The sequence below is a fragment of the Cyanistes caeruleus genome, chromosome 11 (genome assembly GCF_971803275.1).
Source record: "Cyanistes caeruleus chromosome 11, bCyaCae1.hap1.1, whole genome shotgun sequence".
NCBI lineage: Eukaryota > Metazoa > Chordata > Aves > Passeriformes > Paridae > Cyanistes > Cyanistes caeruleus.
The window spans coordinates 16,385,003-16,852,003 of record NC_141711.1 but is presented as its reverse complement, the minus strand read 5'-3'; the positions used below and the strand labels follow the sequence as shown (position 1 = coordinate 16,852,003).

Genomic DNA, 467,001 nt, shown 5'->3' with positions numbered 1-467,001 from the left:
CGGCAGCCGCTAAAAACAGCTCGGAGCTGCTGGCTGCCTCCTGCCACCTCTCCCCGGGACGGCTGGCACCGGAGACCACCGCCTCACCCAAACACTGATTTAGCACAATTTTGCCCGTCCTCAGTCCAACCCCCAGCCCGTGGCACCCGCTGCCTGCACCCACTTTGCCACCAGGAGCCCAAACCCGCTGTCGAGGTGCCATTGCAGCATCCCCGGCAAACGCCGGGGCAGCAGATCCCCGGGCGATGCCGGTGGTGGGACCGTGCCCGGCTCTGTCTGTGCACCCGCAGCCCCGCGTGCGGCCACTCATGTTTTATAGATGGCTCCGATTTTAATAATTAATCCCTGCTAACGACAGCACTTTCCCCAAATAAAACATTTAAAGTGCTGTGTGTGCACGGCGCGTTGCCGGGATGGGACGCTGGCCGCTGTGCCGCAGCCGCGGTGGATGGGCATGGCACCAGGTGGCTTGGCACAACTTGGCACAGCGTGGCACGGCCCGGTGCGGCCTCAGCTGCCCACAGCTCAGCCCGGTGCTCCGTGCCCAGCCACCCTGTGCCACCACCCACTGCCCAGGTGTGGGTGCCCAGGTAGCACCTCCAAGACACCTCCCAGCTGGGGCAGGGGTGCCAGGTGCCATGTGAGGTGCCACCCTGCGAGGTCGCCTGCCTGTCCCTGGTGCAATGGCAGTGGGCACAGTGCCAGTACCAGTCCCACTGGCAGTGTCAGGCAGCATCGGACAGGGGTGGGCACATGCCAGCCCTTGGCATGGAAGTCTGGGCGCTTGCTCCTCACCTCCTGCAGCGTAATTAGGGCAGGATAAATGTGGATTAGCATGAAATCTGTCATCTCTGCAAGCACATTCCTGGGGGGAGGGGGCAGCCTGAAACAGGGGCTGCCCTCACGCACGTCACCGTAACCACACCAGACTTGTCAGCTAACGAGCAGTTCACTGTGCCGCCCCATTGTCAGCACGGACAGCCCCAGTCCCACTGGGGGCCCTGCTCACACTGGCTGCTCCCACAGCTGTCCCCTGTGTCACTGGACAGCAGGCTGGCACACATCTGCCACCCAAACATAGCCCTGGGCACCCACTCTGCTTCATGCCAAGGAGGGCAATAGCCAGGGTGCCAGTCCATCCATCCATCTTTGCATTCATCCAGCCATGCATCAACCCATCCCTCCATGCATCCACACATCCATCCATGCACTCATCCATCCATCCACGCATGCATCTATCCATCCCTTCATCACTGCATCCCATGAGCTGCTGGTGCCCCAGTCAGCCACCCCGGCTGCCTCCCAGGCATGCAGCATCCCCCAGCACCAGTGCCCAGCGCCTCCCATTGCTGATCCAGCCCTAATAACCACACAGTGCCAGGCTCTTCCCGTTGCCACAGCAACTCGGCAGCGAGCCGAAAAGGTGCTGCTTGGCCTTACATGTGCAAGGTCAGCACCTACACTGGAGGTCATGGTCACCCCAAAACCCAGGCCAGGGGAGCACAGCAGTCGCACTGTGGGGAAACTGAGGCAGGGTGCTGGCAGCTACCCTGACCATGGGATGCTGGGACCCAGCTGTGCTAAAAATACCCTTGGGCGCGTGGCGGCGGAGCCGTGCAGGTGCGAGGCACCGGTGGAGATGGACAGCTTGGCTGATGGGAGCTGATGTGGCCCCGGGCTCCAGCGCTGCTTAATGAGCAGCCGAGGAGGTTTTATTTAAAGCCAGTGTTGGCGGCAGGGCCCGTGTGGATGGACATGGAGTAGGAGCAGTGCTGCCCACAGCCACAGACCGTGTGTGTTTCAACATCCCTTGCCCATCCTGGACTTGTCCTGAACATCCCCTGCCTGCCCATCCATCCATCCATCCATCCATCCATCCATCCATCCCAGACCCTGCCCTTGATCCCTGCCCTGAACTCTGAACCTGCACCCAGGCAAGGGATGCCCATCACTGCTCCTCTCCTCTTTTCCAGTGTCTTGTTCTAGGTGATTTTTGCCCCAAAACTGGGGCAGAAGGGACATCTTCATCAGGATGAGTTCCTTGCAAATGTGGCATCTGCCACCACTTCCATCAAAAGGAGCACAAAACCAGCTCACAGGGCAGCAAGCATCACAGACCCATGCCCATCTCTTGGCGTGCCCTGAGGCATGAGCTGCACCTTCCCCTGCACAGGCAGTGCTGAAGCAATAAAGGTGTCATTAAGTGAAGCTGGTAATGACTCTTGGTCACCAGACATCAGCCCCAAGCCCGAAGCAGTGTGCCCCACTGGACCCTGTGCAGGCAGGCAGGGTGAGGAGCAGTTGATGGGCTGGATGCCATCGTGCCCTCACTGTGATCGCATGTCCTGGGCACTGTGGTCCCACAGGCACTTCAGTTCCAGGGACACTGAAACCCCATGCCCTGGGCTCCATGATCCCATGACTGAGCACCCATGACCTCAAGAGCATCCTGGTCTGATGCCGGGGCACCTTTCATCCCAGGAGCATCATGAGCCCATGGGCACTGCAATTCCATGCATCCATCGTGCCATGAATACCAGGGCCAGCATGAGCCATCTGCCAGGACTGCAGGGCCATCATCACCCCATGCCAAGAGCATGGTGCACCTAACATGCCTCATGCCCTACAGCCACCTTGGCCATGGGCTGGATATGGCTGGGAGCAGGACTTTTAGGAAAACCCTCCCAGACATCCCAAGGTCAGAGGGCCATGGTGGGACATGGTGCAAAGTGGGGCCCTGGCCTGGTAGGAACTGGGGGATGGTTCCAGGGTGGCCACAGCAGCACCGTTGTGCATCACCTTTGCCACCTTTCACTGGCACAGCAACAGTGGGTGCCCCCTCCTCAGTGCATGGCCCCCTCAAAGACACAAAGCCTCAGCCAGGAAAAAATACAATTACGTTTTAATGAGCAGCCAAGAGGCTGGAAACTCCATGGGAGCCCTGGGAAGGCCAGGCCACCCAACATCACCTGCTGGGTATGGGGCCCACAGCACCCATCCACTATGGGACTGAGCCCCAGAGCACACACTCATCACTGTGGGGCTGAGCCTCACACCACCCAGCCAGCGCAGGACTGAGCCCCCAGTATCCTGTGGTGCAGGACCAGTCCTGGGGAACAGCCAGCAAGGTCTGGGTGTGAGCCACTGGAGAGCACTCCACAGCACCCAGCTGCCTCCTAGCACCCATCCCATAGGGAGGGTGCCCCATAGCATCCGGCTGCACATTGCATCCCTCCTCAGGGGAGTGTGCCTGTGGTATATGGGGGTCTGGGAGATCCCACGGTGCAGGAATCCCCATCAGCACACAGATGTGTCATCATCCTCCTCTTCCTTCTCTTCCTCCTCCTCTTCCTTCTCTTCTTCCACCTCCTCATTTGGTTCATCCTCATCCTCGCTATCAGTCAGCTGCCCCCGGGGAGCAGGGGGAAAGGGAGGACCCCAGTCCAGGTTGATGTAGGTGACAGCCAGGTTGACATAGTGCTCACCATCCAGCGCAGCCAGGACACGCTCCAGCTCACCCACCAGCCCGGTGAAGGACGGTCTCTCCTCGGGCGCCGGCTCCCAGCAGCTCAGCATCACCCTGTAGCTGTACCGACATCCCAGTCAGCGCTGGCAGCACCCCAGGACACCCCCTGCCACCCTGCCCACCCCCAGCTCCGCTCACAGGGTGTCGGGGCAGTGAGAGGGCTGTGGCAGGCGTCTCCCCTGCAGCAGGTAGCGGGCCATGTCGTAGGGGTCCACCCCGGCATACGGCGACGCCCCACGTGTCAGCAGCTCCCACATGAGCACCCCAAAGGACCACTGCCGAGAAGAGAACTGCCATGGGCACACAGGTAGGATGAAGATGGGGGATGGGGAGGGGGGTCATGCCTACCACATCAGACTTTGTGGTGAATTTTTGGGTCTGGAGGCTCTCCAGAGCCATCCACTTGACGGGCAGCTTGGCGTGGCGGTGCTGCCGGATGCTGTAGTACTCCTTGCCAAACACGTCGCGTGCCAGCCCAAAGTCAGCCACCTTTACTGTCAGCGTCTCGTCCAGCCTGTAGGACACCAGGTCAAGGTGGGGACTCCTGGGCATCCCCAGACCCAAGCAGTTACCCTCTGGTGGAGGTCTGGAGGACGCAGCCACACTTACATGCAGTTCCTGGCTGCCAGGTCCCGATGCACAAACTTCTTCTGGGCCAGGTACTCCATGCCCAGGGCCACCTGCAGCCCGAAGCCAATGAGCTCCTTCACTGTAGGGCTCTGTGAGATGGGAGTAGTGAGCATGGAGACCTTGGCACCCACCACGGCCCACCCCCCTCGGGGTACCCCCTACCCGCTCCTGGGTGCGGATGAACTGGCGCAGGTCCCCGTGGCGCATGTAGGGCAGGACGACAAGGGGCAGCCCATGGCGGGGCAGGCACACCCCCAGCAGCGAGAGCACCTGCGGGTGGTGGAAGCTCTTCATGAGGATGCCCTCGCGCAGGAACTCCTCCACTTCCTCCAGGTCCGTGATGCCTGCGGAGAGCTGAGCTGTGGCCATTCCGCTGCTGTGCCACGGGAGCACGCGTGGGAGGGGGAGCTACTCACGGTGCAGGGACTTGACAGCGCAGTGGAGGTCGCCCAGCAGCGGGTCCGTGTAGGTGCCGTGGTAGACGCTGCCAAAGTGTCCTGCAGGGACAGGTGGCACAAAGCTGGCACCCACACACATTGGGCAGGTAACGCCACAGCCAAATTGGGGTGTAGAGTCACCTTTGCCGATGACCTGGTGGCGGTGGGTGACAAGCCGCTCCTCAGGGATGAGGATGTCCTTTACTTCCTCCAGCAGCTCCGGCCGCAGATCCTCCAGGCAGCAGGATGAGGCCCTGAGCAGTGGCATGGGGGATCCGCCGCCCGCTGCACCAGCCCCGGCACTGCCATTGGCACCGGCACTGGTGACTCGTGTGCGGGGCCCCACGGGGCCGGGAGTGCCCGCTGTGTTCAGCACTGCTGGGACAGGCAGAGGCGGGGTGAGGGCTGGCAGCACCCAGCACCCCGCCACCCACGGGTGACACCCACTTACCCAGCACCTCTCTGTAGTCGACGCCGGGGCGCTGGGTGGTGATGGGGGGGTCGCTGCGGCCGGGCTGTGCCAGCAGCTCCAGGTTCTCCGTACCTGCAGGCAGCAGTGAGTGGGTAGGGGGTGGCGTGGCAGGAGTCTGGGGGGCACCAGAGTGCCCGGCCAGCACGGCACTCACCCCGCCTCTTACTCCAGCGCCAGCGGAACAGCACGGCAGCCAGGATGCAGCAGACCAAGAAGGTGATGCCGGTGCCCAGAGCCAGGCTGGCGGCCAGGTCCAGCGAGGTGGGGGAGGACAGCACCCAGCCCAGCGCCTCACAGGCTCCGTTCACACAGATCTGGAGGATCAGGGGCTCAGCAGGGATGGGGTGGGGGGAACTGGGGCGTGTGGCTGCCCACCCAGAGGGTTCCTACCTCCACGGGGGCCCCAGCGGAGGTCAGGTGCAGCTCGCGGGGCAGGCGGCACGTCACCTCGTTCTTCAGGACGTTGGGGTGGCAGTCCCGGCCCCCCACCGTCATGGTGATGTTCATGCAGCTGGCCACGGCATCCAGCCCCAATTGCTGCCCAGAGAGAGCACCGTGATCTCGGGGGTCCTGGCAGTGGGACCCCCTACCCTCACCCCACTGCCCCACGTACGTGCACCTCGATCTCATCATCGCCGGGCTTGAGGCGGAGCCGCCTGCCCTCCTGCTCCAAGGGGTAAACCTTGGGCCGGGAGTAGTAGCGGAGGCGGAACAGCCAGCGGCCATCGGCGCCGTCCAGCAGCACGCTCAGGTTCCCCAGCACCACCTCCTTGGGCACCTTGCTCTCGAAGGGGAAAGCTGGACTGTGGCACAGCAGCCGCTCCGGTGCCGGCGGCTCCTCACACTCCTGTGGGGAGGGAGATGCTGAGCACCGGCTCGGAATGTGCCCGGGGGACTGCGGTGGGGTGGGCAGGGCCGGGGGGCGATGGTCCCACACCCCGGTGCTTACTGTGGCTTGGGTAATCACACCACCGGCTTCAAAGCGGATCTTGGCGCGATACACAGAGTCCAGGTGGGTGCCGATAATGGTGAGCAGCGAGCCCCTGCGGTGGGCGGGGATCAGATTCCCCGGGGTGCACACGGTCCCCAGGGTGCCCGCAATTCCCAGCACCTCATCCAGCCCAGCCAGGGCAGTTGGCAGGACAGGGCTGTCCCCTCAGCCAGGAGAAGGGAGCCCACGCACTCACTCATAGCTGCAGCTGGGGACGACGGCGGATACCGTGGGGTCGGGGCGGTACTGGAAGGGCCCGGGAGCCGGGAACTCCTCCCCGTCGATCCACAAGGCTACCCGGGCTGGGCCCGGGCCAGCGGCGGCGGGAGCCGTGCACCCGATTGTCCCGTTGTCCTGGCTGGAGACACGACAGCCGTGGCTGGGGGGACTGCGGGGGCTCCCCGTGCCGGGACCCGGCTGTGCCAGGCGGGGACAGAACAGGGGTGTACCTGGGCTGCCCGGTCAGGGCACACTCGGAGCCATTGACCGTCACCCGCCAGCTGCTCCCTGCCGAGAGGTGTCTGCCGTGCAGTGACAGGAGGGTGCCACCCCCCCGGGGGCCAAACGGGGGGTGCAGGGCACTGACGTTGGGCTCCTGAGCAGAGATGGGGTCAGTGGGATGGGTGAGTGAGCCAAACCCCGCCGAGTGAGCCAAACCACCCCCCCGACCCTGCCAGGGGCGCTGCCGGTGGGGAACCATACCACGAAGACGAAGCCGCCGAGCCTGGCGGAGCCGTAGACGCGGAAGCCAAAGGGTCTGGTGGGTTCCTCCACAGTGAGAACCACATCGGCCGGGCCCCCCACTGCTGCCGGCCCCCCCGGCTCCAGCTCACACACCAGCACATCCACAAACTCCTTGCGGCGAGAGGTGGGCGGGGGTCTGCGGGACAGCGACGGGGGATCAGCCCCAGGCCGGGGGGCAGCCCCAGACCCCTTTCTGCTGCTGTCCTGTCCCAGCACTGCTGCACACCTGTAGCTGTGGCTCTCCTCCGGCAGCACGGTGCAGCCTCGCCGTCCCACTGCCACCCGGCTGGCACCGCGGGGGCTGCGGCTGGGGTCGGGGCCCGAGTGGGAGCGGAAGGTCATTCCACAGAGCGTCACCCGTGTCCGACCCCGCAGCGGGGCACTCCGGGGATGGAACTGTGGGAGAGGCACCTGCGTCACCCCAAGCTCCCAAAGCCCAGTGACTGTTGTGGGTGCAGAAATGCTCTTCCCTGAGGAACACAACACCCATCCCAGGGAGGGGGTTCCACCACAGGCCACCCCATTTGCCATGTCCCTCCCCATCCGAGTGGCCGGGAGGTGTGAGGAGCAGGGGGACGGCAGCGCAGACCTACGTCGGTGAGGACGGGTGGGCAGCTGTCCTGCACCCAGTGGCCGCTGCACTCGTGGCGGCGCCTGCAGCCATCCCCGCACCAGCCGCAGCCCATGAAGCGCTCGGCCCGCAGGCAGTGCTGGCACGTGGAGAAGTGGCGACAGCCAGGGCCGGTGACGTTCAGGAGCCACACCTGGGGATGGAGAGTGGAGGTCAGGGACACGTGGAGCTCCATGCCCACCCTATGCCCCTCGTCTGAGACCCCCCACTCACCTTGGTGCCGGCAGTGAAGAACAGCGAGTGGCTTTGCAGCCCCATGGCACCTCGCACTGGCCCTGGCTCTCCCAGGGAGAAGTTGGACAAGGTCACAAGGTAGGAGCTGGAGCGCTGGAGCACCATCTGCAGCAGGGCAGAGCAGGGGGCTAAGCATAGCCCACAGCCTGCCAGGACCTGCCACCCCTCCTGATCCCCCATCCCACCTGGAAGATGCGTCCTTCTGCTGTGCCCAGGTGAGCCACAGTGACGTCTCCCATGGCGGTGACAAAGAGGGAGGTGAGGAGGACACCTGTCAGCTGCCCGTTGAACAGGTCCACTTTGTGGGAGGCAGCAGGGACGAGGGTGGGCTGATCCCAGCAGCTGGTGTTGATCACTGGTGCTGACAGGTTCACCTGTGGCCAAACATGGGGTGGTGACTCGACCTGCCACCCTGACTCCCACACCCTCACAGATAGGCACCAACTTGAGCTGTGAGATATTTTGGGGCAGCACCAGATTGCTTAAGTTTCCCTCCAGGCTGGGAAATTTTGGGGGAAAAAAACACATCAGTAGGCCCTCCCTCAGTCCCCCACGTGGCGTCAGATCCTGCCCTCCCCTCCCACCCCATCTGGATATAGTTATTTGCGCTGGCACCACAGGATGCACACTCCAGGATGACTCTTGGAGCTCAGCGAGGGACTGGGGTTGAAAAGGAACACCAGGAGCCATTGTGTCCCCACTGGACACCCCCAATGCAGAAGGGCTGGGGTCCCCTCTGAGTTTCCCCTGCCACAGAGTGAGTCAGCAGCAGTGAGCTGTCTGCTCTGTGCAGGAAGAGGAGGGGATTTGGCTGCACCTTGCCCTGGGCCTGGCTGAGGACACCAAAACTTGTGTCATGTGCTGGGATGAGGGGGCCCTGCTGGGGTGCCCACCCATCTGCATCCTGGCCGTGCCGGGGCTTGTACCTGGGACACGGTGTTCCTGCCCCGCGGCTGCGGCAGGCGAGGAACCCCGGTGACTAATTGCACTTCCGCCTGCGGTTTATTTGCCCAGAGAAGGCGGTGGCTGGGCCTGGGGGACAAGGCAGGAGCAGCCTGTACCTCACACATCCAGCCTGCGAAGCACCGAGGCCCTGTGGCTTTCCTGCCCACCCCCTGACAAAAACAAGCTGGAGAGGATGGCTGGGGTCCAGGGACAGTCACCACGGACACCGGAGTCGAGGCTCCTGGGGAAGCCATACCAGGAGAGGGGCTGGCCCAATGCATGACATGTGGCAGTGTGCCCATGTGCTGACACGTGTACCAGTGAGGTGGGAGCTCAACAGGATCCCCGCCCGCACCGGGCCTCCCTGGTGCAGCGGGGCTGCCGGAACACAGCAGCCCCTGCAGTAGGTGGTGGGTGGCTGCTGAGCTGACTCACACCTGGTTGATGCTGCTCTCCCCCCGCCCTACCCAGCCCCACCATCCATCCTGCTCTACCAGTGTTTCCCAGCTCCTGAACCCACTTTCCCACATCCCAGCCAACCCCCAGGGTCCCCGGGCCAGATGCGGCGCAGGGTGGAGCACTCACATTGTGTGGGCAGTACTCCACTGGCTGGAAGAAACTGAGACCCCGCAGCAGTGGCTGGTGCCCGGTTCCACAGCACTTCTCCATGCCCTCCTCCATGGCCTGATTGAGGAGGCGGAGGGGGAAGGCGCAGACAGCCGCGTTCTCCTGCGGCACTCGGCTCTCCGGCCAGCTCTCGGCAAAGGCACCGAAGAGCACGGTGTCGGTGTCGTTGATGCCGAGGTCGCGGGCCAGGCGTGCACCAGGGCGGGCAGCGTGGGCTGCCTGCAGCACGTTGTAGGCGATGTCCCTCTCAGCATCCTCCTCGCTGCTGCGCCGGCGCCGGCGCTTGGACTCAAAGCGGCAGTCGAGGACGAGCTCGCGGTAGCGGCGGAGGTCACGCTCGTGGGTGCTGAGCCGTGCCAGGCGCGTGTGGAACACTGTAGATCCCGGCTGTTCCGGCTGCACCATCAGGAAGTAGACGTGGTCCCCGTCGGCAAAGGAGTGCACATAGTGGATGGTGTAGTTGTTGCGGTATTGCGGCAGCACCGTCAGCCACTGGAAGTCGTTTGAAAAGCCATCCAAGGTGCCCTTCAGGCGTCGCACGGACACCGACTGCGGGCTGTACCGTGCTGCCACACTGCTGTTGACGGTGGAGCCGAGGTAGAAGAAGGAGGCGTAAGAGGTGGCCACCACAGTGGCACTGGTCCCCAGTGGGCTGACCACACAGTCAGGGCAGAACGCAGGGCCGTTGCCCATGGCCGAGTACAGGCAGTGCGTGGCTGTGATGGCCACCTTACCGTCCTGCACCTCCAGCTGGTGCTGATAGCACAGCCCATGCTGTGCCGTGCCACAACTGTACAGCCATGGCTCCAGCGGGTCCAGCAGCAACAGGACATTGTCTGTGTCCTCAGGGCCATCTGTGGTGGCTGGGCACAGGCGACAGATCTCACACTTGGCACTGCCCACCGGGCCGGTGATAAGGACGGAGAGCAGGCGCAGGTCGGGGCTGACCAACAGGATGCGGTTCCTGACAGCCACAAAGACAGCGACTGGGCCATCGGAGTCGGTGAAGACAGCAACATTCTGGATGGGGCTGCCAGCATCGAGGCTGGGCAGTGTGTAGGGGATGGAGAAGTTCCTGATGGAGCTGTAAGGGATGCGGGGACACTGCCAGGCACCAGCACGCAGCCGGGTCAGGGCGAGCAGCAGCCAGAGGCACACACAGCGCAACAGGCCCATGCTGTGCAGTGCCACTGGTGTGGGGTTATTGACGGTGCTCAGCACCCAGCAGGCTCAGAACTCATATGGAGGGTGGGCCACCATTGCATCTGCCAAAATAAAAAAGGAAGGGTTTTACCCGCTTATTTTAGGTGAAGACCTGGGCACAGCCACAGTCGGGAGTCAGTTGGGGGTGCCAGGGTTCCCAAGGGCCAGATGATTTTGGGTAGTGCCGAGGGAGGATCAGTCACACAAAACCTCTTCCGAAATACCATGAGTAGGAGGTGATGCCAAGCTGCCTGTGGCAGAGGGACAGATCCTGCCTTCTGCCACCTACAGACTCTGCCTGTCACCCTGGGGCATCTCTGCCCTGCAATGACCCTTTCCGGGGACTGGGATAGGGACCCTGCCAGCCCCCGGGACAGCAAAGGGAACTGGGGATCCCTGCGGGACTAGGACAAGGCCCCGCCGGCCTCCCGGGACTGGGACCCCGAACTACCCCCGGCCTCCACCCGCGGCCCCGCCGCAGCTCACCGGGTCCGAGGTCTCCACTGGGTTCGGCTGCTCTCGCCCCATCCGTCCTGTCGGGTCCGATCCGGGCGCTGCCGGGCGGCAGGGCGCTCACCTGGGCGCTGCCGTGCCGTGCCGTGCCGGGACAGGGCGGAGCGGGGCCGGGACGGAGCGGGCGAGGCGGGACGGGCCAGGGCGGAACGGGGTGGGCGGGTCCTGTCCCCGCACCGCCCGGGGCTCCCCGAGGGCCGGCACCGGCACACGCAGCCCGGGGCGACGGGGGTGTTCGGAGGCCGGGGTAGCCGGAGGGTCGCTGGGCACTGCCGGGGGGACAGGCACGGCTGGGCACGGTGCCCAAGAGGCGCACGGGTGTGAGTCGGGGCCGCTGATCGGAGCACGGGTGCAGGGCTGGCACAGTGCCTCGGCTGCCCGCGGCAGGTCCGGGTGGCCATCGGGGGAGCCCCGTGGCTGGGAGGTGGCTGCCAGCAGCAGCCCTGGGTGCGAGTGGGGTCCTGCATGTCGGTAGCCCTTGGCCCCTCAGCCGCAGCCCCCAGCCCCGCTGCCGTAGGGACGGCTGACATCCCGACAGATGGAATCGAAATTGCCGCTTCCCCAAAGTTCCTGCGGTGGCACCGCGTTCGCTGCTCGCTCCCAGGCCAACAGGGCAGCCTTGGCGAGTGCAGCAGGCTCAGCACCGGAGTTCCCAGCTGGGAAAAAGGAGCAGGGCTGGGAGAGCCACAGCTTTGCCAGGGCAGCTGTGAGGGTTATTTCTGTTGTGCCTATTCTGTGTCTCATGTCCCTTTCCTCCCTGGCTGCAGGCAGTGGCAGGAGGTGCCAGCACCTCTGGGAGTGACTGCTGTTCGTAGGGATGTGGGAAGATCCTATACATCCTGATCCATACATGGATTGGCACTCCACGTGCCCTGCTGCCCTTGGACGCTGGGGCCATGAATCCCAGCTTTGCACATGGACCTTTCCTCCAGGTGAGCAAGGTGCTGGGGACTTTGGTCCCAGGAGAAGCTGAGCCTGCCGAAAATCCCCTGTGCCTACCGTCCGGCCAGCCCCGGCCCTCCCAGGCTCCCGGCCCGAGTTGTGCAAGGCCCGGAGTTCCGCTGGCTCCGGGCCTTACCCAACAGCTCCTTCCTCCGGCTGCGCCTCTGCTCGGTTTCGACATGAGCTGGCCGTGGCCAGCTCAGCCCGCGGATTTTGCCGCTCCCAGTCTCCAGCCAGCGCCGCCTCCTGCCAGCACAACCCCGGCAGCCTCGAAACGCTCCCAGGCAGCTTTCCTGGCTCCCAGCAGATCCCCGGGGCTGGACTGCACCGTACCAAAACTTGGAACAAACTTTCCCCCCACCCCAGCTTGGTCATCCCCCCACTCCCGTGAACATACAGGAACGTGACAAGACTTAACTTAGGGTCCAGATAATGTTTATGAGCAAAGACAAGCGATTACACTCTGGCAGGAGCATAAATACAGGAGCAGACCCCTGTGCTAGCCCTGCCGGATCCTTCCCAGCTCCCTCTGTGCCGGGCTATCACCCTGATGGCTCTGCCCCTCCTCCAACACCTATTCCAGCAGTATTGAGACAGCCCCGAGACGTTCACAGGTCAGCCCTGCACCAGTGCCTGGGGTGGTCAGGGAGGTGCAGGAAGCTCAGCGTAGCTGGCTCGAGGGGCTGGGTTTGGGGGACAGGTGCTCCCATGCCAAAGGGGAAACTCTCCATGGGCTGGAGAGCACCATGGCCCTGCACCAGGGGTGTCTCCAAGGAGATGTGCTTAAACTGCCCCTTTAGGGTCCACTACCCACTGCCAGAACCATGAGCCCACAAGCTCCCTGACGAACACCTTTGCACCTTGGCTCTCTGGAGCTGCTCTGTGTCCCTGTGGTGAGGTGGGCAGGACCCTGCTGTCCCAGCTGGGGCAGGCTGACCCACCCCGCCTGCCAGCATCCCCAGGGACAAACATCCTTTTCACAGCCACAGTGGGAAGGGTCCAGGCTCATACAGATGCCAAGGGGGCAAACCTGCTCTGGGACTGCAGAGGCTCCCTGGCACTTGGGGGCTCCAGATCCCCACTAGGCAGGGAGAGGAGCAGTGTATGCCCCAGGCCAGCCCTGTCCCTCACCTGGACGGTGTCACCTGCCATCTGCGGGAACAGCAACACAGGGTCCCCTGAGTGCTGCCGTATCTCTCCCCTGGGGAACCTCACCCTTGGCACAGCCACAGGATGTAAGAGAAGGGGGATGCCAGGCACAGGGAGCAGGACCCAGGTGCTCTGCTCCCCTCCAGTAACCTGGGGTATCAGCAGCCCCACTCCAGGACCCCCACAACAAGGGATGGAGCTGGGGACTGCAGAGGAAGAGCAGCCCCCCAGCTCGGGCACTGCCTGCAGCTGAGAGAGAGCCCTGTTCACCCCCTTCCCTTTCCCTGTGCACCCCATCTCTAATAACCAGGTTGGACAGACCCACAGGTGGAGTTTCCCTGTGCTCTGGGGTCCCACCATGCCCTCTCCCCTGGACACACAGCCCGGGAATCCCTGGGAATGGGCTCCCCAGCATGGCGGGGGCTCTCCCAGCTGGCTCCATGCCCTGGGTGATGCCCATCAGTACGTCTGGGGTGTGAGGATGAAGAGTCGGTCTTCCTCCTTGCGGATCCACTTCATGAGCTTGTTGACAGCATTGATGGCGCCGGCCTTGGTCCCCAGGGGACTGTAGCATACGTAGAGCTCAAAGGCATTGGTTACCTGAGAGAAGGAACAGGACACATGCTGGGAACAGGACTGCGCCCCACTTGGGGCTGGCACTCCGTGTTCCCCCCATGGGCTACCAGCAATGGGGAGAGGGGCTCCAGTGCAGGGACACAAAGTGGCAGTGGGGTACCCTAAATGGGTGGCATTTGGTTTGCTCACAAGTGGGAGAATCAAACCCTGGGGTTTGTCCTCAGAGCGGGTTTTCTCCACAGCACTGAGTGCATGACAGCCCTTGGTGCTGGAATTCACCAGCTCCCACTGCTACCCCAGCCTGTCCCTCCCTCACACAGGGGGCAGGCTCACCCTCAAAAGGACCATGCACAGGCTGGGGTCCTCCCTGGGGACCATGGAGCTGGTGCTGTGTAGTGTTACCACCCCCCTTTCCCACCATGCAGGACCAGAAAAGACAGGCTTCACCCAAACCCCACCAACGGCCTTACCCACGCCAGGAGGTTCTCACGGGGGCCTGTGAAATAAATGTTCTTCAGGGGCCGTGAAGAGTTGTGGGCCCGACTGTGCAGGTACTGGTAAAGCCCCAAGAGCCTCTCCTTCTCCTCCTCCTGCACGTAGGGAGCCTCAATCTCAGGGCTGCAGGAACACAGCACCCCGTTAACCCCCTGGAGAAGGGGCTTGGCCCATGCCACATGCCATGGCCTTGGCCCAGTGGTTCCCCGGGGCCTCACCTGGTGAAGAGCCCGGAGCTCTTGGACTTGTAGATGAAGTGCCGGAGGTCAGGGATGCCCACCTGGGCGACGCTGTAGAAGGGGGTGCGCAGGGCCTCCTGCAGAGCGTGGTGCACCCCCCGCCGCCGCAGGCGCTCCTGGAAGCGCCGCTTGCAGTCGGACACAGTGAAGAAGTCCTCACGGTCAGTGGAGACCAGCAGCAGGCACAGGTCCATCTCCTGCTCCAGGTAGGAGATGTGGGCATGGAAGAAACCGCTAGAGTTGAATTTGGGGAGGCAAATGGGAGTCCAGGCTTCACCCTCCCGGAAAGAGGAAGAAGAGCTGATGAGGTTGAAGAGCAGATGGAGGTCAATGGGGTGAAGGAACTGATCCTTCTTCCTCACGAGAGACACCAGCTGGTTCCCAGACAGCAGAATGGAGAAGACCAGGCTCTTGGCTTTGGCCTGCTGCAGGCTGCTGCTGACAGCGTCCCGGACACTGGCGGCCAGGGGCAGGCAGCGCACAGCGCCCATCAGGAAGCTGGGGTCGTGGGCCATGAGGTCCAGCAGGTTGTCGGTGATGCGCTCGGAGCCAGCCAGGAGCCGGCGCAGGTCATAGTTCTGCTTCTGCTGGAAGATGTGGTTGAGCTGGGTCCAGGTGAGCAGGCTCAGAATCTGGTAGTAGATGTAGAGCAGTTCATGGGCAATCTCCTGCTCCGACTGCCGGGTGCGTGCCACTGCCACCAGCACCAGTGGGCTCCTCCGCACGAAGACCACCTTGTAGCCATCTGCTTGGGAGGGAGTCCCCAGGAGTCCGGGGACAGACCTGTGAGCCTGGCTCCCCAGGGCTACAGCCAGGCTGCAGCCTCTCCCCACAGTAACCCATCTGCCCCTGGGGACAGTTGACATGGCCCATGGTGGCAGGCGCACGGATAGGCAGGCTGTGACCCCCCCCCCACTCCACCCCATTCCCCCTCAGGGCGGTACCTGCGTGGATGGACCGGATGGCGTTTTTCTCAGCCTCCAGGAAGGACACCAGGGCCATCATGACACCCATGGTGCTGGACAGGGCCTCCTCAGAGCCATAGCGGGAGTACACGGGCTTGCCCGCCTCACTCAGCACAAAGACGTGCTTCCGGTGCAAGCGCCAGGCATCCATGGTCACGTCCTCCTCCTCTTTCCCCGACAGCACTGAGTCACGGCGGGTGGTCTGCGGGGATGGCTCCAGCTTCCCCTCATTGCTTGGCCTCATCTCCTCCTCCAGGTCGAGGGCCATGCCTGTGAGCTGTGTGCTCAGCTCGCTGAAGTCCTTGCTGATCTGCTCCATGCTGCTCTGCTCAGCCGGCTCCCCACGCCTCTCCTCTGGGCTCCGTGCCGCGGCCACCCCGTCCTCGGGACTGGTCAGGTCCTCGTAGGAGCGGGTGTGCACGAACATGGCTCCCTCCTGGCCCGCCCCTGGGAACAACGGGCCATGCAGCATCCGTCCATGTGTCCCCCATGCTGGGGAAAGGATGCAAAGGGGACCTGCCTCCTCTCCCCATCCCACAGCACCCGGTGAGTGCGGGTCCTGCTGGTGGGGAGTCATGACTGGGCTCATCTCCCCCTGCCCACAGAGCTGTGGAGGTCCCAGCCTGCATGAGGAGCTGCTCTTTCCCCCCCTGCTTCCCTCACTTTGGTGAGCTGTGCTCCATACCTGGCTCTGTGCCCTGTGCCAGCCCCGGTGTAGGGCTCTCGGACCGCTCCGTGTGCTGCCCATCTCCTGGCGCCAGGGACCCATTGGGCACTTCCCAGCTTTTCTTCTTGTGGACATCTGCAGCCATTCCTCGGAGCAGGACCTGCATGTGACCCACAGTGTCACCCCTGTGTCCCCTCACTTTCAAAGCAGGTCCAGAAATGCTCTGTTCTCCAGCAGAGCCAGGCCAGCACCCGCAGCCCCAATCCCGCTGGCTCAGCAGGCAGCCCCGAGCTCTGGTGAGATGTCAGGAAAGCTGCTCTAATCCAGCAGGATTTCCTCTCTCACGCAGACCCAGCTCTTTCCCTGGCCACGGCACCTTTCATCCAGGCTTGGCCCCGATTTCCCCCATGAAAGCTGCTCAGCCTCCCTGTGCAGCGAGGGGGAAGGGACACGGCCCTAGATGGGGCTTGTCCCATACACCTGAAATCCCAGAGGCCTCATGTTTGCAAAGGGAGGGGTTTATGATCTTCCTTGGACCGGGTTAGGTGGCTGTGTTGGGATGAGGCTGGTGACAGTCCTCCTGAGCTGGCACATATGGCGTCACCCCGGGAGCTGGGTGCCCTCTCCAGCAAAGGCCATGCCTCCAGCGCGCTCCTTCCTCCCTTCCCTGGGGGAAAACCCGCCCCCAGGTTGAAAAAGTGAACACAAACAAAAGCAACAGGAGGCAGGCAGGCTGGCTAGGGGCCTGTGCTTCTGAACTTGGCTGCTAGGGAAGCTCATGGAGCCCAGGCTCTGCTCTGTGCCCTAGCACACCTTCTGCTCCCAAACCCAATCCCAACTAACGCTGCACCTGGGGGAGCCAGACCAGCCCCCATGAATTCCTGTGATAGTCCTGAAGGGAACCATGCAGTGGATCAGGGCCCTGTCCTTACCTGGGGGAGTTCATGCAGCCCCCACCCCCAAACCTGTGACAGCTCTAGAAGGTGTTGGGGAACTGGGCAAAGTTCCATCCTCCGCCGGGGGAGGTAAATCCTCATCCCACAAAACCCTGTGACAGCTTTGGAGAGTACCGGGGAACAGATAAGGGCTCTGTCCTCATCTAGGGGAGCCTGTGACCTGGAGCCCTGGAGAGTGCCAGGGAGCTTACTGGGATCCCGTCCGCACCTGGGGGAAGCCAGACACCCCACTAAAATCCTGTCACAGCCCTGGAGGGTGCCGGGGAGTGGATTAGGGCCCCGTTCTCACATTTCCTCCTCACCCTGATGATCTTACCGTGGGCGAGACTCACCCCAGGACTCACTCCCGGCCCAGCACGGACCGACCCCGCCCCTTCCCCCTCCAGCGCTGAGGTGTCACCGCTCCTGCAGCCCCAACACGACCCAGGCCCAGGACTCCCCTTAAGGGCAACGCGCAGGGACCCACCTCCGCGGCTCCTCCCGGGGCCGCCCTGCAGCCCCCTGGGCACGGCCTAGGCGGGTCGGAGAAGGGCTCGGAGCCGGCGGCGGGCGGTCACCTCCCGCCCTACCCCCGGTCCCGGCCCCGACCGCGGCGACACCCCCGCCATCGCGGCGACCCGCCGCGGGTCATCATGGGGGTTGTAGGCGGTGCGCTCCTAGGGGGGATCATTGGAGTTGTAGTCCGTGAGCTACAAGGACACGCCTGAGAAGGGGCGGCAGGGAGGCGATAAAGACACTACAATTCCCAGCACCCCCTGGGCACCCGCGGGGAGGAGGGAGCCGGAAATTCCGGATTCTCGCCGTGGCGGCCGTGGGGCCTGTGCGAGGCGGGAGCGGCGGAGCAGGAGGAGGAAGAGGAGGAGGAGGAGGAAGAGGTGATAAGGGTCTCCCAGGAGATAAAGGGGATCGCCTGGGATAAAGGGCGTCTCGTTCAGTGGGGTGGGAGGGGCGAGGAGTGTCCCGAGGGGCTCTCAGGGTGGGCTTGTCCGTGGTAGAGGAGGGGAGGCAGCGGAGCCCACGGGGATGAGGGGGATGTGTGTTTTGGGGTCACCCGTGGTGCAGGAACAGGGTGAGGCTGGGGGCGGCCCGCTGCGGGGCGTGAGGCAGCAGGTCCTGGCGCTGTGGGCCTGCAGGTGCGTGCTGTGGGCTCGTGTCTTCATCAGGACCTCAGGCCCCAGTGGGATGTGGGTTGTGGGGTTGGGATGGACGGCCCTTGGATCAGGATACGGTATCCCACATGGTAGTGCTGGGGCCTGCCACGTGTGTATCATTGTCAGCAGTTGTGGTGTTTCTCGGTATCTCGGTGTTGTTCTGAGGCCCTGATAAAGATTAGAGCCTTTTTTTGCACCAGGTCGTGTGTGTTTCCATCTCGGAATGCTTGTGGTTGTAAAAGGGATGGACCAAAGTGGGCTGGATTCATGCTGGGCTGCAGAGGGATCTGATGGGAGCTGTGTGTTAGCAGATTGGGCTAAATGGAATTTTGGGCTGCCAGTAAAGCTGAGGTGGAGGCAGGATGTGGCCTGGCTCTGGTGGAGGCCAGGTAAGGCAGTGATCAGGAACGACCGGGAGTGATGCCAGTGACCTCCTGTGCTCTGTTTTGAAAAACAATTGGCATCTCAAGAGGCTGGTGCTGCTGCTGCTGTGTGGTGTTACTTTTGGCAATGCTGCTGAAGGTGGGCTTCACTTTCCTATCCCAGCAGGATGTTGGTGGTGTGAGAGTCTTTTCACAAGGAATACACTTGTGAAGTCCTTTGAGAAAAGCAAGGTCAGGATAGTGGGATGGAAAAATTCACGTGATTGTCTCTAATACATATTTTTAGAAGCATCATATAGATTGAAAGTATGCACATCTCCTTTTTTTACAATTAAAATCTTCCAGCTTGACACCTATGAGAGCCAAAATGGTTCCCTCTCCCTTCACTTTTGCATGTCAGTGACACGCTTTTGATATTTCTTCCCAATTAGGGATCTCTGACTTTAACATCTGATGTAACTGGCTTTCTTGGCTGCTCACAGTTTCTGTAGCTTTGGGGAATAGTTTTCTCTTGTACCTTCTGCAGTACTTGGATTTCACAGAGGCCTTTTCCTTTCTTCAGCCTTACAAAAACTTTAGCGGGTACAGAAAGTTGTTCCACAGCAAACTGCTTCCTCTGTTCTCGTGTGTAGTTCTGTGTTTGATTTCCTCATACTCTATAAATACCAAGTCTTGGCAAAATCTGTTGGGAGAGAAGCTCTGAATATCAGAGTATTTTTCTGAAAATATCACCCAGTCTGTCACCAATTACCTTTCTCTCCCCCATATATGGAAAAAAGTGTAAAGTTGGGTGTAAATTGGTGAGGAGACACTTGAGGGCTGTGCTGGCGTTTCCCACTCGGCCCCTTGACAGATGTCTTTATTTAATCCTCAAGAAGACCAGTTGCTCAGTCTGGTTCAGCTGCACAATTCCCATGATCAAAGCCATTATTTTAGCATAAGAGGATATAAATTGGAGTAAAAGATCCAAGAGTTTGCTGTCAGTCTTGGCATGTGCAGTTGGCAAAGTGGAGACAGGAACCTCCCCAGAGTTGTCTGAGGAAGCACTGGGGAGGGCAGGGGCAAGGTCCTGAGGAAGTCATTGGGTGTAATTGCCAGGGAGCATCCGGAGCTCCACCAGTCTCTCATGGGAGGGCTGTGTGACCACCAGTCGTTGGAGGAACTCAAACCACAAAAGAGCTTCTCCTTGTTTAGTTGTGCCTTCTGTATTTTCGGTGGAGCTGAGGCTTTGCCACCAGGAAGTAGAGTCAGCTGGGATAGGATTAGGGAAAGATGATGCATGTCTGCCTCCCAAATGTTTAGGGTAATTGTAACAGCTCATTATTGTCCTAGAGAGCTGTTGGTCTGGGCTCTGTGAGTGACTGGACTGTTTCCATCTCCTCAAACACTTGGTTGTGACCAGAGTATGACGAAACTAATGGATGCACAGTTCCAAGCGCGCAGGTGGCTTTTTGCCATGATTTGCTGTTGGCCTGGGGTGTTTTTGGCAAACAGCCTCACTCACTGAGTGACCTGTCTCCCAGCATTTACCTGTGAGCTGGGAGGTGGGAGCTGAGCTGGCAGATATCTGCCCGTGGCAGAAGGGTGAATCCTCACGATGTCTCATCACGGTGTGCTTTTTTTGGAGCAGTTGTAGCAGAGTGTACCTTCAGGAGATCTTGGCGTCACTGGAAGCCAGGCTAAGACCCTTCTGTCCCTGTCCTACAGTTTGCTGTCACCTTGCTTTGTGGGATTGTGTGGTAAAGCGTATCCCTGAAGTGACCTGGGTTAAATATAACTCTCTTCTGAGGGTCATCTGTGGTGCAGACCCAGAAAAGCACAAGCTGGCACAACTTACACCCGTCGCTTTGCCAAAGGCGGAGGCGGGGAGCAGATCAGGCTGAGTGGGGGCTGTCAGAGCCAGTGTTGCTCCCTGTGTTATTGAGCCATGACCTCGCACTCCTGGAGGTTGCTGCATGGCTCAGCAGGTCTGTGCCAGGCCTGATAGCTGTCCAGTGGTATTTTTTCCCTTGTCTGATAATTTGAATATTATGTCTAAACAGTTCCCAGCTGGCAAGGAATTTTATTTTCTTCTTTTTTTAAGTGTCAGTAAGGTTGTTGACTTAAGGAGAACTGGTGTGGGGGAGGGCAATCCAGAAAGGAAGAGCAAGAAATGTGAGGTCTGTAGGCTGCAAAAGATCTCAGAGGAAAGGATTGGCTGACAACCTCTCCCTTTGCCTGCCCTTGCCATGAAGGGGGCGTGGTGTTGGTTCTCTTAGAGAACTTTTCCTCATAGAAAGATGGAGGAAATCCTTGAGACCAGGGTGGTTATTTATCAAGAGCCATGTAAAATGTGAGCAAACTGGTACTCCTGGGCTTGAGTGGCCAATGGAATGAATCTGTTTTTTTGGAAGTGACATTGAGGTGGATGGATCAGCGGTGGTTGCACAGGTTGCCTTCCTCCACCTCTGCATGCTTGGTTTCTGCCAGAACCTGCTGTCCCTGGCTCCCACCCGAGCCTTCCCTGGCGGGTAATGGACCCTGGGAAGAGCATGGACTCTCTCTTGGCACCTCAGCTCCTTGGCACAGACAGCTGCCAGCAGCAGCAGCATCCGGAATCGCTCCCTGGTGGAAGGTCTGTCATAACCTGCTCTGCTGACCTGCCTCCACTATGGCAGCGCTGACCTTTGGAAGGGAGAACAAACAGGACTTTGTGTGCCTTTCTTTGACAAGAGCTGCTCCAGCCAGGCCTGGCAGTGACTGTCTGTACTGTCTTCTGTCCCCTCAACCACTGGAGTTAAATAATCCCGCTTTGGAACACTGTGTAAGCACCAGGTCTCCCAGCTGTGGTCTGGTGACATGGCACCCCCTGCACCACTGCAGCTGGATTGGCCAGGGCAGGTTTGAGGCCATCAGGGTGCCATCTCCCTCAGTTTTCTCCATGAGCTGCTGAAGCTTTTTTTTTTTTTTTTTTTTTTTTTCTCTTTTGGAAAGACGGAAGTACTTCCTTTTTCAAGTTCTGGCTTTGGTTATCGCCAGGAAATCCTCACCTTCTCCACTGGTGGGAGGAAGTGGATGAAATTTTAGATTTCTGTTGAGGCAAGTGTTACTTGCGTCACTCTGCTTGATGAGGGCAGCGTTGGAGAACAGTGCCTGTCATGATTTATTGGCAAAACCTCCTCCGTTATCTACATACTTCTGAGGGCAGAGTATCTGTGGTAGACCAAGAGTGGTGATCATTTCCTTGAGCAGCCAAGAGCTTTTGGCAAAAGTAGTTTGGATTAAACATTAATTGCAAACTGTTGTTCGTCAGCGGTCCTTGTTGTTTATAGATGGCGGCGTTCTCACATTTCTAGCTGCACCCTGAATGGTGTCAGACAGCACAGTATGTTGGAAAGCTCTATGTTAATCAAAGCAGATATCAAATTGTTTGCCCACCATATTGACAGTTTGATTTCAGGAGTCATTTGACGCTTACAAATTTGAACATGGAGAAATGCAACGCTTGAATTCATTCATGCCTGAGTGTGGTCTTGTGTATCTGTGGCTCCTGATCACGTGTTACACATACCCCTTCTTGCCAGCAGTGTTTTTCTTATGTCATGTTCTTTGCCTTGTGGCTTATCATCATGTTGTTTATTCAACAGGTAGTGGTATCTGGGTGTTGTTAGAGTGAATTAACCATTGCTGGAGGCCTACCAGACAAGACCAAAATGTGGGGAGACCATCGACAAGGCAACAGAATGGGATCTTTTCGGTAAGCGCTTGAATGTATAGTTTGTTTCAGGAACATTCTTAAATACAGTAAGCCTTGGGAACTCTCTGTTTACTGTTTTGGTAGAAGTTGTGAGGTCTCTATGGAGCTAGTTGTGATTGCCAAACAACAGATAAGTTAATTGATGGTTTTTGCATTTCTGTGAAGTTTTTAATTTAGTTTTCAAGCAACAGCTGCTTTTAACATTTCTAGTCCTTCTCCACACCACTTTTTTCAGTGATACTTAGTTTAGCTGTTGTGAGCTAAGGTGGTGTGCTGTATGGCTTTTGGTATTATGTGCTGTTAACACCTGTAAGAGAGGAAAATGAGTTCAGAAGTACTGGCACATTCATTGCACACAGGATTTTATGAAAACTTTGAGAGTTCAATTCTTTCAATGAAGTTAATAAGTCCATGCATCATAGCATCACAGAATGGTTTGATTGGAAGGTACCATCTTGTTCCATACCCCTACAATGGGCAGGGACACTTTCCACTATCCCAAGCCCCATCCAGCCAGGCCTTGAACCCTTCCAGAGATGAGGTATCCACAACTTCTCTGGGAAGCCTGTGCTAGGGCCTCACCATCCTGGCAGGGAAGAATTTACTCCTGGTGTCTAATCTAAACCCACTGTCTTTCAGTTTAAACCAATTCCCCATTGTCCTAACACTAAATGCACTTGCATGAAGTCTGTATTCCCATCTACTCTTTCCTAAGACATTTTTGAATGTCATTGCAACTGTTCTAAAGATTCATGTGCAGCTGACCTGCCTGCACATCACAGTATTTTTATTAGTTTATGTTCCTCTGGTTGTTACTGAGACCTGTGTTTGCAGGAGAGCGCTGGGTATAAAAAATGAAGCCACCAAAATCTAGAATTTTCCTTTGTTGTGCATAATTCTTTCATCCTTTGCTCATGTGTGCACCTCAGTACCTTTAAAATATGATAAAGGTAATGCTCATGGCATGCCTTAGGTTTCTGCCATAAGAATACTTCAAATAATTGTCTACTGTAATGTGTTAAGAAGGCTGATGAAAATCAGTATCCTCCAGAACATGTAGTAACAGTGTTGATGAGGGAGTGATTGTGTCTTGTGATGACATCAATAGTGCTGCTCTGATGATTTTAAATGGATTTTATTGGCATCATTCTTTAATGTATTGAGTGGGGACTGCTGATCTGGATCCAAGTTTTAATTGCTATTCTACATGGTGGTGAAATGGACCGTGTACCTTAGGAAATCTGCGTATGCTTTGATTAGTCTTGGTGAGTGATTCTGTAGTGAAACTCAGAGTATAACAGGACTTGCTGTAGTTGCTAAGGAAATGTCCACTGCTTTGGCTAGCATTTGGTGTTATTTTAAAATGTGCTGATTCTGTATTATTCTGTTTTTTAAAAAATGTATTGGAGTCATGCTTAGATGAAAAATCAGATAGTCCCATCTCAAACCACACCCCCCCCCCAAAAAAAAAAAATCTATCCCCATTGGATTTTGAAAAGCTGCCTTAAGAGGTGACTTGTTCCTGAGTGTTTTTATGAGGATATTGGGAGAGCTCATAGCCATAGTCTTGTGAACTCAGCGTAAGACAGTCTGGAGGCACGAGCACTTGGATGTTGATTGTTGGCATAGTCCTGTGAGGCACCCACAGTGTCTGAACTGATGGCTTTCAGAATTTGCCAGTTTGGACTCCAGCACAAGGAGGCATAAATGAGTGTTGTAGCATGTCAGTAAAGCCTGTTTGGTAACCTCTGCTTTCATGTGCCTCAGGAGGATGTGTTAAGTTGCTGTTTCCAGCTAACCTGGAGAGCTTAAACTCCTGGGTTCCTCACAGGTGTGTGCTGGTGATGCTAGTGAACCAACACACCAGCTGCTGGCACCTCAGACGGCTGCAGAGCTGTGTGCAGTGCAGGACTATGTGGATTGCTGCCATCATTAACCCATTAATATTGCAGGTATTCCCTGTTGAGTGCTTCTGGAAATTGTGCTGAAATGGGAGCACCCAAGTTTACTTTCTCACATCTGTCGTATGCTGCCTCATCTTAAACTGCCAAACATCAATATCTTCTGCGGATCTTAGACTGTTACACAGCTCTATAAAAGTTTAGAGAAGAATGTGCTGCTGTGTAGATTTCAGACTCTTAAGCACGTTATGAATAATACTGTCTTTATTTCTACAGTGGGAGCCAAGAAGAAAGGTTTGCTCCCGGGTGGAACAGGGAATATCCTCCTTCCCTTGATAGTCTTGGTCAAGAAAGACACTCTGGCAACTTCTCTGGCAGAAAATCACTTCCTTTTGATATCCAGGCACTCTCAGGCCTCCTCAATCCTCAGTTTGCCAACAGAGAGGAACCTTCTTTCAGCTATGGAGCTAGAGATGGACCACGTAGTGACTTCAGAGGTGGGGACGGGCACCATGATTTCAGGGGCAGGGATTTCCCACCATCTGACTTCCAGGGCAGAGACGAATCTCAGATGGATTTCAGAGGCAGGGAGCCACCCCCTTCTGAGTACAGGGGCAGGGATATGTACTCTGGAGACTTCCAGGAGAGAGAAGGACCCCCTATGGACTTCAGGGGTGGGGATGTTCCTTCAGGGGACTACAGGAACAGGGACACGTTCCGTATGAACTACAGGGATAGGGAAGCACATAATATGGATTACAGGGGCAGGGAGGAACCTCCATCAGACTTCAGGGGAAGGGGGTCTTACGATTTCGACTTCAGAGGTCGAGACGGGCCTCATTCAGACTTCAGGGCAAGAGACATGTCTGAGTTAGACTACAGGGGCAGAGAACATTCCTATTCAGACTTCAGAAACAGGGATGTACCTGATGTGGACTTCAGGGGTGTGGGCACTTCTGATCTGGACTTCAGAAACAGGAACGCACCATCGTCAGACTTCAGAAATAGGCACAGATCCCGATCTGATCAGGATTTTAGGAGCAGAGATGTGGCTCCTCCCATGGACTTTTCAGATAGGGAAATGCCTCCCATGGATCAAAGCCTTGTAGATTTTAGGCACAACCAATCTACTGTACCTTTAGCAGAAAGAGAGGGCTCTGGTTTAAGCACCAGCAAAAGAGATGAGTCTGCACTTAGTCTGGATAGAAGTCCCTTTGGTAGCCAAAAAGGAGAATTTCAACACTCGGAAGCACCAGCCAGAGAAGAGGAGTCCCTGGGACTGGGTCTTGAAGATGACGCTTCGCACAATTTCCAAAATAGCCGCGGACCTCTTCCTACTCTTCAAGACCAAGAGGAGCAACCTCAGACCTTTGCTAACAAGCAGCAACAGCAGCAGCTTTCTGGGGGGGAGCAGCAAAGATCCGATTCTGATCTTGGGTTAAAGGGTGAAGGTGACCTGGATTTCCTTGGGAGGCAAGATACAGACTACCGGAACATGGAATATCGTGATGTGGATCACCGGCTGCCAGGGCATCAGATGTTTGATTATGAACATGGAAAGTCCTTTGCAGAAGGAAAACCCAGCAAAGATTCTAGGCCCTATAAGAACCTTCAGGTAGGTGTCTTTGTCAATTGATGTCTCTGTTAAATGTGTGTTGGCCAAAGAACGGAGGGAGTTGAGAAGGAGGCTTCATCCATATCCCATCACTTCAGTTCTGTTCAGTTCATCATCCTTCTCTGAGATCCTTCTCTGCTTTGGTTTTTTTAATGGGCACCCTTTCTATATCAAAAGCACTTCCCAAGAGAAGTGAAGTTTAGCAAGTGAGAGCTGCTAAATATGTAGAACCAGAAAAGGTTCTCCACGGGACTTCAGAAAGTCCCTGAGTTGAAAATGGCCAGACAGAAGGTGTTGGGGGAAGTGGTTACAGATAAACTTCCTTTGTTTTTTCCCCCTGGATGTTGTTTATGTGCAGTATCAGAGAGAAGCTACTGGCTTGTGTGGGCCTCTGTACAACTGTTTTGTTTTCCTTCAGAGTTATCTTGGAAACCTGGAGGTTTCCACTACTAAGTGCTATTGAATTTGAATAACTACTGTTGAGTTTGAATCTCCCATTGCTGGAAAACAGAGAGATATGATCTGCCCATTTTATTTTCCTGGAGCTAGATCTTACTATACAGCTAGTGAGCTCAGTGAGCATGAGCTCCAGAGCTCCCTGAATCTCCAGCAGGGGTTAAAGCTTTGAGTCAGGCTGCTTATGGGCCTTTGCATTTGAATTTTCCCCTGCTTTATTTTGCTGCTGCTTGTGTATGTTGTGAGCCAGCATCTCTCATTTGTAAAACCATCTTGATTGTATGAACTCAAGGACCAAGACTACCGGACCTGCCCCAAATATGTGAAACCAAGCAAGCTCATTCGACTAGGAGGAGTGCCTGAAACTGCCACAAAGGATGATGTAAGTGGGATGTTTCTCATCCAGAAACTTCTATTGAGGGTTTCTAAAGTACCACTTTGAAGTCTGGTTAATGCATATCAGATGGTCTGTCATTTCCCCAGGGGAAAAATCCAGATTTAGAAGTCGCTGCAATGTTACCTGTTATCTGATTATTTTGGGTTTTTGGGGGTTCTAGAAGTGATGAGTTTTCCTGTGGTTGCATGTGGGGTGTTGATAGCTAGGAGCCTTGACTCCAGACTCTGCAACATGCCTTACTTCATCACTGCTTTATATATACCAAATATTGTTACTACTATTTTGGGCTCAGAAGACATGTAGTGTCTAAGTGAACTTGTTTGTTCTTAGTTACTTGAAATTGCTTAAATGAGATCTTACAAAGATGGAAAAGATGTCTGCTGTTCCTGCTGCTTTTAGTGAAAAAAAATAAAATTATCTTGGCCACAAGGTGAAAGTAGCTCCATTTCCTAAAGCTTCTACTATGAATTAGGACTCCGGTTTTGGGGTTTTTTGTTTATTTGGTGAAAGTTCCAGGTATGAGAACCCCTATATGGAGCAGTTTTTGCTAGGGTTAGCTGTAGTGATCATCTTCTGAGGCCTGATAAAGGAGAAGTCACAGCAGGAACTTTGTCCTTCAGAGGGTGATAAGACTCAGAACAGTTGCCCTTGTACTTTGATTTTCTTAAAGGCAGTGGGACATCTTTGACCTTAAATAAGATTGGAATTGAACCATCTGGCTGAAACCAGTGTAGTAAACCTTTGAACAGTTGAATTGTGGTGTAAATGGTGCTTCTTCAAACAAAGCCCAAAAATACTTTGAAAACTCGGTAACATTTCTCAGGTACTGCTGAAAAGTGTGTCAGTTTGTAACGGACTTAGCCTAGAAAGAATAGAACTCTTGGAGAGACAGAAATGTGCACTGACAAGTACCTTGGGTTTGGAGGCTTGATTTTGGAGATGAAGTAGATCTCATTTTTCCTGTAGATCCTCAATGCTTTCCGAGGGCCTGATGGGACACCTGTGAAGGACCTGCGACTGAAAGATTACAGCTCAGGTGAGAATGCTTTTCCAGTGCTTCTAGTTTCAAGGTGACCACAGGGTAATTTTTACACCAATACCCTCTCAGGAAATATGGTTAAAATCTTACATGCCCTAATTGCAAGTATTTTTTAATGAAAATGCCCTCTGAGTTTTGTAGTTTGTCCTCTTGTCCTCAAAATTGATGGCTATACTCACTGCTGCCTCAGAGGTAGAGCATGTGTCCAGCTGCCTCTGGAGAGGTGCAGGAGCAGCAGGAAGAGCACTAAGGCTGTTCTAATTGCTGTCAAGAGTAAAGCCATGGGACAGCAGGTTAACTTCTCCATAGTTTGTTTTTTGTTTTTTTTTTAAACTAGTACTAAATCCTTTTGGGTTGTTCTAAATCTTTTTTCTGAGGTGGTCTTACTGTTGAACAAATGCTGCACAAATAGCGTCCTCAGGAAATCTGTTCCATCCTAACATTTCTCCTTCAGTATCCTGAAACTGGTGCTCTGCTTAGGTACGACGACAGGTTAAAAAAAAAAAAAGACAAAGTAAGTTTTATAAGCAGATATCCAAATACTGGGTCTGGATGTTCTTCCTCATTCAAAGAATAAAGTTCTGCTGTACTTCTGATCAGTGTGTATAGGATTCTGAAGAAAGAAATATTTTACAAGGCTGCTTTGTGAAAAAGTTGTACTGGAACAAAGATGTGCGATGGTAGGAAGGGTGAGTCCTGGGGATTGGTGTGGATAATACTAGTAGGGAACACCTGGAAACTGGTATTTTATTTTAATTTGTTTTTTTTTAAACCTAGGAGAGCAGAGGCTTCTACATTCATTAGTGCTTTTTCTTATTTTCAGTATGGGTTGTATGTGGAGCAGCTGGAATTCTTGGTGTTAATACATTATATAAAAGCTTCCAATGTGTTTAGTAACTGGGGAGAGAAACTGGGGCAGTGGGGTATTTCTCAAGTGTATTTTAGTTTCTGGAAGCTGTCAAAGGAGATTTCACAACCTTCTCAGGAACCTTTGAACTAAAGAACATCCCTGTGTCACGTAATCTGGCCCAACAAGCAGGGCTTAAGGGGCACAGTTAGTCTTTCTTGCTTCCTTTCCTCTTTTCTAAGCATAGTTCAGCATGGCTGTCGTCACCCACACAGCACTGACTGCAACACAATAATTGCAACACGCTCCTTTTTGGCCTTTGCTGATGAGATTTGTCAGTTTTGGGGTTTTTTTTCCTTCTGAAATATGTCACTTCAGTAATAAATCAACTTGAACTGGAAATTTCTTCGCAAGTCTCTTCCCATATACGTTATTAGGTCTTACTGCCCTCATTAGAGAACTTCTGTTTCTTCCTTCTCCTTCCCTGTTTCAAAGGCTGCTCAGGATGAGACACAGCGTCTGAAGTTTTGTGTAGAAGCTCCGGTATCTGCGGGTGGTCACATGTGATGCGAGGGTTGCAGTTTTCTGCTGTCTTTCCAAGAGCTGCATTCTGTTTCAGGCTGTCTCTTCAGCTGCAAAGTTGGCTTTTTAAAAAGTTTTTCTGGAAATTGTGGGGAGGCAAAGAATGAAGTTAAAATTAGCTCATGTTTTATGAGCTGTGTGAAGCTGTTGTTTAACCCTGTCCAGTCAACATCAGTCATTTAAGCGGTGTAGCTTTTGTTCAAGGTTACATGGAGGCTCCAGTGTCTTTGTTTTGCATTGTGTCCTGAGGCTGCATTTAAACAGCTCTCTGATCCTTCTTGCACAAGATGGATATGTCTAGGGCAATAAAAGCTTCCTGCATAGTGAATACTTCTTTTAGAAATTGGGTAACTAGAAGCTGTAGTAAAATTAATCCTTTTAAAATTAAGCTTTTCACATTTGCTCTTCCTTGAGAAATGTATAGAATTGAATTAATATTAACTTCTGAAAAGCTAAACCTCTCTGAAACTAGAGGCCAGTCACGGGCTAAGCAGAGCTTTTGTGATGGGGTGTGTATGTAAATATCCATAGGAGTTAAAACCAAATGTTTTGGATTACCGATGTCTCTGGGATACACCTGTGCTGCTGTATCGGCTCAGTGGGACGATGGCAGCCTGGCTCAGAGGAGCACGTGCTAAGACAGTCTGAGTGGGTTGTATATTTTTGAGTGCTGTCCAGAAATGTTAAAAATAACATTAATCATGAGTATGCATGTTGAGTGTGTTTGAGAAAAGAATGCCTGCAGCTGTGGGGGGAACAATAACAGCCGTAACAAATAACACGCAATTAACTCGAAATAAGTGAGGTTTGGATCAGTTTCTCAAAAAGATAACGCTTATCATAAAGCTTATCTCAGCAGCTTCAGTGTAATGATTCCACTGTATGATCTTCTACAAGACTCTTTCTGGTTTGGGGAAAAATATATGGTTGATTTTTCTTGGAAAAAGCAGCTCAATTTCTTTATAAAAAGCCCCTTGTTTTTTTTACATACTCAGTATGTGCGAAGGAAAGTCTATTTTCACTGAAGGCTGTGCTGAGAATGGAACTCTGTTCTTAATATACCTGGTGTGATTTTTGTATGCATTCAAGCTGTTGATTCTTTAGATTATTTTGTCTCTGAAGCCCACAAACTGAAATGATGGCTAGATTTTAAACAAGGCAGTGGAAGAAGAGACCTTAAGAAGTGGCATAGTAATTCTATTTAAATCAAAGAGGCAGATATTTACAATGATAAAATGTCAAAGTCAGACGTTATAGTATTACCCTAAAATACATTAATGTGCAATTTCCATCAGTTAGATTTTTGAGTTGATGCCTGTACATTCAAACGGAAAGTGCCAAATCCTTTTCTTGGGGGAAGAGGGCTTCTTCCAGTGTGATGTGTAAGCAAGCCTTGGCAGAAATAACTATATTAAATCTTTCAGCTTGCGTTCTCAAGTGCATTTGGTCACGTCTGTCCAATTAATCTTTGCAAAGAGCAAACCTTGAGGTGACCGTGGAGCCTTCTCAAGGACTATCAGCTGCTTTGGTGTGCAGTATGTCCTGGAGCCTTGTGTGGAGGCAGAGCATGGATGTCCCATTGCTCCTGTAGATGCTTGTGGTGATGACTTGTCAGCAGCTCTCTGTGAAGGGGTTGTGAGCTCCCCTATCCCATCTGAAGGTGTTTGTCTCTGCTTGCTGGGCTCAGGGATTTCATGTGGCTTTACACCATGGTGTCCCCTCTGTGAAGGTGTTAGTGCAGTGTGTGACAGCGCTGGCTGCTCATGGTGTGGGGTCTCTACTCCTCCTGTTACTGTCCATGCTCCTGCCTCGGTGCTGACTGCCAGGAACTTGAAGCTGATACCTTTTGACCTTTGGGGAATCTAACATGAACACACCTTGCCCTGGTTTTGATTTTGATCATATTTTAAGCTTACCTCCTGCCTGATTTTCATCAGGCTTTATTTCTGCTTCCCTGGCTAATGTCAGACATAAGCCTGAGATCCCGTTTTGAGGTTGTGATATGCACAGAGCTCTGGCTGAGTCACACACTTGTGCCCTGCAGAAGGAAGCACATGAAGCCAGCCTTATCTTAAAGGACTGCTTATCTTAAAAGACACTGCAGTAGTGTCCAAAGTAATAAGTGAAAGCACAAGGCACACTCTGAGCCTTCTGTTCAAATTGTTCTCCTGGATGCAGCATGCAGTGGGACAAGCTTGGAACATGTGTTTTCCAACCAGGATTCGTGTTAGTGTTGGTACCAGCAGCTGGGAAAGCTGTTCAGGGAAATAAGCCTGAGAAATGGCTGGCAGCCCATGAGACTTTTCTAGTTCACTCCATAAGCCCATCTGGAGAACTGAGAAGAATTTTTGCTGGGCTGGGAGAGCCTTGGTGGAGAATGGACTCTCTCACTAGGGTGGAGAGCAGCATGACAGAGAGGGATTCTCAAGTGTGGACCTGGAGGGACTAGGTGACTGGATTCTAGTCAGCAGGAGCAGTGAAATCTGCCCTAGCCCCTTTATTCTCTAAATTAGTGCAGCTCTTCAGAAATTGGGAAGTTTGGGTTTTTAAACCCTATTCTAACCCTTGCAAATACTCACTTTTGAACCCTGGGTGGGTATGTGGGAACACAATACAGCACCCCTGAGGAGCAAAGCAGCCATGGAACAGGAATGCCTGGAGCAGGTAAAAGCTCCCTGAGCAGCAGTAATGCTTAGGGCCAGAGCAATGTCTGCACAGATACAGGTGACTGATGCTAAAGGACAGGCTTCTTCCTGTGATGGAGGAACACCCAAGAAATGTAGTGTCACCTGAAAACATGAGCTGCTTTATGGCAGCTGCCTGCTCCATTTTGAAAAGCTTTTTTCTTTTTTTTTAGCAAGTATTATTGCCACTAAAAGTACTGCTTGCTCAGCCACCTTCTTGCCCTAGCATTCATGTTCTGTTTCATTTCTCCAGATTAGCCCCTTATGTGGTGCTTGGAACTGCTTCCCTTATCCTTCCCTGTGTTAAACTTAAAATTGCCTCGGCCAAGTCCTACAAAAAACTAGATTATCTTGCTTGTTCTCTCTAAGCTCTGCCGCATTGGTGCCCTGTTAAATATTAATAAGCCCCTTAGATAAATCTTTAAAAGGTGCTGCTTTTTTTTTCCCCTCCAAGTGCAGTCTATCTTGTATATCACAACAGTGAATCATTGGTTTCAAGAATATATCAGGAAGCCTCTGGAATTCAGAATTGTATTTTTCAGTGTTGTGTTTTGCTAAAGCTCATAATCTCAGGGTCCAGAAGTTTCCAGCTCATAATGAAAAAATTGGTGCAGATTTTTTTTTTATTTTTTTAAATTGGTGCACCTCTTCTCAGTAGGGATAAGTTCTCCATTTTCTATGGCTGGAGTGCATTCCAAGGCAGTGAGATCGCTTTTCCCTTGAGGTAGACATGGCTGTGCATTTGTCAGGCCCACATAGAACAGGATTTTAGCTTCCTTGCTGTGGGTGGTGTTTGGGAAGGGCTGCTCCTGGAGGCCAGGAGTGCTGGCAAGATGCTGCTCCTGCCACAGGTGCCGTCGTGCTGCAGCTCCCAGCTTTAGGTAGGACTGGAGAGGTGAGCTGCTCCTCCAGGGAGAGGGAGTGTTTCTGGAACTGTGCCAAATGGAAGCCTTTTTGTTTCCTTTCTGGAGTGATCCTTGAGGAAACCTCTCTGAAGGGTGGACTTGTGGTGAGCTGGTGGCTTCCCCACAGGACTAGGTCTTCCAAGGACTTAGATTCTTGGGTTTGGTACAAAGCACACGCTGTGGGTTGCTGTAGGATGTCTCTAGCACATGCTGTGGTGCAGAGGGGCATCTGGCCTGTTGTGCAAATTATACAGAGGACAGCTTGGCTCACCACCAAGGCTGGTGCTGATGCACCATAGGATAAATAATCTGTTGCTGTGCTTAGTGCTTTGCACAGTAAAGGTTGTGTGGCTCACTTGGCTGTATCAGCCATGACTCAGGCATGCAGACCTCAGGCACTTTCTGGGAACTGAGGTGACCATCCCTGAGCCCACCAGGTGCTGTAGCACAGGAGGAGTTTCCCCTTGAGGCATGGTCAGATCCCCCAATCATCAGCAGAGGACTGCAGGGCTCACCTGCCAGGACTTGTGGAAATATCTTCAGCACTGATCTGCCTGAACCAATTGATTCTAGCTTGTAGCCAGAATAGCCTGCCAAGAGCCAAAAAATACACTTAGCTGGAAGTAGTCCATGGTCATCAATAGCAGTCCTTGCCAGTTTTCCCAGCTGTGTGGGCAGTAGGCTTTTGGCTTGCCTTGCTTGGTTTCAGGGCACTAGTGCATTGTCTCTTGAAGCAAAAGGTGTTCTTGCTCTGTCCTCATCTGTGATGTGGTACCTTAGGAAATAGGAAGTACAAATGTGATCTCTGTCAGTGTTTGTGATAATGATCAACCTTGGTTGAGGGTTATAAGGCCTATTCTGAAAAGGCAACAAACACATCCATCTGTAAAACATGCTTACAGCCTTTTTGACATGCAGAATACATTTTTACAAAGGTGCTCATTCCTTTTGCATCTCTGGAGCAAAACTTCAAGGCTTTGCACAGTGTACTGACATTACCTTGATTACCTTGTGCTAAGATGACAAGTCATATATCCTGGAGGACCAAGTTGACATTAGCAGCACTTTAAAACCAAGTTCCTGGATGGAACACCTTCCCAGGTATGCAGCTCACAGTCCTCTCTCATGGAATTTAGTGAAAGCCCCAACCTTCCTCAGATTCCAGATTTCTGTACAAACATAATGCGATACTTTGTCTTTAATAAAACTACAGTGTGTACAATCTTAGCATTGGATTTTTTCCCTTCTCTCATTTTTGCTGGTGTATAAACTATCCTCCTTGGACCAAGAAGGGTTGACAGCCATTTGGGGCTCTGACTGTAATAGTTGCTGTAGTTTATGGAGCTGCTGATGTCTGCCTTTGAGGGTGTCTCTCAGTCAGGTCCTTTCTGTGTCTTGTTCTCCAGGATGGAGGGAGGAGGATGGACTGTAGTGCTCTATCTTTCAGAATACAGCTCTGTTTCATTTCCTGAGGTTTCAGTGTTATTCTCTGTCATGAATGAGTGTGTAAGAGTGTACTTCTTTACACAGAGGGACAGCAGGACCAGCAGCAGGTGTGGCTTGTAAATGCTCAGCCTTTGAAAGGGATTTTGGATATGGCTTGTTGCAGATTGTCCTGTTCATTCTAGTACAGCTCTTCAGCCTTAGTAACTCTGAAGACCAATTTATCTGTGCAGTAAAGAGATCTGACAAATTTATGGATGCTCAGAATCCACCAGCTGGTATTCAGAGAGCTCATGATTTTGGCTTCTATGGTAGCCTAGATAGATTGCCGCCGTCCCTGCCGTGCTGCGGGGGTGCCCTCCAGCTTTTCAGACTGGTGGGCAGATTTATTTCCTCTGCCCACCACAGAAGGCACTACTCTGCTGCCCATCCTCACTGCCTGCTGAGTAAGCACAGGTACAGCCATTCCTGAGCACGTCCAGGAGCTCCTGTTTTCTTGGAAGCATTGAGTGTATGATGCCTCCTAATAGTAGCCCAGTGTAATAGCACAGAGATCCAGAGAAGTGTTCTCCAGTATTGTTCACTCTGGTATGGATCACCTACATCCTCATCTTTCCTTGGAGATGAGGCCAATCTTGTGCCTGGGGTCATGGGCACCTTGCCAAAATCTCCCACTCCTGACTTAGATCTTCCTTTTAACCACAGAATGGCAGATTCTCTGAGAACAGGGTGCACAATCCCTATCTCCATTACCTGAGCTCACCAAAGGTCAGTGCATGAGACCGTGGATTCCTTCAGGGATGTAGAAGTCCTTCATAGTCACTCCATACTTCAGGCCCTTGGAGCAATAGAACTTTCTTCTCTAGCATGGGTGAAACTCTGTGGATCATTTCCTCAGCTGCACCCTGCTCTGCCAAGCTGTCTCTGGGGGGAGTGAGCAGCAAGAATCTCCTGCTTCAGCTGCTGGCCAAGGCTCTGCTTTAATGCGCCATCTCTGAGTTCTAGAAGTCCTAGAGTCCTAGAAGTCCCCAGAAGTGCATGTGCTTTTCTTCTGTGATAGTTCTGTCTTATTCTAGGGGAAAAAACACAAGTGAAATGTTGTTGGGATGGTGGGGAAGCTCTCTGACTATGGAGACTGCATTGCATCCATCTGCCCACCTGGCAGATGCAGGGCCCTCCGCCACGCTGGCAGGTTAATGTAGTGTCCTTCAGTGAGCTGTTACAGGGATTTACCTTAATGGGAGACCATCTTCTTCCTGTCCTGGAGAAGGAGCATCTTTGTTCCCCCCAGAGCAGCCAGGGGTTTGTCACAGTTGATTTTGCAAAGGCAGGTGATGGCTCTCTGTGGATGTGAGATGACCTAATGCCTTAAGCTTGCTGGGGTTGTGCAGAAGCACGACTGACTGCACACCCATTCCTAGAATCAAGAAGCTGGATCGCCTCTCAGATTGGATGCCTTTGTCATGTTGCCATCCTGCCTTCTTTCCAAAACTATCTTTGCTTTGGCACAGATAGGGCTGCTGTCACTATAGGATCTTTTCGTTTGGTCTTCTAAAACTCCAGAGATATTTTTTTTTTGTCTTCACACTGCTTACAGCCCCTATGAGAACAACATTATGGTTTTCCTTTATTTAGATCTTTGATATAACAAACTATGCTGAAGTAACACATTACTATGTGTCAGTTGTTCTGTAGAAACTGTGTCTGTGTAGAGACAAGACTTATTTTAAATCTCAAGTCTTTGATCTCTATATCTGAAGCCAAAGAACAGTAATTTTAAGGCAGGCTTTCAGGATTTTTAGCCAAACCATTGCATGCTAGCAGGGACCCTCCATTTGCTGTCAAAATTCACTTTGCTAAAACACGTCTGTTTCAGAGGCAGAATGTTCCTCATTCCAATGCTCACAGAGCAGCTTCCTGGAGCTCTAAATGTGTCCTTACTCCTAAGTATTAAGCGTTTGTGCCATTTTCAGTGCAGAAGACAGCCGAGCATGCTTTGGGAGCATCCGTAAAGGATTGTGTATACATAGAAGCACTTAAGGGAAAGCAGAAGTCTTCTGCAATCTATGTGCACGCTCTCCTTGCATTCTGATTTCATCCATCGTACACAGCCTGTGGTACTGTAGACTTGCACAGCTGAAAGGAAGTAGCTAAATAAGGTACAAGAGTCCTTTTACACAGTTGACCTAAAACATGGGGGGAGATGAGGACGTGCATGTTTTATGGCTGTGCTAGGGCAAAAATCTGGGCAAGTTCAAGCGTTCCTGTTGGAAAGATCATTTGGACAGTGTAGCTGTGCTCAGAGGTTGTGTGGGGGAGATACAACAAATGAATTTCTTTCCTTTTTGACAGAGTTTATTTTGATCATATATTTTTTTGCAAATCATTACTTCATTCTAATTTCTTGTGGATTCTGGAACTGTAGTATTGTACTAATCAGTAGATGAAGATACCAGGATTTATATCTTCATGTGAAACCTTGCACATGAAGTTAGGCCTCTGAGTCAAAAACCCCACACTGTTCTTCAGCAGTGGTTTTGCTTTGCTGGTTTGATTGCTTTGGTTTTACTGCTATGACCTGAAGAATACCAGAGGGTGTCCAAGAGCTCTCACTCACAGGGGAGCACTGATTACCTTGGCATGCCTATGGAACCAGTTCCTCCATTAGGTGCCTGGTCCTATTCCTCCATTGAAATCCCATGCCCTGCTTCTGGTAACAGCACCTAAATTGTTGGCATTCTGACAGGCAAACTGTGTGAAGGCTTTGGAAACAAAAATATCCAAGCTCGGCAGCTGCTGCACAGAGCTGGACCAGTCCTATGGAGGAGGCAGGGAAGAAGCACAATAACAGCTGGTGGCAGGAGCCTCTGTAGTTGCTCCACCTTAAGAACCAGCCTCAAGTCACTTGGTTATGTTTCAAGTGTTGTTCTCTGGGTAATGTGATTGTTGGAGATGGTGGAAAAATCAGCAGCCATTGGGGTTTCAAGGTGTGGTGCCATTGTTCCACGGGCTTCCATATCATCGCCTCCCTGCTATGGTCTAAAATGGAAGGATGCTCTGGAGGAGTTGGGGGCAGGGGGGCAGAGCAGGAGTGGTGTGCCGCCCCAGGCTGATGTTACTCCGTAGTTCTCACATCCTGAGTGTGCTTGTCAGATCCATGCAAAGCTCTGGATCTGGGGGAGAGGAAAAGTGTCAAGCCCCCACACGTCTTCAGCAGTGGTTTTCAGCAAGTGGCTCCAGGCTGCTCTCTTCTTGCATCACTACTTCAGTGCTGTCTGTGCAAGGACAGCTTGTAGTGAATTCCAGAACGCTGCGTCCCTCTGCGAGCCGACCACAAGAGCTGAACGTCTGGCCTGGAGCTGCATTTTGGCAGGATATGGGGGCCACAGTTATTGTTTTTGTATATGTTACTGCTGCTATGTTTATGAGTTCGGTGGGGGAGAGCAGAGGTGGGGAAAGTGCAGAAGGAAGAATGTGCTGGGCTTCCCCTTAACTGTCTCCATGTAATGCTTGGAATGATCCTCTGGCATACATTCCTCCAAACGTCTGAGCCTTTGTATCTCCGTATAACATCCAGCCTTGCGCTCTCGGTTGTGTCATGCTGGATTAAATCCATGTCTAAACTACTCATTCCCTTCATGAGGACTGGGATATAAACGTCCTCTTATTGCAGAGCAAATAGAATGAAAACTTCTGCAAGCTTGCTTTGTGTCTCTCATGAGGTCTCCTACATGTGGAAGTAAGCATAGTGCTCTGATCTTGCCTTGCTGATCACAGCAGCTTTCAAAAACCCTCTCTGAAGGGGAATCAGGAGCCTTATGGGCTGAAGAATACCATTCATGCAGCCCTTTTTTAAACAGAAAAGAAAGAAGTGACTCGAGAGTTCTGGATTTGAGTAAGGCTTTAAAATAATGTACCACGTGAGGCTGCACACTGTGCATGGAGTAGCAGAGGTGTCTGCCCGGAATGCAGAGCAGTCTCCCAGCAAGGGGCAGCACTGCTTCTGGAGAGCAGCTGCCTTCTGCAGAGAGGAGAACTCCTTCATTTTCAAAATGTGATCTGGTCTGGCTGTACTGCAGAGCAGAATGGATGCTGTGGGAACAGCTGGATCAATTTGGTTCTGTCAGTCCTGCCAGCTGAAGCCACACCTCTAGTTCCAGGTGCCCACTTGATGTAAGAGTGTCAGGTGGCTTTAGCTGCCTTCTACCACAGATGTGCTGCTGGACTGCATATTCCACTGAGCTGAACAGCACACAGATTGATAAATTTCCGTTTAGCATAATTATATTGACTAAAATAATATAGGAAGGGGGAATAAATTCCTCTGCAAGGTGGAAGATTCAAATTGGAGTCTTGTTATTAAAGGCAAAGGTGCAAAGTCAGGATTGTGTTGTTGGAACAACATGCAAAGAGCTCCCAGAATAAAAAAAAATAAATTAAAAAATCAGTAGGGTTTGATGATGAAATAGTTTTGTGTGGTCCTGTCTTTGATGTGGTAAAGTACAAAGATAAAGTGAGAGGGAAGGGAAAAATAGAGAGTGCAGCAAATGTTCTTAGGCGTAGGCTTGAGGGAGATGGGGGTTGCTTTTCAGGAGGCTAGAATGTCTTGCCTGAGAGAAGCATGCATGGAGTTACCTTTTCATAGAAGGTGAAGGGCTGAAACAGTAGGAGCCAGATGCATACCTGGGTTGAAAATACCACAGTTGAGATGTGCATCTTTAGTAGGAGGGAAGACAGACTCCTCACCAGGACAGCTAGGTGCCTAAAATGGCACAAATCACATGTAGACCAGCCTTCCTCTTGCTCCAAACCAGCCAAAAGAGCAGCAGGAGGAGGGAGACAAGCCCTCTCGCTGCTTATGCCCATGTAGGACCATCTCTGCTCATGGTCATCTGGAAAGTACTGTTTTGGAATGTGCCTTGACATGTGAAGGGTGAGGTTGTGAGTTTGGGCTGTTCCTCAGCACTCCAGTTCTTGGAGATAGTTTCAACATCAGGATGGATCTTGAGTTGGTCTTAGGTTCTGTAGTGTTCACCCTGCACTTTACTTTGGGACATATTTCAGAGCAGATAACTGGAGTACACAGTTAAATCAGTGGGTCCCTTCTGCAGTGATGGAGAAGACAGCTTTCCAAGGAATGAGAGGAGTAAAGGCTCTATAGTTTCTTGAATCCAAACTTAAAGCTCCCACACCCTCTTGTTATGTGTGCAGTGACATCTATACCAAAATGAGAAAGTTGGAGTTCTCATTCCTGCTCAGCTGCACTTTTTCATAATGCAAAGGGATTGGACTTCAAAAAGTAAGCAGGTGTTGAAAGAAAAATAGCAAAGGCAAAGGAATAGTGTTAGTTCTTTCTGAAATATTGTCCAATTAAAATGCTAGCTATTCGTGTAAAATACATCTGCAGCAAGGTACTTGGAAATGATTTATCAACACTTACTTTGGAGAATGCTGCCTCCAAGGTAGCACAAAATGCGAAACTGGCAATGGAAAGTCACTATGACTTAGAAAAAACAAACAGCAAAGCAATTATTTCTTGCCCTAAGGAAGGGTGTGTCTGTCACTGGGTTGTGTGAGGCAAAGTGGGAACACTACTATTAACATTCATGGTAAACTGCACGGTTAATCATCATCCAGCTAGTCCCTGGTTTCTTTCTTTTTCATTCTGAGGTAGAGGGGTGGTGGTTAGAGGGCTTGTCATTGGAGGGAAAGGGAAATTGATTATTTAATGTGGCTTTCTTTATGACAAGGCACTAACATGACTCCCGTCTGTATTTAAATGCTGTCCCCAGGTTACGACTATGGCTATGTCTGCGTGGAGTTTTCACTCTTGGAAGAGGCCATCGGATGCATGGAAGCCAACCAGGTTGCTTTACAATTCGGTCAATGCTGCTAGAAGATTTTTAATATATTTTTTTTTGGTGGGGTGGTGGAAAGCCAATGAGGTTTTTGTGAAGGAAGATCTGTTCTTGTATAATACACAACACCGCGGTTTAAATGTTGTTACCAGAATCTTGTATCAGGCTTAGAAATGCCAGCAGGAAAGAGCTGCTGGACACCATGTGGTCTGCCCTCTTCCCTGGTGTGTGTCAGCACACTGGCTGCAGTCAGAGGCTGGTGGCTGACAGACTCCTACTGCAGGTTTTGACCCTGCTGTTTTTGTACTCTCTGAAATGCAGTCGGGAGAGCTGTGCTGGCAGTAAATGCTTCCCCCGGCTGTTCGTGCACACACACATGCACATGTGACTGTAGGTGCATACCCTCGTGTGCAGCTCTGAGTCAGCTGTGACTTGAGTGCTCCACTTTGCCATATGCTTTATGTGTGGGAGAGATGCTTAATTGTGCATCTCCCCCATATCTATCCTGTCCTTTGGCAACCTGGAGCTGCAGACACAAGGACTACCCTTACGTGCAGTTGAGCCTGGTAAACCTGAACATTTCCAGCCCTTAAAGGACAAAATGACTGAAATCCCCAGTAGCTATTCTAGAGGGGCCTTTACTCTGACCTGGTATTTGAAGCTAGAGCTGTTGTTCCCCATACAAGAGCAAGATGCATAAAATTTGTTTGATAAAACATAGATTTCCATATCATACTGCCCTCCTTGTGCCTTGGAACTGCAAATGATGGATTCCTCAACAGAGACAACTTCTGATCCCCCTTCCTCCACCATGTCCCTTAAGCCTTCTCTTTGCTGCTTTCTTCCTCCCAATTTGCCTGAGTAAGAATCTGTATCAATTATCTTAAGCCTTTTTACCTGAATCCCAGGTCTTGCTGTCACGGGAGGAGAGTTATGAGTCAGATTCAGAGCTGTGCATCTGCAAAAATGTAGTTACAGCTAATGAGTCTTCACAGCTGGGGTTTCAAAGGTCCCACTAAGCACTCGCATTTGCCTCTATTTTCAGTTACAGAGGTATTGCAACTTAGAAAAATGTTTTACAGAAATAATTCTGTTGCTGGGAAAGAGCCTGGCACATTCCCACCGAGGTGGTGGTGAGGAGCAGAGAGAGAGAAGGCTCCAGAATTAATTATTACTTTTACCATCAGTGACAACTTTTATTTCCCCTTCAGTGTTTCTACGATTCCCAAATTATTTTGTTGTCACTGGGGAATCTATAATTATAGATGACACTGCTTTTAACCAAATGCCTCTCTGTATTCTCTCCACCATTCTACTCTCATGAAATAACGTCTTCCTATGCAAGAGCAACTCCCAAGTGTCTGGGAATTTGGGAATCCCTCTTTTTCTGATTGTTGATGCCTTCTCTGCCCTTTCTCCCATTTGGAGTATATAGAATTGGGCAGGTATTTTAACTTGATCAAGTTTGGTCCATTGCTACAGCCGAGAGCCAGTAGGCACCAGTCCTTAAACTGAATTGAGTGCCTGCAGGTGCCCAGTAAATCACTGCACACATGTGCATGGGAAGAAGCTCTGGCTGGTGTTCCACTGCTGCTTACTGACCTCCCCAGCATCAGTAACAGCAGCCATTCAGGCTGGGGAATGCTTTCCTGTGCTTCCCTTCCCTGCTAGTGACAGGAGTTGAGGTCACAGCCATGCACATCTGGGATGTGCTAAAAACAGGGTATGGAAAGTCTTCCAGTTTTCTTCCTGCTATACCCGACTCTGTGTGTGTGCAGAGGAAAGGTGGAAGATGGAGTGCTTGGAAGGGATTATCTCCCAAGCCTCCATGTGCCAATCTTCATCATGTTTTAGTAGATCTACAGTAATTAGATAAGTGAGACATGTGGGGTTTGGGATGACCCAAGCTGCATGCATTTGGTCAGGAGAGCTGTAACTTCTGGACTGCCCCACTTAGGTTAACTTGTCTAATCTGCTTTTGACTAAATATGAAAAGGAGCCCTTCTAATTACCTAACTAAAAGAAAAAAACAAACTAGCAATATTTGTACCAAATAAAATTTGACATACTGCAAAGGAAATAAGTGACTTTAAAATTCTCAGAGACAAACAGAGATCTTCAAAAAGGGAGTTAGGAATTCTCCCTAGAGAATAGATATTCCACTTCAATGACTTCCAGGGTAGAGTTACAAGATCATCTCCTTAGACCGAGAGTCTGCATTTTTGCAAGCTGCAAAACAAAAAACCTGTGTTAGCTAAGACACAGATTCTTGGATAGTTCAGTTATTTTCAGAAGGTTATCAACTGTCCCTGTCAAATTCAGTCACTTGTGAGAGCATAAATAGCAAGTGACATTCTGGTCCCTCACTAGTCAACCTGACTCTTTCTCAGGCATCTGCAGGCTGGGAATAAATAGCTTGTGCAAAACCAGCATTTCTGATGCTGTTTAATGCCTGTTGAACTGCCCCTGCCTGAGGAACAATTTGCTACATCCCTATATTGTATCATTCTGATACTGTGAAATCTTTTTGTTTTACTTGACATACACCAGCACCCACTTAAGATCATTGCCAGACTTGCAAACTACAGATTTACCAGGTTCAACTCCCTCCATTCAGTAAATCTTAGCATGTATATGCGACTGCTGAGATTTGAGGGGGCTTTTCTGTTACATATATAGTGATAAGGAAACACCCATATTCTGTGTTGCCCTAATTTTGCAGGAGAGTTGCATTCCATGTGTATTAACTGCCACAGCTGAAGTAATGACAGCAGGTCCCTTATTAATTGCTTTGACTTGTTGACTGTTGCATTGGCAACTTATTCCAGCACCAAGGTCCCACCTAATATGCATGAAAGGTGCTGGGTTGCAGATATTCCCCGTGTGGAGGTGCTGGCTACAGGGCTGGAGGAGTGAGGTGCCAGGTGCAGGCTCTCCCACTGCCTTTGTGGGGGCTCTGCCCTGGCAGGGCAGATGAGCTGTTGACTTGTTGTGCAGAGCCTAGATCCAGCCCTTGTAGCAGCTTCATGGTTGGTGATGCTCCTGGTGGCCTTTTGTTTCACGCTGGCTGTCACTTGAGTTGGGTGAGACCTCTTTTCTGTCTGTGATGAGCTGCTTTTCTGTTGGGGAGAAAGTTATTTTGAATGGAAAATGGGGTTTCTGTCTGCTAAGCCACATGATTTATCCTAAATAACTTTCCCTTATTCTCATTTTTGAAAGGATGTGGTGTGGCATTTGGCATTTCTTTGGCGTAGCCCCTGGTGTAGTAGTGTTCCTGTCTGAGGGTACCAGCTTGGCTTCTTGGAAGCAACTTAGGGAATACAGCCCATGGCTGCTCTTGTCCATAGGCATGTGATCTTCTTGTGCTCCTCCTTCATGTGTAGAAAAGAGCAGACATAATGAGCATGTCTCTTGGTGTGAGAAAATCAGGTGGGAAATGAAGTACCCTTTGTGTACTGTTGTGTGTCGTAAAGGCAGGAGGAGGAGAAATGGAAAGAGCCTATGTCTGCTGCTTGCATCTTTTACTGTTTCCACTGAGATGGAACTGGTTGTTATACATATGGAAGCAGGATGGGATTTTTGAGCTCAGGAGCAAATGGTTTGTCTCAACTGACTCTAGTATTGTCTCCAAATCCGCTCAGGCCTCAAACTTAGCAACACTGACTGCATGAATATTTCCTAGCTTTTTTTGCTAGTACCTAACAACTTTGTAATCATTTCCTTCTATTTTTTAAGAAAGAGGGCAAGAGGAGAGCTATAGCATGAACTTTTAGAAATGTCTACACTGTACATTATTGTGCAGGTCTCCAGGCATGTGCTGGAGTGGTTGTTTGAGACTTGCTCTTGTGCCTTCCTGCACTGAGGCTGGCACTTGTCAGAGCAGTTTCCCTGCAGTGTTGTCCTGGTTTAGCTTGCTGAGCACACCAATGTCTCCACTCCCTGCTTGTTTTTTACTGGAGAGGGTTAGAGGGATTCTTACTGGATTTTGTGGGTGCTCACTTGAGCATGTCCCACTCCTGTCAACTAGAAACATCAACTGTGTGTTTCTCCTGCTCTGAGCCTATTCCCCTGTATCCATTCACTTCAAGGCCTTTCTGTATTCTGTGTGAACAGAGCTTCTGGTGCAGATCAGATTTCACAGGCTTTTAACTGTAGCTGTTGGTGTTAAAATCCACAAGATGCTGTGACAAGCAGGCAAAGCTTAGGACTTTCTGTCCTGAAAACATTTGCAGTAACAAGCCACAACTCTCTGGCTTTCCAATTAAATAAAGAGGGAGCATGTGCTTATCCTGAGAATGGAACTTCTCCTGTGACCTGTAGCCTTGGAGTATTTATTGAAGCCTGTGGTACAGGCAATTTGTGTTGCAATTTGCAAGAAAAAATGTGTGTCCAACCATCAAAATTAATTGCTTTCCTTTTGGTAGAATGTGCCTAATTGTGGAGTCTGAAATTTTTTTTTCTATAATCTGCCAGATTCCCTCTATAATGGAAGATGACACCTGCCTCAAATGAATTTTCACAGGCTGTCTGGTATCCATCATTTATTCACTTGACAGTATTAGTCTGTCTCTTTAGCTTTAACCTGCAGTTGAGTGTGGTGGTGGCATGTCCACAAATACACTGAAATCCGTTTGTGTGTTAGGCTAAGGGTGCTGGAGATGGCCTTGCTTTTGATCTGTCCTCTTTGGATCCACAGCTGGCATCATCTTCTGCTTTTCTTGTTGCATTATTAGGTGTGTGGATTTTGCTCAGGTTGTATCATTAGCACATCTCTTCTTCCCCTGCTCTCCCTCACCCCCACAAAGCCTGTCCTGCTTTTCACTGTGTGGATTTCTAGAATCTGCTTTTGGAGTATTCCCTTTGAGTGAGGGAAAGGTTTGTATACCTAGGCAGTTTCTTCTGTAAACATCCTAATGGTTTGGGAAACATGCACATTTTGGAGGAATTTTTATGAGCCACCTGACCTATGGAAAGTTCTCTCCACAGGCTAGGGGATGAGTGGATTTCCAGGCAGCAGAGCTGATTTGGGTTTTTTTTGTATCTGATTCAGTGTGTGACTTTGTCACGAGTTCACCCTGGCCTTACATCATGGAGGCTGGACATGTTGAGTCAATCACTTTTTCATTCCCTCTTGTGTCTCACTAATCACCACATCGTAGGGGCATTTATCTGGAGCTGTAAGCTTTTGAGATCAGTATGGAAGCCTACAGTGGGAAGCTCCTGGAGCTGGGCAGACACTTGCCTGTGAATAAGCAGTTGGATCTGCCTGCAGTGACCTGTGACAGGGCTGGGTGCGTGGGTGTACATGTGTGTATCCTGCAATGAAGCTGTGATGAATTCACTGCTTGTTTGGAAGGACTGGTAAACCTCTGCGTGCTGCAGAGACCCTCCATGTGCAGAGAAGGGTGGCTTTTGTTGTAAAATGTAACTGCCAAAAAGTACCAAAAATATTTCTCTGGACCTTTTTCTCTTCTGTCTTCTCAACATCTTCTGTCATCTCAGCTCTCCAAGCCGTGTGAATCCTCCTAGTCCTTCTTCCTTTGGCACAGAAGGTTGTAAGAGATCTCTGCCAGAGACTTCACACACTCTTCCTTTCAGCCAATAGTAGCTTCCCATCAATGTGTTTTCTCCAGCCCTACCCAGATAAAAAAACTACAACCTCCTTCTTGGCAGCTCTGTCCTGCCTTGCCTCAAGAGGCAAACCATGCTACCCAATATGTTTTAAAGTAAGTTCACTTTTCACTAGAAGAGTTGTGAAGCTGCATCTTCTTGCTCTACTTGTGTGATTCCCAGCTTGCCATGTCCCTCCACCTCCCTGCTAGCATTCCAAAATCCTGTCCTCCTTTTTCCTTCAGCCTCATCTTACCCATGTGGAAGGGACTGTATGTGTTTGCTGCTGCTGAACTGCTGCTCTGCGATGGGATTGTCCCAGAGGACAGCTTCTGGGTGAGCTGGCTGGATCATGCAGCACATGCTTAAGTGGGACTTCCTCAGTATCTCTGATTCCTGCTGGGGATGTGTGTCCCAGCAGGGTTATCTCAGGACTCAAATATTGCTGTATATTACAGTATTATCTATTCTGTGTGCTGAGGTTGGCTTGGGCTGCTATATAAATAGGTTGTTTAACATAAAGCATCACTCTACCCTTCTCTAAAATGACACTGCTCTCCCTCCTGGCCCCTGCATTTCTGTTCTGGTGATGGGTTTGCTAGAATTTTTTGCCCATTGACATTAACAAATCTGTGTAATGATGTAACTCGGAAATAACCATTCTTTCCCTATAGATTATAAATGCCTTGATAATCAAGTTGTTCTCTGTTGGATTAGCTATTCTGTTTACAATGCCAGGAGCTGGAGGGAATAACTGTGGTTTCCTGAAATTTGATCTGTGAGTGATTGACAAGATAGGTGTTTAGTCCTCTGTGGTTGATTGGCTGTGTGATCTATCAGTTTTGTGCTGCATCATTCACAGCTTCTGGGCAGGAAAAGGTTGGCTATTCCCCACACTGGTGGCTCAAAGTGAGGAGCCACCATGGGACAGCTGGACCTTTGATGCCCAACACTGATGTTGTAAAAATGGGGGTACTTGAGAACTTCTGCCTGTGCATGCAAAGTGCAGTGTGTTCCATGGGTAAGTCTGCTTCTGCCCCTTCCACAGGGCTAAAGTTGTGTTGTAGAGGACTCAATGGCAGAGCATTCCTTAAGAAATAGCTTTGGTTTGGTCATTTTCAGTACACAAAGCATTTTGCTGAGCGATGAAGCATCTGGAACACTCATCCTTTGAATTTGTTTCTAGGTGAGATCTTGCCTTGAGCTAGGAAAGATTTGAAGTAATCTTTGGATGCATGGGCAGGATACAGATGGCACCCTGTCTCTGGAGCTGTCAGGTCCTCTCCTCCTAATGTGTTAATGGAATAATTGTGTGCCAGTGGGGAAATGTTAGTCATAGATTATGCTGTATGTGCTACGCATAGGTGCAGTTTCACCTTAAAACAAAGAGCGATGGTTTACTGCTGGCTGCTCTTTGTTACAGACTCTGTTTTTTATTGTGTTTGCATTCATCATTGGTTGATTTTCTGTGAAGATCTGTAGAAACTCAGTATATTCTTGTGTAACCATTTGGAAGGTATGTACCTTGTAGCCTGAGAGCGCTTCAAAGGAACGTGGTAAATCAGGTGTAGGACAGATTGTGTCGTGCAGTTGATAGATTGTGTATATGGTCAGAAGGAGATTTTGGATTAGGATGTAAAATCCCTTGATCAAGCTCCTATATGAAAGTAGTAGGACTCATGGCACTAATTTGCTTTGATGCTTTTGAAGTCATCCTTTAAGTAAGCTGGTGACTAACCAAACTGCGGCTGCACTCAGAAATTCCCTCTGTACTCTTAGAAGTGGACGGTGCTGATGATACGACTGAAGTGTCTTAAGGGAGATGAGCAGGCAGTGAGAGGGAAATGTCTGGACGGGTTCAGTTGTGAATCAGGACATCTCAGTGAATGCACAACTTTCATTTCCAGAGTGAGACCGTATTCTATCACGGTTTTGCCGTAATGGTTTGCACAGGACCCGTCACTTGAGAATGAGGTGACATAAACTGTTGGGCTGAGTCCAATGAGTCCTCAGCCCAATTCCAGCAATGTCGAGGGGAACACCAGATATGTTTTACAAGCATATGAGCCAGATTATAACGCTAGGACTCCATCTGGACTGTTTTGATAAGTGGGAGCACACCAAAATGTTGCAATTTTCCCTTGATGAGTCGTTGTGAGCTTCAGCCTCAGAACTGTTCGTTCATGCGTTTGTGCTATCTTAGCAGCAATTGCTTTTCCATTGCTTGATGCACTGTTGGTGTTGGATTGCTGGAAAACAAGAAGGTAAAATGTTGACTCCAGAGGTGGAAAAAAGAATGTCTGACTGCACACTCCCTGGGGTTAAGGAAGAAGTCAGAAGCACTGTTTCCTTCTCTTCAAAGAAATGGTCTGCCTACCCTTCTGTAGAAATTATGTATATTTTTTGTGTGTCTACAGTTTTGATAGTGAGAGAGAGCTGGAATTCCTTTCAGATGTGGATTTTAGTCTGTTTTCTTCCCAGCTGAGTTTGTGTTGGACTTTTTCAATTTAAATAACGGAAGTTTGGCTACCTGGAACTGGGGTTCATTCAAAGGGAGTATGTTGAATTTTGCTGTTTTCTGCTCGGGTTGTGAGACTCACATGAGTAAAATATTAAATTCAGATTCAAGTCTGAAAATGCAAGATCAAAGCTCTGGCAGTCAGCAACTTTTATTTGTGAATTTCTGTTTCCATTTGACTGTAACTGGGTTGTTAATGTTCTTGTCTAGAAATGAAATTATTACCGTGGAAAATGGGGGTGGCACGCCTAAGTGGGCCATTGTGTCATTATCCATCAATCACAGGCAACAAGGAAACAGGTATTTAACACAGGAGGACACAGAGTTATTATCCGCCCCATTCCCCTGCAAGCCACAGGGCACCTCCTAGACTCTTATTAAAGCTTTAATACCTATGGAGAACACAGAAACACAGTGTGCTACAACACCAGAGATCAGGAGTTTTGCTGTCATTCTGCATCTGTGCAGGACCAGGAAACACATGAAGTGGAAGAGCATTGAGAGTGCTGGAAGGCAAAATCTCTCTGCACTGCTGAGGAAAGGCAACTTCCTCAATCCTCTCACATAAGGGGGAGAATTTCTTCTTCCATCATATCAGGGAACCTGTGAATGGAGCAGCCACTGACAGGTCCTGAGTAGCACTGTGTGACCAACTTACTGAGTCCTGGCTACAATTGCTTCCAGAAGAGGGTTGTGTGGGAAAATCTTGGAGCTGTTTTGTACAAGGAGACAGGACGGAGGTGGAAAGTTCTTCCTGGCTTCTGCAGAACAAAAGCTATCAGATGTAGAGGAGCATTCTGCCTGATGGTTTATTTTGTCATGCTGTTGCAATGTGTGTGTGTGTTGACAGCTACCAGATGTTGCATGCAAATGTCTTCCTGCATCTCCATCACTTCAGGCCACCTATAAGTTCAGTTAGCTATGCCTTCCACAGGATGAACAAACAGCTTCTGAAGGACAGGGGTCTAAAATCAAGTCTGTCATATAAGGAATTACATTTTTAATGAAGGTCAAAGCTATAAAGCTGTAAATACAAGATTTAAGTATTCAAAACTCTGAAACTGTCTTTAGAACAAGAAAATGAACGTGATTTTCTCTGTTTTCATAGACAACAGGGGAAATCTTAGTTTTTTTTGTGATGTACAGTCCATGTCTAAACAGGAAATTAGCAATATTCAGATGGGCTTCATGAACCAGATTTGAGTCAGGATGGCATTTAAAGCCCAAGCAAACATTTGATGTACTTTTCCATCAGGAATCTCAGGAGCAGAGTTAACAGAGAAAGTAATTTTAAGTCTTAAGAATCCCAAGATGTATTTTCATACACTTAATACCAGGTTGAGAAGTCTCACTAAGAAGCTTTCTCACGGTGCAAAGCTGTACATTAATGATATGATGACTCAGGTATTTTACTGTTTATAGCCCTAAGGTTTTGAAAGCCTGATTGATTCTTCCCAACCTGTGATACCACTGGAGAAGAGTGCTGAGGTGGTTTGCATTTTTTTCCACTGTTAAGCTGTTGTTTTGTGCCTGGTTCATGTGGAACTGGTATGTCCACTGCCACTGCTGCCTTCTCTGTCCATTCCATTAACTCAGCTCATCTCTTTTTTATTCCTTCCAGTGTGTACTGGGCACATCATTAAATATAAGAAGTGAATTCCAGGAAGTTTCACAGACACCTCCTAATGACAGGCAAATGATTGATCCATCTGGTTCTAAGAGGAGCAGCTGAAAGCATCACCTCTCTGGTGCTCCAGTGCTTGCTGCAGAGAGGTGAGAGAGCCCCTGTGCTTGGCTGCCCTCGGTCTGCACGGGCCAGTCTCTGTCCTGAGCCACCAGATACTAAATCCCCAGGTATTCAAGTCCCACAGGGGGTTCAAGTGACAATATCTGAGCCACCCACCACTGTGCAGCTTATCTGACAGTTTAGGGAGATGTCTGTGCATGCTGTTTCCCCTTCTCAATCCCTTAGGAATTCAGCCATGCCGAGGCACTTCTGACACAACAGGGAACTGTGTTATTTTCTTTCTTTGGTGTCAGGGTTATCAGAGGAACTGCTGTCCTGCAGACTCATCTCTCTGGCTCTACTCTCCCAAAGAGGTGAAGTCAGCCACCAGAGCCTTGGAGCCTGGAGAGTCACTACTTCTGCACCCTCACAAGGCATTCACTGAATTCCTTTCTTCAGCAGTTCTGGGAGCTGACCTGGAAGGAACGATCTGAATTTACCTCTGGACTGTGTGCAGTGCAGTTGCCTGAATGAACCTCTTAAATCTTGGTGTCCTGAAAAAGGAAGAGGTACTGGGTCCCACAGGGAGTTGTGACACCTACTAGCATTATGTTGCACTCAAGCCAGGCTGGCAGGGAAAAAATAATTTCCCTCCAGTGGGCTTGGATAACTGTTCTCATGCCATATCAGGTTTCTTGGCAGATACTGACCCAAGAGGTTAAAGCAGCTGTTTTCTAAATCAACTCCTAAGAGGAGTTTAGGAGGCAGCATCTGCTCAGACACAGAAATTTGTACAGGTGTCAGCCTGAAGGGGCCAGCTGCCTTGAGGTTCTGTCCAGGTGTGACCATTAAAGATCTGGATATAGCTTTTGGACAGGCCACCTCAAGGTCACGGTGATGTGCTGGGAATCATCATTGGGAGGACACAGGTAAGTGGTGTACCACTGGTGGCAAATGGCAGGGCTCTTATCCTCTGGGAGGCAGTATCAGACACCCACTTCTGTCATTAACTGGGAATTTAGGAATATTGAGAAATGATGTCTCTAAGGATAAAACCGTCTTTTCTTAGAGGCAATTCTGCTTCCCAGGGTTTTTGGGTCTTTTCCTTTCAGCAGAGAGATTGTCCTGCAGGGAGTTTGCCTGAGCACTGGCTGCAGAGAAGGCAGTGCCTGGGAGGGCTCAGAGTGCCTAAGAAGGGAGTTTGGAGGTGTGTCTGGAGGAGCTTCTGGAGCATGCCCTTCCCCATTACAGTTGGTGTGTTCTTAGCAAACATTTGCTGCTGCACAGAACATCCTGAGTTCTGTTCACTGTACAGGTGCTGGAATTGGTGTGTAATCCCATAGGTACATGCTCCAGTGGAAGAACATGTGTTGTTTGTGTGTGTGGGTCTTCGAATGCTTAATTAAATGCCTTGAATTGTCTAGCAATAAATTTACCCCTCTAAGGCAGAGCTTTCCAGCCTGACTTTTTTTCCACGATGATTTTGCATAGGGATTGCTCTTAAAGGTTTTGATATTTGTGCTTCCAACCTATGATTAAGGTGCTGGGTGTTTCCTCATTGTTTCCCAGCTTCCTTATGGCCGTTGCTAATTGTAAAGTATCCCTGAGGGAGGTGCACAGGAAGGTCCTGGACTGGATTAGTGCATTGTGTTAATGTGCTTGTGCTTTATATTGTTTAACAGTGTGATGGGATGAGATGACCCTTGAGAAAAAAGGTGGCCATGTAAAAAAAAAAGAACAGTGAGAAATATGTCCAGGCAGTAGAGCCACATTTTAGAGCAGCATGAGAGAAGGGAAGTCCCTGTGTTGGGAGAGAAGGGGTTCTGTGAAGCAGCTGTTGTTCAAACATTGTCCATGCAATAGCCTGTGCTAAGTCAAGGAATATTGATGAGGCAGAACCATGTGGATCCTTCCCTAGAGCCATCTATGAATAATAATACTCAATATGCTAAATATTTAAATACTCTTCAGTTTTGATAGTTTAAGTATGTTTTTCAAATAGAGGATTCAACCTGATTGATACTTTTCTAAGCATGAGTGTTTGATTTAGAGATTCTATTTATGTTGGAAAAGACCTTTAAGATCAAGTCTAGTTGTTAAAGAAACTCACATGCATGGCCTCCTCCACTTACCTATTTATATGGCCTTAATCATCCGTACTTCTCTTTAGCTGTGGAGTGGAAGCACAGCCAGTAACACCAGAGCACAGATCTCATCGCTCTTTGAGCTGTTGTCCCCAGATCCTCACTGTCTGGCCTCTAGAATCTTCTGACTCCTTTATGCTGTAAAGGAAAGGCTTTAATTTTAAAATTTTTACTTTTTTCCCAGTGATCCTCTAGCTGATCTGCAAAGGTGCCCTCTTCAGAGGAGGGAGGGAAGCTGGAGGTCGGCATTAGCCAGGCAGAGATGCATTAGGGCCTTGAGTGGCAGGTGAAAGTCCACTTGGCTTCACTGGATCAAAGAAAACTTTCAGATGTGTTGAAATCTGCTTAAAGGGTGAAATGCAGAAGCTATTCCTATCACCTGCTGCCCAAAGCTGGCCCTTGAGCATGTGAGGTCCTGTGCACATTGTGTGTTTTCCCCAGCTGCAGCACATCACTGTTATCCTTCCTGGAGCTGTAATTGGGAGCTTGCCTGTGCCCACCGTTTTGGTGCTCTCGGAGCAGGGCTGAGAGTGCTGACAAGCGAAGCAAATGCTGTGTTTAGAAGATAAGCACTTTGAGAGTCCTAACTTGGAAGTGAATTGGAGTTCAAAATTCAGGCATTAAAATGTAGAGAGCTGGCATAGTCTGAAAAGCAATTTCTGTGTGTATTTGCGAAAAGGATATCAGTGGGGGGAGGTGAGCTGTAGAAAGATACTGGGACTTGCTTAAAAAGAGTATGGCTGGTATCCAGGGAATTTAGAAACCGTAGGAAGAAAGCTGGAGGTGTCTCAGCAGGCTAGCTGGGGTGTCTGTGGAAATAAGGTACTTAAAGGATGCAGACTGGCACCTTCTGCTAAAGGACAAATGGCCTGGATAACCAGGCAGGAAGGAGCAAGTAGATATGGAAGCTTGTGTGGCACAGTGGATGGTCCAGTGCTATGGGTTTTGAATAAAAGGACTTTGAAAAAGAAGCACCAGGAGCTATCTGGGATAAAATAATCCTTATATAGCATCTTAATCTGTTACATTTAGCTACTGAATCTTTAGCACTCTGTTATTTTCCTAATGCTCAGTTCTGTGTTAGTGCCAATTTTGTTTAATATGCCCATCAGTGGTGTGCCTGAAGCAGTGTTCTGTCAGCTCAGGATGGATGGTGACCTTTGGGCCTTCACTCTCAGGCCTCCCCTGACCTTGAAGACCAGGAGCATGCCATGCTGGTTAGCCTTGGATCACTGTAGAAATAAATGCTTTACTGCTAAATGTTTCAAGGTGATGCCACGTGCTCTTGAGCTTCTTAATGTCTCTGATGCCCAAGGGCCAATATGCTGCACTTTGGGTGACCACTAGCACAGTGTTTATGTTTTCAGGTGTCATCTCAGTGTTAGTCTTGATGGAAATCTGTAATATTAGTACACAGCAAAGTTGTTTGGATCCTCAGGGATCCACCACTTTTCAAACCATCCTTTTGCCTGGTATGTCTTGAACCTTATCTTCAACCATTCAGCAATAGAGTGATGGATGCTGTGCTAGATCAGGCCAATAAAAAGAAATTCCTGAGCTGCTACTGGTTTGAGAGCTTGAGAAAGAGGCTGAGAGCCTTGGGGAAAATCCCACCTCATGAGGAATTTGCTTGTAGTTATTCTTGCTGCAGGAAATGCCAGATTGCTGCAGTACCCTGCAGCAGCCTCGACTGCTCTTGTTTCTTTAGCTCCCCCTCATGCTCCGTTTTCTAACTGTTTAATTACAGATGGATTGTGATTTGTGGGTTCACAGCTTTTCTCATCTGCTTTTTGTCAGAGGTAAGCAGATGTACTGCCTGTTGCTCTGTACAGTTGAGTCCCTTATACGGCAGCTGCTGATGAGTTCAGAGATAAAAACTTCAGCATATGGAAAACAGGGGATGAGAAGCCACAGTTTCTGTGGCTGTAATGATCTTGTTCTGAAATACATCCAGCTGGTTTGTTATTCTCTCCTTTGTCCCAGGAAGGTGCTGCCTCCTCAGTTCCACGGGCAGGAGACCTTTGGTGTTTGATCTCACCTGCCTGCCTAATTTGAAGGTGAATCCTGTCAGGGAGAGAACCCTGTGCTCTCCCTGCCAGCTCCCACTCAGCCTCTGCATGGTGCATGCCAGTGGAATAGGATGCCATTACATAACCTGCATTGTGTGGCGGTTGGGGGTTGTTAAATCTGCATTTCTAATCCATACTCAAATAGGAGCAGAACCTGAAAGCATTCTGATTTGCAGTTCCAATTAGATAACCTGGCTTGTGCTGTCAGCCCCTCTTCTCCTGTGCTGTGCCATCCACTGCATTTGGAGGCCAGGGCTGGAACATACCCTGAGGATGGTAAGAGCTTTTTATTCTGGGAAGTGCTGCTGGGACCAGGGGCATCCACTGCATTCCCAGACTGCCTCCTGGGGTAGTGTCTGAGCATTCCCAAGGCAATAAACACTTGTCATTAATCATTTTAAATAATTTTTAAATGACGGATGTATACTGATTTTTGAATAACTATCCTAATTATAGTAAATATGCATAAGAGGGCTGAATTAACATCGTATAAACAAGGTTGGTTCTGGTATTTTAATGTGACTGCTTTACTGTGCTGCCCATAAGCATTCTTTTGTCATAATCTTCGTATGCAGTTTTTTTATCTGTTTACAAATGGTATTTTTAGTTACTTTTTAGCATGTTGAACCACATCAGTCTTCCAGCATGGTTATTACTCAGTAAGAAGGATACATGAACCTTTCAGTTCATGGTACAGATATTTTCCATTTAATCAGATCACAAGCAATATGAGGAATTAATTAGTTAATGTGGCCTTTGGTTTGTGAATGAGCCAGCTGCTGAAGAGTGTCTGAAGATGGTTCACTTGCAGTGGAGGCACCTCCTGCACCACCTTGGGGTTGTAGGCAAGAAGAAAAGTTTGGCTTATTAATCCTTGTGGATTTGTGTGCTTGGTAGCTGAGCCTTGGTTCCGTTCCAAAACTGATGTGTGCCGCCCCAGGTGTGTCACCTGTAAAGGTGACACTGACAATTGCTGTTCCACTAAGTCAGGCACTCACAGTCTTCCTTGTGACTCGGGATGGTGGCATCCTGGATGGATGGCTGTTGCCATCCCCCTGGAAGAGCTGGAGCACATGCCTCCACAGCAGTCCATGGTGGTGTTGGTCGACAGTGAAATTTTACTGGAGGTCTTAGTGTTTGGATAGATTCAGTTAAAGCAGAAGCCTAGTTTGATTTGAGGGAGTGGCTGTGTTCTGAGAGCTCTCCTTCCACATTTCCAGTTTTCTAGGTCACTCTTGGATGCTCTAATTTTTTTTCTGAGAAACAGTTAGCAAAAGCTTTGACACTGATGATTTTTATTCTGTCATCTCAGTCTTGAGAGCAAAGAGATACTTTTTTGGCAAGTTCTCCCCCTCCTCAACCCCCAGTCATCATCATTAAAAGGCTGTCAACAAGCATGAAAAATCCCAGCATGCTAACTGTAAATGCTAATTGACAGACAAGCAGCTGAAGCGGTGGCTTGTGCAGTGCCTGACCTGCAGCAATCTGTCTCCTGGCCCTGGCAGTAGCTCCATAGGTTCCCTAGGAAGCAGGATCAGAGTGCTCAGTGCTCATGTACTTGCAGAGCCAGGCTGGGCTCTGTGCAAAGCAGTGCTGTTACAAACAGGGTAAACTATAGGTGAGCTAAACCTAACCTCAAAAGTGGGCATGATGTGGTCTGGCTTTTTTCTCACTGGTAGGCCTACCTTCCTGGTATTCTTTAATGCTTCTTTTGGGAACAAAAAGCTTGAAAACTGCTTTAGTAAAACTAGCTTTGCTGCTGAAGCCCCGTGCCCTGCTGACACAATCTTCAAAGTGCTTTCGAAAGGATTGCATCACCTGTGGATATCATGGCTAAGGGATTTTCTCCTTTTTCTTTCCCTCTAAAAGCAACCTGTTCCTGTGGGGTATGTCCCTGCTCAGTAAAGAGCTTTGAGACTTGGCTGCACTGTGTGTGCTCTCTACAAACAGGCTTTATGGTTTCCTGGCACAGCTCTTTAGGACCAGCTCATGGTAGGGTTGCTCCATGGATCAGTGTGCTGACAGGGGTATTTACATACTTGGCCATAGGGCAGATTTTTTAGTGGCTGAACTGCCTGGGACTGAGTTCTATCACTTAGATTAGAATTCAGTGTTGCATCTCCAATGACCTCTAAGCAAAAAATCCTTGTATAACTGTGTTTGAAAGGTATCAAACAGAAGCACAAATCATTGCTCCCAGCAGTAAAGGCCTGATGCTCTGTTTTGATGAATTTGGTGATTCAGAAAACAGTAGAATCTGTTCATGCCCTTGGAAATCTGGGCATTTCCATGGCTGAGAGCTTGCTGTCCTAGTACTGCAAGGCTGTGCTGCCTTTTAAACCCTTTACTGGTGAGTCAACTCTGTGTTTACTGCTAGTTATGAGGGGGAGGTTCCTGACTGGGAAGACCAGAGAGACATTTCTCTTTCACTCTGACTTAGAAAAAGCCAATCTGCTCCAAAATACAGGGTATTAAAAATACAGAGGAATTAACAGACATAGTACAGGTTGATGAAAAAGTCCAGGATAAAATGCCTGAATGTGGAAGAGATATGGTGCCAGACACAATATGTGGCATACTTTAGGCTTACCATTTTTTTCCCCTCCTAGCACTGTTCCCTGAAATTTTCAGAAAATCTTTGTCCTTTCACCAAGATTTGCTCAACTGAAATCTGCTCAATTAGACAGAAATTTAGATTATTACCCCAAAATTTATGCACAGTAAAGGAAGATCTAGATGAAGAAGAGTAAGTGGAGACAGGCACTAGAGGAAATAAAGGTTCTGAAAATATTTGTGATGGGATCTAGTAACAAAATGGGAGAATGTGGAATTCAAAGCTGCTGAATCCTGACAATGTGTGTCCTAAGTGAAAGACTCATTTTGGAGAGTTAAATGATGATTGCAACCTTGAAAATTACTTTATCAAGAAGAAATCAGTAAGAGAGAGCTTGCTGAAAAAGTGAGCAGGCAATCAGCAGGGTGTTAGGGAAATCAGGGAGTAATTATGCAAGTGACACTTTCTGCAGCCTCCAAAAATGGAATTTGCGGAAGGGACCAGCACCACCAGCACAACATGCACTTAAATACCATTTTCCATAAAACCAAAAATAATCTTAAGACTTTCTGGCAAGGTTTGTCCTCGATGGCTGGTAGAAGGATGAAGCTCTGTGACGGATTGCCCTGCCAGAGGAGATGTTCTCTAATCGAGTTTTTGTTTCCTGAGCTCGTAGGCAGGGCTGCAGCTGCCTGCTGAGGGGCTGCTGTTCCCATGGACTTCCCTGGGCTCATGAGGATGTGCACCCTGCCTTCTCCTCCTGCTCAGTGTGTCCTGAGGCACCCATGGGTATTTCTAGCCTGCTCCTGGCACTGCCCATTTCTTGAGTATGTGGTGGATGCCCTGCTTGGGAGAGGGAGCATGTCTGTCTCGGGGACCAGCATTTCCAGTGGGTCAGCCTTGATTTCCACTTGCCCTTCTCACTTGTGTTTCCTCACATGCCTTGAAGAGGGTGTAAAGCCTCTTGTAGAGAGGTAAAGTGAGAAATGCTCCCTGCTCTGAATAGACCCTGAGCAGATTCTCCAGAGATGCAGCAATGTGGTCTGGGTGCACACACCAGCCTTCAGCAAGGTCCGGGAATGGCTCGGCTTTCTGTAAGGCAAAAGCAAATCCATGTTGGAAAGCAGTGCTTAAGCAGCTGGGTGGCAGAAAGGAACCCCTGAAAGTGTTCAGCACGGGCCTGGTAGGAAAGGATGGCTTTGGTTCATAAAAGGCAGGATGTAAAGAGGGGAGGTGGTGGAACCCTGCTGTGTTCTCTCGTGGGAGTTAAAGGATTGTTGTACTGCCACTCAGTGATTCCCTTCTGTGAACTCTTCACTCCCACTTTGCATATTCCCTAGCATTTCCCTCACGTTCTGCAGAGCAGTATATGCATGGGTGTATCATGACTTCTGAATAATAACTCTGGGAACTTGTTTTCTCATGTTCATGGTTTGCACTGGGGGCTTTTCCATGGTGAGGCTACTGGGTCAGAGTACCTGGGAAACTTCTGACTCAGCAGAGGTCCCCAAAATAGGCTGGGACCATTTACAGCTCTCTGACGTGTGTGTGTGCCATCAGGCAGCTGCTCTCCTGACAGACTTGGGTCTGGGTCTCTTTATTGATACTGAGTCTCAAACTATGGTATTGGGGAATCCAGGCTGCATGGTCTGGCAGTGCCTCCAGTGACAGGAGATGTGCACCTGTGACTTGGCCTGCCTGCATCCTGTGTGCCCAGGCGTGGCCTGTTGTCCATGGCAGATGGGAGCCACCAGGAATCATTGCTGCTCCAGGCAGGAGCCAGGCGACTTATACCTACCTTGACCCATTTTATCTGCGTTTCAGCAGAGCTTGTGGGTGTGTTAGTACATCTCCAAAGCATCACTTGTGGATCTGGAAGCAGTGTATCTGTGGGCAGTGGAGCCCCTCAGGTGCTGCTGCTCAGGCATTTGAGGCCAGCCTCAGCAAGGAAGGGCTGGCTGCAGAGCCAGTGGCAGATTTCTGGTGTATTTCTCTGAAGAAAAGCTGTGGTTTCATGACTGGCATGAAGACTAACCCAAGTATGAATATTCTCTCACCTGAGAGGATTTTTCCATGCATTCCTCCTCAAGTAGCTGCCTTGAGGCCAGCCTGGTGTGGTGGCTGGCATGAGGGAGTCTGTCCAGCTGCCCCTTGCCAGCACCTGGACTAAAGCAGGTTAAAGCAGTTTCCCACTTTAGTTACTTGTCTCTGCTCTTCCTGGGAGGTGGCAAGGCCTCTCCTGCCTGGTTCCTCTGGAGCTAGCTAACACAGCCTTGAAGCCGCGTGCTAGAGCAGGCTGTTTCCCTCCCACATTCATGGCAGAGCTCCAGTTAACTGAACTGGGAGACTTTCTCCCCCTTTCACCCTGTTTCACTTGCAAAACCTTTAGGAGCCAGATCTTTCACCCCTTTCTTTGCCTCTGAGTGACCTGCGTGTGCTGGGCACTTCCGTCATTTACCCCCTTGTCTCAACAGGGAACTCTTACCATCGGTGGCAAAGAAGTGACCCTTGAATACACTCCGTGCCCAGAGTTTTGGCGCTGCAAACGTGTAAGTATGTGCTCAGAGCTGTGTTGTGCTTCCCCTGCTGGCACTCATGGCAGTGGCAGCTCGGAGGAGTCCTGGATATTTGCTTGGTGACCAAAGTAAGCTCAGAGTAATTAATACCTACCCTGAATTTCATGCCCCTTCTAAACTGTGCTTTTGCCTAGCTTGTTTGTGGTCCCACCTCTGCATCCGTGTTGCTCTGGTACAGGTAGCCAGATTCTTCATGCATAGAGCAGCCTTATCCCTATGCTGTGGTTCCTTTTGAAAATGTTGGAAAAAATAGCATGTGGATCCTTTCTCCTTAAAAACCACAATGAGGTAGTGATTCCGCCAACCGGAATGGAACAGGCTTTGCTCTGGTTCATGTGTGTAACCACCCCTCTGCCTCACACAGGAACCTGTGGTCTAGCTGTGACTGTAGTAAGTGCTGCAGGGAAGGAAGCATGGAAATGGATCCAAGTCTAGGCAGCATGAGCCAAGTCTAGCACACGCTGGAACTGGTCCATTTCTGGGAAGGCACAGCTGCCCAAGGGTCAGTTTGTTCCTGTGCCCTCCCCAGGGTTCTTCCAGTACAGGAACTTGTGGTTGCAGGCTGGAGGTGATTGCTGGAAAAAGGACAGGATTGTTGCCTACATTCCCACTGACTGCAGGCTGAGAGATTGCAGCAGGACATGAAGGGATTGGTTCTAATTACAGTCCTACCTTCATCACCCTGGGCTACAGAGACCCTCATCCAGCTGACTGGATGCACTCAGCTGCAAGCAGAGCTGTTGCTCCATGCCTCATCTCTGCTTGGAGCGCTCCAGAGATGGAGACACAAGTTTCAAGCAGCAGTTTCATACAGCTCTCAGTGCACTGAGATGGCTGCACTGTGTGTCCCCACTGTTGCTGTATGTAGCTGTGGCCTGAGGGAGATTTCTTGTGCCCCAGAGCATCGACAAGGCTTCATTCATAGGAAGAAATTGCTATAAAACAAAAGCAATACATTTGCAAAGAGCTTAAGGAGGAAGTCAGGAGTGCTGTGTTTGGAGAGAGCTGTGAAAATGGGGCAATTGGCTCTCCCCACAGTGGCTGTAGGTGGGATAACCATCCAAGCCTGCTCAGTTCTGCCTCTTGGTTAGCAGCCACTTCATCATTAACTCTCTAAATTACATCAGTACCTATAGTTCAGCTCAGATAAGGACTTTGTCACTGCTTGAGGGGTGAGTTCAGGTTAGAGAATGCCAAGGTAACTTTGAACCCTTTGAATCAAAATTGTGCCTAGCAGGGAGCTTTTGCTCCAGCATCACTTGAGAGGCAGAAGAGTCCCATCTCAAGGACTAGTGAATAAATGTGTACTCAGAAGTTGTGCGAAAGCCCTGTTCCCAAGGCAAACCCAGCTGTGAGTCATATGAGCATTTACCTGCAATTCCAGCAAAGGCTCCCGCTGCCATTGCCCATCACTGTAACTTTTTCATGGCTGCTACTTTCTGAAAGCACTCTGCAGAGTCTGGAATTCTGGAGCAGGCTGTACCCACTGCCTTCAAAACACGACTTCCTCATGCTGTCCATCTTCCATTGCAGTGTAAGGTGTGTACTGTGGGCTACAGATCTTCCTGTTCCTATTGCAAGCTCCCAAGAGATGGTGAGTATATCTGGTCCCCTGAGCGTGGTTGGTTAAAAGTTTCATCTATCCTGGACAAGTAAGTGTCTCTTCTGGTTTCCCATGGTATCCCTGTTGGTGGACTAGCTGAGCAGTGTGTGGGAGGATTGTTAGTTTTGCTTCACTTAGACCCTTTTTGCTTGTCCACACTAAAAATGTTACATGCAATGGATCACAGTTAGGTTCTTTGCTCCTTGAGGCTTGGTGGAAAGGTATCTTACTGCCCACAGCCTTTCCCTCCTATTGTCTGGTATTGTCCTTTTATCCAGGGAGTTATAATTGTGTGTCCTCTGGGACTGTGAGCTGCTGCTGCTCGCTGTAGGTGAGATGGCTTTTCCTTGACCCACCTTGGGAGGTGCAGCTGCATGGTTTTAGTCACTCAGAGACTTAGATTTGCCTCACTTTTGAGACTCTCAGATGAGGATCACAGAATCATGGAATCATTAAGGTTGGAAATGACCTCTGAAATCAAGTCCAACCATTAACCCATCATTGCCAAGCCCACCACTATCCCATGTCTCTAAGCACCACACCTACACATTTTTTGAATACTTCCAGAGGTGGTAATTCTGTCACTTCCTGGGGCAGCCTGTTCTAATGCTTGGCCATCATTTTGATGAAGATTTTTTCCCTAATATCTAATCTAAACCTACCCCAGGGCAACTTGAGTCTATTTCCATTTATCCTATCACTTGTTCTCGGGAGAGGAATTAGAGGTGAATCCAGGATTCAAATTGCTGAACTCACTTTGCTGGCTGTAAAAAATACATGAGGAGTTCTCCAGGAGCTTCTCCTCACCCCACCAGCACCTCTGATTTCTGGGGTGAGAGAGCACAAGAGCCAAAACACGTTTCCTTGAGGAACTGATTTCTTTGGGATGATGGCTGTGCCCACCTTCACCATCCCTTGGTGCAGCACCAGGGTCTGCAGTGCCACGAGTGAGTTCTCCACCCTCCTCTGGCACTGCCTATGCATTCCAGCCACTGTGTAAGCCTTGACTCTGTATCTTTGAGCAGACTTCCATGTATTGCCATCCTACCCCAGTCAGAAGGGCAATACATCAACTGCTGATGCACAGATCTCTATTTACTGAAGCACTGTCTCTGTGGTTGTGCTTTCCGTGCTCTGTGGCTTCTCCATCAGTGCTGGGAAGACAAAATTAACACAGCTGGCCCAACACAGCTGTGGGTTGTAATGAAGCTGCCCAGGAGCAAATTAAACAGAACTTTTAATCTGCTGTGGAGACAGAGTGTGGTGAATGCTTCTTACTGACCTGCTTTTCTTGGGAGAGGGTGCAATAAGGTAACCTCTCTATGACTGGGTGACACAAAGCAACTTTCCTAGGCATTTACAGTGGTTACTGCAGCTTTGTATGAGTTCTGGCATGCTTTGTGACTGATGGACTTAAGTGTGCCTCTCTTACAGGGAGCAGAGCAGGACCAGAGTCCAGAGGTGGTGCTGAGGGAGAGGACACGTCGGCTGAGCAAGAATTCAGTAAGAGAGTTGCCCAGTTGCCCTCCCCATCTCTAGAGTTGTGCTCATGTCTGTGTGATTTGCACAGGCAATTTTCACATCTGCAGGTGCAAACTGGTTTCATATGCAAATTTTACATGAGGTTCTGTAGCCAAAACTCTGCACTCTACAAACTGCAGACAAACGAGTGCAAGCCTGTCCAAGGTGAGCTGTGCTGGCAGCCAAGCAAGGCGCTGTGCAGCTTTCCCAACAGTTGTGTGCAAAATTGTCGTGTGTTCTGCCATGCCGCCCACTGCCCAAACAGAATGAGATCAGGGACTTGCTCTCAGGGACATTAAAGAGGGAAGCTTCACTGTGCCGTGTCTTGCACCCTCATTTTTTTCTCTTTGTGGGAAGAGGCTTCAGCAGCAGGTGCTGGGCTGATGGTATCTGCCTTTGCAGCTTCACAGATTTGGCTTCCCTTTTCAGCAGTGTTAGAAGCTCAGGTAGGGATCTCTTTTGCAGCGAAGGCAGGCCATTCAGAGGCCTTCAAGCACAGGAACTTGTTGGGATTTATGTTCTCTGAATAGCATAGCTAGACTAGGGGGACAGGGTGTTCCCACATTGTTTCTGCCTCAGCTGTGGTCAGTAGGCATCTGATAAAATCTGGGACTGTACTATGGATGTGTTTCTCTCAGGGTGGTCTGAACCCAGTTTTCCTCTAGCATATAAACAGGGTGACAGTTACTAGTTGATATTGCTTGGCTGTGGATGATCAGGAGGATATCATGGATAGTAAGGATATCACTGCCATACATGTTATCCTGGATATGGAAGGAATGTGTCTGAATCCATCCCCGATTATTGTTTGTTCAGGCAGGAGCCACTCCTAAAAGGAGGCCAAAAAGCCTCTTGTCTCTGACTAGAATAGTTATGTAAAGCAGCCCAAGACAAAACAAAGCAATGGAAGGATGACAGTACCTGAACACACTTTGTGTCTGCCAAGTGTTAGACAGTGGATATGCAACAGGCAGTACAGGTTGTCCTTTATAAGGGGCACTGCTGCAAGGACCAGAAAATAGGAGAAAAAAATACCCACTGAAATATTCTTATGTGAAACCGGTTCATTTCTCCTCTCTAATAGCAGAGACAAAGCTTGAAACACCTGAGCAAGAATTGTCAGGGCAACCAGGATCTCCAAAGCAGCCTCTCCAGCCCTCAGTTCCTGCTCCACAGCAGGAATGTCAGCCTCAGGAACAGGAGCCAAGGAAGAGAGATGAAGGGAGAGAGCGTCGACCCTCACAGGAGAAGAGAAGGGACATGGACCGGCACCAGGAGCCACCCTCTCAGAGGGAAGCAGAGGAAGCCACACCACCAGATGGTGGAGGAAGCAGAAGTGAGTGACACAAAGACCAGTTTTGGGTTCCTCTTGCTTGCACTCCATGAGGCCATCTGCAGAAAGGGCAGCATTTCACTAAAACCTCTGGAGGCTATTTCTATGTTGTGCAAATCCATGGTGTAGAGTAATGGAGGGCTGTCCATCTCCAAAGGTGCTGACTAACTGCCTTTAGGAAAATTAATTCAGGTTGAGCTGGCTTTAGGGTGGTGCAATTAACTTAGCACAGCTTCAAAAGTCTTTTGGGCCAGCAGTTACCCTGGGATGAGCCCTGAGAAGTGACTACTTACTATTCTGTTTTCTGGGAAGGAAAGGTTAGCAATTGGAGGTGATAACTGGAACGTCTTGCAAAGTGGAGAGAAAAAAAGCAATGGCATTGCAACTCAACTGCAAGAAGCCGTGCTCTTGCTTTGAGTGGGTTTAGTCACAGTAAACTTGGTTCTGAATTATCTTTTTTTCACTACTTTTTCTTCTCGGGCCACCTCCCTGCTTGTGTCTCTCAGCAATCATGCTGAAGCGAATCACGCGGTTCACCCCCCCAGAGGTGATTGTGGGGCTCCTGGCCCCATACGTGCGTCTGTCCACGTCCAGCGTGCGCATCATGAAGAACAAGGCTGGGCGGATGGGGCAGACCTACGGCTTTATCGAGCTGGAATCTCATGCTGTAAGTACTTTCCTGCTTTGACCTGCTCCATCTGTTGGCATCTGATAGCTGTAGAAGTGAAGAAACCACAGAAGTACAAGAAATCCCTGTACTTGAGGCTGCTGTGCTGAAGCAAGTCCTCTCTTCTGCTTGTCTGACGAGGTACAGGACTTTGCTGTTACAGCTGTTGTTCTCTGGCTTTAGGAGTCAAAGATTGTTGTCACAAGCTGTGACACTGATAGAGTTTCTCACCTCAGTACATTTCTTTTTAGACACTCTAAACTTGAACACTTCTTGCATAGCTATTTTGTTTGCAGAGAACTTGAATCCAATCGTTTTTGTTTGTAGAAGGCAAGAATCTTAAAATTAACAGACCGTCCCATGTTGGAGGGCTCACATTTTCTGTGTCTGGGTGGCTCCCAGATTCCATAGCTGTTCTTTGATGTTAGTCCAGAGGGTGTTTACTAAAACACTTTGGGGCAGCAGTTGCCACAGTGCTGCACTGTCTGGCAGCCCAAGGAGAATGCTGTCCCCAGCTGGCTGCTGTAAGTGGTCATATGACAAGCAGAGAACCTCACATTGCATTTATCCCTTTTGTTGCATGCTAAATACTGACACTTCGATATTTAGTGTTGTGTTTCTTGTCCTACTGAGCACAAAACATTCCTTTCAGGCAGACTGGATTTGGAAAATGTGCTGTTTCCTTCTCATGGAAAGTAATATTCCTTTCCCTTTTACAGGAGGCGCTGAGGTTGCTAAAGATACTGCAGAACCTGGATCCCCCGATCTGCATTGATGGGCGTACGTTGGAAGTGAATCTTGCCACAGGGAGGAGAAGGTACAGACAGATGAGGCAGTGGGGTTGTCCTTTACATGCTGTACAGTGAGGCTAGAATGCTGTTGTCAGAGCAGGTGCTTAAAGTTTGGCATGGGAATTAGCACAGATGTTCCTACAACCAAAAAAAAAAAGTTTTGGAGAAGTGAAGGCATTGAAGCTTGAAGAAGCTTCAGTGGTTGAGCAGAATGGAATTACTGATCATAATGCATCTTGTTGTCCAGCCATCAAATCTTGTGCTGCAGGAAATAGTGGATTCAGCTTTTTAAAAAACATGTGGAGAGATTCATCTTTGTAGACACAGTAGAGTGGAGTCATATTTCTTGTGGAGACAGTGGTTTGCCAAGTCTGTCCCCTGGGATAGATGCAGTCCAACATGTGGCCAGTAAAGATGGTCTTTCTGCCTTTATTGGTCCTGCTGATCATTTTGGATATACTGAGGTTAATGTAAAACCAAATTGCCATTAACTTGCAACCTTTATCTCAACAGGAATGACTATGGGGAGCATGGTGACAATTCCTACTATGGCCCGGTAGGTCTGCACAGCTTCCCTGCAGGTTGCTTAAAGGGAGGGAGCACTGCAGGGTGATGGGCCTGACTGTGTCAGGCTTCTTCTCTTTGGGCTGTTGAAAAACTGCAGAATGTGTTTCACCACGTTTGAAGATTGGGTACTAATGCTCAAATGTGCCCACTGCTGCTGTGTCCCTCATACTGTTTATCATGTGCATAGAAGTGCAAGTGAGTGCTGCTGGGGGAAGTTACTTGATGCCACACTTTATAGAGTGATTTCACTGCTGGCTGATCTCAGTTCCCAGAGTGAATGTCTCCTTAGTGTTTGTTATTAGACTACAGGACTCTTCCCATATACTGGATGGGGTGGAGGCTTCCATACGGATTGCTGTGAGCGCCCTCATGGAAGCTGCAGAGATCTCATGCTTTGTGACACTGTCCATTGCTCTGTAGATGAAAAGCTGTGTCTGCTCGTGCTCTGTTTAGGATGGCTAAATGAGCTCTTCTCCTGAACTTTGGGCTGTCAGAGGGAGGAGAAGCAGTATGATGTTTGTTAAAGTATCTCTGACCGTTTGTGTTGTTCACTTACTCCAGGGCAGAAGGGGCATGAGAGACAGGAGAGGTGGCGAATCACAGAGACGCACCAGAGCACAGTGTAAGTTAAACTCTGCTTCACTCCTACTGTGGAGACTTTTCTTCCTTAAAAGGGCACTGACATGTAGAAATCAGCCCAAAAATATTTTTAAAGGCTAAGAGTAGGTTTGTTTGCTACACCCACTTGTGAGTTCCTTTGCCAACTTTGTTTAGTCACATTTTCCTATCTGATGATGTGTTTCTCTCTATTCTCACTGTGTGAAACTACATGCAGATAAAGGAAACTTGCTGCCTATTTTTCCTTGTTGTGGAAAACTGATGGGATAAAATCAGCCTGGCAGTTACTAGAGAAGACAGAAGAAAATACACTTGATGCAGCAGTGCCAGTAGCTGGAAGAGCACTCCTGATTGTTTTAGTGATTTATATATAGCATTTCTGAGGTCTGTCAAAGGACTCTCTGGAAATGAGAAGCATTCCTGACATTATGGGCCTACTACCCTTAAGGCCTTTGGCTTTTCCTGTAGAAATAGTCCACTCTCTTTTCTTTTCAGGAGCTTTCATGCACCAATGGGGTGGAAGAGATGTGGGGAGTGTCATCACTTTAAACAGGATTGAGAGAAAACAGCTTTTCCTTGTTCACAGGAGTGGGTGGATGTAGATACTCATTACCCCATTCTTAGGGAAATTACTGAATTTCATGACCAAGTGTTGTGGTCTTGTGATCTCAGCACAGCTCTTGTTTTGATGTGGAAGTTTTGCCAGAGTCCTAATCAGAATTGTGAAAATTTATCACCCCTCTTACTCTTTAAAGAAAAGATTATGTAGGTCAAGTGATATGAAGATACTCATACCTCTCTTGCCAGGAGAAAAAAAATAAAAATTCCCATTCTTGATCCTTCCAGCAGTTCAGTGTTTGTTCGTGCTTTTGTCTTTGTAAAAGGCAAGTTCTGCTTTTGGAAGCCTGTAGTGCTAACTCTTGTCTCTCTCTCTCCAGCACCATCGGATGTGTCCACATACATTTATGATCCTGACACTGGGAATTACTATGATCCCATAGCTGGGACATACTATGACCCCAGAACTCAGGTGAGTGCATGGGAAGGAAGCTTTACATGCAATATGTTCTTACAAACTGCTCTTCACTGGAGGGATTTTGCAGCCAGATCCTCAAGACAAACCAGCATGCAGTACAGAGGCAGCTTTGTGTCTTGTAGTCTGTCTTCTGACCTGTGTGAAAGAGATCGAGTTGCAAAATATCAATGAGAGGCTAAGAACCCATAAGCTGTGTGTTGATCCAGCTGTAGCTGCCTCTGGCCTCTGAAGCCCTGTCTTTGGAGGGCTTTTGGTCTGCTTTTCCTCGAGTAGACTTACAGGCAGAGCATCACAGTTAAATTTTGTTGTAGACATGTGATACATGACTGTCTGCAAGAGAGGATGGAGAACAGAGCTCTGTTTTCATCTATGGTCTCTTTGCTTCACAACCCTAGCCAGCAGTAGCTGTAAGGATGCCAAAAAAGAGCCATCAGCAGAGATTTTCTGAGCTATAATCTTGTTCTCATGATCCTGGGTATGTCCATGTTGTGGGAGAGCAGGGCAGTGCTCTGGTGACCTGGCTGTAGTCAGCTGTCTTCTGCCCCATCAAAGTTCTGAAGCCTTTGCCCTCTGCAGTCCCTTCTTACTGTGCTGGTCTCCCCAGCTCAGCAAGCAGTGAGAAGACTGCAGGGGTTGGGCTAAGCCTGCTCCAAATGCCTCTTTCAGAGGGAAGTCACAATAGACCGGGAACCCTCCTCACCACCCCCGACAGAGAGCAGAAGGCGGCGGCATGGGAGCCAAGAACGGACAAGTGACAGGAAGGAGTCACACAGCAGGGACAACAGGGACAAAAAGGACAAAGGGAAAAGTACTTCTGCTAAGGTAACTACCTCCAGGCATCAGAATGACCTGAAGCCAAGAGGCTGATGGAAGAGAGGTTAAAAAATAGAGAGTAATTGGAGGATTCAGAAAGGCAGGGACAGTGAGAGAAGACAATGGGGTCAGCAGCCAGAAAGGAGCATGGTGGTTGTCCAGCCAGGGAGTAAGTTCCCAAAATTTTTCTCTCCTTACATTGAATCCAGGGCTTCTCATCCCTTCCTTATATTGAAGGATTCAGACACATCCAGGTAACTGAGACATGTTTTGCTCACTCTGCTGGAAGCACCCAACTATTGTAATAGAGACAACAAAAAACTGGCAGAGACATTTAAACACACCAATTCAGACGATGATGGAGACTCAGCTCTCCCCTAACTTCAGTTTCTGCCCCCCCAGTCTCAAGATAGTGCCCTTCATTGCTCTTCCCAGTGAGCAAATCCCAGTGTGGGAGCTGCTGGTTGGGAGTAGCTGCCCAAAGCAATGCTTGAGATCTGTGATACTGACAGGGCCTGAGGAATGCCAGGAGAGTTGGTAGAAGTGATTTAGCCACCAATGTGGAAACTTTGTGTTCTTGCCTCTTGGTCTGAATATGCTCAGTGGAACCAGTCCTGGGCACCTGGGACTGTAACTGTCCCTGAGGCTGGTAACAAGCCAGCCAAGGAGTCATCAGGAACAGAGGCTTTCAGGGACACTGACCTAGGAGAAGCATGGTCCTGTTTGAATGGAGGGTAAAAGCATCTCCAGTAAATTATTCTGTCGTTTTCCCCACTTGCCTGTTTTCCATGGATGCCCAGAAGTGGCTTCCTGGCTGTACTGTGTGCTCTCCAATACCTGTGTTGTTGCTGGCCTAACACCAAGTCTCGGATTTTTCAGAATGAGCCTGGAGAGGAGAGATTCTTTGCAGAAGATGTCTTCAAAAAGCCATTGCCTCCCTCTGTGAAGAAGGATGAGAGCATAGGCCTGGTGAGGTGTTACACTTGTCTTCCCTGGTCAAGTGCAAGTAACTCATGAGCCACTAAATTGGAGCCTGTCCAGGGCTCCAGCCCAGTTCTCTGTAAAATGTGTGAAAGTGAAACTTCATCCCAGCCTACTGTCTGTGCTGCTGAGCACACAGCTGAGTATCACAGGCTCATCCTGTTGCAGTGCTGACTGCAGTCTGTGGTGCCCTCTGTCCAGGATAAAGAAGATCCTGGAAGCCCCCCCATGCTGGTTCGGCCTGGCCATATGTTGTTCCACAGTCACAGCAGAGAAAATTGGTGTTGTCTGGCAATGGGGGTTGCTTTGAACCTGGTCTTCATGTCCTTTGTGCACACACAGAGGTGCTCAAATGTGACCTGACCCTGCCTCAGCTCCCTCTCTGATATGAGGCATGACTGTCAGCATCACAGTGTAGCAGAGACTGAGAGTGGGGTGGGCTGGGACAGCGTGGTGAGCTGCTGCAGCTGTCTCTGAAATCACGGGTATGGCTCCAGGAGAGCTCTCCATTCCCCAGAAGGGGAATGTCTCCTACCAAAACCGTCACCTCATTTCTGCCAACCACCTGGTTTCCTTGGAGGCCTGTTTGAATGAGTGCTTAGCTGATGTGTGCTCTGAGTTCATGCTATGGCAGTCTTAACACCTGATCTTGACTGTTTCAGACTGAGACTGGAGAGGAGAAGTTCTCTGCAGAAGATGTCTTTAAAAAGCCTTTACCTCCTTCAGTGAAAAAGGAAGAGAGTGCAGCCCCAGTAAGTGTCTCCATGGGATTGTATTTTGATCTGTTTGAGCCTTGATACAGTTCTCGGGAGGCTCAGCACAGCCTGGCTGCAACTGTGAGTGCCAGAGCTGCCAGAGATGTTTCTCATGCCAGAGGAAGGAGTGCTGGGGATGGAAGGTAGTTTGTTTTTTAAGTCTGACCTTGTTTGTGGGCTTCTAGCATGGGGAAGTTTGGTACCTGCATTTGAGCAGGATCTCACTCAAGTAGTCCTAAGGCAGAAAACTCTTCCAGCCACCTCCAGGCTAAGGAAGGCCAAATCTCACAGATATCCATTTCTAGAGGAAGTGAGTGACAGCAGCTCGCTGCCAAACAGCCGCTGCCTCGGTTGGCTTCTTGTGCTCTCAGGTGTGTGGCAAGTTGGAAAAGCCTGGCACCAAAGCACAGCCTGTCTAGAGAGCAGAAGGGCTTCCAACCTGTGGTGTGAAGGGAAAGAAGCCAGCCAGCTCCTTTCTGTTCCCTGCCTGCGCTGCTGGGAAGCAGCTCTCTGCCTCTTGGACTGGAACAGAGACAGTAGTCACGGGGAGATGGGTCAGGGAAGCAAAGCCCCGCTGTCCTGGCAGGCTTGATGCTACAAATTGCCACACTTTTCTCTGCTTCTCTCAGCCCAAGGTGGTGAACCCTCTGATAGGACTTCTGGGAGAGTATGGAGGAGACAGCGACAATGAAGAGGAGGAGGAAGAGGAGGAGCAGTCCCAGGCTCAGTGGCTGCCGCCTCCCCCGCACCCACCGGCACCGCGCGAGGAGCAGCCGCGGAAGGCCAAGGCCAGCGACGACAAACTGACTGACTGGAACAAGCTGGCCTGCCTGCTGTGCAGGAGGCAGTTTCCCAACAAGGAAGTGCTCATCAAGCACCAGCAGCTTTCCAACCTGCACAAGGTGTGGGGAAGCTGGAGGCTGCCGTTGGCTCGGTGGCTTTGTGAGCTGCACGGGAAATGCAGTGGTTGGGTGGGAAGAGCTGTGCTGAAATTGACACAGTAGCAGGCAAAAGCTGTGTTCAAAGCATTGTGTGAACTGCTTGTTCCTGCCTTGGGAGTGCTATAACATCAAGGTGTGACTTTGTAAGCTGTAGTGAGACAGCTGAGGCTTGGGGAGAGTGGGGTGCTGGCACACTCAAGTGTGAGAGCGGTAGGAACTTGGCACGTCCATCCTCATGTTCTGTGCTGCCTTTGAGCTCTTGCGTTTAGGAGAGCCAAGCTGCCTATGGGTTAAATTGGACTGGTTGCCTTCCTTACTGCAGGGAGGAAGGGCTCCAGGCCTCTGTGGGGGAGCAGGTAGTCTGGGCTGCAGGAGAGGCTGCTGTGCCTGGTATAGTGCAGGTACAAGAGCATGCTGCTTTAGCTGTGCTCCTTATGGGTGGAGCAGATGACCCTGACAGCTTGTGTTCCCTGCTTGACACTGCTTTCTGTTTTCCTCCTTCCAGCAAAACCTAGAGATTCATATGAAGATTAAACGATCTGAGCAGGAACTGGCGTATTTGGAGAAGAGAGAGCGTGAGGTGTGTCTCTGGTGGTGGGCAGGCAGCTGCTTGTGCTTCTGCACTGGGGGGGTGGTGGTGTTCTCAGGAAGACCCTCCACTTATGCACCAGGTATCAGCAGGCATCCACTTAGGCACCAGGCATCAGATGCTTCCCAAAAGTGAGCTGTGGGCTCACTCTGCATGGGGACCTGTAGGTAGTTCTGTGACTTCTAAGAGCGGATCTCGCTCCTCACAGAAGGGTCTGAGTGTGGTTTTGTTGTCCTGCAAGCCAACCTTTGGGTTCTGGGCTAAGATGGACACAAATTTCTGTCTAAAACTAATGGGGTGTATGGGCTGCTGCTGCCTGGCCGGGGACAGGAGAGCTGTACCTGTCCATTGTTTGGAAGGTCACAGAGCTGCTCCTGGTGCAGTAGTTGCAAGGCTGCAACAACAGGTCAGGGTCAGCCCAACAGATGGCATCTAAACAGAGCAAGTGTATTGTGGGATGTGAGCATTCAGTGTTTGTGAGCCCCCAGGACAGCATTCGAGCCAGCTGAGCATGAGATGAGACCTGGATGCAGAGCAGTCTCCTGCAGTGTTGACTCCTTCATAGCTCCTGTACTTACTTTGCTCTTCCTGTTGTGAAGGGGAGGCATAAAGACAAAGGAAATGACCGGAGAGAGAAATTCCAACAGATGGATTCACCAGAGAGGAAACGACTCAGATATGACCGGGACTCAGAGAGGTAATGGCTGTTCTGGGTTAGATCTCTTTGGGGATGCTGGTGTTGGGGTGGGATGTGTGCTGCTGGCAGACCAAGGCTGGGAATTGTCCAGTCGGGTAGATCTGCAAAGTAACAGCCAGACAGACTGAGACAGAATTACTCAAAGTGTGATCCTGTGGTACTGCAGGACATCTTGCAGAGATCAGGAAAGGGCTGGGGTAGAAACAAGGGTTTAGGGCAGAGCAGTGCAAAGCTGCCTGGTGCTGGAGGGGTGAGATGGGGGTCTGAGTGTGTCTGACTGGACACGGAAAACGAAATGCAGCCTGTTCCCATCCACATCGTCCTTAAGGCACTTGCTGCCCTCCTGTCCTGGCATCTAGCCATTGAAAGAAAGAGCAAAGCTGTGTTTCATCTGTTCCCTGACTCAGAAGAACGCTGGGAGCTGTTTCCATCTCGTTCAGAGTAGGTGGAGGAAGAAAGTGCGTGCTGTGTGGAGTTCTCGACAGGCCTGCCTGCTGTGAGCTCGCGTGTTCAGTGGGCTGAGGAACGGCCAGGCATGTGTTGAAGATAGAACTGGTTATGTGCCTGTTTTCTTCTGGCACAGCACCTCAGAAGGAGACCTTTCCTCTGTGTCTTGCAGTTTAAACATCCACATCTTCTCTTCCCTCTGTTTTCCTGGAATAGCTGTAGATAAACTAAACCAGTTTGTGTGCAGTGTCACCAGCAGCCAGAAAGTAGAAATTGTCTGAAGGAAGAGTCTTTTATGCTGAGAGGTTTTCAAAACTGACTTTTGGTTAATGGTCTTGGATGAGTAATGAGGTGGGAGAAAGAGTGTCCGAATCAACACTGCATCTGTTGAGCACTGGGAGAAAGGAAAGATCTAACAGCAGCAGGGATTAGACTTTGCTTTCCTGCCATTGCTAAGACTTTAACTAGGAACTACAAGCACAGAAGGCTCCTGGCTTGCTTACACAGTAAATATTTTGGAGTCTGAGCTCATTTCCTGTGCCCTGGTGAGGGCAACTCCCCTGAGGTGGGACAAGGAAGTTTGCAGTCAGAGGTGTGTGAGCCCTGCACACAGAATCCGCCGTGGTGGTTTCCTCAGGCACTGTGCTTCTGGCAAGAAACTTGGATATCCCACATGAGAAGCTGAAATGTCCATGAAGGTGCTATTAGCAGAACTGAAAATCCCTGGCATGTGTTTGAAGCACTGCATGACAGGACAATTGATTCTGGTTCTTTTGCAGTGACTATGACCCAAGGCTTGACAGTAACAACAAAGGGAACCGAATGATGCAGTCTCCAGGGTGGAAGAAGGGCTTTGGCCACAACCAGCAGGGCACAGCATCACCACTGGAGGTGAGTCTTTCCTGCCTTTCAAAGCACACCACTGTCCTGCAGCCCATACTGTTTCCCAGGACATCTGGAGGGAGTTCAAGTCAGGCTACAAATCTCAGCACCCCCTTGATGGAATAACATGCGTGCACTGATGAACTTTGCAGGCTGGGAGGGGCTGTGTGCTGGCCATGGAACAAGGTTAGAATATGTATGGGTCTGGAGGTGTTGAAAATAGAATGAGCAGGAAGGGTGTGAGCATCTCACTAGTACCTGTTCAAAGTCAGGCTGGGGTTTGAACAGGTCACCAGCTCAGCTCTCTGCAGCAATGTGAGCTGGGGAAAAAGCTGAACTTCCCCTGGGGAGGTGTGAGCACAGCCAAAGCCATGGGGCCCAAGATGCTCTTTGTCTGCTCTCCTTAGCACTTGTGGGGCTCTTGCTGCCATTGCAGACTCTGGATATCAGAAGATAATACCAATATATGGCACCTGACAAGGAGTAGAGACCCACTGGGAAAGAGTGTCAGGGGTAGGCAGGGTCATGTAGATCCTTCCTCCTGAGACAGGCTGGGCTCTCAGAGAACCTTAAATTACTGCAGAACGTTTATCAGAGAAGCAGCCTGGGGCAGGGTCTGCTCTGCCTTGCCCAGGGCCACATGAGCAGCGCTGTGCTCTGGTGGCAGGCTTGTGGCTGGCTGGGTGCTGTGGTGTCCATGCTCTCTGCTGAGGGACAGGCAGCTTGGAGCAGGGCTCACAGGGTGACATTCAGCCTGCAGTCAAGTAGATCATTAAAGCAAATATTTGAGGCTTTGTGACGCATGTTTGCTTGAGCCCATATACATGAGGCAAGAGTCCCTCTTCAGTGCAGACAGCAGGAACCAGTCCCAGCTGCTGCTCAGTCCTCGTAGCGAGGTCCCTGTGCTCATAAAACATCAGCTTTGCCGAGAGCCAGCCCCAGCTCCGCACTCTGGGAGGTCTGAGCTCCCATCAGGGCTCCCCATCTGCATGGGAAGCTGATGGCAAAGCACAGCCCTCGTACAGTTCATAGAAAGGCCAGAAGAGATGTGCTTGCCTTTCACTTGCAAGTCAAGCTGGACAAAGCCATGTGACCATGCCAACCCCACACAACTCTGATCCCTTGGGCCATCTGGTGAGATCTCTGGTATTCAGGTAGGTTGGACTGAAAAGCCAGAAAAACTTCCAGTCTCGGGCCTGCTCTTCTGGGCTAACTCCAGGCAGGTATTGCTGAATAATGCTGAATAATACTGGCTGCAAGAGCCAGTCCTTGAAAACTGGTTGAAATTCCAAGCAAGGTACCAGTGCCCATGGGAGCTCTGTTAGAGAGAACAGCTGAGCTTGTGCCAATGCAGGCGAGCTGCAAACAGCTCCCCAGGAGCCCAGTTCTCGCCAGTGCCTTCCTCTGCTCGCTTTCCATCCTGGCTCGCCCGTGGCTGCCGACACTGCCTCTTGGCTGCCCACCCTTGGCTGCCCACTCCTCTGTGTGCTGTTCACAGCTGATCCCTGGGGTTTGATTCCCCCTGGGCATTTGCTGGCTGCTTTTGTTGCCCACAAAGGGCCTATAGTTTTTCCCAAGCAGCTTTTGGAAGAGCACGGAGCGCTTGCTCTTCTCTGCTCGGGGATCCACACGGGAGCAGTCAGCAGTGCTGAAGCTGCCCAGGGAAGCTTTTTATTTATGGGAGGAGAAATCACTAACACAAGCTGTGTCTATTTGCAGGCAGAAAACAGGAGGAGGGGCCCTGGGCTGGGGGCCCCAGGGAAGCCCCCCAAGAGGCAGTCCAACGAGACCTACCGCGACGCCGTCCGGAGGGTCATGTTTGCCCGCTATAAGGAACTTGAGTGAACGGTGGAGGAACCCCAGATCTGTCTCTCTCCATCTCCGTCTCTTTCTCTCTGTGTCATGTTCTTTGAAGGTTTGGTCTTTATTTTTTTGTTTGTTTTTTGAATTGTTACAGGTTTTGCTGCTAGAATTTTTTTAATAAAACTGAAAATTTGTCAGTGCTTGTTTTGTGGCTAAAATGGTGTGTTTTAAAAGCATGGTGCTTTGAAAGATTCCCATTGTGTTTTGCTCTCTGTTGATGAGATCACTGGGAGTTGCAGCTGTGTCAGTGGGACTGGAATGGGTTTGGTAGCTTGGAGACCCTACCAGCGGTGCCACTGTCCTGCAGTGTGTTCTCTATCACCTCAGGGACAGATACCCCTGGTGCCATGTACTCGTGGGTCAGGATGGGAGCTGGGAGCAGGAGATCCCAGCTGCTGTGAGGAATTCAGGACTCAAGGCCTGTGAGAAATTCAGGAGCAGGAGTGATCTCTGTGGGATTCATCTTGGCAACTGATGAGGTCACTGGGGTTCAATTAATAGCAAGAGCTTAATGGCTGAAGGTGACCTCATTAGTGCTGGGTGTTGTCTGGGCTTCCCAATCAGGGCAGAACATTCCACATGGGGTGAGCTGGATCTGGTGTTGTGTGGGGAACCTCATGGGGGTATAACCATGCTTTCCCAGTAGGTGCTGCTGGCCTGTCCCCCAGGAGGTGTGGAGGCAGCTCCTGGACAGGAATTTATAGTAGGGACAGTTTGACCAAAGCACAGGAAAGTGTGTGTGTGTGAGCACAGCAGGGAGACAAGGGTGAGTGTGACCTGCAGGGATAAGGATGATGCCAGTGGCTGTGGCTGGTGGGAGCAGATCTCATGCCCGAAGAGCTGGTACCCACCACCACCTTCCTGTTCACCTGGCAGAGAGCAGGGCCTTGTCACTGCTTTCAAATACCCCAAAGAAGGGAAAGCAGGAGATGTGGAAGCTGAAGACAGCAGGATTTGGAGGTGAAGAGCCACCTGCAAGAGCTGACAACTTCCAAAAGCAGCAGATGACCTGTCCAAGCCGTGTTTCCTTGTCTCTGGCACAGGCAATGCCAGAGGAGTGTGGAGGACTTATTTGCAGTATTGTGGCCCCTGGTGCTGCACCCAGGGATGGTGAAGGTGTGCATGGTGCTGGTGAGTACATGGGGGTGAGGCCCTCCAGTCTCCTTGGGAGCCCCAGGCCTGTAAAGGATGGGTGAGGAAGGTGATGGGTTCCTGGGGATGAACTCCCACATAGGGAGAAGTGGTGGTGGCATAACAAGCTGGAGCTGTCAAGTCTGGAAATTACCCATGCACAAAGGGGGAAAAGAAGCATGACTGTGATGGGGAATCTGGGTGCAGATTTGTAGCTGCTGCACAGGCTGTCCTGCACCTGGGTGTGTCGGGTACCTGGGTGTGCTAAAAATGAGCACCCACAGAGCATCATTCCCAAGACAACCAGAGGGAGCCTTTACAGCTGCCAAATGTGGGTACCCATTAGCTGATTTTATTAATCTGCTAAGTGGGTACATGCATCTTAGTGAAAGCTTGTTAACGAATGATAATACGTGATTAATTAGAAGATAATAAAGTAGAAAAATGTAAGAGCAGCTTCCCTTGGACAGATGGACCACACTAAATAATGTATGTTCCTTGGCTTAGTCGTGTGCTTGCTTGCTTCTAGTCTGTGATGTGCCTGTGTGAAAGGAGAGGCAGCACAACACTTTCCTTGCAGGCCCATTGCCAGGGCTTAAGTCAGGAACACAAGAGGAACAGGAACAGACTGCTGTGAAAACGAGAAAAAAATTAATTAAAAATATCTACTTGCAGGATGTATCCGTCTCCAATCGAGAGAAATCCTTTTTCTGTCTGTGGTGGTAGATCTACCTCCCATTAGTTGTATTAATCATTGAAATCCTTGGTGTGTTTGCTTCTACTATTTTGGTGATCATAGTAAGTGTTTATGAGAAATCAGGAATATTTCTGTTGCAAGAGGTCAGACAGCACAGTGTTGCTCCCACAAGTGTGGGATTTCTGGGGAAATCTGTGTGGCTTGAGGACCTGAACTGTAGGAAGTATCCTGGTGCCAGCCCATGGAAAATCAAGGTATCCCCTGGATAGATACTGACTTGAATCCTCAAAATTCCACTTCTCCAAGGTAACCCAGAGCGAGCTCCTGTGTATTCCCTTGAAGATGTGTGTACACACATCTCTCCATAGGCATGGCATCTACCCTTGCTGTGCATCTGCAGGGGGATATCCAGGATTAGGGGACATGGAGTCCTCCGCTGGGGCTGGGCTGAGGTGACTGGAACGAGGTTATTCACAGCCTGGAACAGACAAATAGAGTGAGAAGCTAAAAGCATTACAAAGAAGCAGCAAACCAGAAAACAGCATAGTTTTCTATGGGAAAACAGCAGCATAGTTGGTGATACAGAAACCCCAGCTATTTATCCTTGGTGCAGTGGTTTTGATGTCTTTAATAATTTTAAAAGGATGGTGACCCAAAGCCATAGCTGAATTGCTGCTACCTTTACATCTTATAACTATTCTGCTTTTATTTCAGAGATTACTCACCACTATGCTTCTGCTGTAGTTGTGTTCAGCACATTGCCTTGTGTGCCATCCTGTGGTGATGGGTATGCCTCCAGTTACAATTCATTTTTATTTTTGGAAGGTCCTAATAAGAGAATTGGAACAATTCACAGGGTAAGCCCTGTGAGCAGTTGCTTGGTGTGCAGATGTTACACACAGGAGGAGGAGGACTGGGGTGACCCAAAACCAGCACTAAGGTTGGGATGAATGGAATTGTGTGTACAAAAAGCCCAGGGAGAAAAGGCAGAACAAGGGGGTTGAAGGGATTATTTAATTTAAAAGGAACAGGCAACAGGAGCGTTGGACTGAGAATGGGACCAATGGGGAGGTTAAATCCACCATTTAGAGGTTTGGAGGCACTGCTGCCTGGAGCCCTGCCCAAGGAAATGTCGATCTCTGAGCTCTGTCAGTCACACAGGTTGATATGCAGGAGGCTGCTTCAGACACCTGAGAGGTTCTGGAGCAAGGGCTTCCTTTTTTCCACCCTTTTCTCAATGTAGAGCAAGTAGATAGTCTTAGATTTCCAATATTTATTAATATTGATACAGCAGTGACTCAGGCCCTTTACAGTGAAACATATTTATGTAAAGAGCTGGAGCTATGCTTTGTAAATAGAAAAAAACAGTAAGTTGTGCTGAGGGAAGTGTTTGTAAAAGGGAAGAAGAGAGAGAAGCCAGGGAACGCACTTCCCTCTGCAGCAGTGACCTGCCTCAGGGACAGAAGGGCTGCTGGAAGGAGGATGAGGCTGGGAGCCACCCCTCAGGTACCAGATGAACATGACAATCTTTCTCATTTCATGTTTTAAGACTCAAGAAACAGGAGTTCAGTGTTCAGAGGAGGTTGCTGCTCAAATCATGCCCCTATTTTTAATGTATGTTCTCCATTTCCTTATTTATCCGTATCCATACAAAGCCCATTCTGTTCTTTGTTCCTGTACTGGGGATGTTAACACTTTCAAATGTCACCAAGTATAATCTTTGTGAAGCTGCACTTTAGTGGACTTCCTTTTGGTAGCACAAAGGTTCAAAGGAAGATGAATGACACTATAGTCAGCCACACAGTGCCCGGAATAGCTGGAATAAGCATTGACACAAGCCCTTGTCCAAGCTTCATGTGGATTTTTCTTGCCAGCACATTTTGAAGGGGTTGTGGTCTGGTCAAGCTACTGCTGGTGGTTGTATGGGTCTGTGTATGTGCTGCTCTGCCCTTTTTGCAGTCTGGGGGAGGCCAGTCCTGTCCAGCTGTTAAAGTGCACCTCTTTCCCTGTGGAGTGCTGCAAGGAAGCTGGGAATGCGAGCACTGCCCCCCAGGGACAGAGTCCCCGTCCCACACAATGGAAGGATGGGCTGGTCCTGAAAAGGCAGAGGGCTGGGTAACAGCTTGGAGCTCACCCCTGGAGCTGCCCCAGCCCTCACCTCATGGGCACTGCTGCTGCTGCAGACACCCGGTGAGCACCTCCCACCCCAGGACATCCCCCTGCCCACCTACAGCAGGATTTCACACTGCCCCATGCTGGGCTCCATCACCAGGGAAGGAGAGGATCAGCCTGAGGAGCTGGAGCACCTGTGCTGGGCTGGTTTGGACTCCTGTTAAGGAGGGGCAGCAGGAGCAGGGTCACCCCAGCTTGTGACAACGAGCTGTCAGAAAAGCCTCACAAGATGGGGCTGCCCACCTGGGGCTGCAGTCTGGCCAGGAGAGAAGGCTGGGCCTGCAGCACAGCTTGAGAGAGCGCTCACAGCACTGACCTAGCCTTAAATGGAGTCCCCAGTCCAGTGGGCAGCAGATGGGTGAATGAGAGCTCACCTGAGGCCACTTAGTGTCCTCAGGGCCTCAGCAGGGCCTTAGGGAACTCCCTTGGGTCCTACGATTTCTGGGGCATAGGAGAGGGGCCAAGCAGCTCTCTTGGCAAAGACAGGAAAGGCTCTGGGGTGCACTCCTGAAATCCATCTCACAACTTCTCTCACTTTTGGATTGTGTCCTGGAGCAGCTCAGGAGAGGTCTGGCTTGGACCAGTATCCACCAGATTCCTTTCAGATGAAACCAAACCCAATATGCTCCAGGAATGCACCTCATGCTCCCCAGCCACTGATGGGCGTTCAGGCTGCAGGATCAGCCCAGAGCCTGTCTGGAGCTAAAAATCACCTTGTAAATCACACAATCATTTAGATTGGAAAAGACCTTGAAGATCACTGAGCCCAGCTGTTAACACTGCCAAGCCCACCACTAAACCATGTCCCCAAGTACCACTTCTACATGATTTTTAAATCCCTCCAGGGATGGTGACTCCACCACTTCCCTGAAGAGCCTGTTTCAATGCCTGACACTCCTTTCAGTGAAAATTTTTTCCTAATATCCCATCTAAACCTTCTCTGGCAAAACTTGAAGCCGTTTCCTCTTGTCCTGATTAAAACACAACACATTTGTTGCCTGGGGAGAGCCTAACCCCCCCCGCCACCTCCTCCCAGGCTCCAGCCTGCTCCCAGGGAGTTGTAAAGAGCAATAAGGACTCCTTGTACCCTGTTTTCTCCAGGCTGGTCCCCCCCAGTTCCCCCTTCTCATCAGACTGTGCTCCCAGCTCCATTGCCCTTCTCTGGACATTCTCCAGCACCTCAACGTCCTTCTTGTAGTGAGGGCCCCAAAACTGAACACAGGATTCAAGGGGAGATGGCTAATACATCCTTGGATCTCTGTGTCTGCTCCTGCTGCACTGTGCTTGAGCATTGGAGCCCAAATCTCCCCACATTTGCCTTTCCATCACATTTCACTCTGGAGCTGCTCGTGGAGCAGAGCTTTCCTCTCCATCCCTGCTGCCTGTGTCCACGAACTTCTCCCATCCACCGCGCTGCTCTTCCCAATCCACAGCAGGAGCGCTGCTGTCCTCTCCCCCTCCATGAGGTGGGCCTGCAGGCATGGAACTTCCCGGGAAAAGACGAATATTTCCCTGGGACTCCATGGAAGCCCGGCAGCTCCGGCCACACCAATGCCACACCGCTAGATGGCAATTGCGGCGTGTGCATGGAGGGACGGAGCGGACGGAGATCCCGCAGCCGGGGCTGGGTATGAATGAGGGGCTGCCCCCGGCTGTCCTCCCCACCTCCGGCTCCTCCTGCCGCCTCCAGGTGCTCTGGCTTCACTGGGAGAAGAGGCTGGAGCCGGCGGCAGGGAGAGCATCGAGGCTGGGATCCCGCTGGCCGGTGAGTAATGAGCAATGGCTTTAATCGTTCTTAAGCTTGGGCTGCCTCGGTTCGCTCTCCGGGAGAGCTGGCTGGGGTTCCCAACGGGAATGTTAATTCCCAGCGGAGGGTTCATCAGTCCTGAGTTCGTCTGCTTTCACTGTCAGCTCGGTTTTGTTTCACAGCTTCGTGCAGAGTAACTAATGAGTGACCGGTCTTATCCCAGAGGTCTCTCTGCTTACCCTAGCTTGCCATGAAAAGTTCTACTAATCTTTACAGAATCATGGAATGGTTTGAGTTTGGACCCTAAAGATTACCTTATTCCAATCCCCTGCCACCATCTTCTATGTTTGTGTTATATCTTTTAATGCTGTAACTTGAGTCCCAGGAGGTTTTGTGCTTTTTTACTATGCTGAAACTTTTCCTAGAGCTGATTTTTCTAGGGTTTCTCAGCTTCAGTGCTCTGCTTTGCTGCTGAGGTTTAACAGCCCAAAAACCCACACTGGGCTAATTGTCACTAGCCCATGCTGGGGACTTTGCCACTGCTCAGAGATAACTTTGTCAGATTTCTCCTTCCTCACCAGATAAAAATCAATCATTGCCTCTAAAACAGTTGTGGTGTTCTTGATCTAAGGAGAAAAAAAACCAAAACAACTAGCCTCCCTGATCAGTGAGAGAATTGTCTTCTGCTTGGGCTTTATAAAATCCGTTGGGACGGAGAAATTGCGTTTCTTCAACCCCCTGTGCAACGCCTCAGCTCTCAGAAACTCGGGTCAAATGATACAGCAGGCAGAAAAGAAACAGAGCCTGAGAAATGCTGAGTGCTCTCCAAAAGAGTCCCTTAACTAATGATCCTTCTTCTTGGAAGCATCACAGATCTTGGGAATGGATAGCTGGGAGTTGGGAGCCTTGCATGCCTGAGTGTCCTGAGAGTGATGGGAGGCTGTTTCGGTGTCAGGGGCTGATACTCAGGGTGAGGGAGGAAAGAGAAGGCTGAATGGTTGTTTATGTCCAGAAACAAATAACAAAACACTTAAGATAAAGGGGGTTCTTTCTTTCTTTCTGTCCTTGAAATAAGACCACCCTTGGTATGAATCACAGCTTCTGAGTGTGTGGCAGCCCTAGAAGGCAGCCAGGCCATGGGATGCACTGCCCACTGGAAATCAGCTCCAGTGAGCCTGCCCTTAGTTAAGAAGTTTATTGCATTTCAAGAACCACTGCATTGATCCAGCTGCTGAGCGCTGTCAGGAAAATACTGCTAAACTGGAAAGCAGCATTTTTTTTCCTGCAGCCATGTGCCCAAGGGAAGGGGGGAAGTGCTGCAGGAGGTCCCAGAACTGCGGCCATCCCTCACACATGCCGGCCACGCGCCCCATGCACGAGCCATGGGGAGCTTTCTCTTGGCCAAGTGGAGCGTGTCCCAGCTTTCTGCCAGCCACTCCTCGCTCAGCCTTCAAAGGGAGGGGGTCAGGCAGCCCTGACGGGTCACTGGCTTGACACGATGGGCTGCTGGAACAGATAGATTACTCCTGCTGAGCTAACGGGATTGAAAACGACAGAGACACAAACAGCCCACTGATTAATGAGCCGGGGATGGGGAAGTCAATCTGAAAGCCAGGGCAGAGATATCAGCCCTATAAGAAATATGGGAAGAATTCACCCCTAATCTAATCTCTCTGAATTCCACAAGCGTGTAAGACAGGGATCATTTGCTGCAGTTCCTTAGGTTGAGAATTAAACAGGAAACCCCCAAGGATGTGAGATGTTCTCCCAAATACCATCATGCCTGTGCACAGAGGCTGGAGAGAGGCTGGCATGGTCTGAGCCATCTCATCTGGCTGGACAAGAAGTGATGCTCAGGCTGTGGTGCTGCCAGCAGCAGCATCCAGGTCCAGGACAGGGAGCTGGAGCCAGTTCTGAGGTCTTTGGCAGCTCTTTCTCTTTGCCAAATCCAACCCGAGCCAGCAGGGCTGGCAGAGGTTCCAGATGGGGGTTCTGCTGCCTTCATCTCTTCTGTGTCCTGTGACACCCTCTCAGGGGCTGTTTACAGCAAGCACCAAGATTTATTGTAAATTTTGGCTCCCAGACTCTTGGAGCTGCCTCTTCCTCCAAGTTTGGTCTCTCCTCACTCTGTCTGGGATTACAGGGAGAGGTGGTTCAGAGAGCACAGGGCAATTAGATCCTTACAGACACTCGCTCATGTGGCTACAAACCTGCAGAAACACAGAGGTCAGTCAGCTGAGCCACCTCCTGGCCCAGAGGGCAGCCAGGAACAGCTTTTGGATGGGGAATAAGGGGACACACCCAGCCTCACCTGCCCTTTTTGAGGAGCCCCCATTTGGAGGAGGTCAGATGAGGAGATCTTGCTCTCCACTGCTTGGAGCGGGGAGCAGAGGGGAGTGGGAACAGGGAGAGAGGATGAAAACAGTGTTACTCTGCCCTGGACTGGGTCTCCATCTTCGGTCCTCTCTGGTCCTTGCAAGCCACCCGACGCCTCCCTGCTCCTGCCCTGCCCACTGGAGCTGCCTGTGCCTTTTCCAGCACATTTTTACCTGGGGAAACTGAAGCACAGATGGTGAAATAACCTGTGTAAGTGACAGGGCTGGACTCACAGTACAGAGGACCTAGTCATTCTCCTTCCCTAAAAGCCAGATGATCTCAAATCACAGCCATAAAGCCCCAGCATCTCCTTGCAGGTAGATGCCATGAATGACAGAGGTTCAGTGGTACCCAGAAGGGAGCACTCTATACCCTGGCAGAGATAAGCCTTGATTATTCCCCAGTGTAGTTGCTGTAGGATATTTGGGCTCTGCCACCTCCATGCTCAGTGATTCCAGGTACCCCCTGACCTCCCCCAGCTCCACTGTACCTGCAGGCATGGCATGGAGCACTACTCTTGCCAGCATCAGCCCCCATTGACTTGGGAGCCTGCCCAGGATCTGGTTTCCCTGGAATGACACCGTTCACAAGCACTCAGCCGTGTGGGGTTATTGTTCTGCTCTCGTGTGCTGGCGAGCTGCCATTTATTGTGCGCAGGAACTCCCCTGCTTCTCCCACCCTCGGGTCCAGGTTTAGTTCCCCTTTTTCTGGGAGGAGACCACTGATGTCAGCTAACTTTTGTAGTGTGAAAAGCAAAACAAGGGCTTTCGGTTTCAATCTGTCCCTTCCTTGTCCTCCGAGGGGAGAGCTGGCCTTCCCACGGTGTGCGCTCCCACGGGGACAGCTCTGCCACCATGTGCTGAAGCCACATGAATGGAGTCAGTGCTGAGCTGCTCTTTGGGGGAAGCTGAGACACTTGGGGTCAATCCCCACCCTGCAGTGCTTCCCAACTGGCCATAAGCAGGTCACTTGGTCCACCTGTTCCTCAGCTCCACACTGGAGTAATGACAGCCACGGTGGCCTTCCGTGGTGGAACCCTGTGCAGATGAAGCATGGAGGGCAGAGAGGCCTCACGTGAGGCAGGGGGTGGGCAGGAGGACATGGTTTGTGGTGCTGCGTCTGCTTCTGACCCTCTGGAGACACTGGCACAAAGAGCCCTGCCGGGAGGGGGTTCCCCCACTTGTGTGCATGCTCTGGGCTGGCCTCTCCCCGTGTTTGCTGGGCAGGGAAATGACAGAAACCAGGGGAGCTGTGTGCTTTGGAGCACGGTGCTGTGATAGCTGGCCCTGTCCCAGCCCCTCCAGCCGCTCTGCCGCACTCCTGGGAAGAATGGCCGGGCTGATGGGCCCCGTGTCCAGCCCAGCGTCTCTGCTGCTCGCTGATCCCGGGAAATAGCGGGCACAGCCCCCCCACAGCCCCCCACAACCCCCCCCCCCAGCCCCTCACAGCCCCGCCACAGCCCGGCACAGCTCTCCACAGCCCGGCACAGCCCCTCACAGCCCGGCACAGCTCCCCACAGCCCGGCACAGCCCCCCATAGCCCGGCACAGCCCCTCACAGCCCCTCACAGCCCCGCCACAGCCCGGCACAGCCCCTCACAGCCCCGCCACAGCCCGGCACAGCCCCTCACAGCCCCGCCACAGCCCGGCACAGCCCCTCACAGCTCCCCACAGCCCGGCACAGCCCCCCACAGCCCGGCACAGCTCCCCACAGCCCGGCACAGCCCCCCATAGCCCGGCACAGGCCCCCATAGCCCCGGTGCAGGCGGTCGCCAGGCCACTGCCGGGCTGGGATGGGGGCCGGGAGCCGCCTGTCCCTGGCTGCCGGAGCACGCTGCTCTGAGAGCCTGGGACCCGACCCAATCCAGGCTGTAATTCCCGAGGAGCCCAGCCAAGAGCCTCTGAGGAGGAGCAGATAACAGGTCAGGCACCCTCCATCCTCATTAAAATACTTTCTCCGGCGAAGCCCCCCACGCCTGCCCAGCCTGTTCCAATTAGCGCAGCGGTCAGGAGCGCCGGGAGTTGGGCTCCCGCTGATGAAAAGAAAACACTGCAGAGCCTTCAAGTGTCGGGGGAGGCGGGAGGCTCCAGCTGCGACAGCCAGTGGCCCCGGGTGTGCCACCAGCAGCCGTGTCGCTGGCTGGTAGCGGTGAAGTGGCTCATGAGCCGGGTCACTGAGCAGCAGAACAGGTGTTTTCACGGCCAGCTCCTGCCTGGAATGGGGAGATGTGGTAAAGCTAAAAGCTCTCTGAGAGGTGCTGAGCATCCCTGTCCAATAGGTTTGGAGGTGAGAAGCAACAATCCCAGTTGAATGAAGAAAACCAATGTTGCGGACCCCGTGGGTTTGCTGCGGAAAGCTTTGGCATCTTCAGGAAGCAATCAGCGCTGACTTGGGGTGCTGGGAAAGGCTGCAGCCTGCCCAGGAAACAGGAATTATTTCCCAGGGCTAGCTCTCCCTGGAGACACCCCTGGGGATAGAGCTGTCTCTCCCAGCCCTTGGGTCTCTGCTGGAGCTCTTTGCAGGAGTCCCACCAGGAGCCCAGCCAAGCCCATCACCTCTTTTCCAGAGGCCACCGAAGGAGCAGCAGCCCATGACTCTGGGATCCAGCTGGTGACCCAGGGCTGGAGAGCTCTGGATTGGAAACCCCGGGTGTCACTCAGTCCTCCTCCCAGCAGAGACTTTACAGCGAGTCCATGGCAGGAGCACAGGCAAACCTGCCCCTCGCTGGAGACCCTGATGATTCCTGGCCTCGGAGCCCCTGCCGGGTTTTAGTGCATGTGGGATTTACCCAGGCTGAGCCTGGAGAATCTGAAGCCCAGAGAGCAGCTCCTGTGTGGGAGCCTCCCCAGGGCTCCTGAGCCTCCCCAGGGCTGTGCTGAGTGTCAGGCCATGTGGCAGACAGGTGACAAGGGTGGGTTTCAGCACTGGGGTATAAATGGCTCTGAGGAATTCAGTGCTGCCTCTGGGGACCCCCGAGGCTTTGGGGACCTGGCCTGGAAGCTCAGCAGGCAGTACACAGCCTCTTCTCTGCCTAATTTGGATACTTTAACACAGCCTTAAAGTATGGCAAGCCCCTCCAATCATGAATTGTCTCCTCTGAGGAGAGACTGCAGGAGCTGGGCCTGTTTAGTCTAGGGAAGAGAAGACTGAGAGGGAATCTCATTAATGCATATAAATATCTCAAAGGTGGGTGCCAAGAGGATGGTGCCAGACACTCTTCAGTGGTACTCAGCAACAGGATGAGGAGTAATGGCCATGAAACAAAACAGAGGAAATTTCACCTCAACATGAGGAAGAATATTACTTTGAGGGTAGCAGAGTACTGGAACAGCTCTCCAGTAGTGTCATGGAGTTTCCCTCTCTGGAGACGTTCCAAACCCACCTGGACTCATTCCTGTGTAACCTGGTCCAGGTGACCCTGCCTTGATGGGGGAGGGGGGGTGGGGGTGTGGACTGGATGGTATCCAGAGATCCCTTCCAACCCCAACAATTCTGTTATTCCGTGAAAGAAATTTAAGCTTCTCAATTGTCCTGGAAGGAAAATTGGGAATTTAGTATGCCAAGTCAGCCCAGAGTTTAATACACCGAGTTAACCCACACTTGTCCCACCTCCGCTTTGTCCATGGAGGAACCCAATCCTCTATGAATTTGCCACTCCCCACTGGTGTCCCAGTGTGGTTTGGCCACTCCAGGAGCCCTGGGGTGGGCAACAAGACTGTGGCACTGCTCTGTGCTGGGAGCTGCCTGTGCTCTGGCAGCATTTTAGGTGAGAGCAGACCTGCAAGGTGCAATAAACGCTGTGTCTCCGCTCAGCTGTCTCTGCACACTGGACTTGCTGCCTCCCTGGGGCTGGATGCCCTTGGGGTAAATTAGGAGGAGGAACAGTGGAGGTCCCGTTCAAGCAGCACATTCAAGAGCACCTACAAGTCCTGCAGGGGCTGAAAGCAGGGGCTGATCCCGCCCTTCATTGTGCCTATCACTGTGCCCTGAGACAAGCCCACTACTAGGCCACCTTCCCAGCCAGATGCCCAAGAGCCAGGCCAGGTCAGGCTTCACCTCTCAGTAGCAAGGGAAAGGTAGGGACTGAGCCAGCAGCCTCTCAAGAAAGGGATTAGCAGGATGTTAGGGGAAGCCAGCTTCTTATCCCTTCATAAACAGTTATTAATACCCTGGCCAGCCTCAGGCTTGGCAGTTCCCCATTTGCTTTCAGAGGATGTGTTCCCGACTGGAGCGTGCCTGGAGCTGCTGTAACTTCAGGGAGACAAACGCTGTTAGAGGAGATGTTGTGCACAGGCAGCGAGGTCCCTGTGATACACCCAGCCCCCGGGGCTGTCCCTGCCCCACTGTCACTGTCACCCGGTACCCAAGAGCCGGCAGGGCTGGCATCCCGAGGCTCTGCAGTGTGCCAGCAGCAGAGTGGTGCTCGCACACCCCAGCAGCGTTGTCCGGCAGGGCAGCGTGGTCTGGGGCTGACTGCAGCCAGGGGATTTCACTCTCGGGAGGCGGCAGAGGGGGAGATGTCCCGGCTGGACGGGATCCTGCTGGCCCTGGCTGGGTGGTGGCAGAGACGCGGCTGAACCTGGAGCAGCCTCAGCCTTCTGTTGCTGCCCAGAGATCCCTTCATCCAAGCCCTCCAAAAATCGGCTCCCCTCGGTCTCTGCGAATCTGTGTGGACACGTGTGACTTGTTTCTGAAGGTTTTGCTGGGACCCCAATGCCACCCAAGCTCTGGCACTCGGTTTTGCGGTCCCAGCTTTGATGTCATGGAGCAGGACCATCACGTCCTCCGCCCACAAATCACTCAGCACCACAGGCTCCCTCAGGGGCTGGCTCTGTCCCAGCCTGGCAGCTCAGGGGGAGGGCAGGGAGGGCTCATCCTTGTGCCTTTGTCCTTCCACCGGAGAAAGTCGACAGCTGCCTCTCCCTGCAGCTGCCGGGGTATCCATCATCCCGCACGGGATGGAGAGGGACAGCCAGAGCCCTGGGCTGAGCAGGGAGGGGACAGGCGGTGATTTAGGGACAGCTGCGGGCAGGGATGCTCGGCGGGGCACAGGGCCAGCAGCTCACACGTGGCTCCACATTCCCCGAGCATGTGGCAGGGACCCAGCTGACCGCAGATGTGTGCTCAGGATGGGCACCCGGGCTGAGCCCACTGCACCTCCTGCCCTGGCTTTGCCCCTCAGTTTCCTTGCCAGGCTGTGACTCCTTTGTCCCAGCTCCCCAAAGCGGCACAGAGGGAAGCATCCACACCAGGGCTTATGCTAGGAGAGGCAGGGCAGTCTCAGGAGCGTGGAGCCAGGGCTTGGGTGCTCGGGAACCTAGGGAAGCACCAGCCCCATGCGGGGGTCTTGGCCCCCTGAGGCTCCCCCCTCTCGCTCGGGTTCCAGCCCAGCGCTTCTGTCCCCTCTGCCCCTTCTGTCCCCTCTGATGCTGACAAGGGGTGCAGCTCCTCTCCTCCCCCCGCTCCTCTCCCTTGAGGCCCCCCAGCTGTTGGGGACCAGCATTTCGCCCCTGGCCCTGCCAGCCCTGCCGTGTAACTGGAGAAGGCAACAGGCTGTCAAGGGAGCGTGGGGATTATCTGGGATACAATCGAGGCTGTGAAATGAGCGGAGCGCATGGATGGCAACACGGCCGCTCCTCTTGGTGCCGCAGAGCTGAGTTCAGCGTGCTCTTCCCTCTCAGAGATAATCTACAGCTTGATAAACCCGCTGCCAGCGCCCTTCCCCCTCTCAAATTTGGGCTGGTTTAAACTATTCACGGCATTGCAACACAAAGGAGTTGTCAGGAGGAAATTGGTGCTTTCATGGATAAATGATTCCCTCCTGTACCCACGTCTTAAACAGAAGGGATTTGTCTTTTCTCTGGGCTGCTCGCTCTCTGGCAAGGCTTTCCAGGGGATTCTGTGTGACAGCCCAGAACCTCAGACCTGCTGGACTTCTGTGGAGAACCCAATGCAGCCTCACAGTAATTAAAGGGACCTAATAGAAATTAGGGAGAGTGACTTAGCCAGGTAGTGATAGGACAAGGGGGAAATGTTTTTCAACTAAAAGAGGAGAGATTTAGATTAGATATTAAGAAAAACTGTTTACTGGGAAGGTGGCAAGGCCCTGGCACAGGCTGCCCAGAGAAGGGGTGGATGCCCCATCCCTGGAAGTGTTCACAGCCAGGGTGGACGGGCTCTGAGCAATCTGATGATCTGTGATTGTCTGGAACAAGAGGATCTTTAAGGTCCCTTCCCAACCCAAACCATTCTGTGATTCTGCCACTTCTGCAGATCTCCAGTAGAAGGGGAGGGAGGAAGGGGAGGAAGGAGAAGGGGAGGGAGGGCACAGCGAGGCCTCTGGGACCAGGGCAGCTGGTGGATTGCTGGCAGACTCAGCCCAGCACCGTGGTGTCACCACCTGTGCCATCTATGCCTGGCACTCCTGGTGACTGCCAGCTCCCCAAAACAAGGCTGCCATCCCCCAAATCCTCCCCTGCAGGTCCTGCCGTGCCTGGAGTATGAAATGTTAACCCCCTGCCTCCCCTTCTCTCGGCAGCCCACCCTCATCAGCACTTCCCTCTCCAAATGGAGATGGAAAGAGTTGCAGCTCTGGACAGTTGATTATTTAAAGCTGTCGGGAGTGTTTAATTTAACCCTGGATTCAGCATTCCCAGCTTGTTTCCATCCACCAGGCACCCGAGCTCCCCCTCTCTGTGTAAACTCTGCTGAGCTCTCACCTCCAGCAGATTTGTTTCCCTGTGTCCCCATGCTGACTGGCACAGTGAGGGATGTCCTTGTGCCAGGGGCTGTGGGCACAGGATTTTAGCTGGGTGTCAGGAGGTGGATGTGCCTGGGCATGATGGAAGGGAGCCCCTAAATTCTCATGAAAGGATGACACCAATGGGAAGTGTTTCTTACTGGAGGTTATCCTCTGGCAGATTTTTCTTTCCTTATCTGCTGCAAAGCCCTGACTTTCCTATGCCTGTACACAGCTCTTCCAGGGCTCTGGGATCCTCCTGGGCATGTCTGTGGCTCCTGCTGCCATCGATGCTTTTGGCATTCCCAGGGCAGGAGACGGAGCATTGCTATAACTGAGCTGTACACGAGAGCGCGTGCCTGTCCCTAAAGCTCCTGTGTGTGAACGTGTCCTGAGGCAGGAGCAGTGCCCTGCCTGCCATCTGCAGAATCCCAGCCTGCCCTGGCATCCCCTGGGTCATGAAAGATTCCTCCAAGTCTGCCCTAGCCCAAAGTTAAGCCTAGCACAGACCCGGTTCCATTTATAGAAGCCTTCAATTAGAGGACAGCATTTTCCCAAGTCCTGCAGCAACACAACACACTTGGGCAAAGGAAAAAAAAACAACTCCCTGTCAGATCCCAGCCCCGTCCTTGTGATGACCCTTGGGACAGCAGTGTTCACTCAGAGCATGGCTGTGGGTCCAGAGGACAGCTCTGGGACAGCACTGCAGGTGCTGAACAAAGGAAGAGCTGAGGTGCAGCTTGGCATTGCTGCCTGTTGGGGAGGCGTCTGTGGGAGCAAGCACTACCTGTGGATCCCCATGTGGCTGATGGGTTCCCAACAGAGAACCTCCCCACAATCCAGGAGCAGTTTGCACCTGGCTAAGCCCATCATGCTTATGGGGTGGTTTTTTTCCCCCTCCCTAGGCAATGCCTGACATGTGGAAAAGTGCCCAGGAAGGGCTGGCTGGGCAGAGAGAGCAGCCCCAAGCTAAGGAGAGACAGAGCACAGCACAGCCACCACCCTGAGGTCACATCCATGTTCCAGCGTGGTCTCCTGGTACAAGGGAAGGACCTGGAGCAGCAGCAGGTTGTGCTGACCAGAGTGAGATCCAGGCAGTAGTGAAGGCAGGGAAGGGGCAAGAAAGGAGCTGCACCCCAGCCCAACCACAGTTTGCTGCTGGGAGGGAGAGAAACCCCAACTCCACCAGACCAAAACCTCCTCCCCAGGCAGAGCTGAGCACTCCTTCTTGTGCAAGGCAGTTGGAAAGGCTTGGCTCCACCATCCCTCCCACAACCCATCGCTGGGATGGCAGGAATCCCCTGCTCCTTGTGCCAAGAGCCTCTGGCCAGGGATGAGCCAAAAAGCTCATTTTAAATCTTTCAGTCATGGGACTGGAAGAAGTTAATATGCAGCAGGAGGGAGAGTTAGTCAGAGCTGCCATGTAGGGACCAGGTTTTTTATTAAGTGGAAAAAAAGCATCTAAGTAGCCTGGATTGACTGGTTAGAGCTGGCAGGCCAGCCCTGCTGCTGGCAGGGGCTGTGGGAGCTGCTGTGCAAGGCTGTGAAACCCTCCAAAGGGGTGTTAAAGAGCCCTTCCAATCCACCCTGGAGCCAGCAGATGCTGGTGGCCTCAGAGAGCTCTGTGGTGACCAGAAATTTGCAGAGATCCTAGCCAGAGATGGATCATGCACACACAGAGCCACAGATGATATTGGGGGGCTCACAGAAATGGCATTTATGGATGGCGCTCCAAAACATGAATTCCCCTTTAAGAGAAAGGGATGAGATTTAAGGCCAAGCTGAGAACAGACGAATATCAGGGATCCTTCACCAGGCTCTGCTAAGCACTGGGGTCTGAGCAGGTACTGAGCAGAGGATGGCCAAGCTCTGAGATCCCTCCGGAGGGTGCACTACTGCCCTCATGTCAGTCACCTCCAGGATGCCCAAATCCCAAATCCCAGTGCTCCCAGGTGGACAGGCTGGCATCACCCCTCACACCTCCCCTGGGCAGGCTGGAGCAGCTGGCCTGTGAACTCCCTGGACATGGAGCATGCTGGAGCTCCCAGGGGGTGGGAGGTAAAAGGGTGTCCCAGCCACAGCTGCCTTTCCAGTGCCCACACTGGTGCAGTGAGCACAGCTGCAGCCTTCCCTCTTCTCTGCTTGCAGCTGGCATTGGAGGTGGCATCTCGGCGCTGGACCATGGTGCTGTGAGGGCGAGCAGACCCTGCCCTGTGCCAGCATGGGGGCTCTCCCTGGCCACTGGCTGCCCCTGGCCACACTCCTGCTCTGCCTCCTCCTGCAGCAGCCGGGCAGCAGCAGGGCATGGAAACAGCACGCCCCACGCCTTCGCCTCACCTACAGAGGTAAGGGCTTCCTCGGGATCTGCACCTTGCCTGGGAGGGCTGGAAGAGCACCCTGCAGGAAGAAAAAGGGGGGCTTGGGGAGACAGGCAGCCCTCTGGTTGTGGCTGTAACCCCTTCACATTCTGGGCCCCCAGGATGTTTCAAGGGTGCAGCTCCAGGCACAGTCCTGGAAAAGGAGGTTGAACAGAGAATGTCCTGCTCTGATCCAGCAGAACACTGGGACCGGAGGAGATGTGTCCTTCTGCTCAGACTAACTGTGGACCTCTCTTGGTGTGTCCTGGGCTGGGGCTGAGCTGGGTATCCCTGGAGAATGTCCTCTGCCTTCAGCTGACAGGGACACTGAGCCCCAGGACAGTCACACCATCCTCTTCCTCTGCCTCCCACCAGCACAGTCCTACCCCAGCTCAGCCCTTCAGCTTTTGTCCCTCCTCTTCTGCTAGGAGAGACTGATTCCCTGTGCAGATCATCTCCCTGCTGCACCTCTGACTTCCTCCCTGCAGCTCTCTCTATTTAGATGATGAGTTCTTCAGGGGAGGCACAGTTTGCCCCTCTCAAGCCTGATGCAGAGGGGGGACTGCTTTGGTGACCTGAAGATGCAGCAAGGGCAGACTGACAGGCAGCATAAAACAGAGAAGTGTGCAAAGGGAGAAAGTCTACAGGGGAATGGCCTGAGCAGCTAGAACAGAAGCCTGCCAGCCTGGCAGCTTCTCACCCTGCCATGAACCTGCAACATGGATGTGGCCGATTGAGCTGCTTTCAGCTCCTCCTATATGAAAACAAGCAAGTTTCTTTGGAGAATGGCAGCTCAGCACATCCCCAGTGCTGTGCTGGATGTGACCATGGGGAGGGCTAGACCAGCCCTCTCCACACGTGAGAGAGGGTGGAGCAGCTTTCACATGGGCACGGCACTCGAGGCTCCAGGGCCACGCTCTTGGCCAGCTCCATCACCCTGAGAAGTCCTGCTCTCCAGGCAGGGACAACAGCACAGTGAAAGATGTTCCACATTTGTGGCTGGAGAGCACTGGATCTCCCAGGGATGCAGGATATCTGTGTGAGGAGATAGCCCTGCTGATAGCCCAGCTTAGAAATGGCTCAGCTCGGCCTTTCCTTGGAGCCAGAGGAGGCAGATGAGGCAGCTGGAGAGAAAGGGGACTGCTGACTTCAAAGCCCCACAGTGTCCTGGGGCCAGGCATGCCAAAAGCCCTCAAGCCTTGGGCAGAGGCAGAAGAGGAAGCTCCCAGCATCAGGAGGGCTCAAGGACGGAGTGAACAATGGTGAAGGGATGTGACTCATGGACAGCACCGGGCACGTTCAAGGACACAATGCCTTGAGAAGTTTAGGTTTAAAAACCCCTAGGAAAATAAATAATAAATAAAAGGAGACCTTTGAGAGTCCATCCATGGGATCAGCCTTGCCCTCAGATCCCAGCATGGGGGTGGCAGGCAGAGCCCTCGGTGGGGCGGGGGGAGAGGACGTAAGCAGGGTCGAGAGAAGGAAATGACAGCAGCGAGGTCCGGGAGAGCACAGGAAGGATGGGGCACAGGGCACGGGGCCAGGAACAACAGCAGCGGCTCCCACCCTGCCGAGGAGGTGAGGAGGAGGTTTATAATAGCACACAGGGGCAGCCTGGGTCAGCCCCAGCGCTGCCTGAGCTCAGCCTCTCTCTGCCCAGGCTGAGCAGCAGTGAAGTCCCAGCAGGGCTGCCAGCTCCTCCTACGGGAATATCCCTGGAGCTGGCAAATGGGTCCTGTGCCAGCCTCTGATCTGCAGCCAGGCAGGACTCAGGGGCCACACCACACAGCAGGTGCTCCGGAGCACGGGGAGGTCCTGGGGCTCTGCTGTTCACACCAAGGGCTGCCCTGGCACATCCCTTATCAGCCGTGAGGGGCCAGAGCCCGATTTAGCACCAAGCTTCCCCTGGGCTTCGGGGATCTCCTCTGTGGGCTGCTGTGCCTGGCGAGGGGGAAGAGGAGGGGGCAGCCCCCCGGCACAGCCGGGCTGTGACCCCAGGAAGCTCAGGGTCACCCTGCACAGAGGATGGTGTGGCTGAGGGGCAGGCAGAGATGATGGATGAGACACGGTGCTTACAGTGGTCTCAGCAATGAAGACAAACAGCATGGCCTTGGGAGATAGTGAACACAAAGGAGAGGATGTTTCTCTGGGCTCACCCATAGGTTTGGCCATGGCATGGCTGCTGCAGAGCACCCCTGGTTCCCTGTCTCCAGGGTCAGGTTTGGGTCTAACGAGCTGAGGGTGAGAAGAGGCTGGTTTTGGTGCAGCAGCTTCCTGGGTCTGGATCCCAGCACTTGCTGTCCCCTTGGTGAGGTAGCAGAGCAATGGGCCAGGCTCAGACCCTCCTGGTCATTAACCTGCCAGAGGGTGCAAGTGTGGGGCAGTGAGTCCTTCCAGGGCTCTCCCACGTCCTACCAGAGGCAGCAGAGAGGGCTCTTCCATCAGCCTGCCTGACCTCGTCCTCAGACAGGGCTGCTGCAGCTCAGACCAGCAAGTGAGACCAGTCTTGTACCCATTCCTCCTAATTACACTCATGTACTGCATGAGCCTTTGCCCTTCCACCCCAACCCTTCCCCAGAGCCCTGCTTGACATTTCTCCTGGACCAGGCAGGTCCTGGGAGCGTTGGCAGACACATGAGGGTGAACGATGCACCCCACCCTGTTGGAGATCCAGCAGGGACAATGGAAAGGCCAACAGGAATTCAGCTCTTAATCCCATTCAGCTGGTGGGAAATGGCCTGGAAGCCTTCTGCCCTGTATCCTGGGTACCCAGAGGAGGGCCCTTGGGCACCCAGGCAAGGCAGGGAGTGCAGTGGGGCTGTGCAATTTTTGTGGCAGCAGGAGAAGGAGAGCCAGGAGCTCCCTGATGTGGCTCGGAGCTGCTGGAGTGCCAGGAGCTCCCTGGAGCAGGGAGATGGAAGCTCTAGCTGGGAGCCAGCCTGGCTGCTCCATCCTGTCCCAGCAGGGACCAGGGGACGGCAGCGGTGTCTCCAGCCCGCAGGCTCTGGCCTCGCTTCCCCTCTGCCCTGGAAGGAAGTGAGACAAGCTCCCGGGTCAGCCGGTTCCCTTTGGATGGAGCCGTGCCTGTGCCCACGTCCACCCCACCTGCAGCCGCATGTCCACACTGCACCCACCAGGCTTCCCCTGAGTACCTCCTTCCCTCTGTCCTGACACACTGCTTCACTCCCTGATATTTTGGGCAGACTTTCAGCTTTCTTACAAGTTTCCCTGAGTTTCCAGCCACATTCCATCTCCATTCAGTCCCCATCCACTGCAGCCCATCTCCATCTCTCCCTCCCATGGCCCCACTTTTGCTCGTTACTCAGGAGCAGCCTTGCCAGAGTAACCAACCCTCTATCCCAGCCACGTCCTGTCACTTTTGGAGAGGGAGGAGATGTGTTTTGACTTCTGGAAGCTCCAAGGACTGCCTCCATGCTGGTTTTTGACCCCCCTTGATCCTTGGGACCAGGGGCTGGTGGGTGGCAGTTGCTGCGGTGCTGTACTGGGGCAGCCACCGCTCCATCTGCACTGGGGGATGCTCGCCCCACAGACAGCCCCCAAACCTGGCACTGCACATCACAGACCAATACTGGCCCCAGGGATGTTGCTTCCGGAGTTTTAACCGAGACACAACAGCTTATTGTCCTCCTCACACACCCACGAGGCCACGACTGTGCCAGAAGGGCCAGGCGAGCTCCGGCTGCTGCACGGGCGGAGCCGTGGCCGGAGCAGCAGAGCCTTTCCCACTGTCCTGTCTCTGCTCCCAAAGGAGTGCACTGGCTCTATGGCACCCTTGGATCTTTCCCTGAGCCAGCCTAATGCTGGGTTTAGGCTGTGCCTCAGGACACAGAGTGGGAAATGTGGGGTGCTTGGTTGGGGTGGCACTGGAGCCACAGGTGGGGATCTCCCCTATGAGGGTCAGTCCCAGCACATCCACCCACCTGCCTGACTCTGTGAAGGCTTCTGGGCTCTACCCCACGCACAGACTCAGGGGTGGGTGTGGGGGGTGTTCAGACCAGGTTGTGTTGGCTCTGTTTCCATACAGCTTTTCCTTGGAGGGATGCTTTGCCCCAGCAAACAGCAAAAACCTTTTTAAATGTAAACTCTCTTGATCCGGAGCCCAGGGAAGACATGCCAGGAGTCACAGCAAGCGAGTCACCTCTCTGCTCCATCCTCTGCCCACCTGGTTTCAGGGTGCAAAGGCTTTGGGGCTCCGGGAGTTCCTCTGGAAGACAGGCTGGAAGCTGTCTCTGAGCTACTGGGGCTGAATCCCTGTCCTGCCCTGTGCCTGCAAACCAGCCCAGCCAGGGCAAGGTCAGCACAGCTCTGCTCTCTGTAGGAGTGACTCTTTCCCTCAGCTTGGCTCGTGGAAGAGGCTCCATGATGAGCTCAGGGGCAGTGAGGGTGGTGGGTTTTGCCCTGGCAGTGGCAGGAATATCGTGTACCCTTGGAGCAAGGATAGGTAACCAAAGCTGTTCCAGAGAGGGAGGCATGGGGCCTCTTGCTGCTGTTGTGTCATTCATGGATGGGTTTCTCTTTCTCCCACCTTGTTTGTGCTCCTCAGACCTGCTGAAATCCAACAGCTCTCACCTGCTGCTGGCTTCAGGGGATAAGATGGATTTCCAAGCCCTCTTGGTGGATGAAGACAGGGCCTGGCTGATGGTGGGAGCAAAGAACCATATCTTCCTTCTCCACCTGGACCATCCCAGCAGAGAGCCTGAGAAGGTCAGTGCTGGGAGGATGGTGGCACTGGCCAGGCTGGCCTCTTCCTCCCTGGGAACCACTCCTTGTCCCAGCACCAGGGCGTGGAGGTGGATGTGCTCTGAAGTGGGCTGTTCTAACCTCACCAGGGACACATTTACACCAGGATGTCTCAATCAGTGGGGTCAGCCCATCCCTGGTGGAGCTGAGCCCTGCTGGGAAGGGCTGGCGCCAGAGGGTGGCTTGGCCAAGAGCTGTGACCTGGGTGGACTGCAGTGCCCAGAGCCCTGCTGTCACACCTAATCCCTGCTGCTGCTGCTGCCTCAAGAGCTCCAGCAGCAAGTCCACTAATGTCATCCCAAGACATCCTGCTGGCCGGGTGCGCGGCCGGAGCCCAACAAAAGAAAATCCCATTAAGGCGCTACAGCCTGGTGTTCCCACAGGCTGGGATCCAGGAGTGCCTGCCCACAGCCTGGGTGGGCCACGGCACGCCCAGGCTCTGTCCCCACGCCAGGTTCACTCCGAGTTGATCTGGCAGGCTGCCCACAGGGCTCTGGGAGCTCAGGGGGGTGTCAGACCTGTGCCAGAGCAACCCCACGTCCTGCACCTGAGCCTGGCAGCGCCTGTGGGCTGAGCCTGTTCCCACTGGTGCCACAGGGGGCTGAGGGGAGCAGGGGCAGCATCCGTGGGGTCTTTGTGTTTCAGATTTTTTGGCCAGCCCCCAGGGAGCAGGTGGAGCACTGCCAGCTGGCAGGGAAGAACGTGGAGGTAAGTAGGGCTGGCAGCCCCCACCTTGAGCCTTGGCAGCTCAGCACGGATATTAAACAACCCCATCGCCCCAAAAGGGAGCCTGGGGGTCTGCCTTGAATGGTCTGTGCAGCCAGCTGGAGCTGAGCCAGCTGAACAGCTGCCAGGACAGGGACTGGCCAGGCTCCTCACCCCCAGCAGTCACCACAGCTAAGGCCTGACAAACATCTCCCATGTGCAGACCGAGTGTGCCAACTTCATCCGCCTTCTTCAGCCCTTCAACCAGAGCCACGTGTTCGCCTGTGGCACCGGCTCCTACCAGCCTGTCTGTGCCTTCATCCAGCTGGGAGCCAGGGGGAAGGTGAGGGACACCCTGGAGACACATATCCCTATGGCAGAAGGTGCCAAGAGACCCCCTCTCTCTGGGAACAGGGGGAAGAGGGAGCCTCAGAGCCTCAGGGGGCAGGGGGGCAGCCGCCTGGTGCAGTTCCTGGCATTCACATGGAGAGAGCAGCTCTGGCTTGGGAGTGTCAGGGCGTCCCAGTGGCGATGGGACCAGGCATTCCCCTCAGGAGCCCACTCATCACAGACACACCAACCTCCTTCCCACTCTTCCCCCCAAGTTCCAGCTTGTTCCCAGGCTCCCCCTGGGCTGACATCTCCCCCTTGGCTCTGGCAGGATGCCAGGGCTCCCCGCATGCAGCTGGTGAGCCACTCCCTGGAATCGGGGCGAGGACGATGCCCGTACAGCCCCCATGAACCCTTCACAGGCCTCCTCATGGGTAAGAGTGAGTGAGGAGAACAGGGGATGGTGGGAGGGGGAGCGCTGGGAATAATCTGTGCTGGGAGGTGCTGCTTCCCACCCACACCCCCCTGACCCTGCAGGTGGGGAGCTGTATTCAGGCACCTCCAGTGACTTCATGGGCAGCAGCGCTGCCTTCTTCCGGACCTGGGTCCATGGGGCCGAGCAGAGCTACATCCGCACGGAGCAGAACCAGGACCACTGGCTCCACGGTAGGAGCAGGGGGACCTGTGGGGAATGGGAGCCTCTCCTGTCAGCTGGGGAGAGGCTGGTGCCAGCACTGGGGCCAGAGTACTGCTCTGGGCCCTCTGTCCTTGCTGGGGAGAAGCATTGATGAAGCCCCTGGTGAGACCCATGCTCCAGCACATGTTCCACAACCTCAGCGCTGGGAATGGTGTTCTGCCTCCTGGGCTCTGTGTCCCCTCAGCACCTCACACTGTTCTCAAGGGCTTTCAGGGCTGTACCACAGGGTGGGATCAGGGCACAGGGCCACATTGTGGCCACATTGCTCCTTCCCTCCGCAGAGCCCACATTTGTTGGCGCCTATGCCATCCCCGATACCCACAACCCCCACGATGATAAAGTCTACATCTTCTTCCGTGAGACGGCTGTGGAAGCTGGGCAGTGGGAGCGGCGGCACATCCACGCCAGGGTGGCCAGGGTCTGCAAGGTCAGTTTCCAAGGCCAGCACCCTGTGGCCTGTTGTCCCACCAAAAGTGGGCTTTTACCTGCTTTGGACCAAGGAGCAGCCCAAGCAGAGGAGTGTGAGGGTGCCACTGCACACCTACCACAGGGCAGAAGGCTCAGGGCTGGGTGTGTGGGAATGAGGGGGGCACAGCACTGGAGGAAACTCAGAGAGGCTGGGCTGATCCTGGCTCTTGGTGCCTGGCAGAACGATGTTGGAGGGAAGCGCAGCCTCATCAACCGCTGGAGCACGTTCCTGAAGGCCCGCCTGGTGTGCTCCATCCCCGGGCCCCAGGGCACTGAGACCCACTTTGACCAACTGGGTGAGTGCCCAGCCCTGTCTGCAGCCGGGAGCAAGGCAACTCCACCGCGGCTGTTCCCTCCAGCACGCCCCCGGGATGCCCACCTGCATCCCCTGGATGGACGGGTGCTCCAGCTCTGGGGTGCCTCACCTCCACCCCTCTCTTTGCAGAGGATGTTTTCCTCCTGCGCACCCGGGACCCGCAGAACCCCCTTATCTTTGGGCTCTTCACGGTCTCCAGGTAAGCAGGACCCTCATCAGGGCTGGCTGTGTCAAAGGGATTCCTGTCACCGTTTCACTCCAGGGCCCACAGAGGACAGCGTGGGCTCAGCGGGGTGTGTGTGCATACACCTGGTCCCCGTGGAGCTGACACTGAGAGCCCTGTGCTTCCCGACAGCGGCGTCTTCAGCGGCTCTGCCGTCTGCATCTACTCCATGGCTGCGGTGAGAGCCGCCTTCAGCGGCCCCTTCGCGCACAAGGAGGGATTCGACTACCGCTGGGTGGAATACAAGGGACGTGTTCCCTACCCCCGGCCCGGCACGGTAAGGGAATGGGGAGCAGCTGCAGGGGGAGCGGGACAGGCTGGCCTGGCCCTAATGCAGCCCCTGTGTCACACAGTGCCCCAGTGAGACGTACGACCCCCTCCTGCAGTCCACCAAGGACTTTCCCGACGAGCTGATCAGCTTCATGCGCGGCCACCAGCTGATGTGGGAGCCCGTGTACCCGCAGGGCCGGCAGCCCGTGCTGCTCCGGGTCAATGTTCCCTACCGGCTGCGGCGGCTGCTGGTGCACCGGCTGGACACCGAGAGCCGCCACTACGACCTGCTCTTCCTCGGCACAGGTGGGAGCTCACGGAACGCTGCCACCGCGGGGCAGCTTGTGTCGCACTCGGGTTCCTCCAGCGCGGGGGGCTCCCGACCCTGACAGCTCCTCCTCCCGCTGCCTTCCCAGATGACGGCAAAGTCCTGAAGGTGGCCCTGGCCGGCGGGGTGAGCCGTGGTCCCGAGGTGATCAGCCTGGAGGAGATCAGCGTCACTAAGGTACGGGCAGCCGGGGTGGCACCGAGGGGGGCTGAAATGAGATGGTTGGATCGCACAGCCTCCCCCTCCCGTGGCCGTGGCACCCTCCCTGCAGGCTCTGCCCTCTCAGGGAGGTTCTCACCTCACTGCTGGGGGCTCCCACCTGCCCTGGGCAGCTGAAAATGTTACAAGCACCGAGAGGTGCCAGTGGGGCTGGAGCCATGTCATCTTCCAGCTCCCCATCCAGTCCCTGAGGGAGCTTGAGGGTTGCACTTTGGAGCCCACGCTGAAATGGGAGGGCTGAGCCCAGCTTTGAAAGCAGAGCTGCTGGGGAGAGCTGTCCTGGGCTGCCCACACCAGGCAGAGCCAGCCCAGGGCTCCTTGCATGGAGCAGGTGGAGCTGTGACCTGGCCCAGGGGCCTGGCATCCTGTAACCCCTGGGGACACACAATCCTACTTGGTACACCAATCCTCCTTGGGGCACCCAGGAGGGACTGATGTGGCTGCAGCACCCTCTTGTTTCCCCTCCAGGTACCTTCTCCCATCCTGGACATGAAGTTATCACCAAAGCGGGTGAGTGTCCCTTCTTCTCCCTAAAGCAGTCCGGGAACAGGCACAGAGGCCAGCTGGTCCCAGCCACTCTGCCGGGTCCCTTGGCCCCAGGGGGTGCACATTTAGGGAATGGGATCCTGCCAGGGCATTAAGGGGGAGGCAGGCTCTGTCTCCCACCCCTACTGTCCCCCAGCGTGCCCACCCCAGCACGGGGCAGGGGCTCTGTTCCCTGCCAGTCCCGGCCTCCAGCCGTGGGCGCTGACTGCCGCTGTCCCGCTTGCCCGAGCAGCAGGAGCTGTTTGTGAGCAGCACCCACGGGCTGCTCCAGCTCTCCCTGTACCGCTGCGAGCTCTACGGCAAAACCTGCACCGACTGCTGCCTGGCCAGGGATCCCTACTGCACCTGGGACGGCAAGACCTGCGCCCCGCACCTGCTCACCGAGAAGAGGTGAGCGTGTGCCCGCACCAGCCCTGCATCCTCCTGCAAGGTGATGCTGTTGGCAGCAGGGAAGGGCAAGGGCAGCCCTGGAGCCTGGAGTCCCATCAGCCAGACCCCTACTGCCACTCTGCCTGCCTGCCACCCACCCTTTCCTGGCCCCCTTCTTGCGGCATTGCCACGGAGGGGTGCCACAGCCTGGGGTGGGACAGCCACAGCCCTCTCTGCTCTCCCGCAGGCGTGCCCGCTGCCAGGACGTGCTGAAAGCCGACCCGCTCAGCCAGTGCCAGGACACGGCCGAGGGTGAGCGCCAGCTCCGGCGGGGGCAGCCGGCTGTGCCCGGGGAGCGCCGTGCCCAGGAGGGCGGGGGGCACCGCGCTGGGAAACCAGTGCCAACACCGCGGGCTGGCTGCTCCCTCCCTTCCCTCCGGTCACACAGCCCCCACTGAGGGTGCTCACCCCCTCCCCTGCACAGGGACTGCTGCGCTGGAGAAGGTGGTTTTTGGGGTGGAGAAGAACTCCACTTTCCTCGAGTGCCTGGCGCGCTCCCCGCAGATCACGACCCGCTGGCTGGTGCGGCGCGGCGAGGAGACAGCACCGAGCGAGGTACGGGACAGGGAGCAGGGACGGGGAGCAGGGAGGGCTTTATTCCCCAGAACTGACCCACGAGCTCTGTCTTCGCCCTAGGTCAGAAACAACGGGCATTTCTTGGTGCTGGAGCAAGGGCTGCTGATCCGCCAGCTGGCGAGGGAGGACATGGGCACCTACGAGTGCCAGGCGGTGGAACGCTCCTTCTCCCGGCTCCTCACCCGCTACAGCCTCCGCATCATCAGACACGAGGCCGCGGAGCTGCCACCGTACAAACGGAGCAAGGGGGATGAGCCGGGAGGGACCCACCAGAGCCCCCGGCCCCGGATTGACCTGCACCCGGGCTCCAAGGGCTTCCCTCGGGCCCTGGGGGCACCGGGCACCAGCCTGGACGCCTACTGCAATGCCCTGAGGCTGCAGGAGCGGCAGCGGCAGCGAGCCTGGCACAAGTGGCAGCACCAGTCCCCGGACAGCAAGAACGGCCGGGTGCGGAGGCAGCCGCAGCGCCTGTGAGCGGCAGAGGGATCCGGGGCTACCCACAGCTCCCTCCCCGGTCTCTCCAGGGCCCTTCTCGCACGTCGGCACCAGCTCCGGGACACCTCTCGCCTTCCCGTGCAGAACCGCCTCGCTGTTACTACCTCAACCCCCGCCAGCCCCGCGGCCTCTCCGCGCCCCACGGGGCACCGGGGACAGGGCACGCAGCCTGCGCCGGCTCCCCGAGACTCAAAGCTATTCACCTGCAGAATATTTATTGTCCCTGTTTTGCCCTGGCCCCGACTGATGATCAGCAGCAGCAGCAACAGAGGACAGGGAGGGGCGAGGGCCAGCTGTCCCAATGGTTCCCTGACTCCCGCAGCAGCCAGCCCAGGCAGGGCCGGCCGTGTGATGCCTCCCTTCCCTCTGGAGGCGGCACGATGCTCACCCGGATGCTGCCGAGGTGTGGATGGAGCCCAGATGCTGCTGGAAGCAGCAGGACACAGCTGCTGGCTGAGCCTGGGCTCCAGGTGTGCAGAGATGCTCATACCCAGCCTAGCTCCAACCCGCACCAGCTTCAAACCACACCACTTTTTTTCATTTTGACATTTATTTTACTGGGGGGGGAACCAAAAAAGAGAGAAGCAACAGGCAGTTATACCAACTTACAGTTTATTATTTTTTTAAAAAATGACATGAAACACAAGTAAAAATAAATACATCATATAAACAACAAATTGTTCAAAGTCTCTGTTCTGGGAGATCAGGCGAGCACATCCCGTTCGACAGAGAGAAGAGGGAAGCACATGATCATGCGTGGGGCCAACTGACCGACCCACCCTGCTAGCAACACTCCTCTTTCCAACCACAACAAGACAGGCCACAAACTAAGGCGGTAGTAAAAAAAAAAAAAAAAAAAAAAAGAAAGAAAAAGAAACCCAAACCAACAGAAAACCCCAAATGAGACTCAGTGATGGATTCCTTCAGGCTCCCATGGATCTGCCAGACTCCAGCTCCAGGTACCACGAAGCTGCCAAGGCAGTGGTGGTGGTTGGGGAGGTGGCAGAGGTTGCTCTCCCTCACTTGCCCCATCACCCCTTCGCAGGGAGTGCTTGCTCCAAGATGCAAGGAGCCATCCCTCACTGTAATCTAGCTGGACTATGGTCCCTGTTTAACCTCTGCCCCCTGCCCCAGCCCTCCCCCACCCCCGGTTCTTCCAAGACTGGATCAACAGAATTTATTCCAGAGTGGCGAGAAATACCAGCTGTGAAGGTATTTGCTGTACTTGTCCCTGTTGGCCTGGTAGCCACCCCCAAACCAGCAGCAATTCTTGCACATTCAGCCTCTTGAATTTGTTTCCCAGAGAAGCTGTGGCTGCCCCATCTCTGGAAATGCCCAAGGCCAGGCTGGACAGGGCTTGGAACAACCTGGTCTAGTGGAAGGTGTCCCTGCCATGGCAGGGGGGCTGGAACAAGACAGCCCAAACCATTCTATGATTCACTGACATCATTAAGTTAAAATATACATAATTTCTAGTGGAGATCCTGTGGAAATCCCACCCTTTGCTTGCCAGAATATTTGCTTTCTCCAAGTAGCTGCACCCAACCTCCCCACCCGCCCAGACACTCCAGGACAACATGCAGCAGATCCTGCCCAACATGGGCCAGGCTGGGCTGTGTTGCCCCCACCCTACAGCCCCCCAGGAAGCCCCAAGAGCCACATCAGCAGTGGGGACAACAAGGCCACCAAGCCCCGTGTCATGGGGACTGTCCCACAGTGGTACCCAGCCTTCACCCGACTGTCCCCAGGAGAGCAAACCTCACACCAAAGGCAAGGGCTGAGGGCTGGGTGCCAGTGCACAGGGCAGCTGACCATTCCTGAGGCCCCCACAGATCTGCCCTGGCCTTGGGCTGTGCTCAGAAATCTTCCTTATTGTCCAAAACTCTCTGCAGAGAGTCCTGCACTGCTGCCCTCAGTGTCATCCACAGCCCCTCTGAGAACCAGCAGCTGCTTCCCATCGGGTCATTTGGAGACAGAAATTCAGCAGCATAAGAAAAATTTAACCCGTACAGGGAAAGCCCCTGTTCCAGGCTCAGGAAAACCAAGAGAGGACCCTCTGCAGCAGAATCACATGCTGGGGAGGAGAAACCTCTGGGGAGAGCAGATGAGGGAGAAGAGCAGGCCCCACAGGAGGGGAGTTTAAGAATTTAGAGAGCTCCCGCACTGGGGATAACCCACACCCTCCTGTGGCTTCTGTGGGGCAGAGGAAATCCTTCCCATGGCACCGTGGCAGAGCAGGTGCCTCTGGCTGCCTTGGAGCAGCCCCAGCCACACATGGGAACTCCCATGGGAGCCCTGTGGGCAGCACGGCCATCCCTGTGACACCTCAGCCGAGGCTCCGCCAGGGCCCACCCCCTCACTAAAGGGGGGCCCAGGGCTGGTGGATGGGGCAGAGCTGGGGTTGCACTTGAGCCCTTGTTGTGCAGGGTCCCTGTGCTGCAGCTGCTGGGGCTGCAGATGTTTGCCAGCAGCAGATCATGTGCAGGACAGCCCCACCACAGGAGGGTGCCAAGGGGTGTACAAGCCATGGACACACAGGAGGTGGGACAGCCCTCACACCTCACCCTGGTGCTGGGTTAACAGCCAGCCCGGAGCACAGTCTGCACCCTGTGGCAGCAGAATGCCAGTCACCCTCAGCTCCTACAGCCACAGGGCTCAGGCTGTGCTGGGGGACCACTGGAGAACATCAGGTGGCAGCACAGGGACGTGCCAGGGCGTGCTCTGGAAGCCCTGGGCGCTCTCCTGGAGAGGCAAGGAGCAGAGAGGTGTGCAGTCACCAGTACCACATCCAGACCACAGTGCTGACTGCACCCAGCCACATCTTCACACCTTGTCCCAGCACAGGCCCCATTCAGAGATGATGTGGGAGGGTCCCTTGGATGAGCCCCACTACCCTGACCCCACAGGAAGGGCTGGGGTGGCCGCAGGGCTCTGGAGGGTCTGCTCACATTCCCACCTCCCACACGCGCCCGCAGGTCTCAACACTTGCTACTCTTGACAAGGAAAGCCCTTGCTAGGTGCATTCCCCAGATCCACAGGAAAACTGACAGCCTCACAGGGACGCAACGGACATCTGGGCAAGCTGGTCATACAATCAGTGTCACAGGGTAGTGCATGAGGTGGACACACAGAGCACAGGAGGGCATGACTCACAGATGCAGCACTGTCAAGTCTTTGGAGAAACTTGCATGAACACCATCAGTTAATTTGCTTTGTTACTTTTGTGGGGGGGTTTGATTTTTATTTCCATGGTGCATCCAAAGACAAGTTGTCCAGCAGTTTGCTCAGAACCCCTCGGTTTTCAACTCCTAGGATATGTTAAAGAAGAAAGCACTATTTTAATGTTTGTTTTTTTAAAAAAATAATTAAAATAATTTGCATAGCTAAACTGTTGATCTAAGGCTTCTATGAATGGTGTGGTTATGTTTGACAGACAATGTCCATTAAACAGAGAAAGACACTAGGAAAGCCCCATAACATTTTTTATTGTGTTTCCGTAACACACGCGTGCACACACAACCCTCTCTCTCAGGAAGGGAGGTCCCCATCTTCCAGCACCCCTTTGGTGGAGGATGTCAGGACATCCTGCCCTTTCCTACACCTAGTTGGTCCCAGCAAACACCAGTGACTGCAGCTTCCATGGCCTAGGGATCCCTTACAGGCTACCACCAGCTCCAGGGACATCCAAGGCAGGTGAGCACAGCTCCTGCATGGTGACACCCAGATGTGACACGGAGGTTCCTGGATTTCAGGTGTCCATCCTAGTGTGTTCTCACACACAGTCGCACGCTCCAAGTCCAGCTGCACCTGGGTATCCCAGCCTTGCCCAGGAGCCCTGGCCCTGAGGAGCAGCTGGGTGCTCGCTGGCAGCACCAGAACCAGGCCCTGCACTCCTGGGGCCAATCCCTGCGTGGGGAAAGGCGCTTTCCCAGCAAGAGCTCTGTTTTCCCAGCTCCATGCACCTCACAGCTCTCCTTCTCACTGGGAATGAGCACAGGAGGCTCCCACATGTGCTCCTCCACTATGACAAGAGGATTCCATCCTCCCTCCGGCTGCTCAACACCCAGAGCAGCTCCTGCCCTGGCAGAATGTCCTGATGGAACACATCCAACCGCTGCCAGCCGGTCAGCCACAGGCCACCTCCACAGTAGGCCCTGCTCCTAGGCTAGGCTTTGGTCAACCATCTGCTTCTCCCCACACAGACAACCCAACAAGCGACCACTGCGTGATAGAGGCCAGCTTTTTATTTTTTTAATATGGAAATTAATTTAAAAGTAGAAAGAAAGACTCCCCCAGACAATAAATATTATGCCTTCATGAAATAAATTAACGTAGAGATTCTGTGCAGGGGAAAGTCTCTCCAGTCACAGATTCAACAGCAACTGGCACTGGTCCAGTGTCCCCTCCCAGCCTTCTCCACTGCCTAGTGCTGTTCAGAAGCAGCAGTGAGCCCACCCACCCCTGGATCTAGTGGGCCACAGCAGGGTGAGATGCGGCCGTCATACAGCCTGGCAGGGTACGGGGAAGTCAGCAGGATTCCCCTCTGATGGCCACCAAGACCAAGACGTGGGATTGCTCCACTCATCTGGCCTGGCACACAGAGGTGGCATCAGACCCACAGGGCCAACCTACCTTGGATGGGACTCTCCAGAAGGGCCTCAGGGAGACCCTCACCAGAGCCCCGGCACAGGAACTTCCCTGGAGCCCTCACTCTAGTCTCATGTGAATTTGAAGAGGGTGACAAATTGTGGGGGTATATTTTTTTTATCTTTTTTTTGTCTTTTTTTTCTTATTTTATTTGACATCAATCCCCTCCCTCCCTGCCCCAACATACACAATGTAGATGCCGCCCCACTCCCTCCCCATTAAAAACACTTTGTCCCCAACCTCTGGTGGAGTCACCCCTGGCCCACCCCTCTTGCAGTGAGAGAAGTTCACAGATAAGGCAGTTCATGTGAGAGGGAGCTCGGCCCTGCCAGTGGTCAAGCCTGCTCCTCCAGGCCTGAGAAGGGCAGTGACTCACAACACCAAGCCTCCACGGCCAGACAAGACAGAGAACAGAGACAGACAGACAGACAGAGCGTGGGGGGAGGCACTCCTACAGTTTGCATTGCTGCTTCCCTCCTCCCCGGCTCTTGCTCCCCCGGCTCTCAAAGGTCCACTCTATCCCTCTCCCATCTCCCAGCCCCTAATACAATTCTTATCCTTGACAGCTATAAAACAACAAAACAAAACAAAAAGAACAAAACCACCCCCACGCCACACCCTTCGCATCCTTCTCCACCCACTGCCGTGGCCCAGAGGGAAAATCCTGACTCCCAAAAAGGTCCTGCAACTTTTGCCTCCTGGCGGAGCTGAGACCAAGCAGGAGCTGGGCCTTTTTATTTCCCTGTGATCTCTATGACATCGTCGTCTTTGTCCTCGTCATTAGAGCTGCATCCCACCTCTGGGACCTCCTGGGGTTCAAACTGAGGCACCTGGGACCGAAGGAGACCCCCAGCTGGGTAGCCCGAGTGAGGGGACATGTAGCCAGGGTAGGCAGATGCCACGCTCCTGGGAAGGCTGCTAGGCAAGACGGGGGCTGGGAAAGGAGCGAACATCCTGGGCTCGGACAGGAGTGACTGCGTGAAGGGAAGCGAGTAATTGGGCAGCACCCCTGCCAGAGAAGGGTTTAGCATGAATGAGGGGACGCTGGCGGTGGCTGAGGTAGCAGCAGAAGAGCTGGCGGTGCCGGCTGTCAGCAGAGGGTCAGTAGTCACAGGGAACACCAGATGAGGGTCTGGGAGTAAATTGGGCAGCTGGTAATAAGAGGAGCCAGTGCCCATGTACAAGGAGTTTCCTGGCTGGGAGGCAAATGGATGGGTTAGGTTGTGGTTTAAAGAGACAGGAGGCATGGTGAACCCACCAGAGACGGGGAACCCGTGTTCGTACGGCTGCACGGACGATGGCAACTGGCGCTTCTTCTGCTGCCTCCGGGACTGCTCCTCCGGAGCCGACGGCGACGTTGACTTGCGCTTGTTGCCCCGTAAGTCCAACACCGGGTGGGCATCGCCGTGCTGGCTGGTGGCTGGCAGGGCCAAGGACACGGAGGGAGCCATGCAGTGAACCCCCACGCGCTGCTCGGCTCCTCGGGCGGCGGCGCCGGGCGCGTTGTCCGTGCGGGCGGCGAGGCCCTGCGCCGCGGTGGTGCTGGGAGAGCTGTGGCGGGACTCGCGCGCGGCCGCCGCCTCCGCGTACTGCTGCAGCTCGCTGATGATCTCGGGGCTGTCGGGGGAGATGGGCCGAGTGAGCTCCTCGGCGCTGGGGAGCTGCGGGGATGAGGCACTGTGTCTGCCATTGCTCGTGGACTCCAGGGGAGAGCTCTGGGAGCCTGCAAACAAGGAGTTAAGGGCAGGTGAGAAATACGACCTCAGAGAAACATCCGCAGGCCAAGAGGTGGAAAGGAAGGTGGGAGCATCTTGGGGATATGGCAGGGACATCTCTAAACACAGACATGATGGAATACACCAGAGAACACTGCCCCAGACACTCCAGTAGGAAAGCACATGTGCAAGGCCCACACAGCACCCACAGGCCCCTACCTGAGGCAGCTGTCCGACGGTCTTCATTGCCCTTTGGCTTCCCAGTGGTCCGTATGGCAAAAATCCGACCGTCGCTGGTCCGGATGTAGGTCCCTGGAACAGAGGCAGGACAACTTCAACAACTTCATTACAACTCCAGTCTCGGCTCAGGACCTAGATCTACGAGCCTGCAAGGTTCCTTGGGCAAGAATAGGACAGCAGTGCTGCACAGGCCCAGTGGAAGGGCTCTCCCCTTCCTCACCCTTCACTTTTACCCCTTCAGCTTTCCTGGACTGGAGATCACGCCCCCTCAGTGTGCCAGTGGGAAATGTGGAACTTCACACTTGAAACACTTTACTCTGGGGGAACCAGGGAGTGTTTGGTGGCCTCAGGACTTGCAGTGAGTATTTTAAGAAGAAAGAACTGAGCCACGAAGTTCAACAGCTCCTCTCAGGGACAGGAGCAGCCACAGCTGCAACAGTCATGCAGCATCAGCACACCCAGATCACGGGCTGCAAAAGTCACTGCAAACTCTAGACCTCCTTCCCTTCTTGTTTCTTTTTTTCTCAAGGGATTGATTCAAGCCTTTACATAATTTTCTTTTCTAATTAGCACTGTCCAGGACCCCATCCACAAGTCTTAGCAGAACAGAATTACCTTTTGTCCCTCGAATGATGTGGATGCTCTCGCCAGCACTGATTCTTGCTTGTACATCAGTGGATGTGTTTGTACCCGGAATCACAATATCTGTCAGTGGGGAAAGAAACAGAATAGTGTCCATTAAACTACATGCCAGACACACTTAGGAAAGGACAGGTGCACCACCAACTCCTTTTTTTGCAGTGTAATTGTCTTTCCTATATACTTTATATGCCATGCTATAAGCAAGCCCTGGGTTTATTTCTACACAACCCAGTAAGGCAGCAGAGGCTCCAAGGGAGCAAAAGCCATTCTGTCCTGGCACAGCATCTCCAGAACCACCTGCAACAATATTGCAGGTCCCAGCAGGGAAAGTTCACTCCCAACAATCCACCAGGTCCGTGGCTCTTGTATACCTGCAGGGAAAGTCCTCCAGGCACAGAGGAACCATTCAAATACAGAGAGACCTTATCTTTGCTTCTGATGCCCATCTGCCCACAGCCCACATGGACATCAACAACTCACCCTGATCCTCAGTTCATGATGGGCATCCTCAATTTACCATGGGCATCATGACCCAACCCACTTTGAGCAGTAGCAACTCACCCGTGGTGGTAACAATCTTCTGCACAAAGACACCAGCTCGCTGTAGATAGTTGATGGGAAAGTTGACAGCAGGGTTGGAACTTGAGGTTGATCCTGCACTGCCCATGGGGACATGCCGGGGCATCATTGGAATGGGGGTGGACTGAACTGGGCGGACGCTTGCCACTGGTTTGTCCTCACCCTTGAGGGCTGGTCGCCTAGTGAGAGAGGTGGGAGGAGAATGCAGCACCCACCCCAGAGTGATAAGCATCCTCTGCCCCCTCATTTAATGTCTACAACATGAGGAGAAGGGAAGGGGCAGGTGCTCACCAGTTCCTCTGGCTAAAGGCAGGGATGCTTGTCAGACTCTGGTCACTGGCTGGGTAATACTGTGCGTAGGACGGCCGGGTGTAGGGGACGGATGCTCGCTTTTCCTCCTCATAGCTCTTCTTGGCTGCTTTCTTCTCTGCCTTGGTCAGTTTGTGCTCCTTCCGGTCGATCAGCAGTGACTCATGCTGAAAAGGCTCCTGCAACCCCACAGCACCGCCGTTCTGGCACCCACACACCGCAAGAGGGAACCAGCACACCCCAAAAGGCAGCCGCCTGCTCCCTGCAGCAGCCTGTCTCCTTCCCAGGCTGGCAGAGCTGCCTGTAGCAAAGCACGTGTGGGAGGCACTGTTGTGGATGTGACCAAGGCTCATCTTGAAGGGTGACAGTCGGCTAATGCCACCACCTGCCCAGCCAAGGCCATCACTTAACACAAGCAAAACCCAGGAGCTTTGGCCAGACCATGAGCGCAAGCATGGAGCCCACCACAATGTCACACAGCCCCCAGAGCCCCACAGCACCTGGCACAGGTGCACTCTGCAGCAGCACCCCACCAGTGACACTCCTGACAGCACAGGCCAGTGCTGTCTGTCCCAGCTTTGGCTTAAAGTCACCCCAGGAAAAGAGCTGGCAGCAAGCTGGGATATTCCACTGCCACCTTCATGCCCAGCACCAAGTTGAAGAAAGGAGTGCCTGACAACTACCTCCAAACCTGTACAGGACAGGGGTGCTTCTAGATAAGTGGAAGATATCACAGGGAAGGGCAGGGATCTTTGGGTCCTCTCTAGAGAGTTGTCTGCCTATTCCCACCAGTACCTAGGTGCATTCTGCTTGCCATCATGTCCCCATCACACTGCCAGACTCCTCCAGGCCCACTCCTGCCTGAGCAGTGCCAGCAAAGAAACAGGCTGGTCTTACCTTGGTGATGAGGTGAGGATACTTGAGACAGGCTAATTGTAGAACAGACTCCTTCATCTTGCTTGGATTGAGGGAGAGCTGAGCAGGGTCAGATTCTTCTTCCACAAAATGCAGCAGGTTCTCCACCTCCCGTCGAGTGAAATTCAGCACTGGGTTCAGATCATCCACCACCCGATCTGGAAAAGAGAGAGAATGGAGTGAGCAGACTAGGGAAGAGATCAGCACTGCTTGCCTGTTGCCCTTCCTATTCTTCTGTCCTAGTACAGCTCCCTCCTTGCAATCTACAGAGTCCTCAGAAGTATCCTGTGAATGTCAGGGCAAGGAGAAAAATCATCATGTTCAGAGCTCAGCCTGTTTGACCAAATCAGGCTGACAAGTGCCTGTGCTCCTGACTGCACAGCAAAGCTGTGCAGGTCACCAAGCTCCTGGCAAACGGGAACACAAAACTAATTATGGGTAGTGTCCCACCTCACGTAACAAGGCTGTAAACATACACATCCTGGGACAGCCACATCAGTATGTGCTCTCCCACAAGTCCCACTAAAAAGGCTCAAATTAATAACTACGTACTAAAGTGGAAAGGTCAGAAAAGCAGCCACATTCCCTCACTCACAAGAGCTTGAATGTTTTCCTAGAACAGTCCCTCCTGCACACAGGTCAAATGGGAGCACAAGGAGAAAACACCTATCCAGGACTCTCCTGGGAGCCAGGCCAGCTGCCAGGAGACTCCACCTCAAGTGCACAACAGCAAACTGAGCTGATCATGCTGGGCTGCTGCCTCTGGAGTTTTGAGCAAAGAAGGAGACAGTGCTCTCTTTGGGTCACCACAACCCTCAGCTGCAGATTCTATGAGAGCAGCTTGACAACAGGCACAAGCCAGCACAAAAGATATTTTTGTTACAAAGGCAGGTCAGAACCACAATGAATTATTCTTGGCAAGCACTATCAGTCAAAAGTATTAATATATGTTTTAATTTAGCTATTTTCCCTCTCTTACAGCAGGAAAAATGAAGATAGTTATTTTAGTAGTAATATCCAGCTTAAGATGAGCAATATCCAGGCAGAGGGGAAAACAGGATGAGCACTCCCCAAGTCTCCAGTCTGTTGCAGAAGCCAGAAGAGGAGCAGAGAAAGTAAATGGCACAGCAGTGAACTGGGACCACAACCTTGCTGCAGGATGCTGGCTCTACCAGCATGAATTTCTTATGGGATTCCATGTCACTGCCAACTCAAACATCAAACACAGCCCTGGACAGTGCTACCACCCCTTTGTCTGCTCTTCAACCTCTAGAAAAGAAGTTACAAAACCCACAGAAACAGGACTTCCAGGAGCTAAGAGGAGTGAAAGCTGAGTGGAACATTGTGCTCATCCACACTTACCTGACATGCCCTGCTTGGAGATCTGACGGTCATAGATCTTCTTCTCCAGGGTGTAATCAGAAACCAGTCTGTAGATGTGGCACGGCTTCTTCTGCCCGTAGCGGTACACCCGGCACACGGCCTGGGCGTCGTGGCACGGGTTCCAGGAAGCATCAAACACCACCACTCTGTTTGCTCCAATGAGGTTGACACCCAAACACCCAGCACTGGAAAATTAAGGCAAATTTTGAACTGCTGCCCTGGTCAATTTTTAAAACTTCTAGGCAGGGATAACCAACACAGTCAAGAGTCCACAGAGAGTCTATGGAATGTTTCCTCCAGTCAAACTTTAAACCCAAGCTCGGTTTCCAAGACTGTTAAGCTGTTGCAGAGGCCTAAGGCTGAAATCCTACATCTCTAGGGAATTCAGAAGCAGATAGCACTATCATACCATGGAGAGCACATTACAAGGGAAGTTAAGAACTGAAAACCCACATGCATCCAGAACGTCAGGATGAGTCCTCCCCTGAGCCCTCCTGCTCCAGCCAACTCACCGTGTGGACAAAAGGAAGAGCCAAACAGAGGCATTGCTGGGATCATTGAACTGGTTAATCAGCCGTTCCCTTTCCGAGGCAGAGGTGCTGCCATCCAGTCCTGAGAAGGGAATTAAAGATACATGTAAAAGCTCTGTATGTTTGGGGGATTTCTATTGGAACAAACCCACTTCCCAAACACTGAGCTTTGAAACTGGTTCCAAACCAATTCATGTACTCCAGGATCTCAACTGGACCACTCTGTACCTGTAATATGCCCAAAAAGGCAGGTGCAATGCAGCCAGCCAGGATGGGACTTGCTCAACTGAAAGATCAAATCTTTCAGTTACATTAAGTAAATAGTACTCAAGCTTGTCAAGGCCAGGCCTGGGAGCACTACAACACATCTTGCCCTTTAAGGCTCTGCTTTGGCCAAGGTGGATAGCAAACAGGAACAAAGGCCTCATGTATGCAGGAAGTTCCAGGAATCAAGAGAAAGCAAAATTGTACTGCCTTTGGCAAACCCCCAGAAACTAGACCTGAGCACAGAGAATGCTGGTGTAAAGGAGTGCAGGGGGTGTCACGTCTCTGCTCCTGGGCAGCAGCTTGCTTCTGGCAGCTCTGCAAAAATCAGGAACACTACATCCACCACTCTTCTCAGTCTTGGCCTCCAAAGTAGCCACACAAAGCAACAACCCATACTAGAGAAAGATTTAAAGCTGGGGAAGAGGGGAGAGGATTTCACAGCCTTGAGCAAGTGAAAGCATTCCACAGTGATTCTGGTTTTGGAAGCAAGATGTAGCAAATAGCCAACAGGAAGCAAAAAGTATCTTTTGCAACTTTAAAAAAGCAGTAGTGTGTTAGTGAGATGTCAAAGATGTCTAACATCTTCTAAGTAAGATGTCAAAAGAGGATTTGAAATTACTGCTTAGCTGCTATCCAACTGACATTATCTTCCAAAACAACTAAAGTAAGAACAGTCTGAAAGATGTTCATCAGAAGAATGCTTCAGAAGAGCATTTTCACACCCAAAGACAACTAAAAGAAGATGGTGGGCAATTTTCAGGAATTAGTCCTTCAAACAATCAGTGTCACAACAAAAGAGAGGAGGATTGGATGCACTCACTGTAGTAGTTGATGTTTCGGACCCAGTTATGAACTCCTCCATCTGAGTCTGGAGGACTCGGCATTGGTCTCTTTGCCAAAAACTCTTCAATGACAGATAGGGTGGACAAGCTCTGGCTGCAAAACCAAGATCTCTGTTCAGAAAAACGCCCCCCGCAGCAGAAGTGGAGTATCAGAAGCCTTCCCCAACTGTGACAGTGCTGATGGTTGTTAAACCCTGTTTGTGCAGCACACCCCTCACTAGTAAATGTGACAGCGGCACAAGTATATAATCTACAGATGAAAATCCACATTAATACAACAAAGGAGAAAAGGGGAACTGCCACACCATTGTAAAAACCTCCTAGTACCAGGAGGGATCCAACTGCTCCAGTATTTATTGACTGTAGGATCAGTTGGTGATACTCTGCTTACCTGAAGACCAAGATCTTGTCTCCAAGCTTCACACTTTCCTCAATTAGGTGGAAAAGTAACACCATCTTGGGTGAGTTCTCCAGGACTCCCGTCTGGTAATCACACAAGATGTCTTTGGCCTACCGAGAAACAGGAGACTATTACAGGTGGAGTTGCTCATTCCCTTTTTTAGTTCAATAACCCTGTCTCAAGGTGAGAGAAATAAATCATGGCAACGAGGTTATTTACATCCAGTTGTTTGAAGTGATAATGTTACTCCCAACTACTGCTGCTACTTCCCATTCCAGAAGCTCCAAATGACAAACACAAAGAGTGTTCTCTTAACCTCTCATGACTCTTTTATCTCAAAGAGCTTTCCTCCATCCTTACAGATTTACCACCATCTTATTTAGATCAAACTTTATCCTAACCCCTTTATTTAGGATAATGAAGTCCACGGTGTTTTTGGTCAGGTAAGAACAAAGACATAAGAGTGCTGCCTACAATTCTACCTCATGACAGTCACAAACCTCTCCTAGCACCATGCAGATCTGCTTATCAAGATGCTCTGTGGTAAAGAGAACATAAGAGAAACCCATAACTCAGAGGAGTCTACTCTGCTTCAGAAAACTGTCCAGTCTTTCAGACTCTCCAAATAAAGAGTTTTCCAGCAGTGACACTCACCCACTCGTAAGTTACGACCTGATTCGCTCTCTCCTGAAAAGGGTTGAAGCCAACACTCTGCAGGAACTTGCTATTAGTAGCTTCTCCAACTGGTGATGCCAAAGCATTACTCTCTGTTTTGACTTTAATTCCCTGAGGCTGGCAGCGGGAATTAGTGCTTGCTGTGCCAAGGTCATCCACATCCAAATCCTGATCATTTGCCAGATTCTCCTTTTGCAGAGCTTCATACAACACATCTGGATGGTTCCAGATCTGAAGGGATAAAGAAAGAAAGATTAGACCTGCACTGGTCTGCTGCTTGCCAATGACTGTGACCTGAAAGCCCCCACAGCTATTCAAAGGGAAGAACTAATACTTCTTCTGGCTCTCTTATTTTTATAAGTGCCCAATTCTTTCCTTGAGAACAAACCAGGAGGTCACTGTGAACTTCATACAGCATTAAGGCAGAGGAAGCTGCCTGTTTGCACTAAGCAGGTATGGCTATGCAGTTTCAGGTATCAGCCCAGACTGTTTCAGCTGATGGTAGCAGGTTTCTTGCACTATGTGAAAGAGACATTTAACATCCCTGTACCTCAGTTCTGGAAGCGAAGATAACAACACTGTTGAACCACTGCAGAGCACTCTGGGGAGAGACGGTGGCCAACCACACTTTCACCTCCTCTTTTGATTCATATTCCCTTGTCCCAAATATATTAGAATCTTTTTTTGCATCTTCTGCCAAAACCTACCTTACAGCAGACACAGAAAGCTTTGAGTGGGTTCAGCCCCAGCCAGCCACTGTTGCCTGCATCTCGGAACCGGTTCATGAACTCCGTGTAAAGGGCCCGCTGGATCTTGGACAGACGTACCAGAATGACGTGTTCTTCCTTAGATGGGAGCTGAACCTTCAGCACGTTGTGGCCTCGCCTGTGGAGGAAATAAAAAGAGTGAGATAAATACAGGGAAGGGAATTTCTCAATATGATCTCCCTGTGGCTGCCTGTAGGATAAGATTTTGACTTCTTGCCCACCCAGCTGCAGGGAGAAGGACCTCAAAATTGCATGTTTCTCTAATGCATGTCACTTCTGAGATACTCTCCCTGCAGCCAAATACCAATTGTAAACACAATTATAAAGCTCTCAAACATTACAATCCTGTAGCACAGGTCACAGAGTTAACAGGGTGATGAAAGTCCTGTTTTCCATGGTAGCTGCAAAATAGAAATAAGACGTAAAGTCTATTTTCAGCTCTGCCAAAGATTAAGACGCTCCAGACCAGCATCTTAGAAACCTCATCTGAGAAAAAAAAAGTGATTTGTTTCATGTAACACTTTCAGATCACTGGATAAGAATATCACAAAGTGCACATCCAAATTGGCTATTAAGCCATGAAAATAAACCTGAGGTCACTCTGGGGCAGTTAGAGGTGTAGTTCTCCATTATCAGAGTCTGTGGTACCAAAGCAAACCAACTTCAGTGTGGCCAGCAGGGCCAGGGGAGTGAACCTCCCCCTGAACTCAGCACAGGTGAGGCCCTGCCTTGAATCCTGGGTTCAGTTTCAGGCCCCTCACTACAAGATAGTGAGGTGCTGGAGCATATCCAGATTCAGGCAACAGAGATGGGGAAGGGTCTGGAGCACGAGCCTGAAGAACAGCTGAGGGGGCTCAGCCTGGAGAAAAGGAGGCTTTGGGGGGACCTCTCTCTCTCTCTCCAAAACTTTCTAAAAGTAGGTTATATCCAGGTAGGGAACAGTCTCTTGTCCCAGGTAACAGTAACAGGACAAGAGAAAACAGCCTCATATTGTGCCAGGGCGGTTTAGATTGGATATTAGAAAAAATTCCTTAATGGAAAGGGTGGTCAGACATTGGAACAGACAATTCAGGAAAGCGGTGGAGTCACCAGGCCTGGAGGGATTTAAAAGACTCATAGATGTGGCACAAGCTTTAGGGGTGGCTGTGCTGGGTTAACAGTTGGACTTGATGATCCTACAGTTCTTTTCCAACCTTAACGATTCCATGATTCTGTAAGGCAGCAAGATTCAGTTGTACTGCATCAACTCAGCAAACAAGCCAGGTAACTTGTGATGAAGGAGCTGTTTGCATGGACTACACCCCTGAGAAGTCCCCGTGGACTCACCGCTGCACGAAGCCCTCCAGCAGGCTGTGCAGGACGTGGCTGCGGTAGCGCATCAGCCGCACGTCCTGGGGGGTGCTGTCAATGCACTGCCCGTTCAGGATGGGCCGCTCAAACATGTTGCTGAACTCCTGCCGCGAGCCCAGGAAGTCAGGCCGGACAAAGTCCACCATGCACCAGTACTCGATGAGGTTGTTCTGGAGCGGGTACCCTGTCAGCACCACCCGCCGGCGTGAGCGGATGTTCTTCAGCGCCTGGGATGTGCTGGCATGGCAGTTCTTTATGCGGTGTCCTTCGTCACAAATCACCACATCTGGGCCCGGGCGAGACAAAGCCTTCTCAATCCCTGAGGATGAGGGACATTAAGTGTTAGTTAGAGATTAACAAAACAAAGTTCTGGTTTTATAAGGTCACCAGCTTCACAAAAGAGGGGTATTTCTGAAAGAAAAAAAAGTGGCATCCATGGGTGCAGAGAGCAAGGCTGATGCAGGAGATAACATATGACTAGACACTAGTTCTGATTTAGCAAGATGTGGTAATGAGCAAACATGACTGTCCCTTGATTTCTGTTCAATGACCTGCATTGCATCAAGTTGGGTGTCCTGCATCAAATCAGAACTCAACAACCTTCTGCCTCCAAAGACACAATCCTGCCCAGCAAAGTTCTATCATGTTAGTGACACTAAAAGCAAGTTACAGGTTGTTTCCCTTGTGCTGACAGCCAACTGGACAGCAGGGTCACATTCTCCCTCTTGAGGGCTGACTTCCCACCTTTCAGAAGCTCCTGCTGCCGGTCTTCCTCATCCAAGTCAATAATGACAGGGCCAGTTTGTTTCTTTGTTCTTTTCTTCCTGCCAGTGGCAAAGGACTTCTTCAATGAGAGGAGACGGTACATCTCATATCCCATCAGCAGCACACCACCTTCTGTCACCCAGTCATTCACCACCTTTGCACGTGCAGCTGTCGTCCTGCAAAACAACCAAATAAACTTTAAGCTTTACTCCAACTGCAGGTTGAATCACTGGATTGGAGACTGCTGAGAAAAAATACCCATTCAATTAACTAAAGCGCTTTTCTCACATCAAACCAGATGGAGGTTTACAATGAAATTTCTTTAGGAAACAAACAGATACAGAGTGGGGGGAAAAAAGCCTTTTATGTGCCATGGATAGCAGGACTGAGAATGACAAATCCCTGCAGGAACTGAGGGGTACAAGTTTATCATGCACAAAAGCATGCCAAACTCAAGAGTTCCCTTTTTATAGAGTTGTTGAGTTTGCCTCTGCAAAAACCGTTTTCAGAACAAGCTGCCAATGCACATGGTTGTAATCTTTGTTTTTCCCCTGTTGTCTCCTTCAATGCTCCTGTCCCCCAGACTTTCTTCCCTTCCAGCCTGCTCAGAATTGGATCAGATCAAGAAACTATCTCCTCTCAGTCCACCCCAGTACATCAGATCCTGGCCAACAGCAAATATATGGCTGCAGCAGCATCAGCAGATTCAAATATATCCCACCCAGAAGGTGAAGACACCAACAGGTAGGTGTATAGACACAGACAATGAACTGAGAATTTCCCAGGATCACTGCACTGCCCTGATCCATGCAAGGAAAATGACCCAGAAAGAAGCAGAGGTCCCTGAGCCAAGAGCTCAGAAAAGCTTTTACTGTCACCTACTTGTGTTCATCATTCAGGATGTGGACTTTGAAGGTGCGGGGCTGGACTTCTTTGGAGTTATAATCAGCAGGAAGGTTTTCAGGTGCTGGGAGCCACATATTGAACTCTGCTAGCCAGTTTTGGAGAGTATTCACCTGAAAAAGTTAGCCACAGAAGGATTAAAAACCCAACTGAGTCACTTGGGATTTTTAAGAGCAAAAACGAGGGAATGACACCCAATGTGCCCAGATGGAAGCAGCAGCTCACAGCATGCAAATTCAGGAACACAGGGAATGACAGAGGGGGAAAAGCAGCAAGGATGTGATAGAGCTTGATGAGTGATGGGACACTAATCAACCTTCTTGATGCAAAGAAAGAAGTAGTGTAAGGAAGCCCCTCAGCCAGCCCTTCGTGTGGCTACTTACAGGTACAATGGCAAGAACAGTCTTTGCCTCCGTGTGCCGAAAAAGTACATCCAAGAAAGAGATGACCTGTATGGTCTTGCCCAGGCCCATGCTATGTGCTAAAATACACCCAAACCCACTGCTGGTTTTAAATCTCTCCAAGGACTCGACCAAGTTGTCATATAGGAATCGGATCCCACCAATCTAGGCAGAAAAGTAGAAGAAGTTTTAAAATGATGGCACACAAAAAAAGCCCAAGATGGGTATGTATTTACAGAGTGGCAAGTACATGAGGACCATGAAAACGTAAAGGGGATGTTTCAAGTTCACTAGAGTACTCTAATCTAGGGAAGGCTCAGGAACTCAGTGTTTTTAGATGCTCATAGAATTTCTTGAGAATATGTCAAAAAAATAAAAATTAATTTGTAGCCAGAGGATCTTAATTAGGGTTGATTAGTTTGTTTATAAATATAATTTCTTTTTTTAAAAGTTCATCTAAATGTATAAAGGTCTGATAATAACAACAGTTGAAGTTATACAGAGCCTTGGCCTTCCTCTAATTCAGTTTTATATTTTGACTGTCCACAACAGTTACCACCACAACCAGACTGGTCACAGAGCTCACTAAAGAAGTTCTGCTGAGATTTCCAGGCAGGCTTGCCCTAATTCATTGCATTTTCAAGGCTAACAAAGCCTACCTGATGAGGTTTTACTGCATGTGCAAGCTGGGGAGCCAGGAAAATGTCCTCTTCATTTGGTGGATGATTGATGTTGACAATGACTTGCCCCAGAGCATCTGACTGATTTAAGGCATCATTCACATGAGAGCCACTGCTCTCTTCATTGCCATCCTCCTCCCCCTCATTGCCAGAGTCACTGCTGTCCACAATTTGGAGGGCATCATCCTCTCCTGAGCTCAGCTCAATCACTTCTGTAAAGTAACCAAAACCAGAGAGAACAAGGACAAAGTTAACTTGACATCAGGTTTTATCATGAATGGAAAAAAACTATCAGGAAATAAGGCTACCCCCAGCTTTTGCAATTCCACCCTGGCCCAGTGGTGTATCCTGAACAAGCAGACATGATACAGGCACACACCAGGCCTGTCAGACCAGCATATGAAAGCATCAGCTTCCCTGTCTTCCAAATGTTTCAGGGAACATTAACTTTGGCTGATCCAAAGAGAACATGAGATGGTTTCTAGGAGTGTTTTACATTCTCTTCTATATGTTTTCTTAATTCCTAAGCCCAGACATGAATTTTATGTACTGATGTAATGCCTAAGGATCGCAAGGAGTCCCGTTGAACCCATTTGGGACAAGGGACACAAAAACCACTTCCAGCTGCAGATCTGAATACTTAAATGCTCCTTCTACAAGCAGCAAATGGTGCCACATCTCCTGTAAGCATTCTTCAGCAATGCACTGAGCAAAGTTAGGTGCATTTATAAAGCAGGAATAAACACAAGTTCAAAAGAGGGCCTGACAGGCCATAAATTTATAAATGTTGTTTTAGGACTCACAGGCCAGAACTGCTCATATAATTGGAAACCAATAGGTCTACAAAAGTCTGAAGTGATTCACCACTGGAGCATCTGACCAGATGAGAACAGACTTGTGGCTGAATAAACAGCATATTGTGAGAAGAGCAGGCTGAGGCAATTGGTCACTTACCATCTTTAATGCTATTTTTTCCTTCAGTATCATCTTCACTGCCACTGCTGGTACTGTCGAGGCAGATCACTTCCTGAGCCAGGACCTGAGGGGGGAGCTGGGTCGCTTCTGCTGTTCTGAAAACGATGTCCTCTACAAACATGTATTACAAACAATAAGTAATTCATAATAATGGGGAAGGAGACAAAACTGTTCAGAAACCAGACAGTATTTCCTTCCACTTAGCTCCAATAACTTAGTCCTGGAATTTTCCATAACAGACTCTCACTGTCTACAATCCTGCTATGACTCAGCTTCCTGGGTCACACTCTCCTCCATTCTCAATATGCTGAAACAATAGCCCATTGCTGATGGCAACCTCTGTTTCATGCCCTGACTGGGGCACACTGACCATGCAGCATGCTAAAGCCCTTTGTTTCTCTTTTTTTTGGTCTCAGTAAAAGCTGTGTTTCATCCAGAAGAGAAAGTACCAATTGCTGAAGGGATGATAACTGTCCTTTGTTACTAGGGACACTGTAATAATTACATCCCACACATGGGGGAAAAACAACTTTTGCTGATCAAGAGCATTTGTTTGTATGTTTTTAGTGCTGTCATTTGAGGGAGAGGCGAATGGGGTCAAACAGCACCACTGCAGTGTCACAGCAAGCAACAACATTCTTCTGGGGCTGAACCTACCCTGCATAAGTGTTTTAAACAGCTCTTACTCCTTCTCCCACATGTAGAAGTGTTTTTAACACTTGCACATAAGGGAGAATATAAATCTCCTCAAGAGGCAAGGCCAACTCAAGAATTCCTTATCCTTGCCCAATATCCAGCTGCACTTCTCTGCCCTTTACACCTTTTGAAGCAGTGCTACAAGCTAAATCACCAAGATGTTCCAGACTGGGAAACAATGCAAGGTGACATATTCACACAAAGACATGAGTGATGCTTAACCATTTATACTGTCTGCAACTCACTGCCTGCTGAAACATGCACGGAAGGCCAAGGTTACATCACCAACATATGTGCACCCAGTCTATTGTTCCACTATCCCCACTACCAGAAACATCTGTTACCAGACCATTCCCAGGACAAACAGGATCTGGCATTTCTGCCAAGCCTTTTGATTTAAGCTCCCATACCAAATGGAAAGACAAGAGAGCTCTGCTTCAACATCCCCCTACACACACTTAATATGTGTCAAAATATCTTCAACGATCATTACCTGACATCGTTCATCAAGCGGCCACTGTATCTTGATACAAAACAAGCACAAAAGTGCAACAGCCTACACTGAACCTACAAGTGGTTTGGAACTGCTGTTTACACTTGAAAGTCCAAGCACAGCATAGAATCACATGTTTGGGGTTAGAAAGACCCTCCAAAGGTCATCTAGTCCAACACCTCTACACTGAGCAGGGACATCTTCAGCTACATCTGGTTGCCTAAAGCCCAATCCAACCCTGAATGTTTCCAGGAATGGGGCATTTACCACATCTCTGCACAACCAGATGTGGTAAATTCCAGAGTTTCACCATCCTCATTGTAAACCATTTCTTCCTTGTATCTAACCTGTATCTACCTTCATTTAGGTCAAAACTATTGCCCCTTGTCCTATCACGGACAAGCATGGCACTACCTTCCTCATTCAGCTTCTATCCTGAAAGCTCTTGCTTCGGCTGGCACCTCCCAGTGCTTACCAGGAAGAAACTCCAGGGGTACAGTTGGTATAGAGGCTGGATAATCCTTCCGCTGCTGCTCAAGCCGTTTCCTTCTCTCCAACTCTTCCTGCTGGGCTGCCTTTGTCACGGCTTCCAGTTGGTCCTCACGCAACAGCTTTCTGAACACAGGAGCAAATATGATTTGGTTACACTTAATTTCTTCCATAGCAAAGTAATGAAAGGAGGAAAAATATCAGTGGGTAAGCACATACTTAAACTAGGTTACCAGAGACTAGTTCTTCTGCCTGAAAGGATGTTTTTTATTGATATGCAGTTTATAGACACAAAATGCACCAAGACGTGCAAAGAAGATATATAGGAAGAAAATGCATCAATTCCCCCACAAAAAGTCATCACCCTGATTCTCTTTTGACAGCATTTTCAGGAGCTAGGATCACTGAGGTTTTAACAATCATTTTGAGGCATTCTCCAAAAGCACCCTCCCTTTACAGGTAATCTTATTTACTTCCAGAAGTTGCTTTTCCTCTGCTTCAGTGTCATATGTCCGGTTCTGGAAATGAAGGTGCTTCTGCCAGAGGAGAGGTGCAGTAGTGGTAAAATCCAGCTCATTCAAACTAGTCTTTAAAACCACCCAATCCCACACTTCAGGGACATCTCCTTCATCCTAATGAAGTCTCATTTTCCAGAGTCTATTCAATGCTTATTCCTTCAGCTTTAAGAACATCAATCTGCACAAGCTTAAATAGGAACCAAAGACCACCAGCACAGGGCATGAGAGCCACTTGCTGCCACAGGAGTTCCTGCTCCATTAGTTCTCCTCTGAACTTGTAAAATTCCCTTGAGCAAAATTTCTTAGTGATTTACCAGCTCACAACTTGTCCCAGAATATGTGGTGAATTACACAATCAAACAATTACTGCTTTATAAAATCCAGGTGAAACTGACTTTCAACATTTCAGTTGCTAGCTGAAGCATCAGCATTACTGTCAACAAGTACCCAGGACAGTATAGGAAAGGACTGTATTTTAGGCTGTTTGCAATAGAATTCACCTCAGCAAATATCTGAAACTGGTATTTACTTTATGGTACTGTTTTTCAATTACATCTCTCAAAAGACAGAGCAATTACACAATTTTTGCAATATATTCCATAACCAAATAGTCACTCTTCTGAAATACCAAACAAGTCTGCACCCACATGCAGCACTCCAGTCTGAGATCACTCTACTCCCACTGGTGAAATCCTAAGGTTTTGGAAAAGAAAAACCATCTGGTTTGCCAGCAGTGGCACAATGTAGCTCAGAAGAAAAGTGCAGAGATTCTGTTTTCACCACCATATGTGACCCAAGCTCGCTCTGTCCTGCTGCTGCTGCTTACCTTATGTTCCTCCGCATGTGAGACGGTTTCTGAGCCCTCTTCTTTTTGGTGTCCTCAGAGGCCAGGCTCTTGTGCTGGTTCTGCAAGAGTTGCTCTGCCCGCTCGCTCTGAGATGAGGTAGTTGAAGTCGAGCGCTGCCATTCTCCATCCTCCGCGTGCTCCGCATGGTCACCGCTGAACACGGCTTCCTGGGGTTGGTCTGCAAGGGGAAGAACGTGCCATGGGAACAGCTGTGCCAGGCTGGCAGCTGGCTTTTCCATGAGCATTCAGCAGGATTTGAGCTCTCACTCATTTGCAAGCATTTCACTCTGAGGGTCAAAACTGGGGTCCTTTCTGACAAGTCAAAGAGAGTTAGAAAATTTTACAGTGAAGGGTCTGTCCCTAGTGAAAGCCAAGACTAACACCCCTCAAGACAGCCCAAAAGTGTCCTGAAAAGAAAAAAAGGCAGAATTATTTAGGTCCATGTAGAGCACTTCCTGTCCCAAGAGTCTGTTTTTCTATGAGGGCCTGATAAGATCTGATCAAAACAAGGAACTTAAATCTCCTTTTCTTTGTTTCACATCATTCAAGGCAGAAATTTCCATCTATATGACACCTGTGTAACCATCTCCCAGGTCAACAGGACACAGTATGTGAAAGGTTATCTGGATCAGGTAATGGGTAATGGCTCAGCAGAAAGTTCAGTGGTTTTAGCACCAGACTTGACTCTCATGGTTTAAATGGTAATTTCCAACAAGCTTTTTGTCAAACAAAACCTAAGTGGCAATACTCTTTCTACATTATAAATCACGTGCATTCCTTTTCCTCTTCATTCTCCTATTTGCAGACTTCCATTTGTGCCTGATTCCACTCTTAAAATGTGAAATGACACCTTGTTCTAAGTGACACTTGGCTCTTCAACAGGCTGCCGGTGACCAAGCTAATGCTTCCAGAGCAAAGAAAGGAAATGTTTCTGTTCAAAAGTTTCCCTTGAAGCAAACTGTTTCTGACAAGCGTTGTAATAGCTTCTTTGAAGCATCTTGTCCCCTTGTGTCAGGCAAAGAGATACCCTGAACTTCATCTTGTAATCAGCTTTCTTGCTTACATTGTGTATCTGAGCTAATGACTGAACTGAAATGACACTTAGACAGTACTTTGGAGGAAAGAAGACATCAGTGCAGAGGAATGTGGCAGATGAAGTAATACAGATCCAACAAGCATCACATTGTGACTCTGAGGGATCTGGAGACAGCATTCCTTCTCAAAATGCTGGGAGCTTAAATGAAGGATGCTTCAGCACAGCACATTGCACCTACAGCTGTCATGTTGATATGCCCATTAAATTAACCTTTTTTCCAGTATCATCTCATCTTAAAGTCACATCTTAAAGACATCTTAAGAGGTGTCATATCATCTTAAAATTAAGATGACAAGAAGTAGATTCACACCTTGTTCAAAAGCACCAACTTTGCAAACTTCTTCTCCAGACATCCAGACCCACCCCAGCATTTGCTGCAAGTTTTTGTCAGAACACATTTAGGACTTCAGAGCTCAGCCCACCATGGACCAGTACCAGCAGAGGAGCTCAAACATTTCTGTGAGTATCTGTCTGCAAGCCTTACAAACCAGGTGTCCACAGCTTACAGGATGGAACAGATCTCATGATGAATGCAAGGAGAGTTATGCATATGAAGATAAAGGCAAAGGGGTTCACTGCTACAAGCACAGCAGTTCTCCTACCACAGCCAAGGTCTTGGAGCCCTGTCCTCCCACCATGCCTCTTTAGATTTACAAGCTCAGATATCAAGCATCAGCTCACTTGCAGACAGAGAACTGTGCTGGGAATAAACCCAGTTTCTCAGGCTTCCCAGACAACAACTCTGCTATTTGAGCTACAGACACATTTTAGTCACATTACCTGCAATTCTTCAGCACTGTTTCCTTCCCCCCACCCCTCTTGACTCCTGGTTATATAACTAGATCAAAAGATTGGATGAAATAGGGCAAAGGGAAGGAGGGAGGCTGCACACGTGATCACATGCTCCGGGATGAGTCATTAAACCGGAGACAAACACTGCCATGGTTACACTGCTGCCATCTCACCCTGTGCCTGGAGGACCTTGACAAGGCACCAGAGAGCACAAAGCCATGCCTGTTTGGAAGAGGAAGCACTTCCCTCCCCATACTCCAGCAATTGCCCACATCACCTCCTCCAGCAGCCACCCTGCCACCTGCATTGTGCCAGGCAAGGGTGTCTTCAGTACAAGGGTGATAATAGCAAAACCCAAAGGCTCAGGAGCCCAAATTATTATGTCTCCTCTATGTGTCCAGATGTGTTGTATAATCCCTATGCAGACTCATTCCATTTCTGCATTTTACCTTTTCTTTCCTCTTAATGATATGTAATATGAGCCCTGGTGAAACCTACAAACAGCTGCATAGGGTTTTTAGAATATAATTCTCATCTGACCAGGAACCTGAAGCCCGAAATTTGATGAATTTGGTGCTGCAATGAGTACAAGCCCTCATCCGCCACAGCCGTGTCTGCTCAGGCTGGTGTTTGTCCTGCCAATACAAGTTCTGAGGTGAGGAACACAATCTGTGCCTCAGCCCACATTCCTGACACATATGCATCAAGAGAGCTCTTCCACGCTAGCGACAGCTCCAAACATCTCACTGATTCAACTGCAGTGGGATTCAGGGGACAGCCAGCTTCCCAAAGGCTGCTCCTATCCTTGCCACCACCACGAATAAAGCACTTCACAAAGTTTAACTAACACAATGAAAAAATCACAAGTCTAACCTTGCAACAGCTCCCACCACACCTGTGCCATGAGCTGGCAGTTACCAGCAGGAATTGTTTTGCTGCTGCTTTGTATTAAACTCCTGATTATGTGCACAGCCTAAACCCAACCCAGATGAAAAGTGAGGCTCCCCGCTGCAGACGTGTGGCTGCTCTCCAATACAGTGAGCTCCAAGCTGTGTAAATGGGACCCACACTGGGACAGAAACACATTAAGAAACAATAACTACACACAAACACCTATTTTGTATAAGAACAGCTCTGATCTTTGGGTTGGAGGGAGTGTGGGAACAGCCTCGTTGAACAGGTCCCATCAGGTAATCAATGGAATAATCCTGCCCCAATTTTGCCAAACCTACATCTACAACAGAAATGCAATTATGGTTTTGTAACAGGAGCTCAACACACTACTCTGACATGGTTATACAAGTAGTGTTTTACACAACACAAAAATTCATCAGCCACGTTTGCATGTTGACAACTGTCTGATCATGCTGGAGCTGCTGTGCACTCTAGGAAGACCTGGGCATTTATCCACATTGCCTGCTTGGCACCCCATTGCCACCAGCCTGGGGGGTGACAAGCCAGCACAGCCCTGCACAGCAAGATGAGCCACATCAGAAAAAGCAGGCCCAAGTCTGCCCAGCAGAAGACAGCCATGGATCAGGTATGGTTGTTGGCAAGGGTGTAAATCCATTCCATGGTTCCACACAGTGGGCATCAAGAATCAGGCGGTTCACACCAGCTTTGTTCCATCTTTTACGCTGTCCTCACAGATATACAAAGAGGATTTCCCAAGGGAAGTGGTGGTAGCATCAGTGAAACTGCTCCTTCAGGTGGGCAACAGCTCTGAGAAATCCCTAAACAGTTCCCAGTGGTTATGGACACCTGCACACACCTAGGCACTCTGTCCTGCAAGGTACCCTGAACACCAAGAGGGGCACAACTATCCTTTCTCATGCACTTTAGAGGTGTGAAATGTGCCTGCACTCTCAAAACCCAACAGACCTGGTTACAGCAGAGTTCTGGTTTGTGCTGCAGGCCAGAGGTTGCAGGTTTTCTTTGCTCAATAAGCTGCAGCACCACCCCCAGATGCACATACAAATAGGGGGGAGGCGTTTGGTTTCTCGACCCAAACTTGCGTGTCACGGTATTACAGTTTAGAAGACTCTGTAGGAAAGAGAGTCGTGACTGCTGTGTAACGCTGCTTCAGATGCTCCCTGTGTGGTGTGATTGCCAGAGCTGTCCCTAAACATTGCACACAGCTGTGACTCATGATGTGTAACACAGCAAAAGATCTGTCCCGCAGTCAGGCACCTCCTATTGCAGCCAAACTCACCTCATCACCTCCTTCTCAAACTTCTGTTACAACAGCACAGGATTCAGGTTGGAGAATATTCTCTAGATCATTGATTCAGTAATGAATTGCTCTCAACACAGCTTGCTCTGCAAAATGGATCAGGTTGCTGCAAAGTGTCATGAAGCAGCAGGTTGTTTTGAGGTGTAACATTTGTGTAACTAACAGTCTTCTGACACTAAGGTAAGTGAAAAACAGTGTTACAGCCAGTCTCCATACTCCAAGGTACACCTCAGTAAGTCCAAGCGTCTGTGCATCCCCAGTTTGGCTCTAGCAACAGTCAGCACTCTTAGGTGTACAGAAAATTCCCATTCAAAAGATCTGAGGGTCTCCTACCTGAGGTTGCTGCATAAGAAGATCCAAGAGAACAGTGGACAAACTACTGTGTAGGTTGTTGATTTCCTTGCCTGCTCAGTTACTAGCCAGCTAACAGGGCTAGCTAGAGCTATGTACACCTCTTCCTGGGAGACCAGTTTCATTGCAGTGTAACTCTAGTGCCTCCAGGAAAGACACAGCACTGAAAACCAGACACTTGTTTATTTCTAAAATAATTTCACTATGGAAACTCAGGATACCAAACAGGACAATTTTGCTGAGTCTTTGGGCATTATTTCCTATCCTAAGGACAGGGATGTGCATGCATGGTGAGGAAGATAGTTGTGTGCAGAGCAGAGAGCAGTTAATTCTTACTTTGGGAGCTTTCTTTTGTCCTGCACATAGAACAAAGAGCAGTTAAATATTATTGCAGGCCTTCTGGGAACTTCTATGCAGTTTGTGGGCAAAAGCCTCTCAGATACTAGCTAATACTAGCTAGTGCTACTACAGCCGGTACTGAGCTGTCAAAGCAGGAATGGGAGGAGCACTGAGGGATGGCACAAGGAAGTCTAATTGCACAGCTCCAGCTACAACTCAGTCCCTGACACACTGAACTACAACTGGAGTGCCAAAGGCTGGAGGAGCAACTCTGCAGAGCAAGCCCAACTACAAAGGCTCTGCCAGCCTGGCAGATGCTCTGTGGGGTTATGTGATGTTTCTCCAGCGTGCTGGGAGCTGGAGTGGTGGATAGGTGATGCCAGAGTGCAACTGTACCTGGCTCACAAAGAACAGTGGTTCTCTAACTCCAGTAGTACAGCAATCAACTCGGACGCTGGCAACAGCCAGAGTCTTCTGGCTCATCCTGCATTCAGCTGTGCAATATAAATGAAATATTTTCAAAATATTCTTTGTATGCAACTGGCGCAGCTGTTAGTGGATGTCATGCAAGAAGGGAGAAGTGGTGTCTGCACAGAAGCACCTCTCACAGAGGTGGCATTGTGTGGAAACACTTCAGCACCACAGCGCTGGGCTGGAGGCAGGAAATTCCTTGTGAAACCCCTCAAGTACACTGTAGGTTAAAGAAAGGGAAAAGTTCAGATTCCCTTCCTCCAGGCTTTACCTGTTGCAACACCCAGGAGAGGCACAAAGACGGCACACACCAACACCTGGTTGCTTCCACCCAAAGCCCTGGGAAAGCCACCTCAGAGGGGGTGGGAGCGGGACAGAGCAGGCCGCGGCCCCTCCGGGAACTCGGGGCTCTCCGCGGCAGCCGCTGGCAGGGCAGCTAATTAGCAACAAGACTTTGTTCTCCTCGGAAAATAATCGGGCTCAGTCTTCGACGGCAGGACGCCCCTCCCAGCCACCAGCGCTTAACAAAGCCCTAATTATGTAAGTATTATATAACCCGGCACACCTGCCCCCCCGCGCCCGCCGCGGCACCCGCGCCCGGCCGCCCCTCGGCCCTCTCCGGTCACCAGCAGCTGCCACTGCTGCCGGTACGACAGCCGGGACCAGCCTTTTGTCCGCTTGTCCACACAGGACCCCGGCTGTGGGAGCTCCCAGGCCAGGCACTGCGCCCTGGGCAAGCGGACAGCCAGGCCGTGAGGCGCTGGCCCGACAGCCCCGGGCCCCGGGCCGGGCTGTCCCCGGGCGGCTCCAGCGGAACGCAGCCCGCTGAGCCCGGCAGTGACCGACCCCCGCTCCGCTCTCGCCCCAGCTCTGCTGCCGGCTGCGATGCCCGCTGTCCTGCTGAGTCACAGCCACCGTACTGCCAGGCACAAGGGCGTCTTTCGGGCCGAGCCTCATCCCAGGGGAAGCTTCCTGAACTGTCAAAAAACACGTACATCTTCATTCCCGTTGCTGATTTATCAAGGAGTTAACCACCCCAGGTCTGTCGTTCATACCTGTCACTGTAACCAGACACAGAGTCTGTCATGTTGGTATAACAAAGAGCGCTGCTTGAAGTCTGAGTAACGTGTTTTTCATTTCTCTAAGTATCAGTAAAGCGATCACTCGCTGTGGGTTCGAGACACCTACGTGAAATCTGCAGATTGATGGTGCGGGATGGCTGGCTGCCTTTGTCCCCAGTGCAGGACCAGAGGATGGAGGGAGGAGATGAGCTCTAAAGAAAAAGCCACCAGCTCTGACTCTGTGGGCCAGAGCATGAGGAGGGAGCCAGACCATGAGCATACACAAGTCAAACCCATCTCCAGTCTCCTTTGGCAAGAAGTAAGCCCAAATCCATGGAAAACTTTGAAAGATAAATTACAAAGCAGCACTTCCCTTCTTTTTTCCTTCAGACATCTTTCAGCATACCATTCGGTGATGAGGTTATGGTGCAGAATAAAACTCCTTTCCTGGCCTGAAGGAATCCTTCAGGAACAAAAGACAGCAGAATTGAAGGGCAGGAGCAAGGAATATACCACCCAGAAACCAAAGGGCAAGGAAGCGGCCAAGAAGTGCTGAGAGGCAAACTGGAATATCAAACAGCCAACTTTGGTGACAGGCAATATATCTTCTAACCGTGGGATTATGCAAGCAGAACCAGGCCCCAAATACCCAAGAGATCTTGTTCTGGCTGGGCCTCAATGCTGCGGACGCTGAGACCCGGGTTACATAAACACCAAAGAGCACTTATATAACTGTTGTATGGCACAGGCTCACAGCCACTGGCGCCCCATTGCCATGGGAGTGTGGCAGGTACCTGCTCTGGCACCCAGCCCCTCCAGGATCTCCTCCCATCCCTGCACAAATCCACAAATGCAGCCCAGGTGAGGTGCCCATCAGGTTGTCCCTTTCGCAGGCACCACAAGCTCACGGTTGCTTTGGAGCAGTGGGCAATCCTTTATCCATTTCCAGCTCCAATATACTCAAAAGAGGACTGTGAAATTTCAAATCAAACATTTTCACAGCACTTTGAGACAGCAACACCTGGAGAGAATACAGAACACTGCTACCTGCCATCCCTCTTCTAGGTGTGTAATCAAAACTACTTTTCCCGATGGAAAATCCTCAAACCTAAACTGTTCCCTCTTGCACAGACACTGTGGGCTTTAGTGAGGACAGAAACAGAGACAAGAAAGGTACCCACTAAGTTAGCAAGGGAAGTGGGGATCAGTCACATTGGTCCTTTAGCCAGGGGTGTGCGAGAGCAGTGAGTTACATAAAGCTACTGCTCTGCTCTGGAGTCAGGAAGTGTTTCAGGCTGAGTGCTGGGAAGTTTTCAACAAGCTGTGCGCAGGAGGGAACCGAAACCTCCCCTTTCTGGTTATCCCAGTTAACTAGTAACCCAGAATAGAGTTTTGTCAGCCAGATTACGAAAATTACCATGGGGATCTAAACCACAAGTAACCGGATTTAACCTTATTTATTTTCACAACAGTTCAAAGCTTTTTTAAAAAAAGAGAAACATGATCTAGTTTATTGAGGTGGCTAAATATTGATTTAGGTAACAAAGATAAATTTCCCCTTTCCAACTTCAGAAAATAGATGCATATGGGGGCTTGACACATTCCGAGCACAGTGAATCCAGCTGGCTTCTACCATGACTCTTCTAGGGATAAATTTCAGGGACTAAGAAAAGAGGACGAGTAGGGGAACAAGCATTCTGCATTATGCAATGATTACATAAGCATTAATTTACACTAGGTAGCTGGGAGTTGTAGCTTTATACCAGCATACCCTCAGAGCAATGAGAAATAATAAAGAAGGGATTATTGCTGCCACACACTTCCAAGGCCACTAAAATGGCAAACAAACAAGAACCCGCTGAACTTTAAACTCTGCCTCAAGCTCTCACCATAGCTTTGCTCAGAACCTGCTAACAAGGACAGGGAGCAGACAGGTGACACGCATTCCTAATTTAAAAGAGCAGCATGGGAAATAATCCCAGCACAAGGCATCCTCCAGCACGAGTCCTGATGGCAGTGGTATAAGAGAGGAGTGATTTCAAAATTATAATAGTGTCATTTGTACCCTAATCAGTGTCAAAGGAGTTCATGGGCATGATGAGCTCCTCACAGTAACCCTCCTGTCCATTGTGCAGAGGAGGAAACTAAATCAAAGCAATCAGGTAGGCATCAGTGCTGAGTAACTCAAGTTATTGGCTCCCTGAGCTCTAATCAACAATTCTCCTTCTCCTTAAATATAATTTCCTACTTGAAAAAAACAAAACACATTTTTGGATTTTTTTTAGAACTGTAACAAAGCACAGAACTTCAGCTACATTCCCTTTTTCTGCCTCAGTGTCTAAAGTAATTTCAGAGGAATTTTTAAGGACTCTGTTTAATGAGGGAGGCATCACTTGGGAGAAAAATTCAAATGGTTGAGTTTGAGCCTGTGTGCCACCGCATTCCACTGGCACTTCTCCCATCAACTGCAGCCAGAAAAGTGACCGAGAGCACTGGAGAAAGTTAATAAGACCAGGATGAAACACCATCGCTGAAAGAACGATCTGTTTCTAGTTTTCCTTTCCAAAATACTGGTGGCTGCTAAAGGAGTTTGACAAAAGGCTGCAAAGTTGTTTGTGGCAATCAGACTCACGCAAATTGAACTCACAATGTCACAAGGACCACCCCCTACCTCCCCCCCCCCCCCCCCCCCCCAAATACACAACACCCTAAAATCTAAGCACATTACAGCCTGGAAAAGAAACAGGCACCTGGTTCCTTCCTAAGGTTGCTAAAATGACAATTACCTCTATGGTCAAAAAATAAATATATGTGTATATCAGGAGAAAACAGGGATCTTTACATAAAAGACATTTTTCTCACAGGACAACAGGGGGATAGGTAGTGTGCTGCAACAAACCTTGATTTACTAGCTGGTGGGTGCAACCATAAAATAATTAAAATCTGCTCTAATTTTTCAGAAATATTTTTAAAATAACAAAAAGGTATCACAGCACTGCATGTACAGGAACTTGCTACTTTGAAGACTCCACCTTTGAAGGCACCTGGACTGAGGAAAACCCATATAAACCAGAGAGGAAAAAAAACATTGCTCAGTGGTTGAAGCACAAAACCAGGGAAGCGCACAATGTGTAAGTTCTGCACAGACTCACTCAGTGACCTTGTGCAGTTTATCATCTCTCTTGGGACAGAAAGGTTGTGCAGAAGTGTGATGGAGACACTCCTGGATCTACCAGCCAGAACAGAACCTCATTAGATCAGTTAAAAAAGCTTCCTGAAAGAGAGCTAATTTTTTCCTGCTAGAGACTTTGGTAGAGACTGTGACAAACCTTATCCCAGACTTTACAAGTTGACAAGTACAAAGAGGAGTTAATTTGCACTTTTGCTCTCTTACTTTTGTACAAATACCTTTCCACCCCAAATTTTTGAAAGGCCTCTAACCTTGTATTCTCACTCTGTCTATGACCTACAGTCTCATTTCCAAAAGCATCTTTCTCTCCCTGTCTTCTCTTTTTATACCTATTATCTAGACTAAGTTACATAAGCCACTTGTATCATCACCCAGATTCCTCATTTATCCAAACTCATTTTCTATTGTAATTCCTTTTTTTACTCAGTTCACACTCTCCCAGAATTAGCTTCTTTGTCCTGCCACCACAACCAGAAAAATAAGATGGATTTCTTTTTCTAGAACTCCCCTTCCCACTAATGGATTACAAATATTGCATGTCTTATTTCTGTAAAAACTCATGACAACCACACTGCACTTCTGTAATAAACCAGAATTCCACAGTTGGAACTCCTGGGGACCATATTTGATCAGTCTGTTAGGTTTATAGCATGTCTTGGGAGGTACTTGCCACATGAACAAGGTGCAGGAAGCTTGACATCACAAAGTACCTCACCTCAAAGTAAGAAGTTAAATTACAAATTTAGAAAGTTCTTCAGATCTGCACAAACCAACATACATCTTCCCACCAGCAAACAAATTAAGTGCCAGCTATCCCCAAACTGTAAACTCCTGTTAGGATTTCACCAGCATCTTCCATTTGATAGGGGGGGAAGCTTTTAGTCTCTTAGGCACTAATTAGGGGATCTGGAGCAAGCACCAACAGCTCTGCCTGGTGCTCAGATTGTCGCCAGGACATCAAGTCACCAAGTATTTCACTGACAAAAGAAGCTCTTGCAACTCTTATCAAGTAGGATGTTACAGGGAAAGTATACACCCAAAGTCAAAGGGGGTGGGGGAGAGGACAGTGAATATAAAACAATGCTGCTAGTAACAACTGCCTCCTCTCTTGGAAAAAATAACTTTTGCAGCATTATAACACAACAGCAGCAGAAACAATAACAGCCAGACCCAGAATGTCACATCACCAAAGACTTCAGAATTACAGTCACAAAGGAAGAATGAGCTTCCTTTTCATGTCCCCTCCATCACGCCAACAGGCACTGCAAGGCTCTAAATCTCAACCTTTTCCATTCCTGCCTGGTAGGGAGCACAATAAAATCTGGGACCTACAGAAGAGCCTTGGTTCCTGATGCCTTTTACTAGCTAGTGAGCGGGGTGCTCCAGCCCAGGGGTGGGAAAATGAATGGCCTGTAAGAGGAAAGCAAGAGGGAAAAGAAAACAAAGGAGAAAAAGAAAGAAAAATCAACCCTCAAAATTCCCCACCTGTGTCCTACCTGGAAACTGCTGAGACTCATCCAAGAGTAGCATGCTGCTCAGTGCACCGAGGCGAGCCCTCTCCCTGCACACTTGCTCAACGTGGCTGCACACTCTCAGCTCTTCTGCTATTCTTGTCTCAGGGTCTTCAGGACAAAAGTTTCCAGTCACTCCTGACAACTCTTTATCTCTTCCCACAGCCCAGCGAGCACTAAATCCACTCTCACTGGCTGTTCAGTTCGCAGGCGGGAAAAGACTCCTGATAAAACAGTCCAGGGTACAGGCAGGGAAACCTGCTCTTAAAGTTTCTGAAAATAACTTTGGTAAATAGCTCCTAGTGCTTGAATCCACCCAGCTGGTGTGACGAGAAGCAGTACGTATATATCCTCCCTGCACCCAGCCGAGACGGACCAGGGTCACTGTTATATAACTAGTTAAATATGCCTCGTGTTCAGCCTAAATAAAAATTGTCACTATCTCCTCCCCTGCTTGGAGAGTCAAACAACACAGCCCTGCCCGAGGTAGCTGCTGCTCCACTGGGGACCGATGCCTGGAGCTGTGCTGCCGGGATGGTTTGGCTTCCCAGGAGCAACCTCAGTTATGCTGAGGAAAAGAGTTTTAGAAGAGAGAAGAGGAGCAGGGAGGCTGAGTGGGTGTGTACGGGGGAGGTCTCTCTCCTCTGGAGCAGCAGAGCTGCATGCTGTACGGATCAGATCCCATTCACTCAGCCTGTGATCCAGTTCAACTAGTGGCAGAGACCAAGACTGAGAATAAAATAAAAATCCTTACATAACCGTTCAGGCTCCGGTGGGGCCCCGTGCAAGGGGAATCCCAACAGACAACAGGACGTTCAGAGCAGGGGACACGCAGGACCCTAACTCTGCTTCCCAGCTTCAGAGCACGTAAGGAAAAGTGGGTGGGAAGGAGATACAGAAAGGAGTACAGCCTTTCTGGCTTTGAACACAATTGTGATTTTATGAGCTATTTGCATGGTGCCTGCTAATTTGCAAGAAACTTGGACAACTCAGACTGAAACTTGAGCAATTTGATGGAGCTGGTAACCTGTTTGCACAATAACAGGTGAAAGAGCATCCTGTTTGCTTGGTTAAATCAGCAGCTTGTAGACCACTACAAGTTTCTCAGTTTTCAGGAAAGAACTTGTCAGAATTTGTGGACTGGAAGATTACTTTAAGTAAGCCTTTGTCCCAGTCATTCACCTGCATCAGGACAGGCACAAGAGAGAATAAGTAAGTACAGAATAAGTCCTTTAAAGCTGTGGTTGAACCCCTAAAGGCTATCCAGCCTGCCTAACCTTCTTCAGTGTTACAGAGACTTTATCCATGCCCAATTCCCCTCACAGGCATAGCTAATGCCAGTAATAAACAGCAAACCTGGGCTGAGAGACATGTAATGAAATTAGCTCACTGGTAGTGAGCATTTGTCCATGTAACTAAGTCAGCTGTTTATTGAAACAGCTGGTGAGGGAGCGCTGGGAAAGGCAGGACATGCACAAGAAATGCAAAGCAGGTGGTGTCCGAACAGCCCTCGCACAAACCTGCAGGAGTCCAGGACAATGAGCTGCACTCACAACAGCAAAAGCTGATCTAAAGGTCTGCAAGCACAGCCAGGGCAGAGCCCAGTTCCTCTTTCTTTGTGTGACTCCAGCCATTTTAGCCATTTTTATTTGACCTTTTATTTGGGAGGGTAGCAAGGAACTGTGAATACTTGCCGCCATCAAAACACCCTCAGTGCTTCAGGGTACATCACAACTTTGAAACAAACCCAAGATGCCTTTTCATAATTAGAGCTATATAAATTTTACAAATAAAAAATTAAAAAATGAACTCTACTACAATTAAGACACTGAGTAACAAGACAGCCTTTCACCTATGTCACAGATTCAAACAGCCTGGCTGGCACACAATGTTTATCATGGGGGGAAAAGAGGGACAAATATATTAAAAAAGTGCAGAGCCAAGGATCTTGTAACAAGCCTTATAAGGACTTTGTAGGGTTGGAATAAATAAGCAAACATGACCTCAGCATCTGACCTAACAGATTTTTGAAACTGGAAAGCAAGATTTAAAAACAAATACTGGGTAAATACAACTGGGTATTTGCAAAGCATGCAGTGCTGGCTTTGGCTGGGAGAGAGTTAATTTTTTTTCATAGCAGCTAGTATGGGGCTGTGTTTTGGATTTGTGTTGGAAATAGTGTTGATAATAGAGATGTTTTTGCTGTTGGTGAGCAGGGTTAACACAGAGTTCAAGGCCTTTTCTGCTTCTGACACTGCCCCACCAGTGAGGAAGCTGGGGTGCACAAGGAGTTAGGAGGGGACACAGCTGGGACAGCTGACCCCAAGTGGCCCCAGGGATACCCCAGACCATATGGTGTCATGCTCAGCATATAGAGCTGGAGAAAGGAGGAGGAGGAGGAGAGGGGGCATGTCCGGAGTGATGGTGTTTGTCTTCCCAAGTCAATGTTACTGTGATGGAGCCCTGCTTTCTTGGGGATGGCTGAACACTTGCCTGCCCATGGGAAGGAGTTAATGAATTCCTTCTTCTGCTTTGCTGTAAAACTATCTTTATCCCAACCCACAAGCTTCGTCACTTTCACCCTTCCAATTCTCTCCTCCATCCCACTAGGGGATAGTGAGTGGCTGTGTGGGGCTGAGCTGCCAGCTGGGGTTAAACCACAACACATCCATATTACAGCAGTCAAGCATGAGAAAAATGGAAATTCAATACACTGGGGAAACAGGAAACCTATACCTGTCTTCTGCACACAGCAATAAAAAAGGAATTCCCTTCTTCACCTCAGTGTGCAAAATGGAAAAGGAATTTTTCTAGCTTTCCTACTCACAACAGCCTGCTGGTGAGGCTACCACTGTTAGCCAGAATAAATACATATTCACACAACCAAGAATTAGATCTGCCTGAAACAGTCAGTTTATAAAATTATCTCCTCATGGAAGGTAATCTTGTTATAGGTAAGTCCATTTACTGAATAGCTTTTCCATGAGGCCAGTCTTACCAGTAAGGAACAATGTTCTCCCTGCCTAGGGTCTGAAATCTTACCCACCTGTCACACCTCACCTTCCTCATCTCAAACCACAAGCTCTTTGCAAGCGTACAAACTGTGCTATACATCACAAAAGGCTTCTCAAAAAACTTTTGTAACCTGAGAGATTCCCTTGCTAAAAACTTAGACGATTACCTGTTAAAAAAACCCCAAACAACACTATGAAGTTTGTATTTTCATAGAATATTAAGACAGGAGTCCTTCAGAATATGTTTTTTATTTGGCTGACAAGTGCTTCCAGCAGCAATGTCAGCATCCCTGAACACTGCAATTTCACGAGCATTAGAACTCATACCTAACCTACAGACATATACAGACAAGAAACTTGACCGTAAAGTATATCAGGACTAGTTCCTCCATATAGCAAAGAACATTATCAAACTGAAGTCAGTTAAACTAAGAAATATTTCAACAAAACGTCCCAAAACATGCATTTCCTTCAAGGTGGAGTAGCTCCTTCCCTAGCCCCATAACTGCTGTCCACCTTGAACCTCCCAACCCCTGCTCCTCAGGCTGAGCAGCTCCATGCCTTCTCAAGAGTGATCTGAGGATGCTCATGCTCAGTGAGGATAGCATGAGAGAGAAGCACTGGATCAAGATGTACCACCCTGCTCTTGGTCCCTGCAAGCTGGGGTTGTTCCCTTCTGTCCAGGCTGTTCATCCTCATCACCACCCCATAAAGCAGAAGAGACCTTCCTTGCCCACCTTCAGCTGCTCCACACTGGCTGCACAGTCCCTTCCCCAGCCCACAGCTTTCCCCCAGCCATGCTCCACATCCACCAGCTCCTTCTGCACACCCCACTGACCTCCACTGTAGAGGGAAGCTGCCTACTAACCCAAATTTTAAGTTACTGAAAGTGAACTAGGCTTGACAGCCACATTTCACTCTTGATTAGCACCTGCTAGTAGCACATACACGTATCATTAAGGCCACTTTCCCTGCCCTAGTTTCCATGTTGTTTTAGCAACACAGAAAACACAAGAATACCAGGTTTGAGTTGGACATGGTATAAGGTGTTGTTTATCCACCCAGAACAGTTCAGACAGAATCACACTTGGACTCCACAACACCCTGTGTTGGCAACTTAGTATTGCTGGGCTTTGAGAATCATTTGCTTTTTAAACAAACACTGCACTGCAAATAATTTATTTTTTTTTTAATAAGATCTAAACCAACCCTGGAAAACCAGAGGAGTTTTTCCACTGACTTCAGTGAGCTTTAGACTGAACCATAAGGCATGAATTTTGATAAATCTGTTTTTTTCTCATTTTATTTTATTAATATAAATCTTCGTTTATTTTCTTTCCCAAATTCATCTAAATCATAAGTGGGGGGAGGTTGGGAAGTTGTACATAATGTAACAAAATCTAATTGCACAAAATACAGGAAGTGACACAATGAAGTGCCTCTTGCAAATGCTTTTCACACTGGCACTGTGGCAAAACACACTGCTTGAGATTCCAAAGCTTTCAAAGGTTGTTTAAATGTACCAAAGAAAACAAGCTGTTACTAGCCAATATAATGATTTACAGTCAAAGAATATATACCATAGATATTTATAATCATTTAATAAAAATTAAATCCATTGAGTTACAATCCCAGTTACATTCAATAAACTGATTCCTCCCTTCCTGTAACTTGCTCAATTTCTCTGCTGCTGTAGATGACACAATGTATTTGTGCATCACTGAAGAGCTTTTTGGTACAGCTTTCATTCCATTCATTTTCAGCTATGCGCAAATTTGACACAAATCACAAGCTGAGTACACAAAAGTACCACTTTAAAATTGCTTCTAACAGTTCAAGTATTTAAAAACTTTACATAGACAAAGATTACCTGCAGATGTTTTAATTGCAAAATTTGTTTTGACAGAGATTTAAGCTAGAAGTTTCTGTTCACCTAGCCCAAAAAGATTTTATCTTGTAGCTTTCTCCTGTCTCATTCCTATTTGCATATTTGCAAGTGAAAATAAAGTCCTCTGACTCCTACTTAGAGTTTTTTTGAGGCTGAGTCAGTGAACTACATATTGAAGAAAATGTGAACAACACATTTTAAACATCTGCAGTACAAAATATTGTTAACAGAAAATACTTTGATCCAAACAATGAACCAGACACTTCTAAAAGTTCAGTTTTGCAGTTTCTTTAAAGCCTAAGCAAGAAGTTAAAAAAATAAATAAAGGAAATAACTGTGATGTGATATTGTGTTTTAAAATCTGAAGAATACTTTTAATTTAATTAAAACAGTTCCTCACCTCCTTCCACACTTTCATTATTTAGTATTACACTTCTATAACATATAGCTCCGTGCACATTTTATTTAACCAGTCATTAAAACCAGCACAATGCCACATAAATTAGGGGGTAATGAAATTAAGGACCCTTTGCATGGTTTTAACCTCAGATGAAAATCAAAGAAGTGTTTCACCTAGTACATTTGAACATAAAAGGGGGTGCTGCCTTAAAATGTAAACCAGAGGATTTTCACTTCGGCTTCTTCACACTCATCAGGTGAACTTGGCAAAGTGACTTTGCCACTCCTTACCTGATCAAGAGGGAAAATACCACATTACAAATTTGCTAATTAGTTTCCATATGATTTCATCACCATTACAGAGATTACAGATGAGGGAATACAGTATCTATTAGCAATGGCAAGGTGTGGTACAAAGCTGACAATCCAAAACGTACATGGAGGGAAAAGGTACCAAACAGGACAGAGGAGCGAGTGGGATTGTCCTTTGTTAGAGATTCTCTGGCTTTATGAAAAGAAAAAAAACCAAGTTTTTGGCCAAGAAAACACAATCTCTATATCCTGCAAAGCTTATCAGGAAAGCAGAAAGACAACTTGGAGCAATTGTTTTTTCAGTTAACATCAGCTCACTCACTGACCCTGCTCCCCACACCTTCATGCTACTCTCACACTTGTGACAGCTTCAAGAGAAGAGATAAAAGAGAAGCAAAAAACCATTTGAGAAACTCCATATACATATATATATAGAAAATGCAGAGCCACGGACGTGGGCTGCTCCTGAACTGCATAGAAAGATTTCTATTTTGTATTCCATCATACGCAATAGATCGAAGGGAAGGAGGGAGAAAAGAGGGGGGGAAAAGCGTAGCTGGTTATAACACCACATCATTTCACGAGATCTGCCAGTCCCTGTGCCCAATTGGCGGCTCTGGAGGAAGCAGAGCTCTGGCGTCATCACCTCCTTTTAAAGAAGTAAAGCAAGTCATTACTCCAGGTTATATAACACTCAGACTATGCCAGACTTTGTGCCACCCTCTCAAAAAGGAAGCCGCTGTCACAGAGCCTGGGAGGCGGGCAGGGGAGTCACCGACGTTTTCTTTCGGAGCTTCCCCCTGCTCGGGATAAGCCGAGGAGACCGGGAAGGAGTCCTGGCGTTCGGGCAGAGAGGAAGGCTCAGCGACTGACCTGCAACATCGGCAGTCCGTAATCCCCTGCACAGGGGGCTGGGGGACAGCACTCCTCAGGATCTCATCCTTCCTTCCCACAGCAGCCCTCAGGCCACACCTCACCCTGCTGAGAATAACCTAGTTCACAGGGTTAGTTAGAATGCTGGAATCAGCCAGTAAAGCCCCCAGACCTCAGGCACCACTCCTCCCCATTCCTCCCTGATTTATTGGCAAACAGCAAGGCAGGGGACCTCTACCGTCCTCCCACCACCGAAACTGCCCCAACACAACAGAATGCCCAGCCAGGCAATCTGCAGCTTCGGAATCGGCAGGAGGGGAGATAAAGCATCCAGCATTGGCTGCTCCCAGCAAAGCACCCAAGAGGATTTTTCTTTAACAGCACCATTTAGTGAGTCCAGTAAATCCAGTTCAAGGGTCTGCACAACGGGCTGGGGACAGGGACCCTCGCTGGCTGGGCAGGGCCAAGCCCCTCAGACTGTACACACAAACATCATTTTGCTCTGACACACACTGTGCTCCCAGGAAACCACCAGGATAAAAGCAATGGGTAAAATCTGCAGCCTTCTGTAATGAAGCAAAGTTCCCAGAGAAACCAGTGGGTCTTCTGCCTTAATGAGAGGCAAACCTCCGCTGTAATTTCAGTGTAACCCTTCAGTAACCAGGTCTGCTATAACAGCAAATGCTACCATCCCAACTCTTTCTACCTTTGATACTAACTACATCTTCTCTATTTTATTCAGCTGGATTGTGGAAACACAGAAGCCAGCCAGCTCCTATTTTTTTGGGTCCTACGAAACCAACACAAGTCTTGAACAGAAGGTTTGTGGACACAGAGAGCGTATGCTGAACAGACACAAACCTCTTAGCACTCTGAGGAACTGAGAGAACAACAGAACCCCCTCAGCTTCTTAGTTACAGTACATCACCTGAGAAACACATCCATTATCTGCAATTGGATGCAGATTTACTGAGTTACCCACAACCATCTGAGGCTGAGCCCCACACTCTGCACCTATGACAAAGTACATTTAAACACATTGATCCATAAGGATCATTTTCTAATGTAATGTAATGCGGTTTCCTACAACAATCTGATTAAGTTTAAACACATGTCAATAGGCAGGATATTAGGTGACAAGTAAATTATTTTACAGATGGCTGCCACCTGCAAAAGTGACTGCTTTTGTACCTCTTATGATACCACACAAGCCATCCTCTTTGCAGGCAAATTATTGGCTTGGAAGGCAGGCTACAGAAAGTTACTACAATCATGAAAACCTACCTGGCTTGTAAGGAACATCAAAGTGCACAGTGGTACATAAAAGTTCAGATCTGGCTCTTTACTAAGACCAGAGCCATTGCATAGGCAACAAACCTAGACATGAGAAAAGGTTTGTTTCCCCCCAGGATATGCCCTTCCAGCTTACTTGGAAATAGTACCAGTGGGCTCTAGAGGGAGCTGCATCCAGCCACAAGAAACCAAAATAAAAGAATCTACATAGGGAAGTCCATCAAGAGGAAAAAAGTGAGATGGTGTCAATCATCACTCTTCTCTTTCCCCAAGAAATCCACTTTTTGCACTGCAAATATCCACTTGTAGACTAAACTGCAGGATTATGACTTATGGGGACTTACCACTGGCATAGGTACATACAGAACACAGAAGAGATTACACTTAAAGCCTCCCTCATGATGATATTCAGGGCTTTTCTAGATTTAGGCAAGCCCTGGCTTCTGTTTCTTTCCATACCTTTTGCTCCAACTCTTCCACTTTCAAGCAACAAGAAGAGCCACTCCAAGCTTACTCAGATGGGCTTGTGCCTTTCCTTAGCCCCAGCACCTCCCTCCAGCTAAAGAAGGACAGGAGATCAAAGCACATGTCACCAGTCTGAGGCAGGAAGCATGCAGCAACCAAGGCCACCGTGTCACACACTGCAGCAGATGGAAGCAGGGCTCCTCAAAGAGCAGTTCTGTTCTCTGAGGCTGCCTCGACCTTGGGATGCCCATCTGCCCTTGGTGCCACCTGGAGACACAGCTGTGAAAGGCTGCTTTCTAAAAGGAGTGGAGGGATTAAAGCAGTAAGTGCCTAATTACTCCTCCTCTTCTTAAGGAATAAATTTAATTTTCTAGCAGATATGAAGGACAACTTTAAGCCAGTGTTTCCTAAAAGAAAATGCTGTACAGTCTGGTCAAAAGTAGAAGGCAAAAGGTTTCAGGTTGTTGGAACAAATCTCCATTTACCAACACAAGCAGGATCATTCGTTTCAGGTAAATGTGCAGGGAAATTACTTTCTAACAGCAGTTTCTATTTTCTTCTCCTTTTTATCTCTAGCAGGATGGGCCTTTCTAAATCTGGATATAAAATGATACAGAATACGATACCATTTAGCAAGACAGGAGACTGTCTCCATACTCTGCCTCTCTCTCAGTTTCATACAGGTAAGTATAACATGACCTAATTTATAACAATAACTACAGTCAAAAAGCAAAAACTCACATATTTGAGGAGGAGGAGGAGCCCACAAAATTAACAGATTTATACCAAAGACTTTACTCTCTTTTGTAAGGACAGAAAGTTACTCTGTTCCCAACCACACACATCCAGCTGGGGACTCCCACACACCCCACTTTTGTTTTGTTCCAGCACTTCGTTGGGGAGAAGAAAAGATAGAATGCTTTGGGGTGGGAAGCACTTGAATAACACCATCTCCAAAATGAGCAGCAGATCTCTGTACCTCAAGAATGCATTCATGTATCATTCAGAGAAGTATTAACCCACACTTCCACACGACTTTAAAAACAGATTTTCAAAATAATTTCAGCTTTAATAACTCCAGGTGCTAATGAACTTTCTAGTAATTATTAACTACTATAAAATTAACTACTAATTATTCTCATCAGATTAGACAAAGAAATTGCCCAGGCAGCTACAAATTGATTTCTTTTTCAATGTAATTGCACCCCACAATGAAGATCCACAAAGAGCACCATATTAAATAAAATCCATACTTGCTATAATTTCATGCCAATATTTTTCCTCCAAAAAACAAGTGAAAATTGTAGGAAAAGCTGGTCAAGCAGGACCCCTTTAAATGAACAGGCTTTCCTCTAGTGAGGGTTCAAGGGAAGCAAAGATCTTTTCAAGCTTTGATCAGCTGTGGCTGCCATCTGAAATCAAGAATTCTTGCCTTGGTATCAAGGGGAGAAGCCCAAAACTGTGAGTACCAAGTGGCAGCTCAAGTTCAAGCAGACAGCAGCTACTGCAATACATTGTGGATTGTGCTGCAGAAAGGAAAGGTAGCTCTGTTTGAGCTATCAAATGTCATAAGCAGGATGAGCACAGTTTTAAGAAGCTAGGGTGAGAAAAAGAGTCTCACCCCCTCCCTCACCTCATGTGCCAATCTCTCAGATGTTCCGAGATTTCTTCATGACCTCACCGTACCAAGGAGCTGCAGTGCAAGACATAACTACACCCACGTGTCCTCCACTCCTGGACTTGCCATTCTGCACCACCAACCAACCATGCTTCTCATTCACTCCTCTTTAAGAGCCTGCATGTCCACAAAACCCCATACAAACCAGTGTTGGTTTGCTCCAGCACTTTGTCAGGCAGTAGGAGGAACAGTATGAGTCTGAGCTGGGAAGAGGGAGCTCCTCCAGTTCTCCAGTAGTCAAACAGAGATGCCACAGAGCTTGCACATTCCCAGCCCTGAGAAAGAAAGAGGGGGCAGGAAAGAAGAAAAAGTGCACAACACAGGGCAGGAGACAAGGCCAATTCCATGGAGTTTGTCTTATCACAACAGTATCATCTAATATGTTATTATTTGGGATTGCCTGGTATCTTTGTACAGTAAAAATTGCAGCACTACTGTAGTACTGGAAAATTGTTTACCCTAAAAGCACCAATTCCAACCATGCTGTACCATGCACCTTGTAATGCAAACACAACTAAGAGCCTTTGAGGACAGTGTCTGAATGCTTGCACTCATTAAGACATCTTTGAGAGAACTGAGCAACCACTTTTATCCCAAACTGCACTTAAATAAAGTGTTTAACCCATATACTCAGAGGTAAAAAAACAAGAAACTTGCCACCACTATTAATAGCAGAATTATAGCAATATGCATAAATATGAGATAATGAATTCCAGAGACATCAGTCAGAATAATCCAGAGACATTCCCAAAGTGGAAAAACAGAACAGTTCAGTGGGATTCATTCAAACACTCAACAACTTTCCTTGGGAAAGCTCTGAGGTATAAACGGTCCATGCATTTGAAATTATCTGTAAAATCCATATTGGAGGTTTGTTTCCTCTTTGCTCAAATTAGATTTTATTCCTATGGAGTCCCACACAGCCCTGAGCAACAACCAGGATCAGAGAAAAAGTGCAGGACTTGAAACAGCCCTTTATCTCTACAGTCATCAGTACATCACATTTCTAGTGAAAACGATTGAATGAGTTAACGAAAAAAGCTCCTAGCAGTCACGCATTGCTATCACAAAATCAAACATGATAAAACAGGTGCTGCAACCCACAAGTGATGAGAAAACAGATGAAGTGGGCAGGGATGACAAGGCTGGAAAAGCAGTGGCAGCCTCTGGCTAGGATTGAAGCATGCTGCTGGGATGGGTGTGCAGTCTGGCAGCTGGGGAAGGGGCTGTGAGTGTCAGAATAGGTATGTTCTGGAAGGAGCACTTTAGGAAAAAAAAGACTAAAGCTGTAAGAGCTCCTACACATGATGCTCAGGTTCATTAACTGGCCACCACTGAAAATATGGATAAAGGATGTAAGCCATGTGGTTATTAGCTTTCACTTACTCAGAAATATTTAGAAAACTAGCTTTTCTTGCTTTTTTGTTTCCTTGAAGGCAGGGGCAAAGGTTGAAGAGCTGTGTTCTTGGATACTGAAAGCCTGTACCATACAAGTACAAACTAAACTCTAGACCACCTGCAGGACAGCCTATACTAAATGCAAACAAAACTGAGCAGAAATGAGAAAAATGTACCAAAACTCAAGATAGCACTCAAGTACCAGAATGTAAAAAGAACTCCTAGAAGACTGTGAAACTGAAACTACACGCGAGGATCAGCTCCACACACAACATGTATCAGAAAGACAAATGCAGGTTAAATGTGCAAAACACAAGTCACTGCTAAGTCTGAGATACTATCAACCACCACCAAGTGTGAGTAACATTACATTAACACTGAAGAGTTCTTAAGTTATTTGAGCTGCTATCAATACATGGACATACTAAACAAAGACACTAGTTTGCAAGCAAACTAAAAATATTAGTTTTGTAATTTATATAATCACTATTATTTAAAACAAGTAATCAGTTTCAGTTTGGAGAAAATGTTTATGCAGCCTGTCACCCTTCCAAGGAAATAGCTGTGAAGGATTAATAATCATCTAAAGCTTGTAGTGCTACAAATATGCATGAGCCCATCCCCAAGGGAAAGATCCCCAAGGATCCCCAGTGGGATCACAACAACCACCATACCAGGAGGGGAGGAGAACAGCGCAGCTGGGAATAGGAAGAACAAAGTTTTAACAGAAATTATTAAAATTAAGCTTTTTAAAAGCTTCATAATATAAACATCAGAGCACTGCATCCCTTCTTATGAATAAAACTGTCTGTTCCAAAAATGATATTTATGAATGAGGTTAGTCTACAAAGCAACAGGACTACAAACATCAGGTTGGCAAAATAAAATGAACCACTTAATTCTGAAGTTGGTTATACTTCATAGACTAAAGAGCAGAGAACTGGTTTATATTAGATCTAAGGTGATCCAGATGCCAAATGACATTCTGGAGGCAGTGTGTAGCTGTTAGGAGATATCAGGAAAAGCAGACTGGACACCTCCACAGAAGATAATTATACATCTAAGCACCCAGAAAGCATTCTGATATTGTGGCAGACAGAATTAAAGGTGAACAATCTGAAACCTCAGAGGCAATCTAGCTTTGCTCAGCTCATGGGAGTTTTCCCTTGTACCTAATGAACAACCACAAAAAATATTTTATATTAGTTTTATGTAAGTTCTTTTTACTGTTCCTCATTATTTTCTGCATTTGTTAAAATTCATTTTTAATTAGTCACTACAAAAATATAAAACATGAACATGTTTCTAGTGTGTTTTAACATGAAAATATATAGCTGTCATTAGCATTTCACAATGTTCTGTATACCTACATTGATCTTGTTTGCTTTGGAAAGAATAATCCTGACAAATAACTGTGAGTATTCACTCACAATAATATAGATGTTGATGATAAAGTACATAAATCTATGATAAAATATCCATGGGGAATGACCCAATTGAATGTGATGTACAGACACTCCCTTCTGTTAATGAAAGTTTGGCAACCACGTCACACTTCCTCCTACTCCACTGGCTGCAGGGTCCTGTGAACAAAGTGACATCATCATCACCAGCCTGAGACAGTAATCTGTGACCTTGTAACTCTTATCTGTGCTGCTATTGGGAATTCCCTTGTTTCTTATCTGAACTAACACTTCCATTTCTGCTACTTTCTCATCAGAAAAAGCCATCGTGTGATCACAAAAAAGAGGAATACATTTTTTTTGTGTAAACATTTTTATAAAAGCATTTAAAATCAAAACAGCATCTTCAAGTAGCACAAGGCTGAAAGAATATAACAACAAAACAAACAACACTTGAGGACAACAATTTATTTTGAAGCCAAAAATTCTTTAGTAACCAGAAGAAGAGAGAAGTCTCTGTTTTTAACACATTTTATGCTAAGAAAAGGAAGACTACTCTCAGTTGGTTTAGGTAGGTGTATTCAAATACCTGTATACCCTTTGAAGTTATTAAAAATTGAAATTTTAAAGGAAGCAAATAGAGCATCCCCTTAGGCTCTGGCTACAGTTTTGTGATATAAAGAGTTTGATGGCAAATTCAGCATGGGGAATTCCCACCCGAGCTCTGCATCCCTGTCTACGTGCCCTAGAACATCAGCCCTTCTGGACCAACAAACATTTCCAGGATCATGCTGTGACCCAGAACTTATCTAGTAACACTCAAATGTAACCTGCACACCACAGGCCAACAAATACCTGTATTAGCCCTGACCTAAATTGTTTCTCTCCTGAAGAAGAGAGTAGGGCAGCTGGAACTAGGTGAGGACAGAAGGTGACAACTTACTTAGCACTTTCATCTTTCATACTGTGAAACAAACAAAGGAGAACCCAACCTGTATGCTGGTAGAAAACAATATTTTCCAGCTGTTAAAGATTATTACTGTGAATAAGCGATAATTGCCCATAGCATCCATCAAATTGTTTATGTATGGGGCAAGCCAGTGATAAGAAATAAATATATTATATAAAAGAATTTTTATTTATTATATATAATTATATTTTACATATATTATATAAAAGAAATACATATATTTCTTTTCACCACATCTTTTAAATAATACAAGTAATTGTATTGTATACAACTTCTTTATATAGTTGCTTCCCCAAAATTTCAAGCTATTTTAAAAATTCTATCTTACTTACAATTTATACTTGTGGCTTGTTTTCATGATGGAAATATTTTTTGGCCAGGAGACCATATTTAACATACATTAAATATCTATTTAAACTAAACAGCCACATAAAGAGCTGGACAAACCCTAACCCTTACACCACCTCCCAAGGGGTGACAGCCAGTTTTCTGTAACAATGTATATTCCCAACCCCATTCACTCACCACTTTCATCAAGTAAGTCTTCCTCATCATCCCCATCATTGTCCTCCTCCATCGCCTCCTCCTCATCTTCCTCCTCCTCCTCTTCCATATCCTCCTGCTCCAAGTCCGGGTCCAGGTCCGGATCACTCCCTGAGATTGACTCGTCTGACATGATTCCCAGTGGTGCTCCTTGTGCATTACCTGCTCATGTTCTACCGTGAGGCAGCCCTGGAAGGACACAAAAGAGGTAGGTGAGCCCAGCAAATCCCAACCTTTGAGCCTCAAGGCTCAACATCAGAGCAGCATTATTGCTCCAAAGGAAAAAACCAAATCAGCCTTTTAAATAAGAGACTTAGATACCAGACAAAGCACAAAATCCTGTGTAGAAAACATGCCATAAGAAATGGATCATAATGGTAGAGGCCCAGCACTGAAGAATCTCCATTCTCTTTGCTATCCCTGACATGCACACAGCAGGAAGATTCCTGGTATCAATGCCTGATTATTCAGAGATGCAAAAAATTATAAATTATATGAACAATCTCAGAACACTACCATCCAAACAGGAAGCATACAAAAAAGGACCAGTGTCAGCATTGCCTCTGGATACCTGTTACCCTGATCCCTGCAAACACCATCACATTGTGCAGATGTGGGTCAGGGACAGAAACACCCTCCTGCCTCAGCTGTACCCACGACAAAGGTCACCCAGCTCCTCACCACAGCCTAGCTGAACTGTCTGATTCAGCCACACAACAAAAACAATGTTATATTCATAATTTGGGCAGGAGACAACAAAGATCCAGTTCGAAAGGTTGAACTTCCTTTGTAAAACAGGGCAGGAAGAATAGTAAACACAAAAGAAGGATGGATCAGACAAAATTTGTTTCCTTTCTCTCAAGGACAAGAACAGGGGCTGGCTATGCATAACTTCTGTTACACCACTCCACTGCATCACAGCAGAAATTGTGGTAGAACACAAAAATAAAGCCTGAAGAGAGGACCGAGGCAATCACAAAGTTACCAGTTTATCTGCTCAGATCGTGCACTCTCAGTTCTGGACAGTGATGGGTACTCCTGAGCACTCCTCTTCCATACACACAGAATGATCCTAAAGGAGCTGTGTAAGATGGATGAAAAGAAACACAACCAAGAAAGGAAAATAAAGAAGACATCTTGATCTTAAGGAACATAAGCAAAGGATGAATTCAAAGATCAAGCTGCAGAGGAATTACTACCCACACATTCTCCAGAAAGCTTTAAAGAAAGACGAAGGAAACATTTCCTCATCACTCACTTCCCACTGCCCCCTACTTATACCACATTTCCACTGTAAACTATAAAATGTTTGAGAACTAATCAGCCACTTAAAAACAAAAAAAATACTAAACCCCAAACTTCTAAACAGATAAGACAGCTCAAATATCTATAAACACTTAAAATTTCACTTCATTTAACACTTACATTTAATTTTCAGCTGTGTTTCAGCAGTTACCAGACTAACTCAGAAACCTGAAGGTTAGAGACAATACCCCTGTAGCAGAGCTGAAAATTGAACTGTTGAGTATGCTGAATTATTCCAGCTGAAGTCATCAGCTCCTGCTCTTCCCCTCCTGGCTCCTCAATAACACTGAAGATTGTCAGAAAGAAAGTAAACACAGGGAAGAGAAGGCTGTACAGAGATTGGCTTTGGAACAGGAATCCTTTCACCACTCAGTCCCAGGAGCATTTTACCACCAGGCAGAGACAACTGAAGTCCCTCCACTATTACACGTGTCACACAAAGTAAGTTGGCTTAGTCAAACAGATGGCAGAAAAGGCCAAAACCTGAATTAGCTCAAGTGGAACTGTGCCAGTTTCCACAAGCCAAAGATGTTAATTCAGCTTCTGTGGTCTGTTGGTAGGCAGGTACAAGCCCAGTTGCTGCCAGGCTGCTGCAACACGGTAACCTCCAGCATCCCTCGTTTTCTGATGTCTGATGACTTCAGTCAAAGGCTGCAGACACAAAGCTATTTATTATCAGAAGTTTTTCCTAGCAAATGTTGTGCTAAAGTCTAGTGTATTTCAAAACAGTGGCTTATTTTTCCTTTTACATAGAAGCAACCAACCAAAGAAACACAAACACTGCTAATATGGCAGCAATGAACTCTCCTCCACAAACAGAAAAAGCAGAAGTGCTGTAATGTCACTAAATGCTCCAGGTCAAAGAATGACACATGATACAGTTTCTCCCATCACTATCCTCCTGTGTATCATCCTCTCAACTTCCATCATGTGTCCCAGAACTTTAAAATAAAAAAAAAAAACAAATCAAAACACAAAACATTCTCTAAAAATTGTTTAAAGGCAAGGATATGGGCCCTTGTATTTCTACAGATAAAATCAAACCCAGTGGAGAGCAGCTCTCCCTCAGACAGGAGCACAAAAGGGCTCGAATCTAAGCTTTATTTTTGTTTAGCAGTAAGTACACGTTCTGTATAAGCCAGCTCCTGACACCCGCCCCGGCCATATGCAGGAGAGTTAAACAGAAGCATTTGAAAAGACTTAATTAAATCTTGCAGAGCTGAGTGAAACAAAGATGTTTAACTCCTCTGTGCCTATTGTCGCGCTGTGTATCTCTGTCCCTTCCCTCCCTGTGCTGGGCTCGCTGCCGCTGCCCCAGCCGGGTCCCGGGAGGGTTCGCACCCTGCCTGGTGCCCAGCCCAGAGCCTGCCCTCGTTTCTCACACCGATCTGACCCACTTCAGAGCCTCCCACCAAGGGGAATTACACAACAGGGCCAGATTGTGGCTGCCGCTCCTGTTTTATGGCTGAGTTATTCCAACCTGCCCCATCTCCTGCCTTTGCACACGCAGGCACACTGCTCAATGTTTAATCGCCGGAGGAAGGGCACTCTGAGAGAGATAAACTGATTATCTGCCACTGGGCTCTTCCCAGTCCCACACTGGATCGGCCAGAAGCTGGCCCCGAGCAGGATGTGTGTCTGAAGAGGGTTACAGCTCTCAGAAATGCAAATCAAACCCTCTGTACCACCCTTCCAGCAGAGAGCCAGCCAGCCTTCCAGCACAGTGCCCTCAACAGTGGGGAGGCTGCTGAGAATCCAGGCTGCGATATTAGGGGGAAACACTTGGAAAAATTCCTCTTGCTTACTCAGGGAGGAAGAAAGAGCTGTCATGTTTATCCTACCCAGAAGTTAAACCCTGCAATCAACTGCACATCAAATTAACATCCGAGACAGCCTCACTCATGTATTATGTCCTGTCTTTCAACAAAGATAAAAATAGTTCTGAAGTTTTCTGGGCTTTGCTTTTTTAAGGTAGAACACTTCAGATAGTAAGTAAATGCCACGTGCTGATGACTGCCTCCTCCTCAAGCCTGCAGAAAAAGAAGGCCCACTTCTAGATGAGGAAACCTTGAGAATTTGGACACATTTCTGTTCTCCTCATGTTTTTCCTTCACTCTGCAAAGCTTTAAAATCACTTCTCACATGTAAAGTTGAGAGAAATGTGAAAGCAACTCTTCCCATTCTACACAATAGTTGTTCCCAGCAGGGCTGTGTATTCTGTGTGCCAAACTCTTAGGGGAAACAGCAGTCATCAGGGGATGTGGGGACTTAGGCCATTTCTGTACATCACTGTCATCAGAGCATCCACTAGCACTGTAAATACTAAACCATTATTTAATTAGTTATTATAAATACTATTGAGTAAAAAAGCAAGTATGCAGGACAAGGCAGAATGGAGTCCTTCCTCACTCAAGGAGAAGGAGCAGGGTTCCCCTGTATCTATAGAAAGCCACAAAAGCCAAAGTGACTTTACAGGAAGCTCTTTTCCCACTACAACACAAGTGATTTAGGCACAGGACATGCTCCTGAGTACACAACTATCCCATATAAATCCCTTCAAAAAGGGCAGGTTTAACACTAATGCCCCAGTGCTGAACAGTAAAGAGGATTCCATCACCTCTCCAACCTCCAGCCAAGCCCAATATCTGGGACTCATCAAGATTTGTCCCTTAAAGCCGGTTTTGTAACCAAGACTTCACACTGGCCACTGTGGTGCCTGGCCATAGAAACAGGATCAAGCTCCCTGGCAAATCACAAAGATGATTTGCACAGATAGTTTAATAAAAACAGATATTTCTAAGTCTGTACTGCATAACGCTCTTCAGTGTCTGTTACACACTCATGTTTTATGGCAATAATAATTTCCTTTTATGTTTTTCTTTTTTGTTTGGCAGCAAAAGACTAAAATGGTTGGTTAGGGCCATAAGATTCCTCTTAATACCCTCAGCTCACACACAAATGCTCCTGACTGGTAGTGTATGAAGGTAACTGCTGCTTCCTCAGGGGAAATTTCATCTGTGTGTCAGACACTACTAGCACCATTTTGGTACCTCATAGGCAGCCTTCAGTATCTAGCAGAACATTACTATAAAGGATACAACTGCATGAGTAAAGGCACTATGAGCTTAAGCTTCTCTATGACAAAACATAAGTTTGCAGGAGATAACTTGCAATGTTATTGCAAAATAACAATTAGTATTTCTCTGTTCCACTTAAAAATCTAGTAATAAATAAACCTGAGATTAGTGGTTTTGAACAGTTTGATTCTAATAAACACTAGGATTTCTCTAATTTACATTATGCAACATATTAACACCTAAAAGGATATGTATTTTTTTCAAAAAGGAGGCAACAGTTTCACTATACTAGTCCAGCAGGCCCCTATATGCTTTAAAAAAAGCAAAGAAGTGTTTACTGAAAAATTATATAAATAAAAGGAACTTGTTCCCCTCAAATTGCAATTAAAGCCATCCTTAATTGATTACTTCATGATTTAAATCCCTTCTTCATTTGCAGCCTGAGACTGTTGAGACTCCAGCTACGCAGTTTCTCTGCTGTGACTCACAGCTAACTGGTGGCCACACGCTGCTGGCTGGGAACGAAGAAAACAATTCTCCTCCTTCATTTCATCTTGTTTAAATCACAAACAAACTAAGTGGCATTGATCCCCTTTAACTGATGTGTTCTCCACAGGAATATTAAACTGAAGGAAAATGAAGCAGCCTGTGAAATCATAAATTGGGGAGCATCTGCTTGTCCTGGACCACCCTTCCGAGGAAGGCAAGTGTGCTTCTCCCCACTCCACAGAAATATTGGACAATGGATCTAGTCTTCACCCACTCTGATGTGAGTATTGAGGAGCCCACTGTGATTTGTGGGGAACAAGAACTGAGAGAAAAAAATAACAGACTGCTTTTAGAAACACATCCATAGATCAGTTTTGAGACAGTTGCAGGACCTGCTCTTTTATTCTCTCCAGGCTAACAATCTCCCTCCTAAAAGGCACCACAAAACTAAAAACAGACTGAAACTGGCTGTTCCCTCACAACATAAACAACAAAAGCTGCTGCAAAAGAGGGTGGGAGAAATGAAATAAAAAATAACAAGACCAACCAAAAAATCTTTTAAAACCCCATAAAATCAACCCATAAAGCAAGAAAAGGGAGAGCTAATCCTTCCCCTCTGCTGACATGACAGTGCTGGCACTGAGAATGTGACAATGAACATTACATAAGGCCTGGCTCCCACTGCGATGGGAACAAAAAGAGCCAGTGTGAGTCAATGGCAGCATCTGCAGCTCCTTACACAACCTGAGCATCCATCACCTGCTGTGGGAGCCGCCCCCCAGCCACTGGGTCCTTCTCTCCTGCAGTTCGGGAGGGATGTGGGAACACCCTACTGCCGGCAGTGACAACCTTTTGTAACCCTTAAACAAAACCTGAACTCTCCATAAGATGCCAACACTCCTTTCCCCACAGACTTTGTGAGGTTCTTCACCTCTGGACACAGCCAGCAGAAATGGGTGAATGTTTTTGTGGTTTTATGTATGTATATATAGATGTGTGTAATTATTTGCCTAATCATTGAGGCATTGCTTCTAGAAGCAATTTTGTTTAATTGTATTAAAGAAGAAACTGACTACCTATAAGCCAACTCTCTCAAGTACTCAAAATGTCCTCACCAGTCAAGGCCACCATAGAAGAGCAGTTTGTTTTTTACTGCATAAAAGTTCAGGCTACCTGAGGCAAGAAGCATGTGATCAGTTTTGTTTCCAGTAATTACTGACATCTGGACTAACACCATCACAAAATACCAAAAAAATTCTCTTACTTGACAGAATCTCCATCTATGCTTTTAGCTTTGTCAAATTCTATATAAATGGCACTTTATGACGTGCTAAAGGAAACTCTCCTTCCCTGACCACTGTTTCTTTCAAAGCAAACAGCATTTCAATACAAAAGCCACTTTTGAGTGTGTTTTTGTATGTTCTGCCCATGCTGCTACAGCTATAGAAAAAACAACCAAAACCTGTGTAAGGAGTAAAACCCTGAGAAAATATTTCAAATGGTGGGCAAAACTCAATGGCAGGGCACAGTGTGTCAGGATTCCAAATTACATTCAATACATTTTATACAGCAGATTAATTTGGGAAAGACTTGCCTACCTTGCATTAATGATAATCATTCTCAAATTCCAAAAGATAAGTTTGAAAAGTCAGCTCATGGGAGAGGTGTGCCAAACCTTCTCTTTGTGAAAACCCAAACTATGTCAAGATGTGAGCCAGTTCCCAAGCAGGAAAGATAAAGATAACTGGAAGATCCCTCTGGAATTTAAGCTCTTGTCATATACAGGTGCCAGAGAAGAAGTTATGTAATAAATCAAGATTAAATTCCATAAACAGAAGCAATGGAAAAGAGAGGAGCAAAAAGCCACAGAGCTTCTCCCCTCTCAAGGAAAGATCAGTCACTGCCACTTTTTGAAGACAAACTGTGGCTTTGGTCACTGAGATATGCTAACATTATGGCTTACCTCCTTGAAGGGTATCCCCCACAAACAGACTGAGATAATTCATAAAAAATGTTTTCATCTTTCAGGATGAGGAGAACTGCAAGTTTTCCCAATGTTAAAAGGTCTAATTTTATCCTATTTTCTCAGTATCACCCCATCCACACATCTCTCTGTGCCATCCAGAGAAGCCCATCTCCTTACAGGAGGATGATTCACTGCCCTCAGCTGTGTCCCTGCTCAGGAATTGAGCTTTCCCATCAGCAGCAGCCCAGGGCAGCCCCCCATCCATGTGAGACAGACACCAGTCACACTGCACACTGGGATCACCAGACCACAAAGCAAACACAACTTAATTGTGCCTTGGGTCACAGGTCTGCATTTCAGTACAAAGAATCACAGAGGTCTGGGAGCTTGGTTTTGATGCCCCATCCTTCTCTGTCTTCAAAACTGAACTTAAAATCTGAGATTCTGGTTTATGTAGTTTGTAGAAAAAGGAAGAATTCCACAAGAGTTTGTTCTTCTTTATTCCCTACCCCACCTCCAGCAATGATAATTACACCAGGGATGAGGAAGTATTTCCTATGCCACCTACAGTTTACCAAAGAAATTTGAACATGAGCGAAAACAAGAAGGAGGAAAACCAAAAATTCCTGAAGTAGGAGGAAATGGAAACAAACAGTTTTGAACTCATGTGATATAACAATTAGCATATGTTAGACCCAATCTGCTGCCAAGCAATCAGACATTAAACTAATTTTTATTGGATTCCAGCATACATTAAAAATCCATTAATGTCACAAACTTCTTTCAGAGTAATTTCCTCCCTGCCACATTGCACAGTGCTGGAAAAACTTAATGTTTAAGCGCCACTTTTCTGCTAGTTTTGAGAACAAAGTAACCAAAACCTGTTGATTTTTGCCTTTCCTACTAAACAAGTCAAAATGAAACACACTGATCCTTAGCTATGCTGCACAAATACATCTGCTTTGGTAACACTGACACACAGGCAGCTCACATGGAAAGCAATTGGATGAAAGAGCCTCCTGTGCCTCTGTCCTTAGTAATGGAAGCACTTTGGTTGTGCTATGCTGGCTGAAAACTTCCCAATGGTTAGGAAAGGCCTGAAAGGGAAAAGAATGCAGCTTACTGCCTCTCCCCACAGAGCACAAATAACCCAACACACTGCTGAGGGGATCACTTGGATACACACAAGTCACCCCAATGGAGATAATAAATATTATTTCACAAAAGAAATAGAGCTATGAGTCTCATGATATGTATATTATATGTTTAGCTTATAAAATTGTGAGTGTACTGCTCTACATACTGGAGTTTACTTCCAAAAGAGCTTTAAAAGCAGCACAATGCAAGTTGGGCTAAGAAGATACACAAATATTTGCAGGAAGATAATATATCCTGAGGGATACCATACCCTTTTGGTAAACATATCCAACTGTCCTGTCCCAATATATGTTAAACAGGATATTAACTACCAACCAGCACAACCATATCCAGCGTTAAGCCAGGAAGGAGCAACTGAAAAGGGACATATTAACAAATTACTGTGAAACACCGTATGACAAATGAGCACCACAACAATCATCCAGAGAAGTAGCTGCTGGCTACCAAACACAGCTCTTTTAGAGTAAAAATGTCACTACCTCCCAAGTGCATAAATTCACTTAACGTTTGTAAATGCTAGCAATGTCTTTTGCAGTACTTGTTCTTACCAAACACACAATACTGTATATTCATACCCACACAGAATCCAAAATGTTACATTTCCAAGATTCAGAAGCAGAATGACAAAGAGCATTCGGCTGTGATCTTCCAAAAACCCACAACCTTCTGGGTATTCTTTCTCTCAAAGTTAAGAGCAAGTCTCAATCAAGTGCTTTCCCCAAATGACCACTTTTTCTATCAAAGCTCATTTAGCATTTGCAAATACTGCCTGACTGGCAGCCGTGCTCAATGAGCAAGAACAGAGGGAACAGCAGGAAAACCAGTTCTTCTTGTGTCCTCTTGACTTGTTACCATCCCAAGTGAAGGCAACCATATGTCATAAGAAGTCAACATCCCTACAATCAGATGCTGTTATCTCCCCAAATAGACCAGGAATGGAATGTCTTGCCTCGACATCTCCCTGCCTTTTCAATTATTAGTTAGATTATTGAATTATTAGTCTTGAGTCACAGAACTGTTGAGTTGGAAAAGAGCTCTAAGATCATAGCATTCAACTACTAACCCAGCATCATAAAGTTCACCACTAATCCATGTCTCCAGGTGACACATTGATGCATCTTTTAAATCCCTCCAAGGATGATGACTTCACCACTTCCCTCAACAGCCTGTTCTGATGCTTGAAAACCCCTTCAGTGAAGAAATCTTGCCTCATGTCCAATCTCCCTGGCACAACCTGAGACCATTTTCTCTTATCCTGTTGCTTGTTCCTTAAGAGACCAACCCTCACCTGGCAACAACCTCCTTTCAGGGAATTGCAGAGGGCAATAAGGACCCTCCTGAGCCGCCTCCAGGGTGAGGCCCCTCTGCTCCCTAAGCTGCTCCTCATCTGACTTGTGCTCCAGACCCTTCCCCAGCTCTGTTCCCACTCTGAAGAAGCTCCAGCATCTCAATGTGTTTCTTGTCGTGAGGAGCCCAAAGGTGCCTCACCAGCACCCAGCACAGGGGACAGTCCCTGCCCTGCTCCTGCTGCTCACACCAGTGCTGGTACAAGCCAGGTGCCATTGACCTCCTTGGCCATCTGGGCTCATGTTCAGCCACTGTTGACCAGAGCTTTCCTGCTGGGCAGCTTTCCAGATGCTCTGCCCCAGCCTGTAGTGCTGCAGGGGGGTGTTGTGGCCTTCCTGCCCTCCAGGAGATCAATGCTTCTGCCCAAACTGGTACCACATGCTAACTTACTGAGGGTGCCCTCGATCCTCTCATCCAAGTAACTTCTGAAGAACTTTTACTCAAAATATTCAATAGGTGTGGCCCCAATACCAAACTCTGGGAAACCCCACTAGCGCCCAGCTGGATGTGGCACCATTCTCCACCACTCTGGGCTTGGCCAGTTTTTTTGCCCAGTCATTTAACTGAATTTGCTCATTTATCTAATTGTAGGAATTCTTGAGTATTGATTTGGGCTGAAGTAAGAAATACGTGTAGTAATTACAACTCTTATTTTGATGGGTGATTTTGGGTACAGTTAATAGCATTCTTTAACAGAGAAAACTAATTACATTGCACTTCCAAAGCAGATTTACTGGCAATTCTGTAAAATCTCAATCAACTTCATTCATAGTTGTCCCCTTGCTAGGAATGAAGAAGGCAAATGATAAAAGTTAAAGACTTCCTCATCACAATAAAGGGATATTCACAAAGAGGTCCCACACTAGCACAGAGGCAGAGTATCTCATTCTGTTCAAATGAGCATTTCAGTGACCAGAAGTATTGATTAAATGAAACATAAGATCTCCTCTCTTGCTTTTTGTGAGTGCTATGGTAAGTACAGGAGAAAGGAAAAGGCACCTCTAAACAATTTTTTGTAAGAGAGGAAAAAAAAGAGAGCATTTTCCTACAGAGTCTGTATGACTAAGCAGATCACCCACTTCTCCAGTGTTCTCTACTCATTATCTGGGTCTTACTTCTCTCAAGCAGTTAACTATTGTCATTATAAAATAAACAAATTCAGATCACAGACCTGAACTACTCCCATTCATTGGAGAACAGGATGTGAAGTTACAGTTGACAGGCTAGGGTCAATTTTACTATGCATTGTCCAGAATTAAGAGCTCCCCCCGAACCAAAAAAAAACCAAAAAAAACAGCTTCCCCGGGAAATTCTTCTTCAGAGATAACAGGACCACATACCAAGACTGCGGGAAAAATCAAGAGAAAAAAAATTAATCTCTTCTGGGATAACAGCTTTTCCCCAAATATCTGATCTCAAATGCACTCCTTCAATTTCAAATCTTCTCTATTCCATGCAACAATCACCTTGACACCCAGTTTTCAAGGCAACTGTTTCTCCCTGCTTGGATCCTGTGTTACACTTCATGCGCTAAGCACAAAATGCCACTGGTCTTGTAAGGCTTATTTCTTGCTCCTGTTCCCTAAATTCCTTGACACCTACGGACAAGGAACTTAAAATCCAACTGATGTCACCACTCCTACAACTTCTCAACTTAAGAAAATATTCTTTGTTCCTGCTATCTCCTCCACCCAACATCCCCTACAAAAGCAAGCTGGTTTTTCTTACTTCCTATGCCCGGAAGCTTGTGTTTGGTTGCTGAGGTGCATTCCAGAACCCAGGCACTTTTTTTAAGGAAGGAATTTACAGCTCTTGCACTACTTTGGGAAAGGAGAAGCCACAGCCAGCTGCCTTTTCACACAAGAGTTAAGTAGCAATGCTGCAAGAGTAATCAAACCTCTGGGCAGTTATGTTACACCGGGAATGCTGCTCCTTTCACTTCCATCAGTAAGTGATTCAAATAATGAATGCAAAGACTGAATAAAACAGCACATTAAACAGAAGATGCCAACCAAACCCTGATGCTAAACCCACCAATTAGAGAGAAAGAAACCTGCCTTGACACTGACAGAGAGTTTTCAGACTTCACAGGCACCAGAAGGGCAATAAACATTTGGCCTTGATTAAATTACCCATTTTTCCCGTTGCTGACTGCAGCCTCCCAGGCCTCGGACACATTTTCTGCAGCAGCTGCTCTTTTCCCAACTCACACACTGCTCCCAGACCATGCTAGCACAACCCTCTGCGTGGCTGGACAGCAAACTGATTCAGCTGAAAACCTACCTGGAAGCAAAATTCAGCTCCCAAATGTGATTTATCACAAAGTTGCATGAGAAACTGTGCAGGCACAAAGGGGAAGAAAAAACAGTGAGAGGGTGAGAATGTGCAGCCCTGGGTATGGGCTGATCAAGCTAGAGTCACTGTCACCAAGGCCATGCTCTAAGCAGCCAGATACTGCTCCAGTGCAGGGGACAGACAGCATTTCTGTTTGACAAAGTGAGATGGTCCCAGTGACAAAGCCTTGCCTTCAAAACTCCAATGGATGGTGCATGTAGCCAAGGGGAGATAATCTTCTCAATTGTTTCTTTCTTTGAATAGTCATGGCATCAATATGTCGTTTGTGTAAAGTGGCTCTGAACTTCATTTTGCTGGACTTTTTCAATTGAAAACCCAATGCAATTGCCACTCAAAGCACAGAAGTATCATGTCATGCAGTCGGACACCCTTGCTGTGCACATCTCTCTCCCCACAGCAACTACTCTTAAACTGCCCAGAGCTTAAGGCAAAACACACCTCCTCATGTAAGTCCTTAGCATGTAGCACCTTTAGTGAGAGCCTCTGTAAACAGATTCCAATTACACAAGGGCACCAGAAAAAGCAGGATGACACTCTGTTTTAGGGAATAGGAAGATAAGCTGTCCTAACCTTTAGACACTGATAATCCACACTGACAGAAATTTCTCTGAGTCAAGGCATGTCCCCTCCTAAAGGCACATGGGGGACTTGTTAAAGGAACACCTCTATGGGGTGACAAAAGGAAGTAATGCAATCTGTACCATGAGAACAAATGGGTAATTTCTTTAACCTCATGAGAAGAATTTACTTTGGCTGTGATGACCACCCCCACCCATTATCAAGGGATGATTTTAGTACTTGAATAAGAGAATCACTTTCTTTAGCCCTCTGCCTTTGTTTTCTTCTTGTATCTTATGTCTGGATAAACAGATATTCCTGGGCTGTCCCAGAACATAGACCTTTCCCCAAAATGCAGCCAAGAGTCACTGTGGGGATCTGGCTATAAATACATACTGGTATATGTAGCTTCTCATGCACATCCCCTGTGTTTGCCTTGTGTTTGTTTCACTCAACACTTGAACTTCACCCAAACTGTTCAAAGAGGCATAAACACCTTTGGCATGAGGTCCTAAAAGTCTTCTCTCATCCTTTCTTCTCACAAGAATGATGTTGCCACTCCAAAGGCCATTCCTCTTAGTCTCAGTTTTCTGACTCAGGCCACAGGTAAACTTTTTCACATTCTATAGCTTATACTAAATAATGTCACAGCCAAGCAGAGATACAAGTGAGAAGTGACAGGTCCCCTCAATAACCACAAGAAAGATACCTGTCTGATATAGGATACAGGAAGAGTTCCAGCACATTAAGACCAAATGAAATAAAAAATCTGAAATCCTTATCTCCTGAGTTCTACAATCTCCTCCAAACCCCAAAATTTTATACAGACTCCCAGACAATTAACTCTGTTCACCTTCAATTTTCCCTGACATAAAGCAACTGCAAAGAGAAGCCAGCAGATCACTGTGGGGAGGGGGGAGGTAAAGAAATTGTTCACTTATAACCACTTCTGTCTCTCTTCACTGCCTGCCTTCTCTTTGTCAGCAAAATGGGTCAGACAAGATAACAGAAAGGAGAGCAAGGGATGCAGAGGAGACACACCCCCTCCAAGCTGCAAGGAGATGAAAGATAAACAATTTCCTTCAACAGAGGGATTTATCTCCAAGCCTTCCTGCACAAGCCAGCCCAGGAGTGCAAAAAAAAAGAAATACAAGACAACCTGCCATGAGCAGAGCATCCAGCATTTCCCATGACCCCTCCTCTGACACATGACTGGGCATGTACCCGTCCTGTGATGGGGAAAAGATCAGGGTGTCTGGAAAGGTGCCTAACAGGCACAAGCTGCTGTCACAGCCAGACTAGTTTCCATTGTACTTCCAGAAGGGTTTAGGAAAACATCCCAAAACAGTTGCCCATGGATGACCAGTAATCTCCCTAAAGGCCGAGGCAGGAGAGGACCCAGTTTTTTCCTCTCTACATCCTTCACTGCTTTGGCAGGCAGAACACAACAGAAACCATTCTTCTGGTGGACAAGGGACACACTGATTTCACACTAGCAGAGACACACAAGGCACAACTTAAGCATCCACACTCAGCTACCTCTGCCAGCAAGAACATATGCAATTTCTTCCCCCAATGAAAATGCAATTTCTACAGAATGTAAAGACTACTCACTACTGGAGTAAACATCTTCAGAGTACATTATCAGATGTTTTTGAGGAAAAACACTGGGGAAGATATTCCAACCTCTTCAAGAAATGAAACAGCTACCCCTGTCCTTCCCCATACAGCCCCTTCCTCCCCCCATCACCAAAATGACAGCGCTTCCCAAACGAAAGAGACCACAAATATTTGATTTCATTTAAGTACATGATGCCTACAAGCACATTTATTCCCTCAAGAGAAAACGTACACTTAATAGATTTAAAGGAGTGCTATAAGAGAACAACTACCACCACCAGATCCCTTGACTGACTCCAGTACGTGCAGGAGGAGCCTGAAGACGACTGGGTGAGATCTGTTTAGCAAGTGCCAATGCCCCTGAACTTGTATGGTGCCAGGTACACTCATACAATTACAGTGCATTTCCTCACCCATATCTTCCAAATGATAATCCATCCTGACTTGATGACTTTGAGAGATGGAGACATCCTAATTTTCCTTAATACTTACAAGCATCTTCCTAATGTCTTCAGTGGTTGATCTCATTCACATTCAACCACAAATTTTTCCTAATTTGAAATAATCTTTTTAATTTCCAGGCACTGGCTTCTATTGTATCTTTTTTCACTAAATTAAAGAGCCCTCTGGTACACAGCCTTTTCTGCCCTAAAAAAAATTGAGAAACTTTTAAGTACCTTGTGATAAGCTAAACCGATTGAGCTGTTCAAGAAAAAGTTTTATAATGAGCAGTTTAATCCCTCAAATAATATTGAACCCTACATCTTTCTTGCCTTTGAACATCTCTTTAAAAACAGCAACATTAAACCTTGTCAAAATACTCTGCAACTGATTTCACCTCTCTGTCCTTATTCAGTATTTCCTGTTATTATGAATGTACATTAGTATTAAAAAATTAATTAGCTTATTTTAAGCTCTGAGGACTCACTGCCATATATTTGCTCTGCTCCTGCCATCCTTTCCAAGGTCACTGGTTTCTGAAAGCACAATTCTGTATTCTAAACCTACAGCCTCCAGTCTTTCCCATAACATGCATAACATGCTTCAGCTCTATAAAAACATTTGGCCATATTAAAACCAGTTACCCAAACAATTCAGAGGACACTGTAAGCTGCTGTTCCCTTCTTCATGCTTCACCACTCAGGCACAACCTTTACATAATCCACAAATTTGAACAGCTCTAATTTCATGTTTTCTTCCAGGCCACTGACAAGAATACTACAAAGCTCTGGACCTACTATAAATCCCTGAAAAAATCCTCCATTCATATTCTATTTTCCACATCTACTGTTTTTAATCCAGTTGTTGACTCACAGATCATACATGAAACTGTATCTGTTAAACAAGATTCACTTTTCAACAACACCCTCACTGACTGAAGCAGTCATGGGAATACAATTACCACACAAATCCCATTTGTAAGTATGTGTTTGATACAAGAGATTTAATTAGAATTTTTTGATCTTCCAGAGCACCACTACTCCCCAGCTACATAAAAGAGTCTCTTTTGCTTCACTACTTTTGAGTAAATCCCACCAGCAGCCCTCCTCAATCAATTCCTTTTTAAGCAAGATTTCATTCTCCATGTTGACTCAGCAGGCAGTCAGAGCACCTGTGCTCCACTATCCACTCCCAGGCTTTGACAGGGCCATGGATTTTGTTTGGTTTGGGGTTTGGTTGGTTGTTGTTGTATCAGCAACAAACAGCTAGAGTAATTCACATAAGACCAATACATTTTAACAACCTATTTATTCTGAATTCAAGAACTCCAAATATAATAACACACACTTCATTGACGTGAATGTTCTAGGTAAGACGTGATAAACTGAAGAAAAACCTTTGGTGAATTACCATGTCTCTAAAACATCATTTCCACAGTTCTATTGGGCTAGAAAAGTTCTCTTCACAAGAATTTTAGATAAAAAATTTCACTGTGAAGAGAAGAAAGTACAATTCAAAATTGTATTATTTTGTTAATTATGTTACTTCCACCATGTTTCAATTACTTCCCGTTCTGTGTTTGCCCTACAAACTCTTTGTACCTAACCAGCCAGGTTCTGCACTTTTCTGTTGGTCAATTCTGCCCTTGTATAGCTCCACTTTTTTGTTAATTAGATCAAGCTAGTTTGACACAGAGAACACCAGAGTAAAGTTTTCTGCCAAATCACCACAAAACCCCTTTAATTGCTTTTATAAGTATATGCTTTTATAATGCCTCTCTTATATAAAGCATGTTGTTCTGCACTTGACCCAAGCCCTCCTGGTTCAGCATTAAGTTTCAATGTATTTGTAACCCAAGAAAGCACGCTGAGCTTTTACACCTTTGGTTTTCTACCTATCTTCCATCAAAGGTCTACCAGCATAGGAACAGTTAGTGGCAGAAGAGAAATTTTGTAATATGCTTAATTCTTGGCTAGCTTTTACCAGTACCATTGTGTGTACAGGTGTAGAGGAGAAGGAGGAGAGAGTAACTCAAGTCATACCAGCAAGAAGCTGGTCCATCTCATCAACTCTCCTTTGTTTCAAATAGGTGTCCAGGAAGCAAACGGTAGCTGCAATTTGCAGCTCAGAAATTCCTCTTAGGATTTAGGGCAGTAGTAGAGGGCAGTGTTTGTATGGTTAGAATGCTGCACTCTGTGTTTGTACCACAAGCTGCACTGATTGCATCTAACACATTTCTTCAGCCGGTTTCAAAGCAACTGGCCAACGGTTTTCCCCCAAAGATTTCTCCATGTTTGAATGAGATCTTCAGTCATGAAGTTAATCAGCACTTTTCCCCAGCACAGGATCAATACTTCCTCCAGACAAGTGCCTACCAGCCTCTACATCTTCTCCAATGCTTGAATAACTGAGTGTCACTAACACCAAACTCGGATCATTCTTCCTTTCTTTCTTTCTTTGTGCATTTCAACTTGCAGATACAGTCCCAGAACAGCAGCTTTGGGACAAGCTGACAGGCCACCCCAGAGGGCTTCAAATCACTGCTCCTACTTGCAGGTTTTAGAGCATGCTGAAAATGCTGCTATGAGGTTCAAGTGATGGGTGTAACACTTCAAGTGAGTCACAGATACTTTTGAAACACCACAAAATTTTTAGAAGTGTCAGACTGACCCCAACTCCAGCATTACCACTGAGTAAGAGCAAGATTTCAATTACTACAGCTGCTCTGAGATTACAATAGCACTGAATCAGCCTTGCTCGCAGGACTGCACAGAAATTCTGCTATTCCACATCAGGCATAAATTGAGTCAATGGTACACCTGACCTTTAAGAATTTCTGAAAGGTTATTTTCTATTCCTTGAGATATTTTTCAAAGTAACAAATATTATTGATATTCTTATGCAGTTTTATATCTGCATGAATGAAAGTGATATCTATTTTTTTGCTTCTTCCCCTCAAAACTTGTTCCAACTTCAGATATACCAATTTTGTCAGCAAATGTGCAGCTGGCATTTGCTGGTTATCACATACAAAATACTGATCAATAACTCACTGTTATTTAGAATGTCATGCCACCAGCAAGCTGGTTTTAAAAAATTATGACTTAAAAAAAAGACAAACAACAAAACAATACCACCATATTCCCAGAAACTCAAGCAGCTTCTAAAGGTTCAACAAATTTTACCTTCTCATGGCTACCTTCTTTCTTCTCCCAGTATATGACACTTGATTTCATCAGCTAATTCTGTACCTTTGTCAAACAACAAATGATTGTTTATTATTTCATCATTCCCATTCATCTTTAAGATTGTTTTTTAATAAGCATAAAGCCCTAAAAATTAAATGTGAGGTTTCTAAAAGTTAACAAAAACCAAAATTTTCATTCAATGCTTCAAATTACCTATATATCAGATTCTACACAAGTCTTCTGTGCTGGCAAAAGTACTCACTAAGCACTGATCTGGGGGGCAGGGGAAACCCCAGCTCTCTATAAATTATCTTTATATAGCTAAAATGTTGCTTAAACACAATAAATTCCTGTCTTGAGACGAGCATTCTCTGAAACAAGTTCAGCTGTAATTAACTCAACAATCAAGTAAATATAATGCAGAAATTATTTTGGGTAAGTAGAAAACATGTCTCAAAACTGTATCTGTACCAAGGTTCTAGGAATAGCAAACAGTACTTTAACCTCTGCAGGTACTGAGTTCTGGAGAATTAGGTTTAAAATAAGAGACTTTGTTAGCAGAGAATATTTATCCCACAGGGTATTGTCTCCCAAAAACCTCTAAGCACCTGATGGAAACAAGTTCAGAGAAATTACAGAAACTCACTGCAGGGTGACTAACAGAATTCTTAGAAACCTTGTACCCAACTGTTTCATTCAATTCACACCCAAAACCCAACATATTTGAAAGCACACTTTCTGCATTGCTACATTCTGGATTTGATCAAATGGGATTCAACTCCATCCCCATGGGAAAAGCTTGCCACTCCCTTCCTAGCACAGTAACTTGATGCAGCTCAAGGAAGTGTTTGAAACAAAAAAATTTTGAGAAACAAAGTGAAGGCAACAGGCAGACCTGTCAGCTGGGAAGTCAGGATATGTGTGACAGCAGAACACTTAGGAAAGGGAGCCAGGGAGCCAAGAGTCACACTAGTGACAAGTGGAATATGTGGAAAAGGATGAAACAACTACTGCTCAGTGCTGCAGGTGGTGTGATTTGACACGTGTGTGTACCCACACACGTCCGTGTGCACATGAATGAGGCTCTCTGCAGAGCTGTGTAGCAGGAGGGTGAGAGACATGGGTGGTGAGCATGTGTGTACAAATACATCCCTTCTCACAGGAGATGCAACACATGGTGACAGCACTGGGCTGTGCCAACAGCAGCACAGCCACTTTGATCCAGGGAAACCATGGCTCCCTGGCACTTTTCAGAGCCATTGGAAGCACCACAGGCAGTTTTGGGCACCCCCAGTACATGACAGGCACTGATAAACCAGAGTGGGTTTGGTGGAGGGCTACCAAGATGCTCACAGGGACAGAGCTGTGTGAAGAGAGGCTGTGGGAAATGGGGAGGTCAAGATTGGAGAAGAAAAGGCTTTGGGGAGCTGACAGCAGATCTACTGGACCTACACATGGCTCTGTGCACAGGGGCATGTGGCAGGACATCAGACACAAACTGCAATGGTGCAGGTGTGACCTGACCTAGAGAAAAGGTCTTTCCTGGTGTGAGGACAGTCAAGCACCAGAACAAGAACACAGAAACTGACAAACTTTGTCTTTGGAGGGTTTAAAACCTGAATGAATAAAGTCCTGGTCTGACCTTGGTGTACATCCCACTTTGAGCAGCAGGTTGGACTAGACACCTCTTGAGGCCCTTTGCAGTCTGAATTATTCCAACTATAATGCAGCTTGGATCCCAGAAAACTCTACAATGTCCTGTTACAAATTTACTATGCCAGGTTATACTTTTCAAATCTTCACTAAAATACAACCATTATCGAGAGGAGACAAAACCTGTGCTATTCGGTTCATCTCCTCACAAGAACACAGGTTCCCACCCAGGATCTGGAATAGCCTTGAGTATCAAATCTGGAATTCCAAGAGATTTTAGAGGCACAGAAGTTACCAGTTACCTGAGTGCAGTAGAAGTGGAACCCAGTGCCTGAACATTCAGAGATTTTTTGGGAGATGGTGGTATTTACTCAGAGACAAAAAACATCACACATCCACAACAGCTCTTCCTTAAAGTAGCGACTGTATATCTCTTGAAAATATCATGTTCAGGACCTACCCTCAAGGAACAACCCCTACATTCTGATGCTGTAAAGGTGATGTTGTAGTATATGCAGGGTATACAGCTCCACACCTGGGAAAAAAAGCTCACTTTGTGAACCAAAACCATGCCAGCTCCCACCAAGAGTACCTGCAGTGGTCTAAGCAGACTGTTTTGTCTTCATTCTTCTGCTGGGTGCTGCTGCCCCTAGAGCAGAGCTACTTAAACAAAGGCTGTTTATTCTAAATTAACTGACTGCACTGAAGCACATAGAGACCACTCACAAGGTCCATTACTCTAAGTCAGAAGGGAGCTATCACCTTCAACCAGGCAGCAGAACATCTTGAACCAATACAGAAGTTTCTGCAGTGATTTCCTATAGACTAAGTGATTATTCACCCAGCATGATGCTTGCATAACCATACAAAGGATATCCAATGTTAACAAAGTTCTAAAGACAAGCAAATGTAACCATCTTATTAGCATAAAAAACCCAAACAAACTCCAAACAAACAGAAAAACCCGGTTATTTCCTTTTACTGTTCGGGTTTCTACTGTTTGGTGTTTTGGGTTCAGGCTGGGTTTTTTTTTGTTTTTGTTATGTTTTTAATCAAAATTCCCCTACCTGCATATAGACTGGAGGGATGTAATGAGAACTTTTTCAAGTACCATTTTTGTACCAATCGACTAAGAGACAGCAGAGGATTTCAATGGAGTTTATGAGAATCTCTCAAATGTGAGCACAGAAACATACATCCAAAACCTATTCCTCGGAAGGAGCAAGTTAAAAAGCTGTGAGACGGGATCCGGAGAGGAGAGGTAACAAGATCAGCAGCACCAGCTCAGCACACCGAGCCTTCCCCTTCCACAGCTCACAAACAAGTCTCACACAGACAATAAATTATGACTTTGCATGTCTGTTTACCAGTCCCATAGACCATGTTTACCAGTAGCACAGATCACTGCCGCTCGGCCACAGCAGAGCGTGACACCCGCCGTACCCGGGCTCCGCCAGGCCCTTCCGTCTCCGCACAGCCAGCACGGACGGACCCCCGGGAGCCACGGCACCCCACAGGGGGCATGCGCACCCCCCGGCTCCCCCACAACCAGAACCTCGCTCAGGCCCCGAAGCTCGGCCAGGCGAGTCCCGGGCCGGCCGCCTCTCTCCCGGTGGCGAGTGCAGCCTCAGCCCCGGGCCCAGCCCCGCAGCCCCCGGCTCCTCGCCCCGCACCGGGACCCGCCCCCCGGGCGGCCCGGCAGCACCGCCCCTCCGCCCTCCCACCCCCGCAACGCTCCCGGCCCCTCGGACCGCGGCAGCCGCTCCCCCGCCGCCCCCACTCGGCGCCCACCGCGGGCCGGCCGGGCGCCCCGCGCCGCTCCGCGCACACCCCCGGCGGGGCGGGCGGGCCTCCGCCGGCGTGCCCCTGCCCGGCCCGCTCCCATTGTGGCGGCAGCTCCGCAGCGCTGCGCTCTCACCTGGACGGCGGGCGGGGGCTGCGGCCCGGCGGCCCCGGGAGCTGCGGCCGCCCCGGGAGCTCCGGGAGCTGCGGCCGCCCCGCCGCCTCCTCCCGCCTCCGCCGCTCCTCGGGCTCCGCCGCCGCTCGGGGCCGCCCCCCGTCGCAGCGCCCGCCTCGTCCCCCGGGCAGCAACAGGCGCCTCCGCCGCGAAGGTTCCGCAGGGCGCAGAAAGGTTCCCCCCGGCCCCAGGGGTCCCGGGGCTGGAGCGGGATGAGGCGGGATGCGGGGCCCGGGCTGCCTCTGCCGGTTCCATCGGCTGTGAGGAGAGCGACTGCAAGGGGCAACCCCCCACCGCCCGCGGAAAGCTGCTAATTAGCCACAGGGACCCGTGGTCATTCAGGCTGAGTAGCCTCGGGGGTCTCTCTTCCAGCCGCCCTCAAGGCAGTGACAGTAAGAAGCTTGGCTCTGGGCCTTGGCCCATCGAGGATAAATCCCTCCACATGCATAAAAACCCATCAGGCTCCCAGCCCCTGCCCTGGGCGCTGGACTCATCACAGGAAAGAACTTTTTTCTCATACCCAGTGATACAGGACCCATTTATGTTCACCACTGCTGTTCCCTGTTCTCCTGCCACGAACCTGGCTCTGCTGCCTCATACCCTGCACACAGGGATGGGGTAACCAGCACTGAGCCCACCCAAACCCTTCTCCAGCTCGACATTCCCACTTCCCTCAGCCTGTTAAACCCCAACCTTTCTGCGGCCTTCCCAGAGCTCTTAAAAATTCAAGGTCTCACATACCAGGGGTATCCAAAAGCACAGGCAGCATTTCTGATGCAAGTGCTGAGAAAATGGTGAGCTCATTGCTCATCTCCATGGGCTGGCTGTGGTCCCACAGACAGAGAGCCCAGCAGGTCCAGAGCTTCGGGCGCTGCCAGGACACTGCTGACACCACACCAAGATGCTCAGCTGCACAGCAGCCTGAGTTCTGTGTTTTCATCAGTTTCAGGGAAGAAAGAGGACAAGCAGAGAAAGTGCCTGTCTGGTTCCCTCATGCTCAAATACCCAGAGCAAGAAAAATAAAAGTGGGAGACTGGTGTCTGGGTTAGATATGTTCTGGCAACTTGAGGATCATCAATGTAACTCAACTGTGAGTACTTCAGGGGCCTGCTGGGTTTCGGGGAAGCCAGAGTTGATCCAAAACAAAAAGGGCACAGCACCACAGAACTATCACCAACAGTGTGCCCCAGGGTACTTGGCAAACGCATGAAGAGATCACAGTAAGCCTTTACCCTTCCTCCCATCTAGACACATCCAAATCCTCTATGGGACCTTCTGGTATGAAAGTACAGATTTTCCTTCCCTGCCTCAGCCTGTCACACAGGGGAGACCTTCAGAGAGAGGGATGGTACCTCAGAAGCAACAGAACAAGTGCAAGTTAAAGCAGGCAGAATGCCTCCAGCAGAACAGCGAGGAGTCCTTATGGGCTTTTATTCTGTATGACAACATTATCATGTCTTATGCTTCAGGCATTTTCCCCACAGCAACATGGACAAGCACAGCCAGCTAAGGGTGGCTGCTTCACAGGCCATTCCTGAGCACTCCAGCAGCTAAGCACCTCCTCCTTATTTTTATCAAGTCAGCTAAAGCAGAAAGCCTAGAAGGCTATTCTTGCCTTCTATAGATGTATGACCACCATCTTTGACAGCCAAGGAACCTTTGCAGTGGGATATCCATGTTGTCTGGTGGACACACTGAGCTGGGTCTGCAGTCCCACTGCAGAGCTCATCCCTTCACACAGCTCCATAACTCCCATGCTTCCCCAGCAGGCAGCTCATGGGGCAGCCTCAGGACACCCACTGAAGCCACAACCAAAGACATGCAGTCCAAGCAGCAAGTGTGGATTATGACTGCTGGTTTGCAACATTGAGGCTGTAGTTGCACCATCCAGAGAGAACTGAGGTAGCAAACTCAGGTATTATTTCTCAAGGAAGTAACCTCAAGTCCCACCACACACAACAGCTCTGGATCCTTAAACAGCTAGCAGCTGTCCTTCACCATCTCTGGTGGAGGATAAGTTTGTAGCAGAATAAGCAAATAAAGAAATTCTATGAAATCTTCCAGGTGGGATCAGTGGTTGCCCCATAAATTCAGTGGAGCAGCCACCTACACAACCCCTCAAGTGCTTTTGCAGCCTTTCACACGTCAGCCATCAACAGAAGTGCTCTACAAACAACCAGCACTGTTCCTCAGGCCAGTGGCTGGCTGCTGACCACAACATGTGACCTCTGCCCTTCCCTTATATTCTGTGCCTCAGCTGGAATACAACAAGGCCCCTGCTGCAGGTTTTGCTCTGGGCTGGGCAGGCGCCCAAGCATTGGGAAATTCCTGCAGCTGGGTGTTGGGAAGCACCAAAGCAAAGGGACCTGGAGCACTCCTCCTGCTTTGCCAGGCTCCTGCTCTAGCCTACAGCAGTTAATTCAGTCTCAGAGTTGACACTTAGTTTTTTCAAACCCAACCAGTGCATGGACCCAAGGGGAGACCCATAAGATCTAAAGAGTAGTTGATTTTGACCGGCAGATCAGTATGTGGGGGTACAATATGTGAACAGCAACAGAACATTCCCCACCTGTGGGGAAGCCTGGCTCCCAGGCTTACTCCAAGACCCCACTGCACTGGATCTTCTTTGAAGATCCCTGCACATGTCAAAGGAACAGCAGAGCCACACCTCAAGGGATAAATAGATGACTGATTGATGCCCTACAACTGGATCCCAAGCAAGGCAGACATTGTCTTAATACAGGAAAGGCCATCAGATTTCAAAGCAAGAGCTTCAACTTCTGACTCTTTAAATGCTCATATCATTTACAGTCTGAATGGTGTTCTTGGGCAGTATCAGTTACATGGATTAGGAGCTGTAGAGGACATAAGTACAAGTCCTCTTCCTGAGGTTTTTACAGCTTAATGGACAGGAAGCATTGTTGATGAGTCTCCAGCTTCTTACACTGTGACCAGAATCTCCCCATCTTCCCTTTGTGCTTTTTTCTGTCCTAGAATTACTCTCAATTAACAGTACAAAAATAAAACCGATGTCATCCATCTCTCCTAAGCTGCACATGCATTATTCATCAACATGCCCTAATTGATTCTCTTATAACCATGAGCACTTCTGGACTTGGCTGTGCTCTTCTTGTCCAGCAGAGCACAATTTATGAAGTTTTATTCCACTTGGAAAAGGCACTTTCAAAGTGTACCTTCCATGACTTTTCTGATCAGAACATCAAGTTTAATCTCAATTCATAGAGGCTTCAGTCCTGAGTTTTGTGCCCAAATAAAAGTGTCAGTCAAGTACCTCTGGTGCACTGATGCTCAGTGTTCTGACTGTGAGGTCAGTACTCTTCTGGATACTCTGGGCCTTCTTCCCCATAACAGGATCTATAAAAGAGGTAAAAAGGAAGATCTGAAAAGGACCCCACACCCCTGATTAAATGCTCTGAAACGTGTAATCTACAAAACATGTAGGGACCCAAAATGCCCTCGCAACAGATTTCCATGGAAGTTATACAAGCATGTTCTGAACTACTTAGTCAGAGGACAAGACTCTCTGAAGGTTCCCTCTAGAGCGAGAGAAAAATACATATCCCATTTACATGAGAATAACTCAGCTTTGCCTTCAGCATTCTGACACTAGAATACCTCTGGATTCTTTCATCTTAAGATTTGACCAAGATTTCTGGGAACTCAAAGCATGTGACAGAATCCTTAGAAACAGCACATACCATCAATGTGCAGTCCAGACACTCAGTGAGGTGACCAGGTATGAATTTTACTCTACAACCCAAGCAGATACAACTTAGCATATGACACCTTATACAAAGCAATTAAAAACATCAACCCTCACCATTGGCACAAATGTGTTTGGTTGGATGGGACCATACATCACAGCAATTTCTTCTCAAGTACTTGAGTGACAGCACAGTTCCTCCTACTGGTGGATGTGCCCTTTCTTAGACCCTTCTCTTTCAACTGTGCGGTTTAACCTGTTATGTCAGCTGCCACTGAAGAGACACAGACATCAGTGTGCCATGGTGACACCACCTGTGCTCCCTGGAGACCATCCGTGGCCAGGGGTGTCACACAGTGCTCTGCATCACACCACCATTCACCATTACCATATCTGAGTTGTCTCCTTTTCCACATGCCTTTACTAATCTCTGACATTCCTCATTTCTTTGGTGCTTGCTCCAGATGCTATTCACTGGTCCCTTTGCTTGCTGCTCTTCTATCCAATGGTGAAAGAAAGGGGGAGACTCCTGTCCCTCACAGGGAGCCCAGCCCAACTACAGGATGGGAAACCTGATGGTGCTGCCAAGCTGTTTTCATCCTGAGAGAAGGGCTCAATCAGTCGTGCAGGGAGAAGTGGAAAATCAAAAGCAGAAGTTCACTCGATTTCTAATATCACAAGGTATCACTGAGCTTTGTGCTGAAGGACTTGCTCAAGGAGCCACAACTCAGAGTAGCCTGTAAGGTTTGTGGTGCTCCAGTTTAATCAGCGTCGTGATATCCAGGCTGGATTTCACCCGCACTTCAAGACTCAGCCTGCAGCCTGCTCCTTCCCCCGCTAGAAGGGGCTAAGAACCAGCCACTGCAGAGCACCAGCAAGGGAGTTTCGTTAGGGGCAAGTTCAAGGCAAATCTCACCCCACGAAACGACTTGAACATTTCCTCTGCTTGTTGGGCTCTGCACTAGTCCAGTCCAGAAGGGATTCAGTGTCCCTACAAAGCAAGATCTCTCTGCTTGAAAAGGTGAGTCTTTGGTGTCTCAATCCTCTGGTGAGCTGCTCTGGGGAGGATTGCAGTACTGAAACACTGTAACGTCATTGCATAATTCAGCACAGCACTGCTCACCTGAAACACTCCTCAGCCTTCAACACTCCGTTTTCAAACACTGGGTGCAGAAAGGTAAAAAAAGTCACCACTTCTCACAGAAGAGGCTGGAAGGGTTTATGGTTTCAGGAAAGTAAAGAAAATAGTAAAGGTATGACATACAACAGGAGGGAGAAAGATTGAGACAGGGTGTTTTGCTCACAGAAGAGGTAGTTTTGTATTTAAAGCATTAAAAGTAACAAGTTTACAAACTAATACAAGGTAACACCATATTAGAAAAGGTCATACAGCTGCTCCTGGCAGTCCCCAGAGCAGTGTGCTGGCTAAAACCAGGCTGGAGCTGCTTAATCTCCCACTCCAACTGTGATGTGAATGAGGGCAACAGTGAACCCCCAGACACCCATAATGCTCACACCTCCCAGAGGGGGGGGCAAAGTTAAACCCACAGCTCCAGCACATGTAAATGCATAATTGAACTACCTTGCAAAGGCCCATTAGCAAATTCACAGCAGTGCCAAAAACACTTGATGTAGCTTTCTTCTTGCTCTGCTTTACCCGAACTACAGAGCATGATACAATTTAGAAGCAAATAAACAAAATGCAATCTTACAACACGGCATCACCCTATTTGCTTTTAAGCCCAGCCTAAGAAACCAGACATCTCCACAACTCCAGCTTCAGCTTCCTGCTTTTAAGCCCTCCTTCCCAGCCAGGTGGTTACAGCAGGTACGACAAGGTGAGTGCAACAACATCCACCCTCACACCACCCCTGAAGTGTGCTGACCCCTTCCTAGCCAACACAGGCTTTCTGCACTCCAGGATGTTTCATTCACTTTGGGCAAGAGGAGAGTACAGAGTTAAACTCCCTCACATTCCTTAGTGGTAAATAAACCCACCTGCTGGTCAGGAATGCCCTGCTCCCAGCTGTGCTTTGGAAGCTACAAGAAGAAGGCTCTAAGTGCTTTTGTCTTTCTAGCAGGCAGCTCTTGGCTGGTCCTTAATGGGGGCACAACCAACTTTACTGCACTCTGAGGAGACAAGGCAACCTCCTGCCAAGAGAAGAGCTGGGTCACAGACCCAGCTGCTGTTCACTTGGCTTTTGCCTCTAGCCAGCTCTATTTTTCTGCCATTAGCTGTGGGGCAGGGGAGATGGCACAATGTACAACCAATGTGAGTAGGTTTTTACTGTCAGTGCTCTGCCAGTGCCTCCTCTGCAATGCTACAGTGAGCTTTTTCCTGAGGAATTAACTTTGATAACAGTTCATACAAGGTTTTCCCCTGTGTGACAACAGTGTCAGGGCCATAGAGTCCCTAATGCCCTGACCAGTCTTGCCTGGGACACCCAGCCCTGCTCATTAGCACAGGAGCTCAGTTTAAACCCAACTCTGGCACTTAGTCTTGGGCTATGCCTGCTTTGTTTTGCTGGGTCTGGCCTACAAACTTTCTTTCCCCCCTTTTAACTTTCATTTTACCTTATTGCCATGAGCTTGTCTGATGACCTGGATTGTTGGTGATGCTGCTTCTGTTTCTCAGCCTGCTTAGCTTTTCTTTTTCACTCTGGTGTTGTGGTGCAAGCACTGACTGGGGAGACCCCCTACTCTGCTGGTCCTGGGATCTCCTTGGCTCCTGGTTTCTTGTCCCTTAAGAGAACAGCAGGTATTTGCTATTGATGGAGAAGTGAGGGACTATTTAGCCTCTGCTCTTCTCCCTATGGTTAAACCTGTTAACCTTCACCCTCAGAGTGTGTGTTGATGAAGACCCTGGGGCTTTAGCAGGGACAGGGAGGAAGGCTTCAGACAATGAGATATTTTTGTGTTGCTCATTTCACAACTGTGGTTTAGTTGATTAGCCTGAAATTTATCCTTACACAAGGGTGTCACAAAAACAAGGGATTTTTAGGAGGTGAGAAGGATGTGTGCAATTAATTAATTAACTAATAATAAAAGAGTTTTTGGTTTTGGGTAGATATGCAACATACATAAGGACTATCAGTGGATTATCAAGGTTTCAGAAGAGAATTTAATGCACTTTTCATATTAATGCTGGTAAAACCTACATTTGTTTCTTCAATCTTTACACTCATCCAGGATTTATTATTAATCTGCCTCCATGAAACAAGGTAGAGAACTTTTCTGTTTTTCAATACATTTTCTACTCTTTTGTTCTTCATATAGGAGCTAATCTTTTGTTTATTAGAACAGTTGTAATCACTGCAAATTCTTTAAGCAGCCCATATGTAGGGGGTTGGTGTTGATTTCACTTTTCATTTATTAGCAGTAATGCTTCTTTTTAGTATCAGAATCCTGAAATGACGTGCCACATGAGACTCCCTGGTCACGCACATGATTGTTCAGGCAATGAGTGGCACCAGGAGCTGTTCCTTTCCCTACACTCCCCTGGTAGCCAAGGTTGGCTCCCACCTGGATCCCTGCAGGCACTGCCCACCATCTACCACACAGAGGGGTGTAATCATACTAATGGCAAAAACTGGTGTGTTTGAAAGCCACATTCTTTATGCTGTTCATCCCAGCACCTCTTGTGTTTGGGAGAGGTTCCTCATAGCAGTTATTTCTGCTTCTTCACTCAGTGGGAATACACTGGTGCAATTCAGTGCTTTCTGCAGCCTGCTCTCCTGCAGTGGGTGGTATCTGAGTTTTGAAATCGGCAAACACCATTGTAGTTTGTTTTTTCTCCACAGCAGGTAAACTAACTCGTTTGAAAAGCAGTCCCTGAACAACAACTGTTTAAAGTACATTAAACAACATTTTCTCTTTCATTGTCTCTTTCATTGTGTCTTCTGGCTTTACAGTTGTTTGAGGTTTAGGAGCTCAAGGAAGTTTCTGTTTCAAAAGCGCATTTTCATTCCTGCAAGGCCCAATCTCTGGGGCATGACTTTAACTAGATAATTTTGATGGTGGATGTATTTAAGTAGGGAAATTACGGAACTATATGTATGAAGGAGGTAATTTGGAGCTGCCTGTATGAATAAAACATCCCAATACATAAAATGGGAAGCACCATTAGCACGTGATTTCTTCACCTGCATGGCTGGAGCCGTGGTGAATGACTTTCCTTGATCAAATGCAACAAGATCTGCCAGTTAGGCCAATGCAGCAGGGAGGAGAGGATGATGAAAGTACAGTTTGGAAACTATACTGGGCTCCCTTTTGGGCACTACCAAAGGGTTATGAAACACCAAATGGCTCTTTTTATAGTGCAGGGACAGGTGTTCATCATGTGGGGAAAAAAGACTTGGATCCTTCCCTTTCTTCAGCTCTAGGATTCCCCTCATCACCCTGTGTGGTGACCCAGCATAGGACCCATGGGCATGTCCAAATATACTCTTTCTGACTTGCAGTTGTACTGTGCTGCTTCCTTGCCCCTTGCCACCCACCTTATGGCCCTGGTGAGAACAAAAGTAAGGAGTAAATTAAGCCATACAATTTGTATTCCTGTCTGCGCTCTGGTCTAGACCACAAAAATGATGATTTTGAAAAGGATTAATTTGCTGAAGTTAATTTGCATTAGGAGAGGGAAGGTATCAGTAACAGCTTTATTTTATTTCCAAGCATCTAAAATAACTATACCAAAAAAAAAGCAAATTAATCAGCAAAGTGTCCTCACTGCAGCCAAGCTGCACATAGCCATGGAGAGGGGTTGTTACAGGCAGCTGAGCCTGCAAACCCTGCATAGCAACAAGAATTATGTGAAGTATTAGGGCAAAATTAAAGAAAAAACACAAAAGAAGAGACAGAAGGCGGCAGACAATGGCGGGACTGCAGATGCGGAGGGTCAGAAGTCAGCCAAGAGGTAGGAGTGAATTTTACCCAGATATATTTATCTGCACCTGCCACCAACTTCCACAGCCCTGGTGTGCTTTGCCACAGAGTCACAAATAGGCAGGACATGGGCAGAGGGCTGCAGCAGGAGCTGACAGCCCTGCTTGTTTCTTTGCACATCTCTGTGCTCTAAAGAAGTGAAAAGCAGTGGGCAGAGCAGGTTTTTCCACTGATAGAGCGTCCTGGAAGCCCAGCAGCCAGAAGAGGTGTTTTGGCACATCTGCTGTCAGATGAGCTGCAGGCAGGGACTCTGGCTCTTGGGACGCCTTGATGTTATCAAATCCGTGCCCCTCTCAGGGCTTTGCAGGAAAATTGTAGAGCTCTTCAGCTGTTTTAGGCTGGAAATAATTCCAAAGCACACAGGCTTGGTTTTCTTAGTCATCTTTCATTTTCTTAGTCATTTTCAGCTAGTCCACACCCTGGATTTAAAACTGCTTGTGTACAGTCTGGGTGCAGAGCTGAGCAGGAATGGATTGCTCCCAGCTGGTGTCTGCGTGGGAAGGAGACTGCAGAATTCCCAAGAGATGTCTGGGACACGAGTACTCCCAGCAATTCCCCAGCATCAAGTGATTTGAGGTGGGATGAGAGGCATGGACCAGAACTGGCAGACCTGCATGCTGTGACTGTAGCTGATACACAGGGTGAAGTCAAAGAGTCCTTCCAGAAAAAAACAGCTCAGGGATGTGGATGCTGCACCTGACACTCACGTGGGCAAGAGGGGAGCTACAGCCCTCTTTCCATCAAATCCTCCTCAGCCAGTGCTGAATTCCTCCTGGGGATTATTCCTAACTGAGCAAAGCCCCCTGCCTCAGACACTGTTTGCTTAGGAAAGAAGATACAGGCTCTGGAATTTGATAGTGTCTGCAGGGTGACATATTCTCCTATGTACACAGGATAAGGGGTACAAGTCCACCAACTACAAAATCTTTGTGTTACTAAAGTCTTGGCAAAGGTTCAGCAAGAGAGGACCAAGAGAGGAAAGCTGCATCAGGAATAGGAGCAAAAACTTTTCTTTGTACATGTGGGATGTCTGCAACCAGTCCAGCAAGACAAAAGGTTTTGTGAACCTGCCTGGAAGAAAGCTGCTTTTTTCCTCCTTTCCGTTTTTCCAAGGCTCTTGGGAGAGTGATGCTGATCAAGTCCAGGGAAAGAGGGCACTAGTTCAGAAGAGCTGGAACTGTGAGACCTCAACACTCCCATTTTCCTTTGTGAAAGGGAGAGATGGGGAGTTGCATGGTTGCATCTGGAACTGTTGCTCTAAAGCAAACACTGAATATTCACCATTTGGATAGTGGGTAACCACAGCTCGTTTGTAAAACTTTCCACAGTAGGCAATGTTGTTCCCTAGAGCTGTGCCTTGGGGAACCATCTTCCAGGGGATTCTCTCCTTGCTCATGGCAGTTTTCTGTACCCCAGGAGAGCATAACTGTGGTTAACAGTAAGTAGCGGGAGGAGCTCAAGGAGCTCATCTGGCCTGATGCACCTGTCTGCTACAAAACAGGCTGGGAACAATCCCAGCCAGCCTGCTGGGAGAGGCTGGGATGAGGAGAATTCAAAATGTCTATGGTGAAATCTCACCTTTATTATCCTAGTCACTAACATCCCACATATTTCAAGGAGACCAGCATTTTACTCCCACTATCCAAAGACAAAGCAAAATAAATCTCGGTACTCTCAGCCACACTGCAAAACTCTGATTTATAGAAAATAGCATCCTAGCCCTGAAGAGTGGCTAAACACACCTCCTTCTTCCTTCCTGGCTTAAAGATTTGCATCCCTATTGCTAAAATCTCCTGTGAGTTCTGCTGTCCAAACAGCCTGTAAAAGCCATCAACATCTCTCATTATGCCCTTGCATATTCTTAACTTCTCTTTGGCCTAAAGCATTGTTTTCCTTGCAGACTACACTGAAGACTGCTGCCCAGTCTACATTAAATGTCATGAAATTATGATAAGCACACAAGTGTTATATTAAACACAAATATAGGCTGTGAAATAAGGTAATACAGGGAGAATTCCTGTTGATCCTATCCAGTTGTACTGGTGATTTGGTATGTCCAATAGCTGAAAATTATCTTTTTTCTCGGTAGAAGACTTGATGAAAAGAGAGGCAAGATAAAAAAGTCTTGCAAAAAAAAATTTCTTCATTGGGGTATGCCAAAATGGTTCCTCCAAAATGTCCCTATTTCATAATTAGTCACCACTTTTTATTGTAATTTAAGAATCATACTGCAGCAGGTAGTTCAAATATTGTCCAAATGCAATATTGTGAATGAAGTGCACTTCCAGGCTGTGAATAGTATCCACTTTTCTATAACTGCTCCTCACTGATGACATTGGGTTTTGATAGTTTATTGTTCCCTTGCATTCAGAAGTGGTAAAAATGTGTCTTTCTCAGAAGCCTCTTCCATTACAGCGTGAGAGGTGTGTGTGTTACACACATGCCTGGTGTTCAAACTGAATGGAAATGCAGAGCTTTGCATCACACATTTATTGTCATTTGTAGCTCTCACTGCACATCTGAGCTGCCCTTAAACCCCAGCTCCAGAAGCAGAGAGGACATTCAGATATTTTTCTGGTTATCATTTACCAATGCTGGTTTTAGAAAAAGGATAAGGATACAACACTTATCTACATCCCAAAGGGAATAGACTACTATATCAAATACCCTGCACTCCTATAAATGCAGCTAAATGTTCACAAACAAGGTTCCCTGGAGACCAAAGCCCATGAGTATGTCGCTGCAGTTGCTAACAGAGCATGCTGTACCCTGGGAGGCAGTGGTATTTTTCTACTTTGTGGCTTGGCATCCAATTTGATTCCTAAAAATTCAGTGCTTTTCTCTTTCCCTTCCTCCATGTTGTCAGGTGCTTCTGATTTATTTGGGCAAAGAAAACTTATGAAGCTTCATTCTTGCTCTATTAGTTTTCCACTGATTGGGGATATGAAGCTCCTAGAAGGAAGAAAAGACACTGTCATCTATGTGAGGGAACAAGTGGAAGAGGGAAGAGCCTGGAACTGGTGCTGCTGTCTTGATGTGACACTTTGAGTTCAGCAGCAGAACCAGAACTTAATTAAGTCACCACTATGTCAGGGATCTGGGTCTGCACCAGTAACATCGTGCCCCAAGGCCCAGCTGCATTCCTAGGTACCTGGGCTTGGAGGTGCGCAGTGTTTCAGGAAGCCCTCAAATGTCCCTGTGCCAGAATGTTTCTGGGGCTGCAGAGTCTGTTCAGGATCAGGGCAGCTCAGACAGAGGTGTTGCCAGAGGAAGTTATTCCTTCTGGGTGAAAAGACATGGCCTATTTCATGGCAGAGAAAAACTTAGGGCAAGAGTCCTGTGTGAATCCCAGCACAGACTCACTCAGCTTTACATTACCTCATTTCAGCTGGGGATTTTCCCCATGTCAAACCCTGTTGGAGGCTTCATGCTGCTAAAGGATCTTGAGAGCTTCATCCTAAGTATGGCTGAATGTGAGAGCCAAGAGTTCAGACTTCATAGTGCTGCAGGTCCCAGTGTTTGGGCAGTGCCTGCAGTGGGGGCATGCACATTTGGCTGCTGAGAGCTGATATCTGTGGAGCTCCCAGGGCCATAAGCACCACAATGGACAAGCCAAAAATCAGAATTGCCAGGAGATGCTTCATATGATGAGCCTTCATACCAAGGATAAAGACCCTTGGTGGAATCCCTCCATGATAAAACAACTCACGAATACAAAATTAACATTTGCACATGTGCCTGCCACCATTATGGCCCACTTTCACCAATTTGCTTATTGTTTCCATGTGCATCAAAAACTGAGACATAAATGCACTTGACCTAGCTAACTCCTATAGGAAAAAGTCATGAAGAAAGCAGATAAAAAAATCTGAACTTAAGGCCTGATGAAAAGAAAAGAGCAGAAAAAACCAAAACAAACCCCACCCTCCCCTTAAAAAGGCTAGTAGTCTTAAAATTGTACTTTTGTACTTTTCCCTGGTTCTGTTTAGTCTTTGTTTTTTAAAGCTGCTGTAGTTACAAGTAATCCCTAAGATCCTTGTTGCTGGAAAACATAAGGAAGAACTTGTTTGTATTCCCAATGTGTGTCTTGAAGGCATTTCACAGCATGCTGTGCATGGTCTTTTGTTACTTTCTTCTGTATGAAGAGTTTTCTTTGCTGGTTGTATCTTATAGTAACAAAACAGATAAAAAAAGGAAAACCCTTGTTAAACTACAAAAACAAGCAGGGGATTTTGTGTAGTGCCTCAAATGAACTTTTAACATTCCCAGTTAGAGAAATGAGTTTAGTCAAGAAATGATGTCTTGTTGCTATGATGCCACTTTCTGTGTACTAACAGTCCCCCACTTTTCTCATGCTCTCCCTTGCATATTCTCTGTGCATGGTTTATCTGCGCATTTCCAGTCTCCCAAAGGCTCTTTCCTTTCATAGCTTCATACCCCTGGATAGCTCATATATCACAGGACACACCAATAACCCCACTTTTCAGTAATCTGGGAGAAAGGAGAGGTATGAAAATCTGCCTGAAGTTGCTGTGTGTGTGTGAGAAGCTGAGCCCAAAGCGCTGAGCAAGACTGCAGTAGCAGCATGGTCAGAATTTGGGGGCCATGCAGCTGAAAGCAAGAGGTGTATATACTTCATGTCAGTGTATACTTCATGCAACACTGATCACTTTGTACTATTTAACTTTTTTGTTGACTTTCAGCCTGCAAGCGCAGATGTGCTGTCACTCAGATGCTCAGCTAGGCAGTTATGTGCTCTTGGCATCACACTGAGTGTCTGAATGGAGCGTTTTGGCACCAGCCTGTTTGGAAGAGAGCTTTTTGCCTGCTCATGTTCTCATTAGTATCTGAGCTGATGAACGACATTCTTCTGCATTTCCATATTCCTAGATATAGATCTGGCTTCTCTCAGTCTGGGCTAAATGCTCAGGGGGAGGTGGCTGGGGAGCCTGTGTCTGCACTGCTGGGTCCATGCAAACACCAGGAGAGCCTGGGGAGCAGCCTGTCTGATGGCAAGTCCTGCAGATCCTGTGGGTGTCCAGAAGAGTTAGTGTAGTTTGCCATGGTAAGGTCCTTGAGACTTTGAAGAGTGAACTGCTTCTACTGATCTATAGTAGTAAAACAAGACACAATGGTAATTCAGCCACTGCCAAAATGTAGGTCTCTCCCTGGCCCCACCTCATAAATAGCTTAGCTGGTTTTAGTTTGTGTTGCTATTTTAGCTCCAGGCCAGAGAAAACCTGCCCCAGAAGTGTTGCTATCAGTCCCCTATCACTCTTTTCCTACAAACAACCATCCTCGAAGTCCTTTTGCAGTAGGTGCCATCAGCCTGCTGTCACTGTCCCCTGTGTCTTTGTATCCCCGTGAGAAACTTCTTGAGCTTTGCTTGGCCTTTTCTGCTGGAAGGGAACCCCAAATGCTCTCTCCACATATAAGGGCAGGCATACCTCTTAGAAAAGGGGGCAACTGCATTCCCTGGACCTCTGCTGCCCTCCGTGCATTTCCTCTTTGCATTCCATTGATGAGCGAGCCTCCCCTGCCTTTCCCACCGTCACTCAGAAATAGCAAAGGAGCACAGGCAGAATTCGATTGAATGAACACATTTTGCCTGCCCTTTTACATTTGATATCTCTCTCCAGTTGTTGGGTGGTTTTGCTCTGTGTGTGTGAGCACACAGATGGCTCCTCTAAGCACCTCGGCCCCTGATGATTGCTTGTTAATTTTTGCTTTGGGCTATTTTGAGCTTTTTCCTCCCAAGAGGACGCTGTTGTGGTGTGATGATGCCGGTGTGCCACCTAGTGATTGAACTATTCCCTTGTCGCACATCATTTATCGGAACACTCAGCGCTCATATTTTGGCCCCGTTTGCCCATGGTCACCTGGATCGCAGGTAACCTGTGGCAATGCCTGCAGCCCCTTTGCTCTGCTGAGTCTGTCGAGGCAGAGGGGATCCCACTGAACTGCTCTTCCCTGCTTATTTCCCTTTGTACCTTTTTTTCTCCCTTTGTACCTCTTTCCGCCGTATTATCTGCAGTCTCCCTGATGTGGGTAAGAAACAGGAGATTGTTTGAGGGGTGCTGGCTGCCAGCTTGCAGGTCACTCATGGCCATAATCTAATCCATCAGGCAATATTTTTGTACAACGTGAAAATTCAGCACATGTCAATCAGATGTGCTGGGGGAGTCTAGACAGTGTTTAAAGCCCTTTAGGCATGAGGGGTATTATTGCAGATATTTATCTGCCTCACACCTCATAAAACCACTTCTGAACTATTTGTGCAGATCCAGGCTGGGTGAGCAATAGACGGTCCTAGGGTTGGAACTGAGGCCTTTTTGTCAGGGTTTTGTGCCCACTGCCCAGATCCCCAGAGGCACACAAGAGACTGGCAGGGTGGAAAGGGGGAAGGCACTCGGCAGAAAGCGCATCACAGCCGGCTGACCTCCCCTGCTGGCCTGGCAGACTGCTCCGTTCCCAGGTGCAGCTCCGCAGCCGTCTGCCCTCCCGCCCGGTTCCTGCCCTCCCCTCCCGCCCGGTTCCTGCCCTCCCGCCCGGCTCCTGCCCTCCCCTCCCGCCCGGCTCCTGCCCTCCCGCCCGGCTCCTGCCCTCCCGCCCGGTTCCTGCCCTCCCCTCCCGCCCGGCTCCTGCCCTCCCGCCCGGCTCCTGCCCTCCCGCCCGGTTCCTGCCCTCCCCTCCCGCCCGGTTCCTGCCCTCCCGCCCGGTTCCTGCCCTCCCCGGGGCACGGGCGCGCCGAAGGAACACCCGACGCTTTACGAGCAGCTGAGCAGGGCAGGGTCAGACCCTCCCAAAGCTTCACGTCCCGGCATTGTACCCTTCCCTGGATGCTGCTGGGAATTCCAGCTGGGTGCTGCAGAGTGATACAGTGATGGGAGGGCACTGAACACTATCCCAGGGCTCACTACTCATCTATGCTATGAGTCATGCAGTAAAGTTATGCTGCAGAGGCTGATACTGCTCGTTCAGTAACCACTGTCACAGCTGCTCTTCAACAGGAGCTCAGTTACAGGGAGATACACGGTGACAAGCAAATTGAGTCCCACAAGAGGATGGGGCAATTAATGGAAGGTTAAGTGTAGCAAATCAACTTTATCACAACAGATCTGTGTTGGAGGTCAAGGTGGCCAATTAACACCCCTAAAAGCCTAAAGAATCTATCCTCTGTCCTCATAGGGCAGCTGTGGTGAGGCATCTCTGAATGTTGTGAAATATTGTGAGCTTTTTGATAATGATCTTTTTCTCATTTTCAGAGCAAAGGTCTGCTCAGGCAGAGGCTGAAACTGCTGCCTGTAGCCTGGGTATGGGGCTCTCTGCCTTTGTCAGCAGCTGTGAGAGATTAAGTATCCCAGACACTTTTCCACCCCTAGCTATACTCAAGGCATCCTTTGGAAACACAATATGTGTCTTCCTGGCTTCACCTACAGTGCTTTTCCTCCTCTGATCCCACAGCTAATTGTCCTTAAGTCTAGAAGTTTTTAGGGCCCCATGAAATGGGTTTATCCTCTCCTGGTAAACCACAGTATTGTGAGATGATCTGGCATGTGACAGAAGAGGAGGAGTGGTTACTCTGTTCAAGGAACCTCAAATTGTCATTCAGCTATAAGTCAAGGTTACTATCAGTTCGCCATCCTGTGGAATATGTTCTGGTGGGGGAGCCCATGGGCGTGAACCTTCCCTTCCTTGCACACCACAGGCCTCTCTCTCTCAGCTACAAGATCCCACAGGGCAAGAGGTGCCAGCTCACTGCTGGCCTCTCATTTTTATTGCTCTGCAACCCATGGCCATATTTTGCATTTGTTTTGTGGGTTTTTTCCTTCAATTGCATCATTAAGGTGAAGTGTTGTGAGGGTGGGGGCTTACTCACTACATCCAGTGCTGCAGGATTCCCACTGTTGTACTCATTATCCTGGAATCAATCAAGACTGACAGTCAAATGCTGTAAGTGTGGTAGCAGAATCTCTACCTGTGCAAACACTGCCCAGGGAAGGGATTTATGCAGCTGCAATGCAAGAAAGTGGATTAATGCAGACTCTGTGGGGCATCTTAGATAGGAATGGTGCTTATGAAGCTTTTTTCTTGAGGGAAGACCCTCTTTCTCCTTATTTACTAATTTTTTATTAATATTTATTCTTCTATGAGAAAAGCTCCTGCCAGTACCTCAGCAATTACTAGAGCACAGCAGCATAAACTGGGATTTCATTGCTTTCATGTCTTGTTCCTGACAGGTGAGCCAGTAGGACTCCCACCTGCCCTGTGGGAAACAAGAATGTTGGAATGAATCCTTCCCAAATATCTTTGAGGTGTGGAAATGCAGGAGTTGGAGGCCTAACCATTTTGGCCAGTTTGTAGAGGAGGCTGTGGCAGAGCTGTGCCAGAGCCAGAGGTGGCTGCAAGCTGTGCCCTGTGCCAGCAATGTGCCAGGATCTGAATCTCCTCACCTGCCTTGAGGCTCCCAGGTGCCTTGTAGGGGAGGAGGAAGGTGCAGCTGTAGAAGTGATGAACTTGCCTGGGTATTAACACTGCAGGCAGGTCTGATACTTTTTGTGCTCTCCTACCAGCCATGAGGACCTGGGTGAGGAGTTTACTTTTCCAGATCTTCCCTCCCCTCAGAAATGGTAACTTCGCTGACAGTACGTGGATCTTCTCCATGGGTAACTCGATACAGCAGGGCAAGGGACCGTGCAAAATAACAGTTCATTAGCACTGTAAAAGCACACAAGAGCAGGGATATTCCCACTGTGAAACCAACAGACAAAGAAAAACAATCCCAGAGGAACAGAAGACTTTGCATGTGGAAGGCACACAGGGATAGGGCTATACAGTGCTGAAGGATTTCTTTGCACACAGGCTCTCTCATCACAGGCAGGTGCATAACTTTTCCTGCAGTGATAGAGGGAAGGACTGGGGAGTGGATGAGCTCTCCGGAGCTCATAAGGAGCAGCTGTAGGAAGGGTGGGAACGTGGGAAGAGAAGTTTTTCTGGGACTCAGGAGAGCCCGAGTTTCCTCTTCCTCCTTTGTTATGGTCCAGAGCAGAGGTGGAGGTGAGCGTTCAGTGGTCAGTTCTGCTGTGGGGTTTAGCTACAGCTGCCAAAACCAGCCCCCGTTGTCAAGAAGCAGGACGATGTTCCTTCCTGTGCCGGACATAGGAGGAATCACTCTGGAGCAGGAGCCGGCGTGCTCGGCATCCCAGCTCTCCTGCAAGCTGCCCTCCCTCTGAAGCACCTCGCTGTGCAGCCGGAGGTGATCTAACAGGTGAACAACACAGTGAATAATATTCGACCCTAAGAAAGGAAGCGCAGCCGCAGCTGGTGATGGTCCCGCCGTGGGGCTGGAGGGCGGATGGCGGCGTGCCCAGCAACACGCCGCTATCGGGGCGGGCACGCGTGTATCGGGGCCGACAGCTGCTTCCCGGCGGCTCCTCCGCGCCACACCGTGCCGCGGAGCCAACGGCCTCGCCCCTTTCTCCGGAGAACGCCTGGTAAAGCGCCGACCCCTCCGCCCGAAGCCACGGCGCTGGCAATGGCGGCACACGCCAGGAACTACAGCTCCCAACACCCTCTGCGGCGACAGCTCCTGGGGGACGCATGCGCCCCGCGCGAACTGCCTTTCCCGGCAGGCCGGCCGAGAGTGTGCCCCCGCTCCCTCACGGCCGTGACGCGCGCGCCGTGACGCAGCCCGGTGACGCAAAAAAGTGTGCGCCCTCCACAGCGATCGCGGCCGCCGCGGGGTGCGCGGGGCCGGCAGCAGGGGCCGGGGGCGGCGGCGGCGGCACCGCGGGGCAGCGCGCAGGTACCGGGGTCGGGGCGGGAGGGACGCGCCGCCGCCGCTTTCCTGGAGCCTCGCCGGGCCGGGCTGGGCCGGGCCGGGCTGGTTGGCGGCCGCGGCCTCCGCGCCGGGCAGGGGCAGCGGCACGGGGTGGGGGGGGCGCCTCAGGGGAGCGGGGTCGGCTGCGGGTCCGCCCCCGCGCTAGGGGGCGCCCTCGGGGCGAGGGGCCCAGCGGCCCCGGCCCGGCCCGGCCTGGCCTGTCCCCCCCGGCGGGACCGGGCCTGCGCCGCCCCGCCCGCCCCGGGCCCCCGCGCCCGGCCCGCCCCCTGTGCCGGCTCTTCCTCCTGTGCTGGGCCCGCTCGGGCGGGAGGCTTTCTGCTTCCTCGCTCCCCCCACTCTGGTCTCTGCCGACCTTTAAACGTTGGGGCCGCCCGTGCGTCCCGCCGAGCCCGGCAGTGCGGGACCCCGCGGGAGCTGTCAGCGGCCGCCCCCGCGAGGTGCGGCCCGCGTGTTTCCCCTTGCAGCCGCGCGAAGAGGAATTGATGATGAAACGGAGCGGGGCTTTTTTTTTGACTCTTATTTTGTAGACAACAGAAGTTTGTTCCTGTTTTTTGGGCTTGTCCTGCTAGATCAGAGCGTAGTTCTAAGTTTGTTTTGTAAAAGGAGAAATTCCAGGAAACTGAATAACCTTGTGGTTTTCCCTGTCCTTAAAATGCCTTAATTAAAAAAAAACCAACAAAAAAACAGCCAGATTTTTAAACAAATACTTAAAAGCAACATTAGGGATATGTTCAGTATAACAGCCAGTTTGGATCCCTGTTAAACAGTGAAGTTGAACGAACGAAGACTTCCCTCAGTGTAGGACACCAAACCACGTTTTTGTCCTCCAGAGATTGTGAGGCTTTTCTTATTTGGTGGTATATTATTTCCACAAGTGAACTTCAGTGTTGACAGTTTGTGATCCTTTAAATTCCATGTGGTTACTTCAGGCGCAACAGGTTTAGACAAATAGCTGTCAGATGGCTCATCTCTTTAAAGGATATTTGTGATGAGAGGGAGAATATTATTTTTTCTTAAAGTAAGGAATTCTTTGTGTTAAAATATAAGTATGAAGGAACCTACAGATGTACTGCTTAGCTTTGCTGGTCAATTAACTAAATTCCAAGTCATTAGTGGTGTTACATTATGATGCTGGTCTTCTCTACACTGTGTCCTCAGCCATACTTAGAATCATGTTTGGGAACAATGTAAAACTGGACTATTAAGCTGGCTCAAAGTGCAGTTATTAGAATTTGAGTTGCCCCTATGCATGTGGAATTAAAAATCTTCATGTAATTTTTGTCCATTAATTAACTTAAATGTGCAATTTTCCTGCAATGTTTATTAAAATTGTGGTTTTCAGGAGATTTTTGGTTTTTGGTTTTTTGGGGTTTTTTTTGTTCTATTGTGTAGCTCATTAATTTTCCATTTAAATTGCTAAGTTAGGCCTTTTGCATTCATTTTCCAAATAACCAAACTTGGTTTTCAGATTTTACAGGTATATTTATATTCACTATGAGGTTTCATGCTTTCAAATGTTTATCTGTGGGAAGTGAGTGTGTTCAGAACCTCCTAAGCTTTTCCCTGAACACAGCATCAGTGAGGGAATGAGCTGTGGTAGTGTTGTGGTTACTGCGAGGCCCTTATGGACAGAAAGGTAGAGCTGAATTGTTCCAGGCACTGAATCAAGGTTTGTGGTTAGAGGTCACTGGAATTTTATTTCCTTGCTGTTCAGAGGTGTCTCACTAAGGTGACTCAAGCACTAAAGTGTCTGAGGTTTCAAAAACATGTGAGTACCTTGAGGAATCTGTGTCTCAATATTCTTTGGATTTCCCTTTTATGTCACATTCTTACATCTAAGCTCAGAAGAGTGAACTGCCCATAAAGCCTTTGCTGTGACACAGGAATACAAGTAGTGATTAATATTAAAGCAATACCATGTGCACCAGCCATGGTATGTTGAAACAGGCACATGTGGCTTTTCAGTGGCAGTGGCCACCATGGTAGTTAAGACTACAAATATTTGTCTTTCAAAGTAAAAGTAAGTGCTTTGTTTTGTTAATATTGATTCTAAAGATATTTTGGCAGTAGTGCTGTTTGGGAGAAAATCCCATTCCTTAGCTTATTAGATGTTCTGTGTATATTATGTATATTACGTATATGTTATGTATATTAGATGTTTTGTATATGTATAAATCTGTAGTGGGCTGGGATTTTCAAAACTTACTAAAAGAAAAAAATTACATCCCCCTGTTTCCCCCTCCTGTCCCCCCCAATTTAAATCAGATCAGTTCTGCTGGTTCTTGGAGAGCAATTTAAGATGGAATTTTTTCAGTAGCTTGTTCAAGGGAAGTAATGAAAGTCAGAGCTGTTCTTTGAGAATTTCCTCTCCATCAGACCAGGTGTGTTGCTGACAGTTACAGGTTAGTTCATATCATTTATGTTCTTGCCCTCTCTGCAGAGCTCTTGACTTTGATTTAAGATGGATTCTTGAAAAAAGTGAGCGCAGTAGGAGTTTCTGTGATGCCATCTAAAATGTATGTTCTGGAATAGATTGGGAAGGAAGCCTGTGGAAGAGAGGAGACGTCTTAGCAAGACAGTCACTGTCACTACTGTGTCCCAGTAGAAAAGGTGGCCTTTTTATGTTATAACTTCATTTTAGGAGAACAACTCTCTGTCAGCACCAGTTATTTAGACCAATAATGTGCTTTATTGAGGCAATACTCCAGGTCTTAGGGATAGCTGGGAGTTTTCACTTGATTTTGGTATAGAATGATGTATCCCAGAGGGCAGTGTTAGCAGGTCCTGTGGTCTTCCTGACTTGGACTTGGACTTGGTTGACCTGTTGCAGGTATTGCTGGACCTTTTCTGTTTTCCAGCAGGAGCAGTTAAGGGCTTTTAGAGGAAGTAAATTTTTCTCCAGATTGCAGGAGAGCCTGCACAAGCCCTGTACAAGCTCTGAGGTCACAGGACCCTTTTTTCTATATCTCTTGAGTACAGAATGAAGGTGGGGGTGTCTGAAGTGGTTGAATGTAGATTCCGGTACAGCATTTGTGCTCTTAGGATCAGAGTGCATTTGTCTGAATGTTCTTCTGTGATATTTAAAAGCTCTGAAGTGCTGCTGGCAAGTAATGTTCAATTAATGAAAAAGGAAATTGGGCTTTATTAGCTTGGAGTAGTTTTTATTTTCAAAGGTGTTTTGGAGGGTGCGTGTGTGTGTACAAGCTCATTATGTTTTTGCCTGCATCTAAGGTAGTGTTTCTTCCTCAGCAATTTATGCATTTGCATTGAATTTCCTGATATAGTTCTGAAAAAAAGGAATTAATAATGAATGCCCTAGATAAAATCATAATTACTTGCGATTTAGGAAACATCATCCTTCTTCATGCTTTGGTAGTTTTTTTGTTAGCATATGCTCACTTTATATAGTACTTATCAAAATGGTGTTCTTGCAGTCACAGGGTTATTTTTTCGTGGTCTTTGGGTAATGACTTTTGTGCAGTTTCTGCCAGTTTAATCTTCAGCCAGTGTTCTTCCCCTAGTTAAATGTTTCCCATTTAACTATCCAGTCACAGTACATTAAATTCAGAGGCACCTATGAAACAAGAGGTAGAACTGTAGTATTGTTCATCCATTCCTCGAGTGAGGAAAAGTTTTAAACCAATTGGAGGTGTCCAGCACACGGTTAAATGAATGTGATGTTTTTCAGAGACAACTTGGGCTATAAATGCATATGTAATCTGTGCTGTGGCTGACTTTGGAGTGTCATTTGACTGACTCCTGAACATGTATTTCAGGACTTGATGTGTATGCCACTGTCTTAAATGCTTCTGTATTTATCACTAGTTTGAAAACTTCTTTCTGTGGGTCAGTTATGACAAATGGATAATTAATCTCATGACAGATGGATATTGGCTATGTTATGGCTAATGGAATGCTGAAAACCTTTGTGTGTTTTTTGATGTGAAGAAATCTGTTTTGCTTTGTGTACTGTCCCACATCAGCAATACAAAGTCAGTTTATAAATCAGGTTTGGGTATTCCTTCCTCCAGAAGTTACAACTCTTCACAACAATCACAGTCTGTCAGGTTGGAAACTAGGGGCATGGCAGTATCTTGAGACAGATTTTGTTCTAGTTTAGCTGTTAATATTTCTCGTAGGTTTTTATCAGATTGACAAAAGCTGACACCTGGAAATTTGAAGGCTTAAACAGAACCTACAGTGATAGTTCCTTTCATTAAATGGTACTTCAACAAGTCACTCAGTGCTGTAGGAGTTTCTTGCTTTTGAGGATGGGAAGATAAATCTTCTGTCAACTGCTGTCATGCAAGTAAAGGCTGATAAATCTGAAGTAATTGCTCCACTGCTCCCTCCTGTGATCATCCTTCCTTCCTCCTGGAGCCACTGGCTGTTCGTGGAAACCCTGAGCTAGTGGTGGAAACCCTGAGCTGGTGGTGTCTGGCTCTTTCCCATCACAGCTGTCCTGGGGCTGCTCCCACTGCCCACAGCACTCAGGGGCTGCCTCTGCTCCTCAGCACTGTGGACCTGAGGAGTTGGTTGGCACTTCCACCGCTGGCTGCAGGGCATTAAACTGGGATAATAACACTGATCACAATCTTGCTGCCCTGGCTGGGTTGGTTCTTGAGTAAATCACCACAAAGGGTAGCTCAGGTGTGCTATTGGAGTTGAGGTAGAGCTTTTACAAGGCTCAGCACTGAACACAGTTGTGGTGAGCTGTGCATTCCAACCAGCCTGGTCAGGACTGGGGAGCACCAGTCAGGACTTGTGTTCAGAGGTGCATGTGTTCTTTAGTCTGCAGGCAAAGGACCAGAAAGAAGCTTTCACCTTTGAAAGCACTGTTCTGTCACTTTATTTTCTCACTCCTTTTCTCTGAGTATTATTAGCCTCTTTCAAATGACTTGTAATATTTGATTTAGATTGTTTCAATGAATACAGGAAAAGAGTGGGATTTCTTGCTCATTTTTATGCCCTCCTTTTTTTTTTTTTTTTTCTGGTTGTTACCTCTCCCTTAGGCTAAGCCATGACTTCAGGATCCGGGCATGTGGACTCCAAGGCTGAGCTCACTACTTTGCTTGAGCAATGGGAGAAAGAACATGGCAGCGGGCAAGACATGGTCCCTATTCTCACCAGGTAAGATCTATTAAGCAAATCCCTAAAGCTGAATATCTGAAGTTACATGACAGCAGCTTTGACCATATTTTTTCTTGAGGTGTTCACATACCCGATAACCTGTAATTAATTTTCTTCGTCTGGAAAATGAACTGTTAGTGTGGTATTTAAATAAAAACTTCTAGTAAGAAGTTAATATTGCAAAGACATCTTACACAAACTGTCTCTGAAACATGAATTTAATTTTCTGAAATAGTAGAAGTCAGGAACATCATTAAACGCTTGGAATAACTTTGGTATCTTCTCTTGAAGCTTGTAAAACATTCATTGAGATGGAAAGCAAGGTGTGAGGCATTTGAGATTGCAGTGACATTGATCAGATTAAATGAAACTGTGAGAGTAGGATGAGTAGGAGGAGCTATATTGAGAAGATATTAGTGAAGCTCATAGGGAATATTTAAAGTGAAATTTTAAAACTGGATTGTTTTTTTAAGCCGTGTGATGATCGACTGGCATTGTATTGTGAGAAAAATATTCCCTGGAACAAAAAATTATTTGGGGCAGTCTAGGTAACACCATTAATTATAAGACAGTATCTAGTACAAAAGAAGTATTTGAATGATCAGTTGCATTTGTGGTTTCCCAAGCCAGGCTTCATTTGAGTAGACTGACATTAATCCTCCTTTAAGGGGAGATTTGCAGAAATTCCCTCAATTCCTCATAGCTCTGCTTGCAGGTCCATGGCCTGCCTCGTGTGTGCAGGACTCGACTGCTCTGCAGTCCAGGTGTCTTTTCTGCCTTGTTGGGTCAGACAAGTCAGTGCACAGAGCTGGAGCTGGCACTGGGTGGAAGTAACAGGAATCTGGTGGCGTTTCTTTGCTCAGGTCTGTGCTGAGCCTCACCCACTGGCCACAACTTTTTTGCTGTTCTTACTGCATTTTAAAAATAGCAGCACAGGAGAGGGAGATGAGCAACAGAAATACAACCCTAAACACTTGAAAATTAGTGGGTCTCTTGAAAATCATGAGACAGGTTTTGGTTTATTTTTGTGTATTGTCTGAAGGAAATGTGTGCTATTTCAAGGCTTTTTCTTGTAGGCATAACCAGAAATTTACTGTATTCTAAGAAATTTAAAGACATTTGAACGAAACATGTATTTTTTTTGTGCTTATAGCAGTCTGGCACTTCTTGCTCCCACTCAGCTCCTGGAGCTCCCTGCATCATTTAGGCTCAGACAAGTCTAATAACTCTGTTGTTTCTCAAGGTTTCTGTGCAGCAGGAAGAGTGGTTATGAATGGTGAAGGCTTGGGTATTTTTACTTTAGTGGAGATAGTACAGATTTATTTAAGCTAGGTAGCAAGGGGATCTACTGGCTTTGGCCAGAAGTTAAAATCATAAATTAGATTTACAGTGCCTCAGTTATCAATGAGAGCCATATTAGTATTTGTATGAGAGAGTTTTAGCTATTTAGATAGAGTTTGCTGGTAACTGGAGCTTGCACTGGCCAGTGTCCTGAGGCAGAGCAATACCCTTGCATACTGGTTTGGTTGCAGGGCAGAGGGAGCTGTGGTCATGCTTGTTGGTGAGTGATATTTCTCTACTTCTTTCCTCCTTGTGAGCTAAATAGAAGAAAACTTTCCTGTGTGGATAGGGGTCTGTAGAATGTGGTGCTGAGGTAGCACAGGTGAGAGTGCAGTAACAGGACAAGGACAGCAACAGTAATAGCACCAGTTACAAGACCACAGCTGAATTGTCACTTCCAAAAAGCTGGTTTTCTGGATTTAGAAACACTTGAGAGTTAGAAGGTATGAACTGAGGAAATTGCTTGGAAAGCCTGTCAGCAAACAACATATTTAATATACATGGTTTTAAAAAATATTGTAAATTGAAATGATCCTGCAATACTGTTACTTCATAGACTGCATGCAAATCATGTTCAACCAATCAGGCAAATCCTGGGACTCAGATAATTTATTGCATCCCAGGAGCCTTTTTCATCAAGGGAATAATCAGCAGTTTAACGTTGTAACTTCATCTCCACAAACCAGCCATATTGTGATATGGGATCCTAGAGCATCTTACACTGTTGCAATCTGCTGCAAAGACTCAAGTTGGTCATTAATGCTGAGTGATGACAGAGTAGGATTAGGATGGCTTTCTTGTGCTACCTAGATCACTGGGGCCTTGCAAATTTGACATACTTTTCTGTATACCCCTGTCCCTTCCTTTCCCACTCCCAAGGTGAACTCAGTTTGTGGCAAGTGAAAATGAGGATCTGACTAACTTTCCAAAGGCAGTTGTAAAGAGAAAAAAAATTAGCTAGAAGTAAATAGCTCCCTGTAAATCCTGCATCTTGTCTGCAGACTTGGAAGTGGCTGCAGAACCAGTATAATGCCAAGTGAATGAAGGAAATCTTGAAAACTGAATAAAAGTTCTGTGGTTTTGTGAATTGTGTTTTGTTACAGCCCTGTGTACCAGGTGCCTATGTTAAAAGGTGGGAATGAGCCTTGGTAGTTATTTGATACTCAGTTGTGTTGAGAATTGACAAAGCTGTTGATCTAGATAGATTTATCTAAGTCATAAAACACCTTTATATGTGTTAGTTAAAAGAAGAGTATTGTAAGCAAGCTTGATTTTTCTTGATTTTTTTTTAATTTTTTTTTCTTTTGAAAATCAATTTCCAAGAGGCAATGCATTTTGTATTTTTTTTTTTTTTGGTCAAACAATTGTGAATAATTATCTCAAAAACCTCCATTATTAGTGATTCACATTTGCCTTTCACTGAGCCTGTGATAATGTTGTCCCTGAAAGCACTGGGCACTAGCTTGCTGTTTGGCTGCCTACCCAGACAGGATGCACTGGCCAGAGTGTTGTGCTCACTTTCCATGCTGCTTGTCTGTCCTTTCTGGCACATCACCAAAACACTGATTATCACCTCAAAAGACCTGACAAGGCTAAAGTGCTGCTTCCCAGCTCCCCATTTGTCTGAGTTTTCTGTCAGCAGACATCCCTGAAGCTATTAGTTCTCATGGAAAAAAAAATGAGGAGCTGGCAGTGGAGTATTTAAATAACTTGCCTTTGCCAGAATTTTTTGAGAGCTCAAGCTGTGCTGCCTATTATTAACAAGGGACACAATTTGCATCCCTTCACAATCAGGCTTATAAAAGTAAATATTGGAACCCCACAGGATCAACAGTTTGTTGAAAGATAATTGTCAGATCAAAGGAAAGCAAGAAAGTTCTCTGCTCATTCCCAGTGAGCTAATTTGCTGTTCCTAGAATCTGGCAGGAGTCATCCTCTGTCACACTGGCAAGTCAGTGTAGCTCACAGAGGCAGGACTGTACATTTTTGCCTCTAGTCATGCCTGGGAACACCGGATATTTTCTGGAAAGTAACAGGAATGGAGTAGAAGTCAGCAGTGTTCTGCAAGGGAAATCCTCTGTAAAAGACAAATATTTTTCCAGGGATTACTGCAGCCTTCCAGCAGTTTTCCCTCCCCTGTGATAAACTCTGCCTAAATAACTACTCTGAGGTATTAAGACCTTGTTTTAAAATGCTGTGCTGCTGCACATAGATGCTGCCTCCCACTCTGGACCTCTGTAGAGGGGAAGGAATCATGTTGTATATCAAGGAAATGAGATTTAATTTCCTAATGCTTTTTCAATTGAATTAAGTGCTCTTTATTTCACCTCAAATTGCATATATTTCTGCTGTAACACTACATGGAGAAGGACAGTGTATGACTATGGAATTATTTATTGCATGACCATGAGATAATTTTCCTCTTCTTGATTTTGTGTAAACAAAAATAATAATTAATTATCTTACTGTTCATTCTGAACAAATTAGAGCATAGGATTTCTTATGTCTTCTGAGGCTGCTTCTCAATTTAGGGCAAGACATAGCTCTAAAACAACTCAATTTTGTTTTTCTGATACAGAGGAGCATTTAATGTATTTTGGAGGTCTGTAAACAGGGAGCTGGCTGAGTTTCTCATCTTATCCGTGGTGGTAGTTGACGCATGGTGAAAAGTTGATAACTGAATAGAGGTTACACACCACTTAGTAAATGTATTTAATATTTATTAAATATTTATATTCTACAACACAAGTGAAATTTAATGTGAAAAATAACAAAAAATGCAGAGAGTTTGATCAGCTGCCCCTGCACAGACTGAAGGGGCAGAGGACTAAGTCACCTGTTCAGGACTTGCTCTGCTGCCAAAGAAAGACACTGTAGTGGTGAGAAGCACTGCTCAAGCCCTTTATTTACTCTAGGTCTCTACACTATGTGATGTAGAACACCACAGGGAGTCTAACATGAATAAATACAAGGTGTCGGCCCTTCAGAGTGTCCTGTTTGTGTTTCTCTGGGGTGTTGCTACAGGTTCAGTGTGTTTCAGAGCTAAAAATGAGATGAGATAGTAGTGGCTAGTGTTTTCCCCCTATTGTGGACTGACAAAAATCCTCTGGTAGCACTGAATGCTGGGTGAAAGCTGATGGGGTGGTTTGGAGTGCTCTGACAGATCTGTGCATGTAAGGAGCTGTGCTCCAGGAGTGTGAATTCTGCTCACTTTGTGTTGTTTCTGCTGCAGAATGTCCGAGCTGATTGAGAAGGAGACTGAAGAGTACCGCAAAGGGGACCCGGACCCGTTTGATGACCGACACCCAGGTAAGGTGTCCTAAGTGCTTTTGGCAGCACCAGCTGTGTCCCAGTGCTCACCTGGTAGCTCATATTCAAAAGTAAACAGTTTTTAACCTGGATGTGTCAGCTGCTGATCTAGGTCTGACACTGCTTTTACACGGGGAAGTTGTGCTCTGTAGTGCTGACACTGGAGCATCCTACAGTCAGTTTGAAGGTAGCAGTTCAATATTAATGTTGGCATCTTGAGGTAGGAAGATGAGTGTTCTCCTGTTTTTCCTACAGGTCGGGCAGACCCAGAGTGCATGCTTGGTCACTTGCTGAGGATACTCTTCAAGAATGATGATTTCATGAATGCGGTAGGTTTGCTTTGAGAGCTTCCTCTATCAATCCCTCATACCACCTTATTGCTTTTATTTCCTCTGTGCTGGTTGACCTTGGTACTTGTTTAATATTTATTTTAGTGGTGTCAGAATTATCTTTTTCATTACACTGGTTTTTAAGATGGGTTTAAGATCAACACACTTGCCACTGTTAAAGTGACTCAAGTAAAGGGGAGTTCATGAGCTATTGGAATGTGTGTAGCAACAAATGAATTAGCTGTTTTCAAGATTTAGCAGTCTCTTTAAAGAAAATAGAGCTTCTCTAATACAAGTCTAAAAACGTAATTTCTTTCTATAATGGAAATAATACCACTAATTCCAGTGCTTTGTTTCTGAGTGCTTGGAACTGCTGGGCTGCTTGCAGGAGCAGAAGAGCATGTCAGCTTGAGAAGATTCAGGCAGAGAATCAGGAGGCAAAGAGTCTGTCTTTCCACTTGTATTGCTAACCTCTGATATGACTTAATAGGTAGAATTCTGTTACCTTTGCATTCCTGCAAGCACCTATATCAGTACACATCGCTGGAAGGATTGTGACAGATTTCTTTGCATGTCTTTCTGTCCTAAACTGCAGGTGATAAGCAAATACAGGTGCAGTTAAAAATGTGGTATTTCTTATGTTAATTTTTATAGTTATCTTTTCATATTCACACTGTTGCAGTTTTTCAAGGCACTTGTCTCTACAAATCAGTTCAAGATAGATACTTAGTCAGTGAACAGCAGATCAGAGGCTGTCTGCTTCTCTGAGAAGTAATCCCAACTTCTAAGGCATTGAGAGAGCAGGCTAAAGGCTGGTCATATTGAGATCCAGGGCTTAGACTGGCATTCCTTACTTTATTGTTTTGCTGCTGTGGGAGCTGTAAGGCTTTCATGGCTCTGGGTTTGGTCAGAGTTGAATTTCAAACCAGTGCTGTTCCTGATCTTCTGCAGCTAGTGAATGCTTATGTGATGACAAGCAGAGAACCTCCACTAAACACTGCTGCCTGCAGACTTCTGCTGGACATCATGCCGGGACTGGAAACAGCTGTTGTCTTTCAGGAAAAGGTATCACCTGTACTAAAGCTTGGGTTTTAAGCTTCCTTTATTCTGTACTTCAACAAGACTTCCCGAAGGAGAAATCAGTAGAAAGCCCCATTGAAATCCTGTGTGAGAGCCAATCTGTCCAACCTTACTAATGGTTTCAGGCTTTTTGCTCTTGGCTTGTTCAATTAATCAAATTTTGGGTATTTCATAGCTTTTTAAAGTGTGATGTGGCTGATTCAAATAGAGGAGCTGGAACTTAATGTAATGTTTTGGGAATTGTTATAATTTGAATTGTTACTGTATAAGCCTATGAATGGAGCAGGCTGTATAGAACATGGAGGACTTGCCCAGTAATCCCCAGCTCTGGCAGAGCGATAGCTTTCCTAGAGCTAAGTGATAAGCAAGTCATACTTTAACTAAGCAGTCTAAAATCCACAAGCTTTGTGGGGATTATCTGGAACTGTGATGGACAGCTGAATCAGACTTCTGCATATTGACAATGCGTTGTTCTGAAGGAATGCACACAGAGTGGAAAGTGAGGAGAAGGTGAATTTCACTCATGTCAGTTTCCTCTTGTGTAAGAACTAATGTTTTTCTGAAGTTTGGAAATGCGGTAGTGCTTTATATAAAAGTTCTGAATTAATTTCTCTACTGTTGGAAATGCGCATATGAATTCTAAAGCATGATAAAAGAAAAGATTAATGTGTTCCCTTTGTCAAAGATTTAATTTAATTTGAGCTCTTTGTGATCTGTCCAAAAGCTGAGGCTGGGAAGCCTTGGCCAGAAAACAATTTAAAACCAAAACAATAGTTCCCCATTTGAGAAGAATATAGCTATTTCCAGGGACCAAAGCTCTCTGTAAACTGAAATGAAATGAAGTTTTGCACTTAAGGACTTTTTCCCTTTTTCCTTGAGAATATTTAGAGCTCTGTTCCGGGCACTTAGAGCTCCTGTACATAGGAGGCTTTGGGAAGAAAGTGCTGTTCTCCTCACAAAGAGGCCCTCTAGTGTCCAAGGGATTTCACAGCTCATCAGCAAGATTTTTTTTTTTTTGATTGCATAAGAGCATTTAAATAATAATGCAATTGTCTTTAAATATATAACAGGCAACTCTAAAAATCTGTAAGCTGAGAGTTCTTGTTAAAATGTCTCTTCATTATTACTTTTCACTTATCTTTTGTTGTATTGTACCTATAATTCAAATTATGTGCAAGATTTATGTCATGATAATGATCCATTGTTGCTGATGTTTCCAAATCCAGTGACAATTTAGAGGAAACAAATTAATCTTTCATTCTAAACCATTGTCTTTTTAATTGTCTGGTTTGAATTTAGCCAAATTTCATTTTATTTGATGTAAATTCAATACAGCTTCTTTGAAATTTGCTGAATTGCTGGAGATTTCTTTTAGTGAAACTGACTGGAACGTGGGGCTTGTTTGTTTGGATTATTTCATACCTGTAGTGTTTTGCTATTTCCTAGGAAGTACCTGGACTGGCCACTTTTTGCAGGTGTGCAAATCCAAATATCTGATGTCTGGGCATAGTTTCATGCAGCTTAAAGTTTTAGATTTTTTAAAATTTTCTTCTTTTTTCTTTTATTTCTTTTTTCTTTTTTTTTTTTTTTCCTTTTTGGTCCCAGTTATTTTTATTCATTACATGTTTGATAGGAAATCTAGCCTGGTCATTACTAGAGATAAGAGAGAATTCTTCCCTACAGGTGCTTTCACTGGGACTGAGAAGTTAAAGATGAAATGTAGCTGTTAGAACTTGTTTCTTTTTTTCTCCCTTCTAGGAAGGCATAGTGGAAAATCTCTTTAAGTGGGCACGAGAGGCTGATCAGCCACTAAGGACATATGCAACAGGACTGCTGGGAGGAGCTATGGAAAACCAGGACATTGCTGCAAATTACAGGGATGAGAACTCACAATTGGTAATGATCACTCAATCACTTTCCCTTTGTGGAGTATAGTTACCTCTTCGTAATTTTTATTTCTGGGAGTTCACATTCATGGGTTAATATGAGTCTTACAGTGGTTGTAGTACTATCTGTAAGAGTCATGGTTTCCATCCTTTCCTGACTGAGTTGGAGCATGCAGCCTGATTATTCTGTTAACAGCACTTGTATTCAGAATGCCAGTGGAAACCTAAGAAGTCAGGTACTTTACTTTTTAATGAGACTAGTATTCATACTTTCCTTAAAGAAGCGCTTTCAGAAGTTCTACATCTGTAATTATTGCACATTGTGATTTGCCCACCAGACAGAGGTTTTAAAATGAAAGGTAAGTCAGCATGGAGACAGCTATGCTGAAATTGTGATGACATATCTACTAAATATTAAAAGTAATGTTTAGAAAACATTAAACCAAAACCTCTAAGCAGGTTTGGAAAACCTTTGGTTTTGTGGGACTGAAATTTACCAAAGCTTCTGTTTCCAAAGGGAATGTTGCCTTTATTTCAGGCTGGGCTGAGATGGTGGAAAGATGCTGCAAGCTGGTATGTGGTTCTGTTAGCACCAGTATAGCTCATTTGCTCCTGATGGCTTTCCAGCCACTCCTTCTCACACAGGAGACATGGTGCTGATATTTTAGAATGAAAGTAGCTGTAACAAAATGGGTTTGAGTTCTCTCACTTTAAAGTTGTTATTTCTCTGGGCAAATGTACACCACAGTGTACTCAGCACTTTGTACTGTAGAGGAGTTACATGATGATAACAAAAAATATGGCTGAGGTGAGTTGCATGATCAGAGCAAGGATTGTGTGCTCACGAGTGCTGCTTTTGTGAAACAGGTGGCTCTGGTGCTTCGTCGGCTACGAGAGCTGCAGGTCACTGAAATGACCACAAAACAGGAGAACAAGCGCCCCAGTCCTCGGAAAGTGCCATCAGATCCTCTGCTGCCCCTCGATGAAGAGGCTGTGGATATGGATTATGGGGAGATGACAGTAGATGGAGAGCAAGAAGAAGTTTCTGGTGATATGGAGATCTCCTTTCATCTCGATTCAAGTCATAAGACCAGCAGCAGAGTAAACTCTGCAACAAAGCTAGATGATGGGGGACTGAGAAAAAGCAAATCAGGGAAACAGCACGAAAGAGACGGCTTCCGGAAGGCCAAGCAAAAGCTGGGCTTCTCCACCTCGGAACCAGAGCGGATATTTGTTGAACTGTCCAACAGCAGCTGGTCAGAAATGTCCCCGTGGGTGATTGGCACTAACTACACACTTTACCCCTTGACTCCTGCCATAGAGCAGAGGCTGATTCTTCAGTACCTGACTCCCTTGGGGGAGTACCAAGAGGTGAGCATATGACAGTGGGAGGAAGCACTCTGTGCTCTGTATAAAACTGAGTGTAATTGTGGGGGAAAAGTGGCAGAACTGTTATATCATTCTCTAATATTTCCTGTCATGATTAAGATTGGTAACTTTTCCTGAGTTGTTGATGACTTCTAAATTGATGAAGTCATTTGTTTGAATATTACTTCAAGTAATATTCAATATTCAGTGGATAATACTGAAACCTGAACCTTGGAAATGTGCGGTTTGGCAGTTGGAGCATGGCCCTGGGGATTTTTTTTCCCATGTTCCTGCTAAATTTGGTGCTTGCTTCCATGAAGCTTTGTTTGAAATGCAGACATTTTTCCTGTTTCCTATGGGGGATATGATAGATTACTGCAGGTAAAAGTCTGAGGAAATAATCAACTTGAAGTTCTTAATGAAGTGGTTTGTGTAACCTCTGTAGTAGTTCTGAGGAGAAGTGGCAGGGCCCACGTTATGCAGATGTTTTTGAAAACTGATATTACTTGAATGGACAAAATAATGTGGCTGTGTCAGATTTATGAAAGTGTGTTTCCATTTTTTTTTTTTTTTTTTTTTTTTTTTTTTTTTTTGTGGCTTTCCTTTATTTGTACCAGAACAAAGCAACACAGTTTTGCTTTGTGGTAGATGTTATGTGTGTGCACATGTGTGCCTTGTTTCTGTGAGAGCCAGAGAAACCATTGCCCCCTGACACCCTGCATGCAGACTGGATTGCTTCATATGCCAGCAATAATAGGCTATAAAAATAGGAATTACTAGCATAAAGGTGTTGCCAAGAATGATGCAAAGGGTTTTGGTTTGTTGCCCTGCTCTCCTGTTTTTTCTGTTCAGTTGTTGGGTAGTTGTCTTTGCACAGATGGAAGGTGGAGCCTCTCTCCAGGGTGGTATCTGTGTGGACTTCCATAGCCGCACTTGGAGGAGAGTCTTAAGATTTCCGTGTGGCAGCTGCCATGCACCTTGCTGCAGTCAGCAGATGTATTACAAGAGGTCTGTTAACCTTTATTGCTTCCTATGGATGGAGCTGGTTACCTCTGACCTCTCATAACAGGTATCTGCTAATAGGGGAAATTTGGGGGTTTGAGAGAGTATAAACCAAAAGAGACCTTGTAATTCTCATGAAACGTTCAGCTAGTGTTCCGTTTTTATATTTCTCAGCTGCTACCCATCTTTATGCAACTGGGATCAAGGGAGCTGATGATGTACTACATTGATTTGAAGCGAACCAACGATGTGCTGCTCACTTTTGAGGCCCTTAAGGTAAATTACTTTCATAATACATAAAATGTACCATAAACATTGTAAAAACATGGAATATATGTTTGCTATGTGTTAAAGGCAAGTGCTCATCTTCTTTAGGCCGGTGTCTTGCAGCATTCCCTGGGGTCAGAAATGGCTTTTGCTCAACTTGAATGCATTGCAGTTTTGGTTTTTTAAGTGTATAGCACTTCAAATGAAAAACAGGAAAGGAAGGAGGGAATAAGAAGATCTTAATTGTGCAGGAAGGGCCATTAAGTTCACCTTTCATCCATCTATTTGAAGATGATAAAAATTCCTTTTTCTATCAAATGATTGTGTTCCTGCTGCCCTTAGATGGCATTCCTGAGTTATTCCACTGCCTGCCATCTCAAAGGAGACTTGTGAGGGGTAAGGAGCAAAAACAACTCCCAGAAGCCCCAGCATGACATCTCAGAGCTCAGTGGTTGAAATACTAGTTTTGTGAGAGTAGTCTTTAAGGTTACCTCCCCAAGGTAAAAACCACACAGAATAACCTTGTTCAAGCCAAACCTGCAGTGCATCAGCACAAGTTAAACTTTTCTGTGGATTCTTTCCTTCTTTTACAATAACTTCTCTGCCTCTGATTCTCCAGAGTCTTCCTCTCTGTATCTTTGTCATTTGTCTGAGAATTTATTTTGAAGGAGTAGTATTCCTACAGTAGCTGTGGGTTGCTTCAGTTGGGAATAGAGTGGGGTTTACAGTGGCTCTTGCTGTTTCTTCTTAAGGTGTAGGTAATACAGAAAAGCAGTGTGCAGTGCACTTCACTGCACCTGCAAGCTTCCCTTTAATTGCCTTTACACCTCATTTTGTAAAATTCCTTGTGTCAGCAATGTGTCATCGAAATATGAATGGAAATTTAAATAGTAGTGATAATAGAAGGTGAGTGAATTTGAAGACAATAGAAAGACCTTAAGGTGGCCTGTTGAATAACTTCTGAGTTGCTCTGCTTTTCTTGTATTTCTTTTGCAAGATGTGTAAAAAAAAAAGTGGTAGCTCCTCTTTTGGTTTTGTTGTTGGGATAAATACTACATTGTGGATTAGATACAATGGGAGGAGGAAGTAAGGTGCACAAAGCACAGAACAGTTACTTTTTCTGCCGTCTGTCTTTCTATGGGATGGGGATAGAATTGATGACAGTTTGAAGAATCCTAGTCTAATCTGCTTTTATGAATCCTTAGCATTTGGCATCATTGCTGCTGCACAACAAGTTTGCTACGGAGTTTGTTGCTCATGGAGGAGTGCAAAAGTTGCTGGAGATTCCTCGTCCTTCCATGGCAGCAACAGGAGTGTCCATGTGTTTGTATTACTTGTCGTACAATCAAGATGCTATGGAGAGGGTAAGAGTTGTTCTTGTACTGTAACTGCAGTGATTCTATAGTTTCTTGGTATTTCTACCTGTGTTCAAGCAGTGAATAAATATCTCCTAAGCTTAAAAGCAAATTTATATGGATGATTGATATATGCAGAGGCATAGGAGGTATATAAATAATAGTGTATATGAATAACAGTGTTTTGTTTCAAGGGTGTGGGTTTCAATTCCTAGGGAATTAACTGAAGACCATGTTGGTCTTGCCTCAATACTTTAATCACCCTTTTCATTCTATTCTTCCCTCTTTCCCTCAAAAAATCCCAACAAAAACCTCCTTCATTCTCATTTACCTTTCTTTCCTGTCTGTTCCGATGGACTACTACACCTGAGATTGTTTTTCTCTATGCATGGATGTAGATGTTCTGCCAGATGTTATCCCCAGTATGTTCAGATACCAAGTAGAGCAGGTGTCTGTGGTACATTTTGGATTTCAGAGGAAGACAGCTTCAGTCCCTTGTCAAATAGTCCATGCCAGACCTCTGGTCTGAAGCTGTATTCTTTGAGTACATCCAACACCAGCAGAGAAGAGATGGAAAACTCGGCTAACTTGGCACACAGCAGGTGGTGCCAGCACTTCAGTTCCTCTTGTCTCTGACCCTGACAGAGGGTTCCCAGTTCCTCCTCAGTAGAAGTAAACAGGCAAATGCAAAAGTGCAGTTCTGAGCACATGGTCTGCAAATCTCGGAGGCACAGTCAGAACAGGAAAAGACCAGCTCAGTTGTCTGCTTCCAGAGAAAAGTCAGGCTTTAGGCTTGCATTTGACAATCCTTTCAATTCCCCTAGGCTTCAGTGCTGCTAGAGTTTGCTAGTAACTCTGCATAGCATATGATACTTGGTTACACTGAGCAGAATTTCTGTTTCTTCAGTGAAAACTTGTCTGCCTCTAGTGAAGTGTTCTTTGGATGTGTGGGAGTGGTACAGAGAAGGATTCTCTGGAATTATACTACACTAAGGGTGCTGTATTCATTGTGCTTTGCTCTAAGAATGGACCAATTTCTAGTCCTACATTGCCAAATCATGTTCTTTATTAGTCTAACAGCAGGTTTTTTTACTGGTCTGAAAATGGGACTTTTTATTTCATATCTCAGATGTTCCAAGTCAAGCTGGGAATAACTGATACTTGTCCTCTGCTTCTCAAAGAGTCTTCATTCTCCTTGGACCAAATCTCTTAAGCAATCTATTTGAAATCCTCCTCAAGAATGTTCTTTTGCTTTCTAGGTATGCATGCACCCCCATAATGTGCTTTCAGATGTAGTGAACTACACCTTGTGGCTGATGGAGTGCTCCCATGCCTCGGGCTGCTGCCATGCCACCATGTTCTTCTCCATTTGCTTCTCCTTCCGTGCTGTCCTGGAGCTGTTTGACAGGCATGATGGGCTGCGACGTCTGGTTAACCTGGTAAGGGCTGTGGCTTTAAGTAGGGAACAGGGGTTTAGTGGCAGGTCTTTCACCCTGTAAGTGCAACTGTGGAGAGTTTTGTTGTTTTGTTTGGGGTTTTTCTTCCTCAGTTCCCAAGAGATGAAAAGGTGGGTTGAGTTTTCTAAGCAACACGCACATGCATCCTTTTATCTTTATTATTTTTATTATTATGATTATTGTCTAGACACTTTCTACCCTTTGGGAGCTTTTTTGGTGCAACTCCTGGTTTGAGCAGTACTCATTCAAACAGTGGTGGCTTAGTGTTAGTCCAGATGTTTCTTACCACTCCACATAGATGTGCACCTTGTTGGATGTGGATAAATGCAGCCTTGTTCCAGGAGAGGAATGGCTGTGTGTGCTGCAGGAACCACAGTACCTTCTGGGCACAAGTTAAGGACACTGTTCATGTAGAAAAGCTGCAATGTCTGCAGGGTGTTGCTGTGCACTCCTGCAGCTTGGGCCCTGTCTAACTCAGGGACATCAGTGCTGCAGGGTGCAAGCACATTGTGTGGTGCCATATTATGCCTAATAGTACTCAGCACAACACTGCCCCCAGACCTACACTGTTGTGACTTCTTTAGCTGGAAAAAAAGGAGGTTCAGGGGTCATCTTATTGTTCTCTACAACTACCCAAAGGGTGGTTGTAGTCAGGTGGGGGTTGGTCTCATCTCCCAGGCAATGACTGACAGAACAAGAGGACACAGCTTTAAGCTGTGCCAGGGCATGTTTAGGTTGGATGTCAGAAAAAAATTCATCAAAAGAGTGATTGGGCACTGGAGTCATCTGCCCATGGAGGTGGTGGAGTCACTGTCCCTGGACACGTTTAAAAAAAGACTGGATGTGGCACTCAGTGCCATGGTTTAGTTGATGAGCAGGTGTCGGGTTAGGTCATAGATTGGACTTGATCTCAAAGGTCTTTTCCAGCCTAGTTCGTTCTGTGTTTCTGTGATTTCTGCCTTCACAGATGGTGAAGGAGAGGGCATGGTTCAATTTAGGCTGTTTACCCACGCAGAGACCCTTTTCTGTTCAGACAGCCTTTGTCAGCTCTCAGTGTGCTTCTGTGTCCCGTACAGCAAAGGCAGCACGTTTGGGTTTGGTACGAGAGCAGCTGAGAGTTGTAGATGCTTTTTTTCCTGAAGACTGAGCTGATGAAACTTTTTTCCTCACACCAAATTTCTTTCTGAAGATAAGCACTCTGGAAATCTTAAACCTGGAAGACCAAGGAGCCCTCCTGAGTGATGATGAGATCTTTGCCAGTCGGCAGACGGGGAAGCACACCTGCATGGCCCTGCGCCGGTACTTCGAGGCTCACCTTGCCATCAAACTGGAGCAGGTGAAGCAGTCGCTGCAGCGCACTGAGGGCGGCATCCTGGTCCATCCACAGCCCCCCTACAAGGTGAGAAGCACATTGCAAGCTTTTCACGTGGTTGTTGCATTTCTCAGTTGAATCCAAGCTGCAGACATACGTAGCTTCAAAGCCAGTGCAATAACTAGGCAGGCTGCAATTGTTTTATTTGTGCTTTTTTCCTGTCGTGTGGAATGGTGCTGTAATAGGAAAATACAGAGAAGCCCTTGAGGTTTGTCTGAATTACGTTTGATTGAGGCTTCTGCTCATGTGCTGTGGTTCCCTTTCCATTTCTGAAAAACTGAAAGACAGGTTGTTTCTGATACTTGTGGGGCTTTCTGTGCTGTGAATCTCTGAAAGGACAAAATCTGTATGTACATAGAGGTACATAATGCTGAAGAACTCAATAAATTTAATTGGGTAGCTGAAATGCCTTTTGGACACCACTGCTTTTAGAAATTACCTGTGAGATCCAATAATCCATAGTGTTGGCCATGCTGTTTTCCCCCCGGCCCTGATTTCTCCTTGCAAAGCTGGCTTTGTTAGTTATTTTGGGTTTGTTTGTTTGTTGGGTTTTTTTTTTAACTGGATTTTATGGCTGCTGGTTTTTGAGAAACCACATTCACCTGTGGTTTCTGATTTAATTTATGATGATTTTCTGGAGGAACTGAAATAAAAAAATATAAAGGAGTTTTTGCTTCTGCAGAAATTGCTTATTTTCAGTAACTAAAGAAATGTATATAAACTGTTTCTTTCTCATGTAATTAAGAATATTGAAAGGCAAACTTGCTAGGAATTTTTTTTATTCAGTATGTTTTGTAGTCAAAACTTAGAAACTGTAATTGAGTACTTAGCAACCTTTTTAATATTTTAGCATAAATGTATACTGAAGATTGGTGCAGTTACTACTAGATTAGTAGCTTAAAAGCAGAGTATGATTTTAATGTACCTTTTATTCTTAAATTTGCCTTAACTTTTTAAGACTGTAAAGAAACTTAAAGGATATTATCCTTAAGCTTATTATTGTATATTATAGTGACAGTTGCTATATTCCTTTATAACCGGGGAATAAACCAGAAAGTAAATTCTTAATCTGCAAGAGACAGTGGTAGTCTAATCTTATAGATACAGTGTTCAGTTAAATCCCAGCAGTGGGGGATTTGATGTGCAAGTTTGTAACCCTTGTGATCTAATGGCATCCCTTCCCTGCAGGCCTGCTCCTATACTCATGAGCAGATTGTGGAGATGATGGAGTTCCTGATTGAGTATGGTCCAGCACAGCTCTACTGGGAGCCAGCAGAGGTTTTTCTCAAGCTGTCTTGTGTCCAGCTCATGCTTCAGCTCATTTCCATTGCCTGCAACTGGAAGACGTACTATGCAAGGTGAGCTGTTTGCTGTAGTGCTCTGAGTGCAGCACTTGTGACTCTTGGGCAAGACATAGCATTTCCAGATTTTCTACCCTGCTGGTGTTTAAAACAGGCATGTGCTGGTTAATGCTGTTAGGGCCTGTGCTGTGGCCACACAGTGCTTATCAAAGCTAACTCTGGGGAAAGCGGGACTAAAATTTTCAGGCAGGGAGAGGAAGGTTGAGAAATTTCTGAAGAGCCAAAATGCTTCAGGCCTTTGATTACTGTGACACTGATTTCTCAGAAAAGCTTCATTACAGTTCCGTGCCTCTTTCTATCAGTCTCAAAATTTGTTTAACCTTTTGTTGAGAGAAAGGCTAGAAAATGGTCCAAGGAGAGGGTGAAATCAAGACCTATCTTTAATCCTGGAATGAGGTGGACCAGGGCTTCCTCCTCCTTATTTCTGCTGCCTGCAGGAGCTCCTTGCCTAACTTAAATTGAAATTCATTGAAATCTGTTTTGCTTCTGCAGTTCTCTGACTCCCTCCCACTCTCAGGTTGCACTCTCCTGGGTAGTTCTCCTGTTTCTTTCCTTCTGCAGCTGTTTCCTAATTGCTACCTGGGTTAACTCCTACCTTTCCACACAGGTTGTAGATCTCCTCTTTTTTGCATTTTTCTGCTCTCTCACCTCTTGCTGAACAGCCCTTTTCACCTTCCACACACTGCATCTTTCCTAAACTGGAGCCGAAGTTGGTGTCTTTTTTACTATCAGAGTTGTCTGGTTTGCTGCTAAACAGTTTCCCTTGACTTCAGAAAAACTTCTTCCTAGTTAACTGGTGACAGAGTATTTTGGACAGCAATGTTTTCCAGCTAAGATGTAGAGTTAGATTAAATTCAGAAGCCTAAATTAGCATGCTTTTGTTAGTAAGTCCTAACATTCTTATTTTTATAAATACAAAATTACTGTGCTTTTAGGAGCCTGTGAGCCAAGTGGGATATATGTTGGCAGGCTGCAGGCAGTGGTGTGCATGTGAGCACTGCCTTCTGTGGAGACCAGCCCTTTTCATTGTAAAATCAAAAGGCACCATCAAATGCAGCAGATGTGACTGATTTCCTTCCATTTCTTGGAGTAAATTGAATACTATTTTATGTTATTGAAATAACTCTGTACATGTAATTCTAAGAAGTTCTTCTGTTGCTGTCTTCCAGGAATGACACAGTACGATATGCTTTGGATGTACTGGCCATCCTGACTGTAGTTCCTAAAATCCAGTTGCAACTGGCAGAACCTGTGGATGTGTTAGATGAAGCTGGATCTACTGTTTCCACTGTGGGTAAGCTGAATTTGGTCCTAATGACTTACACATTTATCAGTTGTCTTCTGCTATGTGGGTTTTGGCTGGCTGTTCCTTACCTACAGTGAGACAAAGGTTAAAATAATTCATGTGTTCAGAGTTACTGTCAAGGATGCAAATAAATGGGAGAGTGCACTGTGGTTAAAATTGTGTCATGATTAGCACTGTGGTTGGGTTACAAATTTAGAGGCAGGTCTTTCTCATGCACTTGTTTTCAAGAGCTCATTAAGTACAGGTGGAGGCAAATATACTTTTGTAATGGGACTATAAGGTTTCCTCAGTTTCTCAGAAATGTAGGTCTCTTGAGAACATGGCATTTGAGAGTAAGGGAAAGGAACAATTATTGCTGTGTGAGTTACGCTCTAGCTGATTACCTCCAGGTTCAGCATGTAAATGAGTGAGATGTGCCTGGATCAGATCCAAGGCTTCTACTTTAACTAGAGCCTCGCTTTTCTTTTTAAGAAAATAAAAGGCAGCCAGAATACTAGATATAGGCAAAAGACAATTTGTTTTGCACAAAAAGTCGCTAGGCAAACACTAATTCTGTGAGGGTTTTGATATTCTGAAGCAGACATGAAACTAAGAGGAATTCTGTGGGGAGAAAAAGTCACCCAAGTCACCCTAAAGTTTCTTTCTTTGCCTTATTCCTTTTGGCAATTGTGATATGATTATTTTGTCCTCAGTGACTTGGTCCCCTTCCTTCCTCTTAGTGTTTACTTGGTTAGTGTTTATACAAGAGAGTTGCTGTATGCGGAAAGAATCAGAGCATGTCTATGCGTCTTGCTTGGTCCAGATACCTTAGATTTTTTTACTCCTGGGCTGTGCTTGATCACCACATCTAAGAGATTGTGTGACACTACCTCCTGATGATGAGGTGGAGGACCAGAAGTGCAGGAAAATATTTTCCAGGGAGGTAGAAGAATATGTCTTAGACTAGTTAGCAGAACTTCAGGAATTTCTGGAAGTACCTATTATCTTCAGATTTGTTGGAAGACTCCCGTACTTGCCTGATCAGTTTGTGTAAGCTACACTTTATAGAGTACTAAAGAAACGACTTCTTTCCCTCACTAGGTATTAGTATCATCCTTGGAGTTGCTGAGGGTGAGTTTTTCATCCATGATGCTGAGATACAGAAATCAGCCCTTCAGATCATCATCAATTGCGTGTGTGGCCCAGATAACCGGATCTCCAGCATTGGGAAATTCATCTCTGGGACTCCGCGTCGAAAGCTTCCTCAGGCCCCCAAGAGCAGCGAGCACACGTTAGCCAAGATGTGGAATGTGGTGCAGTCCAACAACGGCATCAAGGTGCTGCTGTCGTTGCTGTCTGTGAAGATGCCGATCACTGACGCGGATCAGATCCGGGCACTGGCCTGCAAAGCCCTGGTGGGGCTGTCGCGCAGCAGCACCGTCCGGCAGATCATCAGCAAGCTGCCCCTGTTCAGCAGCTGTCAGATCCAGCAGCTGATGAAGGAGCCGGTGCTGCAGGACAAGCGCAGCGAGCATGTGAAGTTCTGCAAATACGCTGCCGAGCTCATCGAGCGCGTCTCGGGGAAGCCCCTGCTCATCGGCACGGACGTCTCGCTGGCACGGCTGCAGAAGGCGGATGTGGTGGCCCAGTCGAGGATCACCTTTCCTGAGAAGGAGCTGCTGCTGCTGATTAGGAACCATCTCATCTCTAAGGGCCTTGGGGAAACGGCGTCTATCCTTACGAAAGAGGCTGACCTGCCCATGACTGCAGCGTCTCACTCTTCTGCCTTCACCCCTGTTGCGGCCGCTGCCTCTCCGGTGACGCTGCCTCGCACTCCTCGCATAGCTAACGGCATCTCGGCCCGTTTGAGTAGCCACACTGCTGTAGGTTCCACTGCCACCTCTGTCCATGCTCAGGCAAGGCCGTCTGCATCCCAAGGTCCACCTGCCCTTCCAGGCCCTTCTTACGCCAGCAACTCTCCTCTGATTGGCAGGATTAGCTTTGTCAGGGAGAGGCCGTCTCCCTGCAACGGCAGGAAAATCAGAGTGTTGCGACAAAAATCGGACCATGGCGCCTACAGCCAGAGCCCAGCTATCAAAAAGCAGCTGGACAGACACCTTCCTTCCCCACCCACGCTGGACAGTATAATCACAGAGTACCTTAGGGAGCAGCATGCCCGCTGCAAGAACCCTGTTGCCACCTGTCCCCCTTTCTCTCTCTTTACTCCCCACCAGTGTCCTGAGCCAAAACAGAGGCGCCAGGCGCCCACTAACTTTACCTCACGGCTGACCCGCAGGGCGGCCTTTCCGAAGTACGGAGGGGTGGATGGTGGCTGCTTTGATAGACACCTTATATTTAGCAGGTAAGGAAGAAAACTATGTTGTGATCCCTCTCAGGATGTACCCTGTGCTAAAAAGCCTTACCTGGATTCAGGCTGTGCAGTCCCACAGTGGAGTATCCTTGGAGACAAAAGAGTTTTCATTCACGGTGACAGAGAGAGAGCCTTGAAAGGCATTTTTTAGTAGTTGTTCTGTTTGTCTTGTCCTTAGTGCTGACCCTTAGTACACAAAGCACACTTTATTTTCAGTAGCAACATTGACTAATGAAGCTGGTAGCTCTTGGTTCTCCTTTGGAAGGTGAGTATGTAGCACCAGTTTTGTGAGAGTGCAACGTAGCCTTGAGGATGGTTGGCTGACAGATGCAGAACAGTGAAATTTGTATTTTGTTCTTGCAACGGAATCCTCAGCACCACCAGTTGTCTTTTTATGTGGCCTTTCCTGAGGTTAAACTGGAAGGTGATGTAAAGTTTATGAAAATGAAGGTGCCATGTTCATGAAAGCATCTTCACAGTGAAAGCAGTGTCACTGTGGGAAGTTATGATGCCAGGACATTGTTTGGCTCATGTGACATCTTCTTGTGCTAAGTGTTTCAGAACTGTTAGGATTTTTTTTGCTAGTTCTCTGTTCTTACCCAGGTGTTGACATTACAGATTTTCCATCAGTCCAGGTTTGAAGATGGAGTCCAAGTGCTTCAGCTGAGTGATGTGCTTTAACAGAAATACCACAGAGTGGAAAACAAACCCTGAAAGATTGCAAACACTGTTGTAATAGTCAAGGACTAGTCTTCAAAATGACACTTGGCTTACTCTAGAAGAAAGCTGTAACTTGTGCCTGTGTAATCTTTACGGGCTGGATTTAATATCATCACACAGCATTTCAGTTTTGCTTCTTTCTCTTTGGGTTACCCATGTATTTTTGCCTTCTCTAGGTTCCGTCCAATTTCTGTGTTCAGGGAAGCAAATGAGGATGAGAGTGGCTTTACCTGTTGTGCATTTTCAGCAAGAGAACGATTCCTAATGCTGGGTACTTGCACGGGGCAGTTGAAACTCTATAATGTGTTCAGTGGACAGGAAGAGGCCAGTTACAATTGCCATAACTCTGCTATCACGCACCTTGAGCCATCCAGGGTAAGGAATCACAGACCTGTTCTGATTTTTAGCAGTTCTCAATGCCTAAGCCGTGGTATGGTTTGGGCCCATCTAGATAAGTACATCTGAAATGTACCTACTGTCTGGCCTGCAGTGCCTGTCATTGAAGTACTTCGAATAGCTGCATATTCTTGCTCTTGTGAGTTCTACATATAGGATTTTTTTCTTCCCAAGATAATAAAGCAGGTACACAGTGGCTGTGTGACTTCTTAAGAAATTAATATATATGTCTGGAAGTGGAAAAATGCTTAAACTGACAAATTCACATTTATTTATGTGTGAGATAAGGTACCAGGGTTTATATATCTTTGCTGGAGAAAGAAACCTTTCAGGGGATGATTCTAGGAAGAAAGAAAGATTGATAAGCAGAATGGACTCCCCTTGCAGGGCATCAGAATTCAGCCATGGATTATCCTGATTTTATCTGCTGTTAACATCATAGATTGTTCCTATTGTTACCTGCAAGGTTTGTCTGCCAAGGGCTCTTTGTTATACATAGTATTATATACTTGGATTTTATCCCTACAGGAGTAGTATTAAGCACAAAAGTCTGTTCTGCTGTTTCTAAATAGATCTTGTAAGTTAAAAGTGTACAGGTAAAATGATAACCTCTGTTTTCCCTGGTGTTCTTTTGCTTTCCTCGACTCCAATCTGGAAATCCAGGATGGATCTTTATTGCTGACATCTGCTACGTGGAGCCAACCTTTGTCTGCATTGTGGGGAATGAAGTCTGTCTTTGATATGAAGTAGGTACCCTCTGATTCAGCTTTGGGGTGTGCTGCAGTTGGAAGAACCATTTGATACAGGAATAAATTCTAAAACAGGATAGCACATACCTCAGAATGTCTTGTGAAAAATAAAATGGTAGCCCTTACTTATGTTGGTAACTTCCCTATGTTTTTTGGTACAGAGCAAATTCTAAGTAAGTTCTACCTGAAGTCCTGTTTCATGCAAGATATATCACTAAAATCACTGTTATTCCTGAAGGCAAAGAGACATGTTTGTTTTTATTCTCATATTTCTGAATTATCTTGGCAATCTTTCTGTAGCCAGTTCAGAATTCGACTAGCGTAGTGGTTTGCATGGTGAAATTGTCAGACTTGGACTGCAAACTCCTTAAAATCTATTGCAGTATTTACAATTGTTCCTTCTCATAAAAAAGTGGGTGGAAAACTCTTCATTTTTAAAAGGTTTGATTGTTTTCTGCTTTAGTTGTAAACAACTGTTTTGGTGTGACCTGTGTGGGGACACCTAGAGGCCTTTCCTCAGAGGAAAGGTTTAATTCCCTCAGGCTGCACATCTTTCAGTATTCATGATGCCATCCACTGCTGACTTCTCCAGTGTTATATTTATGGCAGGCTCTGTTGCATGATGTGGTCAGTGGTAAAGGAGAGGAAACCTGTGCTAGAACTGTTGCTGTTGTTTGGGTCATGTAGAATCTGCAATTCCTTGACTTCTTTACTGACTGTATCTGCAGGCATTCCTTCCCTGATGACCACTATGTGGAGTTCAGCAAGCACTCTCAGGACAGGGTCATTGGCACAAAGGGAGACATTGCACATGTAAGTACCAGGAAAGTTCATGGCTGTGAATCTCTGCCAGAAATATAATTTTCCATAGGATGTCTGTTAATTGATGTGAGTGCTTTGATGCTCTGTGCAACCGATGAGCTTCAGAGGAGTTTTGAAAGTGTCAAATAACTTTTCCTTGTTCCCAAGGGTATTAACTTGTTCATCACAAGCAGTGTGGATATGTTGCCCTCTGGGCAAGTATCCTGGGCAGTTTTAGATTCTGCTTTGTTTTATTCATTTGAGAGAGATCATGCAGGATTTTTTTTCCCCTCTAAAGTTGCTTTCTTAGCTTTGCTTTTCAGTAATAGTAATAATAATAAAGTTCCACTGTCAACAGTAGTTCAGTCAACAGCTGTGAGAAATGACCTACTAGAAATGTCCTCTCTTCCCCCCCCAAAAAAATTTGCAGCTTACTTTTGGTGATATTGAACTTCACCACTGTCTCTTCGGAGAGTATTGTTGTAGTGCTTTGCATGAATTCCTGCAGATTGGACAGATAAGGCTTCAGAGGGCTTCTGCTGCTTTGCAGTGCTGATTTGCATTTGTAACAGGTTCCGTCTCTCTTAAAAGAGAATTTGCATAAAAATTTTCCCTGAAATATAGCTTATTCAAATTACTCATTATTTCACATGTTATTCTGATTTGTTTCAAGTAAACTCTCCATTCCTGCCCAGTTTTTAACTTGGATTTAGCTGGAAGTTTGTGTATTATGTTTATGTGGTAAACAGATTTGTTTTCCAGTTCTAGAGAATATTTTCCTCTGTAAATTTGAACAAGAGCTAAGCTCTGAAGGATGTTACAAATCAGATTTATCTGAGGAGATAATTATAAACCCTTTGTACTAGTATAAAGCTCTTTCTATATTCCAAAAGTTTCTTGTGCCAAAGCTCAAATTTGCCTTTCTGTGTAAATGCCAGGAATTTTAACTCATTTTCTATAGTTTCTGGCTTTTTTCCCCTCACTGTGTGCTTTGGAGTTTTAATGTTTGTAAATACCATCTGCTCTGAAAGCAGTTCCATTTCTGAAATACTTTCTGGCTAAGTGGTACCTTGTGATTGCAGCTTCCCAGTCCACTCCTCATAGTGGGGTTATTTTATTTGGAACTCATACTGATTGTAGTGAAATGTGTCAGTGAACCTGCAGTAAGCCAAGCATTGGCCAAAACTTGTTGTGAGGCTTGGTTCCAGCTGTGAAAAACTATTAAAGGGCTGGTAGAGGAAGGGTTATTTATGGAATGCTGTCACATGAAATGGAAAAGTGAAATGGGGAATGGGTTGATTCTGTAAGCAATCTAGGAAGCAGAATTTTTGTGGGGATTTTAGGCACAGGTATATTACAAATTGTGACTAATATTTCTTTTTCTTTTTAATCTAAAAGATCTATGATATTCAGACTGGCAACAAGCTGTTGACTCTGTTTAACCCAGATCTTGCCAACAACTACAAGAAGAATTGTGCCACCTTTAACCCCACTGATGACCTTGTCCTAAATGATGGTGTCCTCTGGGATGTCAGATCTGCACAAGCCATCCACAAATTTGACAAATTCAACATGACTATCAGTGGTGTTTTCCATCCCAATGGGCTGGAGGTCATAGTCAACACTGAAATTGTATCCTTTGGGCCACTGTGGTAACTAGTACTGGGACCTTAAGAACTGATATGGATGAGCAAGTAGCTGTTTGCAGAATTGCATTAATGGTCTTCTGTGTTACATATTATGTGTGGCAACAGGAGTTCCTATCTGTGAGTCAAGGATGAACAGGGACTGTTAGGTAGCTTACTTAAATCTAGATTCTGCCTCTGATGCAGTCTAGAGAAAATACTTAAAACAGAGAGAGAGCAAGAGAGAATTTCTTCTCTGATGTACTGCATAGCTCCTCAGCTCTCTTCCCATGTCTTAACAAGATCAGCCTTGAAGGTACTGCAGTCACCTTTCATGACTGGGAATGGCATTTTGAGTAGGACCTTTCTCATTTTGAACACGTGTAATTGTAGTGCCAGTGTCCAATTCTGCTTCCATCATATTTGCAAGACAGAGGCAATGAGGTTTCTTGAACTCAATTATCCAGTTCTTTGTCACTTCACTGAAAAAGAAATAGAAATTTTCAGTTGTTTGTTGTTCCTTAGCCTGTGTTTTTTCAGTGGGACCTCCGAACTTTCCATTTGTTGCACACAGTACCTGCACTGGATCAGTGTCGTGTGGTCTTCAACTATACTGGCACAGTGATGTATGGAGGTAGGACTTCTCCCCTTACATCACTCTCCTGGGTCACCTCTTGTGAGATCACTAGATGCTTGTTCAGTGAAATGCGAAGCTTCAGAGATTGTGTAACTCCAGGCCTTACTGGAATGTGTGAACTGGATTTTTTTCCAGGATGGTCATGCTACATATATTGCTGACAAAGACAGTTTTCTGTAACATCAGCAATATCACAACTAATTTGTGAGATTAAAAAGCAGCCTATTGTATAATGGCAGATCCAGTGATGCTTGAGAAAATAATTTTGGCCTCTGTATTAAGTTTTGATGATCTGTTGTATCAATAAAGGCATCTATGGAAGAGTAGATATTAAATGGGTCTTGCCAAGCTATTAAATATAAAGAAAATTAATGCCAGAGTCTCACTTGATATGAAGTTGATTAATGGTAGTGACTAATGGAAGGCAGATTTGTGGAATAATCTTCCCTTGTTTCAGCTATGCTGCAGGCAGATGATGAGGACGACCTTCTGGAGGAGAGAATGAGAAGCCCCTTTGGCTCTTCTTTCAGGACATTTAATGCAACTGATTATAAACCTATAGGTAAGAGAGGAGCCAATAGCTTTGTCTGGAGGTTTGATGGTTTTCTGAAAGTTTGCATAGTAACATTCACTTCTCTCTTTGCATGTGTGAGAAAACAAGCTGCTGTATCCTGTTCTGGGAGAAGCACGGGAGTTGAGTTTAGCACTGACATAATTTCAAGTATCATATCCCATTCAGTGTGTGACTGCTTTACTTGCTCCTGTTCAGCAAGTAAATGTTCAGCAAATACAGTTCTGGCTGTATTTCTTCTCTTCTTTCCAAGTAAGGCATAATCTGAGGTAGTAGGTCACTTGGCCAGGATGGCATTACTCTCATTTCACACAGGGCTCTTTTTTTAGCTGGTAGAGCTAAGCTAATTGCTGACATAAACAAATGTGGCTTTTGCTGTTGAAGGGAGGCATAGGTCACAACTCAGTCCCTTTGTTGCACCTATTCTGAAGGATGATCTGTTGTTTACTGTGCTTGGGGAAACCAATAAATGTATTATCAAGGAAGGAGGCACCGTGCAGAGCAGGTTGAGAGCTTACATGCCTGTTTTTTACAATGGTCTCCAATGTTTCTATTCTTTATTACAGGTTGAATTATCTACAAATATTCATTTCACTCGTTTCAGCTGTTTTCTCTTGTCCCAAGACTGTATTATTTGCTTTTAGACACTTCTTTTTCAGTGAGCATTAAGTTAACCACTGAGTTTGTTCTGTGGTGTTTTCCAGCTACCATAGATGTAAAGAGGAATATCTTTGACTTGTGCACAGACAGCAAGGACTGCTATCTGGCTGTCATTGAGGTAAAGAAGCTAAAAAGCCCCCTGGTCTCTGTAGCTGTGGTTTGAATGCACTGCTTGTTGTTTCTTTTTTGAAGTTCCTGCTGTTAAATTCATGTCCTAAGCAGTGGTGGTGTTTTGATGGTGCTAAAGATGCTGTTTGCTTTTCATTCTGCACCCCTACAGTCTTGTTCTGCTGCCTCTTATTCCTTAAATTTTCAAACACAACTCCTTCTCTTCTTCAAACTGTTCCCACTTTAAAATGTACAGATATTTTCCTTCTCATGAGCATAAAGAAAAATGTGGGGTTTTTTCTTATTTATAGCAATAATTTCCTATTATTGTAAATTAAAATGTGCACTGTACCAAGTAACTGGGAAATGCAATCTTTCAGGGGCTTCCCACAGAGCCTTTCTGTGAATCATCCTTACTGTTCCTTTTACACTTGTCTTCCTAGCAAAATCCCAGAAGCTAAGGATTTGAAGCAAAAATTACTGAGCTAAACTTCTGGTTTGTTAAGGGAGCAGTTCTTCGCTCCATAATATGTTGTCAGAATACAATTTCTTGAAGCCTGATTATGCACATATAGTGAGTAATGTGAAATCCTGTCAGCTTTATTCTCCATGAGCCACTGATCCCTACAGACCACAAAAGCAAATCAAGAGTTTGTAGCAGAGCAAGTTCATGTTTAAATACTGAAGTTGGAGATGACAAGGTTTCTAAGAAACCAAAAGAAAATTTTCTTTGATAGGAGTCATTGGAAATGTTACTTCAGGGAACATGACAAGTCATGAAACCAAAGAGGCTCATTTTAGTGTTAATTGTCATGCTGCTGGTAAATGGGAGGGAAGGATTTTGGAAGTGTTGTGATTGAGATCAGATGTAGCATTGAATATGACAGCTGAGCTCCGTTCCTGGGGTTAACTTCCTGTGGGCATCTCCCCTGCAGAACCAGGGCAGCATGGATGCCATGAACATGGACACGGTGTGCAGGCTCTATGAAGTGGGCCGGCAGCGGCTGGCAGAAGATGAGGAGGATGAAGAAGAAGATCAGGTGAGAAGCATGGCATTGATCTGTGTGTTCAAGAGTAGCTGTAAGCCCTCTACATGTGTTCATTTATTACCCAGAATGTACAGAGGCCTCATTTGGCCTCACCTAATGTGAAATAGATTACTTTACTGTCAATGTAAACAAAGACCATCTGTGCAGAACCTGTATGAACAGTAACTTTGTGCACTGTAAATTAACACAAACATTTATAGTTTATTTATTAATTTCCTTAAGTATTCAGCCTTAATCAGAAGCTTTGCTTTTTGTTCTGCTTTTTTTTTTAAAGTATTTCAACCCCCAATATAGACAGTAGTGCTTGAGGCTTTCCTTTTTTCAATTCCAATTCTCATATTTGGACATAATTTATCACCAATTTGTGAAAGAGACAGCTTGTAACTAATGCAGTGAAACTGCACAGTACTTCTACACAGCAAAAGGTTTAAAGAATTTTGAAGAGGGCTGTAGGTTTGCACTGGAATGTGTTGGTTTTCCTTCTCTGATCAGCTGTTTGATCTCTGGCAACTTGACAGAAGAGCTCAGAACTGCAGTAAGTGCCCCTCAGGGTGCAGCTGGTAGAATACACAGTAGCACAGAATGCTTACTACAGTCAAGTGAGAATTAAAGTTCCACAGAATCAATTTGTAACTTTGTGGGTGTCAGGTGTTTTGGTTTTTTTGTTTTTTTTTTTGGACAGACAAAAACCTTATGCTTCAATTCCCAAAAGATTTAAAATGCATTATTCTTTGCTCTTTGGTGTCTGCATTCTAGTAAATCATACATTTCTATCTCATGTGAGAAAAGCTGACTTCACCTTTTTCCAAAGAATGCCAGAAGGTAATACTTAGGTGGGTTTTTCCCAGACTGTGTGGAAAGCTGGATTTGTGCTACCTTTTCTATCTCTGAATCTTCCTGTTGCTAGGTTAAAACTCATGCTCTCTACTTCAGAAGACTGGAGAGCAGTTCTCAGGAAAGAGTAACTTTCTTTGCAGTGAATTGTTATTATGATTTCCCTGTAATTCTGAAGATAAAGCAGTAGTTCAGGTTTGGGTGTTAAGTGTGCTTTCCTGGCCACTGAGTGTGCTACAAGGTTGCAGTTGAAGTCTTGGCATTCTTCTGAAATCACTGGTCGCTGTTTCTATCCCTAGATTGGATAGATTAGAAGAATAGAATTTCTTGGGAAGCAATGAAGAGGAAGGAGAGATTGTTGCTCTCTCCTTCCTTTCTACATCCCAGCCATCCACTACTTGCCATGGGCAATATTTACTATTTCTATCTCCACTTCCACTGTTTTTGTTCACTTTCACTATATTTTAGTATTCATATTTTCTTTATAAAATCTCCAAAAATAGTTTGTAGCAGAAATGAGTTTGGTATTGTACAATGATTAACTAGTAGCTGTCAGGGCACTGCTTTGCAAAATCCTGCTAAGTGTTGACTTAAGGGAGATCTGTGTTTGTGCAAGGCAGTCAATGGTTCCAGGCTGTAACACCAGGTACCCAGCAGAGATAAGGGATCTGCCATCCATCAGGTGTGACTGGGGACCTTTCTGTCTTACAAAGAGAGGTGGCCCCAGGCGAATCTAAGTGTGCTAAAAGCTTTTCTGTAAAGCTGATGAAATGTTCAAACAAAGCTGCTCCTGGATGGATTTGCAAGTTAAGAGTGATTAGTTGGTATTGCATAACTGCTGCTTTTTATGGTCTCAGTTTCTGGGGTCTGTACTTGTGTCCTAGACAGCAACTTTTAGGGATAGTTACAACCAAGGTTCTTTAGTAAGAGAGATTTGGTCTTAATAAAAGCAACACTTATGAACCCAAATTCAATTCAATGTACATATATCGAGGCAAACACAACTAAGCCCCTTGCTCTTTGTCCCACAGCTGTTCTGTGCTTTTTCTTCAGGTTTGTTTTTGTCTTAGGTTTCCAAAATACAGCTTCTGTCTCTGTAAAGACATCCAACGTTCAGCTAGAATGAAGAGAGGTTTTCCTGAATAAAGACAGAATCTTTGGTACACTTGTCTGTTGAGAGGTTCCCTGATGGAAGGATTTTTGTTTGTGTGCATATCCTCACACATATGTAGCTGTTCATTTGCCTAGTTAGTTTCTGTGATTCAGCTTTTGAAAAATTTGGTATAACATTTCAAACTTGTTGGAACTTCTCACAGATACTCTTAAACCCCTTCTAGCTGAAACAGGATGCTTTCTGTTCTTTCATGGAAGTAGTGGTGGGGGGGAAATCCATAAGAATCAAGATGAATCTAGTATCTTTTTGGTCAAAGTTTGTGAGACAGAAACAAATCTGTTTGACCCCTACCTCTTGACACCTTGACTTGATGTATATTTGGATTTTTGTATCTGACCTACGTGGGTCCATGGGTACATTTTTCTGCCTGTACACAAAATAACAAGTACTCAGATAGAAAGGTGGCTGATAGGCAAGCCTTGCTCAGAAGTCATGTGATGCACAATGACATTGCTTTAAAATTTGTGCTAAGAGATAAGAACTATAGAGAAAAATAGCTGCCTTACTTTTTTTTTTACCTTAAATTTTGATGCCTCACGATGTCAGTTCTGGCAAATGTCAGCTGATGGCTCCATGACAGCTTTGTCAAAAGGCAAAAACTCAAGAGTCTGTAAAATGAATCTAGCAGGGATGTTTGGCCTACAGATATCTTTCAGTTCCTTCTGTAATTTAAGAAAAAAAATAACTATGTTATTCCTCCTATCTCAGACCAACCTTGTAAGATCAACTCATCTGCTACATAAATTGCCTTCAAATTAAATGATGGAGCTGACTCAGTGGCTGTAGCATGAGACTGCTGCAGTGAATGTTTGTGGTCTTGTTTAAAATGCTTGAGGACAGCACCAGTATGGCCTGGTTCTTCCCTGCTTCTGTACCAGCCTTTCCAGTGAGATCCCTGGGAGGCTGCCTTTCCCTAGGTATGGCAAACAATCCAAGGTTGTCAAGCCTTGTGAAACAGAAAAAATGTTAATGGATGTTGATGCTTTGTGGTCTGTACTTATTATGCACTGAGGGAAAGTAAAGATGTAACATGCTTAATAAGAGTCTGTTTGCAAGCTCTTTGGTTGAGTGTTTTGCTCCAAAAAGACCAGTGTTCCTGCCTTGAACTTCCATGAGTTTTGTGAATTATTTTACTGCTGGCTGAGTATCCAAATGTGTCCATCCATAACCAGCAGTCTTACTCACAAGTATTTGCAAGACTGTGTTCAGCATACAGGGAAGTAGTTAAGGGTTTCCTATTTTTCAGTCTGGCTGCAAGATCTTCCTCTTTTTCCTCCTGTATTTGCCTCTGTTCTGATGTACTCCTTCAGTTAGATTTGGTGAAAATAAGTTTGGTGTCTGGATTACTGGTGCAGATCTTGGACTGCCTTTTGGTTGTTAGCTTGCTTTATTCTTACATATTTCTCTTTCTTGGCTGATTAGTATCCCCTGTTTCACTTGTTTATCCACTGTCTTCTGTAGAGGCAGACAAGGAATTTCAGAGGAAATGGCACATGGCAGCTGCCATGGGCTAGAAAAGGAGACTTCAGAAATATTATGTGTTCAGAAAAGCTGAAACCAAGGGAACACAGAGTAGACTCAAAACTGTGAAATTGAAGTCTGGATGAGGTGATCATCTGAGTGGGTTTTAGGATTTTCAGTCTGTGCATTTTTACCTCCTGCTTTAGTTTTTCTTTCCATATTAGTTGTTTAAGGCCTGTTTTTCTCTCTTTGGTATGTGTGGGTGATGTTGCATCTGTAAGGCTCAAGTAGTGTCCTCAGTTTTTGTCATGTTCAGAGAGATTTATGGCTTCAGCAGCACATTGCTTCACCTAGCTGTCCCTGTCCTATAAAGTGTGTTCTACTTCTTTTGCCAGACCTGAAGAACTGTTAATTATCCTGCAGTGCTTCTGGGCTATCGAAATGGTTGATGGTAGGTGTGTAATTTGTCTTTTTGCATTGGTTTAGTAAATTCTAGGTGATGGGAAATAAGCTTTGTTGATAAGGCAATAAAGACTTGAAAGACAATCACTATTCTAACATATGGTTTAGCCAGGGTGGAAAATGTTTTCCTCAGGTTTCTATGTGGTCTTTGTGATCCCAGTTTTATTTTAGGATTCTCCCCGTTTGCCTGCAACAGTAATTCCAACAGGAATTCCACTGTACTTTATTGCTGTTGTTTGATATTGGTTTGTTGATTTGTTTTTTTCATGTGAATACTTACTTGCTGGGGAAAGACCCCACAAACCTTAATCCATATTGGCATAAATATTTGGGAATCATGAGACCATGGTGGTGCTCTGCCACTATAAGCTGACTAGAATGATTTATGATTTTTGTCACCAGGGACCCTAAAGTAAGACTTTGTTTTAGGAGCTGTTCCTGTAACAGTTGAAGGTACAGTCAAATCTTACTCAGGGATAAAATGATATACAGAATAATAGCTGTGAATGGGTATCTTCAGCCAAATGTCTCAAATGATAATGTGTGTCTATTGCACACCTTCATAGAAATCTTTGAGCTTAGTTGCTGCTGGGAAGGCTGACTGAAGAGTGGTTTCTATCAAAGATCTTATATAACAAAACACATGTTTTGAACAGACATACTCCAAAACAGATATTTAAAAGAACAGTGCCTATACTTTTTACTGCATTTTGAGATAGTAGTAAATAACTGTGACTGCTTTAGCCTATTCTACTGTTTCAAAATCTATTTTCAGTAGCTCTCAAGCAGTGCAAACAGAGGAAATTCTTGGAAAGAGATTAGTATTTGGAGTTTCCATAAGAGCAGACCTAGTATTATGGAGTAAAACAGCTTCAGCAGAGATAAAAACATATTCTGCCTGTTCAGTGACATAAATCAAAGATGTCCTTCCTCTTGCCTAACACATCTTTCTAGAATTCCCACAGTAGTTGGGATCCAAGTAAATAAAAGCTGCCTCAGCTTTGATGAGAAATGCCAGTCAGAGGCTTGAGAAAATAAAGGAACAAATTCTTCTCCTGAGAGAGGAAGTTAATTTACCTGCCAAATTATTAAATTCCTTTATACATTATTGTTCTTTTCATGGAATTAAAGGAATTAATTTATTTTTGCGAGAGTCTGAGATCAGTGGGAGACAGGAAAAGAAGCATATTGAGAGACTGTGTCTAGTTCTGTACTCCTTACATTACCTCTGAGCCCTGCAGCACAGACAATATAGTAACATCAGCTTAGAACCCCTTCATCCCAAGCATTAGGGAGGGTACCAGCTGTGAAATGGTGGCTTGCACATGCCTCAGAGGACAGTGACTGGAGCCAGGTTGATTATCATCAGCTGCAGACAGATTGAAATGCAAACATTTCATAGGCAAAACCTGAGTTTGGTCAAAAAAACTGAACCTCCAGATCCACATGAGGCCCATTCCCTTAAGGTTTTTGTTTGTATCATGGATGGTTTGTCATTCATCACAGGTAAGTAGTCATTGTTAGACAAGCTAAACCTACTTACACAGACTAAGAGATTAACTGCTTTTTATTTCTTCACTCCATGTTTTGCCTCTGTGACATTCTGTATGCTGTGTGCTGTTTCCTGTTTTAAATCTGCACATACCTACACCTGCATAGAAGCCTATGGTAAGATTCCTTGCTTGTTACATATGGTAACTTCTGCACCTTCCCAGGCTTCTACATATTTATCTCTGTGACTAATGGCTATGAAGAAGTAGAAATTCTAACCTTGAAATAGCCAAGAAGGTAAAAGTAGGTGTAGCCCTGCTGTCTGAAGGAGATGAATACTTGGAGTTAATTTACTGGTACATAACAGGAATTAAGGGTTTGCTAGCTGAGAGGAAGGATGGGCAGTAGGTAATCTAGGGTATGAAAATCCATACATGTTTGACCAGGGAGTCTGTTGGCTATACTTAAGCTTTTTCCACTACCCATTGTCCAGAAGTATTAAGAAGTGCAGGGGGTGAAAACCAGACATTGTCACTCTTGAGAATTACATAGCAAAAACCCAGAAAGTACCAATATGGTACTCAGCAAAGAGTACAATTGTCAGAAGGTATGACAAGGGGGTTGTCTGGAGAAAGATAGATGGATAGATAAATTACTAGAGCAAAGAGAGACTTACTCCTCTGGGTAAAACAGACTTCAGGGCACTTGTATTTGAACAATGATCATATATCCTTTTTTATGGAAGCAAAGCCCTTTCCCAAGCTTGGCAATAGGGAGTAGTTAAAATAATGCTGATAATCTGGAAGGGATCAAATTACTGAAGTTACAAATTTGGTCTACGAGAAACCTGGGGAAGGAGGGTGAAGTGAATCAGTAGGCTGTTTCTTGCAAAAGCATATAAATTAACCAAAATTATGATACTATGGGAAACATTAATTTCTTTAAAGAGAAAACAAACCTAGATGTAATAAACTACTGCTGGAATCAGATGTTACCAGTAGATAATTTGACTTGGCTAAATGTAGCCAGAAGTGAATTAAATGTCAGCTGGAACATTTGAAGTAGGGGGAAAAGCTTTACTAACATTGATTAGTTGTCCTGGAGATAGTGAAAAGATAGATGAAAATATGAATAGTTAGAGTAATACCATGTAGCATGATTCAGACTGAGAGGTGCAATAGAGATTGTGTTTTCAGAGGGAGGAAGTGTTGCTGGAAAGCAGCTGGAGGTGCTGATGGGAGATGGGCAGGGGCTGGAAAGGGAGTTCTTGGAGCAGGAAGCTGGGCAGAACTGTTGATGTGCTGCTTGGTTTTGCACTGTGAATCAGCTCCTAGAAGAGGAAGAAAAGGTCAGTGAGGTGCGAGATAAACAGATGAAACTTTTTGTAACAGCTGAAACCATGTCAAGGAAGCAAAAAATCAGTGACCTGTAGATCTCAAAACAGAATCAAGATTTCCAACCCAAGTAACAATTGGAAAAGACCTGTGGGGTCTTCCTTTGGCAACTAAAGGCCAACCTACTGTAAATTTGAGAGATTGTGTAATCTGCAGTGGAAGTCTCAAATTTTGGTCACGTGGTCTTTTATAAAAAACTTTTGGATTCAAGAAATGTAAGAAAGCTCTATAAATATGCCTTGAGGGTACTTAAAGACAGGCCTGGTGTATTTTTGTATACTGCAGATCTGCAGTGCTGTAAGTTGTACTTCTTGGAAGCACTTTGTACATACACTAATTTAATGTTAAGATACGTTACAGAAATATGTTGAAAAGTTTAAGTTCTGCTTAGCTAACATGTATTTTGCATCAGTTTGAGTAAGTGAAATACTGGAATTTTCCTGAGCCTCTGGATGATTTTTGGGAGACAAACACCAGTGAGTATGTCAAGTATCAATAAGCTTTGCTACCCAAAAAAGACAGATTTATTAATTTTGTATGTGCAAGATGACTGGTAAAGGGGAATGGTAAGAGAGTTAATGCTGATGATGAAAGATTAGGAAGTTCATTCCAACAAGCATCAAAGAACAATGTGGCAGAAAACACATAATGCTTGAACAAGTGCAAAGGGTAAGGGTATATTTATTAAGCTCTGAAAGGGCTGTAAAAACTGGCAGTATGAAGAATTAGGTCAAGTAGGTTTTCTTGTTCAGTGCAGATATCCCAATATCTGGCATTCTGTTGGGAGTGTTGTTTAGTTTTTTCCTTTGGGGGTTATGAATGGTAAATTAATTGAGCCAAGTCTACTCTGCTTTTTGGAAGCAAACTGATAGTAAAGTCACCAGTAATTTGCTTTGAGATGATCTCAAGATAGTCCTTTGCTGTGTAATCAGCTTTTCTGATTCTGTAAGTTTATGTCCAGGTTTTCTTGTACTATTACATCTCTAAATTTTCCCTGCACAAACCTGGATATGGTTTGGAATAGCTGATTTGTCTTTCCTTGTGACACAGCACAAGGTTTTTTTTCTCTGCTCTTACTCAGAGTGCTTGTTTGAGTCCCTGGGGAAGGTGTCCCATTTTCTCTCTGTGTAGGGATCCCTTACATGAGACAGTTGTGATGTCTCATGAAGATTCATCCTGGGTCCTCATGAACAGCCTAGATATCACTTACATGTGGTGGTGTTAGACTGCAGCTGGCACTCCCTCAGCTCTTTCTCAGCTGTGTGTCCCAGGGGTTGGGTTTGGGAGCAGAAGCTCTGGGGTGCTTTGTTTGGAGAGCTGTTGCCATCTGCTCCAGCCAGGAATGCTGCACTGGGCCTGCAAAGCTTGGGCTTGCCTTGGCTCAGAAGCTGAGGCAGAATTTATTTGCCTGTAGCTTAGCAGAAGCTTTACAGTGTCTAAGTGGTGTTTGGGTTCTGTAAAAAATGACAAGGTACAGGTTTCCTCCTCACTGATGAAGATGCTCCCTTGAGCCCTGTGATGTGTCACCCTCCAGCTCTGTAAGGGTGTCACTGTGTGTGTCACACTCACATGCACGTGTGACTTCTTGTTGCATGAGTTTCACACTATTTTCTTTTACCAAGGACAGGTACAATTTTCATCTCATCTTACTATTCTTAGGTGGTTTTTAAGTGAATGTGGCCTGACCCTAATCACCAACTTCAGATTAAGTAATTTAAACTGTAAAAGTGGAAACATTTAATTTTCTGTTTGTATTTTCACAAATTATTTTTTCTTCACTGGTCAATATAACCCTTCCAAGTTAATTTGCAGCTCTGTATACAACCTTTCTGTGTAACTTGGCTCTTACTCTTGTCAGCCAGAAAGGATTGTTAGCTCTATACAGTGTATTTCATTTCATCCTATATTTGAAGGGTGATATTGGTATAAATGCCTTGCCTTAAACTTGAATTAGAATGCTGATGAAACAGTAATTCAGTATCCAAGAAATACATTATATATGAAACAATGAAATTTAGTAGTTTTGACATTTTGAATCCTTGTGGACTAGATATTTAGGAAAAAAATACTTTCAGAAATTACACAGGTGTAGAACACAGAGGGGACCTAACTCATTTCAGAATCGTTCAGGTTTTACTTACATGGACTTTAAACAGATCTTGTAGACAACATACTTTTTTCCTAATATCTACAGGTGTGTTTCTATCTCCAGATACTGAGAAACTTGGTTTAATAGTTCCAAGATTTTAGAATAAATTGATAACTCTTTCCTGCTTCAAAATTGTTTAGACACTGAAAAAGAAAAATAAACTCTCCTGCCTTTTCAGTTTTTAATCAGCTTTTCAATTCTGACTAGAGCAATAAAATTTAAGACATTGGTCTCTCTGCACATACTGCATAGAACCAAAAGAAATACAAATTATTAAGGCACAGCTTTTATACTCGATTCAGTATGTTTTATGGAAAATTATACCCAGTATAGCATTGCAGTTTAAAACTGAACTGCAAGGAAGATGTTTCCTCTCCCAGTGTGTATACAATTATGTCTGTTTATTTGAGGACTCATTGACTCCAAGTAAAGTAGTAATTTCTTAAAATAAGCACAGGCTTTAAAACAGTTTGGTTTTAATTTTATATTTAAACTCTTTCATAAAGGAAACTGTATGTAGCAAACCATTGCTTTTATACTGTAATCTGCATTTAAGAACATGGCACTTCTGGTCAGCAGTGAAGACTTGTTTGCCTTTTGTAAGTGAAGAAACAATACAATTTACTCTTTTGGCTTTTTGGCTTTCCTTGTTTCTTTTGCCTGTGACAGATGTTGGATTTGTGTGGGTGTGTTTTTTTTATAGCACTGACTGAAGAAAAAGTAGGTTGGTGAGATGACAGTAAAGGACTTTCCTCTGTCCCTTTAGATCTGAAAATGCAGCAGTCTAAACAGTGGGAGTGTGGTGAGCTTGAAGACCAAAGGAACCCTTGAAGTGGGTTGTTAGATATCTATCTTAATTGCTTCCTAATTCTGCAAAATGTGTCTCCTCCCAAAACAAAGGGGCAGTTGGGACTGAATGAGTTGAAAGTATGCTGTTAAAGAAACAAGCTGGGACTGAGGAGATGTGCAGGTGGATTGAAGCTTTTCTTTCAGTCCTGGAATGCTCTGGAGCCTGGCTTGTGATGGCAGTTTGTATGGAAGAAGGGTAGAACTGTTACAGCTGCTTCCCACTCAGTCTCATCCATTACACATAGATTTCTGGATTTCATCTGTACAATGAAGAATTCAGTTGCTTTACTGAATGCAAATTCTTATGGTTTGATAAAGATCTTGACCCACAGGTAAATACCAAAGATGAGGTTTCTGAGCTGCCGTAAACAGTTCTGTTATCTGAAGCTGAGTGATTCAGGGATTGGCTTAGACTAAAAGTGTCTTTCCCTGCATTTTATTCCTCATCTAAACGGCAATGACAAAGGCTGACAGTGCATGTGGTTTGATGTCAAGTGGAGGTGTTGGTCCTGCTGAAACTAAAGCAGTGTGCACAAGACTAGCAGCAAAGGCACAGATTAACAGGTTTTACTGCATGTCCTTCTCAGGGGTGCATTGTGGTGACACGTGTTGGTGGCCAGTCCTGGAGAGGAGATTGAGCCAGTGGTACCTGTTTACACCAGCATTTTGCAGTTAAGATTTTGCAGGCCTGCAGGTGATCTGGCATGTGTGATATTCTGAAGCTTTGGAGAGAACGCTTAGATGGGTGATGGCAGAGTGTTTATAATGTCTGATGGCTGGATATGGGGAGAAGTGAAAACTATAGGGTTTTTTTAGTTACTGTTATTCCATTTTACATTTATCCTAATGTCTGCAATGGACTGTTTTTGCTGTCTTTATAGGAGGAAGAGGAGCAAGAGGAAGAAGATGATGATGAAGATGATGATGACACAGATGATCTTGATGAACTAGATACAGACCAGCTGCTGGAGGCTGAGCTGGAGGAGGATGAGAACAACGAGAATGCTGGTGAGGATGGAGAAAATGACTTTTCTCCCTCCGATGATGAGGAGATTGCCAACCTCCTGGAAGAGGGAGATGAGGGTGAAGATGAAGATTCTGATGCTGATGAGGAAGTTGAGCTGATTCTTGGAGATAGTAAGTGTGTGCCCACCTTGGTGACCTTGTCCACTACTTAAGGTCCCGACAAAGAGGCAACATCTAAATTTCCCCTGAAATGATTTAACTGTCTTGTCCGTGGTTGGTATGAGTGACAGGTTATCATCATGTTTGTTCACCTGGGGCTTCTTTTAGTAATCCACACTAAAAACAGCTCATAAGTGAGAGGACAACTGTGCATTCTGGACAAGGAGGTATCTCCGTTCTTCAAGTGCTCCCAGGTGTGTGTGAGAGAGAGAGAGAGAACTCCATGTGAAGAAGCTTTTTGTGATTGCTTGCCTACCCTGCCCTTGAAGGGGACGCAGGTTTAACTCTTACCTCACCTGTCTGCTCTGCCTCATGTGAGCCCATAAGGACAGAGAAGCACTTTTCATCCTTGGTGCTGTTCTTTATCTTTTGTAATTGCTTAAAGTGCAAAGCCAACATGGCATTTCTGACTTCACTTCCTTTATTAGATTATTCTGAAGCTAACATAACTTTTGGGATGCAATTTAAATAGTTCTCTTTTTCTGGCATTCCAGAAATACAGTGATTTGAAAATACATAGTGTGTGTGTGTATGTGTGTATAGAAAGGTCTGAACTTCTTATGTAGCAATAACATTTGGAAAGGTACTTCACAGGAAAGAAGATAGCATCAGGCTTGGGATTTGTGACACCAGACTCTGTTCCTTTTTTGCAGAACAATTTTTGAGTATGTGTAGCCAAACCACTTAGTTATTTTTAATTTTCAAGCTCTATAAATGGACATAATATATTTACCTTAAGTTAAAAGGTTGGTAAAGATGAGTAATTAGAGTGTGCAAGGTGTTTGAAGTCCTGCAGTGATAGATTGATACCCATCTCAGCTCTCACATCAGTCTTCCCTGCCAGTGTGCTGGAGGATGAAGCTGGCAGGCTGATCCTTCTGTGGCAATGTAGCTCAGTCATTTTTGAGGACTTGGCCACATGAGGTTGCCAGAGTTATTCTGTGGCATACTATTCAGTTACTCTGCTGTTCTCTAGAAGGAAACAGGTTTATACTGTAGGGCCATATAGGATATTTTCACAGCTCAGTCATTAATAGTATCTTGCGGTGCAACATTTTGGGGTTGCAGGGAAACTCTGTGTCCTAGTAGAGGGCAGGATCTTTGTGACACAACTCGACTGTTTTTCCTCAGGGAATGCAGGGCCAGAAGCTCTTCAGAGAACACCTGAGGTGCTGTACCTTGAATTATCCAAGGTGCAGAATGGCCAGGATGTTCAGGCCATTTCAGTAACTCTTCCTGGAACAAACCAGGGGCTACTTGACAGGAATTTCAGGCATGCTCTGCAGAGCACTGTGTTTTCTGTACATCATTTATGGATAGAGCTACTTGAGCAGAACTTTGATCTGTATGGCTGCAGAGCTGCAGCCAGCCCATCCTGTGGCTGTTAGGTTGCTTAGCAGCAATTTTGGGAACTCAGAGCAGGGAGTGAAGCTCTGCCAGGCTGCTGCATGCATGGTCCTTGATGGGTTTGATGAGTGGGGTTCTGTGGCAGCTTCTCTGCAATTTCATTTGACTTCATTCTGTTTCCCACTCAGCAAAGAGCAATTAAAATTTTCCTCTGCTTATGCTTGTTCCAGTATTGGCACTGCCAGTGTAGCAAGTACTGGCATGGGGTGTATTTAGAGTGTTCCCTACTGCAGATTCTTCCTGTATTGTGGGTGAACCTCCATAACAATAGTGTTTCCAAAGCAAAATAATTCAGGAGAGTGAGTGGCATTGGTCTCTTGTGCTTTAGAAGAGGTTCTAATTCCTTTTTTAAAATAATCCATGGAGAACCTTTTAAGTATGAATTTGTCTTCCTCCCCCTTTGTTACCACTTTGGGGACATTAGATCTGTTTGTCAAAGCAGTTCATGCATTGTGCAGGTCTTTCAAGAGATTGTTGCTGGGCCAGGTGGGTGTAATTTTTGAAATGCACATGTGACATAGGATTGAAGAAATACATAGAATTCTCACCAGCAGCATGGCTGACTCTTGATTCTGATTCCTGTTTTCTTCCCTAATCTAAAATGGCAACTTCCATGCAGGTCTGTGCAAACTATGCCAAGCAGTTAACTGCAGTCAGATTTACTTGCAGACATAGAGCTCAGAACTGGAAGGTTATGTTGTGAACTGGGGAATAGTGAGGAGACCCTTTCTCAAAGCTTTCCTCTGCATTTAAAAAAAACAAACCAAAACAACAAAACCTCTCCCCACCCCAAACTCCAACTTTTCCAGCTTCTCTTCTTCAGAGTTTCTGGATTTTTATCTCGCTTGTGCTTCTTTCCCTCTTACCGTGTAAGTGTAGCTGCTGCAGCCCTGGCTGGTGTTTTCTAACTCCCCAGCATGGCTGTGGCTGTTCTGGGAGCACTGATGACCCCTCAGCTTGGGCTCAGTCTGATGGATGGTGAGATGGAGCATCCCTTGCTGATCACAGTGGAAAGGCAGCTGGCTGATCTTCAGGGAGGAGGGTTGGGGGAAAGGGTTTGTACCCTCTCTGCTTGCCTGTGATTTTTTTTTCCCTAAGGATAGCATCTGAGAAGGGATGAACCTTCCAGAAGGTCTTTCTTACCCTAACAGGCATTTTAGAGATCCACTATTACTGAGATGGCTAAGTGGAAGTCTTGGAGTCTTTTTTTTTTTTTCTTTTTAACTATTTTTAACACCCAGTTATCTGCTGCATCCAATGAATTCGCATAAGAAAAAGAGCCAACATCACCTCTAAGGTAAGGCAGGAGCCCTCTTGCTGCCAGAGCTACTACCACTTCCCTCTTGCACAATTGAGGGAGGAGAGGTCTTATGCTTTAAGATTAAAAGCAAGTGTGTGTATGTGTGTGTGTGACTGCTTCTGGTAAATCCCTTCATGTATTCATTCTGTACCACAATGAAGAAAACCAGGAAAAGCACAATTTTCAGGTCACCTTTAGGAAGTGACCTGTAGTTAAATTTGTTACAGAAACCTCTGAGTTACTAGAGCGAGGTTCTAGTTGGGAGTGTGTGGATTGCTTCCACCTCAGTGAGGTCCAGCTCATTGCATGAGGAATTACCTTGTGCAGATCACACAGAGGCCAGGCTGGTGGAGCTGCCACATCTGTCCAGCCCCTGGTGTGAAGAGCTGTTGCCCTTTGTTGTGCACAGGAAATTGTGCAGGCAGATCTTTGCTGGTGTCCTCCCCACCTTGCCAGGGGAAAAACCTGCCAGCTCATAGGAACTGCACTTGTTAAAGCTGCTTTCCTTGAGCCTCTGTTGTAAGCAGGGAAGGAAGGCCCTGGTGCAGATTTCCTGGCTGCTTTTGAGTGTTTTGGAGCACTGATGGTGCTGGCTCTGTCTGTGCTGGGGAGCTGCAGCCTCGGGCAGGGGTGACCATCTCCTGTGCCTGGGCGAGTGCCTGTGTCACAAACCAGACATAACCCACGTGTCTCCTTTGCAGCCGACAGCTCGGATAACTCTGACCTGGAGGACGACATCATCCTGTCCCTGAACGAGTGAGGAGCGGCTGATGGGCGGGGTGTGGGCAGGAGGAGACGCTCCCTTCCCGACCAGAGACCAAATTGGAAACCGACTGAACACCCCAGCCCTGCTTTTCATGGGAAAACCTGAGGATCTCCTGCCAATCCGCTGTGTTGGTTTGAGTCAGTTTGAGGCTCGGGGCTAAGTCTCAATAAAGAGACCTGGGGTTAGGCCTCATTTCTCTCTGCCTTTTTTTCTTTTTTTCTTTTTTTTTTTTCTTTTTTTTTTTTTTTTTTTAGTTTTTCATTTTAGGCTGAGATGACTCTTCAAGGAAACTTCTGAAGATATTTCACAATATATTTTCTTTGTATAAAGTTCTTTCCTAAAGAACAGAAATAGTTTTATAAAAAAAAAAGAAAAAAAAAAGAAAAAAAAAAGGCAAGTGTTCTAGTAAAGAGGGGAGACCTTTGTATTTCTGTAGTACCTTGTTACCATGGGGTAGGTTTGGGGAGAAAAATTGTTTAAAATTAAAAGATTAAAATTTATGCAACTACTAAGTGAAATAAGAGGATCATGGTTTCTAATATTGTTGAGGAGTGAGAATATTTTTATTTTAAATATGATTTTATTTTTAAAAGAGAAGAACTACAGGTGTTAACACCTGCTAATGCACCAGTGTGTTCCAGATGCTTTTGTCCTCCAGGGAAGAGCCCCTGGGGTGTTTGTCAGTTTGTGCTGTGGTACCAGCTATAGTGGGAGGCTGAAATCCTGGCTGGGCCTAGTCAGAGCCTGGTATTCCTGAAGACATGGGAATCTGGGATTGAAGTTAGAGCCCTTTTTCTCCCCTCTACCTTTTGTGGTTCAAGTTTTTTAATATTTCTTTTTTTTTTTTTTTTTTTTCCCCTCTTGCCCTCTGTGTGGAAACTGCAAATTGAAGGCCTTTTTCTTTAATGTAAAGTGTATTTATTAAAAAATTAAATACAAATCCCATCTGTGTGTATGGCTGTGAATCGTAGCTATGCAAAAGCAGTGCTCCATGTGTCTGCAGGGCTTGGCTGAGAGCAGCCAGGTAGAGCTGGAACCTACCTAAGGAAGGGCAAAGGAAACACAAAAAGGGGTTTGGGAGTGCAGCATGGCCATGGCACAGCAGCTGTGGGTTCCAGTCTGATCCCTTGGGTTGCCTGGAATTCTCAGAGGCATCTTCACCACACTGAGTGTGAGAGCTGGATGATTCCACTGGTGCTGGGCTGTGGTTGTGTGGGGAGGTGCTCCGGAGTGTCCACTGCGGTTCAGGCAGGGAATTCTGCATCTCCCGCGATGTGCCAGGAGCTGGGAGCAGCAGCAGCTTCCTCCTGTGGTTTGGCATTACCCAGGCTGCCCTGTAGCTGTCAGGGCACAGGGAAAATCAGGTGCTCCTGTTGGGGCATGACAAATGCCCTGCCCTTAGAAGAGGAGGAAGAAACAGCAGTGGAGTGTTTGACTTTGCAGTGCAGCAGCCAACTCGGGCCTGTGCTCAGAGCTGGCAGGTGAATGTGCTCACTGCTTGCCTGGACAAGGCCACGGCTGTGCTGTTTATTCCGAGGTGTTCAGATACCATCCACTCACCTTTTAACCCTTTCTCTCTTTTGGCCACTTTCAGAATAGGGTTTGAGGCACAACAGGGAACTGGAGACTTCTCACTCCTTGACACTACCGTTTTCCACCAAGAGCTGCTCATTTCAACTAAGGCTAAAGGTCTTACTGCTTGAAGAGGAAGAATTTCCTTTTTAACTGAAAGAAGGGGTAGCTTTTTTTCCCTCCAGCATTTGCATCTACTTAATGCACTTACCCAGGGCTGCTTGTTAATAATTAAAAAGAAATGTTCTGCTGCAACTTATAATGGATAATTGTACCCTACACAGTCAAGAAGGATGAACAAATCACTACTACAGTATTCAAGACCAGCAATTGGAGCAGCATTCTCATTAATGAGGGGATTGAAAGTCGGATATGCCACCCAGCAGCTGTGGAAGTAGCCTCTGCCTTGTCAGAAACCATCCCACCCAACTTCACCATAGAAAAATGTGCAGCTCAGGAGGAGAAAAAAAATAAAGCTTGTACTCAGCTACTACCCCCAGGGAGCTGCAGTGCCAGATGTCCATATCTTGTTCTGGCATTAAACCCCAGCTGTAATTGGCTGCATCTGCTGTTGGTTTGGGCCTGGCTATTTTGGAGAAATTTATCAGCTAGTTTTGCAAGACAGAACCAAAACACCTGGGATGGAGCTCCTGTGTATGCTGAGGTGCTGTAAGTATATGAGCCTCCCTCCCCTCCCACACCTGCCCTAACTCCACTGAACAGAGCCAAAGGGAGTGGGTTTGGGCCTTACCCTGTGGGGAAGGAGGCAGGGCCTGCAGGTCAGCCCCCAAAACTGCTGAAGCAGTCCCTGTCTCCTGTCCTGGGCAGACCTCGCCTCTATGAAGTTAAATACACACCTGGGGAAGCTGCCTGTACCCCATGCTGCTGCCTTAGTTCTGGGGGTCTCATTGAAGAATTCTTGGGGAACAGGTGACGACACCAACCTGGGTGCAAAGCGGAGTTCAGAACTGGACACTAGCAAGGGATTATTTTGTTTTTGTCAGGCCATAATTCTGCAACTGCTTGGGACAGGGAGAACTCTCAGCATTCAGAAAATCACCTGCTCCCTGGCATCATGATTTAATCTTATTTAAAAGCATGCTGCTTGGAAAGGATCCTATAATCTTCTGGAATACTCACAGCACGTGGCTGATGTGGTGCCATACAGTATTTCTTCTATGCAGCAGTTACAGACCCTGGCTTAGGGGGGGTGGAAGATTTAAATGTCCTGCCAGCTGGCTAAGACATACTTCTGCAGCAGAGGGGAGCAGGGATGATGCTGTTTCCTCCCACAATGTGAGCAGAGGAGCCCAGCACAGCGTGTGCTCTCCTGTCAGCATGGTCACTGCACTGGGACCCAGTACCTGCTTGGTCCATTTGGTGCCTGACACACCCTTCCATGGAGCACAGCCTGTGGAGTGCCCTGCCAGCACCCTGGGAGGGAGCAGCACATCCCTGCTGTGCTGGGCTTAAAAAATCTCCCACAGGCCAAGGCTGGGAGAGCAGGGTACAAACCTCACCAAGTGTAGCTATGGGTAATGACTGAGGCTCCTCAGCACTGGTCAAAGCACATCCAGGGCTAGCCCTCATACCTGTTTCAGTAGGAAAGACAGCCAGCAACTGATGTTAAAGAGGCCTTGTGAGACAGAATGTTTGCTGAATGTGTGCTTAGAATAAAAGATGGGGTACCTCAGGCTAAACCTGAAAACTCAGACCAGCCCATCCACCATGTCACACCCTGCTTGAGTTTCAGATCACCCCCGAGGAGCCAGACACCATTACCCTGCCATGATCACCTTACTGCCCCATTGTACTGGGCTGAAAGGCACCATCCTCCCCAAAACAACCCCAGCACTGCCTTAGCCAGCACCTTCCAGCATCACCCAGGGGCTCAGGCCTCCACCCCCTGTATCTTCTCCCCCAGAATTGTTGCCCATCCCAGTTTAAGGCCCAAGTCTTTGATGCTGTAAGATCCAGATGCTGTAACTGCCAACCCTTTTCCAGGTCTGTTTCTCTTGGAATCAGCCTGGATGCATCTGTGAAGGGAGGGGATGGTGGACAAGGGTCCAGGGTGGGGCCTTTGGCCTTGGCACAGTGTTAAAGCCATGGTGTGGCTCCCTTGCCTGCTGGGGAGCAGGGAAGGCTCAGGTCATCGTGCCAGACGGATGCTGCTGCTTCTCTCCCAGGTGTTTTTTCTGTAACTCTCCAACGTCTCCTTTACACCTGTTAATTTTGGTAGGAGGGAGATTTGTTGGTCTCATATGCTTACAACCATCAGCCACCTCTCTGGGAACACAAATGCCATCATTCAAATCTCATCCAACCTTTGTCTTCTAAACAACCCTACTTTATTATTTACTTATTTCACAAGGAAAGTGGGAGATGGGGGATTTTGGGCTGGTCCTTGGCTTTGCCAGCAAGCAGTTGCAGCTTTTTTAATTTACTGATTTTTTTTTTTTTCCTTCCCTTTCCTAACATTCACACATCATAACACACAAAAGGCCATGGCACAGCAGGAGCTGCAGCTCCAACTGCAGGGACACCTCCAAGGCAGGATACTCCCACAAAAGGCTCTAATCGCCCTAGGGCCAGCCACGAGGGGTATTTAATAGCACTTGGTTTCAGATAACACTGAACCAACTGTTGACATTTGGCACCGTCTGCGTTACAACAGCATCGGGGACTCGGTCACGAGGGTGGAGTCGGTGTCCCTATAACCGTGTGACACCGGGGCAGCCCAGTGCCACCAGTGCAGGCAGTGGAGCTGCTCCTCTGCTCCCACAGCGCATTCCCGGATCCCTGCTGCTCCCAGTGGAGCATTTGGCTCCCCTCCTTCACAGAAAATGCATCAAGTGAAATGCAACCCCCACCCCCCAGCCCAAAAAACCAACCCACGCTTGTTGATATTAATAACCCATCACCAGCTGATGATGTCCCTACATCTGCAGGGTTAAAAAGTGAAAAATAAAAGCATCATTAGATTGAGTTATGCTCACTGCTAAGTGGGTCGTGACACCAATCATACCTGAGAGGAGTTTTAGAAGGGCTTTTGGCAACCCTCAGCAAATGAGCTGCTGGGTCACAGAGATTAGTGCGAGGTAAATCTGGTTCTCCCACGAATTTGTTCACTTGCTTACCATGAGAAAAACAATAAAAAAATCACCTGCAAATCTAAAGAAACTTTAAAATGTAGCATTTTTAATCCCACACAATTTTCTGTAAGTCTCCTAAAATCTACAGGCATCGCTTTGAAAAATAAAAATATCCCCAAACAGAACAGTATGGATTTTAACTCCAGCTTGGACTTGTTACCACATCCTTATGTTGCTGAGCACTCAAAGGGTCTGGCCCCCCAAGCAACCACCTCATACCACAGACAGCAGAGGTGATGCATCCACCCGTTTCAGAGCTCAGATTTTGACCTCCAGTGGTTTCTGTTACAGATCACCTGTGCTAACAGAACACATTCTCAGCCAGACAGACACGTTTCTGTCTTTTTTTGTAAGCCTGCAAACAAATTTAAATAGGAAAAAAAAAATTAAAAAATAGCCATTTACCTTGCAATAAAGGATTCCAGGTGGTACAACATGATTGACTGCACATGAGCACCTCCAGCTCACTAAACACCTTCATGCCCCTGGCTTGTCCACATTGAATAAGGGTCCAAGAGGGTCCCCCCTTAAATAACTTTTTTTTCCCTCTTCTGCTTGTTTTTCCTTTTATAAAAATTGGGAACGTCAGACCTTTTTTGTTTCTATGCAAGCATTTCTATGACTGAGACATGCACCATGTGGTCTCAAACCTCACCAACTTGAATACAGGATCCACTCCTTACCAGCAAACCTTTTGCCAAGTATCAACTAATTTTTTGGTGTGTATGAAAAACACTTTTATTCTTCATCAGGCTTTGCTTCCTTGGTAGCTGGCTTCCTGGGAAGCTTCTATTCTCAAAGAGAGACTCAACAACAAAGCATCCAGACTCAAATTTACGAAATAAAAAGCAAACAGGACAAAAAATAAAAAATAGAGAACCAACCTTTCAGTCTCTGCTACAGCACAAATAACCCCTCTTCCTCTCCCACCTTGAAGGACACATATAAAGATGAAGGAGGTGCTCAAGGTAGGGATCTGAGAGCTGAACTGGGCTGGGGCCTCACCTGGCCTGGCTGCAGCACAGGGAACTTGCCCTTCCTGGGCCAGAAGAACTCGGATACCGCACAAGTTTAGAAATCCATCAGTGAACAAGGCTTTACTGACAACTTTTCATACAGTTAAAAAATAAAAATACAGAACAACAGCGGACAGTGTCACATATTAAAAACGAATAAAATGGGCTCTATTTAAAATTTTAATAGATATTATAGGTATTAAAATTAATTAGAAACTAAAAATCTTACCACTCTGGTCAAGGTGTTTTGAGCCTCAACCAAAATGATCAGCCTTAAAAACAACTGGGCTGTGTGACACACAAAGAAAACATGGAATTTGAAAAGACAGTGTGGGCTAGGCAGTGTCTTTGACTATAACTATCACCATATGTTCTTCTTCTAACTTCCCCAATGTCCTTAGTGCTGACTGGAGGTACTGCTGAGAGAACTCGCAAGGAGGGAACGCGTAAAGCATGCCTGTGCTGTCCCTGCCCTTCGCCCCTCCCACGGGCAGGCTGATAACCCCAGCAGCCTGCTTCTGTTTCAAGTAGGAGACCAGATTCCTGAGAAGCCGTCGCTGCAAGCCAGGCTCTACCACAGGGAAGGTCCCCTCGGCCCCTGCCCCTGCCGGGGCTGACTGGGTGGCCAGGAGCACGGCGTAGCCGTTGGGGCTGCCTTGTTTGATGCGCCGGGTGACTTCATCCAGCTTGGGCTGGTCCAGCCGAAGTCTCTGAGCAATTTTGAGCTGCGTCAACTTCCCGCCAGACGAATGGTCTTTGAGGAGTCCGTTGATGACACCCAGGTCTCCCTCCAGGATGTGCATAGAGGTGGGGAAGCAGCTGTTTTTTAGCACAAGAAGCCCATTCCAAGCAAGTTGCAGTGTCTGAGCATATTCTGATAAATTCTTTAGCTTTTTGGTCTCAGATTTTGGCTCCTCGTGAGTTTTTGATTCCGATTCACCAGTTCGATGATTGCGTTCGCTGTCCCTTTTTTTGGGCTGGGGAGCATCGGCTGGCTCGCGATGGGGTTTCTCCTCAGCCGCATGACGATTGTTCTGGAGGGAGTTGCTCTGCTCTTTCTCGGCTCCGGGTTCTGTAGTGTGATTCTCCTTGCGAGCCCTGTCAGGGCTGCGGTCTAGAGCTGGCCCACTGGCCTTTGTCCTGCTTCTGTCCTCGTAAGGCGAGTGAGTAGTCCTCCCACGGTCACTGGAAAGACTCCGGCGTCTCCGCCTCTCTTCCCACGGTTTGGGCACGCTGCGGTCGCCGTCGCTGCCCCAGCGCTCCCCGCTCCGGCTGCGCACGGACCGGCTGTAGCTCTCCAGGTTGTTCCTGCGTTCAGCGTTTTTGGCAGGGCTGGCCCAGTCTGCCTCCACAAAGCTCCTGTCTCTGTCCGAGTACAGGAGGTGCGGAGGAGTCCTATCCCGCACCCTCAAGTCTTGCTCCAGGCTCCGGTGCCGGCTGTACCCATCAGCCAGTAGCTCGTAGTGCACGGGGAGAGGCGCAGGCTGGTACTGCTGCGGGTATCTCGTCTCTTCTGCTTTGGCAAAATCCACTCGGAGTCTCCTCTCTGGTCCACCCAAGGGGAAGCCCCTCATCTGCGCGCAGGCGGCCTGGGCAGCGTCCAGGCTCTCATACTGGATGTAAGCGAAGCTGTCGCCCTTCACGTAGTCAATAGTCCTGATGCTGCCAAAGCGGTCAAACTCCCTGGCCAGGGCGGCCAGGGAAGTGCTGGGGCCAAGGCCCCCCACCCACAGCCGGGTGGTGGGGTTGGCTTTCCCGTAGCCGATTTTGATGGGGTTCCTGCCCACAACGCGGCCTGACATGGCCACCTTGGCCCTGTGAGCCATGTCCAAGTTCTGGAACTTGAGGAAGGCATAGGCACCGCCCTGGCCACGTGCGGGGCGCTTGATCACCACCTCCTCGATGATGCCGTACTTCTCGAAGGCGCGCCTCAGCTCCACCTCCGACACGTTGTGGTCCAAGTTGCCGATGAAGAGGTTGCGGGTGGCTCTCTGGTCATCCTCTGGCATCAGGTCTTCCTCGGCCACGATGGGGTAACTGTACGGGCGGCCGCGCTCGTCGTACAGCCCGTAGTAATCCAGGGCCCGCTCCCGCTCCCGGGAGAGCCCGATGGCGGCCGCTTCCAGCGCGAAGGCGGCTGCGGCGGCGTGGCGGGGCCGCGGCTCCCGCAGCAAGGGGCTGGTGACCGGCGACAGCGAGCGCTGCTTGTACTGGTAGGCGCTGTGCAGGGGCGGCAGGTACCCCAGCGGCTCTGGGGAGGGCGCGGGGGGCGGCGTGCGGCTGCGCCGGCCCCCGCGCAGGTACACGGGCTCCACCTTGAGCGGCCGGTCGTAGAGGAGCAGCTGCCGGGCCCGGGCGTGCCGCCGGGCGTCGCGGGCGTCCCCGGGGTGTCGGAAGTTCACGTAGGCGACGCGGCCGAGCTCGGGCGTGTGGGAGAGCTTGACACTGATGTCCCCGGCGCCCCCGCCCGCGAAGCGCTGGAAGAGGCGGAACAGCCCGTCCTCCAGCAGCTGGTCGGGCAGGGCCGCGCTCAGCCCGCTCACCAGCAGCGTCTTGTACTCGCAGGAGCCGGGCGGCTCCCCGGCCAGCCCGGCCGAGCCCCCGAGCGGCGCCAGCAGCAGCGAGGGCGCGGCGCCCGGCGGCGGCCCGGCCAGCAGCAGCGACGGGGCTACCACGGCGCCCGGCAGCGCCTTGGCCTTGGGCACGCCGAGCGCCCGGGACGAGGAGGAGGACGAGGACGAGGGGGCGGCCTGGCTGCCGCCGCGGGCGCCCGAGGCCGAGCCGCTCCCCGCCGGGCGGTGGTTCGAGTCGCCGCCGCCGCCGGCGCGCTCATCGCCGCGGTGGCTGCGGGAGCTGGAGCCGCCTCCGCCGCCGCTGCTGCTGGTGGTGGTGCCGCCGCCGCCGCCTCCGCCGCCGCCGCCGGGCGTGGACTTGTCCCGGCTGCTGCGGGAGGCGCCCGAGCTGCGGTGCGGGCCGCGCCGGCTGCTGCTCTCGCGGTCGCGGTCGCGGGGCCGCTTGGCGGCGGCGGCCGCGCGTCCGCCCGCGGCCCCCGGCGGGCTCGAGTCGCGGTCGCTGCCGCGCTTCATCGCGCCGGGCCCGCGGCTCAGGAGGCGCCTCCGGCGGCCGCCGCCATCTTGGACAAAAGGGAGCGAAGGCGGCTCCGGCCGCCGCGCCGCGCGGGCTCTACGTCATCGCTCCGCGCGCGCCGCGCCGCAAGCCGGCGTCACGGGGCCGTGACGTCACACGGCGCTTCCCGCCGCCCGCGCGCGACGGCCGGGCGGCCAATCAGGGCGGGCAGCGAAGCCCCGCCCCTCGGCGGGCTGAGGGGGCGCGCGCGGTGCCGGTCCGCGGATGGAGCGAGGGCGGGAGAGACGGGGGATGCCGGGAGCCGGCGGGTGCGGGGCGCGGAGGGGGATGTGTCCCGCAATCACGTCACACGGCACGGCTCCGCCCGGTACACACCGGCGAACTTTAATGAAAGTCTCGTACAAAGCGCGGGGCCGGCGTCGCCCCTCATAGCCTCGAGGTCGCCCCTCACAGTCCCCTCGCAGCCCCGGTCTCGCCCTCAGAGCCCAGTTCTCGCCCCTCAGAGCCCCGGTCTCGCCCCAGTGTCGCCCCGGTCTCGGCCCTCAGAGGTCTGTCCGGGCGCCGGCCGCCCTCGGCGCGTACTTGGGCATCAGTTCGTGGATCCTGCGGATGAAGTCGGACTTCTCTGCACAGCCCTTGCACACCTCGCCCCAGTCATCCAGGATCCGCCGCAGCTCCTTGACTCGCAGCTTGCGCAGGTCGGCGGTGCTTAGGTCGATTTGCTTGTCTGCGGGGAGAGCAGAGCTGCACTCAGACACGCCAGGTGGGCAAGGAAGCCAAAACACAAGAGGGAGAGAGGTGCCGGGGGTGGAAGGAATGTCTAAGTTAGGATTTGGACAGTGGATATGGCTCTTAATGCTAAAAATTTTTAGAAGACAGAAAGCTTGGTTGTGGTTTATATGCAGGAGTTCCACAATAGCCCTGAAGGCCCCTTTGTTTTATGAGCAGCACCAACACTCTTCCACTGGATAAAAGAAATGTAGCAGAGTCATTTCAAGGGAAAGATAAGAAAGTGACAACAAGAAGCATCTCCTTAGTAGGAGAAATGATAAGTATAAAGACCCGCAGTCGAAGGGGTATCTCCAGGAGGTGTAAGGACAGTCATATGGGAAAGCAAGCAGAAAGAGGCCTGTGCCTGTTTTTGTATTAGTCTTTTTTCAGGAAGAGGATTCACCTAGGAATGTGAGTTCAAGAAAGTGATGAGAAGCAGAGTGGAATGCTCTGAGGAGACACCAGAGGAGATGAGAAAGCAGTATTTATCACCCTGCTGCTGGGAACAGGGCCTGAGTCCCACCACAGTGACACCCCCACACGCTGCCAGCACAGGCTGTACCACACACTCTCCCAAACACGACATTCCAAACAGCAATGTGAGCACAGCAGTGCTGCTACTCCTGGGAGTTAGTTATTCCAGGGCTGATCAGTGTCCCTGCAGAAACCAAGAAGGGTTAGCAGCCAACAGACTTACCTAAGCATATCCATAGAACTCCCTAGGATGTTCATGGAGAGCAACCCAGGTTGTGCAATGTAACTAGGCTACAGAAGTGAGGACTGAGTAGTTCTAGGATGCTGCTTTACCCCCAACAAATCATGGGCATTTCCTCTTGTGCAGGCAACTCACCGTATTTTAGTTCACAGATCTGACTGTCTTTCTTCTTTAGCTTCTCACAGATCTTTTCCACAGGGATGTGGTGACTCATGGGCTTTGATACTTCATTAATGATTTTGGTGGCTGCATCACTTGTGGCCCCAATGTAATAGCACTAGAGGGAAGAAAAGAGTGAAGTGGGGATGCACTGAAAAAAAGACTTCTAAAAGCAGAGTTTTCTGACCCTGTTCTCATCTGGTTTTACAGCTGGATTCTTACTGTTACAGAATCTCCCCAAGGGACTGCTAGAGCTGGGGCAAAAGGAACCTAGCTGAGCCCAGAACACTGAGCAAGTGTTTTCCATTGCACTGATTTTACAGCTACTGAGGCTGGTGGTCTTGTTTTTTTAACTTTATTAAAATAAAACAGGATTAGGAACAAAGTCTTCTTCATTCAAAGAGCCTCTCTGAAAATGTGTTCCCCCTCTGCATGTCTCTGTAGTTCTCTGAGGAGAGTTCAGGTTCTTTGGGCCTCTTGATTCACAAACTGCCTCTGATTTTAGTTAAGGCAATTTGGTTTCCTTTATTTAGTTTTCAGATAAACAGACAAAAAGTGTAAGTATTTTAACAGATTATACTATTTAAGGGACAGGGAAGCCCTACAGCAAACAAAAGCTTTATCTCCAGTGGTTCAATAACAGTGAGATGCCAGCCAGTCCAATCACTGTTGACAGGGTGGTGGTTTTTTTATCTTTTTTTAAAAGTAAAGAGATTTAACTCCTTGAGTTCTCTCATAAAAATACACAACTGTGGCCACAGAGCCAGCAGAAACAGCCCCTGGGAAGCCATATCATACAGACTCAGTTTCCCCTCATTTGCAGGAGGCAAATATTACTGACTCCCCATACTTACCAGGCGGTTCTCTTTGCCCTTTGCTTCTTTGCAGGATTTCAAGAGCTCCTTTTCAATACTGGAAGGTGTGAATTCAATGTCGTTGTCTTTTAGACTCTGGTAGAACCTTCCCAGGAATGTGACACACACTGGAAGGGAAGATGGATGGAGTTATCAGCCAGAGCAGTAATCTCATGGCAGCTCTTAGAGGACACTCGTAGTGAAACAGAATCAGGGGTTTAGATAACAGAACTTTTCTGAACTTCACCCATGGCTCAGAAAGTCATTCAGAGCACATGTGAATCAACAACATGCTCTGGTACTTTTGGTGGGAAATAAGATCCATGGAAGTGTCAAGAGGCTTCTGTGCATTGTCTTGAATGAGCATAGGATCATATGATGGATACAAAACCACACCCATGCAAAAATGTAAATTTAAAGTTTTCTTGCTGCTTTGGGAAACAACTGGTAAAAACATGGGTGTCAAACCCAGTGCTGATGGAAAACCAATTCTGTACATAATCCTCTGAGACTCCCTGTGTGCTTACTTCAGTAACAGGGTATCACTGATTACCAGGCTGCTTCAGCTGAAATTACTTCCAAGAGAAAAAGAAATGTGATCCCATGCTATGTCCATGCGGCACCTTTCTCCTTTCATTTCCACAAGCTTCTGATGCAGTTTCAGATGGAAAGATGGAAGATTCTTAGACATAATGCAACTCCCACAAGTGCAGCTGCAGCTGAGAGGACAGATCCAGGTTCCTGCCCGTGGGAAGGGCTGCACAACTCAGTCATTGCTCCTTCCCTTGGCAGCAGTCGCTCCACACATGCTCCAAAGTGCAGCAGCCCCATGTGTGGCTGGGAAGGAGGGCAGACAGCCCGTGGGATGACTGAGGGACACCCTGAGTGTCAGATTTTGGTCTCACAACACATCTGTGGATTTCAGCTTCACCCGGACCGAGCACTCTGCAGCCCCTCAATTCCTGCTCAGCACCTGGGGATCCTCACACCTTCCCATGTGAGATGAGTGCCAGGAACCATTCTGCCTCTAAGGAACAGGTATGAGTTATGTCTTTCATGGGATTTGTTTACCCCAGCAGGGAGGGACTGGCAAATATTGTTGTCATTAGCAACTTGTGTTCAACTCAGAACACGACACATGGCACAGTAATTGGGCAGGACAGGAAATGGAGTATGGCCGTCATAGAACCGAGTAGAAATGAACCCTCATTATATTAAAACTAGAACTTATTATAATATGGGCCACTTTGGAAAACATTTTTTGTATGCATACAGTACCCTTATTTACCTCCCAGCAGTCTATCCCCAGTCAGACACACTGAGGTCCACTGTAAGCTCTTGGGAAGTGAAAACCTTGGGAAGAAAAAACTTGCTGCAGACAATGACACTGATGAATAGAAACACATTTCCAGTCTAGTGCTGTGACAGCAGCTGGAAGTTTTGATTTATGGGGTTTCTTCCCCTCAGTCTCTCTTAGTGAGGGATATTAGTTATTAACTCCCAACCAGCTACTAGAGCCCCACCTCAAGTTCTGCTTGCTTCACTTGGGGAATCTGTTCAGTTCACTGTACAGGAGCAGCTTAATTTGCTGTGCAGCTCAACAGGTTCTAGCCCCAAGGCGTTTGTATTTCCGTGGTACACAAAGGGCCCGACTTTGATCTGTATCAGCTGCTCACGGCTCCTGGCTGTGCGCACTGAGAGGACTCGGAGCACCCCGTGAACGTAATACTGTGATGACTAGGGGGGGGAGAGTCCCGGCGAGGTCCGGGTGAGTAACCTCACTCGTGTTCTCCTGCTCCCTGCCCTGGTCACCGTCACCCGGCCGGGACAGCCGGCGGGAAGCGCTGCCCCGCCAGTGCCGAGCTGCGACAGTGCTGATCTCCCAGCCTGGAGACGGTCTGGTCTCCCGGAGTCATCGTTCTTTCCCGTGGGGACTCTACGCTACCGCTGACCCTGTGGAGAGGGACGGGCAACTTCCCGACAGAGTGCAGTACCCTCGGAAGGGAGATCCCGTCCCCGGAGCGGGGCGCGGCTGGAAACCCCGCCCCTCCTGCCCGGCGGGCCGCCCGGCGCATCGCCCCGGCACCGGACACCCCCGAGCACCGCCCCGGCACCGGTCGCCTGCGAGCGGCGCCCGGCCCGGCCCGCCCGCACTTGGCCAGACTTCGGAGACTTTTCCTGCCGCTGGAGGCAGCGCTCCGGCCGGCCCGGCCCAGCAGCGGCGGGTGGGCTGTCACAGCCCCAAGGCTGCTCCGCGTCCCGGCCCCACAGCCCGGCGGACGGGCCAGACTGCGGGAGGCGGCGGCGAGGAGCGGCCTCCCCCCGCCGTGTCCGCGGCCCGGGCCCGTCCGCACTCACCCTCGCAGTCCCCGTCGCGCAGCGCTCGGCCACCGGCCGGCAGCAGGAGCAAGGCCAGCGCCGCGCAAAGCCCGTGGGCCGCCCGCATCCCGCCTCGCCCGGCAGCGCCCGCCGCACCGGCACCACCGGCACCACCACCCCACGCCGGCTGCCCCCGCCGCCGCCGCCCCATTGGCCAGCTCCCCGCCCGGCCGCCACGCTCTCCGCTCCCATTGGCCGCGCCGCCGCCTCCACGGGAGAGTTGGCGGCCGCTGATTGGGGGGAGGCGGCAGAGGGCCGGCACGCGGAGTGGAGCCCCGCCCCCTTCGCTGCCATCTTTGTTAAGGGAAGGGCGCTCGCTCGTGGGCGCCATCTTGGGAAGGGGCAGATCCTCACACCTGTGGGCGGGCGGGGCCGTCGAGCTCCGGGCTCCGCCTTACACACGGCTGTGGTGGGGCGGTGTGCGGCAGCGCAAGGTGAGGCTTGAGGGGTCGCTCGAGGCCCCCGGATAGCGTGAAGTCGGTGGGGCAGAGGAGCCGCGTGCTTGTGGGAGGGTGTCCCGTGAGGGGTGGGAGCGGCAGGGACGGGCTCGGTGCCAGCACGGGCGCAGCCCGTCACGGGTGGCTCTGGGTACGAGGACTGCGTGCTTTGAGGTGGGACAGCTCAGGGGTCAAAATAGCAAGCTGCGTGCACTTATTTCTGGCTTCTTGGGTGGATGTTTTTGAAAGAAATTTTGTTTAATTCCAACTTAATATCCTAGTTTTTGGGCCTATCACCTTTTGTTCAGGGACATAGGGGGATTCCTGGGGTTGTCCTGTACCAGGGCTAGGAGTTGGACTTTGGTGATCCTTGTGGGTCTTTTCTAACTCAGACTATTTTGATTCTGTTCCAAAAGCCCTCACAGTTTGTGCTGCTAACTACCTTCAACAATCCCAAACACCGTGAGTTTATAACTGAAATCTCCTTGAGGTTGGGAGAGGAGCACACACTTGTTGATAGCTCCTTGTGCGGCTTTAGGTGTAACTCTGCGTATCGTGGGCTGTTATTCCAGTGAAGGGAGAGTCAAAGTCACACAGCCCTGTGCTACAGCAAGGGAGCTCCGTGGGCTCCTGAGGCAGCCTGGTGGGGCAATGCCTAATCAGAATTTCCTTGCAGGTCATCAGGTGTAAGTGATAAGCCTGATGAGGTGAGGAGGAGCACCTGATACAGGAAAGGTCACAGCAGGTGAGCAGTAATTAGGACACTAAATGCCAGTGAGAGTACATCATGTGATTATTAGGATAGGTGGTTTTGCACATTTCTAGATCTTGTTATCTCTCTAAATATGGTTATTAAGATCTGTATTAATATTATGTCATTCTGTAATGATTTCCAGAATTACTCAATATCAGTATACTTTAGGAAGATTATTGGCTTTTTAAAACTTACATTCATTACCGACTAAAGTCACTTAGCTGTGCAGAGAAGTGGTGGCTTAAAGTGCCCTTTTTTTTATCAGGATAGAGGCCAAAACTGTGAGATGAAGTGGCTTCTTAATTAGGTGTAAATAGTGCTTAAATTTGGAATTACGAGATTTTAGGAGGGGCATGATAAGGACAGAGTTTACCTACCAAAACAGTGCAATTATGAAGCATCTTCAAGCTAGGAACTTTATACATTTTTATGGAACAGGCAAGGAGTAATTTTATTTGGTTTTAGTCTGGGATTTGAGCCTCTGTGTATTTCAGTGAGATCCTCAAATGGGTCTGAGGAAGAACAAGAACTCCTTTTGGTTTTGGGTTTTTCCTTATTTTTATTTATAGTTTGTTTCAGCAGCTAGAATGGATTCCTTGCATTTTACCCTGTGCTTCATTTTGATCCATGGAGAGGTTTTTGGTGCTCTGTTTATTTCACCACCCTCCAGGTTCTGTCTCTCTGGACCATTAGGCCTTTGTCCTGGCTGAGACCTGGGTAATGGAGAACTTGTGCTGTTCCTCACTGTTGTTTCTTCCTAGTATCCAATCCAACCCTGGTCTTTGTCATTGTGAAGGCATCCCCTTGTGTCCTTATCACTCCAGGGCCTTGTCCAAAGTCCCTCCTCCACTCTCTTGGAACCCCTTTAGGCATTATTGGAAGGTGTTCTAAGTTCTGCCTGGAACCTTCTCTGCTCTGGGTTAGTCAGCCAGTTGAGTGGGCAGGAGAGTTAATTTGGCTCGGTGTATCTGTGGGGATTCCAGTCCTTGGGAAGTGCAGGTAACTAGAGGACGTTCCTGGCAGCTGTGGGGGCTGGGGCAGTGCTGGCTCTGCCACCTGAGAACACAGATCTCCTACAGCCATGGAGGGGGGAGGAAGGGGCTCAGCCTCTGCTGTTGGGCTGTGAGGACAAAGAAGAGAGTTCTGTCATGGGGGAGGGGAAACAATTTGGGAAAAGGTAATGCAGTACTGCTGTGAATGAATGCTGAATAGAAGATGAAGTGTAATAGATCTACTATTCCAAATTTGGGGTTAATTTATGTGGGATTAACAGTAAAGCCCATCAAAAGGGAGAAGTGATGTGTGGACCTATTAAGACACCTGAGGTCTGCCTTGTGAACAGTGTTTGTTTCCAAGGCTTGCTAAGAATCATCTACAAGTGGAGGCACTTTTATGCATAGGGTATAGAAGACTGAATCTTTCATCTGCCAGGTTAGAGTCATTTCTAGAGGTTTAATTTCTCCTCTTATCAGCTTTGTAATGAAATTCATACTGAGTTGGACAAGTCATATATTGAAACTGTGCTGAAGTTTTCTTATTTAGATAAGAAGAGGTATTTGGACATGGGATTTAGATTTCAATCTGACTAGTGGCAGCTTAAATAAAGTATTGGACTTGCACTGAAAAAAATTGATCTGTTGGTTTTAACAGAAACTGGAGTATTTTTTAACTCTTGTTTAAAGCTTAGGGCTTCACACATCTTTTGTTGTGCCAAAATACAGTTTTTATTTCCTGTGCTTGGTTAATAAATAGTTTTTGTCTGAATAAAAAATACTTTCTTAATTAAGATTTAATAAGCTGGCTTAGTCTCAAAGGGTCTGACTGAAGACAGGGAGAAGGGTCTGGAACATAAGTTCTAGGAGGAGTGGCTGAGGGTACCAGTGTTCAGCTGGAGGTCTTTTCTCTCTCTACAGCTGCCTGAAAGGTTGTAGTCAGGTGTGGGTTGGCCTTTTCTCACAGGGAACAAGTGACAGAAGAAGAGGAAATGGCCTCAAATTGTGCCAGGTTGAATATTAGGAAAAATTTCTTCACTGGAAGGATGGTTAAGCCCTGGAACAGCAGGTTGCCCAGGGAAATGCTGAAAATCCCTGGAAGTGTCCAAAAACCCAAGTGGATGTGGCACTTCACAATATGGTTTAGAGGGCAAAGTGGTATTTGGCTGAAGGTTGGACTTGGTGATCTTGGAGGTATTTTCTAACCTGAATGGTTCTATGATTCTATTCTTTGATACAGACTTCTTCAGGCATCAGGTGAACATTTTAGCTAAGCCACACTTTGATACTGTAGATACACTCAAGTACCTTGCTACAGTTTCTCTTCTCAGTATTTGTATGTGGGTGAGCAAAGGGTACCTTGGCAGTCCATGTACATCCTGGGGCCAACTGAAGAGTCAGACTTGCTGCTAAATAGCTTTTGAGACATGTTCTGGAAGTTTTTTTGTTGATTTGCCAGGACTCATTAAATGAGTTATTTTGCCTTCTGTACAATGGCCTGGTTTAGTAGTGGTAATGGAGGTAAATTGGAGATTAGGAGCCTGCAGAAGATACCATAGCCCTGAATTCCAAAATACTGTGTTCCTGCATGTCTTAACTACTATTCTTAGACATCTATTCTGTTAAAATGATCAGTATTTAAGTACTATTGCAATAAAAGAGTAGCAGTCTTTTAAGCAGTGAGATAGTGGTGGTTTAAGCCCAGCTGATAAGGAAGTGGCACCCAGCCACTCCACAGCTGTCCTAGGGGGAAGCTTTGTCTCTGAAAGCATTGCCCCACAACTGTGCCTGGGGCTGTTGCCAGTGCCATGTCCATCTACCTGACTGGACCAGGAGGGGGCTGTACCTGCTGCTTGCTTCAAGAGTTGATATTAAATAACACAGCTGAAAGTATAACATGGAAACCTTTCCTTCACCACACATAAAGTCCTTTTGGTTGCTTCCCCTTTTTGTCATTCACAAAAAGGTGGGAAGTGAGGGCTGTTCCTTGTCTCTTCTGAAGGTTTGGAGCAGTCTGAGGGTAGCACTGCCTGGATGACAGCAATGACCATACAGCTGTACTGTTTTAATATCAGGTATTAATCTTTAATTCCACATCACAGCAGTCGAGTGAATGGGTAAGGGAAAGGAACCCAAAACAAACGGCAGATATTTACATCTAAAATTCACACCACTTATTTGTTGGTTCTGGAAACATGCTATCACAATATATACAATGAAGTACCTTTAGGACACTTGTACAAATTAATTTTTTCCTTTTGAATTTGATTTCCATTATAGATAAGATAGCTGTTTTCATTTTATTTTAAACATGAATACACAAAAGAGAAGTGGTTAGAGGTTTTTGCCTTTTTTTTTTTTTTTTTTTAAATAAGCACAGAATGCCAGAGGTTAAAAACACATTTACAGGGCAGAATACCAGTCAGACATCACAATCTATACATTTTTTGCTCAATTTCCTGTACAAATACACAGCATTCAAATGGGGGTATTTACAAAGAAGCATGACCAGAGGAAATTTTAAATAGCACATAATTTGTTTCCCAAAGGCTCTTGCTCTCTCCAGCCTCCCCAGTTTTGGCTGATACTCCCACAGAAGGGATATGCAATATCCCTTACCTAAAAAAGGGTAAGTAAGCTAAAAACCAAACAGAGGAAAACACAAAAAAGGATCTGAACCTTGCATACAGCAATAAAACCAACCCATATACTGGGGAAAAAAAAAAAAAAAAAAAAGTAGGATTCAGAGAAATTGTTTTAAATGCTTTTCTTCTACCACTGTAGCTCCTTCTCAGTTTTGTTTCAGATGGGGCCAGCAGGTACACTGACGATGGAGAGATTTATAGCAGAATTCCACCAATTTTTCTCTGGAATGCACATGCTATTTTGTTATGCAAAGAAAACCCAATGAAGGCAAGTACACTGAGGTTTGAATTAGAGTTAGGTATAGAATGTCAAGGTCCTGTTCAACACATCCCGTTGCTGTGGTTTATACAAGGAATCTTCAAATCCTGTTGGGCAAGTGCAACAACTGCTGTTGCTTCCACCTACTCCAGGACTGAGCTTGACGTTGGAGTTGTACTATGCTAAAAGACACCTCACCCTACAGAGAAATAGTAGTTCCAGGCAATATGAGTTCCAAGATTCACAAAATCTTAATAATAGTCTTTCTATCTTCTGCTCCCTTTAAGGCAAACACTGAAAAGGGAGGCAGAATACTTGGTAGATATCAGAACAATAACAGAAATTTAACTCCAGAGAGGCTCAAATTTGGTAAATTCAGCAATTTATTCCACCCTTCTTTATGTGGACCTGCAATATATTAGGTATTTGTATACATCACCTGATTGATCTTCGAACCCTTGCAAATACGTAGGAATGCCAGACTCCCCAAATGGACTCACTGCTGTTGTACCAGGTCTCTAACCAGAGCAGGATGATGCATTTTCAGATTAGAGCTCTGGTGGGCAGGTTTTCCAGCTGACTGGGACTCAGTCCCATGGTAATTGCATTCTTGGTTCTGCAAAGTTTTATTTGCAAGACCTGCTGGTTTTTCACATTAAGGAAGCTCGGTAAGTCACTACATTTCCTACTTTCAGTCTTGCTGCCAGGAAAAAAAAAGAAACTGGGGCAAGGGAGATGGAATTATAACTTAGTTCTTTTAAGAACTTCACTGGAGGAGTCTCAGTGGGATTGGAGGATAGCATATGTGAAAACATTTCACCCTTTTCTAAGGAATTACCTTGACTTACCTTTACTGAAAACATCAGTTGTTTTCCTACATTTGTTACATACCAGAGATGCAGCTTGATTTGTTAACACTGAAGACTGTCCTAGCATTGGAAAACTCTCCTTCCTGCTAAAGATGAAACATCCACCATAGGCCAGATTTTATTATCATTGTTTAAATTGTGAAGGATATAATGATTACAAGCAGCCTGTGTTAGTAACAAAATAGAGGAAGCAAGAGAGACTTTGTTCCAGCCAAATAGGCCATTTAAGAAACAAATCCATAACTTAATAGTTTTGCATGGGCTAGAGCTTGAGAAAGAAAACAAACAAATCCTCTTAAAGTCCCCTTCATACAACTGCTGAGTCCAGACTTTATACAGCCAGACCATCTTTAGCTAGTTGAGAAACCATGTACTCTGCCCAGTCACTGTATTTAGAGGTAGTGCTAAAGGTGACCTGTAAAAAATTTATAATCCTTTTTTGCTTCTTTATGCTGTTTTTAGCAGGAGAAACAGAGCAGTTAGGCAAGAATTCAAGAAGTAAGTTGAGTGCTGTTCCTGTTTCTGGCACTAATTTATATGGTAGAGGTTTTATTTGAATGTGCTTCAGATTTGTCAGTGGTAGGAAAGAGGGAGGGTTGTTTCCATCCTATGGAGTGTGCTTTGCAGTCTGCAGGTGAAAGGATTATAAGGAAGGCTAAAATGGGTGTGGCAAGGGAAAGGAAGGTGGCTCATTCATCTAAGTTCATCTAAAAACATTAAATATTTGATACTATTTTTAAATTGAAATTTTCTTGTAAAGTATAAAAACAGCAATAATAGGTTTCGTAGAACCAAGATCTTTTCTTTGTAAAGAACAATATTACCCACAGATTTTTTTTTCTCCTGAACTGTGCAAGTACTGATTAAAAGGCATGTTTTGTGTTCATAGACCTGTACTGTCTTCAGCTCTGCACAGTTCTGGTTTGTGTGGTGCAGCTTGGTGTCCCCCCTCAGTGTTCTTCGGCCCTTTCTAGAGCTTATCAATAAAAGTCATGGGATGGGGAAAGGCTGTATTGCTGCCCGAGGAGAAAAGGAAAAAGAAATCAACCTTCAACAGAGAAGCAGCAGCTCTTACTACACATTCTAAAGAAGCAAAAGAGGAAAAAAACACTTGTTCTTTACAGGTTGCCTTTAAGATCCCTGACTCTGGGGTGTACACTTGATACCGGGCATTGCTCGAGTCTTGGTGTTTCCTGTCTGCTCTGAGAGATGGGAGATTCTTTCTGCACACCAGCTGCAGTGAGTTGTTGGGAGGGACTGAGGATACTGACTTAACAGGAATGAATCTCAGCTCCTGGGTGATGGAAGTTGGTGAGAATTATGATGTTCAGCCCTGAGGCAAGGATTGTTTGATATGATGCATTTAAGCCACCTTTTCTTTACTGGCTGGGTCATCAACCAGCTTGTGGCATGAGAAACTCAATTTGGTTGGTTTTGTTTTAATCTGGAATAGAAATGCTGGTGTCAACAGCCTGCCCAAAGCTGGGCATGGGAAAGGCCTACAATGAGGTTGTAGCTCCAGTAGCCACCAACCTCCTCTCATTCTGTAGCACAGATGAATAACACAATTCCCATGAGAAAGCAGGTTGGCTTAGCCAGTGAAAGCAAAATTTAAGAAATGAAACAGTACATAAAAAACAAAGGAGGCAGAGTTTGTTGGAAATGATATCTTGGAGATCAGTGCATCAGCACTGCTTAGATTGCCTCAGCACCTATGAACCAATGCAGGGAGATCACTGCACAGATATGTACAATCCTGCTCTCAAAAGAGCCAATTTCTTCTTAGAATTGCCATCTTTCCACTGCCTGCAGCTCATGCACCTTCCAGCCTGACAGTTCATAGAATCCCTGATTTCAGCAATGAGCTTTCAATTCTGTACAGCAAAGAAATATGTTCCTAGTGCAACTGCTTCTACTCATGTGCGTCTCAGAACTGGGAGGAAAGCAGGTTCAAAATCAACTTGCCACATTCCCCCCATTTTCCCCTCCACTTAAAATTGTATTTTTCAGCTTCTGCAAGTCTCTATGGCTCATATGCCGTATGATGTGGTTAAGAAACTGCAGAAGGAATAAACTGTCCACTGCACAGAAAGTTAAAAAACATAACGGAAAGGTGTAAAAAGAAATTAAAAAGGAAAGCAGCAACCTGCCATGCTGGCCCAATTGCTTTTTTGGGCTTCAGACATAACCTTGCGGCAGTAGAAAATCAGTTTGCTGTTCTCCGAGTCCTGCTCTCTCTCTGTCTATCCAGGCCTGGAATGCCAATGCCAGCTTCGTACCAGGAGCTGTCCCTACTGCTCGCTGATGCCGTGCTCCCATGCCACCCTGGCCTGCTCTTCCTTTCCACCACTCACTGGTTGGGACACCTTACGATGCAACGGGCGGTGTTTGTCATCATCTTCAATTATCATCCCCTCCTCGTTCTCCATGTTTGGCAGCCGGGAGTGGTAAGGTTTGGGGGGTAAAGCAGGAGGGTCCATGGTGTCCTGAGGAATGACTCCAGATGGAGCAGAGTGGCTTCGGCATGGCTGGGATTTGAGCGACTCCAGGACATCAGGCTCAGAGAGACTGTACCTGACCGGGAGGTAGGGTGTCTCTAGATCTTCATCAGTGTTCCAGGCCTGGCTGGGCACAGAATCCATGGTGTCTGTGCGAGGAGGTGGTTCAGAAGAATGTCCAAAATTGCTCTCGCTCAAGGAAGAGACACCGCTGCTGGCACTGCCGGATAAAGTGGAGTTACTGCCATCTAGACCAGACTGCGGACTGGTGGGCGATGCAGGGATAGGATGAAGAGGGGACTGTTTGGAGAGAAACAAAACCAGGTTAAAATTGACAAAGGAGGCAGTGCTGCATCTTGTGTGTTGATCCCCATTTCAGCTTCTGACAGCGTTGTTAACAACGGCACAGTTCCATTTGTGCTCAGAATGTCAAGGATTATTGGTTTACATGTATGGAAGTACCACTTGTGGGCAGATAAGTGCACTCAACAAGACCAGAGCTGTTAGAGAAACAGCAGCTGAGGTGATGATCGGGGTGCTGAAATCACAGCATATGGTGCAAAAAAGGAAAAGGGAAGGACCTACAACCCGTGAGTTATAGAAATAGCATTTAGCTGTGGAACAGGTTAAGAGCTTTTAGTGGGTTTTCTCATGTGTGAGTTACTAACATGTTAAAAATAGTGTTTCTGCATTCAGAAGCTGCTTGGTGGGAGCAGAGAAGGGGGGATCCCCTTCAGGAGCCCACTGTTGTCCTACATCCCTCTCTCCTCTCCTGCCATTACCTTGCGCAACGTTCGTGCGGGCAGTGCCGGGGGAGCATCACTGAGCTGGTGGTGGAAGGCATCAAAGTGCAGTGAGTAGTGTCCTGGAATGAGACAAGGGTCAGAAATGCAAACCTGTGCTGTTTCATTGCAGCCACAGAGCTGGGTTTAGCTCTGTAATGCCAGGTAACAGCTCCGAACACTGCTAACTCCAGCCTAGGGCTGCCTGTCTGATGGATACTGCGGAGTGCATCTGTCACACACAGGCTGCTAAGGAGAAATTAAGTGCAGAGAGAGATTTTTTTCACTGCTCCATTATCAAGGATCTCATGGCAAGGCAACAGGCTCTTAAACAATGAACATTTGAAGTTTCATTTAATAGCTTTGGAAGCTTAAATTACTGCTAAAGTTGATCATTGGTAAGAAGCCACACCAAGCTTCAGCACTCTCACGCTTAATTCTAATCCAAAAGTACACACGAGTTCACATTGCTTAAGGACGGCAAGAATTTGAAGATTTTGGAAAAAAAAATTTTGAAAACCTAGCAGACCAGGAAAGACTATGGGGTTTCTGTTTCTGATTGTTTTTACAGGGTTGTGGGGGGAAAGTCAGCTTTTAGGTGGTCTGGATTTGTGTGTGTGTGTGTGTGAGACTGCAGGCATTTGCAGCAGGCCTGCTGGGCACGTCCTTACCATGGGGAAGGCTTCGGGGAGGCACTGGTGGGGCCAGGATGCTCCCAGCATGGGCAGACAGGAATGGCAGCGCCTCTCGGCTTCCACTGTCCAGGCTCCAGCTACTGGGTGCTGCTGGCACAGCTGAAGGATTGAAACAGATGTAACTGGGGTAATAGGACAGGGAGTTTGTGGGGCCAGAACTGGCTTTCCAGTGTGCTCTTTAGCAGCAGAGACAGATTCCAGGGACTCAGTGAATGACAGGATTGAAAGCACAGGAAGGCTACAGAGTGTTAAGTTGAGAGATGCTTTGTTAAGGAAATGAGAGTTAGGTGATCGCAAGGTTAGTCTGCCCAGCTCCCCTCTATCCCATGGCTCATTTCTAGCAAATCTGAAGAGCAGTAGGACTCTGGCACATTTTTTTGTAGATCAATGTGGAGGTAAAAATGAAATCCCATCAATGGAATGGTGGCTGGATCTCAGGTGCAAGCTGTCCTGCTTGGTGGGGAGTGGTGACAAGGCAACACGGCAAAACTTTCTGGAAACACAGGACAGCCTGTGGTTATACTTCAGGCTCAGTGAGGACTGAACAAAGGACATGAAGGAAATTATACCTCAGTCCGTTACAATCTGTTGCAAAAGAAATTACTTCAAAGCTCCAATTTACTAAGCTACAGAATTGATCAAGAACTTTGGTGACAAAATATTTAAAGACAGCAGTTTGGCCTTGTTGTATTACAATGAATCCTCTCCTGAAGAGACCAAGTCTTTGTGAATCAGGAAGTATAGAGACAGCAATGCTTGCTGCATTTAACAGAGAGTGAACATTATCTTCATGGACGTGGCTTTTCATAGAAATAAAAGCTGCTTCTTGACATGAACATGAACCTTTTTCAAGATCTTGAGAATTCTGTCAACCTTGAACATTATTAAAATGCACCTTCCTTCCAAATAAGACTTGATTTATTCTGAGAAGAGACATGCAATAGTTGTGTTTATTTAAAAACAAATAAGCAACTGCAATTTCTTCAGATTAACAAAGAAAGAAAAAAGTAATTAATTGAACCTGTCAAAGCAAATGGAGATAAAAATAGCTTTTTCCATCTTCAGTTTGAAAAATGGAAGCCTGGAGAAATAAACATGGAGTTTGACATCTGAAGAGGATTTCTCCTTAATTAAAATGCCTGCAGCCATTTTTGGTGTACTTCTTTCTAAAATGACTTTGAAAGGTTTCTCTTTTTTTTTTTTTTTTTTGTTGTCTCCCTAGTTCATGAGTTAGCATGAGCATGGGCTCCCCAAGGCCTAAAATTCCCTAAAGTAAAAAAGATCACAAAGTGACAGCTTCATAAGACAGGACAAATCCCATAAAAATATAAAAGTAATTTTTTTTTCCTTAAAGAGAGAGTCAGTGTGAGAACCTGAGAAAGTCAGATGAAGACACTAAGAATCTTGACAGAGAATAGGTTCAAACCAGGGCCTATCTCTCTGTATAAGTAACGTGGCTTCAGATGGATTTTCCATGTACACATGCCAGAGTGCTCTAATTTGCATTACTGCAATTGGTGTCAAAGGGCTAAAATAGAGGGACAAGATGCACAGCAGTGCCAGCCTTGCTCATCTCCTGCCATATTCCAGCATCAAGTGAAAAGGACAGAAAACCTGACTTGCTTGGCCTGTAAAACTGTTGCTGCGCTTGTTGTTTTGGAGTTCTTTTTAAATTCTGAGATGCAGAATGAGAACGTGAATAACAACACATGGTACCCCAGTGAAAAATCAATTTATGCTTTCTCAGTGTTCTCTCATTCATAGTCTTCTGAGTATTTAGGAGTGCTGGGAGAAGGTGAGATGATTTTGAAGCGTGGCTGCTGCCCGTTGAAACCAGTGTTTTAGCCAAAATGCTTCAGGGAAGAACGGAAGCAGGGAACTCCCAGTGCTGTGCCTTAGCCAGTATCTCTGTGCCTGTTCAGTGGCTCCATGGCCAACTTTAATTAGCGGGGAAGCTGCATTTGAACCATTCTGCCCCGGGCGACTGATGTCACCACTGTCATTGGGAATTACCCAGCAGAACTTCTGACATGGCCAGGAGGGGGTGGGGGAAGTCAGGGCCTGGCTGCTCACAAAATCCAGGGCAGATGGCATCCCAACTGCATGGAAAGATGAGGGTTCAGGCCTGCCAAGAGCACCTGTAACTGCATTTTACCACCAGCCAGGCACAAGAGCTGGGATTCCTGCCTCACCACCCTCACTGAACATCACCTGTATCTTTTGTGGCTTCTTAGGGATTCTGTCTTTGATCTCCTGGCACTGAATACCACACTCCTGCATAGTATCACCCACAGATACAAATTCAAGTATTTTTTTCCTAGAAAGACAATAAATATTTATTTACCTAACCTTTTCAAGATCTTTCTCCTATCCATTACAAAGATCTCACCCTCTCTGCCATATGTTTGGTTCAAACTAACATGGCTAAACTGGAGCTCTTAATCCTTCACCCCCCCAGTCTTAAAACTCTTGTCATCAAGTCATCATTCTGCCATTTATTCAGAACTGGTTTCAATCTGGACCACTCATGTTGAAGTAGGGGATTCTGATTTATTAGAAATTCTAAATTTTTTTTTTTTTTAAAGGTACAGTTTAGTTCTGACACAGTTACTGAAACAAAAAGACAGATAGAAAATCTGAGTGTATGATGGAGGTCAGACTAGAGAGTTGCAGTGGTCTTTCCTGGCCTTAAAAATCTTTTAAGATACCATTTTTCCCAGCCATACATGACTTTTGCTTGCTTAGGCAGCCTCTTTGTCTCAGATTTTGATTCAGAAAATTTGCCCCCTTCTGCTTTTTCAGAATGCTGCCTTTCAGATAATTTTTGAGCCCATTGTTTTGTCCATGGCACCTCCTTCACAAGCTGCTCCTTTTCTCTTACACCAAACAAATTATTTCTCCTCTTTCAGTTTTTTTTCAAAGGAATGAGTTAAAAAAACATATACTCCTAATGATAAATAATGATAAAACTACCTCAGAGAGGGATTGCAAGGAATGCTTGTATTTTGAGCAATAAATGTCTATTAAAAATCAGTATAACTCATGAATAAAAAATATAGTCCAAATCTTGGGCTGTTCTTAGATAACTTCTCATTTTCTGCTTTGCAAATTTGCTTGACAAAGGCTGCAGGAATTGTTTCAATAACAAAATGCTAAACTCGGAAAGCTTTCCGAAATAGGGAGGTTTGTGCCACCGCACCCTTCTGTGAAGGCTCTGAAATGATGGTAGGTTGGCAGAAGGCCAGGTTAATTAAACTGTTAATTAGAAAAGTGTGAGAGAAATGCACTCTGCCAGGAAATGTAGAAGCCCATTTGTTACTTGCTGTAGCATGACCAGAGGAATAATATTTTAGCAAGCATGCATGCTGAACAGGAAAAGGAGTACCTTTCTCAGCCACTGACAGGTTGGGATCACTGCAAGGTTTGCATGGTCCAATCATTTGCTGGATCAAGGCGCGCTGGAAATTTGGAGGCTAAGAGAGAAGAAAGTTAGCAAAGAGGAGTTAAAAAAAAAAGTTACCAGCTGGGACAGCGCAGGGACTTTCTGTTCCTTTTTTTTAAGCAAATAAGTTTTTTAACTAAAGATTCCCTGAGAACCTTAGGCTGTGTCTACACTGGCAGGTATTGCAGTGCAATGTGAGTGGATCTCTAGGGTGTAACAGTCCTGAGGGCTCACAATTCCTGCTCTCTGGAGGAGTTATTTCAGACTAGCTCTAGCCTGGCCTTGTGCCCATTAGCAGCTGGAAAACATAATTTGCCCTCTGAAGCTTATCTTTGGTTTTGTTTGGTGACTTTGTTGACTGTGAATGTTTTGAGACAGCTCTTCAATGCAAAGTGAAGTGTGGTAAGTGGGCAGGATCAGGAGATTCCCTTCAGAAGAGCCGGCCAGGGCAAGATTTAAATGCTTACATGTAGGCACACTTTTCAGTTTGTCCAGAGAAATTAGGGCACAGATTTCTTGAAGACCCTGTATCAGTATATTATTTCAGCCTCTCATAGTTTTTGATACCTCTGGAAATCACCATAAAGTTATTTAGAATCAGCTTGTAGGCTAGACTACTAGAAGGATGGATGGCCATGGTTCTAAACAAATAAAGGAAATGGTGTGACTACTTGCAATGGACCAGGGCTCCCAGGATAAAGTTGGGAAGTGAGTCCATTTTCACCGGACATATCTGCTCTTTTAACGGTCACTACAGTTTCTGCACTCAGCTGCCACAGTGGGTGGCATCAAGTGCCTCCAATGGTGGGTTAATAGGAAAAGCTCTGCTTCACCTCTGAAAAGGATCCTAAGTTGCTGAGCTTTCCAAAGATAAAAAAGAAAACCTTAAGGTGGTCAAAGCCAGCAAAAATACAGCCACAGTTTCAGGTGGCTGAACTGACACAGAAGAAATTAGAGCTGCTACCTGTCCGTTTTCCATGATAGCTGCGGGATACATGGCGCTGCTCGGTCGGTCCCGGTGCGCTGGCAGCAACATCATCATCTCCCGAGAGTGGCGGTACTTATCTGGTAGAGAGGGAGAGCCTGTAAACAAGTGAGAAAAATCACGTACACCGGACAAACAACAGCCATGTCTCTGCATGCCCAGGGATCTCAGTCCTCCTGTGCTCTTGGCTCGGACGCATGAGCTCACAGGACTCAGGGAAACATGGTGCCGAGCCCACTAAGCAGCTGACTGTTGGTGGGTGCATAGCACGAGGATGGAGTAAGAACTGGCTTGTTGTATACAATTAAGGACATACCACGTAGGGTGTGTTAAGATGTGCGTGTCCCTAGTTGTATGTTGCAAAGTGCTTCCTTTCAAACATAAAATAATGTGGGCATCTGTGTGGAATCAGCTGTGGCTGTGCCTAATGCTCCCTTGCCCCATAAAATATTGTAGAGTTAAAGAAATGCCATAAAATTGTGCATTTTAGGACTGAATGTGGGAGAAAGGGATAAAAGCTTGAGACATACAATTCAGTTAAAGCAGAAGTCTATGAGAAAATACTTCATTCCTTGGTTCTGGGTAGAGACAAATGTTGCGATTTCATTGGTACTATCTTGGTCAGCTTCCTCTTGTTAAAGCAAACCAACCCCAATAACAAATAGCATATTCTATAAATTTGAGAGGCACTTTGCTTACAATGCTTCTGTAATGATGATTACTACTGTCTTGCTCTACTGAGCCCTGTGATGACACCATACATTTACCAATGCTTAGAGTTTTATAGTAGGAATAATAAGCTTGATTTATCTATTAGTTATCTGTATAGCTGTCATTTAAAATATCGGGGTATTTCATGTAACAGCTTCCTGGCAGGTGGAATTACTTGGGACTCATGTCCTTCAAGATGAGTGCCATGTAACAATACGCCTTCTGATGTGCAACAGCTGACAGTGGATGTGCCAGAAGAATGACTCTCCTTAGTGACTTCCTAAAGTCTGACACTACTGATACACGCAACCCTTGAGATGCACAATATTTGGCAGGAATTGATGTTGTGAAGCTGCTGAAGTGAGCTGTAATTTGCACTGATTGTTTGATTGCGTCACAAACACGCACTGAACAGATGGCAGCACACAGCGCATTACAGAGCCATGCCGGCTTTTGGGGAATACATGCCCCCTCTGGCAAACTTCCACAACCACACACATTACCTGGACAGCACTCCAACATATGAGCAAAGGCATTGGTGCTGGTTGATGCAGCTTTTACTCCAGCAAAAGCAAACATGCAGTTTTGGGGACTAAAATTCAGCACACAGTGGAAGGAACAATGTGTCCAGCAGAATGCAGGATAAAGTCCTACAATTGCAACAATTCCATTGGGGGGGCAGATGCCAGATTAATCTACACCCCCACTCTGACATGAACAGTGGCAGAGTATCTGCATTCTAGTCCCGAACTCATTTTCTCCCCAGACATAGAACAGAAACATAATTAGACGACATTCTTTGCTTTTATGTACAACACCAGCTTGGAGAACACAGTGTTAACGCTTTGTGCTGAGTCTTTTCCTCACAGGTCACAGATAGTTCTGTTCTGCAGGACAAAAGTTAAGATGCTGAACTTTTAGGTGTGCCCAGAACTACAGCACAGCACAACCTACACTGCAAACTTTTCCCTTTTTACTTATCTTGTCATCCTTGTCCTTTTATATCAAAGATGCAAACCACCTCTCTATGTGCTGTCAATTTATATGGGATTACAGCTTCAACAGACTGCAGAACCTGAAAAATCTCACATGTGCTGGGAGAGTGTAGTTTAAAAAACTGGTACCCTAAATTTATCATTAACTATAGCTGTAAAATGGTAACATATTATGCCAAGTATCCAGTCTGCAAACAAAATTTAAGTCTTGCTGCTTTGGACAGATAGAGAGCACAATAACTCCAGGACTTTTCTGTGACTGGCAAAACTTAAAAAGCAAAGTCAAAAAAAATGCTTTTAAAAGCTTTAGCATGTAGCTTGGTGCACTTGATATGTGCAGCACTGTAGATACTCACTAATGAAAAAGGAAAACCTGTGCTAAAGCCAGAGATAGTTTTGCTTTTCTAATTATAAATATGTTAATTCACTTGTGACAAGTATTAATTGTAAGGAATAAACTGAACATTAATGTAAACTCCAAACTCATTGAATCTCTTCTCCTGGTTCATCATTTTTGTTATGGTTATGAAAAGTTTGCTCCTGCACCAAATTGTAATTTTTTGATTTAAAAAGGTAGTTTTAATGTAAGTATATGTATTCTTGCAAAGTGCTGGTTAAGACACCAGGCCTCATTTTCTATACCTTAGTGAGGGGCAGTGTTGAGGAAGCAGTAGGGATGCCTTTAGAGGCCATTCAAGTGTCATGTGGGAATTGCTTTTTGAGTGCATTGAGGAGTCCTAACTATTTTAAATTACTGACAAACCCTAACTCACTCCTAGATCTTTCCGGGCCTTTTTGAGTTACAGTTTCTCACTTTCTGAACCTGGCTTGTGTAATCTTTTAACTGCAGTAAAGTTCAGTAGTGCCTCATGAGCCACCTCAAATGAAGCCAAACTGAGCTGAATTTCTTACTGACCTTTTACACAACAGTGGTGCTTCCCTGGCAGGGAAGAAGCTACTCAAGGGTCAAGCCAGGTGAAAATTGAGAGATGCATACTTGTAATAATGAGTCTAATGTCTATTAGCACAGAATTAGCAAATTCTTGCAGTATTCTGATTTCAGTTCTATTTAAGACATCTGCTGTAACTTGTGTATAACTAGTGTAAATTTTGATGCCTTAATCTGCAGTTAAGTGATAGAATCAAAGAATTGATCAACTTTCCTGACAACTATCCTTTAAAAATTCTTTTTAGATTAATCGCTTAGTTATTTTCTTTGGACAAGCCAAATAATCATGTGTGTTGCTATTTTAAAGATCCATAAAAGGGTAATTTTTTGGAGAACAATTTAAATTCCTGCTGGATTCTTAATACAAAAGGCCATGGCTTCCTTTGGTCACTGATGGAACTAACTTGTTATAAAGATACTCATCTCCTCAGGAAACGGACTCTGCAGTAAAATAGAGAAGGTACTCTAAGTACCTACATTATCATTTGGATAAATGAGAGAAGCATTTAAAAATCAGGCTAAACCCTAGAAATCCTACCCAACCATGCTCAGGTTAAAGCCACAGGTGACAAAGATGTTAAGTTGATAAATTTATGTGGCCTTTATGAAATGAATTGTTGGCCTTTGTCCACTTCCCATCTGACAAGTGTTCAGCTGCAGCATCGTGACTCTTGTAGCTTTGTTGGCAGTCTCAGCAGAAAGGCCAGGGGTTGGATGGGTCATGGAGACTGAACTATCCTCTCACCTCTAGAGGTGGTCCCTCCAGGACAGAGATGAGGCACATGGGTGGGGGCAGCGTGGGGGAACTTGCACAGCTGCCGCCCATGCTGTATCTGCTCTGTGGGTAAATAGAGGGCTTCAGCCTCCAGTGGTGTCAATCCAGCACCTTTCACCAGCGCTAAATTAAAAAGAATATAAATAAATACAAAAAAAAAAAAAAAAAAAAAAAAAGAAAGAAAAAAAAAAAAAGAAAGGAAAAAAAGGGATAGAGGTGCATTGGCAGAGCTGCACATGTCATGTCTGTGAAGTACTTTGCTCCAGCCAGTGATACTGGTCTCATTTTCACAAGCATCAAATTCACCCACTTAAAAAACAAAAGAAAAGGAAAAATTACCAAGGAGAAGAACACAGCTGCATTACCACCGTGGAATTTAAGTGTAAGGGCTTTTTCTCATTAGGAACAGCTCCATTTCCAACAGCAGTGTTGTAATAACCAGAACAGTGACTGGCACACTGGGAAACACAGATTGCATCTGGGACTTTACTAGAAGTGAAATCCCATGAGTGGGTAATGTCTGAATGCTATGCTCACCTAATTTAAAAGTGAACAGAACAGCAGAGAAGAAACGTTGTATCACACGCTATATAAACATTTTTCAATCTCATTACTTCTCTTACTGTTTCCCATTTGAAATCTGTCTGGGTCCCATCCCTGGGAGGTGCTGTTGGCTCACCCAGCAGCTCAGACCCTTTGGAGCATTCATCACGTTGGTTTCTAAGCAACAGTGAATAATACCGTAAAGAGGGAAGCTGGTGATGCTGTGCAGTCATCAGGCTCAGAAAGACTGTCACAGCTTGTCACAGCCTGTCACTGTTAGCCTGTCACTGGACTTCTAAAGTGGAAAACAGTGTGAAACAGTACAGCATCAAATCCTTCAGGTCCCCCCAAAGATTCACATGCCAGCTGAGGCACATCCTCTTAGGGACGTCTTCCTGACATGATGGCCCTCTCCTTAGTTGCATCTTCCTTTTCCTGTTATTCCAGTTTCACCTGGTTACTGTTTGTCGTGATTTTCCTTCCAGTCCTTGATAATTAGTGCAGCTATTTGCCTTTATTTGAAGATGTTCACTTCTCACCTTCCTATTCCATCTGATCCCTCAATTAAATCACCTTGCTGCATCTGTGTCATAACAACAGACAGTCAATTAGGATTTTACTGGCAGGGGGAGCAAAAAAGCCCCAAAACTGCTTGAGAGAAAGGGCTCTTCCCCGTATTCCCTCTCCATCAGGATACACAGAATTCCTCTCTATGGAAAAAGGGGTAAGATTTAAATATCAGCCTCTATCTCTGACTATATCCTGGACACTTTCTTCAGATGCCTGTGAAAAGAGGTGTAGAACCTGCAACTGAGAATCCAAAATGAGAGGAAAAACCCAAAACCTTGAAAAGAAGTTATGAAAGTCAGGAGATCGCATGGAGTGGTTTTGCATCAGCTGGGGAAGAAAATAATTAGCAATATCAAGACCAGCTACTGTAACACAAAGGCAATATAAGCACCCCCAGAGTTTGCTTTTATATTTTCTCCTTTCTTCAAGAATTTCCCAGCAGGGAAGCCCTTCTTTATCTCCATTATTTAAAATTCATATCTTTCAACATTCATCCTATACATCTACTTTTGTATACATATGTTTCTGCTAAGCTGCCTCAAGTCCTTTTTGTCATAATTTCTTTAAGCTTGTAAAATTATTTCTTTGCCTTTGTCTTCATGATCTCTCTTTTAAGTACTATAAAACGAGGACTATTCTTGTTTTCCTCTAGACTGCCTGCCACAATTTTGTGGTGGAACAATGGAAATCATTACGAAATTCAACTGCCTGAAACCAGCATGTATTAGAGATACATTTGAAATACGGATGAAAAAATGCTTAAATGGAGAATGAAACCATTTGCAAAGAAAAAGTATTGAAGAGGTATTTATGTGTCCAAAAGAGAAACAGTGTTACATGTCAGTGTAGGTGGTGTTTCACCTGTAAGTCAGCAAGGTTGCCAGGTTTAGGGAACACCTGCAGGTGCCCTCCATCAGGGCCTGTCCATGCTTACCTCGAGCACTGGAAGGGGCAGAGTTAATCATCTGGGATGGTGCCGAGTGAGTGGAGCTCAGGCTGGAGGTGGAAGGACTAGCCTGGTATGAGGATAAAACAGAGACATTGGTGACTGAGCCTTGGTACCTGGCTTAGGGTAAACAAGCTGCAGGAGGCAGAGAAACCATCAAGAGACACCTGAGCGCATCAGTGCCTTAGGGATTTACCTGTCAGATGAGCCAGGGCAGCCTCTGCCCAGCTTCAGTGCAGGCCACTATTAACCTGCATTCAGGACTGTGGGGCTTGTTCCAGCTCCCCAAAACAAGAGCAACACTAACTCCACACGTTCAATGGGGCAGGTAAACAAAATAGGACAAAAATCTCACTTTCTGAAAGCAGCAGGGTGAGCTTGGACTGCAGTACCACAGTCACTGTACAAACAGGAGATTTCTTCCAGAAGTTAATCTAGTGAGTTCCTGTCACCTTTCTTGAAAAATGTTAGATTCTACCTATTCAGTTATTTGAAAAAAAAAATATCACAGACAGATCCAATCACGTGCACAGGTGAAGTGTACTGCTCCTAAGCAAAACCCTCTGGAACATGTTCCGTGCTGGTGCCAGCCACCGCTCGTGGCTGTGCAGGGGCTGTACCTGCATGTGGTACATATCCTCAGCAGTCTCCCCCACAGAACTGTCTGTCAGGATAACCAGGTTTCCTGTTTCACTGGAGGTGTGCGATGACAGAGACGATGAGGAGTGTCGGACTGAACCAAGCATGTTCAGTGGGCTGGGAAAAAAACAGACAGAGCAAGGGCATAACTGTTTTTTGAACCTGTTTGTGAAGCCTGATTTTTTTCCAAACTAGTAAGTACTTGCAGTTACCTCCTGCTTTAGGTCACCTCTAGATGTCAAATAATTTTGAAGAATCAGGCCAAATAAGCTCAAACAAATCCACAAATGTGGGTAGATATGAAAGAAGCAACCAGAAGATTACAGGTAAAACAGAATAGTACATAAGATACTGAATTTCAGAACCCTAACCCAGGATAATGTCACATCATGACCTTGGGTGCATATTTGTTTTGTTTGTAACAGAACATACTGACACCTTTCTCATTTTTAATGCTGAGTGGGAGCAGCTGAAACAAAACATTCCAAAGAAATCCAAGCACAAGACACACAGGTCAAAATCCAATTTTCCTTATTGGATGCATTGGGCCTCAGCGTTACAATTGAAGGCAATTTTGTAGTTTTGTAGTAAATTAATACAGCCCAGCTGGTGTGCCTGCTGCACCCTGATCTCCCTCAGGGAATGAACTTCTCTTTGTCACTCTCAACCACACACACAAGTACACTGTACACTACTGCATTTCCCAAGTTTGTCCTAAAAACTAAAAAAGCCTTTACAAAATGAGGAATTCTGAGGGGAAAAAGAAAAAAGTTATCACCCAGACACTGTTTGTCAACTGCTAAGCCATGGGAGCAGTATAAGCCACTCAGTTTTGACAGCGTAAAGAATGTCACCATCCTGGATTTATGGACCAACTTTCCACAGCTTTTTATGCCAGCCTTTAAAACCAGCTAAAATATAGTGACCCAATAAGAAAAATAAACACAGAAGAGCAATTAGCATTTTCAAATAAGCAATGTTGGCTGGATACAAAAACCACTATTTTGTCCTTATAATCCCAATTTTTATCCTCTGTCATTATCTCAGATTTAATATATGGGCATGCATTCAGTTTGAAAAAGCACCACAGGGTCATTTTTTGATGTACTGATCAAAACACTGTGGCAGCCTTTATTGCATTTGGCTTCTGATTTGGTCAGAATTATAGAAATAATGATGGTAACAATTTTAATCCTTCCAAATGGGGACATATTGAGTTGGGCTCTAAAACAAGCCATACAATTTTCATTTTATGGTAGATTAGGACCCAGTTATTTGCTGATGGTGCAAGAGAAGTAGGAGAGGTTGGGACCTCCAAAGTCAGATTGAGCCTGGAAAACTGAGTGGCAGATTTGTGTTTCTGCCTGTACAGTAAGTAAAGTGATGGAGTCACACCTGGAGGTGTTCAGCATTTGGTGCAAGTTTGATTTCTCAACTTTCTTATTCCAACTCTCCAATAATTAGCATTGAATGAAGCCAAAAGGCACTTCTGCCTAAACTCACGCTGCCCCTCCTGCAGTACTGCTAAGCACTCCTTAGATCCTGAAACCTTGGTGGGAGAGCGTGCAGAGCCCCTGGGTGTTTGGGAGGAAGAGGGGGTTACCTGTGTCGATGCACCAGCTTCATGCTCTCTGGGCTCATGGGGCCGTGGGACACCAGCACGTTGCTGCGGGGGGTGCTGGAGCCAGAACAGGCCGGGCTCAGCTTATCCAAACCAGGTAACTCCTGCAGAGCAAACACACTTCAGCTAAGTCAGCCATGGAAAGCTGCAAGTTTTCTTCATTCATGCTACTTCCAATTACGGCACTTCTTTTGAAATGAACATCCAACACCTCTGGTTAATCTTCCTCTGTCTTACATAATTTTCTGCTATGTGAGATAGCAACTGAAAATGAAGCTTTACAATTGCTCTGTGATACAACAAAGAACATAAATATAACAATTCTTGTTGAAAGGCTGAGTTAACGTATTTTCTACAAGTGCCTTCCTCCACAAAAATCAAGAATTCCTTTGGTAATTTGGCAGTCCAGTAGGTTCAATCAATGCTGTATCAGCCCAGTTATTTTGTGAACCTTACTGCAACTGACAGATGTTTAATCATATAATACAAAAATGGAAAAGTGACAATGGCTTACGTGGTACAGGCTGGATCGCATCATCTGGAACTGATCTATCAGTTTCTTATGCAGGGGACGCATTTCAGGGTGTACAAATTTCTCATGGACTGCCAGACCCACTCCTAGGACATGTACCTGTGAAAAAGAAAATGCAACATCAAAAACCCAGATAAGTTGTGTCTAAGAGAGACTGCCTGTCCTGCAGTTCTGGCAATGTGCAAGGAATATGCCACTGTCCATTACAAAACTGCTGATAATTAAGCAAGTCTTGGAGTCCTGGCAAGTTCATAGTACTCCAATATTTAAGTGTGAGACAAGTACATTTGTGTCATGTTGCATTGCTTTTCTTAGGAGGTAACTGCAAAAAAATACCAGCTAGGTTGTCTCTGCAGAGTGAACAGCATTATGCCCTCACATAGATAATGCCCTGCGACAAAGCTCCTCCTCCCAGTGCCAGGGATAGGGTCTGAGCTGCCAGCAGAGACTTCTAAAAGGAGTTTCTGATAATTGAGATCAACAGCAGCAGTGTGGCACATGCAGTCACTCTGCCTGCTCCTCATTAGTTACTTCTAAAGGTTACTTTTCCAAAGGTTAAACATATAATATTAATGATTGAATGAGATTATATAAGGTCTCAAATGAAAGAAAATAGCAATGATAGGAGGCTTAAGATGTATGTAATTCCCTACATGATCCAAAGTCAGTACAAACAATAACTAATTAATCTTCAAACATCTCCTGAGGATTGAAGGGAGATAAGCACTATGTTACAGATGGGGAATCTGAAATGCAATTCAGTGACTTGTTGAAGAAGAAGGCCTAGTAGCTCTATTCAGATTTGGGCACATTGTTTAATGGGGTGTATCTTGCCAAACTTTCAGTTAAGAGGGATATGATTATCTGATTTCATTCCCATCAAAGCATCCCGCAGCTTTATCTACCAAGATGTCTCAAGGAGACACTATGGAAAAATAAAACTGCAGATAATATAAATAGGCATTAAGTTTTCATATGTGGCTCTGACGCTTTAATCTCAAGCCTGACCTGTCCTGCCTCTGATTATCTTTGAAACTTGCTAGGAAGACATAGTTCAGAATGTCAGGCTTGAAATGACTGAAGACATGGTTCAAATGGCAGGCTTGAAATGTAGCAAGATGTCTGTTGGATGATAAATGTAGAAAACAAAATTAATGTACTTTCAGCTGAGCTTCACCTCACATCCCATAAGGTGTGTGACTTGTCATAATCTCCTTGCCCACCTCCCTCTTGTTTTTTGTTTGAATGTACTTAGATCTCCTGTACCAAAAATCTTTGCTTCTGAATTAATCAGCTGGATCTGATGTTTAGACTGACTGCTGATGAATCCAGACAATGTAGCAGTGTTCTTCTGCACCTGAAAAACAGTACCTGTTCCTGCATGAGTTCCTTGAGCTGGGTGATCTTCTCTGCGTCTCCAGGGTGCTTTGTGATATAATCCTTATCAAAAAATGCCTGCAGGAAAAGGGAAAAAAAAGTGTCTTTTGCTTATGGGAAAGTCTTGGAGTTAAAGGATAAAAGGAAAAGGTCCAAAAATCTTAGGAAAACAAAATATATTAAGATAACAGCAGAGCTTAATTTTATTGTATTTTAGCACTCTGGGATGCAGAGAAAATGGTCTTGGCAGCCAAAACGATTCTGTTGAATCATGACTCTGACCAAGTTTCCCCCTGTGACAGTGATGAGCAATACCACTAAGCCTTGTAGCTTTCCAGTTATTTGAATTTTATAGTTTCCTTCCCAAAACTGCCTAAAGCTAAAGGAATTTTGTGAGTAAATTGGCAACTAATATAAAGCCTAAAGAGCATTCTCTCCATGGCTCCATTGCAAAGACGCATCCCACAGCCCTGAACCACTGCTGCAATTTTTCAATATTGTACCCTAAATCTACCTTTTGCAATGCTCAGTTTAAGTAACAGCTTGCCAGAGATTATGCTGAAAAACATATTGTATTTAACATCATTTTAGTTCTACAGTGAGTCTGAAATTAGCCCATCAGCAAAGATAATATTTCAATAGCATGAATCAGGTTTTTCCTGATTCCAGACCTAATCAGTTATCACCAGTCCCAGAGCCTCTACTGCAAAATGAATTTATAATGTAAGCAGTATTAAAAAAGCTGCTTCACTGTTTTACCTGCCAAGTGAAGATTTCCAGGTAAACCAAGAATCATCTTTGAAAAACCTCGCTGTTACCTATACCAATTTCCTTGTGAGATCCCAGCTCCACCCCTGGAGACTCCTTGCACTCAGCTATGCAAGCACTGATGCAGACTAACCAAGTAGGGAGTGTAACCCCATCTTTAGATAATGCACATGAGAATTTCCTATCTTAATAAGCCATACTGTCATTGATACAGAAATGCAAATAAAACTGAGGAAGGGTGATACTCAGTGGGAAGCAGAGCCCGGCTCACCTCCTGGTATCGCGCAATTCCCCCGTTAACGGCCGCATCAATCACTCCATTCAGACACATGCTGAGAAGATTAATGTTGCCATGCATTTGTTTATGCTGGTACTGGCTTATCAGTGTCCTCAGCTCCTGGTTTTTGTTCTCAACCACTTGAATGGCATTTTCCAAAGGACTTACTTCAACCTCAAAGGCAATAAAACATACTTTAATTCCGTGGACACTTCACTGAGATTTATTATCTTCCTTGTAATAAAATGATACTCCAGGATTGTTCAGTGAGCTCCCTTCGCTTTTACTGCTTTGTAGAAAATTAGCTGCATTAACAAACTCCACTGCTGGCAGTACTGGATTTCAGGTCACTCAGTTGCAATAATAGATGTCTTTCTATATGCTGAAGACATGGCAGCAATGCAATTATTCCATCCTTTTGGCACTGTCTCCATTATCCTATTAGCTCATACAATTCCTCTAGTTACATTCAGCAATTGTTTAGATGAAGTGGTAGAAAAGGATGTATTTAATCTTGGTAAACACCATTTTAAACTGCAAGATTTCAGCCCAACAAGTTTTAAGCTGCCTATCCCATGTCCTCAGTTACTCATCATTTCAACCCCCAAGTAAAGGAATGATGAATGTTACCAGTTCTCTCCTCTCCACTTCAAACCAACGAGAGATCCCAGGCAAACTGTGAGTCAGGGTCAGAGTGGTGCGTTCAATCCACAAGCTCTGCAAGGAGTAATTGAGGCTGTGAGGAACAGTGAATCACATCCACATCCTCTGTGCTCTTACTACAAGTGTGAAGGGGACAAGGCTCAGAAAATAACTCATTAACTTCTTGTGCATTAATTCTCCAGAAGGTCACTTCAACAACAAACCAGGAATTCAGTATGCTTGAAGCAACACATTCAACATTTCTATTCATGTTTAAAACTTAACCAATCACCAGTTGTGTCATGGGACCCAAAAAGACATTGTATACCTATGTGTCAGTAATTTAAAAAAAAAAAAAAAAAGTCCAGCCAAACAGTGTCTCCTGGCACTAAAATAACTCACTCTTAGACTGGACAATGCTTTAATCAGGTCAGAACTTGACAGTATACAATCAGACCATGGACTTAACCTGTTACTTGAGTTACTGCGGTATCTTTGGCTATCAAATCATGGTTACCTGAAAGGCTCTATCAGCATAAAATAACAAGACAGTATTCACCTTGAAGAGATGAACACTCAAACACTGCTTATTTGCTACTTCTACCTTAAACTCATTCTCCTTGTCCTTGGGGCCCTTGTGGAAGGGTCTGTCGTAGCGGAACTTGCGGATGTTGTTGACGCGGTAAAAGCTCTTGATGCGATCAGGGACGCGGTCCATTTGCAGCACGTCTATATTGTCTGGGATAGGAGTCACTGCATAGATCTGTAAATCTGGTAATTGTGCAGTCAAAGAAAGCTTTATCTATGTGTTAGGAAAGACAAATAGGAAACAGCAACCCACACAGGAGGCTCCATTTGCTGACAGTGTCCTTTAAGTTCAAATCCTGCATGGTATCCATGCTGTTCTCTCAGAAGCCAGATAGTGCAGGTTCCATGACTAAACTCTCCAATGTCCCTGCAACCCCCTTAAATGTGATGTGGTTCAGTCCTTAAATACACTGAGTATTATGCTGAGTGTACCAAATCCCAGTACAGGTGACCAATGAGAATAATGAGATTCAAAGCCTTGGATATAAAAAGGTTCAGCAGTTTTGAAGAAAGAGAAATTGCAAAAAATTAAAATACTGAAGTAAAAATAAATAAGCAGAATGGAAAACTAGTATCTGTACCCAACCAAATATTGGCCAAGAGAAGGTATCAGGAACACTCCTAAGGACACAAACTGTGTGTGATGTCAGTGCTGTTGATAAAGCATTAAAACATGGATATGAGTTAGCACAGCTCTTTCCCTTCTGCACGGAACATGAGCTGCATTACTCCCTGAATAAAAAGTCACCTTTCTCTCCAACACCATGTCCCACAACGAACCTGTTACTGCCTTCTGCAGACAGGGTCTGGTTTTGTCCATATCCAGCTCTACCTCTGTGCTGTGCCCCAGCTCCAGGGAGAGTTTGCTCTTTCACAGAAGGATACACTGGGCATCACACTGCAATATGGAGTCATCAGGGTGGTTTGGGTGCTGCATTGCGATGGCTTGAGGGAACTCGCTCAGCATCCTCTGCTGGAAGGCTTCCAGCCTCTCATAGTCGTGGCCCCGACACACATATTCTTTGTTCTGCAAGAAGGATAAGCATAAATTAGTGTCCTTAAAAGTAAGTTAAATTCTATTGACTTCTATCTCACTTTAAATGTTACTACAAAACCAGAGATAAATGACAGTAGCAATATGCTAATGTGAGAGTAGATGTATTTTATCCCTTCCTTTTTCTTTAGAAAGAAAAGTTTTTCACATGAAGAAGTGATGAATGAGGAAACTATTCCACTGCTATCTGAACAGTACAATGCTTCTGGATTCAGGCACTCCTAGCATTCAGTCTTATGGTCCCTTCTTACCTGCTTTTCAGAAAAGTCACTATTTTTAATTGAACTATACTGAAACGTATCAACTAAAACTTAAGTCACCAGCTTGGCTGTTCTACGCTGGGAAAGCTGCTGTCAAATACAGTTTACACCAGATAGATAAAAGTCCTGAGGATCTCACAGAACAAAGGGAGATATATGTTTATCATTTTATCAGTTCTCCTTAGAGAGAAGTTGCAACAAACTATTCACAAAGATCACTGTTTAATCACTGCTGTATTATCACAGCCATACAACCCAGCCCTGATCATGATGAGCAATACATGCTCAGGAACTCCCCTGTCTATAGTACAGCAATACAGAAAAGCTTTACCAAGAATTCTCAGTGGCCACTTAACAAATTCCCCTTTGGCCCCAAAAACACTTTCCTCTTGATGAACAAAATTTCATTTCTGCTAATAATGGAAAGCTGCATTTAGATATGACTCTTGAGGCATTGAACCACTTGTGCAGAGTTCTTGGATGCTTTTTGAGCCATCTCTAACTCCAAACAGCACAATACAGAATTTTTAAAGTCCTCAGTGTCAGGAAGATTGTATTCCAGTGTCTTAACACTCAGAAACCACAATTTTCATCAGTGTTAATATCTCCTAGTGCAAGACCAATCAAAGCAGGCAAATTCTCTGATTTTGATAATTTAAACTCATACACATAATAACTAGAAGAACAGGGAGGGTTTTCACCTTCATAAAACAATTAAAAATTTATCAAACAAGAACAGCATTTTATTTCTTGCATTTAGAAGCTGCAGTATATTCAAGAATGTGTTTTTAATTGCTCTGGAAAAGGGATGAGGTTAAGCAGTTTTTGATCTTGTAGCAAAATCATAGGGAAAGTAACAAAACCAGATCATAAAACACAGCCAAAGAGTTCAGTTATCTTTGGCTTTGCATTTCAACTTTCTGGAAAGGATCTCCGGCTGTGACATGTGTCACTTTGTGTGCATCAGTCACAGCAGCCAATGGACTGGGAGAAGAATCACATGATGAATCTTGACAGTTCAGTCAGGAATGCTCAAACTTTGCAGCTATTGAATTTGGAGTGAGCCCATGTTTGAAGGTGAATCTCTTCATGACACTTACTGCATTAGCTGTTTTAGCTTTTTATTGCAGCAATCTAGAAAACTGTAAGCCTATAAATAAAGTTATTGCGATTCTAAAAATAATGCCCTGAAAACACCTCAAAGCTAAATTTAATAAGACTTTTCAGACAGATGCTAGCACAAGATCTCAAAATATGGCTTGTCAGGCCTTACTTGAACTTCTGGCAGATGGAAAATATCGACAGTTTTAAATTAAATTTACTTATGTAGGAAGGCTAGAAATAGATGCAGAATTCATAGAAACATGAACAATGACTTTTTTAGACAAAGGGTCTTCAAAAATCAAAGATGTAGAAAGAAGTGCTTATTTTCTGTCTTAACAGACATTCTGTATTGTCTATACAGCAAAAGAAAAATACATGAGAAAAGGGCTTGGAGTTATTTGAACACTTTAAATCACTCCCATATCCATTTGAAGATTTTAAATCCATGTAAATCTTTTTCTTCTCTAGAATAGCTGCTTCCAATCTCTTTACAGTGTGATCCATGCTGATGTGACTGCTAATGGGCTTAGTCTGTGCTCCACAATGTGTGTGCTGTATGCATCATTAGGGAGAGAAAGGAGGAGGATGACTTGTAATGAGATTGCTACATTAGTAATCTGCTATCAGAAGTACTGCTACCAAATATAATTGCAGAATTAACAAGGATTATAATTATGTACGCTCGTGTTTGCTGGTAATGTCTCCAGCCAAGGATCCACATTGTTACAGCACTGCAAAGAGTCAGGGCTGAGCACAGGAAGCTCAAGCAGTGCCAAACACCTTGGCCATGCAGGATCCCAGGTAAAAGTGAGGATCCACAAGGTAAAAAGATAAGCTCAAGTCACTGACAGTACTTCAGATGTTAGGAATGCTTGTGTGCCTTGATGACTGTGCTGTCACTCAGTTGCTGAAACATTTGTTGCTAGATATAAAAACCAGGAATTGTCAGTTTTCTCTGGAGATCTTCATGAAAGGGCAGCTTGGGGTTCACTCTGCAGCACCTGTGCTTTCTTTGGATTCCTCTGCAGGGGTGTTCTACACACTGCTTCAGGCTGCTGCATTCTAAATTCTGTGAGGAGCAGCTGAGGGAGGAAGGGCTCAGACTGGAGGAAAGGAGGCTTGGGGGGACCTTCTTACCCTCTACAACTCCCTGACAGGAAGTGGTAGCCAGGTGGGGATTGGGCTTTGCTCCCAGGGAACAAGGGACAGGAGGAGAAGAAATGCCTCAAGCTTCACCAGGAGACATTCAGGCTGAACATCATGAATAATTTTTTTGTGGAAAGGGTTGTCAGGCATTGGAAGGGGCTGCCTATGGGGGTGATGAAGTCATCATCCCTGAAGGTGTTCAAGAAGCAGCTGGACGTAGCACTTGGTGCCATTGTCTGGTTGACAAGGTGGTGATTGGTCCAAGATTGGATTGATGATCTTGGAGGCTTTTTCCAACCTAAATGATTCTGTGATTCTCTGATTCTGGCACTGTTCACCTTCAAATAACATGAAATCACCGCCCTTTATCCATTGGTATTTCTTCTCCTTGACTAATTTCAATTTGCCTTTAGTCCCTCTGCCTGTGTTTCCATTAAAAGACTATAATTAAATGTTGAAATCCTCATTAAAAAAAACAAAAACAACTTCATAATCAGAGGGAAGTATAAGAGGGCAGCTTTCAAAATGGCTTGGCTTTGTATGGCTTCATCCTGGGTACCTTGATTGGTGCCACCTCTTGTCAAACCATTCCTTCAAAGAGAACACAAACCATGCACCTCCAGTCCTTGAAAGCTTCCAGTTACCTTGTCCTGTCACATTTGATGGTGTCTGCCATCAATTTGCAGGCAGCTCTTGGAGCACTTGTCAGATTCTATTCCTTCCTTGCTCTAAACTAGCAACAAGACATTGTATAAACAAATACCCATTTAAATTTTGATTCCTCATTAGGAAAAAAAGAAAATTTCACTTTCAAAGTGGATTGGTACACCGGCAGACAATGAGCTCCAAGTGAGGACATGTCCAAAGAAGCTGTTTGGTTTTTCATTCAAGAGAGGAAATTTTCACTTGCACATAGCATACGAGTCATCAGGCTGGGATTAGAATTCTGTCAAGTGAGACTTTTTTTAAAGTGTGATAATTTGAGATGATGAAAATTAGTTTTAATGACCCAACATTGCTGCAATACAGCATTTTGCTTAATATAGAGACAATTTGTGCTGCATCTGCAGATCATCAAAAATTCCTAGTGGTGTGAGTCAAATTTCTGATCTCTGTTCCCAAGAACATTCCCAGTGGATCGCGTCCTTCAGTTCAGCCAGTAAACTGTGTTTATTTGTGCAGGTGTAAAAAAAAATGCTGAATAGTAGACATCATATCTTCAAAACAGAAATACAAAGCCTTAACAGCTACTCTGAGCCTGGTCGTTTTGTCACATCCTGTATAAGTTTGGCTTACCCGCAGGAAAAATGGGAATTTTCGACCATAGAAACCAACTCTGAAAAACTCTGGTTCTAAGCGCTGCTGTTCCATGATATTGTCATAATAGGTAGCTTCCATTTTCTGTGGATGAAAGAGATAGCTGCTATCAGACCCTTAAAGCTGCACTTAAAACATTAACATCTCAAGACTCATTAAAATATCATATTACTCTTTTACCCCCACAATTTTTTATGAAAAGAACAAAATAATTTTGTTAAATATAAAAATTATTAATTAAACCAGTCTACATGGTGGAACAGACTAGACTTTACATTTTGGAAGATGACATTTTTCTTGGTTTATCTTATTTTAAATTAAACAGGTCTTGCATGTAATTTTCTTTGCATTGAGGAATTAATGGCAAAGCTGAGATTAAGATCCACATTGCCTGGCTCACAGTGTCCTGTTCTTTCCTACAGATCAAAATCCATACCACTGCCTGGAAAATTACATCTAATTGGGTTTGCTTTAATTGAGTTGAGGGGCATGAAAAAGGATAAAACAAAATTAAATCTTCTACAGTTCTGTGCACCAGAAGGTTTAATGTGGAAGAAAAAGGTGGTTGGAAAAAGGAAGAGAACTTTTTTCTAGTTCCAATAACTAGTTTTGTGGCATTGTGCCAACACAGATCGAGAGTGGGATTTCCAGACCCTTGGAAAACTGAACGTCAGTTGAAAGGCTCACAGGAATTTCACCAATGCAAAGGGTGGCTCTTCAAGGAGAAGAACCAGTTTGACACCATTGCTTCCACTGCAAAGAACCTTAACTTGCAATATTGCATCCCAGTTCGTGCTCAGTTCCCACAAACATCATCTCCTTTTCCAGAAAGGAGAAGGTCCCAAAGTCATTGCAGGAAGCATCAAGGAATGTGGTGGTGGTGTGAATGGCCCACAGAGTGCACAGCCAAGCTGGTCATGTGCTCTCTTTGGGGACACTTTGGAAAAAACAGATTCTTCAGAAGTGCAGTTTATGAGACCTTGTTAGACAGGTGTCTTCAGATAAAAATAAACTGGACTTTTTAGAAAGAAAATTGTGTATATCCATGCAGCATAAATCTCAAATTTGGATACATGTATGCTACCCCACGGGACAGGAGGAGATGAACTATTTTCACATTCAGGAAGTTTCTAAATAACAACAGGAACTTCATCTTTTTTTTTGATAAAAGCATGACACAGCAAATGTGCCCTGATTTCCTCATGTTTGGTTGTACCAGAGAACCAGATCTTTGTAAACTGATAAGAATGCCATAAATATTTTCCTTCTTCATTCTTTCTCTCTTGTTCATCTTATCTCACTGGGGCACAAGCTGTCCTTGATTCTTTTGGAATTAAAATATGTATTAAAAACCAGGATATTTTTATGCAAAAATATATGTAAATATGCCATTACAATAGCAAGCCCAGCTCCTGTGTGTGTGTGTGCTGTCTCCATGTACTCACAGGCTTTTACTGCTACCAGACTTGGGAATTATTTCAGTGGACCTACAAACTCATCAATATGAATCAACGGCAAGGAGTCACACTGAATGCATGGAGCACTATAAGGAATGTGATTATTTTTTAAAATTCAGAATGCTCTGACAGGAGAGCAAAATGCTCTGGGGAATGATGTAAGAGTCTGCAAGGAGAGAGAATGCTGCCACTTACCCGAATCCAGCTGAGGCTCTGGTAATCATAGAGGCTCTCGTACTGGATGGCCAGTTCTCGGCACAGCGGGATGCCGAACTCCCAGCTCTGCGGGGCCAAAGCAAATCACACTCACAGCAAACACAATGCTACTGCCAACCCAGCTGAGAGCAATATGGAAACTCAATTCTGGGAATTCATTTGGTATGAAATGGCAGAGATTAGATGTGAAAATGCAATGCGATGAAACCATTTCCATTAAATAGCAGATCAATTCCTTCTAAAAGATGGGAACAGAGGCATATGTTCCGTGGAAATTACACACACATACTGCTTGTTCTGACAGTTCATTTATGAGACTGGGAACTTAGCTGGAGAAAGATAATAAAACTAATATTTTTTCTTCTTGCTAGACACCCCTTCAACCCACCCCCAACAGCTCCTTTGCTTCCTACACTAGAACTCCTTGAAGTACAGAGTTAGGGCTTCGCTCCCCAGCAAAGTGCTCCCCTTCCCAATCTGTTCCTTCCCACTGAAAGCACAAACTGTCAGGCAGTGGGAACATTCCAATACATAAAACATCCTCAGAACTGACCTGCATTACTGCAGTGATCAATATCCATATTCAGAAAGCCACACTCATTTCTTCAGCTCCCAGTGCCACACAATAAATCTCTCCAAGCACACCATACTCATCATCCCAGAGGTCAGGAGGGAGACACCCACTTTGGGCACACCCACACTGAGAGAAAGACTCTCCTGTTACCTCAAGTGGCCTTTTTGGAGAGATCATTTTACACTGAAATCTCCTCTTCCTTTTACCTGCACACACTGGAAACCTTTTGGGGGAGTGGCTGTTTCTTACCATGCTTATGGTAAAGGATTTAGAGCACCAAGGTCTCAGTTGAACCTTTACTGGATTAAGTTTTATTATGCATTACTGGGCTAATTTGCCAGTTGTTTTACTTGGGACCCTGCTGTAGTGAAAACAAAATTAATGTGTGAGTTAGACTATCACCTGAAGTTTTAAGAATATTAATAGCAATACCGTAAATTCTTGGTAACAGTCATTAACAGCAATTATGTGAAATATTACCGCTTAATATGGAAACAGTTTTTCTGGTTACATGTACCTTCACATAAAAAAGTGAATCTCTGCACTGTTTGATTTAATTTATGAGGCAGTTTACAGTGTTTCTCTTTAAGCCCACATTTGTAATATCTATTCTCTCCTTACTACCACTTCCTTATTACAGCTCTTTAACTTCAGTTAATTACAAAAACTTCCATAAAAACTTGCTAAATAAAATATTGTACCAGAATCAATTTGGATATTCTGACAGTGTTTGTAGTTTGGGAGAATGGGAGGCCTGAGATTTATTTAGATCAAAGTAGATACAATAGGAAAGGAACTGAAAGACCAGTTTCTTTACTACTCTGAATATTAGTAAGGTATTTGTGATCTCAAATTTACAGGACTTTTGCTGTTGGTTGTCGAAGTCCATGACACACTAACTGATCCATTGAACTGAGATCAACCATAGCCAAGTGTTTGTATTTGGAAACTCAAACACCATTGTATTTTTTATGGTTGCAGAACATTCTTTACAGAGATACTATACATAGATTTTCAGTCCTCAGCTGATCTATGTTCACTTCTAAAACATCTGGCCAGGAATAAATGACTTTTTTTCCCTCAGAGAGTCCAAGCTGTCTTACTTCCAAAATGGGATGCTGTGACTAAAGCCTGCCTAGCTCTCTAATCTGTGTTCTGGACAGAAGCAGAAAGCTCACTGGCTGTTTTCCCTCCAGGTGATCTGAGGGATGTAACCTTTTCATGCTCCTTTTCTGATGTCAATTAAATTAACAACAGGTAACTACGTCTGATTCCTATATATACTACCTCTTGTACCTTGATACCATTCCTGCCATCCTAACTCAGGCTCTCTCTTTGTTTCAGTTTCCACACCAAGAAATTCCACTGTGCTACCTGAGTATTCTGCAGATACAAGATGAGATAGAGAAGTGAAGAAAAACAGCATACAGGTAACTTCCTAAAGAGAAAATGGTTTGTAGATATTTGAAAGGAAAAGGATTGAATGGATATCCAAGTCACCAGAGGTTCACTTTTAAAATCTGTGATGCTAATGAGTAACATCTTCACAGTACATATAACTAATATGCAATTCCATGTGACATGCAAGTGACACTTCCCTCTTCAAATAACTTCCTGATGTCTCCACTGGTAATTTTCCTCATTAGTGTTTTCTGTTTTGCTGACTTCTGATGTGCTTGCATGTTGTGTATTACTTGAAAGCCACATTCAAAGGCATTTATTGCAGCTTTCTCCTATGGCACCAGCAACTCTCAGCTGACTTCACATATGGGGGCACAGGTAGAGAGAATCAACCCTTCTGAATGCCAGCCTTTATTTACTCACATCCCAAGGTACATTTCTTTTGGAAATGATTCCCATGAGGGTACACAAGAGAAATGATTTCAAGTGTTGGGTATGGAGCACATGATCAAAAAACTAAGTGCTCTGGGAACACTGCTTTGGGTCTCTGCGCACACTTGGCTGCACTAAGGAGAACAGAGCCTGCATTGCCATGGTGGGAGCTGGTCAGAATTGTCAGTTAATAAATCAAGCAGTGAACTGGACGGAAAAGGGTTGTGTAGTTTTTGAGCTATTGCTGTGCAGAAACGTGATCAGTTGGGTTCAAACTGTTCCATTCACGGATGTCTTCAACTAGAGAACTTCTGAATTTTAATGGTCAAAATTGTAACTGAGGGTTAAAAATATCTTCAATTTAAGTTATGTACTTGCACACACTGCCAGCTGAGCCACAAAACAATTCACAGCGTAGCAGAAATCAGCAGGAAGGGACACATGACCAGTGAAGGCTAAAAGGGCTTTGGAACACCATGTTCATTCCCAGCACAGGGCTGCTGCTGATGCTGCTGAGGGTGGGAGTCAGTTCTACACCCACTGCAGCATCCCAGGCCTGCCACAGGCTGTGCCACTGGCATGTCACAAGACGCCCTTGTGGCTGGTTTTCCTCCCATTCTTGTCCTGAGAAAATTTTCCTATAAGCAAATGCAGAATTCTTACAGCCTTTACACTCTGCCTTGACACCCTCACTTGGTGGAAGAGGCTGGGAGCAGCATGAGAAATGGATCTCTGGAAATGCAACTGAAGGAGAACAACAAATCCTGCTGTGCAGAACCTGAGGAAGGAGCATCTCAGGATAGAGCAGAAAGAAGCTGCCAGACACAAGTAGAGGGAAGCAGGTTTCTTCCATTCCCTGAGCTGCTCCCTGTCACACAGCAAGTGCTGAAAAGGAGGATTTGGCTTCTCAGCACCTTTCACTTCCATAGCCTGAGTGACATATACACTGCTTAAATGGATTATTTAATCATTCAGCTACCATTTGTAATAAAGGAGGATTAAAACACAAATCAAAACCAAAAACATCCAGTGGGGAGAAAATCTCAAGAGGTTAACACTCTATAATCTATTAGGAGTTTTATAGCCTAATTAGATCAGTCAATTTTTACTCTCCTCCACTGTGTATATGGATTCACTGTTGTTATCAAAAATAAAGGCTCACTTCTTTCCATAGTGCCTCTATCATCTTTGTCTAGTCAGACAGTACAGTAGTGCAATATTTGCACAAACTAGTAATTTGTTTTTAAGTGCAGTCTGAAAACCCCATAAAACTTCTGAAATGAGAGAACCATATGCAGTGTTATCACAAAAGAGCAACTCTGGCAGACACACAGAAAAAAAATCTTAATCACTTCCTCATAAATGGGCCATTTCTTCCTTCACACAGGAATCTGACTTCACTTCCTTTTGCAGGTTCTGTAGAAAATGTTTCTGCCATATGCAACTCCTATTACCAGGACTAGGAATGAATTATCTGGAATGGCAGCCCACAAGAACCAAGTCACATTTGTATTTAATGCCACTATCATTGCCATCACAGCAAAATCAACCCCAAGGCACACATACAGACATTATCTCCCAAGAACGTAAGCTGTAGGAATTTTCCTAGAGAAGGGAAAAATTTGAAAATACTCCAACAGATGATGTCACTTTAAAGGTTCACCTCTGAAATGTTCCCAAAACACCATTACACAAGGGACTAAAACATCTACCTCTGCAGTAATTGAAAAAAAAAATACAATTAACTGTAGAAAACCCATACTCTATATATGAAATTGAAATGGATTGATTTTCTTCTTGTGCAGTGGATGGAACTGCACTTCAATTGAAAATCACTTTAAAATAAGTGACACTGAAAGGACTTAAATCTTTTTCAATAAAGAGACCCCTATAGCATTTGCCTGCCATTTCCTTGTGTAGGTTAAGCACAAAGCAAGTTCTCGAGTGAGTCATAGCACAGCAGTTTGCATAGACAGCTACAAAATGCAATCCCACCCCTCAAAAGCTGAGGAACTGGCACTCTGCCACATCAGCTGATCCAAAGCTTGGTTTAAAAGTTTAAAAATGTTCTGGTGTTTGTCCTGTTGGCTTCCCTAACCCATTCCAAATGCCATACATAATGAAATACCTTTTCTCATCTGTTTTTTTGTCCAGAGAGCCAATTTGTCATGTTAGAAACCCTTTTGATGCAAATTTACTTCCAGACTACTGAACTGAGATGATGGCTTGCAAGACCTAAGTCAGTCAGGAAAAGGGAAGGAAGCTGCTGGGAAGAGAGAAGAAGTTGGCATACCTTCCCTTTGTTGAAGTAATGGATAATCTTACGGCACAGACCTTCCTTACGTTGCCACTCTGACTGAGATGGGTAATGCAGGAACTCTCTCAGAGGTCTGTCCTCCCACTGAAGCAACTCACAGTACAAAAGCAAAGTGAATGCAGCCTCTGTAGGAAAGGCAATTATGGAACACTGAATCAATGACAGCAAATAAACACAGCCAATACTGAAAGGTCACAGACCTGCTTCTGACACAGTCTGCGATTCCTGATTTATAGTTTGTGAAAAAAATCTCAACTCCTAGAGGACCGTTAAATTATTCCATTACTTAAAACAGCAGCACACAATTTTTAGGTACAAATCTGTCAAGTTTCTTTTTACCAGCTACTTGATTTAAGTGCACAGTCAGATGTTCAGATTTGTAACTAGATTTGGGGCCTGCAGCTGTAAACAGAGCTTGGACAACACAGCATTAGAGTCCATACATGTTCAAAGTGCTCCCTCAGCACTGCAAGGCAAGAAATATGATAAGTGATAATATAATGGTGGTTTTTCTAATCTTCCTCTAAATTTCATTCTGCTGTTGTGACTTTTTTTTTAATCCATCTTCTTCAAAGAACACTTTAATGCAAAATTTGAAGTGTAATGCAACGATCATGTGGTTGTGTGGGCATAAACAGACAGGATTTAACTTAAGGGAAGGAGCTGGGCCTCAGTTACTTGCCTTCCCTACTGCCATAACTGATTCATGCAAATTCTTTCCAAAAGAATGAACCAGATATTTTATAACATTGGGAGAGTTTAAAAAAATGTCATGAGGACACTGTGGAATGTCTCCCTCACCTGTGTAGTTCTCAGCCTGCAGGTGCATGTCACACAGCTTGTGGATATAGCGGATGTACATCTCCTCCTTGTTAATTTCAGATTTGTAGAAATTCTGTGAAAGAAAAACCAGAATTGTTACTCTTGAGACTCTCCCTTCATTCAAGCACTCAGCAGCACCTCTGCATGTGCAAAGTTATTGAAAAGAGAACACATTCTTAGTGGGAAAGAAAAGTAATAACGCTTTTCACATTCACACTGATCTAACCCACTAATTTAATCATGGCATGATTTTTTTTTTTCAAAATGAAAGTAGTCAAAAGCTGAAAGAAGAGGCAAGAGAGGTTGTAGAACCTGTGTCACAAGGATATGCAGAACTCAGCTGGACACAGCCCTGAGGAGCTTGACCTATCTGGCCCTGCTTAAGGCAGCGAGTCGGACCAGAGGCCTCCAGAGGATCCTCACATCATTCTCTTCTGTCATTCCAGTGCTTGGATTCTGAAGCTACACTTGGCCTGACAAAGATCTCTACCCCAGCCTTTCCCATCCCGGTTTCAACAAGATTGTAAAGTATCACAAAGTGGTAAACATCTTTACCATAAGGTTAACAGTGCAGCCAATCTTCTTGTTTTCTGTTTCATCTCCTTTCATACAGTCCCTAAGAAAGCAGAGCAATGTTAAAACAAACATCTGCAAAAACAGTCCTTTTAAAATAACTTTGAAACTATCTTATCTTTCAGAGTTTCCTTGGATGACAAACAACAGATAATCATATACTCTATTTTATAGAGTTCCTCTAAGAAAAATTACCACACTGGGGCTTAGATGATGTGAGAACTGAGTGTCCCCTAACAAGTTTGCATCTGTGAACAAGTACCTGAAATTACTGTTCCTTCATTTCTTGCAAGAATCTGAACAAATACCAGATAATAGTGGTCAAAAAGAATCCAAATGCAAGATCTACTATAAAAGTAAAAAACTCTTATTTATTCAGATGTAAACATTTAGTCCTAGTCAAAGGGCTGGCTTCCATAAATGCAGCTCTGCAGTGTGGTGTGGCACACAAGGATAAACCTGAGGGATTTAGACTAGATTTCTAACTTTTGCATAGTTAAGTTAAATCACAAAATTTATTTTTGGTTTCTGGAACATTTCCTATTTAAACAGTACAAGAGACTAAATTTTTAAAGCAGTGACACAGCAAACCACCTTGAGAACTACTACTGGACCCTAAGAAATGTCTGTGTATTCCCAAATCCCAATGCCACATTCCAGTGCCCTGTTTTGGGAATGACAAATCAACTGCAGATTGAAAATCACTTAAAAACTGGTATGTGTTTTTCAATTAAGCATGGAAATGTGTATCTGTGTGTCAAAGCTGCCTTGCTGGCAGCCGTTTATCATTAAAAAACAAAAACCAGAAACCGAAAACACACAAAACCCCCTACCCCGCCCCCAAAAAACCCACAAGCAGCTCCCCTGCATTCCCTTTAAATGTGTCTCCAGTACCTGGTTGTGCACAGTAGTTGTAGAGCAGTTGTTGACAGGAAAAAAACAGGAGATTGGATCAAGATGGTAGGGATAACAAAAAGAGCAAACTAAAAAGCACAGAAAAGGATTTGGGACTGCAGAACACCCAGCCCAGTCAGAGGGTTTCACCTCTAATGAGCAGCAGCAGAAGGAAAAACTATTTGAACTCTTGTCAGTAGGCTTAAAATAGAAATATCTGGGGCAGTTCTATATAGGTTCAAATTCTCTTTTATTAAGAAAACCCCGAGTGTGTGTATATATATAAATCTAAACTTAAAATATTTCCTTCTAACTAAGTCAAAGCTCAGCTGCATTGACACAACAGTCTTGCAAACTTCAGTTTAAAACTAAATGAAGGCTGCCTAATTTATAGTGAAATCTTGCTCATGAGCCACCACCAGCTGATGGGTCAGAGCTCCCAGATGGAAGTTCTCCAGCCCTGCAGGCCTGGATGAGGAATTCATTGGTTCAGTGAGGCTTTGGGGATCACTCTTGCATTTAACATCTATTTTGCTGAATTAGGTGAGATCATTTCAGTGATAGAAGGAATTAATGTTTTAGCAACCTGAATAAACCTCAGTACAGGAATGAGCACACAAGAATGGGAATAAGGGCTCTAGAGATGAGGATCTGGGATGTTTGCTCAGACCCCAGCAGTGATGCATTGGCTTGCATGTATGCAGCTTGACAGTCAATAAAAATATTCCCTGTAGGAATTTGGTGCCATGTCTTGACAAACTTTTTATGCTTAGAACGTGTTATTGCTGGTGCCAGATACCTATAGTCGAGCAGACGCTCCATGAGACGAGTGACGGATGTGACAAAAGAGATTCCAGTCTCCCGCCAGGTTTCCTGCTCAATCTTCTCCAGCAAACTGTTTGGGGATGGAAAGCCAGTAGGTGAGGCTTCCAGGGAAATGGTACAGTGCATGCAGACTGATACAGACAACTTGGTTTCTCCCTCATAAGACAAATTCCAGAAGAATTAGCATCTTACCTCGGATAAGGCCCAAAGAGTTGGGTTCTATTCCAGGCAGCATGAAGTAAAGACAAGGAAATTACAGAATTGACAGGAGAAGGGAAAATATCCTCACATTGCCATTTAACAGATATGAAAAAGAGCAACACTCCTGGCATACTGGTTTCCCACATTATTACCTGTACTTAAATGCTGCTAGCAGCAGTCAGAAACTGAAAAGGAGTCCAAACCAATTGCAAATATTTCTTCTTTCCTCATGCCTCCATAAATTCTCTTCTCTAATCAGCAACCAACCAACCCTGAATCACATTGTATTTAAACTGGAAATAAAAGCAATCTGCTCCTGCCTAGCACAGACAGTACAGTGAGCACCCATCTCACACAGTTGTGAAAGAAGAAAGAAGGCTGGAACGAGAACAATGAACACTGTGTTTAAGAAGTGAAGAAAGAAAGCAAATGTACATGCCAGTTTCCCTGAAACTGGATTTCCAGTCAAATAATTTGTCTCTTCTAGGAAAGAAATTCTGTTGGGAGTCACATCCTCCAAATCAGTACTGATTTGCAGCTGAGGGAACCAACTCCCTTTTCAGCAGTACAGTTGAGATGATAGAATTCAGGGTCAACTGGTTTTTTCACACAGTATTTACTAATTTGTGGATTTTTTTTCCTGCAAATTGTTTCCTCAGACAGCTCAGTGGCAAATATAAACTAACTGCTTGCTGGAATTCCAGGATGTGTATCTTGGTAATGCATCCAATCACTATCATCTAAAAATGAGTAAAAAGCTACAGCCCTTGAATTGTTTACATTTCAGGTAATGAATGTCTTCAACCAGAGCAAAGGCACACTATTCCTCTAGCCACATGAATTAAAAAAAGAATAGAAATTTCCTTTCCTTTATCCCTGAAACAGACTTACTTTATCTGTACACATAAGATCCAAGACTTCCCAAGGCTGAATATACACAAATCCAAACTGAATACATTTCCATACTTCCTGAGAATAAGCACATGGGATGGGCAGGCTTATCAAGCTTGAAATGAGTGAATGTGCAATTGCAAATTCAGAAATATAATTATCGGTTCCAGCAAAACAAAGGTTTTTCCAGACTTGCCTGGAATACATGGCTAAAATTCTGTTGATGATCTCTCTGGCTCACTAGAGTATTAAATAATTTGGGTTAACTAATCTGGACTGTCTGAACTGTCAAGAGTTCAATATAATTCCTTCTGAAATAGGAACACTCAAAATGAAATTTGGAGACAGATCAGTAATCAAAGGTAGTGAAGTGTAAAGTCAGACATAAAATCTTCAAGTTTATCCTTCTGAGTATGAATTATTGGTGTGAAAGGAAGTGGAAATACGGTGTCACAATGGACTCTGGAGGAAGCAACTGGCAACTGTTGGGCCAACCAAAACTTGGCCTTCAAAAATAGGAGGAAAGAAAGGAAAACGTTGAGGAAAATTTCCTTTACTCTAACAGGGCCTAACTGTAGATACTGCACTGACTCTCTAAACAGTCCTGAGACCAGATCTCACTCACTGCTTTGGAAAGTGAAGGGCCCTGGCTCCTGCAGCAAATGAATTTTTGATTCAGGATGATAACCAGTGCAGCCTTTTATTAGATGTCACAGAGAGAAGACAAAGAAGAATTTAGGTCTCTATATTACTTTCAGCACTAGCTTGCTGAGCCATTCCATGGAAACCTGCCAGGAAGCCCTTTCCTGCCCTCCCCAAAGATCTGAGGCTGCACAGATCAGTGCCTGACTCTTCCAATGGCCCTGCACAACACGAGGAGCATGAACTGGCAAAGCTTACAGCAGGCTGAAGAGTTCCCTGTAGTTCTCATCACCTTTTCCTTCGGACACCAGGCTGTCCAGCTTATCGATCAACTCAGCTTCCACCTGCAGGGAGAAGTGACCAAATCCATCACCCAGCCACACTTCCAGTGAGCCAGTACATCAGGTAAACTGGAGCCTGAACTACAACACAGCCCTGCTGTGGTGGCTCTACTGGTGTAATTGATTTGCAGTCATTACACTGGAATTTTATTTGTTCATTAAACCCCACTTTTTAAGCCTCTCTATGATTATATGACACTTTTGCTTTTTCTTTCACTTGTATCAAGGGCCACACCAGCATCATTATGTTTCTCTTAGAAAGATTTTGAATACATATTAATTCCCACCCTAATATCAAGTGTGATATCAGATATTCTCATAAAATTGATTCAAGTGCAGAAATTGATGTATGTAACATTAAACAATTTCATATAGTCAGAAATCTTGAAGAAGATAGTTTCACTACTAGCAGAGACAGAGGCTCCTAAGAGCTGAAACAATTCACAGAAATATGGCTTACTTTTATTTAAAGACAAGCACAGTTTGAGCTTCTCTGTGTTTTTCAGCTGCCAAATTGCAAAGAAAGTAAAGATGGGACAGAAAAGCAAATCAGCCAATGGCACACAAATGGACTTGGTGCTCTTTCTGATGAAATATAAAGGGAGACCTGATTTCATCCCTGAATCAGATTATCCAGCCTCGGTAATGTTATCCAGCCTTGCTGAAAAATGCTTATTAGAACATGAACTACTGAAGAAAATTTTAAAAGGGCTTGAAAATGAATTTTCAGGGTTTTTATATTTTCTGTCAGACAACTGAATATTCAAAAGCTGAAGAGAAGCTCAGAATTAAAAAAATCCCTCCCTTTGTGATCCACAGTGACAACAGAAATCAGTAATGCCTTTGTCCAGCTATCCAGCATTATACTGGAAAGCAAATAACTTCCTGGTTCTAGCAGATAATGTTAATGAGGTTTATTATCTCTAATAATATTATTATTTAACTATTTATTTAATCACTAATACAGATGATTATTTAATCTTTAACCTTAGAAAGGTACAATATATGCTTCATAAAACAGTGTGGAAATTTGCTCCACAGGTAATTGAAATATTCTTGGAGCTGTAGTTTAAAATACATTAGTATACATTAGTATAAAAATTAAATGATGACTATGAAGAGTTCACCTTGATATAGAAAATGCAAATAGGCCCAGAAACTTGAAGGTGACTGTATGTGCTTATTACTGTAAATTCCAGAGAAAGACTGTTCTATTGTTATGCTAAAACAGGTGGAAAGAGGACTAGGATCAAAATGCTATTGCAATAACAATAATAGTAAATAATAACAATTGCAGCAATCATGGGAGTAGAAGAGGAAGAAAAACAAGCTCCTGGTGATACTTTTCCACACAGTCTTTAATAGCTCAGGTTATGGGAAAGGTCTGCTATTATCCTGGAATGATAGATTAGATCTGGCATTTTAGTAACTGTGCAAATAATTAATCACATGAATTATGATAATTTAATGGTGATTTACTCCTTCAGAGCACTTCTCTGCAGCTACTGGCCCTCAGTAGTGCCCCAGCACAATGACACTGAAACACTGTCATCTGAGAATCCAGACCAAACCCATCCTTCATTAACAATGCTCTGCACTTCAGGGATCTGGTTTGCAGTGGAAAATCTAAGCAATTCTCTGACCATGACTGGGAAACAGAATGATGAAGATTTCTCTCCCTGATTTGCAATCAGAGCTCACAGCAGGTGGAAACTGCAGAGCTCTTGTTGGACTTAACCCTTCCTGGAGAGCTGCTGCAATTTCTGAAAATAAAAACAGCCAGAAAGTCTGTTTCAAGGCATGGTGTAATGATTTAATTATACAATACCACTTCCTAGCTGCAAATTGAAGACAGAGGAGACAGAGAGCACTGTTTTCACAAAGACTGGCTAAATCTTTACATCCCCATTTTTGGTTCTCAGTCTGACCCATTTAATGGCTGACTAATAATCTAAATGAAACCACTGGGAGCAGTGATAGCCCAGCACTTCTTTTCCCCATCCGTGATGTGTGAGCACATCCCACCTCTTCCTCACGTTCATAGGAAATGCACTGGTTAAATCATCTTGGGGGTCTTGTGATACTTTTATGAATTAGGTCTCAAATTTTCTATTTTATATATATTTGCATGACATCTCACAATCAGAAACAGATCAACAAATATAAACTCCTTGCTTCCAGCTGGACACTGCAGACAGACAGAGCAAGAAAAGGAAAGCTTGGCAAGTGCCCTCACCTGTTTGAAGTTGCCATTCTTTCTCTGCTCCCAGTCCATCATGTCATGGAAGATTGGGATCATGATATTCCGGACTTCTGGTTGTGGAACAAGTGTAACACCCAGAAAGGGGCCAATCATTCCCGGAATAAAGTGAATCTTGTGCTCCCCTGTACAACACAAAACAATTGTAATTAAATAAAAGCCTTTGCTATCTGTCACTGAGAAAATAGAGAACCCTTGCTATAATGACATCTACACAGTAGTAAGCATGAGCATTACAAAAGCAAACATTTTTTTCCTGAAAAGGAAAGAAAAAAATCAGTATTTGCTTTACACCATTTCTTGCAAAGTCTCTAAAAGCATTTTTAATTTCACTGTGAAAGCCTTCAGCAAAAACTGTCAGTGCATTTTACTTAAAAAGGAATTCAAACTGTCAAAAGTAACCAAACTAAAACATACTAGGAGAAAAGAGGCCAGGGGCACTTCTGATTCATGAAGATTTCGAAAGGGCTGGTGAGAACAATGGTATTTAATAGAGCACATTTGGATTTCAAGGAACTACAGAGCTCTTGGTTCCCACTGCTGTCTCCATTTCCCAACTGCCCTTGACTGGGACCAAGTAGATCTGTTCCAGAAGGGACCTGAGGCACTTTGCTGACAATCTCTGCCTGATCTGAAACAGCACCCAGTGATAAATGTCTGCATCTACACATCTAAAACTGGCTTCTCCCTTTTCAGTTGAGTTTGTCCAGCATCATTTTCTGGGTATTGGATCTCTGTTACCTTGGAGGGCTTTCTATTCTCCACACAGATCCTTTGAACTGTGACCAGTTCTGGCTGTATCATTTTAGCTGTCCAAGACAAATCAGGCTTATTCAGTTTTCTTGCTTCTGTAGTCTTCCTGACTGTTTGAATTTTACCCCACTTGCCTTGGGTTTGTATTTTTTTGTGTTTTGTTGTTTCTTTTAGCTGTAGAAAGCAGGACTGAGCAAACCAATCCAGAATCAAGTGCACTTAAGGAAAACACTGTGACATTAATATGGTCCCTTTTACTCCAGATTCTGACATATTTTCTCAAAGATTACAAAATCTCCTTTACTCATAGCATTTTACAGGTAGCTCTCCTTCAGCTGATTATCAGCCTGGTACATTTGTGGTCTTTGTCTTTTTGAATAGCAACTCCTACCTATATTCCTACACATAAAATGTTTGTATTTGGCTTGGTGAGTGTTTTGCCACCACATTATTAAGTTATCCAATCTGACTTGTGTCACTCCTTTGCTCTCTTAGTGATTCACCCCTTCTCATATCCTTGTATTTGTGAGATCTATCAGCAAACATTTTGTTATTTTCCTCTAGAATACAGTGCAGAAGAGAGTTTTGGTGGGAGAAGTGTTTCTCTTCAGAGAAACAAAGGATTCTGTGATGCCACAAAACATGAAAAAATTAAAAATGACAGAAACAGGGTTTTCCTTTGGCTTTGGTTGTCATGTGAGAGAAGGAGAGGCTTACCCAGGTTCTGCCACATGCTGAAGAGCTCATAGGCCATCATCACTCTCATATCACCGTACCTGAGAGAGAACACAGACACAGCTGCCCAGGGAACAAAAACTTGTAAGGCAGTGATGTGAAAAAATAATCAAATGGTTAAAAAAAAAATCAATTCACATTTATGTCAATGTAAGAATATCAAACAACTTGACTAACCACTGATTGCTGTATTGGGAGATCTAGTTATTAATTTCCCAGGCATTTCCACATCCCAGGTTTCATAATAAGTCACAGAGACTTATGGTAGGAAAACAGGGCTCTTTTTTGAGGTGAGAACCCAACAAAATATATCCTTACTTATCCAGAATCTTCTTCCTCTTAGGTGGTGTAGCATTTTCTAGCTGGAGACTCGGCTGGTTTATAAACAAAACTGCGAGGCTGAAGTAAGAGTTCCACACCTGTGACAAGGGAAGGAATTTTGTAACATTACACTCCAAGAGTAAGTTTTAAAGAAGCAGAGAAAGACAAAGACTCCTTTTTGTAATCAAGGGATAACTTCATCAATATGTCTCTTACTATGGAGATACAAATTAACTCTTAAGGCTACAAATTAATTGTTTAAACCCTGGTAGGAACTGAAATTAAAACCCCCACACAAGCAACGTCACTGGGTTTTCCTCTTTGCACCAGAGCTCAAGAATTAATATACTTGGTGACATCAGCAAACTTAAATTGTTTTTCTGTAGGTTGAACAGATTTTATCTGTCAAGAATTCTCAAAGATCAAATTATATCATGAATGAGACCCCCATAATCTGGTCTGTTTTCCCAAAGAGATGAGGTTTTTGCCAGCTTGGTGTGTGCCCCTGTCCCTAGGTGCATGTCTGGCAGCTCTTCCTTACTATCACGAACTTGCTGCCCATCTCCAGTTACATCAGACATGGGGACAACACTCCCTAGGATTGTGTTCCTCCAGGTTTTGTGTCATCAGCCAGAGACACCTCTGGGAGAGGAAGTTCATGAATTCCCCAGCTTCAGGAAAAGCATTGCCTGAGTTTACGTTGCACTATCCATCAATCTGGAAGACAGCACGCTCCATTAGCCCCATGCTTATGGAATTACTTGTTTCCTTTATGAGGGACTCAATTTTCCTGATTTGATCTCACACTGTATCTGTTCTCCTTCCCATCAATTCCACGGCAGATTCCATTCCTGTACTTTATCAGTTAGGTCATCTTCCTGACAGACACTCTAATAAATGCTGCAAATGTCATCAGCTAATGCAGAGGGCAGCTCCTGTTCCTTTGCTACTGCTGGTTTGAAAAGATGTCAGAACATTTTCTGAATCAATTCTTACTTTAAAATCGAAGTCCGTTTCTGTGAAATTCTTATGCAGGGCAGAAGACAAGTACTGAACTGTTGTAACTATGATACTGCAGCCAAAAGGAAAGAAAAGAAAACAAAAAGAGAACATTTGAATGTGGAATACAATGCATTACAGTGGTTGGTGGTGCTGGTTTTACAACAGGTACAGAGAAGAGCATTCTTTGTGTAATCTCTGTGATATTTACACAGAAGTCACCGTTCTATGCTTTAATGAACAATTTGTACTAATTAATACAAGATTATGAACTTTCACTATAATTTTAACTTTTAGAATTTACACAGGAACATTTAAAATCCTGTCTATTTTGCATGGCTGAGCCATATGACCACCAGGGAAATGGAATAATACACTCCTTTTCCTCCTGTTCTAAGCAGAAAGATTTTTTTTTTCCCCAGAGGAGAGTAACTCAAAAAGTTTGAGCTGTCCTTGTTCTTGTCTATACAATGGTCCTTTATCCTATTGTCATTCAAGTCAAGATATTTGCAAGTATTTTGCCAGTTTTTGATTCTGTGTTATTTTTTTGTCAGTGGCTACATACACCTTAGTAAAAGGCAATTAAGGCATGTGATAGATTCAGGAATTTATAAATGGCATGTAGATAAGGCAGCAGTAGTATCAAAAGAAGAGCACATCTCTGATTCACATGCAAGCAATACTCCAGTAGCACTGCTAAACATAACTGTCAGCCTAAAGCTTTGTTGCAAGATTATGCCCAAGGGAACAGGTGGCCTGCAGCATCTGAAGGAGCTACTGTTTCAGGTGGATTTCTTTTTTCTTACAGAACTTCATTGAATCTTTACACTTGAATTACTGAAATCCACTTCTTTCACTTCTCATTAAGCAGGGTGGTCTCACAGAGCATGCAGCTCAGCTGAGCAGTCAGCCTTTAAGAGCATTTCCATGGTGTTTCCTTGGAGTGGGAATGCTCCAGCTGTCAGTCAGTTGGAATTCCACAGCTAGTTTAGCCAAGGGAACTGGTGAATAATTCCAGCCACCCTGTGTTTAACACTGCTGCTGAGCTAGAGCACAGTACTTACCCAGCAGAAGCAAGAAACTGAGAAAAAGTGGAGCATTAAAATGGTAAATGGCAACAGAACTGAGAAAGAACTCTTTGTGTAACGCTTTGGTGTCATGGCTGGGGTTTGCTCCCCCTTTTCCAAAATACATGAGAGCCTCTCCTTGCTCAGCTAAGGAGGGATGTTCATGGGAAAAACCAGATGCTCAGTGCAGGGATCCCCTGACAAGGGAGGGAGAGGCCCATTAACACCCCTTGGGCATTGGAGCTGGGCTTGCCCTGTGGGCCTGCCCTTGCTCCTCAGCCCCTCACCCTCAGGGCAGCTCCTTCAGCTCTGCTTTTAACTCCTGGCTCTGACAATACTGGTGGAGTTTAACAAACCCATGAACACACAGGTTTGGTCCAGAGTGTTACAACACCACCAGAATACAGACGAGCACTCCTGAATTCCTGTCTTGAGTTCCTCAGTCTGAGGAAAAACACTGTCCCCAGGCTGCCACAGAATAGCAACACTTTACATCTGCTCCTCTACTTACTTGCTGGTGAGCAGCCTCATCACCATCCAGTCTCGAGGAAAGACACTCATCTTCATCAGGTTCCGAAACACACAGAAAATCTTCAGGAGGAACTCCTGGCACACAGTGAAAAAGAAGTAAAAATCAGCAGTAGTTACATGTGAATCTATTTTCTTGATTGTAAGAAAGACAATTAAGCTAAGTGTGCTCTACTTAAGCTTTGTGTTGCAAAGCCATTCACCTGGAAACCTGGAAGCAACATACATTGGAATACAGCTCTATTCCTATTGTTTGCATCTGATACACAGCTTCTAGCTTCTTTAAAATCTTCACTTCCACAGGGAGAGGAAAATCTTGTCTATGTGCATAATTGTATCTGACTTCTCATATTATCACCCAGAGTTCCAGTGTCATTTTGCAGCTATTTTCAAATATACTGGACTCATAATCACTTTTTTATGCATTCATTTTATTAATTTATCTGTCCAAATTTCTTTGGACTTATGTCACAATTTGAGAACTAACCACACCCCCAAGCCCAATAAAACTCCTACACAGGTTTTCTAAAATAGTAACAGAAAACCCCATTTCTGGCAACAAAGAGCAGCAGGAGACACATTCAGCTGAATGTCTGCTTTCCAAAAAAAAGCCCCAAACCTGAAGACATTTCTGGTTTTTGACTACCTGCACCTCCATGTCTGTACAGAACAACAGAGAAGATCAAACATGACAAGGTTGTTGGCCTTGCAAACTATGATTTTGTTGTTTTGTTTTCCTTCCAGACAAAATCAAAATAACGGAGAAATTGGTAGAGCAGGAATTCTTCAAAACCATACTACCATTATGCCTTAATGGTATTAATGTGATTAATATCTTGGTGGAACTGAGCTCAGAGTAAAGCATTAGAAGCTCCTTGCCTTTTGGCCTCATTTTGCCCAAAGTGTAACAGTGGTAAGTGAATAAAATGCCTTTCCATGCCAGAAAAAGTATTGGAAATATTAGTAACATCCATATTTGATGGGAAAAAAAGAGTAATATATAAAATCTTCAGCCTTTGTGGCACTCTTGGAACATATACTCAGATTATCAGAGATGCAACAGCTCTTTTGGGCATAAAGACAAATTTTAGTTCAATGACCTCTCCACAAATCTGACATAAGAACTTCAGTTTAGATGCCTTTCAAAATATCTATTAAAATGTATTATGAATTAATTTACCAAATAATTTTCCTGTGAGCAATTTGAAAGTTACCAGAAAGGCAGAAATCTCAGATAACTATTAACCTGAGATACACTGAACCCTGCAACATAAAGATAAGACTTTTATCATCCCAAATTCATCTCCCTGATTTATTCAGTTTCTCTGTATGCACACAAAATATTCAAAAGCTGAAAGTCTATCCAGAAAGGACTTCTCACTGCTTCTCCATTTCATTTAAGGTTACAGAAGTTCCTGCTACATTACATTGTTCTTATTGTGCATATTTGAGTGCCATGCCAAACAAAAACTGTTTTATCTAAAAGCTTGTCTTTATTTATAGGATTAATCTGCTTTTTAAACAAGCTGTTGCTGGAGATATTCCTCTTCCCCATCGAAGCTGAAGTAAGAAGTTCTGCTGGTGTGAAATATGAGATGTGCCATTCAAAATGTCAGAGGTCTGTGCCCTCACCAAGCCCTGCTGTTCATGGAGAGCCATAATTTAAGCTGATGTTCACAAAGAAGCATGCAGCAAGTGGAGTGGTAAGGTTACAGCTTTCCCAAAAAAGATTTCATCTGCTAGAGACATTTGTAACCCCCAAATGGCTTGAAATTGTCTTCTGGCATAAAATCAATACCCTTTGTAAGAAAGCTCCAGTGCATACTGAACATGTAGTAAAATGCTATACAACAACTGACTTCACATTCACCAGACTAAAACAACCCTGTTCCTCTGCCTATGTTTTATATGGAACAATTACAATAGCCTTTATGTCCAACAACATCCATCCTGGGACTTTATTTGCTGTTATAATTTGGCACCCTGTGGTTTTAAAAGTGTTTTTGCAACATTACACCAATGAATCTAAAAGTGAAAGAAGGGTCCCTGAACAGAGTGCCAGTGGATGGGAATGATTAACAGGGCAAGTGATGCTGGAGGGATTCCCCTCTGCCCTCCCATTCTGAGGGAATCACCCTACAAACATCACATCTTTTTGTACCTTCAGTTCATCCTTGCTTTGGAAGTTGTCCAGTAAGTGCTGGAAGTGAGTGTCTGACATCTGACGAAGCAAAGATAAAAGGCAGGAGACATATTCTCCCTGTTGACCAAATGAGAAACTCTTTCATTCAGACAATCTGAAATTTCATAGATACAAAGCTTAACCCAGGGGAAGGTATAAAGGGAGGGGTCTGAAATGGCCCCAATGCCTATGAGGGGACAGCTGACATGCACAGAGATTGAAAGTACTGCAGGTTAACAGTTCCTGAGTTAATACAGGGATAAACCTCCAGGAGGCTCCTCCACAGATGCTGGTTTGAAAGGTCTTTTAATCAAAGTTGTAGTCTAATCAAAAATAATTTAAAATTATTAATACAGACATTAACAAATCACCCTCCAAGCATGCAGGTTTTGACAATACCTTTTTCAGGTACTTAATATACAGTGTCTGTCAGAGGTGTGACTGCAGCTCATGCCAACAGACCAGCAATTGTTTGAACTAAGTGACTCCGACCAGTAAAGCAGTGACAGCTTGGGATCAGGCTGGGTTACAGAAGGTGTCTGGAAGCTGTAAATATATGGCTTATTAGTGTTCACCGAGTTCTGTGCTGTGAAATCTCCAGTACTGACAGGACTGCAGTCAGATTTCCTGAGCATAGTCTGGGTAAGCCTACATGAGCTACAATTGCATTTCTGTAATTCTGCAAAGCAGATGCATCCTAACCAGTTACCACAGCATCCCAAAGTGTTTTCCAAAGAGGAGCTCCCCCATTTTACAAATCTGAAAGCAAAGCACAGAGAAGTTATGCAATCTGTCCAACAGAACAAGCAAAGTGGTGCCAAAAACATCAGGACTGTGTCTGTTGACTGCCAGTCCTTTGCACAACACTAATTTTTTTCTGTAACAGAGAAAATGCATTGGAAAATGCACAAATCTAAGCCATATCTAATAAGAACCCACATATCACTGTGCTGTGAAATGTAAATTGAGGAACAAATACAAGGGACTGTGCTTTCCATTTTATTGTTTTTCTAAATGGCTCAAACATCTACCCAGAAGCTTTGACATGGGTTGTTGCAATAAACTTTCCAGGGCTGAACTTCACTAGGAAGAAAGATGTGCTCTTCTGTGTGGGCTGTCGTGTGGTAAACAGCAGTAAGTTAAATGGCAGCAGTAAAAGGAAACTCAGATATTACTGGGCATTTGCAAGCCAGTGCCTTTCTTGTGCTGTATCAAAGAACATCTCGTTATCTGAGCTAACAAGGAAAGATCCAACCTTCTTTCTCGTGTGAGAAGTGCACCTTAGTGCTCATCTGCCCCCAGCAGCACCGCTGAGGTTTCAGCCATTTGCTGAAAAAACGAGTCTAAAAAAAGGATGTTCTGAACAGCAGCTTAACATCCTACATTGTGCAAAAGCTGCATTAGAGAGTCTGACAAACAAAAATAGGCTAGAATAGGCTAGAATAGAAAAGGGCAGAAATCCAGGAGAAAAGAAGGCTGAACAGCAAAATTCTATTCTTTTTCTTCTCTTCCACTGCATGTCAAAGAAAAATTTCTTCCCTGTGGCTAAGGCTGGCAACCTGGGTAAAGTGGTGGCTTCTCCCACCATGTTCAACAGCTCACTTGGCTTAGCATCTCTTAATTTCTTTTGAAAAAGTGTTTAATTTACATGAAATAATCAATAACCCTGGACAGAAGCTCCCCAGGGTGTTAAGCAAAAGGATTTAACCACAGAGCTCTGTGATATTCTCAGTTTTGGGGATCACAGACTGATACTCATTATAGCCTTTGGTGATACCACCTTAGGAGTGAAACCCCAGGCAGCTCCCCAGTAGCTCAAGTCTTAAGCAATAACTCTCAATCACAGCTGCAAAGACAAACAAGAAAATAATCTGGAAATCCACTAAAGCTTCCTGAGCTCCACTGCTTCCTGCAGCCCTCACTAGTGCAGGGAGAAAGGAATGGGTTTGTGGCTTATTAAGGGAAAGAGACAAAGCCCTGGGCATTCATGCAGCAGAGATGATGATGAGGTGCCAGTGGTGGTGAGGGACTGAACCAGAGGTTAGAGAAGCAGGAAATAGAAACTGATTGTTAGTTACTAACAGTGATTTCTGCTGTGCACTGCGGGCAGCGCTGCCCTCTTACCGCCTCCTGAGACTGCGATTTACTCATGATTGTGAGCAGAGTTTGTAACAGCACGTCCAGGAGGCTCTCCACCATCATCTCAACCTCCTCCACGACATCTCCCTCCTACAGCAAGTGGTGAGCAAACAGACAGTTAGAAACTGGAGAGATGGAGCTGCTAAAGACAGGCTCGGTGGGACAGGGAGCTCTGTAACAGGCTCACGGGAGAACAATCAAATTCCTCATGGTACCAGATCCTGTTGTTCTGTCAGTGTGTGTGTTACCTTGACAGTCTCTGATGGAAACATTCAGGGTCACAGCCATAAAGGTTAGTCTATAATCAAAGGTCTAGAACACAACAGGAGCAAATTATATTCAGGAATCTTTACTCCATGGCAGTACTATTTTAGCTTATTTCCATGATACCTTTCATCTCATTCCTTTCACACAAACCCATGACTTTTAATTGGACATACACATTGGTATGAATTATATTTAGCACCATGAGCTTCCTACTTTAGTCAGGTGGGGAAATGTCACCACCCCCTCTTTGTGAGCATTGCTTTACACAATCTAGTTGCCATTTGAGATCAGAGTATTATGACCATCAAATCTAGGTGTTGAAACTCAGTAACAATTTCCAAAAGTAAGTGGGATTTCATTGATTGGATAATTTTAGAGTATATTTTAATGCAAACCACAAAGTGCTAGTTACTGTCTCTTGCAGAACTATGAGTCCTTGAGCTGTGTAGAACTTTTAAACTCCACTGACATCTAGGTTCTGGGCTTGCATGAAGAAAATTAAACAGTGTCAAAGCTGGTGAGGGTGTATGCGATTCCCCCTCCTAACAGCAAGAACACTGTGTAATCAAGATGCTCTGAGTCACACACAGAGCCAGACCCTCATTTCAGATGTTCTCCTGCTGACAGCACAATCTTGTTTTTAAAAGGTTCTTTGAAAAACTTGTATTAACCTATAAAAATGTCTCACTCTTCATTTTACTAACTCAGTGGTGCAAATAAAAAATTAAAATCAAGTAGCAGATTTACCAAAGAACTGGTCTTGATTATGGAGAAGATACTACTGAGAATCCCAGAGCAGATAAGCAGTTCCTTTTGCTGTCGTAGGTGAAGGTGAATGTGGTGAAGGACTACAGGCAGCAGGATGCGCCGGGACTCTGAATGAAGGAAAAAAGTTTCAAATGTAAGGAAAGAAAATATTTACAAACAATTACAGTGAATGGTTTAAACAAAATTCTTACCTTGTACTGAGTACAATAATTAAAGTGCACTAATTGAAGTCCTCTCTACAGGAAAGAGAAACCCAGTGGAGCTTTCTATCTTCCACTTTGCCTTCATAATTTCATTCAGATCTTTATGTATGAAATACACCCACAATCTTCACCCATTTTCCACTGAGTTCTTAAAGACTTTTTAAAATTCTGTTTTTAAAGTATATGTAAGCAATAAGTATATTTAGGTAAAATTTTAAGAATTTAAAGAGTTACTAAAATGTTGAGCTAAAGTTATAGCAGAAAGATTGAAGATACTTTAAAGAAATGCGGTGGGTTTCTGACACAACTATCCCCCCTGTTTCTCAGGCATAAGCTGGCTGGAAAGGAACTTTTCTTCCTGTCCATGATAAGAGCAATGCTATGATGGATTTATAAACATTTCCTACCACAGTGAAACTTATAAACTACTTGTGTTGAATGGAGTTAAGAGAGTTACAGAATCTTCTGAGCTGGGACACACAAGGATCATGGAATTCAACTCTGAAGTGAAAGCCTTTATGAAAAGAGGGATCAAACCCACAATGTTGGCTTTATTAGCACCCTGCTCCAACTGAGCACATGAATACATTCATCAGCAATGCTGCCAAGAGAAATAATTACCGACATTATTGGCATTCAGCAGGGAATTATTTGCAACAATGCCACTGCAAAAGCTCCCAAGGTGTTGCTGCCCTCAGTGAGCAGCGGCCCCGAGCCCCGGCTCACCTGAGAAGGAGAAGAGGCGGCTGTCAACCGTGCGGGCGATGGACTGGAGCTTCACCACGTCCATGGACTGGCCGATGTGCACCGTGCTGGGCATGCTGCCCAGCGTGCCCCGCACAAACTCCGCCACCTCCTGCACCGTGAACATCTGCAGCAGCTCGTCAAAGATGGCGGGGAAGGAGTTCAGCAGGGCAGCCTGCGGATACAGGAGGGAGCTCACACTTCCTGACCTGCAGCTCAGTGCAGTGAGGTGGGAACAACAGCAACGCTGAACGAAGGGTCTGCACAAAGCTACTACAGACTGCTATGGCTGGTGGTCATGGTTTGTGGGACCTGGAGCTCACAGTGAACAAGTCACATGTAGCACGCAGAAAAATCAAGTGCTGCTGCAACAGTAAATCTTAGGATAAGTTGCATACATAGATAGAGCTGCAAAAAGCTCTATTTTAGGATAGAAAAGAAAAAAGCAAAAAGCTGTATTTTAGGATACAGCTTATAAAACAGAAAAAAAATTGAGATCTCAGAGAACAGAAGATAGTCCATTTTTTGTTGCTTTACTTTTTTCAGTTAATACAACGCTTGCTTCTGATTAGAGAGTTCTATACCAATTGTTTGTACTAAGTGACTACCTAAGATAGTTAAAACTCTTCAGAAAATGTTCTGAAGTGAAGAACCTACTGACAGACCCTTAACCAGCTCTGCCATGTGACATTCCAGGATTTCTGCAGCAGGGGTGGGGTGTGAGTCCACGTGAAAGAGGCACCACATCATGCAAGTGTGCATGTGATTCTGGCAGTAACAAATATTTCCAGTAAGCTGGAGCTATCCTTGAAAGTGCTTCTTAAAGTGCAGAAATGGTGTCAGCACAACAGCAACAAAAACCTCTTCATGTCTTATTTCCTATTTTTCAATTATTTTTTTCACAAGAGTAGAAAATTCTACGCTCAAGTTCTGCACACTCGGTGTTCTATCAAACAACTGCCACCACTTCTAATGTTTTAAAATTCTTCCCTTCCTCTACATCCTACCCAAGCTCCACACCTGCTTCCTCATAACTATTTAAATTCTTAGATGCTTGCTTTCTTGAACCAGCCTTGCCTCCACTCCTTCCTTCCTGCCATTCCCACCTCCCTTCCCTGAAGCTCTTCACACAAACCCCACCTTGATTTCCTGCACAAGTTCACATTTACCAGTCTTCACTGCAAATGTCTGTTCAGCTTTGCCCTTCGAGTCTCACCACTGTCAGTATTTCCTTTTCCTCAGAGATTTTTTTGTTTTCTCATTGCATAAACATTTCTGTATCTCTTCCATACTGACATGACTCTCCTAATCCATATAATCCCAGCCTATTTCTTTGCCAAGACTTTTTTTCCTTCAACAGTGAAATCTGTTTAATAGTATTCAAGCAAAATCAAGTTATTTTTACAACTAACATGGTAGAGCTCATTAAATTATTCCAAATATAAATTCATCTGCTTCTTCCACTTATGCTCTCTTAAAATCTTATTTTCTTACAATCAAGTCAGATTACACAAACCCCCACAAGGCCAACTGGGTGCTGTCACCTAATTATTCCTGCATACCTACTAACAAAATAAGTAAGTATAAATAATTTCACCAGCTCCTGGTACTCTTAGAAGGCAGTAACAGCCACAAACCCAGTCACTGTCTTTATCTTTGGAATAATACAAGTGAAATTACAATATTGACCCAACAAATCCTTACAGGAATTGTCCTAAACTTTGTTACTTAGAAAGCAGAAGGATTTCAGTATAACACACAGCAATCCAAGGGTAGGCACGGGATCTCTTCAGGAAGATTTGGAGCTATCCTGAGGTAACATAATTTCTACAGTTCCTTGAAGGGTCCCATTGTTGCACAACATTCTAAAATATGCTGGAACATTATTCATGTCAAATTAATTGCCTGGGAGGAAGGAAATCAGTTTTACTCTCATTGCTGGAAAAAACTGAGATACTGAGATCTCTCAAATGTCCTGGAGAAGAAGACAGGTGTGAGGGAAATTGCATTTGCCCAAGCATTTCTGTGGGTATTCAACAATTGCCCAGATTTCCAGAACTAATAATCAAATAAACAAATGCTTGGCTCTCCTGAACAATTTGACTTATATAATCTTGTGTACACCCTCAGTGCTGTATTTTTGGTATGTGGATGCCATAAACTTCTCCATGAATAACTGAAATATTCCACATCTCCAACTTTTAAAGGACCGGCCACTTAAACATCAAACTCCAGTTTATATGCAGGAAAAGAGTGTTTGGGGTAGGGAAAAGAGATTAACTGGGAACATCCACAATGGAACACTTGAGCAGTCCTGGGGGATCATTACTTACAGAGTTAAATGTCGGCCTTGTTGTGCCCCCACATTTTTGTGGGGCACCTGTCCCGGCTCCGCTCGCCTGCCCTCCAGGCTGGGGGGCCTATGGGGCAATGGGATCAGGGGGCAACACAGTGGCAAGGGGGGGAAACAAAAATAAACTTTTCAAAGATCCAACAAGGACAGGCTTTACAAATTACAAAAGTCCAAAGTAAGAAATACCATAGTGAGAGAAAGGAGGAAAAAAAATTAAAAAGAGGAACAAAGAGAAAAAGGGAAAATCCCCCATCCTCAAAGTGACTCTCCCTCTGTATTTCAGACCAACACAACTGGAAAACATTCAGCAGATACTGTTTCCATTCACCATCACTTTGTCTGCAAAAACTCTGTGCACTGATTTCTCTTGTTCCTGGCTCATCTTATTATACCCACTAATGGGTGATTAAATAAAACATTAGAGCAGCTGTTCTCAAATCTTTCAGAGCAGCTCCTTAAGAAAGAGATCACTCCACTGGCAGCTTCCTGAACCAGCAGAGTCACTGCTTGGCTGCAACGTTCACAGCAGCTGCTTCTTTGGCAAAATACAGCAGGTGCTCCAGACATCTGTAATTCTGCATTAGTGATTACAAACCACCTTCACGTTACCAGGGAGCTCTGGGTGCTCCATTCTGACATTCTCTGAACAGAGGCATAAAACAACATGTTTGACATTTACAACTTACATGCTTAGAACTGAACTCAAAACTCAGCAGCATCCTTACTCACTTTGAGTATTGTCTTCAGCCCACATGGAATCTTCATTAAGTCCCCTGGGCCATATTTAATGATGCATTAAATATGAGTATGGGCATCACAACATGTTTGTGGTCAGGCTGCACATGATTCTGACTGTAATTTTAGCACATGCTGGAATTGTTTATCTGAGTGTAAATACATCAGTTGAACTTCTCACTGTGACACTACTGTGACTCTAAGTATTGATTTGAAGTATTATAATGAAGGATTTAGAAATTCTTGAGGTCAACCATAAGGCATAGGAATGAGAAAGACTTGAAAGCTTTTGCCAACAGCAAAAATTGCATTCTCATGGGAGAAGTCACTTCCTCCTAGAGTGCCCCCAGTCCAGCTCACCTGTACAAAGCTACAGTCTAATGCCATTAATGGGTGTCTTGTTTGCCAGCATCACCAGCTTGTTAGGGGGAAAACTCCACTGACCTGCATTTAACCCCCACATGCCCACACCTCCTACCCGTGCAGGAACAGCTGCCTCGTGGTTTGCCAGTGGGAGTGTAGGAAATAGCAAACCTGTGTGAAGATGAGAGTCTCAGAACTCCTGCTGTCCAAGCTGAGCACAAATCTGATGGACTGGAAAAGCTCCTGGATGCTGGAGCGGAACTGCTCCTCCTCCATTCCACAAGTAGCTCTGGAGTAAAGGATCCGAGATTGGACAATGAACTTGAAAAGATATTCCAAGGCCTTAAGGAGCAGGAGAGGAAGGAGATCAGGACAGAGAAAAAGAGAGAAAGAAAAATAAAGGAGCTTTAAAGAGAACCAGGAAAGACTCTACATGCATAATAACTAAATTCTTGAGCTTTAGAAAGGAGAAAGAAAAACAGGTTTTATAAGTTACATAATTCAGTTGAGGAAGAGCTACTCTTAGGCAAGCACCCATTCTCAACCAATAATCTTTGTTACTTGCATGTACCACTAACAGAAAAAGTATGCATTTACATCAAAGAGAAATCTGAGTTACATAATTTGAGGAAAATTTTGGTCAAGGTAAGAAACTTCTGGTTTTCTCATGACTTGACACAATGACTGAAGTGTCTGAAGAAGCTGTTCTGTTTTCTTTCAAAATTTTGTAAATGGCATTATTTAGAACTGCTTTTATTTGGCAGCAGTGACCTTGAAGAAAACACATTGTTCTGAGCAGCTGTAACAAGTCACTCCTTACCAACAGTTCTGAGACACCAACCCAGCAAGGTGACACTTCACACACCTCCTTGGTACTGGCTGTGCACAACTGTCAATGCCAGAATGCACCAAATATCAGGGCCATCTCTCCTTCCCTCAGTGCTTAACAGGATTTACCAGCAAAGCAACATTAAGGGAAGATATAATTCATGGTTTGATGACATCCTCAAAACCCAGCACAGGAAAACAACAGGCTGGAGATTCAGCAGTCATAGGCTGTACAGAAGCCTTAATAAGATTTCACTGTATTCCACAGAAAATATTCTTGTCCCACTTCAATACTGGGAAACTGGAAGTTAATTCAAATCCAAATTTTTCTCCCAAGAGATATTTTTGCACCCATGAGAGTCCCTCACTGAACCACACAATATACACAAGTATGCAATGCTATGCTGTGAGTTCTAGAATGCCACAGCTTTAAGGATATAGAATGGGAATGTGAAATTCCTCATAAAGCCATCATGAGTTTCAAAATGTCATTGACTCTTACAGCTTTTTTTTTCCCCCAGAAATTATGGCAACTTTGGTAATTCAGCAGGTATTATTTATACTTCTTTGCTAAACCATGTCCCATGGAAGCTTCCTTACACCAAAGAACTTCATCAGGAAATATCAGCTGTATTCCTGGCTCATTTCCAGACAAAGGCCCAGTGGTTCTCAGTCAGCTCCCCAAGGCTGACATCCCTGTGCTAACACCAAACCCAGCACATGCAGTGCTGGTAGGAGCTGCTTTAGGGGTTCAGTACACACAACCATAATTCTCATCTGAAGGCCCATAACTTCAGTGTGAGAATTAAGTTTTTGCAGTGAATCAGAGCATTTGTGTGTGAACCTCCATAATTCCCTGTGGAGGGTGAGATAGCAGGGCTCAGAACACTGCACTTCCTTAGCACAATGAGCCCACACAAACCAAGTTTTGGTAGCACAAGTCAGCACCAGGACTAACTTTGGCTCTTGCTACTACAACATCACAAATACAATGTGTATTTGTGCATAAAGACATACAAGCATGCTGAGAGAAAATCCCAGCCTTCAGTGATATTTGGCACGATATAAAAGATCAGTATCACATTAAAGTAGATCCCTTACAAACACAGTCTGTGTGCATGTTCATGTAACAGGTGAGCACCTCTGCCCTGTGAACAGCAGGGAGGACTCAGGGAAAACCTCCTGAGGGAAAAAAGGCCTTGCTGTTGGTTCCCAAATCTAGGCAAAACCCACCTATAGTTCTGCTGGAAGATAATTCAAGCTGGAAGGGCATTTCCTTGACACAGTTCCCTAGTTCTTAATTTCCTTAGGGACAATGGCTGTGGAGCCATTCATGGACACTTGGTTACACAAGTCCCCTGTGAGGCACAGGCAGCTGTTCCTGAATGCAGCTTTTGTCGAGCTCTGTATATGGCACAATAAAGGAGCATGATGCTGTGTTCTAGGTAGAAATGTCCTTCCAGCTATAGCTCCTCCAAGCTGCACAAGAGGTTTTGAGAATTAAGAGCAGTCTTGAAGGAGGTAAGAAATTTTTGAAATCTCTAGAACTCTCTTTGCTAGCGCCCTGCTTGGAAATCAGAATCCTATGAGACATCTGCGTGTCCATCAAGAATGTACATGAGCAGCCAGGAGCTGTAAGGGTGCAGAGTATTTCAGCACCAGCTTTAGGGCACTACACTGAACAGATAATTCAGGGGAAAAGGGATACAGAGCTATCCCTGTTTTCTCAGTCAAAGAGCTGCTAATGCAAGGACTGTGGTGAACACATCAAAGACCACAGAAATCCCCAACAGTAGAATCTGGTACTAGTAATGACACATTAGCAATGATAATGTCTTTGGTACAAACTTGCTCCAAATGCCTGAAATAAAATCTGGAAACAAAGAAGGAAGTCAATCACTTCACTGTAATGGGAGAAGATAAAGACCTGAATTTGGGCCTGCAAGAGATACCTGCAAATGCAACTGTCTGAATAAGATGTGACAGCAGTGTGGGCAGCAGAGGATGTGCTGTCAGGTCTGCACAAACTCTGCTGATAATTTCAGTTCCTGTGCTTGGAAAGGCTTAGGCTGTCAGGTCTGCAAACTGACCTCCCTTTACAGAGGGAACAGCCACGTTCTAGGCCAGCACTTGAGAGCCCCAGTAAGCAAAGAGCTGCTTAGGAGGCTGAGACACAATGTACTGTATTCACAAACTGACTTCCCTAACCCCAGCTGCTCAAAGACATTCCAGCATTCCTGTTGTTATTATTTCCAAACAGGACTGCTATAAGGTTCAACAAATGCAGATCATATAAGGACAATATCCTACATCTCAATTTGCTGCACTGCATAAAGCACTAATGAGTGGTTTGACAGGCAAGGAAACTTCCTCAAAGTCATTCCAGCTGGAGATCTTCCTCTCATCTTGTAAATTTAATAGCTTTTTTAGCAATTAAAAAAAGGAAATATAAGAATAGAAGAAAAAAAAGAGGAAGTTGCTAATTCCTTGAAAAGGCATCTTTACCCTATTTTTACCATTCCATATGAATCTGTGGTTGAAAATCCCCAAAGATGTTCCTAAGCATGTCAATATTTAACAAAGACAAAGCAAGCACTGGTGTAATGCCCTTGTATTATCTGAATAGGATCCTGGCAGGGGATCTGGAAAGTGAGAGGATGCCATTGGCAGTGCCCTTCACCTGGAAGAGATTTCACCTGTTTGTACTGACGAGTGACAAAATCCAGGTGCTGGTCACTGCCACTGCTTCCAGTTCTCCAAGTGCCCAGACTTGGGTGTTAGGACAGCAGCCCCCTCTGAGGCAGAAGGTGCAGGTGGGCATTTACTCAAAGAAAAACATCTTCCTGCAAATGTTGGCATCTTGTATTTGTGCACTTGACACACTGACTTCCAGGCTTACTATTACACATGGTAAAATGAATTCTTCATTTATTCTGATTTCTCTGTAATAAATAGTACCCAGATTCCTGGTGTTTCTCACCACTGTGCCTCTCTGGGACATCATGCTCCCATCACAGAACCATAGGTCAGGTCCTGTGCTACTTCTGAGGATTTCCTTCCAGTTAAAGACTCATTCATCTGCTGCTTAAAATACTCCTGGACTTCAACCTCTCATACAATGGATCTGTCTCACAGCCAGAAATGAAGAGCAAAACTTTGATTCATAGCACCCGTGCCTGATACACTCAAAACTACTGCTGCTTGAAGGGCAAGGTGTAGCCCACACCAATGGAGTATTTATGCACTGGCCATGGATGTAAGTCCCATTTAAGTTCTCCACAGGGTTGCAAAAGGGCTTAAGGGGATTTAACTCTTTCAATCTTTTCAGCACAAGAATGAATCTCCCCCTAAAACTAAAATTGTAGCTATATATACAAAAATCCAGTTAAACAATTATAGGAAGCCAGTATCACACTACCCTTGATTCCTTTTACAGCTTCCCAGCCCCTCTGTGGTGCCAGAGGAGCAGACAGCAGTGCTCCCATTGGATACCTACTCTCATTGCCTCCTGGATGTGGTCCTGGCGCACAAGCTCGGCCGACCGGTCCATGTACCACTTCAGACACCGGATCAGCTCCCTGAGGGAACAGGCAGTGAAGAGCAACCTTCAGCACCAGGTTTGACAGTCATCAAACATTTTGGTTTTAGGGAGAGATCTCTAAACCAGTCTCATTTCACTTTATTTCAGTGGTCAGTTACATCTGTACTTAATAATGAATTTACATAGTATTTACATTTACTTGAGTTTCAAAACCAGAAGATGATTTTTTTCTCTGTAATTCACTTGGACCATGAGGAACACTAAGAGAACATAAAAAGGATATTACTAGAGAGACTGCTTTGATAAAGGCATGGTTCTAAGACCAAAATATACATCTGTTTTAATAAGAAATCCCAGCTCTCATCTCAGTAAGCTTTTAGAAACTGAGATCACAAAGAAAATACCTGCATCTATTTTGTTAACTACACGAGACCATCTGGACTAACTTACAAAGCTGTATTAAACTCATGTTTTGTTTCAGACATCAGACTACCAAAAACATTTATTTTGTCTGAAAGAGGTGCTAATTAACAGAGCAGAACACCTTTTTGCTCTCTGAATATGACTATGCCTTCCAGTGGTATATATTATCTATGGGTTTTTACCTGCCATTCATAGAGTATTCTTTATATTTATTTTAACTACATAAAAATGTGAATTGCTTTAAAGAACCAAAAGAAATTATTAGCTTTTTTTATAGTTTATTGTGGCCAAAGATAGAATACAGTCAGATATATAAAAGCAGTGGTCTAAAAGAAAGGAAAAACAACACCCTGAAGGGTAACTAACTCCTTTCAAAAACTCTGTCTTATTCTCTGGTGAAAGACTCTTTTGAATACCAGAAAATAAGGCAGAATCTTCAAAGTGAGAGTGAAATTTAAATTTCTGATCTACTGAAATTAAATTGTAATCAAATAGAACATCTTATGTGAATACCTGTCCACTTCAGAAGTTACAATTAGTTCTCTAAGCTTTCACACAAGTTGTGCATCCCAGCATCCTTAAGATGAGGAATGCATATGCTCTTGGTAGCTCACTTGTATAGACTACAGATTGTAATGAGTTGTTGCTGTCTCTTCAGTTAAAAAAAATAAATAAAAATATTTTCCAGTCCAGAAGAGCAAGAGAAATGCCCAGTGTGGCCATGCTCAGCCACTCGTGACATCGGGCAGCTTCTCCCTGCAGCTGTGCTGAAAAACTTCCATGTGAGTAGCTCTACTTTTGGGGACACTGCTGCCAGGATGGTTGTCATCCTGATGGTGCCACCATTCCCAAGCTTGGTGATGCCACCTCAGGAACACAAGACCTACTTGTAAGCCAGAGCTCCTGCAAAGTGCTTCTGGATGTAGGTGTCCATCACGGGGCGGAAGTGGAAGTACTTGCTGTCACGGAGCAGGTTGATGATGAACACCTGGGGACACGGAGAAGGGAACCCAACTCAAGGAATTGCACATTGCTGCCAAGTGACCACAAACAAGTGACCAAGGTAAGGAGCATTCAAATACATGAGTTGCTTTAAACAGTCACAGCTGTGTTATCAGGTATTATTTGTTGCTTCTCCCATGAGAGAAAATACTGCTGCCCCTGGATGTGCTGAGGTCAGCCTGCCCCCCTCACCCATTACAGGAAACACAGCTGGATCCAGCTGAGTATTTCATATTTGACAGAAGCACAATACCAGCAACATGATCATAAGAAACTTAAAACTCACTGAGCATGAGATAAATAACAATCCAGCAGCTTACCAGAGACTGAAAGACCAACAGACCGTACTTCTCTGTGTTGTCATCCAAAACTACAAACAACGTGTCCAGAATATCTTGTAAGAACTAAAATGACATGAACAAAGAATTTAAACTCAAATTATATTCAAAAGGTTATTTCTCCCCTGCTTCAATTAGTTCATACATGTTAATATCTTTGTGAAACACTTGCCAAGGACAAATCACTTCAGGTTCGCCCAAGTGATGTGACAAGTTTTAATTTGATTTTACTAAATTTTTTTTTTTCTCTTTGCAAGGACTATTTTCAAACAAAAATGACAGAAAACCAAAATATAAGAAATATGTATTATATACCTGATTTGTAATTTTGACTGAGTGTTCCTCTCACTTTAAGCTGACTGGAAGTGCTGCCTGATACCAGTAGCAAAACAACTTGCTCTCATTCTCAAATCTTTAGAGTCTCAGGTACTGTTCAGCATCAAATCTGAGGCTGGGCAGTACATTAAATTGTGTTTAATATTTAAATTTTTGTTTAAAGACATAAAGTAAAGCTTTTCTAACAAGCATTAACTAGGGCAAGTTATATGTTGCCAATTGCTTCTTTCACCCTTAACTCCACAACTGTCAATTGAGCACTGACAGTTCAGTGATTTTCTTTCTGAAAGCAGAGTCTCCAAAAGGATGAGTGTGAAGGACAGTGCTAGAGATCATTAACTATACATTCTCCCATGATTTTTTAATTTACTTTACTTAAATTCCTGATGCTGACAACAAGAAATAAATTATAACAATTTATGAAGTCTCTGAAATGATAAAATGTCTTTTTTTTCTGAATTATTATATTCTGTTCTTCATATCCCAGTGCCAACTGACAGCTGATTTATGGGGAGATTCAATTACTTCTCTCCGTGAAATAATTCAATCCATATCTTCCTTTTTCTTGCTCTATAAAAATCAGATACTTATACTGCCCTACAAACAAAGTGTAAAAAAAATTACATTCTTGAAGAATTCCAATATAAATGGGATTTTTGCTCCCCTGTTGCTGTTATCAAGTTATCATAAAGAGTAATATTCCAGATATAGCAACACTCAAATGACTTACAGTGAAGTGGCTTTAATGATAAACTACTTATTAAGTGATAGGACTTGTCTTCAGTTTCTTCTCCTTGGTTGTTTGTGTTAGAAATCAGCTTTTACATCCAGATTTATAGAAATAAATCCTAGGAAGAGCTCCCAGCACACCAAAGATTATTGGGGCATATCTGGAATGCACTTTGTTTTGCGGAGACCACAAGTATTCAAACGCAGTTGGAAGTTCCTGGCCCCTAAGGAAGCTCAGGCCACACAAGATTATCATGTGGAGTGACAGTGGCCACAAAACCCGGTGAAATGATGAGCTGGCAGACAGAGCAGTGGTGCACTGCTGGCTGGAAGCAGCAGAGAGCCCCTGCCAGGGTCTGTGTCTGCACCAGCAGCTGCGTGGGACTGCAGACTGGCACCGCTGGTGCTGAGGACCCAGCACATGTGGCTGAGAGCATTTGACTAAGGATTAGCTCTGGTTTGATCCCACAGACTGACTGCAATAATTTCTCAAGTGTATCTTCCTGCCCAGTTTCCTGTCATAATAAAATCCCAATTCATACAGGGTGGAAGTTCACAGTGTGAATCAAAAAGCACAGTAAGAGGGAGCCTTGAGAAGCAGCCTGCAGGTCTGAACTCACTGCCTATCACAGATACATCCAAAGGCTGTTATTTCATGTAGTACCTTAACAATCTCCTCGCCACTGACATGTCTCAGTCTTCCCAGAATATCCATCACTCGATCTGGGTAAGCTTTCCATTTGAGCAAGGCAAGCAGATCCACTGCAGAGAGAGGGAGGGAGAGCTAGAACCACACACAGAGGGAAGAATGGCAACCCCAGACCCATCAGAGATTTGATCAATTTGCACTTCACCTCTTGATGCAGTCCACACTTCTTGGGAAATAATATATATATATATTTATATGTATACTATATATAATGGAGAACAAGAAGTACAATATAGAGTGAGTCAATACTGCTAACAGAGAAAGGAATGAAGGAATGGTTAAGTGCTTTGAAGGGAGTAAAGGCTGCATTTTTCTCTGTGTGACTTGACACTGCACTGTGGACAATCCACTCCTGCCTGCTTGTGCCTTAGAGCCATTCCTGTAAAAAAACTCTTATTTACTTAGCTGCTCTGTAAAAGTCAAGCAAAACAAACTCTGGATTGTGTGGAAGTGCTAATAGTGAATTTTTTTTTTCTCTTTCCTAATTCCTGCTGCCTTGGGCAGTTCTGAGGGGTCAGCAACTCACCATTCTGGGTCAGTTTGGTAGAAGAGAGCTGTGTGGAGACTGAGAAGGTCTCTTTGGTGCTGCGCTGGAAGATGAGGCTGGAGGGGATGTTGGGGCAGCCGTTGTAATCCTCCTTGCAGCAGGGCAGCCCCAGGTACAGCGCGTGGTTGTTGAACGTGCTGTTCTCATCACACTGCAGGGACAGCACAAGGGATGGAGCTGTACCTTGTCCATCTCATCCCACACGCCCACAGCCTGTCAGCAGTTCCCCAACAGTGCCTGTGTTGGGATTTTTGTGGGTGCACACCCACACTTCTAAGGAAAAGCTGTGCTTGGGGACCTGGACACGCCCAGAACAGACCCAGCTCTACAGAGTGGTCTCCAACCATTGCCTTGTTAGAACTCACCAGATCTTCCAGATGTAAACTTAGGATGCTGCCTGAAAATTATACTGAACAAATAAACCCAGGTGAATCAGCAGGAAGGAAAAACCCCAAAGCCCAAATCTCTTGCTGCAGGGCTGTGGCACTGCAGCACAAGGCATTTGAATCCAGCACAATGTCAACTTACAAAGGCACAGAGCAATGCCTTAGGCTGGTAGAAGTGCTGAATGCTCATGAATACCAGCGTGTTTGAAGTCAAAATGGATGGGATTAATAGCAGATAAATCATCATCATCAGGATGGAAAAGGTGAGCTGCACCTAGAATAGAAGGCTCTACCCAAACCATGTGATTTTGGATGTATAAAATTTTGAAACTACTATTAATCTGTTCCTCACACACTTCTAATAAGGGAGAGAAGAATAATGTAATGACCATTACTCATTTAAGTACTGAAGTAGAGATGAGCAGTGAAAAGTCTGCAGAGAGCTGGTACCTTATAAACATAAAGCTCATGGATATCATCCGACAAGGTCGTGCCATCATCTCTCATCAATGGGGTGAATGCAAAACCAAAGAGCTTCTTTTCTCCCTTGTCCTTTGCTGCAGCAAGAGATAGAAAGAAGGAATTGTATTTGTGCATACCCTGTCTGTCAATATATACAAGATTACTCACCAACTTCTCCACATGCCTAAAAGTAAACAAGCAGCTTACAGAACAAACAACTTTTCTAATTCTAATTTCTTTTTTCTAGTTCTATGTAAAGGACTGACAAGCTTCAAATCAAACACAAATATGCCAAACATAGAAAAATCTAAACTGTTTATCCTGCAAAGAAAACATTCTACAGAAAAACACAACAAAAGAACAGCAGGGACAAACATCTACAAAGCGCTTTGCCCTGCACTGATTGTTCACCGTGTTTTTGTGCGCCGCTTGATAAATTCAGCAAAAGGCTGCTTAGCAATGCCCCTTCACTGTATTGCAGGCTGGCCTCTCTTTCCTGCTTTCCATCCAGATTTAACTGGCAGTGGAAGGAGCTGGGGCCTTTTGCACTTGCCCTGGCCAGGGGAGCACTCACTGGAGCAATGGCGGAACTCGAAGCGCAGGTGGGAGCCGCGGAAGCGGTCGATGGGGATGGGCAGCTTGATGATCTCCCCCCAGCGTGGGCTGTTGTTGTGGTACAGCACGAAGGAGTGGTAGGCGCTCCTGCTCGGCTCCCCCGAGCCCAGGCTGATGCAGTCCTGCCACCAAAGGAAACAATCCAGCATTAAACACATCACATCACCAGCCAGGAGTCATTTTATTACCCCGTGGTAAACTTGATATAGTTCATGGCTTTCTGTGGACACAAAAGAGTTAGAAGCAGAAATTCAGACACAGTGAAATATGAAATTTTTTAGGAGATCTTGAAATTTTGTTTTGGGTCAAAGGGTAAACAAAGAGACCTGTGAAACTGGATGAATCCAGTATCTTAAGTTATTATCTTAAGCTGTTTTCCATCAAGCACTGAGTAGATACAATAAACACCTAAGTCCAAACTGAGTCAAAAAAATAGGACATAATAGGACATAATAGGACATCACTTTTAATATTAGTCTTCTGTGAAAAAATCCTTTAACCAGATTTCTGCTTCAGTATCTCAGTTCAGAAGTGATAACTGACCTTTCCAAGCTCTTTACAAATGTTCATCTTTCAAAATATCCATCCTCACCAAGTATCCCAGAAAATTCTAATCAAGTTAATTCCTCAGTGGGAAACAAAGAATTTCTATGTAATACTCATCGCCTAAAAACATAATTGGATCTAAATTTCTGCTTTCAGATATAACAAACTCAGAGAGCTTGCCCAATCTATGCTTTCTCAAAATACAGATGAAGAAAAACATGAACTGATATTGTTTAGAAAATAAAAAATCCTTAGAAGATAACTGGAGGAAAACAGGATAAATATTGAAATCCTGAAATAAGGACAGTAAAAGGTCCTTTGTGATAAAGACATGGAGCAGGAAGCACATTTTTTTATGTATAAGCACTAACCCATGCTCTAGACCCAGCACCTACAAAGAGATCCAGGAGATGAAACATCTCATAAAACTAAGCAGAAAAAAGACAACTTGGAGATTCTTCACTTTTAGCATGTCCAAGGATAATGAATCCAGGAAGAAACAAGCTAAGCAGACCAAGAATAACACATGTAATAAAAATTCTGATGTAAAAAAAATCCATGGAACAGTATGATGAGAAGAACTACTGGTTATTTCCCCAAGGCATCTGTAAATTCTATCCCAAGAAAATACCAGAAATGTTGATTTTTTTTTTAATCTGTAACTATCTGACTGCCCAGTCAAGAACATCCCATTAACCAGAGACAGTTAGTTCAACCTCTGGCAATAATCTGCTGGCTTTGAGAAAGTTAAGAATTTGTGAAGGAGCCCAAAAGGGAAGAGAAGCTCTCTGGAATTCTGGAACACAATGCAAGGACAGCCTACGTGGACAGAGACTGCAAAAGCTCTGATCCAAACTGAGTAACTGAAGGCTGAACTCACAACTCAGTCCTCTCAAATAATCCTCAGCAACCACATGGGATGAACCACAACCCCATATTTTTTTAATACATCAAAAAGAATTATGTGTTGCAGATAACAGCAGGTGCGTAGAGAGCAGTGCCAGTACTGCAACCCAGAACACCTTTAGGATCCCAGTTCTGTTCTGTAGCAAAAGTAAATGGTTGGGCTTCAACACAGCAATTCCAAAACCTCATTCTGCATTAGGCTCTTAGGAGAAAACAAAACAGTAGTTCTATTTCCTCTACAAGGTACAGTAAAAATTCAAATTTTAATGTGAGCTTTTTTCATCCCATCAAGAAGCCATCAACCTGCTCTGACTGACAAATGGCCAGTTTTTAAATGCAGTTTCATGTTGTGAACTTCAAATAAATGAATAGTCTTTCCTTCCTGTTGTTAACTTACTTCCCATGCAGTTATTCTACAATCTATAGTCTGAGGAGGGCAGACTAGTAAATCTTTAATTCTAAATTGTGATCTGAAAAATACAAACATCAGACTGATCTCCAGACACCTGGTGACTCTGAGATGCAAATATGTAGGGGAATTACAGGGCAGAGGCAGGGAAGGGAAGCTAAACTAGAAAAACTATCAGGAAATTTCTATTGGTAAAGGTGTGCCTTGCAATTCATAGGCTATTCCTGCTGCTGGAACAGAAAGAAGTGAGAAATGTGTCAAAGGATTTTTTCCTTTTTTAATTTTTCAGACTATACTGAAGGATACTAACAATTGAGTAAGAGCATTTTGAGAAGGAAATACTCATTTTCATTTTGAACAGCACTACATTCTGGAGGTAATTTCATTCCTTTCAATAGGACTATTTCTGGATCAAGATACATTCAGCAGCAATGAGGAGCTGCGAAAATTCTCATTAATCCTGTGCATGGTTCTGCTAACGGCTTCACGAAGGCACAGTTCAGATTTGGATTGTGCTGCTGGTTGGGAGAAATTTAAGGATTTTATTCTAATATCAGAAAAACTCTGGGAATTTCTTTCTGTCCTGTGTAATGAAAAACCAGCTTCTCTGTGAATGACCATTCCAACCAAAATCACCGAAGTTAAGATGGATAATGTCTAGAAATTACCTGGCTTTTGTAAGTAATCATTAGGCACTATAATGCACATTAGCACATGAAGATGCTGATATTGAAGTTGGAGGCACTTCTCTTTGTCCTCAGCACACTGATATCAACTGATGATTAAAACTTTGCCACTCAGTTTGAAAAGGAATCTGATCTTCTTGCAGCAGCTCTGAGCACAAACGAGTCCCTTACAAGAAATACACTTTACTTTTAAAGAAATCACAAGTAGTAATGGAAGTTCTCCTTTCAATTAAACCAGAAGATTGTGGTTATGTATTCAGTACACACTTTTAGGTGTTTAGATTCTCCACAGTAATGGCCGATTTTATTGTGATGGAGGTAAAAGAAAAGGTAGGGTGAAGTTACTTCTTATAGCTGCTCATGCTGAAATACTTCCTGTTTACTTCTCTACATTCACAACCTCCCACCCACCTCCTTCTCTTCAATAAAACTAAAAGAACAGAGGAGATAAAACAGGAAACACAGAGAATCCCCATCCCCAGTTGGAATGGAGCCAACTTAGGGTGAAATTTTATTCAAAGTTATTTTCCAGAACTACATTCAGTACTGTAACCCAACAACTCAGTCTTAGAAGTCTCCCTTGGAATCACATTTCAAGGTGTTGTATGACACATATTTAATTTTAGATATGCCATATACTCCTCAGTTCTGATTAGTTACTCTATATTTTTTTACTTTAGCCGCTGACATCACATTTGGAAATCACACAGGCTTTTCAGTTTATGAGTATTTTCTCCAAGTCTTCTATCCCCATATAAGGGAACTGCTCCAAATTCTTACAGATTTATAACTGACCATAAATAGAGCTTACAAACTTAAGAAAAAAAAAAGAAAAAAAATATATAAAAAAAGAGAGAGCCAGTTTTATTTTAGCTCTTGCATTGCATCAGAGACTCTGGAGCAAGAGGATATGTCCCTGCAGGGAGCACCTGAGGCTCCCAGGGACAGGAGCTCTTACCTTCAGGATTTCTCCATCGGCATAGAGCACATACATGGTCACCTCGATGTTCTTCTGCACACTTTTGCCACCCCTTTCGAAGTCCCCTTTCTCCAGGGTCAGGTACAGGTCATTCCGGATGTCACCTGCAGGGACAGAGCAGAGCCACAGCCTTAAACTCCACAGGGGACACCGGGGGCGTCCCAGTTCCATTCTGCAAATCGTTCTCTGTGTTCTGAGAGACCATGGCTGATGCCCAAATCATTCCAAGCAGCAAGTTAATTGTTAATAAGGATGAACAGTTTAACATCAGTGCATAAAATCAGACTGTTGTTAGTAATGCCTTTAATAATGTGAACTCAGAATCAATACTGGTTTTAATTATGTAAGTGGAGAAGGGAAAAAACCTCTTACTGCTATACTGTGCCTTGTTAGCTGAGCTGGAATTGTCAGGCTGAGCCTGACAAAATATCCTTAGCTTCAGACTTCCTATTTCCCATATATTTTATGAAAAATAAGTATTTTTGTGATGATCAGAATAACATTATGTTCAGTTAGCCTTTCAAACGCTTTCTACGTTTTCATAATTTCCTTTTATCATAACAAAATACAAGCAGCCTTTTTGGGAACCTGATCACAATTCAGTTCAGATGGATTAGGAAGGAATTATAAATGTAATTTTTGCTAGATTTCTGGCTGGCCTCTGGTATCCATATGCATGGCTATATGAAAGCAGCCACTATGGACAATTGCCAGCTTCTCACTACGTCATTTACTATATTCAGAAATAGAAATATTTGTGTCTCAGCATCTTGTTACCCTGAATTTCACAGACTCTCATTCGCTTGGTTTGTTTGTTTTTATTTTAGAATCTGATTTGGGAAACTGCTTTCAAAACTAATGTGGTCAGTTCTAAAGTCTGCACCAAAGGGACAGCAGGTAACACCTATTTTTATGTAAAATTTAGTTACTGTCACCATTTTATGATGGTTCACACTTAACATTTCTTTTTATCTACTTGCCAGAAAGGCAAACATACTAAAGGGCAATATATAAAAATACAAAAAAAAAATAAATAATAAAAAAAAATAAGTAAATCCTTTCAAGGCAAGTATTTTGTTAATCAGCCCCAAGATACTAAATAACGAAGTAATGGAACAAAGCAGAGACTCCTTCAACATCTGACTTCTTCCACTTGGAGAAGCTGATGCAGTTAAATCTCTGTATTAATCAGAAGCACAATGAAGTAAGGCAGCACATTTGCTTTCAGGCACTGAGGGACATCCTTTTGTGCCCCTCAAAGCAGCACTTCAAATTCCTCCTGAAGTCTAAAACCCCACAGAACTTGTTCCTTAATCTACTGTAGGGACAAACAATAGAAGCTTTTAGTCGTGCCTTTGCTTTCTATTTTATTTCTGGAGATAAGTACAACTCTTTCAGCATGGAAAATCCAGCTCTGTGGCTGCCAGGCAGTGCTTCCCACTAGGAGCTGTGTGTGAATGGGAATCTGTGTGCAGAACAGGCTCCTTTATCCAGGAGCCTCCCTCTCCTGCAGGGTCAGTGCTGGGAACACCTCCCAGCCAGAGGCTGAGCTGCCAGGGGACATCAACAGGGAAAAGATGACAGCAAGAGCTTGTGAAAAACCTTGGGTATTGGATCTGGTTTGGCTTATCAAAGCACAGCATCAAATGCAACAATCCATGGGCCACAATAGAGAAAATTATCGAAATCAAGCTGAGATACCTCTATCCTTATTATAGGGATATCAAGGAAATACAAAATTCATCACTAAATATGGTTTAAGTTGGGCTTTTGTTTTAAAAATCCTCCTGCTTAACAGATGCCATCCTTTTATCTTGGAAGTTTGCACAATTAGGAAAAAAGTTTCAATTTGTATGCTGTAAATCTTAATAGAAATTAATTGTACTCACTATAATTAGCATTTTGGAGCTCCCTACTTATGACCTCTTTTCTAGAAGGCAGTCTGGCTACACAAAGTCCAATGTCAGATATCAAATAATTTTCCAGCCTAAATTAAAGGCAGCATTTAGTTATATATAGCATCTTATCTTCTATTAAGCTTAACAGGAGGGATATTACTCCACTAATTAAAAAAAATGCCTTTGGGGTGGGGTGTAGAGGGATCTTAAAAACAGTGGATTTGCATAAAAACTAAGGAAAAGGATGGGAAAAAGTATTATAGTGAAATATAACAGTGATCTTCTCTTGTAAAAATAGTCTACAAAAGGTCACTGCATACAGTAAAAATAGGAAGTAAATGTATCTAAGAAAGATAAAAAGCATTTCACCATCAGGTAGGGTGATTATTTTGGTGGAAATCACCTTCCTACAAGGAGCAATCTCCTTTTCCTAACATATCAGTTGACCTGAGGCCTCACAAGCCTTTTGGTTTTTTTTGTTATTGCTAGTGGTTTTGAGGGATTTGAGCTCTGCTAGCCCAAAGCAAAAGATTGAGCGCAGAGCGGTTTATTTACTTTATTTATTATTGCAATCTCTGCTCTGAGTGTGCAGGGCCAGAGAGAAAGCTCAGTCCCACGTAGGGCTGGGCACACAGGGGAGCAGACAGGGGACAGCTGGCACAGGACTGTCCATGGTGGCACCAGGAGAGGCCTGGGCAGCTCCAACCCCACCGACAGCCGAGGCAGGAACCTGGGCACACAGGGCTTGGCCGGGGTAATTCCATTGGAAAGAAACAAAGAGATAAATAATGAACTTGTGGAAGATGTCACACCACTCCTGCAAATGCCTGCACAAACAGCCCCGTGCTTGTGACAGCAAATCCTGCATTTTGGGGGAAAACCAGGCTGGTACCTCAGCTTGGACCACAGAGGCCTCAGGTCTTCCCAAACAGCAGCACAGAGCAAAAAACTGGGTGAGCTGTGGCCTCCCATCATCAGAACAGAAATAAAAAGTGCTACAAGGCCAGTGGGCCACAGTATTTATAGAGCAAAGCCTACTGATGTAATTTTAAACTGAGATCGCTGTGCTGGGTGGCTGTCAAGGATGAACTGAAAACCTCACAAGAGTTTTCAGAATGGGATTTGTTTCAAAGTCCATTTCTCTACAATTGTTTTCCAGTTAAAAACAAAACTAAACTTCCTTTTAGTATAATCCATGCACCTTTTATATACATGGTTACTGACATGAATTCTGTATCAAATGCCTTGAAAGACAGTATTTTCCTTTAAGATATTAAAAATAATGTGTTATGGGGCTCTTCCTTTATCAACTCCCTTCACCTTTATTGGGGTTTTGTTTTGTTTGTTTTAACCTGTTTACAAAGCTCAATGTCCAACATACAGTTGTTTAAACTATAAATCATAAATTATAGCTTGGGGAGGTTCACTTGTGTTGAAAGGAAATCCTTTCTCATATCACCTAAAACTATTTTAATAGTAATGGGGGCAAAAAGGAGTGGTGGAAAAGGCTACATGAGCCAAATATTGATTTTGCATTTGCAGTATGAAGGAATGTACTGGGAGACTTCCAAATAGTCATTTATCATTTTCAAGACTTAATAACCTGAAGCAGCCCAACAGCCACTCCTTGTCTGCTGTCCAGCAGAAGAAATGGGAGTATATCCTGACAGGGTGTGTAGCTTTTCCAGCGGAAGACTGACTTTAACTGCAAAATAGCAACAATTTACATTAACTGTCTGAATTCAAACACATTTATTCAGAGATCCTAAAGATTCTGGACACTGACTACAGGAATGGTCCCTGTTTTGTCCAAAATGCTGTATCAAAAAAGGGTACATAATTCACAGAAGTTTCTGCAGGAGAGACAGACACAAATTTCTGATCACTCAATTCTAGCAACTTCTTTTTGTGAGCTGGGAATGTTTTGTGACTTTGTGGACACGTAATGTATCTCTGCAAGCTGGGGAAAAGTGGCAGCTCCCAGAAGTCTTCATGTGTAGGTCTAGTTTCAACTAAGTAAAATAGCTATTTATCCAGGGAATATTGGAATTTTTTTAAGGTGGAAGTTTAGTCTTTAACTATTTAGGCAGCCAAGGGAAAAAAAATCAGAATATTAGTGTTTAGGTCTATTTTTATCAAATTGCTCAGCGGGCCCTATTCACTTAGGGCCTCACATATGATGCACTGTCTGCTGGACTCTCTAACACCCCTGGGTTTGGCATTTCTTCAAAAATAGTGGCATTTCACAGAAGAGTGAATGGGCAAGAAAGATAATCGGAATATCTTCCACAATGGCTTCTGAAGAAAACCCAAACCTGTGCATTTATGTCCCATCTGTAAATGAACAACCAGAGCCAATCAGCATCACCCCAATGACCTGAGCCAAGTTACAGCAGCTCAAACTGAGGACTTGGGCCAGCAAGGAAAAGCTCTGAAGCAAATCATGAGGTGTAGAGGATTTCTGTTCATGTGCAGTGTTATCACATGTTGTGGCTGTATTTGTTCAAGCTCTTTGCAGGGGAACTGCTCTGCTTCCTGGCTCAGGCTCTCACATGACCCTGGACATTCCCTCTCTGGATGGTCTTCCCTGGAAGCTGCTGCTTTGGAGGGGGCCAGTGATGGGTCCCTGATCTCAAAGAGCAAAACTCCACCCTCACCTGGAGCTGCAGCTGCTTCCAGTGCAAACACAGCTACCTGGGAAGGGCAGGGACTTCAGCACAACTGAGCTGACAGGAGCAGCTTTGTGCTCATCACACCACTCCTCCAAACCAAAGGGACAAACTGGCCAAGGGTCAGTGGGAAGGGTCTGGAACACCCCTGGCCTGCTTTCTGGGGCTCCTCTGGGACTTGTTCCCAGTCTCATCCTCCCACTGGGTGATTTTCCCTGGCTTTACCAGTGACATCCCCCTGACAACCCTGTGAAGCCCCCCTATATTCCCACTACATTCCTGGCACTGTCCCACACTCTGGGAATCCCATTCCATCCATTTCAGGAGCTCATTTCTCTGCCCCTTCACCAACCAGGCAGCAGGTTTTTTTTAAGGCCCACAGTCTTGAAATAGTTACAGTGAGCAACTATTAACACAATTGTAAGCAATATTACAGCAGCTTTTATCTTCTGCCTCTATGGCAAATTAAATTAGCTTTTTTTTTCCTCCAAAGAGAACATTATGCAAGTTAAACTCTGTGTGCTCCTGCAGCTTTCACTGAACAGAACACAATTGTTTCAAAGAAAAGGGACAAGCAATACTTATTAGGTTATTTGCTACCCATTGTTTGACTTCTATGTATAGAAAAGAATTTATACAATGCCCTTTATAATGCAGTGATTTCCCTGGAATAGTTGCCTTTCAGTTGTAGGAAGTTGTTTTTTAATGCTTTTTATCTCCTCCAACTTTCCGCTTCCACAAGTTTATTTATAACAATAATACTTTATACTCTCCCTGTAGACAATTTTTGGTGATAGTTATTACATAATTATGTCTTTTGGTCTTGTTAACACTCTTGCCATGAACATTCTGAGAATGGCTGATGGATTTTACCATGTCCTTTCCTCAATGTATTTTTGCCATGACTTTGTGCTCACTGACTGAACAGATGCTGAGATGTTAATCACCTGTTTCTCACTGATTCACCCATCACAGTTACTAAATTTACCTGAAACCCTGAGGTATGAAGAGAGACAAAGTCTCCACATCCCTGTTACCAAAGTTTCTCTGTGTTGTTATGATTCGTTGTCTTTATCAATCCCAACATTCCATGGAAGAGATGGAAATGGAAAAAAAGCAAGCAAAAAGCAGACATTACACAGAAAAGCAGAAACTTACACCCAACAATCTTCATCTCTGCATCAGAAACAAAGGGGAGAGAATAAAGGGAAAGGAACAGGAGAGAAGCCAGGAAATTAAGACAAGGAGAGAGAAAAAAGAGAAAGAAACATCACTCACGAGTCGGAGATGAAGCATGCACTTTTCATCAGAGGATCAAAGGAAAAGACAGAATACTTATCAGCACATGGGCAAGGGGAGGGGTGTCCTTGGGGGACTGACAAACACCAAGCCTGTGCAACAGATTTCTGCTCAGCAAGTCCTGCACAAAGCCCAGCTGCAATCCCCAAGGAGCAGCACAGGCCTCTCTGCTCTCAGCTCGGGGAAAGGTAAAATTGGCAGGATCAGATGCATGGCCTTAAACTCAGGAGCAATTTAGAAAAGATATGAAAAAAAACCAAACCACAAATGAATAAAACCCCACCATAACTTCATCAGGAGGCTGGTTTGACCGAATTCCCTTTGATTTTGCCAAAAAAAGATATCTGAAGTCTTTATGATGCTCTTGTCAGATTACAGCACAGTAGGAAACAAAGAACATTTTATCTTTACAAAAGAAAGCAGGAAGAGTTGTTTTGTACAATATTAAGCTTGTTCTGCATAACCATGCAAGATACAAACCCATAAAGACCAGTTTCACTTTGTTTTTTAATGATGACCAGCTACCACTGATGTTGCTCTTATCTGAGGGACAGAAAAAGAATGCTTGATACAGGGAGCTAATGCTACAGTCTAGAACACAAAAAGGGATAGGAGAACAGTAATGAGACACAGCTACAGAATTTTAATAGTTAAGATGTGCACATGTGAAAGGGTTTCCTGCTAAAAAAGAAAATGAAAACGTTCAAACCTATGACAAATATAATTAAGTTGAAATGCTAGAGCTATTTACTTTTTTAAAAATAGATTTCTTGGTTCAGCAGAATGATCACTGCTTTTTAAAAAGTACCAGGTGACATAACCTTTATTGATTCATAAAAAACATTTTCAAACCACACTGTCCTGAAGAATCTGTACCACTTGCAAAATACAAGCCATGAACTTTCTGTGCAGTCTTCTGGAAGAGGAAACCCTGTGTTTAATGACAAACAGTTCTGAAGCAAAGCAAGGAAGAGATGGTTTGACAAAGACTATTAAAGCAGCAGACATGGCTGAGGACTGCTAATATGTGTGACAGGCTTCATTCTTTGGTTGGGGTTTTTTTGATTCTTTTTTGGTCATGTGTGTCCCCAGTGAATTATTTTTCAACTTTAGACAATACTCATAAAGCTAGGGAATGTTTGATCCTGGCTGTAGAAATATAAGCACAAAGTCAATTGATAGACATTCCTTGTTCATGTAGCTGGGCCAATCCACCTCAAAGGTAACACAAGCCAAATGTTCTGTCCTGGATGTCAGGCAAACTCCACCCCCAACTGGATCTGTTGTTTTAAAAGCAAACAACAGGCAAATATCTGCTGTCACTTGAGTATGTCAAGCATACTTTGATTTCCAAAAAAACCCTTGATTAGTAGTTAATGAACACTGTTTGCTGCATCAGTGGAGTTCCACTACATTTCAATCTCTTCATTTTCCAGAGATTTCATTAATCTGGAGAATACCCAAGACAATGAAAGACGGTTTTTTTGGAGCCCCATTCATGACTATCCCTCTCTTCACAGAGAGTAGAGCTCCTCTCTACTCTGGCAATGTCCTCAGTTATAACTACAGTGAAAGTTCATTTACACTTCCTCAACTGCTTTGCTCTTCTTACTTGGTGCTTACAGACACATACAAACTGCCTTCCCTCACAAATAGAACCATTATTCTTACAATGCCTAAAGCTTTGCATCTAAACTCAATATATGAAAACCTCTTGTAGCACACCTGGAATCAAGGAGAAGTTCTGTGCCCAGATCCTCTAGAGAGGCAGGATATCATCTTAAAACCCCAGTGTCTTCTCCAAAAAGAACTGTGGTTCTCACAAAGAGAATCTGGAAATGGATTAGCTGCAATGAACGGAGAATTTTAAAAGCTTAGGGAAGTACTTTTTGTATGAGCACTGCCGCTGTTTGCTCAAGCCCTGGCCCAAAGCAGCAAATACAGGGGACCCACTGTGCACTTCACAGAGGGGCCAGGGCCCAGAAAAACAAAAAAAATTGCTCAGGGGAACACTGAGGACACAAAGCTGTTCCTTCAGTAGCCTGAAGCACCTGAGGTACAGCTTTATCCACAGAAATGGAGGATCAAGCAGTTCTTGCAGGAGAAACATTTCCCTTGCACAGGTGTGTAAATGTGACACATCCAGCTGTGATCTCAATTACAGCAGATCACCTTGCAGCTGCTGTGTCTGTGCATCAGCCTGAAATAATTCATCTTTTCCCTGTTTGAGTGCTTTGGGTTATGCCTGGAACTGCTATAAGATCATTGAGAACCAAAATTTATAATTGGCTTTATAGCCCACATCCTCTGCTGCTCTGTTACCACCATTTTCAAGCTCATTAGTAAATATACACATGTTGTTCTAAATCTTTTGACTCTTTAGTTTCTAGAAATGCTTCCCACCTACTCCCTATTGTATTGTGGTTTCTGAAGAGCTTCCATAATGAGGCTACAACTACTTCTGGTACTGATGTCTCACTGCAGCCTTTTGAGTAATAAAATCTGATGCTTTTCCCATTATGCTTTCACCAAATCTCCCATGCCTGTAAAGTCATCTGTGGGCTTGCTCATCACAGCAAGAGTGATAGTTCAAATGCTACTAATTAGCAAACCCATTTCTTATGAAAAGTCAAGCCACTGGAACACCAGGTTTTATGTGGTTGCATGACTGCCCACATTCTGGGTTCTTCTCTTAAATGAACTCTTGGCTGTGCTGGGGCTGCCAAGCCAAGAAGCATCTCCAGCTGCTGCTCCAGAGGTGAAGAGCAGAGGAAGCACAGCAGGGCTGCAGCCAAGACATTGCATGGACCAGCTGCTCTGAGAGGCCAGCGGGAAAATCTGACCAGGTCTGCACCTTCTCTGCTTCTCATTACAAAAGGATCACACAAACTCAAAAACATCAAGGTTGCAAAGTGGAAACTCATTTTTTCCAGGATTTGGATTGTTGGGAAGCAGAAATTTCATGCATTTAAAAAGAAATGTCTCTATTTTGAGTGAACAAGAGGGATATTAACTGTCAAGGGGTTATCAGTTAATGGGGAATATCAGCAATCTTTCCAGATCCCCTTCTGTCCACGTGATTTTAACACCTTCTATCACTGCAATGTCTGTTCCTGACAATGTTTTAGCATTTGCCTCCCCAAATCTGGCATTTCCTGATAAATAAGACAATTCTGTTACAAATCTTACTCAAGTAAAGTGCCCATCCCAGCTGCACTTGACTGGGAGAGTAAGAGAAAATAATGACCAATATTTTCAGCTTGGAGCTGCTCTGTTTACCTGGCATTATGACATCAGGAAATCCCAGCTTCCTGGTGACAGAAACTCCTCTGTTAAAGATCATGGGGTTTTCCCTTCGGATCTGCTCCATGTCACCACGAAGAAGCTGAAGAGATATTATAAGTCCTGGGAGAAAAACCAAGCAAAGAGGTTCATTATTTCTGATCTAAGAATTAGATTCTGTGTGTACAAAGCATGCAGGTAAACTAATGTTTTGCTCCACAGTTAATTTAATACAAGACATAAACACAGAGTTCTTTTCTCCCTTGGAGTAATTGAAAATTGAAATGAAGGAAACAGAACTGTTATAAGGGATCAGTTAAGAGCACAGAATTATATTAAAATACCACTCATAACAACCAGAATACTTAATTTTGAAGTCATGTCCCAGGATACAGAAAGTACTTCCATTATTTCTATTCCTCACATGCAGCAGGTTACAACACACGTATGAGCAATGCCACCTCTGTCTGAGGGACCACCAACCACACAAAGCTCTGGAACATCTCTAAAATGCCTTTAATCCTGCTTTATACCATGAAGAAAACTTAAAACTCAAAGTGGACCTTTTCCACTCTTTTCTTTAATGCTTCACTGAGGGATGTTGATTTTAATGAAATTCCCAGCAGTTCCTCTACATGTTTCAGGAGTGCAAACTGGCCAAACTGACCTCAGCAACCAGCACTGTTGTTCAGTGTATCATTTGAACAGCTGGACTAGGAATAATTACACACTTGATCTCAATCCAGATGTTTTCTCTACTTCATTTTAATTTACAGCATAGGAGAGTGTATTTGTAAAATTATGAAGTCCAGCATCACCATACAAAAAAATACCAGAACTAAGCTCTGCCATTCAATCCCAGTCTCACCTGCTGAGCACACCCTACCAGCTCCACATATCCATGAGAATTACCTGCACAGAGCAAATTTCCACATTCTTTATCTCCTTGAGTGTCACTTGTCAAGAGCTCTTCCTGTCATTTGTGTTCACTGCCCAGAACAACACACACCAAACCAAGCCCTGCCTTGGATGCACATTTTTGCATGAGCCATTCAAAGTCCTGCTCTTTCCTAAGAGAAATTAGGCTTTGTGACCAATATTTAGTCACCATTTTCTGACAAGTTACCAGGGGAACACAACAAGGAGTATCGTGTACCTCCCACCCACTTCCTGCCTTCTCCCCTTAAAGTCATTTTCAAGCCTGTTATTTGGCTTCAGCCAAATTTGGCAAATAAGTAGATACCCAGATTACCCATTAGATGAGGATTGTATAAATTTAATGAATACCCAGAGTTGGGATGAAAAAAATGAGCATAAAGCCCTAAAATGAAGGAAAAGGCCAACCAGCCAGCTGGCCAGTCAGCATGTATGTACTCAAAAGCTGCCAAAACATGGACATGCAACTGCCCAGCTGGGTAGGCAGGAGGGCTCTGCAGGGAAAACACAGGCTCTGAAACCATGGAAAAAATCCAAACCCTTTGAATACCATGTATGAGGATGTCTGTGTGTACAGAAGGTTTCCCAGCACACAAGAGACACATGTCCATTAGAAATCAGTCTTGGCTGGTTTTGCCACTTACATGAAAACTTGTTCATTTTATATCCTTGTTTGCTATTAAATACAAACCAATGAAAAAAAAATTTAAAATTCCAGTGTAAAAAGACTGGAGCAAATTTGCAAGTTCAGACATGTTACTCAAGTTTTCAAAGTTATAAAGAATTTAGGAAGATCTTTTAATTATGACTAGTAGATAGCTTTAACAGGAGGAGAAGCAGGGAATTAAATCAGCTTTACACACAGTAGAATCCCAAATCTGAAAATTGTTTTATTTGCTTATTGTTGTGCTTAATCTCTTCTATGGGAGCGTGCACCATGTATTCCACTACGGTGTCTCAATATGCAAACAAGCAAAATTAAGACAAATTCAGTATTTGGACATCACCGTGATTCAGGCACTCGGTAACGAATGCAGAACTGGCTGTAATGAAGCTGAACTGTATCCTATCAGCTGCTTCATTTGGAATGGGAGAGCAGTGATATCTCTGAATTAGCAACTACAGACATCATTACATGAGGTAAACAGATAAGACAGGATTTACTTTCCCTATTTATCTGTCATTAGCTACGAAAGGAAAACCTCACATCTGAGTGAATTTCTCTGCTACAAATAATCAGCTGTTTCCTAAAGGAGATGTTTAGCTGTTCTGAGGAACAAGCTCAAGGAGATATTTACCATAGTTGGAGCTGGGGGCTGTGTATTTGGTGCTGGACTTGCGGATGATATTTTCATGGATCTGGCACCATTCGTTTTCATTGTTACACCTAAAATAAAAGAACACTAATTCAAGTTAAATGCTTTCTGTTGAACCATCTTTGAACACGATACTCAACCTTGCTGTAGAGATAATATGAAAGCTTGTAGGGTTTGGATGAATGAAATACCACATAACTCTTATTTTATTTTTACAAGTGGGAGGAAATAAAATATTCTCTAATAGTGATGTCCTTTCAGTGGACACTTTGGAGCTGGTGGTGACTCTTCTGTCATCAAAGCCATTGTTCCACTCTTCAGATTATGACAGAATGAAGAAAGCTCTGGACATTCTAGCTGAATTCTGTCATGTAGAAAATAAGTGCTACACTTCTGCTCAAGATCCAAAGCACAACATGCAGGAATTGGAATGCCACTGAGACAGGAACAAAGGAAACCAGCCCCACGTACTGAGGCCACAGGCTACTGTCCCTCAGCCTGGGGAGAGAAAGGCAGAGAGTTGAAGTGACCCTCTTTATCAAACTTTTACATGATAGATGAGCCATTTCATCTTCTCTCATGTGAAAAATATGGCACCTTTACCACAAACAGTGCTATTGGTTAAAAAGGAAAGGAAAAGCAGTATGTTGCTCAAGACTAACTGCATTTTAAATACAGCTGTGCTTTATTTAAATCACAACAGCAAGATTCAATGATTCCCCATGAAGTCAGCAATTTTTAACTCAGCAGCAATAGTGAATCTCATTTCTGCTGAAAAGCAATTGAATTAAACAATTTAATTAAACTTCTGTCCTATTGACTCTTAAAGGTTAAACAAAAAAAAGCAAGCTAATACTCCAAACTTCAGCTCCCAGTGGTTTTGAGAAATAAATCGCTTTGCAAAACTTCTCCAAGGATATTACCATTTTTTCCCCTTTTTTGCTTCCCCACCAGAGTACAACATGCCAGCACAGCCAGGGTAAGACACACACCAGCCCTTGGGAAGATGGTGGGGATGTTTTTGTTTGCTGCATTATGTAACTGAAGAACAGAAGGAATTCAGGCTATCTACAAGTAGGAGCTGGTAATTTCCTGCAGCTTCAGTCTTGCAAAACCATGTGCTGCCAAGAATGATGAAGTAACCCCCCAAAGCCTGTGAGGGCAAAATTACTAACACCCCCAAATGTTCTTAAAACAGCAAAAGGAACAGAGACAGTTTGGAAGAAATTAAATACTCAGAACATTTCACTTGCTCTACTGCCCTCCTCCTGTAAGTATTATGTCCCTTCTGGGAAGACACTCCGGTTCCCAGTCACACAAGGCAGATTAGCATGAAGTGGCCTTGCAGAACTTCACAGGATGGTAAATTGACTGTGTTTGCACTCCCCAAAACAATCCCTCAAAACCAAAACACAACAGAGCTAAGGCATTGATGGACAGTACAAACCCCCTGCCAGTAATTGTGGTGGTGTGTGCTAATTCAGCTCACTCATCAAGAAAAAGATTATCTTCACATTGTCAACACATTAAAAGTCATTTATCCTACTCCATATAATATTCTCCTAAAAGTAGAGAGAGAACCTATAGCACAATCTTTACGCCATCCTCCATCCTCACAGTTACAAATAAATGTCTAACCTGTGGTGATTTTTAAGCTGCTGTACCAGCCTCTGGAGTGGTTAAAATAGGTTTCAGCCTCCAATGACTTACGCCTGCAAATTAATCTGCAACCAAGTTATCCCAAAATCAACTGGAAAGGCAGCTTAAAGCCAGCTTTGTTCCAAGTGCCAGTGGAAGCTGCACTTTGTATTTCCTGAGTACCAGGAAGGAAGATCTCCCAGCTTGGACAGGCTGGCCTGGAAACGCTTGGAATGTGTCCCTCTGTGTTCACATTTTACTTGTCCAAATACCAAGTATATAAAAGAATCTATTTCTCCTTTAAATAAGAATTTTCTCCTGAGCCATCCATCACCTTTGAGGCTGGCTGGTTGTGCAGCAAATGCACATTTGGAATGTTTTCCATCCCACAGCAGCCCCCGGTGTCAGCAGCTGGGGACAGCAATGGGACGTGAGCTCTTGTCCAGCTGGGCAAACAGCAACAATGGAACAGCAGAAGGGAAAGGCATTCAGGCATTAACGGGTAAGAATTTTAAGATCTAGGGCTGGAGAAAGAGGGGAAAAAAGATTGAAAGAAAATAGGACAGAAAAAAAGAAACAGAACAAGTGAATATGGAAGAGAAATGCATGAAGTTTTCAGGGGAATTGTAAGATGAACACAAAGAGTAACGTTCAATGAGCAAAAAATTTCATTAAAGATAAAAATTAATACAAAATATTAAGTTATTTCTGAAAAAATGGACGGAGAATTTAACTTCCATCTCACTTAAATTATTTTACATATATATTATAAAGAATAATAAAAGTAAACCTTTATGCTTTTGCATAATGAGCTTATAACTACAGCTGTGGTACTCTATCCTCTTAGGGAGATTTTAATATGACTGCGGGATTAACAAAGAGGAAAATCTCAGTTGTGAGAAAAAAAATATTTTTCAGACATAAATCTTTAACAATAATAAGACAAGCTGAGAAAGACTGGTGAAGTAAATTGATTTTTTTTCCCCTCCCATAAGCATTCTCTTGTGTATTCAGCAGAAGTCTCCATTGACAGACCATGTATTTGTTTCAGCCTTTGTTAGGTTTACAGTCTCTCAATTTTTTTCCAGCTTCTCCCTGTGAGAAGGTTTTTCTAGCTGCCTCATTTGTGGCAGCTGTAAGCTTTAGCCACATTGTGTATAAAAATGAATGCTTTTTACTGCTCCTTGAAAAACACAGATACACCTCTCTCCTTATTTCATCTTTAAGATGTTTCAGAGTTGGCCTGAGGCATTTTAGCAGTAATCAAAATGAGAGCAGCAGGTAACAAAATCAGTTCAGGGCTGTTTAAGCACTCATATTCAATTTTAAACTTCCAAAGGACAAAACCCTGTCATTTCAATTGTAGCCTACGAACACAAAAAGGCAGGTTAGCTAAAGCAATGTGCAAAGAGAAGATGCAGGAGACAAACCTGTGAAAACTCTGTCATGAAAGACCAGCAGCTATCAAAGCTGCAAGGGGATGAGCTGGTGCCTCTCAGATATATCCATGTTCCCTCCTGAATATTTCTGCTGGAGGTTTACACAGAACACTGCAAACAGCAGCAACATAAAAGAATGATGTACAAGCCTTAAAACAGCCCAGGAGAGTGATAATAGTGATAAAGAAAAACATCTGATTACAGAGCTGAATTCAGCCAGGGGCTCTCCCTGCCCACGTGAGGAACGACTGCTGCAAATCTGCTGAGGAATTTGGGCAAAAACTGTTTGGGCTCTGGGTGCTGCGATGGGAATCCATGTTATCAAAACACTGCAGATTAGCAGGAAGAAAGGGGAAGCTCTGTATTCTGTGATTTTTATTTCATCACTGTAAGAAGACTGGGGGTTGCTCTAAAGGGCTGTGTGACTCCACTTGTCACTGACAAAGTCTACTGTTCCAACAAGTTTTTTCTGTTCTATTTTTCAGAAGCTAAAGAGGCATTAAATGGGCAACAAAACAGAAATCTAATAATCAGAATGTTCCATTTCTGTGAACATTCAAAATTTTGCAGTTGCAATACATTAACCATATCTACAAAGCCAATAGAACTATATAGCCAAAACCCGCTGGTCTGAGATAAGCTGGAACTGAATGTGACAAAAGGCCAAGACTGGCCAGATTCTACTGACAGAGAGAAGAAAGATGACCATTTTCCTCCCTATAATTTGACATTTTTGCTACAATTTTCATAACTTTTGGCAAAGGAAGAATGAAAGAGCTGACTCTGAGAGACTTTTGTTAGGACTTAAGAGATTTCTAATGTATGAAGAGACATCCAACAATCTTCAGTGAACAGTAAAAGACATTTTTTCATTTAGTTTCCCTTGAAGGTCACATTTTCTGCTGCTGAATGCACTTCTCAAAGAATGACAAAGTTCCATAACCCACCAAATTATCTTATTACTCTCAATAGTGGCCACAGACCACAAAGCAGTGTCAGCTGCCTCAGCCCATCTGCAAAACAGATCTTGCCAGTATTTATCCTCACTGACAAGGGATTTAAATATTCCCTGCAGTCTCCAGACAGTTTGTCTGTGGCTTCTTTATTACAACTGTGAGACCACATTTCATATTAAGAATTTGTTAGTTCAAAGTTCAAAATCACAAATAACTGAAGATAGATTCCTGCTCAAAAACTGTTGATTCCTTTTGAGAATTTTGGTCACACACTGTTGACTTCAGTTGTTTTCTACTTCTTTTGTTGGTTACCATGAGTAGTAAGGAATAGCAGATGAGACATGAGTTATTATTCCCTCCATCAGATGAAATGCAGAACATTTCTTTGGGTTTGAGCTCAGCAGATTTTAAATAATTCACATTAATAAAAGAGCAGCTTTGCAAGTCACATAGATTTGGGCAATGCTCAATAACTTCTGAAGCATTTCATACACCTGAAACATCTGTGGATAATATTCATTAGTTTCTGTGAGCTGCTGGAATAATAAAGAAGCAAAAAACTTGCTTCTAGGAGCTACTCACGTGTAAACTTTGAGCACAAAATCCTTCTCTTCCTTGATTTCAGAGATGGACTGAAGCACATCCATGATGCTCAGCACTGCACAGCCGTAGGGGCGCCGATAGTGCAAATGTGGGGGGCCTTTCTTGGAGTCATTGAGCAACATGCGGCCTAAAAGGAAGGAAATTCAAACATCAGGGATGGACACACAGCCACATCCTGCCTGCTGTGATCATGACCCCACTGAACACACACCCAGGACACTGCAGCTCCAGGCTGAGACTCCTGCCTGGCTCTGGAGGAGCCCCATGTGCTGGGCTGGTGCCAGCCCAGGGATGCTGAGCAGGACTGGCACAGCCCCAGGGCTGCCTCTGCGAGATCCCCCTCTCCAGGAGCCTGGGGGGCAGGTCTGGGAGGGGGCACAGCCAGGAGAGCTGACCCACACTGGCCAAAGGGATGCCCCACACCACATGACAATAAAAGGAGGAGTGGGGACATTTGTCTCTGCGAGGTTTGGCTCTAAACTGACTGAGGCCTGGCTTCCTGGGAAGTGGCTGCACATCAACAGCTGACAAATTAGAGAATGAATCTTTTGTTTTCCTTTGCTTCTGCTCACGGCCTTTGCTTTATCAGACTGCCTTTATCTTCACCCTCTAATGTCCTTCCATCTCATTTCCCCCCACCCCCATCCTGCTGATGAGGGGAGTGACAGAAAGACTTGGAGGGCTCCTGGTGTCCACCTGGGGTCAACCCACCACAGCTTTTCACTCCTATACTTTTCAAACCCAGAGGTCCATTTGAAACTACAGCTCACTCAGCCAAAAACAGTCAAGGGCAAAGTGAAAAGCGTCATGTCTGGCCAGCTTTGATTTGCAGCTCCATGACACATATTTGCATCCAGCTGGGCTGACTACAAATCATCTGTGGATGAGCCAAGAATATGGCTTGTACTCACCAGTCTGACCCACACAGAGATTCACTGTGCTCCTTCCTTAGAGTGCACTACTTGCACAAATTCTCATTCAATTACTTTAAGGGAATGTGTTATATATTGTATATAATATATGTAATATTCTATACTGGTTGTTTCTCATGTTTGGATGGATCCTTCTTGGACACAGGAAGGAGAATTCTGAGGTACAAAGCTGCTCAGTGGTTAACTTCCTATTACTGAGACAGCTTTTAAATAGAGCCAAGGATGTCAAGGCCAGAAAAATCCCTGTGATAATCAAAGTGAACTTGTAACATTACACATAATAATTTGTGCAGTCCTTGCATCAAGGTTAATACAGCATCTTTCTACAAGCTTCATTCATCACCTCAAGTGATAACAGAGCAATTCTGACGTGTAGGCAATTATAACATGGGAAGTTAGATAATGAAACCCCGACCTCTCTGACACATCTGTGGCTTTGAAGGCACATTGTCATTCCTAGGACAACACACAAAGCTCTGTTTAGAACTGCTGTGCTTCAGAAAAGGTGACTGTGGCTGGTAATGAGTGTGAGCAGTGACTGGACTGGCAACAGGCTTAAAAACCCTTTCCTTGCAAACACTGCCTGGCCATTCTTCAGTCACCTGAAAACCTGAAACACACAAATGGCACTGCACTACTCACTTGTTTACAGTAATACAGCTGAGGAACCTGTCTCTCTTGCTCCTACTGTTAACATTTTAGGCCTAGTATTTAAAATAAATTATACTTAACACAGGTAGAATATGTACTTGCACAACAGACTCCTACAGCAGCAAACAAATCTTGATATTTATTTGTCTAACAGCCTCTGATTTATTTGATGTGGGTGGTCAGACATGCTGATGTCGTACCCTGTAACCCAGCTATAACACTAGCAAAAGGATCTCATTTGAAATTTTTAAACAATAAACAAAAAGCCTTCTTAGTTTGTCCCTCTCCTGTAGATGCAGCATTTAGTCAAAATTTTTTGATTGTTTCATACTCAAAAAAACAAAATCACCGTTAAATAGTCATCAGTAACTTTCCAACACTTGGCTCCATATGGTGTGAATGTCAGTCTATGACTGAGTTTTCTAAATGTATAAATCATCATAAAGTCAGCTAATTAAAGCATACATTTAAAAATAAGAGCTCTGTTTATTACGTATATTTCAAGCACTAAATCATACTGTACCTATTCGGATTACATGAGCAACTATGTACAAATCCCTCTTCATGTCCTTGCTGCTGAGATCCTGAAAGATTAGAAAAAAGAGAGATATTCCAACATAAGTGCCTGCAACTATAAATGTGGATGAAAACTCTCAAGTCCCATGTTACTGAAAAGCAGGTCAAGACTTTTAAAAATGCACTTCAAGAAAAACCAAACAGGAAAAGGAGAACCTACAGAAGAACAAAAAGAAAGTTGAAGTTAATGAAGACAAGTAAGTGCTATTAACTGAGAAAAAATTAAAAATAAGGAAATAAATTTAAAAAATACATATAGGACACTTCTCAATAATTCATCATCACAGCATTTTTGCATTCATATGTCAGAAGCTTAATTGCAATTTCTTTGGTATGTTGTAGTTTTCATTGATAACTTCATAAACATACAGCAACTTCTGAGACATTCCTCCTTCATTTTTTTTTTTTTTTTTTTCAGTTACAGGTAAGGTCTTAGAAGCATTTCTTCCTAAAATCCCATTTTCCCTATGCCACTCACCTCCCAGACAAGACTTTCAACAGATATTTACTGAGAGAATATTCATCCCTCTTTTAGAGTGATGCAAAAAGGCTCCTCATGCTCTACAGCAACAGCTGCTGCCTCTTTCTCTACTAAGTGCTGTCATCTCACTGTCAGGTACTACTTACACAAAAATTAACTGGAACAGTCCCTGATTCAGATAAAAATCTCGTGGTCTTCTTTATAAAGCTCCTCAACTATGAGGTATTATAACCACTGCAAAAGGAAATAATGCTATTTTTATATAAAGAGGGGAGGAAATTTAAACTGTGGACATCTAAAATCTGTCATTCCTAATCTGAACCCATTCAGAATTAAAACCTGCATCTTGCTGAAAGCTAAAACGTGAACCTTAAATCACACAGGGAATTTCTTTTCCATGTGACTTGAGAAGCCAAACCTCAACCAGTGAGATTGTGATGGCAATCACAACTCCAGATTATGGTGCCACACAGCACAATAAAAGCTGGCACAGTGACTCAGAGCTAGGCATAAAGGGAATTTATCCTAAGGAGCAGTTTCAATCCTTTCCCAATTGTGTTATATTGCTAAATTACAGCAGGCAAGTAATACATTCCTGGCTGTGCTTCCTTGCTCTCTAACAGCAGCTCTGTATTTCCCAGGGCAGCATATGCAGGGAGCTGCAGAGCCACTGTTTGGGATGCTGCTAACCAGCAGATCTGTCTCTCCAGAGCAAAAAAATGAAGCTACAAAAAGCATCCTTAGCATTTCTTCCTCAGGCTCGAATCTGCTGCTGCACCAAGAAGGGAACACACTTTCTAGGCTTTCTCCACTACCCAACATACCAGGGTGACATATGGTACCCTTTATATTGCATGTCTTGGAGACATGAAGTTCCACACTAAAAGGGATTTGACATAGTTTTAATCTCGGTAACGCCTGACGAGACATTTCAAAAAGCAAAAAAACCTGGAGGTAATACTTAAGGTTCTAGAGAGCAATAGATTCCTGAAAATATCTGTGCTTTGACAGGGGGAATTTTATTATACCATCAGATTACCAGTTTTAATTAAGAGCAATTAAAAAAACTTTTTTTTCAAAGGGCAGCTGTCAAAACATCAGAAAACGGCAGGGCATGAACATATTGATGGGTTCACACTTTAGTTGCTTTTCCAATTTCACAAATATACTGTGTCACAGGCAAAAGACAAAAAATGTCAGCCCAGATGGCCTTGCATTTCAGTTTGTAACAGCACAGTCTTTTTACAAGGCAAGAAATTCATACTATGACATGGACCAAGCAATCCTAAGCCCCAACCCTGTGAGGAAGTTCTCAGGTAATTCCTCTGCAGAGAATCCATGTACATCTCCTAGAACCAGGAGGGGATAAACTACATTTACTGCTTATTCTTAGGACTGCATCCACAGGGTGAGTATTTCCCACTTCCTTCTGAGCTTCCTAAATTATACTGATACCAAACATAATTCAATTATAATTCTAACTGAATGTTTTTTTTAGAAAATCACCCCTAAATTTTCCCACCTGTATTGGGTATGGAAGAGAGTTACTCTACAATAATACTCTACTTTACAGTGCTGGTTTCTGGAAAGGTCTGCTTGTCTGTTAAAAAAACCAAACACCATCACAACCACCCCTGAACCACTGCAATCAAGGATATCTGTCTGCCACTAATTAGTTATTTAACGCAGCTGCCAACCTCATAGGCCACAGAGAATAAGTTATTTAACAAAAATAACCACCTTATACAGTGTAGTTACATTTTAATTCAGATCCAGCAATGTTTCTAATGCGTACACAGGCTGAGGTTTGCTTGAGTGAGCTTTGATCTCCAGAGCAAGAAGATTCTCACCTCTGCTATGATTTGAAAGCAGATGTAAAACCAAAGCTGGGTAATTTTGACATCTTACACAAGGAGACAGCTGAACCCTTAGAAGTAACAGAGGCAGCAGGAAAAGACAGGGATCCCTTGAATTATCTAAGATATGGACTGCTTGCCTTGGGGAAAGATAAGAGTTTTAGAAAGATACTGTGGTGTGGTGAGGGAAGGCAAGGAAATAAATAAAGAGATTTAAAGTCAAGATGAGCACAAGTTTGGGAGCAGACCTGAAAATCACAGAACTATCTTATCTTAGAAGCATTGCATAATTAAGAAATTATAATAAGATAGAACCACTGCAGATAAAATGGTTATTCAAAAAAGCAAATATTTATTGTTCTTTCACTGCACACTTTGGAAAGTTCTTTGAACACATCGATGAAAAATACTGTTTTAGAAGAGTGAGATTTGTTTCAGATAATTTTTCCAATTATAATTCCTGTTACATAGAGTATACATTCATTATAATTCTTGTTATGTAGAGTGCATATTCTACAGCAGATGAGTGAGAGAGTCTAAGCACCTCCACCAGCCAGTGATGGAGTCTGAGCACCCTGGAGAGCTGAGATTGCAGCAGCTTTGGTATTTTTGCACAGTGATAGGAAAGGGAGCTCAGGAGGCATCTCTGATCAGGATTGGGGCTGCACTGCAAATGTCTGCAATCCCAGAGCTGGCTGCTCTTGGACTACACACTAGCCCTACTCAGAATATACAGCAGGTCTCTCCTGGAACTGTGCCATGGCTGTAATTTATCATTCTTTTTTAAAGGGCGTAAGGGCTGGTTTGCAGATCACCAGAGCAGACCTGTTTCACACTGTTCACCACACAGAGAGAAACAGGACACTTATTCCATGACCCCAAGTCACGTGACATGGGTGAGGGTGGGGAAATTGGGTGCCAAAAATCTTTTCCAAAATGATGCACCTCAAAGGCCAGAAAGTGCCAAAGTCATACAAAGTCTTTGCTGCCTTCTGGGAATGTTCCTAATGCTGCACTCCTGCCTTTCAGCTGACTCAGACACCAGTGCTGAACCTTAACCCCTGCCCACCTTCTCTCAGCAGGACCAGGCTCTGGCCTTGAGTTACCATCTCTGGGGTGACACTATCACTTCTGCTGATGTTCAATCCGCTGGGAGCTCTTCCCTGATGGCACCAAAACCAGAACTGTACTGATGTCAGCAGCCAGGTCAGTGTGACTCTTGGATTGCCTCTCCCATACCCAGATGGAGACAGAACTGAGCATCCTTACACCTGGATCTATTCTGTTCCCTAAGAGGAGGAACTCTGCTGTCTTCTTAAGGGAGAGAGCAGTGGGTTCAGTGTCCAGCCCTGCCTGACCTCAGAGAGTGTCACTGCCAGAACCAAAGCTCTGCCATATCTCTTCTTCACTGAAGGTAAAAATACTTATGCTACTGAGCTTCCAGCATGTGCACTAACTAAAGGTGACTCACGAAGGAAGGTGTTTATCACACTTGAGATCTGAGATTCCTTACAGTTATTCTGTGAGGAGCTGTTATATTTCAGTGTCTCTAGATGTTCATATTCTTTCTGAGGAGAAGTAGCAGATAAAATGATGGTCTGACACTTGATTCTGAGGAAAATTTAAACACAACTTAAGACCAGTGCAGAAGGGATTTCTGACAAGGGCATGTAGGGACAAGACAAGGGAAAACACTTGTCTGATTTTCATTCAGAAAAGAGTGCCTTGTTTTATGCTTAGGCCATCAAAGCCTTTTCCTATACTCTGTTATCCAAGAGCACAGCACATCCAATGAAAATATTCAAAATTTCACACTATGTGCAGGAACAAATGCAAGGATTTCATAATATTCACTTAGCCATAAAAACAATTTAGAAGTACATTCACTTTCTATGTTAACATTTAGTCAAACCATAAAAAAACTTAGAAACTGTTTCTGTTCTACTCATTGGAATATATTGTAGAGGAAGAAGTGAGTTTCATTCCCCTCAGGAAACCTCCATCCCCACTCCTGTGAGGGGAGAAGAAAGGGAACAGACACGTACTGTGAAAAGTGCACACATGCGATCGATCTTCTCTGGATTCCTGGGGCCCCCGTTCTTGTTTAACCTCACCATGAACCTCTCACTGAAAAACAAACAAAGGTAAAAAAACAATGAGCTTTTCCTGTGCATACTTCAACAGAAAAATACAGGTAGATTAGGTTTTATTAAAAAAAGATGCAGTGGTTGCTATTCCAAAGTCTATAAAACAGTATTCATTAGTCTATACAAAATTACATGGAATAGCACAGATTTCTAATAGTAAGTAGTCTGCATGTGAAAACGTTGTGTTGATGCATATTCATGATGCAGTAACATTAAATAATGTGAACATAAGCACAGAACCTGTACACATTACAACTCCTCCAGGCAAAGGCTAAGGGAAACTTGCTGAGGGGTACACTGTCTTTGGTAAAACTGAGTTCATTAAAATCCACTCAAAACTAAAAGTTACAAGAATACCAATTAAGCAATCTCCTTCAACACAGAACATTTATAGAAGCAAGACACTAATTCAAATACATTAAGATTCGATTGCTCTAACTCTTACCAATCAAATTAAGCACCCTTTGATGAATAAAACCAGCACATTTAGCCAGACTGCAAAATGAACAATCCTCACAATGCATGGGAAGACAAGGACATTCGTTTTATTTCTTGAGACAGAGAATTTATGTGTAAAAGTAAGTTTGATGAGAAATTTTTTTCCTAGTGTGCAACAGCCTCCTGAGTATTGACCAGAGTTTTCTTCCTAGATTGTCATAGAAATAAAGTGAGAGCACATCATTAAATCTTCCATTAAATCACAGATTCTTTCAATCCTATCCAGTAAAACTGCATCAACTCCAGTAACCTTCATTTGATACCTCTGCCAGCATATTATCCACTATAGGCCTGAAAAAATGAAAGCACAGTGTCCACAGTACCTCCTTTGGCAGCTTGCTCCAAGAGCCACACATCCCTGCTGTTAAAGCACATGGATTAGGGGAAATGCCTGATTTCAGTGCACAGCCACTGCTTTTTGTCACCCTTCTGCATTAAAGACCCCTTTAGAGAACCTGATTTCTTGCAGGGCAGGGATATCCCCACACATAAATAAGCCATTTAACATTGTTAAAAAAATCCAAGAAAAAGTGCTGGGATGATTTTGTAGAGCTCACCCACAGTGAAATTTTTCAACAGCATTTGAGGAACAGTTCTAAAGCTGTAAGATTGTAACAGTCAGGTACTGAGACCACCTGCACCATAAATACACAAACATCTGGGGTTTCCACAGAGGTGAAGCCAAGTTCCTGCTCATCCTAACTGTGATTTATCAGACATCACCTCTTGGCCCTTCCACACAGCTTTATGCTGTGAATTCATGTGACCTGTCCATTATAAACACTGATATATTTTGAGAATTATTATTTTTGTTGACATGGTCCTTAATTCTTGAGCATGACCCATACATGTCATTATATTCCTTTACATGATAACTTGTGTAAGTTAATGATGCTCCGCAATCCAGATCATCCTCTCTGGCTGTTTCATTCTCCCTGTCACTCACTCCAATCTCCAGGTATCCCACAACCTCATTCAGTTATAATTTTAATTAATTTCCTACTAATGCTTATAACCTCAGAGACTGCTTAAATGCCACAAAGAAATCCATAAGAATATCTGATATCTGATGATTCTTTTGCAAAGTCAGTAAGTTAAGAACATTGTTCCAAATGCTTTAATGACATGGTAAAATCCATTATTTCAGTAAGAATTTTGTGATGTGTTAAGTGGAGAGCAGGACAATACTAGAATTTCACAATATTTCACAGACAGTCACATTAAAACAACATTACATCTTCATAACTACCTCTATCTACCTAATACATAAATCAATGTTACATATTGTATTTTAAATTTCCAGTAAGATGTAGTCTTCAACTTTCAAGACTGTTTTTTTTTTTTTTTAGGGTTTTTAAAACTATTATTTCAGCTCTAATGAGCATTTCATTTTCATGCAGGAGCTGAATGCAATACTGTGTGCCACAAAATTCTGTGCAGACTGTCCCTCGGACAATGGCAGGGAAGGGGCTGCCAAGTCTTTGAGCTGAGCTGTGTGTATGGATTTCATTCATTAACAAAAGCTGTATTGCTTAGTGTGCTTTTAAAGCACCCAAAGAGGGATATTCTGGAGACTCACTTGATGGTCTCTTACAAGGTTTTCTTCCATTAATAAGTGGAAACCTTTTAAAACTTGCAATTCATTTTTCCTTATTAAAGCCATGGAGCAAATCTGGTTCCTGTTCCCCTATTCTAGTGCTTTTCAAGAAATGAAGCAGCCACCACCTTTCTCACCTGCCTATTGATCACCTGTTCCCTTATTCCAGCCCCACTGCAGTAACAACCTTTACATTCCTTCCTTTAATTTCCAATCTTCCCTTGAGTCCTCCTGTGCTTGTGTGAATAAATAATTAAAGGGACTTTGAGTCAGCAGCAGCATTTGAGAACTATGGAACAGGAAGAGGCATTTGGCCAAAGGAGATTCATGGACAGGAGGCAGAGAGTGACAGGGTAGCAGTGCCAAGAGGCCACCCCAAAGCACCAAGCCAGCTGCAGTTCTCCCTCCTTTCCTTGCACATCACTTCTCCTAAACTTCCGGATTTGTTTCTCATCTCCAGCATTCCTCTAATCTTTGATACTACTACTGACCAAGAGCAGTTTACTATTATTCTGCTATTCTGTTATTATTCTCCTAAGGTCTCACTGGTGCTGATACTGTCAGGATCCCTGGAATAGGACTGGAACCTTTTTAAAATGGTGACCCACATTATGAACTAGTTAGTCAGCTGCTTCCCATTTTACAACCACAAATTTATTTCTATGTCAAAGCAAATCTGGAAGAATAACCCTGTTTCCAATGACCTGAAAATCCACTGCCTTCATCTACCACTACAGGTCTGCTTTTAGACAAAAATACACACATTTAGGGTCAAGAAACTTAATGGGAATTCAGTATCTTCAATTCTTCTTTTAAGAGCTACGTCCTTGGAAAATGTTATGCCTCCAGTGTGTCTTTTCCTCAAGCTTATCTTCTGCACAAGGACAAGAGCATGCAGAGAATCTAGGAAATGTTAAGTCCAGTTTAGGAAGACTGAAGTATCAAGTCTGAATAAGCTACATGTGGAAATTAATTAAAAGCCCAGTAGTTATAACTGCTAAAATGAGTGGTAGAAATTAAGCATGGGAAGTACAGAGCTGCAATCTGACTGCTTGATCCTACTGCCTGGAACAAAAAAAAACCATGAAACACCCACAACCAAAACCAACAACCCAATAAAAGTTTTCAGCTATTCTGAATATACACCAAAACTAGTCCTTTTGCATAAACTTGGAGAAAAATGCATCAAAACTGAGAAAAAAATTCCCATTTTACCCTGCTGAGCTCAGACCCAAGAGCCACATCAGAAGCAGTATCTTAAACAAAAGCTTATTTATTCTTCTTGCTCCTATATGCTATAAGTAAGCTCCAATTACTCTAATTGCAGCATCTCCTCCTGTGCTAATTCACATCACAGTGAAACCACCTCTTGTGCAGTACTAAGCCAGGGTTTACAATCACTCTCATGATTAGTAATTGCTACAGCTCCTCAAATACAAGAACCACTGCTCTGACAAGCAAAGTCAAACAGCTTCTTGTTCATTCGCTTGAAAAGGAAGAAAAATGAAAGGAGTGCAGTGTATCACTTCTTGGCTTCCCCAAAGTGACTGAAAAGCAGGACCGTACTGAACTCTGCAGAAAGGAAGGAAGCCATCAATGGTTTGGGATGTTACATTTCAGCATGAAAAAGGGGGCAAACAGGGACAAAAATTATTGTTGGGTGAGCAGGAGTGGCATTGTGCTCACAGGGAGTTTTTGTTGTTGAGGTTTGTTTGTGATGTTCTTTGCACAATGTGTGAAGATAACAAAAGAAAAGGGCTGGCAAAGAGCTTGGGCTGGGCTGGTGAGCCCCTTGTATTCATCCATGGGCACGTTTCATTACTGGGGGTGTTTCAAGACAAAAATCCTGACTGAGCATCAATTTGGGAATGGTGGTACAGCACTACCAGATGCATAATGCCAAAGCTGTGGAGGGCTGCAGATCAATTTTCTGTTTGAATTGGAGACTGGTGATAAAGAACATGGAGTAAAAAAATTAATTCTTCAACAAAGTATAGGAGATTGGTTTTCTGAAGCAGGAAAACCAAAACCAGCAGCACATTAGGGCTTCAGTCTCATTAGGCAGAATCTTACACCCTTCCCTTGCCTTAAATCATGATCCAAGCAGCTATTTCTCTCAGAAACAAAACCTCCTTCACTCTATCCATTCCAACTGAAAGGGAAAAAGTACATATGCTCCCTAATTTTTCTAATTTTCCTCAGAGCTTCTTATTTCCTGATAAAACTGGGAGAACTCTGAAAAATCCCAATATAATTAAAAATACCTCAGTCCTTTCTCAAAAGCTGTATTTAATTGGATTTTCAGAATTTAGTGTGTGGCCAACTCCTTCTAAGAACATAGGTTATTTTAAAAATACGTATTGGTCCATGACACATGTAGAAGTGCTCATGGAAAGGGGTACAGTGATAGCAGAAAAGACCATACAACAGCTTGTATTTTAGACTTTCATCTTCTCTTGGTGTCTCCCCAGGTTTCTTTCTGACACTTTTAGTGTCATGTAAAACCTTAGCTGCACACAGAATACAAACTCAGGAACAAAAATCAGGAAATGCTGCCACAGAAGCCAGAAGTTTTCAGGAATAAGCTACAAACACTTGCCTAGCCAGGACAGTTCATCTCCTTTCAGTCCTACTGATTAAAAAATAAATTATAAGCATGATACTATTTAATTTCTCCTTGTCCCCCTCCCCAAAAAATCTCTAGTCTTTTCTTTAAAGAATGTTAACATACCTGACAATAATTCTAGAGTAACATTTGAGCTGGCATACGAGTACCACAAGCACTTGAAGATGATACTGTAAAAGCACTGCATTTTGTCCCAAATAAATCTCAAGAACAAGCTCCACACAGGCCATTCAGGAGAGAGCTTGGGATGAGCTGGTCACTCTATGGCAACCAAACCTTGCCAACATTTCCCTTCAAAATATCCCAGCCTGGCTGTGCACACCACATTTCAAGCAGTTTACTTCATCAGTGCCAACAAATACTGCATTCTTCCTGTCCCTGTGTGTACAAACTCTACAAGAACTCCATGTTGACCAGATGAACGGAATTATATGTTAGGAATTACTAGTATAGGATCAAAGCATTTTCTTAAAGCTGAAAAAAAAGGAGCTTGTTTCAAAACATGAATTAAGTTAGGAGAGAAACACTGTGAAAGAGATCCCTGGGACTTGGTGGGAGTGGGAAGGGGAGAGAAAACTGAACTATGGTCTCAAAACTTTACAGTTTGGACGAGCTAACATTTGCATGGTTTAACTTGGGAAGCTGTTCCTGTATCAAAAAGGAAGTGCACTGACCCAGCAGAGAAGAAGTTTTAAAACCCCAGGGCAGCAACATTAGCCAGTTTTCCACAAAGCAATTACTGCTCCTCACCATCCTATTTGGAGGCTGAGTGAAAACCAGGCTCTACTGTCCTGGCTTTCCATTTGTGCTGCAGCCTGCAATACAGTTCATGATAACCACATGAGGCTTCTCATATTTGCTTGCACAGCTTCACACAAGAAAAAAATAGACTTTTATTTTCATTCCACTGACCAAATTGGAAACTAGAAATTTGTCCAAATCTCTCGAGTTTGTCAACTGCAAGAACATTACCACAGCCAGTGACTGAAATGGTCACATCAGGACAGCACTGCAGCAGTGTTTTGAGAACATCCTGTAGGAATTTTCTAAAAAGGAAAAAAGCCTCACTTTAGGCCTTCTGAACTTCATTTCAGGAGCACGGTCCCATGTCCATGAAGAAAGCATACACTATATTGACATTTTAATAATTTCCCATTGTGAAAAATAATGGGTTTTACTCTTGAAAGATGATTTAAGCAGTAGGAGTATCCTCTGAAAAAGCTTTTCAAGTTTATTTTCTGTTCATCATGATTATCTTATAGAGTTGCTAATTTTTGCTCATCCTCTTGGGAAAAAAATCTAGGTCCTTACAGCTGCTGTAAGACTGACCTAATAAGAAAATCTCCCAGAGCTCCATAAAATGAGTCTCCATTCTCAGTGTGAGTGCGACAGGAAGCCAGAGCATATGTACAGAATGGACCTGTGTCTGTGAAGAACTCAATTCCCATTTCCAGTGTAAAGCAAGAGCATGTCCCAGATGCCAGCAGTGTTTGAGCAATCCATCATCGATAGCGGTCACTGCAGAGCCCTGGAGACAGGAGCATCACCTCTGCTGAACTTTCCGTTTGTTCTCTGTCTCAACAGCGACTCGTGGACTCTTTAAAAATCTTCCTTTTCAGGCGAGTGCTCACAGAGTGTATTTGGTTTTTCCCCTTTTCTTTTGTTGGGGGAGGCAGGAGAATTCTTTCCCAAGCTGTCTTATCCAGTCACTCTGCAATAACCCCGCTTTCACAAACAACTGAGGCACAGTCCACTGCTTTGGTTTATGGAGTGTATTTTATAAAGACATCTTAGAGAAAAGAACACCAAATCTGTGAGGGAAATGAATCTAGCCCTGAGAAAACGGCTCCAAGCAACACAGTTTGCTTCCCTGCAAATTCAGGCTTAATGCTCATGAATTATTAAATTACCACATTGGCGAGAAGCCCCGGGGGAGGATTACAGAGCTTACAGTAAGACTGTTACTGCAAACACTGGGTTTCCATGGAAACAGAAAATAGTGAAAATAACTACCTGTCATTTCTCTTGCCACATTCAAGGGAAAACCACCACAATGTTAAAGTGTTATTGAGGCTTGCAGGGGAAAGGGAGCTAAGCACCAATTACATTCTCCTTGGCTTCTTGTTACTCTGCCACACTTGAAACATCTGACACTGTCAACACCGTCATGAGGATTTCTCTGTTATTTCCATTGTGAAAGGTACATAGTTTTGTTCCTGAAAGGAATTCTGTCAATTAAAACAGGTTTCTATCTTAAAAAAGAGAGAAGCTTCAGAGTCATCTAGTGCAATTCCCCAGTGTTGGTAATTTTAACTAATGGAAGGCAAGGCAGACTGACCCTGCCAGGTGGCAGGTGAGGAAAGCTTTGCAGGGAAGACTTCTAATTTTGGATTACAGGTATTTGGTAGAATAAGGATTTTATCACCATCTCTGCCCTGGGAGAAGCTAATGGTTCTGAGGTCTGATACAGCAGCTGTCACATTTAATTCTTGCTCCACAAGACCTTCACACATGACAGTTTCTGTCAGGAACACAGAACTGGCTTTTGAGGGGGAATTTTGCCACAGAATGAGCTCAAGCGTAACAAGAGGCTTCCATACACTGGGCCTTCCTACAGACAGAAAATTACTTGGAAGTGCTTTCTCTGTGCTCACTTACACACTTAAACAATCCAGATTTCCCTGCTGTCCCTCAAGTGAGCAGAATTTCTTCCAGCTGTGTGTGTTCATGACACATTGTCATTCCTCCTAAGCAGGAAAAGGGAAGACATTCCAGTGCCTGCAACTCATTGATTTCTTCCTGTTAACAACTAAAAACTCAAGATAACCCTGCAGAAAACTCTACATCCCTGCCTATTTGTATGTCATATTTCATCCTCAACCCAAAAAGCCCCAACTCGTGGGGGAAGGAGTATGGTGGTGATGAGAGATACAAAATAGGATGGATATTTTGTAAAAGCTCCTGCTTTGGAATAGCTACATATTAATAATTCCATAGGAACTAGGAAAAATAGTAATTTTATAGAAAAGAATTAGCATCTCTAATAACACCACTTACAACTCTTACAGCAACTTTCATACACAAATACAGACATAGCAGTTTCTTTTGCATACACTATTTATCCCCCCTGGCCAGGGGATAAATTGGAAAACCACGCAAATGGAGATTCCAGAGAGAGATCCAGGGAATGAAAATCAGCTGAAGCAAACAATAGAGAAAATGAAAATGCATCACTCCTCCTGTGTCCTTTTCTAAAAATCTACCCACCAAAAAACCTTATCAAGTACTCCACAGGCTTTGTCTTCAGTGATGACAAAACTTGTGTTTTCCAGAAGTTCTATATTCTAGCAGAAAGGCTCTTTATCCCAGCTGTCTGTGTGCAGCAGATTTCAGAGACACACAGATCTTCCATGGTCACTGCAATGGCCACAATAAGGCCACTGCTGTGGGTAGCAATAATAATAATGTTTGCTAAGGTTTTGAAGAAGTTCACCTTGAGCAGGATGAAAAACTCATTCTGCTACCATTACTATTGCTATGAATTATCTCTTGCACAAAACTCAGAAAAACACTTCCCTTGAAATACTAAAGCCACACCAAACTAAAGTACAGGAGGAGCTGATGAAGGATTAACTATCCTAACAGATCAGACTGATAAAAGACAGGTAAAAATTGAAAGATGGGTTTTTTCATGACTAAGCAGAAGAAAAAACTCATTAGTTGGTAAGGTTAATCCTGGGAAAATGTTCTGAATATTAAAGAAATAATTCTGAGTGATACAAAGTTATTTTTTTCCCAGCAGACAAATCATTATACTGACAGTGAATGAGATAACTTTTCTATTTTAAAATAGCTATGCTATTAAAAACATAACAAAAGGAAAATTTAGTGCATATTGCACAATAAAAGTAAAATATAATTTTCTACTTCCTTACATAGCAACTGGCAATAAAGGAACATGATAATATTTTAAAGCAATTAACTGGGGATAAGTGCCCACACATTGTCCCAGCACTCCCAGAGGCATTAATTGAGAGAGAAACAATACAGAAAAAGGATCTTCAGGTCAGTCCCATATCCTGGAAGAGAATGCAGTCAGACTGGTTTGACACAGTTTTTACTGCAGATCCTTCCACATTAATTAACATTTTCTCTTTCAGCTATTCAACTTCAACCGTATTTATCTACCCAGTGACCCCTCTTTCCTTTTTCTGACCTTATTAATGACAGTCTAACTCTTTTTTATTTCACCTGCCCCCCTCTCTCCACTCCAAGCTGCCAAAGCTCCCTCTGCCCAAGCAGAGTCTGTGTACAAGTTCTCCAGCCCTGCTTTGGGCAGGTAGGGCTGCTCTCTACAGGTGCTGCTGCATTAAGGATGCTGATCCTGCACAGCAGAGCTTTGAGAGGACTCAAATCCCTTCTCCAACAGGACTTGTGGGAAATTTGCCATTGCATTTCACAAGTTGGCTCAATGCTTGAAATGGAAGCTCCTGAGAGTGGTAATTGTCTGAATTAGCAAGTGCTACAGGAAAATTACTCAAGATGGCATGTGTAAGCACAATGTAATTTTAGCAACACTGTTCTTGCTAACATTTTTTAGCAGCTGATATACATTCCTATTGACAGTTTGAAAGTAAAAAAAACCCATGACTAAATGATGATGAGAACCATGAAGCTAATGGCCATCATCAAATACAAACAGAGATGAGGGATTCTTGGCAGATTTGTCAAGGTAACCATCAGCAGCTAGCTACAGATTTGTATTCTGACGTCTGAATCGGGAATACTGTGTCTCAGAAACTCCTACTACAGAAAGAGCGAAAATCAAATCCCCTACAAATTCATCATTTCTAAATCCAGTGTTTCCAAGTGGTGCATTTCATTCTACTCTACCTAAACACTGGCACAAATATTTTCTTTTTATAGCCTCCCTTTGCCACTCAAATGCAGTATCGTGACTTCTACAGGAGACCAGGTTGTACAAGTGAGCAGCAACTTGGGAAAGCTTCTAACACTCACACGCTGGTTAAACCAAACCCAGTGTGGTCATGCCCCATAAGTTTACTTGTTTGCAAGGACACATTTAAATTGATAACCATGTTTTCTAATATTTTTACACCATTAGTATCTTGACCCATTTACACATTTGTCTGCTGATTTTTATCACAGAAAATAATTTGGCTGGAAAGCGTCCCAGGATCCAGAGATGAGTTACAAATGGGAAATCATTATCTCCATTTCCTCTGCAGTTACCACCAAACCCCACTGCAGAGCAGTACTAATAGCCAAACATTGCTACTGAACATTTTTTGACTCAGCCTTGAAAAATAGGGCCAGATGATTTTATGTCAGATGACTTTTGAGCAGCTGAAGCCAACTATCCTGCTGTAGACCCAGAGTGTTTTTTCAGTCCTTAATTACGTTTCCAAACCATGTTTCTCTCCCGAGAACTGCTTTGTCAATGGTGCTAAATCCTTAAGGCAAGACTTGGGACAGACTGTACTGCTCACATTCTCCCCATCATCCACCCACAAGTTGAGAACATTTCCACTAAAAACATCTTTCTGTATCACCTATTAGCAAGAGCTTTAAAGAGCAAGCTTATGTTTTTTCTCTTTTTGGCTACTGCTTTTAAATTTTAACACTGAAATAGATGTTTCCCAATCCAATTCCTAGCCTGTGTTGCAGTGGTTAGAATCCTGGCTCACCCAAAAGACATGGCAGATACTTAAAATAGACACTGCAGAGAACACCTGGTCTCTCAACAAAAGGTTTGGACACTTTCTATATGAGAAATGCCCACATGGGCTTCCTCAGTCACTCCCATCAACACCACCATGGGCACTCAGCACATCTCCCAAAGCTGCAGTCACGAGGAGGTCGTTGCTATAACGGGAATGGCAAAGGCTCAGTAAGTAGGAGGAGGCAGGTGGAAGAGTTACCAGCAGAAATATGCACAACACCACTTTCCATGCATAATTACTGCTCAGAACTCCAGATCTTCAAATTCAATCACAGCAGAGTTTCTCTTTTGTTCTGTTCACTCTCCATAATTAAGGATATTTCTAGATGACAAGAAAATTTTAAATCCCAGTGGTGTGTAAAATAGGGTAACTGGTGGAAGATGCTGGCAGGATGAAAAACATTCACATGTTTAAACATAAATTTTATAAAGAAAAAATAAGACAGAAATTTATTTATCCTTTTCCATACTCAAAAGGCTGAGAGAACTGGGATTGTTCAGCATGGAAAAGAGAAGGCTTCAGGGTAACCTAGCTGTCCCTTCCAGAACTTGAAGGGAGCCTACAGGAAAGATGGAGAGAGACTCTTTACAAAGGCTGGAGTGAGAGGACAAAGGAGAATGGCTTCACACTGAATTTAGATGAGATATCAGGAATAAATTCTCCCCTCTGGGGGTGGGCAGGCCCTGGCACAGGGTGCCCAAAGAAGCTGTGGCTGCCCCTGGATCCCTGGCAATGCCCAAGGCCAGGCTGGATGGGGCTTGGAGCACCTGGGATAGTGGAAGGTGTCCCTGCCATGGCAGGGGGTGGAATGAGATGGCCTTTAAGGTCCCTCCTAACCCAAACCATTCTCAGATTCTATGACAGTTAGTGGACTTATAAAGCTTATTTTCAGAAAAACCCCACTATCATACTTCTGAATGTGTAATTTTTCTAAGCTTTGCATAATTCCATGCATTTTCTAGAAAAAAAGTTATTATATAGGTATCTAAACCTCACTGCTTTACTAAACTTAATTTATTTTTCATCCACCAAAATCATGCTAAAAATATCAAAAAATGTCAATATATCTCTTATTTGTTGCATCTTTCTAGCACAAATAACACTCTGCATTCCTTTGCCTACCAGTTTCCAGCTCCTTTAGAGCAGTTTCATCCAGCCTGTATCTCTTTATTCTATCAAGTTTAATACTTCTCTTCTGTTGAGGCAGGAGGTGCATTCCCATGTAACAGAACAAAATTAGTCGGCTCTGATGTGATTTGTGCTCGACAAATCTATGTTGACTTTTACTTACCATCTTGTTACCTTCTTAGTGCTAACAAGTAGTTTATTTGTTCCATTTTTCGCATTTGTCATCGGATTGCAGCTGACCTTCTTACGGAGATTGAGGCAAAAGAGCCATTAAATACTCCAGCTATCTTGGAAACATCTGCTCATGGCTTAATGTCCCCTTTAATCTGTTTGGTTATTTCTTGATTTTGTAAAAAAAGTGGGTGTTTTCTGGGAAAGCATTATAGAATTATTCCTTTTTTTTTTTTTTTGTCCTGGATGCCCTGTGCTAGTTATTTTTCCTACAAGTTTCTGTCTCCTCCCATCCCTGCTTGTGCAATTTCATTTGTCCTTTTTCATATTGCCTTCCCAGCTCCATTTCACCACAGAACATGATACAGACTTTCTGTTGTTCCCACATATTTAATCTTTCCTTCATACTGAAGCAATTTGCTTTTGTGCTCTTCAACAGTATCATTCACAAACAGACAACTCTCAAATGTATTTTTCTCCATATCAGTTTACCTATCTCTGTCTGATCCTTATTGACACCTTCCATGCCGAGTTCACCATCTTCACAGTAACATTTTCTTTGCTGCCTTTTTGATGTTACTCTCAACTCGCTCATTCCATGATCATTCATCCCAAGATAAGTCTCACAATGGGGTGCAATCATTGGCTATAATCCAAATTGGATCAATTATCACATCATCTTCCAGTAACTTCCACTTAGCAAACAAACTGAGGTATTAAAGATGAGTCACAAAGTTGCTAGACTAGTGGCTTTGTATGCAAGAAAAAAAGAAATCCCAAACACTTTTAAACAGACAAATACACTTTAATCCCTTTTTATCTGAGCCTTTAAGTTCTATTGACTTATAAGTATTACTTTATATATTTCTGACAAACTAGAAATGAAGTAACTTTTTCTTTGTGTTTACCTCTAGGTCTGACCCCTCTGATGGCAGTGGTGTTATTCCTGCTGTCCACAGATCCCCACTGTTATCCTTTGTCTGCTCCCCCTTTGCTGACAGCCATTGAACACAGGAACATTTTTGTATTGAGAACATGGGAACCATCTCAAACGGCATTTCAGCTGCTGCTCAAACCTTCTGATTGTTAATCCACACCTGGTGCATGTTGTTCCTTCAGCCCTTGAAAACACTGGAACTTGCAGCAATTCCTCACTTAACCTCCCTGGGAAATAACTCTTGGCACCAGCAGGTTCAGGGATGTTTATAATCCAGCACATGTCCAAGGCAGTAACACTGAAAGCCACTCAGCCTCCAGTGTGAGCTGCTTGGGTAAGAAATTTATCAACCTCCAAACCATTTCAGAAGTCAATTTGTCCCTTTCATTTCGAGTGCAGTTTGCAGAAGCCTTGCTTGGGATTTTTACCTTAATGTACTATTTCCCGAGAGGAAAGAAAATGTTTTAAAGTAGATATAAAAACATCATTCTGAATTTCTAGCAATGTGTTTGTCTGTTTTCTGGTTTCTTCTCCAAAACAGAGCTCAGCCTCATTACACATTTTTTCCCCAGCACTCTTTGGGATGTCAGAAAATGTAAAAATTATGCTGTTTTCATTAAAGCAGACCATGGATGCTTAATGCAAAGAGCTAAGTAATAACAACTGTTTGCACAAAAAAGCATTACTGTATATATTTAAATTTGCCTGAACCACTCTTTGTACTTTTTCTCATTATAACTATTGCTTCATTTTTTATTTTTTTTTTAACACTGGCAAAACCCTTTCCTTAAGGCTCTCCACTCAGTGTTTACATACAAACTGCAGCCCAAGACAATTCATTTCCTTTCAAAGCAATTCCTGCTAACTACATCAACTGGAGTGTCCAAAGAGCTGCAAAGATGGGAAGGGTCTGGAGGGGAAGCTCTGTGAGGAGCAGCTGAGGGCCCTTGGTTTATTCAGCCTGGAGGAGACTGAGGGGAGACCTCACTGGGGCCTTCAGCATCCTCCTGAGGGGCAGTGGAGGGTACCAATCTCTGCTCTCTGTGCCCATGGACAGCAGGGAAGAGCTGGAGCTGTGTCAGGGGAGGTTGAAGCTGGATATCAGGAAATACCATCAAGTCATCAGAGCATTCTAATACAGACCAATATTTAGTGGGATGTACTCTGAAGAGAGAGAAAACTCTTCTCACTTACTCTGAGCTGTCTTCCAAAGAGGGGAAAGAACATTCTGTGGCTTTTCCCTCACTTTGAAACAAATCTAAATCTAATTGCTGAAAACTAGGAGAGTTTTGACTATGGCAGCAAGTGACTGCCAGGACATGCTTTTACCAAAACTCAGAACACCGCACAAACATGGTGCTTTTCAGATCAGACCAAGCTGCATTTGCTAAACTTCCAAGACACAAAATAACTCCTGCAATGCTCTTCTACATACTTTGATGTTTTCAAAACACAGGCTTATAAAAGAAAAAGCCCACCTTACGTTTGTTAACACTGGTACCAATGAGTTCAATAAACAGAGAGCAGACAAAGGGATGAACATTAAGAGTTTATGTTGAGAGCAATACAGTGATTAGAAAAAGGTATTTTGTGGCAGGCCTGGAAGCCAAGGAGTGGAGGAGAGTTAGAGGAGGCACACAGCAGTTTCCTCTGAAACCACAGCCTGGCCCTGTCATCATTTGTGCTTCTTAACCAACAGTGCTAAGGAGGAAGCTACAAAACACCATTCAGTAATGTCTGAAGGCAAAGTCAGAAAACTAAAGAAATTCAACCATTCTGTACCTTTAACTCTGCACTAAATTTCCTATGCAAAGACCAGTACCTCTGATCTTCCCACATACGGATTGCAGGGCCAGCAACTCAGGATTTACCAGCTCTGTCCTTCCAGCTGGGCCACAAGAACACACCACATTTTTATCCCCAATATGTTTGCTCTGCTCACAGCTCTTTTCCTAGGAAGCTTTTTAGCTGTTTGACACATTCCTACCTGATCTGTTTGCCTTCCCGGACATCGTACAAAGAAAAAAAGACGTCTGTGTCCTCTCCAATGGTGTTGTAGGTGAAGCTCTTCAGGCTGAGGAAGAAGTGATGAGGCACTGGCATCCGACAGGCTTCCCCATGCCGCTGACGGATCGTGTCCACCTGATTCAAAGCAGGGAGAACCATTGGCACTTCCATATATTCCATATACTTCTATATATTCTTCTAAATAAAGGACACCTGAACAACTTGACCACTTTAACTGAGATCCTGCTCGCCTCTCACCATCAAGGAAAAGCTTAATCTCAAATATATTCTGCCTCAGAGATAGAGGCAGAAAGCTTAATCTTGCACCTATTTTTAACACTTCTAATTTGAATAGATTGATGAAACTGTGATAACCAAGTAGAAACAAAACAAATGGGTTATGCATTGGAAATCTGATTTTATCAAGTAAACCAAATCAATCCTATTTCTCAAATTTTGCCTTGATTCTGGTACTGAAAATGAATTATAAAGACAGTATTGGGGTGGTTCCTGATGATTTCCATTTAAAGTATATAGACTTCAAAGCATTTTTAGTAACATTTGTTATATTATTTCTTTTGAGAAGCTGCAATTTCTTTCTAGAAGTCATTTATGTGGACTTCAGGATGAGGACAGTGATGTCCCCTGGTACTGGGCACTGCTGAGACCACACCTTGAATCCTGGGCTTTGGGCCCCTTGCTGCAAGGAAGAACTGAGGTGATGGAGTCTCTCCAGGGAAGGGAACAGAGCTGGGGAAGGGTCTGGAGCACAAGTCAGATGAGGAGCAGATGAGGGAGCAGAGGGGCCTCACCCTGGAGGAGGCTCAGGAGGGACCTTATTGCCCTCTGCAATTCCCTGAAAGGAGGTTGTTGTTAGGTGGGGTTTGGTCTCTTCTCTCCAGGAACAAGCAACAGGATAAGAGAAAATGGTTTCAAGTTGTGCCAGGGAGGTTTAGGTTGGATATTAGGGAAAAATTCTTCACTGAAAGGGTTGTCAAGCACTGGAACAGGCTGCCAAGAGGGAATTGGTGGAGTTGCCATCCTTGGTGGGATTTAAAAGATGTGTAGATGTGGCACAGAGGGACAGTTTAGTTGTGGGCTTGGCAGTGCCGGGGGAACATTTGGACTTAATCTAGATTAAGGTCATTTTCCATTCAAAAACAATCCATGACTTAGAACCAGGTTTAACAGGCCAGTTTATCTTGCAGGTATAAAAAAAGCTTAAAAAGGGTTGATAACATGAGCAACCGATCCAAGCCAAAGTTTACATTTTGATTTAACATACAGAGACCTATTTCCAGCAGTGAATGCTGGGGTGGCCAAAGAGAAAAGCATGTAAGTAAATGTCTGCTTTCAGATTTTACAATTCTTCACATCCATTCATGCTGATCTTAATAAATAGGTTGCATGAATATCATAAATTCATTATGCTCGTCACGTCTGAATGCATGGACAGGTAGATTCTAACAAAAAAAAAAAAGTCTTAAAATGTCTAGAATTAAAGTTCAGATTTGTATTGAAAAAAGGAATTTTGTTCTGGATTTGAAATTAAATCCAAGGAAATCCTCATTCTTTAAAGACAGGTACCTGTGGAAGCACAGATCTCTGTAAAGATCAAAGCCAGGTTCCATGACCAGGACTGGATTATATCAGTACAGAAAGGATGTGTGAAACAGAAGCCACTAAGCCACATGTTAGCAGGTAGAGAGAAGAGTCACACAGGCAGAGTGAGGCTTTTGATCTCACTACACAATTTTATCTTTTAAGAACAACAGTTACAAGCTCAGGAAAAGATACCTAAATGGAAATTTGAAGAAGGAGCTTAGTGACTTAAATACTTGGGAATCTTCTGAGGAAGTGTGCCATGGGTAAGGACTTGCCCAGTAATCTCCATCATACCTTTACCTACATTACCAAGGACTTAAAGACTACAAAAAATTCAAATGTGGATGGTATTTACCTGTGATGTGCTCTGCTGGACACTGTGTCTACTTGACAAATGCTGTGGAGATACAAAATAGTAACATTTAAACCTTTTAAAAAGTAATAAATATTTACATTATATTTTTGTAGCATTAGAACAGTAATTCTAAAATATTACTTTTAAAATTATTACCAACTTTCCATGGCCTTTTTTTCACAGTGTATCATCACACACACTTTCCTAAAGGCTTTTCTCAGTAAAGCCTTTCTTAGCCTATTTGAATTTACAGGGAGTATTTACCTTAGCTTTTACAGTAAATTGCTGTGACAAGTTAGACAGAATTTCAAAAAGAAATGCTATTACAGTGTTGGAAATTCCATTATTCTGTATAATCTCTGTTTTCTCCTGCGAAGTGGGAAGATACCCCACCACTAATCCTCACCTCCTGGTATGTTGTCTGTGAAAAAGTGCATTTGTTAAAAAAAGCCAGTCATCGAGAAAGAAAGATGTATTTTAGATGTTGTTAAAACTTTTCACTCTAATAAGAAAATGAAATCCTGAAAAATGATTGATGGTTCTACAATTTCAGCTGCACAACACCTGTAAAGAAGCATCAGTATAAAAGAGCGACATGGCTGGAAACTCAAAGGATGATGTTGTATTTAAAACCTTTTATGCTAGAAGATGTTATAATCAGAAAATGGACTGCAAGACTCACTGGAGCCATTTAATCTCCAAAGGGAGATTTAAATACTAATCTAAATTGAAAAGGTTTCAGAGAGCTTTTAAAAAACCCATCATTAATGATTCTGCCATGCCTTTCACTGAACATCATCTTAATATTAGCATTTTAAACTGAAATATTAACATTGACACTACCACACATTATTAAATACTCTCTTCATTCACCCCACCTCTCTCCTATTAGAAACCCAACATCTTAATCTGACAAAACACTTACACTCTGTATCAGAATTAGCAGATCTGTTGACAAACATGAAGCCTCAAAGGACATAAAAATAAAAGATTGTCCACTGAATGTATTTGGCATCTTAAACTACAACACCATCTTTCACACAGAAGGCAAATAAGATTTCTTTGCCACAAAAGGAGAAATAACCTTCACCATGAGAATAACCCAAGGAGATATTGGGGTACTGAGGGGGCTGGCAGAATGCTCACTGAGCCACTTTCAATCCCTCACCAGCAGTCCTGGCTAACTGGAGAGGTCCCAGTTAAACACAAGCCAGCAGCGGGCCCAGCTGGCCAAGGACACCCCGTATTTGACTCTGGTGATGCCACATCTCAAATCCTGTGTTCAGTCTTGGGCCCCTCACTACTGGATCAGCCATTAGGGAAAATTTTGTCACCCAAAGTGTTGTCAAGCATTGGAAGAGGCTGCCCAGGGCAGTGGTGGAGTCCCCACCCCTGGAGGGATTTAAAAGATGTGCAGTTGTGTCCTTGGGGACAGGGGTTGGTGGGGCATTGGCAGTGCTGGGGGAATGGCTGAGCTCAATGATCTTAAAGGTCTCCTCCAACCTAAACAATTCTGTGATTCTAAATGGCATATTTTGACATCTGTTTACATTCACAGTTATAAAAATGTCCTCTTTCACGCTCTCAGTAGAAAAATAATGATCTCCAGCTCCATTGTTTGTCTAACTATTGCACCATCTTCTGAATGTAAAAAGCCTTCAAGCTGGCTGAGTTGCCTATTTAATCTTTTTGTCACCTGCAACCACTCAGCATCAGCTGGCATAGAAAAGACCAGTTATTTAAGCTATTCAAGGTGTCCTTACTTCTTTTGATTAAATTAATCTCTAAATCCCAGTAAGAAAGCAAGACACTCAAGCAACACAAATATGAGAGGTGGTCTGAAGAGATTCCACAGCAAACACTGCTGCTTACAAAGTGTATGCTGAGGTAAATCTATAAAAATAAGGGGTAAAAACCTCAGGTTTTAAATTTTTCCACAACCAAAAGATTAGATTTGACTAACTCTCTGCTTTCATGCTTCAGAACCACGTTATAACAATACAATCACTGACTGAGTTAATTTATGTGCCCTTGCCTCTGGCCAGGCAAAGTGCCCAGAGGGTATGTGCCATTTTTGGGTACTTGGATGGGAGGGTGACTGAAAATAGCCAACATGGATTTATCAGGGGTACATTATGCTGGATCAAGTGATTCCCCTGAAGTAAAATAACCAAATCAGTAGATGAGGGAAGATTAGTGGCTGTTGTCTCTCCCAGCTCAGCGAGGCCCTCAGCACAGTCTCCCACAGCATTCCTGTACCCAAGCTGTAAACTTACACCTGCATGGGCAGACTAAACTGTTTGGTCCAAAACCCCCAACAAACAGCAGGATTTGCAGGCTCCAAAGGTAGTGGCTGATGGTGTGAATTCTTCAGGGACTGTCCTGAGACCTACGCAGCCTCAAATTCCCAGATGATCCTAAACTGGGGGCAGCAGACTGGCAGGGTCCTACTAAAGCAAGCTAAACATAAGTCAGGGGGGCACTCAGGCAGCAGGGACATTTAACAATTTACTGTTTCTGTTATCAGGAATGGAGCCAGTAGACTGAGAATAACATTTATTCCTTTTTCATCAGCACTGAGTAAGCTAGAGCTGAAACACTGCATTCAGCAAAGGCCAGCGAAGCAGCACAAGGTGTTTGAGGAGGATGGAGGGAATGCATTTTGAGTCTGGAGTAGAGAAGGTTTGTAGGTGACCTGTGGCAGCCTTCCTGTAACCATGAAGGTCTCAGCACCAAGAGGCAGCCAGGCTCTCCACAGAGCTGCACAGCAAATTGGCCAAAATACTGTGGCCATCAACTACAACATGGGATATCCCAATGCTTCAACAAGGAAAAATATAACTCCATCAGGGTAGTTATTAAAAACTAATTAGAACATAAGAACACAGATCCAATCCTTTCCCTTGAAGAACTTCAACATTCAACTGGACAAAGCACTGAGCACTGAGTGAATTGTCTGAATTCAGTATTGACCTTGCCTTGAGACCAGAAAGTTTGCTTAGACCTTCCTGAGGTCCCTTAAAACCTGAAAAGTCTTCCAAAGTAATATAAAAATAGGACTGTTAAGAAATTATCCATCTTCATTCTAAAAAAACCAAGAAATCAGTTTTACCTTTATTTTTCCCAAAAGATAGTTGTAAATGTTGTGCAAACTTTACCAGATACAACTTTCAGTATATTTTTCCTCATCAAAGTGTTTTCTGATGCTTAAACTGATTCCTTGCTATTGTAACATAGGCATATTGATTCTTTTCTTATCCATCATTAGAATAAAAAGATAATTAAGCTTGTGATTTCATTATAACCTTACATCTTGTCTACAAAACCACTTAGGCTTGTAGTGTCCCAATCTGTACTTCAGAGCCAACAACTGTCTGCAGGGATTCAGACCTTACATTTATTATCCCCTCTGGTACAAAACAACATTTTTCAAATAATTTCTCCAATTTCTCTGTATTATTTAGAAATTTGATCTTTCCCTCCACTGAAAGAATCAGAAATACCATTTCTAACTTTGTGGATTTTGTATATTTAGGAAGCAGACTCCTTATTTCAGCATCTAGTCCTTAATTAAACTTGAAGCACTTGAAATGGAAGATGATCCCAAGAAATTCAGCAAATTCATCCCTCCTCCTATTTAATCAAATTATTGACAACCTTTTTTTTTTTTTTTAAGTATGGGTTTTCTAATTAGCTCTGTGTTTACATTACAGTAATTTCATCTAGAACTAATGACCTTTGGAGAGTTTAAATTAAAACAAACATTTAAAACCTTTATCGAAATCTAAATATGGCATCAGCTGCTTCTCCTCCATTCACTGGACTTATCTATGTTCTGGAACTTTATTAAACTATTAAATTGCTTATTCTGGACAAGTTTACACTCACTATTACTCATATCCTTGCTGCAAGTAATTTTCCACTGTTATTGTTATTGTTATTATTATTATTATTTTCTAGCATCGTTTACAGGGAGAGAATAATTTCCAGCTCCTCCTCCATCACCTATTTTTAAGGTGTGAAACTGGCTTGCCCTTTGCTGGTATTCTGGAACCTTACCCATCTTCCCAATGACTATCACTAACATGTCTGATATGGCTTCTCCAAAGATCCCAGCTGGAATGTATATAGTTCCAAATCCCCTGGAACTGAAAATGTCTTGATAAAGAATTGATAACCCTTGGTAAGAGTTTAGTGGGGCAAAAGGATATTAAGTGCCCCATTATTTTATTGCATTAGATGCCAGTTGGTTTCCCCCAGTATGAAAACTTTCCTTTAGCTTCCCAGTTAGTACCAGTTTATTTATATAAAACTGTTTCTCCATGCAATTGACCATATTAGCTTGTTATATCTGAATTTGTGCATTGCCTTTCTAATTTTTCTATTTACTCATTTGTGCTATTCTATTATACTCCTCTATAATTCTGTTCTTGTAAACTGGCTCTCAGTAATCTCCATTTCCTTTCACTCTAATGCCTGGGGGAAATGAAGAAATTCTTAATTCATCCAACTTGGCCTGTTAGTGAACATCTTGTGGTTTTGTTCTTAATTTACTGAAAGAGCTATCAATTCTCCTTACCTCCACTTTCTCATCAAACCTCTTTCACATGATATCAACCAATATCAGTTTTCAGTGTTGCTCTTCCTTATTCCTTTCCTAACAATGCCTGGTGAGTTAATCCCATCATTCCCAAGTCATCTTAAAAAGTTTTCTGTCTTCATATTCTCATTTGACTTCTTACTGGGCTTTAGAACCCAATGTGCACCAACCTGTTCTGTCAATCTGCTTTGTTTTACAAGGAACAACCAAGAAAATCAAAGATTTTATTATTTTCCTGTCCAGTTTGTGTCCAGTTGTATTCCTTACCTAGTAGAGTTTTGGATAACTGAAGTCTTATTTTCTTGACTATTCCTTCTTACCAATCACATTTACCATTTGAATAAAGAAGAAACAGTTATGAGGTGATGGCAGCATTAATTTGAAACTATTTATTTAGGAACTCTATTTTTTTCCATTAGGAAAATATAATGGCATGAATGGCATTTCTCTCACACAATTGGTAGAAATGCCTAAGCTGCAGCAGTTACACAGCCAACAGCTGTGCCTTCCATACACCTCCTGAATTTGTCCTGAAGACACATACCCACTTCAATACCTTTATAGAAGAGCTAAACCTAATTAATCACCAGCTTTGTACATTTCTGATTTGTGAAACAACTTCAGACATTTGTGTCTTGTAACCCTTCCACTAAAATGTGCCATCCAAGTGTTCCTGACATTCTGCAGGACTCTGTGTTCCTAAATGACAACTTCAATCCAGTGGAAACTCCAGTACTGAGCTCTGTGGCAGAATTCCGAGAACATATTTTCCCACCATTCAAAAGTAATATGTATTTTTAAAAAGTGTTCTGTCATATTGGTTATAGTCACAAACATTGTCATAGGGAAAGGGCAATTTGCTTTCCTTCAGGAGCGAAGCAACAATTCCTGACAAATGCTCTGCATCCTGCAGCCACTGGCATTTAGCTTCAGAATGAGTAACGTGGAGAAGCAGGATGTGCAAGGCCTCAGAGCACAATAGTTCTGCCAAAGAGAAGCATACAGCATCACCCAGCAGTCACAGACACACTTAGCAATGAAACACGAGAGCTAAAAAGAGGCTCAAATTTAACAACTTACAATTTATCAAGAAGTGCTAAGTCTAATGACAGAGCAAAAAATGCTTGAATCTCTGTTGTCACAGAGGAAAAAAATCTGATGTATTACCTCATCCATTTCTCTGCTAATGAGTTTTCTGTGTTATATTTAATATCCTACAATCCTGAAAATATAAGTTATTTGGCTCTCACAACTATTCTTGCGAGATTATTTTACGATGTAAAACCTCACTGCTCATTTGAGTATCCATTTCACCACAAGCAAGGAGGATTCCCTCTCTGTGTTTTTGCTAAATAATAAAAACAATTCTCAGACCACATTAAAATAACCCTAGAACAACCTAAGTCACCAATACGCCCTTCCTTCATTTTTTACTATATTTAAGTTAAAAAAAAGTATAGCAGGATTTTAGCTGCTTTGGTTCCTGAAAGTGCCTCCTGACCGTGAAGAGATGTGATTAGACAGCACTGTCCTCTTGCATCTACAGACTCCAGCAGCAGTCAAGTGTGAAGTGAGTAATGGTGCTGTCCTGAGCCCTGCCCAGGATGGAGCAGCACAGAGACAGTCACAGGACTAGGGGGTGACATAATCAGGCTGCTCTGACAAGAAATATTGCCTATTTGCAGTACTCCAAGTATTCAGAGTAAAAAATGTGCAGAATAAACCTCAGAGTAATAAACCAATCCTTAATTAGCAACTAATCTCACAGCCCAAGTCTTCATTGATGGAATTTGCTACCAAGTTATTTCCACACTGTACTGAAGGAAAACTCTGTACTGGCACCAAACTCTCCTCAGACCACAGCAAAGCAGGAACATACTTTAAAAATTAGCACTATAAACTGGTGTACTTTCATATTTCTTATGAAATAATTCTTCTTTCCATTAAATCCGCTGTTACATGGTGCAAATAATCCACAGGAGCAGGAAAAGTCACATCGTACAGACCAAACCCATCACCAAGCCATGGACCTCTCTGCCCCTCATCTTAAATAGCTGGAAGTCCAAACTGTTTTAAAAGGAGATTAAAAGCTCCCTAGAAGTGAGTGACACTGTAACAACATTATGTAGAAAACAACTATTTTCTTTGAAAGATATTAAGAGAAGTTGTATAAAATAATTGCTGAGGGGTTTTTATTTGGCTTTTTTTTTTTTTTTTTATAAAACAGCATCTGAGGAAGGGTTTTCATTCACTTTCCTGAATTTTACATGTTTTTCCCTCTACAGTTACATCACAATTTAAACCAAAATTATCTGTATTAGTCCTACTAACAGAAAATCCAAACACAGTTAAGTTGTAAAATGCATCAGTGGCTTTACAGTTCATTAATGGCACAATTCACATTTTCAAAACAACTTCAACTTCATTATGTATAAACAGAACTGTACAAGTGACTAATAATGACAAACTTGCAATAAAGTGTACTTCACCTGAAAATCCAAATATTCAAATGCACTCCATGCTTTCTAAAGGGCACTGACATACAACGGGGATGGCCTTAATGTTCAAGGATTAGTTTTGCTTAAATTATGCTTTTTTGTGAGCTCAAAAAGTCTTTGTAACAGGGCAAGGATGTTTATTATCTATGCAACCACTAACCCAGACTTTTCACTTAGAAATTCCTCATCTGCAAATCTGCTCAAAGAATCAAATAGCGGCTCTCTGGGACTTTCTGGACTCAGAGAACCTTCCCAGAGTTAACAACATGTTACTTTGTAAATTCAAATTAAAATGTATCAAAGCATGCCAAGGCTTAGGGTACAGGAGACACTGTTCTGGTGGTCAGGATGCAAATGAAAAACATGTTTAACTTGTAACACCATTTGAAACAAGAAAACATGTAAGAGTAAAGAACAAAACAATTTTCCCCCATTTCCCTCCCACAGTAAAATCTCAACGGAATCTCCCACAGAATTTCTTACCATTTTATAAAGGTCTGAAACACTGATCTGATCTGAATCCACAACCTCGAAGTCCTTCCGTGGAACTAAGTCAAGGCCCAAATGCCTGCAAGAGAAGGAAGGAGCAGTGTCAGTGTGGCACAGGAATGCTCAGCAGCACCTCCTGCAAGTGCCTCCTCCAGGGCAGGGACACAGAAATACCCAACTATTCCAGTCTTACTGCACTTGTTAACCACTGAACAATTCTAAAGAAAATCCTAATGCAAAGTTTTAAAAATCCCACTACAAACTTACTACTTCTCCCCTGACTTCAGTGGAGCTCTGGCACATAATGCAGGGGAAGCTTTTGGCCAATATGTTGGTGCAGTGCCCAAAACAAGGTAATTTTATACAAGCAATTGTAGCAGACAAATAAAGTTCATATTCTGGTTGCTGCTGAAGGATTTGAGTAAGATCCTTCGCTACATAATGAAAAACTTCCATTAATGTTCAAATGTGCCAACAGATCCTGAGCCTTGGGAAGCTGCTTTGATATTCCTGGTGTTCATAAAACTGAACCCCCATATAAACATAATATTTGTTGTTAGTAATAAACAATAACTGCAGTAACAATAATCCTAATCTGTATTTGTAACACACAGAATATTTTTAAGTATTCCGAACAGAAATAATATTTTGGCTCAAATCAAATATATAAATTGATTTAAAAAAACACCAGTGCGAAGATGACTAGGTAAGGAATTCAGCTGTAGAGAAGGCAGTTCAGGTCACATTTCACAGCATTAGCAGACAGAATGAGATATTCTTTATCCAGACAAATAAATGCAAACCATTAATGATTAATTAATAAGTGTAGACTGCAGAACAAGACAACCTTAAAGGTGACAAACCCCAAGATTTGCTCCATAGATCTTCAGTTTCTGAGGCACAGAGTTCTGAGTATTACAATGAAGAGCTACACTAAACACACAGTAGAGTACATTTTTAAAAAATCCAACACATGAATTAAACATTTTCCTGCTTTTGCCTTATGTAATGTCACTTCTAGACATTTTATTTTGAAATTCTTTAAAGTCTTAAAGAAAAAAAATCAAAATTTCAGAAGAGGTGCCCTCACGAACTACCTTGGCACTCCTTCTGTCACGAACTATAAAAGAAAAGCAAAAGTCAATTTAATTTTGTAATCAGAGAGGGAAACATTCTGCACAGACTTGTTCCTGATGGCAGATGAAAAATTTTATTGAGAAAAACCTCTCTGGTACTTTAGAGTAATTGTCTGGAGCAATAACAGAAGGCTCCAGGCAATCCAGTGTCTCTTTCTGAGCAATTGGCTTAGAACAACAGCTGGGGAGAACCAGTGGTTTGGAGGAAGCTCAGCTACCTTTGCTCACCATGGTGCTTTTAAATGTTACCCAGAAGTTTCCAAACTCTGTAATTCTTTTGTTGAAACTTTGCCTAAGCAGGTTTTCCTTCTTTATTTATATCCCTAAACCAACACATTTCCAAAATACAGCTCAGCCCTGTTCACTTGCCCTGGCAGCACTATATGGCCATTGAAAAACCCTACTGGAATTTCCATGTTCTCAGTTCTTTGCTCAAATCAATTATATTTTCAATGGAAAAAAGGGAGCAGCTTTCCTTCTTCAATGCACTTTCATGTAAAATACTAAATTCTAATGCTACATTGTGAAAGTCATGGCTTCACACTTTGTTTTGGTTAAACCTATCAAACACAAGTTATCTGTGGCCCAGGAGCAGTATCTGAAAACTGCAGCTGCAATGATGAAAATGACTGCATCTATTTACCAAATGAAAAAGATTAAAATAAGGACACACTAGGTAATCCTTACTCACAGCTGCCAGTTGAGCCTACTTATCACAGAAAATCAAAAAATATAATACAAAAAACTGGTAAAATCAGTCAGAGATCACTGCAAGCCTTTTTTTTTTTAAAAAAAAAAAAAAAAAGTTCATGCTCATCAAATTCATTCACAGAAGCTTTCCTGAATGTGAGTATCTAAACAACCTCCAAAACACCCTGATCATTCACATGTGTGCACACTCCCACCCCTAAAGTACACTGATAATGGAATTTCCCCTCAGCACGCAGATATGAACAAATTATTCCCTGCTAAGGCTATCAAAGCCATCATGTGTGCACTGCAGTTCCAGGACAGTCATGGAGCTCTTTTTGAGTTCCCCAAGAAAACCTGGCCAAGCCAATCCCAGCCTGATGAGGGTCTGTTCACATCATTTCAGCTCTCTGGAGTGCTGGGGTGAAGCAGTGCCTGCACTCATTACTCAGAACATGATCTTCTGCTTAATAATGTTCAACACAACTGCAGCAGCATCCCTGTGAAACTTATCTAATACCCTATTTTTAGTTAAATCCCTTAACACCGTGGATTTTCAGCCCAGAAGATTCTCATTCTCTAATACTATGTTAATCCTGCACAACACTTGCTCCCAACAAATAAGGGTGTTTTGGCTGGAGCACAAACGTGCAGCCATTTACTGTGCAGGTGGAAGTTCAGGTTTGTACACACAATTAGTATCAATTATTTTTTTGCCTGTGAAGAACTGACAACATAATGTTTGAGATGGCAATGGCAGTCAGTGGCCCACTTTCCCTCTCTATTATCAAGCACTGGAGGAACAGAAGAGCCCCAGCTGCCAGGCAGTATTTCTCTAAAACAGAGCATGCATAAAAATTACATAATGTGTTTATTTGACAGTTCCTGTCTCCACAATACTTTCTTTTACAAGCAGATTCTCGTGCTCTTTTATTCTGCCTTCACACTGAACTGCCCTTCAGAAATATTTCCCAAGTATACCTACAAAATATCCCCAAGCCTATCAATTACCTCTGATTGCATTTGTTTGGGATACTTCAGCTGGCATTTAGACATTCTTCCTCTTCTACATAAGTCTTCACAATTTTCCTTTTTTGGGGGGATAAAAACTTTTAAAATCCACCACCTAAAATCTCTAGATAGTTTTCTCTCAAGTAATTTGAAATCAAGCCAACTGCCAAAAATACAAGGCTTTTTAATAGTGAAAGGGATGAACACACAACTCAAGGTTACCTGGGCTTCTAGAAAAAGATCAGCTTGGGTTTAATGGTAATTTTGAAGAATAGCCCTAATTTCTAGTACGTTCATTTATTTATAATACATACACTACAGCATTTAGAATTCATAAAACCACAAGTCAGGACAACTTTACCTAGAAAAACCTTACAAAAATATGTCATTTGACTTAAAAAAAAATAAAAAATAAAACCTTTCAGATGCAAACTCAGTCTTGAAGAACAGATTGGGAGAGCTCATCACATCTGTGGGTGCAAGATCTCATCACCTCTGCTCCAAAAATGTCCTCTTTACTTCAACCTTTTCAGCTTTAATTTTGCAGCCACCACTTTTTCTTGTATTCCTTCTCTCGTTATATCAAAGCCTCAATACCATTTGTATTTCTCTTACACATATGAATATGGTGAAGAGAAAGAAAACGATCCTGGCAGTGATTCACATAAACTATGTACAGACTTTAATATAGACTTTGGAGGAAATACAATACAGAAATCCACAGAAAATTAAATACATGAAAAAACCATGTTTGTCAAAATGAGACTGCTAATACAACCTGATGCTTTTCTTTGAAAGAATTAAGTTATACAAAAAACTGCAGAGGCTGCAATCTACATAGAAATTAGTAAAGTACTGATGTAATGCTACACAGGAAATTATTTCTTATAATGAAGTCGATGAGATGAAGGTAAATAATCTTAGGAATTGATAAAAGGGAATTGTAGAAAATACCTCTGAGCATGGCAGTATCAGGCTAGAGAGAGAGGTTAGTCAGGTTTTCCTCAAAGATTGACTTTCAGCAAAGTTCCTTATGCCTTTAATCCCAACCCAATCATTACTCCAAGCATATTCAGGAGAGGGAACGATGCTGTACATTCAGACAGAAATGGCAGCTGCTCTTCTTGCAATACTTAATGCCATTTCTTTATGGTTATTTAAGCTGGTCACTCCTATTTTGATCTCCTTTGATGTAATGACAGCTACTGCAATAAAACTGCCTTTAATTCTCCATCTGTACTTTTAATTCTTAACTCCAGATGCATTCTACTAACTTTAAGCTAATTGTTACGACACTACCAAAAAGGTCATTCTTATTCCTTTTATGTCACAATAATATGACAAGAGGATAAATCACTCCAAGCCCCAAAATAATCTAAGAGTATGAGCACTGAAATTTAGGGCTTTTTGAAATTCAAGACTGTGCTGACTTCACTGGATCACACAATTCCTGCCTTCCACAGTTATGGATGTTGGTAGTTAGTAGGTACTAACAAACTGCTGCTGGCTTTCCAACTGCAATTCTGAGGCAGGAGAAAAACCATGACCTTAAAAGTGTGTTTCATTTTCTTTGTATGACAGTGTAAAAGATTTATTGCTAATATTTTGCCCTTGTTTTTCTTTTTAAACACTCATTTGTACCTTTTGGTTACCTGTGGATCTTTCTGTGCAGAATTTATGGCAACTATTTGGAAGATTTCTTTTAATGCAATGATTTTAATAACATTTTAAGGGAGAAAAGAATAACCTTTGACCAAAAAGTAATATAAGCCTACAAACTCATCTTGTTTATGGCTTTTATCTGTCAAAAATATCAAGGTATTGGTGGCTCCCCCTCCTTACTCTGTTTCCCACCCTAAACATAGAATATATATTCCACATCTATAGGGAAGGAAATGTCTTCCCTGAGTATGCAAGGAGACCTGGATGCTTTCTGGTAATCTCCTGACAGCTGCTACATTAATCTGAAAGAATCAGATTCTGAAGATCAGGTGAGATGACCTCTGATTTTCAAGTTGAATTACTTTGAAGAAAGCTTCATCTGCCTTTCTGGCACACAAGGTATTGCACATACTGCAGCAATTAGCTTTTGGCACTGAAGCAGAAGCAGAGGATTCACATTTCAAATAGCAGCTCTGTTTTTGGTGCAAAAGTCTCTACAATGAAACAGCTCTTCATCAGCAAAAAAGCTGCATTCTGGTTTCCCATTCTAAGCAATAGTAAAAGCTGAAAGACTCATCCATTCACGCAGAAGCAAAAACCTAAACAAAAATTTCAAAATCAAGTATCTGTTTTACTTGAAACATGACAGAAAATGAGATGAAGAACTGAAGATTCAACTTTATAATACGACTTAAATGGGATGACAAATAGCATACTTCAGCTTTTTAATGTTTATTTCCTGCTTTACAACTTTTCCCTTGCTGTTCACAGACCATTGGACACTTCCAATAGCATTTCACACTTCCATAGATCAATATTATGGCCAATTGCATCAGAGTGAAACATTGCTAGAAAGCAGAAGTATTTGCAATATTCTGTATAAATCCAAGCAAGATAAGCAGGCAAGAAAACAGCAGATAAGATTTTGGTTGTGCAAAAATACACAGAGAGATGCTTAAAAGTGCAAGTCTAAAATCAGCAAGGCATTGATCTTAAGGCATCTTTGGTGTATTTCCCAAATTCTGACTGGGAAATACACAAACCTCTGTAGCAGCAGTATCAGCCCTGCATGTGTACAAACCTAAACTACCTGGGGGTGAGTGGAACATGGAAGAAAGCACATGAATGAATGAAAAAAAGGATGAGTCCAGGATCTTTCTTTCGTACAGGACAGAAAGAATGTGTAAGCAACAGAAAATGGAATTGCTACAGGAAGGGGCAATCAGTATTGTGTTAGAAGAATGATCAGCAACAATATAGGGGGTTAGCAGCAATAACTATAAAATAATATTCCCACATTTTAATAGGCCAAACTACAGAGCAAAGCTTCTTAATATTCACAGTAAGCACACAAAACTAACCAAACTGAATGCCTGAAAACACTCTAAATGAATTCTTTCACAAAAAAAAAAAGAAATCTGTAGCTATTTATCCAAGAAGTGTATCTGTCCCTTGATTTCCAGCAGCTCCTACCAGGACCTAAGAGACGACTTTCAGAGCCACTGCCAGTGTATTTAAGGGAAAATTGTACCAGTTTAACAAAGTGAAAAAAAATCCCTAATTTGTGATGACAAGTATGACTTTCATGTTTGCATCACTCCTTCCCAAATAATACAATTCATTGATGATCAAGGTCAGGATAAATTAAACAAACATGTTATATATTAGATGTGTGAGATTACCGTTTCCTGAAAGCTGCATGGCAATGGAATTGTACTGTCTTGAGTAATTACAGCCCTGCTCAAACTGCAGGGAACTCAATCTTCTCAGACAATATTAATAACAATGATTTTCATTTATTTTATTTGCAAATCTCAAGTATGACAGAACAGCAATTAACACTATTACACTACTTGAGAAAGGGCAGTACTATGTGAATATGTCTATGAAAGTCATTAGTGTTTTACCAGATTAACACAGGTGGTTGTAAGTTTCATGATAAAACTCAGAGGAAGGATAGAAGAAAGTGGCAGAACTCTTCCAGAAATTCTGTGGAAAAGAGTGATGCTGCAGAAATACCCCCAAAGTCCCAGATATTTAGATTTAAATACTGCTTGTATCTTTGATATCATGCATCTCTTTCTCTAGGGAGTTCAATACCTGTAGTAAGAAACAGAATTTATTTTTCTTAAACAAGCATCTTGAGTAGGTGAATATAATCATGCATGTATTTACTGATTTCACTGATGCTTCTCCATAATTGTCATGCATTAGATTTACCTTTATAGTCTGAATTACACTCCTATTTAAAGGTTTTATATCAAAAAGCGTCTATAGGCACCTCATGAAACAACCTATTCTCTTCACTGCTGCACTGCTGTCTGTTCTCCTCATCTTTTTTCCCCTCACACCATTTTTGCAGCTTCCTGTTGCTAATTTGATCCATAAACTCTGAGCAAAACCAGGCAGGCATAATGCTCAGAAACAGTCCCTTGGTTCCCCATTTATTCTACTGGGAATAAGAATGGAAAACATCTGCAATTGTGCACTGCAGAAAGACTTGATGCAATCTATTGGTCTATATCCTTCAGCGCTATCCTTCAACAAGAGAGAATTGAAGTGCAGCAAGGGGGCTGCTAAACCATCAGGGTGTTCAGGTATATCCCTCAGAGGGGGTTTTGAGGTAGGTGGCCAAGAAACAGAATCAAACAAACATAGCTTCATGAAAAACACTGGATTTTCTTCTTAGTTGTCAACTTACAGGACTCTTCCCCACTCCCACACGCTCATTAGCACTAACTCCACTCCCAGTGGGACAGCAGCTGCTGTTTGTCTGAGAGTGTCATGTGTGTCATGCACAACTTACCTGTCTGATCCACAGCCCAGGACACAAAAGTCTGGCCAAGGCCTGAATTTTCTCTAATGGCAATTTATGATCATTTCTGTGTGAATGAACTGCAGCTGTCTTTGCCTTTAAAAGAACCTCTCCACAAAATCACCAGAAGCTGACCAAGGAGACTCTAAACCTCTGAGAAGTGTCATGATACAAAGTCTAAATATCACAGCCTCAGCTCCAGTGTCCCTGGTTAACTGTGAGATTCTCTACTTTTTGCAGCAACCATTAAAATACTTCCTCAATGGAAGAAAAATGAGTTTTAAGTACCTCTGAACACATCCTCCCAGGCCTAATAATCTTTAGGTTGATACCAAGTAAGGGAAGTGACCTAATCCTTTTATAAGGGCAGGGAGCCCTAGGAGAAGCCTACTGGTAAACACCTCATTTCACACCAAGAGCAAAACTCACTGTAGAAGTCAATAAACTCACTGTAAAAACTTATACTTGATTTTCAAATAATCCCAAGTTCTCCCTGTGCACAAATACTACTGGAAAGAAAATGTTGTGTGGGGTTTTTTTTGTTAATAAAAGTTATTTGAGAAGAATGAGAAGAAACAGGAGCCAGTACTTACTCATTGCCCCAGTCCAGCCTCACTGTGAGGTGTCTCTTGACCTCTCGCACCTGATCCTGGGTCAGGTGGCCCGAGAGCAGCTGCCTGCGGAGGTCAATGAGCTCATTCATCACATGCCGCAGCTTGTAGAAAAGATCTACCTTATGTTTCTGTAAAGGCACATTTTTGGGAGGAGAGGGGAGGAGGGAAAGAGAAAAAGAGAGGCAGGGAGGGGGAAAAAAGCAGGGGAAAGAAAGAGAGAGGGAGAGAATAAGTTTGGAAAGACAAAGTGTGAGAAAAAGAGAGAGAGAGACAGAGAGAGAGAGATTAATAAGTTACCCAATTTTCATTTAATTACCCTAGAGGAACATCAATCCAGTTTTTATGAGCCTTAAAATATTTACATCAAAAAGTAGTGTTAACTGATGCAATTCATACTAAATAACTACTTTTTCCTGAGGTTTAGGCTCAATCTGCTAAGATGCCCATTTTCTGATGGAACCTAATGCTAAATAAGAGGATTCATTAGGCACAGCAGGAATCGCTTATTCCAATCATACAGTAAATGTAAAATTTTAGATTTCAAGTGATAGAGAGGTGAAAAAGCTTACTTCTGTCAGCAGCTAACTGAATGGCTCTGAGCAGTCAGGAACAATGAGTCACCACAACAAAATAGCATTTTTTAATTATTTGTGATATTCAATTTACTAAAATTCAGCCAGGTATTGGGGGGGGGGGGGGTGTGAAAATTCACCACCTGGCACTCTAAAAAAAAATAAAGCAATTAATAATAAAATCCACCAGGAAAACTATGAAAGAGAAAAATTACCATAGATAATATAAAAATCCCCACACCACCACCATCAGTAAAGACAAATAAACAGAAAATACCCCCAAAAACTTACACAACACTGTAATCCTTTCCAAAAGAACTGGTATAGTAATACCACTATAGGGAAAATACCAACTATAGGGAAAAAAACAAACCTCTTCACCAAAACCAAATCTCCCAAGACCAGACAGAAGTACAGAAGACAAAAGAAACACTTTTTTTCCCCTGCAGGAAATAACTGTATGTGAATTCCCCAAAAAGGAAAGTTTGTGACCAACAACCAAAGGCACCCATAAGATAAGATAAAATAAGGACACATGTCCAAACTACTGCACTCTGTGCTGGGCCAGGACTGTGTGTCAAGGGGGCTCATCTCCACACTGTCAGGTTGCAATACTGCAAAAACCAGCCAATGTACCATGAAGGAGGAGCCCAAGAAGGAAAACAAGATCTCCTGATGCAGCTGGATGCTGTTTTTTGAACAGCTGAGCTCCATTCCTGTTGCTTTGCTAAGCCTGAAGTGTTTGAATCTCACTTGGGAAAATAGGGAGTAGATGGACTGACATGGAGACTTCATCAGCTGGCACTGCCTTGATCACGTCTCTGCTTGTACATGAGTGGGTTATAAAAGCCCTCTAAATAAAGACACCTGCATCTACCAAGACTACATCTGATATAGGAGCATCCACAAAGAGAAACATAAGTGCTTTCTATTGCAACACATTATTAGAACAAGTGGTTTTCACTTGTTTACCAAAAATAGCTGAGATGAGATGAAAAAATAAATTCCACCTACTTGAATTTGTTTCCCTATAAGACCACTAGATTTGCATGACTTAGGAAAACAGACATCAATGCAATCCATTTTGATCAGCATTTTTTTAATTTCTCTGAACCTGATTACACATCTGTTTTCCTGAAGCAGGTTAAGCACAGATGGCGTCATCAGTTGTTCCTATCTAATAATTATAAGATGAAAATATGCACAGTACTTCAACTCTGCATCATCACTGGTTTTGGTTCTGCTTGAAAGAAAGCAAAACAGACATCAGACCTAACAGAAAGACATAAATTTCTGGGGCTGAAAATATTTATGCAAGGAAGGTAATCATGCATAACTGTTAAATATAAAATTACTCAATTTTGTTTAGGTTTTACTACTAAATGTGGTCACCTAAAAGTAAATCCTACATAAGCTGACAATGACAGTAGGTATAGGAAATGTCCATTTTTATATGCTATTTATGTGAACAAGAAAAGATTGTCACTTTTTAAAAACACAAGATGAAAACAATTTAGTTTAGAAGTATCAAAAAAGTAAATCAGGTATATTTTGATAATAAAACAGTTGGGAATGGAACTACCATAAGAATCAGGCCCCAAAGCATCATATTCAGACTTCCCAAATAAACCTGCTAAGAGAGCCACTTTCTCACTCCCCTAATTATGGTTCAAGGTTATCAAAGCAGTCAGGTCCAGAACACATGCTGGTTAAATTACAGTATGTTCTATGGCTATGTTTGTTTTAAACAGCAATTTTATACAGGGGTATCAGAAGTACTTTAAATACAAATAAAGGAGACTACAGAACACAAATGTTTTGCCTACTTTAAGCTGAATGCACAAGTATTGAGAGAGAGCTAAACACAGGGTGTCCTTCCAGAAAATCCAAGGTCCAGGGAAGGAAGGGAAGGGAAGGGAAGAAAAGAAGGTGGAAGCCAGCAGAGCTGTGGCTGTGATCTCGGGGAAAGTCTTATGAAGAACCATAGATGCAAGATTCGTGATAATGAAGGAAAAAGCTCACGAGAGAAAAAGGAGAGCTAGAACAGAGTTGAAAGTGGCTTAATTCCAGGCTTGCAGGCAGAAGGGAGTTTGAAGCAGTCAAAAATCAGTTTCTAACATCCCTCCTCACATTACAGAACCCAGGGACTAATGAGCTTCATTTGGGAGAGAAGGAAGGAAGGAGATATTCACGTTTTAATGGCTTCTCTCTTTCAAGATTAAAAAAAAAAACCCTCAAAATTCAACACTAGGCTAAGTTAATCAGGATTCCTATCCCCGTGTAAAAAAACCTGTAAACCAGATGGCCCCAGACACCGCATTTACAGAAACCCCCTCTCCCTAATTTTAAGTATTAAAATCCTTCAATTTTAGTTAGAGTAGCACCATAAATAAACCTGAAACTTTATCATCTTGTTAGCAGTTAAATAAAAGATGTGTCAGTTGGATGTGTAAGCATTCATTCTGTTTCACCGTTAATTTTCATACAATTTCTAACCTCTAATTTTTTCAGCTGGCTTTATCACAAGCTCCCAAGCAAGAACTTTATTAGTCCATCCAGAATGATCTGCTGTGTGCATTTATAAACATAGTTGACAAATCTGGAATATCAAATTATTTCTGCAGAACTTTTATAGTAATAATTCAAATGAGTCGCAAACAAGGAACCTGGATGGCTTTAATGAATTGGGACTCAAGTCACAAGCAGCACAAGTCCTCTAACACGTCTTGTTGCCTGATTTTACTATCCCCAGACACAAAAACATTTGCTGTATTTCTTTGATCCATTATAACTAACAAGTCAAGCTAATCAATGTTTGGATAATCTTCAGATGTGCAGCTATGCATCAAAAAGTGGAATTCTGGCAGTATTTTCTTTTTATGGCTCCATATTAACTCTGTGGAGTTCAAAAGCCAGAAGATGGGTTTAGAAAGATGGCCCTCTCTAACAGGCCGGGGCAGGAGGAGGAAATAACAATATTTGTGGGCTGGAATAAAGACAGGGATCTCACTCACCAACCACCATCCCAGACAAACAGACCTCCCTTGCAGGAATTTATTTATTGCCAATTCCAGTAGAGTTGGGCAGTGAGATAAAAAGAACCCTTGTCCTCAAGCACCCCCTTCCCAAGCCAAACATTTTTCCCTTTACTCCTCCATCCTTCACAGAATCACTTCCATCCCATAGCAGCAGGAGAATGGAGGGGTCGGTCCATGGCAGCTTCTCCCTCCTCCTCACAGCTTTCCCCTGTGCCAGGGTGGGTTCTGCCCACACAGATCCCAGTGTGGATCCCAGCGCGGATCCCAGCGCAGATCCCAGCTCCGCTGCCTGTTCCCCTCCCCCTGCTCGGCTCCAGTGTCTGTGGGGCTGCTTCTCCCCTTTCCCCCTCATCTCCCTGCCCCAAAGCTCCTGTCCCAGAGGCCATCCCAGCTCAGCCCTGTGGAAGCAGCTGGAATTGTTCTTTTCCCTCAGCTCCATCCATGTCCAGCACCCTGCCCAGGAGCTCGGGCCGGCGCCCCTGGGCCCCAAAGCCCAAGGCACCGAGCACAAAGCAGGCCCCGCTCCCACCCCTCAGGTGCCTCTGAAACACTGCGGCTGCCTCTGCCATTCTTCTCTAAATAAATGCCACATAACACGAAAATATATAACAGACTGGTATATTACAGCAGATGACGACCTATTTATAGTCATTTTGTTACCATGACTTCATTTACCACCACTGTAAAGTCAGGATTTTGCCTCTCTCAAGAGTAGTCCCTTAAGACATTTCCTATAAAACTGCTGTAAGCTGTAATGGGGCAGAAGGGTGCAAAAAATTATTTTCCTTATAAAAGCAAGTGAGTAGCTTTTCCCAGGTTCCTTGTTATGGATTTTGGTATCTACATTAGATATTAAAGCCTGCAAGCACCATCAGCACATGAAAGGAAATACTAAAGCTACAAACAACACAAAAAATCCTGCCTTTCTTCTCAGTTTTGTCCAGATGATTTTAATTAGGCAAATTACTTCGTATTAAAACTCTGTTGAAATGCAAAGATTTTTAAAACATTTATAGTTTAGTCTTACTCAAAATCTGTAATATTATTACTATGCAAACCTTAAACATCACTATCAAATTAGAGAGTGTTCATCAAGTTGATCAATAAAGATCAGACCACAGGTCAATTCAAAGTTTTCTCAAAACAGAGGAAGGATTCAATTCAATTCAAAGGAATTGAAGAGTAAAAATTCGTGTGGGAGATGTGGACAGTACACAGGTGTCCTGACTGGCACCCACAGAAAAAGCTATTTGAGAACACAATTAATACTTGCACATATTCATCAGTTCTCCATATGTGCCTAGACAGCTGGTCCTCTTGGATTACAGAACTAAAATGGACTTTAAAAACAGTTAAAAAATACCGACAACAAATAAGAGAAAATATCATCAAGCAAGAATAAAGTTAATAAATTACTTCTCCTAATTGAAACTACAAACTCCTTTTACTAAGGGTTGAGGTACGACCCTGGGGTTTTCAGAAGAGGCTGGGTTTGAGCTCACCCCTCTCTGACAGGACACCATTAAACACTCAGAGAGTCACTGGATCACAGAAATGTTAAGGTCAGAAAAGACCTCTACGATCATCAAGTCCAATAAGCAGCACTAGACTTCCAAATCAAGACTGAGAAAGGCATCTCAGTTCAGGTTTATTTTCATTCTTCTATCCTGAAAGTTTCTGTTTATTAGTTCTCAATTTATTCATAAGGATGCATTATCATGAATTGTATTTATTTTGTCTTATGAATATTCATAGCTTTTAGCTTCAAACCAAAATTATTTTCTCCAATAAAAAATCTATCTAAATTGATTCTCTACTGTATTCACAGAGGGCATTTCGATTTACAGTGTGTAATAAAGCCCAGTAAATCAGAGTGACAGAAAAAACAAGTTCTTCAGACTTTTGCCATTGAAAATGAGTAAAATAGCTTAATATACTGATATGTGACAAGAGAAGAACTTAAGCAGTAAAAAGAATGATGTAACATCAATAAAGGATGCAGAAGCAGAGAAAAAACAACAGAACAAAGCCTGTACAAGATAAAACAGAGATGCTGCTACAAGCTTTTCCTTTCTATAAGATTAAATAACATTCCTGAATTACCATATATCATACTTCAGTAGCACAGTAATTTTTTCTAGATATTCTATGTCCTCATGCTTCTTCCAAAGAGCTCAAAAGCTGAAAGATATATTGAATTTACATCAGTAACTTCACAAAAAGGTTCCTTGCACTCTTGGCAACAATCCAAGAAGAAACTAACAATCCTGGCTTTCCCTGAGCTGCAAAATAAAACTAAATTCTCAAAAAAATTAAGCCCTAAATCACAGAGAAGCTGATTGGATACAGACATCTCACACTAGCAGTGTATATGCAAACTCCTCACCACTCCTTATTCCCCCAATTTCTCCCAAATGTGTTGGAAATTCCATTTGAGCAGTGCTGACCTCCCCCCCCTGAGGGGCATTTAATACGCTTTACCAGAAACCTTGTGAGCAAAGCAACAACTGGATTGCCTCCAAAATAATTTCAGAGCTCCATTGGCTTAGATTGCACATTTGAAAAAAAAAATAAAAATTAAACACTTTCAAATTCTTTATGATAAACTGAAAACAACAATGGTTTGCTCTGCTCCAAAACCAAAATGGAGTATTAAAATCAAACCTACCTACCAATACATCTAAAAAATAGGTGATATCTTTTGTCTGTTGCAAACCAAACAAATACTCTACAGCCTTTCACAGCTTTAAACCCCTTGCAGAGGGGAGCCCAAGTAGCACTGCAGCAACAGTACCACTTAAGGAACAGCAGGACACTGAAGGACAATCCTCACAGGGTTAGCAAAGCTCTTTCACTTTAAAAAAAGCTGTTCTCTTTCCTCAGATCTCCTATGAAGGGCCGTGGGTAATATTTAAATCTGTTGTCACAATGCTCTCTCTAACAAATCAACCTATCTCAGCTCAGAGCTCTCCACAAAATATTACAAAGAAAAATGTTTTTACAAAGGGTTAGTCCCAATATATTGCTCTTCTTCAAGCAGAGAAGTTTTCTCCTATTTGTTTGTATCACCTCACAGACCTTAAATGCTTAACTCACACTAATGTGCAATTCAGAGCCTATTTGTATTTATAGTAACTCAGTACAGTACAAACAACTTCTCCACTCTAAACATCATGCTACACATGTAAATAGCTCTAAGTACAAGTTATTATACTCCCTGGCAGTCAAGATGTGCATCTTGACTCTCATATCCCCTCCTTATCTGCAGCTTCAAGATGCCTGAGTTGTCTTAATACAGCAGCTTGGGACAAGTACAAGATGACAACATTTAACAGTTACAGAAACAAGTTAAAACAAATAGGAGACAATTCTGGTGTCTGACATTTCCTGTTATCAGTATTCATATGCTGTTGCTACTCTTAGGCATCACCATCATCAGGAAATGTGCCTTGGCCAGCATGAGACAGGTATTCTGGGGCTAAATTAGTGTTACTTAGAAACAAAACAGAAAAAATAGGATGCAAAGAAGGGAGATTGCTCTTCTCCAGGAAGCAATATAAGGGGTTCTGTGGGATAATTACAGTGAGAAGAGATAAAATTTGGTTGAAGAAATACCCTAAAGTTGTCCTCTGTCTAGCGCCCATCTTTACCCTGGCTGCCGCTGCTGACAGCTGAGGGCTGGAGAAAACCCTGCCTAACGAGATTGTGGCACAGCCTGCAGCTTACCATGGCTTTGTTGACACTGAATTGAGTTCCTAAATCACTAGGACAACAGTATCATAAACCTCATTTCCTAACATCATCATAAACTTTTAACAAAGCTTAAAGAAATGGAATTGAAGGGGATAAACTTAGAAGTTTAATTCTTAATTTCTATAATACTGCAAAACAAGTGACATTAACACCCCTTTTCAATCCATATTACATTTATTGAACTCAGTTCCAAATCCTTTGGATATTAAATGTCCTTATTTGTTTTTATGTTGTAAGAAATCTTGTTCTAGACATTCTTAAATGTAAGAATGTATAATTTAGGATAAATTTCCATTCTGAGGAAAAATAAATATACATGCAAGGCTTTTGCTATTTAAGCAAGGATGATTCCCCCCAGTCTTGAATGCCTCTATCATGACACAGATGTGTTAGGACACAACATGAAAGCAACACATTCTGCTTCATCATACTTCTTCTGAAGTATAACTAAGAAGACTAAATGAGAAAAGTTACCCTTCTGAAAGACAATACACCAAGGAAAGAGCCCAAGAACATGTAAGACTTCTTTTCACCACTGTGATATTTTTTAAGGTTGTGATCTTGCCTTTTGTCCTGCTCCCTCCCTTCGGGATCCCGAGCTCTCCCATCTCAGGGTCACTGCTGTTAAGGGTGCCTTTGACCTTCACATCCCTAAACTGCCCTCCCCTGTTTGTAAACACGAGGTCCCAGCAGTGATGGAGCTTTAATAAGCAGAACTAGAATTTGGTACCAAATGTTCCCTACTCACATCATCACCTTCCATTTTCCTCGCAGACTTGTGTCCCCTATTTACATTAAAACCACAGCCATAATGGACCTTTCCTGTCCAAAATACATTTGCTGAATCATGTGGGATCTTTCAGAGGGAGAACTGATCATCTTGAAATACAGCACAGGAATTTCTTCTCCCCTCAGATGTTCTGAACCTGCAGAGCTTGGAATACTGGTAAATGTGGCTGGAAGAGGAGCACTCCCAACCTCCTGCTGGGATCTCATCAGAGCCCTCTGAAATGCCTCCTCCTGGAAGCACTGAGGGCCAGCAGACCCCACTTATCCTGATGGACTGGAAAAGAAGAAGCTGTTACCTTCACCTGATAAAGATCTAAACTTGGAGGACTTGAGGAAGATGTTGCATTCAATACTAACTGATGTTATTTACCTGTAAGACAAGCAACAAATAAAACATTCTGCTCTAAAAGAAACTGAAGCAGCATTGGATAAGTGTGGATGCCTCTATATTTCACAGTTTCAGAAGACTTTTTACTATCATTTAAATGCAAAAGAAATGAAGGTATTCAGAGGAAAGCTTCCTACCCATAACTAAATGGTTACATTCTTTTGCAAATACAACATAGCCCTCCACAAAAATCAGTATTTTAAGGTTATTTTCTGCATGACAGAGAATTATATTACCTTTCACATCAGTTTTAAAGTAGAGTTAAATACTTTTATTTACACTTTGAAAAAACATTATATATTTATTGAAGTGGTCTTAATAAATAATTAACATTCATACTAATTGATAATAGTCATGCTAAGTTAGAACTTCCTTGATAAATATCTTTGAAGAAATTCAAACTGATTACAGTATATTACAAGCTCTGTCAGATAAATAGTTTCCCTTTAGCAGTGCCTTACTGTGCCAAATTTTCAAGCTGAAAAATACTTTCTCCCTAAAGCATTTTCATTGCATTTAAATCAAACATCTGCTCTTCCAATGCTATTTACATTCTTAACAGGGAACTTCACATCCAGTGGGGTTCAAGGATATAACCTGATACTTTCACCCTTTTCCCAGCTCCTCTCACACAGTGTCCTCATAGGGCACAAAATTAATATTCTCCTTCACACATTAGAGGGCTCTAGAAGGAGTATTACTGCTTTGGACCTGACAAATACAGTACTTTTTCAGAGAAAAAAGCTCAAAAGAAGTCCCAGAGTCTGTAGGACTGGGTCAGTACGAGTCATCTTGAACGTCTCTAACAATTCTTTGTCTCTGTCAGGGTCTCTGCAGGTCATGCAACACAAGTTCATTATGTTAGAGAAGATTTGCCAAAAGCCATTTTAAAGTAGCATTAGGGGCGCTTAAAACACTAAGAAAGAAAACCACAAGCAAAACACACACCATTATTCCCACAAAATACAGAACACAGACCATTATTTGCAAACTGGTTTGATTAGCACATTTTGTAATTAATGATCCTGGGCATGGTGCCACCATTTGTCTTCCAACATTTCTGTGAATCTCTAAAGAAAATTGCTGACTGGATTTCGGTGGTTTTCCAACTAAACTGTCTAATGGAAATTCAAAACAGTAAAGACATTTCAACTATGCCTCTCATACGCAGGTTGCAGTAATTTTCAGCTCTCTAAAAGAGACTATTTCAGCTTCAAAGGAATAGTTCTAAGGAAAAAAAAGTCTGTGGGATTGCAAAATGCGAGACCACTGCCCAGCAGAGGAAAATCCTTTACAAGGGAAACGCTAGCACATTTACCCAGCAATTTCAATAGAGATTGATCCATTTCTACTGCTCCACACAGGTGCTTAGTATAACTCTGATCCTTCCTGGAAGCCCTAATTTTGTCTCTATAAAGTAGATATATAATAACTTGGCAGAGTTCAAAAAGCAATACAACTGTTATCTAAGATTAAGACCAAGAATCACTGAAATGATGTACACCTTACTTGTAAGCTCAGGATTTTTTGGGAGGGAAGCTGATCACCCAAATTGTCTTCTCACTTCAAAAATCTACAGATTTCAAAATTTTCTGTTCCAGTTGTGCATTATAATGCAGTTATTTCTGTTCAAACATGATACAAAACATAAAATTGTGAGAATATGAAAATCAAAATTCCCTTACACATGAGGATTTTCTCATTACTGAGGTAATGATTCTTTATGGCTCCTTGAGCTATTTCAGTATATGCAAACTGTTGATTTATCAACAGTTTTAACAGTAATGCTCAATGGTGGCTCAGACACATTTTATGCCTCCCACTATTATTAAAAAAAGAGAGAAAAAAAAAATGCAGGAGCCACAGCTCATTTCTGCAAAACATCTCTGATGTTCCTACTTTGGAACATGACAGGAGGAGAAATGAGGTGCAGAATAAAGGATCCACACACTTGAACCAGCAGCTGTTACCAGTGACTACATCACTGTCCTCTCCCTTGCTCAGGTCTGGATTTTAGTATTTATACATGATGAACAAAAGGTTTCTAAAGAGGAAGATCCAAAGAATATCAGCTGTGGCAATGACCAGCACCTTTTGCCTGGAGTCTCGATCTCAGAAGGGTCATGGACACAAAACTTGTGAGAGCAGGAATTGGGATGTTTGGGAACCCAGGACAGATATTTCTGAACCTTGCAGGTCATGCTCAGGGTGCAGAGATGTTTTAGGGATGATGCCTCCAGAGAACAAATAACAAATGGAATTGCACTGTATGATCTACAGCTACACCATGAGAAGAGAGTTCGGGTTTCAGAACAGCCAGAAGTGCTGTTAGGAAGAGTCAGATCCATCAAAGTAAGATTTATATAAACAAGTAATTTCTTCTGCAGCTCCACACATAACCCCAGGAAAAACACTGGGAAAATAATAACTGATTCAAATGCAAGCTAAGCTACTTCACCCCATGAAAGAACATGTGAGGCTGAGGAGCTTTAAACTCTAGCACTGAGCTGATAGCCATCCCATAATACAGCAAGAGTGAAAACAAATTACAGTTTAGCTGTTAAACAAAAAGCACAAAAAATAAAAACAGAATGCAGAAAATAGGATGTAAATTATAAATAAAGCCTGTTTTTAAATATTTGCTTTCACTCGTTCTGCAAAATATTCAAGTTTTTGGTAAATAAAAAATTAAATTAGTTCAAAGATGAGAGGCAGAACCACAAATAAAAAGCTAAGAGAAGATAGGTAAAAATCCCAGGATAAAGAATTAATTCCGACCTCTTCAATTTAAAAATGTTTGTTCCATGTATGTGACATAAACAGTGCAAATATTTGTAAAGGGATCTGTGGCTGGCAGCTGTTAAAACTGTAGATTTTAAACAAATATCCCAATAACACCAGAACAAAAACATGTTTTTGGACTCTGGGCATCTCATTATTCTAAAAAATAGTATCAAAGCATTCCTGTTAATGTGGAAGTGCAGGTAGGTCCTGAGCTTTTTTCCATCTATTTTAAATAGGGTCACCTTCTGAGGTGCAAGCTGGGTGTTTTCACCGGGGCTCAGGATGCTTCACAGACAAAGAAAAATATCACTGCACAGGGAGAATGGCTAAAAGCTGCAGCTAATAAATGACAGCCAAGCAATGTCAGCAGCATTATTTGCTGCCCAGCACGTCTGGCAGAGCAAGGCCCTCCAGGACACAGCTGATTTCCAGCTGCTAAACCTGCCTGAAAGGCAAAGGAACCAGTCCTGACTCACCCTGACACCTTTACCAGGCAACTGAACCATTTCTGGTGATCTCCCACTCAAAGATATCCAAAATATCTGCCGTTCCCTACAAAGTTTGAAACGTAGGAAAGCCAAAAAAAAAGGTATTGAATGTCAATCTTTTCCACAGTTTCTATATAAATAGCCAAAAAGCATGTCCTCACCAAGGAGATAAGTCATCAAAAACCACAAAGAATGCATTTAAAGGGGTACAAGAATTAGCACTTCATCTCTAAAAGGCATCACTAGACAAAGACTCCTAAAAAACCATTAGTCTTTTGCATACAATGCTCTTGCCTGAAAGAATATAAAACACATCAGTGCAGCACATCTCCTACCTCACAGCATATTTTTTTGTATTTTTGTAATGCTGTTTTTCAACACAGCTGGTCCTGACTAAACAGATTTAAAGATTCATCCATTCCAAGACTATAAAGGATTATTGTGATTATCTAGTCTGACTTCCTGCAGGGCACAAGCCACAGAAACCTGCTCACAGATTGCTGCAGCGTATTTCCTCCAGGACAATGTGGCAACAAATCATTTAAAATACAACCCAGTCTTGTTTTAAAGATATCAGTAATAAAGAAACAACAGCTTTCTGTGATTAATTTATTGCTAATCACTCTAATTATTAACAAGTGCCTTCAATACTATTCCAAATTTGCATGGCTCTGCTTTGTAAATACTGGGCTTTGTCTCACTTTTTTTCCTTTGACAGAACTGACAGATTACCTCAATTATCAATCATCTACCTGCAACCCTCCTCCATGTACCCATCTTTATGTCACAATAGGCTGACTCCTCACTCAACTTCTGCAGTTTGTCTGAGCAAATGTGCAAAGTAATCTCTTCACTCTGTCAGGCTTCTGCTGGAACCTTATTCTCACTTTTATTTATTTAATTATCTTTATTTTTATCTATTATACATCAAGAAGACGAGCATAGACAGGTAATTCTTTCAAGCAATAATGAGACTATCCAGAAAACACGATATTTTTTAAACTTAAATTTTTTAATTTTGACTCTGACTTTTTAGTCTAGAAATGACAAAAATTACAAAAAATAATTTAAATCAAAAACTTGCAGGAAAGAGAAATGGAATGAGCTCTTACCCTTGTTCATGGCAAACAGGATAAGGAATAACAAGTAGGAGGGAAGATTGAGTACGGGCTCCAAAAAACTTGTAGCAAATGGGTCAAAAAGTACTGAATTTTTGAGAGTCTGCAAAATATCCACTGTTGCAGATTTTATTTATTTTTTTAACAGACAACGCAAGCACATGCTGAAAATTTCATAGCTGGACATTACTTTGTTGTAAAGGATTCAGGTTAGATAACCTGGAGATCTACTCCAGGTTCCACCTCCCAGGACTCCTGGCCATCATAGATCACCTTAGAATCTTTTTGGCTGTTCCCCATCTATTCTGAAGAGGACACTACAGGGCAATAGCAGCTGCCCAGCAATCACCTCATTAATTTATACAGAGACTTTTTCAATGATTCTCCCTCTCTGCCCCTCCAGATGCCCGCTGTCTAGAAAGGCAAGGCTTCTTATCCTCTTAGCTGTCAAAAGCAAGGAAGAGGCTGATGTTGGATTGGTTTGCCAAAATAATGTTTCATCATGTTAAGTGTCACTGCACCTCAGGACACAAACACCATCTGTGGGGCCATTCTATATTTGGATGTATTGGAGTCAGTGCTGTTTAAATGAGCCAAATATCTGACAGAAACCACACAATATCTGAACTAATCACTGTTTAACTTGCTATTTCTGCATCATCAGCAATTTCTATGTCATTGATTTTTCCTGATTCCTATTAATAAGACTAGTGAATAACACACTAGAACACAACCCTGCAGGTACTATTACAAACAGCAGCACTGAATAAAAATTCTCAATTTTCAACTGCTTTGTTATCAATTCATTTGTTTTTAAATCACTTAGTGAGTGCTAGATTTAATTCTACACTGTTAATTTCTTTATTCATTGTGTCAAGGGAGAGTTACTAAATAGCATCAGATACTGGAAATTCCAACTAAATAAAAGGAAAATATTTTTCCTTTGTGGGTGGTCAAAATCTAGAATACACTTTTTCCAAGAGATGCTGTGGTTTCCTCAAAAATATTCAAAATTTAACTGGACAAGATCTTCAACAACCTCCTCTAATACGGTCTGCTTTGAGGATGAGGTTGTACTGGAGACCCCCCAGAAATTCCTTCCAATCTATCCAGTTCTGTGATTCTGTGCATGTAAAACTGAAGACACAGCAGTAAAACTCCCCATGAGCCAGAAGAATGTTCTTCACCTAATTCTAGCTGTTTTTTAAAGCTGAAACTCCGTGATGGCGATAACAAGCACAGCAATAATCAACTTCCACAACAGAAGAGCCTGCAGTTACAAAAATAATAACTCTGCCATTAGATTATTACCAACAATATAAAAACTCTTTTTCATGGTAACCACTCAGTTATGACACTGAAGCTTAACACTGTGGCAGTACAGCCCATTTATTCCACCTGAAATTCCTGTCTGAATTGCCTTCTGCTTCACAATATGGATGAAGTTGCACTGCTATCCTTCCTTCCAGGAGCTATAAAATCACATTTCTTCCCTCTACACTGCCACTTATACCCAAGAAAATGAATTTTTTTTGTTAGACTGACTTTAAACTGGTGAAGAGGTCCAATGTAATAGGGTAGAGGGTGAAATCAGGTGATGGCTTAGATTATTCAACCCATCTGAAGGTGCTGGCCAAGCCAACTTGAGGACCTCTAGCAAAAGGTGTTCCATAAGGCACAATTCTCTCATTTCCTCCAATAAAATGGAGGAACTCCATTAGAAAATTATGCCATCCACTACACAGTAATGTTCTCAAAAAAGCAGTTGAGATACTACCGGTGTTTGCATTGGAAAGCATAAATGTATAAATGTTAAACACAAAGCATAAATGTTTTAGCGTATTGTCCATGTGTAAGAAAATTCCTTTTTTTTTTTTTTTTTTGTAAGGCCTGTCAGCTACCCAGATATGCATTTCCCAGATCTACTGACAAAAAAATCCCCTTGGAAAATAGTAGTGGAATATGTTAGAGGTGTTAAAAAATTATATCTTAAAATGGGGTATGGCTTTCCTAGGATAAATACAACTGACAGCTAGAAAAGATTTATTTTAGATTGCTTCACACAAGAGAATTCTTTTTAAAAAAAGGAAAGTACACAATGTCTGTGATTCCTCTTTCTGCAACTATTTTAATACCAGCATTCTGTTCTTTATCTAACACAGCAATGCAGTGGCTTCAAGAGAAATCTCAAATCACAATTATGTTCCTTCCAGAATACTGTGCTGTTAACAGGATAACTGTTAAACAGAAGCCTTGCATTTAGCTGTGTTTCTAATGTAGATTTACATGATGACAGCACCAGTATCACAGTGAGAGCTGACAAGCCTGGCAATTATTGTCAGATCCGAGACAGAACACTCACCAGCTCCTTCAGAGTATGACACCAAAATCCAACAACAAGCCTAAGTGGCTCATTAAAATCATCCTCCTGCCTCTAAACTTGTCAGTGATGCTGTTAGTTCTCCAAAAACAAACTGCCATTCTGTTTCTGCTCTGTGCCACAAGGACCAGAGAAAAACTGGCAGAAAACTTATTGTTTGGTTTGTATCTTCTTAGCACTCGATTGGTCACAATATTTTCCCCTTTTGAAAGGCAACTGGATATCCCCATTTCCGTAACCCTTCTGCCTCTTTGAGCAATAACTGCAACATCACATCTCTCCTTGTCAGCTAAACAAATTGCCCAGTCAATTTTTTAATTGCAGAAAAAAAATTAAGTCAGTGCTTTTTCTATTGTCCTCTTCTATGAAAGTTAAACAACTAAATGGCAACTGAGTTATTTTGGATAGCAAGAAGTACCCAACAAAATTCAGGGAATAAAAGAAAACACACTAAAGTTTCATCAAAATAAAGACTGAGATTGACTTGGAAGTGCCTGGCAGGGAACCAGGGAAAGGGAGATGAAAAGTTAATGAAAAGCTCAGATTGGGATCCTGTTAAAAAATAAGACAAAAAGGGACAGATGATGAGATAGAGTCAGATGGAAGAAATGGGATAGAAATGAGCTTACTGCATGAAAGTACGAATCAAAAGTTTCCCAATATTTAGGGAGGGGTTTTTGTCTGTTGAATTTGAAATTGCCAGGAGCTCTGACAGACTCAGGGGGCTGGTCCTCAGAGCGCAGTGATGAACTGAGCTGCCACCCTGCACAGGGCTTTGAGAGCTCCACAAAGGTGACAGGGTTTGATGTCCTCTAAAAAGGCACATCTTATGTAATAGGCACCTTCCTATTCAAAGTGACAGGTTAGTTTATTTTTTAAGAAATTATATTTTGGAAATAAAAAGATATATTACATCTCTCTAAGAATCCAGTATGTCCCATAACTTCCAAGATCTAAAATTTCCATCACTACATACATTTAAATGAAATTAAAATACTAATAATACCTATGTAAAATTAAGTTGTTTGGTTGTTACAAAAAGCCCCAAACCCACACAGTAAGTAAAATCTTATTTTCCTCTTCCCTCTCTTAGACTTTAACAACTATTCCATAATTAACATTTTTATTTACAGTAACTTCATTAACTCTATTATGAAAACCTGCCACACACCTGTTTCTTTACAGCATCCTTTTCATTAGTGAACACACAGTCAGAAAGATTAAAAGGAAACCTTTGCTGCTAATCTTTCCCTGTTAACCCAGAAAATAAGATAATTTTCTTTTAGTATTATGAGCCACTATTCTATGCTACATTTTAGAAGTTCATTAAATCCCATCTAAGCAGCTTTCCAAGCAAGTCCCTTTAATGAGAAAATAGTAAGTCCATTTGACAATACCAGTATAGGCACTCACTGGGCAGAATATCACCTACAGAGAAACTGCAGTGGAAGGTAACTGGACACAGGCACTTCAAATTAAACTTGAGCTATTCAGGTCAAAACAAAAATTCTGATACCAAAAATGTTACTACTTTACTCCTTAAAAATGGTAGCTTCTCTGTGTAACTACCTTTAAAGTGGTAGCTTCTCTGCACAGCCTGCCAGGTCACATACAGGCCAGAAAGACTTTAGTAATTATTCCCTCATGTTCTGAGACTACTGAAAAAAACCCACAGAGAAAGGCAGAGCTGGATTCCTAAAATAAAATTATTGCCTTCAAACGTTCAAAACTGGCATACCCTAAAAAATTATTAAGTGCTGTCAGTAATAGATGTGGATATGTACAACAAAAGGATCACTTCTAGGAATTTTAACACCTATTTATGCACCTGTACCCAGTAAAGTGAGCTTAAGCTAATTCATAAAAGAAAGTTGGAAGAATTATTCTTTAATTAAAGTAGCCCTTTCAGTAATAACATAATCATAAACCTGAATTTTTGATAAGCATCACTGGGAAGTGACTGAGCATTGGATCAAACTGAGGGGAAGCTCAGATTCCTGGCCAGGGGCACGTGGCTGCTCCGTGCCCACCCCACTGCTGTTTGCTGAGGGGCAGGGTGAGAATGTCAAGGCAGGAGGGGACAGCAGAGGACAAACCTCCTCTCCCAGCAGCAGTGCTGCCTTACAGAGGTGTGGAGAGTCCAGAGAGGTGTTAAGTACATGTCCCTTTGCCTGTGACAGGATGCAGGCTCAGCTCTGTTCTGGAATGCCTCTTGCACAGACTGCAGAACAGGCAATCACAAACCCCCCATCAACTCTGAGGATGTATCAGAAAGAATCAACTGAAATCTTCTCCATCAACCACAATTTAATTTAGATCAAACAGCCAATGCTTGAACAGCAAAGAACATAAAAGATGCCACTGTTTACCCTGCTCTGTAAAGGGCTTTGAACTCAGACTTCTGTCGCTTTGCTGAAACAAACACACACTTCAGATAACGAACTTGGGGCTCAGCATCTTCCAGATTTATGAGAAGCTCTTTCAGCTCAGGGACACTGCAAAACTCACACCCAGCTCAGCAAAACACAGCGAAAATAAAGAATCTATATAGTTATATTAGCCCTAGGAAGTCTGTGCCAAGTCACATGAGCACACAATCTCAACTCCTGTGGGTAAGACTTTGACCAAGGAGTAGACCTTATATACCATTTTCATAAGTAACCAAATTCTTTGAACCCAAAGCTATTACTTCTCCCTCATCCCTACAGTAGGGAAGGTTCCTGGATTTCCTGGGTCACTGCAGCTGCTGTGCATCACCCCAAAGCCCTGAGCCACAGCCCTGGGGGACGCAGGGTTTGGATGGGAAGTGCTCAGGCACCTCCAGCCCTCGCTGTGCCCTTGGCAGCAGCAGGAGTTGGTGTTGCAGCAACACAAACTACAGACCACATCCACAGGAAGCCACTGATATAAAGAGCTACACGTATATTATCAGAAAATAATACAACCCTACACATGATTTATGTTTTCCATTATTCCAGTGACAGCTTTTTCTCTAATATGTATTGGATTTCATCTAAACGCACTGGATCTTGACCTACTAGTGGTACTGAGCACTGGCAGTAAAAAGAAATTAGTATTTGTTTTATAAACTGTTAGGGTGCCCTAAACACATTTACCTTTTGGAGTTAATTCTTTATATCATCTGATAGATTTTTTTTTCCTTTCAAAGGCACTGTGTTATTTTCAGGGATAAGCATACAATCAGAATATCTTGCTCACTAAACAGTACAGTGATGGCAGTGACACAAACTAAAGACTTTGAAATCAAACTTGGCAATCAGTATTCTTTTTATATTTAATCAATTTTTATGACTGAACCCAAAGCTGTATCTATGACCAACCAGCAAGCACAAGGCTCTACTTTAAATTAAAAATGAAACAAAACCACCATGAAATTTACAGGAAGATGAACACCAAAAAATGTGAGAAGCTGAGTTCCAGTACTCTCACAGAGATCTCTGTCTTTTTATTTTCCCTTCTTTGTATTCCTTCTATTAAGCAATCTCTATATGTAAAACATAGTATGATTAATTTCTATTAAACAATAAAGCTTTAGGAAACAGACAGAAGAATTTCTGAAAGGAGAACACATTTCTCCAAAGGCCATTAATCACTATTATCTTAAAAATAAGATGTAACAACAACCATTTAAGAAATTATGTGAGCAGTTTCCAAAGATACAACTTGTATTAATTTTCCCCTTCTTCATTCCAACAGTCACAAAAAAAAACTGTGTTATGAGAAATCTGCTCAAAGAGAAAGTCAAGAACTCAAGAAAACGTGGATAAACAACACTCTAAGTAGCCTTGCTGCTTCTGTCTGTGCTTTACAGTAGTTTTTGATTGCATGACCACATCCAGAACCTCTCTTTATTTTGACTGACCCAGGGACAACCATTCAGAGTTTCATTACTATTTGTGGTTCAATGTACAGTTCTTAGGGCTTAGTTCACTAAAAATTATTCAAACCTTACCATAAAGGGAGCTATTTTCCATTCCTAATACTTCTACATAACACTGAGCATCCAAGTTCATAAAAACACTGTAGGGTTGAAGAAAATATACGCAAGACTAGAGATGTATTACCTTGGTTTAACAGAGATATTGAAGTTCTTATCAGATCCCTTAGGGACAAAGTAGACTGGACTGGGAACACTGGCATTTCCCTGGTTCTTGGATGTTTGCCTTTGCCACCCTGCTTATGACTCTAAAAGTTTAAATTTACTAATTATGCCTACATTATATCCAGTCTTGTGGATGGATGTTGAAATAAGAGGAAACAGATCTTTAATAAACTTAAATATTTTCATTTCACCCTAATACCTCATGTAAAATTAACTGTCTATCCATTCACCAGGCTTACTACTGAGTTTTTAAATTAAGATGCATTTTTATTCCTTGTGTATCAACCATTGCCTCCTCTCCAGCCAAATGCAACAAAGCAGAGTAATCAGATTTGGCAGCCCAAGTGCTGGCTGTCCACTGCTGCAGCCACAGTGTTTGCTCGCTATCACTGCAGTCACAAGGATTTAGTCCACTTGTGCTACACTGATCCATATAACACTGATTTTTCCTACCCCTCTCACATGTGAAACTTGTTGCTACCCACTCCTCCTAGAAAATAAATATAATTTTGTTACATATATATATATATTTAAATTACAATAACTGTTAATCACTGTAAATGTTATATGCTAATTGCCTTTTTCTGTCTCCGTCTTCAGGATAGAAACAGCACAAAGTGACATAAATCAGGATAAGACTGAAGGACACTTCTTGATACCACATGGACCACAGTGCCATCCAGGCTGCCAAAAGGACAGATGTTCTTTGCTTTTCTACTGAGAAACAATTTCTGTCTTCTATGAAATTAAATCCAAACTGTCTTTTTAGTTCCAGTAAAAACCCACTAGGGATGATCAGTCTTTGTAAGCCATGCACAGCACCTTGCTCACTCACTCCAAAAAGCCAGATTGCCGGTTTCTCCTAGCTCTTATCCCCCAGTCTTAATTTTCTGTTCTTTAAAAACCAAACCAAACTCCTGTATTTTCTCAAAATACATCTTTGGAATACTAAACTCCAACTACACTACCACATACCTGTATTTCAAATGCAATTCTGTAACATCAGCAGACTTGGACCAGCTCAAGTGATTCTCTCCAGTGACAGATTAAGAAACTCTCAAACTTCTGTTCAATTTTCTTATTAAAACCTTATTTCCTTGACTAGATGTAATTCAACATTCAGTGTGTTTACAGTGCAAAAGAAACTGAAATCATCTGCAGGTCAGCCACTGGTTTCCCCTGAGTGAATTGTTTCCTTGTTGGTTTTCCCAGCTGGTCTTAAGCCAGCATTCAATAAAATCAAACTCCCATGTTTTAATATCACACAAGTATTTTACACGTGCACTGTAGCACTGTTTGCAGCATGCACACTGGATACTGTTCTAAGAGGCAAGAGCTCTTTGTTAACTACAAATCAACTAATACTTGAAAAATGTAATTTAAAAAACCCCCTCCAAATCCCCACACAATTTGCTATGAATGTCAGCATCAGTAATACAACTACTCTGTTTTATTTACCAAAATATAAAAGAGCATACTATAACCTTCCATATCCATGACTAGATAACATTTCCCTGCAAAGCAAGAGATTATAAAATATCCTGCATGTCATTTGTCATAGTAGGACCTGCAAAGGACACCAGAAGGTGACTTACATTTAATTCTGCCTTTACTTTTAAAATCTATTAAAAATCTACCCATCTCCATGGTAACTCAAAGCATATATTCCTCCCACACAGTTTGATTGATAGTTTGTAGTTTGTTTTATAGTCAACCTTTTGTTTGTTTGGAAATATATAAAAACTGTCTAGTTGATCCTAATAATCTTAAATGATGCCATAAATCTGCATGTGGCAGTAAATGAAAGGTACTGCATATATGGCTCCTTGTTATGCTGTTGTTTAAACCAAATAAACTGCTGTAACATCCTGTCGTCTTCAAAGCAAAGTAACTTTCAAATAAATTATAATAGATTTTCAGATTTTAATGCTATAAGACTAGCTTACAAACTAATTTTATTTTACTCTCCTCAAAACGTACACCTACTTTTAATTCCTTAGAGCTCAGAGTCTTCCACAAAACACTATGAGAAACTGACTACATAAAAATTCATAAAATTAAGGAAGGAAAAAATAATAATTATGGGAACCTGTTATAACCTTAAAATATGAAGCACTTGAACTGAACTTCAGCAAGTTAGCACTAAGGGGAGAAGTACTGAAATGGATTGCATTTTAGAGCAGGAACCTAATAAATACTAAATGTAATTTCTACATGAATACTGCTCTTCCAAGGAAGAAATGTAGAGAGAGGTCATGGCATCCACTAAAGACCTCTAAGAAATCATAGCTAATAAACTGATGTAAATTCAAGTCTCAATTTGACAAAGCAAGAGAAGGGCTTCTACTCAACTTTCCAACACACCTAAGCAGCGTAGAAGTTGCTGATTTTAACCAAAAAACCTTCTAATTGCCCAAGATAATGAGTAGATATAAATCACACTGTGACACTTTCACATTGAGGTCTTTATTCTGGTCCCTGCAATTCAAGAAAGATGGGACAGACTGGAGCAGGTCCAGGGGAGTGGCACAAAGATGATCTGAGGGCTGGAGGTCCTGGCCTGTGAGGAAAGATGAAAGCAGCTGGGTCCCTTTTCCATCCCAGTGCTGCAGTACCAGCACAGCCTCCCCAACAGGACTGAGGCTCTCTGTCCACAAGGAGACACAGGGAAAAGAAAAAGGGCAATTGCATCAGGAGAGTTTTCATCCCAGTGTTAAGAAAGAGACTTTCTAGAAGAACAGCCATTCACTGGATTTGGACAGGGTGCCACAATGTCATGTAGGATCCCTTTCTGACAAAAGGCTGGGCTAGATGATATTTTGAGGTCACTTCCAATCTGTAACACTCCATTGCTTATCTCCAGCTTCCCCCTCCATGAGTAAAGATATTGAGTTATAAAAATATCCACCTTCAGCATACAATGCTAAAGTGTTCATCATTCTGAATTCTCCAAATCATTCTGTATACACCCATCACAACCCAATCAAGAAAAATCTTCAAGTATTTTGTAGTAATCAAATAACAAATCTGCTAAAAGCCTCAGATTCAGTTGCTAAGCAATGAGATCATTTCTCAGTGCACTGTTCCCTCTGAGGAACTGAAGAACTAGATGCTCCTGAAAGTGGAAATATTTACTCCCTTACATGCTGTGCAGCACTTCATGAGACTATCTGCTGCCTCAAACTCCTATCTGAGCTCCTGGTCACTCCATGAAGATTTATCCTTCACTCCAAACATAGAAAGATATAAAAATATCCATAGCACTGCTGAGCACTGTTATCCAGAGTCCTGTCTTCTGAAGTGATAACTCTGAGTCTCTCTGTTAGTGTCAACTGAGGCCAGACAAGCTCTTCAAATTCTTTTAAAATGACTCTCACAAATCTGAACAATCACCCAAAAGGAATTTTCCTTCGAGGTAACCTTGAAAATGACATGAAAATGAGTAAGAGGAAAGAGAGCCATGTATACAAGCAATACTGTTTCTGTACATCTGTCTCGGTACAAATATCTCGTCTTTCCCGGAGTTTGTTTGCACCGAATTTAAGAGTGAATTTGATATGCTCAGCCTTGTTTCGAAGAAATTCTGTTCCTTGAAGGGAGACCTTTTGATGCAGCACATCCATTTCAGGTCATGTTGTATTTTCTTCTGCCTACATATTTCAGAAAATCCATCAGCAATTCCATGTTTTATCAGATATGAAGAAAGCACATCTCACTGAATAAAAATGTCTCCTAGAACACTCCCCATACGAGTAAACTACCTTAGTGATTCAGTGAATGGCATTTTTCAAGATGAGTTTTAACTACTGCTTCAATTTTAGGGACACCCAAAACCACCCAAATCACATAGCTGCAATTGCACCAAGTCCTGCTACCCACTCAGCTCCTTAATAGGATCCCTCAGGAAATTTAAAAGGAGCTGATGGGAAATTGGTTTCACACTGAGCTGGCAAAAATGCTATTCCCAACAACATTAGGTCTTACTCCTGAAAGTAGACAAGAAGTCACCCCACACATCTCCCGCTTCCCTTTGCATAAAAGTAGCAAATTAAAGTTATTGATCTGACCAAACTCTAAATTGGGAAATTATGTTTGGTCTCTCCACAGTCATCTGCTCTTTCAACAGAAATAGTCCTCACATCACATCTTAGACTCTGAGGAATTTATTTTACAATTAAAATAGCTACTGTGCACCAACAGTGAGTTTCAGTGATCTCCTTAGCTGACTTAAAAACTCACAGGAGTCTTGTTTGACCTAATTAGCAAAAGCTTACAGAGAACTTGCAGATCCTTTATTTAGAAGTAGTATAAAAATAACAAATCTTATCAACACATACAGGGTAAGAGAGAAAGTTAACAACCTTACTGGTATCATTTTGCTGTCTCAACAGAAGTCAGTAGACTAGTGTGGGCAACTACCAGAGAGCTGCACACACCCACTTCACTGTAACAAATGCAGTTTTGCATCTTTATAAACCTCTGTGCCTAAACAAGTCTCCCCAAGGTTTGTTCTTGTTTTTCTGCTCTCTCTTCCTTGTCCCTTCAGAGTAGGCACAACAGGCTCAGCTGCTTACAGTGGTACACTTATCACACTTTTCCTTTCTCCTCCACTCCAAATTCAGTACAGGATTGAGGAAGGGAATCATTGGCATCTTTTGCTTATTGCCTTTGCAATACTGGGAAACAATAAGTAAAACTCTTTCCTAAATTTCTTAGGCTTTCACAAAAGGACATAGCTCTTGTGTCCAAATGAATCTAAAGAACAACAGAGAATATTGGAGCCAGGCAAAAAAACACCACAAGATACAGGGTCTGTGCACCTTCTGGCAGTACCCAACTGTGTATGTAAACACACACTCAAAACCACATCTGGCCAGCTGTGGTTAGCAGTTATCCACATTATCAGCAACTCCAGTGGCTACGTAGTACAGATTTTTATCTCTGAGATCCACACTCACAAGTGAGCTCCCTCCTAATGAGTTTTACAATAGCAGTGAAAGTAGGAAAACACAAACCAAGTAGGTCAAATAGAAGAGTGGCATTTTTGAAAGTGGCTACTGTATCTCATTGTTTCAGTGCTCATCTCTGAAGCCTGAATACAGTCTAGATACAGCCAGATCAGAAGGCAAAGAATTGCTTTCCATTTTCCAGTGACATGACACTGCCTTGTCTGCACACAGATTACATACTGAAATAGGGGAAAATGTGCTCTTTACACAGAATCACAGAATGGGTTGGGCTGGAAGGGACCTTAAACCTCACCCAGTTCCACTGCCTGCCATGGGCAGGGACACCTTCCACTGTCCCAGGTTGCTCCAAGCCCCATCCAACCTAGCCTTGGGCACTTCCAGGGATGGGGCAGCCACAGCTACTCTGGGAAACCTCTGCCAGGACCTCCCCACTCTCACAGTATAATTATTTTTCCTTGTATCCAGTCTGAATCTGACCTCTTTTCATTTAAAACCATTACCCCTTGTCCTATTGCTGTGGGCCCTGCTAAAAAGTGTGTCCCCAGAGCTATTAAAGTTGTACGGTCTTTACTCCTTTAACAAGTAATAAATATTTAAATTCTGTTCCTGATTTCTTAATTATTTAAGAAAAAATTATTTTTAAGTAGGTGTAGTATTTTTAGCAAGGTCATAATTTTTGCTAAAAGATCCCATCCAATACAAATAACAGATTCTGATAGTTTCCACCCCAGTTTTATTTGCACTGCTTTCCAATTGGAGAAAAACCTCTGGTATTTTCAAAACAACCTTGCTGTTCTGTCAGGATTTAAACAGTTATATGATCAGAATCCTAGTTCTCAGAGCATAATTTTTCATCACAGTTAAGCAAAGAACACATCATACATCTTTCTATTTCAAATTCATTTCAGGCACAGCCCTTTCTCTGTGAACTCATTATGGACAAATGCCTTTTTCTCCTCAGACCAAAACTTGGCTTTCACCTTGATGGCAAAAATTACAAGACTATCACAGCCCTGTGTAATGCAATGATCTCAGGCTAACCTTCCTAACACATATTTCTCAGAAATCTAAACTAAAATTGTTGCACAACTCCTGTAACTCAAAGCCATTCAAGCTTCCCCACGCACAGTTTATTCCCAGTGCTACCACAGACTCTCTGCGGTCAGAGAGAAACGAGGAAGATTCCCAATATTTTACACCAACTAATTTTCTACAACTGTCTCAAAGCTGTGCTTTACTTCACCCCTCTGTTTCTCACTGTTCTCCTCCTCTCTCCAATTTTCTGTCAGCAGAACTTCTTTATCTTGGAACAACATAACATCCCTCTCCAGGCAGTGTTTTAATCACTGCAGGCTTCCTGGGTATTACATCCCAGCTCCCATTGTTTAACTGAGACACAAATACAAACCTTACAATGCACCTCAACAATACCACCAGGGTAATTGCTGGGAATTTTTAACTGAAACAAACTTGATCTTTCAAGAATCCATAATCCAGGTAATGAGTTCACCAAAAAGCATTAGCTGAACATTTGAGCCTATTTAGAGATGTTCAGAGAGGCTACCCACATTGCTTGGCAGCCTCACTGACCAGAGGAGGGTCCTTTGCAGGCACTGCCCTACTGAGAGTGACTGTGCAACAACCAGGACTTGAATTTTTCCTACAGTAAGAAACTTTTCTACAAAGCTGACTAGGCACAGCAGCATGATAAATAACATTAATTACATTTCTTAGAGTATTCTTATTACAGTTTGGGAATAATAAAAATTTCTGCTGGTGCTGCTCCAACAATAAGCGAGGATTTCCATTTAGTCTTTCAATATATTTTAAGGTACGTCCTTACATAGCTTCCAGCCTGAGCACCGAGGATAAATTTCTAATCCCAGCTCTGCTACAGGCACCTCAGTGCATTTCCTCAGGCCCACAGATGGGACAAATGTCTATTACCCGCCTAACAACGGTGTAAATTGTTCTTCTGCCAGAAAAGCTGTGCTACTGTATCAGTGGCCTGGAGATAAGAAATCACTCAAGGTGCTCAAACATTGGCAGCTTAGCCCAGGGAAGCTGGGGAGTTTCCATTCAGAAGGAACTCAAAACCTGCCTGGTGCAGTCCTTTCAGCCTGGTCCTGCTGATCCTGCTTGAGAAGGCAGCTGATGATCTCAAGAAGTCAATTGAATTCTAAACAGTTTGACTTCTTGTTTGACCATCTAAACAATTCTGTGATTATTGCTATATTAGAATTTTTATTTTTAAGTTTTTGGGAAAAAACAAACCCACAACACAAAACAATGTGTTTTCTACTCAGAAGCTCTGCCCATTTCTTCATCATGGCGTGGATGCCTCCTTCCAATGTTCTAAGAGAACAGTAAATTCTTTCCTCTGTTATTTAAGGATACAATAATGTTTTGTGCCATGTTATAAGAAATATAATGAGCTACAATACAAAGCAGTCCCAGAAAGAAAAATCACTAAATGAAAGTTTATAGCTAGAGCTTTCTCTCTCCTTCCCCTCAAGGAACTGGTGTTAACAATAAAAAAGAAATACTTTAGAAGAAAGGAAGCTCAACTCATTTGTAGGTAAAATTATTCCCCTTTTTCCAATTTAATACCATTGCCAATATTACTGTTGTCATCTTCAGCTGACACTGGGGAGAGGGGGAGAAAAAGAAAAAAAATCTTAGAATTAAGATTCTTAGGAAGGAAACAGAAAAGATCACTCTATTCCCATACACCAGAGAGGTAAGTATGTACAAAAGAAGAGGAAATGTAGTAGGTGTAAAGGGTGATATAACATATGGTATATACCATGTGCCCTGTCCCTCCTCCATTAGATCAGATGCTCCTTTCCAAGAAAATGCCTCCAGGGACATCAGACCCCAGAGAAGAACTGGGACCAGCAAGAGTAAAACTGATTTCATAAGGGTTGATTGCTTTCTGAAGTACAGAACACAGCTAGTTATGCTGGAGATGCACCCACAGGATCATTCCTGGGTTTGTTTCCTAGTTTAAATTTTAAGGGTTTAAATGAGGAAACAAAGCTGCTGCAGCTCTGTGTAGAGGTATTTCTCTAAACAAAGGACAGGAAGGAAACGCAAGCTTAGACCACCTGCAGTTCTTGATCTTAATCCTACTATTAAGGCTTGCAATTACTAAGCTAAAAAAGAGAAAAATACCTTCAAATGTTCAAGTTTTTATCTGCTATGTCATGGGCCTTGGCTATTAAAATGTAAGAAAATAAGAGGGATGAAAGCAGAAGTAGGAGGAATTATGTGCCAGCAACTAAAAATTATATAAAAAGATGTATATAAAATTCAATACACTTATCTTACTGTTTACTTCTAATTTATGGAGCAACAATTGTACAAAACCTCCCATAGTTTGAGTTCTTCTCCTATCAGACTCTAGGCACTAAAACAACTACTTACAAAAGGTGCTGAATAATTTTTCAAGTCTTTGATGTGAGTCACAGAAGCATTGTATTGTATCATATCTTACGTATTTAATAACACTTTAAAATTGTTGCCTTTTTTTGTAACAATGAAGTTTTCAGAGCTGAAGGTAGAATTTCAGAACTGCAGAAATTTCCAGTGTAGCCCACGTGACTCTCACATGATCCATTATTCTGCAGTTAGGGAACCCTCATTAAATCTCACAAGGAATCCAACAGTTCTGATATTGATTCTGATGCATTTTGAATGCACAAAATCAGGAAACATTTCTCCCAGGGTATTAGAGATGTGCAAGAAGAGGAGCACTGCTCTTACCACATACAGCTGTTTCCAGAGCACGGCCCATTCCTGCAGCGTCGCTGTGACTTCAGTCACCACAGAATCTTCAAGAGGAACAACTGTTTCATATTGCCTGTAGAAAAAGAGGGGGAAAGAATAGGAAATGTACCCTTGAAAAGGTAGAAAAATAAATCTGACAGCACAGTAATTTGTAGAATTCTAGAACTTGAATTTGCTCAACATAAGGAGAATATCTTAAGAGGATCATTTTGTCTGTTGTAAAACTGAAGTGACTCCAGAGTCAGCAACTATTCCTCCATTGCATTCCACAAGATTAAGCATTTCCTGGTTACCTGTTCAAAATACATCATTTCATTCTAATCAAGGTCAATGAAAAGTTTCCATTACTACAGCATGTTAAATTAAACTTGCCTGTAAAGTGGGGTCCTTCTCAATTTGGGTCCCTTCCCTAAACCAGTCCACTCCTTTTTCCCCCTCCAATAATGTTAGCCAATATCAAAACTACCCAAAATATATGCTGTCTCCTAACCTGTCCTATCCAGAAGGCTTTTTCAGCATTGCAGATGAAATCTGAGGGGTCTATCCTCTAATCAAAAGAATAAAACTTGTTCCTTTGTGGTAAAGATTTTCTAAAACCATTAAAGGAGATCCACAAGAATGGTTTGGACTGGAAGAGACTTCAAGGCTCATCTCATTCCTGCTGCTGCTGTGGGCAGGGACACCTTCCACTATCCCAGGTTGCTCCAAGTCCCATCCAACCTGGCCTTGAACACTTCCAGGGATGGGGCAGCCACCACCTCTCTGGGAAAACTATGTCAAGGTTTTACTACCCACAGCCCAAAATAATTCTTCCTTAAATATAAACCCACCATCTCTTGTCTGATTCCTACAGACCCTGCCAAAATCCCTGTCCCCATTGTCTTACAAGCCCCTTTTAGATACTGAAAGACCACAAGCAGCTCTGTCCAGAGCCTTCTCTCCTCTTCAGGCTGAACAAGCCCAGCTCTCCCAGCCTGTCCTCACAGCAGAGTGCTCCAGCCCTGGGGACAGTCTCTCTAAGTCTTCAGGGATGTTTGGGGAGGGCAGGGGCAGTGAGCAGGCAGCTGTGTGCTGTTCAGCTACCTGTCAGGTTCAACACATGCTCTGTTATTTCACAAGTGCTTATAATGGCCCCTGAAATATATTCTGAAATAAAGAAGTTCTAAACAAAACAAAACATGAAATAAAAATGCCCCTCTGGTTCAGAACTGCATTACATTCTATTTTATCAATTGGTGCATGAGGCTTAGATACTTTTAAACAGTATATCAACTTTCCTAGTAAGTACTGAACTGGTTGCCCTTCACAAACTCTAACAGCAAGGATAATTAACTACACATCACAGGGATCTGCTCCTTCCCCTAAGGAGTGTACACATTAGGAGTGGTTATTCTATGCAATATACATCATTTTATTACACCCCAGAATTATGAAGCATCAGTATTACAACTGCCCTTACAACCTTTACTGAAGCCCTTTGGGAACAAATTTACAATTCAAGACTATCAGAAGTCACCTGTTTTTCTGCAGGTAGTTCACTAAGTGCCATTTAACACATTTTATCTTCCACATTTAATTTGTTGCCTCAGGTCACTGTCTGAAACATTACAATTATAAATCTCACCACAGCAGCCTTTATCTGGAATATGCAAGTAAAAGCAGCTATGAAAACACAAGGTATTGATTTTAGGAGTCTCAGTCAATCTCACAGGAAACTTTGCAGGTTCCAGAGCTCCCAATCAGTAACTTCCTTGACATGACATTGCCACCAGTGTTGTTAATTCACATGAACTGAAATAAACCCACTGCCAGCAACACGTGAGCTACAAACACAGAGAGGGGCAGAAGTTTCAGCAGTGCACTTCAGTCACTCTTTGGGTAAGGTGGAGAGGGCTGGATCCTTTGCAAAACATTCAAGGTAACACAGCTACCTGTCAGTTATAACTCTGAAAATCTGTAGATAAACAAGATAAGCTGTCTACTGACTGGTCCCTCCATAACAAACAGGAAAATACAGTATTTTGCCAGTGAAGGAAAAAGGAGAAATGGAAAAACGTAAGTAGAGCTCTTTAAATGCATGTGTTTCAGATGATAAAGTTACAATTTTATGAGCCAAAGCAAACAAGAGTAACCATCAGACCTGATTCTTGCTATATTAAAAACAAACAATCCCCCAACTCTGTAAAATTATATTTAATTTTCAAACCCTCACACAAAAAAGATATAATGAACTAAAACATCTCTGTAAGTTTCAATAATTATTTATTTCCGTTCTAGATAAAAAGCACAGCAGCTTCATACAAATAAGGAAAAATACTCACCCTCTGTTACTGACAATTGCCTTTTTCAAGTGAATATAATTTGCAGGAAAAATCCCCTGCAAGAGAAAAAATTCTGTACATTAGAAAAATACATTTGCAGTTTTTAGCATTGGTAACCTAAGGCACAATAAATAACTGCCAATATATCCATTAAAAACCTCCCAAACAACCATTGTGTCAAAGCTGCCACTCAAAACTCTCCATTCAGCTTAGTAACAATTGACTGTTTTAGTGTGTCTTAGACCATGACACCACACTGAACCAAATCAAGATCAGAAAAGTGATCTTCTGCAGTTTGCAGCACAGCACCAGCAGCTCCCAGAGCAGGCTTATGCTGATTAAGGGTAACACAGACAGAGGCTTAAAAAGACAAATTAAACAAAAACCAAAAGCCCACCATCAACTCTGCATTGAGCCCCCATGGACAGAAGTATTCTATTACTTGCATACCCTGGAGCTGTCAGTTTTCCTCCCTTTCCAAGGAAAAGCTGTTCAAACCCACTTGGAATACCTCCAGTTATTTGTCTTTTGCTGTTCCCATGAGGGCTGGACTCTGACCTTGCCTGTGCCAGTGTGCTCTTGTGCGTTGAGACATGGGAAGAAGGGGTAATTTAATCCAACCTTTTTCCAGTGTTCCACATTCTCTGTAAAACACAGGGCCCTGAATCCTCACAGCAAAGTCTGTCAGTGTGTAAGAACAGCATCCTGCACTTCAGTGGGAAATACAGGAGCAGCATTGGAAATCTCTGGATTAAAAACCAGCTGACAGCCTCTGATAAAAATGTCAGCAATCAAGTGTGGGCTTCCAATTTTTAGACCTTCAAAACTATACAATTTAGGAAGAAAAATTTTCAGGGGAGGTTGTTTGAAAGAAATACTAAGTAAACAAGATTCCAAATGCTAAGCAAAATTCCTTGTTCATAGGCAAGACTAAAATTATAGAAGGAAAAAAGCTGAATCTAAGAGGAATGGCTTTATCAGGAAAACAGTAAATGTGTTTGCTTTCAGCCCCATGAAAATCCAGAAAAGGAAGAAATGCTCCTTCACTTCCTTGTTTGGTTCACTTCTAGTTAATGCTGCTTATTTCTGGTATCTAAGAAACCAGGGGAGGTTTGAATGGCTCTCCTGTCAAAACTGAACATATACACAAGTAGAACTACCAACACACACAATGACTGCAGACATTTCTTTAAAAGAGAATTATAGTCATGACAATGTAATACAGATAATATTATATTTCATAATACAGGTAAACATGAGGAATCTGGTATACTCTTCTCTCCTTAAATACAAGCAGTAGTTAAACCAACAGATAACAAAGTGAAGCTCATATAAAAGAACCTACTGGCATGCTTGGATACCAACATTTACAAAAACTTAGATGCATTCACAAAAACAATCACACTAGAACAATCAAAAAAGTTCTCCAAGAGCAAAAACAATGGAAAAAATGGAAAATAACCAAATATAGTGGCTAAACTCTAAAAATCTGAACCCTCCCCAGAACAACTCACAAAATCCTTTTTCAACAGACTTCTTTCAAAGTTGTCCTAAATTAATAATTCAACTAATTAAGCATGTTCTTAAAAATGCTGCATTAAAGCAATGCAGTATCACCCACCTATGCTTTTCTTAGGGGAGTAGAGTGGAGAGGATCAAACTGGATGAGATTTATAAATGTTGAAAAAATTAAATGTTACATGTCAAGAAGATTTCTGATTCTTTGAGTGATTAATGAGTATCACTCAATTTAAAAAGAAATCCAATCCTCCCACAGGAAAAAAAAAAGTTAGAGAAGGAAAATGAAAAGTTTACTGGGTTGCAACAGCAAAATAGATTTAATCTCCCGTTAGACTAACAAATGTATTCATGCTTACCTTGACACTGGGCTTCTTAATGGAAACACCTCTGTACCAACCTGAAACCAGATAAAACACATTATAATTATTTTTGGCTCTGCTGTCTTTACACAGAAGCAAACTGACTACAACTATGCACTGAGCTACTGATATAATCTAAAAAACAGCTGTGCTTCACATAGGTGAAATTATTAAAAGAATTTTTGGTTAAGGTTTCTTGTTAAAATTACTTTTATTTTGCTCTGCAGTGATGACAAACCCTTAACAACCAGCAATGCTCAGGAATAAAAGCAGTTTAGTTAGTTCCTGTAGTAGTAATCACCAGTAATCCCTGTGGCAAAGATTCATTTTGCACTCAGGGAAGAGTCTGCACTGAACACTTCCAGGCTGGCACATGAGTCTTGTTGTAGTGCTTATCTTGACAAAATCTCCAGACTTCAGAAACCTGTAACAGCCATTATCATAAATTTCTAACGTGCTTTAAAAATATATAAATTCTTTGCATGTGTTTGGTCTTACGCATGTCTGAGTAGCAAACAGGCTTTAGGATCTAATTTACAAATCCCATTATTTTTCTTGTATCCCCCATCAGGAAACAGCTCCAGACAGGACAATAAATGAGGAGTCAACCACAAAACTACTAAAGCTGGAAGTTGAACAGGAGAACCCAGTTCCTGCTGCATCCCACAGGTGACAGTGTTGTCACTGCGGGATTCAGCCGGGAATAAAGGGACTGAAAACCTCACCCAGCCGAAGAAGAGTGGAAAAGCAGCATGTCCTGGAGCTGGGCCTGGAGCAGCCCCAGGACTGGGGGGGACAGTGGGTGCCAGTTCTGGGGAAGGGGCCTGGCCCTGCCCAGCCATCCCAAACTCCTGGGCAGGCCCAGCTCCAAGCCAAGCTCAGCCTCAGGTGTCATGAGAAGCTACATTCAGTGTCAGTCAGACACTGCCCACGCCTGCCACAGGCCAACACTTCCACATCAGCTAAACCCACTTCCCATAAAACATCCTCTCATTTTCCCAGTGACCTCCTACCTACTGTCTTGTCTTCTCCCCTCCCTTATTTAAAATTGCACTGGCAAAGCCTGCCAGTAATTTGCTATGGAGACTAGAGAAGAACTGAACAAAGTAACTGGGTATTTTGTCTCTCAGAAAAACAAATTTGGCTGAATTATGATAAGAGTCTCATTGAGAGGATTAGATGTGGGGAAGAAGGCCTTGAATTTCTTTTAAAGACAGCCTGACAGTCTTGAATTTTTGTTTTAAAAAGGGAATCTAAGTCAATATGAAATAAAATAATTGATGAATTCAGGACAATTGCAAACCTTAGTACAGAAAAACTTAAAATCCATCTTCTTCATTACACAAATTTCTCACGAAGGACATAACACAAAGATTTTTTTTCCTATGAAATCATTGTTTATATTAAAAAATAAAATTATTGTTGTTTTGAATTTATTTTAGTTGATCAAGCTTCAGGGCAACCATATCAGTGTAAACATATATTGACAAACACATACAAATCCTTAACATGGGTGATTTCTAGAACTCCACACAACTGTGCCCACACCTGCTTTTGAGCAACAGATGCTGCATATTTTTAAGGTCACAGAAAAAAATAAATGCATTTATCCTGTGATTCACTGTTACTAATATTAAATACAGTCTGTACCTCAGAAATAACCAGACATTTAAGCTCTAAGACAAACAGAATGACAAACTTCTTGGTAAATGGGGAAAAAAGTGGTTTTATCCAAATTTGTGAATAAACCTGTAAAAGAATAAAATGCAGTAAAGTGGGTGACCATTAATAATCTAGATCTGCAGGGTAGTAAACGAAATACATTTCCAAGGACTACCTAATTTCTCAAGTTTTTGTTCTTCGTTCCAAACAAACTTTCAAAGCTTACAAGCTGTCTTTACAGAGTTGTGAAAAACAGGCAGGGAAGGACCCTGAGAAATCACCCAGCTCATCCAAGCCATGTCTCTAAACCTCTCCTCACATTTAGTCTGGTTTAAACAGCATCCAATCACTTATTATCAGGGCTGAATAACACTGCACTCCTTGTCTGTGGAAAATGATCCATACATTAATAAAACCTAGATTCCAAGGTATTTCTGCTACTCCACACAGACCAGTTTGAAAGCAGTGGTGTTGCACAGGCAGCTTTTTAGAAGAAATTTCTTCTATGGATCAACATTGGCCAGTAAAACTGCAGGTAACATGTGAAATTTTGGTATAATACTTAGAAATCTAGCATATTCATATCAAGTGGAGATGGCAAATCCTCACTGGGCAACCTATTTCAGTGGCTCAACAACATGACAACATACATGCACTTTTACAACCTGAACTTTCTTCAATGCTATTTAAACACCTGATTTTTTTCACCTGGACATCATGGGGAACATTTTGTTGACTTCCCTCTTGCCGTTTCCCTCATATGTTTGAGAAGTTGTTACATTTCCTTTAATTTTGTAAATTGTGCTCTCCAGATCTTAGTTGTTAGGTTTTTTTTCTTTTTTAATGTGGTATAATTGCTTTAAAGTCACCCCTCTCTATTTTGAGTTTCCTTCAACTCTGTACAAGCAAGAGACAATTGAGGAGCTCAGCAGAAGCTGAAAGCCCTATGCTGTGAAATGCTGAACTCATTCTGTATCACAAAGTAAAAGCTATGGGAAACGGTACAATGATTTTTTTTTTTTTAAATGCACATTTAAAAAATTGCATCTGCATCACATTATTCCCTAAAATGAACTAAACCTGCATTCAGGAATTAGTCTTAAACACATTGATATTGATGTAATCATTTATCTTAAAGAGCATTTGTTTTGGAGGATTTAATGACAACAGTCATCAAATCCAGGCAGGTCTTTAGCTAATTGTGATCTCAACATGACTCCCTGGTTAGACACAATACTGACCAACAGGTTTAAGGTGTCACTGCACTGCAAATAATAACCACTAATATTTCAGAATTACAGCATGCATTTAGTGACACATGGTCTTCAGAAGGTACTGACTTCATAGAAATGGCGAAGCAGATGGGATTTAAAATCAAGGAGCAGAAAAACACAGCTATGAAGTGACAAGAATTTTGTGAAGAAATTAATGTGAAATGATGATATCTGCAGTGAGGTTGGGAGGGGACACAGCTGAGATGGCTGACCTGAATCAACCAAAGGGATATTCCATACCACACATATCACTTGGTACAAGAAAACCAAGAATTAGTCTATCAGAAATGCCACTCTAAAACTACCTGTACCTGTGGAAATCCAGTGGGGGAATCTGAAGCCACATTAGAGAATCTGAAAAACCGTTGGATACAGATCAAAAACCCCTCTTTCCAAAGGTGTGTCACACCTTTGTCTCAATAATAGTGCAGCCTTAGTTAAGTTGCAAAAGTAGCTCTGGGGCAGTCCTGCACATCTCAACCTCTTCATTTCAGTGACTAGAAGAGCTACCAATGCCTTTTTGATCTTTACTTGAAAGTGTGTTGAACGAAACCGGATATTCTTTCTAAAAGCCATCTCATAATCTTTTTCAGATTTCCACTTAATCCACAAGAGGTCTGTCATATGGAAACAGCTCACCCCTTTAGAGGACTCAGTAACAAAAGAGCAAAAGGGTCCTAATTGAAAGATATTGATCTATTTTTCAGAAAAATAAAGCTCAAGTATCAGTGTTAAGTAAAGAATCACAAGGTGCAGACTGTAGGAAAAAATAAATTCTGCATATAATTTCTTGACTAACAAAATTCTGAAAATAAATTACAAAAGTATTTATGGTAAATTCTAAAGCTAAAATCTGTTTTTAAATAAAGCACTGCTAGTAGAATAATCTGCTACAGCAGAGCATTCTTTGTCCTACAAAAATAAATATACTTGGCAGTATTGTGAGTAACCCTCACACCTGGAGCAAAGCTCTCTTTTGCATATACAAGCCAATAAACAACTGTTTTTACCTTGTTATCTGCATGTGAACTGCTGTGCAGAGCTAAAGGCACCCAACGTGAGCCAGGAGAGGGACAGGAGCAGCGCTCAGCAAAAGCCTCCCGATGCCTGGAGCGCTCTGTCCCGAGCTGGCTGCTCCGTGTGTGCCGGGCAGGAGGAGCAGCAGCTGAACCCCTGGGCCAGCCTGGGGCCAGCAGAGCCACGGGAATATGCTGATAATGCTGCCAGGGCTGCCACAAGAAAAGGCAAAGAGAGATGGGATGTGTTTTGTCATGGCACTGGCCACAGGGATGTCAAGAAGCCGCTCCTGTGCTCTGAAAGATGACTTTCAATATCTGGGCAGGATCCGCTGCAGCAGAGGTGAGAGTCTGAGAGGCTTCGCGTCCATGGGCACATTCCACAAAAGGCAAAGAGGGAAAAAAAAAATGAAAAGGCAGGAAAAAAACAAACAGGAAAAGGGATATCTCACTGGAGACATCGTCCTCAGGCCAAACACAAATTACTGGGAAGGAGTCACTTTGGCCCAGGCGGCCACAGGAGAGCTCCCGACTCAGATGAAAGGAAACCTGCAGGGCTCCCACAGCACTGACAGCCTGGAGTAGGACTCCTCCCTCATCTGAATGGCACAGCTTGGAAGCATGGCAAAGGCACCACTTCTCAAGCACTTTGAATTCATCAAGAATTTTTAAAAAGAGCCCTAGTTGCAAGTTATATCTGCTGCTTAAGTGTCCCAAATACCAGAAACACATATTTTGACCATGCCATCACTGCTGGAATATCAGAGGGAAACTTGAAATATATTTTATGCATGGTTTAAGAACACGATTACTAATGTACACACATGAAAACCATGTAGATAAATACTTCTGTGGATAGTAGAATTTGCATGGCTAAGATAATAGTCTTTTAACTGGCACTTCAGGCATCAGCTGGGGTTTCCATTCTTCAGTGAATATACAAAATTCTCAAGGTAATAATTGCAGTTACTGAAGTTACAGCATTTTTAATCCAAAGAAAATTGCCCTCTAGCAATAAAAAAAAATGGACAAAAGAGACATTTTAAATTTAGTCTGAATGCCACTAGTTACTGACAGCCACTGCCTGTGGCAGGGCAACGGCCATGTGACTTGAAAGACAGGGTGTTCTTTAGAATGCACAGTCCAAATGTGTATTTCAAACCAGGAGTGTGCTCATGCTTTGTCACTTGACCAAAGAAAACTCCATCTTTCAGCATTTCCAAGTGCCACACTAATGCCCCTCCAGCTCCTCCAGGCACACCAGGCAGAGCAGAGAGCTCCCCCGGTGCCAAGATCCTAAGCGGAAGGGCTCAGAGAGGGGAACAGAGGGGGAAAGCTGTGAATGACAAGCACAGGTCTAAGTGGTGTCTTGATGAACATTTCTAACCTTTGACTGAGACCAGGGGAGGATCTGAGAGTCCTTTATGAAAGCAGTAAGTACAAAACCTGCCTGGTAACACCTGGTGCTTCACAGATGGTGTGTGTTTGATGGATACACAGGTGGAGCCTTTGGTAGCTGCAGAAGAAAGGCAGGTACAAAGTCCATAGGTTTGATTTACTGGAATAGTGAGCAGTGGGAGGCCTTTGTCAGACTTAGGAAGGGTTAAAAACCAGCAATTTAGATATTTGTGGTCAGGTACGAAGGCACACAGAGGAGCAGGCAAACAAAATACAAATTTATGGAAATCCAAAAGTTACAATTTCAAGTGTGTGAACAAGATACAAATTAAAAAAGACAGCTGTATTTTAATCCATTTTATCTTAAAAGTGCATAGACAATCACAATATTTTTTAACATGTTATCAGTTGGTATTTATATTTATTAACATTAGAGACAAATACATGTATGTGGGTGTATGCACCTACATTTATTTCTTTAATCTGCAAATATCGATAAAACTTAGCTACAGTGGTACCCAAAATCTCGAAAAAGGAAATTCCCTCCTCTTTCATTCAATTGCTCTAAAAGCAAGGAGTGCTTCTTACACAAGTCACTACAGAACAGCACTTACTCTTTTATAATACAAATACAGTTATTCAGTAAGCTATTATGATTAAAAATAATCACATTCAGAAGTATAGCTACTCTTTGAATCTTTGTCAGCCTTGAATTCTTCGGTGAGTCTCTGAAATCATAGTTCACATCACTAAAAGTTTTTGTGTATGTGAATCTTTTCAACCCAGGCAGAAAAATCCCTGCTGCAGACAATTATGCATAAACTATTCAGAAATGAAGCTGAAACAGCAATGGATCTCCTGTGACTCTCACAGCAGTGACCCTTATTTTGTGTGGGTTAACATTATTTTATCCAGTCTGTCTACACAAAAGAATCCCCAGCAAATAACGCACAAGTAGAGGACCCTGTTAAACAACCACTTAGACAAGAATGCTTAAAAAGCAACTGCTTTTTTTTCCCCCTTTTAAGAGCCTACTTTGCACATTTAGTGTGCTTTTTTGCATAATTCACACATGCAAGAGCTGTAGCACAGATCATCTGAATATTCAGATCGGTTTCATAGTGTGGAGTTCCAGATGTTATTATCAAAATTAATGTATCTTTTTATACACTAAGTCCATGGTAAAGGGATCTCAACCAAGATGACAGGATAGAAGGCTTAAAAATAAAACCAAAAAATTCTGTACAAACCTTCTTCCATCCAGGAAAACCCTGTCTGAGGACCTCCTTTCTCAGCAACTTGAAGACTGGCATGAATTGCTTTAGAAGAATCATCCTCAAAACTACCAGCAAAGGAAATATTCAAAGCCTAATTATTTTAACACTGTAAAGACAAGTTGGATTATCCATTTGCTTTTCCATAAACAACCTGCTCCTTGGAGATTGTGCTTTTATTTCCCAGTTTTAAAAATTTCTCAGAAATGGTTGGAAAACACCATGACTGCTTTCAACAACACAAAGTGTTGAACTCCCTTAGAGTTATCCCATCCTAAGCAAAGGGATACTTTTTTCCTGAGCTTGCACCACATTCTAATTCACAAGATCTGGTAGAATAACTACAATCTGCCCCCAGTGTGTGAGCACAGCTTAGCCCATAACACCACCTGTGGTTTTTAAAAAATCATGGGATTGTTTACAGCAAGCTCCTCTGTGGTTCATTTTCTCCACTCCACTGAAAAACTCTCACTCAACAGAATTTTTACAAACGTATGTTACTACAAAAATTAGCACAGAAAAGGCGACTTTTTTGTGACAATTTAAATCAGTGGGAAAACAAACGCCTGAGTACAAGAAAAAGCATCGAGAGCAAAAGACAGTTCAAGGCATGAGAAAGGCAAAGTAGAGGCTGCTGACAAGCATGCAGAAGGTCTGGGGAGCAACATTAACACTGGAGATGAAAAATTACTTTAAACTGAACAAACAAAAAACCACATCTACAACTTTGTGGTATGTTATTTTGGAATTCAAATTTGTGGATCTGGGTTTTGAATTTGTTTAACACTTCAGGATTAAGGTTACATTATTCCACCTCAGACTATAGTGAAACATGTTCTCATACTGTATCTTGTCAACCTACTTCTCACCAGACATGTTTTACAACACTTGCTTGAACATTAGGATAAGAATAATTCTCCTTTTACATACAACTTCAAATCACATTCTTCACTGTGAATAAAGCAGAGCATTAGGATATTCAATTTATTCACACACAGACATCTCCAGGCACATAAGACCTATAAAATTTACAGTGGCATTTTGCTTTAGGTACAAAAATACACGTCAAGAAAAAGGGAAAAAAAATCTCCCCATAACCCATATTTTTCACATTTTTTTCTAGTATTGCTAATCTTCTTAATGACTAGTATTTTCCACTTATTCAGATGTTTCTAACTTATTAAACTGATACAGTTAATAGAAATGCATAACAGTAACACTGAAAAAATATAGTAAAAAACAATACTGATTCTATACTTTACATGATGAAAATTCAGCATAAGACCCAGTTACAATACAACAATCAGGTCAGGGTTCAAGATTTTCTGGACAGATGGTTAACTTCAAACACACTGACCCCCTATCAGACTGGATTAGTGCCAAGAGCACTCAGCCTTTCCTACGGAAAGTGGGTCAGAGTAGGTTTTATTCAAGTGCTTTGATTTGATGCATCATGATTTCCAAAGAACTTATTAAAATCTGCTAGATTAAGATAGCTGTATATTCTTACGTAGAAAATGGGGTTCCTTCTTGGACATGCCACTTACCTTCACATTTCTCCAGGATCTGGACAGTTTCACCTAGTTCCAGGACCAAGCCTTGCGGAACAGTTCCTCGGAAGCTGCATATCACTAGAGGGTGGGGAAAAAGAGAGAGAGACATATGAGGCTTGGATCTTTGTGTGAATTTTCTTCTAAGCATAGCCCTTTAGCTCACTCCCTGCATAAAAATAGCTCTTACATAGCTGCCCAGAAAACCTGTCAGCCAACTTTTCCTGAACAGGTATCTTTATTCCGGCCCTTATCAGAAATTAAGCTCAACAACAAAATAAAAGCTAAGCTTTTAAAAAGATTGTTAAATTAAGCAAGGCTTGTAATCACTTTAATCAGCAACCTCTGATTCGTATTGAATACAAAGTCTCCTCCACAACCCATCAATGGAACAGGCTGCCCAAATTGCAGAGATTACAACAGGAATTCAACTCCAGCAATTACTTTTCCCCAAGTTGAAACTATTTCAAATACCATCTGTGCATCTAATACACTGCAAAAATCCTGTAATACCATACATTATATTTAAGCAGACGTATGAAAGAATACATAAGCATCTTTACTCTTCATAAGCACTATCTAACATGAGAACACATCTTACTTTTCCAGGTATCTTTAATTTTCATTAACCAGGGAAAATAAGAACACATCTTAATGCTCCAGAAAATATTAACACAATAAATAAAAATATTAAGTAAATCTCCGTTTTAAAAATTCACAGTGTAAAATGATATATTCTTCAGCTATATTTATCAAAATACAACAGGGACATGAGCATGGGTAGTTCCCTCAAACAGAGATGTCTGAACAAAGGGTGAATTGCAGGTAAGGTCCTACCTTCCCCCCAGTCCCAGCATTAAAAACTTCACGAGGCACAGTTTGAAGCACTCCAGTACCTTGTTCCAGGTAAACACAGAGTCAGGAGAGCTCCCCTGTAGCCACCTACACACCCCGGAGCATTCCAAGTGGAATTCCACGAGTTGAAACAGTGACCCCCAGTGGGCACCACCCTTTTCTCCAACTCGAGAGAACGCTCCCCTTGGAATGCAAACACTCCAGCTGCGGTCAACACGTTCCCATGGGATGGAGGCACACTTCACAGAACATTCTGAGCTGGAAGGGACCCACCAGAGTCATCGAGTCCAACTCGAGTGAATGGCCCAGAGAGGGATCAAAGCCACAGCCCTGGAGTTATCAGCAGTGTGCTCCAGCCAGCTGAGCTCAGTTCCTCCCTAAGGATCCTCCTGTGCCAAAGGCACCAGTCCCTGTGCCTTCACATGAAGCACACAGGCTCAAGTCCAGGGGAAGAACACCACGGAACCCAAGCCTCCCATCTGCACTATGTACCACGAGATAGGTTTCTTGAACCTTGAATTTCTAAGAAATAATGAGAAAAGCAGAGACAAAACGTCCACCAAAACAAACTGCATTTGATCCCTATCCACACACACTTCCTAACGGGCAAGGACAAGAAAGAACAAACTACACCCACCAGGCAAACACCCACACAGATGAGGCCAGTACAAGAAAGAGCGAAAAAAAAATCTAAAGGGAACCAAATGGCATCAAATGTTTGCATTTCCACTGTGAGACTCAATGCAGGATTTAATCCCAAGAGTTAAGAACTCAGAATTTCATCAACAAACCTAAACTGCTCTCTCAGCTCTTATGGCCCAGCAGAAGCCACCGTCAGTTAAATGAGGCTTTAAATTCTTGTTTACATCAGAGGCAGGAGAAACACAACTGGCTCCAGATTGGAATAATGCAGACAGCATAATCCAACAAAAACTAAGCTCATCAGCATTCTGGATCCATTCTTCAGCCATGAAGAAATCATAAATATGGATTTCAACCAAAGAAAAACTACTTGAAGCCTCTTCCAAAGTGCAGGAACACTGACAAATGAAATGATAAACTGTCAGGACATAATCAAACCTCCAATGGCTTTTCCCTTTTTTTCTTTCTCCTTTTTCTTCCCCTTCAGTATTTTAGATAGCTGGATCCTTTAAAGACAGAAAATGTTTTCTTTTTTCTAATTGGCAATTTTACGAAATCAAGAAAGTACAAGTTGCTTTGCAAAATACCACAAATTCCTGTATTAAAATGTGATTTTTTTAGTTCAAAACAACAAAACCACTAAAAAATTAATGTATGTCTCAAAAAGGGGAATTTCAAACACCTTGGGTAAAAAGCTACTTTTGAAAACACCAGAAAATAAAATGGAAAAGTGTCAATACAGTAATAAGAAATTAATTTATAAGAGTAATTTTAGATACATTCTTAATTGTAAGAATTAATACAGACAGGATAATATTAAAAACCAGTTTCCAGACCACTTCCATCTTTTCTGAACATGCCATGGATCTCACGACAGAGACACCAGTCATGGGACGTGTTGATGTCAGTGGCTGAAGACAATAGAAAAGTTAAATCATGAAGGAAAAACAACTTGACTGGTCTTACTCAGCCAAGCCCAACAAGAAACAGTAACTCTGGAAAGTATTATTGCATGCTAACACTGCATTAGGTGCTCTGAATTAGTAAACAGTAGCTGACTTCCTATGACAATTATTTACTGTATTAAAGCTACTGAATCAAGGATGCAACTGGGAAAGAAATTACCAGTTCTTTGGCCATCAAATAGATGCCTATTATGAAATAATACAGGTGGGTTTAGAATAAAAGCTAAAGGAAAGGCACCAGCAAGAGACAGTACCAAAGGTTTTTTCAATTGCTGATAGAACAATTTTTTAAAATATGGTCAGGAATGGTGATTTTAATATATTTAGTCTTGTAGAAAGTAATTCTAATAGATGTGTTAGTTTACAGACACAAACTGTCCATTTTTAAAAGGATTCTACTGGTCACACAAAGAACATCTGATACAAGGACTCTACGATATGTAATCGGCTCTTTAGAATTCAGAGTGCCCTATTAATAAGATACACAGAGCTCTTTCCTTAGGTCTACTTCACTCAAAAAAAGAATAAATAAGCAAAAATCACAAAACAGAAATGAACTGATCCCATCAGCTCTAAATACAATCTTGGTGAACATACTCAATTAGAGAATTCATTCTCATACAAAGTAACACCCTCCCCTTCATTCTCAATACAACAGTACAGAACCTAATTCCTTTTGTAATAATCAATAAGTTGTGTTAGTCTCTTCTGTTTGACAATTTTTATAATCAATCCATAGGATTGGTGAGTAGCAATATAGATAATATCAAAACAGTGGAAGCTAAAACTCAAAAGTAAATGATCTTCCAGCCACATTAAATCAAAGTCAGGAAAAATTAACGAACCCAAATAAATTGACCCAATAGACCACACTGTCTTGCTAAACTGCATAACGAGAACAAAATTTAACATTTCTGAAATAAAAAAGACTAGTAAAAACAACTCCTGATTATGACAGAATCACAGAAATTTAAGGCTCTTTTATAGTCCAATTTATTATTCCAACAGTTACTTCCAAAAAAGTTATTGATGTTACTCATTTGTTAAGCTAAAAACGCATTACACAAGACAATCTTATTTATAAAGTCCCTTTTAGGTACTCAGTTCTTCTTAGCAGCATTATTTGAAAAATATGATCGCAAATATAAATGAGAAATACAGAGAAATTCAGAGTAATTCAACTATTCTGAAGAAAATCATTTCCAGAGAGGACTCTGACAATTGATTGCTTTCCTTTCCACAGAGATATTCTTTACCCTACGTGATCACCTACAAACTGTCCATCAATCCTTAAGCTTCCATCATTTCTTACCAGATTCATGTCCTCGATCACCAGAATACACAAGTAAAACCTCATCAAAACAGGCACAAAGCAAAGCTTTTACCCACCAGTTTACAGATCTGACTGATCCCCCCTGGACTCCAGGACACACTGCTGAAATATTTAATACCCATTTTCAGATATGAAGCCCGTTGCCATCATTCAGGTCTATAAGGAGTTCTTAGATCCCCTCACAAAGTCATTTCAGCCAGCAGTTAAAGACAACATTCTGCTAAAGAGGAAAGCTCTGAAAAAGCACCACATGCCATGTGATTCAGGAATTATCTCCAAGACTGAAGTCCGTTATCTGTGGTACTTAAACTGGACCACAGTGAAGGAAATCCTTCCCTCTTCACCTCTGGAATTTACCAGTAAGAAAGGCACAAACCAGTTCACACAGGCAATGACTCTCATGTTGTATCAGAACGTATGAAAGAACTGTGGGGTACAACATATTAGAACAGACGACATTGGAATAACAGTTTCAAAAGTCAAGGATCCAGGGGATGACAGATTTTTCCTTGCCCATGGATATGGTCTGAGGCAGTATCATATAAACAGCAGCATTGCAAGTCACCAGCAAAAGGTAAACAGGACCTGTTAAGCCAATGCATCTTTGCACACCTTTGACTCCTCCTAAAGCAGCTCCTTGCTATGTGAACAAAGAACAATTGATACAATTCAGGAGGTTTTTACAAACTGTGTTCTCAAATAGCCCCTGTCAATAGCTCTTGAAGAAACTGCACTTGCCTGTGATAAAGTGGGAAGGTGTTTGCACAGATAAATAATCAGCAAAGTCATGTGAAATAGAAGAGCTATTTCTCTTAGCGAGGACAGATTGAGCAGCAAGCTCTGAAGGGATCTCTGTTGGAATCTTTCCTGTTTCAAGTATTCCTAAATGATCCAAAAAAGCTCATCATTTAGAGAAGTCAGAAAGTTTATAATGCCACTCAGGCTATTCAGAGTAATAGAGAGTTCCAGATGGACCCAAGCTGCACAAGCAGAACTGGCAGCAGAACTGTGTGCAGTTCACCTGTGTGCTATTCCATGGGGGATGACCAATCCTCACCTCACACACAAAATCATCTCCTCCCTTGCTAGTGCCACACTGAGGAGAAGCCTGGATTGTCAGAAGTCTTACCATAAAATTCAGTGCTCAGTCACTGTCAGAGACCACCCCACATCACACACAGTATTATTGTATTATTTGGGGAAAAAGGAAAGACGCCATTACCCACAGTACTGCATAAAATTACCAGTGAACCCCATGTGCCAGTTTTCTCCTTTGTCAAAAGCTAATCCTTTGCCAAAAAGGACTGACCAGCATAAGAACAGGCAGAAAGAAGTGAGAGAGGACATAGCAAGGACTGAATAAGGGCTTTTATGTGATTGATTGATTGTTAACCAAGATGGGACTTCTGTACTAGGAAGGCTGAAAGCGTGGAGAGAGGATAACTGACAGAAGGTGCACAGGGAACTGTGGCTATTCACCTCTTCCAGTTCAAAAAGCAGAGCAGTGTCAAATGAAGCAGTAGAGTTCAGGACTTCATTAAAGTACTTTTCCACACAGTGCATAAACTGTGAAACTCCTCATGAGATACTGTGGGTGACAGAAATTAAATAATCGCTCAAGTTCCAAATCTATGGATGTGTCCCACCCTTGGCTCTGCAAGGCCCTGTCCCAGGAGGCACTGGAGCCTGGGGAAAGCTCCAGCCCTGACTGCAGCTGGGGCAGGACACTGGGATGGGAAAGGGCTGGAATGCTGGGAACAACCCCCTGACATTACCAAGGGGTCACCACCTGAGCTCCTGCTGACCTGTGCTAGTGACTGGTTTGGTACCTCATCAGGATGGCAAAGAGGAGAACACAACTCACAGAGAAATGCTGAATCAGATTTCACCTGTGTTGTTGTTACTTTCTGCTGCCAGCCACAGAGATGGTTCCATTTTTGTTGTAATATAATTTTAAATGTACCTTCCTCTTATAATATTTTCCCATTCAGGTTCCCGTGTCGCAGCCTCCCCACCCAGTCTCACCTGGGCTGCAATGCTGCCACTGATCATTTTTCTTCTCAAATGCATGTCAATGCCTTGATAACCACAGTAAGAGAAATGTGTCACATTTGTCACATGAACAGTGGGAAAACCCAGAACAACAGGGAAATGCCAGAGAACTATCCAGCCCAACACATCCAGCTGCTCATTCCCTTAAAACATCATTTTTTCCTTTGCATTTACAGAATGTTATGCAATGAACTGACAAGGCTATATGCCTTCTCATGTACTTTCTTATTTTTTTAACCTATTTCTACACATTTCAGTGAAGCCTACAAAAATATTTTGATCTTGCATAATGTTCTATTTACACTACATAATATCAGTTCAGCTCATGAGCAATTTATTTTCATAAAGGAACAGAGCCCTTTCCCTCCCCACTGTCCAAGATACAGCAATCAGAAGAACTTAAGCGAGGGCTGAGAAACAAAATCAGTTCAAGAGCTTTCCATGTTTACACTGCTTCTTTTTCCTTCTCCAAATCTAAACTATGTGTCTCTTGATCATTAAATTGGCCTTTTAAAAATTATTATTTATTTCCCAGGTTTTCACATCCACAATAGAAATAATTGCTACTGGAACAGATCAAATATGTTAAACCACATTTTAATTTTTCTTTATCACAAAATGTTGGTCAGGCCAGGTTTTACTGGACTCTATGGGTTAATTTGGGGGGGCAGGGTGTGGGGGGAAATTGTAATTTTGTGAATTTTCAACACATCTTCATTTAGAAAAGATAGATCTTCTTGGACTTTGTGACACTTTTTTCCAGTTCTTGACTCATTGTTAATATTATTATCTGCCTTATTAAAATTCTGGTAGTTTGCAATACTTTTAGATGACACTTGGAGAACAAGTGTTTCAAGTTAAAGTATGCAATTTAATTTTTATAAAAAATTACCAAGTACTACACTCAGCTTGCAGTTATTCAGATTATGCACTGACCATCCCTCAGTGGATCTTCAACTAAACCCACTTCAGGAGGAATGGCAGGGAGAACACAGGAGAGAGGCACAGCTGCAGTTGTATTGCTCCATACCCAAAATACCTTGACAAGGTACAATCACAGCAAGCACTGAATTGTGTTCTGTGCTATAAATGTCAAAGTTCTCAAGTTCTCTGATGATGTAATTTATGCTTTATAACACATAAACATGTTTTAAACTCACACCTCTATCACACCAGCTAAGAATTTGGAGTATGTGTTTACTTAGGGTAAATACAAACACTGGAATTTCACAGTCTTTATACAGCATTTTGTTTTCAACTACTACTCATTGTCACCACTTAACACAAAACATAAATCAATCCCTGAGCTTAAGATTGATTAGTATTAAAGACTAGAATTAAATACTAGATCAATAGTAAATGATCTGGCTATTATTTAAGACAATAATAATATTATTCCAAACTGGTAAACTAATATTACAATGAGCACATATCTTTCCCTAAAATGTTTTTTTTATATTAATCCAGCTATAAAAAGTATGATACAATATGTGCTAGGTGTAAGAGCTGAATAAGATAAACATTATTTTCTTCCCTGTAATACCCAGATGATAATAAAGGCTCCATGAAACCCAAGAGTCACCAAATGAGACCAAAGACAGCTCTAAATCCAATACCTTTTCCCTAACAGAGGCTAAAACAAGGAGGGGAAAGAAGGGAACAGGGCAAGGATGTGGCTTTCCCCAGATTCAGACACCTGTGGACTGGATATTCCTAAAAGAAGCTTTTTTATTTGTATTAATTTGATAAATATATTTAGCAGCATTTTCTAAACATTTTCTTCTATGGAGCCACCCAAATGTTGTGGAACCACATCAACATTTTACAGCCCCATCAGCCCAGAACTGCACATGACTTTTCCATCACACAGAAATGGGGGTTCACTTGTTTGGCTTCTGTGTCACCAACACTCCCAGGAATTGGATCAAATGAGTGAACCAACAATTTTTATTCTTCCACTCCACAGTGTTTGTGTTTTGATAATTTTCTAAGCTGTCTTTGCTTAATAATGTGTTTTCCAAGAAGGGCAGATGTGGATTCTTTGCATTTTGGGAAGGACAAGGGAACAGTCTCCTGGCCAGGGCAGGATGACTGGGCAGGAAAACCAGCACTGACACAAATTATCCCACAGAGGACAAGAGAGAGGTGAGATTTAGCTTCACCTTTTTGTGAGGCAACTGTGTTGCACAGCCACGCCTACCGGCAGCACTGATTTAATACTTCCCAAACCTCTCTGGACCTGCCAGGCTGAGCCTCTCTCAGAACCACAAACCTTTTACCAGCAGAAAAGAGTAGTTCTTGAACACAGAAAATTGTGGGTTTAATAATTTAAAATAACAAGATGTATGACCAAAAAAACCCTTTGCATTTTTATAACAAAATTAAAGGCCAAAATGATTAATTTTTGCCTTTGTGGAACTGCTTGATTAAACCTGGCAGCTTCATAGATTGCACAGTTAGAGTCTGATAATATTTGACAAGGGAGCAGAACCATGAGGAAATGAAAAGAAAAACATTTCCATTTTATTCTACGAATATCTACAATAATGTTTTCACCCTCACAATACACCTTCCAAGTATTTAAATGATTAATTGTGGGTGAGGGTTTCAATTATTTGCCAGAAATGAATCTAAGACTTGCAGATTTATTTACAAGTCCAGGCCTCATTCAGCAAGTACGTTCACAAAGAATACAGGGAACAGACCCCAGGTCTAGCACTTCTAAAACATTCTGCTGTTTAAGCAAGATGACAACATGAATAATTTAAGTATGGAAGAGATGATATATCCAATTACACCTTAAAAACCCAAATAAAAATGAAGTTTTTGCAGAAGGGGCATTTCTTGCAGAGTGTACTGCTACACACGACACAGAACAGAACTCTAATCCGATTGGAATTGCCAGGCACTAATGTAATACACACACACAAAAAAGATTATCAAAAGCTGATTAAAAGCCATCCAAACATTACAATCGAAGAGTAGGGATTAAACAAAAGACATGATTTAGAAGAGGGCTAAAATTTTTTTGACCTTATTAATGGTCTTTATGAACTTTTATGCCAAATCTTGATGAAGAAGAATATAGTTCAGAATTGAAAGCAAGACATTACACTTTGGGTTCTGTGTATTGCCAAAATTACAGTACAATTAAGTGAAGGTATTTCGGGCTGCTTGGGGAGCAGTGGCAGTTGCTAGGCAGCATCTGCTCCTGTCAGAGATGCTTCTTTCTTTGTGCAGTACAGAACCTCAGCCAGGAATACTGCCACCAATGGATTATTCCAAGGCAGCTTACTGCCATCACATGGCATCTGCAAAGTGCTCACCCGCTGCCTAGCAACACCGCCTCTTTCTACTGAGTCATACCAGCACCAGGAAAATATTCCTGCAAAAAAAGAAACAGATGCCTGAGAAGAAAGGTGATCATTCAGTAGCAAGCAAAGGATTGCAAGCATCCTTCCCCTGCCCTCCAAGATAAAAATAGAGATTGGGCTCAAAAACCATGAGCTGTTTAAAATAGTTTTGCACATCCTGGTGGCGGGAGGTGGGAGAGAAGTAACGGACCAAAATCAACAGCGCTGTCCACTGCCTTAGCTGTGCTCAGGAACAGGTCCTGAGCTTCCAGCTTTGCAAGGAAATATCCTGTCACTTCATCCTCTTCCTGTCACTGTTCTGTCAGTACATTCGAGCCCCTCACCCAGACATCATTCCCTCTATGCAGGAAGTGAATGCAGCAGGTTTTTTCTCCCTTTTCAAGAGAGGCAAAGGCTGTTTCAGTTTCTGAAACCTCCTCCCTCTTTCCAATACCCAAGTGGCGAAGAGGAGAACACTGAGCACACTCTGCCCAGAGAGGTGAGGAGCTGTTCTGCACTGCTGTGTTCCACAGGCTGCAAACATGAGCCTGTTGAACACTTTACTGTTCAACGCCAGGAAACAAAGTAAGAACCCAGTCAAGTTTTGACTCTCCTGGAGGGTGGAGATTGCACCACCTCTCCAGGCACCCTGCCCCAGGGCTTTCCCACGTGCACTGTGGGAATCACTGTCCCTGACTGGAATTTGCCCCCGCAGCTCCTCCCTTCACCCTGCAGCTCTGAGAAGTGCCTGGCTCTTTCTTCTCTGTACCTCCCTAGACAGCAGCTATCCAAGAGCCAGCCCTTTCCTATGCTCCATTTCCCAGGCTGTACCACCTTGGATCTTACAGACCCTCCTCTCTTCTACCTGGGTATGTTCCCACCTCCTCACCTCACCCCTCCTACTGTGAGGTTCAGCCCCAGAGCAACTGAAGGAGGCAAAGATCATTTCCATCACCCTGCTGGTGCCCAGGAACAGAGCCAGGGATGTGGCTGCTTACAGCAGAACACCAATGCCTCATGTTCACACATGCAAATCTCAGGGATCACCCCACAGCACCTTTCAGCCAGTCCCATTCTGCACAGGCTACAGCATGAGACTCCCAGACCTCACATATATCTGTTCAATAAGTTCTTAACACATTTAAGCTAACTTGGCATTTATGGTCAGTTTGCACATTTCCAATGAGCAGCAGGAAGTGGGGCAGATTTATAAAAGTATATTTTCCAGCATACAGCTCATGCATTTTAGCTGAAAACTATTTTAGCCTATACTGGCTGCCGCACAAGAACTCTGCTGAAAGGCAACTATGAAACCCATCAATCCACCTATAAAAATTTCGAATTTTCTGGTTTGCCACTAAAATACAAAAAAGAAAAAAAGTATTTGACAAAAATTAACATGCTTTCTTTTCATGATTTTTAACTCTTCCAATCTTAACTGAAGCAAACATGCATTATTTAATGCTATCAACATCATCTGAGATGTTGGGGAAATCCTCCTTTTATATTTTTATCTCCTCCACACAGGTTTATTTTATAATTATTATTATTACTATTTATTTCATTATTATTATTTATTTTTATTTATGCAACTATTTTTTCCTCCTGTTAAAAGGGGAATATGGTTTTCTGCCAGAAACACAGTCGCTCCAGAAGTGGGGGAGAAAAAGCCAAAACCAAACCAAAAAAACTCAACAAGATCAGCAGTTGCAGTTTGGGGCCTTGCTGTGATGAAGAAAGAGAGAGAAGCCTATTTTCCACCTCTTCTGCCCCAGTCCAAGAGAAGCTGTTTCTGCAAGACCAGTGCTTGAAATACAATCTTCCTTGGCACAAACCCCTTGGGCCACAGAGATTACCAAACACTCATCTGTTAAAAAGATAAAAAAACCCAAACCAAACCAACAAGCAGCAGAGGGGCTTTGGTCCTAATTCTGCTCAGATGAGCACACTGGGAAGGGCTGAGCCAGAGCAGCCAGCTCTGATGAGCCTCCTCATCCAGGAGGATGGAGGATGGAGATCACTGTGCACTGCCAGGGGAGCTTCAGCAGCACACATGGGCTATTCCCAGTGGGGGCTCTGCACACACAGCAGGGCCAAGCACAGCAGCCACAGGACCTTTCCAGGTCCCAGGACAGCTCGTCCCACTAACATGTCCCTTGTTAGTGGCACCTTTAAACAGAGGCACAAGCATGGAGAGGATTCCCCCCATCACTCGTCACACCAGACCCACAGGTAGTGTCCAGCTCCATTTTGTACAGCAGTAGCAGATGTCAGGGCAAGACTATTTCACAAAAATATTGATCCTGCTCTAACAGATCCAGCAGAACTACACTGCTGTTTCTTTGGTTTATCAAAATTCAGGTCACCAATCACTCGGATCTTGAGCATTTAGAGAGAGAAACAAAGCACAAAGATGCACCAAAGTTCAAACCACAGTTTTCAGTAACCCTTTTTTTCCAGTAATTCATATATTTTTGGATTATTTGTTCCACTCTGGCTGACACTTTATCACCTGAGCCTACACTCTCTGTCCGTGTAACACAGCCATGTATACACAAAACAGTGCCTAGGTGAAGCGGGCAGCTTTCTGCAGACAAGTCCACAGACATTTTTCTCCACAAAGGAAGAAAAGGGTGAAACAGAAGCACCTCCTCCTATCCCCCCACATCCCAGCAGTGTCTGAGATACTCTCCTATGAAAGGCTCTCTGCTCCCTTCACCACTTGTTTGGGCAGCCCACCCAGCAGCCACCACAGCAAGGCAAAGGACCACGTGCACTGACACCTGAGCAGTCACGTATTGCTTGCAATTGCCCTCTATTTAACAGTTCTGGGTTTCTCTGACATGGATTCAAGGCTTCCTTTATCATGTTCAGAAGACTAAAAGTGCAGGTACCCATAAATATTTTGTTCAAAAACCTTTTGAGAGGGGAAGAAGGGCCCTGCTGCTCAAAAACACAGCCACAAGAGGTTTCCAGAACAGTGAGGCACCTGACAAAGCACTCTGTGCTACACTCTGGCACCTTGGGTAGCTCAGGGACTTACATTCAACAGAAAGAAAATAAAATAATTCACCACTCCATCAACTGCCTATTGCCAACCCTAAAAGCATTTAGTGCCTAAGCTTCCTTGCACTGAAATAAAAATAAAGGTTTGTCTAGATGTTTCAGAGAACACCAGCTTACCTCTGAAAGCACAAAGGCCTGCTTTTAATCACCAAGAGTTAGCTGGCACCACTTGTCATAAGCTTTTCTTAAGGCTTAATATCCAGAAAGACTCAAGAAAAGAAAAAGTAGTTAAAAGCTGAAGAGGGACGGAGGGAAGTCTTATACTTGGAATAAGTAATCACCTCACAACTGCACTGGAAAGCACTCAGTCTGCTCAAAGCCTCGGTTCCCTGCCTCCCAAGTACATTCCCTAAGTTTGGTCTAAGGACTTATTGTTTGAACAAACACTAAAACATGTCTAAGAGGAAGGAATTATGGCTAAAAAAATCTTTAGAGATGCTTTCAGGATCTCAGAAGACCTCACAAAGTTCATTTTAACACTGAAAAACTTGAACAGAGGTTTGATTTTAACATCAGGCACTTGAGTGAGATATTTCATACTTGCCTTGAGGTTCAGTGAGCAGACAGATTTTGAACAAAGTGACAAATGTTGTGAGATTAAGGTTGATTCATAACTTAAAAACAATCAGTGGAAAGGCTACTCTCAATCACAACTGGTTTTGGACCAAGATCCCACAGTATGCTTCCTCTGGCCTCTTCCCCAGTGCATAGCTCAGCTGAGAGAACACAATGAACTTAAAAACCACACAAATTAAAAAAAAAAATTCTCTGGAAAAGGAGGAAAAAGTTGCATCAGGCTCTTCAAGAGCTAAATAATTTTCCACAGACTTCCTGTTCTTTGGTGTTTTCACACCCACATCTGAGAAGTGCTCCCATTTCTCAAGAGAACAAATCTATGGAATACATACTGCCACCAATAACACCAGTTGTTGGACCCATCAGGCAGTCACAGCTCTTCTGTATGAGAACCATTTCCAAATAACTGTTTAATGTGTTAATCAGAAAAGCTTGTCTAACTACATGTCACTGTGCATATGAACACAGAAAGCTTCCTCATTCCCAATTATCCCTCTCCTGTGGGTTTTGAAATGCCAGCAAATGCACAGTAGAGAATTGTATCATTACAAGTTCTGGTAATAGTTCTTACATGTTTCCCTGATGTCTGCATTGGAGTCTGACTTGTTAAGGGCAGAATTGCTACAAAAAAAGCTTTGCAAGGGTGGTGAGACCCAAGTCCAGCTGAGCCATGCCACTGACTGTGCCCTAAGGAAGCTGCTTTCAAAGGATTAATAAAAAGTCACCCTTCCTCTCTTCCCACATACAACTGCAAACCACAACATGCACCATCACCCCATACTCACACACCAACTTCCTATTCCTTAAGGAATCCAAAAGATAAATTAATTTAAATTTCCTCGCTAATTTCACTCTGAACAATCTCCCTTCCTGTCCTATAGGCTTGACAATGAATTTAAACCCAAAGCTCACAAATAAGAAACACCTGATAGAACCTGATTAGCCTTTTTTTTTCAGCAAGTTAGAAGCTTTTTATCTGCACTACTATGCACAGAAATTCCAGTTTCAAGTTCTTCTCCACCCAGCCCTATTTCCATGAAACATGCAGGAAGCGTTGTTCAAGATTGCCAACTCATATTATAAAATATCTCCTGGTACTGGATGTACTGTTAGGTGAGGACACAAAGCCTGAACACCAAAATATTTCCACCCTTAGAAAATAATTCTGAAAACAAAATCCCTTCTGCACTGGGGATAAGCTTAGGGAAGAACTGCTTTTGTCCCCACCCTATTGGCCAGTGGCTGAAGTTCTTCATGTCTTAACTGATTACTTAATACAGCACAACAACAAGTAAATGGAGAAAACTGCTCTAAAATCCATCAAATCATCCAAAGTTAAACCCCATATTGCACTTCTTACTCCAGGATCACCCCCACCTGCCCATACAAACCATGCAACGAACTGCTAAACACACACATCTCACTTCTGATTTGCCTTTGTGAGCAATTTGCTTCTCAACTTCATTTCTCCTGTACTTAGAAAGTTTTGGCTAATTGCTACTGCAAATGCATTAGTGGACAACTGGTATTTAGATAATTGCAAAGTAGTGATATGTTACAGGTTAATTCTCATCCAGTCCTGCAAACCAGCTTTTCATATGAGCTGGTCAAACCACAATGTCTTTGGCTTAGCCTTTTCTAGGACACATGAGCCAAAATATATTAATTTCTTGCCACAAAACAGGACATGAAATCTCCAAGTTCTATCAGCACCCACAGAATTCCAGATTTACCCCAGACTGGAGGTAAAGTTACCCCCACATTTAATGACACCCTAAAACTCTTCTCTCTGTACCAATAGTCTCCCATCAGATGCATCTTGGGAGCTGCTCTTTTCCAGAGGCATTTCAAGGTGTGATTCATTTCCCATCCGGTTAAATAACACACATACATTTCCTTTATGATATCTGACTGACAAATTCCTTTGCTCATTCTTAAGGCCTACAGGTAAAAAAAAAGGCCCTTAGGAGCAAAATACTGAACAGAAATTACTCCAATCCCTGGATCATCCCATTTTCCTGACTAACAAGCAAGTCTCCAGGTACCAGCAGCACTTCCCAAAGCAGTGGAGCACAGAAGGTTTCAAAGTGCATCCCTGCACGTAGCTTTGGTTCCAAGACAGATCCCTGAAGAATATCCTTAGTCACCTCCCTCCTGCTGCCAGACAATTACATCTCCTGGCACAGGGACACAGGAGAGAAAATGAAATATAACCTATGTGCCTAACACAACACCTGATGCAATGATTGATATTGCTTCCCATATTAACAATGGGAATAATAATTATTTCCTAATTTTGGAGAGGGACTTTTCTCTATGCCTCTGAAACTTTTCATTTTTAAACCTGTAACAAACCACTCAGTGACCCAGTGGAACCACAGTGCCACTCAAGGCCCCCTTCAGCAGCTGCCGCAGGTAGGGCAGCTAAGGCAGGGTCTCATGCCAAAAGCCCTGGGGAAGGAAGGAAGACTTTTCTAAGTTCTGCAGTCCAGTTTTTCCAAGCATAAATATGAACTGGAAGTGTACAAGCCAAGGTTTAGTGAGGGGGGGAGGAAAAAAATGAAAATCGAGTCACTGATCAAAAAGCTGCAGTACAAAACTGTAACTAGGACATTGTGATGTTCCATCCCTTCTTAGTAAGAACAAGGGAAAGTTTGGTTGTATGTATTAGTGCTTATGGATTTATTTTTAATTACCAATTAAATATAATTACTAATTAAGCAGAGAAAATAAAGATTTAAAAAGCATTTTTAAATCAAACAACAGATTTTAACCCTAATTTTTTGAATAAGCTAAGAACAGATGCTGTTGATGTAGGCAGGTTCTCCTTTTCCTCTGTGACTTAATACATACATATTTAATATGGTCAGCCATACAAAGTGGCTTGTTGATACAGCATCAACTATGTTAAAAAAACACCAACAAAAAAACAAAAAAACCTTTCCTGAGAGCCACCTAAATGTGCCCCTTGCACAAAAATAAAACAGCAAAAACTGACAGCCTAATGAAATAATCAGCTCTTACACAGTTGCCAAATGTTGTTTACTAAAGTGTTCTATTTGACTTTCTTTTAATACATTAATATTTAATACTTGCTTTTCAAGACTAAAGCAACTAATCAGATTACTTTAATAAATATTTTCTTAGAGACAGAGACTGCTTTAAAAATACTAAAACACTAGAGGGCTAGAGAGACAGTTATCTTCAATAATCAGTTCAGAATTCCTATTAATTGTGTCCATAACTGGCCAGTTCTTCTGTGGAAGAACTGTCTGCTCTGCTTCAGCAAGTCTCAAGTTTTATAAGTACAGTTAGGATTAGAGGCACTGAATATAAGTATTTCTAAATAGAGGGGAATTACTCACAACAGCTACCAGGTAGTTGCTATAGCAGCTGAGAAATAAAATCAAGGAAGATCTTCCAGGTTGTTAGGAGAGTGTTTAATTTATTTAGAAATATCCTGAGCAATCTTTTAATATCTTTGCTGCAGATGCATGCAGTGATTTGTGTGAGAACTGGACAATAAAACAATGTTCTACAATTCCATGTGTGGAAAACCTCTTTTAATTGCAGATAGACACAGAGAGACAAAAGGGACCAACATTCCCATCAGGAAATATAACATATTCTCCTGCAGCCAAGAGCCTGTGGCTGCATAGGAACATCTGCTGAGGGGCTCCAGCAAGCACAGGAGAAATGTCTTTGATACTTCCTGGAAGCCAGTGCAGAATACAAAGCCCTTCCACAGCCACATGTTGAGAGGGGAACATGGTGTCTTCCTGAAGGAACAGTTCCTGTGAACTATCACCTCTGAGCCAGCTACCCAGGCAAGGCAACAGAGCACAACTTACTTTCAACTGAGACAGCAGCATCAGAGTGAAGCACTGTAAATGGTACCTCCCCTTTCCCTGGTACACAAGAACAGGTATGTCCAGAGCCTGGATGCCCAGACTCCCCCTTCTATTCCAACAGAAAGTGTTTCGTGGTATTCCAGTTGCAGAAATAACTGATTTTTCTCCCACCCAGGTTACATCAACAGGGACAGAAAGTTTATTGCCTTAATCCAAAGGCAAATCTTAAAACTTTGCATGGTTCAACAGGAGCCCAGAGAAAACACACAGTGGTTTTTGGACAGAGACTGCTCTAACCAAACCCAAACTACTAAAGCCCAAAGGCATAAGCTCAGAACAGTGACTCATGCCAAGAAGACTATTTTTGCACATATTACTTGTGGAATCAGGATAATTTACAGTTCCCCCCCACTCCCTTTTTAAAAAAAATTTTGCCAGTGCACCTCCCAGCAGCAAACCCTCAGGTCCACACTTTCTGCAGACTATTTGCTTCAAAATGCACAAAAATGACCCCCCCAGCCAGCAATGACTGATCTACTTTTGAAAAACTGATATGCCACTCCTCATTTATAGTAACTAAACTCCAGATATAAGCAGCATTTTTCACCTATTTTCCTTCTCTGGAGGATTATCAACAAATTTCAATTACAGGAAAAGTAATTAAAGCTATTCAAGAATAAAAAAAGCTTGCCTAGAGATCACCAAAACTTGCACAACTCAGCCCTTACCTCACCCCTATCTACAGGTGTGTAGTCTGCAAAAGAAAAATCCCCTTCCTTAGAGGAATAGTCTCCAGCCCAGGGAACACTTACTGAAATCACATTTGTTTTCATTCACTGCTCTCCCTTCCACATGCCTCTTCCAGACTTGTTTACAACATGAATTGAGATTTCCCAGCTTTTCTTTTCAAATATCTGTATAAAAACAATTAGTTTGCCTGTTTTTTGAATCAAAGTAAAACCAGGATTTTCTAACTTGAGCACATGGGCCAAACACAAACACACACAACACTGAATATCAAACCCCGTGACACGGCAAAGAAAAACCACTACAGCAGCAGAAGGAAAACAACAAGATCTGGAAGATAGGTAATTATTTTCTGAAGCACCCATTACAATTACAGCAGTCAGCTTCATCCTAGGGTAACAGAGGTGGCCTTTCACCAGCAGATGAGGTATGAACAAAAGTACAGCATCAAGTACATAAAAAAACCCCAGCAAAACAACAACTTCGTGTTCCTGGAGCATCCAGCTGCAACGTATCAGGGCTTGTTAACTTTATGTGCTCCCCTGACCAACATACAAAGCAACAGGATTGGAAGCAATGACTTCCAGGTGTTATTTTCTGCCACTCGATTATATTACCCTACACTTACAGGTTCTCATCTGATGCTGCATTTCATTGTCTATTTTTTAAACAAAAGTGATTTACTTCATCTCTCCTCACTATGAAGACAAGTGGGATGTACTAAGCAAAATATTTGCTGTACAAGATGAAAAATTAACAAGTATTTTTTATTCTTAAATTAACAGAAAGCATTTTAACAAAGAGGCATTAAGGCTTCTAATTGCTCACGAGTTAATTGTCAAAATCCCACTTTAACAGTTCCGGTTAACAGATCATGTAGCAAATTTGTTGATATTTCTAAAAAATATTTCTAGAAATCAATCATCACTACACACCGTGGAACTTAAAAATCAATATGCACAACTGATAACTATAAATTTAATGAGGCGTTTAGGTAACTAATCAGGGTAGCAATAGTAGCTTTTATTATTATTATAATACAAGTCGGCAGTTTGAAAAACATTAAATCGAAATGAGCAAAAGCGAAGTAAAAGAAATTCTGTATCTTCCATTTCATTAGATGTAACATTTCTGCTCTTATCAGGGACACACTCTAAAAAAAACAAACCAAAGCCGCCAACGGTGATGCCTCAGATTGGAGCAACCACGGTGCCTGGCTACTGTAAAATGTGATTTACCAAACCAGCGGAGAACCAGCGCTCTCCGCACGCACAGAGGCCCCGGGGCCGCCGGGCCCCGCTCCCGGCCCGGCCGCCCCCTCGTCCCCGCGGCCGGGCAGGTGCAGCACCGACGCCCCCTAAAGACACCGCGGCGCCGCCGGCCCCTTCCAACTCCATCCACACATCGCCTCGCTCCGCCGAGGGAAACGCAGGGAAAAGGGAACCGCGCGCTTAAGTAGATTAAAGGCTCAGCGACTCGTTTTCTGATTATTTGCGCGATCCCGACCCCAGAGCGGGCCCCCGAACTCCCGCTTGTCTGTCGCTTCGCCGCGGCGGCGCTCGGGGAAATAACGCGAAGAGAAGCACACGCAGAGCGCATCCAGCGGTGCGGGCAGGGCAGGGGAGGCACGGCCGGGCAGCCCCCACAGCCCCGAGGCAGCGCCGCCCCCATCCCGGCCCCGGCTCCACCTGAGGGGCAGCGCCGCGACCACCGCCGGTCCCGGGGGAGGGGAACGGCCGCCCCCCCACACGCACAGCACAGCCCCCGGGGTCCGGCGGGGAGAGGAGGGGGTGCGCGGGGCGGGGGAGGGATGCGGTAGCACCTACCCACGCCGTATTTCTCCTCCTCGGTGGGACTCCACATGCTGCTGGATGGCTCGGCCGCGGCCGCCGGTCCCCGGGCAGAGCGCGGCGGGCGGGCGGGCGCCGCTCATCGAGCGGGGGCGGCTTCTCCTCCCCCCGCGCTCAGCGGGGGCGCCGCGCAGGCAGCCCCCGCCCCACGCTCCGGCCGGGGCTGCGCTCAGGGGTCGCTCCGCCGCTGCCGGGGGGCGGGGGGGAGGTCGCCCCCCGCCCGCCCGGGCAGCACCGGCCGCCGCGCCGCTCCCCTCAGCGGCCGCTCGCCGCCGGCCCGGCGCCTCTCCTCGCGCGGCCCCCGCGGGCTCCGGCCCTGCCGACGCGGCGCCCCCGGCGGAGCTCGGCGGCCCCGGGCCCCCTCCTCGTCGTTCCCGTTCTCCTCCTCCCGAGCCGCCGCTCCCGCCGCCGCCGCCGCCTGAAGGACTCGGGGCTGCCGCGCCCCCCCCCGCGCTCCCGGCGGACCTGGCGCGCACGCGCGGCTCGCGCCGCCCCCCCCCCCCCCCCCCCCCCCCCGTCCTCGCGCGGCCGCACGAGGCGCGCGCGGGCGCGAGGCGCGGGGGCGGCGGCGCGTGGCCTCTGAGGGGGGCAAGGGGAGCGGCCGGTCCCGGGACATCTTCCCGTGGCCAGCCCCGGCCCCGCCGCACCTGCCGGCCCGAGCGGCTCCCGGGAGCCCGGCCCGCACTGCAGCACCGAGCCCGGCACTGCTGGTCAGCAGCGGAGCCAGCCCGACCCCTGCCCGCCGCCCCGGGCTGCCCGTGACACGGCCTGGCCTCTGCCCGCCGGGCCCGCACGGCCGCGCTCAGCTACCCCGGTAGCGCTAACCTCGGGCACCACCAGCGTTGAGATCAAAATTTGTCTGATACTGTGTTTCATTTTCTCCTCGGTATTATTAATCCCCAAAGCTTCTAGAGAGTTGGCGAAATTCGCAGTTTCCACAATGAACACGGACCCAAAACGGGAAGCACTCTTCAGATTTCATCTCTAAATTCAGCTTCCACTTCCTTCCATAAAAACTCAACTTGAATTCTTCACAGTAAAGGAAAAGCTGAAATAAGTTATACAAAAGTTTTCCTGCAACTGACATCTTGCTCGCTGCAATATTCTGATGGAACAGTGTCCTTGCCCCGGTCAGAGCCTCCCCAAAGTTTAGGAAAAAAACCACTTTTTATACAGCCTTTCCAGAAACCTTTGTAAACAACTTGCTTGACGTGAAGTTTTAGGATTGCACTAAACTTTTGAACAATATAACTTCATATATACCCAACACTTTTAATAGAATATCTGTTCTCTGATTATATAATAAAACAGAATGAAAGTCATCAATTTGCACTACAGAACTTGGGTTGCTGTGGAAACCTTCATTATTTATTTTTTTAACACGTGCAATTACTGTTTCCTCACCGAGCAGGGCCAGGTTTCTGTTTGGGTTTTGGTTTGGTTTTGGGATGTCAGGTTTTGTTTTCCTGTGTGGAAAGCAAACAGTAAGCGGCCAAGAACTAAGTGTGCTTGTACATTATTCATTTACAAAAAACAACTTATTCTATTCTACCTTAATTCATATTCACATTTAGGCATTTGTATTTACAATAGCTCCCTTCCTTCCCTTCCTGAGGCACTCCCACAGCATGCAGAAATAGCTTTTTGAAGGGACAAAGCATGACAAAGTCATTGAGTTGCATCTGTTGGAGATAGGCTGCTCCAGGGTTTCAGAAATTGGTTTTGGCTTTTTATCTCTGTATTTGTCAATTATAAATACCTTTGCATCCCTTCCTAGTACTTTGGGAGCAGAAAAACTCTGCAGTAACAGGAATTGGTTAATTCTTCCAGGCTCTTTATTCCACAGTCTCAGCCCCTCAAGGATTCTTGCTGCCAAGCTGACCAGTACTTAAACTGATACTTTTCTTGCTTAAGAAAAAACACAGCTGATTTTTTTTCCAAACTACAATCCTATCTGAGTTGACTCCTCCCTAAAAGTAAACTCAGAATGAAGGTGAACTTGGGAAGGCAAGTGAGAACCTTCTAAGGTTGGATAAACTCTGAGGAGGACACCAGAACAGCTGGAGGGAATAGGACCTGCGAGGACCTAATAGCATAAATAAAGCACTTTATTTAGAGGCAATAGGTGTGATCATGGACATGCAAGTGACAGCATTAGCAGAGACCCTCACACTGATGGCACATTACCCGTATTTGAAACACAACACGTATTTATTGTATGTTTATTCCTGACTCTTTTCTGCACTGCTGCTGGTGATAACCTATTTTCAGAAAGTCAGTAGATGGCCATATGACCCACATGACTTCAGGGGGAAAAAAAAGTTAACGTACTTAGCTGTAGAGTCAGTGGAATGCAAGTTTGCTTAAGTTAAAGTTACCAAATATATTTACACCTGTTCCTCTGATCTCTGCATTCACCCCTTTAATGAGTCTCCTATCACCTCCACAGAAACACTGATTGCTAAGAGTAAACACTCTTAGCTTAAGCGTAGCAAGGTAGAAACATCTCATCCTCCCACGGAGGCAGAGCCACAAATCTCCCAGGCACCAAACTGGAATTCAGGATTACCCACGTGCAAAGGAGAGACCAAAGCAAACAGCGACTGCTGCAGAACAACTGTTTCTGCTGTCTCTTCACCCTCTTAACAGAGCTCACCCCTGCCAGCTTCAATATTCATACTGCTGTGGAAAGCACAGGAAAAGCACAGAAGTACTGTAGCAAGCAGAAACAAGAAATTCTCAGGGTTATATGCCTCAGGGTTTGGGTTTTTTTGTTTTTGTTTGTAATTTTGTTTGTTTGTTTTGTTTGGGTGTTTTTGTTTGGTTTTTGTTTTTGGGTTTTTTTTCTGGAGCTGTTTTCATTTTCCCTTATAAAGTTTGAACACTGAAAACACACCACAAAATTAGAATCCAAAGCCAACTTCTAGTTATGGTTTGGTTAAGAAGTTTTTAAAATTGGCATCAGCAATCAAACTAAATTTTTAAATCTGATGTAAATGTCAGAGCTCCTACAAGAAGAGCTTCTGTTGGTGGGCATTGTGGATCCCAAAAACGAATGGTTTTCAGAGAAAAGGGGCCTCCTTGCAGAAGTCTTCAAGGTGCTGTTCTGTCACTAAACTCTTGTGTTGCACTGAATTGAAACAAAGGCAAATACAAGCTTCAAGAACTTATTTAAATGAACAAGCCAAGTCAGCAGAAAAGCACTAATCTCTGAAAAACACTTTCTAAAGTTACTTAATGTCCACTGTGTTCAGGAGCTGTCCTGTCAGAGGTATTGTGAGCTGCTTATGGTTCTGCTACTGCAAACACAGTTGTCCTTATCCAAACAGAGCAGGCAGCAATGTTTAACACAGTGTTAATTAAAATACATTGGAGAGTTCATCCTATATTGTCCTGTCTTGCTATAATACAGATGTGATCTGAAAGACAGCTGGCTTGGGATTGGAGAGATTTGACACAGTTTCTTTCTCTTAAATAGATCAAGGGAACTGCACAATCCTTTCAAATGCTCTGCAAGGGACAATGGAAGGTCAGAGTGCAGAAAGCAGAGATTCTTACACCTCCCTGCAAGCAGCTTTCTCTCAGTTATCCCAGCCTTAAAGTACCACAGAACACATCACCCTCCTGCCCTCTTTTTCAGGTAAGTGCAGCCCCACACTTTACCCTTTCTCCTCGTTCTCAGGCCTATAGTTGCTGGTAACTTCCATTATTGCTTCAAGTCTCTATTTCAGTAAGATGGCCCAGGACCCTTGCCATCAGAAAAAAATTAAAAATCAGGGATGAATTTCAACTCCCTGTGACAGACCAGACCATTCATTTGATTACATTCCCTCCTTTTCTACACTTGATGTTCTGACTTTATTTTTGTTCCTGAAAGTTCGTATTCTTCCCCTGTTAAAATGAATTAAGCCACTGAACAATTTGACTTTCCCATTTAATTATAAATTCCTCACTTTGCAGCAAGAAACAGAGAGATGCAAAGCAAATCCACTCTATCATCATCTGTGATGACCTCACAGGTCCTACTGAAGCACCAATTGTTTCTACTTTATGCCTCAAAATAGGGATTCTTATGTCCCAAGAACTGAGCTACTCTTCCTTTCATGAGGTCATCTTCTAAAACTTTTAAGCAGGAGGTCTCAGGTTTTGATGTACACACCCAAATTATATTTTTTGTTCTATATCTCATGGGTTTCTTCCTATGAGGGATCAAACCAGCAACTTAGGAATCTAAATGCAGAAAACAACAAATTTTCTCTCCAAGGCATCACAGTGTTTGTGCCCCACAGCTTCACACACCTAACTACTGTTTGTTGCAATGACTTCTGATTAGTGTTCAGGATTGGGGAGGAGGTTAAAGTCCATTATCTTAATATTCTTTCCAAATTTTTAATTCAGAAGGAGTTCCTTATAAATAAATCTGCTCCCAGCCTCAACATTTCTCGGAGAGGCAGGAAAGGAAAGCAGAACTCCACAGAGCAGCAGCATTCCCAGCTTGCTGCTGTCACTCCATCATTTATTCCTTACGGAGTGCCTGAAGTAGGAGCTCATGACCAACAGTAACCAGCTCACATTTAACTTCACCATGTGAGATGCAGCAAACAGAACTTTCTGGTAATCCTGGAAACATCTCAATTACAACACTTCTGGTCTTCCATTCCAAAATTTTTCTTTGATGCAAAATGGAAGTCAGCCTGAAATATTCCAGTATTTCCCCTATTTTTGGTGTTGTCTTCCTCAGAACAAAGGTAAACTTAAGTCATGGTGGGTAGAAAAAGAGATGTTTTCACATCCTTCCAGAACAACAGACATATGGGGTTAAGCCTCACCTAATAAAATTCCCCATAAAAATGTCCACTCCAACTAATTTACACAACAAATATACATTAATACATAATTACAAAAATAATATTAAAAGTTACTTTCACTCTATTTGTAACATTGTTTGAAAAAAAATTATAAAACCAGGACTTGCAGAAGGACAAGTATAGATCAATGTGGTTGTGCCAGCACCTAAGTCTGGATGTTGTTTGCATAGAAGGCATTTTGATTGAATCAGGAGAAAAATACTGAATTCTATTTTTTTTCAGCACAAAAGTAGAGAATGGACTGACAAATACCTTAATACCAATATGTCGAGTACGACTACCAAAAATTTACAGTGCAGGTGGTAATTATTTAGTCAGATGGACCTTTATATGAAAAATATCACAGATTATGCTGAACAAATGTTTTCTTGGTACTAAAGAAACAGAGTATTTTGCCCTTCAATTAGCAAAAAAGAAAGGAAAGGATTCATTTAAAACTTCTTGTACCATGAATAATTAAGAAATTTGAGGAAAATACTATTGTGGCTTCATTCTCACTTATCCTTAATGTTCTCACTACAGCAAATTACCTATTAAAGGGTGAGAAATCATAGAATGTTAATTAGCACTGTTGTGAAAAATTTATCCCTTTTCTTATTAATTTCTTTTAATGTTCAGGATACAAGAAACCCTATCACAAGTAATAATTAACTCCTGTCTTATTTTGTGAAATGAGAGTTCAGAAGCATTTGTGAACTCTCTCCTTGTGAGTATGATTTTTCTGGTATTTTTTTTTCTTAAATTTCATTTCTGACCTTATGCATTGCTTATAATTTATGTATTTATTGCCGTGAAGGAGATCTCTTTCATGCTAACAAATTTATACTATTGAAAGACAACATCAGAGAAGTGGTTTCATCTCTCATGGAAATGAGCATGTTGCTATTCCAGAGGCTGATGAAGTGATTTGAGCTATCAATCAGCTCGCAGCCAAATCCCTACCAGGGAGGGCAGGCTTTGGTTGTGGGTTTTTAAGTGCTGTCTCTGATGTTACGGCTTTGTTTCAGGACAACAGAACCTTGGTTTTTACTCCAGGGAGCGAGGGCTGGTGTTCCCGGAGCTGCTGTACTTTGCGTGCTCGGTGCCGTGTGAAGGGTGACAGAGGTGTCCAGCGGGCCGGGCCGAAGGGCAGGGCAGGAGCTCCGAGTCTTTCCCGTGCTGTCCCTTCCCGTTCCGTCCCACGCCGGTCCCGGCAGCCTCACGGGCACTGAGCCCCGAGGTGCCGCGCTAAGGGAGCTCTGCCCTGAGGCGCTCCCCCGGTCCCGGCAGCCTCACGGGCACTGAGCCCCGAGGTGCCGCGCTAAGGGAGCTCTGCCCTGAGGCGCTCCCCCGGTCCCGGCAGCCTCACGGGCACTGAGCCCCGAGGTGCCGCGCTAAGGGAGCTCTGCCCTGAGGCGCTCCCCCGGCCGCTCCGCTCCCCGCCCGCTGTCCCTGGTGCTGGAGCCGCTGCCGGCCGGGCCCCGGAGCCTTCCCCGGCACCGGAGATCAGCCGAGCTCCCCCAGCACCGGCGGCAGAGCGGGAGGAGCCTCCTGCCCCGCACCTCGGCATCGCCCGGGGAGCGGCAGCCCCGGCAGCCCCGGGCACAGCCAGCACCGCGGCTCCGGCCGCTCCCTCTGCGGGGAACACCTTGCGATCTGGAAACAAAACCAGCACTGCCGTAAGCAATCGGTAAAACTGGAATTTACAACTACTGAGATGGATAACTTGAAGTCGTGCTGGACCTGTCTGGGTTCATCCCATTTTCCCTTATGGGAATTCTGGGGCACACAGCGTAGCTCTGCAGCTCAGCTAATGATTACAGAAATACACAGTACGGTCCTGGAAAGGTGCTCAACACCCAAGGAACACCGCTTAACATTACCTACGATTTTATTGTCCATACTAATCACATATTTATATTTGAAAAGTAAACATTCTATGTGTTTATCTGTAAAATTATTTTGATTGCTTTTAGCTAGATAAATCCATTATTGTACATATGTACAGTCAAAACAAACAGTACATTTTAATAGTAAAATAAACAGTGCATTTTTTATAGTATATAAGTATTACAAATCTTTAAAAATTTAATTTTGCTAAGATGGGGACAATTGAACTGTCATTAGTCTGACAGAGAGCCAAATCAGGTTTCCAACTCCTAGTTTCATGTGCCCAGAGTGACAAGTAGTTGACAGTTAAGTGTTCATATAAGCTTCATATTCCAAAATTAATTTGAAATATATCCTTGTGAAAGGCATTACTGCATTCCAATGTTTAAGAGATATATTCTAGATGTGTTCCCAGCATGCCAAAACCACTTCAGTCTTCTATAAAGCTGACTTGAAATTTTGTGTCATGAATGCCTCAGTACAATGACATGCATCACTTAGGTTAACAGTGGGGGGAAATCTAACAGGAATTTATTTTAAGATCTTTGACCTGTGTAATGAAACCAAATCTTCTTTGGCAGAATAAAAGAAAGCAGGATATTTTGTTACCTGACACAGCAGAACAATGAGTCAATTGTAGCAATTCTGCAGACTGGCATGTCCCTGAGTAAAAAGGATGAAGTTACTGTAAATCCATCCAAATACTCACATCCAGCTCTGGGAGTGAATCAGCACAAAGTGACCAGCAGCTGATTCATCTAAATAACAAAAGCCCAAGCACCTCAGCTGTCCCCACACACGAGTAATCAATAATCACTCAAATTCACTCTCCTGCCATAATGTACTACAGCACAACTGGCCAAGAGCTCTTAAATACACCCAAGTGATATCGTCTGCTGAGAAGCAGAGGAATGACACCCACACATCTTCTCAATGGTGTTGAATATTCCCTTTTCCTTCACACTTCCTGACACTTTAGCAATACAGTGAGTACAATTGTGAGAGGTGCTCACCGTGCAGTAAGAACACGGATTCAGGTTCCCCCCAGCGCAGTGAGCAGCCCCAGGCACAGCCCAGCGGTGACGATGCTGCCTGGCTGCTGCACACACACAAACAGCTCATCCCTGGGAGGCACCTTCCTGAAAACCAGCAAGCAATGGCCTGATGTCTTGAAGTGACTGAATCAGGTGATTGGATCAGTCAGCAGGAGCACAAACCTAAATTAGACGGGTGGTATCCACATGGGGAAAAATTGCCATCTCACATTGCTTTGTGTAAAGGCAAGAATGTATCCTGAGCCTCCTGGAAAGCTGTGCAAATCATAATTCTTTATGTTCTGTTAACACACTAAACAAATAGCAGCACAAATCAACATAGCTTCCAGGAGCAGGAGGGGAGAGCTCTGCCCAAAAGTGCTCCCAGAACATTCCCTCTGAGGGAAGGCCACTGAAAGAGGGAAGTGCCTTATAAAGCACTCAATGACAGGCACAGGATCTCACACACAGGGAAAAAAACAAGGAAAACAGTTTAAAATGATCCCTCAGAGACCAGGTATGACCCAGGTACAGTTTCAGCCACAAAAATGGAAATTTGCAGACATTCTTAAATCCATTAATTCATTCAAAGTGAAGGCCTGGAGAAGAGTCTGTAAAAGCTGTATCTTACAAACCCACTTTTACCTACAACACAGACACAGATTAAAGGATGGATTCAGTTAGAAATATATTTTTTTATATATGATTCATTAATCATTCATCAGGTGGAAGACCAACAGGGTTTGGACTGACTATGGCCATTGAAACCGTCCTACAAAGACTGAACAATCTTACATATTTATTCAGCAGTATTAAACCCAGCAACCAATATAGAAATAACATGCCTGGCAAGCAAAGTGCAAACATAGACTGCAAACAGATCTCTCAACTAATTGAACCTGCTCAGATTATGAAGATAAAATTCACACAATTTTAAATAATTCTTTTTTTTTCTCCCTTCTGGTAACAGAGAAGGGTCTCCAAGAGTTTATACTCAGCACACACTGCTACAAATGTGCTACTGTTTAGAATTAGAAGAGCACAGGTTCTGATGCAACTTCTCCCTTTTCCTATTAATATGAAATCTTTTGGCCTCTGGTGCCCCTTTCATTCCCTACTGCAGTTCAAAATGCCTGGTTGTTCTCAGGGTGCTTGGCCATATCAGCTTGAGCTGAAGCAGGACAGCTGCTCCCTGTCACCCTCCCGACTCAGCACAGAGTGAAGATTTCAAGCTGCTGTCTGGAGGAGCTGAGGGCAGGATTTCCAGGATCCAGGTAATCTTCCATTAATACTAATTCCACTGCAACCTGGTAAAATCTGTTCTTCACCCTCTGAAAGAAATTCACTGTTCCTTGTCAGTTTGGTTGGAGCTCATATTAATTGTTGCAGTTTGCAAACTGCTCATTCCACCACAAATAATGAAAAAATGTAAGTACCTTTCATTAGATCAACTCAGGTGACTTTTAAGGAAAAAAAAAAAAGGGATACATTTTTGGGTGCAAAAGCCACTAAGAAACAATGTTATTAAAATCACTACCAATGCACATAAACAGGCAAAGACTGGAATTTATTACACAAATATAACATTTTATAGTTGGAATTATGCAATACAGCTTTTCCCTTAAGAGTGTAAAAAATATAACTAATAAAAGGAAAAATAAATAATATATAGCAAGATCGTGTAAGGGAAATATTTTACTGTTGTGTGTGAGATTGCTGTCTGAATAGCTAATAATTAACCTGCATGTCTAATGCATCATTTAAAAGTACCTGATGAAAACATCTAAGGAAAATTATAATGAAAAGTGATAAAAATAAATTACTGAAATAAAGTGCTTGTGTTATGAAACAAAGAGAATAAAAATCTGAGCAGCATGGACAAAACAGAATTTGTTTGAGATGACATAATTTTGGAGAATAATGAGCAAACAAATGAGTTTGCTCAGAATTTTCAAGAGCATTCTAATACTGGGTTTAATGAGAAAGCTTTTCAATTTTATTGCTTCTAGAAATTGTGTCAGGATAGGAATTAACTCTCCGGACAACGAGGGGAAAATAAATGCTCCTGTTGCCGATGGCATTCACACTCTCATTAGGGTGAGAGCTGCCACATTTCTTTCCAGAACATTTAGCCAGTTCTCATGAAGTGATACCACTGTGGTACCATTGGGATCTTGATTTGCAACAAGGAGAGCTGACCAAACAACCTTGGAGCAAATGCACGTAAAATTATTGGATTTAAATTAAACAAAATGGTGAACAAACATTGGGCTGAGTCTTGACTTTAGAAGAATCTTTGAGTAACTATGGTAACTGTTTACTGAAAATTATTGAACTGAAAAACTTTTGAAATTGAACATGAAGGTTTAGAATATATTTAATTTGTAAACAGATTACTATGTCTAAAATGTGAGTACCAAACAAAGAGATTTCAGTAAAACTGGGCTCCAAAGGAATTACCACTCCAAAGGAGGTTAATAGTGCAAATGAAAATCCTAAAAGGGCTTTTAAAAGGTGTGAATTGGAGAGAGACAGATACAACTTACAAGTGTAAAATGTGAAGGGAGAAAGTCAGAACTTCCAGAAATCAATCTGAACTATATCAAGGAAAGAACAATAAAATAAAAAGATTTTTCAGACCTGATTTTTTTTAAAGGTAAAAAATGGGAGAACATTGCAAGGAAAATGAGACAGAACTTAAAAGTAACCTAGAAAATAAATTCTTTTACACTTTTCTGCAGGGTGTGTGGCAGGTTCATGTGCTGCATGGCAAATTAACACCATTTGCTGTCCACATGTAAAGATTCCTGGGGAGGAGGCAAAGGTTGAAAAGTCTAACACAACCAGGAACAATCAGTCTATGGCTCCAAATCCTAAAATATCTCCTACCTTGGTGCCCTGTTCTGAAAACAGAAATTTGTAATATATTTCACATTCACCTTCCAGTCTTAAAATGAGACAGATTCAATATCTGCATTTTAAAGGAAGAACAAGTGATCTAAACAACAACCCAGCTGCTGAACAATGATCAGAAGACACAGTTGCTGGTAGATCATTACCAGTCCAATGTCCAATAAAAAGATCTTGTTTTGCAGTAAAATCTCTGCCTTCTATTAGATTGCTACTGTAATAAAATAAATGATTCAGAGCATTTCCCCCTATTTTTTCACTACATACATTTATCACCATTTTCTTTTGGATAGAGGAAAAATTACATATCATGTAACCATGATAAAAGCAGACAAGAAGTAGTATAACCTGCCTTTTTGCTGCTGTGACCAGACAGAGATTAGGCCCAGGAGCCAAAACATGCACCCAGAATGAACATTAAGGAGCCTGTATGGGAGCTGCCTTGTTCTTCCCAAACACAGAACATGACTGATGCAAATAATACCCTCTTATGGACACTTCTGGAGAAATTCAGCACAATGTTAGGAAATAATTCTGAAGCTAATAAACCATCTCCTGATCATAGCCAAGAGCAGTTGCAATTTTTTCTTAATATTACAAATATTATACTAGAAGAGATCCTATAAAATGAGAATGAACTACAAGAAATCTGTACACAGTGAGGTTGCTTGCAAAGATAAACAGGGTGAGCTACCTGAAACGAAGAAGTCTCATTTTTCTGTTTTATTCTAAATACATGTTTATGGGAATTGCAGTCACTTGATTCAGAGGGCAATCAAGGCTATGTGATTCACTCAAGCAAGCTATAAAACAGTGATGGATCCTACACAGGGAACTTTGCATTCCAAAGCTGTGAGACATCTGATGAACTCCAGGAAATTATTTCCACCAATTCAGACCTTTACAATCCACAGATGTCTAATTTTTCTAGGACTATTTGCTGAAATATTAAATATATACATATATATTTATAACAAATATGAATCATAGGAGGCTTCCCATTATATGTCACCTAAATGTGTTAGCTAAAGTGCTTTTGGGACAGAAGCATTGTAAAACTGAAAAACATAATGGTAATTGTCATTGCTAAAATCCCATTGATGTGTGTCCTGGGCATTCCTGAGCTAATACAGATTAATATAACTCTGGAGATTCTCTGCTGTTACCAGCAGCAGCTCAGGCCAGACAATTTGAGTGAAGCAATCAGAGCCTGATCAGCTCCATAACCGAGCACCACAAACCTCACAGTGCTCCAAGCCTCAGCGAGAGCGGCACAGAGCTCAGATGGGCTCAGATGAAAAGGAAACATTTCCCTCTAACTGATTTGCATGTACCTAATCCCACCACAAAGCTTTGCAACCCTCTCATGTTGCAGCATACTGTGCCAACTTCTGATGTCCACCCTTCCCCATAAAGAAAACAGAAAAGGTTCAGGGAAAAAAAGCCAAAAGAATATAATTTGAGATCTGGGGAACAAAAAACCTCCTAATACAGAGATTTAAAGAGATCAATCTCTTTAGCTCTGTCAAAGAGAAGTGTAAGGTCTGATATGATCATGTCTATAAGCACATACACAAAGAGTTTTCTGATTGCTCTTTAAATCTAGCAAAGGCGTTCTAAGGCTCAAGGCTGATGAACTGTTCGGACTGGAATAGCTGCAGTTTGTTAACTGTGGGAATAAGCCAGAATAATTTACTGAAAGATGTTAAAGATTCTTTATTGCTTCAGCCTTTCACTCTAGGTTGGCTGTCACTGGGAGAAACATCCATTAGCTCAGCATGAAGGACAATCTTGAAGTAATTCTTAGGTGAAATTCTCAGGTTCATGTTTTTCAAGGGAAAAACTTTTCACTTTCTATAGAACAAATGATTAAGTAGGTGACCCTAACAAAAATTTATTTAATTATTGAAAATAAAAATATATTTATATGAATATACTAGCACATGTATGTATTATTTTAAAATTACATCACTACAGAGGCTACATGTGAAGTTTTCTATCAATAAATGCTATGTTATGAATGAGACATTTCTAAAAATTAAAAAAACTTTTGCATCCTTCTCCATAAAGCATTCCATTTGCATGAGTCAAAGGAGAGAAGCCTTATCATTTAGTGCCTGAAACAGCCTAAGGATAGAAAAGATCACCACAAAACATGGCTGCTTTGGCATTTTCACAGCCAGAAAAAAAATAATTTAGTTGTTAGGATCCTGTCACTTCTCTTATTTTTTTGGTTTGAAACTTCCTTTAAGGCTTAATAAACCAAAAGATGCTACAGGCATGACAAGTCTCACTGGGATATCCCTTGGTCTCTGTGGGCAGTACCATCTACACTTGGTATTAAAGACAGACCTACAGCTTCAACTGTTCATTAAGAAAAGCAGCTGCTTGAATCTGCCCAGAGATTTGGAATGGCTCAATGAATCCCAGAAATGATGGCTTGGCAAAGAAGGTGTCAGTAAGATGGTCAATACTGACCACTGGAATTCACAGGTATTGGCAGTTTTTAAAATACACAAATAAAATTATATCTCCTTGATGTTACATATATTTCTTTTGTTATCTATCTACAAACTTGCTCTTTTCTCTCTGACTGTCATCAGTCCCCAGTGTCCTCAAGCTCCTTTTTGCTTAGAGAAAAGGACTTCTAACACTATAATTTCTAACAACTTTTCCAACCACGTACAGCTCTTGAATCATACAAGCCTTGACTCAATTACCAAGTGGCTCTGACTCAGATGTTCAGAATTATTTCCAATAAGATCATGACTTTGTGCACTTTCAATACCAAAGTGACTTTGTGATGCTAAAAGCAGTCACGGTATTTTGCCATCTGGTCCTAGTTGCCAAAGGGATATTCACAAACAGACCAAGGGGGTCTCTGTGGAACAGCTCCCATGGAAAACCTGGAAAATGCTCCACTTTGAGCAGTCAGTTTTGTTTCTTCTCAGTGTTGGCCTTCTGAAACAAGGCAGTTATATTTCTACTTGCTGTGCATAAGATTTGGATTATGCCTTGCTTTTCTGATGATTCACTGGGTCAGCTCATGCAATTAATGTTCTCAGGGATGTTTTTCAGATTATGCCGAACCTGCCACAGTTTTATCATGTCAGCAGTCTCTACCAATTACTTACAGTGCTAAACATTTGCTGTAGCAAAAGCCTTGATTAAAATACTAAAAGAAAAGACCTCATCTCAGAGATTTGGAGCACCAAGTTCACTTTTGCATAAGATTTTCAATACACAACTCCATGAACTCAGCTGCCTGTCGAAAAGAATTGCTTGTGCTTGTCACTGCCCTGGAGTGAGGAAAGCTCAGATGCAGAGGATTAAATCTGAGTAGATGAATCTTGCATTTTCTGACAGTAGTTATATGGAGCAAGGTAGCCAAGATTTGTAAGGAAGCAGCATCTTTGGGAAGTACCTGTGGTTCCAATGTACTCCATCCTTCCCCAGGGGTCTTTCCAGTTGAGTGTGACTCTAATAACTCCTGGGAGCTGTAACTAAAGACTTCATCTTTCAGCGCACACACTGCAAAGTCAGACTGCAAACTGCTCGTGTGCCTCTCCCATCCATGCCCCCTACTCGGGGTCTTCAGATCCAGGGACTGATCTGAGCCAAGGCAGAGGAGCACAACTCTCACTCAGCTCAGCTGGAACAGCTGCCAAGAGCCTCAGTTCCTGAGCACAGCAGGATCAGAAATGGGGAGCAGGGCAGGCAGTAATGAGCTGAGCTTTTTGCCTCTGATCCTGCTCCTCCAATGAACTTCCCAAAACTGTGCCAAGCCTCTCAGACCACGGCTCTCCTTTTTGTTCAAGAGTCACATCCCCATCCTGCACGGAGAAGTGAGACAGGAGAACACCTACCCAGCAAAGCCTTTGGTGCTGAGGACACAGACTCTGCAATGTGTGTCACTCTGGTTAAGCTCTGCTGTGGACCAGGAACTGACATTCTCCAGCTGCTTAATGAACATCCATCCACAGGTGTTCCTGGAGTGCATATTCTATTTAATTTTAACCAGAAGGAAAAGAATCTGTGTGCTCTGGGACACCACTCAGTAATGTGAGGCTTGGTGCAGTAAATGGGAAGGACTGACAGGTTAATTTCAAAATTGCATTGAAGGTAGATACACTCTGTGGTAAAAACTGCATTTCAAGCTTTATTATAAATGTTATCTCATGGTAGACCCTGAGATTAAAAACAATAAAATCAAATAAAAAGCAGAGAACAGTGCTTTGGAATAAAATGTGAAGCAATTCAAACTTTCTTAATTTAGTGCAGAGCATTGGGCTTTGCTTGGAAGGCAACTTGACAGATATTCAACAACTGACATGAACCTTACACAGAAAGGTTCTTTTACCACAGAGAAGGGTGTGCTAGAAAATCCTGCCTGTCTCAAAGAGTGAACACATTCCCCTGTGCTCTGGGCCAAAATCAAGAATCGGTGAAGTAGGATGAGGTGCTTCTGTATCCTCCTTAGATTGCAAAGCCACAAGGTATGGCATAGATAGGAGATTCAGCTGTCCTAGGAGCAGATCTAATAATAATTGAGTAGGGCATTTATCACAAAAAACAGAATGATAAAATAGTAATATACAATTAGTTCCAAATCAGGTTAGAGATAAAAATATCAAGCTAATTGGCTTGCCAGGCAATACTGAGTGGGAAGATCCTACAGGATTTCTGGAGCCTTGGTTCCTAGTGACTCTGTTGCTTGACAGAGTAAAGCGGGTTTATATGACAAATGTCCTTCAAGAACGTCATAGAAAGGAACAGATACAATGAAATTCCTCAAGGAAATAAATCACAGCTTTACTACAATCAGGACAATCACTCACATAGCTAAAAAGACATGCAGTTTATTTAGGGATGACTGTGTTGCCAGACTAACCAATAACAGGAGAAATTGCAGTCTGAAGTTCCTATGAAAAGCCGCTTTTCAGGGGCTGTGGTTCATAGCTTTCAATTTTACCCCTGCTGTGAAAACTGATGTTGAAAAAAATTATACCAAATTCTGAAGTTGTATAATTGAATTTTAAATGACATACACAAGTACACAGTTGACAAGCAAAATGATCTGATGCTTAACCTCAACAGCTTTAAAGAAGGCCTTTTTTTGTAATTTAATCTCAAAATTTGTTTCACAGGCGATTTCTATGTTTCTCTTGTTCCAGTTCTAACTTTGCCATTGCTGATGATCCACATCAGCAAGACATGACCCCAACAGAGATTTTCAGAAGTATTCACTTCACTTCAGAGTCATCTAGAGCCTCGTTACATATTCCAAAGGGACTCCTCATCCCCCAGCTTTGAGAGAACTTGAGGAAATAAACTCCTGGAATTGAGTGCATGGCTCCACACCAGCAGCTACAGCCAAGTTTCCCCAAGCACTTCACTACCCTGCAGAATCCCATGAGTAGAAATGAGCACTGATGGTGCTTGCACAGCAAACCAGCTTTGCAGAAAACCTGGTCTGGGACTCCAGAAACCTGATCAAATCAGAACTGAGGCACAACTGTACTGGTACCTGAGGCTGCTCTAAGAACTAATTTAATTAAATGGCAATAGCAGTGCCTAAAGGAGATGTGAATCACATTTTAGGGATTATCTAAATGGGGACCTAAATAATTGTGGTTTATATTGAGATGGGAAGACAAAAATGTAAATTATGCTAAATTAGGTACAATACTGAGTTAGGCCTGATTATACAAGTTTTAGAGATAAAAAAGACTTTGAAGGTGCAGCTTTTAGGAATGCCTAAATCTCATTTAAAGTCCAGGAAATTATATTAATATGTAGCTGTTTAAATATTTTGTCACTAACTTCATGATTCAGATCAGATTATCTGAAATATTTAATAAATGCATTTTAACAATACGCTAAAGATACAGTATATACTTCAGGTCCCTGAAGCTGATGAAGGTACCATAAGGAACACATTTATTTGAGCCACAGGGGTTGCTGCTGGCACCCAGGAGAAAGAGACACCAGTGTGGAGCTATAATTAGAGGCAGTTTGATGGCTGAGGGACACGGGGAAAGGACAGGATGCAAGATACAGAGAGTTCTTCTGAGGTGTCAGAAAGTCTCACTATAGCTCAGGAAACAGGGTAGGAAGGGAGCACATAGAATTTTTACGATATAAAGTTTAGCTGCAGAGAACTCAAGGGATAAAACCACATGAGATTCTGCTGAGAGCTTGTGACAGGGGTCCCCAGTGAGCCAGAGCAATCCATCCCTGTGTGCTTGGGATTTTGTATATGGGGAGAAGGAAAAAGGGAATCCGTGGTTTCACTGATGGAGATGAACAATTAAATTTGCACAAACCCAGAGTCTTGTCACACACAAACAAACACACACAAACAAACACACACACACACACACACACAGAGTTGAAACTTTCAGAAGAAACAGAACAGGTTTTAGGAAAAGATGATTCAGCACCACACCTAAAGAGCACTGTTAAAATTCCACATACCCATGAAACAAGATTGGAACAACGCAGTCTTATTTTATCACTGTCAATGTGGATAAGAAGAAGGACTTGCAGGATTTCCCTCCTTTGTTTTTTAGGATCTGTGGTCAGAGGCTTCACTGGATTGTGTGACCAAGAGCTCCTTGGAACAGCAGCCACCATGTCATTCAAATTCCAAATGTAAGATTAACATGCTGCTGCAATAGAAAGCAAGCTAAAACATGTCATTAGTGGCCTTTCACTGATGTAATTTAATCAATTTGCAGCTTCAGAAGGAATGAATATAATCCCATGGACATTGCCAGAAAGCCTGAGCTATGTACAGTGTTTGGAAACAAAAGGTCCATCATTTTTCCCTAGTTATGTGCTAATGCTTTGATTTCCAAGCTGAGGATTAAAACTCCTTAAATTTCCCCAGGTAACCCACACTCTGCATGTTCCATGCTTACTTGTTACCACCGAGTAAAACTCACTGATTGTTGTTTATCTAATTTGGAAACTCTTCTAAGACTATAATCACTTCAGCCACTTTGCATTAGAATTGCTCTTGAGTGACTCTGGCTCCTAGAGATGGGCTCTGCTCAGCTGCCTGAGCTCTGGCTGAGTGCAGATGTGCTGAACTGCAGGAGCAGCAGCACGGCTCCCAGACCTGCTTCTGACAGGAATCAGCTGCAGGTCCTGCAGGGGCAGAGAGAAGGAGCTGAGTGTCTCGTGGTGTGTGAGTTCCAGAGAGCTCAGAGAGTTCCAGATCCCAGAGTCTGTGTGTGCAGACTGGCTCGAGCACTCTCAGCTGCCCTGCTTTATAAACAGGGGCCACACAAACTTCAAAAGCTCTGTTTGAGACAGGCAGCACAGCACTGAATTAGAAGTGCACAAAACAAGGAGTTTGATCCCAGAAGTTTCACAAAACTCTATGTTTGAGGATGGCCACAGCATGTAAACAAGGACCCAAGGTTTCCAACCCTGGAAAATTTCCAAGGTATAAGCACGTTGGTTCTTTCTGTTCCTTCCTCACTCCGCTGATCTGCTGAGAGAGAACAGAAGCACATCTCAGCCAGCATCCTTCAGTGTGCATTTGCCTGTACTCCTGATGAATATACTTTTAAAAATTTCACTCTGTGGATACTGGCAACAAAAGAAAACACTCAAAGATGAAAGATGCAAAAAGAAAATGATAAAAAACCACCTCTATAGATTGTCTTCCTTGGGGGTTGGACTACATGATCTCCAGAAGTCCTTCCCAGCCCTAACAATTTATCCTTTAATGACTTTAGTTGTTATTCACACATCTTCATTCTTCTGTCCTGAAAGACCATTTCCATACAGAAATATGTAAAAATATAATTGTTAAACTAAACTTCTTCAGCATATCCAATGCTTTTTTTTCCCAATGTCTCAGCACATTTTCTGCAACCCATATCCTTCACACAGCAGCAACACAAACATTTTTGGTGTAAATCTGTTTAGCTTCATCCAAATAATTACTAGCAGAGGATCTGGCCTAATGCATTCAGTAGATAAATTGTCTTCTACCAGACTACAGTGTCTTCAAAGCCAAATTTATCTGCACATTCTACAGAACAAGATAAGAGTCTCAGGAGACATTTGTATCAAAGAATCCCATCCCCAGTCTCTCCACTATCCCTCAAAAAAGGAAAAAAAAACCCCATAAACATCCAAACTTCCCTTTCTGTACAGAATATTAAAAAATTTACTGAAGACTTTGTGTGGCATATGGGTGACAATGTTCTGCTTCATTGCAGAATCTAAGGGATGAAAAGGGGAACAAAAATTGAAGGTCAGAATTTTAGAATTGTTAGAAAAGTACAGGATTTATTTGCTCAAAAGACTACGTATAGGAAAAAGCTTGTGGAAATCACACATGGAAAATAACTAATCCACCCTGAATAAACAGATGAAACTTCTGTCTTTCACCAGTTATTCCTAATTTTCTCTCAAAGCAGTATTTCTTCTCCTGCCATTTTTGTGTACTGTGAAAACAGTTTTGAATACAAACCAGTCTGTTCATTAAGGCAATTTAAATATGGATAAAAATCTTATCGCTGCCAGTATCTGCTAAGTACAGCCACATGCCTGTACTGAAATCTTCCTGCATGCCATACCTACTATCATCCCCAGCAATTTGTCCAGCTTCTCTTTCTTATCCAAAAATAAATCAAAAATATGAGCATCAGCCTCCTGCATTGCTGCCCCTGCCCCAAGAGCCACTCTTTCTCATATCCTGGGAATTGTCCCACTTGGAATCTGCAGCCAGTGGGTTTCTGAGGCTGCACATGTTGTCAGGAGCGACGATGAAGCACAGATCAGCACGCATGGCACTCACAACAAAGTCCTGCCAGGCTACCTTGTGATGATGGATTGGAAAGTTAAAAACAGGATTATTCAACTAAAATCAGAATTTGCTGTGACAGAAACATAACATGCACTTTCCTGTTAAGGAAAAAACTGGGACTTGGATCAGCATGAGAACAGAAGGAGAAGAGGCACAGCACAGCTAAACCAAAATGGTGCCAGCAGCACGTCCTCAGACACAAACACCACTGAGGGAGATGACGACAGCTTGGTAGCCAGAACTGTGAAAGATATTGCACACAACCCTACCCTAGTAATGGGGAAAGAAAACTTTCAGGGCTTCTAATCCTCTCTAACAGAAACCCTTACATGCAAAATTCAGGTAGGAAAATGAAAATGATAAAGAATTGCTGTGCAGTTTGGAGCATCGCACAACTACAGCAGGTATGTGAGGAGAAATTCCCGCCGCTCCTAAAAGACCTACAAGACCTTGAAAGTTCATGGAAATGTGACAAAAGGGAGTAAATACTTGAACTTGTGCATTCCTTTCAGCACTGAGCTGCCTCTGCAGTGTTGTCCAGGTGTCCTGCTCCGTGGTGAGCGGGAGAGGCAGCAGATGCACACCTGCCACAGCCACTGGGTGCAGTCCCAGTTACCAGGGCTGGCTGTGAGATCAGAGGCAGCTACAGCTCCTCTGCCTGCTGAAATAAATACAGGGACTCCCCTGCAAACTCAGCTGCAAGAATCACTGCTATTTCTGCCTAAGCAAACCAAGGCACCTGGGCCTATGCCCCAGAAATGATCTTGAAGACACAGACACAGCTCCAGGTCTGCAGCTGTTTCCAGGATTTTGTAACTGAGAAGAACAGAAGATCTTTATGGCACTAGTCAAAGGCTTACTCTGAAACTGCTTCAAGCACTGGCACAGAGAGACATTTTCTAAACATATACTACTGGAGAGAAATGCTTCCACAGCACCATATGGATTGATATGAGATATATATATATATATATATATATATATATATATATGTATTTTTTGCTATTGCCTTGTAAACTACAATAAATTAGAGCATGCTTAATCACCTTCAGTGACAGCTTCTGCATTGAAAGCAAGTGATAAGTTTGTCTTCAGCCAAAGAGAGGGATTTTTTTTTATTTTTTTTTTTTTTTTGTAAAATTCTGCCTAAGGCTTGTAATGAAATCAGAGAATGATGTTTAGGAATATGTTTGTTTGGTTAGATGAATTCAGCATTCATCAATTAATTGCTTATAGATGATATATTTCCCCCAAGTAGACAAGAATCTTCAGATGTAGCTATCCTTAAGATTTCATCATTTTTTGATACAGACCATATGGTTATATTGGGTCTAAGCCTCATCTTGGCATATAAGAATGAAAATGTTTCAGTTCCTAAAGAAAAAAGGGAAAGCAAAAATTTAAGGGAGAGAGAAGGACAGGGTCCTATATATCTTTCAAAAGAATTACAGTTTTAGAGAAGAATTATCCACTCTAAATAATAAGCTCCTTCACTGCCAAACCTCTTTTATGTCCTAGCCTCAAGGAACAGCCTTTTATTCAAAACAAACAAATCCCAAACTTCTCTTAGCAAAGCAAACAGCCAGAAACCCAGGAGGCTCTGCTTTGGTACCTCTTCCCAAGCAGAAAGAGGGGAGAGGAACTGGGAGGAGACACAAAGCAACATCTCTGCTTCCAAAAGGCTGCTGAGTCATGTGACAGGCAGCCAGCTCTTCATTTTTATCTGTTTTGTCCTGTCACATTGGAATGCAGCACGAACATCATATGCTACTAAGATCAATATTGCTGGTATATTTTCATCTCCCCCAAAGCAAAATATTTTCCACAGTTTTTATTTCAAGTTTGACTGAATTACAGTGATTCCTGTAAGTTATCACCCTTCTAATGGCACGATCTGGCACTGGTGCTGCAGGAGCTGGGGTGTATTATGGACTGTTTCACTTTGTTAACTGAGGAAATCCATTTAGACTTTTATGCTGAGTGGTGCAATACTAACACAAGGAGACATTTAAACAGTACAAGAAAAACACCTCAGTTTTCACTTTCACAGACATTAAACAGGGTTTATTTCCTTCTAGGATTCACTGAAGATTCTGCTACAAATGTGCTAAAGCAGAAAAATACTCTTCACTAAAAATGTTCTGACACTTGACATCAGGAGATGCAGTTTTTAGTTAGTTATAATTTTGCCAAACTTGACTCATTTAGTCTGATCATTCTGATGCTGAATATCACCTGCAGGGTAATTTGTTTTCTTCCTTTACAGACAGATGGTTTAGGTGCTTGTAACAACAAAGCCAGAGAATGGAAAATTGTTTTGCTAATATACAAAATAAGTTCAGGCAACTTTTGAAAAGCAACCAACCAAATTTTCACCAAACTTTCAGTGCTGCTACTGAAATCCACATTCCAAGTCTATTCATTTCCTCACTCCATCTTGTCCCAAGGTTCTCAGGCTCTTCTGCTTAAGAGATGCCAGTGACCACCCTGGCATATGGATAGAGAGCAGTCTCAAGAGAACTGCAGAACACCAGACAAACCTTCAGTGGGCTCCAAAGGAATAAATTAGAATAATCTCCTGGTTTAGAAGAATATAGAGACCCCAGAGCAAATAAAAAGGAATTTTCTCACAGTCAAAATGGTTCAAAACTTGAGTAATGACTTACCTGCATTAATTTTTATGCATAAAAGCTTTGCATAAAACAGAAGACTGATCACTCAAGTTAATCCAGTAGTCTTTATGCATAAAATATTACCTCTATTGCACTTTCCTGCAGGGATGCTGTCTTTATTTTTTGACAGAATAAATTAAATTCCCATTGGAAGAAACCTTTTTTGTTTACTTCAGATTTTAAAAAAAACCAAACAAAACAATCCTGCAGGTATTCTTTACTTTTTCTTTATGCTACTATTGTATTTCCTTTACAATAGAATTCAAAGCTAATCAAGTTCCATCTGGGAAAGAGCAGAAAGAGCCTTGTCAAAGGAAGGGAGGTCCCAACCAGGGGGACCTGGGACAGGGCTGGAAGGTGCCACTGGTGCCAGGTGGAAGGTGCTCATTGGGACATCACAAGAGGGACAGGGAAGTTTGCCCTACCCAGTTGCTGACTGTGCAGAGCCAGTGCCAGGGGGCTGGAGAAGAACCCCTGCCCCAAGGCAGAGCGAGGGCAGACGAGGTGATGAGGTGGAGCTGCACTGAGATCCCTCAAGGAAGACAGAACTGGCAATTAAACATCAAACCAGGCCATTTTCCCAGGCCAGCAAGGTTCTCAGACATGCTTGCAAGAAGGGAAGAACTCCTACAAAACAGGCCTTTAGGTAGTTGTATTTTAAACTCCTGAAGTCAGAATTTAAGGAGAGAACAATTGTGCAGAGAGAAGCCAAAGTTTCGTGAATATTCAAAAGGATCTTTTATGTCACATCACACCCACATAACGGCCATTAGAGATGGCAGAAGGGTTAAATACACCTCTCTGAAACAAAGGGGAAACGTCACTACTGGAGCCTCTTGCCTGGTGCTGGATCCACTTTATTCTGAAAATAGCATGTGCTAACTGGCAGGACTTGCCAGCACAGCGGAATTAGTCAGAAAAGCTGTCAGGGAGGTGGGAAATCTCCAAGTCTCTTTGCGTGCTCCAGGACTTGTTTCGCCGTGGCACAATTACAAACACACAGCTGCGGGATTTGCTGTGCTGCTGGCTCTGAAACAATAGTTCAGGGTCTACTTTCTTTATGAATTTGGCAATTAATGCTGACAGAAACTCCACACACACACACTGAGGAAAGCACAGATTCAAGTTTTCTCCCAGGTAAAAAAATTGACACAGATGGCCCATGCTTAAGGACAGAATAAGTTCTTCAAGCATGCAGGTTTCAGAGTCACTAGAGCTGGCTGATTCTTTGAAGGCACTGCTCTCCTTCATTGCTCAGTAACAATTTGTTATTGCATTACAGACAATCCATAGATTAATATATAGGCAAATGTAAACCTTTACAGAATATTCACACGAAGGAGGGGTAATTACAGCAGAAAAGCCCATTACCTTGCCTGAGGTCCTGTCAGTTCTCACACAAGTCACCAAATCAGGTCTATAAGTCATAGACAGAAATTCAAAGAACAGTATTAGAGCCATGGCAAAAGGAATTCCGCAGATGAAAATCATGAGGTTTGAGCTAAGTATGCCTTTGAAACCTTTAATAACATATGCATAGTCTATTTGAACATAAATTATCCTGCATGGTCTTTCCATATTTTTTGCATAAAGAGTTTGTGCATAGAGTCCTGGTGGTTCCCAGATTTCTATTTAGCGAGAGGTCTGGGGGAATTCTCAAATGAGAAAAAAGAAGAACACAGGAAATAACAACAAGAACATGTACATGGAAAACCCATGATGAGATCATTAGGCAACTTTAAGAAATTATCTACTGATTAGTTACTAATCATGGGTGTTCTCACCACCTTTGTCAGAAGTCTGGTGGTGTAACATTACCAGCAGTAACCACTCACATATCCTGCTCTTTGCATTTCTGGAATTAAATCTTTTCTGATTCACCCTGAGGATTTTGCTCTCTGGGAACAGACCAGATGGGCTCTCGGAGATCTGGAAGTCATGGGAATAGTTCCTAAAGCTAATGAGATTTATAAAACGCAAAGGTTGTATGAAGGTAAAATGCATCTCGAATGACCAAGGAACAATTCTGGAGGCTCCAGATATTCCTTTCTTCTCTTCCTTGGCCTTCCAGGAGAAACAGGTGAAATACCTGAGGCCAGGCTGAGTAGTCCAAGCTTTACAGAACCCAACTGAGCCTCCGCTGCCTGACTGCAGGTAACAAAAACAATGTAACAGAAGTTGCCATAAGGCAACCCAAACCAGCCTTTCCCACCGGGGTTTGAGAGAGTTTAATACCCAAGAAATCCATGTTGAGAGACTTCTGCTTTATCAACAGCTCAGCCCTTAGTCTTCAGACTGAGCAGTGCTTGGGTCACCTGACCTCAATGCATCTGCTTCTTATGAACCCTTCAGGTTAGACAGTGTCTTATTAAATGAGACTAAAATATTCCAATATCAGCTTTACACTTTGCCTTAATAACCGGTGGATTCATTTGTACATACAGTCACTTGAATTATTTTGTTGTTTCAGTCTAAGCTGAATCAGTTTAGCTACTGCATTTTTCATCTTTGAGCAATGTAATTTATGCTTATTCTGTTTTCAACAAAAACTATTAAAAGCATGGAAAAAATTACATTTCCTAGATGATATGATAGGCTCTGAACACAGTGGCTAGACAACCTCATATAAGAAATCTCTAAGGCACTTGGCTTTGCTTATAATGTAAAATTTATTTATATCTAAAGGGAGCTATGACCTGAATGTCACAGTCCATTCCTGTGAAAAATAGACAATGTAGAACCAGATGAGAAATAGTGGAATTATGAAAATGGAGAAGGGATCTGTATATAAACTGTAAGATGGAGTGTTTTTTTTAAAAAAAGGCAAAAAACCTTACAACTGTTCTGAATGGGAAAATGCTGTGCATGAAGATGATCACTACTGGTGTTCCTCAGCTTTGCATCTGGGACCGTGTTTATTGAGTATTTTAATTAATAGTGTTGGTTCAAAAAGTAGGGGAGCACTTGTGGGAGCTCCTGATGACTGAAGGAGGCATAGTCAGCATATGGTGAGGCTACATTATACACAGGAATTTTATTTGTGGAGGATCTTGTTTAAGAGAATAAATAAGAAGGATAAAAATTTAATAATACACAGCTACTTGTAATAAAATAAAAAGGTTACTATGAGCCTTAGCCTTACCTGTGGCCAGTGACAGAGGAAAAACCTTTACTTTATTAGGAAATCTGAAGCTGATTCCAAGTACCTGCGTACAATGGGCAGGACATGAAGTGCACAGCTGGGGAGAGAAAGGTCAGGAGGAGGCAGAGAAGTATTGACCATGGGGGAATTTACCTCTTCTAGAAGTTTGGGAGTGGGGTTTTATAATGAATTATTATTATTATTATTATTATTATTATTATTATTATTATTATTATTATTATTACTAATTTCCTCAGTGAGGCCAGTTTGAAGGACCACTATAACAAGATGAGGAACTGAAAGCCTGTCTTTTTTAAGGAGAGTAGAACAGCCAGCTTGTCTAAAAAAAGGTGAAAAGGAGAATTACAATTTGTTTTAAACACTTTAAAAGAACAAATACTCAGACAAGTGAAGAGGAAAGGCTGCATCCCAAATCAATGGCTGGAAACTGGCTGAAGTAAAATGAAAGCTGGAGTAAGATTCTATTATAGTCCTCCAAAAAGAGCTGCAGGGGCAACTTAGATTTCTGAAAGTAAGCCTAATCCACTTGCCAGAAGGATTTATACTGATATGATTACTCATGATAGGAGTGGCTTGGACTCTTGACCCAAGTGATGCCTCTTCCCTTTATTTCCTTGGAGCTTTAACAGGGAGTGGATTTCCTCAGGGCTGGCTCGGTATCACTGTGTGTTATCAGATAGAAGACAATGTGCTACTTCAAATCTGATGACACATGGCTGGAATTTCAATTACAGAGTGCCATTTTAGAGGGCTCCTAAACTCCTTTCAAAAGTCAGGCTGCAGTTTTTTAGAATGGATTTGAGGGAGATTTGTCAGAAGAGGAATATTTAAAATGACTACTCAGATTTCTTTAATTTTAATCCTCAGATTCATTGAATACCAGTTAGTTGGTAAGCCCAGTGCAGAATTTCTGGCATTTTGGTTTCCTTAAGCAGAGGTTAGCAAGGTCACATTCAGCTCATTAGATTCACTACCAGTTTTAGGGTAACACAGTATTGGTCATGGTGTCTTCCTAATATAAGTCATTGAGCTGATAAACATCAATTCACCTTACAGATGAATATTTCACATGGCAAATCCTCTGGGGTTCTTCAGATAAAAGTTGTGTAAAATATGATGTGTCCTAAGATTAGTATAGCTTGATTTGAGGTGCAAAGTAGGAGTTGTGTGCCACTTGCTTTTGCCTTGGTGGACTAAGTCATCTTTCTGCCTCTTGGTGTCAAGAACTTTACAAGGTTACAAGTCCTCAATAATTAATCAAACCAGTTGAAAAGTTGACTTTTCAAGACAACTGCAATAAATGACATGCATCTTCTAAAAGAAAGGAATTTATGAATGAGAATTGCACATGCTAAACTCTTGTTGTCAGAGATGTCTGTGCTTGAAAATTGCCCAGAGTAAATAAACCTTTCTGCTGTACAACCCTCAGCAGGGAACATTAATGGGCAATAAAATCCCAAACAAAACAAAGCCACTTTACTGCAGCTCAGGAACTTCACTGGTGGGTTATACTCACATTCATTCAGATAATGAAACAATTTCATGGGGAGGAAAAGAAGTCACGGGATTACCAAAGTCATTACAAAGATAAAAACACTTTTTTGAGCTTGAAAAACACAATTTCAGATGGAGGCTTTGGGAAGAATAAAAAGGCTACTTGTCCAAAGTTCAGAGCTTCCTAAGCATGAAAACAATAAAATTGCCTTTCTGTGTTCTTATTGAAACAGAGAACAAACACAAAAAAAGCCAAAACCCAAACGTCATTCAAATCTCAAATTATGGAAACATAATGAACAGGCAATTTTAGTCAGTTTTTCCATCAAGAAAATGAACCACAAAACCAAATTTTTCTTGAAACACTACTCCTATCTTTTCCCATTTCCTTTTATTCCACCCACAACCTCTTGATTTGAGAACTCATCCAGATCCTACAAATTCACAAAACAGGCAGTTTGAAGAGAAAACACTGATATAACACACCTTGTCAGAGCAACAGGGTGAGTCCTGATAAATAAACACATGGAAAAGAAAAATTGTTCTGAACCTGCACCACATTAGATATTGGGGTCACTCAAGTGAGATGGGAATAAGAAGATAATATTTTTATTAATATCAGAGCTTACAGAACTACCTCTGTCATGTCTCAGCTATTAGCTTTTCAGTAAAATATTGCATTTACATATATTTTTAGATGATTGCAAAAACCCACACATCACTGTGTGATACACAATGCAGCCATAATTTAATTCCTGCAGAAATAATTGACTGATTTTACTCTACCAGCAGGAGAGATGCTGATAAATGTACTCAGTGTGCTGGACCGAGGTGAAGAGGGCTTTGTGTGGGATAGGGAGGGTCATCACCCCTGCTCACACTTGGCATCACACAGCTCACACCTGGGAAAGAGCTTTCTGCTTGATCCTCCCAAAAAAATCAGACTCCTAAAAGCAGGTGTGACAGTAGAGAACATGGAGAGTGCTGCAACACTTCAGTCAACCAACAGCAGAACTGAAGAGTTTTCTAAAAAATCAAATCAGCCCTGGTCTAACACACCCTTTTGCAAAGACATTTCAAACCTGGGATGTCTGGCTTAAGGATAAATCCACACTGCACAGAGGCCCACAGAGCGAAGAGCTGAGTTAGTGCTGCAACTGGAAACAGCCAAGGGTTGCACAAACACTAATCAGCTTTACTGGGGGAAAAGTGGTTATGGTTTTTATCCCTCTAAGAAAGCATCATATCACCAGCCCTGAAGTGAAATTCAAACTTTGCATGGATGGTCTCTCTGTCACTCCATGAAGTTTTTTTTTCACTCTTATTCTCTTCAACTTCCATGATTTGGTTTTTTTTTTCCTAGCCACTGGCAAATTTGTAATCTCGTGGCAAGAGCAGTTCCTGGCAAAGGAGTGACACAGGTTTGAAGCCCATGGAGCCTGTAAGAGACAAAGAACCAAGATCTCTCACTGCCATACCAAGATCTCTCACTGCCATGTGGGGCACTGACCACCACTGCTCTCCCTCTCAGCTTTGATCCTTCTTCATGCTGATCCTAATGGTGCCTCTGTGTGTGTCCCACCAAGGTCAGGCACCTCAGAGGCCACAGACCCCCGAGTTTATTGATCCCAAAGGGAGACCAATATGTTCCAGGGCACTGGGCAATTATTTTGAATTTCACGGAGTTCTCTCAAGGAGTGAGAGGTCAACACATAATTACAATCCCCTTGCCCTGCTGCTGTCCTTTTGTAAGCAGTGGTGTCTCAGGAACGCAGGGAAATGTCTGGTTTTTATATGCATTGACATTCTGAACATGCCATGCAGAAAGCCAGGGCATCAGTAAAAACTGTATTTTAGAATAAGTTATACAGTTTGCTTTTCCCAGCTTCCAAAAAGGAAACAACAGTTTACAGAGAAAGCATTCTCTTGTGTTCGTATTAACTTTCTGAAGCTATGAGTACTATGCAATGTTCTTGCATTAGAGCTCAAAGAATACTCAATGTCATCTTCTAAACATCCACGGGATTTGGGCAGATTTCATGGGAGATTCAGGTTTGTTTTCGGAAAAAAACACAAGGACAAATTTACACATTGCAGAGTGCAAAACCACATCCAGCTATGCCACAAGAAGTGCCCAAAGAATCCAGCTTACTAATTGAACAGTAGTTCTGGAAGAAGGAGCAAAAGGTTTTTTCCTTCTCCCTGCTCCTAAGAAGACCTTGAAGCCAATTCTGCCCTTGTGCAACATCACTTTCCTCAGAGCAGCCACCCAGGCCCAGGTTCCAGCTAAATGAGCTCAGCCAGAGCAAAGGAAGGAGTTGTTTCCAGTGGTCAAGAACCAGGTGTCCTGTGAATACATCTCAGTTCCTTAATTGATGGAGCTCCTGGTTCTCCCTGGGCATGCACATCCCTTCACCAGCACTCTCCTGCACACTGCTTACAGGAATATTTTATAATGCAAATATAACTCTGAAGTTCAATCTACAATAGCCTATAACTGCTCTTTTAGCAATGTCCTTAGAAACAGTCCTTAAATTCTCTGGAAATCCCCAGATCACAAACTGGTAACTGCTCTGAGTCAGGAAATGTGGGCTGTCTCTAGAAACCACAGGCTGGAGACCTGGGGACTGAAATGGATTACAAATTATTCCCTTTCCTCCTCACAGAGTCCTT

The 467,001-nt window shown here is 44.5% G+C and overlaps 9 protein-coding genes and 5 long non-coding RNA genes across 78 annotated transcripts; 7 read left to right on the top strand and 7 right to left on the bottom strand.

Annotated features, from left to right (window-relative positions):
* Positions 1–2,885: 2,885 nt before the first annotated feature.
* On the bottom strand, positions 2,886–11,104 carry MST1R (macrophage stimulating 1 receptor). The gene is given in 21 exon segments (XM_086845648.1): positions 2,886–3,586; positions 3,665–3,801; positions 3,875–4,040; positions 4,136–4,245; positions 4,319–4,500; positions 4,573–4,653; positions 4,735–5,003; positions 5,005–5,137; positions 5,220–5,379; positions 5,456–5,602; positions 5,679–5,912; positions 6,015–6,108; positions 6,253–6,414; positions 6,506–6,651; positions 6,759–6,936; positions 7,027–7,196; positions 7,394–7,564; positions 7,645–7,770; positions 7,851–8,039; positions 9,196–10,502; positions 10,927–11,104. Coding segments are annotated over 20 exon segments (4,362 nt in total). The 5' UTR covers positions 10,414–10,502; positions 10,927–11,104; the 3' UTR covers positions 2,886–3,297.
* A 1,209-nt stretch (positions 11,105–12,313) lies between these two features.
* MON1A (MON1 vesicular trafficking associated A) lies at positions 12,314–17,594 on the bottom strand. Of its 2 annotated transcripts, none has more exons than XM_086846250.1 (6): positions 17,409–17,594; positions 16,005–16,146; positions 15,299–15,766; positions 14,334–15,099; positions 14,091–14,238; positions 12,314–13,644 (listed from the first exon to the last, which is right to left on the bottom strand). In XM_086846250.1, exons 2-6 carry the CDS (start codon positions 16,129–16,131, stop codon positions 13,504–13,506), a joined length of 1,650 nt encoding a protein of 549 aa, XP_086702376.1. In that variant the 5' UTR covers positions 16,132–16,146; positions 17,409–17,594; the 3' UTR covers positions 12,314–13,503. The 2 variants fall into 2 exon arrangements, with proteins under 2 accessions (XP_086702376.1, XP_086702377.1); XM_086846251.1 differs by having other exon boundaries at positions 17,259–17,424.
* Positions 17,566–75,380, top strand: RBM6 (RNA binding motif protein 6). 2 transcript variants are annotated; one of them, XM_086846243.1, is made up of 23 exons: positions 17,566–17,817; positions 22,103–22,212; positions 24,390–25,728; positions 26,477–26,566; positions 27,548–27,617; positions 39,874–39,947; positions 59,035–59,109; positions 60,670–60,730; positions 62,174–62,242; positions 63,345–63,596; positions 64,100–64,260; positions 64,980–65,077; positions 65,565–65,607; positions 66,180–66,240; positions 67,175–67,266; positions 67,939–68,094; positions 68,965–69,054; positions 69,729–69,818; positions 70,451–70,723; positions 71,268–71,342; positions 71,951–72,048; positions 73,275–73,386; positions 75,097–75,380. In XM_086846243.1, exons 2-23 carry the CDS (start codon positions 22,169–22,171, stop codon positions 75,220–75,222), a joined length of 3,549 nt encoding a protein of 1,182 aa, XP_086702369.1. In that variant the 5' UTR covers positions 17,566–17,817; positions 22,103–22,168; the 3' UTR covers positions 75,223–75,380. The 2 variants fall into 2 exon arrangements, with proteins under 2 accessions (XP_086702369.1, XP_086702370.1); XM_086846244.1 differs by having other exon boundaries at positions 24,165–25,728.
* A 2,651-nt stretch (positions 75,381–78,031) lies between these two features.
* On the bottom strand, positions 78,032–84,688 carry LOC147651034 (uncharacterized). Its single transcript, XR_015275047.1, has 2 exons — positions 83,299–84,688; positions 78,032–83,197 (listed from the first exon to the last, which is right to left on the bottom strand). It is a non-coding gene; the product is annotated as an uncharacterized LOC147651034 (long non-coding RNA).
* LOC111935326 (semaphorin-3D-like) lies at positions 79,689–103,498 on the top strand. Of its 4 annotated transcripts, none has more exons than XM_086846247.1 (19): positions 84,783–84,891; positions 84,964–85,283; positions 92,250–92,446; positions 97,023–97,183; positions 97,865–97,927; positions 98,148–98,267; positions 98,586–98,688; positions 98,792–98,920; positions 99,233–99,378; positions 99,601–99,715; positions 99,865–99,934; positions 100,091–100,235; positions 100,312–100,534; positions 100,645–100,733; positions 101,244–101,285; positions 101,554–101,711; positions 101,938–102,002; positions 102,175–102,305; positions 102,387–103,498. In XM_086846247.1, the coding sequence occupies exons 3-19, from the start codon at positions 92,323–92,325 to the stop codon at positions 102,798–102,800; spliced, it is 2,298 nt and encodes a 765-aa protein (XP_086702373.1). In that variant the 5' UTR covers positions 84,783–84,891; positions 84,964–85,283; positions 92,250–92,322; the 3' UTR covers positions 102,801–103,498. The 4 variants fall into 4 exon arrangements, with proteins under 4 accessions (XP_086702371.1, XP_086702372.1, XP_086702373.1 ...); XM_086846249.1 differs by having other exon boundaries at positions 84,799–84,886; positions 85,026–85,283; XM_086846245.1 differs by lacking the exons at positions 84,783–84,891; positions 84,964–85,283 and adding an exon at positions 79,689–81,005.
* RAD54L2 (RAD54 like 2) lies at positions 103,417–189,216 on the bottom strand. Of its 18 annotated transcripts, none has more exons than XM_086846236.1 (24): positions 171,205–171,262; positions 167,631–167,696; positions 150,112–150,318; positions 124,829–125,027; positions 123,471–123,610; positions 121,786–121,917; positions 120,811–121,043; positions 120,134–120,316; positions 119,730–119,863; positions 118,827–119,023; positions 118,059–118,401; positions 116,673–116,850; positions 115,945–116,196; positions 115,282–115,400; positions 114,869–114,984; positions 113,764–113,863; positions 113,231–113,436; positions 111,851–112,026; positions 110,936–111,132; positions 110,627–110,823; positions 110,039–110,128; positions 109,403–109,495; positions 108,727–109,191; positions 103,417–106,129 (listed from the first exon to the last, which is right to left on the bottom strand). In XM_086846236.1, exons 3-24 carry the CDS (start codon positions 150,260–150,262, stop codon positions 106,062–106,064), a joined length of 3,969 nt encoding a protein of 1,322 aa, XP_086702362.1. In that variant the 5' UTR covers positions 150,263–150,318; positions 167,631–167,696; positions 171,205–171,262; the 3' UTR covers positions 103,417–106,061. The 18 variants fall into 18 exon arrangements, with proteins under 18 accessions (XP_086702362.1, XP_086702361.1, XP_086702360.1 ...); XM_086846227.1 differs by lacking the exons at positions 103,417–106,129; positions 167,631–167,696; positions 171,205–171,262 and adding exons at positions 174,536–174,618; positions 177,542–177,709; positions 188,362–189,216 and having other exon boundaries at positions 106,290–109,191; XM_086846225.1 differs by lacking the exons at positions 103,417–106,129; positions 167,631–167,696; positions 171,205–171,262 and adding exons at positions 174,536–174,618; positions 176,550–176,629; positions 176,854–176,932 and having other exon boundaries at positions 106,290–109,191.
* Positions 130,586–134,991, top strand: LOC147651033 (uncharacterized). Its single transcript, XR_015275049.1, has 3 exons — positions 130,586–130,671; positions 130,822–132,257; positions 134,153–134,991. It is a non-coding gene; the product is annotated as an uncharacterized LOC147651033 (long non-coding RNA).
* LOC147651032 (uncharacterized) lies at positions 176,981–185,426 on the top strand. The gene is made up of 2 exons (XR_015275048.1): positions 176,981–177,239; positions 180,306–185,426. It is a non-coding gene; the product is annotated as an uncharacterized LOC147651032 (long non-coding RNA).
* Positions 188,827–236,642, top strand: DCAF1 (DDB1 and CUL4 associated factor 1). 5 transcript variants are annotated; one of them, XM_086846222.1, is made up of 25 exons: positions 188,873–188,965; positions 189,071–189,176; positions 194,762–194,879; positions 199,453–199,529; positions 199,785–199,858; positions 200,810–200,923; positions 202,697–202,834; positions 203,692–204,195; positions 205,369–205,470; positions 206,667–206,825; positions 208,076–208,255; positions 209,463–209,672; positions 210,834–211,003; positions 212,176–212,300; positions 213,393–214,653; positions 215,559–215,757; positions 216,442–216,524; positions 217,256–217,340; positions 218,727–218,960; positions 219,494–219,587; positions 220,048–220,152; positions 220,866–220,939; positions 221,865–221,969; positions 232,674–232,929; positions 236,386–236,642. In XM_086846222.1, exons 3-25 carry the CDS (start codon positions 194,770–194,772, stop codon positions 236,442–236,444), a joined length of 4,518 nt encoding a protein of 1,505 aa, XP_086702348.1. In that variant the 5' UTR covers positions 188,873–188,965; positions 189,071–189,176; positions 194,762–194,769; the 3' UTR covers positions 236,445–236,642. The 5 variants fall into 5 exon arrangements, with proteins under 5 accessions (XP_086702345.1, XP_086702348.1, XP_086702347.1 ...); XM_086846219.1 differs by having other exon boundaries at positions 188,827–189,176; XM_086846221.1 differs by lacking the exon at positions 189,071–189,176.
* A 5,602-nt stretch (positions 236,643–242,244) lies between these two features.
* On the bottom strand, positions 242,245–245,291 carry RBM15B (RNA binding motif protein 15B). Its single transcript, XM_023935554.2, has one exon. It carries the CDS (start codon positions 245,274–245,276, stop codon positions 242,526–242,528), a length of 2,751 nt encoding a protein of 916 aa, XP_023791322.2. The 5' UTR covers positions 245,277–245,291; the 3' UTR covers positions 242,245–242,525.
* A 349-nt stretch (positions 245,292–245,640) lies between these two features.
* MANF (mesencephalic astrocyte derived neurotrophic factor) lies at positions 245,641–250,294 on the bottom strand. The gene is made up of 4 exons (XM_086845726.1): positions 250,135–250,294; positions 247,777–247,904; positions 246,899–247,040; positions 245,641–246,004 (listed from the first exon to the last, which is right to left on the bottom strand). Exons 1-4 carry the CDS (start codon positions 250,220–250,222, stop codon positions 245,820–245,822), a joined length of 543 nt encoding a protein of 180 aa, XP_086701852.1. The 5' UTR covers positions 250,223–250,294; the 3' UTR covers positions 245,641–245,819.
* A 110-nt stretch (positions 250,295–250,404) lies between these two features.
* On the top strand, positions 250,405–326,403 carry LOC147651031 (uncharacterized). Of its 6 annotated transcripts, XR_015274904.1 has the most exons (15): positions 250,592–250,766; positions 251,269–251,337; positions 284,919–285,004; positions 288,993–289,087; positions 297,005–297,121; positions 300,321–300,489; positions 301,080–301,279; positions 304,990–305,065; positions 305,463–313,414; positions 313,595–313,775; positions 314,811–314,904; positions 315,049–315,185; positions 321,397–321,483; positions 323,600–323,669; positions 326,213–326,403. It is a non-coding gene; the product is annotated as an uncharacterized LOC147651031 (long non-coding RNA). The 6 variants fall into 6 exon arrangements; XR_015274903.1 differs by lacking the exons at positions 250,592–250,766; positions 313,595–313,775; positions 314,811–314,904; ... (2 more) ...; positions 323,600–323,669; positions 326,213–326,403 and adding exons at positions 250,425–250,589; positions 284,771–284,831 and having other exon boundaries at positions 305,463–307,974; XR_015274900.1 differs by lacking the exons at positions 250,592–250,766; positions 300,321–300,489; positions 313,595–313,775; ... (3 more) ...; positions 323,600–323,669; positions 326,213–326,403 and adding exons at positions 250,425–250,589; positions 284,771–284,831 and having other exon boundaries at positions 305,463–307,974.
* DOCK3 (dedicator of cytokinesis 3) lies at positions 254,402–437,621 on the bottom strand. 34 transcript variants are annotated; one of them, XM_086845725.1, is made up of 56 exons: positions 437,468–437,621; positions 418,199–418,282; positions 410,025–410,065; positions 408,148–408,203; positions 405,803–405,899; positions 377,614–377,762; positions 369,701–369,785; positions 362,120–362,161; positions 360,140–360,294; positions 345,350–345,431; positions 340,915–340,975; positions 338,788–338,935; positions 334,155–334,243; positions 331,918–332,043; positions 322,752–322,876; positions 319,206–319,368; positions 318,620–318,726; positions 317,763–317,934; positions 317,192–317,289; positions 315,445–315,528; positions 315,010–315,110; positions 313,655–313,736; positions 309,502–309,672; positions 308,213–308,299; positions 305,862–306,054; positions 304,912–305,039; positions 303,841–303,987; positions 301,738–301,836; positions 299,560–299,654; positions 297,979–298,054; positions 296,980–297,080; positions 296,644–296,702; positions 295,150–295,298; positions 292,831–292,916; positions 291,031–291,057; positions 290,813–290,908; positions 289,102–289,162; positions 288,526–288,619; positions 287,701–287,849; positions 282,980–283,066; positions 281,307–281,411; positions 277,332–277,473; positions 276,463–276,629; positions 275,847–275,933; positions 275,211–275,390; positions 274,166–274,249; positions 272,777–272,893; positions 272,245–272,366; positions 270,623–270,758; positions 269,991–270,072; positions 267,914–268,066; positions 264,493–264,611; positions 263,472–263,559; positions 260,063–260,185; positions 259,392–259,474; positions 254,408–258,909 (listed from the first exon to the last, which is right to left on the bottom strand). In XM_086845725.1, the coding sequence occupies exons 1-56, from the start codon at positions 437,502–437,504 to the stop codon at positions 258,403–258,405; spliced, it is 6,384 nt and encodes a 2,127-aa protein (XP_086701851.1). In that variant the 5' UTR covers positions 437,505–437,621; the 3' UTR covers positions 254,408–258,402. The 34 variants fall into 34 exon arrangements, 30 of the variants coding, with proteins under 30 accessions (XP_086701821.1, XP_086701822.1, XP_086701824.1 ...); XM_086845695.1 differs by lacking the exon at positions 308,213–308,299 and having other exon boundaries at positions 254,402–258,909; XM_086845696.1 differs by lacking the exon at positions 308,213–308,299 and having other exon boundaries at positions 254,402–258,909; positions 264,493–264,593.
* Positions 339,381–342,764, top strand: LOC147651030 (uncharacterized). The gene is made up of 3 exons (XR_015274906.1): positions 339,381–341,164; positions 341,392–341,583; positions 342,698–342,764. It is a non-coding gene; the product is annotated as an uncharacterized LOC147651030 (long non-coding RNA).
* Positions 437,622–467,001: the final 29,380 nt, after the last annotated feature.

Coding starts and splice junctions, on each gene's coding strand:
- MON1A (XM_086846250.1), bottom strand. CDS start 16,131: ATGGCTGCAGATGTCCACAAGAAGAAAAGCTGGGAAGTGCCCAATGGG. Junction 15,100..15,298: donor CATCCGGTCCATCCACGCAG/GTACCGCCCTGA, acceptor CCTCCCAAGCAG/ATGGCTACAAGGTGGTCTTC. Junction 13,645..14,090: donor GTGAGAACCTCCTGGCGTGG/GTAAGGCCGTTG, acceptor TCCTTCTCTCAG/GTAACCAATGCCTTTGAGCT.
- RBM6 (XM_086846243.1), top strand. CDS start 22,169: ATGTGGGGAGACCATCGACAAGGCAACAGAATGGGATCTTTTCG. Junction 22,213..24,389: donor AACAGAATGGGATCTTTTCG/GTAAGCGCTTGA, acceptor TTATTTCTACAG/TGGGAGCCAAGAAGAAAGGT. Junction 62,243..63,344: donor GTCGGCTGAGCAAGAATTCA/GTAAGAGAGTTG, acceptor CCTCTCTAATAG/CAGAGACAAAGCTTGAAACA.
- LOC111935326 (XM_086846245.1), top strand. CDS start 80,875: ATGAGGGGCTGCCCCCGGCTGTCCTCCCCACCTCCGGCTCCTCCTGCC. Junction 100,734..101,243: donor AGGAGATCAGCGTCACTAAG/GTACGGGCAGCC, acceptor TTTCCCCTCCAG/GTACCTTCTCCCATCCTGGA. Junction 102,306..102,386: donor AGGAGACAGCACCGAGCGAG/GTACGGGACAGG, acceptor TCTTCGCCCTAG/GTCAGAAACAACGGGCATTT.
- RAD54L2 (XM_086846227.1), bottom strand. CDS start 150,262: ATGTCAGACGAGTCAATCTCAGGGAGTGATCCGGACCTGGACCCGGAC. Junction 119,024..119,729: donor ATCCTGAATGATGAACACAA/GTAGGTGACAGT, acceptor GTTGTTTTGCAG/GACGACAGCTGCACGTGCAA. Junction 116,851..118,058: donor CTGGAGGGCTTCGTGCAGCG/GTGAGTCCACGG, acceptor TTTCCTCCACAG/GCGAGGCCACAACGTGCTGA.
- DCAF1 (XM_086846219.1), top strand. CDS start 194,770: ATGACTTCAGGATCCGGGCATGTGGACTCCAAGGCTGAGCTCACTACT. Junction 205,471..206,666: donor TCACTTTTGAGGCCCTTAAG/GTAAATTACTTT, acceptor ATGAATCCTTAG/CATTTGGCATCATTGCTGCT. Junction 217,341..218,726: donor CAAAGGGAGACATTGCACAT/GTAAGTACCAGG, acceptor TTAATCTAAAAG/ATCTATGATATTCAGACTGG.
- RBM15B (XM_023935554.2), bottom strand. CDS start 245,276: ATGAAGCGCGGCAGCGACCGCGACTCGAGCCCGCCGGGGGCCGCGGGC.
- MANF (XM_086845726.1), bottom strand. CDS start 250,222: ATGCGGGCGGCCCACGGGCTTTGCGCGGCGCTGGCCTTGCTCCTGCTG. Junction 247,905..250,134: donor GCGCGACGGGGACTGCGAGG/GTGAGTGCGGAC, acceptor CTTCCCTTCCAG/TGTGTGTCACATTCCTGGGA. Junction 247,041..247,776: donor AGGGCAAAGAGAACCGCCTG/GTAAGTATGGGG, acceptor TCTTCCCTCTAG/TGCTATTACATTGGGGCCAC.
- DOCK3 (XM_086845725.1), bottom strand. CDS start 437,504: ATGTGGAGTCCCACCGAGGAGGAGAAATACGGCGTGG. Junction 289,163..290,812: donor GAGCGTCTGCTCGACTATAG/GTATCTGGCACC, acceptor CTGCTTTCTTAG/GGACTGTATGAAAGGAGATG. Junction 258,910..259,391: donor CCGCACGAACGTTGCGCAAG/GTAATGGCAGGA, acceptor CTCTCCAAACAG/TCCCCTCTTCATCCTATCCC.